Raw genomic sequence first — 576716 nt, forward strand, 5'->3', positions numbered from 1 at the left:
CGAGAGACAGCTGCCATTGGTGAGGCTGGATTTTTTTCCCCAAGGGGAGGGAAAGAAGCAGAGGCAGTATTCAGACCATAAGGGTTTGACCTTGGCAAGGCTGCGGTCCTTGTGGGTATGGTGAAGCGGTGTAAGGGAGGAGGGGCGCCTAAGGCAAAGGGAGAGGGTCATTGAAGAATCCAGTCCAGTATTGCCTGCTCCATAGATGGGGAACATGTGGCCCTCCACATGCTGTTGAAGTACAACTCCCATTATCCCTGACCATTAGTCATGCTGGTTGAGGTTGATGGGAATTAGGGTCCAACCACATGAGGGGCACAGGTTCTCCATCCCTGCCCTGCTCCGACTGGCAGCAGCTCTTCAAGGTCTCCGGTAGCTGAGATCCTTTACTCCGGAGGGTGCTGGGGGAGACCGAACCTAGGATCCCTGCATGAAAAAGTGCGCTTATCATTGAGCTGGAGTTTGCGTTTTCGATGGATACTTTCGAAAAGTCCTTGCTCCTGATCTCCTGTTCAGGATAACCGATATTCCCTCTGTTAGTGGGGAGGGAACCAGCCTCAAGCTCTGCCTACAACGAGATCCTCTTGTTGAGCGAGATGGTCTCTTCTATTCGCCTCGCGCCGGTGGCGCTGTCCGTTCAGCACCACGCCGCTTTGCTCCTAGTGTGACGAAACCAGAGCCACCCCCGAAGCAGGCAGGAAAGAGGATTGGGCCTTGGGCATGTTGATCTTAGAAAATAAAACATCCCCTTTATTAACGAGGTGACGACGACTGGCTTAGATGTACCTTCAGGGTGTGATCGGAAGGCACCTCAAACCATTAGCTAGCTGATTGCCCGAGAATAAATAATATATGTAAGGTGGGTGGGGAGGAGAATTTATTCAAGGAAATTAAGTTTGACTTGACATTGTTTGACATTGTTAAGTTTGACTTGACATTGTTAAATCACGAGAAAGGTTAAAACGCTTTAAAACAAGGTTAAAACAAGCTTTAAACGGATAAGCAGAGCAAACTTCTTGGGTATACAGTAGGAATTGTTTGAAAGCACAGGAAACCACCAGCTTGCTGAAGCTAAGCACGTCTGAATCTGGACAGGGCCTGGATGAGTTACTGGCTGGGAACCATGTGTTCCAGAATGGATGAAAGACAGGATATATTGTAAGAAAATAAGTGAAGAATATCAATGATAGTAATTTATTAGATTTATTACTAGTTTGTTACCAAGGTCTCCAAGCAACTTACATTTCAAAACATAAATACATTATACCATTAAAAATTCATATGGTTAACATATAAATAATAGTACATTATTATTATTATTATTATTATTATACAAAACCTTGACATTCTCATATGAGCATTTACAATTCATTCACACACACACACACCATAACTGCCACAGAAAGCTTGGGCAGCACAACAGCAGAAGAACAGAAAAAGAATTAGATGAAATCATGGATGAAACCATCCTGTCAATGACTATTAGCTATGATAACTTGAACCTCTACGTTTAGGGGCGGTTTATCCCTAAATGACTCTTGCTTGCTTGGGAGAAAACCATGGGGGAGGGCTTTTGCATTCATAACTTTCTTGTGAGCTTCCAGATGCATCAAGATGGTCGCTGTGGGATACAGGTTGTTGGACTGGAGATATCCCTTTGATCTGATCCAACAGATTTCTTCTTCTCTTCTTAAGGGACTATGCATAACATTCATGCCATCCACATAATATAGCTTTGCCTCAGCCATAGAATCATAAAATTGTAGAGTTGGAAGGGACCGCAACCTCCCAAGAGAGACCGTTCCACTGTCAAACAAAGGAAGGTTAGCCATTTTTCAGTATATTATTATCTTGTGGTTTTTCATTATGGACTAATGCCTTCAAATTTCCAAACAATTCCAATAATTACCCACTGAGCAATTGCAATAAAATATGACAAGTGCATGTGAGTGGATTAGTACAGAGACATTTCCAAACCAAAAAGAAAGACATGCCTCATGCAGACAAATCTGACCAAGCTTTGGACACACCCGTCTAATAAAGTAAATCAAAATGCTGTTCAGGAATATTATCATTTTTAATCCATATTCAGTATCATCCCAGTCCAAATAGTTTCCCCAAGCCATTTATTGCTATGCATTATTCATTCATTCATTCAGATGCATAGCATTAAATGTTAATTTACAGTCATCTGTGCACTTCCTGCCCCCAGTCCCAGCATAGATACTCACCCTTAGGAAATACAAATCTTTTTTAAAACACACACACACACACAAATTCCTTGTCACCAGGATTTCTAAGAGAGCAATGGCATGCAGCCTTACTCAGAAGACCCATTGTGTTCAGTGGGACTTATTCCCTAGAAAGTGTATTTAGGATTGCAACCATAATCAGTCAAAGTCACAAGGAAGGGCAAAATATTTTGTAAAAAATAAGCAGACAATCTAACACAACCCAATGGTTTTAAACATACAAACAAAAAGACATTTCTGAAGGAAAGAAATAATCCCTGAGCTTTAGGTTGTAGAAAACCCAAGATGTGCTTTGGGGACTAATGAGGAAGGAGAGATGTAGGTCCTCATGGGGAATCTCTGCCCCACCTCCATTCCCTCCACCTCTCTCAAGATCATACTTAGAAATTTGACACAGAGCTACAATCCCCTCTCCTGTTCAGGTGCCTTGACAGGACAAAGGGCAGCATATGGTCTATCAGGTAAGTAAATCTATGCATTACTTAAGGTTTATAAATATTAATAGCAGACTTGCTGATGAACCGTTAATCAATGCAGGCCATTGCCAGAGCCTTCAAGAGCAGGGTGTTCAAGAGGCTGCAATAATAATAAGAACGCTGGCTGCAATTTACAACGTGATTTTCATAGGCAGCCAGAAACAAAGCTTTGGGTGTGACATGAAATGCATCCAAAAGCTCCATGGATGGTCCTTATGACAAGGTCAAAATGGGACACTTCTAAAGCTGCTCACCTGATGTGGCCCCGAATCCAGAATAGAAAGTCACAGCATTCAAAATGTTTCAACAACAGCAAAAGCCATTTCTGACACCACTGTTGCACTCCTGATAGAAATTATTCTGGATTGCTGAACAAATCAGCTCCATTTGAATGAGGCTATTTGAATGGCCTTGGTGTGATTCCTTAATGGCTGCATTTCTCTTAAGGGGAATGGGTGACCTCAGCTATATATATATATTTTTAAAAGATATTTATTGAGATTTTCCACCTCAATACATTAAAAAATCAAAAAACAAAAAAGTTAAAAACACATAAAGTTTACAATCCGTATTTTCAATAACATATTTCCCTGACTTCCCCACACCTCCCCTTCTTATATTCCAATTCAAATTGTTAGTTCAAGAAGTTCTTATCCCCAATTTTTGACCTTTTTATATTTAATTCATTTTAGAAAAACCAATTTTAACTTATAAACATCAATATTTGTACATCAGTGCTCATTCTTAAAACTTTTTTCTAAAGTTGACCCAAATTCCCTTCCACGAATTCCCCAATTTTCATACTAATAACTAAACAAAATAAAAAAACAGATTATAATTGTACACCCTTTGGCTTCCCAAACCCCACCCCACCCCCTTTCCCGGTTTCGATCCCCAACAAATGTCCATCAGTCTTAGTCTACTATCAGCCTGGAGACCTCATGTCCGAGGCTCTTAATTCTCTCTCAATTCCTCTCTGCCGGTTTTTTTGGTAGTCCTTAGTATTAAACACCAGATCTCGGAGAAGCTCTGTCCCAATAGGGTCCATGTTTCTTCCAGCCAGACCTCCATACTTAAAAGTGGAGCCCAAATCTTGTTTCTTACTTCTTTTAAGTCCAAATGTCCCGAAAGCTCCAACTTCCACCTTAATCAAATTTGTAATCCATAGGTCTTCAGATCTCCACATAAGGAGATCTCTCCATTCTTCAATCTCCAATTCAGACCAGATTTTCATCATCCAGTACTTATTTTCCTTTGTAACCATCATGTCAGGCCTCTGGCTCTCCTTTGTCATCTGCAACATTACATCTCCTCCTTCCTTTTCCTCAGAAACAACATATATCTCTTTCTCCACACTCTCAAATCTCTCAAGTTTCTCTTCTTGTCCAGCTGCATGAACTTCCTGAGTCAAATCCTTATCAAATTCAATGAATTTGTTTACTGTTCAGAGTTGCAACATTGGTAGCCAAAACATCAATTTGGCCTTGTAACTTTCCCAAGAGAAGAAAAACTCTGTCCAATTTAGCTTGAATTTCTCCTCCTCCAGCCATTCTTGTAATGTCCCAAAACCCCCTCTAGAGGGATTTTGGTTACTTAATCTTCCTTCCAGTTCAAATCCAAAAATCAAGTTAGTTTGTATCAGTTCTTCCTTGTTTTCAACAAAATATAACCAAATTGTAACAAATATATCCAGCAGAGACAGCAGAAACAAAGTTCTCTTTTTCCTTCTTGACAGCTAATTTGACAGCTGTCAAACTCTTCTATATCTCCTCAACAGGCTCTCTCGCGGATCACTCCCGGGTCCGGGGGGGTGGCACTTCAGCTCTCAAAATTAGCTCTTATCCTCCAGTAAAATTACTTATACTGCCAAATCGTGAAATTAATGTCTTTTACCCAATAAAGAAGAAGAAGTTCTCTCGACCTTAGTTAACTAGTCCTTGCTTTAAATTATTTACAAGACGGGGAGACGGACTTCCTGTTTGCGCCTTCCCCGATCGTGCCTAATTCAAAAAATTTTTTTCTTTGCAAATCCAATTTCCGTACTACTCACGGGTTGTTGCTTTTAAAGTCCAATTGTTCACAAGAAGAAGTCAGCGCTCTCCGACCATGGCATGCGGCTTCACTCCGCAGGAGAAGCAGTCGACTCTCAGCACCGCGCCGCTCGCCCCATCCCCTGTTCCGAAGCCTTTAAAAAGGCTCCTTCGCGGGTCGGGGGGCGCAAGGGTGACCTCAGCTATAGTTACATCTCCAGTACAGTGCGGAATATATGCAGGTCTCTCCCCCGCCCCCTCTCCAGTGTGATGTAGTGATTAAGAGCGGTAGTCTCATAATCGGGGGAACCGGGTTCGCGTCTCCGCTCCTCCACATGCAGCTGCTGGGTGACCTTGGGCCAGTCACACTTCTCTGAAGTCTCTCAGCCCCACTCACCTCACAGAGTGTTTGCTGTGGAGGAGGAAGGGAAAGGAGAATGTTAGCCGCTTTGAGACTCCTGAAGGGGAGTGAAAGGCAGGATATCAAATCCAAACTCTTCTCTTCTTCTTCTCCACACACTGTCTGAAATTTATCCTCCTTGCTTTTTTATTATTTTTGTACTGAAATTTCTAAAGGAACCCACAAGTATTTAATTGTCTGACCAATTTATCAGATTTAATCTAATATATGTGGTAGTTTCCCAAGATACAAAATATTCCCTCTTGGGCTAGAGAGACCTCGGGGCCCCATTTGGTTTTCCCCAACACCGGTCTATGAAGATCTAAGTTCTGATTTCAGCTATGACAGAATGGCTGAACTCAACTATTGTTATATTCCAAACTATATTGGAACAGTGGTAATTTTAAAATGCATTCATTTTACTGACATGTAGTTCTTCAATTGATGTAATTATTAATGCAATCCATTGCAATAATAGATGATACACAACATAACTAATTGGCATAAGGTACCAGTAACTGAAGAACATATCCAAAATATATTTTCAATTCAATTCCTTATATATATATCCCATCCAAGGCAGTCCCAAAGAGGTATCCTATCCAATCACTGGTGAGACACAGACCTGCTTAGCTTCAACAAGATACTGGCCTCATATGCCTTCAGGCCACAGCCAAATTCAGTAGGTGTCTTCCACACAGGCTTGTATAACACACCAGTTGATCCAGGCATGATTGTAAAAGCACTACAAACACATATGTAGGAAAATAGGAAACTGCCTTATACCAAGTCAGTCTCTTGGTCAGAATTGTCAGACCATTACTGTTTTCACTGACTGGCAGCAGTTCTGCAGAATTTCATGCAGAAGCTTCTCTTAGCCCTGCTTAGAGAAGTCAGGGGTTGAGCCTGGCAAACCAGATGCCCGACCTCTGAGCCACAGCCCCGCCTCCAACACACATAGGCATTGTCTATTAATTTTGCAATAATGTATCTTGAGCAGGGCTGGAGAACTTGCTGCCCTCCAGATGTTCTTCGATTCCAACTCCCATCAGCCCCAGCCAGCATGACCAGTGGTCAGAGATGAAAAGAGCTATCTATTTAATTGCCTCTGTATTTAATATCAGCTGGGGTGTTGGGTGTGTTAGGGAAGGTGTAGTACCTCTGATGGTGGAGACATTGCACTCCTTCTGGGGTAGCTTGTCCACCTTCGGTTCCCACCCTGCACTCAGCTCTCACCTGTGGCTCCTAGAAGCTGTCAGCATGCAACAGCGGCCACACTCTGGGAATGGCTTCAACTGGCTGGCTAAACTAAGTGAGGGTAGCCAAAGGGTCTCAAACTCTATGTGAGTTAGGGACTTCCCATACATGTTAAGACAGGCTCCAGCAGACGAGACCAATAGTGGATCCAGTGGTCAAGAAGGCAGTTTCTGCATGTAGTGCAGTAGAGGGACACGGGTGGCACTGTGGGTTAAACCACAGAGCCTAGGGCTTGCCGATCAGAAGGTCAGCGGTTCGAATCCCCACAACAGGGTGAGCTCCCGTTGCTCGGTCCCTGCTCCTGCCAACCTAGCAGTTCAAAAGCACGTCAGAGTGCAAGTAGATAAACAGGTACTGCTCTGGAGGGAAGGTAAATGGCGTTTCCATGCACTGCTCTGGTTTGCCAGAAGCGGCTTAGTCCTGCTGGCCACATGACCCGGAAGCTGTATGCCGGCTCCCTCAGCCAATAAAGCGAGATGAGTGCCGCAACCCCAGAGTCGGTCACGACTGGACCTAATGGCCAGGGGTCCCTTTACCTTAACTTAATGCAGTAGTTTAACTTCACCCCTGGAGGCACACTGCATTTTCTCTCAAGACAGACAGGTGCCAACTTAATATCAGCTCCTACCTAAGCTCTTTGAACCAAAGAAAGAGAAATTCCATTTTCCTTTAAACTTTTTTTCATACTGAATAAGGTATCATTCATAATACAGCAATGAATGATGAATACCAAAGACCAAGCATCCACTCAAACAACTGAAATGCATTTTTAAGCAGTTGTTTCAGTGCAGTTGTGATAAATACACAGAGGAAAAGTTTGCAGATGGCCCAGAAAGCAAGGAACTTATAAGAAAGCCTTATCTAGAAAGAGTAAAAGCCTCAGGATAATTATTTTAAAAAGTATTTTTACATGGTGCCTACATGGTAAGTCACCACAAATTAAGCTTCTTTTGTGGGGTGGGAGAGTTCCTCAGTGGCTTCCCAGTTTAGCCTCATGATAATCATATTGGGTCAGTTTGGCTAAATGATTCCTCAAGGCTGTAGATTTGATTTCATTTTTCATTTCATTTATTACTTACATTTTGCTTTTCTTTCCTGGGTGAAGCCCAAAGCAAATAACTGAAAATTGAAAACAACTCAATTAACACAAAATATCAGAATTATCAGTACAAAACATCATATATGCCATAATAATAATAATAATAATAATAATAATAATAATAACAACAATAATAATAATAATAATAATAATTTATTATTTATACCCCACCCATCTGGCTGGGTTTCCCCAGCCACTCTGGGCGGCTTCCAACAAAATATTAAAATACAGTGGTCTGTTAAACATTAAAAGCTTCCCTAAATGGGGCTGCCTTCAGATATAAAACAAGTCAAAGTTACATCTGTTAGCAAAGTTACATCTGTTAGTCGTCAACAGGCTCATCACAGCTATCTGCCAATCACCCATTCCCACCACCCTTCTGAGTAATACCCCTCCCCACCTTCTCACTATATAGAGGGATCTGGCAACTTCTGTTTCAGTGTATCTGAAGAAGTGTGCATGCACACGAAAGCTCATACCAAGAACTAACTTAGTTGGTCTTTAAGGTGCTACTGGAAGGGGGAAAAAAATTTGTTTTGACTATGGCAGACCAACACGGCTACCTTTCTGTATCTGTTAGCAAAGTCACTTAAGAAATGTAGATGGAGTTCAGAGGGTGGGGCGGGGAGGTAATACTTTATGGAGGAAATGGAGTCAGTCCAGGCACATGACACCTCAGCAGAGAGCATGCCACTTGGCCTGGTTGCTAAGAAGCACTTCCTCTGCCCTCTTGGTTAGCTGACTTACTGAGAACAGAATAACCCTGAAGTTATAAATGGAATGATCCGTTCTGTTGTGCTTCCAATCACATTCACTTCAAAACAACAATACAAGAGCTGGACAATTGAAACCCCACCATCGGGGCACCACCGTATCTTCAGCCCCATTGCGTATGGCAGCTGGGTCAGAAGATGGAGGGGCAGGCATGTTGCTGTGCCAGCCTGGAACTGATGCAACAGTTAGGTCCAATGCCATCAAGTGATGGCAGCGGGACAGCTTAAGACCTGGTAGATCCCAGGACAACTCGGACACTCACTGTCCCTGTAATGTCTCATTTGGGGGCTTGCCATGGGCTATGGCTAGCAAGCATCCTGCCAGGAGGAGGTACAGGGAGCACCACACCAGGTACCCTCTGGAATGCTTGTTTCTTTTCCTCTCTCTTTTTAAAAGAAATTATCCTTATTGTGAACAATGCGTACCGTATTTTTCGCTCTATAACACACACCCGACCATAACACGCACATAGTTTTTAGAGGAGGAAAATCCGTAGGCATCCACCCGTAGGCATTTCCCCCATAACACGCACAGACATTTCCCCTTACTTTCTAGGAGGAAAAAAGTGAGTGTTATGGTGCAAAAAATACGGTAATTGTCACTGCTTGGGCAAAGGGCAGCAGGTCCAAGCAGTGGGGCACTGCTACCCAACACACACGCCAAGAGGGTTTGGATTGCAGCTGAAGCACTTTCCGCTTGGGTTCCTGAAAATCTCAGGCTGTGAAACGGCCTTAGTTTAAGTCAAACCACTGGCTCTTCTTTAAAACAGTCTGCTGTCTATCCTTGATTGTCAACAACTCTTTAGCAACGTTTTCTTTCAAAATGCAAAATATTTTGTTGTTGTTAACTTTGCTGCACCAAATGTGTATTCTGTAGCTGATTTTTTTCCTTAAAAATATAAAACGCTATGGTAATGAAAGTAATAATAATAATAATCCCACAAGAATGAATTCAGAAGATTGATGAAATGGCAAATTATATATTGGAATTATACCCCATGGCTATTCTGCTGGGAAGAGTGGGGATGCAATTTGGCATCCTTGCTTTGGATGTTGAGGCATCTCTTGAATAATATTTTATGCCGACAGCCCTGTCTGTTTTATGCTTTTTTGGTTGGCCCATCATTGTAATGATTGCTTTGTTCTATTTTCAACAATGCCTTATTTCTGTACACTGAAACAGTGGTATAGAAATATTTTTATAAATAAATAAGATTGAGGGGACAGTAGTTTAAAAAGACTATGGTGGCAAATATACTGGTGGCTGCAAGAATTTTAATTATCAAATTATAGGGGAAAGAGAAAGCATCATCTATAAAATAAGGGGAACAAGCAATCTGACGCAGGATTTTAATGTATCACAGAATCATAGAACTGCAGAATTAGAAGCAACCCGCCCCCCACAAGGGTCATCTAATCCAACCCCCTGCAATGCAAAAAATCAGGGCTAAAGAATCCCTGACAGTTTGCCATGCAACCTCTGTTTAAAAGTCCCGAATTCACATTTCATAATTTTGTTTTTATAACATTTTGTGGAGGGTGTTCATGAAGAAGCACCTCAGATGATGATCACAGAGTCTGGGTCAGTTTATATGGGGAGATGTAGTCCTTGAGATATTGCGGTCCTGAGCCATTTAAGGCTTTATAGGTCAAAAACAGTACTTTGGATTGGGCCCTTAAACTAATTGGCTGCTAGTGCACTGGGGCCAGAATTGGTGTTATGTGCTCAAACTGTCTTGCCCCAGTGAGCAACTTGGCCGCTGAATTCTGCAGCAGCTGAAGTTTCTGAACTGTGTTGTCCTTTGCCTTAGGCAGCAAAAATGTCTTAAGCTGGCCCTGAAATGTCTCTTCCCAAGGCTATCTGTTTATAGCTACTCCTCCGGTGACATTGTTCCTGAAGCACAAGAGGGGTGAAGGGGAGATTATGTCAGCACAGAGTCTCCAACTGTAATAAATATTATATCTCAAAGTGTAGGAGATGTTCAGAAAACTGAAAAGCTCTTTTGCCAGAACATATTGCAATTTTTTTGTGGTAAGCCTTTTTAGATCATGAGTGTAGAGGCACAGAGCACCTTGACATTAATTTTTTGTAAGCATTTTTGGCTAAAGGTCAAAAAGCCACAAACAATTACCGTAAATAAATATTTGCTGTTTTCCATTTCAACAGTACTTCACTGTCAGTGTTTTCGGGGGGAGTGCCTAGAGGCAAATTCAACCGGCTCCAGATCCCATTGGATTGTTTTGTCCAATATCATGGCTTGCATCCAATGAAGTTCCATTAAGGGTAGGTCCATTGAAATCAACAGGAGAGGACAGTAGTTCGGGGGTAGCAGAGCACCTACGTTGCAAGTGAAAGGTCCTGGATTCCATCCCCTCCATCTCAAGGTTAGTTCTGGGAGAGACACCTGTCTGAAATCCTGTAGAGCTGCTGCCAGTCAGTACAAGGTAGCTTCATAATGGAAATGACTCAGGCTGTGTACACACCATTTATTTATTTTACAATATTTTTATACCCAAAAGCAGTTTACAAAAAGAATAGAACAATAAAATTAACAGTAAAATCAGTTCAAAACAACTATTTAAAACATTCAAAAAGGTTTAGCATCAATGATCACCTAAAAACTGGATTAAAACACATGCCAACATTCTACATATCTGGAGACGCTTGCCTAAACAAAAATGTTTATTTCCCCCAAAGGATCCTGGCAACTGTACGTAGTTTACCCGTCACAGAGTTACAGCACCCTTAACAAACCACAGTTCCCAGGATTCTTTGGGAGAAGTCATATGTGCATGCAGCCTAGCTTGGATCCATGTTGGATGAAACCCTTTGTTCACCCTGCAGCTTGCTCTATTGTCTGCCCTTGCTCCAAGAAAGAAGGTGTCAGGAGTAGTTAAATCCTCATTAGCCCTGTCGTTTTAGCAATCCTGGCTTCTCTGGTACACTCTTAGATGCCTGACATTCATTCTTCTCTAAAGGAGTTGCATGCCGTGCTGAGAACAAAACTGCATCTTATTAGCGGAGAAAAGAAGGGTTTTTTTATAATAATAAAAAAATAGATGGTACCACCCCTCTAGGATTCCATTGGCTGTAAGCAGAACAAAGATTTACTAGCAATTCACTGCTTGAAAAAGGGGGAAAGAATCAGTGGCCTTTGTGTGGAATGTTTATCACTATAATTTTCAGATAAAAATATTTAGTGGTATCATTTATGCTTATTTTAGTCAAACTTATGATAGAGACTTGATCAAGTCTATACAGGTTCCCCCCCCCCCAAGCAGCAAATATCAGTGCTGCTGCGTACATACCTAGGGTCCTTTGCACCATTGGAAAGGAGCTATATCAGCCTGTGCACACACACAACCCAAGGAAAAATCACTTTAGTACAATAGCCACATTGGAAATTACTATATTTAATGTGACCAAAGTACTTGAAGCATCGGGGGGGGGGGGTAAGAAGGAAGGGTGAATAAAGATCACAGTGTGAGAAGGATGGCAAGCTTCTCCCATGTTTTATCTCACCGCATCAGCAGTGTCACATCGCCACATACATCTATGTCGTACACCTATGATGGGCGCTGGTTTCGCCAACCCCAGGTACACCTCTGTAGACAACATGCATTTAAAGCACAATCCCCTCCCCAACGAATCCTGGGAACTGTAGTTTACCCCTCACAGAACTGAAATTCCCAGCACCCTTAGCAAACAACAGTTCACAGCATTCCTGGGGGGGGTATTCAAATGTGCTTTATGGTGCGCACTGATGTTCTGCTGATTCTGAAATGACACTTTAGCATTTGATCTCTGTTTCAGTTCTAAAGAAGAACACAGAATCATAGAATTGGAGAGGTGGAAGGCACCCTGAGGATCATCTAGTCCAACTCCCTGCAATGCAGGAATATGCAGCTGTCCCATACAGGGATCGAACCTGCAGCCTTGGCGTTATCAGAACCACACTGTAGCCAACTGAGCTATTGTGTTGCCAGGGAAACAGCCAGTAGGTGGTGCTCCTGTTTTCAATGTAACTGTAGCTTTTATTATTTACATAGGCTGCAACATCCTGGCTTGGCCAGCTATCAAACACCTGTCCGTATTGGAAAGAAGGAAGTGAGCTTGCTCTGGACCAGCTGCAGAGATAAAGAAGGCAGGCAAGCGAAGGCTGACCTTGCCCTGTGCCCACTCAGGTGCCAACTTCAAAGTATGGGGAAATGATTACAGCACAAACCACCTGCTATCGGCTTGGCACAGGACCCTCTCTATGAACTATATAAGAGACAGCAGTTTGATAAGACATTGAGATCTTGATATGAATTCCGTAATGTGAACATAGGTTGTGAGCCCAAGTGAAAAATTGTCTGCCCACCTGAAGCACCAGGGATCTCCAGCAGCTGGGGAAGACATGCAGCTGAAACTATTCTGTGATTATATCTCTGTTATTGCTTTGCTTATTGCCTATGTTATTAGTTTTATATTTCATATCAGTTATTATTGGCTTTATAGTTTATGTTAGTTATTAGATTATGTTAGTAGTTAGATTGCTAACATTTACCAAATAATAATAATAATAATAATAATAATAATAATAATAATAATTGTATTATTTATACCCCGCCCATCTGGCTGGGTTTCCCCAGCCACTCTGGGCAGCTCCCAACAGAACAATGAAAACAGAATAAAACTTCAAACATTAAAAACTTCCCTAAACAGGGCTTTCTTCTCCTAATGGTCTGCCAGACCTCCATCCACTAAGATCCAAAGAACCTCTTTTTCCTTGCATAGTGACCACCCCTGACCAAGGTGGTTATTTGAGCAAACATTACAGCTATCCAATGCAAAGGCCTGCCATTGTAGCTGAATTAACTATAGGGTCTTAATTGCTTCGGCAGCTGGCAAAGACTACATGAGGTTTATGGTGGTTATGCTACCCAAATCACATCTTGTGACTATAGAAATAAATCAGCAGCAGCCCCTTCTGATATCCAAGCAAATAATAGCATACTGCTCTTCAGTTCACTTTGGTGTTGTTCAAGGAATGTCAGTATGCAAAATCTTTTGGGCCATATAGAAAGGCCTGAAGACACACATACACACCAGAAATTGGGAAATTTTCTCATTCTTAGCAGGGTCAGAAGGTTTCTCCACATGGAAATGAATGAACACATGGTGGGGTTTTAGCTCAGAAATCTCAACTACCATTTTATCTTAAAAAAGGAACGCTGTATAACATTTCATAGTTTCCAACCAACAGCTTGTAAGGAAGAGATGGGGGTGAGAGGAAAAAAGGACTAAATTGTTTGCCATTTTTGTCTCAGAAGCAGATGAGTTGGATTAATGTCAAACATATGTTCTGCAATTTTCTTATTTGCTCTGCTAATGAGTAAACATGCAATCTGGTCAGATGCAGGACTCACTAGCTGAATTCCTTTGCATATAAAAAGTCATCAATGTCAAAGAGGGAAATCCAAGAATGGCAGTTTAGCTGCGCAAACAAATGAAAATGCAGATGTATAAAACTTTAAAGGCTAATTTTGAAATAATGTTATCATCCTGTCCCACCGAATCCCATACTGTACTCACTACCAAGCAATACCAGAATGAAAAATCAAAGAGTTTTGAAGAAAAGTTCAGGGAACAAACTAGCTGATGATCACTGTGGCTCAAATATTTATTCTTAAGAAAATCCATGTGAAGCACGCCTAGATTTTGATGTAACCTGGCACTATGAAAAACATGGGTTTCTGCATGTAGCAGAATGCTTAAATGATTTCACTGCATCCACTCACAGTCCAGTCTGCTTTCTGCTGCTGTGACTTTAATTCAACCAATGTTTCAAGGAACACATTGACTGCATTCAGCTCTGCTGGAAGCTACAGCAGATAGCATACTTTTGCACCTCCAATTCCGTATTCCTTTCCTCAACTGCCTGGTATATTGGTGGGGAACCTTTTTCAGATTGAGGGCCACATTTCTATGGGGGTGTCTTTTGTAGGGGCCACTGTACCTTTGTACAGCGGGCCCATTTCTACACACACATGCACAATTTACTCTCCATCCAGGCAAAGAGGAAGCATAGCAGGGCCAGTGAGGAGTGTGTCCTGGGGCAGGGACACCAGCTCCGGAGGGCTGAGCTGTTTGGGGCCCCTTCAATATCTTTTGGCAGGGGACCACCCACCAAACGTTGAGGAGGCTGAGCGCAGAGCCAGTGTGGTGTAGTGGTTAAGAGTGGTAGACTCATAATCTGGTGAACTGGGTTCGCGTCCCCCTCCTCCACATGCAGCTGCTGGGTGACCTTGGGCCAGTCACACTTCTCTGAAGTCTCTCAGCCCCACTCACCTCACAGAGTGTTTGTTGTGGGGGAGGAAGGGAAAGGAGAATGTTAGCCACTTTGAGACTCCTTAGGGTAGTGATAAAGCGGGATATCAAATCCAAACTCTTCTTCTTTTTCAGAGCTGAGCGCAGAGCAGAGCAAACACAGCACAGCTCCAGTGGCCAGCTGCTCCTGCTCCTGCTCCTGCTCCTGCTCCTGCTCCTGCTCCTGCTGCTGCTGCTGCTGTGGAGGGGAAGGTGGGCAGAAGCAGCCTCCCACCATTGGCGGTGCCAGGAGGAGGCAGAGGAGGAGCTGCTGGGCATTGAAGCCCTGCAGCCACCATGTTCAGTTCCACCCCAGCTTGACATCCTGAGGCGCCTTTGTCTTGCTGAGAGGGGTTGTGGCTGAGAAGAGATATTTTCCCGCTGGTCTGAGATTCCCATACCCTCCAACATTTCTCCGATGAAAATAGGGACGTCCCATTCCATAACAATAATTTAACTACTTATACCCCACACATCTTATTGGGTTGCCCCAGCACTCTGGGTAGCTTCCAACATATAAACAAAAATAATAAAGCATTAAAGATTTAAAAAAACCTTCCCTATATAGAATTGCCTTCAGATGGCTTGGGGGTTGGACCTGGACTAAACTAAGCCAGAAAAAGGATCAGTCAGCTAAAGGCCTTTTCATATATATTTTTCAATGTAAAGTACAATCACTCATTAAAATGACTAAATATGGCTTTAAAACAATACAAATAAACACCTAAGGCACAGACCTAATTTCCACCTCCCCTCATCCAGCTAGAGAAGCTTGTCTTCAATAGTTTCTGGAAACTACAAATAGTGGGTGCTTGTCATATCTTGGTAGGGATGCTTTTCCACAAAATTTGTCAAGGGTTCCCCAAAAGACAGTGATTTCCCAGTCACAGATATCAGATAATAAGTTATCTCTTTTGATGGCGGGCAACAGGCTCTTTAAACACTAAAATGAGAATCAAGGAGAATCAATCCTATGTAACTGGTTTCTTCAGCCCTGTAAAACTCCACAGAGCACAGGGCATTGAGGCATCCCCTGTACTGCAGAAACGGATCCAAGAGTGCCCTTTCTCCTCCTTCTCCAACTGCTGATAACATGCATGAGCCCCCGGGAGGGAGTTCCCACAGCGAGGCCCCCAGGCACAAAGCAATGTTCTTTCCATGGCTAAAAAGAAAAACAGCCCTCCAAGCATGTTTCAGCCAGTGGGGTGTGAATAGAGCTTCTGTGCAGGGGGGGGGGCGCGCTTCCCCCACTGCCATTCATAATGAACCCAGGAGTGTAAGAAGTTACTATAGCAATAGCTGCAGAATGTGCCTGGGAGGAAATGAAATTCCCTTCTTCTTAAAGGAAACATTTGGAGGAGCTTTGCTCTGAAGTCTGAATTTGGACACCGTTAAAGCAAGTGATTTTCCAGTGCATTTTCCCATTACTTTCCTTATTTCAAATATTCTGACCTTTGCGGGAGGGGGGCTTGTTGCATGAAGTCTCCCAACCAACTATAACCGCACAGTCTGAATTTGCTGGGATGCGATTGAATCCTATCCAAAAATAGAAACAGTCTGGAAGTTTCCCAAAACACATGACAACCCTAACTGCCACTGTGTGTAATCCTACACATGTCTACTAAGAAAAGCCCCATTATGTTCGATGGTGCTTATTCTCAGGTAAATGCAGCCAATAAATTTTAAATTGCCCTTGAGATGAAGGTTATTTCACAGGAGTCTTGGACACCCCGTAGGAATTGGGATTCCTTTATAAGAGAATGTCCAACGAAATACACATCTAAGACCTATATTAGATATAGTGGCAGCTTTTCAAAGTGTTGTTGGGAGCGGGGGAGAGGCGTCCTCGATAGCCTCTCTTTGACCAAAATCCTCCACAGATAATTGCAGTTTTACTACTATCATTTCCTTTTCTTCTTAAAAATAAATAAATTGCAAAATAGATGTCAAAGGTTTTTTATTTTGATGCAGTAAGTATGCTATGGGTGACAGGCAGCATAGGGCAAATGGGTAGCCTCTGAGGCAAAGGGGCTTCTCCTTCCTGTCCCATCCCTCCCCACCCCACCCCCCCAGCCACAGCCCCTTGCATAACACCTAAGTCTGCTCTGAAGGAAACAGATTTTGGGTGCTTTGTGGGGTCTGAAGAGGAAGAATTAGAAACCAGAAGTCCCATTTCACAAATAGAAAGACACCACATAGCCTCCAATGTCCTACTGCATTCCACAATAATCATTTTACTGTTTATACCCCGCACATCTGACTGGGTTGCCCCAGCCACTCTGGGCACCTGCCAACACCTATAATAACATAATTAAATATTAAACATTAAAAAAACTTCCCATCCCTTCAGATGGCTTGGGGTCTGATAACTCCATACCCTCCAACATTTCTCAGCTGAAAATAGGGATGTCCTAAGGAAAAGCAGGACATTCCAGGATCAAATCAGAAACCATGACAGCGTCTGTAAATCCGGAACTGTCCCTGGAAAATAGGGACACTCCACCCTCTAATTTCAGAACCTCACACATAGCCTATCAAGTTTAATTTTGCCACTGTAGCATTTTCTACTTTCTTACATTTTATTATGTTTTGATATGATCATGGGCCACTTGAGGTCTTTTGTACGGGGCTCATATAGGGCAGGAAATTGTCATACATATTTTGCATTAGTAAGAACAACAACAAAAAAAAATTATTTTCATTCGTCCCAGATCTATGGGACAATCTTGAACTAGGTGTCATGAATGTACAGTGGTACCTCCAGTTGCGAACGGGATCCGTTCCGGAGCTCTGGTCAGATCCTGAGGAATTCGCAACGGGAGATGCCGCTTCTGCGCATGTGTGTGTGGCGAAACCCGGGAAAATACTTCCAGGTTTGCCACGTACATATCCCGAAGAATACATAACTGGAGTTGAATGTAAGTAGAGGTACCACTGTAGATGAATAGATCCCACCAACTAATACTTTGCTAAGAAGACCAGCCTTGTAGACTTGCTTACATGTGGTGCAGAGATTTTTGTATATGGCATATTATGCGTTTTCTAATGAAACAGGGCAGCTTTCTACACAAAATGGGGGGGAGGGGCAGGTGTTGTCTGCGTAGCAAGCAATTATTCCAAGGAAAGCCTGGTTGCCTTGGTAACCAGTCATCAAGCCAAGGCCTTTGCAGTATCTGTCAAGCTGAGCCTTCCTCTCATTTTTGTCCTCTTCTTCACCGTAGCGAAAGGGTCTTGCCTCCCAGGCAGACAGCCAGTTTGGTGAAGAAATGAACAAGCTCTTTCAGATGCGAGTTGTTCAGAAGGCCTGACAGGCGTCGCACAGCTCTGAGATACAGGGAAAGGCCTCTTAAAATGTCACCAGGAGGGGGGTTGACATCTGTACCACACCTGGTTTTGCAGGCAAGTTTCCCACAGTGGGGGCTCCTCCTTGAGTGGGTCTCCTGCCAGAGCTGGCTTTAGCATTCAGCAAAGTGGGCAACTGCCTCCAGCAGTGATAGCAGTGCCCCCCAACCCCAGCTATTCCTCCTGAGCCCCTTGGCTCTACCCTTCTCAGGAGAATAGCTGTATGTACCATCTGACTATCCTGCACCCTCACAGCTACTGTGCTGCCCTTAGAGGACCCTGTTCCTTTGCTAATATGGAAATAAGGACCAGTTGTTGCGGGGAAAGTTTGGTGGTGCTGGAAAGCAGATAATGTGCGGTTGGAAAAAATAGAAGGCGGAATTAGACATGTTTCGGAGTATGTCTTTATATGATAATAATTCCCTTTCTTGGGGAAACAAAGAAACACATTCTCTTTGGTGTGAGAACGGTAGAAATCTCTAGGAAACACTATGCACACTTATTTAAAACCAATCCCACCAAAATCAATGGAATTTACTTCCAAATAGATATGCAAGTTAAGATTTACTGAATACTCACGAGCTGTTTCCATAGAAACATGGTTGATTCTATCACTTGCATGTTTACTCCACTATGAGGAGTTTCTGCCTTCAAATAATGTAGAATATACATACACATATCTCTTTATTCATCTTGCAAATATTGAAAATTATGCCATTATGCTTCAATGCTTATGTTCTACCTCCACTGTTGGAGGCAGTAGACTTCTGAATGTCAGTGGTTGGCAATCACAGGTATGGAAAGTGCAGTTATGGTCAAGTCCTGCTTGTAGGCTCCTTGCAGGCTTCTGATTGGCCACAAAGAGAACATGGTGATGAATGAGATGGACCTTTAGCCGGATCCAGAAGCCAGGCTTTTCCTGTGTACTTATGAACTGGGACACAAAGAACCAACCTCATTTCACTACTTGCAAAGAAGGTAGACTTGCATTCTGGTCTTTCTGATCGTTGCAGATTATATCAAGGAAGGCTAACATATAAAGCAGCTGTGCCTTCTATTTCAACTTTTAAAAAGCAGGAGGTGCACTACGACTGAGATGCGACCTCCTCCCAGTTAAAAAAAAATAACAAGAAAGCAACAGTCCCTCTGCATAAATCACAGGCTTCTAAAGCAGGTTAGGAACTAGGAGTTAACTTGAGAATACACAGGCACATACACAGAGAGAGGATCAGTTCCCAAACATAAGAGTAGCTACAGATCTTGCATGCATAATTCATTATGGATTATGCTCCCAGCATTGGAAATTAATTATGTGTAATTAATGTCAATTTGAAATGCCCTGCCTGGCTTTGAATTTCATCCAAGCAGTCCTGGGTGGGAAACAACAACAAGACTTCTGATAGGTGACCCAGAATGAGGCCATCACATCCCAATACTCACAATATGTATATGGAATCAAACCATCAAACAAAAGTGTTCAAACCTCTTATCTATGCTCTAATACTCAGTTTACTATGAGCTGTGTCTGGTAAATCTCCATCTCTATTTTGTTCCTTCCAGGTGCCTTCTTAATATTTCATCTGGCTCTGGGTTTTTAGGTGGGGGCATTGGGCTAGATGTCATCAAGGTAAGCCCCACTCTCAGAAGCTCCATTTCCTCCTCCTTGCTGTTGATATTGCCCTTTCATTTTCATGGTCTCTCTAGCTTCCAGGGTCAGCAGTGGGACCCTGCTGGGATGTGTGCCCCTGACAAGGACCTGACACCAGCCCTGAAAGGTTGCTATAAATGTCATTCTGTAGAACTGTATGACTAACATTGGATGCTTATATCTGTTGGAAGTGCAGCAGCAGATATCACTCTGTGTATAACTTAAGAGTTCATTCTGTTAGTGTTAAAGTGAACTAACCAAGAGGGTGAGTAGAGATGTTGCTTAGCAACTACGCAGAGTGGCATGATGTTTACTGAGGTAGCATGTGCTCTGATTGGCTGAGTAGTTCAGGAGTTTTCATTTGTATGTCTGGTTGAATGTCTTTCTGCTCTGTACAAGGCCTGAAGTGGGAAAACCAAGACCTCTCTGTTCCTTTCTCCCCAAATTATACACTGTTTTTGTTCAGTAAAGTGTGATCAGAAGCTTTCTCTCTGGATTCCATCTGCATTACTTAAGTGATCCTGCTTACAGTACATACATTTAATACATCTAGCTCAGACAGAATACAGTGATCAGCAGCAGCTCTTCACCATTTTAGACTGGGACGTCCCCAGCCTTACTTGGGGAAGTTGAAAATGGGACCTGTAAGCAAACCAGATGTTCTACCACTTAGCTATAATTCTTCTTCCAGGGGACATATATGTTTCAATCTCTATTAGCTGGTTTCAGTGTCAACATTTTGCTTAAATCCACCATAACATAAAATGGGGGGAAATGTTTGGCTCAAGATCTGCTGTGGAAGCCATGGGTCTGTGAGCCAGTAAGGCAGCCAAGCCAAAGGGACATTGGGACAACTAACTAAACAGCCTCTTGTTATTTATTAATGGCTTGAACAATGCACTAATGATGTCAGGGCAGGATTCTCCCCTGCGCTGAATACAGCAGAACAATGGGGCCTTAGTTTCAGCTGGGTTAGGGTCAGGGCACTTCAGCAAGAAGCACAATGGCTCCCAGGAGGCCACTTCTTGTAGATCCAACTGCAGTGCAGGCCAGGTGACTTGGGACAGTCCATCCAAGGCACCTTTGCTGGCATCCTTGATGAAGACCAGTTGAATTGGGACACTGTACTTGTCCTCAGTTGCCTTTGCTTAATGAGTTTTTAGTGCACCGAACCTTACTTAATATGCTAGTTAATACAATGAGAGTAATTAATCAATTACCCTGGAGGGTATAGTTGGCCAATTTCATACATACTGCTTTTGCTAAATGGAGTCCATTTTGTTCCCTTTCCCCTCATTCTAACCTATCGCATTTGGCTAATTTCTCCCTTGGCTCTAGAGAATCCGCCTTAACCAGCACCCTGTGATCAACACCACCACCAGCAGAACACAATTTCAAGCCAGCTTCGCTATTATTTCTTTTCAGACAAGGGTGTCATTTCCTTCCAATGATCCACTATTCTCTAAAATTATCTAAAATTATTATTGTCTTGAAAATTATCTGCCCCTCTTCATGCTTGCTCCCGCACATGGCATATTTATTATTATTATTTTTGCCAGCCAAGTTAAGTGCACATCTTACCGCTAGGCTTGTTTTTCATGCACGTCGAGTCACTACCGTTTAATCTATTCTTTTTCTATTTCAAAAGGTTTCGATAAGGGTTTTTTTATTAGAAAGCAAAAAGCTGGGGTTGCCATATATCCGGATTTCCCCAGACCCGCCCTCTTTTTCATGGTGAAAATTTCTGTCTGGGGGGATTTTTAAAATATGACAAAATGTCTGGGTTTTTTGTCTTCCTCCGGCTCCTCTCCGTCCTTTTAAACTTTCCTCCCTCCGGCCAGTACAGTTGCTACAAGCGGACGCTTCCGGTTCCCAAGCGAACACCGCTTTGTTGCGCGGCCAGCTGCCTGCTGCTCGGAGCGCCGCTTGGCCTCCCCTTCCCCGCTTTGCTTCGAGTGGAATCCGGAAGTGGTTGTGAAAGTATTTTACCTTACCTCTAGGGTACCGCCTCCTTCCCCATCTCTGCTGGCAGGGAGGGAGGGAGCCACAAGTGGGGGGAGAGGGAGGGAGGGGGGTCACTTAGGGCTGCGGGGCCTCCCTTCTCCTGCACCCTGGGGTACATAGGTTGTTTCTAGATTATCTCTACTTTCTGTTACAATACAAGTGTATTTAAAATCCTGCTAATGTTTTGACCTGTTTACAGTGCTTTTGTATATACATAAGAAACATTTCCCAATATTTTTGAATTTCTTGTCTTCTTGATTCCTGAGTAGGGTTGCCATATCTTATCTTGAAGAACAAAAAAGAGGACAGCCTGAGCCACTGCCGGCCCAAGTCAGGAAAAGAGGCGTGCAGGCACAGGTGCAGGGGTCTGCCACCCTGCAGCTTTCTCTGGCTTAGGCCGGCAGCGACTGCAGTGTGCAGAGCAGCCTGAGCCCACAAGAACCCTCAAACCCAGGCACTTCCTTTAAAATGTAAAAATCCTCCCGGATGGGCATGTTGACCCCCCAAAAGAGGACATGGACTCCAGCTCCCATTGTCCTTGGCCATTAGCCATGTGGCTGGGGCTGATGGGAACAGAAGGCCAATAATAACTGAAGGGTCACAGGTTAGGTACCCTGGTTCCACAGCAACCTGGAGTCTTTTGCCTGAGCTTGCATGCTTCTTACCAACTGATCACTTCCCACTCCTTGTTTTCCTTCTAGTTCTTTACTGATTGGCTCATCTTAGTTTTCTGCCTATGTCCTGCTATAGTTGCATCTTAAGTAACAGGCCCACTTGAGGTGTAATGAGAAACCAAGGCGTCCTTTTATGAAAGTGAGCTGCAACAAGCCTTGAACTTGTGCAGTGTCCCACTCTTCTCCCTCTCTTTCAAACCGAGAGCTTCCATTTTCACTTTAAAACAAACCACGGTTCCACACAACATTTGAACTGTGGATTTTTTTAAACTATGGTTTATATACTGTTTATGATGAACCTGACCTTTCTTCATTAACTATAGTTTAAACAAACCACAGCCTTGACAACACACACCCAGGAAACTCTACAGAGACTCATCAATCATTTTGCCCAAGCCTGGGGGAGTTTGGCCTTACCATCAGCCTAATCAAGGCCAACACCTTGGCTCAGGACGTCACCAGCACTCTCTGCATCAGCACTGGTGACCACACACTTGAGGTGGTCGGCAAGATCTCCAGTGAAGGAGAACTTGCCACCCCTCTTGGTAACTGGTTCCATTGTCAAATTGCTCTCTTAGTGTTCAATCAAAATCTACCGATTTACCATTTAAGCCATTTGGAGTTAGTTCTGCCCTGTGGCAACTTGATCCTTGGGAAAGGATGTTAATGCTGATGCCAGACTGTGGTGCAGCCTGAAATCTCTGGAAGCTCTTAAGAGAGGCCCCAGTTAGAATCATGCATTATTTGTCTGCACAGCATTCTGATCTCACAGCATGGCCTCCAGAGACCATCATGACAGTTTTTTGGCTCACTGCCTGCCGACATTAAATATCAGTCATGTGTGACCTACCAACCGTGTTTTCATCACTCGCCATAGGAGGCCACAGGATGCTGTCAATGATCGCCAGAGATTTCCTTGTGTTAAGATTAGGGATCCCTGCATTACGCTCCTCTGTCTCATCCTTTGAAAAAAATAATCCCTCTTTGCTTGGGAGAGATTACTTCCAGTGTCCAGAGAAACTACTTTACACCCAGTTCCAGGATCAGTGCTATCCAGTAGTTCTGATGGGTATTTATTTCCACATTAGGATGCTGCCTAGAAACAAGTGTGTAAGTAGCACTCCTTAGAACATAGTTCTGAAGATACTTATTGGGAAGTAAGTTCTAGTGAATGTGCTAAGACTCAGGCCTACCGTAATTATCTGTGACACAGTAAACCTGTGATTGAACCACACTATTCCAGACTGCAGGGGGAGCTCACGTGATTACATTATTCACCCATCCCCAAAAGTCCTAGGCATGTAGAAAACTAAATTAGAACCCTTCTCCCTAACATGCCAGTTTACAATGTGCATATTTATTTTTTCAGAACTGAAAATATTCAATCAGAAGTGGGCTCTGCAACAAAATGTTGCAGTATGGGGTTCTTCTGTTCAGCATTCCAGCTAGTTAGCCAGCCACACTATCTTACATCTTCTTCCCATGACACTCATTTTCTGCTTTTCTTTGTGACCACAGGGGCAGTTCTCATTCAGCTGTTGCTAGCCCCCCCTTTAGATTCCCCACTTTAGGGGGGTTTGCTTTTGGGTTCTGGCACTTCTGCAAAAAACAAAAAACCCCTTCTTGCATGTTACTGGTGCTATTTGACTGTATAAAGTTCCACACACTAGGATGGTTATGTGTCCTATTTTACAAAGGGCAGGCTGGTATTTCAAGAGCTTTCAGAGAGCAGTCCTCTGTTTGCAAGGGCTGTGTGGTCCAAGTCTAGTTTAAAGATAAAGAACCATAAGGAAGAACAGAGACCTTGAATTTGACATTATTTATTTCATTGTTAGCACCTGACGTGCTCTGGTCCATGGGGTCACGAAGAGTCGGACACGACTAAACAACAACAAAGCACCTGGACAGCAGACTTAGGATGCGCATGTGTCAGTTGGTCACAGTCTTCCCCTCTATAGCATTTTGCTTTTATTTAAATTGTAGTGATTATTTCTAAATCTGCATATATAAATATAAATTAGCATATGTGAATTTTATGCAAATCTTTGTCCTCATTTTGGGCGGGATATTCTGCACGTGACCAAGATAGCATCTGCTGATCTGGGAAGAAAAAGAGGAGGAATGAGTATCTAGAGAATGTGCAGCAGAGAACATAGTTGTATAGCCTGAACAATGGGGAAACCTTTGTTCAAACCAGAGACAAACTGCAAGGAAAAATTCTGTGGGGAGCAGCTGTGCAGGAAATCCTGCAACCAGATCTCCCCCCTGGGTTTCCCAGCCAGTCATTCTTAATTTTATTCCTGCTGTGTTCTGGCTTAAGCTCTGAAGTGGTCCTGTTCTCTGCAAGATTAGCCTTGGGAAGGGGGTGATTACCTTTCAGCACCAAGCCCTTCTTGTCTCTTTCAATCAAAGGATGTCAGATCCCAGCCTGGAAAAGCTCAGGAAGAAGCAAGGCCTCCTGAGTGACATCACTAGTCAGCCCACTGCAATCCCACCCAATGGCGAAAGCTTTTGTGCCTACCCACCCTCACGCCAGGAAATCCAGCAAGAAATTCCACAGGGAAGCGGAAACCTCTCAGTTCTGCTAAGCCGTTTCCTCTCCCTGCCCACCCCACCCTCAGTGCCAGCAGCCATTTGTGCGGAAGATCCTGGTGGACACGAGGGCAGGCTCTACCACATTGCACGGAATTAAAAGGAGCATGACGAGCATTTCCTGCTTGCCCAACCCACTGGAACAAGGAGAACCAGATTTTATAAACCTTTTCTGCCTAGGAACCATGCTGCAGGTGATAAAACTATGAATTAACATGTCAGCAGTTTATTTTACAAGCTGTAATTTATCAACCTACATCCAATCTCCCCCCCCCCAAAAAAAAAATATTAGAGCTCTGCAAAAGGTGGGGAAGAGATTTCAATTATTTTCATTATTGCTCCCCCCCCATTATTTTCATTATTTAATCTCTTAATTTGTTTCATTCTTCAGTTCACATGTTTTGTAGCAACTTTGGTATAAGGCTGCTTTTGATGTTCCCAGTGTGACCATGGCGCTCTCTAGCGCAGTATTGCCAACACTGGCTGGCAGCTGCTCTTTGTTGTTTCAGACAGGTCTTTTCCATACCCCTAGCTCAATATGCCAGAGATTGAACCTGGTATGTGCTCCACCATTTATAGCCCTTCATTATATTTGTTTCTGTTTCTCTTGGAGGAAACACATCCAAAAACCACGAGAATGCCCTGAGTGGAAGGGTGTCCTATCTGCCCACCTTGGCACCCCTGGGAAACTCACCAAACCAGCTGAGCCTGGAACTGGGTGCATGCAGTGCAGCTAGGTGAGTGCTGAGTGGGAGACAGCTCTGGGCAGCTCCACGGGCATAGTCAGGATTTTTTTGGGGGGGAGGGGCAGAATCTCAATTTGCTATGCATTTTTATTTATTTTTATTGATTGGGGGCAGTGCCCCTCCCTGCCTCCACTTGGCTACACCCATCCATTGACCTTGGTGGCTGCCCATCAAAGCAAGCCTAGAGCGAGAGACTAGGCTGATGTCAGCATGTTCTGGGAATCTTCTTTGCTTGTGAGTGTTTGGGGGTTATCTGTGAGCTGGGCGAGATCAAGATGGGTGGCATTTTGGGTGAGCGCTAGGAGCTTCAGGAGTGAGGAGCTGCATTGGAAGAATAGTGTAATCCTTATAAGTTTTATTGTGAATTTTGTAACTTTTGTTGTTTTTCCATTTTCTGCACACTAAGAAATATTTTTATATATTAAATGGGATAGAAATGAAATAAATATCATACACGGAGTTAGCAACAGTAATTTTATTTTCCCAGAATGTTCCATTCTAGCACAGGTGTGAGGAACCTTTAGCCCTCCAGATGTTGCTAAACTATAACTCCCATCACCCCTGTCATTGGCCATGCTTGCTAAGGCTGATGGGAATTGTAGTTCAGGAAATATCTGGGGGGGGGAGTTCCCCCCACATCTGATCTAAGGGAAATACTGGCAGCTGCCATTGGTGGTCACTGCAGCATTTTGTGTTTTCTGTGAAATAAAAGAGGCTGACAAAAATCACGTTGCAAGCGGAGAAAAAGGCAAATCCTTCCCATGTCTGATAAATTGTCACGAAACGCATACAGAAAGTGAACTGTAGCTCATGCATTTACTTTCTCAAAAATAGTGAACCCAGCAAGTCACATTTGGTTCAGCAAAACAAGTGGCCATGACTACTTCCTTTCACAGAATTGGGTTCTATGGGCTGCAGCGTCTTGAAACGAATTAAGGAGCCCCAGCATCAATCTGCAAGAACAAGAGCTGCCTCTACAAAGCCTGGAAATAATATCTCCTAAAAGGAAGGATATGCTTTTTCACAATCCCAATCGTAATCTAGTTTTGTAGTATTAAGTGTCACCTAACATCTCACGTCACTCACTCTGATGTCAATAAGGAAGTTAGATAGTCCAAGAGGAAATTACTCAGCATCCTTTACATGTCCCATGGCTGACTAATCAAGAACTAATAGGATGCTAGGAACACTTTTCATGGGATCTTCCTGGTTAGTGTATTTTTAGCTCTAATCTTGCAGGACATAGAACTGTGTGCCAGGATCTTGTAAATGGAAGCAGATAAACCTGCAAATCAGCATATAAGCAATTACAGGGCTGTGTACAACACCAGCAGTACAGTAGCTCCTTCTACACTTGTGGAAAGGGTTTGTGCTTTTGCTGACTGCTTTGTGAGACACCTCGAGCAGTTTACTGGTATACGTTGGAAGCTGCTGATGAGCTATTAATACTGAGGATGAGGAACAAGTGCCTTCTCCAGTTGCATTTGAGTCAAGGAAACATCTTAGGCAAGTGCCAACATTATATCTCCAACCATGTGAAGGAGGATGGTTTTAGGTATCTCATGTTAAGGACTGCAGGTGATGGGAAATATTTCTGCACAAGCATTGCTCATACAAAGATAATGCCAGAAACTCCAGTGCTCAGTTTTGTATGTTCATGTTGAACTGAGCAATCTTTCCTCCATACCAAGCATATTTCTTGGTGAGGTCTCCATGTATCATGTAAAGCCAGACCATAATAAATTATTCCTCTCCTGAACAAACAGTGATTTTAACCATTGATAACTGTAAAAAGGTAAAGGTAAAGGACCCCTGACAGTTAAGTCCAGTCACAGATGACTCTGGGGTTGCGGCGCTTATCTCGCTTAACTGGCCAAGGGAGCCATAGGACTCCCTAAATCTGCTCCAGGTGTTTCCATTCTGGAGCAGATTTGGCGGTAAAGGCACCGGGGGGTGGGGTGGTGGTGGAGCAAGTTCCTTCACTGTTGTAAAAGTCATTCTACACGTGCAACGAATTAGGTGGATACAACCTTTTTTTTTTAATGTGCTTTCAGATCTCAAGAGAAACACCAAAGCTCCTCATTCTGCTATGATAAAAAATGAGCAGGAAAGTATGTTCCCACAACCCTTGACCTCAACAGTTAGTGCCAAAATGGGGGTGGGTGAGGAGGACACTTTGTGCTACCATCAAAGTTATAGAAATGAAATTATATGCACTTTGCACATGTGTGTATTCAGGTATGCTGAAATGCATATTACAGAGAAGTCTGAAGAGTCCTGGACTAACAATCTGTTCAACAACTTTGTCTTGATCACAACATCTGCATCCTGATTTCATGCCGATGACATTGTCAAGCTGTGAAGGAACAATTCGATTCAGACTCACTTCCAGAATGAAGTAAAGAAACTTGCTGCACCCCAGCTCCTGCCCACCTAGCAGTTTGAAAGCACATCAAAGTGCAAGTAGATAAATAGGTACTGCTCCAGCGGGAAGGTAATTGGCGCTTCCGTGTGCTGCTTTGGTTTGCCAGAAGTGGCTTAGTCATGGTGGCCACATGACCCGGAAGTTGTCTGTGGACAAACGCCGGCTCCCTTGACCTATAGAGCGAGATGAGAGCCGCAACCCGAGTGTCGTCTGCGACTGGACCTAATGGTCAGGCGTACCTTTACCTTTATTCTGCCATACCTTAGCAACACCATTAATTCTGTCTGAGAGTGATCAGTCCAGTTTCCATACTTCTAGATGAAATTTCAGCAAATTATTGCAATGATGAAAATAATCTTAAATCTGAAAAATGTCACTTTCAAGTCAATGTATGAGGAAATAATCACAGGGGAAAATAAAGGAGATTTAAACATTACCAGCATTTTTTTTATGTGTGTGCAAACCATTTCACTTTGCTTTTATCAGCATAATTAAAGGATTTTGTGAACATTTTGGATTGAAATTGATAGGCATGCAAGCTCTAATCACTGAGCAAAACTTTGAATGAGGATGCAAAGTCACTTCAACCACATGTGAAAGTTGGTTTTGAGAAGTTCTGGAAGCTCTTTGTCAGGTGAATATAAAATGAAACAATAAGAGTATTTGTTCTGAAACAAGCAGTTCATGGTAAAATGCCTCAAGTCAGAATACGCACTGGGGCAGTTTCACACAATACGGACAAGCAAACCAAACATGTATGCTCTAAGTGATGGAGCCAATTCCAGCTCATCACCAAGCAAAGTTACATAATACATGTTTACAGTCATGTTCTTGTCACATTAATCCTTTACATGTTTAGATGTACCTAAAGTGGATGCACACCTAAAAATATATAGTATAACATGGTCCCAAGAATGCGTCCAACATGCACAATGATCAGTTATCCAAAAATTCTTATGGGGGGTGGAAATAATTGGTAAAAAGCAATCAGCAGAAACTCAGTTTTGTGACAGCTTTAATGGCACAAAATGCTTATAGCTACAACTTATACATGTACTGTAAACTGTATAATAATGTTACAAAGTGCTAACTAAATATGAAGAATGCATTACTTTGGCTCAGTTAACTCCAATTATTTCAGTGATGTGTCTTTTTTATTTTAAAGTTATTTCCAAAGTTTAAGTTTTCACTTTAAAAAAGGAACAGTAAATAGGTGTATTGTTTTATTAGTGTTGCAGTTCAGCCCACTGCATTTTCTTTAATGTGCGAGTTTATGCATTTCTGCTTGATCCTATGTACAAATATTTCAAGCCTGGTTTTCTCACTGATCATTTGAATAACAAGGCCTGCAGTTCCCCCCAACTGTAAACAGGTATAAAGCTATTTAACAATATTTAAATTAACAAAGCTTTATAGTTACTACCCCTTTTCAAATTAATAATAATCTGGTCCATTCCATAGAACAACAAAAAGTCATGGTCTTTCAGGCTTGTAGTTGCATATCAATAAATACTGCTTTGTATCATTACATGACAACAGCCCAACAGTGATCAGATATTAAAACGCCAATGGTATTTCTCCACCAGCAATTTCAATCTCATAGCTGCTTGAGTAATAGTACAGAAGTCCCAAAATATAGATATGCTAATTTATCACACAGCGTTCTGCAGATTAATTATCATGTAATCTGGAAAGGAGCGAAGCTTTATTTTGTTTTAAAACAAACATGGTCCCAATTTAATATACATTATGCCATGTTGCAATTGTGTTACAAAACAGGGTACAATAATCAATGTTGAAAGTATTGTCAGACTTTTAACCCTAGCTAGGTTTGTCAGTTTGATGTAATTGTTTTAAACTCCTTACTATGTTTCATCACTTCAAAAATATCCCCATATCCACACAGGAAATAAATACACGGTTGCAAGTAATACAAGTGCTATCATTCAAAGCCTAAGGGGGCAAAGGGAAACCCAGATGTTACCACAGAATAGTAAAAAATAAAAATAAAATAAGCATGTTGTGTTACAGAAACAAAGACTGAAACAAATATACTTTAGAAATGGATTTCATGCTTATTCACTCTGCTTCATGACGTTCACCTATTTTCGCTGGCATCGGCCACCCTGCTTACGCTGCCTACTTGGAGAGCTGATGCAAAGAGAAAAACAGAGTACCTGTTTCCACAGGTTCACCAACTTATATTTTGGGCGTTTTTGCTGTCAATCTAATACATTCTATTTCAATGGAATTTCACTAGTTTTAAAATTAGTAATGGTTCCCTAAATATGCAGTATTAAAGTTCATCATTCATATCATATTATATAGATATAAAACAAAGCATTCTATCCTTCAGAATCATGCTACATGTTCCAAAATCCAATACAAATCTACTTAGGGGCATTTGTCTGCCCACATGTGTTGAAACCATTTGGAACTAAGCTTCACATTTTGGAAAAAAAAGTGTATCTGAAGGAGGAAAAGGCTGAGTGTTCCCATGAGCAAGATTCCCGTCTAGCTATACAAGATATCACTAAGGACCTTAGGATTTCAGGTATTGCCAAGGGACATTCAACAATAAACCATGGAAAATGGGAGTAATGAAACTCAACCACAGAAGACAGCTCAGAGCTTCATAAATTGTGTTTTACACAACTGCAAGACTATTTCCAGGAAGTATGCCTTAAGTAGCTACTGAAACAATCATCTATTTGTAAATTTGCAAGTGGTTCCAAAACAAGTAAAATCTCCTTTTACATGGAGTCTAAATGCTTCAAAAATACTTCAAGTTAAACTACTTTTAAAAGGAAACCTTTTGTTAAGTAAAATGCTAAGGAATACTAAAAGCTTCTTCACATGCAAATAATGCAGTTCTTTCTAAAAACAATTTCTAGATGCTGGACAGGTTTTTCCTACCAGAAATTAATTCACTACTTCATAGAAAAGACAAGTATTACTCAGTATTAAAAGTTGCTGATTAATCAATTTTTATCCTGCTTTGATTTTTGTGAGCTTTTGCCTCCCAAAAGCTAAAAACATTAGGCAAGAGAATTGTAAAATAAGATACACTTTAGAACAAAACTGCCAATGATTTTGTTTGTTTTTACAACCAACTTCAGTTAATTATGAGTCTTTTACAGACTGGAGGTTCTTATACCCAACAATTTAATCATGCATGCACTGTGCAGATTATTTCTTGCTGTAGTAGAGGAGGCAACACCATCACTGATAAAATTATAATTTGCTGGTGGCATTTTGCACTGAAAGAAGCCCTTGCAACGTATAGGCAATTGTAAACTCTGTTAGGCAACTCTGATGTGTCTTGCAGGATGTGGAGGAAGGCTAGGGAAAGGGAAGAGACTATTGAGACACCTCCACAGAGTTCCAATACAATACTGAATTTCAAGAGTTACTGGAACCTGGATATGTAAAAACAAGGTGGAGGCTGGGAAGGGGTCATGCTTAAAGTTGTCTCAAGTTCAAGATGTACAAATGTGACAATAACACCTTCACAGATTACAAGGATTTCCAGGGTTTGTGCACCACTTCTTTCAATAAGTGCTAGCTGAAGGTGTGGTCAGTCGTTTTCCAATGTAGATACTGAAAGGAAGCACAAAGCAAAGTATGTTGGCTTAGAAATTCTCATTATGCTTAAGGTTTTGTTCAGCTAAAGTAGTAAGACTAACATCCACCAATCATACAAATATGTTAATGCAGTTTAATACTAATTCACACAACTCATCAGACTGGAATGAACACATCTTGTAAAGAGAGCATATTGTTATCATTTATAGTTGATTCTTCCCAGGATTAAAGTTATTTATTTATTTCATAAAATTTGTGCACCACTTGAATGTAAAAAAACCTCAAGGCAGTTTACAAAAAGATAGTAGCTACTCACACAACAGAATGTTATGTGAAATATCTGCAGGGTTCCCCCTGCTTTCCAGTCACTGAGTTTACTTCTATAACATTCTTCTCTTCTGATCTGGCTGATCAAATGAACACCTTGTATTGCTTCACAGGGTTCTCCTTGGTATGTAAAATTATTTTTATTCTTTCTCCAAATGCAATGGAATCTCTTATGGGTTACCCTCAAAACTGCTGAAAGTAATTAAAGTGTACAAATCTCCAAGAGTTTATTCACTCAGTTTGCATCTGCACTGGAATTGTTCTGAGACGTTTTGTTTTATTGTTTGTGTGTTTGTCACCCTGGGCTCCTTTGGGAGGAAGGGTAGGATATAAATTTAAATAGTTATAGTAAATTATATGCATCACTTCCCTTAAAACACCCCAAAGCAATTGATGAGTAAATTCCCCCATATAAATATACTTTCTAATCCAATGCGGATAAAACCTAAATATATGTGCTAGTACTTACCCTAGTCCCAAAGCCAAAACATGAGATATGAACAGAGATGGAATGAAAACCTTAAGAAACTCAGCTGAGAAAATGCCCCCTTTCTTCATGGCTCCACTCTTCCTCATGCTTAACGAAACAGCTCGTTTAGGATGTCTGAAGTGAAATTCCCTTCAAAAAAGAAGAAATGGATGGCATCTCATAGAATGCACTGAACTGGACACATTTTAAAAAGCACAACAGACAGCAATCTCAAAATCTAAGAGTTGGGGAGCTTCTGGGAAAGACATCTCACTCCAATTCAGAAGACATGGGAAGAGTAGCTGAAGAGATGGGGAGGCCCGAAATAACATTCCTTTTTCAGATAGAGAGATACTGTTATCTATCTCCTACTTTTAATATATGAGCTAGGGATACCACATTTAAAATCCCCACGCAGCCTACCATTCATGAGACACAAATCAGCATTATTTTACCATTATAGATAAGATGATGATGATGATGATGATGATGATTATTATTATTATTATTATTATTATTATTATTATTATTATTATTACACCACCCATCTGGCTGGGTTTCCCCAACCACTCTGGATGGCTTCCAGTACATATAAAAACATATGTACTGTCACACATTAAAAGTCACACATTAAAAACTAAACTACCCAATACAGGGCTGCCTTCATATGTCTTCTAAAAGTAGTGTGGTTCTCTCTCTCCTTGACATCTGATGGGAGGGCGTTCCACAGAAAGGGCACCACTCCCTCGACCATTCCTCATAAGGCTTGGCTTCCAGACCCTTGAGCCTCTTGGTCACCCTCCTCTGCACACATTCCAGCTTGTCAATATACTTCTTAAACTGTGTTGCCCAGAACTGGAAACAGTACTCTAGGTGTGGTCTACTAAGGCCCCTAGATCCTTTTCATATGTTATGTCTGCATCCTATGAAGAGTGCTGCAGCACAAGTACACCAGGGTGGTGGGGAGCAAGCAGGACTGTTTTCCATATTTTCCAGAAAAAAAATACAAGGTACAGAATTTAACTATTTTTGCTAAAAGCCTTGAGACCACTTCTTACAGTAATCCCTTAAAAACAGCACCACCACAAAGCTTTATATTCTGATACAACAATATTTCCTTCTAAGCAAAGGACCATTGGTTAGTAAAGATTTCAACTCACTTGGGAGGAATATTTTCAGGTCTACTTGACCAGTCCGATACCCAATCAACACTTTTCTTCAAAATGTCCACCTCCTTCTCCCCTTCTAATGTTTCCTCTTCAGACTGAAAATAAACAGGGAGCAACTTCACAAATTTAAGTAAGGTAAAATTAAGTGTAATTCCATGATGTTTCAAGGATTTATTTTCTCTTTGGTTTTATCTTAAATAGAAAATATATTTGCTTATGTTTATGTCAATAGGCATTTTGTGTTATTTGCAACTTAATAACTCAACTACACCTTGCGGTAGTTACTGCCCAGCACTGATAGGGAGATGTGCAAAAGATTAGTAGTTCTGACCCTCTTATCCAACCCATGTACTTAAGTGAGAACAGCTAAAACTGATTTAATTTGCATCAAGGCCAGCCTTTATCTAAAGATGTTTATAAAATGAAGGATTTAAGGAACAATAACTATGATATATTGTAATATTTATAATAGGCTTGACGACTGAGCACTGTCTGAAATTAAAGGCAACCTTACTATTGATAAATACCCTGAAATCCTAGCTATCACTTCAATGCAATTTAATGACTAAGTCTCCTTGAGTGTATAATTACATACATAAAAGCCTTCTGGCAACTTGCCACAACAAACTCTCCAACACTTGAAACTCTCAGGTGAGATCAAAATTCATTTTCTAAAATCCTAATTGCAATCAAGGTTTCAAAATAAACATTTTTATTTACAGCAGGTGTGGGGAACGGGATTCAACTGGAGGTCACATTCTGCCCCCATCCCCTTGCAGGCCCTTTTGACCAAGAGAGGGAGTATCAACCTGCCAATTGCCAGATGTTAAGTGAAGTACTTTCCTTTGTCGGAGCCCACACCTGACATCATAAACGATGCCAGGTGTAAAGCTAGTGAATGTGGATTGGAAAAAACAGCCTCATGGGCCAAATTAGAACTCTTTCCAGGCCTAATTAAGTCCATGGGCCAAAGGTTTCATGCCACTGTTTTACTCAATGCTTTAAATGATATGATGCAGTATCTCAGGTGCTGAGCCATTGACAAGGTCAAGGCCACTGACAGGACAAAAAACATTAAGCCTAAGGATTTATTTATAAACTACACACTGAATGCATAACAGAAGTGTGTTTTCAACAACTAAAAACCGAGAAATGCAGATTATGCCATTTTTAAAGGTTAAAGCAAATGAAGATTCATTGCTAGAAAACAATTTAAAATTCTGCTTACTAATCCACTTAAAAGCATGCTGCTCTTACTTCAGTTCTCAGTAGAAAGTATGGTTACATGTTTTAACTTAAATTGCTCTTTCAGTAGACTTAACATCTTCACCTCAAACAGTATCATATGGATAGAAAACGTACCTGAGAACTATTGTCTTTGCTAGTGTGCATCTCCACATCAAACATTATCTGTCCATCTTCTTGAGGAGAAGGGCTAGAATAAAAGGGTACAATTACTAATGTTATGGAACTTAATTATAATAATTATCTGCACTTAGAAGTACTGAACATGTAACCTGTGTAGTACTGTATAGGGCCAGGTAACACCAGGAGATCCAGGGAACATGTAGATTGAGGACAGGGCAGAAAAAGCTGCTGAGAGCAGCTCCATTTCTGGAACAGCGTAAAACAACCATGTAGGTCTTGGATAAAGTAGCACAAGAGCTTACTAGCTTGGTCCTACAAGATTTTACAACCCTGAGGTACTTGGATAAACAAAAAACTCACTTCAGACAGACACATATTAACTAAAATGCAGAAAGAACATGGTTGCCAGTGTGTCTGCTGGCTTCCAATGCATGTATCAGACTACTGCAATTGAAGGGTGCAATACTATATAACTAACACTGAACGCCATTAGATTTATTTCTGTACTGCAAATCCCATTAAGAAAATGTTAGTACATTTGAAATTAGGACAAATGACTGTAAAGAATCATTTGCATGTATGCTGGATTCTAACTCAGAAATTAAAAATTCAAAGAACTTGGTTTCTTGTGCTTCCTCAGTGGCAAAAACTCAGAACTCTATGCATATGTTGAAGGCTGGTAACAGCAAAGCAAAAGCAAAACAGTTTACATTGCTGCCCAGAGACCACCTAGCTCTGTTCATATCCTCTCTTCCTTTTATTAGAGTAGTTGGTGCTTGTCCCCCTAATCATCTACTTCCAGTGAGAAAGTAGGGCCACACCCATTTCTGAAATTCAGAAGCCAGTCAGCTCGTCTCCCTAGCAAGAGATCAGCTCGTCTCCCTAGCAAAAGAACAACTACTCTGTTGTATCACAGATCATGGAGTTGGAAGGGACCCAAAGGTCATCTAGTCCAACCCCCTGCAATGCAGGAATCCCAGCTAAAGCATCCTTGGCAGATGGCCATCCAACCTCTGCTTAAAAACCTCCAAGGAAGGATATCGCATTGACACAGACTCAAATAGAAGAATTTCTTGGGTCATCTTTAAATTGATTAATGTAATCAACTAGTAGTATTAAATACAATAGTAGGACCATTTAGGACCAACAGTAGGACCTAAGGATGATAATAGTAGGACCTATGACTTCTTCAGAATACACTTCTATTTTTTTCTAAAATTTTATTACAGTGGTACCCCAGGTTACATACGCTTCAGGTTACAGACTCCGCTAACCCAGAAATAGTACCTTGGGTTAAGAACTTTGCTTCAAGATGAGAACAGAAATCATGCTCCAGCAGCGCGGCGGCAGCGGGAGGCCCCATTAGCTAAAGTGGTGCTTCAGGTTAAGAACAGTTTCAGGTTAATAAGGGACCTCCGGAACGAATTAAGTACTTAACCCAAGGTACCACTGTACTGTAAAATAGAAGGGTGTTTTAACATTATCAGAAAAAGTAAACCCATGCCCAAGGGTTAACAAGAAAAAGGACAGAGAAAGCCATTACGACAGGACATTTTTATTTACAATAATAATTACAAAGATGCCATGAAGAGATACTGCATGGCATAGACCTGCTAGATTGCCAAGACTATTTGAGAGATTTTATGGGTGAGTTGTGTTTTGCACCATATTTGGAAACAAGAAAATGTTCCTCTAGGTCAGATTGACAAATAATTTTGGGGGCGGGGTTGCCATCCCCTATTACCTGTTACTTAGTAGGCTTTAAACACTCCTTGAAACTACAAAGACAGTCATCTTTAACTTGGGTTAGCCTATTTAACCTGTAGATTTGCACAAGGGGATGAGGGTGATTTGGGGCATAGAGGTGGCTGAACACAAAGAACCTGCCTCAAGATGAAAGGATGAAGTAATTGACCAACATGGCTTTGAGCCAGTTTCTAGTTAAGAAGATTGAAAAATATTCTACTTTTTAATAAAAAACCCTCAAAAACTTTAAGTTGATATTCAAATGTGGATGTAGAAGGACAGTACCCAGGTACATGCAACTTTTCCAGTCATTCAGAAATAAATCTAAGTAACTGAAGACTGAAGCCTCCAGAAGTCAATATTAACAGTATTTGAATTGCAGCCCATAGATTCATAGTAGCGAAAGATTATTTGTTCAAAAATAAATGTATATAGGAGATAAAGAAGAATAAAAAACATTCAATTTATATTCAGGCTAGGAACTGAACTGGCAGCACTTGGTTCAAGAAAAATGTATCTATTCCAGTGAAGTTAATAGAGCTTGAATTCCTTACCTGTCACAGTGAGAACTACCTCTTGAACTGCTCTGTCCAGACTCATGCTGAGCATCTAGAAGTATCTTCTCCATGTCTCCATTGTGGATGGAAGATGAAGAAGGAACGTGTTCCAGACCACCATTTTTCGCATTTCCATTATCGTTGCCATTGCCATTCATCTGCAACTCTACCCAGGAGCCTGTTGAACAGCAGATGTTTCATCAGAAACCATGAAACTAAAACACAGCAGCAGGTTTATCACTCACTTGCAGAAATATGCAGTCATGCCAAATTTAGATAACCAGAAAGAAGACGTCCACAGACACCAAATAATACTTCTCCATTTATCAGCAGAGCAACATTATGAACTATTTCTTAAAAGTAAATTCACACATTATGAACCAGCCACATGCAAATAACTGCTAATATTTGTTTACTTGTGTGATCAGTCATGTTGGAGATGTTGATGCTGTGTCTTCAATGAGTGTGTCTATGAGCAGTGTGCACTGGAAATGCAAGGAACTCCTGCTGACATAAATTGCCACTGTATCTTCTATGTCTACGCTTGGAGCTGATGGAACAGATGTATGCATCATTTGCTTTTGAAGTCTTTCTGCACAATTTTATCAGTATCCTGTTCCTTCCCTATGATCAGATGAATCTTGTTCAAAAGGACTTCTACATCTGGGAAAATCTGACGCAGTCTGGATTGACAGGACTTAAAACAAGCACACACATCCTGACTCTTTCAAGAAAGAATATATTTTGCTGCCTCAAGTGTAGAGCAAGGACAAAATGTTCAACCTGTACTTTTTAAACAGATAACCACTGCAGTGTTCAGGTACCAACTGTATAGATAACACTAAGCAAGTGCATTTGACACTGAAGTCAGGTCTTGAAATGAGCTGGCCATCAGGTGCATTTTGTGCCTGAAGATTCTCTATTCGCAAACAGCTCCAAAAGTCTGGCTGCCATTCTTGGCCTGAGACTCAAGGCTGCCCGCTGCTGGCACTGACATCACTGGGCACAGGAGGACAATTGCCTCCCCTCCCAGCAACAGACTCAGTATGCTCACTGCATGCAAGAGCCACCCCCCCCCCAGCAAAAGGCATAAAAAAGCTGCCAACTGTCAGCGCTCACATTGCACGACCACTGCTGCTCCCAAAGCCCTCCGGAGGCACCTGCTGCTGCCAGTGCCACCCCAAGGAAACCCTGCTCTGGCAGCGGGTGGGCAAGACATGATCGTAACATGGAGCTTACCCAGCATATAGTAAACTTCTAAATATCAAGTGCTAGAGCCAGTAAATATTTTTGCATATATGCCTTGCTTGTAACTTTCCCAGAAGAATCTGTCTAGCCACACTGGGAATCAGAATGCTGGAACAGATGGACATTTGGTTCAATCCAGCAAGGTTTGTATTACAGTGGTACCTCGGGTTACATACGCTTCAGGTTACATACGCTTCAGGTTACAGACTCCGCTAACCCAGAAATAGTACCTCAGGTTAACTTTGCTTCAGGATGAGAACAGAAATTGTGCTCCGGCGGCACGGAGGCAGCAGGAGGCCCCATTAGCTAAAGTGGTGCTTCAGGGTTAAGAACAGTTTCAGGTTAAGAACAGATCTCCAGAACGAATTAAGTTCTTAACCTGAGGTACCACTGTACATACTTACAGAAAAAATAATCAAAAATATTTCTAAAATCTCCTAGGACTTTTTCAGCTCTGATCATCAGAAAACCAAGGATCATAACATAAATGGTATTTTGAAGCAAAACTTAAGATACCATTTTAACTAGTAGTCACTGTGGCCTAACATGAGTCAAACTTGAATCTGGGAGATCCAGGTTCAATTCCTGTGCAATTTCCATTGTTCATTTCCCCCTTAATGTGTTTTCAAATGATGGGGACACAAAAGTAGTGAAGATGTGCATCTTTATCGTAAAGGAACAGTCACCATGTATCAAACACATGAACTGTGGAACTAATTTTTAAAAAGACACAAACTGTCTAACTTTTTCTAGCTGCTTTCTGAAACCTGTAGAATTTCAGCATCACCGACAGTGGACAAAACAACACTCACAGCATTATTTCCTTACCTTACTATAAAATGGTAACAACAGTGATCTATCACAGTGAGGATGAAGGGATTACAGATTGTAAAACACTTTTGTCCACTGACTATGTTACAGACAGTAATGAGGACTGTCAGAGAGTTGGCCAAAAGTGTGTTACTACAACAGGTGTTTGAGTAAGCTAAAAATTAAGGTGCAGTTCAGACCAAAAATCTCAGTCAAATAAATCATGGTTTATTATAACAAGCATTGTTCCATGTCCATGCACTCCCTCATCCCTCACACAAGTTTAGGATTTGTTAAATCAAAGTTTCCCATTCCTACAAACTGAGAATTTGTAGTTTAATCTGAGACTACAAACCAGAATTTGAGCATGAGGTGCAAGGCAGATAGGCACACACCAGTTATCCCCTTTTAAAAACTGGGCTTTTTTGATTGAGGTCATTATGTCTGAACAGAGCCCAAGCTTCTTGAATTCCACTACAATAATCCTACATTTGCAATAGTTTCCCCTAAGTTTTGAGGCATAATTCCAAGTGTTGAAGGTGCTTGAAGCAAAATATTTTGAGACACAACCTTCTCTCCTATGTCTTCTTGTGATTTTCCAAGTTCAAATTAGACTAATCTCTCTTGCTTATACCATAAATACACTCTAGAACACAATATAAGGGGCAGGATGGGTGTTCCACATCAGAAGACTTTCCTGAAAAATAACCAGACAGAACTTTTGTAAAGCACTGTAAGAGTTTCAGGCTGAATTCCAGGAGTTCGGACAACGGCTGAAGGAGTAAGACTGTAGCATGATATGAATTTCATGTCTTGGAAACATCTTAGAAAATACAGGTTCTTTAAACAAGAAAGCTGAATCATGGCTATGTATGAAACAAAGAGTGACAAACTGTTTTTCTGGGTGGGGAGACCAATTTTGAGTTTATGTTTTTAACTATCAGTGTGGCCTTTCTTCTAGACCCAGGCACAAGTCGTAACAAGAACAGTGATCCAGATGGTCTCTTTATCTGCCCTGTGACTTGATTCTGATGAAATTGTTCACTGTGGTTTTCATATTTTGCCCACTGGCATCACTGGTTGATAAAGGACAGATTAAAAATGTTTCACATGAATACATGCAATTTTGCCTTAACGATTTTTAATAGAATTTTAAAAATAGTTTACAATACTAAGCAAATGGGAGAATACCTTTTATTTGTGTGAAGTTCAAAATACAACATGTACATGTCCAAGTTAAAATAAACTTTGATAATGCATGGTCTCAAAGAATTTCAACTACAATCCTCAGAAACCTTATTAAGGAATAATTGCATGCATGATAGTGGACTCATTCAATAGGCATATGTTTTAAGAAGAGCAGATTAACTGCCTTTCAGATTAACTTGTCAGGTATACTGGGGGTGGGAGAGGACAGGGAAGAAGAATGCTGCTTTCAGGCTAGCCATCTTTTAAATCATTAGTTCATATATATGAAATTGCCATGCATGTGAGATGATCAAGAATAATTTCACTACTGTATTATGAAATCCGAGCCGAAGCTATTTGGATGTTCCTCCAAACAAAAGGTTACACCGGACCAGCTGACAGACCCCGGATATAAGAGAAAAACAGCACACGTCAGTAATATTGACTCAGCCACTGAATAAACTCATTCTCACACTCTAGCTAGTTCCCCAGCATCCCAATTATTTGAGATAGCCAGCAACTAAATTAGCTCACCCTGTCAAAACATGCCAATTCACAGATCTTTCACGGCATACCATCTGACTCGTTTGCCACACTCATATCTGCCTGCAGCTATTGAAACTCACTTATAAATCCAACTGAAACCAAGTTTAGTCAATTTGCCTTCAATGAGCCATACTTCCAAGGTATGTTTAGGAATGCAACATCAACCTCCCAATTCTTTCTGTCTAGAACAGTAAATAAACAAGAACAGACCATTCAATAAGTCCTTCTCTCACAAAGATCTATTCCATTCTTCCCACACTCCAATCCTTTCCACTTCCCCCTTTAATTTCCAAAATTTAACTCATCAGCTCCATCCATAGCCATCTCCAGCCCATTCTTTTTCTCCTACCTGTGACCACCTAAACTTCCTTCTTTCAAAAAGCCTGCCTCTTTATTCCTGATCACTGTTCCACTGCTGTTGCACACACCCAGCTCCTTTCATTTCCGAGGAGGCTAGGGGTCCAAGTACTGTATCTCAGACAGACAACCAGGCATCCATCACTTTACTGCAGTCTGGAGCCAAGTACCAATATTCATTCATTGCTTGGGGGGCAGGGAAGTGGGGTACAGACACCAAGAAAGGCCCCCACAATCCCTTTCACACTTTATCAAAAAAGAAATAAAGTTTATCTCAGCACTGGCAGCAAAACTGCTGTGAAATAGCGTCCCTTAACATAAGAAAACTTAATTATTAAAGAAACAAAGACGAAGCAGCAGCTAATAAGTAGAAAACGAAGAATACATATGTGTATATTTTAAGATCGTTGTTTTACATATTTTGTGGTGGTTATTTTTTCAGCAGGAGTTAATCACGCTAAGAAGCTCCGAGGCAGAAAATGTGTAGGTCCACATAAACAAAAGCACATGCTGGTGTTTTGGAACTGGCGAGGCTTTTTGGCCAGCGCTGCATCCCAGCCGCCTTGAGGGATGCGAACTTTAATTAAATAGACAAATAAGCTTTGCCCCCCCCCTTTCCCGGCGCCCCCCTCTCCCCCTCCCCAAATTCCTGCCTCCGCCCCGCCCTCTCCCCACCAGCGTTCCATTGCAGGCCCCGCCCCCCTCAGCCCCGCCAGCCCCCCCCCATTGGCCAACCACCTCTCGCGCGGCCCAGCTGCCAACCAATCCAGGAGGGCATGTGGGGGGGGGTCTGCTGAGGTGGTCCCTCCGCCACCTGAGGGGATGCCAAGTGGCTTCCAGGCCGAGGAGCCTGACAGGAGCCAGGAAGGCGAGATGAAGCCCCCGCTCCCCGCCCCCACTCACTGTTGAGGCCTGCCTCGGCGGGCGTCCCGGCAGGCGGCGGGTTGTTGTTGTTGTGCTGGTGGAGCGAGTCCTGAGGGGAGGACATGGCGGCGGCGGCGGCGACGACGACGGACGCGGCACGGCGAGGCCTCTGCTTGTGGCTCTCTGTTTGTATGCTGGGCAGGCGGAGCAGCAGCAGCAGCAAGCCCAGCCGCCCCGGCTTCACTGCGCACGCGCCAGGGCCGCCACGCCCACGCGCCGGAGCGGCAGGCGCCGCTCGCCCAGCTCCGGCCCCATTCCTCCCTGACGCGCCTCACGTCCGCGCGGGGGTGCGGTCGCTCCGGCGGAGCCGCGCGTGCGCTCTCGCACGCGCTCACATCCCTCTCGCCCCGCCCCGCAACGAGGCGCCTCTTACACTGCGCACGCGCAGGTACCGCCTCCTTCAGGCCCATTTTGTGCTTCTCAAACTTGGGCTGTTGTTGGACTACAACTCCCATCATTCCTGACCGCTGGTCCTGCCAGCTAGACATCAAGGGAGTCCAGTAGTCGCTGGCGACCAAAGTTTGAGAAACACTGAATGCCTCCAGGCACTTATTCGTCTTAACAGGACTTGGGGGCTCTTGTAGCCCACCAGGGAAAGGGGAGCTGTGGGCTTCCAGCTGTTGTTGCTGGACTCCATCTCCCATCAGCCATCGCAGCATAGAGTGAGGGATGGCGGGAGTTGTAGTCCAGCAGCATTAGCGGTGTGGGCGCGGGGTCCCCGCCCGCGCTGCCTTCGCCCTCTTTTCCTCGCCTCGGCACATGACGGGGGGGGGGGGAAAGCTAGCTGTCCATAGGAAAACTACGGTAGATCCAGGAATTTAATGTATGGCCGTGGGGAAAATAGGTAGCAAGAACCAACAAACAGTAATCTTCCTCCTCGCTCAAGATTTTCTGTGAAATAACATCATTTGGGGAGACAAAGAAATCTGCAGGCTCAGATGTAGCATTTACTTTTCCCATCCCCGGGACATGGTTCCAAATCTTTGTTCAGTGTGACTATTTATTATCACAAAATACTGCTTAGGAGTGTTTGAGTCACAGATACCAGAATGTGCTTTCTGTATGCGCAAACTAAACACAGTTTTAAAGTGGTGCATAGATTATGTGAATGTCAACATAGGGTAAAATTGGATGTCACTGGTTAGCAGATTATTTTCTTCACACTGGATCCCTCTGTGACAAGACCAATAATAAGCTTGAGGTGTTTGCAGCGGATCGCTTTATAAATGTGCCACTGGCACCCAGCTATCTTCACTCAAGTATTTTTTTTCCTACGGGAAAAGTATCCAAACCCCCTTTTTGTGATAAAAATATACTGATTGTATGGTTATGCCACAGGTTACTACTGGATGGTCCCTGAGACATCAGCACCACTCTCATGATCAGAGACCCTTTTCAGGACAAGTGACTTTGTGTCCATTCTCTGCTCCTAATCACTATGAGGTCTTTTATTTGTTTCAAATTTACAATTGTTGCAGAAAGCACATTCATCCAACCCTATTTGTAATTTCTGCCCCAGTTTTCAAGTAACAGCACTGCTGATCCACTGGGTACAATTTATTGAAGTATTGCCAAATTCTGATCAAAAATACTAGCTTTCCACATGCAAATAAGATTATGATAGGTTCATGATCAGAGTAGACCCAACTGTCAAGGGATCCAATTTTCAGAAGACTGTACCATGTCTCATTTTCTCATAAAAGGTTTTGGGTCAGTTGTCAATATTAAATAGCAGAAAGATTCTAGGAGGCTACTTTCAACCCTAACAGTTGAAAGTCCCACAGAACTTGTTCTAAAATAAGCATGCAAGAGATTGCATCCCTAGAAAACAGGGGGTTGTGTCAGTGCAGCAAAAGTTTCTTAGGAAAACCTTAGGAAGTGATTAGCGACTTCCCCCACACCCCTCCATAAGGACACCCTGCATCCATTCTTGAAAAGCAGTCATGGAGATTCCCAAGGGTAGCACTTGGGTACTGGAATTATCCTGAAATCAGTAACAGTAAAAGAAAACCTTTGATTCCAAGATGTTTTCCCATCAATCTTACATGTATTTGTAAAATGGCCTTCCTTTTTCAAGACACCCAAAGTAATATATAATAAAACTAAAAGCATTAAAATTAACAATACACCCAAGCATTAAGCAGCTAGTGGAAACACCCACCATCTTCTAAATATAGACTTCAGATCAAAATTGCCCAACCAAATTAAAAAAAAACTTTTGCATATCTGAAAGCAGTCTGGCAGAAATCCTGAAGGTTTGGATTCCCAACAGAAACCACACTGCTTGCATAATGTTTAAGATGTGTTCTTAAACACACACAGTATAAGCATAGTAAATGTGGCACATAAGCACCTTGCACTCAGCTACATTAGTAAAAACAACACTTTGAATGCATTATAAACATACAACACCAGATGGTGCCAGAGAGCAAAAAAGCTATGTGATTTTTGCATAGCGGTTTCCCCCCTTTTGTTAACAATTTAATTTCTGACTTATTTATAGCATTTTTTCCTGTGCGTAGATCCACCTTTAGTGCTTAGATTCTGAATGACATGCAGACAGCTACTGTCATTTATTTGTGGACTTGAAGCATTTTCTGATCACCGTGACTTTTCAAGTTTGTCTTTAATGGCAGGAGTTTCGAAAAGTCAAATGAAAAAAGGAACACTCATAAGGTAAAACTACATTTCCATTCAAGTTACCAGTAGCAACAGAAATACATAAAATATAGGGATACTCAAGAATGCAGTATAATTTTTAAAATCTATTTAAATCACTTTATATTAAATTTTGCACGACGTACTGCTTAAAAAACAAGAAATTTTAATGACATCTTTTTTAAAAAGAAAAGAAAAAGCACTGTCATGTGAGTCTGGATCCTAAACAAGGCATTCAGTAAAATTAGGACAAAGGGGTTAACATAAGAAAAAGGTTAGTCCCATAAAACCTTAATTGTATTCTACAAAAGTTCAACCCCCCCTCCCCAATTCAGACAAAGAGCTCTGTTAACAGAGGAAAAGAGGGGGAAAGGGAAGCATTTACCAATATATGAAATGAATGAATGAATGACTGTTCAATAGAATCCAAGAGGTTGTTTTTTAAAAAAAAAATGCAAACTGCTCTTAAATACTAAAGTGACATTTTAACATTTTCATATAGGAATAAAAAAAACAACCCTTCCTCCATTTCCTAATGAAAAATAATACTGGTTAAAATCAATGCCAAAACATTTTATCATGCGTCAAGTTATTTTTAATAATAAAAAAAGAAATTCATATATAAAGAGGTAGATTAAAAAGGGGAAAAAAGAACAGATTCACCATTCTTTGTCACTTTTATTCAGTAGAATCCCCCCCCCACCTTTTAGGATTTTATTTTTTTTATGCCAGAAATGGCAAAGAGTGATTACAGTCAATTGTTTATTAAAAACATTTTATTCTTTGCAACACAGACCCCTTTGACCCATTTTATGTGCTTTTCACTTTTTTTTCTCTATGCACCACCACCATGGGGCGGAGGGGAGGGGAACGGGTTTTTTTAAGGGAAAGGAGTCCAGGAGGCATAGGAGGAATGCTACAAGCCACAGCAAGAATGAGCTGTTGTTTAATAATAAAAAAGGGCCACAAATAATACAGTAATGAGGTTACACAATTAAATCCCACAGCATGACTTGAAGGCTTTTCCCTGTGGCAGACGTCATCACAATGGAAGGCATAAAAAACTGGAGGAACCAAATGTTGATAATAGTCCAACCTCTAGTCCATTAGGCAAGATGGTGCAAGTAGTCGTTGTGTTAAAAAGTGCCCTAGCCTCACCTAAATGGCTAGCAGACATGGAGAACTCCTCAACAGAGAGAAACCATCCACATAGCTATCTAGAAGAGTGTGTTGTCAAATATGGCACATTTTTAAATACTGGGAAAGATGTGCCACAATGGACTTCTCTCTCTCTCTCTCTTGCTCTCCCGCACTCTGTTTTCTCCCCTCTATTGTTTACGGGTACAAATGCTAGATTCATCTATCTGAACTATGCAGGAAGTGGACTCCTCTGCTAGGAACACTAGCTCTAATTCACTTTGTCTTGAAATATATACAAGTTGTTTGTAGTGGCTACGGCAATGATATTTTCCTTGGGATGCCAGGCCGTGTGGAGGATTTTCTTGTTGAAGTCTAGGCTGTCGACACTGATCTCATCCTTCTTCCGTTTGCCGCTGGCGCAGACTTTGCGGGGCTTTAAGACGGTGCGGGGCTTATTGTTTTCCCGAGAAGCTTCTAAAGTGATATCCCGCTTTGTGTTCCTATCAAACATTCTGAAGAAGTTGTTGTAGGAGCCCGTCATGACGACACTGAAAGATGGAGAAGACAAAAGAGAGTTTCCAGGTGTGTTTCCTTGCTAGAAGCTTTTACTGCAGTTCTTTTTATTCAGGGAGCTGAATAAATATTCACGGGGAAAGTATCCTATCAAAAATACAATTGCATTTCAACAGCATGGGCACTTAATACATGAGCACAGGAAGCTGCCATATTCTGATTCAGCTAAGTATCAATGCTGATCGATTTCAGTATACTTATCTAGGATCAACACTGTCTGCACCAGTGTGTCGCTAACTTCGGTCCCCAACTGTTGTTGGACTACAACTCCCATCATTCCTGACCACTGGTCCTAGCTGCTAGGGATGATGGGAAGTTAGAGAAACACTGGAGATGGCAGAAATTGAACCCGGGACCTTCTGCATGCACGATAGATGTTCTAACACTAAGCCTTCTCAGTGCTCCAACGGTTTAATGATTAACTATTTTCATGGTACTGAATCATGCGTGCTTTAGGAAATGGATTTTTGAACAGAAATTTCCAGTTTTACCAATACAAAACAGAAACTGGAACACCAACATGTACAGTTCTTACACTAAATCACCTTACACATAAAATTAAAGGGAACTGGGATGCCCACTCTATTAAACTGCTAGGTACCCAGTAACACCTCTGCCCTGCTTGCTTTTAGAAGGATTGTCAGAACTTGTTTATCAAACCCTGCAGTGAATGCAGTTCAGCCAAAGGAGCCAGGTAAATTCATGGCTGCAATGTGATGATCCCTGCCAAGGGGATGGGGAACTTTGCCCTCCAAATGATGTGGGACTTGAATTACCATCAGCCCCAGCCAGCACTGTCAGTTGTCTGGGATGATGGGAGCTGTAGTTTAGGAGTAACTGAAAGGCCACAGGCTGCCCATCCCTGCCGTAGCAGTCTGCTGTTACTGGGAAACACTGAATGTCCTTCAACCCCACATACAGCCATTCCAAAATACCAAACAAACAAACACCACCTCATTGCAACTATCAAAAGAATCAAGATGGCAACATTGAAATGGCTTCTCCCAGAGCTCCAAGAACTGAGAATATCTGGAGGAATTTGAAAACTGTGTTAAGAATCTGTTCATTTGGGCTTCCGGTTCCGCTCTGCCTTAATGGAGGCAGCCCCCACAACAGCGGGAGATCGTAGGTGAAGGAAAAACAAGGATGATTGAGAGCAAATCATCCTTGCAAATTCCACCCAGGGTCGGGGGGAACGAGCTTCAATGTAGTTCGTCTCGGTACCTGGCTCTCGCTCTGGCATGGAATGAGGGGGGCAGGGAGGCACTGAGCCTGGCAAAAACCGTCCAATGCTGCCATTAACAAGCAGAGGTTCTCCTGTTAATTAGAACTTAATTGGATTAAAGTACTGGTGCGTGCTGGAAGAGATGAGATCACAAACTGTGGAAAAAACCAACTGCAAGGACTTTAAGGTTTGAATCTGTGATAAGACTTCATTCGGTGAAAAAGACGGTGGGGGGGAGCCTACAGTTTCTTTATTTAAAGTTTTATTCTCTACATTTATGATTTGGCAACCCTCCTCTGAATGTTATATTTGTACAAGAAGAACTTGGATTATAAATACAGCATATAACATCAAACGGAACTGTGTGTGTTAAAAAAAAAAAGGAGGGGAGGGAAGCTCTATTTTGCAAAAGGTTTACGATGGAAATTTAGAACTGACTCTTCCCCATCCTTTATTATATACAAAGTGAACTGAATAACGCTAAGAGGACTTGGAATTTAATTTAATTGGAAGGATAATCAGCTGGAAAGAAGGATGAAAGGAGTCTGTGAGTTGCCAAGGAACTGGTAAGGTTCTTTATTGAGTCATCTGCAGTCTGACAGACCACTCTTTTTCCTAGGCTGAGGGGGGAAATGGTGACAACAGTTTATTTACTGGGACAGAGAGACCTTTGCAGCTGTTGTTAAAGTTCTTGGTGCAAAACAATGAAGCATGAGACGAAGCGATGGAGATATTTCTGGAATAACAATGGGATACCTGCTCCGCCCAAGGCATGGCGGATAACAGCAATAATTGGGGGAAAGAAAGACATAACATCTTACAAGGACAGGACGAAACACCATGGACAGAATAATTACCACACACAGGAAGAACAAGGATCTAGTGTGAGTTCCTCACTTGAAGTTTTATAAATCATTTAATGTATCAAATGGATAGAAGTTATTAATATTGCAGTTGTTGTATAAGGGATTATTATTATGACCGGAATATAATTTAAACTAGTAAGATTTTGGAACGCAGAAATAAAGGAAATAATAAAATAATAAAATCTAGCATGTGGGGAGGGGGCACGTTAACTAAATTATATAATTTGGTACTTGAATGATCGGTATTAATAATTGTATTATAAATTGGTATTGTTATAATAGGCTATTATTGGACTGTAAATGAAAACTAATACAAATTTATTCCAAAAAGAAAAAAGAAATCTGTTAATTTGTTTAGGGCATTTTAAATCCCAGGCAATCAGGGCAGCAAATGTGGTTCCTCTTCATTTTGCCAACAACTTTATGGCGTAGGACAGCCTGTGAGATGGTGACTTGCGCAAGGTAACCCAGGGAGCTTCACGTCCTAGTGAAAATTTGACACTCTTAACTACTAATGCCCACAGTCTCTTACAGCACTGCCATTCCTATGACTGACTTCATATTTTATTTCCAGGAAGCAGTTCGTGCTATACTGGGAATAGTGACAAGCCCTCTAATCATGACAAAATTATGACGCAGTTGCTAAGAAAATAATTATGATATAATGACACTTGTGTGCCTCTCAGGTATGCCTGACTTTCACACTCCTAAGAGCCAGAAAAGGGTCACATCACTCCTGTGTAGTAGAGCTAAACTAATAAACCTGTAGTCTGATCAGACATTGAATTAGATTGCTTGCCTGGACTGCAGCTCTTCAAGGTGTAGGTGGAGAAGCCTCCAGTATGCGGGAAGATAGCCTATCATTCTCCTATGCAATGTTTCAACTTTCAGGAAGGATGTTTTACATTTTAATTAATCAGACACTCTGGACTGCATTGTCCAGAAAGAACTGCATCATCACCCCTTTCTTTATATTTAAATTCTTTATTTAAATGTATTTCTTTAAAGAAAAAAATCCATAAAAATATAAAACAAAACCGCAGCCACATACAATTACTCAGCATCCATATGGAGTATGAAAATTAAATATTGTTCCCTGTTGGCCTCCAGCAATTGAACTGATAGGGACATTCTTATTATTCAGGCTGCAGGAGGCAAGTTTGGAGAAGAAAGCAGTAAGTGGAATAAAGATGCACCACACTTTTAAATAACTGCTTGTGCTCATTAGCTTTTAATGCAGCTTTTCTTTGTAGAGGAGGGACCACAGCTCACTGAGAGCACATGGTTTGTATGCTGAAGGTTCCAGGTTCAATCCCCAGCATCACCATTGTAACGAAAAAGCCTCAGGTTGCAGGTGGGTAGGAAGACTTCCTACAATACCAGGCTGGAGGGATAAATAATCTGACCTAGAAGTTATGGCCCTAAAATGAGAAAAGGAGGCCAAGAACCAAACTGTTCATAGGTAAGGCTGCTTTTAAGCCTGAAAAATTAATGGCACACATAACGATGCACCCATAATGATGATGGAACTGCAGCAGGCAATTAATCAAGCCAAAATGGGCAAAACACCAGGACCAGATGAACTGTCAGCAAAGTTTTATAAGAAATTGTAAGATAACATTGTCCAGGCATTGAAAGATGTAATGAATAAGATACTAAAAACAGGGAAGACTCTGGACTCTTGGAGAAATTCTTATATTACACTCATTCTTAAACAAGAAACAGACTTACTGTTAGTAACAAACTATAGGCTAATTTCTCTATTAAATGATGACTGTAAGCTGTTTGCAGCTATACCAGATAATATATACCAGATAAAAATGGTACTAAAAGACATAATTCACCAAGATCAGACCAGGTTTTTGCCTGGTTGACAGATGAAAGATAATGTAAGGAATATAACTGATAGAATACTTGGAGGTAAGAAATTGGAAGCAAGCAGCGTTGATGTTTACAGATGCAGAAAAGGTCTTTGATAATATTTTATGGACTTTTATGAAGAAAATGATGGAAATGATTAATTTCAGAGAGACCTTTTGGAAAGGAATAGAAGCAATATATTCAAATCAATATGCAATGCTGATAGCAAATAATGAGCTAACAGAAAAATGTAAAATAACAAAAGGGACAAGACAGGTGCTATGTCACTGTTGTTGTTTATATTAGCTTTAGAAGTCTTAGCTGGAAGAATAAGATCTGATGTATCAATTAAATGGATAACAGTGGGTCAGAGAGCATATAAACTGAAGGTATTTGCCAATGATGTGGCATTATCAGTAGAGGAGCCATTGGTTAGTATACCAAAGGCTCTAGAAGAAATCAATGAATTTGGAGAAGTAGAAGGTTTAAAACAAAAGCAAGATGAACATTTTGGTTAAAAATGTGAATGATCAAATGAGGAAAGATCTACAGTCGACTGGACTAATAACTGAAAAGAAACTTAAATATCTAGGAGTGTGGCTGATAGCAATGAATATAAGTATTTTAAAAGACAATTATGTTAAAGTTCGGGGGGAAATTAAGAAAAAATTAGAGATGTGGGGAAGAATGAATCTGTCCTTATTGGGGAGGATATCAGTGATAAAAATTAATGTGCTACCAAAAATGTTATTTCTACTTCAAACAGTGCTAACGATCAGCAATACAGGATGTTTTATACAATGGCAAAAGGCTATTACTAGATTTCTCTGGCAGGGAAAGAAATCAAGAATAAAATACAAATTGTTGATAGATTCTAAAGAGAGAAGTGGATTCTCCCTGCCAAATCAGAGAGCATATTATGAGGCATCCTATCTTTGCTGGTTAAAAGAATGGATATCATTAGAAAATACTTATTTTTGGATCTGGAAGGACATGATAATAGGCTTTGTTGGCACGCATATTTGTGGCATGACAAGGTTAAAGCCCATAAGGGTTTTTTGAATCATGTTATAAGGAAGACGGTGTACAAAGTATGTAATAAATACAAAAAAAGAAAAGAACAAAAAATGTTGTGGAGGCTCTCTCTAATAGAGCCAATACAGTGGTACCTTGGATTAAGTACTTAATTTGTTCCGGAGGTCCATTCTTAACCTGAAGCACCACTTTAGCTAATGGGGCCTCCCGCTGCCACACCGGAGCACAATTTCTGTTCTCATCCTGAAGCAAAGTTCTTAGCCCGAGGTACTATTTCTGGGTTAGCGGAGTCTGTAACCTGAAGCGTATGTAGCCCGAGGTACCACTGTATATGTGAAAATAAGAAATGAGAAACTATTGGGCGATATGGAAGCACATCAAGAGCTTAAGGAGATGTGAAGATATAAGAGGTTTCGTAATCGATTGGCTGCTGTAATAGCATTTTAATGAAGTATTTAAATTGAATTTTAAAATGGTTTTTCAACTGAAACCTCCTAATTTGAAAAAGAGTTGTTAGACAATAAAAGTAAATTAATTTCCAAAATGTACAAATGGCAAATAAAAAATGAGCAGGTCAAATCAGTGATGACACATTGGGCGAGGGACTCTGGTTATAATATTGAAATGGCAGTGTGGGAGAGATTATGGAACATAGACATAAAATTTACAGCATGCTGTACTTTTAAAGAAAACTATATGAAAATGATGTACCGATGGTGTTTAACTTCTAGTAAAACAGCTAAAATGCATAAATCAAAATAAAATGTATGCTGCAAACGTAAAGAGAAGGAGGGCACCTTTTACCACACGTGGTGGTCATGTAAGGTAATAAAAACCTTTGGGGAGATGATATATAATGAGTTGAAAAAAATGTTAAAGGTAACTTTTTAAAAGAAATCAGAAGTTTTTCTTTTAGGTGCAGAGATACCGAAGGACTAGAAAAAGCTGTCATTGTATGTGACCACAGCTGCCCGGATGCTGCTAGCCCAGAGATAGAAGGAAGATACAGAGCCAACGAAGGAAAAATGGCAGAAGAAATTAATGGACTATGCCAAAATGCCAAAATTAACAGGAAGAATTAGAAACCAGGAAGAATCAACTTTTAATAAAGAATGGGGAAAATATATAATTTATTTGAAAAATTATTGTAAACAATTAAATTCATTAGCAGGATTGATTTATAACTTATAGTTAAAAATTTGAACTAAGGAATATTAAGGATTTATTAAAACTTGGAATTATAAAGGAGATGGGGGAGGAGGAATTCGGACATAAGGATCTACAAAAGAGGGAGAGAGTTTCTGCTTCATTGACTATGCAAAAGCCTTTGACTGTGTCGACCACAGCAAACTATGGCAAGTTCTTATAGAAATGGGAGTGCCTGATCACCTCATCTGTCTCCTGAGAAATCTCTATGTGGGACAAGAAGCTACAGTTAGAACTGGATATGGAACAACTGATTGGTTCAAAACTGGGAAAGGAGTAAAACAAGGCCGTTGTAATTGTCTCCCTGCTTATTTAACTTATATGCAGAATTCATCATGCGAAAGGCTGGGCTGGATGAATCCCAAGCCGGAATTAAGATTGCTGGGAGAAATATCAACAACCTCAGATATGCAGATGACACAACCTTGATGGCAGAAAGTGAGGAGGAATTAAAGAACCTTTTAATGAGGGTGAAAGAGGAGAGCGCAAAATATGGTCTGAAGCTCAACATCAAAAAAACGAAGATCATGGCCGCTGGTCCCATCACCTCCTGGCAAATAGAAGGGGAAGAAATGGAGGCAGTGAGATATTTTACTTTCTTGGGCTCCATGATCACTGCAGATGGTGACAGCAGTCACAAAATTAAAAGACACCTGCTTCTTGGGAGAAAAGCAATGATAAACCTAGACAGCATCTTAAAAAGCAGAGACATCACCTTGCCAACAAAGGTCTGTATAGTTAAAGCTATGGTTTTCCCAGTAGTGATGTATGGAAGTGAGAGCTGGACCATAAAGGCGGCTGATCGCTGAAGAATTGATGCCTTTGAATTCTGGTGCTGGAGGAGACTCTTGAGAGTCTCACGGACTGCAAGAAGATCAAACCTATCCATTCTTAAGGAAATCAGCCCTGAGTGCTCACTAGAAGGACAGATCGTGAAGCTGAGGCTCCAATACTTTGGCCACCTCATGAGAAGAGAAGACTCCCTGGAAAAGACCCTGATGTTCGGAAAGATGGAGGGCACAATGATAAGGGGACGACAGAGGACAAGATGGTTGGACAGTGTTCTCGAAGCTACCAGCATGAGTTTGACCAAACTGCGGGAGGCAGTGGAAGCTCTGGTCCATGGGGTCACGAAGAGTCAGACACGACTGAACGATTAAACAACAACAACAAAAATTGAAAAACTGAAAGATAAATTTGTGAATGGCTTGGAAACACACACACACACACACACACACACACACGGTTTTATAGGGGGATTACATGGTAAAAAAAAATTTAATGGCATGCATTTGCACAAGGCTCCCTTGAAGCGGGAGGTTGGGGGATTGTTAATACAGTTCATCTGGAATCCACAAAGCATCCTGAGACAAAGCCACATGGCAGGAGACGCGAACAGTAAAACTATGACAGCTGAATGAACGAAAATGACAAGTCAACAACAAGTTCTTTTCACCTCACTATTTGTACTCTCCCTGCCCCCAAAATAATCTCCTAAACATCTGGTTTAAGGCAAAAATGTGAGCCTGAGATAAGGAAGGAGAGGGAAGCACATTTCATTCAGATATTGCTCAACCAAGGAAATAGTACTTCAAATCACCAGCTTGCATTCACGAGCTCAGAAATAAAAGAAAACAAAATAAGTCGAGACTTGCCTGTCTGATCCGTTCCAGCAGCACTCAAACTTGTCAAAAATGCAGTCATTTTCATAAAGTGAACAAAGTTTACTTCTGAGGTATTCATGTACCTAAGGAGGAGGAGACACAGCGGTTGGGCATGACGACAATAAATGAATTGTTCAATATTTTGAGTTTTTAAAAACATCAGTATCTATTATGAAGCCAAATATGGAATTTTAATCATTAAAATTGATATAGTACATATTTTATTTTCCACTTTTTATTTTTATCTTACTTTGTTCAATTAAATTGTTCTTAAGAAAAAATAATTAAATATATATATTAAAAAAGGTCTCATCCATGCAGATTCAAGGACATACGTATTACTTAGACACATACACTGTGATTTCCGAAGTCCAATCTGAGACCCAATATCTTCATAGCATACCTGGTATGTTTCCACAGGTCTGTTTTCCATATTTAAATCCCAAATTTTCACGGACAGATAATCCCTAGTCATCATATATCGACCACTATGGCTGAATTTGACATCAGATATGGAGGAGATGATTTCGGAGAAAAACGATCGGTTGCTAGGGTCTTCTGGCTCTTCAAACACTGCAAGCAGAAGACAAGCACAGTGGTTCTATCATCACATTTCATGAAGATAAACATTCTTTTCTCATGCACATTGAAGCAAAAAAGGAGTAATATCACTACTGGGGATCCCACATGGATGTGAAGAGAAATTTTACACATTAGTTGCCTGACTGAAAAACAAACAAACGCTGAGGCAATGTTGTTATTTTAAACCAGAATCCTCACAAAGTGAGACAGACCTCCTTATACAGATGCATACATTTCCCAGGAGAGGAGTAAGCGGTTCAAGGTCTCCAGCCAGGCAAACTATGTTTTGTGCCAAAAATATCCAAATCTACCAGCCTATATAGGATCATAGAATTGTAAAGTTGTAGGTGACCCTGAGGGGTCATCTAGTCCAACCGCCTGCAAACACAGAAATCTCAACTCAAGCATCCATGACAGATGGGCATTCAACTTCTGCAAAGACCATGCAAACTGAACTTTGTAGAATACAGTTTTTTAAAAAAATGAAAGCAATTTGCTAATAAACATGGAGGGAAGTATGGAGCAATCTGGAGCCTGTCAGCCACTGGAAATAATTCACCCACTCCAAGTCTGGCTATTAAGATCTCAACAAGCACTGCCCACAAACTTTCCAGAGCATCTCTGCAGCCACTGATGGACAGAAGCTTGTTTTCAAAACAACAACGTGAAATCTGAAATCCTCAAAGTGCCAAGTTCTGAAACCGATCTACATCTTTCTAGGTCTTGAGTGAACTTCTACTGCCTTGAATGGACTTGGAGGAACAGTACAGACCAGCTGTTCGCCTCTACCATAGTCTCATTATTATGGCTTGTGTGTTGCTCTGCTATGCTGAGTGACAGTGGATAGAAGCAATGATGTTTTTAACTGTACTGTTTCTACAGGGTTATGGCACCCCTTGGGGTTGGCAAGCTTAAACACCCTCTACATTTTCTTGCTTGACTCGTGATTTTCTCGAAAGAGAGAAAAAACAGCAACAAGAAGTTGATTAGTACTGAAAGAAACTACTTACATTTTGAATGCCTGTCACAGAGTGCAGATGCCCTCATGTCACAAAGACGGATTGTTCCTTTGCTACTGCTGTATACGAATGTGTTACAGCTGTTTGGATGGAATTCTGCTGCCGTTATCACCTCTGTCAGTTCTTCCATGTTGGCAGGCTTAATATCTACAATATCTAGAGATTTATTACGTTAAGGATTCTCCTTTTAGCAAGTTTCACAGTCCCTTTTTTGCACTGTAACCAACCACCAGGGGAAAGAGATTTCTGGAGAATGCTGCTCTTCAGATTCCAGTACTATGGGGGAGAAAAACCTTTCTACCTATGTTATCCAAACCATACATACATTTTGTAAATTTCCATCACATTTCCCCATGCTCCCCTCCCCAATAAATAGAACCCTGCCTCGTAAGAGAGTTGCTCCAGCAGCCTGTGTCATTTTCTTTGCCCAATTTCACACTTTTCCAGTTCCACAATATTCTTTTCGTCCAGTCAACTGTGCACAATACTCCAAGACGGGTTGTACCACAGATTTATATAATACTGGCAGTTTTGTTTTTGATATGGTCCTAATGTTCCCTGACATGGAATTCATCTTTTTCACAGCAGAAAAAGGAAGGAAGGAAGGAAGGCAATACTACTCTAAGATAAATCAAATGATCTTCCACCAAATTGATTCAATATAAATACATTTTTGAGAAAAAGATACTAAAACTTCTGTCTGTAATTTCCAGGTGCCACAAGTTAATCCGTAGGTCATCAGCAGACAGGTATGTTTCATAATCACTATTGATGGAGATAGAGTTAATGTGGTATGTATGTGCATTGGCAAATATTCTTCGTGGACTGGCTTCCACCATGAGATCCATGGGCCTGAATACTGGCACCTGCAAAGTACAAGGGAACAGAGACATCTTCAGCAGCGGTGAAGTAGTGGCAAATTCTGAACTGCAGGAACACATCATAACACACCCCAATGCCCTGTCCCTCCACGAAGAGCTAAAAAATGCAGGCAGCTAGGTTGAGCTAGATATGCACATATATATCCACCCCACAAAACAACAAGAGTGCACAGTACAATATCCAATTTACTAGGATCAGTTGACAGTGATGGAATAGATGTTTCGAAAATAAATTCAGCTTGTAGAAGAGATCTGGCAAATGATTATGCAAGAAAGTATTACCATTTAAAATGCAAGCATGGAGTATGAACCCCACCAAAGAAAAGGAAGAAAGTGTCCAACCTCTCTGTTTGATTAGTTGACTTCCTCTATGCTAATCTATCACAAACAATAAGAAAACACGATATCACCTTGTTCACTTGCCAGAGCAAGGAGGACCCATCAGTTCACCCAGTGCTTCATCAGATGCCACATTCACTCCTGTTATGCAAAAAGTGCCCTGGAGCTGACCTCCCCTGTGTTTCCCTTCCACTGTATCATTGGGGAATGAAGAAGATTTTACAATCTCCAACCGTAAATCTTGAGGGTGGTCCAGCATCAATTCCTTGCATGCATGCTAGATCCCTTGCACAGCAGAGTGACGATGGCACAGCTGAAGTGTTGAAAGGATCAAGTTGTGCATGGCCAATGGCAATTAAACACTCATGGAAGCAGTAAAGCTCAGCCGAGCATTGTTTACTTGAAAGGTAGTATCAATCTTGTTGGTAGAAGACTATTTACAACTTTACTACCACACAGATAGTAAGGCACACTTCAATCCTACATGCTGCCTGCACACAGCTCAGCAGTCTCTCCCCTGTAGGAATCACGCAAGTCCACAGCTAGATGCTCCACATCTATTTATCTTCAAGAATCTTCTCACAGTTTTTGGAAATGAATGGCTCTTTCTCACTTACTCTAACAGGGAAGTGCACCACCAAATGCTATCAGCATGAGAGGCAGAAAGCCAACATCTCTTGGCATGGGAAGATCAGGGCTCATAGGAGTGGTGGTGGTTGTTTTGATCTGCTCAACATGGCACTGGGCCTTCGGAGATGGAGAAATAGCTGTAGTGATTATCTGTTGATTTGGACATCATGCCAAACCACAGTTAGCCAGCATCTGATCTGAAGCTTGTTTTCAAACTGTGAGCCACTGTGGGGAAATCAAGACTATTCACGTTGCTCCCTTGACATTAAGTGCTTGCCACACGTGACAAATGAAAGTGCTACTCACCCGTAATGTTGTGACTGTAGTAGGGTCCCTATACCGCCCATCTTCTTCTTTCAAGTTATAGCCCTCTGGTCTTTTATCCCGTTCACTGATTTTCCATAGTTTTATTGTTTTATCTGAAACACATTACAGTGGTCACAGTGAGCACCATTAAGAGTACCAAAACCATGACCAATAAAACTTACTGATTGCACAAGGGAAGACAATTCCAGCTAGTTAAAACTTGTTCATGGTTTTTATTTTTAAATAAACCTTTCTTCCACTGATGCTGAACAGTGGGCTGATAGTGCCCTGGCTTTGATTAATTTCCAATAGCAGAGGTGGCTAATCTGTAGTCTTCGGGATACTGCTGGTCTCCAACTCCCATCAGCCCCAGCCAGCATAGCAGATAGTCAAGGGATGATGGGAGTTGTTGTCCAGCAATATCTGGAGGGCCACAGGTTAATTACCCCTATCCTATAGGAAAGGGTGTAACAGTCTCAGACCAAGGCTTTTAGTGTGGCTGCCCTAATCTGTGGAACAGCATTCTTATGCCCGCTATCCAGAAACAAATCAAGACATTTTTGCTCCAACAATAATTCCCAGCTGGATGAACAGGTCTCTGCCACTGGTGTCTACTTTGTATTGCTTTTAAATTTACTGTCACTCAGCTGTGTCACCCAGTGCCAGTCTGCTTAGTAGAAAGCTTTTTACTAGCTGGTCAACCTGAATGATACACTACAAAGTACAGGTCCCATTCCTGAGGAGATTACAATCCAAATTCCAATGCTAAAGGGACAAGAGAAAGAATGGAAATGTGGGTACGGCTAAACTGGGGGTTGCCTATGTATTTATTTCTGTTACAGTGGTACCTCGGGTTACATTCGCTTCAGGTTACAGACTCCGCTAACCCAGAAATAGTACCTCGGGTTAAGAACTTTGCTTCAGGATGGGAACAGAAATCGTGCTCCGGCGGCCCGGCGGCCCCATTAGCTAAAGTGGTGCTTCAGGTTAAGAACAGTTTCAGGTTAAGAACGGACCTCCGGAATTAAGTACTTAACCTGAGGTACCACTGTACACATATTTTAGACTTAGCAGCAGTGCGGTATGGGGACAAAGGACAGTATAAATAATGGTTCTGACTACTGTGCAGGTTACCCAGAGCAGCTTGCAGAACCATGAAAAGATGTTTTCAAGTCTAATTTCAAGCCTTATGGCACAGAACTAAAGACAACAAAGAAGCCCTCTTTTTGAAGTAGGAACTCAAAAGTGCACAGCTGGTCAAGGAGCCAGAAAAGAATATCCTGGGCTTCAGATCCTACATTCAGGAATCCTGATGGGACAGACAGCAGAGCCAGACTAGAGTCTAGTGATACAGTCCTGCAGAAATTTCACCAAAGTGTTGGAGCTTCTCTCTGATTGATAACGTCAGCTAGCCAAGGAGGAAGGAGGAGGAGCACTTTGGGAGGGTGAATAAAAGGAGCAGTTTCTGAGAGAGTTGGATTTGAGATGGGAGATAGGAAGCAGGGCTGGGCAATAACTGCTTTCCAACATTGTAATATACCACCTGCTAAACATTGTGGTACGGCGGTATATCAAAATGTCAGAAAGGAAGTGGCAAGGAAGAAGGCAGTTGCTGGTCGCTGTGTGCACCTTCTGCCTCTTCCTAAGCAACTCCTCCTCCAGCACCCACCACCCACCAACATTAGATGGGGATATGAAGATAACAAGAGTCCTGAAGAAGCAAATAGTCTAAAAAAAAGTGGGGAGGGCACACCTTTCACTTTAGCCATCAACTGCAGCTCATGCCTAAATTAAGAGAATGAAGTAAAAGGACGGCTGCACAAATAGGTCTATAGGAAGACCTGTCATAAATCAAACACTGAATGAGCCTTACCATTTGTAGACAATAAAAACTGAGCAGCATTTTTCTGGGGTAACCACCTAATTTTGTTGATCTTCTCTTCAATTTCTAAACTTTTCAAGTAGTCAAACTCTGGTTCATGGCTTTGAAAGGTACTGTAAACATTGTATTCTCCTCTGCTGTGAGATTGCGTTTTGTTCTGAAAGGGGAAGGGGAGAGGGGAGAGAAATTGCATGGAATTCAGTGAATAACCAGTGTAGTTAATGTAGGCCACCTACAGATTACAATTAGTGCGATACAAAGAAATTAGAGCCACTTCACAGACATGAATTATTTCTGAGGCTGTCATTTAAGCAACAAACTCTTAATTGACCAATTATAAGAGCTTACTGATCAATTTGCATTAATGAACACAAACATTCTGAAGCAATGAAAAAGCATTCTTTAGATCAAGGAAAGCGAATCTGTGGTCCTCCATCCCTGCCTGATTTCAAATGTGTAATAAACAGCTATTGTGCTGCAGGACACCCTAGTCATGACTCACAGGTGCTCTTCCCTCCAAACTGCTATCTAAAGCTAAACCTCTTAGCACTTGTTTAGCCAACATCTGCAATTCCAAGAGGGTGATGAACCACACTCAAGGGCGTGAGGATGCCAACGCCATTTAAAAAATCCCAGGCACCTTTTCAAGCAGGAGGCAGGTCTGAAGCCAAATTCCAGCCCAAGGTAATTAACATTGCACTGGCATGAATCCCGCCTTATTCACAATTACGGGGCAGTATTCATTTCCTGCCTCCTAAGCTGTTCCACAATGCTTTGCACGGTTGCACTGCCGCCTCATTCCAGCCCAGGCATGACAACAGCTTTCATGTCAGGTGAATTCTACGAAGAGATCCTGTTTCAACCGATACTGCTCTGTGGAGGCGACTGGGAATCACCTGTTCTGATGGGTGGTGCTTGGCTGATACACAGGAAGCTGCCTTATATGAGGTCAGACAAATTGTCTTTCTACTCCAGTGCTATTACTGGACACCTTAAGGATCACCTTTCCCCATAACAACCTGCTCAGGAATAAAGTTCTTCTACAGAGACCCTTCTCAGGGTGCTGCTACCAACTGAGGTCAAGCAGACAGCACCCAGCCCTCCTGTGGCGAAGTGGGTCCATGCGTCTGGCTGATAACCAGAAGTTTGGTGGTTTGAGCCCACCCAGGAACGGCTGTGGGAAGAATTCCTGCACTGCGGGGGGGGGGGGGTAGATGACTCTTGGGGTCCCTTCCAACTCTGACATTCTATGATTCTAAGATTATTATGGAATTCCCTCCCTAGGAAAGCTCACCCAACACCCACTTTGTTATCATATAGGTGGCAGGCCAATACATTTTTTTTATTCTCACAGGAATTTTAATAAATTGTAAAGAATGAAGCAAGTGGCATTTTAAACACCAGGCCAGTGTTATTTTATCTCACCCTGTAGTTAAGATTGTTTTGAACTGATTGCTGAGTGTATGGACATTTTTTAAACAGCAGACAAACATAATCTGGACAGCATCCATGCAAAAAGGAATGGACGGGATTTCATTGCGACATTCAGATGGACAGGTAAGCAATACTGACTACAGGCAAGTCCCACCTTCCAATCAACAGATAATGAACTGCTCTGGGATTTTAGGAAGATTTTATGAAAACAGACATTTCTTCAATAAATATTCTGATCTGTAGCAGCTCTTCAGAGCTTTAGTAGAACTCTTTCTCATCACCTGCTAGCTTTAATTAACCGGAAATGCCAGAGACTGAACGCAGGACAAGCCTGTACCTCACCACTGAACTTATGTCCTTCTCCCACAGTCTTGCTCATGAAACATGTAATGAACAAGACAATCCACCACAATCACGCAGGTGTGGAACAGTGTACCCCACTATTGCACAGGGAGCATTTCATCAACACAGGTGGGAAGAGAGTGGCTCCTGCATGAACAGAGACCATGGTTTGCTCCCAGTGAGGGTTTTGGCATGAATTCTGGAATGGACATTTCCTCTGAAGAAACATACACATTTCCAGAAGCTCAATAAGCCTTTTAAACAGAGATAGGGAAACATTTGGCCCTCCAGCTGTGGCTGGGCTGCATCTCCCATCAGCCCCAGACAGCATAACTAGTGTTCAAGAATGATAGGAGTTGTAGTCCAGTAGAAGCTGTAGGGCCACAGGTTACCCATCCCTGTCTCAAAATACCTTTTCTGATTTCCCTAAGAAATAGATTTTATATATTAGATTCTTTCCAATTTCATTTATCTCAACCATAAACCACCACAAAACAGTAAGGGCAGTTTAATAATGAGAACAGATCAAACCAGCAGATAACACCAACCATAAAATACCACTTATCCAATATATGCAGTCTTGATTATATTTTGCTGCGGCCAAGCCAAGAATTGGCTGCCATCTGTTTTATAGAGTTCTTGCTAACCTTTCTGCAATATATGTTATTTTAAGCATTAGCCTCCTGAGTTCCTTAAGGAGGTTATAATCTTAATTGATTTAAAAACACCACACCACGAAACTGATGTTTCCTATTTCCATAAACTCCTTTCCCAAATTTGGAACCTAGTATGTGAAACCCGTTTTAATGTTTTAATTTTAATGTACTAAAAAACCAGCTTTTAAAAAACCTGTTAGCCACCTTTTGTTCGCTGTCTCGGTTCTCCAGTTGAACCAGAAGGGCAGGATATAAATGTAATAAATAAATAGATATCATTGTCCCCACTAGATGGCACTAAGAGATCAAAGTAACTTGGTAAGGAAAAATCCTGACCAGAAAGAAAGAGTACAGAAAGAGAGAGTGATTGTGTGAGAAGAGAAAGGTAGAAAGGCTAGAGGAGTTGCAAAGATGACTTATAAACCGTAATAACCTCCAAGAGCTTTTTATGTAAAAACCGCCCAGTATACGTACCGATATACGATACAGTATACGTGGCGCTGTAGGTTAAACCACAGAGTCTAGGACTTGCCGATCAGAAGGTCGGCGGTTCGAATCCTCACAACGGGGTGAGCTCCTGTTGCTTGGTCCCTGCTCCTGCCAACCTAGCAGTTCAAAAGCACGTCAAGTGCAAGTAGATAGGTACTGCTCTGGCGGGAAGGTAAACAGCGTTTCTGTGCGCTGCTCTGGTTTGCCAGAAGTGGCTGTCATGCTGGCCACATGACCCAGAAGCTGTACGCCGGCTCCCTTGGCCAATAAAGCCAGATGAGCACCGCAACCCCAGAGTCAGCCATGACTCGACCTAATGGTCAGGGGTCCCTTTACCTTTACCTTTATATGTACCGAGGCAAGACATCCTAGGCAATCATAGGAACGTAAGACTCTCTGGCTGGACCAGCCCAGTGGCCCATCTAGTCGAGTGCCCTGTGCTCACAGTGGCCAACCAGATGCCTGTGGAAGCACACAAGCAGGACATGAGCGCAACAGGACCCTGCCCACCTGCAACTCCCAGCACCTGGCACTCAGAGCCACATTGCCTCTGACAGTGGAGGTAAGAGCAGAGCCATCATGTTTAATAGCCATTGTTATAGCCTTTGCCTCCATGAATCTGTCTCATCTCCTTTTAAAGCCATCAAGTGGGTGGCGCTCACTGCCTTTTGTGGAAGCCAATTCCATAGTTGAACAATGTGCTGAGTGAAGAAGTACTCTCTTTTGTGTGCTCTGAATCCTCCAGAACGAGATCTAGTTACAAGAAAGGGAGAAAACCCTTTCTCTATCTACTTGATCTCACCATGTATAATTTTATGCATTCCTATCATTTCAACTCCTATGTGTCTTTTTTTCTTAACTAAAAAAAGCCCAAAGTGATGGCTCTCCTGTCTTTTTAGGCCACAAAAGAGAGACTCTTAATTTCAGGGTCGTGGGTTCAAGTCCCACATTAGGCAAAAAGGTTCCTGCATTGAAGGGTGGGGCTAGATGTCCCTCGCAGTCCCTTCCATCCAACTCTGTATTTGTATGATTCTATGAAATGAAATGAAAGGACGTGGGTGGTGCTGTGGGTTAAACCACAGAGCCTAGGACTTGCCAATCAGAAGATTGGCGGTTCGAATCCCCGCAATGGGGTGAGCTTCTGTTGCTCGGTCCCAGCTCCTGCAAACCTAGCAGTTTGAAAGCACGTCAAAGTGCAAGTAGATAAATAGGTACCACTCCGGCGGGAAGGTAAACGGCGTTTCCGTGCGCTGCTCTGGTTCGCCAGAAGAGGCTTAGTCATGCTGGCCACATGACCCGGAAGCTGTACGCCTGCTCCCTGGGCCAATAAAGCGAGATGAGCACCACAACCCCAGAGTCGTCCGCGACTGGATCTAATGGTCAGGGGTCCCTTTACCTTTACCCATGAAATGTATAAAATAGATGTGCAGTACTTTCTAAGCACCATGGTTGTCTGATGGACACCTTATGAGCACAAACTGGTTGAGTGGTTTCAAAGCCATTTTAATGAAAACAGACAAAACACTTGCTATTCATATGACATGGTATTTCCAGTGCTCATAAATGTTCAGTGCCTGTTCAAAGGCACAATATCAATTATATTTACTGCAAGAGAAAATCTATGTAGGGCAATCTATTACAGGCACAAATGTAGGCTACTTGAGAAGGATTTTAATAGGACAAAAGAAGAATGCTATTTGAAACTCAATGACTGTAGGAAAAGCATTGCTTCAGTAAGTTACACACAATGGATTGGATAAAAAAAAACACAAGGAGAAGGAAAAGATGCATTAGTGCTACTCCCTGGACTCCTGAGCAAGAACAATCAGAAGAATTCTTGCAGAACTATGAAGCACCTATGAAGATGCTTAAACCTAGTTAGATCTCTGGCTCATCTAGGCTGTATAGGTGCCAGCGGAAGAAAACATTTACAACCCCTCACCTACACTGTCTGGCAGCAACTCTCCAGGTATCAGGCAGAAATATATATTTCCTAATCCTGCTAATAGATAGATAGGGGGCAATGGCTTCCTAGAATCTCCTGCATGAAAAGCTTGTGTTCCACCAAAAAGCATTGACTCCTTGCTGATTTTAAATTGTTTTTCAAAATATATTCAACATCTATGGAGAAATCTTATACCAACAGATTTACTTTTCCAATAATTAATAAATGGCCACCTGTTTTCAATAAATTGGTTACATCATCAATCTTCTGTAGGTTTTATTCCAAAGTGATTTGGAATACACAAGCACTGGAATACATCATTCTAGATAATGGTCAGCATTATCTGTTCTGTAATACTCAGCATATAAGATAGTAAAGGAACCACTTCTTAGTATGATTGTTTTTACAACAGTTTGGTGGGAAAGAAACAACAGCCCAACGAAACTGAACATGTAGTTTTGTTAATTAAGCTTGTTGCTCTTACAACCCTATAGATACGCAATGGGAATAAGTTCCAGTGAATGAAATAGGACTTACTTCTGCAGAAAGTCACACAGGTTTGCACATTTTTTGACTGCATTCCTAATCTTTAACCAGTATTTCCTTACAATCAGTCATGGCCACCATAAATTATAAATTTCCTATGTAACATGTCCACACTGGGTTACAACAGTAGAATATCATGCTGGTACTTTTTGGCGCAGTTCTTGTTTTCAACTTATTCTCAGAGCACCATAAACTGGCCATAATTTTCAGGTAAAAGATGCAATTCCCTCTTGAAATCTATAGAGCAGGGTGGACGCAACCCGAGGGCTACATGTAGCCCTGGGGGCCTTTTTTGGCGGCCCTCAAGTAACCTGTTACCCCGCAGTCCTCACCCCACAGCATAAGCCAGTGGTGTCCAAACTTTTTTCAAAGAGGGCCAGATTTGATGAAGTGAAGGGCTGTGAGGGCCGACTAAAGGGCCAACCAAAGTTGTTAATCTTTTTTTTAGGATTGAAGTTGTTGACCAGATTAAACCGACCGGCAAGCCGGATTAGGCCCCCAAGACGGACTTTGGACATGCCTGGCATAAGGGAAGCACTGGGATTTAGGAAGGAGGCATGAGGGCTCTGACAGGGTCCTAGAGTCCTCCTACCTCCTTCCCAAAGCCTAGTTGGCACTTGCTCAGCTTTGGGAAGGAGGTGGGCGGGCTCTAGAACCTTGCCAGAGCCTCATGCCTCCCTCCCAAAGCCCAGTGCCTCATTTAGCTGGGTCATGAGGTCTTGGGGCGTCAAATATTGGCCTCATTCCCCAGCCCATGTGAGGAGGCACTGTGTGGCCCATGGGTTCCGTAGTGAAGTACTCTTGCAACCCACTTGATATGAAAAGTTGGACTGCCTTGATCTAGAGGAAATTGGGTTGTGGGAATGAACAGACCACACTGACACAGAACTCACCTCCTGCTCTTGTTGAAAGATAACAACTCTACCGCCTTTGTCCCCTGTTGCTAGCAATTCTCCAGAATGATTAAACTCTACTGTAGAAATTATATCTGCTGTATAATAAAGAGAGAAAAATGTATGTTAATATATTTTCTGCGTACATTTTCATGAAATACATTTACACAGCAATCAGAAAAACTTGCACTATGATGAGGCAAACATCCTCCTGCGATTTGGATTCAAGTTCCTTCTTATCCACAAAGCTCACCTTGGGCAGTCACAATTTCTTAGCACAACCTATTTCACAGGTTTGTTGTGAGAATATAAGGCAAGAAGAATCAGCATGTATGTTGCCCTGATCTCTTTGGAAGAATAAACAAGCAGTTCTAAATTGTCAGCTGCACCAACTTTGCAAGGTTGTCACGAGGATAAAATTGGGAAGGCAGGGAGAAAAGATGGGTTGCACATTAATTTGAAATAAAAAAGGACACTTGACAACTGGTACACCTTGACCCCAAAAAAGGGGAGCTCAAGGAACTTGCCTAAAGGCACCATTATTTACCAAGCTCTGAGTACAGGGTCAGATTTAAGGTGCTGCTTTTGACCTTTAAAGCCCTTCACGGCCTAGGACCCTCGTACCTACGGGACCGCCTCTCCTGGTATGCCCCACAGAGAGCCTCAAGGTCCATAAATAACAACACCCTAGAGGTCCCAGGCCCTAAGGAAGTTAGATTGGCCTCAACCAGAGCCAGGGCCTTTTCAACTCTGGCTCCGGCTTGGTGGAACGCTCTGCCTCATTGGACCAGGGCCCTGCAGGATCTGATTTCTTTCCACAGGGCCTGTAAGACAGAGTTGTTCCGCCTGGCCTTTGGCTTGGAGCCAATCTGATTCCCTCCCTCCCTCTCTTTCTTTCTTTCTTTCTTTCTTTTTTTCTTTTTCTTTCTCCTCCTGCAATGAGGCTACATTTTAATAGTTTTATGTTTCAATATTTTAATGTTGTATTTTAATTTTGTTTTTAAGTTGTAATCATTCAACTTGTTTTTATTATTGCTTGTTAGCCGCCCTGAGCCCGGCCTGGGCTGGGGAGGGCGGGGTATAAATAAAAATTATTGTTGTTGTTGTTGTTGTTGTTGTTGTTGTTATTATTATTATTATTATTATTATTTCATTCACTCATTTACTTAGCACTTTTGTGTCAAAGCCAAAACACATAAATAGCCACCACATAAGCCTTTCCATGGAGGCGCAGGTTGCAGCCACAGCAAAGGTGGCATTTTCCCATCTCTGCCGTATTAAGCAGTTGGTCCCTTGCCTTTCTCGCCCTGATCCGGCCACAGTGATCCATGCAACGGTCACCTCCAGGCTTGATTATGGTAACTCGCTCTACGCGGAGCTGCCCTTGAAGCTGATCCAGAAACTCCAGCAGGTGCAGAATGCCGTGGCGAGGCTCCTTACAGGGTCCCTGCCGCGGGATCACATTCATCAGTGCTTTATCAATTGCACTGGCTCCCGGTGGAGTACAGGGTCAGGTTTAAGGTGCTGGTTTTGACATACCTACGGGACTGCCTCTCCTGGTATGCCCCGTGGAGGACCTTAAGGTCCACAAATGACAACTTTTTGGAGGTCCCAGGTTGCAAGGTGGTTAGACTGGTCTCAACTAGGGCCAGGGCCTTTTCAGTACTGGTCCCGACTTGGTGGAAAACTCTGTCACAAGAGACTAAGGCTCTGCGGGACTTGACATGTTTCCGCAGGGCCTGCAAGACAGAGCTGTTCCACCTGGCCTTTGGTTTGGACTCAGTCTGACCCTTATGTTTCCCTCCCCTTATGGTCTTGATCTATCGGCTACTTTTAAAACGAGGCTGCATTTTAAATTGCATTTTAACCTGTATTTTAAATTGGGTCCGCCCCCCCATTATGTTTTTACTGTGATTTTATTGGTGTTAGCCACCCTGAGCCCGGCTCTGGCTGGGGAGGGCGGGGTATAAATAATTTTTTATCATCATCATCATCTGTCTTCAGGCATTTCTCATCATGTGACAAAACTGCTGTCTGAGGGTGAAACTGGGCCCACCAGTGAATGTCCTGCAGTCCGTGGGCTGGAGAAATGTCTGCAATAGGGAAACTTTTTAAATGCAATACAAGAATGTTCTTTTTTTGGGGGGTGCGCTCAGGATAGGGGACACAATGGCAGAGTCCAGCCCTCCCACTCGCTCAGTTGTTGATTGGGAAAGGGGACATGGCAGCTGCTTCCCAGCAGCAAGCCACCCATTTGGAAGGAGCAGCCCACTGAGAAACCTTTGCACCGGCATGAAGAGCCACTCCACAGGGTGTTGAGAGGATAAAATGGGGAGATGGAGAGCAGTGCATGGCACCTTGAGGTCTCTGGAGGAAAGGCGGGATATAACACTAAACACCACAGGGATGCATACTCAGTCCGCTCCTTTATATTCTCTACACGTACGATTGTGTCGCTACTCACCCTAGTAATAGGGTTGTCAAATTTGCAGATGACACAACCGTGATTGGGCTCATCCCTGAAAGGGAGGGTGAAACGGATTATAGAGATGAGGTGGAGCGGCTGACAGAGTGGTGCAGAGCTAACAACTTGCTCATAAATACAAGGAAGACAAAGGAGCTTGTGGTGGACTTCAGGAGACCGAAGAGCAATGTCCAGCCACTTTTGATTGATGGGGTCTGTGTGGAGAGGGTAACAACGTTCAGATTTTTGGGCATTGAATTACAAGAGGATCTGTCCTGGAGTGTCAACACAAGGGGGCTTGTGAAGAAGGCGCAGCAGAGACTGCACTTTTTGAGAATTCTAAGGAAAAACCATCTTCCGCAGAAACTGCTGCTTGCCTTCTATCACTGTGCCATTGAGAGCGTGCTCACTTATGGCTTATGTGTGTGGTACAGAAGCTGTACTACCCAGGACAGGATGGGTTTGTGCAGAGTTGTTAAGGCAGCAGAGAGCATTGTTGGCTGCCCACTCTCCACCTTAGAGCAGATTTATGCCACAAGGTGCCATAGGAAGGCACTGGACATAGTAAAAGATCCATCGCATCCTGGTCACTGTCTCTTCGAGCTTCTGCCGTCGGGACGGAGATACAGGACAATGAAGACAAGAACGAGCCGTCTTAAGAACAGCTTCTTCTCCAGAGCGATCTCGGCCCTGAATGGGAAGCCTGGACTTTGAAAGTCATCTAATCTTCCTTGCTGTACTATACTGTATTGTTTAATTAGTTTTTTTATGGAGCAGTCAAGTAATTTCGTTGTCCCCGAGAGGGGGCAATGACAATAAAGATATTATTATTATTATTATTATTATTATTATTATTATTATTATTAGGCTGCAAAGGCAAATGCATGCTCAAAGGAGCTTTGCTTGTTTCAGGATTTTTCTGCACCAATGCAGATTCATCAGTGGAGAAAGGGGCCTTTGCTCATTTCAAGATCTCACCACATTCAGTAGTCTAGCAATGGCAGGGCTGAGGAGGCAGCAGTCTGTTACTCACCTGAACCTCCCCCTCCTGCAGCCTTAACTTCCAATGATGACCACAGCCAACTGCAGTGGTGTGATGTTCACAAGGCAGCCACCACCACAGTGTAGGAAGTGGTCCACTGGTTCAGCCAGTTCAATACTATCTGCAGTGACTGGCAGCAGCACTCCAGGGTTTCAAACTAGGGCCTCTCCCAGCCCTACCTGGAGATGGGGGGCTGGGAGAGATGAACCAGGGACCTTCCATGTGCAAAGGCAGAGGTTCCAAAAGTGAGCTTCAGCTTTCCCTCCAAGTACTGCTATTCCACCTGTAAACCCCAGATTGGGGAGAGAAGCAGAAGTGGTCCCCTCACTCGCTCCCCCACATGCACACAGACATACACTGTGCTGAGGCTTTTGTCTGGGAGCATCCAAGAGGTCTGGCTACTGACATTCTGTGGATGCGTGAGGTTTAGTCACCCACTTCCAAGGGAGAAGGAAATGAAGGACAGAGATGGACAGAGACAAAGGAAGAAGCTGAGCAGCCCCTGGCAACTGCTCAAGCACCCCTGAAGGGTACCCACCTCACACATGGGAACCATGGGAACCTTGTGGCACAAGGCAGGTTGCCAAGAACAAAACAAGACTGTTGTATTAGGTCTCCCCACCACCACACACTGCCTCAGCCTCAATGGTCCTGCAATAAGGGGCCAGGGGAAGGAGGACCAGAGAGGAAGAGAAGAATGCATTACGTTGCTTGTTGCTAAGAGCTGGCAGTTGGCCTTTGCTAGCATTACCAATCTGCCCTTTTCTCGCAAACAGCCAAACAAAACGATTTTGCGATCTTGTAGCAGTGCAATGATTTGAAAGCTCAAAGCCTAGAGAGTAAAGCTGAGCTGGAAAAAATATATATACAGTACAATACGTGGCATGTGTGTGTTTGCATGTATATGCACCAGGGCTGGATTTAGGTTTGATGAGGCCCTAAGCTACTGAAGGTAATGGGGCCCTTTATATGTCCAGCTGTCCTTTGTCAACAACAAATTGTCGCTGTTTTTTGTGTTGAATATACGCTATTACGTCCTTACCCTAAAACCGTTCCTAACATGAGGTGCACTTTCGCTAAAGGGGCCTTCCGTTCGCATCCTGGGACAAAGTTCGCTGGCAGGGACACCTACTTCCGGGTCAGCGGAGTTCGTTACCCGAAGCGTTTGCAATGAGGACAGTATGTAACAAGAGGTATTACTGTATGGTGATTTGTGGACCTAATAGGTATCTAAAGCCATTTGCACATAACAAAATATGTATTTTATCAAAGTAGTTGTTGAACTGAAATACAATTAAGAATAAGTATATTTATAGTGAAATACAATTAAGAAGTATATTGGGGGGGCAAGAGAGTGGGGCCCCTAAACTATAGCTTGTTTAGCTTATACGTAAATCCGGCACTGGTATGCACAGATGAATGAGATAAACAGGTTTGCCAGGTCTAGAGGTATGATCTGAGATTTTAATGATCTTAGCATTACAGTGGTACCTCGGGTTAAGAACTTAATTTGTTCTGGAGGTCTCTTCTTAACCTGAAACTTTTTAACCTGAGGTACCACTTTAGCTAAATGGGGCCTCCCGCTGCCGCCACCATGCGATTTCTGTTCTCATCCTGAAGCAAAGTTCTTAACCCGAGGTACTATTTCTGGGTTAGCTGAGTCTGTAACCTGAAGCATCTGTAACCCGTGGTACCACTGTACTAGTCTTGGTATCTCCAAAGAGTGCAGAGACAGGCTCAAAGAGGCAGACTGTTTTCCACTTGGCTTGAAATTCTCTTCAGTTCCTTCTGCACCCCCAGCCACACACTGTCTAGTAAACTCACGTGCTGCCTTCTGTTCCCACCAAAGCCCACATCCTACGCCCACCAGGGCCCTTCTCCATTACACAAAAGCCCCTCAGTTCAGGCTCCATCCACTGGATCACAGAAGCCCTGGAAGCCCTGGTGACACAGGCTTATTTTCAAAGAACTCCAAACATTCCTCAGGGACTGGAAATAATTCCTTATTGGTCTCCTTGAGGGCAGAGCCCATGAAGAAAACCACTTTTACACTCCAAAATCCTCAACCTCTGATATATAAAGTCAAAAGCTAAGTTTTAACCTGAAAATACACTCTTCTGTGTCCTGTGAACTGCTGAGCATGTAATAATGAAACTGTTGACTACCCTTTTAATATCATCTCAGCTTACCATTTAAACAATTTTATATTTTCCAATTTATTTGCAGAAGGATCTCTCTGAACTCTTAATTATCTCTGACTGCTACTTGGCTCCAGTTCATGTTTCTGTATTTGTTTTCAAGGGTCCTTTGCAAACAGTGACCTGGTTCAGAAATCATGCCAGCATATAAATAAGGAATCTTAACTGCGCCTTTGGTATGAAATTGTATATCTGTGATCCAACAGCAACCCAAAAGCAGAAATTGTGTCTGGAAGCAGGTTGCCAAATATGGTGTGCGCTAACTATGGTTTGGAAGGATGTCTGAATGGACAACCCATGAACACAGAGTCTGGAGTGCTCAGCAGACAGAAAATGAGACCAGACGTGCAAGCACCTTTGAACCATGGCATGCCTGTATGCTTAGAGACTAAAATCATGGTTAAATTCTAAACTCAAATTAGAACAAGTCATGGTCTAAGCCAGGGGTCAGCAACCCGCAGCTCCGGAGCCGCATGTGGCTTTTTCACCTTTGCCGCGGCTCCGGGGTGGATACTAGCGAGGGGAGGAGGCGCATTGTGCACCCCGACACTCCCCACTGTGGCGGGCGCTGTACTGACTGTGACGTCGCATGGGGGCGGTGCGTGCCTTAGTCATGCACCGTCCCGACGTCACCTTCCTGCCCGCTGTCAGATCGCGGCTCCGGAGATATATTTGTTTTAAATGTTGCAATGGTTTTGCGGCTCCCAGTTTTTTTCCCCTTCGGAAACGGGTCCAAGTGGCTCTTTTTGTCTTAAAGGTTGCCGACCCCTGGTCTAAGCTGAGGCAACATACTTAAATCCAAAACATTTACACCAGACAGTTCCTTGATTTGAGGATATTTTTCATTTGAAGCATCAAGCATATATCTTGGTTTGAAGTAGTAAAAAGGTAAAGCTAAAGTACCGCTGGACAGTAAAGTCCAGTCAAACTTGACTATGGGGTGTGGCGCTCATCTCGCTTTCAGGCTGAGGGAGCTGGCGTTTGTCCACAGACAGCTTTCCAGGTCATGTGGCCAGCATGACGAAACTGATTCTGGTGCAATGGAACACTGTGACGGAAGCCAGATTGCACGGAAACACCATTCATCTTCTTGCCACAGCGGTACCTATTTATCTACTTGCACTGGTATGCTTTAGAACTGCTAGGTTGGCAGAAGCTGGGGCAGAGCAACGGGAGCTCACCCCATCATGCAGATTCGAACTGCTGACCCAACAGCAACCCCAAGAGGCTCAGTGGTTAAGACCACAGTGCCACCTGCGTCCCTGATTTGAAGTACAGCCTGCCTCATTAGTGTGGATCATTGGCTTTAAAAAGGGATTGGGCAAATTCAATGGAGGGTAGGACTATCAATGGCTACTAATCATGATGGCTGTGTATTACCTCCAAGGTCAAAGGTAGCATGGCTCTGAATAACAGCTGCTGGGGAATAACAGCAGGAGAGGCTATTGCCCTGATGTCCTGCTTGTGGACTTTCCATAGGCATCTAGTTTGTCACTTTGGGAAACAAGATGCTGGATGGGTCTTTGGTCTTGTTCACTATGGCACTACTTAACTGCTAAGACAGTGATGCAACTGACCATGCTTTTACAATCCTGCCTGGAAATGCTGCTGTACTACTACTGGCAGGGCAACCAAGAACAGTAAAATTGTCTGCATTGGAGAACTGAGCCAACCTTGCAAGGGGGAGGGGAGGGGAAAGAGAGAAAGGAGAGCTGCCAATGTGCCTCCAACAGTACACAGCTCAAAATTGGCTTTGCAAACTAATGCAGGATGGCACCATGCTATAAAGCCAATGTATTGACAGGAAAAAAAATGCTCCGAAAAGAGCTAAATCACCTAATTAATCAAAATGTGTACTTTTTGTGCAGGCAGTTAAGATGAGTCAGTAAAACCACTGAGTGCCTATTTTATACAGCATCTTGAAGGGAAAGTTGGGGGGGGGACACTACCAACAGAATATCAAAACATTATTATGATCTCACCAAGAAATAAGACCCAGGAACCTCTCAAGCGAACCTGGAGGACAACTCCCCAAGGCTGGTTGGCTTAAAACTTTTCTGGTATTGAAACTGGTCATTAACATATTGCAGGAGCTTCTCATGGTTTTCTCCAGCTGCCTATTGTTCAGTACAGATTTTGTAATTCATGGGGCGTGGAAACTTCTCTTAAAAGCTTCACTTTAAGCAACAAATCTATCGGGGGGAGGTGGGGGGCTTGTTGTCAATGGTCCCTTCGGGCATCACCTTGGAGCACTGGGATTTGTGCTGGCTTACAAGCAGGCGCAATTCCCAAATCCATCTATAAAAATCAGCATTCCCTCACATTCCCACCCCCATGTTCTCCAGTTAAACCCAACATGAATATCTCTGATTGGTCCACTAGACGATTTCCCTTCCCGGTGTAGGTGAAACTGACAGGGCTTCCCCCCCCCCTAAAATGAATTGGACCAATTTAAAAAAAGAAAATTTACTGCAGTGCTACAACTGAAAGTTAACATATCAGCAGATCTTAGCTTTTCAATTAAAATTAATCCAAAAGGCAACTTGCTTTTCCTTTGTGGACAAGCCTTCAACCTACTATATCTCAAAGGGGTGGGGGAACATGAAGCTGCAAGGCTAAACAGAATGATGCTCTGTTAATAAGTACAACACACAGTACCAAACTACTCTGCACATAAATAAGCCACTAGAGCAGTAACTAGGCAAGCATTTGGAAGCAAAGAAACTCACCGTTAAAAATAGTGCATTCCCATACCTTGGTCAAAGAAACAAGCAGACATCAAGGCACTGGTGTTGAACTGGATGGATTTAATTGTGTTTGAGAACTGACAAGGGAAGCATTTCATCTTCCGCAGCACACCGATTTGCTTGTGTATTTTCATCTGTGTTAACACCCTTGCTGCCAAACAAAATGAATGCGACTCTTTTCTTTGAAATGGTAACTGGTATCTCAGTGATAATTACGGGGAGGTTATTTTCGTCCTTCAGTGCTGCAACGGGCAACAGAGAATCCAGAGAACGTGCCACTTCCTGGAGTCTCCTCCCCTCTGTGCATGCTATTTTTTGCTACAGTCTCTAGGTGGGGGCCTTGCAACCGCACAGCGCTGCTCACACCACTGCCCAGGAACCTGCAAAGCGATCCCAGCCACAAGGAGGACGTAAAGGCAAAGGACGTACAGCAGAGAAGCCAATGCCCCTGAAGTGTGTCACAGCACTCAAATATGCATCCGATATACTGTGGAGCATGCTCTTCCTTGTGCTCAAAATCCAACACAAACAAAATAAATCACTGAGAGAGTGGCAGCAGCCATCTAGCACTGCACACCAGCTGATATACCTTGAAAGCGAAGGTCAAATCAATGAAGACAACCTGCTGACAGTTCCACCAGAAGTCACACCAGTAAAGCACATGATCCATCTTCCCTTTAAATAAGCCAACGTTGGACATTTTTTCCTTAACAGCAGGTGCCTCAGGAGTCCAAGACAGCCTTGAATAGAACCAGCAATTGGGGGGGGGGCGTGCTCCTGAGCCCTGAACCATTATCTGTCCTTCATGACCCCATGGTCTCCCACCCCACTCCGCCCATCAGTTGTGCCTCGTTATCTTTCCTCTCGCCTTTTATCACTCCCTGCCGAAGTGCAGTGTAATCGGAAGCATGTGGATGAAGCCATTCTATGGAAGTCTGCATAATCAGAGTCAGGTGTAAAACTCCACCCCTAAGGAGCCATACGCCATAAATCTCACCCACCCAATAAGACCTTTCTTATGGAAGTCTCAGAAAATATAACACACATGTTTTAAGGCAGGAACGGGGAGACCTTTTTCAGTCCAAAGGCCACATTTTACTGTACTCCAGGCTATGTTCTGAGCAGTGCTAGAAACCAGCTAGGTGCCAGATTCCCGAGATTCTTGCATTGCAGGGGGTTGGACTAGATGACCCCTGGGTCCCTTCCAACTCTAAGATTCTGTGATTCTCTGATTCCCCCCCTCCCCCGAGTAAGTTTTGTATGTGAAAATGGATCAAATTTGTTTTTGATTAGCTAATATATTGCACATCTTTCTAACTGTTTTAAGAGTCATTTGAACTTTCAAATATTTTTATCTTAATACTGTCCAACCAATTTAAGGTGAAATATATGTGTACTCTAAAGATTGACCAAGTTGGGAAATTACGATCATCTGCAGGTCTCCAATCTTTAAGACGTCAATAGATAATTTTATTGTTTTATCTATTTTGTAAATCGTTTTGAAGTTTTTTTCTACAATCAAGCAGTATATAATTTTAAGGAAATAAATAAATAAACAAATTGGGGCTTGCTTTTGACCATATTCCCCCATGGAGCATTTAATGTATCCATACCAGCAGAAGACTGAATTGGCATGGGGGAGAGAACACAAGGTTGATTTCAGGACACAAACTGAGGAGTGAAAACAAAACACATTGCAATTGGTTGGGAATCGGAGCACAATCAGCACAGCTATGAATGCAAGGTGTACAGCAGTTGAGGGTAACCTCTGGCCCTCGAGATGTTGCTGATCCAAAACTCCCACTATCCCTGTGCTTGCTGGGGCTGATGGGAGTTGAAGTTTCACAGCATCTAAAGGGCCAAAGGTTCAGCACACCAGATGTACAGGAACAATGTGGTATAATACTTGGGAGGGTGTGGAGAGGTAGAGAGAGGTGGGGAAAGTTTCCAAAATTGGCTCAAATCAGACAAGTCACATGACTCGCTATATCTTACAGCAGGCTTCCTCAACCTTGGCCCTCCAGATGTTTTTGGCCTATAACTCCCATGATCCCTAGCTAGCAGGCCCAGTGGTCAGGGATGCTGGGAATTGTAGTCTCAAAACATCTGGAGGGCTGAGATTGAGGAAGCCTGCCTTACAGAATAAAACTAGGTATCAGATGATCAGACATTCCGCATGTTTAAGAGTGCAGCAGTTCTGCATTTCAGTGAGGTTTGCATACAAGAAGCAGTTTGATGGACTTTGTTTTGGGACACCCACGTCTGCCTCAGTTTGATATGTTTGAATGCAGACGCTGATGTATTTAGAACTATCTGCCTGGCAGTTAAATCCTTTATATAGAAACTCTTGTGCACTGAGAATTATTTCAAAATCCAGTCCAGTTCCCACACCTGTCCAAACTTCATAACTGCCAAATCATAAGCTGGTAAGTGGGACTTGCCTAGAAAGGGCAACTTGTAACACCTGACTTTCCATACACAGCATGTGAGAAAGTGCCACTGATGCCTTTGCAGACATAGTTATTCTTGATACTGTAGTATATTTGGCAGGTACTGACATCTTCATCTAAATGTCACTCTTTTGAACAACGATCTTACTAACAATATGAAGACTGCTTCATTACATTTTTAAGGTGGACCAATGAAATATTAGTGTAAGCAAAATATGTGCATAAAAGCACAGTGTATTTGCAAGAGCATGTGCCACATGCATGTGTGCCAAGAAGGTGGGACTTCTTCCCCGCCCCCTGGGTCCTGTGACCGGCTCCTCTGGGTGGTACATATTAATGCAATATCACCAAACCTTGGTGGTTTAATAAATATCATGGTACTAAGTGTGGCAAACATGTAATGATTACCTCAACATATAACCCAAAAAATGTTCAGAGAACAAGATTTGAAATGAATACATGTTAACATCCAAGTATGTATGTATTCCTTACATAGAGACTCAGACCTTTGTTAACTTTGGATATTTTCAGTCCCGCGTGTCAAACTTTTGCTGGGTCAGCAACATTGCTGGAAGGCATCTGATAACGGGCATGTCCGGCAATACATTCTTTTTGGTCTGAATTTGATGCCCCTATAAATTTTGTACTGTGAAAATCCTCAATATTTGCTAAGTGCCCGTGGACTTATATTCCTGTAGTGAAGATGGCAAGAGCCATGGCTGCACTGAGCTCCTAGGGATTCATCAACTGTGCTGTCTGGCTGGTCCCCACGCCGCCACCACCTCCACCGCTGCCACAAACAAGGGGGAGCCGGGGTGCCCAACGCAAAAACCGAGGAGGCCATGTGGAGGGTGTCGTCCCCCCCAATGATCTCGGCCCCACCAGGACTGAGATCGTCCCATCAACAACCCAACAAAGCTCAGAGGCCCAGAGGCCTCCGGAGCTGAACAAAAAACCCACAGCAGAGCCCCGATCACTCACCAACCGCTGCTGCCGCCACAGCCACTACCACTGCAGCCACCAAGGAAAAAGGAAAGAGGGGACCAGGAGAACCAGGGAAGCTGCGAGGAAGAGCACAACTAAATCTAAAAAACTAATTAAAATGGCGCCCATTAAGGAGGCCTGAACCAGAAGAGGCCACTTCCTCAGACCACCGCCTCAGTCCAGGCCTCATGCGCCGTGCAGTGGAGCCAAAACCACCTGTGAGCCAAACTACTGTGGTTTTTGTGTGTGTGGTTTTTTTGTTCTTTTAAAAATCCTTTATTCTTATTTTTTCATTTCCCCCTTGCCTTCTCACTATTATTATCATCACTTCTTTATGTTTCTTTATTTCAACACCTCGTTTTAACTTTTAAAGTTTCTACTCTTTCCATACCCCTTTCCCCCCTCCCCCCTGAATAAATAAAATATTATATACATATATACATATATTTCCCCATCCATTTTCAACAGTACTTTTTTGTTTTTTGTTTATTTTTATCTCTTTGCTGTCATACTATAACTTGAATCACCACCACAATTTTTGGTTTTTAATACAATCCTGCTAGCATTTAATTTTAAATTCTTAGCTGTGAACTCCTAACCCCACACCCCAATCTTGACTCCAGTATCTCATTTGTGTGCATGTGTGTGAGTGTGTATTCACATACAACCCCATCCCCAGATTGAAGGAGTGCGAGAGGAGCAGAGAGGGTGGAAGGCTCTGTTGCAGAAGCAAAAATCCTTGCACTTGAGGGAGTGCTTGCATACTGCTACTCTGGATATGACCCTTGCTATTAGAAATAGAAGAACATTTGGAAAACATAGAGCAGAATTTGGCAACCTTTCTGCCATGGGCGTAGCCAAGGGGCACTGGGAGAGGCAGCTGCCCTCCCCCCCAAAATCAATAAAAACACATAGCAAACTGAGTTTATGTCCCCCCTAACAAAAGGCCTGGCTACGCCCAGGCTCTGCTCCACAGAGCTTTGTGTAAAAGGACAATCTGCCTTAACTGGAGGAGGGAAGCGATAAGAAGCGGGTGGACAAAAAACATGAATGCCATAAATGGCAATCTTTAAACAGATGCAGGAGGCTTGAGGAGAATGAGGAGGCCCACAGAGAAGCCAGGGCAATAGTGAGCCATTGTCCGGCAGGCTTCAGCACAAAGCTTTTAGTGCAGTCATTTTTAAGGGGAAGGAGGAACATAAGAGAGAGGGGGAGGGAGCCTTGATCAAAGACTAGCATAATGAAAAGTGTGTGCCCTGTTAGATTGAATTACAGATAAACTTGTGACCAGTTCTTGGACAGCACACAGATGGGTGTGTCTGAGTACAGCAAGGCTAAGGAACCTCAAGTGAATAGTGGAGGCAAAAGTCTGCAGAGAACATTTCAAGTCTTAAAGGCAGCAAAGGAGTATCTTATGGCTGCCACCTGAAAAGCCAAACCATTAAAAACACAGCAAGAATCAGGGCAGTGTCCTTCCCAGAAAACAACAAACCTTTGGGCTATAAGAGAGGATGGTTTCTAGTGGTGGTGAATGACAAACCCAGATAGGTCCACGCACTTTCCCCAGATTTTAAAGCAGTGTTAGAAACTCTGATATATGAGCAAGGCACCAAATGGTTCCTTAAATCAAGGTTACAGTCACCAAAACAGAATGTCTAGTTGCCATTTTGGGGTGAGATGGCTCTAAAGTCTTACTTTCCAAATGATGGACCGACTGTGACTGATTATCAGTTAAACACCTGGCTAGCTCAGATGACTCCCTGGAGCTAGGTTAAGAACTTTGAGAACTTAAGGGAGAAAAGTCACTTGATCCAGGGACAGTCCATGTATATATTTGCCTATTCCTACCTCATTTTCTTAATGGTGACAAGCACCATTTATAACGTAAGAATAGTCTTCACAACAGTGAGCAGGGCAGTGGGGTGGGGTAAGGGAAGACAAGCAACAACAATTAACTATAACTGCTCCTGCTCAGGCTGCACAGAAAATTTATTCTGATTGTGCCGATAAAATATAACTGACAGAATTCTACATGTTAAGTTGTGGGTGAACATATCAGACAACACAGCGATTCTTCAAACAGCTCTTCTTTATTCAGATGCCAGAACAGAACTGAACTGAAGGCCTCAGTCAGCCTGCTTATATAGAGCTCCAGAACAATGTAACTGTTGCAACTTTCTAAAACTATCCAATCACTGAACGTCACTTTCAATCCTTCATTTGCATACAAACTATCCAATCACTGAACGTCACTTTCGATCCTTCATTTGCATAACTATCTACAGTATCCCCCTGCTGGCCCAGGGTGAGAACTTTAGTACATAACACTACAAGATGTGGTATTAGTGTGTGAAAGCAGTCAAGATCCAATGATTCCCAGGCATGTACCTAAGCAATTATGTGGGCTTCTACCATTTCCCCTTCCAACAGGAAGTTCTCAGGCTTCAACAAATTATGTTCTGGGGAACAGTTGGAGTAACATGGAGGAAGAAGCATGGTCCTTTGTATCTGTCACCATGTTTTAAAAATAAAGAAGTTATCTAGTTAACTATTCATCATTATATTCACTCTCATCAGACTTATTCCACAAGAATAATAACTGATGACATCAATCTGCACAATATGTAGCTGAATAAGTTCAAAGTAATTGAGCCAGTTTTAAAACCATTTTACGTTAATGTCTGCATCAGATCTGAACAGGATGAGACAGTATGGCAGATGTAAGCTTGTCTGTGGGGAGAGGAGATGCTAAAGTATCTGCTCAGAAACCCAAACTGATCTTGGTTAGGCTTCTAATTGCCAAGAAATAGGAATACCTCCCTCTGAAGTCATCATACTCCCAATCAACCTAGGAATATCAGCTGAACAAAGCACTATGGCCCTTTAGCACCCCAACATGTCTAATTATTTAGGACCCACACATGCCAGGTTGCCTCCCATACAGCAGCTGCCCTTCTCAAACCTTCATTTTGAGTGATTAGAAGGGACCGTCTGATTAAAGGTATACAGGTCGGAGCCAAACAATATAAACTGAAAGCTTTTGCAGATGATTTAGTATTGACGTTACAGGAGCCAGAATCTAGTACTAAAAGAGTATTAGAACTGATTCAAGAATTTGGTCATGTGGCAGGATTTAAGTTGAACAAGTTAAAAACTAAAGTTCTTGAGAAAAATTTAACACCGATTGAGAAGAGAGGTTTCAGAAGGAGACAGGTTTAACATTGGTCAAGAAAGTAAAATACCTGGGGGTTAATATGACTGCTAAGAACTTAAACTTATTCAAAGATAACTATGAGAAATGTTGGTCAGAAGTGAAAAAGGACTTAGAAACATGGTCAAATTTGAAGCTTTCCTTGTTGGGTCGAATTGCTGTTATAAAGATGAATGTATTGCCAAGAATGTTATTTTTGTTTCAATCATTGCAAATTTTGGACAAAATGGACTGTTTCAAGAAGTGGCAGAGAGACATTTCTAGATTTGTCTGGCAGGGCAAGAAGCCCAGAATAAAATTTTAAATACTAACTGATACAAAGGAAAGAGGTGGATTTGCCCTGCCAGACCTTAAACTTTATTATGAATCAGCAGCATTCTGCTGGTTGAAAGAATGGCTGCTTCTTGAGAACACAGACATTTTGGATCTAGAAGGTTTTAATAATGTTTTTGGGTGGCATGCATATTTGTGGTATGACAAGGTTAAAGCACATAAAGCATTTAAAAACCATATTGTCAGGAAAGCATTGTTTAATGTCTGGATAAGATATAAAGACTTACTTGAAAATAAAACCCCAAGGTGGTTGTCACCGATGGAAGCAAAGGTTCAGAAAAAGCTCAATATGGAGGCCAAGTGGCTGAAATATTGGGAAATTTTGGAGCAAGAAGGAGATAAATTGAAATTGCAGAGTTTTGAGAAATTAAAAGATAAAGTGCGAGACTGGCTTCACTATTATCAAATAAGAGAGGCTTATAATTTGGACAAAAAAATTGGCTTCCAGGTGGAAAAATCAAAATTGGAAACAGAACTGCTAGATCCCAAAACAAAGATACTTTCAAGAATGTATAACTTGCTGTTAAAATGGAACACTCAGGATGAAACGGTTAAATCTGCTATGATTAAATGGGCACAAGATGTTGGACATAACATTATGTTTGCTGACTGGGAACAGTTGTGGACCACAGGTATGAAATTTACGGCATGTAATGCATTAAGAGAGAATATTATGAAAATGATATACAGGTGGTACATGACACCAGTCAAGCTTGCAAAAATATATCATTTGCCCGATAATAAATGTTGGAAATGTAAAGAAAATGAAGGTACATTCTTTCACCTTTGGTGGACGTGCCCAAAGATTAAGGCTTTCTGGGAGATGATCTATAATGAAATGAAAAAAGTATTTAAATATACCTTCCTGAAGAAACCAGAGACCTTTCTCCTGGGCATAGTCGGCCAATTGGTGCCAAAGAAGGATAGAACTTTCTTTATGTATGCAACAACAGCAGCAAGAATACTTATTGCAAAGTATTGGAAGACACAAGATTTACCCACCCTGGAAGAGTGGCAGATGAAGGTGATGGACTATATGGAATTGGCGGAAATGACTGGCAGAATCCGAGACCAGGGAGAAGAGTTGGTGGAAGAAGATTGGTAGAAATTTAAAGACTATTTGCAGAAATATTGTAAAATTAATGAATGTTAAAATGATGCTGGATTGAAAATAAGTGGCATTAGCAATCAGGTTAATAAGAATATGCAAAAATGGATTGATAATGGATGAAAACATATAGCTATAATATGTTAAGATATAGAGTTAAGATAAATGAAAGAGGGTAAGGATTTGCTGAATTGATTATTTAAATGGGAATACAAAAAGGGGAGGTGTGAGGAGGTCAAGGAAACAAGCAAATGAGCTTAAAGATATCAAAAAATGGATTTGTTTTTTTAAAAAAAATCCTATCTATTTGTTCTTTGCATTTTGTATTTTCTTTTTTTTATATGTATTTTTGTATTTTTTTCTTCCTTTTCTTTGCTTTCTTTTTACTCTGTAAATCTCTGTTTTTTGTAAAACCTTAATAAATATCTTATTAAAAAAAAACAACCTTCATTTTGAGAATGCCAAAGTATGGTGCACTAATGAAATAAATGTTATGCCCAGCTCCATCTGCCCAATTTACTCCAGCAGTAGAATGCGGGAGATGTCGGCACTCGTCGGGTGCTCCAGACATTAATATTGTTCCTTGATTAATAGAAAGGCCACATTTGCATACTGAAAAGCAAATACACAAATACTATTTGCAGAAGTTGCATCAGTTATTCTGCACACACATAAAAGTATACACAATTCTGCTTTCTCATCCTAACCATGCCTACTCAGAAGCAGTGTTCAAAATTAGTCCGGCGTCAGTCGCATTTTGCAACAGGCAGATGGGCTTTTGCGAGAATGTGGCGATGTCCAGGCACCATATTTTGTGCCTTGGTGGCAGCAGTGGCAGAGGATGGCAAAGAAGGCCGAAGTGGGGTGGTGGCAGCTGCAGCAAGAGGTATCGCTGTCACTGCTGCTGCAGAGCCATTTGTGGCTGCCACCGGGAGCCCCGCCAGCGCTGTGAATGCAGAGCTGCTTGCTCTGCTTCTGCAGCTTCAGCAAGACCAGTGACTGCAAGATGTCTGCAGCCCAGTGTTTGGGCTCATGGATGCACTGAGATAAACAGGCACCAATTAAAATAAAGTAAACAAGTACCCATGACAGCAGGATTTATCCCCCATTCATCAGCTGATGAGAAGGGTCAAATTCTGCTTAGTTCAGCAGAATTCAATGCAAGCCCCTTCCTGAATCAAGGGTCTTCATCCTGAATCAGTTTCTATTCTGAGTCTTCAAAGTGCCAAGTCATTGTGATGTCAGGTGACAGATAGGCAGGTGTCTCTGCCCATGTGTCAAACAATCTTGATGAAGATATGGCTCATGCAGCCAAAAATGTTCTCCACTTCTGAAATGCATCCAGAGTTTTGCTCAAGGGGATTCTTATGTCTTTAAGGTTCAGAGAAGATAAATGCATAACCGCAGTTACCCTTTAATTATGTACAGTCTTATGAAATGATCTGGTGCCACAGTTGTAAAATTCAGAGCACCACCATTAGCTTATATAAAACCAAACATCTGTCTTGACAGAGCTGCATGTTTTCATGACATGGCATCTTGGATGCTTGAGGATGCTGGCACTTGTAAACATCCCTCCCCTAAACGTATTTCCCAAGGGCCTTCAATTTAAGGAGAGTTCATTTACGGTAACTAATTCATCTGTTTGTTTTAATTGCAAGACAGCCAAGACTTCATTTTGTTGTAATTCTGAACTCAAATTAGGTATTTGTGGAAATCCTAAACAACTTTCCTGTAATAAGAGGATTCTCTATTATTTACTCAAAATATAGACTGGTTGGTCATCTAGCCAATAAATACCAAATAGCATTCCCCTCCACAGAAACAAGATGTGCCTGAGGCTTCCTGGAGTGACTCGTAACAAGTTATACCAAAGAAGCTGACTGATCTTGAATTCATAATAGGTTTGAAACTGCAAAAAGAAATCATCTTAGTTATTCTGATCTTTACAGTCTGGCTACATGAAGTGGGTGTAACTTTGCAAGCAGAAAATGACTGTGGGTAATTCATAATTAAATAGTGCTTAGCAATCACTGAAGTGCTTTCAAGTGTTCAGAAAACTTCAAACACATCATTTCAGTAATTCTTACAACCACCCTGTAAGGTATGCCAATACCATCCCAATCTCCATATTACAGGCTTGAGGTTGCGAGTGATTTTCTTATGCTACCTTACTGAGCTCATGGCAAATTGCACCAGGGACTTCCAGATTCAAAGCTCCTTAGTCATTATGGTTCAGTTTATGCCAAACCAAGGTTAAGGAAGTTTAACTAATTTGTGGTGATTTCCGAATTACAAAACCATGGTTTCTTATTAGGCAGCAAACAACTACCAGAAACCACAGACAGTATCCAATGAAGTCTTTCTGCTTCTGCAAGGATTTGCACTTACACAACAAAACCACCCCTCCCTCTGCTCTCCCTATATGCTCCGGCGCCCTCCTCAAATCTGCACAGGGGTGAGAAGCAGCACACAGAAAGAGGGGGCAGGTCCATTGGCATGATACCTAAATTAACAAACCATCACTATGGTCATCTACAGAGGCAGAAAGGAATAGAGAAGCCTGGGGAGGAGCATTCGGCCCTCAGAGTTGGAGGTTCCCCACCTCCTGTACTGAACGCCACCAGGTCTTCCAAATCCATCTGTGTTGTCACTAGCTTCCGAACACCTTTTACTGCTGAATGTAAAATGTCCAAAACCTGTTGAGTGTGGTTTTGCTGACATTCATATTGCTCATGTTTGCAAAACTGAACTGAATTTGTTCAACAGTTTACTCAAAACTGCAGTTAATATCTGCTAGATTATTTTAAGCATAGGAACACAGTTAAATAAAGTGTTATAAACACAAATCTTGATAATTTTAGCCATGCTGTTTGGTCACTTGAAAAAGGATCACCACTGGCTATCTGATTTAATTCTGCTGACCAGCACGTAGTTAAAAAAAACAACAACCATTGTACACTATTAGAAATACAGTGGTGCATCGCAAGACGAAAAGAATCCGTTCCGCGAGTCTCTTCGTCTTGCGGTTTTTTCGTCTTGCGAAGCAAGCCCATTAGCGGCTTAGCGGCTTAGCGCTATTAGCGGCTTAGCGGGCTTAGCGCTATTAGCGGCTTAGCGGGCTTAGCGGATCAGCTGATAAGTGGCTTAGCAATCAGCTGTTAAGCGGCTTAGCGGATCAGCTGATAAGCGGCTTAGCGGCTTGGGAAAAAGGGGGGGGAGGGAAAAAACCCTGCAGGAACTTGCAAGACATTTTCGTCTTGTGAAGCAAGCCCATAGGAAATTCGTTTTGCGAAGCACCTCCAAAACGGAAAACTCTTTCGTCTAGCGGGTTTTCCGTCTTGCGAGGCATTTGTCTTGCGGAGCACCACTGTATGTAACCTTTTTTGAAAAGTCATCAACAGGATGGCTGGGATACACCATCGATGTCATGGGCTGGAGGGAAGTGGTTGCCACACTCATATTTGCACACAATCTGTTGCTCTGATCCTGATTTAGTGGGGAACCTGTGCATCACGTCATAGTTTCGGATTATAAGTCTAGGGGAGCCCTGAGCTTCCATGCTTCGTTTCCTCATTCATGACCATGAGAAGGAAGAGACTGGAAACACCCACTTCCAGGTTTAACACAAGCTTCACTGCCATGGTGCCATCACATCCAACAAGGACATTTTGCAGCTGATTTAAGCAGTGACTTAAGTCAAGATGCTGATGCTGATTCCTCACTTTGGGCCATGGTTGCTGGGCCTGAGGGCAGCTGGAGTCCAGCAACATCAGGAGAGCCACAAGTTCCTCACCCCTGACAGATCCACATCATATATTCAATGCACACCCAATGCACATGATTCTTCCCCCTTCACAAGGAATCCTGGGAACTGTAGCTTGTTAAGAGTGCTGGTAATTGTGTCTCTGTGGGGTGGGAGAGAACTACATTTCCTAGGACTCTTTGGAGGAAGAAATGTTCTTTAAATATACGTTGTATGTTTTTTAAATGTAGTGTGGATCTGCCCAAACTGTAGTTTAGAGTTGTCAAATTGTAGTTTAGGGTTGTCTCATCTGAACTGGGGTTAACTCAAGCAGGTGTTTCCAGTCACCTCCTGTGGCATGTGCCAGAAGGGGAATGCTTATCCTCAATGCCCAAACAGGTTCTTCCATGCACTGCTGAATTATGCTTCACTGTTTTGACCAAACTGGGCCAAAATACATGGGAAGCAAGAAGCAAGAAACTGAAACCTCACCAACTACTAGAAACAAAGAAATCGATGGTAAGCTTGGCCAAACTGTGTAATTTTCTATGGAAGCCTTTAACTCAACTGGCTTCTGCCCAGCATGGCCTCCCGGGTGGTCTCTCTGCTGGCCAGAGATCAGAGACAAAGTGCACAACTTCAGCAAATGTCCTTGGGCAGAAACTGGATGGAGGCTCCATTCTCAAGGAGTTTACAACACAGTTCTACACAGTGTCACTCCACCTCCAGGCAGAGGAACACTTAAGCACTCATTCTTCTCCTATGCTGAAGCCATGCTGCATGCGTACACACACACAACCCTGCAGTGACTGATGTACAAGAGCTGTTGATCCACTCCGGTGAGGGTGGTGGAAGAGACAAGATTCCTGCTTCCTTTTATGAACAATTTTGGGTGACAGCAAGCACTAGGCTCTACTTCCGTTGGCAGCTCTAATCTCATCTCTGCTTTCACCCCAGAACTCTGGGTTTCATGCTGGATGCAGTCATGCAAGTTGCTACATGCTCCAACTGTTGCTTAAGTAGCTGCCCCCAAGATAAAGCTTTCCCTGGATAGGGGTTTCGATTGTCAAAGTGGCCAGTGAATGGCCTGAAGGCATCTAATATAATTTCATATTTGAAACACAATCAGAGTGTGGATGGTATATTCCCCATGAAGTCCCATGTATGCTGTTGGAGCTTGGTGGGGAAACAGCACAGCACCAAATGTAATGAACTGCTATAAAAGTGGAAATTGCACAAGTAAAGCCAGTCAGTCTGACATCCATCAATTTTGTATGTCATGACTATATTCCTCCAACCCAGACGGAGAAATGTATATAAACACACAAAACTGAACAAGCATGCTATTACACATTTTTATAAAAACATTGGATATTTCTGACCTTTTTCAGTCAGAGAATTTCATTCCCATGTGGGAAACCTGCTGAGGGTACCAGGCTAGTGGGAGATGGAGCCAGAGGTTCAAAGAGGAGTTGTGACCAGAGACAAGAAAAAGTCAGCACAAACAGAGGCAAAGGTAGCAGAGCAACACACGTGAGTCTTTGTTTTGTACAGGAGGCTGCATTCCTGTTACATAGAAGTCAGTGGATTCTACACACATATGCTCTAACCACTGCTCTCCATCCAGGCAAGCAACAGGCATTGTCTCCACTTTAACAGCACATTCCAGCATGGCAAAAACACTCCAGGAAGGTGTGCAGCATGGCTGGTGAAAGGGAGAGTGGCCTGGAAAGTGGGAGCAGTCAGGGGAGAATCTCAAAAGACAAAGAATCCTGAGGAGTCTGTTTTACCTCAAAGCCTGGGGTTCCCCAACCCAGTTTATACCAACATACAAACATACATTGGGGCCACTTTATTACAAATCATGAATATTTAACTCTGAACATGAGCTCCCCCGCTTTTGTAGTTATTTTCTTTGCTATGTTCAGACGGCTAAAAGAATAAAACAATTCACACTTTGCTACTAGGTTGCAAAAGTAGTTTGTGATTAGGGAAACTGCTATAACAATTTTACAAAGCAGCTTAGAAACAAATGCAAGGTGTTGCATTTCTGAACAAAAACCATTAACCCTTGTCACCTCAATTAATTGCTTTCTATATTTAAGGTTTGGGAAGGGAGGTGATGTTGTTCCTCCTCTTAAAATGCAGAGCAGGCACAGAGAACCAATAAGGGAGTGATCCTCTGAACCTCTTTACTACACAGAGCAACAGTGTGACCATGTGTATATTCCCCTGAAGACACAAAGCCATTTCCCAACCCATTAACACAAAGTATGTTTTTCAAACTTGCCTTCAAAGCCACTTATGGTCTGCCCCCTTCTTTGCTTTTTATTCTGGTATCCGGATTCATCCCTAATCTTTGCTTCTCCAACTCTATGGCCCTAGGACACCCACATGTCTCACCTGCACCTTTTCTCCTTTGCTACCTCCGAGTCTTGAAATTGCCTTCCAGAATCTGTGTTATGTTGCCACCACCACCACCTTTCCCTCAACCCCACCTCTTCCATGAAACTTTTGGCAAGTCCCAGCTGACCAGCAAAGTCTTAGCTTATTCTGCATAGTACAGGCAGCAACTGCTTTAGCTACATCCGATATGTGTGCAACCACACATACATACACCACGCCAAACCTGGCAGTAACATGAAAATGTCATAAAGACATCACCAAAAGGGGCAAAATGTGGCAGTGGGGGAGTGTTTTCAATGGGTGTTCGGATTACACACAATTTCACACAAGCGCACAATGACCTAGAATGAAACCCCAGCGCATATGAGGAATTGCCTGCACTATTTTGCAGAAATATTCCATGGACGGTGCAAAGCACGGAAGCTCTGCTCAAATGGGATCTTTGTCAGCCCTCCTTCCAACTTTCACTAGCATTGGCTGTACATCTTCAGTCTTAGGGAACACTAATTTTCCTCATGTTTAAAATTAATTAGTGGATGCTGAGATAATCAGGATCATGAATTCTACCCACAGTAGCAAAGTGCTTGCATGGTTCCAATGAATAATTGCAAAATAAGTAGCCCTGCTTAGATGGTGTATTATTAAAATGAACACATCAAAAATGGTGGAAATACAAAATTTGACTAGTCTATATGAAATTTTTTAAAAAAATCTTTCCAGTCAAGGTGCTTAACATTTCATGGTGGTACCTCAATCCAACAACCATAACCGAATCAACATACAAATTCTCCCGTTTCTAACCTCTGCTGTTAACTGAAACAAACTAAACAACTCTGTGGTTTACAAAAAATCATTAACAATAATGTACAACATTTCAACACCTTCTAATACATGGAATCTTAAATAATATCTACAATGCCAAAATAATGACATATGCAACCTAATATCTCAAAGCCAAACAGTCCAAATATTCCTGAAATAAGTCCATGATAATGACTCTCTATGTGTATACTTGTGCTGGTGTGATCCCGATGGAACTCCAACAACAAGATATCCAAATTTCAATCTCCGTTTCATGAATTTTCTTCTGGTCAACCTGAGAAAGAACTATGCAACAGCAATTCTATGCTCCACCAAATAAATCAGCTCCAACCTTAGAATGGCACTTTGCTCTTTTTTTAAATGGCTGATTAAACAAAGCAAACTGAAACAAAGCAAACATGACTCAACATACCAAGAGCCAGGATTCTATGACCTGGGATAAAAAAAATAATCCTTGAGAGGCCTTTTGCCTCCTTTCAAGGGGTAAGTTGCCAAGTGAAAGTAGTATAGGGCTATTTCTGAAGGGGGGGTAAAACCCCCCACTGCAAACACAGCAGAATATCAATAGGCTGCACAGCACACAGAAGCCAACAGCTTGTGCCAGCTAAGGCACAACTTGCTAGATCAGTACCTGCATACAGTATATCAAAAATGCTTTTCAGCAAACATTTCAAACAACAACCACCCAGCACTAAAAATATTGCAAACTTGGGAGAAAGGCTGTCCTGCTGCTAGACAGCTTAGTCAATATAGAAAGCTTTGATAGAGGTAATGTTATGTTCCATGAGAGTCTGGTGGATGGTAGTCCTGCACTACCAGCCCTGTGTCAGTAGCCCAGGACACAACGCTGCTCTGGATCAAGACTGTATAAGACTATACAGTCATACCTCGGGTTACAGACGCTTCAGGTTGCATTTTTGGGGGTTACGGACGCACCGAAACCCAGAAGTACCGGAACAGGTTACTTCTGGGTTTCAGCAGTCGTGCATGCGAATCGCACCCGCGCATGCACACACGTGGTGCTGCAGGTTGCAAACGTGCTTCCCGCACGGATCACGTTTGCAACCTGCGCGTCCACTGTATAAACTACTACACACAGTGCATATTTGCTCCCACATGAGGCAATGATGGCCAGCAACTTGAATGGCTTTAAGAGGTTGAAACAAATCCATCAAGAATATGGCTGCAACCCCCAACAGCCATGTGATGCCACCCCTGTCAGAGGTGATAGAAGCCCCTGTTAGAGGCTTCTGAAACCAGTTGCTGGAAACGGGGAGGGGAGGGTGCTGTGATGCTCACATCCTGCTTGTGAGCTTCCCAGAGGCATCTGGCTCGCCTGGATGCTGCACTAGATGGACCACTGGCCTGATCCTGCAGGCTTTTCTCATGTCCTTATGGCTTGTGAGGGGAGGGCTGCTAGATTGGAAGTGCTGCTGGTATCCTTCACAATATCTGCTTTCTAAATAATGCTTTAATTCAAAATACATTGCTTCTGGTAAATGAGCCCCCCCTAACCGCTAGAGGGCCATGAAATTTGTGCCCCAGACTCATCTACCCATGTACCAGCTGAAACCAAAGTGGTGCATTGGTTGCCAGATGTGAAATACAGTGGTACCTCGGGTTAATAACTTAATTCGTTCTGGAGGTCCGTTCTTAACCTGAGGTACCACTTTAGCTAATGGGGCCTCCTGCTGCCGCCATGCCGCCACTGCGTGATTTCTGTTCTCATCCTGAAGCAAAGTTATTAACCTGAGGTACTATTTCTGGGTTAACGGAGTCTGTAACCTGAAGTGGCTGTAACCTGAGGTACCACTGTACATGAGCATTATTTTCAGCTCTCCCAGCCCACCAAACTGAAATGTCTAACCAAGATAATAAGAGATCGGTTAAAGTGATCACGGAGGAAGCATTTCCAGATTCACATTTTCATTTTCACCCCTTTCAACCAATTCCCCCCCCCCCCCGGGTTTTGTTGCTGCTGTTTTTTTGCTATTCCTAGAACATTTGGAAGTTCTTCTTAAGCTCTCCAGGGCATCTGGCCAGCCACTGTTGACAAAAAAGAATCCTGGACAAAATAAACATTTGCTATCAAGCCATCAAGACTGCTTGTACATCCTTCAGAGATGTAGAGACTTGCATGCCATGAAATCCCTCCCTGCTGCTGAGAGAGATGGCAGGTTCTTCTTTCTGCAGGGTATGAATAAGTAGAAGTCCCTTCTTACTGTTAGAGCAGCCTTTCTCAACCTGTGGGTCCCCAGTTGTTGTTGGACTACAACTCCCATCATCCCTAGCTAGCAAGGCCAGAGCTCAGGGATGATGGGAGTTGTAGTCCAACAACATCTGGGGACCCACAGGTTGAGAACCGCTGTAAGGGATTCTGGCTGTTTCTAACCTGTGTGTGTAAACCGCCTTATATAACCAACATATAAATCCAATGAATGAATGAAGAGGTTAAACCTGCCAGGCTTAGTGAAGTCACTTTCCCCTACCTTTGGAGGAAATGAGAAATCAAGCCTATTGTTCAACCTCCAGCTTGCCTGAGAAGTTCAGCATGTGAGGAGATCTGAGCTGGTTACTCCAGCTCAGCCACATGGCTCTCACAAGTCACTCTTGAGTTCCTATGCCAATAATTTATGAACTTTCACCACTGTAACTAAGCCAAGTTTTACTGCCTGTGCAACTTTTCCTGAATTCTGTAATGAAAAAGCACCTGACCATTTATAACTTACCAAATGTGTGGTCTTTTTCCAGGGTAGGGGGGAAAGGAATACTTACAAGGGCATATTTAAAAGGTCCAATATCCTATATTTTCATGTGCAAAGATCCCAAAGAATGAAATATTTGGCCATCTACCCAAGTGACAAAAAAGCACCAGTCTAAGTAAGTGGCTGTGATCTGCTCAGTCTAACTCTTTGTATGTAGCACAGTACTTAATGCTGAAAGTTTTAAATAGTCAAATTGAAAACTTATAACCCGATCATCATGAGAGAGCAAAGAAGTTTTGACATCCTGCAGCTTTTATAGATTTATAGAATTGTAGAGTTGGAGGGGACCCTGAGGTTCACCCAGTCCGACCCCCTGCAATGCATGACTTTGCAGCTGTCCCACAAGGGGATCGAACCTGCGACCTTGGCTTTATCACCACCAGGCTCTAATCAACCGATTCCCCAACCCTTCAGTTTCTTCCTTATTTTATCAATAAGTTAATATGTGAATAGTTTGTATTAGTAAGGGAATGAGGAAACTGAAATATTTGAACTAAAATACTGGTTATGTCCTTTCAGTGATCTGATAAAAGCAGGACCTATGCAATCCCTCAAGTTAATCTGAAGCCATATATCAGTTACATTATTTCAATGATAAGATGAAACTGGGAGCCACACAGAGGTGTTGGGGAAATACACAGATGGAAATTAATCTGATCTTGCAATCTCTCAAAATGCAGGGTCTCCAGATGAAGCTACAGCCAAACTGATACTCATGTGAAATAAGGTAATTTGCTTTCAAAATGCAAAGTGCATTATTCTGGAAAACCAATTTCTCTGCACTGTGCACACAGATACCCACACATTAGTAGTGTGTAGGTCACACTATAAATTTGAATCCCATCCTTACCATTATGGCTTGAAAAATAATAACAAGAAGCACAAATCCCTCTTCTGAAAATGAATAAATGTTCCCTGAAATGCTATTTGCTATACAGCAGAATCAAACTGAGGGGTTTTAAAAAGAGCAGTTTTAACACTCTGTTTCCAAGGGGGGGGGGGAGAAACTAAATTTCCTGCATACCTCCCAAGGCCATCTCTGCTCCTCCAGCCCAGTCTCTTACAATGCCAAGACTGCCCTGTTACTCTGTGCAGCAGGCTCAGAGAAAGGGAATGGGCAGAAGATTTCATGGTGGCTTGCCCACACCTAATTGAGATTGCAAACTCCTCAAGGAATGCAGACTGCTGAATGTCAGCAGCCAGTGATATCAGCTGGATATATACAGTACTTACTTGTGTGTGTTTTAAGGTTATGTACACACCTACACATACACACATGCTTTCATGGTCTAGAGACCACTTCATCAGAGACGTCCGAGAGGGGGAAAGAAATGCAAAAGAAGAAGAAGACAGTGCTAATTGTGTTGATTATAACACAAATTTCCAGGCATTGATAAGTGCTTTAACACCTGCAGTAAGAACACCTTATCTTGATCCAAGCCACAGGTGACAGAACTGAAAATAAATAAGCTAAGGAAATGAAATGTGAATTTCACTGTAAAATAGGTTGGAATCCAGAAACAGTTGAAGTTTCTCAGCACTACTTGCTTCAGCTTCTGTACAAGCAACTCCCAGCTTCTGAGCATTTGATGTGTGCACACCTGTGCACAGCGCCAAACCCAGAAGTGACCAAAAAATTGCATAAAGATGTCACTGAAACGTCGCCAGAAGAACAGAGCTGGGGCAGAACAGGGTGTTTGCAGGCTTTTCCAATGAATGTTCGATTACACGCAATTTCATGCAAGTACGCAATGACCCAGAACACAACCCCCACCAAATGGGGAGTTGCCTGTTCTGAATACGGATCCACCTAACAAAAAGGGTTTCATTGCTAGAGTTACAGAGCAGATATCCATAGCTATAGCTGAAGTATTGAATACAAAAGGAGTGACATATTAAATTGCAGAGTTCAATATACAAGTTTTAATCTCTTTTTAGCCTGCTATGTTTAATTGTCTTTAAAACACTTTAATTACTTGTTTTCAGTTATTCACTGATAATATTCCTTGTAAAACTGCTTAGAGGTGTTATTACAATCGGGGGGTATATGCAATTTGTTAAATAAAAATAAAATACTTGCAATTTGAAGACCATTTATTTCTTCTTACAAGTGAAGTGATGGCCAAACTTGTTTATAGGTAAAGGTAAAGGGACCCCTGACCATTAGGTCCAGTCGTGACCAACTCTGGGGTTGTGGCGCTCATCTCGCTTTATTGGCCGAGGGAGCCGGCGCACAGCTTCCGGGTCATGTGGCCAGCATGACTAAGCCGCTTCTGGCGAACCAGAGCAGCGCACAGAAACGCCGTTTACCTTCCCGTGCTTTTGACCTGCTAGGTGGGCAGGAGCTGGGACCGAGCAACGGGAGCTCACCCCGTTGCAGGGATTCGAACCGCCGACCTTCTGATCGGCAAGTCCTAGGCTCTGTGGTTTAACCCACAGCGAAACCCGCATCCCATACTTGTTTATACTCTCCCTAAAATTTAGTACAGTCACCAGGGGCTAAAAGAAGAAGAAAAGACTGTGGGCCAGACATGGTTACTATTACGATCTGGTGGGCCCTTTTTAAATATAGATTAAAAGCCTAGTTATCACAAAGATGAATTAGAACTCTTCAGCACCAAAAATATTCAAACAGTAAACTTTGCAAGGTATTTCTTTTATAAACCTGGAATAAAAATGCATTGAATTCAGCTCTTCAAACCCAATCACAATTCTGCAATTATAAAATTAGGACAGAAGCTTGCCTGCCTGCCTCAGGGGGTTGGCAAGTAACCCAAATAGCAAGGTTTTTAAGGCAAACCAACCTACCATTTGTGAGTCTCGAAATGGAAACGCACATTCACATGCATGCCTCAGTAAGGTAATTATTTCTCCTTCAGTGTACAACAAAAGAACAGTGGACCAGGATAAAGATCACAGCAGTTCCCAGCACTCCAGCTGAATTACTATACTCATCTCTGGGAGGATGAGGGTTGAGGGGAGCAGGGAAGAGAATCACTATGTTGTTGCTGCAACAGTATAACCACCCTATTACACTGTTTTTGCTGTGAAAAGTGAGATTTTAGAGCTCAATGGTTTATAATGTTCAGATCCTATAAAATAATGTAAACACTCTGCACTGAATGTTCCAATGCAATTGGTATTATGACTCAAAATAATACCCACATAAGGTATATATGTACAGTCACAAAGAACTTGGAAAAAAATAATACATGCAGACACCTGGGTATGGTCTTCGTTTCGGATGTCTCAACTGTCCTGAAGAAAATATCTGAAATGAAGACCATACCTGGGCATCTCATTGATTGGAGTCCTTCATGTACACAGTCTTATCTAGAAGATTTACTCCATAGTGAACTATTGAACTATTGATCTCAGTTATATTGAACAGCAGTTTGCAAAACTACATATACAGTGGGACCTCGGGTTACATATGCTTCAGGTTACATACGCTTCAGGTTACAGACTCCGCTAACCCAGAAATATTACCTCGGGTTAAGAACTTTGCTTCAGGATGAGAACAGAAATCATGCAGCGGCAGCGGGAGGCCCCATTAGCTAAAGTGGTGCTTCAAGTTAAGAACAGTTTCAGGTTAAGAACGGACCTCCAGAACGAATTAAGTACTTAACCCGAGGTACCACTGTATATATTTTCTAGTGGTAACTAGAACAAGGGTTGCCCAGACTGTGGCAAGGCTACAGAGCTGGCCACAGGAACTCCTCACAGCCAGCACTACTTGGGCTTCCAGCAGCAATGCTAGAAGATCAAGCGACACATGCAAGCTATCCATCCACCTGCTCTTTCAAGGGGAGTGTGACCCCACTCAATACAGCCCAACCATTCAATTCCTGGATCCGGGGCTTCCAACCCACAGCACCTCTATTTTGTTGGGATGTAATTTCAGTGTTACAAATGCAGCCCATAATCACCTCATCACCTGCTTCATACAGAGACAACCCGTTTTTACCAGCAGCATTTTATTTTATTATCTGCAGGGCTGCCTGGTCTCGTAGTGGGGTAGTACAAAAGAAAAGAAAAGGCACCTGGGCATTTTGTTTGGCGCCCACAACCAAGGTCCCAGGAGCCACATGGCTCCTAGCCATTCCTATCCCAGTTTCTAACATTGTATCAATCAAACCTGGGCTCTTGGTTTGAGTGAAGCAAGACAAGGCAAATCAAACCTCAGGTTTGCACAACATGCCTAGCCAAACCAAGGCATGGCTCATAGCAGCAGCAGAGAAGGAAAGAAGTTGCCACAGTCTCCTCTTTGGAAACTTGCATGTTCATACTAAGCCACAGTTTGGCTTAGCCAGTTTCATCAGCAATAACATTGTAAACACTCAGTTATCCAATGATCTGAATCAATTTACCCTATTTTTCGCCCCATAGGACGCACCAAGTTTTTTTGGGGGGAAATAAAGAAAAAAAATTATTTCCCCCCCAGGCGCTTGTGGGGCCAGCAGCGGGGAGAAGCGTTCTTCTCCCCGCCGCCCGCCTTCAGATCAGGTCTGGGGACAGCGGGAAGACGCGCTGCGCCTCCCAGCTGTCCCCGTAGCTTATGGGGCAGGCAGCGGGGAGAAGTTCAGATGAGGTCCGGGGACAGCGGGAAGACATGCTGCGCCTCCCAGCTGTCCCCGGAGCTTGTGGGGCCGGCAGCGGGGAGAAGCGCTCTTCTCCCCGCCGCCCGCCTTCAGATCAGGTCCGGGGACAGCGGGAAGACGCACTGCGCCTCCCAGCTGTCCCCGGAGCTTGTGGGGCAGGCAGCAGGGAGAAGCGCTCTTCTCCCCGTCGCCTGCCTTCAGATCAGGTACGGGGACAGCGGGAAGACGCGCTGCGCCTCCCCACTGTCCCCGGAGCTTGTGGGGCTGGTGGCGGGGTCTCCCCGCCGTCAGCCTCCAAACCACTTCGGGAGACAGCGGGATGGTGGCTTTCCGCCTCCCTCTGTCCCCCGACCTTGTGGGGCTGGCGCTGGGGCTCTCCTGAAGCCTGGAGAGCGAGAGGGGTCGGTGCGCACCGACCCCTCTCGCTCTCCAGGCTTCAGTGAAAGCTTGCATTCGCCCCATAGGACGCACACACATTTCCCCTTCATTTTGATGTAAATGACACACAAAGGTTTCTAGTCCTCTTAGCTGCAAAGATGAGTCTAATAAAAGCCTTATAAATTGAGAGGGGCTAACTATCAAAACCCCAGAGTACAGTAAAGCAAGGGAATGGAGCTTCACCATTTTGCATACTGAGAACAGCACAACTGGACTTCACTGAGAATATAATTGAGTAAGTAGAGCTACCTAGCAAGCCAAGAACTTGCAGAGACACAAGCAAGTGCTGTACCATTTTTAGAATGGGATTGTGTCATCTAAAGCTACTGGCCATTGCTGCATATTATGGAAGCAGGTTTCATGCGTCTGTCTTGAATCCACTGGCCAGTCAATTCCGCTGGATGTCCTCAAATTCTAGTATTAAAGTAAGGGAGAAACAATTCCTGCTGTACACCATCTCCATGTATTTTATAAGTCTCTATTATGTTCTAGGGACACGGGTGGCGCTGTGGGTTAAACCACAGAGCCTAGGACTTGCCGATCAGAATGTCGGCGGTTCGAATCCCCGCGATGGGGTGAGCTCCCGTTGCTCGGTCCCTGCTCCTGCCAACCTAGCAGTTCGAAAGCACGTCAGAGTGCAAGTAGATAAATAGGTACCGCTCCGGCGGGAAGGTAAATGATGTTTCCGTGTGCTGCTCTGGTTCGCCAGAAGCGGCTCACTCCTGCTGGCCACATGACCCTGAAGCTGTACGCCGGCTCCCTCAGCCAACAAAGCGAGATGAGCGCCACAACCCCAGAGTCGGTGACGGCTGGACCTAATGGTCAGGGGTCCCTTTACCTTTATTATGTCCTAATGCCCTGATCATTTTGGTAGCTTCTTTTGTGTACCATAAATCAGAAAATACATTAAAGAGCTTGTAGCACTTTCAAGATAATGAAAAGAACTCTCCCCCCCATGGCCATTTGCCTAAGAATCTGAGCCACGTGGTACAATACATGTAGGCAGCTTCAATGTGCTCAGGATTCTCACACCTTATGTTTCACAATGTGGTGCCCTTCAGCGCGCCCTGCATTATTCCCACCCCCACCCCATAGTCAATTTCTCAATGTGCAAGCTGTCAATCATGCTTCCATTTTATTTACCATTTACCCCTGTATGACCACCTCAGGTAGAAAAATGTTACTGCATCCTATACCTGACCAGCACAATTCAATATGGATAGAAGCAGCCTAGTTTTTTCTGGAAGCAGCCCAGTTTTGGGCAAGTCTCTAGGTGATGAGTTTCAGGGTTGAATGCCTATCTGCACCCTCCTTCAAGCTTGACTCTCATGTTCTACCTTCTGTGTACACGTTTCCGTTCATGTGCTCTGGCATGAACACATACTAACATACACGTATGCACATCCACATCCACACACCTGCCTACACAAGCAACTGTTTAGTTAGCTTCAGGAGACTTGCTCTTGCACCAATGAAATGCACTACATAAAGAAACGCTAGCAAGGGGAGGGGGGAGAAAGGGACTCAAAAGAAGGGAACAACAGCTGGGAGAAACCCAAAGCCTCAGTGGAAGCAGATTTAAAGGGATTGTATTGCTCTTTCTCTATATATCCGAGTCAGCCAGGCACTAGGGCTGGGCAATATCTGGTTTTCAACATCACAATATATCACCAGCTAAATATCACAATATCACAATGTGGGACACAGGTGGCGCTGTGGGTTAAACCACAGAGCCTAGGGCTTGCCGATCAGAAGGTTGGCGGTTCGAATCCCTGCGATGGGGTGAGCTCCCGTTGCTCGGTCCCAGCTCCTGCCCACCTAGCAGTTCGAAAGCATGTCAAAGTGCAAGTAGATAAATAGGTACTGCTCCAGCGGGAAGGTAAACGGCGTTTCCGTGCACTGCTCTGGTTCTGCCAGAAGCGGCTTAGTCATGCTGGCCACATGACCCAGAAGCTGTACACCGGCTCCCTCGGCCAGTAAAGTGAGATGAGCGCCGCAACCCCAGAGTCAGCCACAACTGGACCTAATGGTCAGGGGTCCCTTTACCTTTAAATATCACAGTATCATGATATATATTGGTGGTGGTGGAGGGCCTTGCTGGGCCTCCTCGTGGCAGCAAAGGGTCCCACCATACCTCCCCACAGCAGCCGAGGGCCTTACCATGTCTCCCCGTGGCGGCAGAGGGTCCCGCTGTACCTCCTGACAGTGGTGGAGGGTGTACCTGCAAATTATCTGCAAAGCTACCTCCTGGGAAGCTGTAAAGTCTCCACCTTTTGTTCACTGGTATATTGCCTTGTTGAAACACTTATCGCAATGTTATTTCTGTATCGGTATTCAACGATACGGCGATTTATTGCACAGCCCTACCAAGCACTTGAACACCAGTAAGGCTTTTGCTGAAACTCAGGGACAATTTATATACCCCGTAGGAAAACAAGAGGCAAGGGAGAATGCATCTTGGTACATCTGAACATCCACCCATCTGAAAAGGCTTGGGGAGCTTCAATTGGCCCTTTGAAGACTTCTGAGCATGCAGGTTCTCCTCACTCTGAGGAGACATGTTGCATTTCAGCAGAAAGCGTAAAACTGTTGTTTGATGTAGACCACTAATAATTAAGCAGTACCACAAATTTGCAATCAGAAAAAGTTACACACTGATTGACAATTTCTCCTCCTTTAGATTTTCTAGGGCAGATTTAGTAAGCCCATGACATCTGCTCTATTTGCAGTATATATATCATACGGAAGGCTCGCCACACTCTATGGACCTCTCAGTACACATTTTACAAAGTGTGATTTGACTCTTTCATTTTCAGCTGTGCTGGTACCCAAGTTCCAGGATCTTTCCAGGAGGAGGGGGATGAGGAGGAGGAAATAGGTCAAATCAATCTATCAAATGGCCTTGACACTTTTAAAAAGGAAAAACACAAAGGGAGGAAAAGTGACACATTGTGCAGATGAAGTGGTCACCACCGCAACAGGAACACACATCTTGCAAACTGTTGCCCATGAGAGCAAACAGCCACTGGACCATTTCTCCTTTTGAAAATAATTATTCAGGCATTCATGGGAATTCAGGGGATGGTACAGTACAGGTAGAGGCAAACTTGGCCCTCCATATGTTTTGGGACTACAACTCCCATCATCCCTGACCACTGGTCCTGTTAGCTAGGGATGATGGGAGTTGTAGTCCCAAAGCATCTGAAGGGCCAAGTTTGCCTATGCCTGGTACAGTAGTTCACTCTGGTCTAAACCCCTCCAGGGACAGTCAGTTCTATTTTAAAAAGTTAGTTTAAAAACTGTAGTCAAAGCAAAGGAAACAAGTGCATAAGAGTAGGGCTGGGCAACATCTGGTTTTCAACATTGTGATGTATCCCCAGCTAAACACCACAGTATCTCAATATATCACAATATATATACGCAGTGGCAGGAGGCCTTGCCGGGCTTCCCCACAGTGGAGGAGAACCTTGCCGCAACTATCCCTGGTGGCAAAGGGCTTCTCCGGGCATCCCTGCGGCAGACCCTGGGGCAGCAAAGGGCTTCCTGCACCTCCCCATGGCAATGGAGGGCTTTAAAACGTAAGGAAGCAGTGGATTTAATAAAACTATTAAATAAACTTCCATATTTAATATATTTTCAAGCAATTTAAGAATAGTTTGAGTGATTTCCAGTCAAGTTGCATCTGCTTCCCCACTCAGAGGATTAAGTGGAATCTTATGCCCCACTGAATTCAACTAAACTTACTTCTACTTTCCTGGGAGTAAGCCTCATTGAATTCAGTAGGGTTTGCTTGTGAGTAGACGTGCATTTGCTTGCATTGCTTACCGACAAGCCTTCCTAAAGAAATTGCAGGGAATTGTTTTTCTTCTTTAATCCTACCCATACTGCAACTGTTCAACTGCTAATCACTAGTAGTAAAGTACTTTTGTTAAGAATTCCCCCACAGTCAAAGCAGCAGCACTGACCCTAAGGTTCTGTGGTTTTAGCTCCAGTGCAAGAAAATGGCTTTATAAGGCCTCAGTATCCATTCTTCAGACTTTGCTACACACAATAAATCTTGCACTGTAGCAGTTTCACTCTTTCCCATTTGCCAACTTTTGTCTGAAAACAGAATAGTTTTTGCATGCATCACACGTTTCTGCAGTTTGTGGGGGGATGGTAATTAAGAAATTATTTGGCGTATGTCTTCAAACCATTCAGAAATTTAATGTTCCCCTCCTTGAAGAATGAGGTATTACAGCAGGAACTGGTGCAATGTACTCACAGCATTTTGTCATTACAGTGGTACCTCAGGTTAAGTACTTAATTCATTCCGGAGGTCCGTTCTTAACCTGAAACTGCTCTTAACCTGAAGCACCACTTTAGCTAATGGGGCCTCCTACTGCCGCCGCACCACCGGAGCCCGATTTCTGTTCTTATCCTGAAACAAAGTTCTTAACCTGAAGCACTATTTCTGGGTTAGCGGAGTAGGTCACCTGAAGCGTATGTAACCTGAAGCATATGTAACCTGAGGTACCACTGTATAAGCTGGTAATCTGTTGGACCCAAGTAGTGTTCGAAATTAGCCATGCAACAGGGGCATTTTGCACCTGGCGTTCAACCACTTGAGACTAAGTGAAGATTCCTAGGCACCAATAAGGCGCCTGACATCTCCACCATCTGGGAATCACTGGATATGGACTATTTTAATACCACATCCGGTAGAATTCTATGAGTTATATTTTATCTGCCCCATCAGAATGAATTTCTGGGACCAAGTTGCTTTTTCTGTGCAGCCTGACCAGAAGCAGTCACCATTAAGAAAAAGAGGTTGGAATAAGCCAATATATATGTGAACTGTCCCTGGACCAAGTGGCTTTTCTTCTTTAAGTTTTCAAAGCTCTTAACCTAGCTCAAGGTTGTCATTAGAACTAGCCAGATGTTTAACTGAGAATCAATCACAGTCAGTTCAGACTTTGGGACCATCTTTCCCAATAAATGGCAACTAGACAATTCCATTTTGGCGCCTGCAACCTTGGTTTAAGGAGCCATTTGGCGCCTAGATTATATATCTGGGTTTCTAACGCTGGACCCAAGTCCTCTAAACATGGAATGGCCAACATCCAGTGCTCTGCTCCAGTCTCTTCTGCAGAGGTAACCACTTTTCCCAGAGTGCTAGTCAAGTCACCCCCTCACTTGGCTGGCACCTCATACAACCTATTGCAAAGACCTCTGGGAATGTCCAGGGTGGCTGCAGGATCAGAATTTCTCCACATCTTTCATAGAATCTGAGGAATGAAGGAAACCTTAGAGAATTCTTTGCCCTAACTTCATTGACTCCATCCTAAAAGTAGCCTGCACCAATTCATTGGGACTATGACCTGAATGGTGGTTATCAATACCTTTGTAGTTTTGAGTCTCAACAGATGAAATACACTGTACCTTGTGACATGTAAGGACTCCTTTGATGATTGCTTAGAAAAGCCAGCTTCATCCTGGTGACTGAATCTAAATCACTCTAAAACTCGAATCTCTGTGAAGCACCATTTTTTATTTTCTGGGTGCCCTGTACAAAGTTCTGGGATTCTAGGCTTCTGGGGTACCTTGGCATGTTGAAAGTATCATCTTGCCCACAGCTAGCATTGAGACAGATACCGCTTTGCCTGGATAGAAGTATACCTGATTGAACTGGATATATTTACTGCACCAAGCCCTGTAAAAATTAAGGGTTTTTTTACAGGGCTTGGTGAAGTTTTTTCACCCTAATGATTAGAAATGAGAAAACATTGCCAGCCCTTTGAATGTTAAATTAAGATAGCTGTCTTAATTTATTCAATTTACTGAATACATTTTGGTTTTGTTGTTACAGCAGCTGGGGTGTTCTAGCACAGAATTTAGGACTCCCAATCACATAGCAATAGACTCCACACCTCAACCTTCCTTCCTCAACAGACCATCAGCTCCCCTTTACTACAGTATCAGCTGATCTACTTGACAACCAACTGAACATTTTAGAGCTGTCAAATACAGTATCTCCAATGAAATGCTTGCTGGACAGATGTTATATTGCTAAACCCTGTTCTAAAAGATTCAATAGCAGCTAAAAGCTGAAATGCAGATGGTGCCCTTCAATTCAACCTTAGTTTTGCACTCTCACACAATGAACTTGGGGTTTAAAATGTCTGAGTTCCACAGCCACTTTGCAAATTTGCAATGTTTGCATGCACTTGTTTCAAAATATAAAAAATAGCTAGACAAGCAAAAAAAAGGTTTTTTAATTCTGTCGCACTGCCATCTTCATTTCCTGAAATTAAGAGGTGAGGAACCTGAGGAAACTTCATCTGCAACATTCACCCTTAAAGAATGCTCAGACTGAAAAAGCAACAGAATCAGAAACATGACAAGCTGTACCAAATTAGTGCCATCATTTAATGTTGACCTCTACTTACGTCAGAAGTCAATAGCCTGATTCCCAGAAGGGGAAATGCAGGATCTGGGAACTTGAATAACTTGGCCAAGGGTCGAAGAGGGAAACTTTGAAAGAAGACCATTCAAAATGACCCAAAATCCCAAATCTTGATGTCTACAGGCAGACAGCATCTCAAAACAAAAGATGGACAAATAGCTCACTATGTATAATAGGGAATGCTCCTTCCACCCCACTGTCAAAACAGCAACCCCCAAATTTAAAGACCTAAGTGCTCCAAGGGAAAGCGGAAGAGAAACAGTCCAGACCATGTGCCCCTAAAGAGAACGCTGCTTTATTACTTTTTTTTAACATTTGCTTTGTTTAGTATTTTAAAACAAATACTACCTTGAATAATTTGGAAGAGCAACTTATTATCACTGTCAATAAATAAAATTAATTACAACTAAACTTAGGGTTGTATTCAGCTAAGTTCTACTCAGAATGAACCCTCTGAAATTAATGAATCTGAGTTAATCATATTCATTAACTTCAGTAAATCAGCTCCAAATAAAACTAGAATTGGATACAACCCTTAAATTACAAATACAAATGAATTACAAAGTCACACAGACGAGCCTGATTGCCCCAACCTGCATTTTCAAGATGGTTTCCCAATTCTGAGAAAGTTGGACACCTTTGACTTTTCCTGCTTGCACAAGGCTTGATGAGACCATCAAGAGAAAGAAGTTCCCAGATCATCATTCTGCATCTACTACCAAATGCTCCTGAACAAGGAATCTATCCGTCTGTCAGTCTTGTCTCCTATGGGTTAACAGAAGCCCCTCTGAGAAAACTGTGCAACTCTGATGTTCCTGCATGCTCCACCAAGATAGAAGAAAAGTATCTGCATGCTAGACAGCCTCATGATTAATAGTAAAGCAAGCCAACATGTTTCCTTAAATTGTGTAAATAAACCTGCTACTAGGAACAGGTTTGGGTGTTGTTCTCTAGAGATATGATAATGCAGAGTAAGAAATTCTGCACTTCATTTAGGTCACTTTTAAGCATTCAAATTCACCAACATAGAAAGACGCATTTATAGGAAGACATACAGTCAGACTACTGGCACATCTAGTTCAGTATTGTCAACACCAATTGGCAGCAGCTCCCCAAGGTCTCAGACACGGGATAAGAAGGGCATGAAGGCAATAACATCTCCCACTGTTCCTCCCCTGGAATCGGCTGGAGATTGAGCCTGAGACCTTCTGCATGCAAAGCAGTTGCTCTACCACTAAGCTACAATCCTTTTCCCGAAGGCCATTATTTAGCCATTATTGGCCTCTTGGAAGGGAGGGATCAAGAGCATGTTCAAATCCTCCTGCTCCTGCAATGTGTTGGAACCAGGAGATCCTGTGTTTATCTGACCATGGTATTTCCTGCGACTGCAAAATTAAACCCTCCCTAGTGGTTAGACTTGTGCATACAGCTATCCATTTCTCTTTTTCCATAGAATATAGCCTCCCTCCTTCCAGGCCTTTTAGGAACACCTCCCGAATCATGCACACTGTAAAGCAAAACAACAGTGTTAGCCTTAATGTTAACCAAGGCACCTGTTTTTTAGCTTTTTGAAACCATGCTCAAATGTTGGTTCCAGATCCTACTGAAAAATATTTCCCTTAATCATGGTTTTCAGTTGGGGGAGGGAAGAGAGATGATGAAGCAGATGTTCCTGCAGCTGCCTCAATCCCAGCTGCTGTTCACAGGCTGCAAGCATTACTTCTGAAACAGCCAATACAGCTGAAATCAATACAGCAAAATCCATTGGAGGGCTGTAGATAGTCATTTACTGGGACACTGAATCTCTTGTAGCCATCAAGCTATTGTCTAGAATGCGAAGGGGGAACCTGCCTCCCCAGATGTTACTGGATGCTATTAGCTCCAGCCACCATGGCAGCAACCAGGGATGGTGGTAATTGTAATTCTGAGTCCCTCTGCCTCCGGCTGCAGCTTGCTTCTCCCTCGGCGCACTGGTGGCAGAGGGACTCAGAAGTTGTGCCAGTTTCACTCTCAATGTACCGCCAAGTGAAGCCACCATTGTGGTCCGTCCCTCATATCGGTCCTGGGTGATGTATCAATACATCGTCCCAGCCTACTGTCCACTCCTTTAAGAGGGGCCCAATTTGGCTCCCTCCACCATGCCAGCTAGGAGCTGCTGGTGCAAAGGAAAATCCCTGCCTCAGCTTTCACCCTTGGCTGGTAGGATTTCAGTGGAGAACCTGCACATGGCACTTTCCCAGCCCCTCTTACAACCGCTCTGCTGGGTTGCTACATTATGCATGGCAACAGTATACAGTATACAGCTGATACAGTAGCACCCCTTAGAAACTGCTGAATCCTTATGCTTCAGAAGTGGACTTTAAAAGCTTGCCTTCAGAAGTAAGGATGCAAATTTTTAGCTCAATGCAACGTCTCGTTTGCTCTGAGGAAATAATATATAAAGGTTCCCAGAAGGGTAGCTGTGTTTAGTCTGCTGCTGCAAAAATAAGAGTCTTGTGGCTCCTGAAATTTATTATTTTTAGATCATATATCATGTATAAATATACAGTGTGGTGCAGTGGTTAGACCGAGTGTCAAACTAGGACCTGGGATATTCAGCTTCAAGCCCTTCTCAACTATGAAGCTCAATGGGTGACCATGGGTCAGTCACTGTCTCTCTCAGCCTGACCTGCCTCACAGAGTGGCAGAAGTGGCATGGGGTATGTTCCTTGAATGAAAGTCAAGATGTAATAAGCAGCTGCTGCTTGCAGAGGACCGTATTTCAGTGGCAGAGAACTTGCTTTTCCTGAAGAAGGTTCCAGGTTTCACACCTGGCATGCCTCTGTTTTTGTTCTTTAAAAAAGAATCAGGTACCAAGTTATGGGAAAGACTTCTGTTCTGAAACCCAGGAGAGCCACTGCCAGTCTGAGCAGACAATACTAGGCTAGATGGATAGCCTGGTACTATACACCAATTATACTACCAAGAAGAAGAAAAAGTAAGCTGTAATTTGTCTAACCCAGGGCCCTGGGTTCCTGCCTGTGGGCCAGAACAGGCTTGCCAGGCCTCCCCTATTGGCCTGTGAGGCCATTTTGGCCAACATGGCCCAAGCCCAGAGTGAAGTCTGTGGACACCACTGATCAGCTGATTGGTGGCATCTACAACGTGCTGTGGTTAGGGGCTTCACAAGAGACAAAACCAGCTGCTTGTTGGCATTTTGTGGGCTGCGCAATGTTACATGACTGATAAGTGAGAGGACCCACCCACCTGCCAATCTCGACCTATGGAAGGTGGGGAAGATCCAGCTCCCCATCACTGGCCTACCCAGACTGCAGCAGTTCTCCAAGGCTCCAGGCCAAGCGGCTTTCCCCATCCCGACTACCTGTAATGCTTTTTAACTGGAGATGACAAGAACTGAACCTGGGACTTCCTGCACACAAACACAGTGCTATATCAGAGAGCTATGGTCCCCCCCCCCAGGAAAAATGAAACTAGATTATTTCAGGTTAAGACTGCAAACCTTGGCATGCATGCTTGCTTGGGAATATGTCCTCCTCAATGCTATAAGACTGCCTTCTTCAGTGGCAGAACTATGCAATGGATCAGACTCCGTGGTGACATTCGCTAAATGTCGAATTTGCATGATGATCGGATTAATATATTGTATACTAATGGTGGCTGCTCCCAGACTCTGGAACTCTGGAGGGATCCCTGGAGAAGCTAGACTGGCTCCCTCCTTGTTGTCCTTCCGCCAACAGGTGAAAACCTCCTTGTTCCGACAGACTTTTGGGAATTGACTGTTTTTAATGAAAGGGCTGGTGCCAAGCTATTTTTACTGTAATTATTTGTATATTTTAAACAAGGTTTTGTGTGTGTGTGTGTGTGTGTGTGTGTGTGAATTTATATATATAGTTTTAATTCTATTCACGTTTAATGGTTTTTTAAATAATTGCTTTTTCTCTGGCTTATGCAAGCCAGAGGCCAGGTGGGGGGCTCCATTCGACTTTTTCAGCTGGGGGACACAAAGCCTCCTGCTCCCCAGCTGAGCAGCCCTGATCCTTCTCCTGCTTGCATGCATGGAGGAGAAGAATCGGGGCTCCCTCAGCAGGGGGAGTGGGAGCACTTTAATGGAGCCCCGACCCCACCGCTGCCTTATGCAAGCAGGTGGCAGGCTGGGGGCTCTGTAAAACTGCAGTGGCCTGGCAGGCTCCTCAGCCAAGCAGTTTAAAGAAGCGGAGGGAAGAACATGCTGTATCTCACCTCGCCAATGCAACTTGTTTCTCCATCTGCAATGGTTATGAGGGCAGAGTGGTAAATCACTGGTGAAATCACCACTGTTCCTGAGTCCCTCTGCCTCCATTGCCAGCTGTGGCTTGTTTCTCCCTGAGTGCGCTGGGCACTGGTAGCAGAAGGACTCAGGAGCGATGACGGTGTCACTCACAATATACCACCGAGGTCTGCCCCTCATACCTGTCCTGGGCAATATATCAATACATCGCCCAGGCCTGCCTATAAAGTACAATACTTTCATGGTACCTTCTATCACATTTTCCATTTGAATAGTTCAGAGCTAATGGGAATTCCTAATGCTGTACTATAACCTCAGCAAAATCAAGCATGCAGAAAATTATGCCAGCCCTTCAGATTTTGGATTCCAACTACAGTTAGCCCAGACAGAAAACTTCACACATGAATTTCCAAAGCCACTGTGATACGGCTAACCAAAATACTAGATAACTAAGTATCCATAGTGCTGATTGGTAGGACAGAACATACAGTATAGCGTCGGATGAGAAAGGTACATCACCTGGTGTATGTGAACAAAGTTTAATGGTGCTTTTAATGTTGCATTACAGAGGTGAAGCAATACTTGGAGAAGGGTCATTCCATATCAAGTGACCCAACTTTTTTTACTTCATGTCATCCAGTTTTGTTAATATTTTGTACACTTGTTGAATGATTAAAACTATGTTTAAATCTAAAATTGTAATTATTTATCTCATCCCATTTGTGAGTTATGAAGGTTTGAAATTTTTAAAAAACTGACAATTTTGGCCTTGACAAACAAGGGTCGAACCAAGGACTGCAACTGGTCACACACTTTGGCAAAAAATGAAACGTGGTGTGCAAGAAATGCTCTTGAAAGGCATTTGGTGTAAAGTATAAATAATGGAAGAACAAATGTTTTCAGACAAATTTCATGTGTAAGGCCCCCCCCCCAATAATTTTACTTTTCATGAAATGAGGTACTAACAAGAATTCTTTCAAAGTGTTAATTCTATCGTGGAATAGCAAGTTTTCACTCTGCTTTGGAACACATTTTTAAAAGAAAAGCTTGAGTAGCTTCTCAGATACCTTTTAATTGAATAACTTTCTAAAGAAATGCCTGGAGTAACTGATAGTTTGAAGCCTTTTTCATTCTGTTATATTTTACTCCAAGAAGACCCATTTATCCTAAATAAAACCAAATAAGGCAGAGATGAATGTACAAATTATTATTTTTATGTGATCTCATTGAGATCTGAAGATGAAAATCTGCAAGTAGCTATTCAAAATATTAAATAATCAATACATTTTGGAAGAGAAATTTTATCATATTAATTTTTTTACCACTTTTTAACATTTCCAATTTTGTAACTTAAATTTAAAATTTAAAGTAAGTCCATCATGTGACATATCATATTAAAGCCCATGAATTTCTGAAGAGATGTGTGTTTTTAGTTTTGACATATCGCAATTCTGGACTGAACTTTTAAGGTTTTTGTGTAGTCCAGCAAGACATAAATTGTCAGTTTTTTAAAATTTCAAACCCTCATAACTCAAAAACAGGATGAGATTTTTAAAATGTAGATTTAAATTTAGTTTTGATCATTCAACAAGTGTAGAAAATATTAAGAAAATTGGATGATATGAGGTAAAAAAGTTGGATCACTTGCTATGGAATGACCTAGAAAGGACTACAAGCAGACACCTGCAGGTGTCAGTGGAGTTGCACACCCTTAAAAACACACCCCACTTTAGTCTTAAGTGCCAATGAGCATGCAATTTCTCCGTGGTTTTCTGAGTTAACTGCTGATGTGCAGAACTCAAGAAAAAGTCAAGTATATTTCCATGAACATCTGGCTGTGGTATCACAATTACATTGTCATGGGCAATATCAAGGGTTAATTGCTCTTACCTTCAGCTACATCGTCATCCACAGCCCCTTTCACCTGAGAAAAACACCACTGAATGTCATTCCCGCCACCTCCGGCTCCTAGAAACAAAACAAAAGTTAAACAAAAGTAATCCACACCCTGCCCATTAAACTCTGCCAGCATTCCACTCTAGTAAACAGGGACTGCTGGCATGGGGAGTCAATGGTGCTGAGAAGACAGCACAGAATTCAAGTATTTTCAAAGCAGATGGAAGAACCTAGGAACCCAATCAAACTTCCATTTTCACCACCCCACAGCCACACACAGAGACACACTTTTGTCGATGAGGATCAGTCCAGATTTCAAAAATCAAGCACAGAGTAAACATCAATTTCTCTACAAACTGTTGACATCTCTCAGAACCATGTAACTAGTAAATCCAGAAACCATACAAGTTTGGAATACGAGCATGCCACTGATGTCTGCTAGAATTTCACGCAGGAAGCAAAACACTTTACTCTTCTTACCAAAGAAATTAACTTTCTGCATTCATTTTTCCTACACTGCTATTAAGCTGCTAGGATCTAGAATGAAATCATGTAATTTATCACTTAAAACAAGCCCATGTACTTATTTTAGGAACCATGCTTCACCCTCCGAGTAAAAGGCTCTAAAGAATTAACAGAATCTTTTATGCACATAGACAAGTATGTTAAAATTCAAAGTATTTATTTAAAAGAAAAACAGGAGGACCTCCAGCCCTCAAACCTGCATAGGTTGGGTTTGAGGAGCTTTGTTTTGTTTTGTTATGAATAAGCTTTAAACTACCGTAAAAGATGGACCGGAGAGAAAATTTCAGGAACATTACTGCCTCAGCGGAAGACGGTGAATCATTTGAACCTTGCCACCAAAACATGTAGAAAAGACACCACCCATTTCTTCTGCATGTCATTTAGACCAAGTCATTTGGGCTGGGTTCATACAGGAAGAGAGAGAATGAAGAAAGAGCGAGCCGTCCTCAATTCCTGAAAGATGTCAAAATGGAGCTTTCCCTAAGACATATGTCCCCAAACAAGAAGTCTCTCTGGAAGAGCTGAGCAACAGTTGCCTCTTGGCGAGGGGGAACTGAGGGCGGGTTTCCCTCTCCACACAAGGCTGAGCAACTTTATTCCCACCATTCTTTGTTACTTTGTGCTGACACATTCTACCATATTTAGGCAGCCTGGAAATGTGAGAGGATGTTTAGCTACATGTTATATAGATAGATGTATTTTAAAAGTGCATCTAACTGCAAAAGCTCCTAAGGCAGGGGGAGCCAGCAGCCGCCTCCGGATCCTGCAGGACTCCAACTCCCATCAGCCCTGACCATGAGCCACGCTGAGGGGCTGATGGAATCAGACGCCACCTGGAAAGGAGCACATTGGCGACCCCTACTCTAAGGCCCACATCCGGTGCTCACCCCCAGTTTACTCTTTCCTAGCTATAGATATCTGGGTGGGGCGGGGGCTTTTCATGAAAGGACAGAAAACTCCACTTTTATCCAGGGGAAAACTGGTGCATCGTTCCCCAACATCACATAGATAATCTGCTACATTCATGGTTTTCCTCCCATTGATGAAAAAAAAAGGGCAAGACGGAGGCGTGTGGCTTGTGTTGCGAGACTGCAAGGCACGAATCTAAATACGTGCGACTCTTCCCAACACAAAGCAATTAAATGTGTGGGATGTGGGTGAACCGATTCCAGAAAAAGGAACACAAATGGGACAGCAGCACATACCCTGTGCAATGAGACAGATTTGCAGCCTTTACACAGTGCAAGCTCCAGCACGCTGCAACATGGGGCATCTCCTCTCAGAGAGAACACGCCTCGCACCGCCCCACATGCAGGAAGCCCAGGCTTCTCTCTCTGCCTGCCAGACCCAACACCCCAGGCTGCTATAGCCCTCGTTTTGCACGCAGATTCTGGCCAAGCTGCAGCTCCACTCGCACCAAACCCATCATTTCAGACATAAGCAAGGCTGCAAAAGCCTCGACGCCAAAGCTTGCAGAAACACACACTTGGGAAAGGGAGATAAGAAGGCAATGGATGAGACCCTCGGCATCACCCCCACCTCTGCCTGGGGGAAGAAGAAAATCCATCTCTGCACGCCCATCCCTGGAGATTTCTCCCCCAACTTCGCAAGGAAGGGAGACTTTCTCTCTTGTTAGAAATAAAAGGATAAATGGATGAAGGCGCATGGTCGAAGGAGGGAAGGCGAGAAGAAAAGCAGGGGAACGAAGACCAAGAGCAGGCATTTGTGCTTCGGCGGTAGAGCTATTGGCGGAGGACAGCAAGGAAAATGAGGATGCAATAATAATAATAATGGAGAAGCGGGGCAGATTTGCAGAGGGAAATGCATTGCAAAGGACGAGGGGAGTGAGGAAGAGGAAGCAGCCCAGCGCCTCTTCCCAGGTCAGCCTGCGAAGTGCAGCGGCGCAGCTCTGCAAGCTCCGCCAGAGGCGAGGCCGGTCCGGCTCCCTCACCTGCCTCCGCCGGCCCTGGGCTTGCGAGGCGCCCGTCCCCGGGAAGCGCGAGGGTCCGCCGTGCCCTTACCTGCCATGTTGGGCTCCCAATGGTGGCCGGCCGGGCTGCAGCGGCCTCTCAGCTCCCCGGTGCTATCCCCGTCCCGGGCTGAAGCGGAGCGCGGAGGGAGGATGGCGGCGGATGGCGTCCGGGGGCGGGAGCGGGCAAGGCGGCTTCGCTCCCAGGGCTTCCCCCGCGCCCGGCTTCCTCTCCTGACCCAGCCCCTCCCCCCGCTCGGGTTCCACTTTCAAAATGGCGCCGGCCGAGCCGAGCGTGACGTCACCGGCGGAGGCGAGGGAGGGAGGGAGGGAAAGAGGAGGGGCAGCGGGGGCGGGGCCTGCGGAGGAAGGAGGCGCGCCCATTGGGTGGCGCTGCGGCCGCGCCCGCTCCTGGCTCCGCGGCGCTGGGGGCGCGGGTTGGGCAGTGGATGGGGCGGGGCGCTCGCTCGCTGCTTGCGATCCTGTCCGCTGCGCGGAGAAAGAGGGGCTTCGGCAAGGACGCAAAAGGAGTCCCACGGGGCCATGGCTGTCAACTTGTACCTTTTCTTGCGAGGAATCCTATTCGGAATAAGGGAATTTCCCTTAAAAAAGGGGAAACGTTGAGAGCTGTGCCCGGGGCCAGTCCATATAGGGACCCATCATCCTGAGCGGGGAGCTTCGTTTTCTTCTGAATGTCGAATAAATTCCGAAAAGTGGGTGCGGTGGGACAGAGCGCTCATCTCTGACTGGGGACTCCTGGTTCTGATGTTACCTGGGAATCCCAACTGCTGAGATCAGCCTAAAGGAAACTTAGGAAAACGCAGCATGCTGCGGCTGAATTAAGAACGTGAGCTTGCTGGCAGGGCAAAGTGAGGCGGCTCCCTCGGGTGCAGGATCCGCAGGGGCAGCGGATCTGGCCTCCAAGGAATGCATCATCCGCTGCTGCTGCTGCTGTGGCAGAAACCTTGGAGCCCCTTGGAGACTGGATCTGCCACCTCCTCTGCTGCCTCTAGAGCAGTCTCTCTGCAAACAGGGGCACTGGTGGTCCCCTGCCACCCTTAGTGAGGAAAGGGCAGCAGGGGCTGCCCTCTGGGGCCCCCGGGCTCTGTACTTGCCCAGCATGTTTCAAAGTGACCCCCTTCCTCCCCCCCCCCATGATGGCCTTTGATTCCCACCTCAACTATCAGGTAAGGTTGATTTTATTGCCCCCTCCCCCATTCCTGTTGTAGGTCTTTATTTCCCCTGTTGTTTCACTCACCCCCTTCTTCACGGGGGGGGGGGTGGACTCCAGAACCCCCTGCTGGGGTTTCCAGCAATTGGTATTCAGAGCTCTAATCTAACCAATCAGGTAGTGCCTTCAGGATTGGGGGGGGGGCAGAGTGCCTCTGACAACCAGTTGCTTTGGAACAACAGTGGGACAAAATTACCGTGCTCTGCTTCTTTGGCTTCCCAGAAGCATCTGTTTGGCCACTGCGGGATTCTGGACTAGGTAAAACTTTGGATCTAAATCCTACAAGGCTCTTCTTAGGTTATTTTCATATTTACTCAGGAGTAAGCCTCACTGTGCTTACTGCTGACTAAGTGCATATTGCATTGCAGCTACACAGTACAGTCTTGTCCATGTTGACTCAGAGGTCAGCCATTGAATTCGATGGTGCTAACTCCCAAATCATTGCACACTGAACGACAGCCTTAGGCAAAGGTTAGAAACTGCCATAAGTTCTGTCACGTGTAAGACTATGATCCTGATCAAATTGCCACCTCATTGCCTGCTATTCACTGGGAGAAAAACTCCCGTGCTGTGCCAATGGGAACTTTTCTTGCATTGCAAAGTGCTGGCACTTGGGAACAGGAGGCAGGATTCGGACTGGGATGGTGGTAAGAACAGAGTTAATGACCACTCCCCACATGCTGCAGTGCAAATCTTGCTCCCCTCTCCTTCCAATGCCACTGGCTATTTATTTTTTAAAAAAATTCAAGCAGGCCAGGGAAAATTATATGACAGTTTGGCCCCAAGGCTTCATTACTGCGCACACTTACCTGAGAATAAACACCACAGAGCACAGTGTGACATATTTCTTTATTGCATTCAGACCCCATTCTCCAAAGAGCTCAAGGCAGCATTGCAATGGTCCTTCACTGCTACCACAATTCTATCCTGACAACAACCTTATGGGGTGGGTTAGGCCAAGTTAGGCTGTGTGGGGATTTGAACTAGAGTCTCCCAGTCTCAGTCCAGCACTCTAATCACTATGTCATACTGACTGTGGTATTACCTGAAAGTAGGCTGCAATGAGGCAGATGAGAAGGGAGTACAGCTCCACAGCTGTACAGGAGGAGCAAAGATGCCATCTACTGGAGCACCAAGGTGATTGGCAGGCCCTCCACCTCTGGCAAGTGAGTGAGGTGATAGTGAGGCTTTCAAGCTTGTTTGTGATAGAATAACACGTCCTCAGATGGATCCTCAGTGCCCAGAGCAGTGAAGGCTGTCTTTTATTTTATTTAGTTGAATGTTCTCCCACCCCACCCCCCAACCTGTGCATCTTTTCTAGTCTCTTTGCTAGTCCCAGCACACAGCCAGTCATGCTCCTGAGCCATCTTTAGCTGCGAGCATCTTTCACACTAACAGCTTTGACCGTACCATCTACAGAGAAAGGCTTCCGTCAGAGGGCAGTTGGAAAAGCCTTCTGCTGGCTTGGAAAGGGGAAAACTTTCTGGTAGGGTCTTGTACTTAAACAGGTGCAGATTGGGCAGTGGAGCCGTATGAATCACAGTTCATAGAATTGTAGGGTTGAAAGGGACCCCAAGGGTCATCAAGTCCAGCCCTTGCAGCGTCCAAATGGTGTGTGTTCAGATTTATTATTAATTGATCATTTGTGAAGCATCTCGAAGCAATTCCACAATCCTATACAACATATATTTAAAAATTGCATATATAAAAACAGTTTCACTTCCAATACAAATACTGGCTGTGGATTTAAAACAACTCCACTTATAAAGCTTGCTGGAAGAGAAGAGTCTTTGGCAGGTGCTTAAAGAAAAACAAATGAGGTGGTGTCTGCAGGAGGCCCTCTTCTCCTGAAGAGTGCAGTGATCAGTTAGGAACTAATGTAGGAGCCAGTTCCTAGGGGCCATGGGGGCTCCCCCCCCAATAAAATATTAGAATGGCAATGCCCAAAGTTGATGAGCATTGCCATTCAAATGGGGTGTGTGCATCGTGTCATGTGATTAGTTATGCAGGACCGGGCTTACCTAGGTCCCCACAATATTTTATTCAAGTTTTAACCACTGGAAGCTAAAATTAGCTTAAGGGAGATGTTAATATTTCAGGTATCTTAGTCCCAAACTGTATGGGGCTTTGTATACCACCACCACCAGCACCACCTTGAACTTAGTCTGGTTACTCTGGTACCTAATTGACAGCCAGGGAAATTATTTCACCAGCAGTGTGATATGATGGTGATATTCTGCCCCAGCGAGCAGTTGAGCCCCTGCCCTTTGCATGAGCTGCAATTCCCAGGATTCCTTCTGTTTTTTTAAAAAAGATATTTATTGAGATTTTCCACCTTAATACATTAAAAAATCAAAAAACAAAAAACAAAAAAGTTAAAAACACATAAAGTTTACAATCCGTATTTTCAATAACATATTTCCCTGACTTCCCCACACCTCCCCTTCTTATATTCCAATTCAGATTGTTAGTTCAACAAGTTCTTATCCCCAATTTTTGACCTTTTTATATTTAATTCATTTTAGAAAAACCAATTTTAACTTATAAACATCAATATTTGTACATCAGTGCTCATTCTTAAAACTTTTTTCTAAAGTCGACCCAAATTCCCTTCCACAAATTCCCCAATTTTCATACTAATAACAAAACAAAATAAAAAAACAGATTATAATTGTACACCCTTTGGATTCCCAACCCCCCCTTTCCCGGTTTCGATCCCCAACAAATGTCCATCAGTCTTAGTCTACTATCAGCCTGGAGACCTCACGTCCGAGGCTCTTAATTCTCTCTCAATTCCTCTCTGCCGGTTTTTTTGGTAGTCCTTAGTATTAAACACCAGATCTCGGAGAAGCTCTGTCCCAATAGGGTCCATGTTTCTTCCAGCCAGACCTCCATACTTAAAAGTGGAGCCCGAATCTTGTTTCTTACTCCTTTTAAGTCCAAATGTCCCGAAAGCTCCAACTTCCACCTTAATCAAATTTATAATCCATAGGTCTTCAGATCTCCACATAAGGAGATCTCTCCATTCTTCAATCTCCAATTCAGACCAGATTTTCATCATCCAGTACTTATTTTCCTTTGCAACCATCATGTCAGGCCTCTGGCTCTCCTTTGTCACCTGCAACATTACATCTCCTCCTTCCTTTTCCTCAGAAACAACATATATCTCTTTCTCCACACTCTCAAATCTCTCAAGTTTCTCTTCTAGTCCAGCTGCATGAACTTCCTGAGTCAAATCCTTATCAAATTCAATGAATTTGTTTACTGTTAAGTCCAGAGTTGCAACATTGGTAGCCAAAACATCAATTTGGCCTTGTAACTTTCCCAAGAGAAGAAAAACTCTGTCCAATTTAGCTTGAATTTTTCCTCCTTCAGCCATTCTTGTAATGTCCCAAAACCCCCTCTAGAGGGATTTTGGTTACTTAATCTTCCTTCCAGTTCAAATCCAAAAATCAAGTTAGTTTGTATCAGTTCTTCCTTGTTTTCAACCAAATATAACCAAATTGTAACAAATATATCCAGCAGAGACAGCAGAAACAAAGTTCTCTTTTTCCTTCTTGACAGCTAATTTGACAGCTGTCAAACTCTTCTATATCTCCTCAACAGGCTCTCTCGCGGATCACTCCCGGGTCCGGGGGGGTGGCACTTCAGCTCTCAAAATTAGCTCTTATCCTCCAGTAAAATTACTTATACTGCCAAATCGTGAAATTAATGTCTTTTACCCAATAAAGAAGAAGTTCTCTCGACCTTAGTTAACTAGTCCTTGCTTTAAATTATTTACAAGACGGGGAGACGGACTTCCTGTTTGCGCCTTCCCCGATCGTGCCTAATTCAAAAAAAAATTTTTCTTTGCAAATCCAATTTCCGTACTACTCACGGGTTGTTGCTTTTAAAGTCCAATTGTTCACAAGAAGAAGTCAGCGCTCTCCGACCATGGCATGCGGCTTCACTCCGCAGGAGAAGCAGTCGACTCTCAGCACCGCGCCACTTGCCCCGTCCCCCGTTCCGAAGCCTTTAAAAAGGCTCCTTCGCGGGTCGCGGGGCGCAAATGGTGCCCGCCGAGTCACCAGGTTCACAGGCTTCAGCGCCTGTGATTTCTGAGGGTCCCCGCGTCGCCGCAGCGGCAAGACCCAAATCCTGCGGAGCCGATTCCCTCCGGAGCTTGGAGGGAATCCGCCATTAGTCGATGGCGCTAACCCGGAAGTCCAATTCCCAGGATTCCTTCTGGAGGTCATCAGTGCATGGACATCATTGTTCAGGCTATCTACCCATTGCATTTTAGATAGATTCCTTTAAAAAGGCCTCATCGTCTTTTCTGAGGTCAGAAGTAGCCTTGGAGTGGAGGGTCAACAGGAGCACCTTAACCTGGGTGTAGCCTAGATAGGGGTGCACAGTGGGTGTCAAACAACATTTATTTATTTGAAATGTGTTCTGCCCTTAATCCAAAGATTACAGGATGGAGAACAACAATGAAACCACAATGTCAAACCAAAGCCATCAGAAACCCTCTGCACAGTAACTCGGAGGAGAGCTTATAGTCTGGCTGCCCCTCTTCTATGGAGCAGCATTCCCCTCGAGCTTTGACAGGCACCTACTTATCTGCACTGTCCGCAAACAACTGAAAACATTTTTGATATGACAGGTTTCCCCAGCTGGATGAATAGGCGGCTGCCAGAATGCTACTGGGTCAGGTTCAAGTACCTTAAGTTGAAGTTCAAAGCCCTGAACAATTTGATCCCAGGGTACTTTAAGGATAACCTGAGCCCTTATGCCCCAGCCTGATCACTGAGATCATTTGGAGCAATACTATTTGTTATCCCTCACGTTGCAAAGATGGCCTCAGCCAGAAATTGGCCATTTAGAGTCACCATTACCATGCTGTGAAGCACACATCCAGCAGAGATACGACAGGCACCCTCGCTTTTGACTTTTAGGCTTCTCTTTAGGACTGTTTTTAAATGACAGCAGGCCTTTGTAGCTCTGTAAAATTTTATTGGGTAGCCAGCCATTTTAATGATTCTTCTGTACTTTTTAGAAATGGATTTTAAAAATTGTTTTTATATTGCCCTACCCTGATATTTTACGATATGATGGCAGTTGGGGAGTGGATGGCGGTCAATGGATTGAGGTTGGATCCTGACAAGACAGAAGTACCATGGGGGGGGGGCTCTCTGGTCCTGAATGGTGGAACTGTGCCCCTGAAGGACCAGGTGTGCAGCCTGGGAGCCATTTTGGACACACAGCTGTCCATGGAGGCGCAGATCTGTGTCCAGGGCAGCTGTCTACCAGCTCCTGGTATGCTGGCTGAGACCCTACCTGCTTGCGCACTATCTTACCAGAGTGCTGTGTGCTCTGGTTATCTCCCGCTTGGACTACTGCAATGCGTTCTATGTGGGGCTACCTTTGAAGGTGGCTTGGAAACTACAATTCTTCTAGAATGCAGCTGCTAGACTGGTGACTGGAAGCGACTGCCGGGGCCATATAACACCGGTCCTGAAATATCTACATTGGCTCCCAGTACGTTTTCAATCACAATTCAAAGTGTTGGTGCTGACTTTTGAAGCTTTGGCCCTGTATACCTGAAGGAGCGTCTCCACCCACATCGTTCATCCTGGACATGGAGATTCAGCTCCAAGCGCCTTCTGGTGGTTAACTCATTGTCAGAAGTGAGGTTGCAGGGAACGAGGCAGAGGGCCTTCACTGGAGCCATGCCCTGTGAAACACCCTCCCATCAGACTTTTAGAAGACATCTGAAGGCAGCCCTATATAGGGAAGTCTAATGTTTGATGTTTTACTGTGTTTAATGTTTTTCACTTGTTAGGAACTGCCCAAAGAGGCTGGGGCAACCCAGTCAGGTGGGCAGCATGTAAATAATAAATAATAAATCTTGGCTGCTGCTGTTGCTGCTGCTGTTGTAATACTTTTAGAAATAGATAATAGACAGCCAGTGACTTTTTAAAATGTTTGGTTGGAAGTGAAGATTTTCAAAAAAAATCCAGCAAACTGACTTTCATATTCAGGAGCCATTCATTTGTACATTTCTTTATCTCTTTCTTCCCCAGTGCTAAAACAATTCACTTTTTGTGTGAAGGATGGTGTTGTTGTGAGCTCAGGTTTCTCTCTGAAGCAGAGACTGCTATGCCAGCCAAATAAACAGAGAAGGAGGTAAGCTGCTATTTTAGACGCAGATTCAGTGCACAGCAGAAAATGGCCCAGAAATATAAATGGGGTCAGAACCTGCTCTCTCCACTACCTTTTCCTTGCAATCATAACCTGTTCACCAAAACTTTTCACTTGTCTCTCCCTGCTTCTGTATTTCCTGAGGACACATTTAGATTGTTGAAAGTTAGATTGTAAGCTCCTCAGGGCAGATACTGGTTTGTTTGTTTTTGCCTGTGTTGTTCTGTGCAGTTCCAAGCAAATCATTTGTACCTCTTCAGAACTACAGAAAATCTACAGAGGTGGAAACCTAAACAGCCACACAAAAACTGAGTATGCTCAGTGACTACAAAATGTTGTGTGTCTAAATGAGGTATTCTGGAGGAGGGTTCCTATTTGTACTGCAGGCAAATAACTGGCAGCCTTGTAACCAGCATTGCTCAGGAATGGGAAAAACCAAAAAGTCAGTGTGGTTTTTAAATCAGTGGGTAAACTCAGAGCACTCCTGGCTCCTACTGGATGAAGAACTCCAAGCTGGATAACAGCTACAGGATTACAGTTTCTGCAACAACAAAAAACATGCACAACCAAATCAGTACAGTACATAAGCAAGAAAAAAGTCAAAGGCACAGCAGGTTCAATACATGTTGGAGGAAGCTAAAATGTTGATCCAACAAATGACATGTGCCCGGGTATCTGATATCTCCTGTGTGGAGCAGGAGTCAGGGCTAGGTTAAAATCAGTGCCATTTTGAAACCTCCTGTCTGCCATCTTGATTCAAAATGGCATCCAATACATGCAAATATAGACAGTAACTTGCTCAATCTCAGGAACCGTCAAACCAAATTTAGCTATGGTATCTCAAGCTGCAACTACATAGAGAATGTCATGTTTCTGGGTCCAATATCTGTCACCAAGAGTGAAGAATAGTTTAGAGTGAACAAACAACTTTTCAAATAACAACCAGCACTGGAAAATCTGAGAGCAATAAAAAGGGTGTTAGCAGAGTGAAAGAATCATAGAATAGTTGAGTTGGAAGAGGGAAGAAGAGACCTCAATGGTAATCTGGTCCACTCCCTGCAATGCGGGAACCACAGCTAAATGACCCCTGACAGACAGCTATCCAGCTACTGCTTGAAAATCTCCAGTGAGGAGAGTCCACCACCATCTGAGGCAGTCTGTTCCACTGCCAAACTGCTCTTACCTTAAGGAAGTTCTTCCGAATGTTTAGTCAGGATCTCCCTTCTTGTAATTTGAATCCATTGGTTTAGGTCCTGCCCTCTGGTGTAGTAGAAAACAAGCTTGCTCCATCTTCCATGTGACAGCCCTTCAGATATTTGAAGATGGCTATCATATCACCTCTCATCTTTTCTCCAGGCTAAACATACCCAACTCCCTCAACTGTACCTCATAAGACTTGGTTTTCCAACCCTTTATCATTTTGGCCACCCTCTTCTGTGCACGTTCCAGCTTCAAATGGCCAAAGCCTCTTGGAATACTGTCAGTTGGAAAATCTAGAACCTGGTTCAGCCATCAAGTGCTTCTGAAAAACTCTCTCTTTTAAAGGTCAAAGTGCAAGGCAGGAGTTGCATTCCACATTCATGTCATTTGCCATTTTCCTCGTATTTTCCCTCTCCTTCTCTCTTTCTTTCACTGATTTCACAGGCCGTTGGATACAATGCTAAATGCAAAAACAATAAAAACAAAAAGCAGGTATGTGTTGTCTTTAAAAGGTGTACATCTTACACCTTTTACTGTAAAATGTGTTCAGTAAGGATGTAGCAAGATCAGGCTTTGAAAAGACCATAAGAAACTGGACTTGACAGACTAGTGTGGCATGCTGACCTTAAGAGGTCCAAAGATTTTTCCACAGTGGGTCACAATACACCCCTATTGCTTTCTATGGTGGCTGCTTTGGACTTTTCACCTTCTCTGTTATGCTGGGATCAAAATAACTGTGGAGGTGGTCATATATATCACGTAGTTCTCATTCTTTGCAACCCCAGCCCCCAAACTGGTGGAAACGCCCTGTGGTTTAAATATATTGGAACATAGTATGGGGGCTGGCCCCAGTCATTTTGTTGCCCAAGGTGGTGCGGCAAATGGTGCCCCCCCCCCCAGTCATGGTATTCTTCACACAGTGCCGAGTTAAACTATAGAACTTGTTCCTGCAAAGGGTAGTGATGGTCACTAACTTGGCTTTAAAAGAGGACTAGACAAATTCATGATGGAGAAGGCTATCAGTAGCTACTGGACATGATGTTTGTGTTCTGCCTCTGAATAGCAGTTGCTGAGAATCACAGGCAGAGAAAGCAATATTGCACTCAGGTCCTGCTTAGAGGTCCTGGTTGGCTGAGAACTGATTGCTAGATGGGCCTTTGGCCTGATCCAGTTTGGCTCTTCTTTGTTTTTGCATTCTTATGAGGAGCAGCAAAGGTATACCTTGATTGTAGAACTTTTTATATTTTATGTGTAGCCCATAATTCGTGGAAGACAAGGATACTGATTAGAACTACAGGTTGGCCCGATGAAAGGGAGAGCAGGGCTTCCATCGTGTTCCAGAGCCCAGCAGTTACCTGGACAGATGCAGAGGCTGAGGGACCAGTGGTACTAACAGAGCATGCATCAGGCCCAAGGATGATCGCTGAACCAGAGACACCTGAACCCAGGAACTGCTCACCTGGGAGGATGGAGTCACAGCAACAGCCTCCTGGATGCAGTGTTGCTGCCTTTTAATGGGAAGGGGTGAGGCAGTGGAAAACACTGTGCACTGCAGATGCACCTGCGGAAGCTGTGTACCTGAACACTTAAGAATTGTGTAGAAGAAGATTTCAGTGGTTGCAAGTATGGCTGAGCGATATATCGATATATCATCCAAAACCAGTTTTAAGTTCACATTATGATAACTGTTTCATAATATTTGAGCTGGCAATGTATCATGAATCACAATGTGTGTGAGGGCTGGGCAGTATCTGGTTTTCAGCATCACAATATATCACCAGCTAAACCTGTGGTTTTCAACCAGTGTGCTGTGGCCCCCTGGGGTGCCTTGAATTGATGGTGCTGTAGGTAACACTGGCCTCTAAACCTCTTTCTTTCTTTCTTTCTTTCTTTCTTTCTTTCTTTCTTTCTTTCTTTCCCTCCTCTGATGCCCTCTTGCACCTCTGCCTCCCCTGGCTACAAGCTCTGCAGGTGAATGGTGCCTCTGGGGCTGGCCAGGGGGTGCTGGTTGCCAGGAACTGAGGTGGCCTCGGGGTAAGCAAGCAAGCGGGCCAGGGAGTTCAGCCAGCCAGTCCACCAGCTCCTGCTGTTGGGAATGGACAGACAAGTCCCAGGCACCTGTGGGGGAGTGTGAGGAGGCACCTCTCTTTGGGTTGAGTGGGGGGCAGCTGAGAGACATGGGGGGGCGGCGGCAGCAGCTGCCCAGAGGACTCCCAAGGAGAGGGGAGAGGAGAGGAGGCTGAGGGAACACTCCACAAGGGAGGGTTTTCGAAAAAGGGTGAGAGCCTGTCAGTTCTGCAGGCAAGGGGTGGCATAACTTGGCTCCTGAGCCCCACAGGGGTGCCACAGAAAGAATGTAGTTGTTCAAGTGAACCGTGGATTCAAAAAGGTTGAAAACCTCTGAGCTAAACATTGCAATGTTATCACCAGTTAAACATTGCAATCTACCACAACATCTGAAATAAGGATGGAACTGTCCAGAGGCAAACAGGCAAATGTCCTGGCAACTGCTACTACTTAAGGGTCTATAACAGATAAATGACGATATTTCAATTACTATACAGTCAGTTTCATCAGCAGGCTAGCCAGAATGCATCCAAACAGGACTTTTGTTTTGGGACTTGGCTACCAAAGTAGGGCAATGAGTCATAGTAATGGGTCAGATAATCTGGGACCGCCAGCAGGCCTGTTAGGTGGCAGAAGTGGCAGTGGCAGAAACAGTGGCGACCTTGCTGGCCTTGCCACAACCGCAGGGCACGGCAGTAGTGATGGCAGCCTAGAAGGCTTCGCTAGAGTGGCACAATCAGCGGCCTCCTGTGAGGCCTCGTGGCGGCAACAGGAAGTGGTGGCAGTAGTGGCAGGGCCCTGCAAGGCCTCGTGGCAGTGACCAGAGGTGGCAGCAGGTGACGTGATGTCAGGGACTGGGCAGATGAGGAAGATGGGTGGGGACTGTTAGGTACTGGAGGGACTACCACCCCAAGAGCCTTTCAGAGAGGAGGAAGGGGCAGAGATGATAGACCTAGATTCATGGTTGGAGGAGGAGGAGGGAGTCAGGAAATAATGAGTGATTAAGGACAGGAGTGAAGTAACATTGAACCAAGGCAGGAGTCAGCTGTTAGAATCTGTGCAGCAGCCAAGTTACTCGCTGTCTCTGGAAAGTTTGACAGAAAACCCACCCTCTCTGAGATGTAGGCATTCGATGCGAATCAGAGGGAATCTGATTGATAGGAAGTGAAGGCAAAGGGGATGGAGCTTTACTCTGGGCAACGTTGCTCTGAGAGTAAGCTGGATTTCTTGATCCTTTTGAAATAAAAGAACTGAAAAGCTCTCCCTTTTTCTGCATCCTTGATTTCCCGGGTGGTGAGCCAGGAGCTGTCGGCAGTGGGGCTTGTAAGGCTTCACCGCGGAGTGAGAATTGGTGGCGGCCTCAGCAAGGCCTTGCAGGCCACCTCCGCTTCTGCTGATGCCTTCTACTGCCGGCACCACAACAAGGCCTTGCAGGCTGCCACCACTTCTGCTGTCGCCACCCACTGCTGTGGTGAGGCCTCGTGAGCTGCTAATGATTGTACCACTGATGTTAGGCTGCCGCCACTTCAGCCCCCAGGCTGTTGCTGATTCTGCTGCCTAGCAAGCCTGCTGGCAGTCTGGCAGCCCCAGATTATTTGTATTCACTATGATTCAACGTCATACTTCGGATTGTCTTGAATGTTTGGATGTATTTTGGCTTGTCTGCTGATGAAAGTGACCATTGATAATATCAGTTTTAGTCCCTTAAGTAGTTGCAGTTGCCAGGACGTTGTCCTGTTCGCCTCTGTGTAGTTCCTTACTTATTTCAGATATCATGATATATTGATGTTTAGCTGGTGGTATATTGTGATACTGAAAACCAGATACCACCCAACCCTAGTTGCAAGTATGCACCTTGTCATGCAAGAGCAAATGAATTCTATTTGAGGCTTCCCTGGTGTCTAACCTGGAGGCTACACTTAGCACAGAATGCTGCATCACGGTTGCTGACGGGAGTGTGATCATTTCAGCATAAATAGGCACTGGTTGCCTATTTACTACCAGACCAAGTTCGGGCTGCCACTATTGATATATAAAGCCCTAAACAGCTTGGGAACCGTTTACATGTTCTGTTGTGGCTTGGGGAGCATCCCAAGGGCCAGAGAGAAGGTCTGGAAGGCCACATTTGGCACCTAAGCTTTCCCACATCTGATTGCTACAGATAATCAGACTGGTATGAAAAGCATGAGATAAACAATAATCCTGCTGAAACAATAAATTAACACCACCACCACCATTATCATCAGCCACAGAGCAAACAGGTATAGGCCAAAAGAATGGAACAGGCAGAATGGGTGTCAACTCAAAATCTTATAATGCCCATGGCAAATAAGTTTTGGCCTGGCTGGCACTCAAATTATGGCAGTGTTGGTGCCAATTGTACCCCTTTGCTGGAGGCCATTCCATAAATGGGACACAGCCACAGAAAAGGCCCCCTCATGGCCTCATATCGGACTTCCTCTAGCAATGGAACACAGTTTAATGGGATGCCTTTGAAGTGCAAATCTTGGAATGATTTTACAGATCTGAACTGCATTCATTCTGGCCACAAATTGGATGCTGCCAAGTAATTTAGGAGTGTATCCAATACGGCCTTTCGATTCGCACAACAGACTTCTGCTTGCACAGCAAAACTTCCCAGCCCTCTCCAGCATACTATGCAACCTCACAATTGCTCCAGAGCACTGGGAACCCTCTAGAGAGCCAGTGTGGTGTAGTGGTTAAGAGCGGTAGACTCGTAATCTGGTGAACCGGGTTCGCGTCTCTGCTCCTCCACAAGCAGCTGCTGGGTGTTCCACTCACACAGAGGGCCCTTCCTCTACATTCCTGCTCCCAAACTCTGCTCTAGAAGATGAAGAGGAGAAGAAGAGTTTGGATTGACATCCCGCTTTATCACTACCCTAAGGAGTCTCAAAGCGGCTAACATTCTCCTTTCCCTTCCTCCCCCACAGCAAACACTCTGTGAGGTGAGTGAGGCTGAGAGACTTCAGAGAAGTGTGACTGGCCCAAGGGCACCCACTTGCGCAGTGTTGGCAGCTACAATCCTTAGTTTCCATTAAGGATTTTGCATGCTTTTGGATTGCCTCAAAAAGCATATAAACAGGTATTCTTAGCTGCTTCCTTCTCTGATCCTTGGGAATGCAATCTATTTTTACAAGAAGGCTCTGCTTTGCTGCCACCTATCGGAAGCCAGAAAGCTTTCCCAATATTCAAGGCAAGTGGCCAGTATATTTGTGTCATCACCACCCACATATGATGTGAGGCAGAAATTAATTGGTTATGTTCTTGGTAATACTTGGAGGTTGCCAGACCCTTCCAGTGATAAAAGCTTGCTAAGGCAGAGTATGAGAAGCTTGTCTGAATCCAGTGTCCTCTGCAAAAATGCAGTGTTTCTGAAATGCAGAAAATTTCAGAAGGATCATAGACAGTAGAGTCTTCAGCAAAATAAGCACGCCAGCATAAGTTTGCGATGAGATATCATTATTTTTATTGCTAAAAGAGATATATTTACCTGTAGATATATATTTTATGCTATAACAGTTTTATACTTTCCATTTATTCCTCCTATTTATAGTTAACCCTATGTTGTAAGCATTCCAGAAGCATTCAGTTAAAAAAACCAACAACAGAATATGCATGAGAAAATAAATATACACAACGTCCCCTGCTACAATTTTAAAAAAGCCAGTCACAGGACGGGAACCATTCCTTAGCCATATTGCTAGGGAGCCTGGCATGGTTTCCGTTTTAATATGACTTCGATATCTCTGCCAGATAGGGGTTTTTTCTTCTTCACATTCCAGTGTCACAAAAGAGAAGTACTGTCTGTATTTCATGCTTAGCTTTGGGTTTTCGGTGTCTGTAACACTTTCTGGGTCATTTACAAATTAAAAGCACACATTCTACTCATGTAAAAACACGCTGATTCCTGGACTGTCTGCGGGCCAGATTTAGAAGGCGATTGGGCTGGATCCAGCCCCCAGGCCTTAGGTTGCCTACCCCTGAACTGGCCCAACGTCACCCAGTGAGCTTCATGGACAATTGGGGATTTAAACTCTGGTTTCCCAGGGTCCTTTTCCAACACTCTAACTGCTGCGCCACACTCAGATGGAGAGCTGCACTGAAAAATTCAGAGAAGTGCGGAATTTCAAAGGGTGGCTATATTTCAGTTTGCATGTTGCCTTGGAAAATGTGCATCAGGTAAGTTTAGCTTTGAATGCAAACCGACTCAGATTTCTCCCTCATCTCTCCTAGCCCAGCATCCTGCTCCCACTGAGACTGACCAAGGGAAGCCCAGGTGCTGTGCATGAGTGCAATAGCCCCCTCCTGCTCCCCAGTGACCCTGGAGACAGCAGTCAGCCATTGGGGCCAGGAGCCATTGACAGCCTTACTTGCCAGTTTACCTCAAGCAGGGTTTCAGCACAGCCAGCTCCCTCTGAATTGTGGTTCTCCTCTGCAGCTGCCTAATCTGTGCGGTTGGGCTGGCCACCTGAGACCACTTTTATGCATTTGAATGGAATGTGTCCTTTCCTATGAAAGTTCTTCTGGCACAACAAATAGGAGCCATAGGACTCTTTTTGAGTCTGCACAGATGTTGTTTTATGGAGCCCTTTTATTGTGGGGGATGCAGATGTTTTCCCTCAAAAGTGGTGGTGGTGGGAACCCAGCACTCAACCCAATGCTGCAAATTAAATTCCAATACTGGGCAATATATGTCAAGTTGATGCACATTTTAATATGTAACTTTATTTTATAATGTATATTTTTAACTGATGATTTTATTTATATTCTGAATGTTTTTCTTAGGTCAGCTTGTTTTTATTTTCCAACTGTTATGGGTAATTGTAATGTATATTTTATGTAAACTGTTTAGAGGCATTTGCAATTAAGCAGCATATAATTTCTGTTAAATAACATGAATATATATAAATAAATGACCACCTTTGGCTAGCACTTCCATCAAACTGCCACTGGCAGCTATTGGCCAGTGCCTGTGATCTTACCAATGCACGAGGACTAGAGAGGGAAGGATCCATCAGTTTTGGTTTCTTTAAGTTTCATTTATGAAAAGCAATTTTACCTAAGATATTTAATTTTGCCTGCTGTTCTTCCAAATATATGCATTATTGTGCATGTTACTTAGCTGAAGAAACTGTCGAATTCAAAGAAGGGCAAATTTTGAAGGATGGCTTCAATGTATCTGTTTGCATGTTGTTTCAGAAAGTGTGAATTAAAAACTTGCCTTTGAATGTGAAGGGAATCAAATTTCTTTTCCATCCCTAACACAGACCCAACTATGGGTGATGGGTCATAGGGCAGTGGCTCAGCATTTGCCTTGCACACAGTTGCCAATTTAATCCCTGGCATCTCCAAGTGGGGCTGGGAATTCCCCCGCTCTAAAATCCTGGAGAGCCACTGACAGTCTGTGTAGACAATATGGAGATGTATTTTTATGCACACTTTACCCTGGCATACGGTTTTTTGGTACACGCTATTTAGCATAATGGGCTAGAGAACTGCATTGCCAAATTTTGCTAGGTTCACCTTGAAATCAACTATCTCCTCCATCCCTGCTGCAGTAATGGCCCTTTCCCAGCGAGCGGCAGTTGCGGCCTGACACAGGGCCTCCCATGGCTTGGCCCCACTGCACAGCGACATCTTTGCTTCATCCCCTCGGCCACTGCGGAGACTCACGGGTTCCCGCCAAACCCGGCAGTTCAAATGGGCCAATCCAAGGTGGCCGGGGGGGGGCATGGCTTGGCAGGCGGACCTGAGGGAAGCAGGCTTCACTCAGGTCCACCTGCCAACTATATAGCTCAGCTGACCCTGCATGCAGCAGTCCAGTAACTCATTCCTTCCCAAATATCCTTGCACAAAAACATGCATGCACAACTGAGCATGATTCTAGATTCAGGTAGGTAGCCCAGGTAAAGAGATGTCTATGAAGCAATCTAACAGCCACCTTCAATTATTTGAAGGTGTTATGTACTGAAGTTCTCACCCTGGGCCAGCAGGGGGATACTGTAGATAGTTTTCACTCAGGTCCACATATGCAAATAAGGGATTGAAAGTGACGTTCAGTGATTGGATAGTTACAGAAAGTTGTTACAGTTGTGTTGTAGTGGACCTCTGTATAAGCAGGCTGACTGAACCCTTCAGTTCAGTTCTGTTCTGGCCTGTGAATAAACAAGAACTGTTTGAAGAATCACTGTGTTGTCTGATATGTTCACCCACAACTTAACAGAAGGACTGTCCCATAGAAGCTGAAGCTTCTTTATTTTATTGAGATACTTTTATACTACTTACCACAACTCTTTTGAGGTGATGTGCAAAATTTAAACTGTAATATATGGATAAAAACACAATACAATAACTGAAAATGAAAATAGACAAGAATGCAATAGATCATATATTGGAGCCAAGTGCCAGCAAAGACCTGGGTATGTAAGTTTCAAAGATTGGCACTGGGCTACTGCTCTTCAGCCATTTGTGATAAATTTTATTATTGAATTATTATGCATTTGTATTGAATGACATTGAATGACATTGTTTTTCTAAAAGTTTGCTGAAACACAAGTGCATGCATATGTTCAATACAAATTTTAATTGTTTGTTATCATTTGTGAGCCCAGGGTTATTGTTGGAAAAGCAGCAGTTAAAATGAGCAAATAAAAGACCAAATTACAAAAGAAGGTGATTTGTAGAAATATTAAGAAAGACTTCCAAACTGGGAGGGGTGGCTAACACCCCAGAGGACAGGATCACACTTCAAAACGACCTTGACAGATTAGAGAACTGGGCCAAAACAAACAAGATGGAACGTGTCCAGAGGAGGGCAACCAAAATGGTCAAAGGCCTGGAAACGATACCTTATGAGGAACGGCTAAGGGAGCTGGGCATGTTTAGCCTGGAGAAGAGGAGGTTAAGGGGTGATATGATAGCCATGTTCAAATATATAAAAAGATGTCACATAGAGGAGGGAGAAAGGTTGTTTTCTGCTGCTCCAGAGAAGCGGACACGGAGCAATGGATCCAAACTACAAGAAAGAAGATTCCACCTAGACATTAGGAAGAACTTCCCGACAGTAAGAGCTGTTCGACAGTGGAATTTGCTGCCAAGGAGTGTGGTGGAGTCTCCTTCTTTGGAGGTCTTTAAGCAGAGGCTTGACAACCATATGTCAGGAGTGCTCTGATGGTGTTTCCTGCTTGGCAGGGGGTTGGACTCGATGGCCCTTGTGGTCTCTTCCAACTCTATGATTCTATGATTCTATGATTCCTGGTGGTTGGAGCTGTATAAGAGTGGAACAGGCTGCCTTGTTAGACATTTTTAAGCAGAGGCTGGATGCCTGCTTATCAAGGATGCTGTAGCAGCAGATTTTCTACAATGGGGCATTGGACTAGATGCCATTTGGGATATCTTGCAACTCTTTGGTTCTGTGATTTCCGTTTCTTAAAAAGGTAAGAATATAAGAACCAGGCTGGAATGAGCCAATGGCCCATCCACTCCACCATTCTGTCCTCATAGTGCTGCCCAACCAGATGACTCTGGGAAGTCCCCAAGTGGGACCTGAGTGCGAGAGCGCACTCTCCACTTGGGACTTCCAGCAACTGGTATTCAAAGGCCTACTGCCTCCAACAGTGGAAGGACTAGCAGCCACTGACAGACTTGTTCTCCATGAATTTGTCAAATCCCCTTTTGAAACCATCAAGGTTGGTGGCCCTCACCACGCCTTGTGGGTGTGAATTCCATTCCTGAAGTGTGAACTGTGTAAAGAAGTCCTTCCTTTTGCCTGCTAACCCTGAATCTCCCACCATTCAGCTACATGGAATTGCAGAGTTGGAAGGGGCCCTGAGCTGACTCAGAGTTCTAATACTTTGAGAAAGAAACAGAGAACTTCATCCACTTTCTTCACACCATGTCCTTTCTTATTTTCCTATTCTGTATGCTAAGAAACACCCACCACCCAAAATACTATGAAATTTATTTATATATTTATTGGTTCACACACAACAAAACAGAAATTAGAAATCATGGGTGGGGCAGCCTCCTTTCTCCATACTTGTATCGTGTTCATTTTGATCATTATTGTTCGGTTTTGCTTTTTAAAAAAAGAAAAGAAAAAGAAATGAGCCAGAGAGGAGTGAAGAAGCTGTTGCAGGAGCAGTTATCTTAGCCAAAAGTGAAGTTACACTCTCTGTTTCTTTTCTGAACAGCCACCCCATGACAGAGACATGATTAGGCTTGTGAAGTCACCAGTATTCAGAGGAATGGCACACCTATTACTTGCCAAAAAAGAGGATATGTCTATTAAATACACACAGTTTAGTCTGTTTTAGTTTTGAGTTGCATGTAAATGAAGTGACCAGTAGGTGGTGCTATGACACAGGTAAACAAAGTCTGTGTGGCCCAAAGTCCTCAGTCTCCGTGTCATCTCCTAATCTGAAAGACAACAAAGGTGTTTCCTGGTGACATCACAGAAGGCCATGGAGGTGGCCTTGGCCGTGGGGGATAGTTTGAGACTCGAGTGGAATAGCTTTGCTTGACTGTTGCCAAATCTGCTAAAATGACTCCTTTGTTATGCAGGCAGGGGAAAATTGACTTTTCTAATGCAAAAATTGGGTTATTTTAAAAGGCAGCCTCTACATACTACTCTTCCCTTTCAGCTCTTTGGAGTTACTGCAATTATGTATTATTATGATGTGTTGCTTTCAAGTGAAGTACACTAAGAACTCCTAAAACAGATACAAGCTATCTTTTTTTGAAAGGGTGGGGTTGTTGTTGTTGTTTTTTTTTAAATCATAAAAAGTTTTCTGTGAGAAGTTATACTAGCGACATTTGTAAGCCAGACTGGAAATATATATTGATATTTTGACTGTCCTTATCTACTCATTTAATGTTTTCCATTAGTTTTGGGGCAGTTCAGCACTGTTGCCAGGCACACTGAGTAGTGGGGGCTGAGATGTTTTCAGCCCTGCAAAAATTTACAAGGAGGCAGCTGCCCCCCCAAATCCTGTGGTCCTGCTCCCCCCCCTCCAATGCTGTGTGGGCAGAAGGAGGCCAAGGGTGGACCTCAGATCAGCACTCCCCAGTGCATGAGCGCTGGCATCACAAAAAGTCATTTTTTTCAAATGGACTTGTTGTGCTAGGGCCACAGGACACTTTCATCCACTTTAAATGTGCAAACTTCAAGTTTGGGGATGCAATTGAATCACTCCTGCAAAATACCTGCACTCTGGAGGCACAGGGGGCAGGGAGTGCGTGGAAAGTTGGTGAGCTGTGTGATGCTTCATTCCAAAGCAAGCAGCTTATTTTCTATACTCTCTTAAAGATATATATATATTATTTTTTCATAGCCACTGTGGGATGCCTGCAGTTTTCTGCAGCCACCTGCAGATCCTTCTCTGCTAGACCCAGGGAAGGAAATTCTTTCCTAGGACACACGTAGTATGTTGTACACCTTAGTTGCTTCCACCATCTGGATTTATTTTGCTTGCTTCCTGTTGCGCAGGCACCTCCGATACTTTGCTAGTTCCTTCCCTCTGCTCTCTATGGTGCACTGTTGAGAAGTACTATGGGTGCCTGGTGAGAGGAGCAACACCAAAACAGCCTCATGGCCACTTAAGGACTAACAGATGGACTCCGGCAAAAGCTTTTGTTTGTGTGGTTTCATTTCATCAGGTACATGTTTACTGAGCACAGAGAAGTGGGAAATGGTGGGTTTTAATCCTTTTTAAATAAAGCGAGACCAGATTACCTGTCTATTAAGTGTTCATTCTGATTTGTTTGCGGGGAGGTTAGATGATGATGCATCAAAGCAAGTGTTATCCCACATTGCTTGGCCCTGGCATGTAGCACTCTTTGCAACCGCTGCTAGGAAAATTAGAGCAAATTATATAGCCAAGATAGCCACCAGCTGTAAAGGAGATGAATTTATTTGACCCTATCTGCATCAAGCTATATTCTATCTTTATCACCAAACTCCGAATATAATTGCACATTGTATTAATTAACATTATTTTTTAATATATTAGTGGCCATGTGGTGATTTTAGCCTATAAATTTTATTGTTTAATGTCTTAACCTGTATATCAAGGTACTTTTATATCACTGTTCAGAGTGGGTAATGTCTTGATAATATAAATGTTTTAAGTTTTTTGTATTAATCCAACATATTTTCTTTTAATTGTTGAATGATTCTGTGTACATTGCGGCAGCCTTTGGCTATGTGCAATAAAACTGACTGACTGACACTGCTTGGTGCATTTTCCAGTCACTTTCTTTATTGCAAAAAGTTTTTATCTTTTGAAGAATCAGGTTTGTTGTGCAAGACCACCCACTCTAATTGCACAACACAAACTGGCTGCTATGAGATTGACTCCCCCCCCCAAAAGTGAGGGTCTGGAAATGCCCTCAAATGAATATGAAAAGCCCCATCGAGTGGTTCCTGCACCAGCCTAGGGCTGAGAAGGCTCGTTTTCAAACCAAATGCATGCATGTCATTTTCTGGATGGTTTGGGGCCAGTTAGTTACCATCTCTCAGCCTACTTCATAGGGTTGGTGTGAGGATGGAAGGGGGAAGGGAGTGCCATGTACACCGCCCTAAAATGGGTCTGCTTCTGGCTGGTGGCTGTTTTCGGTGGCATACATTCATTTGTAATTTCATTCATAAAATTTCAGCATCCATATGTTAATTTTAAACATCCACACACATAATTGTGTTGACTATGTATGTATCTTCTCACAAGATATACATTTCTACCAGGGATGGGTGAATCTGTCATGCACTGGGAAATAACAAATCAGCAGCTCTTTTTGGAACTCCCCAAATAGCTTTGGGGATTTTAGACAGTAGATGGGCCACTGGTCTGACTCTATACGTTCCTATGCTCAGATGCTGATTCTTGGGTAATGAAGGAACCATGTTTCCCACAATCCTGTCCCACTTTGGAATGGTGTGACCCTTCCTCCTGGGACTCCAAACCCTATGTAAAACCAGTCCCATCAGTTTGAAAAGCATAATTTCCACTTTATGCAGTGCTATCTTAGATGCCTGAGAAGATTCCTAACTTGTATATCCCACCTCTTCTAGGTTAGGTGAAAGGGTTATGCTCAACAGTGGAAACACTAATGATTTGGTTCCTATATACAAGGCCAGCCAGGTGTGAATTGGCTCAGTTTTAAGACGTGCTATCTCAATTTATTAAAGCATGCAAATGTTCATTTAACAGCTGGAATCTTTAAAAATTATACTTTATGTAATAGAACAGGTTTTGAGATTAAGTCACATTATGGTGGTGAATGAAGCTGTAGCCTATATATTAAACAAAAAGTAGTGTGTATGTAAAATGTTCGTGTAATACGGTTTTAACTTTACATGCCCTATAAAAGCCAGACATGTTATAGATTCATAGAAATTGAAAGAAGTTGAAAGTCACTTAACCCAGCCTCTGAGATGAGCCTTTGTAAATATTGCTGTGTAAATCATGAGTGGGAAACACCCAAATTATTCATTATTTGTTGTTGTCTTGTGGCACCGATCCTTGTTCCCAGCACTGCAAGAGGAGGCTGTGGAGGTGTTCAATAGCAATGACCAGAGGAAAAATAACTGCTGGGAAGAGCGCAGGAAAAGAAACACCATGGTGCATCTGCAGCAGCACAACCGGATGCCTTCATCTGCCCCAGCTGCAACAAAACATGTCTCTCCCACTCTACAGCCACAGCAGGCTCTGCAACCTTCCAACAGCTTGACCTTACCCCCCAAAGGTGCACTCCTCCATTGTCTCCCAAGACAGACAGATGCCAACCATTATTATTATTTCAATTTATTACCTACCCTTCACCATCAGGTCCCAGGATGAGTGACAGCAATTTAGAATTCAATAGTTCAAACAAATCAGTCATGGGAATATGGTGGGTCCTGAAAACATCTCAGATTTCAAAGGCTAGGGTAAATGTGATCCATTGTCTAGTAATAAATGTTCTCTGCAAGCCACCAGTTCAGACCAATGACAATGTATTTTCCTTGGTAGCCCACTGACCCTGGCCTCTCCCACCACTGCCTTCAGCCCTGACCATCAATTGCATGCATCCCCCCTACTCCAGATTAGTCCTTGAAAGACCAGAGAGCACAATTGCCCACCACAGCTGTAAGCAGGCCGGCCCTAGGCTAAGTAGTGCCCCGGCTGACCTCTTCTGGTCAGCTTTGAAGGGCCACAGGCCACAAGGCTGGGGGCCACATGTAAAAAATATTGCATGCATGTACTATATGTGAGAATTCTCACCTACAGTTCCTCCTTGCCCTGGGATCAAGCAGAATGATAGATGGGCTTCATTTTTTCCTCATGTGGGGTTAAGAGAACTGGGTTGCATTTCTCCTGAGTAGCTCCTCAAGATTTTTTTTTTTTAATCTTCATGAAAATTAGAAAATTGGTCAGCCTTTTAATGCAAAATTTTCCTAATTTTTGTATGCAGTTTTGACCAATATACATTTTTTCAAGTAATTTCAAGTAGTATGCATTTTTAACGTATGTTTGGTTGGAGGGCTGCATAGCAAAATTCGGGAAAGTGTGAATTTCAAAGGATAGCTGTGTTTCCAATTGTTTATTGGTTTGAGAAGTGTGGATTAGGTAGTTTCGCATTAAAATGCGCCCAATCCACCTAACTGCCAAAAGGGAGGGAGGTGGCCATTCTTCAGACAACACCCCCATGCCTGTTACTTCTTGCATACTTAGAGAGGACAGGGAATGACAGCAAGGGTGCTGTGGGGGTTAACAGTTAGTCACCCACTGCAAGGTTTCGGTAGGTTCCTGACCTTGCTTGCCTCTGATATGATCCCTGAGTAAAAGCCTGGGAAGATTACATAGCTTGATGGCTTTCAAAGGAGTGGGGCCACCTCCAGATAATAAATTACAGAAATTACATTACAGATAGTGACTTCTGCCAAAGAATCATCATCATCATCATCATCATCATCATCATCAAACCTTTTATTGGAATCACATAGGTAAAGGTACCCCTGCCCGTACGGGCCAGTCGTGTCCGACTCTAGGGTTGTGTGCCCATCTCGCTTAAGAGGCCGGGGGCCAGCGCTGTCCGGAGACACTTCCGGGTCACGTGGCCAGCGTGACGAAGCTGCTCTGGCGAGCCAGCACCAGCGCAGCACACAGAAACGCCGTTTACCTTCCCGCTATAAAGCGGTACCTATTTATCTACTTGCACTTAGGAGTGCTTTCGAACTGCTAGGTGGGCAGGAGCAGGGACCGAAAGACGGGAGCTCACCCCACCGCGGGGATTCGAACCGCCGACCATGCGATCGGCAAGCCCTAGGCGCTGAGGTTTTACCCACAGCGCCACCCGCGTCCCATTGGAATCACATACAAACATCCATAACATAACAATACAGAGTTATTGCTCCCCCCCGGCACAAAACATTTACCAAAAAAAAGGTGAGGCAGTGCAGACTATTGTCACATCTCTAGGTCTCCAGGAAGATCAGTTGTCTGCAATATGTTTTGACGACAGAATACCAGATAAAGATATTTGGCCACTAACTTGATGAGCTCCTGGTCATTCCCCAATAGTAGAAAGTATGACCTCCGACTCTAGTTTCCATTTGGGGATGCAGAGTTGCTCTAGGAATTGCTGGTGGAGATCAGCATATAGTCTACATTTAAGAACCATATGAGTAAGAGTTTCCACCAGGTGGTCATCACATGGGCAGATTCTACCTCCCTCCGCCATGCCCGAGAACCTTCCCCAAAGGAGGTGTGATGGGTTTGAGTTGAACCTGGCCAGCGAAAATGCCCTTCTTTCTTGAGGGTTAAACAAAAATTTGAGATAGTTGTGATTAGTTTCATGTGCCCAAGACAGTTGAAAGTAAAGAGGGGAGCATGTTTTTTTCTGCTGCTACTGTTAGTTCCTGGCGTTCAATGTCCCAGAACCTAGTTTTTATTATGGCCTTGGCAGATGGTAGGGACATTGAACGCAGAAGTTCCATTGACAGCCCAAGTTGCTGTACCTTTGTGTTAAAATGTTGTAGCCCTGGGGAAAGGCCAAAGAATCCTGGGAACTGTAGTTTACCCCCAACAGAGCTATAATTCCCAGTACCCTTGATTCATTTCCTCAGGATTCTTTGGGAGGAGCTATCTGGGTTAAATGCGCTTTAAATGTATGGTGTGGGTGTGACTTGGGGAGCTTGTGGGTGGGAATGCTTGGCCCCCAACACAGAAGTAGGAGGGGGGCGCTATTTGAGCACTGTCATGTTCATGGAGTCCAACAGCATCTGGTTGTTGTGGGCTACTAGATTTTCTTTCTGGTGAATATTAGCAAATATATTCATCCATTCCACAAGGCTGAGTAGCATGACAGAAGATGAAACAGCAATGAAAATCATGAAAATCTCCAACAACAAGCCTCAAATATGGTTTTAATTAATGTTTGCAAAAGGAGGCAACAATGTGCTTTGTTATGTTGGTATAAACCAAGGAATTGCAGCCTACTGTCTTGGAAGGCTGACAGTGCAAGTTCATTTGCGGCAGATTTCAACATCTTTGTTAAGGCCACAGGATGCTTTCTTATTAGGCTGGCTTCTTAAGATGCTGGCAAACGGTTGGGTGGCGGTCAGTCATTTGCAATGTTCTTGTCCAGTTCTCTCCAAGATAGTATAAGAACTGGCATTTAAATCTTCATAGGAGCATCTGAGCAGCTGTCCTTCTTCCGCATCATTCTGGATCAGTTCAAAGGTCCATCCAGATTCTACCAGGTCAGCCAGATGCCTCCTGGGAACTCAAAAGAAGGCTAGATATAGGATAGTCTCCACCTCCTACTTCCCTTTCTGTGGCAATTGGCATTCAGAGGTGGGCCAACTTGGATGGCTTTAAAAGAGGATCAGAGAAATTCATGGGGAATAAGGCTATCAGTGGCCACTAGCCCCAATGGCTATTTTCTTCCTTCACTATTGGAGGCAGTATACCTCTGGGTACCAGTTGCTGGCGCTCTCAGGTCCTGCTTACGGGCAGGGGCGGAAGAAGGGGGTGCGGTGGGTGTGGGCCACCCTGGGTGTCACCACTGAGGGGGGTGACAAAATGCCAGTGGCACTCACCGTGGGGCCTGCAGCACACCCAGCCACATGTCTCTCCTGGGAGTGATGTTGTGGCTTGGGCGCGCACAGGCTCCACTGCTGCTTACAGGCTTCCCATAGGGATCTGGTGAGACCCTTTGGCCAGATCCAGCAGCCAGGCTCTTCCTCTACAAGGGATCTAGGGTTGCAGCCTTAAGCATATAGAATCCCCTCCGGTCTGGCAGCTCTAGCCCTGGCGTGAAGATTTTCTTTCTCTCTCCAAAGCTCCTGTCTGTTGAATACTTCCCCTGTTTCTGATTTGGAGGTGAGAGCAGGATAATGAGAAACAGATCTGGAGAAAATAACATGGGACAAAGTTGTTCAGCAACCACAATGCATGAATATTAACTCAAAGGCACATGGCAAGGCTGTCCAAGGGCCAAACAAGGTAGAAAGAGGCCATAGCTGTGTGGCAGAGCACCTGCTTGGCAAATGGAAAGGTCTCCCTTTTGATCCCTGCCATGCCCAAGTTGTTTCTTTAAAAAGACCACACACACACACACACACACACACACACAAACACAAACACCCCCCCGCCATGGAGCCACTCACTGGAGAAGGAGGCTGCTGGGACAAGGAGCTTCCCTTGCAAGCCCCCCTCTTCCTCCTCCCCTCAGGCCCAGGCCTGGCCGGAGCCCCCACAGGCCCCATCACTGCCCCTGCATGGGCAGTGGGCAAGTGCCGCTCCCAGGCACCATTCACAAGCGGGAGCCTGGCAACTTTCACAACTGGGGTGAGCATTGGGGAGTGGGGCGATGCTGAAAGGGAGGCCTCCACATAGCTGTGGCCTCTGAGCAACATGTGGCGGGGGCTGGAGAGGCCTTCCCTCATCGCCCCACTTCGCGCGCCAGCTGCTTGCAGGGAAAACAGGCTCTCAGGGACCAAGGGGAAGAGCTGTGAAGGAAGTGAGCGCCATGGCGGCCTCTTTGCACGAGGGCAGAGGATGAGACAGAAAATCACGGCCCCCAGGGAAGAAGCCCAACCCAACCCAACACTGCTGAGCCCCACGAGCCTGCTATTGCAACTTGAACCACCCTCAGCTTTAAATTTTATGCCTATTTTTTGAAATACATATTTTCTTTACCTTTTGTCTTTAACATGTATTGTATTGTATTGTATTGTATTGTATTGTATAATTCTTGATTAAAAAAATACTTTTGACTTTTAACATAGATTTAACATATATATGCTGGGTCAAACCTATGTTAAAAATCAAAAGTAATTTTTACACACACACACACACACACACACACACACACACACACTCTATACACATCCTACTCCCCTTTTCTTTTTCTTTTTTCTCCACTTATATGCACATATATTGCTTATTTTTTAATTTTTACTATTTTTATCATTATTATTAAAAACAATAATTCCTCCCTTATTATTTTTAATTGACAGACAGGTCAAGGAGAATTAACAGGGACATGTTTCTCTTGTCTCTCTCTTGACAGAGGGTGACCAAAGCAGTTTCTGTGCCAAAACTGGGCCTAAACCCTGATTGAAATGGATCCAGAAAATCAGTTTCTTCCAAAAGCACCTGGATCTGGTCCATGCCCATTCGCTCCAGAACCTTGCACAGGAAAGGGAGATTAGCAACTGGCTGGTAATTAGATTTTCCAGATCCAGGGAAGGTTTCTTAAGGAGGGGTTTTACCACTGCCTCCTTCAAACAGGCAGGGACCACCCCCTCTTGTAAAGAGGCATTGATCCCTTCCCTGGCCCAGCCAGCTGTTTTCTCCCTGCTGGTTTTCATCAGCCAAGAGGGGCAAGGGTCTAGAGCGCAAGTAGTTGCCATGTCTGATCCGAGCACCTTCTCCACATCCTCAAGCCTTAGCAACTGAAACTCATCCAACACAACAGAACTAGCCTGTGCTCTGGACACCCCATGAGATTTATCTGCTACGACAGCAGAGTCAAGATGATCCTCAGGGATCTCTCCCTTCCAGCTCTACAGTTTTGTGATTCTATTATTCAGAGGATGTGCTCTTTCATTTAGCAATGGTTCCTTTCCTCCCCTTTGTGTTTTTCTTTTTAAATTTAATAGCAGCCCTTGGATTAGATTTTGATATTTAAAGTAGGATATAAATTTTGATATAAATGAATGAATAGGGATCACAGTGCTGGTGGTAGGGGACCTAACTTAGCACCTCATCCTCACAAGATTACTATTTGTTCTGTAGGGAGGAATTCCAGATACCTACATGGAACCTTTAAGTAGGAATAGAGGAGAAATACATTCAGCTCACATTTAAAAGCAAATCTAGCTAATTCTCACTTTCTGAAACAATCTGTGAACATACCCATTCTCTGAAATTTGCACTTCTCCAAATTTCATGATGCAGTTCTTCAGCTGAGTAATGTGTGCAAAATGCATTTACTGAAGTGTGCATTAAAATGCGTATGTTAGTGATGATGGCATACAAAAATGCATTATGTATGGGGAAATTGCTTTACAAAATTGTGGTTACTTTTGAACGTGTGTCTAAAATTAGATGGCTTTCCCCCTTGGTAGTAGGTGACCATATGCGAGTTCATCCTCCAAATGACTGCATTCCTTCTTCACTTGAAATATTGGGCTCATCTGTTCTTTGCAGCCATAAGTAAGCCCATGTTTCCCACAAGGCTGACTCTCAGTGGTGTGTCCTGGTCTGGAAGACTAGACGTACAAATCCATCGAGATCTTATAATTAGACTGGTCGTTTTCAAACTTTCTACCTTGGGGAAATTCTTTCCATGTCTGCTAAGGAACTCCTGCATGTTTGCTGCTGAAGCCCATCTCATCCTTCTGTTTTGTGTCTTCATTCTTTGCTGCTTTCAATTTATTAAAAGATTTCCCTCCTGCATTTTGTTCACAAAAAGAAAAGAAAAGAAAAGAAAAAGAACTACCAATGTGGTTTATTTATTTCTGCATTTCTACTCTACCTTTCCTCCAAGGGGCTCAAGGTGTGACACAAACTGTTCTCTCTTGCCCCCTCATTTTATCCTCACCACAAACCTGGGAGGGAGGTTCAGCTGAGAGACAATGACTTGCCCAAGATCTCCCAGGTCCTACACTTTAATCACGATAAGACACACTGTCTTTGGGTGAATTTGAGCAACAGGGTCTAATACCTATGGCTCTGGAATTCCCTCCTTCAGGATGTGTGTTAAGACTGTCAGGGTGGGCCTGTTTAGATGTACTTCTTTTGCTGTCTGATCCCCCCAAACATTGTTTATGGTGTGACTGGGTTTTGTAGCCTTTTTAGTCATGTTAACATTTGGGTCCTCTATATGTCTACCTAGAAGTAACTCCCAGTAAGAGAATAAGACTGATGAAGTTATTCTTTTAGGTTGTTGTCAGGGAACTGCCATCTGAGATGCAGGAGGTGAAAGGGCTCACGGAGGGTGAGAGAGACCATTCAGCTGAGGAGGGGACCAGCAGGGGGAGAAGTGGAGTTCCAAGGGAAAGTGAGTCGGAGGGAGGGCTCAGAGACACTTCAAGCGAAAACAGTGGGGAGGTTTCAAGACCTCCTGTAGGGACACCCACTCCTCGCCGGAAACTGTCACGCCGAGAGTCCAGAAGACGCGTTTCCGTTAAGGAGCTTTTATGCTGGAAGAAGTTCCGTAAACGCCCACTGTCCGATTCAACGAGCGACTGATGGAGCCATGCTTAAGGAGCTCCGTCAGAGACAGAGGTTTGTGGACTTAGCCAAACTCTGAGGGACTAGGATTTTACGCACAAGCAGCTCACCATCCCATCACAGCAATCGGACAGTCCCTGAAAGCAGCTTGTGCAGAGAGGCATCATGAGCAACCCAGCCGGAGCCGGGGGAGCAGGAGGAGCTGGAGAGGGTCCAAGCCTGGAAGAAAGGTACAGGGTGTTGGAGCTCCAGCTAGCGCTGCAAACGGCGAGGCTAGAGGAAAGGAGGGCGCAGGATGCAGATAAGACAAAAGGCGCCCCACTAGCAAGAAAGATGCCAGGATTGGTGCAGAAGTTTGGGGGGGACCCCAGGAACTATCAAGCCTTTAGGACAGAGATGCAGTATGCTCTCGAGCTGCAGTTTAACGACTTTCCCGACGAGGCATCGCGAGTGGCGTTTGTGATTGGCCATCTCGAAGGGGGGGCGAGAGACTGGGTTAGACCCCTGATGGCAGGGAATAGTGAAATGCTGAAGGACACTAGGAAGTTTTTTCGCGCCATGGATTTGATGTTTTCCAGCGAGATTGAACAGGGACTGGTGCGCAGACAATTGATGGCTTGCAAACAGGGGAGCCGATCGGTTCGTGAGTACTGGACTGAGTTTACAATGTTGATACATAAATTGGGATGGGACCTATCGGCGGAACCCATTCAAATGCTCTTTGAAGAAGGGCTTTCTTCGGCGGTGAAAGACGAACTTTCCCGGGCGCCCAGGGCGGAGTCTATGGACCAGCTGACCAAATCAGCGCTGACCATTGGAGCGCGCCAGGAGGCAAGAGCCTTGGAGAAGCGGGAGGGGAAAGGAGAGCGTTGGAGGGATTTCCGCATTCCAGAGATTCCAGAGCCAAGTTTCCCGCCAGGAGAGCCGATGGAAGTTGGAACAGCGCGCGCGCGCGCAGTTTCAAATCCCAGTGAAGGGAGGAAGAAGGAGGGAAAGAGCGCCAAGAAATGTTATCTCTGCCAGCAGCCAGGTCACTTTGCCAGAGTCTGCCCGCAAAGAAAGGAATGGCAAGGGATGGCGGGAGCTGTTGGGGGGAAGGAGGAGGGAGTCCAGGAGCCAGTAAAAGCCAACGCCTGGCTGCCACCGTCGGGGCACTGCAGCCAGGCCAAGGAGCAGTAAAAGTGCCCACTCCGGAACCTCCAAGACCAGCCCTAGTAATAGAGGTGTTGCTAGAGCTGGCAAACGGATACCCACTAAAGACAAAGGCGCTGTTGGACTCAGGCAGCTCCTGTAATTTTATGAGTAAGGAGTTTGCAGCTGAACACCAGATACAGACACTCCCTTTAAGCAACCCCCTGCAGGTGACCACGATTGATGGGAGGGAGCTGTTGGGAGGAGAAGTTAGCCTACAGACCGTCCCAATGGTTATGAGGGTGGCCAGGCACACCGAAAGGATAGCGTTCAATGTGGCCACCCTGGGAGGGGCTCCCGTCATTTTGGGAATGAGCTGGCTAGCGTTGCATGACCCGCTAGTGGGCTGGCATCAGAGAGTGGTCTCCTTTGGGTCAGCACATTGCCTGGAACATTGCAGAGAGGGAAAGGTGCCAGAAGGGGCAAAAGCCTTTCTAGCAGGGACGGAAGTGGCAGACAAAGGGAAGGTGCCCAAACAATACGCTGATCTGAGCAAGGTCTTCAGCGAAAGGGAAGCAGATAAACTACCACCGCATAGAGACTTTGACTGCCAAATTAACCTGGTCCCTGGGGCCCAGCTCCCCGTGGGCAAGCTGTACGCCATGTCAGACAGGGAAATGCAGGAGTTAAGGGAGTTTATTGATAAAAACCTGAAGAGGGGCTTCATCAGAGAGTCCAGAGCGGTGGGGGGGAGCCCAGTGTTTTTTGTGGACAAAAAAAACACGGATAAACCCAGGCTTGTAGTGGACTACCGGCGGCTAAATGCCGTGTCAGAACCAGTGACTTTCCCCATGCCCAGGATTGATGACATTTTGACCAGGGTGAGGAAGGGAAAGATATTCACGAAATTGGACCTGAGAGGGGCATACAACCTGATACGAATAAAGAAAGGGGATGAATGGAAAACCACCATGTTCACCCCTTTGGGGGCTTTTGAATATCTCGTTATGCCATTCGGATTGCAATCAGGCTCCGCCTGTTTTCAATCGCTCATGAACCATGTCCTGGGACCTTTGCTCTACAAGAATTGCGTGGCCTTCCTCGATGACGTGCTGATATATTCAGAGAATGAGGAGCAGCATGTAAAGGATGTCAGGGAAGTGCTGAGCCAACTGCAAGCAAACCAGCTGTGGGTGAAATTGGAGAAGTGTCAGTTTCACACCAAGGAGGTGGAATTCCTGGGGTACCGCTTATCAGACAAGGGATTAGCCATGGATCCAGGCAAGGTCCAGGCGGTGCTGGAATGGAAGACACCGAAAACGAAAAAGGATGTGCAAAGGTTCTTAGGGTTTGGGAACTTTTACCGTAAATTCATCAAGAACTTTGCCCACTTAACGGCTCCCATCACGGACTGTCTAAGCAGCAAGAAGAAATTCGTTTGGACGGCGGAGGCGGAGCAAGCATTTGAGGAATTGAAAAGGGCATTCGCTTCAGAAGAACAGCTCCTGCATGTGGATTTACAAAAACCCATGAGAGTGGAAACTGATGCCTCAGACCGGGCGGTGGGGGCGGTGCTGCTTCAGCCAGGGAGCAATAAGTCGGAATGGAGACCGTGTGCCTTCTTTTCGCGTAAGCTGAACAAATCCGAGAGGAACTACACCGTATATGACCGAGAACTACTCGCCATTCACGAAGCGTTCCGGAGATGGAGACACTTACTAATTGGCGCACAGCATAAGGTGCAAGTGTGTACGGACCACAAGAATTTGGAGTATTGGAGAACGGCACGAGTGCTCAACCAACGACAAGTGAGATGGGCCCAGGAGTTCTCCAAATTCCATTTTGAAATCTGCTATGTGCCAGGTCCAGAAAACATCAGAGCGGACGCTCTCTCTCGCAAACCTGAATATTTGGAGGGGGAGGGGGCGCCTGAAGAGAGACATATTATCCCAGAGGACCGCTGGGTGTGTGGGGCGGCCTGGGTGGGGCAAAGAGAACTGGTAGAGGGAACGGTAAATGATGAATACGCCCAGGATAAGCTCAGAGGTTTAAGGAGAGAGGGAGAAGACCCCGGAGGTTTTGAAGAAAGAAACGGGGCATTGTATTACAAAGGGGCTCTATATATACCCGAAGGGGAATTGAGGGGGAGAGTACTCAAACAGCTGCACGACAATCCCACAGCGGGGCATTTTGGGCAACACAAGACCATGTGGTTGGTGACCAGGGAGTTTTGGTGGCCCAAGGTGAGGGAGGATGTACGGGAGTATGTGAGAAGGTGTGACCAATGCCAGAGAGCCAAAGGAGAAAGGCGGGCACCAGCGGGGTTATTAGAACCGTTACCCACACCAGAACGACCGTGGGAGGCGGTATCGATAGATTTTATGACTGATCTGCCTAAATCCCAGGGGAAAACCGCCATACTAGTCGTAGTAGACCTGTTAACTAAGATGGGTCACTTTGTAGCTTGCTCACATGCAGTCACGGCGGAAGAGACAGCGAAATTGTTTGTAGAACATATTTTTAGGCTGCATGGCGCCCCCTTGAGGGTGGTCTCCGACAGAGGGAAACAGTTCACGTCCAGATTCTGGAGGAAACTTATGAGCTTGTTGCACGTAGAGGTCAACTTTTCGACTGCCAGGCACCCTGAGACCAATGGGCAGGCGGAGAGGGCAAACGGTATCCTCCAACAATACCTGAGGTGTTATGTCAATGACAGAGAGAACGATTGGGTCGAAAAGTTGGCGCTAGCGGAATTTGCTTACAATAATGCAGAGAATGTGTCCACCGGGATGAGCCCCTTTTTGGCTAATTATGGGTACCACCCCAGGGCGTTTCCAGGGGGAGGAGGGGAGAGATGGAGTGTCCCGGCCGCTGAACATTTTGTAGAAGAAATGGAAGCGATCCATCGTCAACTCCAACTCAACTTAGAAAGGGCCAAAGAAGAATATAAGAGGCAGGCAGACAAGAGCAGAAGGGAAGGTGAAACCATTAGGGTGGGGAGTCAGGTCTGGCTATCAACCCAAGGGTTGCCGTTCAAGGGGGGTTGCAAGAAATTGAGACCCAAAAGATTGGGACCATTTGAGGTCATCCAACAGGTCAACCCAGTGGCTTTCAGACTCCGGTTACCGAACCACATGAAACTGCACCCAGTATTCCACAGGTCATTACTGTCACCATATAGGGGGGAAGGTGAAGGGGTATCCACACGGGGGCCAGCCATAGAAGAAAGGGAAAGCAGCAACCATGTGGCGGAAATCATCGACTCCAGGTGGAAGGGTAATCAGGTGGAGTATTTGGTCGCGTGGGAAGGGGAACCGGAGTCGGAAAACACCTGGGTGACGGCAGAGGAGGTCCGTGACGAGATCTTGATCGAAACGTTCCACCAAAGGTTCCCCAGGAAACCTCAGCCAGTAGCGAGGTTCCGGAGGGAGTACTTTGGCACCACCGACGATGAGGAGGAACTGGAAGGATTCAGGGAATCGGAGTTGGAAGGAGTAACAGACTCCGATGAGGAGGAGTACTTGGAAACCGGAAACAGCAAGAGGTGGAGGGAAGTGTTCGAAACTTCGGAAGATGAGGGAGGTTCCTTCAGGGGTTTTGCTCCCTCGCCTCCCGCAGAGGAGGGGAGGGAAGGGGGTGAAGGGGGCCCTGGAGGGGAGGTGGATGTCAGGGAACTGCCATCTGAGATGCAGGAGGTGAAAGGGCTCACGGAGGGTGAGAGAGACCATTCAGCTGGGGAGGGGACCAGCAGGGGGAGAAGTGGAGTTCCAAGGGAAAGTGAGTCGGAGGGAGGGCTCAGAGACACTTCAAGCGAAAACAGTGGGGAGGTTTCAAGACCTCCTGTAGGGACACCCACTCCTCGCCGGAAACTGTCACGCCGAGAGTCCAGAAGACGCGTTTCCGTTAAGGAGCTTTTATGCTGGAAGAAGTTCCGTAAACGCCCACTGTCCGATTCAACGAGCGATTGATGGAGTCATGTTTAAGGAGCTCCGTCAGAGACAGAGGCTTGTGGACTTAGCCAAACTCTGAGGGACTAGGATTTTACGCACAAGCAGCTCACCATCCCATCACAGTTGTGATACAGGAATGGGCAAGCTCTTTCAACCTGAGGGCTATATTACCCTCTGGGTACCTTTGCAGGGGCCATAGGGAGGTAGGATCAGAGACGAAAGTGGGCAGGCATCAAATGCAAATCTTACCTTTGTACAGTAGGCTAGTTTCTATACAACCTCTCTATTCTGTATCCTCTATCCTAACTCCTCACTGTCCTCCATCTGGTCAAGCAAGAGGCATTGTCAGAGAGTTCAAGGACAAATTCCAGCCAGACAGAAACACCCATGCAGGTGTCATGGACTGGACACAGAGGAATGGTGGGAGGCACCAGCTGGGGAACACCCAAGGGAAGAAGGCTGAGGGCCCAGGGATTGCTGGTGGGACAACAATGAGTGGTCAGAGGGAGGAGACTAGGAGGAGGAGATGTCAGAAGCTGAAGAGGTAATGGGGCTTAGTGAACGGGGGGAGTCTGTGGCAGAGAAAAGTCCAGAAGCAGAAGCAGGAGAGGAGGGAGGCTAAGAGCCAGATATGAGTCAGGCTGGTGAAGAGTCACGGGTGTCTCTCCCTCCTGCTGTGACAAGTTCCCCTCCCACCTGGTCTTCCAGAACCAGGAGAGGCATAGTCTCAGATTGCTTGGGAATGACCTGGAAACGGAGGAGACTTAAGCAGCTGTGGGAAGGTGGGGACCTTCAGTCTCCACAACTGCCTCATAGGGGCAGGACCTAGTGAGAGGGCTTGCTGTGCTCATTAGCCCTGGCCTTCCTGAGCAGACCTTGGTTCTTCTCATAAAGAGTTAACTTCACATACTCAGTGTGATTTACTGCTGTCTTGCTCCTGACAGAAGGGTGCAGATCAGGGTCAGTTTGGAATGTGGGCTAGTGAGAGTTCTGAGGGCTAGAGAGAGAGGGCTGAAGCACCAGATTTGGCCCTGGGGACCGAGATTCCCTGCTGTAATCCCATACCCACTAAGGTGCAGTAAATTCTACTGAACCCAATTGGATTTAAATGCGTAAAGGTAAAGGGACCCTGACGACTCTGGGATTCTGGCTCTCATCTCGCTTTACTGGCTGAGGGAGCCGGCGTTTGTCCACAGACAGCTTCCAGGTCATGTGGCCAGCATGACTAAGCCGCTTCTGGCGAAACCAGAGCAGCGCACTGAAACGCTGTTAACCTTCCCGCTGGAGCAGTACCTATTTATCTACTTGCACTTTGACGTGCTTTCGAACTGCTAGGTTGGCAGGAGCAGAGACCGAGCAACGGCAGCTCATCCCATAGAGTTGCCCTATTATTATGTTTCTGAGGTAATATAAGGCTCCTTTTATGGGGTTGGAAATCAGCATTAAAATGTTTTAATACACTGATTAATACTATTTACAGACCACCCTGTAACAGTGTACAAATTAACCAAAATGAATGCAATTGTTCACACATATTTCTTTAATTATTTACCCATGTGTCACTTTTCTCTGCCCATGATAAAGCAGACTAATAATAAAATATGAAGTCAGAGCTATAAATGAAGGTGAATTCTTTTTTTAAGCAGCAGCAGTCAAAACATCACCGCCAATCGGGCTGAAAATATATCTCTTTTTTGTTGTTGTTTCAGATAGGCCTTTAAAAATACTCAAGGTGGCAAAAGACATCATCATGATGACAATAATGATTTTCTTTGCAATTTTTCTGGACAAATGCTTGTCCTAAGCAGTTTACAACAATAACTACAGTGTATATATCAACTTTACAAAATACCAAAAGATTGAGACCCATCCAAATCCTCCAAAACAAAAATCCACTATCTTTTTTGAGGAGCAGCTCCAAAATTAAAAGTTAATTATTACTCTATTAATTATTTTCCATGGCAGTACATGTGGTGAAAGACATCTGTTGCCCAGAAGGTAGTGCATAGTACTGCAGAGTCAGTTTCCTAGCTCAGTGCTATGGCTGTTTGTGTATAGCACCTTCAACAAATCATTGCTAAGATGGTCCCTAAAAAAAGGGTAAAGGTAAAGGACCCCAGATAGTTAAGTCCAGTTGCAGACGACTCTGAGGTTGCGGCGCTCATCTCGCTTTACAGGCCGAGGGAGCCAGAATTTGTCCACAGACAGTTTTTCCGGGTCATGTGGCCAGCATGACTAAGCTGCTTCTGGTGCAACGGAACACCAAAACCAGAGCAGCGCATGGAAATGCCGTTTACCTTCCTGCCGGAGCAGTACCTATTTATCTACTTGCACTTTTAGGTATGCTTTCGAACTGCTAGGTTGGCAGGAAAGATGGTCCCAATCTTCAGTCTAAAAAGACATGGCTCACAAGGAAAAATAAATGGGATAGAGGAGGGTTGCAGCTGACGTGTGATGGCTTTGGCTCTCTTGCCATCCATAAAGAGCAGTCTGTACATGTAAGCCCTCCTCCCCATCAGATCCAGTAGCAGAGGTGGTGGCAACATCTGGGCAGCTTCTGCAACACTGTTTAATCATCCTCCATGCAAGGGCAGTATTCCCACAAAAGCCTAATATCGAGGGGAGAACTTAAAGGTAGGCTGTTGCCTTCCTGTCTTCCTTCTGGGCTCACCACTGTGGGGAACAGGAAAGGAATGTAGGAGCATAGGAAGCTGCTTTGTACCCAGTGAGATCATTGGCCCTACTCAATAAGGGTTGTTATGAAGGTTGTGCACCACCCCCATTCTCTACCAAGCCATAGCAAGATTCCAGGGGGTTCTAGGCTCTTACCTGGGGTCGTGTTTCCATTGGGAATTCAGGCACATCAGACACAGCCGTATTTTAAGATATATGGTTATTTTACACCTGCATACACCTAGGTCTAGGTGGAGGAAGACACTTCACAGCATTACATCTTGAGAATGGCTTGTTCCTCACAGCAGCACAGCATTGAAGTCCAAGGCATCCTGCACACTATCCCATGTCTCTGTCCCAGCCTGCTAAACTGGTTCTGCCCCACATGACCTCTGGCTGGAGTTTTGGCACTTCCTTTCTCCTTCTCAAAAACCTTTGTTATGCATCTCCTCCCATTTTCCAAACTTCTCTGTTTTAAAAAGGACATGGTGTGTGACACCATGCCCCCTCTCATCTTGACAACCTCCCAAATTTCCTGTCTCTGTCTACTCCTTGGGAGCAGGAGTACAGCTTTTTGAATTGCCAAGTGCCCTTAATGGCCCAGTACCTGGCTCCCCATTGGTTCTCAATGGCTCTGCATTTAGCTGGCTTTGCAAGTAGCTGCACTTAGCTACCTAACCCAGGAATTTATTGTCTGGCACAGTTCTGCAGCTTGTATTTTCTCTTCATATCCCAAATATTATCTAAATACAGTGGTACCTCAGGTTACATACGCTTCAGGTTACAGACTCCACTAACCCAGAAATAGTGCTTCAGGTTAAGAACTTTGCTTCAGGATAAGAACAGAAATCGTGCTCCGGCAGCATGGCGGCAGCAGGCCCCATTAACTAAAGTGGTGCTTCAGGTTAAGAACAGTTTCAAGTTAAGTACAGACCTCTGGAACGAATTAAGTTCTTAACCCGAGGTACCACTGTATAACTAATGCTTTGTATTTCCAAAAATGCTTCTTGTCACCTGACTATCCCTGGTGACTCTTCTGCCAGCTTCAAGCAAAGGGGGCTGGATGTCAATGTAAGCTGGCTTAAATGAAGGCAACAGTTTCCCCAATTTAATTAAAAGGCTCAGATACAGGTGGTTTGTGAATCAGGTTGCATCTCATCCTTAGGTGCCTACATTATTTCAGAGACAAGGATCATAATGAAAATTGTGCTTCTCTAAATGTGGGTGGGCTGGAGTCTGGAGCACCAGAAGGAAGGAGCATATCATTCCAGGACAGGATATGGCCATGTGAAGTGCGATGCCTTCATTCCCTAAGAGCCAACACCTGAACATAGGACCATGTATTGACCCAGACCATTGGTCCATTTACTCACTGACAGGCAGAGGCAATCCAAGGTTTCTCCCAGCCCTCGCTGGAGATGCTGGGGATTCAATCTGGGACCATCAGAAGCCCCTCCCCTAGCAAAGGAGCTTTGAAATGTAAAATTAAATCTATCCTCCTTGGCCAGAGATCTTCCCAGAAAAGACTGACTGGCAAAGCTAACCACTAGAGGTTGGATCCAGACCAGCAGTGTACACCTAAACATGTCTACTCAGAAGTAAATCCTACAGAATTCCTTGGGGGCTTGCTCCCAGGTACGTTTAGCTTGGTTCTAGCTAAAGTTAGTTGAACACAGATCCCTCTGAAATTAAGGGAACAAGGTAGTGATGATGATGACCAGTGATGCAGTGAAGCTGGGAGAAGAACCAACACTTATTTCACAGCAGGGATGATGATGTCACATCCTGGGGCATCTTCACCTGTTTCCTGCAGGCCAAAGAAGTAAGTTTTCTCTGAGAGAAATATTTAAAATAAGCTAAAGAGGGGTTGTCCCATTAGCACACATATCTAAGGGTCAAGCTGCCATTTTTAATCTGAAAAATACGAAAGTCCCTTATTATGGCCAACAAAAAGAGGGAGTAACAAAAGAGGGAGGGAGCTTTCAGATCCCCCAGTCAGAGTTCTTTATCAGTCAGGCTGGATGTTAAGGAGAGGAACGAGAGAAAAGTTGCCTCGGTATCGAAACCATAACGTTTGCATTGGTCAAAAATTCGCTGTTGTTGCCCCTGACCTTAAGAATTTATTACTGCATCCCTGGTTCTGACTTTACTGAAGTCCTGTTGCTTTCAGAGTGGGAAGGAAGTTCAAGTAATGGAGGGTTGTAAGCAGCACTAGTCATACTCAGAGTTAGACCCCTTGCAGTCAATAGACCTTACTAACTTAAGCCTGTTCCGTTCAGTGGGTCTACTCTGAGTAGAAGTTAGTTGGGCACCACCTCAAATCCTACTCAGAGTAGACCCACTGACATCAAGATAGCCTCTGTCTATTCATTTCAGCGGGTCTACTCTGAGTCGGACTAGCATTGGATACAATGAGCCCCGCTTGGGAACCCGCCCCCAAGGCGCTTACTCCTAAGAGTCGCCCAGCTGTACGGATGTGTGGCGCGCGCAGCGCCTTCGGAATTGCAGGGCTGAACCAAGAAGTCCGAAAACAAAGCGAAACAAAACTTTCTACATTATTTACTGATTTCTTTTGCTCCAAAAAACGGTAAGGAAACAACTCCTAAGGGAGGCGATGCACAAGCTCAGCGCGGCTTGTGTCTGGATAGGATGGCGCCTTAAAGCGCCCCAAAAGCCGTGCAGGAGTGGAATAATACTTGGAGATAAAGTGGAGCCGGTGTGGGTTGCTTAAGCCGAATTACGTAGTGGGTAGTGGGTAGGAAGATGGGCTCATGGCCAAGAGGTGGCAGCCGGCAAGCTCTTTTCTTTCGGCTGCTGGTAACTCTGAACGAGAAACGCTCCCTTCCGGCGTCGTTAATTTGTGGAACCCTCCGCCACAGGATCCATGGTTTACACGGCTTTGAAAGGGGATTCCTCCCGTTCGTGGAGGAGGAAAGGTCTGTCAACGCTTTTATTCAGGGCTAAACGGGATCTCCAGCTTCAGAGTCAGTATCAATTTCGGGGGGGGGGGGGACTGGGCTTTGCTTGCGGGATTCCCCAGAGCACTGGATCGGCCTTTGCAGGGAACAGGATGCCGGGTTAGAGGACTCTTGATCTCACCCAGCACAGAACTTCTGACATTCTTATACGTCTGTGGTTTAAAAAGACATCCGAACCGCCAAACCTACCAAGACAAAGCGATTGTCTGACGTTTGCTTTCTTTTCATAGAAGCAATGGCTTTATCCTAGAATATGTAACAAAGGGGTGTTTTCTTCTGGTGGGAGGGGGGAGTTTCCCTTGGCAATAGAATTAATAGCAATTATAAAGCTAAACTGGATGGTCTTCTTCCTTTTCATCATCATCATCAATATTATTATTATTAACATTTATAATTTATAATACCCCACATTTCCTCCAATGAACTCGATGTGACCTACATATCTGCACAACAACCAACCCTATGAGGTAGTGTATTCTGAATTCACGGCTGAGAGAGGATTTGAACCCTCGTCTCCCAGGTTCTAGTACAGCACTCTAATTAAATCTGCATAGGCTGCTGCTATTACTATTACTACTACTAACTGCACGGAAATTGACTTGTTGGACCTTTTGGGTGACTCAGATAACGTTTAAATCAAAAAGCATTCTTCTGATCCGTTGCCCCCACAAAGGCTCCTAGGAACTGTAGTTTATTAAGGGTGCTGGGAACTGTAGCTCGGTGAGGAGTAAACCAAGGTTGTGTGCCTGTGTGTGTGGTGATGGCGGTGGAGATATGTGCCTGTCTGCTTAAATTCATGATGTGTACAAAGCCCAGGTTGCACTTGCTACAATGAAAACATCCCAGTCCCGGTACCTGGTTCTGAAATCCTCCCAGAAGAAGGAGGGCTTGAGGCTTTAAAAACAACAAGAGCGAGGAAGTAAACTGAGGCAAGAGAGGGCAACATGGGCGTGGCCAAGGGGGGCAGCTGCCCCCATCAATACAAATCTGGGGTTCTGCCCCTCTGACAAAAGCCTGCCCCCCCCAAAAAAAATCCTGGCTGCACCCATGAAGGGAAAGGTTTCCGGAGATGAACTAGGAGGGTCACACTCCTCTTTTGCGCCACTTTCAGGTGTGCTCGAGAAAGGCGTTGACGCACCTTCAACCTACCTCAGCGGTCCGAACTGAAGTTCCAGGTTTGGATTAGTTTGCGCAGTTTCCAATGCGCTGCACGGCATCCGCGGCGGGCCTTTAACTTGGCCTTGGACCCGGGGAAGGTTCACCTTGAGTTGGGGCTATGGGGGAGAAAGATGGGGAGGCAGGCAGGCAGGCTTCGCTCGTTTTCCCTGAAGCACAAAATTTTGGTGGCAGCTGTTAGAGGCGAGAAGGCAGCCCAGTTCCTGACCGCGTCCCCTGACCTTCTCTCCCCCTTCCCTAAAAGCCAGAATCCCTCAGGAGCTTCGGGACACACAGGACACTGTCTGTGTGCGTGTTCCTGTTTTCCCTTGCCCGGGAAGAGAGCACGTTTACACCCCGGGACAAATCTGCGTGAGCAAAGCCAGTCACTTCGCTTTTCTATGACGGCAATCCTCGAAGTGTTAGCGCAGAAGCAATCCCGCTGATTCCTTTGAAGCATGCACAGGACTACAAGCTTGTAGAAGGACCCTCCGCAAGTCTGACTGACTTCCACGCCCTGCATTTAAAGCACGTGGTCCCCCCAAAAGTATCCGGGGAACTGTAGTTCCCACCACAGAGCCACAGTTCCAAGCATCCTTCACAAGCTCTAGTTCTCAGAGTTCTTTGGAAGACGCCGTGTGAAATGTGCTTTAAATGTATATGAGTTGTAGGATCGCATCCTTTACAGCTCAATCCTAGGCATGTCTACTCAGAAGTAAGTCCGGTTGAGTTCACTGGGAATTGCTCCTAGGTAAGCGCGTGTACGGTCTGCAGTTCCATTTAGGGAGGAAGTGTGTGTTTGTACACAGACACAATACATAGAGAGTATCAGTGATGTTTCATTAACCCCTTCTTGTGCTTGACCAGAGAGCCAAGATTTTGGAAATAAAGCTGAAAACTGTCTTCGTGCGATGGAAGTTGCAGCCCTTTAACTGCTTATTCTAGAGGCAGCTTCGTTGAAATCCGCGGAAGAAGCGATGGTAATAGTGCAGCCACTGAGGCCACCGTAATTTACTCACCAGCCTCCATTTGCTCCAGAGTAGACCTGCTGAGTTGGAGTAAACGGCTTTGTTATCCACGGGGTTGGCCGTTGCCAGAGAGCGCGTTATCCTCCCACGTGCGATTTACTCAAAAACCCCATTCATTTCAGTGCAACTTTAGGGCGCAATAAATGTGATGGGTTCCATTCAAACGTGATACAGGATCGCGCTGCGTTGAAAACGAAATTAGTGTCATTGCGTTAGAAAGTAAGGACTGCTCAATGCAGGCAAATCCTTTCAGGGATTTAAGGTATTGCTTAAGAACATTTATAGAAGACCAACGGCTTGGAGACTTTTCCTGTTCCTTGCCTGACAGGGCAGGGAAGTTCTCCTGCGGAAGCTCCAACGAAAAGCAAGAGAGCCGCGCAACAGCCACATCCTGCTCGCATTAATTCAGGCGATTTTGCGCAGGAGAAAATCCCGCTGGGATTTCCCCCAGGATTGTCTCTAGCATGACAGAAAGGACAAATTGTGCTAGGATTTTATTTTAAAATTTGCTTAAAAAACAACAACAACCTTTCGAAATTCCTTTAAAAATAGAAGCAAAGCCTTATATTAAGATATCTCAATTCCTAGGATAATATCCATTGGTGGGTGGAGAGAGGGAGGTAAATGCTAAGTATTTGTGCACCGCGGTGGCTTTAGATTTATTAGGTCATCTAACGCCAGAGCTGTCATGAATATGGACAGAATAATTTAGAAATCACCCTTTCTTTTCCCAACCCCTCCTAATCCTGAGGAAAAAAACCCCATCACACAAATACATACTTCCCAAGTCTATTCCTTAAAAAGAATTGTAAACCTTTATGTATTGTAAAGGGTTGATTAAAAAAAGGGCAAAACCACTCTTGCGACAGAAATATAAGCGTAAGTTTTAAAAGTCGAGGCTAACCCCAGGGTTTGGTTTGAAAGCGGAGTTCCACGTTACCTTTAAGAGCGAGAGGAGTTTAGGAGGGGAGCTGTGCATAATGAGGCAAGCCCAGGCTCTGTCGCTTTAACTGGGGGACATCTGATTCCCTCATCTGGCAGATGGTCTCTGAGTCCAGATTTGCATTCATTGTCTTGAAATCTGTTTTCGCGTTGGTGTTATATAGATTTCAGGGGCAGATCTATACCCCAGATCGCAGTACAAAAGGAACAGGGGGGTGGGTGGGAGGTAAATGACACCAAGCCAGCTTAATTTATATAGAGATGCTATTATTTCCAGTAAAATGAGCGTGGGTGGATGGCGAGGCTGCAACGTTGGGTCAGTATGTTTTGCATGATTCATTACAAAGAAGTTTTGTGTCTCCATGTGTGGGGACACACACACCTACGACATATATGACAAGAGGACTATAATCCTCTGCACGCTTACTTGAGAGTAAGTCCTTTTGGAAGCTGTGGCTTATTTCTGAGTACATATGCACAGGATCGGGCTGCAAAGGGCTAAAGAACAACAACCAGCCTCGGGTTTTTTCTGAGAAGTGGGAGCCTGATGTGTGTGAAGAAGCGGGGGTGCCTATATCCAGATCCCGCGAGCTGTGAAACGTTTGGAAGATGGATCGAGACGTATGGCTGGATCCCCTTTTCATCGCCACCCCAAGCACCCTCCAACAGAGAATTTAAAAGAAGTATTTTGCTGCCCCGTCCTATGCATGTCTACTCAGAAATAAGCCGCTGCTTTCAAAGGGACTTGCTACCGAGTAAGCGTGTAAGACTGGGAGTCCTACCTCTCCTCACAAATAGCACATTGCTGGGATCTCTTTCCCTCTTCAAAGTCCTTCCTGTTTCCCACCAGACGCGTGAAACGATATATCTAACACAGCAACACATTCTTAATTAATTAATTAATTTATTACTACTACTACTACACTATAAAATGGAACACGGGGGGGGGGGGAATGGGACGACGCTCGGTGGAGGAAGAGTAACATTTGCAGCCGCGAAGGAGGCTGATCTCGGTCCCCTTCTTCCAGAACCAGAGGTTAACAAGCCGCATACAAAGTATTTGGTAAGCAACTTACTCGCCTTCCTCGGAAAGGCGCCCCGCCCACCAGTTGTGGTTGTTTTAACTCCGCGCTCCTTGTAAGCCGCCGCCGCCGCTGCCCGCGTGTATCAGTTTGGAGACCGAGTCTCCCCTTCTCGTCCAATGGGGCGACACTATGCAAATGACGGCGCCTTATTTGGCAGCGCGCTCCGCCCCTTTCCTAGGACGTTCTCTCCCGGCGCTGTAACCCATTCATGGGGATCTGGGCACCGAAAACCAGCCGCGCTTTGCGGGTTCAGAGGCTGTAATCAGACTCGCCTTAGCTGCGCCGCGTCCTTTTCTTTCCCCATTGATCCCCGGCTTCTTTTCTTTTCTTTTCTTCCTCCCTCCCCGCCCACTTTCCTTCCCCTTCCTCTTTTTCCTCGTGGATTAGGGAGCCGTCAAGGCGACCCGGGTGTCTCCGCCGAGCAGGTGATCCCTGAGGCTGAGCCAGGACCGCGCTGTCCCGCCTTCTCCTCTCCGGCGGGGCTTCTTCGGAAGATGATCGCCGGCCTCGCAAGGGGCTGATCAGCGCAGCAGCAACAACTTCGATCTGCGAGAAGCGAGAGAGGGACGGAAACTCGCGCAGCACCCCCGCCACCACTCCTTTATTCCCTTTCTCTTCTTAAAGTGTCCGAGCAGCAGCCCAGGTCCTCCTTAAAGACGGAAGGAGCCCCTCAGGCCAACTTCTTGGGATTTCTGCGCCTCCTTGTTTTGAAGTTTCAGCTTCGTCCGGAAAGGGGAGCGCGCGTTGCGCGGGTGGGGGGGACCGTTGTTTTGGTTTGTGTTTTGGAATAATCTTCTCCAATGTTTGGGATCCAAGATACTTTAGGAAGAGGACCCATCCTGAAAGACAAGGTGCTGGGCTCGGAGATGGATCCTGTCCGGTCCTGGGTCAGGAATGTCGGCGTGGTGGACGCTAACGTCGCCGCTCAAAGGTAAGTGGACCAAACCCTGAGTCTTGAAAAAGAAAAAAAGTGATGATGATCGCGACGATTATTTCCTTTGCTCCTCGTAGTTCTCTCCAAATAACCCGTTAACGATCCGCAGTGACTCTGGAACCGCGGGAGGTTCTTGCTGTGATCCCGGCGATTCCCGTTTATTTATTTACGTTTTAATGCACTCGTGATAACCAGGACCAGCTGGGGAGATCCCGCATGCTCCAAAGCTACGGCCTTTCCCCTGGTGGGGGCAGAATCAGTGTAATACCTTTTTTGCGAGGGTGGGAGTCGCTTTAACTGTGAAATCCCAGCGATGTCTTACCGGAAAGCAAGTGCCATTGAGTTTTGGAGACTTTGTTCCAAGGAAGTCTTCGGCTCCTCCGAAAGGAAGGGGTTTACTTCCGAGTACTTCAGCGGCTTACTAACATCCCAAGGATCGTGCTGTTAGCCCCCACCCCACCCCCCGCTTAAGGAACAGGCACCATGGGACATGTTTGTAGACACTTATAGGGATGCTGTTCTGTTCTTCTGCACTTTAAATGCTGTTAGGTGATTTTAGGCTGCAATCCTGCCACCGCCACAACCAGGATGCTTTTCCGCCAGCAGACAGGAGGACCACTGATGCAGGCGGTGAATCCACCGTTCTGATCTTCCCTGGCCCCAATTCAGATAGCGCTGCTGAACTTAGGGCGCTCATTATGCACCACCCCAACTTGAGCTGAGAATGTGCATTGCTTCCTTTACTTCAGTGAGGTGAGCTAGCCCCACGCTTAATCGGCGGAGTGGGGCCCTAGACCTCTGACCCCAAAACCTTGCCCTGTCGCCATCGCAGTTCATACACTCAGGAGGTTCGTCTGAAATCAGCTTTCAGCATAAGCCCCTGAAGGATGGAGGAACTTGCAGATGTTAATGCAGAGTATCTTCTCCAGGTTCTCCCAGCCTGCAGCTGCATGACTCAGTTTAAGTAAAAAACAACGCCGCCTTTTAAATTTATCCCACACTTCAAAGCCCGGATGCTAAAATGTTACGGGGGTGGGGGAGAGGGGCACTATGCACCCCACTTTACAGCGCAATTTTAACCGTGTCTACTCAAAAGTAGATTTCAATGGGGCTTACTCTGAAGTAATTTGGGGCAGGATTGCAGCCTTAAAATGCCGGCGGCGGGCGACAGGGTTGCAAGCAAATTGAATGACCTAATCTGGAAAAACTAACAATAATCGGATAGCTACAGTGTAGCGGATTTAAAGCGAGCGGGGCTGCGATCCTAAACGCATTTGTAAGGGTGCAATCCTAACTCCATTTACCCGAGAGTAAACCGTCTTTGAATTCACTAGTACTTAAGTTCTGAGTAGGTAGGGTTAGGGTTGCGCTGTAAATCTAATTGAAGTCGATGGGATTTACTTTGGAGCAAGCAAGCTTAAGATGAGGCGCCTTAAATATATAATATATAAGTAGGCAGGAAATGACATTCCGATCAATGGAGCGACAATGGATTTGTGTTGGGGTGTAAAATCTGAACTCGGCTGAAGCTCTACTGAAAGTAAACTCCGCTAAATAATAACAATGCATATATACCGACGGGAGTTTCAAAGAAATCTGTGCCCTAAAACGGACCATTGATCTCACTTAGCAACCCGCACACTCTGCGCAAGGCAGACTAACTTTTAATTCGGAGCCATGTAACAAATGGGATTTAAGACCGAGCGGTCCCAAATGCTCTTGACCCGAAAAGAAGATCCACAGAAGGAAACGTGGAGGAAGAGAGATCACTATGGATCCCAGGCTTTAAAAGAGCCGCGGATCTTTCGTGGCTTTAAGCTTAGCTTCACGGCCTTCAGGAAGGGAAGCTGACTAAAGCCGAGAGAATCCGGAGGCTTTAAAGCTCAGTTTCCGAAAAGGAAAGTCACCGGCGCAGGAGCAAACTCCATCTGCGCCCAGACTCCGCTGCGCTTTAATCGGCCAGCTGCGCCAGGCAAATATCCTAGCCCAAACCTAACGGGTGCTTACACAGAAGTAATTTCCGTTGAACTCTGAGACTTCTCGAAAAGAGTGCTGGAGGAGGATCGCAGCCCGAGGAAGGTCTAAAACTCCTCTCCAAAGACAGAGATCCACCCCGTGTCTCCTTCTGGCGGCTCTTGGCGTTAGGAACCGAGACACCACCAGCTGCTAAGTCCGTGCGATAGATTTGCTTTCTAAGAAAAGCGGGAGAGGATGAAAACCAGCGCGCCGATCCCGGAAACGCGTCCTTGCAAATAAGCTCCAGCGGTTCCAGCAACACCTGCCCGACAAGGAAGGCACAGGTTTGAAGTAAGCCGAGACTTTTTTGTTCGCATTGAGGATTTTTTGTGAGGTTGAAGTCGTGGCCTGACAAGACTCTCACGCAAAAGGTGATTGCCGGGAGCAGCTTCCACTGACACCGATCCGTTTAGATCCACCTAGGTAGAACTTGCGCGCGTGTTCCGAAGACTTTTTAACGCGGCAAACCCGCGCGCGCTTCTTCGCCGGGCGGCCGCCTCTGGAGTTTGACGGGACTTTTTACCTAACGCGCATCAGCGCCAGTCTGCAGGATCACAGCTTTGCTAAGTGGATTTCTTTCCTAAATCAATTTCCCAATAGATCTGGAATTTGCAGAGGAGAAAATCGGAGACGGGTCAGAACGGTGCTGGGCTCTAGGAGTAGGAAAAGTTTCTGTTCCTAGGCATATGACAGGATTTTCCGGGCTGAACTGGAAGGCAGGGAGAATTCAGTCTATCCTGCAAGAGAGCGAAAATAAACATCCATCTTCTCTCCAGGGCCGTCGCCTCCCTCCTCCTGCGAAGAAAGCGGCAGGATCGGCTTTCGCTGGGGGAGGTTTCCCCCCTCTGATTGTTCTAACAGGTCTTCCCACCTGGAGGCGCAAAAACAAACAACCGCCCCAAACTTTCAAACTCCGTTGAGGAAATAAAACTCTGCCGTAATGAAACGAGGAAATAAAACTCTTCTTGTCCAGACGGAGTTAACTAAATTCAATGGAAAGGTTTTTTTTAAAAAGGGAAATAGAATTTTAAATGCCTTTCCAATGCTCTTAGACGCATGTTTAAATTAGCAGGAAGTCCCATTAAACTTTCTGGGAGGTTAAGCAATTAGACTTTCCTAGAAAATAAAGTAGGATTTTGGATCTTCAAACAGTCGCAAGTGTCTCCCCATTTTCCTCAGTGTTGTGATAGAGCAATCCGGGGTTAATTCGGGGATTTAAAGCGGGGTAAACCAAAATTAATTCTTGGTCTTCAATACATGCTTGGAAAGTTGTGTCCCGCCATTTCCTGCCAATGAATAAACAGGCTGCCCCAATCCTGAACAAACTTCCTAGGTCAAAGGGTGTTGCCTGAGCAATTTTTCCTGGAAACAAATCCTTTTGCTTTTAGTGGGAATTATCAGAATTATGTTTTTAAAACGCTGTCGCGTTGACCGTTCTTCAGACCCGACCTTTTGCATATTTACTGGGAAATAAGCCCCACGGAATCTAATGGGGCTTCTCTCCAGCGTAAACGGGCCTAGAACAGATAATCTTGAACCGGCAAGACTGCCTGCACCCTCAGACTGCAACCCTATACATTTACCTGTGAGCGAATCCCATTAAACCAATGGGACTTACTTCTGAGCAGGCATGTCTAGGGTTGTGAAGTTAACATGGGAGGAAGTCCCAGTGGGATCCGTGAGATTTAGAGTAAACCTTCGTAAAACAGGGCAGGAGAGCGAAGCAGGCAGCAGGCCGTAGTCAAAAGTCAGTGCTCAACTCCTATTGTTTTGCACAGTTAACAACGGCAGCGGGGGCTATTTAAAGCGGTAGGATTTACTCCGGAAGATATGCATAAAATCCGTGCAAGAAGAAAGGGATTTGGAGGGAGGAGGGGGAGTCAAATATACGATCCTATGCAAACTTAACTCCGAGGAACTTACATGTAAGCGAAGAAACGGATTGGATCAAGTGAGAATCTATTCCAGTGAAGGCTCCTAGCCTACATCTGCTGAACACGCGCAGGGCCCGGTAGTATTTATCTTCGCTTGTTCACTGGTCAGCGAGCCACCAATCCTAACCGCCTTGACTTTGGAGCCAGCTGGATGGGCCTGCCTTGTCTTGGAAGTTTCGTCCTGTCCAGCGGTCCCTCCTCCGAAAGCAGGGAGGCTGTAAAGGCGACAGGTATGCGCCTTGTCTCAGATACACTCCACTTCCTGCTCTCACCGCCGCCCGCCCTTCGCCGCGCGACTCTACCTGAAAGAGTTCAGAGTCCGCTGAAAGCTTTGCGACTTGCTTTTCACTAAATTCGTTGAGAGGATTGGGGCTGCCAAGAGGGCAGTTTTAGACAGCGCTTACCTGGCTTGCAAGCCTCCATGAAAACAGTAGGACTAAATTTCCGAATGACCCTGCTCCAGATTGCATTGGCAATTAGGAAATTGCAAATCGTGCCATTGACACTATCGACGCCCCGGGCTTAAGCGAGCACTTCCTTTCGCAGTTTCTCCGAAATCGATGAACTTTCCCGGTTCAGTGCTACACTGTCCTCCTCCCGCCGCACCGCCCCTAAGCGATGCGTTTCGAAACGGGGCAGCCATATAGAATGGGAGGGGAAGCCCCTCGTATTGATCACCATTCATTGATCCGAATTGGGTTCTTAACGGGAAGCGCACAGAAGTCGCTTCGCTGCTGTTTAACAAGACACTTTCCTCACCTCCTCCCGGGACCAGCAACTTGAAAGTAGTCCACTGAGCCTCAGGCGTCGGGGGTTGGCGAGCTGGATCGGGTCTAAAGCGAACAGGGACCTTTGGTGGTTGGGAATGCTTAGACCAAGCTCTTTTGCCCTGGGCTATTTCTCAATGGACCTTGCTTCCTAACAAGACCAGGCTGTTGAGAGGGAGAAATGAACGGATTTGCGTATGTTTGAAGGCTGCTGGCACCCAAGAAACGAAACTACTTCGGAGATTTCCCGGTTCTTCTCTGACCTCCAGCTCCGGAGCTTCTGTTTAGTACTGGTAAATCACCAGGATATCTTTTAAAAACACAAACACCACAACTCTCCCCTCCAAGTACCCAAAGGGTTATTATCCTTCAGCTTCCCCCGAATTTATGATAAAAAATGTTGGCGAAGAAGATGAGAATGAAAGTCATCAGACGGAGCCGGCCTTACTGTTAGACAGGGGGGAGGCGGCCCGGTCCGTGCAAGAGTTGTTTTGAGGCGGTTTTTTGGGGGTGGGGGGGTGGGGGGTTTGCAGCGTTAAAGATTAGCAAAAGGAAAACAGCTTGGTTTATTTTGATTTATTTTAATTTTATCTTACATATAATGCAATGATAAAATGTGGAAGATATTCTGCCTCCCAGGCACGGGAAGCGGAATATTGGTTGGGCCACCTCAAGCCAACCGTGCTAGACTCTGAGGCGGGCTTCTTGCAGGTGAATCGTCTATTGGGGCTCTTTCCCCTGTGCTGCTCCCCGCCCCGTCCCCCTCTGTGCCCACTACCAAAAGTAAATAAATAAACAATAACAACAACAACAACATTGTGACACCTTAAAGGCCCTGTCAAATAGTTCTTGAGGCAGAAACTTAGAGTCCCCGATCCGTCAGACGCCTTCAGTGTTTGCTTTCTTTCTGTCGGGCACATATTAACGGTTAGCAACCAGACTAAAATAATTTGGAAATAGAAGAGGAGGAGGAGGAAAGAGTTCTTGCATTCGATGAAAAGAACTTTAGCTTTCTGGCCGAAGAAACCTGTTGGTTTTTAAAGTGTCACAAAACTCGTCCGTCTCGCTCTCTGTGTGTGACTGAGTATAGCATGCGGAAATGAAAGTAACGGCCGGATCCTATCCGTGTTTGACTCTGAAACTCTCAGTGGCAATCCTGTGCCTGCTCACTGTTGGAAGGAAGTCCCACTGAATTCAGCGGGGCTTGCTCCTAGGAAGCGTGTATCCAGGACTGCAAACCAACGCTGAACTCGCATGCGCGCTGCGTTGGGAGGCCCACCGGGCGCAGGCTTAGGATCGCGCTCAGCCGCGGCGCCTATTTTACGTCCGTTCACATTTGCTCATTCATTCCACTTCTCTCCCTCCTTTTTTCCTTTTCCTTTCTTCCACAGCGGCGTGGCTTTGTCGCGAGCCCACTTCGAAAAGCAGCCGCCCTCCAACTTGAGAAAGTCAAATTTTTTCCACTTCGTCTTGGCGCTTTACGACCGGCAAGGGCAGCCCGTGGAGATCGAGAGGACGGCGTTTGTGGACTTCGTGGAAAACGACAAAGTAAGGCTTTTATTAGGCTTGATCGCTCTCTCTGATCCACCCCACCCCACCCCAAAGCCCCTCCTCGTCACCCAACTTGTGTCTCGCTCCTTAGTGTTAGCGCAATTTTTAAAGAGATCGATCAAGCTGAGATGCTACCGACTTCTAAGAAAACAATCGCTAGAATTGGGGCTTGTGAAATAGCACCCAGCTGCACCCTCCAGCACCCTCGGATTGCCCTTTAAAAATCAGCAGCAAAAACAGCGCCTGCTAATTCCTAGGAACTGAATCTTCTTGGCAAGGATTGATTTATCAGTTTCTCCCTGGAGTTAAAAAGGCGCAACCCACTGCCAGGAGGTTCTCCTGCGCAAAGCGCCGATCGAAATACACCTGAGCCCCGCAAGTGCAGCTCCCGTTCATTACTACCAGCTCAAGAGAACTTCCTTGCTGGTTGATTTCATCTGGGCTCAGAGGCTTGTCAGTTTAGCTTCCTGCAAGTCTTGGGAGCCTTCCTGCAAAGCGGCCCGCGATTCTGCCAGAGTTAAGCACTTCTGCAGCACGCGCCTAACCTTGTTGGTTCAAAAGTGCGCCGTTGGGTTTACTCTCTCGTAAGCTTGCTTAAGAACTGCATTCTTTACGCGATTCCCATCAGGACTTAGAAGTCCTTAACTTTGGCGAAGCTGATGCTCCCCGCGGCTACTGGGCATATACGTTTAAAACTAGCGCCCTGCGTTTTCTTTGTCGAGTTATACTGCATGTCATTAACCGATGGGATCTTCTCTGGTCCAGTAGGTGACTGCTGACGTAATTTTAAAATAAGATGTTAAGTCCTCCTCCTCCCTTCCTCCCCAACACTTCTCTCTGGGCCCTTCTCCCCCTCCCGTCTTTTTCTAGGGAATTTCCAGGTCAAGTGCTGGAAAGACTGAAATGAACCCTCTGCTAAAATTTCTGTCTCCAAAGCCCCATCATCCCGGATTGCCGGTCCAGGAGGCAACATCACGTCTCCATCAGTCGCTATTTAAAACACACAAACACACATTTTAGTGAAACTAAATTATACAGGCTATCGGGGTCAAAATTTAGAGGCAAAAATTCCGTCCCGGGTCAAGGCAAGCCGGAAATGTCCGGAGTGCAAAAGTCCTCCGCATCAAATTCTCTTTTTCTGTAGCACTTAAGGAGAAGGGGTGGGGTGGGGGGCAAATCTTGGGCACTCTTACTTGGAAGGTCAATGGGAGTGACTTCCGAGTAAACCACGGATCAGCTCGACCAGCTCAAGGAAAGGTTCATTTGCGCCAGTAAAACACTTTCCTGCTAACCCAGACCCTTATGCACACTTACTTGAAATACGTGGGACTTGCTCCTTAATAAAAAATAAATGGGCTATTGCGCCGGCAACCCTGTTTGAATCAGTTCTCTCTCCCTTCCCGGCAGGAACAAGGCAACGAGAAAACCAATAACGGGACGCACTACAAACTGCAGCTTCTTTACAGTAACGGTGAGTCTCCTCCCTCCAGGGTTCAGAAAGAGCGATCAGAGTATTTGGGGAGCTCGTGTTCTAAAGGGATAATGTCTCGATTGAAGCTAAAATCAGAAATTTTACCCCCACCTCCATGCTGAAGTCAGTCCGAAAGATAACTGACCCTGGTATGGATGCTGGTCCCAGTTCTGCCACAGGTAAATACGATTGACAGGTCAGTAATGGTTTCAAAAACCTCACAAATTCACATGACCCGAAAAGGCAACATGGGACCAAAACATACCTGATGCATGTATTCAATGGGAAACTGCTTCTTTTAATTCATTTCTTTAAAAAATTGAAAAAATATCCATCTCCAGGAAATAGGTTTTGTAGGTCTCATTTCATGTTTTAAACTACTGAAGCCTGTTTAATCTGGAGTAGCAGCAGGGCAAAATAGAGATGCACGTGCTCCTTGAGACTAGTGCCTATTTCAATCCAGTTTTGAAGCTTCCTTCACCAAAACAAATTCCCAGAATTCTTCATGGCCGAGGTGGGGGAGTGTCCAGCACTCCAGCCACTAGACCACACTGGCTCTCAATAGATAGTGAAATAAAATGGCTAGCACATTTGTAAAACTAAGCAGGGTCTGGTCTGGTTTCAAATTGGGTGGGGGACTGCATGTTGAGAATTCCTGCACAGCAGGGGGTGGACTAGATGACCCTCGGGGGTCCCTTCCAACTCCACAGTTCTTTAAAAGACTGGCTGTTGCATAAAGTACATTTGGCTGGTGTTGTGAATAAGTGTGATAAGCTGTTTAATTAACTCCTTTTGAGGTTGCAAAGAAATGTTCATGTTAGGCCACCACTCCGTTCACAGCGTAGGTTGCCCAGTCCACTGGTGTGTATGTGTGTGTGTGTGTGTGTGTGTGTGTGTGTAACACTTGCCTGTTCCTGGGCACCAGCAGCCCCCGCCCCACCAGTCATTTTGGCAGCTTTACTAGATAAGAGAGAAGAGAATGAACACTAGTCCTGTACCTTCAGTTTCTTGAAAGTTTTCTTCCTTTGCAAAAATGGCTTCCATTTTTTATTTTTTGCCTCATTTTCAGGGAACGTTCAAATTTTGGTTGGGTCAGCATTTTTATGTTACCTTATTGTTGTGAGGTGGCCAGAGGTGGCACACCCATACGTCTGGAATTTCCCAAACATATGCAGAATACTGCAGTTGGAAGCGGTGTCTGGGCAGAAATCTCTAAAATATCTGGGAAAATCTGGACGTATGGCAACCCATGTTGGCAGTGTTGTTTTGGGTGATTTTCCTTAAAAATAGCTCCAAAACTTCAGGTTTTTTTTTTGTTTTGCAAATTTGTTTGAAACATGGCAACCCTCACATATATTCCTTTCCACTAAACCTTCCCCACACCCCCAGCAGTTTGCAGACTTGCAGGCTCATGGGAGGAGTTGCCACATGATTTCTCGCTCTGGCCTTTAATTGAAGCATAGGAAGGCTACAGGGTATAGACCACAGGTGAGATGATTTGTAGTGTGAAAGAAAAGATACAGTACTCTTGCTTCTTCTTCTTCTTCTTCTTCGGCGATCACTCGTAGCCGAGTAAGATTGTCTTCCCTAAACACGGTTTTAACAATGCAAGCACACCTTGGACACTTAAAAAGGGAAGTAGACATTCCACTCATAAGAATGTCACTGAAATTTTCTCTCCCCGTGGATAATTTTCAAATGCAATTTCATTTCTCATTAATAGAAGGGGAATGGCCAGGGGGTGGAGGAAAATGTAAGAGCAATTTTCAACTCAGCACCAATGAATACATTGATCTGGATCTGTTTGGATCAGAAGAGGGATCAAGTGAGGATCGAGCAGGAATGACTTTAGAGCAGGAGTGGGGAATTGGTGGCCCTCCAGATGTTGTTGGGGACTTGTACTCTCATTTGCCAGCACGGCCAATGGCCAGGGATGCTGGGCATTGTAGGCCTCCATCAGTGTGAGGGCCACAGGTTCCCCATGCCTGATTTAATGACTTGGGGAACTGATCCTTTGGAATTGTCTTATTTTTATTCTATCATGTTCTTCAATGTTCCCTGTAGGTGTTAGAACTGAACAAGATCTCTTCGTTCGGCTCATTGACTCAGTCACAAAACAGGTAAGATCAAGCAAATTGTTTGTCTCCTGCTCTTTAATTTCCCTACCTACTTGAATTTCTTCCTAATCAAAGCTATGTCTGTAGCATTCTAATCAAGTGTTGGTGTTTCTCATATCCAAACTATTTCTAATGAGATATTTTTAATGCATAGATTGCCTGCTATGTGAAAAAAAATATAATACTTTCAATAATCAGACCTGCTTTTCTCCCTTTCTTTTTAAAAAATCAATTAACATAATACTACTACTAATACATGCTGCTGCTACTACTACTACTGCTAATTCCCATCTCTCAATGCTTGTTCACATTTCTATAGCCTATCGCCTATGAAGGACAAAACAAGAATCCAGAAATGTGCAGAGTTTTACTCACCCATGAAGTTATGTGCAGGTAAGACAGCTTCCATTATTTATGTGTCTGCAGCCAACTTGCAGAAGCTAAGCAGGTCTGGGTCTGCTCAGTGACAGAACCCATGAACCCCATGTATTCTACTTTAAACTCTATAATGGAAGAAAGGCAGAATATCAATGTATTAAAATAAAGCAACCCCTTTTCATTGGTGCGATGTGTGATTTGCACAATGAAAGGGGTGAAAAGTTTGCATTATTTGTTAAAAGATACTGATCATATAAGTCCAAAATAAATTTTTAACCTGTGATCCTCCAGTTGCTATAGAACAACAGCTCCTATCACCCCGACTTCTTGGCCCTGCTGGCTGGGGCTGATGGGATGGTAGGAGCTGTAGTCCACCTGGGAGACCTCAGGTTCCCTCTTCCTGGGCTTCAGGCAGGTTCTCCAGCTCCAACCCACTCAGCCTTATCTGAAGATAGTGGGATCTGAATGTAGAATCTTTTCCATGAAAACGTGTTCTTTACCATTCAGCATCCATGGACTGTGCTGTGGACTCTATGGAAATAAACTTACGTAGGAAAGTTGTGGAAGTGTGCTTTAGCATCCAGCTGTGCATCTATTAGACACAACCAGTTTCAGGCTTGCTGAGTGGAAAATTTGATCGATAGATTCCTTTAGTTGACACTTATTGTTATTTTTCCTGGAAAATCTGTCAGATTACCACTGCAAAGTTCTGCCACACACACACACACACACACACACACACACACACAGTGGGCTGTTTCCAATGTAGTGCTGTGTTAATGACATTTAGTGGTATATTGGTTCTGCTGGTGAAATGGCTCATGCCAGCGGAATGTTGTTGCACAAGTAAATGCATAAGCAGGTTGCTAGTAACTTAGTTGCACGATGGATTGTGCAATCTGTGGTGTGACATGCTTCTGCTAGTGCTGCTGTTGCACTGGATTCCTCTGTTATACCACATTAAAACTTGCCCTTTTGTTAGCAAGCAGAGAACACTGAATTCAGCCCCTAAAGGTTGCAATCCTATACCCACTTACCTGGGACTAAGCCCCATTGAGCTCAATGGGATTTACATTTAGGATTGGACTGAAATGTTCTTCCTGAGCTTCCCCCTCCTTTGCCCCTTGCTCCTGTGTATAGGTTAGCATCACAGAAGTAACCAGGATTTTTGTGGTGGGCAGGACTTGGGGGGGCAGGACCAATGTGATTGGTCAGGTAGTTAAGTATTTCTATTGTTTACTTGACCTAGGGGGGCAACTGCCCCCCTGCCCCCTTGGCTATGCCCATGGTTAGCGTGCTCCACTTCATGCATTAAAAGTGTGGATATTCCTGGATGCACACTTACAGACAAATGAGTAACTTTCTGGTAACTTTTAACCTGCTTTCTAGTCCCCCTTTTCATTTTTGCTGCAAGTTTTAACCAATTCATCAGTTAGCTTTGATTAAATTAAATTGACAATCTTTGTGTGTGTGTGTGTTTGTGTATGTGCGCACGCCAGCAGATTAACTGGGTAGTAGGTATTTAATTTTTTTATAAAAATTTTGCAATACTTAATGAAATCTGAGGGTTGCAGGCACCATATCAGAAAAAGCCTTCCATCCTTCTGCTACACACCTGGGGTGGGGTAGGGAGAGTGTATCTTCTAAGCAGGTTTACACTGTAACACAGGTATGCACGATCTAAAATCAATTTCCTCTTCAAGCATGAGTTTGTTTATTCATATGCAAATGTATGCAGCTTTAATACAGCAAATATGATGAATTGATTCATGGCACAATCTTATTTGTACATACTTGGACATTAAACTCACTGTGTTCAGTGGGGCTTATTCCATACTATGTGCATTTAAGATGGCAGCATATGATTTCTTTAACTGGGTGAAAGTCCTAGTTGGCACGTGACAATGCAAATTGGCAGTGATCTTTATGTTAAAGCTGCAATCCTATGCACACTTCCCTGTTAGTAAAAGTACAATGGCTGTACCCAGTGTTAGTCTTGCTCAGAGAAGACCTGACGTAATTGATGGACCTAGCTAACTTGGGTTCATCAAATTAACTCAGTTTATTCCGAGTGGAACTTAGCTGGATACATCCCAATGAAACTTACTTCTGAGTAAAAATGCATATTCTTAGAGTGAAGTTGGTAGATGGTATTTTCTTCAGCTGAGAAACATGAGACCAATCTTGATCTTAGTCTGACTCCATTGTCCAAGGGTTTCAGGTTTTTTTTTAGTCTAGCAGTGCTTGACCACATGTGTTTTCTCTAGTACTTAAAACTGCTAGGTGTTGTGCAAAAATTAAAATTAAAGAGGGCCCTTACAATTTTTCTCTAGATTCTAAAGAGATCACAATTGATCTCAATATGTATATGTTACTTCAAATGCTGACATGCTTTTTCTTTCTATTTAAGCCCCCCCCCCACATGAATTCTGTTGAAAGTTGTGCTCGTGTTCTTCATAATCAGAAAGCTGGTATATCAGTGAAATTGTGGAAAGAATGCATCCAAAAGGATAACAGTGGCTTTGTATGTGTGAAAACAATAGGAATTGTTGCATGCGTTTTCTCCATGTTGGTCTTCAAATATTTTTCATTATGGACATGCACAAGCATGTTTATTTTGGAAAGTGCCATAGCTTAGTGGTGGAACATTACTTTGCAAGCAGAAAATCCCAGGTTCAGTTCCTGGCATCTCCAGGTAGGGTTAGGCAGGTCCCCTGTCTGAAAGCCTGGGAAGCCAGTTAGTCAGTAAACAGTAGGCGGTTTAGAGATACACAGGCAAATGGTCTAACTCTTATGTCTCTAAGTCGGTGTGCTCTTTATCAGACCATGTGGCTGCAAGCAAGTCTGAATATGAAGGCTGTATTTTTGTCAGTCTTATGCCATTGATATATGTTTTACCAAGTACAGAAGGGCGGATCTTAACTGAAAGAAGTTTACAATCTAAAATCCTCCAAGCAGAAGACAGATGTAATTGTTCTTGTGTTCTCTCTCTCTCTCTCTCTCTCTCTCTCTCTCTCTCTCACACACACACACACACACACACACACACACACACACACACCATAGTGTGTACTATCTTGCTTGGCAAAGACTTTGGAAACTTTAAAAACTTGCCACAGTCTTGTGGCACTTTGGTTGATCCTAATGAAAATATTTCCTAACTTTGGTTTTGAGGTTTAAAACTGTGCCAGGATTGTGTTCATGGCATGGTATTAATATCTGAGCATGATCAGTGCACATAAAATTTATAAAATTTATATGTGCAAAATACAGTTGACACAATCCAGCCACAATGGAGCACATTTAACTCACATTGATTTTAAGGGAAGAGTTAAGCATGTGTTTAAATCCCTTCTACTGAAATAAATTGGATTTAAAGGCAATTAACTTTTGCTAGGTCATACCAAGTAAAAGTAAGTCAAGTTTCATTAGCTAAATATGCTCGGTCATCACAAATATGGGAGGGGGAAGGTAATTTGATACAAAATTTAGTGACAGAGTACAACTTGGCATTAATATGAAGTTATAATTAATTGTTGATTATCTCAAGCACAGTGTTCCATTTTGTGAGACAAAACTCGTGCTTAATTTGTGTGACTGTGAGGGTAAACATAGCATCCTTTTGTGTGAAATCTTTTTCCTTATCAGAGAATAACACTGTATTCTTCTCATCAGTTAGGAATGAGATGTTCAGTGTTCACTTTTACTTTTGGACTTCAAAAGAAGTTTTATAAATAGGAAAGCATGTCCTGTGAAACGCTTTAACATAAGCATGATTACATAAGAAAAGGGGGTGATCTGGCATTGTATAGATTCTTCTCGCAAGGGTTATAACATATCATAAATGGAGGCTAGTGTTTCCCCCACATTGCCATATCACTGCTCATATACTACATGAATATGCAGGCAGAACTCTTGGGCTCTTATGCCTTGGCTTATACATCAAATGCTTTGCATTAATTGTGATGGCAAAAAAGGCTCTCTGGTTATAAAATAATTATTTGTTAACATGTAACCACCTTGCTTGATAGATTAACTGAGGAAGAATGAGAATTCTCTGATGTCCTTTCAATGTAATGCGTGGATTAGTGAACCAAATCAAGAGCTCTCTATAAAAACCTTAATCGGGTAATTTGAGCAGAAGTCTTTATGTAGACATAACTTTTATAAATTGGATTTTTTAAAAAAGAAAGCAACAAAATGAGCATATGGATGTATTTCACATGGAGTAAGATTTGATATAACCTATTGAAGCTTAGTTAATTTAGACACTTTTATTTTAAGCCCAATAATCAGATCTCACTGTGAGCTGCTTAAGAAGCAGCATCAATTTTTAAAGCTCCTAGTTTAGCCTGCATTAGTAACAGTATATCAAAATTTAATGTACTGTACTAGCCTTGCCGTTCAAGTGGATGCCCATTGTCTTTGAGTGGCAGGCCTTGCTTTTCAGCCTCAGTCAGAAGATAAACATCTTTCTGGTTTGTCATATGGAACTGCACGACTATTCAGCTCAAATGCAGACAAGTGTATCCAGCATCCCCTACATCTTTCTCCGAGTGACAGATGCGAGCTTAGCAGGGATGTTGTCTAAATATTTATGCAGATGCAATGATGTGTCACTGGTAGAAGAAGGGGAAATCTCTGTTTCACAATAATTAGTGTACTTGTTTAGTACTTGGAGGGTGGAGTCAAGCTGTTGGTGTTGACACCTTAAAATCTTTAAAGTGTGCTCTGTGAAGCTTCATTGATTTAAATGAAACTTCTACAGAATATAGTTCCGATGGGAGAAGTTAGGCACATAAGCCATCGATCCTCTTAGCTGAATACAAACGTATGCAAAATCTTTGGTCATATGATGGATAAAAATAAGGCATTTCCCCTCCTGGAATAATCCTGCCTCCCCACTCCCCAGTCTTGCCAACTATTCACTAAGAGGAAAACTGTTTTGTTTTGCTGTTGCCAGAAAGCCCCAGTGCCCTTGATGCTCAGGGGGGTGAAAAGGTATTATAATGTGAACAGAAGTAGTCTCGGGGCCTACAGCTGGCTAATAACAGAGTTGCATTGAGTGCAAGCGAGACCCACAGCTGTGACTTTCGCCACAAGGCCCAGACTAGACAGCAGCAGACATAATCAGCTGAGCCAGGCGGCCAGTGAGCCTAGGTCTTTATCGGCCAGATGGTGTGAATTTAGACACTTTTGTTATGCAATGCCAGGGAGGAGTTGGGGAGAAGAAAACAAAACAAAGGCCACCATGCTGGGTGCTTATTTGAGTTTGAAATTAGAGACAGATTTTTTTTTTCTTTTTGGTGAAAGTTGAGGGCTGAATTTTAAAACCATTTTGGAAGGGGGAGGGGAAAGACATAAGCCCTTCTTTGAAATGGGCAGCTTTCTGGGGCATCCAGTTTCTTCCAAGGCTATGTTTCATCTAGAGCACTGTTTGTGTGTATATCCCCAGCATGCAACTATCCTCTCTATTGATGTGCTAAACTAGGTGTCACACTAGTCCTATAGTTAAGAAGAATATATATTTTAGAAGTAAATAGAAGGTGTTTTGTGCGTGTGTGAGAGAATGAGAGTGTCTCATCTGGATTGGGACCCTGGTGGAATAGGACTATTTTCCCTTTGCCTTAGTACCAGTTGCAAGCAGCCAGCTGTTTGCATTAGGGTGGCTGCATGTGCATCACTAAAAAGGAAAAATGCATCAACCCACACACCCCAAAAAGGAGGCAACAGGGAAACAGACATTCATGTATTGATTTATAGGTATAAGCATGCATTTAGAAAGCTTTCTGCAATTTAAAACCAAAATGCAATACATCTCATACAGTGACCTAGTGTGTTTTCTGGGTGCTAACTATGGACGGACAACTTTCATCCTCAAATTCTGCTCTCTTATTGTTCTTTATCTCTCAACTGGGATTGGGACTGACATGCTTTCAAATAAAAGACTCCTCCAAAGAGAGGACTGTCCACTGTAAAGTAGGACACTCCCCCCACCGGTTGCATTGACAGGAAAGCTCCCATTGGAACCACTCATCTTTTTAAAACAGGAGGTATTTTGCAATATGGGGACTCTTGCACCCCAAACAACATACGGTTACTTGCTAGCCCAAATTGATTTTGCCTGATTTTGCGAGTGGAAGTTCCACAAGTGATGTTAATGCCTTTTAAAAAATCAACAGTTATGCTGCCCAGTTTTCCATTTCTTGGCTTAGAAATATGAGTCTCCAAGTAGGACGTGGAACAAAACGTTGCAGTGTGAAAGAGTGCTACTGTTCAGGGTTCCAGCCAGCCAGTTCTGCTCTTTGCAAGGTGTGGGGAACCTTTGACCCTTCAAATATAACTCCTATCAGCCCCAGCAAGCAATAGATGATGAGAGTTGCAGTTCAGAAACATCTGGAGGGCCAAAGTTCCCCACACCTACTTGTTGTCATTCATGTGTGGATAGCTCAGTTGGTTGAGCATAAGACTCTTACAGTAATCTCAGGGCTGTGCGTTCAAGCCCCAACTTGGGCAAACGATTCTTGCATTGCAGGGGGTTGCACCAAATGGCGTTTGTGGTCCCTTCCAGTTCTACGATTCTACGATTCCATTCCCCTTCTTCCTAACTTCCTGCTTCTGTCCACCCCACCCCACCAATCGTAGGTCAGCATTCCATGCTGCAGAACAATTTCACTTCTCATTCCACCCCTGCATTTTGAGCCCATTACAGTTCTTTCTTGTCATATACACAGTGGCAGCTCATTGGAATAGGTGGGGCAGAAAGCAAGAAGGCCAACAGTAGGGGGTCAGAGCAAAGGGTTCATGACTATCAAGCCAATGATAGGTGGAGCCAACAAATTCTAGTTTTGTCCCCACCCTCTTCCCTACTGCATTCTAGAATGGCAATGTCAAGATTGATGAGAAAGAGGAAACTGAAGGACATTGCTACTTGCTAAACTCATTGTGAAGAATGAGGTGGGCAGGTGGGGCCTGGCTGAGGACACCCTGAGCTGGGTAGGGCAGTGTCCCACTTGCCCCAATGGACTAGCCTCCACTGCTTTACCACTATGCATATTGAAACCTACAGTGTGTGGTGGGGGAGCCATTTAGAGTGGAGAAGCAGTGGCAGGGCTCTCCTACTGCCCTCCTCTACCCCCAATTGTTTTGCTTGTTCAAGAAAAACTCTTTCACCAAGAGTTGGTGAAACTTCCCCAGCACTGAGTTTCAGCTTGCAGTAACCCTTTCTCGGGCTTATTGGAATGAGAGGCATTTTTGCTTTTCAGAATACTCCTTCTGAGTGTGGTGCACTGATGCCAGCAAGCTTTCTTTCTTCCAAAAGTTCCCATTGCAAGCAAATGAGGCAGATGGCTTTCACTTTGCATCTGGATTCTCTTAGCGTGCTTTGCTTGATCATGTGGTTTACCACAAGGGGCAGCAGATCATAGACCAGGAACTTACATACACCTTCACCCGCTTCTAGCCCCAACTGCTCCTATTGATTGTAGACCCCAAAATATTAAAGGTATGTCTTATAGCACAGGAACACAGGAAGCTGTCATATCTATTGAGATCATTCAGTATTTCAGCACTGCCTACAGCCTGAGGGCTGCATTCTGTTCTGGGCAAGCTTTGAGGCACCAGGGATGAGCAGGGCCAAAGGTAGCAGTGGCTGGGGCAATTAAATTCATGAGAGCCAGTGTGGTGTAGTGGTTAGAGCATTAGACTAGGATTTGGGAGACCAGGGTTCAAATCCCCACTCAGCCATGACCTCAGTCACTCACTCTTAGCTTAACCTACCTCACAAAGTTGTTGTGAGGATAAAATGAGGAGGAGGAGAACTATATCACTCCACCTTGAGCTCCTTGGAGGAAAGGTGGGAGATAGCAATAACTAAATAAATTTTACCTTTTTACAGTAGGTTTGTTCACACACATTCTCTTCTCTGTCCTAAGTCCAGATGAGTAAGAGGCTTTGTCAGAATTCAATGATATATTCCAGCCAGTCAAAAACACTCAAATCTTCTTACATTGTTCTCCTGCATAGGAGCTCCCGTGTCAGGTTCTTGATATTCCCATCCTGTTTTTTGCAGTTTCAGGCAGAAAACAAAAAGGATCTTCAAGCTTCGGTTTGGCCACCATTCATGCTTTGCAGTTGTGTCCAGCTTGCTGGGCTACACTTGTGCAAGCTGCCCTGTGGGGTACATCTTGCACGCCACTTTGTGGCTGCGATTTAGTTACATTGTGCTTGATTTCATCTGAGACTCTAAAAATATACATGCAACCTAACTATTTATATCCTTGAAAGTGGATCAAAATTTTATTGCCCATTCAGCAGACATATAAAGTTATAATATTTTACCAGTGGTAAATGAGCCAGCAGCATTAAAAATTACTTGAAGGCCTGGGCTGTTGTGTATTTATCATGACATTATTAAAAAGTTGGGAAGGTGCAATTGCAAGGCTGGCCCCGGGTTTGAGAGGGGCTCAGGTGTGGACTGGAGACGGTGGGCAGCCATTTCCCACAATGACCTAGAAACAGTGGTTGTTTCTGCCTGACTGGAATGTGTCTTTGAACTCTGATAATGCCTCTTGCTTGCCTGGAAGGAGCACAAAGCAAGACATGTGAGGGAATGTAGAAACTAGCCTACTGTGCAGAGGTAAATTTGGCATTTCCACCCACATTTGCTTTTGGCCCTGTCTGCCATTGGCATGTGACTCCCAGAAGGTTGTCCCAAAAGGAATGTAACCATCATGCTGTGAAAGGTTTCCCACTCTGGGCTCAGATGTTTGGAGAAGGCAGGGCAGTGTATGGTGAAGACCAGGAGAAGGAGGACCAAGGGGAGTCAGGAGCATGGCAGTGGGGCCCCCGACAGAAGGTGGGGCCCAGTGATACCTGCCTCTGGTGCCCACCTTGTTATACTTAGTGAATTATGATCCTTTTTTGTTTGTTTCCTTCGATCTCCAGCCGTTGTTGTGAAAAGAAAAGCTGTGGAAACCGCAATGAGACTCCTTCAGACCCTGTGATCATCGACAGGTAGGAAATAAAAGTTAAGTTTTTAAAAAGCAACAAAAACGAAGAGCAAGGTTTTTTAATCATGTGCAACTGGATGAGGTGGAGAATCTTGATGCAAGTATCTGCTTAACTGTTGATGTTAGTACTGTACTATTTTTTTTGGGGGGGGGAAGGCTCTCAAAATTTCTTGGCCTTCTTTGATGGAATGTCTGGTTTTTTTTTTAAATATATAATGTCTTCTGTTTGCTTATCTAAGCTTGGCTAAGTATTCATTGTGTGGCAGCATGCTTGATGTTGTCTGTTTGGTGAGGGATGCACTCCTGCTGGATACATAGAACAGAGATAGCATTTCAGGTCCCGCTTGCTGCTTCATTAACATTCCTTTATAAAATAATGATGTTGCAGGCACATTCTTGTGGAAAAAGCATTAGCCAAGTTTGAAATGCCTGCAATTGGAATTACTGTAAACTTTTCTGCAGATTGTTGCATTTCCACATTTGCTTTGTCTCAAGAGTTGTTTCTTTCTGAGCCAGAGTCAAAAAGTGTGTACCCTTTTGTATCCTGATTGCAATTTGGGGCCTCTAATGAAACATTGGTAGTAAACAGGGTTTGAAGTTGGCTGATATATTGGTGGTGAAATTAACAGTCACTTTTTTGGAAGAGAATGAGCTCATGGATAAGCTTTTGTGTGTGTGTCTGGTGGTGCCTGTTGCTTTGGAGGTCTTGTATATGGTTGAAAGAGACACTCTGTGCATCAGTACAGATCATTAAGTTGAATATGACCGCTGTAGGTGGAAGCTGTTAGAAGTGTATGTGTGTCTCATGGACTGAACCCCTCAACACAACACAGACAATCACCCACATGAATGCATTTATTGCAATTTCCCTGAAATTACTCATGTTGCTCCAGAGGACAGTGTTTGGAAATTGCAAGGAAGCAGAATTCAGCTACATGTTGAGTTAAGGGCTATTTGGCAATAAAACAGACTGCCTCAGGAGGTGGTGGCTTCTCCTTTTCTGAAGGTATGTAATGCAGCTAGCCCTGCCATTAGACAAAGTGAGGCAACTGCATCAGGCAGCAGATGCTGGAGGGCAGCAGTGGCAGCATCCTGGCTGTTCCTCATAAACCTCACGCCGCCAGTCACCTGCCTCTGTGTAAACTAATCTGCTGCCTCAGATGCAATGGGTGATGCTCATCACTGTCCTCTGTTACTAGTGCTGAAGTTAGATTCAGTTGCTAGTCTGGTTGGCTTCTGTGCATGAAATAGGAAGGGGCCGCCATCTTGTCCTCCACCTCAGGCAGAAAAATGTATTGGACCTGTTCTGGTATTTAAGCAGAGGTTAAGCAGAGGTTAGCTACCTGTGAAGAATGCTGCGAAAGTAAGAGTCCTGCCCTGTGCAGGGCGTGCTCTATGACCTTCAAGTTCCCATCTATTGTTGGGCTACTTAAGTACAGCAAATTTCATGTATTATTATTATTAGTTGTTGTTGTTTGTTGTTGTGAGTAGACTGATGGTTCACAATGTGATCTGGAACATCTCTATTACTTCTCTATTACTTCTCTTTCTCCTCTGAAACAATACAAGAGTTGGAAGCAGGTATGTGTGTGTTTTACATGTACAGAATGTATGTATGTGATTAGTTAAAAGGGTACAGTTCCATTTCCTCCAGACATACTGGTAAGCAAAATCACATGATTGCAAAGTTCTGTTCTGCAAGGTGGAGGGCAAGGGCGGCCTGTTCTGTTTCAGTGTCTTACCACAGTCTCATGGCTGCAGCTTATGGCGAGATCTCACGAATCTCTTGAAAGAACTTGTGGAAGTCTCATGAGCTCTCACTGGAAGCCATTGCCACTGTGCAAACCTGGTGGCAGCAGGGGTGGGCAGCATGCCTGCAGAGGCACTTCCTGCAAGATTCTGCCACCTGAGGCAGGCTCCGTCACTCCGCCTCATGGGCCCCAGTGAAGGGAATGGTTGGCCATGACTTAAGACTTTTAAATAAATCGTATAGCACAGCCCTATACAAGTCTATTAATAAGTAAGTCCCACTGAACTCAACGGACCTTACTCCCAGGTAGCTGGCTATAGAATTGCAGCCCTCGTCTATTAAATGTATGAGATTTATTAATTGTTTAAGTTGGCATGAATTTTGCTCATTAATAAGGAAATAATTTTGAAGGGGGGGGGGAGAAAACTTGTTTGATTTGTTTCTGGATGATAAATGTTAGTTGCATTAGGAACTGTCTTAGAAGCATTTCCTCCTGTGAGAGAGTTAAGGATAGCACTTTTCATCTGCTACTTTTAAAAAGTAAAAAAAACACTTTATGGTGCCTGGTTATTATTATTATTTTGGGAGGTGCTTTTTAGTAAATAAAAAAAAATCAGTCAAGAGGTTTGATCAACAGAATGTGAAAATCATACCTGGAATTGCTGCAGGAATTCTGTGAAACGATAGCATTTGGGGCAATGCATCATGCTACTTTCAAAGGTTTCTCTAAAGCATGTTTAATGCCGAATTATTATTATTATTATTATTATTATTATTATTATTATTCTGCAAAAAGCAACTGTGCAGAGCTCCCACGCAGATTGAAAGTGTGGCACATGTGGAGGAAGGGGTTAATAATTTCCTCTCTGTGCCTTTTTCCTGCCAGAAACTGCTTCTTCCTCCAGCATCTGTTTGTCCCTGAAGATGTCAGATTTTCATTAATCAGCACCTTCCAATGACAACAGAAATGAGAGGGGTGGAGTATGAGTTGCACTGGGAAGATGATACGTAAAAGAAAAGGGTCAGTCCTATTCTTCCCACACACAACAGTCCTGATCTGGCCACCTGTCTTCCATGCAGTGGTCTGCTTTCCACCAGTCTTTTCTGAAGTGATCCAGTTTTCATCTCTCTCTTGCACGGTCCAGATTTGTTGTGTAATCAGCAGATCTCACATGCTTTGTATCCAATCTCTTTCCATCAGTTCATCAGCCCACATCTATTACATCTAAGTGTCAAGGGGTTATGGGTTAATTTCTTACAGAAACAGCCTAGGTCTCCACCATTCCAGTAGGATAGTTAAGAGTTTAATATATAGCTCGAATTTTGCAATTTGTACAAACTGGTCTCATGCAATTCCCCCAAAATTGTTGCATTTTGACATAGTTCTGCCAGAGACATAAGCAAATCACCTCCCTAAACATCCCTTCCAATGGAGCTCATCTCACCAGTCATATGTATGCCAAACTGTGCTTTGGGGGCAAAATGGCAATTTTTACATATATTATAGAAATATAAAATTATTAAGAATTTATTAAAATAAACGGCTATCTATTCAACATATGACTTTTCAGTGATGGACTAATCACGCATACATTTGCATAGTTCTAAAGAAAAAAAGACTCTTACCTTGGCGGCAAACACACCATACATTTAAAATACACAGATTTCCCCAAAGAATCATGGGAACTGTAGTATACCCCTCACAGAGCTACAATTCCCAACTACAGTTCCCAGGACTCTCTGGGGGAAGCCATGTGCTCTAAATTTATTTATACCCACCTACCAACCAAAGTTCTCGAGGCAGCTTATAGTATATAATCAGATAACAGTTAAAATGAATGGTGATGCAATAGTCACTGCAGCCGAGCAACAATGCAGGTAAGTCCTCACTCCTTTTGTTCTTCAGCATCCCAGCAAATGCCCTTCTGCAGCTGAGTTTCCTGGCTGTTGCAGAGGCTAGATGTTAGTCCCTCCCTGAGTGGCTGCTACTGATGTGTCTCATAGTCCTGGCTGTGGTGACAGATGCAGGAAGTGCTGGGTGGGTGTGATGTGCCTCCTTCCCAGCTTTCAGCTGTTCCAACAATTTAGGGCGTTGTGGTTCAGCACTGTGCTGCTGGCACATTTATATTCAGCCCCTTTCCTAATGATCCCTCGCATGTGGCATCTGCCCTTTCCACATTTTCTTTGAGCTGCCCCCCTTCCCACAAAAAGATCCCTTTCCCAGCTCAGGTATAGTGTGCACACAGCCTTTGTTTTTAGATGATGCATCCAGGAGTTGCTAATGACACCATTACTTAACAGTATGTATTTATTTACAGAGAAGAGGCATTCCACCTAATTTCAAGGGTGCATGCCTCTTTTAACGTGACTCCTGTATTAAAAACCACATGCTCCTTAAATTAACCGGAGCATTTTTTAATGCATGCCAATCAGTGTGTGCTTTAAATTTTTTATTTTAAGTCTGCAATCCAGCGCACATGGAATCAACAACAAGCTCCATTTAAAACAATCAGACTTATTTTTGAGTAGCCATTGCACTACTGATCAAGGCTGCAATCTTACCAATATTTACTTGGGAGCAAGTCCCTTTGAACTCAGCAAGGCTTACCTCTGAGTTAATTTGCATAGGTCAGGGCTGCAGATATAAAAGGATACTGAATGGATGTTGGTAGACAAAATGACAGCACAAGTTATTTTATTAACTGACATGAAAAGTTTTGTTGGAAATAAAACTTGGTAGAACTTGGGGGGAATTTGCTGTCAGGGCCTGGGATGATTATTGCTTTAAAAATCTTGGGGAAAATAACAAAAAGCCATTTGTGTGAGATGGTTGTAGAAAGGTCCACACTGAGGTGATGTGTAAGATAATGTCTTTTAAGGAAATGTACTTGGGTGTGATGAAACAAGCAAAATTGAGTTTAGGAAGCCTTTCTTACGCGATGGAACAGAACTAAACTAGAAGAAATGGCACGATTAACTTTGTTATAAGAATTTATACTTATAAATCAATGGAAGACTTTGAAAGAAACTCTGAATTCTCCCTCTCCCTCTGTGCTCTCTCTGAGTGAGAGATCTCAGTTCTGCCAGTTCTTGTTCATTAAGTATTTGCATGTTTGTTTGATTTAAATGAAGTAAAGGAAACTGGGGGAAATGAATGGGTACCAAGATAGTGATGAGGTATCCTGCCAATATGGTTCTTAAAACATATCAGTTTGTTCCAGTCCTTCCTCCTAAGAGTTCACAGTAATAAGTTTCTCACAATCTTCCTGTGAGGTAGGTCAGACTGTTTCAAGACTGGAGAAATGTCCTCTCTAGTCTTTGGTCACACCCATTCCATACATTTAAAGCACATGACTTTCCCCAAATAACTCTGGGAATTGTAGTTTTTTTAAGGGCGCTAGGAATGGTAGGCCTGTGAGGGGTAAACCACAGTTCCCAGGAGTCTTTTGGGGAGTCATGTGCTTTAAATGAGGCATCCCAGCCTGAAACCTTGGAGAACTAATGCCAGTCAGTGTAGAGTATGCAATGCTGAACTAGATGGACCCAATGATCTGACTTTGTATAAGGCAGCTTCCTGCATCTCTTGTATCTCTTGTAACAAAGCTTCTTTCCAGAATCTCTCTTTTTAAAAAGAAGGAGAGACATATCTACTGCTTCTTCTAGTTTGCCCCCACGGCACTTGCTAAATCCCACTACAGAGAGCTGTCCAGTTCTGTAAAGCAGTGACAACAGCTTTCAGAATGGATAGTATCTTTCTTCTTCAGCTTTATAAATGAGTTGGAAGAAGGGGAGTGGGAATCTGTGGTTGGAGAACATAAACTCCTCTTGTCAACGTTTTTTAACCTTGAATACTCTCCAAAAATTTCTTCACAGCACAAGATGTTTCTGCTGCAGCCTTCATTCTTCCAATGATCCAAACACCCATTTGCTTTATCTCCCTCTTAATTTTCATTGGTAAGAGTTATTATTGTAAAAGCCAAGGCCATAACAAATATAACCCTAGTGCACATTTTATGCTGTTTGCCTCTGATTTATCAAGCAAAATTTCCAGGTTTATAGTAAAGGCCTAAGTATGTCTACTGCATACTTATGAGATGGTTGCTCCCAGATAGGAGTGCATAGGACTGTAGCTTTAATACACTTTGAAATAAAATATGTGAGAAAATTGAGTTTCCCAAGCCAAATCAAAAGTCTTAGCATACACCTCCCCCCTTTATAATTCAAAAGTGAACATAACTACATTTCTGTTAATGTTTCATTCATTTTTCAACACAACTTTTCATTACCATTATCTCCAAATGGTTTGGTAGGTCCAGAAATTGTCATTGTATCTACTATATTTGTGAAAAGCTTGGATTTTTAAGAGTTTTAGATCTTTAAAAATAAAGACATGAGGTTTTCCAGCCCTCATTGCTGTGGAGCATAAATGAGGGCTAGAAACTTGGGTTGCTTTCTTTTTTTAAAGTATGTGAAAGTTTTGGTTTTTAGGAATCTGAGGATTATTGTTGTTGTAGAGCAAGGATGAAAAGGCCTTGACTTCAACAAGCCCCCAGTCACAAGTGGATTGCTGGACTCGGGAGCACCAGGTTTCAGGTCCTTGTTTCCCAAGCTAATGTACCAAACAGGATAAAATAACCCTTGAAAGTCTACAAGGGCAGGCTCATAGCTAGAAATTTCACAGTGAGTGGATGTAGTAGAAGGATTTTCTCTGGAACAGCCAGATCATAATTACCCGTAGCTCAAAAAGCTTAAATATATTTGATTGTATTAAATATTATTAAAATGAAATGTAAGAAAACTAGAGAACCTGGAACATCTCGACAAGTAAGAGAACTAGAGACTTATTTTTTTATCAAGAATGAAAGCTGAAAATTCAAGGACCTGGAGTGGGATCTGGAGCATGCATGTGGCCAGCTGGCCATATGGCCTCAAAGTCCACACAGTGATTTGGCCATTTGCAAAGGGCACCTGAGCACATGTAGCTGAACACATAGGAGCACTGAGCACATGCAGCACCTCCCCATGTACAACAGTACACATATTGGTATTCCTTTCCTGACCTCTCACTTGACATGTGGACATTAGGGCTGGGCACATGATGCCAAAGGGGTGGGACTAGTACATGTGGATGGCAACCTGTGAAAAAGACCAGCTGAATTGCAAATGTCTCTTCTCAAATCAACCAATGAATGCTCCTGTTTTACAGGTGAGGAACACCGAGTCTGAGAAAGGAGCAAAGAGCAAAAAGCCCATTGTGGCTGAAAACTTTCACTTGCTATAATCGTTCAATTCATTTGTAATGTTTAGGCTGCCAGGACCATTGTTTATGTGAACAAGATAGCATCAGTCTCACACAAGTATTAGCAAATTCGGGGGTGGGGCGGGGACCTTGAGGTTTGAAGAAGTACAAAAAGAATTCTTAAGGAACAGGGGTGCCGACTTGCCCCCCACATTGAGGGGGTCCTGGCATTGTGTGACATCATATGCACGTCATGCACAATTTTTTGGAGGGGTGAATCAGACACCTCCACAGAGATCCTCCTGCCAGTGGCAGGAGCTGGAGAACATGGAAAAATCACTCTTCATGTTGGCGGCGGGGAATGGGGAGCGGAGGGCATGTTTGCAGGCAGGAAGCCAATCTCTTTGGGTTTATATTGAGGGGGCCGAAGCCCCTTTCATCCCTCATAGTTGGCACCCCTGTTAAGGAAAAAACCTAAGGAGAGACCTCCCCCAAATTGTCCAATAGAGACTGAGCATATTCAGTGGGCATGGCTACTGGAGTGTGGTGCGGGATGGAAAATTATGTGTATATGTAGACTTGATTAGCTGGAATTCTGATCAGAGAGCACTTGACTCTGCAACACTTTGTTGCCAACTCCACTTGCTGTCAAACTATAGGGAATATGAAACTTTGCTGATCCACTTCAAATTGCCCTCAGACATACCACTAGATCCCAATCTGCTTTTGGTCTGCCCATGCCCTAGAACTCTACCCAGGAAGACAGGAAGTTACAGTCCACCAGGTTAGTTCATCAGGGCAAATAGGGCACTGTCCCACCAACCCCAGTTTGCCCTCAGCCAGCCCCTACCTGCCTGCCTGCTTCCAGGGGTGGTTCATCCTGCTTTGCCACTTGAGGCAAAATGGGAAGGTGCCACCCTGCATTTGTGCCACCCACCACCCCTCTTACTGCCCACCTAAGTCTTTCTTACCAGTGTGAAATAACTATGACTTCTGGCAAGAACCTTGCAATATCGCCCAGAGGCCTCACACAATCTTCCTGGGAATCAAGTAAGCAAGGCATCTCAGGAAGGTCATTCAAGGCCTCTGGAGGCCTCTGCTAGATCTTGTGGGGCTCTTGCAAGATTCCACAGGGCTCTTGTGAGATCTCACGAGAACCCAGAAACCACCACAACCACAGCTGCCTCAGTCTGCCTCATGGACCACCCAGTTGTTCTGGGGATCCATGGCCGACAAACTGCTGATAAAAGTGTTCCCTAGGAGCAATGTTTCTCAAACTTTGGTCCCCAAGTGTTGTTGGACTACAACTCCCATCATCCCTAGCTAGCAGGGCCAGTGGTTAGGGATGACAAGAGTTGTAGTCCAACAACAGCTGGAGCCTCAAGTTTGAGAAACACTGCCTGAAGAGTAAAAATGTGGATATGCTATATAAATGGGAGCAAGCAGACACCTTGCATGTCCCCATGCAAACCAAGGAAGTTGACCTAGCCATGGCATGTTTTGGAACTGTTCCCAAGTCTTCTTTTCCCTGTTGGCTGCATGGTTGTCAAGGCAAGGCTGCTTGTTACCTACTGTGGTGCCGGACAGTCAAAGCAGACACATCTCTCTCTTCCCATGCCTCTCCACGGGAGCCGGCCAAAAGCCCCTCTGCACACACGCCTCTCCCCTCCTGAGCTTGCAGTGATCTCCCCACTTGTCCTGCCGAGTCCAAATGCTTTTGTTTGCTGCTCCAGCCTGGCTCTCCTGCGATGAACTGCTGTTGTGCCATCTGCTGCTGATTAATTTTTTAGTAGCTGGGGATGTTTGTGAGGAATCAGTAACTTGGTGTGCTTTTGCCCTGTCACTTGACAAATGGCTGCCTTGGTCCCTTTTAAAGAACACTGGATTTCTTCTCTCCTCACCACACTGCCTCTGTCCTGAAGCTAAAGCACTCTGAGTTCTAACCAGATAACACTGAAAGCAAAAAACTGTCAGCAATGGCTATAGAAGCGGGAGAGAAGTCCACTGCCTTCTGCATGCAGCAAGCTGGTTGCTTCTTTTTCCAGCATCTTGCTGAAGGAGAAAGCTTTTCACGTGGTCAGCCCTGCTGGGGAGTTGGTGACTCAGGAGGGGAGGGGCAGAACTGGGTCAGAGAAGAGCTTTCTTAAAAGCAACGGAAGCAACTGTGCCTTGACTCTGAGGCCTTCTAGATCACTAGCAGGGGCCTGCTGGAGAAAACCATCCTTTCCCTAGCAGTAGTGTTGTATAGTGGTTAGAGAGTGCTAGGCTAGGACCAAATGCCCATTCTTCCCTGAAGAAGCATAGGGTGAAAACATAATAAATAAAAAGATGACTCTACATACAGAATCGAGTAATTTGGAGCTGAAACGGTCACCTTGGACTTCTGAGACTTCACGATGATTTATTTTGGAAGATGTCCTCTCTTATAGGGAAGACTAAAGGTAGGTCCTGGGAAACAGAAAGCTAGATGCATGAAGCCACATCCCAAATGCTCATGCATCTGATCAAGTATGGCACAATGGAACAATGTGTCTTGCTGCTAACCAGAAGGTTGGTGGTTCAAACCTGCCCAGGAACAGTTGTGGGCAGGATTAATGCATTGCATGGGATTGGACTAGATGCCTCTCTCAGCAACAGCTTAACCCCAGGCATCAAATGTCAGGCCTGAAATCCAGGTTAACAATGAGCCTGCTAGTTGCTTTAAGTCTGGCACATCTACAGGAGACCGGCCGGTAGTTGGCCTTCAGAATTGACAGGATGGAAGGCAGAGAGACCAAGAATAAGTTTGAGCTAGAGCCAGTGACAAGCAGAGCCAATTATTTCTAGTTTTGTTCCCACCCTCCTCCCTGCTCAGTTCTACAAGGGGCAGCAGTGAGTCTAAGCTGGCAGGCAGAGCCACACCCTGGGCTGGTTGCAAGGCAGAAGAAAGGCAGTCTCCCCTTCACTGTAATGGACCAGTCTCCACGCGGACAGGCATTCTTCCTTCTTGAGCAGCTGCTGTCAAGAACATATTACAAAGGATATTGTCAAATCTTAATACATACAGCTGATTCCCTTGTGTGCTGGATATTTGTCCCTTGTGAGTATGGTCTGTTTCTTACTGTATTTCCCAGGGTGCTCACAAATAGGGAAAAGAACAAGTAGTAAAAAGGGAGGACAAATAAGAAGAACAGGAGTCTGTGAGAAGAAAAACTTTTCTATTTTCTTTGTGTGAGGATATCACAAAGTTGTTTCCGTAAAAATATATATTTAAATTAAATTAAATTAAATTAAAATGCTGTTCCTTTTCAGAATAGACCCACTGGAAAGAATGAACATGACTCACCTAGATCCATTAACTTCAGTGTGTCTACTGTAAATTAGCTGAACACAATTCTAAGTACCAGTATGAATTATACAATGAAACAGAAAAGACAGGCAACTGCTTATCTTGAAGAGGCTGTAGGCTGTCTCTCCTCCCTTCCCCTCAAGGCAATAGGATTCCTCAGAAGCCCCTGGGGGTTGAGAGAGAGAGAGAGAGAGAGAGAGAGAGAGAGAGAGAGAGAAAGAGAGAGAGAGAGAGAAAGAGAGAGAGAGAGAGATCTTTTCCCTCCAGGAATAGTTTTATTCTTTCAGGGGCTTGGGGATGAAACAATACAGTGGTACCTTGGTTGCTGAACGGTTTGGCTCCCAAACAAATCAGCTCCCGAACGCCTCAAACCCGGAAATAAGTGTTCCAGTTTGTGAACATTTTTTGGAAGCCGATCATCCAATATGGCTTCCAATTGAGTGCAGGAAGCTCCTGCAGCCAATTGAAAGCTGTGCTTTAGTTTTTGAACGTTTCTGGGAGTTGAACAGACTCCCAGAACAGATTAAGGTCGACAACCAAGGTACCAATGTATGGATATCCCAATATGGACATGTTCTCTCTCTCCCTGTTTTAAAAACCTTTTGTGGTATGGGTCTGTGAGGTACCCGCCATTGCGCCACAGGATCCAACAGGACTTCTCCTTTCCTCTCTTCTCCTTGCAGCCCACCTCACTCTTCTCCATGTGATCTTCCAAACCTCTGGAGCAACTTTGGGGAGTATGTAGGGGACTGCAGATGGGAAGATTAAGTCCCACTTGCACAAGTCATTTGAAGAAGCAGAACATCACAGTGTGATGTCAGCGGATGTCTACAAAAGTTCTCAGATAGTTTTGGATGGAGAAATAGTTTTGGATGGAGAAATCTGTCAATTCCAGGTTGTCCTGGCTTCTCATTTTGACAATATTAAATTCCCTTCACCCCATTTCTATATCAGTTTGTGATGTTTTCTTTTATGAAAACTCTGCAGGAAAATATATATATGCATTTTTATGCACATTTCTTCTAACATATGCAATTTTTGTATGCAATGTTGCCTATTCTTTTAATTATTCTTTTATGTTTTTAAATTATTTGTTTCTTCTTATTATTACTGTTATTCTATTACATAGCAAGGGATAAAACAACTTAAAACATATATGCATTTTTGCAATGAATTGTCCATCATATGTCATTCTGTACATTTCCCCCACTAATATATGCATTTTGGGGTCATGTTTTAAAGTTGGAGAATTGCATCACAAAATTCAGAGAGTTGCAAATTTTGAAGGATAGCTTTGTGTTTCAGTTTGCTTATTGGTTTGGGAATTGTGATTAGGGGAAGTGCACATGCATATGCAAATTGAGTCAATTTCCCTCTCACCCCTGCTCACACTTAGAGAATTCGGTCTTCACTATACCACCTTTAAACTCTGTTGCCAAAATAAACCAATGTCCCAGCAGCTTTGTTCTTGAAGAATAGACATGGGATTAAGACTACCACTAGAGACAAGTTTATAAGATGAGCAAAACTGAGACGTTTATTAAGGAAATTATTTGCATGGAGGGGATGCACTGGCTGAGAGAATTAGTTGGGCTAATTAGTTTGTTACAGAAACAAATATATGTATATGTTTTATGAAGATTGTTGGTAACATTAGAAGTATGGGCATAAAGATTAATAAATTGAAGAGAAGTATATAGAACTTACATAATGTATTGATATCCTGCACTTAACCTTTCGACTTAGAGAGATACTTTTAAACTTGAAGTTGTCAGGGAACTGCCATCGGAGAAGCAGGAGGTGAAAGGGCTCACAGAGGCTGAGAGAGACTATTCAGCTGAGGAGGGAACCAGCAGGGGGAGAGGAGGAGGTGTTCCAAGGGAAAGTGAGTCGGAGGGAGGGCTCAGAGACACTTCCAGCGAAAATAGTGGGGAGGTTTCAGGACCTCCCATAGGGACACCTACTCCTCGCCGGAAACTGTCACGCCGAGAGTCCAGAAGACGCGTTTCCATTAAGGAACTTTTATGCTGGAGGAAGTTCCGTAAACGCCCACTGTCCGATTCTACGAGCGACTGATGGAGCCATGCTTAAGGAGCTCCGTCACAGACAGAGGTTTGTGGACTTAGCCAAACTCTGAGGGACTAGGACTTTACGCACAAGCAGCTCACCATCCCATCACAGAAGTGTTTACAGAAACTTAGAGAATTCAGTGAGGTGAACATAGGATTCTGACGCTTTGTTTTCTTCTATTCTGAGCTGCTAACTCCAACAGAATTCATAACAGGGATTTTTAAAAAGCTAATCAAAATAATATAAATATGGGTTGGGTTATTTTTTTACAAGTTAAAGGGGTTTGTTTGCAAAGCCTGCCCAGCTACTGCCATATTAGGCCTCATCTGCACCATAATTTTAAAGCTGTCTTATGCCACTTTAACAGTCATGGCTTCCCCCAAAGAATCCTGGGAACTGTAGTTTAAGGTGCTGAGTATTGTTAGGAGATCCCCTATTCCCCCCAGCGCTACAATTTCCAGAGTGGCTTAACGGTCAGTCCCCTTTTCCTGGGGAACTCTGAGAACTGTAGTTTTTAAGTTGCACTGAGCTCTGTGGGAGAGGGACCAGTGAATGAAGGGATTTGGGATGCAATGCAACCCAGTTTATTCCTTTCCTCACCCATTCCCTGACCTTGAAGCACCCAGTTTTGCCCTTTACACCAGTTTAACTTCCACCAGCTTAGCTTCCCCCAGCAGGGCATTACATCAGGGGAAAGCATTTATGCTGGCTTTTAGAAGGAAAACTCTGATTCTAAGCCTCTGCTGCCTTCCAGCTATACTCATTCACAAGTAAACCCCAAGGAAAAATCTGCGCCTGCTGCCTTGCAGGACATCTTCAGGAGAAGGAAAGGCTATGTATACACTACACAAATCCTGAGTCGAGTCTCAAGACAGTCGGATGGCGTCTTGTATACCTCTTTCCAGCAATTCCTGCATCCACGCTGGTGCCAAATGTATAGTTCTGCTTTCCTTTGGGCCACATCCGCAAGGCTGAGAGGGAAATTTGTCTTCTGGGCAGCCCAGGACCTCTAAACCAGGGGTCAGCAAACTTTTTCAACAGGGGGCCGGTCCACTGACCCTCAGACCTTGTGGGGGGCTGGACTATATTTTGGAAAAAATAATAATGAACGAATTCCTATGCCCCGCAAATAACCCAGAGATGCATTTTAAATAAAAGGACACTTCCTACTCATGTAAAAACAGGCTGATTCCTGGACTATCCGCAGGCCAGATTTAGAAGGTGATTGGGCCGGATCCGGCCCCTGGGCCTTAGTTTGCCTACCCATGCTCTAAACACACAGCTCAGGTTTGTGCCCCAGAAAGGTCATTTTGGTGCTGCTAATGTAGCAAAACCAGCATGGGAGGCAGCAGTTACAAGTGGTCACAGCAGGCACTGTGATTCTCCAGTGGTTTGACCTCACCTCCAGAGGTGCACTCCATTGTCTCTTGAATTGAATTGAATTGAATTGAAAAGTGCCAATAAGTCCAGATTAGCCAGGGGTGGGGAGATATGCCAAATCGCAACCCAGCCAGCACATCAGGGTTTGGACCGCCCATAAGATAGCAAAATCACAGGAAATGTGAGATAAAAGCCTTCAGAAGGTAGAGGATTGCTCTCACCAGTCGTTTATCTTACACAACTAGGGCTAAAAACCTGAACGCACAATGTGAAACCCACCCACATAAAACCCCAAGCTTAACTAGAAGAATTAAGGGCATGGTGGTGGAATACACCCACCCCTTGCTTTTAAATTAGAGGAGACTTCTATTTGAAGGACTGTACAATTCAAGATGAAGAACTGTAAAAAGAGAGAGCAGGAGGAGTCTTGAAGTTGTCCATCATTACTATCATACCTCCACAGTCCTAGGCAGTATGCTTCTGAATACCAATTGCTAGAAACCACAGAATGGGAGAGTGCTGTTAAGTTCAGGTCCTGCTTGCAGCTTCTCATAGACATCTGGTTGGCCACTGTGAGAACAGGATGCTGGACTAATGGGCCACTCGCCTGATCCAGCAGGGCTTTTCTTAATTTCTTAGCATCTGGGCAGCCGACTGAACTACCTTCCCCACTATGGCAAGATATATTGCATTTCTATTTAAATTAAAGCATGATTTCCAAATTTGCAGATAGAAATGTAAATCAGCATAAGGACCTATAGATTAACATATGCAAATATTATTTGTGCCACCCTCTTGTCTACTTCTTTTTGACGATGCACAAGTAGCCAGCCTGGCATGAGATCCGCTGCCTGGCATGAGACCCGCCCTGCAGTCTAAAACAAGTTTTAAGGTTCAGTCAGTGCAGAGATATCTGGGTGTATGGCCCACTGGCTTTAATGGAGCTGACTTTTGGGTAGGCATGAATAGCAGAGTGCTGTGCCCCTGCAGTGCAGAAACTCTCTCACTGGATCATCATGCCTCCTCGCTCACAACACAAATTAAATCCTAAGCATATGAACAGGGTTCATTCGTTCATTCATTCATTCTCTTTCTCTCCTGCTGCCTTTCCTTTCAACCCCCCAACCCTTTAGTGCTTGTATCCCCCGCCCCATCTCCTTTCCCCTCTCTGTTTATTTTGTTTCCAGATAGAGAGTCCTGAAGCTAATTTCTTTCTCGGAATTCTGTTTAGAACTCCAGTTGGTGGTTGTATTTTTGTGTTTTGTGTGTTTAAATTTCAAGAGGACTCCACCGAGCTTGTAAATTGTATTGGATCAGTGAGCTCATAATGAGGCTTCCGAGTCCAAACAGTGCACGTCTGTTGGGACTTTATTGTTCATAAAGCACCTTCCCCAGAGAGTAATAGAGTCATTAGGTGTGTGCTGTGTTTAATATTTGGCCATGACAGGAAGCAATAATTTTTTCTATCTTAACTGTGGCTTTGGAGTTGTTATTTAAACACTTGGCTTATTTGAGTCTCGGTGACTGTGAACCAATTAGGCAAAGAGTAAAATGAGGAGAGTCGCTGCTGTTTCTCATGCAGCAGAGTGCCTCTCCCTTAAATGCATATGCTGCAACTGCCCCAGTAAATGAAAGCCGGCTCCGTGTGTGTGTGTGTGTGTGTGTGTGTTCGTGTTCCCTGTCCTTGGTAAATTTACTGTCCCTATTTTGTCCCTTTTAATGGATATTGGGCATACCTTGCTAATTTTCAGCTCGTGTGAGGGTGTTGGAGCTTAGTGGTAGAACATCTGCTTTGCACACAGAAGAGTCCAAGTCCAGTCCCTGGCAACACTGACTTTCTGATACAGGTTTGGGTTCAGTACAAGACAACTTCCTATCTTCCAAGGAGATGCTAAGAGTCTTCTTTCTTCAGGTTTCAAATCCTTTCCCAGGTCTCTCTGGAAGTGAAGCCTCTGAGGTCTAAACTACATGTTGCCTTAACTGTTTTGTTTAAAATAGCAGGTTTCAAATGAGCTACACCCCTTCCTTAATCCTGGGGACCTTGGTTTGGATTAAGACTGGTGAAATGAGAAACCAAAATTGCCCACCCAAGGATGGTATCATGTTTGTGTGTTAAGGAATGAATGTATTTCCTGAAAAAGCCCCTCAAGAGGCAGATGGGGAGTAGTGATGGCTAGATTCCCTTCACCTTAATTTGGAACTGACCCAGTATTTATGGGATTTCTCAGTAAGCATTTGGAAAAAAGCTTGTTTGCTTTCTATGCTCTCTTTTTCTCTCTGCTTACAATGTCAAGATTTTAGTTTTGCCTTCATTTTTATTATTGTCAAAAGCCCTCCATTTTCCAGTAAGCTTTCAGTTGCTCCCTCAAAATTTCATATATTTTCACTCCAAGTTCTTCACATTAATCACTACTAGAGATGAATTAATTGGTCAGTTTTGGTGTTCTCAGTTTCTTATTTTTTCCAGCCTTACATTCAATTTATTTCTGCCTCAATTTACTTTAACCCCTCTCCCTTTTTAAAAAAAGCCAGCATGGAAATTTGTATGCATTTTTGTATGTGTGTTTCTCCTCATATATGCATTTTTACACAGTTTTACCTAATGTGATTTTGTACTTAATTTACATTAAATATGCATTTTTGTGCACTTGTTTTGTTTACAAAACTGCACCACAAAATTTGGGGAAAGGTGAAATTCAAAGAGTAGCTGAGTTTTAATTCACTCTTTGGTTTGGGAAGTATAAATCAGGTACAATTTTCTCCTCCCATCCCTAATTTAAATCTCAGGCTGTGTACACACTATACCTTTAAAGCTTATTCAAAGCACATTATTTCCCTCACAGAATTCTGGGCACTGTAGTTTGTTAATGGTTGCTTGGAATATTAACTCTGTGAGGGGTAAACTAAAGTGCCCAGAATTTGTTGAGGGGGAAAAGTGTACTTTACAGGTGTAGTGTGTACACAGTCTTAGAGCTGTGCAAACCACTGGAAAATTGCTATTTTTAAAAAGACTCCCGAGAACTGTGCATTTCCTGAGCTACTGAGAGAGGAGTTAGATCAGGGATGGATCCTGAGCCTTGGAAGAAAGCTTTGGGACGTTTCCTGATCTGAATTAGCTGCATTTAGGCTCTTTTACATGCGTATCTTTGTAAGCCTTTCTGTCTAAGATCAATGACTCTCAATTTGTAACACCTCAGAGCATTATAACTGGACAAATCTGTATTCTAAACCAGGTAATTATACGGGTGGCGCTGTGGTCTAAACCACTGAGCCTAGGGCTTGCTGATCAGAAGGTCGGCAGTTCAAATCCCCACGACAAGGTGAGCTCCCGTTGCTCGGTCCCAGCTCCTGCCAACCTAGCAGTTCAAAAGCACGCCAAAAAGTGCAAGTAGATAAATAGGTACCACTCCGGCGGGAAGGTAAACGGCGTTTCCATGCACTGCTCTATTTTCAGTGTTCCGTTGTGCCAGAAGCGGCTTAGTCATGCTGGCCACATGACCCGGAAAAACTGTCTGCGGACAAACGCTGGCTCCCTCGGCCTGTAAACAAGATGAGCGCTGCAACCCCAGAGTCGTCTGCGACTGGACTTAACTGTCAGGGGTCCTTTACTTTTTTTAATTATACATTTTGGCAACGACATTAACTGGGAGTGATATTTTGCCTTTTCAGGATGCACATGTTATAAAGCCCCTCTGCTTCCTGGCAGGTCGGTGTTGCGAGCTGGCCACGGGCCCTCCCCATGCACAGCGGGGGCCTAGCAATGCCCCTGTGTTAGAGGGGATTCCTGGCCACGTCACACACCTGGCTGACCAATCTAGTTGGCCGGGGGGCATGGCTTGCTGCATTCAAACAGCGGCGTGGCCGGGAATCGCCCTCTCGGTTCCTGCTTCGTGGATCTCCCGCCCTCCCGCCCTCTTTTCATTCATGTGTTCACTATATTGGCCTTCCTATAGACCTCGGCTGGTCGCCTGTTGAGGGGGCCTGGCAGGATTTTTTCCACTTGGCAAATTGGCATCAGCCACTTGGTTTTCGCCTACCTCATAGCAATCGTCACAACTTTGTAAGATTTAGTGGTTAGGCATTGGTAAAACCTGGTTCTGGGAAGGGGAGGTGTGGCCATCAGCTGCCCCTCCATTTTAAGGGTATTCCATTAAAGGGATCTGGGGGTGTGGATCCGGGGGTGTGGATCTTGTCCGAAGCCTGGGTAGGGGCTAGGGCAGGCATAGGCAAACTCAGCCCTCCAGATGTTTTGAGACCACTGGTCCTGTTAGCTAGGGATGATGGGACTTGTGGTTCCAAAACATCTGGAGGGCCGAGTTTGCCTATGCCTGGGCTAGGGCCATGCCGCGACCCCATCGGGGACTCTGGGGGAGCTCTCAGTTGATGTACATCAACAGGGCTCCCCCTACTGGTGATTGACCCTCACTGGACTCCCTGCATGGCGGGCAGGAGTCAGATATAGTCGGTTCAGTTCCAATGCCTAAGCCGATACCGCTCACATTCTGTAACCAATAAAGTTGTGGCCTTAATTCGCCCACTAACCTAAAATACTGGTGTCCAAGTGTCTTATTATTCAACAAATGGGGGAGCTCGGGGCCTTGACGCGCAGCTATGGATACACCTGAAGGACTGCCTGCCACTCTGTAGAACTGTAAGAGCACCTAAGGGGTGGAGCCAGGCTTAGGGATAAAATGTGACCCTCCAGGCTTTTATGTCATGTGAAAGCTCAGATGTAATGCAGAAATGAACAGTTAGGGAAACTGGGAAAACAGAAGAAACCGCCGTGTGGATGTGGCCTTTCTGTTGCTTGAAAGACAGACACGCCTCCACCTCAGCCGCACATACTTCCTTTGGGTTCTGCCTTGATCTCTGATGCTCTTCATGAGAAGTTCATATGAGAAAGGAAAGAAATAATTGCTTTGCTCTTCTGGTGCTGTGCTGGAGGTCAGCATTGCAAAGGCACCACTGAGCAGGGCTTTTTTTAGAGAGTACTCAGGGGTACGCAGTACCAGCACCTCTTTTTGTTGTTGTTAGAAAGTGTGGCACTTACTGGAACAACTTCATGTTGGGTACCGGCACCTAGAAAAAAACTTCTTTCTAGAAAAAAAGCACTGCCACAGAGTAAAGTGTGCTTGCGCTAAACAGAAACAATTTTCATTCATCATTTTAAAGAATATTGCTGTTGGGAGAAAATCAAGTCCCACCCCCCTCTCTCTCTGTGTAAGAAGTGGCATAGGAAGAGTTAATTTCTTGGAGCTTAGAAGAGTGGTAAGTAAGATTTGGCTAATGCTGTCTAAAGACATCAGGCATGGCTTCAGTGTGTAGGTTTGAAGCAGAGAAGATGTTTAATTATTTTCAGAGGGAGACAATTAAGGAACCCAGATAAAAATGTTAAGTGTTGTTTTAAGTAACTTTCTTTAAAACGTTCAATTACTTGCATAAAGAGAGCACGTTCAAAAAAGGTTGCTTTCCTTCCAGACTTGTGCAGAAATAGTTGGTGGCATATGTTATCTGGGTAAATGGCTAATTTTAATTGGGTGATGGTTTCTAGAAATGAGTGTGCTCTGGCGTGCTCTGGTCCATGGGGTCACGAAGAGTCGGACACGACTAAATGACTAAACATCACATCATTCTAGAAATGATAAAGTAGAAGGTTTTTTTGTGAGCAATCACATCATCTTAAAAGCAGCCCTTTGTACATTGCAAATGGGTTAGAATGATCCTACTCCTGTTGCATTCATACACTTTGTGTTTTTATCTTTTATTATCTCAGATGGATATTTTATCTGATTTCCTGATAGAGGAGTTGGGGCTTATCTACAGCACACATAAATTCTACTCCTTCAAGTGTGTTTGTGGAGCAGATAGGCTGCAGTTGACCCTTAAAAGTTTGAAAGAAAGAAGTCTACACATGCTCAGATGTACTCTGCACACACACACACACACACACACACACACACACACACTAATCATTAAGATGACTGGTTAACCAAAAACAAAAATTAAACAGCAACCAAGTCCTGTTGACATAAAAAGTCTTCCGAAACATCTGAACATCAAAAGTGAAGATGCTTGCTGAATGTCCGCTGGACAAGTGCTCCACAGTATTAGGCTGGCCCAGCAACACTCAATGTTTGGCTTCTAGTTGAGGACAGATCATAGAATCATAGAATCATAGAGTTGGAAGAGACCACAAGGGCCAAGCAGGAAACACCATCAGAGCACTCCTGACATATGGTTGTCAAGCCTCTGCTTAAAGACCTCCAAAGAAGGAGACTCCACCACACTCCTTGGCAGCAAATTCCACTGTCGAACAGCTCTTACTGTCAGGAAGTTCTTCCTAATGTTTAGGTGGAATCTTCTTTCTTGTAGTTTGGATCCATTGCTCCGTGTCCGCTTCTCTGGAGCAGCAGAAAACAACCTTTCTCCTTCCTCTATGTGACATCCTTTTATATATTTGAACATGGCTATCATATCACCCCTTAACCTCCTTTTCTCCAGGCTAAACATGCCCAGCTCCCTTAGCCGTTCCTCATAAGGCATCGTTTCCAGGCCTTTGACCATTTTGGTTGCCCTCCTCTGGACACGTTCCAGTTTGTCAGTGTCCTTCTTGAACTGTGGTGCCCAGAACTGGACACAGTACTCCAGGTGAGGTCTGACCAGAGCAGAATACAGTGGCACTATTACTTCCCTTGATCTAGATGCTATACTCCTATTGATGCAGCCCAGAATTGCATTGGCTTTTTAAGCTGCCGCGTCACACTGTTGGCTCATGTCAAGTTTGTGGTCAACCAAGACTCCTAGATCCTTTTCACATGTAGTGCTCTCAAGCCAGGTGTCACCCATCTTGTATTTGTGCCTCTCATTTTTTTTGCCCAAGTGCAATACTTTACATTTTTCCCTGTTAAAATTCATCTTGTTTGTTTTGGCCCAGTTCTTCAATCTGTCAAGGTCGTTTTGAAGTGTGATCCTGTCCTCTGGGGTGTTAGCCACCCCTCCCAGTTTGGTGTCATCTGCAAATTTGATCAGGATGCCCTTGAGTCCATCATCCAAGTCGTTGATAAAGATGTCGAATAAGACCGGGCCCAAGACAGAACCCTGTGGCACCCCACTAGTCACTCTTCTCCAGGATGAAGAGGAACCATTGATGAGCACCTTTTGCCTTCGGTCAGTCAGCCAGTTACAAATCCACTGAGTGGTAGCAAAGTCAAGACCGCATTTTACCAGCTTCTTTACAAGAATATCATGGGGCACCTTGTCAAATGCCTTGCTGAAATCAAGGTAGGCTACATCCATTGCGTTCCCTTCATCTACCAGGCTTGTAATTCTGTCAAAAAACGAGATCAGGTTAGTCTGACATGACTTATTTTTCAGAAATCCATGCTGACTATTGGTGATCACAGCATTCCTTTCTAGGTGCTCACAGACTGTTTGCTTAATGATCTGCTCCAGAATCTTCCCTGGTATTGATGTCAGACTGACTGGGCGGTAATTACCGTATTTTTCGCTCGATAACACGCACCTGACCATAACACGCACATAGTTTTTAGAGGAGGAAAACAAGAAAAAAAAATTCTGAATGAAACAGTGGATGTATCATTTTTGTGCTTCATGCTGCGGCCACAGACATGTGATTTGATGGTGAGTTTGGGGTAGCCCAATGCAAAGATCCTGAGGATCCATGTGGATCCATGCTTTGTAACCACGTTTTTGCACCATTGCAGCCCCAGGCAACAGTGGGTGCGTGATTTTTTTGGTGCAGGCTGTAGCCATGGACATGCTATGTGATCTGATGGTGAATTTGGGGTGACCCAATGCAAAGATCCTGAGGATCCATGTGGATCCATGCTTTGTAACCACGTTTTTGCACCATTGCAGCCCCAGGCAACAGTGGGTGCGTGATTTTTTTTGGTGCAGGCTGTAGCCATGGACATGCTATGTGATCTGATGGTGAATTTGGGGTGACCCAATGCAAAGATCCTGAGGATCCATGTGGATCCATGCTTTGTAACCACGTTTTTGCACCATTGCAGCCCCAGGCAACAGTGGGTGCGTGATTTTTTTGGTGCAGGCTGTAGCCATGGACATGCTATGTGATCTGATGGTGAATTTGGGGTGACCCAATGCAAAGATCCTGAGGATCCATGTGGACCCGTGCTTTGTAACCATGTTTTTGCACCATTGCAGCCCTGTTTTTGCATCAGATCATTGCTATGTGATCTGATGGTGAATTTGGGGTGACTCAATGCAAAGATCCTGAGGATCCATGTGGATCCGTGATTGGAACCACGTTTTAAGTAGGGAGGGAAGGAAAAACATAGAAGCGACAAGGAGAGGGGTGTGCAGAGAAGCAGCTGGCTAAGAATGCAGGAGAGGGGTTTTACCGGAGGGAGGAAAGGAAGGCAAAAGTCCCCCCCCACACAAGCCAACCAGCTCTCTCTCTCTCTCCCCCCCCCAACCTGCATGTTGCCTTCGAGTCCCAGACGCACGGAGAGGAATTAGAAGGACGCTCTGCTGCTTTCCACTCTGCTTGCCTGGAGGGGAGGGGTTTTCTCTGCTCTTTGTTCCGTTTGAGCAAACACAGTAAGGAAACAGAAGCGGGTGGGCAGTAAGACCCTGAGGCAGAGCTTCCTCCTTTCAAGGCTTCCCTTCTCCGGACGATTTGATATTTGCCTGATTTTTGCCTTCACTCGCGCTTGTCAGCTCCAGGGACCACACATTCGCTCAATAACACGCACAGACATTTCCCCTTACTTTTTAGGAGAAAAAATCTGCGTGTAATAGAGGGAAAAATACGGTATTTGGGTCCTCTCTTTTCCCCTTTTTGAAAATAGGGACAACATTTGCCCTCCTCCAGTCTGCCGGGACTTCGCCTGTTCTCCAGGAATTCTCAAAGATGACTGCCAGTGGTTCTGAAATCACATCTGCCAGTTCTTTTAATACTCTTGGATGCATTTCATCTGGCCCTGGAGACTTGAATACATCTAAACTAGCCAAGTATTCTTGTACTATCTCCTTAGTTATTCTGGGTTGTGTTTTCTCTGCTGAATCATTTGCTCCAAATTCTTCAGGTCGGGCATTGTTTTCTTTATCGGAGAAGACTGAGGCAAAGAAGGCATTGAGGAGTTCAGCCCTTTCTGTGTCCCCTGTTTGCATTTCACCATCTTCTCCTCTGAGTGACCCCACTGTTTCTTTGTTCTTCCTTTTGCTACGAACATACCCATAAAAGCCTTTTTTGTTGCTTTTAACCTCTCTAGCAAGCCTGAGTTCATTCTGTGCTTTAGCTTTTCTGACTTTGTGTCTACACGTGCTGGCTATTTGTTTGAATTCCTCTTTGGTGGTTTCCCCCCTTTTCCATTTTTTGTACACATCCTTTTTAAATCTTAACTCAGTTAAAAGTTCTTTAGATAGCCACCCTGGCTTCTTTAGGCACCTTCCATGTTTCCGCCTCATTGGTATTGCCTGAAGTTGTGCTTTTACTATCTCCCTCTTAACAAACTCCCAGCCATCGTGAACTCCCTTTCCTTTTAGTATTACTCTCCATGGGATCTCACCCATGAGATGAGCTTCTGTAACACAGAGGGAAGCTCACACTGTCCCTGTGGCTGTTCTCAGTGATGGAGCTTGAATATTTTAAGATAGCAGAGAGCACACCTAATTCTCTCTCTCTCCCTCATGCAACCTTTTGTCCTCACAACAACTTTGGTAGATAAACCAGCCTGAGAGGTAGTGACTAGCATCATGCACTGAGCTTCCTAGCTGAGTGGGATTTGAACCTTGGTCTAGTCCCATGGTTCCCAATGTGGGGCACATGTCCCACAGGGGGGCAATTTAATTGTTAAGAGGGGCAATTTGAGAATGAGTTATTAACAGTGAATGGCCTTTTAGTTTTCCTCCATGTGAATAAGAGTTCACTTTTTGAATGATAAGAGTTATATGTCACAGGGGGTGGGGGCATAAGGATTTTAGAGATGCTTAGGTGGGGCATGGCAAAAAAAAGGTTGGGAACCACTGGTCTAGTCAAACGTTTTAACCATTATACAACACTCTTGTAACATTCTTCCTATTTTAAGCAGAAGGACATGGGGTGAGGGAGGCCTTCAGCAAACTGAGGATCTTTGCAAGGCACACATGCAGTGTTCGAAACTCCCATTGCTCTAGGTGCATTTTGCAACAGGGAATTTGATTAGCGCAAGGAGTTTCTGAGCTCTGGGTGCAGTACTGTGCCTAAGATTTCAGATTAAAACTGCAGAGTGTTCTGCCTCCCCACTTCTGGGTAATCTGTGAAGAAAGACTGGAGAAGAGACCCTCTTAAGAATATTATGGGGTGGGCAGGGGAAGGACTAGACCATGTGAAAAATAAACATAATATTTTAGCTGCAGTTCATTTTCATTTTCTTTGTATTCTTGTTATAATAAAGCACGCCCAGACATTCTGTCATTGCACCCACAACTCAGGTTTAAGGTGCCTTTTAGCCCCTGCTTTCATATCTCAGTTTCTAACACTGCACACATGTTTAAAAAGGGGAGAAGAAAACAGTGTGCAGTACTTTGGCATGGTATGGATTATCACACCATAGCTACACCCATAGATGGTGTAACTGATAATGTCAGCCTAGGTTTAAACAGCCATCAGAGGGCATGTAAATGACATAGGTTAGAGGAAATTAACATCTCATTCATCTTTTTTCATCACTTAATCACCCAGCCATTCCTGGGAAAGAAGTGATCACAGCATATCTGTGTGTGATTTTAGTCTATGCCATATTATTATAACCTGCAAATTGAGGTGTGTGCGCAAAATAATGTTTCCCTCTCTTTAGTGTATGCTGTGCCCTTCAAATAGTTACAGAAGCAACTCAGGAGGTCCTCTTCTCATTTCCCAGCAGTCTCTTACAATTTTGAAAGGCTTGCAACTGAATTCATGGAACCAGCCTTACACCTGCATTGATTACCTTGATTATCATGGCTGTTTTTCATAATGAACCACAGACTGGTTATTTCCTGTCCAGTTATCGACCAGATCAAACCTTTTGTAACTTTATCAGGGCTCCTATATTATCTTGTACCTTCAGCTCATGTGTGATGGACAGCTGAGCGAGACCAGAGTCCAGTGATTCAGTGCCTAAGGATTCCACCAGACGGCTGAAGCCTCTCTCTGATTGGCTACCGATAGCTAGCCTGAGGGGGTGGAGCCAGTACTTTGGGAGGGAAAATAAAAGGAGCTGTTTTTGAGAGAATCCTCAAATATGGAGACTGTTTAAGAGAGCAGAAAGAATTGCTTCTCTCTGTGTAACATCCACTAGTTTTAGTATTTTTATTAATTAGTTAAGTGTGTCCTAAAAGAACTTTTCTTCCTGACACAAAGTTTTGCAAACTTTGTTCTGTAAAATAAACCTTTTCTTATTAGTTCACCTTCTGCCTGAGTCTCCAAGTGTTGAAGTTTTGCCTCACACAAAACCCACAAGTTAACCCGTGATGTTTATATAGGGTCTGTGGAGGGGGGACGTGGGTGGCACTGTGGTCTAAACCACTGAGCCTCTTGGGCTTGCTGATCGGAAGGTCAGCGGTTTGAATCTGTGTGACGGGGTGAGCTCCCATTGCTCTGTCCCAGTTCTTGCCAGCCTAGCAGTTCTAAAGCACGCCAGTGCAAGTAGATAAGTAGGTACCACTGTGGTAGGAAGGTGAACGGCATTTCTGTGCACTCTGGTTTCCGTCACAGTGTTCCGTTGCACCAGAAGCAGTTAAGCCATGCTGGCCACATGACCCAGAAAGCTGTCTGTGGACAAATGCTGGCTCCCTTGGCCTGAAAGTAAGATGAGCGCCGCAACCCCATAGTCACCTTTGACTGGACCTAACTGTCCAGGGGTCCTTTACCTTTTATCTATGGAGGAGGGGGGTTGCCTCAACATGCCCTTGGACCTCCCTGCAATTTAGAAGAAGCCAGGGAAGGTCTTCTTCAAGTTCAGAGGTACAGAGAGGTCAGCCTGCAGGGGCGGTGCTAGGAGCTTTATAAGACTTGGCGTCTAGAAACAGATTTGCCTCTGGAATAATTAAGGTGGTGGGTGGGATCTCTGGCTCCCCTGTAAGCCCAAGGGTGGGGAACCTGTGGACCTTCTGTTATGTTTGGATGTCATCTTCCATCAGTACCAGCCAACATGGTCAATGGTCTGGGATGATGAGAGTGATAGCTTAATAACATCCTTCTTAGCTACCCCTGGTGTTAGCAAAGTAAAAATGCTGGTTTTCAAAAGCAGCGAAGGAGTGGAGAATCTGGAGTGTAATATGTCTGTAGCTGCCACCCCTTGCAACACCCCCGCAGATCAGTCCATACAAGGAGGGTCTTTTCAGTGGCTGCTCAAGTGCTTTGCAACCTTCTTCTGATCCTTTTTGAGATGGGTCCAAAACTTGCCTTCTTGAGATTTCTTTTGGAGATAACCCCCTGCTGTTAGTTATCTGCTAATTTATCATATTTCTGGTTTGCTTATTAATATATATTACATATATGTTTTGGTTTAGTTTTAGTGCTATTCATTTTATCATGCTCATCTGTGAAAGTGCTTGCTGGAAAGCAGTTTCAAAAATCCCCCAATAAATAATAATAAATCATGTGAGTTTAAGGTCCATGTGATTGGTTTCACTCACATGATTGAAGGTCCCTAGGCCATGGGTGGGAAGTCTGTGCCACCCCCAGCAAGACGCTGCAAGACTACAATTTCCATCACCCCTGACCATTGGCCTTCCTGGTTGGGGCTGATGGCAGTTGGAGTCCAAAAACATCTTTGGGGTTATAGATTAGGCACCTCTGCTTCTTAGACGTTAGACCAGCACTATGGGATGATGAATCTTTTGGAAAATTGCCTCCCACGGAGCAAACATGACCTGTAAAGTGAACCTATAAAATTGCTTTAAAAATATATGAATGCTTATGCTGTTCCCTTGTTTTGTTACACACTCTGGATTGCAGGCAGCATGCTCTCCCCCCCCCCCCCCACATTAAAATATTCCTGCACCATAAAACACCCAAGGAAGTCGGAGAAGAGCCCTGCTTATTTGGTCCGTCAAAAGCCTTCCATTAAACAAGAAGTCAGGCAAATGTACAATGCAGTGTCAGCATCACTTGTTGACAAGAGTGCCTGGAAAGGATCCTTTGGGACATTTTTGTTTAAGGAGGAGGGAGGGAGGGAGGGAGGGAAGTCCTTTATCTTTAAGCATTTCCCAGTGTCCCTTCAAGACATCTGGTTCTCTCATTTTCTCTCTCTTGACTTCTGTGCTTTCAAAAATATCACTGTCAGATTTTTTTTATTATTTTTTTTACTATTTAGCCAAGCAACATACCAGAGCGGTGGTCCTGCATGATAACTTGCTTGAGACATGGCTGTCCTTCAGAGGCAGTGACCTTAACCGTATTGCCAGCTCGAGTTTTGACATGATTTTGTGTTCTTTCATCTCTCTCTCTCTCCTCTCTCTCTCTCTCTCTCCAGCCTCCTCCCCTCTGAATTACAGCTCAACCTTGTTAAGTTAAAGTTCTGTATTACATGCTTGCATCATCAGGTTTAACATATTGGGTGGCATTTTTTACTTGTATGAGAAAATCTGTCTTTTGATTTAAAAAAAAACCTATTCAAACACTAGGAATGCCATTATGTCAATTAAAAATCTGGTGTGCTTTTTAAACAAATGAATTTAATAACAGCTAGGATAAAATTCCTAACAGAAATTCACATTTGAAGGCTGAAAGACACTGTTCATGGCAACCTTGAGATAATTGGATGAGATAATGAACAGAAATGATTAAATACAAATTATTTTAAAATATAAATTTTAAGTCTTTCAGGGGCTAACTACATTTTATTTATTACTTTATTACTTTTAATTTATGATGTGATTACGTCGTGCAAGAAAAGTAAAATGCAAAATGTGTGCTACAGAAGAAGGCAGCTTTGGTAGAAGGAAATTTCAAGTGGAGACGTAGTAGTGGGGAGTTGAGATTGCTTAACCTATGGGATTGCTTAGCCTATGCTTAACCCTCTGTTTCTCCGCTCCAAATCACTCCCCGAACAGCTTCTTTACTAGTTTCCACCGATCTCTGCACAGGCTCTGGAACCCTTTCCCAAGGGAAGCTTGTCTCAACCCCTCTCTGATGGTCCTTTGTAGGATGGCCAAAATCCCCATTTTTGGAAGACTTTTGGGCTATAAATAGTTGCTCCCTTTTTAAAGTTGTTTTTAATGGCAGTGGTTAAATTATTTGTAATACTTCATATTTTAAATCTTTTCCTCCCTCTGCTGTTTTAGGCTGTGGTCCTAAACATGCCCACTTGGGAAAAAGCTCTGCTGAATGAAATGGGGCTTCCTTCTGGGGGGGAGAGTGTGGGAAGACAAGTATATTCAATTTGCATTATAATGTGAATCTACACAGGTCATACTTCCTGAAGCAAAATGTGAGCCAAAAAGCAGTGATCCTTCAAAATAACACTTTCCCAAAGTATGTTCAAAACCAGCAACATATATTACTAATATACTATGTATATATACCATGTATATTAGTAAAAACATTATACAAAAATTATTATGGAATGTTGCTTATAAAAATGCATATATCGGGAGAAATGCACTCCAAAATGCATTTTAATCCTGATTTTTTTTTTAAAGAACAGCTTGCAACTTGATACAGAAAGGGGCTGAAATGAAATTTGGAAAAATGCCAAAACTAAGAGAAACCAAATTGAGATTTGTTGGTCCCTACTTCTGAGGAAAACATGCTTGGAATTGCAGTTTACTTATTGGTGCTTCACTGCTCTGTTGTCAAATGAGTTAAATAATTCTAATGTGATATTATTAGTTGATTGTGCTTGCTGCAGGGAAGGTACGGTATATATGCTTTACACTTGTGTGGTAGCCCTGTAAGCTCACTTAGATAACCTGGGGCAATTCTACCTGTGGTACAACACCCTGTAGAATATCATTGGGTGGTGACCCAAATATGGGCATTTTCTGCTATTGCTCTGTTTTATGGATTCCCCTTCCCTCTGCCAGTTGCTTCAGAAGCCTTGTGAATACATGTCTCTCTGCCCAGGCTTTCTAGACCCATTAGATCAGCCCTTACTTTTGTTTCTTTGAATTCACCAAATTCCTGTTTTTATTTGTTTGTTTTATGTACTTTTATGCTACTTTAATGGTTTTATGTTGTTCTTTTGTTTCAACAATATTTTTCCTTGTCTTTACTTTGTATAGTGCTCAGAGTCCATTCCCCCAAATATTAAGTGGTTCATACACGCTTTAAAATAGATAACTAACAAATATAAAAACAAAAATGGAACCGTTTAAATAAATTTGGTGGGATTGTGCTAGTCACATGTAAGGTACACTTAACTCCTAAATTGAAATGATTCATCTGTGTGTGGCAACGTAATTTGACTGAGATCTACAGGATTTATTTAATTCTGAAGTGACAAAAGTTTGATTTCCACACACATGGCTTGTAACAGGATACGTTTTTGTTTTTGTTTTAAAAAGCATCCACCCTCCATTTTTTCAGATTTCCTTTTGCCGTGATGATTACAGCTGTTTTCTCAAGACACTTTTTGAATGTGACTCATATTAGTAACTGAGATCGTTCCAGGAGGTGAAACCAAAAGACGCTGGTGAGATGAGTTGGATGAGGGACGACCTTTCACCTTTGGAGGCATAGATCTGAACTTGAGAAATTAACATTGCCTCCTCAGCTCCTGCTTTGAATCCACATATGGCTAAGACCAAAACTGAAATCTGCAGTTTGGGGGGTGATTGGCAGTCACCTCCTCCAGCTGAGGAGGCCCCAAGGTGGAAAGAGTAAGGGATAATGAATTGCTGCCTTGATCCCTAGAGTGTGTGGGGAGGGGGGATATTTTTCAGTGGAGTCCCACTCCATTCTGCTGTCACCTCCACTCTTCCAGACCCCCTTGGCTACAAAAGAGGCTTCAGTTTGCAGAGCTATAAATCTTAGCAGACTTTCTCTTCTCCCCAAAGAAATATCTGAAATGTTCCCTCTTCCTTTGAAACAGAATCCATTTCCTTGAGAGGTATTTGTACTGGATTAGTGATCGTGTTCCTGATGGTGACAGGAGGGAAGCCAGTGCCAAGAACCCAGGGCCCCTCCTCTGGGTGTGTTTGCTTGTGCACCGACCCAGCTGAGTGCCCTCCTCAAGGCTTGGCACTTACAAATCATTGCCGGGGGCTCTCTTTCCAGAGGAAAGTTTTGTGGAGGGCTTTTCACACATGACACTTAGTAGCCCCAGCCTATGTATGTTTTCTCAAAAGGGAATTCTGTCAAGTTCGGTGAGTCTTACTCTCTAGTCAGTGGGCACAGGACTGGAACATGATTGAGTGAGTGTGTACAACACACACACACACACACACACACACAAAACCACACAACCACACACACATCTAGGTTGTATCCAACAAACTTCTTCTGAGTCCCTGAAATTAATGCACCCTAAACTAGCCATACCTGTTAATTTCTTAGTATGCTCTATGATGAGTGTAAGATAAAACCTATACCTCTATCATTTGATCTTGTAATTCCTTTTGTTTTCATTGTTCAGTAATGCATTCCTTTTGTTATTAATCTGTTAAAATGGCAGGCTACTCTTTTTTTTTTGCTGCATAGCATGGAAGTAGGGCAGATTTGGCCTTACAGATTTTGTCAAACCAAGACTCCTATCATTTTATTTCTGTGTTTGTTTATTGCATTTATACCCGCCCTTTCCTCCCAAGTTGCTTCTCAGTTAATCCCCACAACAGCCATTTGAGGTATCTTAGACTGAGAGGCAGTCCAACAAGGGCATCCAGTGAGTTTCATGGCTGGAGGGGATTTGAACCCTGGTCTCCCAGGTCTTAGTGCTCTGATGATTACACCACACTGGCAATCTGGCAAGCATGGCCCAATGGCCAGGGATTATGACATTTGTAGTTCAAAAATCCAACTCTGGAGGGCCAAAGGTTCCCCAAACCTGCATTAGCATTGGTTCATTGTCATTTCCTTTTAATTTCTCTTCAACTTTTGGCAGTGTTGAACAGTGTTTTTTGTTTGGTGGTTATCATTCCCCTCCCCCACCATCATATAAGCCAGAATGACTAAACATTTGAGCCATTCTGGAAAAATAAAATGGCAACTGCCAAGAAAGCCTGCCAAGAGATCCTTTGCTCTTGCTTCTGACTCCCAAGTGAGTGACAAATGGGGCATTAAAATATACCCTATTCGTGACATTTGGCTACTCCTTCCATGTGCTCCATAAATTGTGAATAATGAGTCAAATACATATGACCATAAAAAGAGCTCTGCTGCATCTAGCCAAAGGCCCATCTAGTCCATCAACCTGGTCTCACAGTGGACAACAGCTTGTGTTCAGAGACATACTGCCTCCAACAGTGAAGGCAGAACATAGGCATTGTGGCGATTAGTCATGTGTAGCCTTATTCTCCATGAATTTGTCTAATCCTGTTTTAAAGCCATCTGAGTTGGTGGCCGTCTTGTGGAAGTGAATTCCATCATTTTAAGTATGTGAAGAAGTACTTCCTTTGGTCTTCCCTGAATCTCCTAACATTCAGTTTCAGACTTGGTTCAACTTTTCTTTTTTTTCTTTTTTTGTAAGAATATGTACATCCCTATAGCAGAAGAGATCTTCTGGAACTTTAAAATGTGCACTGCGGACCTAAAAAAAAGCAAATCCTAGTATGCAGATGATTGTTGACTGACCAGACAAAATGCCCTTGCTGTTCTCCCTCCCTGCCCCCCAGTGCTCCATGTTAATAAAAAACCATAAAACAAGACTACAGTGGTACCTTGGTTTATGAACTTAATCCGTTCCGGAAGTCTGGTCTTAAACCAAAACCATTCTTAAATTGAGGCATGCTTTCCCTAATGAGGCCTCCTGCTGCCGGTGCCCTTCCACCATTTGGATTCCATTCTTAGACCGAGGTAAAATTCTCAAACTGGGACACTACTTCTGGTTTTGCAGAGTCTGTAAACCGAATCATTCTTAAACCGGACTGTTCTTAAACCGAGGTACCACTGTATTTTCAATTTGCTCTTAATAAAACAAAACAAAAACAAAACCATGTTCTTTCAGTGAATACAGGCAGCTTTTACTCTGGGCTCCACTATCAGACCTATTCAAATAGTAGTGAGTTGAACAGAGTGTAGGGTTCTCTTGGAACACACCAACCAAAACGTTAGACAATAACTTTATCGTTTTTCTTAAACAGGCACAGTACAGCAACATTATCTAAAGATGATGTGTACTTCTGAATTTTTTTGAGGTTATATCCAGCAGCAAGCCTAATCCAGCCAGCACAGTCTGGACCAGTAGCTTGTTGCCATTGGTTGGAGAGCAACTTTATATTGAGAGGATATTGTAATTCCAACACACATATTTTAAGTTTCCCAATGAAGAACAGCACATTTTTTGCAAGTTGCTTGGTCACTTAAAGTTCTGGTCAAAGGCTACTACATTATACAGCTTTGGAACTATAGACTTTCCTTCTACAGAATCTATCATTCCATCAGATCAGCTGTGGCCACTCTCAACTGGAAGTGACCTGTGGCCTTAGACAGAGGTCTTTTCCAACTCTTTTGTTGGTGAGCCTTTTAACTGGAGATGAGAGCCTGTGGATTGAGCTTGGGACATTCTGCACACAATGCAAGTGCTTGACCATGGAGCTTATAGGACTGCAGGAAAACAGCTCTTTAATGATCAGAGAGGAATGCTACTCAGAACACTCAATTTCTAGCTAGCATGGTGCTGGAGTGCTCAAGGCAAGCCCTGTCCTCTGACCTACAACTCTGCCCCCTAAATAAGGTGGGCAGAAGGTAGATTGCTGGGTATTTTGCAGTACATTTCCAACTCTCAGTCGTTGAACAATGGCAACAACAACAAAACTACTTTTCTCACCTAAATTAGCCTTTTGAAATGAGGGGAGCTAACTAGTAGTGGACTTCTGTGTGAAAGGACTGTGAACTCACCTCATTTCTGGCACTGAAAACAAATCCCACCTAGGCTGATAATGTGGTCAGTGGAACCCTGTTCTTTAATTCTAACCCATTCCCCCCTGCCCAATCTGGCTCTGGTTGTTTCAGGTTCTAGAAAAAAAAAACAAGTTAGACCTGTCAAACTGGGAGTCTATCCACCCTTGTCTTAAACACGGATGGGTAGGGGTAGTGAGGGAAAAGCTTTTGGCTTGTTTTACATTGTATGTTTCTGGTCTGAGCCAGCCCTGCTCATAGACTCATAGAATTGTAGAGCTGGAAGGGAACACAAGGGTCATCTAGTCTAATCCCCTGCAATGTAGGAACTCAAACCCATGACCTTGAGATTAAGAGTCTCATGCTCTGCCAACTGAGGTACCCCAGCTGCTATTGCAAAAAGATTCCAAGAAGCCCTCAGAGTAAATCCTGACTGAGGGAAATAGACTTAGGGTTGCAGCCAATGCTAGTTCTACTCAGAGTAGACCCATTGAAACATGGCTAACTTAGGTTTATGGAAACAAATAAAATCCTTCCAGTAGCACCTTAGAGACCAACTAAGTTTGTTATTGGTATGAGCTTTCGTGTGCATGCACACTTCTTGAGATCTTCAAGCTCATACCAATAACAAACTTAATCGGTCTCTAAGGTGCTACTGGAATTAATTTATTTATTTTGTTCCAACTACTGCAGACCAACACGGCTACCTACCTGTAATTTGGTTTAAGGGTGTATTCTGAGTAGAACTTAGTTGGATACAACACTTAGTGCTGTAATACTAAACATACCTTTCAAGTAACAAACAATCAGAGCTTTTTTGCATATGCAAATCCTAGGCTTGTTGATGCCTGAAGCATCATATTAAACCCCTTCAGTACATGAAGATGCATGCATGGACCAACCCTATTGTCCCTAATTAATGTAACGAAATCGCTGTTCAGACAAACACCCTCATTTGCAATATCACCTGCAAGCTGTGGCATACTAGTGCGCCTCCTGGTTACACCCCCTCATCAGCCACATGATTAGCATCAGTGTCAAAGGGGTCTATGAGCATACAGATGTACCTGGTCTGATGGCTGTTAATGCATCCACCTTGATGAAACTAAGCAAGTCAGCCATTGGCGAATACCTGAATGGGAGACCACCTAGGAACCCAAAGGTGCTGCCTTGTTTTCCATAATGAAACAAAGCTGGGATATAACTGTATTATATAAATACATTTCCCCTTATGGGTGGAGAAACAGCCTTGGTAAGCGATGATGATGATGATGATAATAATAATAATAATAATAATAATAATAATAATAATAATTTATTATTTATACCCCGCCCATCCGGCTGGGCTTCCCGAGCCACTCTGGGCGGCTTCCAAAAGAATATTAAAATACTGTAATACATCAAACATTAAAAGCTTCCCTAAACATGGGTGTGCAGCACTTCTTCCTGTGTTGCTTGATTCAGAATTTGCTCCCACAAAGATGTAGTGATTGCTGCCAAGTTGAACAGCTCTAAAAGAGGATTAGATAAATTCATGGAGGATAAGACTATCAACAGTTAGTAGCCACCATGGCTGTGTTTCACCTCTACTGGCAAAGTTAGCACACCTTTGAACACCAGCTGGGAATTGAACGTGGGGAAAGCAGTCATGTTCTTATGTCCTGCTTGTGGGTGTCCAGCAGGCAGTTGGTTGGCCACTCTGAACACTGGTTGCTAGACTAGATTGGGCATCCAGCAGGGCTCCTTTTATGTTGTTCTGTAGCACTCACAGCTACACATAATAATTTTAATGATGATGAAACCTTTTTACTCAGAGCAGACCTACTGAAATGTATGGATCTAATTTTGGCCCTATCTGCACTATAAAATCACAATACCACCTTAAACAGTCATGGCATCTCCCAAAGAACCCTGGGAAGTGTAGTTTGTTAAGGGTGCTGAGAGTTGTCTAGGAGACCTCTATTCCTCTTACAGAACTATAATTCTCAGAGTTCCCTGGGAAACAGAATGAACTGTTAAACCACTCTGGTAATTAGTTATCTTCATTAATTTCAATCAGTCTGCTCTGAGTAAAACAGCTGAATAGCGCCCATAGTGTCTTCCACATGACATCTAGTTTTGTCCTTGGCTCCTGTGATGTTTCAGCATTTAATGCTCCTTGAACATCCTCTAGGCCCAAGTCAGTGTTACCTCCTGATAACGTGGGCTCTCCTAGCCATTTCTTTAAAAAAAAAATCACAGCCCCCTATGCGATACTTGCCCTTTCCCTTTCTCCCTGCATGCAAGGGATAATGACTTCCCTAAGGCACCAAGATGATGCGAAACATACTCTATTATCGGCTGTGAAGTGCTGGGAATAGTCTGTACATGGAAAACTGAATGATCACCCTTATTCTTTTGATGATTCCTTCTGTGATAACATTGTTGACCACAGCGCTCTCTCTCTCTCCTTCCCTCCCTCCCCCCCTCTCCATTTTCTAAATCTGAAAACATCAGCCTCCTGTGTGATCCACCCAGAATTTTTCTCCTATATCCAGTTCACCTTACTACTTTTTCTTTGTTTTAAAGAAACACTCTGTTACCTTAATATTGCAAATGCAGCCCACTCTTTTTCGGGGGGGGGGGGAGTTGTCCCTCTTATTAAGCCATGTTTTCTCTTTGAGTTCACTATTGTTTTCTCAGCCCTCCTGTCACAAAGCAGAGGTCACATCAACACGACCTTTTGCTGGTACAAGGAGGTTGCTAAATAATTCACATGGCCAACTTGATTTCTGAGTCCACATTTGTTTTTTCCACTCTCCTAATCAGGATGCTCATTTAATTCTATTCCAGCACCTGTTCAGCAATTAACACCCTACAATTTGCATCTTACCCTGACATTTGCTATCTTTCCAATTAGTTTTTATATCAGTATAATTAGGTAGGGTTATTACAGTGCATCTAACAGGGTCGAGGCTATTCCCAAGTCTTTTAAGCTCTTCCCCAGATTTGTTTAGGGATGCCACGGAGGGTAAATGGTTGATTAGGATCACTGTTTTTCTTCTTCATTCAGATCAGGAGAAAACTGTTTCCCCATGTGGCTCGTGAAAGAGCAGGGGAAATATATCAACCTAAAAGCATGAATATTATGTTGCTCGTGAATGCTAGGGTGAATTTTGGCAGGGCGAGTGCGGATGGTGGTGCTCTGACATCCCTTTATATGGCTTTTGCATGGGAGAAAATATAGCGAAATCTTTTGAAAAGTAGCACCCTGTGTGTGGGAAAATGAACGGAAACAACTTTGGGAAGAGCAAGAAGAGCACTCTGAAACGCAGATTGTAAGCTCCCTCTCTTTTGCTAATGTCATTCCGTAAAGCATCCTGCACTTCTAATGGTACTATTATTGTTTTGTTGTGATTATTTATCACTACCTTTGCTACACTGATCCACCAGAAAAAACTAGCACTATACAATGTTAGCAAAATCCATGGTGATTCCTTAATTACTCTTATTAAAAAACCTCCACAGAGAAGCTTCTACAGAGAATTTGGAAACATCAGTCTGCCAGCTGATCCACTGTGATATATTCTGCAATATATTCTGCAGAATTTGCAGAATTATTCTGCATAAACAGAGACGGCATGTTCTTTGAGAAATGTATTTTGTGTGTGCAATGGGACACTCTGATCACAATCAAGGAGCCAGGCTGTTTGGGAGAGTACCACTAGAAGCAGTCCATGATGTAGCTTAAGTGGAAGTGCTGTCCTTTCTAGTTCACCTACATTGTCATATCTGGAAAATTTATAGGCATGGATGAGCAGTGGGAGGTGCCTTATGGAGAGCTACATATGGGTTTTGTACTTCTCCCCCCTCCCCATGGTTTGATTGAATTTTCACCCTATCTCCTCTAACCAACCCACCATCCTATCCTGATTCTCTTGGGTTGCAATCAGGCACTTTTGCCACTGAAGTCAGCAGGTATAAATTTATATAATGATACGAAACCGAACAAGGTGAAGTGTTGTTGTTGTTTTTTTGGTAGGCATTACATAAGGTTTTAAAAATATTGTTTATAGCATTGTGGTATAAGACAATGATAATGTGAAGGTTTTATGGTGTGAGATTAATGTAATCAATCTGAATCTGTCAGTTTTGGTTTCTCTCAATTTCACATTTTTCCAATCTTCAGTATTCCATATAATTTGTGATTTTTTAAAAAGGGTCATTGTGAAAATTCAACAGCAATGCAATGTATCACCCCCCTAATATACACAGTTCAGAATGCATTTTTGCCTGATGTGCACATTTTTGCATGCCTAATATAGTTTAACCTAATACAATGCATTTTTGTATGTTATTTTCACTATATTGTGAAATTTTTATGCACACTTCTCTTCTATATTCACATTTTTCGGTTGGAGAACTGCATAGCAAAATTCATGAATTATTTCAGGAAGTGTGAATTAGGCAGGTTCTCATTAAGCTACAAACCAAACTAAATTTCTTCCCGATCCTCTCTGTCCTTTGGGCATTTATTTGAATCCGCCTGTTCCATGGAATCCTACCACCACATCTCCTGCATTCCTTCCTTGTTTCATTCTGCAGTGGCTGACCAGATGTCTCTGGGATACAACTACTACTACTACTACTACTAATAAAATTTTATGTATACCCTTCCCGTCCCGCTTCAAAAACTGGGCTCAGGGTGGCTAACAACAAATTTAAAACACTTAATTGTAAAAGCAGCTTAAAATAAAGTATAAAAACATGAATAACAATAAAATTCAAAGTTCAGAAATCAATTTAGGGGAAATAAGCATTAGATAATCCCCAGGGCTAGCTGGCTGAATTGGTCCTACTTGGGCCAGCGAGGAGGCCAGGGGAGAATTAGCTCTGGGGTCTCAGAGCGGGCGATCTTCATAAAAGGGGAGGGGGAAGGAAGAGAAGGGTAATAAAAGATCAGGCTGAATTCAAATTAAAGGCCAGGCAGAATAGCTCTGTCTTACAGGCCCAACGGAAGGAGGTTAAATCCTGAAGGACTCTAGTCTCATGGGACAGAGCATTCCACCAGGTCGGAGCCATCACTGAAAAGGCCCTGGCTTTGGCTGAAGCTAATTTAACTTCCTTAGGGCCCGGGACCACTAGGGTGTTGGTATTTATGGACCTTGAGGCTCTCCGTGGGGCATACCGGGAGAGGCGGTCCCATAGGTACGAGGGTCCTAGGCTGTGAAGGGCTTTAAAGGTCAAAACCAGCACCTTAACTCTGACCACAGGGGTCCCTGCCATGGGAGCAAAGCACTGGGTGAATGGCAGGGACCCCGTGAGGAGCCCGCTGGAGTTTGTGGGACAGTTTCAAGGGCAGCCCCGCGTAGAGCGAATTACAGTAGTCAAGCCTGCAATTTAAGCACAAGAGCACACTCTCCCCCTGCAGTTTCCAACAACTGATATTCAGAAACATTGCTGCCTCTAGCCGCGGAGGCACAATATTGCCATTATGGCTAGCAGACATTGGTAGCCTTGCCTTCCATGAATTTCTCTAATTCTCTTTTAAAGCCATCCAGGTTGGAGTCCTTCACTGCCACTGTGGGAGGAAGTGTTTTCTCTTATCTGTCCTGAATCTCTGAACATTCAGTTTCAATGTCCTTGAGTTCTAGTGTTATGAGGGAAGGGGGAAAACTTTTCTGTATCTGCTTTCTCTATGCCATGCATGATTTTATACATTTCTATCCTGTTACCACTCACTTGCCTTTCCTGTAAACTAAAAAGTCCCAAATGCTGCAACCTTTCTTCATAGGAGAACTGCTCCATCTCCTTGATCATTTTGGTTACTCTTTTCTGAATCTTTTCCAATTCTACAATATCCTTTTTGAGGTGAGGCATCCAGAACTGCGTGCAGTATTCCATATGTGATCACACCAAAGAGTTGTATAATAGCACAATGAGACTGGCAGGCAGACCCTAAGGACATGGAACAGCTCTGCTCATTGGTTGGAAGTGTTATATAAGGGTGTTCACACATTACATTATACAAGTGTACAATATGTGTACACAGATTGTTGAGCTGTATACTTGTAAATATTCACATGCAGTGTTCAGTGAGTGTACAGTCTCTGCACTGTTGTACACATGAGCTGTACAAATCAACAAGTGTACACTCTTTCACACAAACACTTGTACCTAGAGCTTGTAGCTTGTACCTCTTTTCTGTCTGTTGTGTGAAGAAGCCTGTAATCACTGCGATATGAATATCCAAGAAAAACTTTCAGAATGGTTGGGGGTCCTTCATAAACTACTGTGAGAATATTGCTATTGGTGTAGGGATACGATATCCTATGATTGACTGATAAAGCTGGACTTGCCAAGAGAGAATAGGCAACTGTGAATCTAATTGTCAGGACCATGGTCAGCAACTGGCATCTTTGGGCAGCTGCCAGGGCCTGAATGTCTTGACAGGACCCACTACTGATCCTTGCCCTGCTCAGTGCTCTGATAGTTGCTGCCATTTTAATTCCCTTCAGAGCTCTCAATGTAGCATCACTCTGGACGCTGTGAGAAATTAAAATGGCAGCTCCTAGCCACCGGGTTCTGCTTAGAGTACTGCTCAGCCTTCCACGAATGCCGTCCAGGCAAGCTTCCACCCAGAGGGTTCTTTTCCGAGGATTCTTGCAAACCTCTATTGGGCACCAACTATGTTAATTTCCCTTGACTTTCTATATGAGGGAAGGTTTCTCAGCTACACAAGCCAAAGTGAATCAACACGATTTTGCCACAAACCTTCAAAATGCACAGTTATTTGTGTGCAACCACAATGGTGCAAATCCAGGTTTAATCCTTAAAAAACAGTTTTAGCTAAAGTGATGAAGGGGGACAAAGAAAGAAAGAAATCTTGCTCTAAGTGCAATTGAGGTGGGTTGTTGTTGTTGTTTTAAGTTGCAGAATGTTATTTCTTCAAAAAGACATCACCCTTGTTCGTTCGTTCATTCATCCCTGGAGAATGAAGCTGATCTTGAGCCAACAGGTGTAGGCAGTGTTTGACACTGTTTGGAAATAAATTAATTTGTAAGATGAAAAGGTCATGCAAAATATTTGGAAAGTTTGGAAGTGTTGGAGCTGAAGTCAGAGCTGCTGCCAGAATTGCCTTTATTTTCCTTGCCAGGTCTTGGATGTGATAGATACTTGTTCACATACATAGATGATTCCCCCCCCCCTTCCTGTGGGCATTTTGTCACTTGGAACAGGTGACTGCTTGATTAGTTGCTACTATGTTTTGTGGAAGGGAGAGAGAGAGAGAGAGAGAGAGAGAATGAGAATGAATTCCAGCTCTGCTTGGTCGCATTTTAACACCTTCTCTGCTAAGCAGGAGGCCAGCTTAGGGTGCTAAATTCTTGTCTGTGTCTGCCTGTGAAATAAATCTGTGTGTTGTGTAGTTCCAAGCTGTCAGCAACGGTTTGCACTGATGGACTCCTGAAAGGAGTTTCGTCTCCGATCTGTGGAACAGTCAGCAGCCACTAGGGAGCTGTCTTTAGCTCATATTTCAGAGTTAGCTCATTAGCCCAATATCAGTGGGCACTCACTTCAAACCTTACTTGCAAAGTTGCAGTCTGTGTTGCTGTTTTTGTATCTGTGCGCAACTTTGTATAGTGTAATATATTGTTACTGGTGCTCTATATATTATTCTATTTATATAATATATTCTATAAAATGGGTCACAATATTTAATTAATTAGGCTGATCTGTAATATATATATATTCAACCTAACAGTACAGACGGAGGAATCAGACGGTTTCTGGTCTCTATCACTTTTACATATGTTCACCTATAAGTCAATTCTGTCTTCTGTATTTATCTTCATTTCACACACACACACACACACACACACACACACACCCAAATTTTTTATCTCAAAAGATGCATTTTAAAAAACATATTTTGATGCATTTAAACTGCCAATTTGTATTTCAACATGTGGAGAATTTCAAAATCTGGTGTATAGTTAAGGTCAGAGTTGCAGATTGAATCAGTTGGTATCAGATTTTACAAAGATCAAGTTCCTTAGCACAGCCACATGTTTATTTGAAAGTCCCATTGTGTTAAATGTAGCTTGCTGTCTATTAAGTATTTTCAGAATTGCAGTACAGATCAGCTAAAATTCATACAATCACAGTGCAATCTCATGCGTATTAATTCAGAATTCCCACTGCATGCAACAGGATTTCCCTGGGAGTAAGTTTGTGTAAGTTTGTGGCCTTAATTGACTGAAGATTTGTTTAATTGGGTGACAGCCTTGATGACAATGATATACAAATCTGTGTATTATTTATTTAAATTATTTAAATTTAAATGATTTGTTTCTTCCACTTCAATGTTTCCATTTTCCAGAGATGCTTACAAAATAAATGAATAAACAACAGCAGACACAACATGTGGGGTGGGTGTGGGTGGGATGAGAAATAAATCTGTTTAATTAAATTAAAAAGCAATTAAAGCAGAAGAGCAAGAAAATAGACCAAATAGCAGCATTGGTTAAAACAAAATTCAAATGATTAAAAAGCCTAAAGAAATAAATAGGTTACTATCTGTTGCCAAAAGGCCATCAACGTAAGCGGCATGTGACTTCACTGAGGAGGAGTATTCCAAAAATCAAGGCATCATAACCAATAATGCCTCCTCTCATCCTCTACATGTGGAACTTCTGTCGGCAGGGGAGTGTGGAGCAAGACGATCTAGTACTGAGCTGTAATCTGTCCTCCAGTTTCTTGAAAGTTTTCTTCCCCTGCAAACGAGGCTTCTATTTTTCTACCTCATTCTCACAGCACAGCAAATATTTATCCAGTATTCCGTCACCTCTCAAGCTCCCTACACTTCTTAATCTGAAAAAGGGCCTAAGGGAGGAGTTGCCACATGATATCTCCCCCTGGACTTTAATTGAACCAAGGGCAGTTGGTCAAGCTGCAGAGTGCAGACCGCTGGTGAGATGATTTTTAGAATGAAAGGAAGGGCGCATCAAAAACCCCCCTCAGCCACCTCAAAAATAAAGCACGTGCATCAAAAGCCCTGATAGCCGCCCATGAGAATTTCATGGAAATGTTCTCTTCCCTTTGATATTTTTCAAATGCAGTTTCTTTTCTCGTTAATTGAAGGAGGGTGGTTTGGGGGGCGGGGGGAAACGTACGAGAAATTTCCGGCACAGCACAAGGATGATCTTAACACACAGGCAGCTTCATGTGAAAGAGGAAGGTTCTCCAGACACCCAGGTCCCAGGATATTGAGGTCATGGGTAGTCAACAACAGTATGATAATAAAAAAATGTATTCAGAACTGGTCTGGCAGCCACTGCAGCTCTTTAACCACTGGAGAGTTGTGTTACATGTGGCTGATTCCATTCAGTGACCTAATCACAATACTTTGGATCAACTGATTTTTCTGATGTCTTCAAAAATGCATTTCAATCAGAGCTGGTTCTACCACTAGGGAAAGTGAAACAGTTCTCTCTTGTAGCAGAATCTGGCAATATGGGTAGGATTACATGCCTTGGTTGGCCCTTTGGGAGGGGACAAAGAAAGAGCCCTTGCTTTGCATGCAAGAAGTCCCAGATTCAATCCTCAGCATCTCCTGCTAACAGGGGCATATCATGGGGGGGGGGGGTGCCAGAGGGGCTGTGGCCCCAGGTGTGGATTTTTGTGGGGGCCTAAAGCAGGTGCCCCAATGCAGGTGCCCCGAGTGGGGCTTGGCTTGGTGCTACTCTACTGGCACTGGAGGAACCAACGCTCGTGGAGAGGAGCACTGGGTCAGGCCATGCTGGGAGTGGTGGTGTGGGGGCATTTGGTCCATGGCTCCCCCCCCCGTGTGGGTGTTCAGGAGGCGTAGCACAACCCTGCTTAGCTCTGGGGTGGGGTGGAGTCGCTCTGCTGTTGGCAGCCGGGGCTGGGTTGCTGCTGCAGGCTCCTCCCTCTCCCCGCCCCCCGGTGTATGCATCCCTCCAGCTTGTGTGTCACTGCTCCGGGCATCATGAGCCCAAGCAATACTGCCACCTGCCAAAATGATAAAATGATGGCATGAAAGATGTCTGCTTGAGATTTTGGTGAGTTGGTCTGAGTTGCCTTCAGATCACCCTTTAGATGTTGCTGGACAACAGCTCCCATTGTTCCAGGCCATTGCTCATGCTACCATTGGGCTGATGGGAGTTGTAGTGCAACAACATCTGGAAGACCACAGGTTCCCCAACCCAGAACTACTTGAATGGATGCTGTGACCCTTACTTCTCTTGCCAGAAAAAAACAAAACATTTTCCTTCTTTTCCTGTTTCACTTCTAACTTTTCTCCTTTCTTTTGGGAGCCTGCTACTATTTTAGCAAATGTGCTCTTGACTAAGTTGAATAGTTCTGGATTCTACTGGGTGAGTTGGCAGATGGATTCGTCTCTCTCTTGCCATCACATAAGAGGAAAGGATTGTCACTCTGCGAAGCCTGGCAAGTCGAGCTGGCAACCCAAGTATTAATTAAACAGCTGATAAAGTTTCATTTGGCTCATTTTCTCCAAATGAACGAGATCATTTCTGAACATCCTGGTAGCATAGAATTGCAGCGACAGCAATTGCGACAGCCATGGATGTTAACGATAAGCCCTCAAGTGCCATAGAAAGGAATATCACAGGACTGCCTTCGTGGGTAATAGAAGTGTAATGTAATAGGACTTAACAGATGGAGCAAAAATCTGTGCCCAAGGACAGGGCCTCATGGGTGCTTTTGCCTGGTACAGCTGTGTCCCAGCTTCAGAGACAGAGGTGCAACTTCAGACTGCAGTACATCAACGCTGAACTGGGTCTGTGTTCAAACTGGTGCAAACAGCACCCCTAGTGTGGCAGTTGATCATGACAGTGCTTGAATGACTTGACAGAGGAGTGGGGTTTGTGATGGGACATCCTGAGACAATGTCCTGAGCTTTGGGACAGGGACTGATGCTCAGCTGGCGGCGGCAGGGGGATGAAAGAGACCTACTGTTAAGCCCTGCAGTACTTTTCAGAGGCACAGTTTCTTGGAATAAACGTAGTGGGAAAGTCTGGGCGCCCCCGCTGGGGGTTTGGAGGGTGGTTGTTGTTGTTTTCTTCCTGATGGGCATACTTGTTTCCTTTCATTTGTTTGTTGTTTACTAGTTTGTCAACATACCTTCGCATAAACAAACTAACAAAATAAACCAGGGAGAGAAAAGGGAGAGTGCAAACAGTCTAATTTAGCTGACCCAAAGTGACTCCCACAGGAGCAGCAACAGAGATGACCTTGATGTGGCCCTGTCATTCACCCATGACCTGCCTCCTGCCCCATTCATGGGAGGGGGGAATTTCAGGAAGATGGGGAGGATGGGCAATATTACGGTGATATAGGGAGCTTATCACTAGCAGCCTTTCCCTAACAGCTGACGTTTGTCTTCCCCCTCCCCACAAATGCCATCCAGGAATGATGCTCCAGGATGACAATGGCATCGTTTTCAAGGGATGAGGGCTGCCGTTAGGGCTGTGCTATAAATCAATATATTGTCTGATATCAGGTTTTAGATCAAATCATGATAACTGTTTTTAAAAGATGAGTTTGCAATTTACCACATACTGTGTGTGTGGTATTTAAAACTCACAATATTGGGGGGGAAACCAGGAAGCGGATGCTTCTTACTGTGCCTTGCTAAGCCTCCCCCACCTCCTTATGCTGCCCATTTTCTCCTAGATGGCTATGCCATGCGTGGACATTGGTGAATGCCCTCGGATGGGGTGGAAGGCACATGAGGCACCCTTCCCATTGTTGAAGGGGCTTGCAAATAAGTTTTTGGCTATCCCAGGAACAAATGTGCCATTTGAAAGTGTCTTCAGTTTGGCTGGCAATGTTCTTCAAATGCAAAGGGCATCTCTATTGCCAGAAAATGCCAAAATGCAAAATTTCCTTGCAAAAAAAATATAAATTTCATTTAATAATTTTTGTTCTGTAATATGTTATCCAGTCTTTTTCATTTGGCCTGGTTTACAAAATAAATGCAAATTTTCCTGGCAATAAAAATATAAATTTTGTTTATATTTTATTTTGTTAAAATTTATCCATTCCATTCTTTTTATTTTGACCTGGTTTAGAAAAGAAAATTAACAAACAATCAAGTAACTGGTGTTGTGGGATGTTTACATTCCCACAACACAATAGTGAATTATAGAATCAATAGTGAATTATATTTGAATATCTAAAAGTGTGACATTAAATCCCCCCCTTGTTTACTAATGTAATTAATTTTTAGGGAACTTTTGATAACTGTGCTACTAATTACTTCTACAGCTTTAATTTTAGAGAAAATGTGCTAATTTAAACATTATTGGTACAGTAGTACTATGACATAACAGTTGTAACAATATGTTAAAGGTAAGTAAAAAATTACCAGTTTTAGACTTAGATCCATAAGTAGTAGCAGCTGCCAGGACATTACCATGTTCACCTCTGCAAAGTTCCAGCTATATATTATAATATATAGAAATACTGCAGTGTTTAACTGGTGATATATCGTGATGTTGAAAACCAGATATCACCCAGCCCTAGCTGCTGTCCGCTGGGAAGGGCATTCTTTGTGGTCAGTGCTAAGAAACTGGTCCTGGAATTGGTCAAAAGGTGAAGAAAGACAAGGGCTTAGTCGTGCTGGCCACATGACCCAGAAAAACTCTCTGTGGACAAACATCGGTTCCCTCGGCCAGTAAAGCGAGACGAGCACTGCAACCCCTGGACTTAACTGGACTGGACTTTACCTTTACCTTTTACACATTACTTGGTTGGAGAACTGCATTGCAAAATTTAGAGAAGCGAGAATTTTGAAGGTTGCGGTTCAGTTCACGGTTGTTTCGGAAAGTATTTTTGAAGGTACAAATGCAAAGTGTACAATAAAATTTATCCTCCAACCCTACCCACCAGAATTTTGGCTGAGCCCTACATTTAGGAAGCTGCAACCTCCTCCTGCTTTTTCTGTGTTGCCTTATGTCTGCAGTCTGGTTATAATACTTACTTATTTCACAGGGTTGTAAATATTTCAACTAGATAATGCAGGTGAAATGCTTTGAACACTGTACGAACACTAAGTCATATTTATTTTGCCTGTTTAAATATGTATAAACTGCGCTTCCATAAAAAATATAACAAGATGTGGTACGACCACAGTACTAAAATAACAACAGTAAAAAACATTAATGATATGGATAAAAACAGGTTCATAAAAAAGTTTCGAAAACATTGGCTGCCAATGTGGCGCCCTTCAGGACACAATGCTCAGGGATGATGGAAGTTGTAGTACAACATCTGGAGGGCACCATATTGAAAATGAAAGAAAGCAGGAATGGTTCCTGCCAAACTTGGCAAGGAGTTCCACACTATACAGTAGCCTTGGTCCTGGGTAAAAGCTGACCAAACTATTGGAAGGTCTCAGTGACTGAGGTGGGGAGCATAAGGAGTCCTCAGGCGGTCCTCAAAGGTGCTGTTCCTTTAGATTAGGAGCAGGCATGCCAACTTGGGCCCCACACCTTGGGTGCCCAGTGTGTGCACGCCACTGCACATTGGCGCAACATGAAATTACTGTAGCATTTCCCAGTAATGAAACAGGTCATTTTGATACTGTTTGAAATATCACACTGTTAAAAAAGACAAAATGCTGATTCACTGGTCAACAACAATTTTGTTGTCTGCATTTTTTCAGCTGATTTAGGACGAATCTGATGCGCTGAATCCAAAAATCACATTGGTTTTGCTCAATCAGGTCAAGTTTTTGAGCTATGGCCACATGTTGTTTTTTTACATTTTTGTTCACATGTATGCTTGTGTGGAGCATTTTAGAAGAAGTTGGTGGGGGTAAAATGCCATGTCGAATAATTGTTTTGATTGGAAATGATTCTTTTAATGACAAGAAGTATTCAGGTCTGATAGTTCTGGGTGATTATGTCGAAAAGGGATCAGTTTGAAGTCATAAAACCTCAAAATCTTCCATAAATTGGTGCGGCAAAGCATAAAGTTGGGGGATCAAAACTAAGTTAATGGGGCAGCCACCCCACAAAGTATCCTGATCTTCAATCAGCACGTCGTCCTGTATCTCATTGTGATGCAATTCCAGTGCCTATCTTCGGAGAACTTCCTGACATTAGTGATGAAGATGCCTCCAGTGTTGAAGGACATGAAGAAGAAGAAGTGGTTCTTGAAGATGATGCTCCACATCCATTTTCCCAAAAGGAGTTGAATGATCTAGTTCGCGACCTCAGCTTGTCAAAGGACTCTGCCGAACTGTTGGCATCCAGATTGAAGGAAAAAAACCTCCTCTCTGACAGTGCTCGCATCAGCTTCTTGCGCAACAGGCATCAAGGGTACCTCTGTTTTTTCTCGGAAGAAAAGGACTTGGTGTACTGTGCAGATATTGCGCAGCTTCTGCTCAAGCTTGGAGTGCCACAGTACAGACCCAAAAATTGGAGACTGTTCATTGACAGCAGCAAGCGATCACTGAAATGTGTTCTGCTACACAACGGCAACCAGTTTGCTTCTATACCCCTGGCTCACTCAAGTACACTGAAGGAGAACTATGAAGCGGTGAAGTATGTGCTGGAGAAAATTGGTTATGATCAGCATAAGTGGTTTATTTGTGTTGACCTGAAGATGGTGAACTTTTTGTTGGGACAACAGTCTGGCTTCACCAAGTACCCATGTTTTCTGTGCATGTGGGATAGTAGGGACCATGCTCAGCATTACATGAAGAAGGACTGGCCTGTGCGGGAGGAATTGGTGCCTTGCAAAGAAAGGAACGTCATCAACGACCCTCTGGTGGACAGAGACAGAATACTCTTCCCACCGCTGCACATCAAGCTCTGCTTAATCAAGCAGTTCCACCAAGGCTCTGGACAAGGATGGTGACTGCTTCACTTACTTGTGCCAGGCTTTTCCAGGATTGACCATGGAGAAGTTGAAAGCTGGCATCTTTGATGGTCCTCAGATCCGTCAGCTCATCAGAGATCCAGAGTTCAGAAACTCAATGAACGAAGTGGAACTGGAAGCGTGGAAGGCATTTGTTCTGGTAGTGAAGAACTTTATTGGCAACAATAAGGCCAGAAACTACGCAGAACTTGTCAACAACATGCTGACTGCTTTCAGAAACCTGGGCTGCAACATGAGCGTCAAGATGCACTACCTATTTTCACATATGGACCGGTTTCCTGAGAACCTGGGTTCAATGAGTGACAAGCAGAGAGAGAGATTCCATCAGGACATGAAAGAGATGGAGACCAGGTATCAGGGTCGCTGGGACGCAGTCATGATGGCTGACTACTGTTGGACTCTGAAGAGAGACCTCCCTGCTGCTGAGCATTCCAGGAGTTCCAAGAAACGGAAGTTCAAGCCCTGAAGTTTGAAAAATGGTGAAGCAACATGCAATTTACGCGTACTTACCTTTATCAATGCCCACCATTCAGTTTACAGTAAACCTGACCTGATGGAGAGAAACGGATGCCATTTCCTTATTCAGCAGTGCAAAAATACCCTAAATCAGTTGTAGAAATCTAGAGAACATTCAAAAAGTAAAAAATTGTTGCCCAGTGAATTATTAAACCATTAACCTGTCTAAAGTGATGCTTTCAAAAGGGGAAGCAGGTGTCTCTGTAGCAATGGTCCTAAGTACAGCTTTCACACACATGCATGTTTTGGAGCCTTGATGACTTTTGTTAAAAAAGAGAAAGCAGCTTTGGGGAGGTGGGAATTTAGAGCAAAGAAAGGGTCGGGGATTGGGTTCTCCTGGAGCTGCTCTCCTACAAATTACCACCTTTGTGAATGCACATCTGGAAAAGCAGCTGGTGCCACTCCCCATGATTGCTGTATTCCTAATCACCTCTTCCCAATACTACATTTCTCTAACTGAAGTGGCTCTTGTTACATATGACACTATTATCCAGCCCACATTTAACCACATTTGCTAATCAAATCAAGATAAACTAGTTCCACCACATTCCCACAATCAACTGATTTTAGTCTGATTAAAAAGAGATCTAAAATTAATCTGGCAAAATTTGCCAAATCCACAGTGGCTCCTACTAATCACTGCACTGGTATAAAGATGCTATCGACTGCTATTTAACCACAGAAGACCAATGCAGTTTCTGTGTTTGGCAGTATTCCACTGAAAACCAGTTGCTGCCCTTTTCAGGGAAGCATCTGGCTAGCCACTGGGGGGACGGGGACCAGGAACCTGGGTAAATGAGTAGTCTGGGCCTTAAGGAATCTGCATTTCTCAGTGTTTCACTGCCTTTAAAGGTATTTGGGAACCACCCTGAGTTCTGCTGGTATAGGGTGGTATATAAATTTAATAAATAAAATAATTAAAAATTTAGGAGAGCTGTTAGATTCTCATAAGCATCCTTATTTTTTGGAGGTGGGATTGGATCTGTGGGGAAGCATCCTAAGCATGAATAGATGTGCCTTGTTAACTTCCTGCAACCTTTTCATCATAGGCTGAAAAGCTTCACTGAGCTGTATAGTTCACATGCATCTCCCTCTTCCTTTATTATTATTATAGAGAACCTATTTCCACTCCACGCTAGCAATTCCGTTGTTGTTCCACTGAGGATAGTGAGAATAAAAGCATACACGCAGGGAAATTGTAGCTCCTTTTAGCATTCCAGTTCTACTTATATCTGATGACATTTCAGGAGCCATTCCCCCCAAGGAGCCCGGTTCCTTTGGAGACAAGCGCTTTGGGGAGAAGCAGCAGCCGCAACAATAAAACCGCAGAGCCGTATCTTTCAGGCCTCTCTGTGTTGTCTACAAGAATTCTGGCTGTCATAATTTTACCCACCTTGCCTAATTCAGAGCACATGGCTCAGTTCAAACAGGCCTTCCAGAGGCACGTTGCTGTCTACCTCCCAGTGGGCCTGCTGTGAGTTTGTCAGCAACACCGTTAACAATGACAGAGTAGTGTGTGTGTGTGTGTGTGTGTGTGTGTGTGTATTCCTTTCCCATCTCCAATATCCTACAAGCAGCAAAAATTTTATGTGTTGTTCCTTTGCCCCTGGTCAGACAGATTCAGCTGTGGAAAAGAAGGCTTTGTAGGCCTCAGGGCAAGTTGTTCTGTAGGTCACCCTATGAAGTCAGGCTCAAGATGCAGCAACCGTGGTGAAGCTAAGGAGGTCTAGATTTAATCAGTGCCTTGAGGGGAGGCTTTATGGGACCCTCATAGTCTTATTCACAGGTTACACTGAAGACACGTACAAGTATTTGTGTTGTACGTATTTGTTGTTGATTTGTTTAGCTCATCCATTGCAGGGCACAGCTCCATTAACAGCACAGTCACTGAACGTTGCCTGTGAATAACGACAATTGTTCACACAGGTTTGCTTATTGTACACTAGTTGAATGTAATTGTGGTTTGTTATTTTGAGTTAAAGAGAAGAAAACAGGAACAAAAATGAAATAAGTGCACCCTCACTTCCTTGTGGAACACCTAAGACAGTTGGGTGGCACCTTGTATACCTCCCTCTAGCAACTCCTGCAGCTCAGCTGGTGCCAAAAGTAATGCTCTTCTTTCCTTTGGACCACATCAGCAAGGCTGAGAGGTAGGCCGTGTCATCTGGGCAGCCAAAGACCTCCATACACACTGACCAGCAGGGGTGCCAGCTCCTGGCATAGAGGCACTTTAACCCCACCCTTGAAGTTTTTAAGGAGGGGACTGAGCCCCCTCAATAACCATTGTTGTGTGCCGTTGTGGGTGGGATGTCATGGGATGTGCCCTCAATCGTGGCCACAAGCTCGTGCCTATGCTGCCCAGGTTTGTATCTTGGGGAGGTAACCTTGGTGCTCTTTGTGCAGCAGTTTGACTTCATCCCTGGAGACACACTCTTTTGCCACTCAAGACAGACAGATGACAACAAAACTTCCTTATCAGCTTTGAAGATAACTTCAACAAAGTGCCTTTGATAGGCCCTCTTGTACTGTGGCAAAGCAGCAGGCTTTTGCTTTTTCACATTAAGGAGGAAGAGCCATCTGGCGTCCACCATTTTGTTATTCCCATGATACCCCAGGTTCTGCATCATTATGGGTCAGTGTGAGATAAACAAAATGGCAGTTCATGTTTTTGTAGCACCCACCATTTTGGAGTTTCTAGAAAAACAAAACAAAATGGCAGACTCCAGCCCAGTTGTGGCTGCCATAACTCAGTCTTTCAGGGGGATGCTGAGGGCTAGCAGGTGTTAGTTGGTTGCCACACATTAACACAGCCATGTCTTTACTTGCAATGTAGGGATAATAATGTTGAGGAGTCACTGTAAGATACTCTATGTGATACACTTAAAATACTCTAAAATGTATTCAGGTTCTCAAAATTTTAAAGAGCTATTGCTAGATTATTCTGCTTGAATTTTTCTCTTACTCTTGGGATAGCAATCCTTTAACTCTATCCAGTTTCTGATACGTTTACACATCCAGGGGACTCTATAAACAGCAGCTAAGGAGGCTGGACCCATCTTCTTTAATTTGAGCATGGTAATTTACACAAGTCAGCAGTGGATATCTGGCCAAACCTAAACAGAATGTGTAATTGAAGTGCATGGACAGTGATGATGTGGAAACATGAAATTATTCAGTTATTTTGCTTTATTGTTTTTCTTAATGGTAAAATGGCTGTTTTCTGTTTTGAGGCAGTTTTTTCTTGGGTTCCAAAACCTGAAATGTAAAGGCGGAGGAAAGAAACCTGGTTATTATGGGAGCTAGAAACTTAACCAACTCTACTGCCCTATTGATTGGCTAAGAGACTAGGAGGGAAGTTTAAAATAGTCTTTTTAAGTGAAGCTGGCAAGCAGGTGTAAAAGAAATAAGAAGAAGCAGCTTCCAGGATGGAGAGGGCAGCAGAGGTCCCAGCCTCCAAGGACAAAAGAAGATGAGTCCAGGGCCTGGCAGTTGACTAGGGCAGCAGAGCTAAAAGCAATTCTTTTGGCCAAGAGTAGCTGGTGTGGTGGAGCATTGCCACATAATTACTTTCTCAATCACTACTGTTTAACGTATACCCTCCAGAGGTGCAAACCTCTGAAAAAGACTGTGGGGGCCTGATGTGACATCCTGCTTTCCCCATCCCTCCGCTACGCAGCAGGAGTTGCTGGCTACCAAAGCTGTGCCACGCCCAGCTCTGTGTTCGCCCTCCTCCACCCTCTGAACATCGGGAGGGGGAACAGCTCCTTCAAAAACAAACAAACAAATAAACATTGGGGGGGGGGCAACATGCCTCAGCCCCTAGGAGTTGGTGCCTATGATATCCTGCAACACATCATGATGGAAAACTGGGTTGTCATCTTCCGGGGCTGCAATCCCATGCAAGTCATAGGACCCACATCAGGTTGCGGCCACACTTTCCTGGAACAAGACTGCGGCAGCCAAAATGGCTGTATCGTTTTCTTTTAGGTCCTGGCATGGGGAACATTTGGACCTCCAGAAGTTGCTGAATGGCAGCTCTCATCATCGCATGCCCACTGACAATGCATGTGGCTGATGGCATCACTCAGAAGTTGGGGTGGCATGCAACACTATTGCTAATTGTGGGACTTCCTGGTTTAATACTGCCTTGCACAAAGGGAGAAGCCATAAGTCTGCATGCTCATGCATAAAGCTTGTTCATATCTCAAACCAGATGGGCATGTAACTTCCTCCTCTGCATTACTTGCTCACTGTCCCCATTTGCTTCCTCCCTGGTGAAAGTGACAAGCTTAAGTCAATTGTGTCCTCCACCCTCTTTTCTTAAAAAAGGCATATATATGTCTACCAGCGCTAATGTGTGTTAGGGATGCATGGGAATTTTGGTCAGTTAATATTTTTAAGCGAGTCAACCTGATTTATACTTCCCAGACTAAGGCTGCCTATATACCATACACCAGAGGTTTCAACCTTTTTGAGTCCACGGCTCCGTTAACCAACTACGTTCTTTCTGCGGCTCCCCTGTGGGGCTCAGGAGCCCAGTTATGTCCCCGCTTGCCTGCAGAGCTGGCAGCCTCTCACCCCTTTTCAAACACCATCTGGGCAGCTGCTGCTGCCACCCCTAGTCTCTGAGCTGCCCCCCAGCCTGCCCCAAAGAGAGGTGCCTCCTCACACTGCCCCACAGGGGCCTGGAACTTGTCTGTCCATTCCCAACAGCAAGGGCTGGTGGACTGGCTGGTTGAACTCCCTGGCCTGCTTACTTGTTTACCCCAAGGCCACCTCAGCTCCTGGCAACCAGCACCCCCTGGCCAGCCCCAGAGGCGCCATTCACCTGCCAGGGCTGCTGCAACAAACAACTGTGTAAGTTGTTGGGAGGCAGAGACGCAAGAGGGCTTCAGAAGGAGGGAGGAAAGAAGGACAGAGGCCAGTTTTGCCTGTGGCAGGCCTGACCATCATTCAAGGCACCCCAGGGTGTCACAGCACACTGGTTGAAAACCACTGCCATACACGTAAAAGCACACACCACCCCAAGAATTCTGGCAACTGTGGTTTGTTAAGGCTGCTGGAAATGTAGCTCCATGAGGGGTAAACTGCAGTTCCCAGGGTTGGTAAGCAACACTAGCCCTACTCAGAGTAGACCCATTGAAGTTAGTGGACATAATTAACTGGAGTTCATTAATTTGAATGGAACTGCCCTGAGTAGGACTTAGTTAAATACAACCCCATGATTTGGGGGTGGAATTGGGGAATGTCCTTTAAATGTATGGCGTGTATGCGGCCATGATATATGACTCTAAATGTGGCCTAGAATGTTTCTCTGCTGTCCTTCATTGTTAGTTTTCAGGGCAGTTGACAGAATAAAATATAATTCCTGCAGATCACTGAGGCCAGGAAGTAACTGTCAGTAGTTTGAACTCTCTCAGAACTACCTCACCACACATATTCACTGCTTAGGGATAGCTGTGATTAAGCGGTATACAAAATGTTTGAAATTATATAATATTTTGACATATATAGTGTTTAATGTAATGCAGACTTGCGCCTGCATTTGCAAAGGAAGAGGCAGCCTTGACTGTTGTGCTTGAGCTTAATCTGATGTGAAGTAGGAATTTTTCCATGCTCCTCTTGTAATAAGAGATCAATCTCTCTTCGCAGCACCAAGTGCAGCCCTTAATTGCCCCATTGTAACATGTTATCCCTGAACTAATCATTTGAGTTATTTCTTTGTTAACCTTTACACAGCCAATAACAAATTAAACATCATTACCTGGGTTTAAAACTGGTTGTAAATCTTCCGGGACCTGGTAATACTTGGGCACTTACAACAAGGGAGCAATAAAACGCTATTTAATGGCACTGAAAGACAACTCAGAAACCTCTGTGAACAAACCTCGGGAAAATGGGCCAGTTATTGCAGCGATGCTTGATTACACAATACTTTCCACTTTCATTTCTAATTACAGGTTCCCATGACTAAATCTGATGCACTTGTGTGTGTATTCTGTACAACTGCAAGGCAAAAGGTTAGTGTGAGCTGAGCTGTACTTGCAATGAACTGGCCGGTGCCTCCATGGTCATAGTGAATAGAGTACCAGACTAGGACTGGGGAGATCCAAGTTTTAATCCTCACTAAGCCATAAAATTCATTGGATCATCTAGCTCTCAGCCTGACCCAGGATTAAATGGGGATGACAGTTACGTACATCACCTTGAGTTCCTCAGAGGAAAGATGTATTAGACATATTAATTCATAAGCATAAATGCAGCAGGGCCATAATTTCAGTTTCAATGTACATCTTTATGAACAAACCCATTCTCTAAACCACTTAGGATGTTGTGCATGGTTTTCTCTCCAAACTCATTTTATGTCCCCAGTAACCTTGTCAGGTAGGTTTTGGCCAGGGATGGGGAGCCTGTGGTCCTCTATAGACAGTGCTGGACTGGAATTAGGGATGGAGGAGAAATTCACTTCAGTTTACACTGAAAGGTAAACTTTCCTAATTTGCATTTTCTAAAACAAGATGCAAACTGAAATACTTTGAAATTCACACTTCTCCAAATTTTGCAATGCAGTTCTCCATTATACACATTAAGTAATGTGTATAAAAATGCATATACTGGGGTAAGTCTGCATAGAAATGAATCTAACAGACAATGCATTGAATTTGTAAACCTGCTTTGCAAAAATGGGTGTATTCTGAGAAATATACACTAAAATGTTGAATTTTCATGAGAAGTTTCATTTAAAAAAAGTAATATACCATGGAAATGTAGAGAACTGATCTTAAGATGAGAAACTAAGAGGAGCAATTATTTCCCACTGTTGCTCTGCAGCAATGGATTATTCAACTGATTTTTTATTTTCATTTTATTACCCACCTTTCACCATAAAGTGAACAAACTCAGTCTATAATTTGAGAAGAAAGGAACAGAGACATTTTCTCTTAGGTCAGGCCTTGTACAGAGCAGGGAGATATTCAAGTAAAAATACAGAGGAAAAGCTTCATCAGAACTACAAAGCCAATCAAAGCATGTGCTTCCTCAGTAAACATCCGGCCACCCAGCCTGTTGCTAAGGAACACCTCCACCCATCCCCCTCTTGACTGTTTCACTCCGACACTAACAGACTCCACCCTTAAGTTGCTCACGGTGTGATCTCTGCTGCTGCACTTCCAGCACTTTCTTCATACAGTTCCATATCCACATCCAAGACTGTGTGTAGGAATCTGGCAGTGTGAAGCAGCCCTAAGGCAGCACGGAGGCCAATGATTGACAAAACACTGTTTTGCAAGGTATGAGATCCTTCATCAATCGGAAGTTTGCAGGCAAAGTGAAAATATTTGTACAGAGGTTATATTACATAGTACTTATCATTCATCTTTCTAAAGGTTTTACTCTTTCTCATCCACTAGCATCGAAACAAATTCTGTATGTCCAATCAGCCTTGGATATCAGACATTCGATATTTGCAGCTGGTTTCAGCACAGAAACCTAAACGCTAATCTTGGGAACGGATCACTAACTCACAAACTGGTATTGGCCACCATCCAATCCCCCCCCCTATTTTTCTGGCAGAAAAACTTAAATACACAGCACAATATATACTACTGGGGTTTGCTCTAATGGGTTAGTCAGAGGTGGTTCATTTTCCTGGATTCTATCCACTTGAATATTTAAATCTTGGGTCACAGTTAGCAGAAGATTTATTTTCACAGAGAGACTAATTTTATACTGCTATTCTAGCCATCATGCCTTAGGTAAAACTTTATTATCAATCATTTATATGTCATTTTAATATGCACATTGCTTCCTCCAATGAGGTGGGTTTACTTCATTTCCCCCTCATTACCATCTGGCAAATTAGCTTAGGCAGAAAGATAGTGACTGACCCTAAGTTGTCTAATAATCTATAAATCAAGCGATGATCTGCACGTGTAAATGATCTAAAACCAGCAACCAGGACGACAGTTAGATAGTTTCCATGTTAGCTCAAACACAATGGGTTGTACCCAATTTAATGCTAATGAATGCATTTCATCAGCACAAGGATTTCCACTTCTGCAATGGAACTGCAATGGAACTCTCCTCCTCTCCTCCCGGTACAAATCCCATAAATCCATTCTGGGGTTTCCCCCAAACTTATGGAGCAGATTTGGAGAGGTGCAGGGGGCAAGTGAGGAGAGCAGGAGCTGTGTTGTGCAAGCAGAAATCCTTGTGCTGACACAACACATGAACTGGATACACCCCAATGTTTTACACTGAGACAATTCACCCGTTCTTCTGCCACTCATCAAGTCAATTGATTTGGGAGAGCAAATCATATAAGGAAAGGTTGGAGGAGGTGCCTACTTTTAGCGTGGAGAAGAGATGACTAAGATAGGGTTGCCAGACACCTGGATTTTCCTGAATAGGTCGTCCTTTTCATGGTTAAAAGTTTTTTTCTGGGCAGATTTTTAAGATTTGGTAAAATGTCTGGGTTTTTTTTGTAGCCTGGCCTGGTGTTGGAGGTGGCGGCAGTGAGGGGATGCAGACAGGCAGGCAGGCAATGGTGGTGGCAGGGGCTGGAGGTGGATGGCAAGAGGGTAACAACAGCGGTGGTGGCAGGGAAAATAGGAGGGGGGGTCTGAGAGAGAGGGAGCAGAACCAGAAATAGCTCGGCAGGAGGAAGGGGCAGTGGCAGCAGGCAGTGACGGCTGGTCATGAGGAGGAGGAGAATGTGGCGTGCGGAGGGGTATCAGTAACTGATTGAGGGGACGGTGGGCGGGCTAGTGGCCGGGAGGGCTGAGGGGACATGTGGTGGTGGCATGTAGGCAGGAGTGAGAAGGGGACCTTGCCTAGTGGGTCCTTGCCTAGATGAGAAGGCAGAGAGGAGCTTCTGCACCTTTAGCAGGAGAAGCGTGCATGAAAAGAGAAATTTCAGCAGGTATGGTGGAAGCTGGCAATTTTTCCCTTTTCCTCTTCAAAATATGGCAGCCCTAACAAAGAGACATTATGATAGCTGTCTTCTAATATGTTTGAAGGACTGCCACATAGATGATGGGACAATTTTGTTGTTGTTGCTCCAGGCGAGACCTGAGGCAATGGGTTAAAATGAGAAGAAAGCGGATCTCAGCTAAGGGCTTCCTGATGGTAGAAGCTCTTTGACAGTAGAACAGACTCCCCCAGATTGTGATGGCTCTCCTTCATTAGAGGCTTTTCAGCAGAGGCTGGGCACCTCTCAAGAATGCTGCAGCAGCAGATTCCCTGAAACGGCAGGGGGTTAAACTAGACGACCTTTTAGACAACTTTAAAATATTTTATTCTATTACTATCTGTGTGTAAGAGTGAAAGAGCTTCTCATCCCCTTCAGCTGCCAAGGTGTGTATATTAGGAGCTCAGTATTGTCAGGCCACACATCACCCTCTCCTTGATCCACTCACTCTTGCCTCTGATCCTTCCACCACTGGTATGTGACCCTCATAGGTTTGCCTAGAAGGGAAGGTGGCCCTTGGGCCAAAAATAGATCCCCAGTCCCTAGTACAGACATGACCCTCCTTCCCTTCTACTGCTGCCAAAGGCCCTGCAGTTTTCAAAGCTCCTGTGCTGCATTGACATGCACTCCTTGCCTGCCACCATCATGCTTAGATTACAAAGCATGCTAAACATTACTTTCCAATCAGAAATGTTCTCATTGTCAATATCTTTCCAAGATGGGACAGCTTTGAGGCACTGAGGTTTAAACCAAAAATGAATGTTTCTGGGGCATTTGGATCACGCCCAGCTCTTTTCTGTTTAGTTAATTCTGGTGTCATTTTCCCTCCACTCAGTGTATGATCCCAGATTTGGCATTCCCTTTGAGTCAGGAAGTGCTAATTTGAGTGGCATTTTTCCATTACCCATGGAAACAGCCAAGAAAACACGTGTGTTTATATGAAGAGCTCTTGGCTTTGAAGCTGTCTTGTAGCATCAATCCCTCCATGGGGGAGCGACTTAAGGAGCAGCTTCTCCTGGAGTCTGATGCTGTTTTAGTTCTGTTTGGTAAACCGTATTTGCTAACCTTTATCAAACACAGCTGACTGGGGTGAGCGTTCCCAGTATCAGTCATGCATTTGGAAAACGCCACTTTCACTGCTGGTGTCTTGACGCCTCTGGTTTTTTTTAAATTTGTGATAACTGACATCTCTTTGTTTGGGGGAAAAACAGAGTCAGGCTCCTTTCTTTCCCCCTGTTTGTAGCTCTTTGTATATGTGATGAGGCAGACAATGCAAATGATCACACACAGGAGTTCCAACTTGACTAAAATGGGGGGGGCTCAGGTAAGCTCCCCTCATTTAAATGGCAATGCCTATCAACTTGGGGGCAGCCCCCTCAAATATTTTATAGGGGGTGAGGGGCTTCGGCCCCCAGGTGTTGGCTCCTATGATCACACAATTGTAACTTCAAAATTTGGCATGATTTCTGATCAGGGCTGGTGCCAGAGGTTGGCATCATCAGGTACCTCCTGAGGCCCACATTCCTTCAAGGGGTCCACATATGACCCCTGATTCTGCCCTCCCTTCCCTGGGCAATTGCTTACTATTCACCCCCTCTCCAAAGATGCAAGCCAGGGAATGGCCATAGCTCAGTGTTGGAGCATCTTCTTTGACTTCAGAAGGTGCCAGGTCCAATCCCAAGCAACTCTAGGGAGGGCTTGAAACCCTGGAGAGCGGCTGCCAGTCAGTGTAGACAACACTGAGTTAGATGGTCTAGTGCATGCTACTCAAAAGTCTGTGCTAGTCATCAAGTCAATTGATTTGGGAGAGCAACTCTTATAAGGAAAGGTTGAAGGAGGTGCCTACTAGACTTGATGGACAACACAGCTAAGCAGACACTGGGTTGCTTCATCCCAGCAAGAGCAGGGATGCAGCACTGAAGGAAGTTTTGAGCAGCCTGCACCAGCACACTGCTCAGTCACACCAAACTGGTCTGCTTCAAACTACAGTTTAATGTGACATACAAACTGGGTCATTATGTAGCAATTCTGTTAGAGCCAATTCCTCTGTAATATTCAAAAAACAATGGGTGACATTGAGGATGATTTCTGTGGACTGTGCAACTGTTCCATCCATGTTGGTCAGCCACACCCTCCCTGCAGCCCCAGTGAACCCATACACACTGCCTGGTGTGATACAGGATTGGGTAGTCACTGATGTATCACCAGAAAGAGAAAGGAGGTCATATTCATACTATACGTATAAATCAGACTCTGGCTGTAAGGGGAAACTGAACTCTGTATTTGTGTATATTAGGCGAAATTATATATGAAGATGAGTGTACAGTATTAGGATAAATCTGATCTAATATGCGGGTGAATTTTCATAGGGCCTTTAATAAAAAATTACAAAATAATAGGTGGAGAAGTGAACTTACATTTGGCAAAAAGGAGAAACTAAGAGAAACCAATATCAACTGGCCTAAAGGCTTTCAAAGGAGCCAACAACATATTGATACAAAAGAAATATACAGCAAAAGCACTGAAGATATTTTTAAATCAATCAAAACAATAGAAAATAGAAAAATCACAAAATACCTTTAAATCATACTGGATATGTATTAGGAACACCAATTCCCCTTCAGCAAATAAACAAAAAAATTATCAATCAAGGCACCCCAATCTCTCACTTAGGGTGTACAGAGTCCCATCTCTCACTGTGTGTGTGTTTGTGTGTGTGTGTGTGCGCGCAGGTTCCACTAACAGGCTGTCACCTTGGGACATAAACTTCTTCTCTCCCTCACTTCAGCCAACAAGCCAGCAGCAAAAAATATTCACTAACCCCAACTTATAATAAGCAGAACCTAGCGAAAAAAGGCATGGAACTAGCTTTTAATGCATTGGTTGCAAGGGAGTCAGCAGAAACTTCCTGATTCAACCTGAATTCAAGACCAAACCCACCATCAACATTATATTCTAAAGTTTGAAAACAACAACAACACACACCTAAAGGTCTGCCATGTAATCTGGTCTCTGTCACAGGTAGCAGCTCACTCTCCTGTTCTCATCATGGAATGAGGAGGAAGGGAAAATGATGATGATGTTGTTTTGAACAATGGTCGATACATAGCAGGAAATGGAGCTTGACCTCAGTGTAGAAAAGGAAGGAGGGACAGAAATGATGGGGTATGTGAGATTGAACCAATGTACATTTTTCAAAATGCAGAATCCCTTTATAAATAGCAGTTGTTGTTTTTGTTATTATTTGTATAAAACTATTTAGGGCATGCTGCTCAGTGAACCTGGCAACCAACAGGCAGTGGTGGCCGGTTTACACAGTAAGCTGAAATACTGCCCTTCCCATGTCACTCACTTCAGGGTCTTGTTGCTTGTTTGAGAAAGAAGTGAGGCAAAGATCCCTTTATGAACCAGGAGCTCTTGCCTTGGATTCATCTCAGTTTAACTACAGTGGTACCTCGGGTTACATACACTTCAGGTTACATATGCTTCAGGTTACAGACTCCACTAACCCAGAAATAGTACCTCGGGTTAAGAACTTTACTTCAGGATGAGAACAGAAATCGTGCTCCAGTGGTGCAGTGGCAGCAGGAGGCCCCATTAGCTAAAGTGGTGCTTCAGGTTAAGAACAGTTTCAGGTTAAGAACGGACCTCGGGAACGAATTAAATACTTAACCCGAGGTACCACTGTACATCATCATCCTCATTTATACCCCGCCCATATGGCTGGGTTTCCCCAGCACTTCATCTGGGTATGGAAAGGTGGCCAGATTTTGGAGCTCTTTTTAAGTGCACACTGCTTGGAATAAGGGATTGTGTTTACTAGGGCTGTGTGATAAATTGCCATATCTTGAATACCGGTATTGAAATAACATTATGACAAGTGTTTCAACAAGGCAATATACCAGTGAACAAAAGGGGGAGACTTAACAGCTTCCCAGGAGGTAGCTCAGCTGAACCGATACTTTACAGATAATTTGCAGGCACCCTGTCTCCTGCTTGGTTTGCTCTCTCCCTCCTCCCTCCTAACCTAAGAAATGAGCATAAGCCTCACACAAACCAGCAAACTCTTTCAGATTCACAGGCATCTTTCCACTTAGAGGTGAGCTAATTATGCAGAGCATGCCAGCAATCCAGGAGGGAGTCCCCCCCCATGGCTAGACAATCAAAGATTCAGTAAACAAAGAAGTAAACAAAGAACTGGAAAGTACTTCTTTCATCCCTCACACCCCCACCAGTGGAAAAAAGAGAGGAATGAGTTTTGGTTTTGGTTTTCTGGTGGTTTTTATGTTGTTGGTTCCCCCTAAATAGCTTTCCTCCATATAGAAAAGGAAAGTTTTATTATTATTTAAAGGAGACTGTCTTTTTGCTTGCTTGCCCTCCCTTCCCGAGAGAGATTGGTGGGATGAGGGCTTTTGGGGGGGATCCTTTTGTGGGGGGGGGATGTAGGGGAGAAGATTTAGCTGGCTGCCTTATTCTGAAATGGGAGGTTGGGTACTATGTGACAATGATGGGGAGGGTGTTTTTCGGTAAGCAGTGCAAGCAGATGTGTGTCTACTCACAAACAAGCCCTACTGAATTCAATGAGGCTTACTCCCAGAAAAGTAGTAGTAAGTTTAGCTGAACTCAGTGGAGCTTATGCATGCACAGATTCCACTTAGACCTCTGAGTAGGGAAGCAGATACAACTTGACTAGTAAAGCACTTAAACGACTCTTAGTTGAAAATATATTAAATATATTATATGAAAGTTGATTTAATAATTTTATTATATCGACTGCTTCCTTACATGTTAAGCATAGCTGTCAATGTTTCCCTTTTTTAAAGGGAAATTCCCTTATTCCGAATAGGATTCCTCGCAAGAAAAGGAAAAAGTTGACAGCTATGATGTTAAGGTCCTCCAACGCTGCAGGGAGCCTTGTCAAGGCCCTCAGCTGCTGCAGGGAAGTGCGGTGCACCCTCCGCCAATGCGGGGAGGTAGGGCGGGACCCTCTGCCGCCACAGGGAGGCCCAGCAAAGCCCTCCGCTGCTGTAGATATGTATTGTGATATATCGAGATATTGTGGTGTTTAGGTGGTGATATATCATGATGTTGATAACCAGATATCGCCCAGCCCTAGTGCCTACAGCACCCTGTGATTCACACACACACAAAAGAGGTTGTTGACTCAGAATTACAACACTGTGTACATATCTCTGTAATTTGTCTAAATAAACTCTTTTCTCAGCTAGGATATTGTTAGCTATCTTGTTGAATGGTTGGTTTTAAGAATGAGATTGTAATGAGGATATAGTGAAGTGCTGGCTGTGGAAATGATGGGGAAGGGAAGAAGGGTCTTACACCATGTTTAACTCAGTATATATTGGGGTAACAGTAATCTAAAGGCATTGCAACCAAACACCTTTCTCAACTAGCTCTGACAGCAGGGTCACAGCTCACCCAGGTTCCATTTTCCCCCTCTTTCTTCTAAAAGACTTGGGAAGTTTTTTGCCAGGCAGGGCAGCCTGAGTGCCATGGAGGTGGAGTCCCACCATCATTACAGGGGTCAAAGGTCAGCAGTCTAGAAATTGACACACTTGACCCATTTCCTTGCTGCACTGGACTGCGATCTGTAGTGATGACCCCAAGGGACTGTAGTGTGGGTTTGAAGCGGAGGCTCCAATCCTTTCTTCCCAGGAGGTGTATAATTTGATATTTATAGCCTCTTTTTCTGACAAGGTCTATGACACCTCCGGGACCCATTTGGCAAAGAATGCCGATTCCCCTTATGAATTTTTGATGTCAGAGGAGGAGCGTCATGATCCACAACGGGCTGCCTGTGAAAAGTTACTCAGCTCCCCTTTTAGTTTTGGCAACATCACTGGAAGCCCTTTCCATGAAAAAGTTGCTCTATCATGCCTTCTTCTGTGCAAAGCTTGTGTACAGGAAGAACAAGTCATGCCTGGGCAATGCATTTGAGCTTAAATCTCCAGCTTTTTTAAGACTCGGGATGACCCATTATTAGCTCCAAACCTGCAACACGGGGCAACTCACTAGCTAAAGCCCAATCCAACAGAGCACATTCAGATTTCATTATTGATCTTTTTTCCCAGCAAGGAACAAATGGAATATGTTAGGGGTAAGATTTTTCCCTCCCAGCTTGGGGGCTGCATCCCCTTCTGGACAACCTTCTGGGGACCACATGCCAAAATGGGTGGAACAATGAGTGTGCAATTACCTTTGTACAGTAGACTAGTTTATATGCACATGGGCACAACCCTCTATATTTACCCTGCAGGCCTGCAAAAACACTCAAGGGGGATGCAAAGCAGAACCAGTAAGGGAGGCAACCTACAGAGGGCCACTTTTGGCTCTCAGGGCCAGAGGTTTCCCCTTCACTGACACAGGCCATACTTGCTTTCCATTACACACCATTGTCTCATAGATGCTATTCTTAAGATTTCACTTTCTGCAAGGTCACATTAGAACTAGGCTGAGGTTAAAATGAGAAAAATCATTTTGAAGCTGTTCCATTCACATCAAAATGGGTTATTTCAGTTTTTGAGTGCAATGGGCAAATAAAAAAAGGATGTCTTTCAGAAACCTGTAGTTACTTATTTTTAAAGTAGATAGACCCAAAGATTTTAAAGAGACTCAGGCCATGCAAGTTTACTCACATAATGGTAGCTGATCACATGGCTGGTTGCTGAAGAGGCACGCTGAAGAATCAGGAAAAAGAGTCAGCAAAATGAAGGGGTGAATGTTTTACACAATGGTTTCTCCTTGAATTTCTGAGTCATTTTCATGAAATTTGGGTTGAACTACTGTTTCTCCCTAGCTCCAATCAGAACCCAGCCCAAGAATGCCAGAGTCTTTGGGCCCCTCCAGAGTGTTGATTTATTGTGGGTGTATTCATCATATGTTCTTGACACAATAAGAGTGTGTTAGCAGTGTATTTATTGTGTATTGGTATGTTTTGCAATGCTTCCCTGAAGCTACCAGATTATTGCTGTCAAGGGGAGCCTATGGCACAATAAAAGTGGAACAAAACAAAACCACAACATTTGTGGTATAAAAACACACAGGATATTTTTAGGATCCTATTCATTTAGAGTCGGAATTAATTTGGTGGTATGTGAAGAAGAAAAATATAAAATTATTCTAATATTCCCAGTTTGGATGCTGCTCAATTTAAGGATTTATATAATATTAATTGATGCTTTTAGCGTTAAGGTTGTTTCATGTTATTTTCTAAATTAATAAATAACACTTGGAAAGAAACAAAAAATCCCTAATCAGAAGTTTGATTCTTTTATTCTTAATGGGGTTCAGAATCCCCTAAGGACCACTTTTCCCCAGATGAACTAACCTGGACCCTCATCCAAAGTCTTTCCACATGTGCCTGTTCTGAGGGAGGTGCAACACAAAAATAGGCCTTTTCAGTTGTGGCTCCCTCTTTATGGAATGCTCTCCCCAGGGAGGCACACCTGTCACTGTCACTATTTTTTGACCCAGGCAAAAACATTCTTATTCATTGAGGCCTTTGGACTTATTTTCTACTTATCTTTTGGTGAGTTAGGGTCGAGTTGGATCTACTCTTTTACCTATGTCATATTGGTGCATTTTAGATTGTTTTCACTCTTATTTATCTTATTATTAAAGTTTGCTTTTGTACATTCTTTTGAGTTCAGCTTTATGGTATGGTATGGTATGGTATGGTATGGTATGGTATGGTATGGTATAGTATAGTATAGTATAGTATAGTATAGTATAGTATAGTATAGTATAGTATAGTATAGTATAATATAATAATATCAGCTTTGGAAATTTACATCAGGAATATGGCACAGTGAGGTGTCCTCTCCCTTGACATCAAAGTCCTGATCAACTTCTCCTACTCCCATGAAGCTGTGTAAGGAGATATGAGGATAACAGCAAAGACCCACTTTTTGGGTGGTTGTCTGTGATGAGTTCTGAACAGAGAGATTTAAAGGTGCTTAAATTTGGCTGGCGTGTGGCCCCAAGTGATTATGGTGATGGCTTTTTCTTTCTGGAGATTTTTCTGCCTGCTCCTAAATTGACTTTGACGGTGGCCTCTCTGTAGAAAATCTCATCTCCTGTTGCGTTTTGTGTTATTGTTCTTCCCCTCCACGCTCTGACAGTTTATTTTTGGCAACATATGGTTCATCATACGTATCATAAAACAAGATGAACCATTGTGCTTTAATTTGCCCAGCGGAGAGCATCAGTCAGGGGTTGAAAGGGACAATATGTCTACCTGAGCTTTCATCTGTCAGAAAGTGAGAAGAACCTTGCAGGCTAAGAAGGTGACTTTTGGGAATTCTGACTTTCGGAAGTGGAAAGATGAGATAAGGTACTGGTAGAACATTGAGCCTGGCTGTTGAGAGGTGTGCCACTTAGCAGCTGCATAAATCTTGGAGGGGTGGGGGCGGGGTGAGAAATTCAGTTTTGATCACATTTCATTATGAACCTTTTATTTTGCAATATGCAACATGCAAAAGCGAACAATATGCAAAAGTGAAATAGTTATCCTTAAAAATTCACACATCTATGAATTTTGCAAGGCAGTCATTCAGCATCCCCCCTCCAAAAAAAAGTGGATGAAAATGCATATATTAGGGGAAGGTTTGCATAGAAATATACATATTAATGAAAATGACATATATAAATGCGTTGTATTGGGGCACTGGCTTGCAGAAATGCACAAATTAGGCAGAATTGCCTGCAAAATGTGTGTATTAGGAAAAATGTACACAAAAATGCTGATGAATTTCCATGAGGACTTTTTCTTAGAAAACAGATAAATCGCAAACTGATGTGAAAATGTGAAGAGCTGAAATTAAGATTGGAAAGAATGAGAGACTGAGAGCAACCAAAATGGGCGCATCCATCAATTTTATCCCTCGTCCTTAGTGAGACATTTAACCAGGCACGGGCAAACTCGGCCCTCCAGATGTTTTGGGACTATAACTCCCAGCATCCCTGAACACTGGTCCTGTTAGCTAGGGATGATGGGAGTTGTAGTCCCCAAACAGCTGGAGGGCCGAGTTTGCCTATGCCTGCATTTAACCCTTCTGTATTTCCCCCACTCACCTCCTATTTGTCAATTGCCAACTGTTTATATAGCTTGGCAAGAGGCAGGGCTGGTTCCTGGTTTGGGGAAAGCTATGGGCATGATGCCCAGTGGGACCCCTAAGCTGAGTGGAATCTCCTCTTTGCTGCTGAGGCCCATTTATTCATCCTCCCCCTTTTGCTCCACTTGGCACCATTTCCCAGAGAGAGCACAAAGTGTGAATATATTTACTACTTTTTGTTGCTCTTCTCACTGTTTGCTCACTTGTAGACAACAAGAGAGTAGGCAGCAATAGCAGGACGAGGGAGAGCTTGGCTCCCTACTGGGTGCTGTCAAGGACCAAGAGTCAGGTTCCTCTTTTTCGGGCGATGGAGCTGAGGACTCCAAGCCAGAAGAAGAAAACCTTGCAGGGCCACTCCTAGAAGCACTGGTGTCAGATGAGCCTCTGGCCTGAGAAACAGGCACTGCCATTCTTGGAGGCCTTTTTAACATTTGAATGTGTGCGTCATTTGTACACACTGCATGTTGCAAAATCTGGAGAAGTGTATGCATTATTTGTGCATTATTTCAGGAAGTATGAACTAAGTAGTTTCTCCTGGAAATGTAAACTGGATCAAACCCTCCTGCCCCACAGCACTCATCCAGTCCTCTCTCTGCTACACCACACTCTTTCCTAAGGCCACTTAAGGAGTGAATGGCGTTTCTGATTCAGATCTCTAGAGCATCAGCGGCTGATCTCATTAGTCACACCTGCTGAGGCTCATATCTTGAAGCAGGCCTGCTGTTGATTATTGCCACTGCTGACTTGCTCTCCCTGTACTTTCTCCCTCTGGTGCAGAGTGGCAATGGTAGCAATAAGGACATGTGTGCACACAGAAACTATGTTTCTAGGTATGCATAAAATTGCCCTACTTATTTTTCCACAGACCTTGTCAAGAGGAACTTGTCTCTATATTTATACACTCGCAAGCCGCCTCCTTCCCTGCTATATTACAAGGGAATTATGACCCAAGCAAATTCCGCAGGCATCTGCCAATGGAGTCCCTGATCTAATTTGAGGAACTTGGCGCCTCGCCGTTTTAACCGCCAGCCATCTTGATGTGTGGCTGCTTTGCAAATTGCTTAAGGGACACAGCCAGTCATGTAGCATGTATTGGGCAGGGGGGAGGAAGAGCTGACTGTTGCTGAGTGAAACAATGGCTGGGTTTTGTTTTATACTTCTGGCAGTGGAAGGGGAGAGAGGAATATATATTAAGTGGGAGGGTGGAATCCTAAAGGGTGGTTGCTGTTGTTTTTAGGAAGCTGAAGCCTTGAATTAAAAACACAAAACACGTTATTTGAGGGAGGGATAAAGCAAGAAAGCAAGGTTCTTAATTTTATGTTCTCTCTCTGTGTGTGTATAAATGTGTCCTTCCCCCTTTTGGTCTTCTTTCCTTCCTCAGCGAGCGATGGTGCGGGGTTTGAAAGATAACCCGTGCATGTGTAATGGTCCCTTCCCATTTGCACAAAGTGACAAGACCTCCCTGACAGACACTTCTGATGGGCTCAGGGGCTGAGGCCAACCTGCCCACCAGTCTGTGACGAGCGACTTTTCTGCTGGACAGACGGGGTTCATGGTGCTTCACTTTTCCTCTTCAAAGTGACAAAGGGTCATTTTTTCATGCTTCTAAAGTGACAGTGAAAGGAACTGAGAATGAGGAGAGGGGGAGCGGTTGACTCTGGGTGCCTTCGTTTGAGGGCACGCAGCGGGGCTATCACGGAGTCGCCATCCCCGCCCTTTTGAAGTTTTTCAGTTGTTTTGAGAATGCACAACATTACCAGCAGGCTTCCCAGATGTTAGGTTTCGACCTGAACATTTCTGCCGCTGGCCTCCGTTCCCCAACCATGGGATGGAGATTATGAACTGGGATTGTGCCTATTGGCATTTGGCAAAGTCTACATAACAAGGCCAGAAGGCTTTCTTTTGTTTGTTTGTTTAAATGTGAGAATTGACAATTTATAAATGGGTACAGCTAAAGCTGTGTTTTGGAATGTGCTCCTAAAGCAAGGGTCCTCAAACTTTTTAAACAGGGGGCCAGTTCACTGTTCCTTAGACACTGTTGGGGGCCAGACTATATAGTTTGAAAAAAAATATGAACAAATTCCTATGCACACTGCACATATTTTATTTGTAGTGCACAAAAAAAGGAAACACAATACAATGTTTAAAATGTAGAATGATTTTAATCAACATAAACTTATAAGCTCTTTTTATGTACATTACAAATAATAGTTTGTAAAAATAATATTTTTTTCTACACACACACACACACACACACACACACAGACTATGTTTGTGCATATGTATGTGTCATAATCTACAGTTTATGACGCATACATATGCACAAACATACTGTGTGTATGTGTGTGTGTGTAGAAAAAATATTTTTACAACATATTATTCGTAATGTACATAAAAAGAGCAGGCTAGTGTATGCTTTTGGAGGTTACTTTTAATGTGTGTTTGTGGGAGGTGATCCTGGAAAGTGCTGCGCCTGTTAACAACTTCCCCAAACTGAAGCCTATGTTGCTGTTCATATTTAAGTCGTATTCCAAGCTTTATCTGACAAAGGTAAATCAGGGTTCTTGCATGAACAGCATCAGCAACAGGAGGGAAAAGCCCAAGACAGAAAGCAGACCTGAATAAGCAAAGGAAGGGAGAGAGGAAGGAGGAGAAAGAGAGAAGAAACTTGGGATGGAAAAATAAGGAGGGGCTCTCAGGCGGTGGGAAAAAGAGCAAGAAGAGGCAGAAGGGGGGGGGACAGGGGGTCGTGCGAGCAGGGATCTGATCCCGTGAGCAGAAGGGACGACACAGGGCATGAGGGGGAGGGGGGAGGAATGGGATCCCGGCACAGACCCCCAACATCCAAAACGCCAACATCCTCCGCATGTAGGGCTGAATCTCCTTCTGCACACACTGGAAATATAGCCAGGGGCTATAGTGCTCTTCCTGACTCAGGAGGTTCTGCAGGATCTGGCAGTCCCTTAGCAGCTGCGGATCCCGCTTGGCCCAGATCACCCGCTCCAAGCACAGCAGTTCCATGTGTCCAGATCCGGGGATGAGAAGAACGGAGGAGCGGAGAGGATCCGGAGTGCCAGTGGGGGTTCTGGCTGCTGCAAGGCGGGGAGCTCAGAGGGTTACCTGGTGAATTTGATTACCTGCTGTGTAATATATAGATGTTTATCTGCTAGGAATTCAACTGTCACTTCCTGTGTGGATCAACCTGGAAGCCAATTAAGAATTGGCAATATAAATTTCTCTCTGGGCATTGTCTACAGGGGCAAATCACCAGAGAGTGTGTGATGTCCTCTACCTGATGGCATCCATATACATTTGTGATCCAAATAGAGAATTCCCCGATATCTCCCCCCTAAATATGCTGAGAACATCTGTTGGAATCTCAGTTCTACAAAGGCCCTGCATAGTTGTGGGAAGTTCAGGGTCTCAAGGTAATGGGACCTTGAGTGATTGGTCTTAATTTGGGGGTACCAAGTAGAGTAACGGGCAGCAATGATGGATGCTCTGTCTTGGTTGGCACCCTGGTCAAAAATCCAGTTTCCAAGGTCATGTGGGCTAAGGGCTAAATAGTTCTCCATTTGAAGATTATAAGCCCTAAGCTTATCTTGGCACTTTTGTGCCCAGCCCCCTGTACTTAGTTGCTCTAATCAGCTGAACTTAGTAAGGGTATGATTCTTGAAGGCATTTAGCCTGTGCCAGTATCTTAAATAGGCTAGATCAATTCTGGCTGCTAGCAAGGGGAGGCTGCTGGTATCCTGCAGGAAAGCCCCAAAATCCGGCTGTCCAAATTTAACCAGCATCCTCCTAAGTCTGATTATTTAAACCCAATTCCACTCGTCCATGCCTGTGCCGTTTGTTTCTGGTCTTCTTCTGGGAAAGTGGCTGCCTGTGTAATTTTGGCAGCCTTTTAACTCAAGGAGCACCTCTCTGTTTGTGAAGAGGCGAATCAGCGACCAGAACGTATCTTGGGTCACTGAGTCTGAGAAGTTCAGTTCAGTGCCACCATGTGGGCTCTGTGTGCCCATGTGTTCACAGTGAAAACTCTCCCCAAGTATCAGGGACGTCCGCAAGGTGTCTTGAATGTCCGCCTGGATTTCTGCCTCATATAGTAGGATGCCATTGGGATTCCTTAGTAGCCACTTGTGGATGATCACTTGTGGGCTGGCTTGGGGCCTCAAGTGGGGAGTGGAGTCTTTGGGTTTTTCCCTTCCACAGTGTGGTGGGATAGAAGACAGTGGTCCCGTAGGATCTCCCACTGTTCAGGAACCCCACTCTCACTTGGTCGCTGTGTTTCTGTGGTGGAGATATCTTTGCCTGTTGGCTGTGTAGTTTTAACCTGTGAGGCTTGCTGTTGCCCAAGTTCACCGAAGACGTCATCATAGAATGCTGGGTCAATGAGCCAGTTAAGTGTCTTTTCAGCAGTGACAATACCAGGTCTGCCTTTTGTGGGGAGATGAACCATAGTGAGGCCAGGGCTTTCATGATTCTCAAGAGGCTGAATTGCATCCATGCTCCTTCTATTTGTAATATTAGTCCCTGTTAGTATGTTGCTGTCTATCCTGTAAAAGTCCAGGATGGTTTTCTGTTGCTGCGCACATCCTTCAGCTTTCCTTGGGGAGAGGGAACCCTAGTAGCTTCGACATGGGTGAGTACCATCCTCCCCAATTGTAAGCTGTTTGTAAACCAAGAAGATAAAGAAAATAATTGCAATTCCTTACAGTATATAAATATATAAGAGTTCTTCTTGTGGCCAGCTTCCTTCCAGGTGGGCCGGTCAGTTTCTCATAGAGGTTGATTCACAGTCTCATCTCCCAGGTGATTTATATGTAGCAACTTAAAACACTTCTTTGTTAACTACACAGTGAAATTATTTGAATGGAACAGGCCGCCTAGACTGGTGAACCACACATTTCCCAAGTTCTCAGGTCTCCAAAATAATGGGGAGTTGATAAAACAAGTCCAAGTTAAGTCTAATTAACAACTGTGTTAAAACCAAGTTAAAATCTCAATAGTTACAGTGTCGGTTTCAGCCGCCTTCCGCGCTTCCACTCAATAAAAGGGATGCTGACAAGACAGATAAGCTCCAGGCTTGTTAATTACTGTTTATCTCACAGCTCTGCATTCTTCTGCTCTCCAGCTTCCAGGTTAAAAGAACAGGTGATAGTGGATACTTGGTTTAAAACAAGTTAAAATCAATTAAAACTCAATTAAGATCTGTGAAGTTCTGGAGCTGGCTGTCTGGCCTGTCGCCATCTTCACCAGAAGTCGGATGTCCCATTGTTGCAAATGGGGACTGAGAATAAGAGAGGCTGCATCTACACAGCTATTAAAAAAACGCTCTGGGAAAAAAGTTTTAAAGCCCACAAAGGAAATTTTTGTAGAGTTCTGATTTCAGCTCTACAGCGCCATCTGGTGTCATAGTGCTATAATGCATTTATAATGTTTTATTTTTACTAATGTAGCTGAGTCCAGAGAGTGCTTAGCCTAAGGCATGACCAATTTCACACATGCCACTTGGCTGCCTCTGATAAGCATCTTAAGGCAAAAGGTGGGGAGTAGATAGCAAACATTTAAATGTGCCTCTTTTAGGTGTTCTGTGTATGTCAGATTTGATGATGGATGGCTCCCCATTCCCGCTACACTGTTACAAATTCAACTTAATAGTCATGGCAGCATCTTCACTTGAGAACTCCCTGCCTATTTCAGTGCCGGCTTGAAACATTTTTGTTCATGCAAGCCTACTCAGAAATGTAGAAGTTACATGCATTTTTTTTAAAAAAAATACTGTTGATTTTAATCACCTTTTGAATATTTTTAAATGCCTCTTTATATTTTTTTAAAAATTGATAATATGAATGTTTTATTTTATATTTTATAAAGCACTTCCAATCAAGCACTGTCCTTCTCTCCTCGTGATCAATCAGCTGTCTTTGGTAATATGGTGCCCTGAGCAAGGACAAAATCCTCCCCCCCATTTCTTATTTTCACAGTACAATTCCTTTTGGTACAATTTATCAACATTGACAATGATACTTTATGCAACTTGTTCTTGGTGTTGTTCCTTTCTAGAAGCTATTTTTTGTTTTGTTTTATATTCAATTAGGATTATTTCTTTTTGGAAAGGCTCCAACAGCATATGGTAATGTTGGGCCAAGCATTCACACTTTCCATGTTAATATTTGTGGGTGATCTGGACACTAGATTAATAGCCCATAAATACAGTCATAATATAATAAGGAATCAGCAACTGCAGGCCATTGGGCCATGTCTGGTTGGAGGATGGTAGAGTGCTTAGCCTGCCATAGCCATGGCTGAATCTGCCATCTTTGCTTTCACATTTGTCTAATCTCAAATTCAGTTTCTCATATTTTCATTCCAGTTTGTGATTTTTATAAAAAACAAAACCCAAAGTCCTAATGAAAAACTACCAGCATTTTAGTGTGAATTTTTGTAAAGCAATTTCCTTGAATAAGATGCATTTTTGTGAAAATATATCTCCACTTTTTGGCTAATGCATTTCCTAAGTTTAGATTCATTAAGGATTTAGATTCATTTAGGAGATGTGGCAACCCACATCTTAGACCCTTTTAGGGATCAAATTTGTTGCTGAGCTGGTAAGTCAATGGCTGGCCTATAAGATGTTGCTATCCTAAAGCCATTGTAGCTCACCTCTATAAACTGATCTGCCTTGCCAGATGATGTAGCTAAGGATAATGGAGCATGCAAAGAAAGAAAGAAAGAAAGAAAGAAAGAAAGAAAGAAAGAAAGAAAGCCGCACTATAGAGGAGATTAATTTATTATATGAGCCAGCTAAACCTACATAGTGCAGAAGGGCCCTAATTGAAAATTGATGCACACTTTTGGCGTGTTTTCCTCCCACTCCTTCATTCAAAGAGGAGAAGGCCACAGTTTAAAAGATTTAGAACACCAAATTATTAGAGCAGCCTAATCTCCCTAATTAATCTTTCTGCCTTTGGATCTCTCCTTTAAAGACACAAGGGCTAATTCTCTTACCTCAGTGTCAGCCTGATAACGAGCAGGGAGGGGCCACCAGTAGCTTGATTGTTCTGGATGAACTATCAGACATCCATCGGGAATACTGGTACCTTGACCCCTTTGACCTTCAAATTGCTGAGTGTGGCAAACATAAAATCTCTGCAGACCTCGGTAGGCGCACAGTGTCAGGGTGAAAATGCATTTCTTGGGAAACTACCTTAAAAACCAGGCTGCATCAATGTGCTAACGTTATAGATTTCATACACTTTTTATTTTAATTATCAGTTGCACATCTTTCTTCCTTTTGCTTCCCCTCCACCTGCATTCTTTCTTCATGTGGGGCAAAGCTTTTTTTCATGTGCACCATGATCTTCTAAGATTGTTCAGAGCTAAAATAGGGACAACTCTTGTATACTAGTAATGCCTCTCCATCCTACCACTCATTATTATGTATTGCCAGAGACTCTCCTCTGTTCGCAGTTCCTTGACTCTGCAGTAGCCAGTCCAGAAATGGTTCTGAATTAGGATAACTGGTTGTCCGGATACACATTTATAGGTTGATCAAAGGAAAAGGCTATACAGTGGTATCTTGTGCACATGCGCACGTATGCACCTTCATTTGTGCTTGGGTCCTTCCTCCTCAGTCCATATTTCATAAATGCATTATTGTATTTAATGGGCAAAATGCACGTCATCAGCTGGGGTGGCACTTGTAATTAGGTCAGAACAGGGAATGTAACCCTGCTGCAATCAAAGCCTACTTCTGAAGATGGTATTTGCTTGGGGGAAGGGAATCCCCCCCCCCATTGGTGTCAATAGGGAATTACTGTTCATTGTAATTCATTGCTTCAGTGGAGGGATTTACTGTGGGACTGCAGCAAGGAAAGGGTAAAATTCCCTCTCCATGTCTGCCTTGATCCTAAAGATCAGTGGATGTCTCTCACCCCCCCTCCCACAGCTGATGCTATTTTCATTTTAAAGAAAATTGCTTGCTAAATGCCTTCATATGTAATGTCTAGTTTCAGACATTTTAGTACATGTGTCTGAAGAATTGCACATATTTATAAAGATGGAATTATTATTAATACAGTGTTGAATGCCAAAATAGGCTTCTAATCTTCCTCAGAGGTTGTGGGACCCAGGGATGTTCTCCACTAGCCAGATACCCAAGATGGGACCTTTTCTACAGTGGTCCCAAGGTTATGGGACCAGGATATCTGATGGACCACCTTGTTCACTATAAGCAACTGTGCTCCTCAGATTGTGCACTGCTGATGGTACCATATGGCCCAGTAATGTGCTTAGCCTGTACTAGAAAATAGACTTTTAGTGTTGCAGCTCCAGCTCTCTGGAATTGATTAAAGGTAAAGGTAAAGGGACCCCTGACTGTTAGGTCCAGTCGTGGACGACTCTGGGGTTGCGGCGCTCATCTGGCTTTACTGGCTGAGGGAGCCAGCGTTTGTCCGCAGACAGCTTCTGGGTCATGTGGCCAGCATGACTAAGCCCCTTCTGGTGAACCAGAGCAGCACACGGAAATGTCATTTACCTTCCCGCCAGAGCGGTACCTATTTATCTACTTGCACTTTGACGTGCTTTCAAACTGCTAGGTTGGCAGGAGCTCACCTCTTCACGGGGATTTGAACTGCCGACCTTCTGATCGGCAAGCCCTAGGCTCTGTGGTTTAACCCACAGTGCCACCTGCGTTACCATCTGAAATAAGACAGGCGCCTAGTATGGTGATGTTGAGGCACTCACTGAAGCCTTTTAAAAAAAAGGCTTTCCCTGAGGTGTAGTCCCATTAAATCAGACAAATTTGTTTCATTTCTTAAAAAAGTTTGTATAGATGGTTTTACTGTTTTAGAGTTTTTTGGTTTGATTTTATTGTTCTTAGAGCTGATGTTTCTGTATTTTATTCTGGTTTTACCATACCACTTCAATGGCTTTATGCTGTAAATGCTATAAATTTGTTTAATAAATAAAAAAATGGAGATGATCCACTCCCCTCTGACTTTGCTGGTTTTCTAATACATGGTAAAGAAACTCCTTTTTAAGCTTTTAGGCTTTATTTCACCTGGGTCAAAGACCCAGTTTGGCACCCCCCCCATGAGCATTTGCACACACACACACACACACACACACAGGCTAGAAGCCTCAGTGGTGCCCCTCTGGGTGATTCACACAGGACAACCCCCCCCCCCAGCTCTGGCTCTGTTTTAAGCATTCTCTTTTAATATTGCAGTGGATTTTTCTTGTTTCTCTGTCAATCATTCCTGCTGCTCAATTTATTTTGATGTTTTTGCAGTTTGAGTACTATTTTTAATACTTTATCATGCAGCTTAGTATTTTATTAGCCACCTTGGATGCCTAATGGAAGAATAAAACTTTTAAAAAATGCAAACCATGTATAATCATGTGAATAATAATTTACCTATCTTCCAATGGGACCATAGATCTCATATGACCGTTATTTTAAATATATTTTCCTCCACTTTACTTTTTGGAATGGAAAGTAGTATAATATGACCCAATAAATCTGACAATGTGTTCAAAGAAATCTCTGTAAAGTCCATAATCCTCTGCACACTTACATGGGAGTAACAGCACAAGCCTAACTATATCTACTCAGAAGTAATTTTATTGAATTCAGTGGGACTCGCTTGAAAGGAAGTGGGGCTAGGATTGCCACCTCAAGTCTCTTGAATGTAGTGGAACTTTCTTTGGAATAGCCATAAGATTGTGTTGTAAACATCTTCAAACACATTGGAAAGAAACTACCCCCACCAAAAAATGGGAGAAAAGCAAAAGTTGTTGTTGTTGTTGTTGTTGTTGTTGTTGTTGTTGTTCTTCCTCTTCTTCTTCTTCTTCTTCTTCTTCTTCTTCTTCTTCTAAAAAAAGATGCTAAATCAAAACGAATGAATCAAAGGACTGTAAAAATTACAGTTTGTCCCTCTGAAAGGAGTGGAAGGAAGTATGCACCATTAGCAGGAAAACCCAGTAATAAGTAGAATGTGTAGGTGTTTTGTTTGTTATAAACTGCTTTGCCTGGCTCATCCCACCCATATAATTCAGAGATCACAAGTGTGCTGCTTCTGTTGTGCTTCAGACGTTTCTTGAATTTATTAGAGTTGCAGTCTTCCAATGTCTCTCCACCCTCTTCATTTGAGATGGTGTTAGATGGCTAGATTGAGAGAACAAATGATAGCAAGGATCTCTTTGCTATTAAATTCCTGTTGCTAGGTCTCTAGAATAACTTTGCTATGTAGGCAATAGCCTTTCAATTATTTGTGTCTGCAATCCCACCCAATCCTAGATGTTCCAGATCAGTGGCAACAATTTAAAAGGCCAAAGTATAAAAATCAATCTCAGAACAGCAAGGTGTCCAGATAGAAACTCACCATTCCCAACATATTTTGATCCCAGGCAAACCATTGTGGAACAGATTTAACTTCAATCCCTCGAAGCAGAGTTAAGGAGTTGTTTCAATGCAAAACTTCACATTGCAAGCTGGAACTTGCTCATTTTATTACGTGCTTATCCAGCGTTTTCTGACAGTGTGGCTTGTTGTCTTTTCAGTTTGCTCATACATTCCCCATTATCTTCACAACAACCTTATCAGGCAGGCCAGGTTTCGTGTTAGTGAGTGATTCAAGGTCAGCCAGCCTGCTTTGTGCAGCTAAGTGGGGATTTCAACCCCCGGTGGTAATCCAAAATTCACACTGCTACACTTACATTGGCTCTGGATGGGGAGCTATGAAGCCCAACAGATAAGTGGGCATAAGGTAAAGGTAAAGGGCTTCACTGACCATTAGGTCCAGTCGTGACCGACTCTGGGGTTGCGGCGCTCATCTTGCTTTATTGGCTGGGGGAGCCGGCGTACAGCTTCAGGGTCATGTGGCCAGCATGACTAAGCCGCTTCTGGCAAACCAGAGTAGCGCACGGAAACGCCGTTTACCTTCCTGCCGGAGCGGTACCTATTTATCTACTTGCACTTTGATGTGCTTTCAAACTGCTAGGTTGGCAGGAGCAGGGACCGAGCAACGGGAGCTCACCCGTCGCGGGGATTCAAAGCGCCGACCTTCTGTTCAGCAAGTCCTAGGCTCTGTGGTTTAACCCACAGCGCCACCGCGGGACATGTTTATAACATCCTGATTGAGAATAACCATGCAATTCACACTCCAAACCCAATTCCCCCCTCCTAAATATTTCTTTGTCCTTCTACAAACCCCAGAGTTCCCACAGTCATGCTGCATAAAACTATACTTGGAAATGTAATTGTAATTCTTCCACAGGATGTTAACATTTCAAAATGCATTGCAGCCTCTGCTGTGGGTGAAATGGCAGGCTATGTATTGTGTGGTGACTTTGTCTTCACACTTGTGAATAAAGGTGAGAAATCTTAGGTCCAGGAGCCAAATGTGACCCTCCACAACTCTGCATCTGGACTCTGTCCAGGCAGCACTGGTTTTAGGTTGGTGAAGTGGTTCCTCTACACTAGGGTTGCCATATTTCAAAAAGTGAAAATTTGGATGCAAAACTTGAACTTTTTTTTAAAGGAAATTTGCCAAAATCTACACTTCTGACCTGGGTTGCCATATGTCTGGATTTTCCCAGATATTCCAGTGATTTCCGTCCAGACACTGCTTCCAATGGCCGAATCTTCGCTATGACTGGGAAATTGCAGACGTATGGCAACCCTACCATACACAGGTTGCTGAGCCAGTGGGGAGCAAAATTGAGAAGATCCATAATTTAGAATATCCATTTGGGGGTGCCAAAATTTGGCTTCACACAGGCATCATGTTACAAAAGATTACCAAAATCTACGCCTAGCCCAGGCCACACCCATTCTGAGCCACACCCTCTGTCTCCAGGCCAAATGCTTTAGCAGCCCTTCTTCATACCCTCTTTGAGCATTTTTACATGGCTGGAATATGCCCTTGAACTCTGATAATGCCTACAATGGAATGGAAGATAGAGAGGGGTATGGATAGAAACTAGTCTACCATTGTTGGCATCTGTTTCAGGAGAAAATGGAAGAGTGTACCTTTGGGGGTAAAGTTAAACCACTGGAGTGTTACAGTGTCTGCTGTGGCTGCATAGATCAATATGGGAGAGACATGTTTTATTGCAGATGGGGCAGATGAAGGTGTCGGGTTTTGCCGCTACAGGTGTACCATGGTGTTTCTTCTTTCTGTGCTCCTCCCAGCGGTCATTTCTCCTCTGGTCACTGGTGTGGCTACACAACCTGGCTGTCTGTCTCCGCACACTGCAGTCGTCTGCAAGGGATTCTCATATTGTGGGGATAACACTGCCAGCTTTCATATCATGTTTGCAGACATTTTTATAATGCAAAGTGGGTCTGCCAACAGGCCTGGTGCTGAAGCCTGTCTACTGCGCAGAGGTAAAATTTACACTAATTGGCCTGTGCCCCCTGGATGGTTGTCCAGAAGAGAATATGACTTATGAGCTGAAAAGGTTTCCCACCCCAACAGTGTCCTGCTGAAGAGTCTGCTGTATCTCTCCCCACCACATTGTTGTGAATCAATGACATTTGGACATTTGACAGGCAATGCTTGGCTTCTTCTAGTTGTGTTGTCCAAACAGTAGTATTAGCGGTGCTTGAGTTGAGCATGGCCATTAGGAACAGCTGAATAAAGCACTGAAGAACCCAGTACAGTTTTGCTAGTTTCTAGTGTAACAAGATTCCTGTAGATTCACAATGACCATCACATTTATTATGGCATAAACTTTTGTGGACTTCAATCCACACCCTCTCTTTAAACAGGGTTGGAGAATCTGTTGGACAACCACAGGCTGCTGGATTACAGCTCCCATCATCCCCAACTATTGTCCATGCTAACTGGGGCTGACAGGAGTTGGAGTCCAATTAGGTCTGGAGGGTCACAGGTTCCACATTCCTCACCTAAAAGATAAAGGAAACTGCAAGGACCAGTGACACTTCTGCTATTTTCAATGTTCAGCAGTCTGCAAGGCTGCCGAATGTCTCTATATTATTTGGACTATATGAGTAAACGAAGAGCAATTCCCCCCCCCTCTCCAAAGCAAATTCAGTTTTCCATGCCATTCTGTGGCATTTGTTTATCTAGTTCCCCAAGTGCAGCACCATTTGTTGTGTTTTTATTTTATTACTTAAATGGGAAGCTTTGCAAGTTGGAGGAGTACTTAATTAAACTGAATTGCTGTGACTTAAAATATACCCACACCTGCTTCTGTGGGACTTTGAGAGGCTCCTGCTCCCATAAGATCAGAAATACGGGGAGGAATTAGCAGGGCAACACAACTGTTTTGTTCCATCTGAATCTACAAGTTGTGAACTGCATCCTGTTTCAGGTGTTCTGTAGCCAACCTCAAGTTAACTGTAGATTTTTTCATTTAATTTCCCCCCTCTTCCCTTTCTTCTTTTCCTTAATCAATTTTATACTATCCTCCCCACACCCCTACACCTTGAGAAGCTCAAAATAATGTGGCATTAAAACTCACATTTAAATGATAATTTCTGTGTGAATAGCATTAAGGGCAGCAATAGGTTTCTTAGTCCATTGATGGTCATTAGTTTTAATAACATGTGAATAATAATAAAGCTAATAATACTAATAATACTAAAAACACTGCTACTATTACTACTAATTTTATTATTTATACCCCACTCATCTGGATGGGTTGTCCCAGCCACTCTGGGTGGCTTCAAACACATTTAAAAGCATAATAAAACATCAAAAATTAAAAACTTTCTAATACGGGCCTGCTTTCAGCTGTCTTCTAAAAGTTATATAGCTATTTATCTCCATGACATCTGATGGGGGGGCATTCCACAGGGAGAGTGCCACTGCCAAGAAGGCCCTCTGCCTGGTTCCCTGTAGCTTAACTTCTCACAGTGAGGGGACTGCCAGAAGGCCCTCAGAGCTAGACCTCAGTGTCCAGGCTGAACGATGGGGGAAGAGATGCTCTTTCACGTATACTGGGCTGAGGTCATTTAAAGCTTTAAAGGTTACCACCAACACTTGGAATTGTGCTTGGAAATGTACCGGAAGCCAGTGTAGATCCTTTAGGATCTGGCAGCCACTCCCAGTCACCATTCTAGCTGCCACTTTCTGGCTTAGTTGTAGTTTCCGAGTCACCTTCAAAGGTGGCCCCACATACAGTATTGAGCATTGCAGTAGTCCAAGTGGGAGATAACCAGAACATGTACCACTCTGATGAGACAGTGCACAGGCAGGTAGGATCTCAGCCAGTGTGCATGATGGAGCTGCGCTGGACACAGAATTGACCTCCATGGACAGGAGTCTAAAATGACTCCTAGGCTGCATACCTTCAGAGGCACAGTTGCCCCATTCAGGACCAGGGAGTCCCTCACACCTGCCCATCCCTGTCACCCAGAAACAGTACGTCTTGTTGGGATTCAACATCAACCCATTAACCACCAACCATCTTCCAACCACCCTCAAACACTCACACAGGACACCCACTGTCATCACTGGTTCTGATTTAAAAGAGAGGTAGAGCTGCATATCATCTGCATACTGGTGAGCACCCAGCCCCAACCCCCTGATGATCTCTCCCATCAGCTTAGTATAGATGTTAAAAAGCATGGGGGAGAGTACAAAGCCTCACCCCCAACACCACTTTCTGGACACAGCCCAGGAGGAAGGAGCGGAACAATTGCATAACTGTGTCCACAGCTCCCAACTCCTCTAGATGGTCCAGAAGGATGTCACAGTCATTGGTATCAAAAGCTTTGAGAGATCCAACAGAACCAGGAAATATATTTCACCTCTGTCTTAGTCCACTGGAGATAATCAACAAATGCAACCAAGTCAGTTTTAGTCCATGATGAGGCCTGAATCCTGATTGGAAGGGATTCAAGTGGTCCACATACTCCAGGCATGCCCAGAGTTGTTCAGCGACCACCTTGCTCAGGAATGGAAGATTTGAGACTAAACGATACTTGGCCATAATGGCTAGATCCAAAGATTGTTTTTAATGAAGTGGTTTAATAACTGCTTCTTTAAGCGGGTCTGGGAAGACTCCCTAACAGAGGGAAGCATTCACCACCCCACAGAGTGCGTTACCCAGCTCCCTTTTTTGAGCCGGGATAGGCAAGGATCAAGAAGGCAGGTGGACAGTTTCACTCATTCAAGCAGCCTGTCCACATCCTCAGAGGTAACAGGTTACAATGGGGCCTGCTTAGAAGATTGTGCCCATAGGTATCTTTACATAATGTGGGTCAAGAGAAGCAGAAGTGGCTCCCTGGGTGGAGTGCAGCCAGCATGTTAGGTTCCTAGCAGGTGGGTCACTGTTGCTTACCAGGAGGGAGATGGGAGGTTGGCATGGTGCAAATGCACTGGTAGGATCAATCTGGTGTTCCTGCTGGAGTATTTGCACTGCACCTGTCTCCCCATCCCCTCTCAATCCCAGCAAGCAACCCACTGCTGGGGTTCTAGTGTGGAGGCTTCACCCCACCTGGCAAAGCACTTCTGGAGTTAAGTATTTATTTGCTAATTCAATTTTGTAATGCGCCCACCATCAATGAATAATCCCAGGGCCTAAAAACACAAAGCAGTCCAATCCAATTCAGACAAACACAGAAGCAAATAAAATATCAGTATAGCTTTCACTACAACGAATTTTAAATATGTGGAGAAGTAGGTTGTGTTCCTGACTGGCAAATATTTCCCCATTAGTTTCAATGGAGGCAACTGATCCAGGGGTGTTTTCATTTCCTTGTGTGCATCTGCTATCTCAGTTGAAATACCCAGGGCAGCTCTTTCACAATATTCTTTTTTATTTTTATTTAGAGATTTTAGTTTATTTACTGTGATTTGTTCATACTTTTTGTCTGTTGTGTGTCTATATCTACTTTGTTCAGTATTCATGAGTGCCATTGGAAATTACATGGGTCTGTGGATCCGGCTGTTATTTACACCAAACCCACCAACACCAAAAACCCTCTGACAGGCGACAACTCTGATTATAATCCAACTAAAATCCAATTTACAAGGATTAACCAATTAATCATGCTGATCTTGTTAATTGAGTAATGAGCTCAGTTCTAAGGACTGATCAAATGTCTTTTTTGTAAAATTGACTTTGCATCCCATCCATCTTAATGGAATGCTAAGAAGAAACAGGACAGAGTGTTTCACACCAGCTAAATGACCTAGCATCAAAACAGCCATGCTGCAGTTGACAGGTGTCTTGGGGGCCAGATCCTAAAATGATGGGATGATTCCTAGCATCACAAAGGGTGAAGTCTCATAGGATGGAATGGAACCCATTGGTATTACAGACCCATTGGTTGGTCTGTAAAAGAACTGGCTGTGGGACATGATGGCATTAAGAGATGCATCAAACAGAAGATGTACTTAAGCCTTGCACAAAATAGCCCCCTTCTTAATTCTGGACCAACACCTTGCGAACTTACACAGAATACTATTTTCCCATCTATTGTCTGTTTTAACCTTTCCCAACTTGGTGTCCTCCAGATGTTTTTGACCACAACATCTACCACCACTGACCATTGCTATGCTGGCTGGGGTAGATGGGAAGTCTATTCTGTTAGGTACCTCTGCAAGCAGCTGTTGGGCACAGATCTTCCATATCACCTGTTATCTGAATATTTTCCACCTGGAACTATAAGGGATTGAGCCCAGGACCTTCTGCATGCAAAGCACATGCTCTGCCATTGAGCTATAGTCCTCCCAAATGCACTTCTTCCTGCAGATACCCCAAGAAGAAGACTAAAATCCCAACTACACTGAGATTGGTGCTGGAGAAGCACAGATCCAAATCTCCCTTAGAGGTCCATAGATCCATAAGCCTCAATCCCAAGCCTTACCTGGGAGCAAGTCCTATTAAATTTAACAGGCATTTATTGCTGAGTAGGCATGGCTAGGATTGTGCTCCCATCAGCCCCAGCCAGCTAATGGGCACTGAGTGTTGTAGTTCAACAACATCTGGAGGGTCACAGGTTTCTTATCCTTGACCTTGAAACTCTCCTGATGGTGGCATCCATTGCCCTCTCTTTAATGGCCTTCACAAGTTGGGAAAACCATGCTTTTTAGGAAGTCGTTAGCTAAATGACTGTTTTATGATGTCAGTTTTTATCTGTCTTTTCGAATACTCATGTTAAAAAAAAAAAAGCTGCTCTGCTGTGTCATTTCCTCCCTCTGTTTTTAGTGATTTAGTATTTTTGTGTTAGATTGTAAGTGATTTTTTTAATGGTTCATTTGTGCCAGCTTCATTTCTTATCACTAGCTGCCTTGAGCTCTTTTGAGGAAAGGCAGGATGGAAAGGTTTTTAAAAAATAAACACTGCATGGGTTGGCACGTTCCATTGAAATTGATCAGCAGAGGGAGTAGTCTTTAGAATTAGGAGAACCTTGCAAGCCAAGAAGTACAGAAGTAATTGATTATTTTGAACTGTTCAGTTTATGCTTGGTGTGACTTCAGTCAAATACATGTTGCCATTTTCAATCTAAATGAGGAGCTGTGGATGGAGGATGTGTGAGTGTGTATTGAAGCACACCTACTATACAAAGGTTAAATTAAAATTAACTGCTCCACCTCCTATTGCCTCTGGCCACACTCACCTCTGCGATGTGGCCCCCAGAAGGAAATATGGCCCTCAGGCTGAAAAAGCTTCCCCAGCTTTGGGTTACATTGTTATCCCATCCTTTTCCCCCAAGGAGCTAAGGGTGATAATTTTCTTCTTTATATCTTACAACAGAAGTTGGGAACCATTTTCAGCCTGAGAGCCACATTGCTTTTAAGGGTTGAATACCAATGATGGGCAAGGCCAGATTCAAATGCAGGCGGAAGAATGGATGCGAGTCTTAATGCTGCACAGTAGGCTACACTTCAGCCACATAGAAGCTAGAGGTTAGACATATACCCCTCCATCCAGTTGAACAAGAGGCACCATTACAACCCAAGGACACATTCCAACCTATTAAAAGCTTTCAAAGAGGACATGGACCAAAGCTCCTGGCTCCTCTAGCAGGCTGCTGTTGTCCAGGTGCAGCATGGACACCTGAAGTATAAAAGCCTGCACACATAGATTTCCCTGGGTCCTAGAACCTTGTGCAGTGTGGATCCCAGGACCCAATGAATATAGATATCAAGTGCATGGGCTTCTCTACCTCTGGGTGGGTCATGTGATATGATATGTCAGGTAATTCAAACATAATTCAAACTGAGGGCCTCCTCTGAGGGTCTTCTGGTGGTTCCCTCACTGCGAGAAGTGAAGTTACAGAGAACCAGGCAGAAGGCCTTCTTGGCAGTGGTGCCCTCCCTGTGGAAAACCTCCCAGAAGATGTCAAGGACATAAAGAACTACACAACTTTTAGAAGGCACCTGAAGTTTTTAATGTTTGAAGTTTTACTATGTTTTTATATGCACTGTAAGCCGCCCAGAGTAGTTGGAGAAACCAAGCAAGATGAGCGGGATATAATAATAATAATAATAATAATAATAATAATAATAATAATAATCATCATCATCAAACAGAGGGAGAGAGCATATGGAACTTTTGAGGCAGGCCATGAAATCAGAGAATGCGTGGCACAGTTGTAATTTCACAAGTTTTCCCAGAGAGCAGGAAAAAAAGAGATTTCATCCCCATGCTTAACGTCTGGATTCCATAGCAAGCAATAATGGGATCCAGGCTGCTTGTTTTGTGGCACCTACACCTTCAGCCAGACGACTGGCAAGAGTCTGAGGGCTTAGGCTATTCTAAATGACAATTCCATCCCTTTTCAATTAGTAGGACATTGTCCGCTTCCTTCCACCCTGCCCCTGTTTTCAGCCGCACACTTTCTCAGGCGCATTCCTCTTCTACCCTGAAGAATCATTCAATAAATATGTGTAAAAAATCCCTGCCCTCCCAGCTGTTCTCCACCCAGCTTCAGGCTCCCATGCCTGGTGTGTGTATGCACTGTACTCTCCTACAGATGCTGTGGTTGCTGTGATCAGCGGAAAGACGTCATGCCTTTTTCTCATTAACTCCCACACTGTCAGCCTTTTCATTACTTCCTTGTAGTTGGACGCAACTTATCCTTGGATAACAGTTACATTTTTGGCACGGGGTGCCTAAGAATATTAATGGCTTATGAGCAACAAATCCTTATGCTGGAGCCATGCAGGATATCATTTACTTAGTCTTCTCTTTCTTTCACCTCCCAGATCCAGCAGTTCATGTGGATTAGGAGCCTGACAGCATATTCCAAGGCTGTGAGCTCCAAATTGTAGGCATTTTTAGAGGTGATGTTCCATGCTAGTGTTGCTATGGGCTTGGATCCAGAGAAGAGGAAGGAAGTTAGGAAGATAAGAAGCTATATCAAGTAAGACCATTGTAGACAGTACAGTATGTAGTATATCCAACTGCAAAATGAAGAAAAAGGACATCATCGTCATCATTGCCATCACCATCTATCTCAAAAGGTATATGCTTGGAGAAGCATTGAATCTCTTGCCCCTAGAGAATTAACAGGCCCTGTCCAATAGATTCCCCCCTAATATAAATACAACCACATTTCACACCACATTAAGAAACACAATTGATGGCTATCCAAAGGGGTAATGAAACAATATGATGTTTGAGTGTTGGGAAGTTACAATTCCTGCGGCAAAAGTGTTTGTGCCTTTGAGGAAAGAAATCTAGATCCTGTGCAACCTAGAGATGTATTGGTCTAATACACCGAATGGCCACAATCCAACAACAACTGAAATGCCCCAAAGCCTATGCAATTAAGCCAACTGATTTAGATGCTGTGTTGGATTGTGGTTACTGTATGGGATCAGAGTGGAGGGCTGATTCCAAATCATGCAGCTGGAAAGTGATGTCATCATTTTGTTTCTTATGCATTGAAGAGGCAAGACAGTCTTTCCCCCAGAGGAAGATGGGTGTGTGGGTGTAGAGGAACCTGTACTGTCCACAAATGATATAGACCCACTTGATCTTCAGACACTGGGAAGAATAGTAAACTCCTTTCAGGCAATCAACAGTCAAATGATAGCTTGCTTGGTGAGCTCCTATTGCTCTGTCCTAGCTCCTGCCAACCTAGCAGTTCAAAAGCATACCACTGCAAGTACATAAATAGGTGCTGCTGTGGTGGAAAGGTAAATGGCATTTCCATGTGCTCTGGCACTCGTCACGGAGTTCCATGAATCAGAAGCGGTTTAGTCATGCTGGCCACGTTACCCGGAAAAGCTGTCTGCGGACGAACGATGGCTCCCTCGGCCTGAAAGTGGAGATAAGCACTGCATCCCATAGTCAAATTCAACTGGACTTAACCATCCAGGGGTCCTTTACCATCAGCTTACTCCATTTTATATTGTAACTTTAAAAAATAATAATACACAAAACTCTAAAAAGAAACTTACAGAGCCATATGAAGTATATTGGCAACTGATCCATTCAGCATATTGAGACAGGGCTGGCATTTGTTTTATTTCCTTAGAAAAACGTATACAAACTTTTTTCTTAAATAAAATCATTCTTGAAGGGGTGTTCCTAAAACAATATGAAATAATTATCATAGCCACACCTTTCATTTAAGGCAGTGGTTTTCAACCTTTTGGAGTTGCCTGGAGGGAGAAGTAGAGGGGAGAGGGATGTTGGGGATAGAAGGAGAGAGAAACACTGAAGACACCCCCCACTTTCAAGGTTATTTTTAAATCTGTTCTTATAGAGCACACACACATCCAGGCACACACACCATCAAACTACTTTGCCATTTTTCAATCCCTCTGTATAAAACTAAGGAACTGTTAGTTACTGAAGCTGGGAATGATTTCTGTTGGAGGGTGGGAAGAGATTTTAAGAAGATAAACAGTTATGCAAAAGTGTTTCCCCACTTTTTGCTGCTGTTTTATTTCGGAAAGATAATGCAAGTTAAAGCTGCTGGCTCCCCTGAATGTTCCTGAGAGAGAAAGAGAGAGAGAGAGAGAGAGAATGCAGGAAGTTATGGCCTGCAAATTAATGAAAGGACAGTCTGCCTGGGCAACCCTGAAAGTTCCTCAAGTCATCCCAGGGTGCCACAGCACACTGGCTGAAAACCAATGATTTAATGGAATCTGGAGAACTATAGGTTCTGAGAATTAAAACAGGCTTGGTTGAGTATGTGCTGATGCCCAGCAAGGGGTCCATTGAGAAGACTCCTGGAACTGCTCCTCCATGCCCACCATTTCAACTTACTTGTTCACCCTCTCAGTGTGCATCCAGGAGACCTGTTTGTTGAGCCTTCTTCCTGACTTGCTTTTACAAATCCTGCCCAGATTATATCATTTTTAGTTGTTCATGAGGCAGTTGCATGGTGATGAGCAATCACCCTGCATTGATCTTGATTTGCTTGTAGGGTATTTACACATACTCATATTACTCATTCATTCATCCTACATTTTTTCAGTGCATTCCTTGGCCACTTTCCTAACTTCAAAACATCCATTTCTGTTTTTAAAAAATGAGGATCTGTCTTGCTGGGGGACAGAGCACTTTAATCCATTTCAATAGTACAGATATAAACACCAGGATCTTCCCCAGTCCCTCTTGGAAAATAGTGACCATCCGGAGGCATGCTCACTCTGGCCAGATAATAGAGGTGATGGGAAGGAGGGCCTGTAGACAGGGGCCACTTCCTGCTTGCACATTGTCTCTCAGCCTAGTAATCAAGCAAGTGGGAACAATTGTTGGGAAGAGGAACAGTCAAATATGGGGGAGATATGAACTTAACTAATATGGGGGAGATAGTTAAGTTCATATTTAAAGGTGAATCTCCAAAATTTGCATTTTCTGAATCAGTACAGGAACCAAAACACAACTATCCTTTGAGATGCACTCTTTTCCAAATTTTGCAATGATGTTCTCCAGCCAAATAACATGCACCGAAATGCACATAATAGAGCATACATTGAAATGGATTTATTAATGAAGGTAAGATACAAACCTGCATTGTGTTAAGGAGATTTGTTTTGAAAAATTGTGTACATGCAAAACTCCGGGGAGACATTGCCAGGCAGTGTAAACATTACTGATCTAGTTGAACATTGGTTCAACACAGAATAAGGCCATTTCCTATGTTCCTATGACCAGAGTCAAGTTCAATAGGTGAGGTAAGAACCCTTGAGGAGAAAGAATCATGTGCTACTTATTTATTTATTTATTTATTTATTTATTTATTTATTTATTCATTCATTCATTCATTCATTTACCTGCTTCTTTTGCAGTATTTTAAAACAGAGTTTTCTAGGAGTTGCATGAGTAAAAATAACGATAAATGGTGTAGCATAGTAAAGTATTAATAAAAAATACTCACCGCAGACAGTAAAAACAGTTTAAAGCTAAGGCAGCTTAAAAAGCCTTGAGAAATAGATCCTGAAATCACACCAAAGTAGGGGCTGGGTGAGGCAGGGTGCCACCGCCGAAAAGGCTTTCTTTCCTATAGCAACACTTAGCTTGGCGGTGGGGACACTTGGAGAAGAGTCTTCAAAGAAGAGCTCTAGATTCAGGTACATATGGAAAGAGTCCTTCAGCTTCTCTGTTAAGGCCACAGAGGGCCTTATAAAAATCAAAACCAGTACCTTGTACTGGGTCCAGAAATGGACATGGAATCAGCAAAGATGGTAAAGAACTAGCATGATGTGCTGCAATAAAGCCTTATGCAGCTCAGGACCACAATACCTCAAGGACAGCCTTTCCCCACATGAAGCAATCCAGACACTGCACTGATCATTTGATGCCCTTCTTTATGTGCCTTCTCTGAGGGAGCTGTCGAGGGTTGTGACACCAGAATGAGACTTTTCAGTGGTGGCTCTCCATTTGTAGAATGCTTTCCCCAGAGAAGCACGCCAGTTACCATCACTGTCTCTTTTTAGTTGTCAGGCAAAAACATTTTTATTTATCCAGGCTTCTGGTTTTTAACTGGGACGGTAGTTAGATACACCAGTGACCTTCATTGTGCTCTTCTTTTAAATGGAGTGGGTAGGATATATTGTTGGGTGAGTATTTTAGTTTTTGTTGTTTTTTCTGCTTTTAATGTCTTTGTTGTTGTTATTTTTACTGTTTTAGTCATGTTGAGGCCATTGAGCACAAAAAATACGCCTGATAAATATTAAGAACAGTAACAACAATACCAACAACATCCAGTCCTGGTTTACATTATAGGAGTCATATTCTGAAGCTTCTAGACCACTGTCAAAGGCAGCCCCACATATAATGCATTGCAGCTGCCTTGTCAAATGTGACATGCTGCCTTCATGGCTGGGCAGGAATTTGAACCCAGATCCTCCAAGTCAGTGGCCCATGCAAAGCCAATTGGTTTTCATTCCTTAACTGTGTGTAATTTGTGACATACTTTAGGATCTAGAGTTGCCTCAGCTCATAAGCTATTGTGGCATAAAGGCGTGTGCAGTCTGCAGTGCTTGATTGGAGCGACTGTCTGTAGCAGAGGCATTATGGCCCTGTGTTGAAGGAAAGTAATGTAAGACACGATCTGTCATCACTGGCTTTAATGTTGCTTAGTGAAATATGTTACAGTAAATCTTTATAGACTGTATGAGTACACTGAGTTCCAACAAAGTTAAACCAAAGCAAACATTTCTCTTATGGGAAATTAAATTCCATGTGGTTAGGGCAGGACTATGATTAATTCAGCGACAATGGAAACAGAGTAAATGCATCCATTGCATCTGAGAAACAATTTGATAGCCAGAAAGAAAGAAAAAAAATGCTCTAAATAATGAAATTGTGGGAAATGACAGTTTTGGGGTCACTGATGGTTTTGGTGCCATGGAGTTCAAAGGAACTTTGGACAATTGAAACTTTTGTCCAAGAAATTAAATGGTTTGCTTGACAGTATCCTGATATTTGCAGCTTCTCTCTCTCTAAGTTTCCAGTCCTCATAGACGTAGAAAAGAAATAATCAAAGCTTGACTTCTATTTTTCTAATCTTGCCTCCTAAATTTCACTTTCCTGAAGTAATGCCCTCAGCAAAGAAATTCACATGAACAACGAAGCAAATGTGGCTATAATTACCGTAAACAATTTAAGCTGCTCTTGGTAGTGGTGCAGTTAGGAAATTTTAGATGCTGGACTTTATGGGGAAGGGCCATAGATCAATGGCAGAACATGTGCTTTGCACACAAAAGCTCCCCCCAAGTGACACCTCTCACCAGCAGCACAACTCACTAGCACTGCTCTACTAGTCTTCCTCATGTGCCTTTGCCTGTAAGTAAAACTTGATTACCTGGATGGAGAAATGTGTCTGGGCATCAGAAGCAGTTGAGATTTGCCACAAACATGTTGCTCCACCCACTATTATCTGTGACCCTGCCCACTTGAACCTCTGGCCCCAGCCACTGTGGCTCACAGTCACTGGAAATTTGCACATGAGAGAATGCAGACCTCAGGCCAAAAGAAAAGGTTTCTGATTCCTGCTATAAAGGTCAAAAGGCCAGCTAGGATTCTCTTGATGCTGTCATCAATCTCCAGTTCTTTTGTATCACACCCAAACTCAAAGTATTGCAATATGTTGTATATAGTTCTTCCTCCCTCTCTTTGGGCCTCACAGAAAACCTGTGTGGGAGGTTAGGCTGAGAGATGGTGACTGACCCAAGGTTTCCCAGGGAGCTTAGTGGCTACATCTGGAGCCAGATCTTAATGGTCTTGGTCTGGTACTCTAGTCAGTGACTTTCCATACCAGTGTGACATGTGGCTATTGCATTAGGGACTAGTGGACTAGCAAAAATGTTAACCTTATCAGTTGGATGCATCAGGGAAATAATAATAGAAGAAGCCTCCAGGTATGCTTACTGTGCTCAAGAAGTTTTAACATAAGAGCACAGGAAGAGCCTGCTGGATCAGACCAAAGATCCAGCAGTTTGTTCTCACGCTTGCCAACCAGATGCTAATGGAAAGCCTAAAAGCAGGACCAGAGCACAACAGCACTCTCCCCACTTGCAGTTCCCAGCAACTGATATTCAAAGGCATACAGCCGCCCACCGTGGAGGTGGAACCTAGTCACCATGGCTAGTAGCCATTGACAGCCTTATCGTCCATGAATTTCTCTCTCTTTTAAAGCCATTCACCTTGGTGGCCACCATTACCTGTTATGGGAGCTAATTCCATAGCTTGGCTATGTGTTGTGCAAAGAAGTACTTTTCTTTTGTCTTTCCTGAATTTCCCAGCATTCAGCTTCACTGGGTGTCCCACAGTTCTCATATTATGGGTTTTGAATATTAATCCTTCAGGGCAAATAACTTGTGTCTTTGATCTCTAACTCAACACCTTTTGCACCTCTAAGACTCAAGCTGGTTGTGCTTTAAGAAAAATGAATCAGGTTATAACCTGAAAAAAGAATTTCACCTGCAAAACACGTTGGACTCTGTGTACATACTTCTGTGTTCCCAAAGGGTCTCTCTCTTATTTTTCTGCATTCGGTATCGTCTGCATTATATCATAAATAACCACCAAAACGGTGCTGTATTTGTGTGTGTGTTGAGATTTGTGTATCATCTTGTTTAGTCTTCCCACCGTGAGGATAGCCATGAATGGAGAGTGCGCTGAAGGCTTTTGGCCCTGAGCCTCAGCTGGGGCACATGGTTTCATAATGTTCATTTTAACGTTAAATGATTTTTAATATTTCACATATGGTTTCATGGTTTTAAGCTTCCTCACTGGGAATGAACAAGGCTGTGGTATTATGATGAATAGTGGACGGTGTCCAGGAACACCCACTTTATTCCCTCCATATCAAACATGTGGAGCTCCCATTAAATTTGGAATTCTCTCAGGGGAGGTTGACTTGTCCTATCTAATCCAGGCCTATTTTGTTCCTTCGACCTGGATTGAGTAGGATGCATTGTTCCCATACATTCTTCATTTAATTAAATGCAGTAGATATGTCATGTCAGTGAAATATTCCAGGTCTGTTTTTACATCTGTAGCCATTTTCTTCTCCTCTCCTTCCATTTGGCTTCTTGGAAAGAAAGTTCGACATTCAGTGCAGCCTTGGATTAGATGATTGGCTCTGGATGTGCTGCCAAAACAGCTCAAATCAAAATCTTAATGTTGGGGATTTGGGTTTTGTGTGTGCATGTGTTTGTTTGGTCCCCACCCCCATATAAAATGAAGTTTGTAAAGGGTGCATTGGCTGTTTTGGTTCCCAGAGAATGAGGGATGCAGACTTGGCTTGCATCAGTGCAAAACTAAATGATACTACTGCTGTGTAAGATGGAGCTAATATATGTTATACTGCAAAAATTTTTTAAAAATGTGCTTAACCCTTCCTGCCACCATCAGTTTTCCCTTGCAGCTGCTACTCTGGCAAATGTATTTTAAACTCTCCATTCTGCTGCCAATTTTCCTCTGTAATTTCTGTTGTGTACTTAAACCCTTCCTGCCACTGCCATTTCTCCAGTGTAAACACTTACTACACTACCAGGTGTGTGCTTGATCCTTTCAGCTGCCATCAACCCTTCCATGTAAACACCTTATTGCCCATTCTCTCAGGTAAATGCCACACTGACAATGCCACACTGTTGCCACCATTTCTCACATGTAAATACTATACTGCCATTGCCAGTTGTCCCATGTAAATACCTAAGAAGGAAATAAATGAGCAGAGGAGCATTTCAGGGAAGAAATGACATGTGTCATGCAGGTTCAGCACCACTTGCCACCTGTCAGTTCTCCTCCATAAATTTCACCCTCACTCAACATCGGTGTTATGAGACAACCACAGGTCTGGGAAACTTGCATGTACTTCATAACATTTGCGTGTATATAATATTAATTTACCATCAACAATGGGCTAGGTGCTGTTCAAATGACAAATAAGTAACTGAGAAGAAGTAAAGGGAGTGATCAACAATGACCAAGGCAAGCCCAAGACATTTTGGTACAGGAGACAGACCACAAAATGCTGTCCTCCCCACCACCACCAAGGAAGAAGGTGTGAGGGATGACCAAAGATCAATCTCAGGACCTGCTGCTCTGGTGGACCCTGCCACCCGAAGCAGGCATCTCACCTGCTTCATGGGTAGGGGTCCCATATTTCAAAACCAGGAAACCACCGAAATTGTTGAGCTTTTTTCAGACAAGCCCAAAGTATGGCAGCCCTATTCATGGGTGGGCCGGCCCTGGCAATGACATAAATCATACCTTGCTAGTCCTACTCAGAGTAGACCCATTTGAATAAATGTGCGTGCTTGACTCAAGTTCATTGATTTCAGTGAAACATCTATTCTTGAGTAGGAATAGCACTGGATGCAATCCTAAGATTTAACTAGTTTGGACAACTGTTCAACTAGAAGGAATCTCCAAGAGAAGTTGTATGCACAGCGCATTGCTCTAAGTGCAGAGGTCGTCTCCCCACTACTGCATTGGCTGGTCAATTACTTGAATGTCAAAATTGGCTGCAAGTGACATTTTTCTGTTGGGCATTCATGGCAATACTTTCAAATTGTGTCCACTCAGGTTTTTTAGGAGGGCCACATTGGAAAAATTGTATGACTGAAATTGTAGATGTTCTGTTCCTGTTATTTAAAAGCTGCTTTTCAGCCAGCAGTCTTCAAAGTAACTTTAAAGCAGGTTAAAATGCACATTTATGTAAATAAAATATTTTTAAAAATACCCACCATTCATTATTTCACTGTTCCACCTATAACTTCCTATGGAAGAAACTGCTTGGTGAGCTCTTTATTCAGATTAGGAGTGCTGCGGGTAATGGTAATACCAATGTTTCTAATAATATACTGATACTTGATCTGTTTTATATTTTCTTTTCATCTTATGGTATGCTGTGTGTCACACTGTTTTAATGTAAGCGGCTAAAACCTTTTTGGTTGGCCAGTAAACTGAATTGACAGTGAACAGGGTGAACAAAAAGAGAGTGGACAAAAAACTCAGGCGAATAAGTTGTGGATCTTTCTAGCGATGTTGGATATCACTCTGCAGCTAAAGAAAATAGTGTTATTTCTACCTATAGTTCGGGATGAAACAGTGCAGGGGAAGCGGCAATCTTGGAACAGTCTTGATCACTTATGAAACTGTTGTATTGTAGTGTGACATATGCAATACCACTTTGAGAACTTTAAGAAACCTACTTATCAAGCTCAATTCTGAAGCTGTTGTGCCAAATGCCTTTGTCATAATAATTTGTTACTTCCTGACTGTTAGAAGGAATGCAGATTACGGCTGCTAAAGTTGATTGCTCTTTGTTTTTAATTGATGAACTAAACAAAGGGTGACTGAACCAACCGCTACAAAATAGTAGTTCTTCTGAATATACACATGGCAGATTATTTTGGTCTGAAAACTGATCTCATTTTTTTGAATGCCCCTGTTGGATTATTATTTTTTTAAATGCTGGATTACAGTGAACAATTCACAAGAGGTTAAAACCGCAGCCTTATTATAAGGGATACTAGAAGTAAACATTATTAATTATAAAAATTGCTTAAATTAAGAGTTTTTTCCACACCTGCCTCTTGCTAATTAGCAAGTAGTCCACACACTTCAGTTGGTTGAACTCTTTAGTATTTATTCAAGCATACTTGACATTAACATACCGTTTGATGTTTGATAGCTTGAGTTTTTAATTTAACCACACGACAACAAATGGTATTTATGAAATATCAGTGAGCTGGAAAAGTAGCTTGTGTTTCATTTGCGCACGCTATAGTGAACTGAAAGCAGTTTTCTTCCCTGAGGCTTCAGTAGAGGAGATATGTAGGAGGCAGAGGAGAGGGGAAGCTCCCCTCCCTTGTGCTGGGGTGCAGATCAGAAGCCCGTATGAAATGCACAGGTTGCTATTGGTGCACAGCACCAGAGGCACCCATGAGGCAGGGGAATGGCAAAATAGCATGACATCACAAGGAAATATGAATCCAGGGACATTATCTCTCTGTTCTCCTGCCCAACCACTGTTGGCATATTTGAGAGCAGCATGAAAATGTGGTGGTGTTTTTGCACAACTATTTCACTAGAGATTGCATGGAAGCTCCTTGACAAAAAATAACATTCAAAGGTAGAACCTTTTGAAGGCATTATATTACGTAAAACCAGTGGCGTAGCGTGGGTTGTCAGCACCCGGGGCAAGGCAAGTAATTTGCGCCCCCTAACCCGTGGATTTTAGCAGGGGGCAGAGAGCTGCGAGTGCGAGCGCGCCCCCCCAGATGTTGCGCCCGGTGCGGCCGGCCCCCCTGCACCCCACACGCTATGCCACTGCGTAAAACATAGGTCTATCTGTTGATCAAATATTTTCCAGAAACACCCTTCTATGTGGCTCAGTGGTAGCACACCTCTTTTGCATGCAGAATGTCCCATGTTCAATCCCTGGCATCTCCAGGTAAGGTTGGGAGACACCTCTGCCTGAAACTCTGAAATACGCTGCCCGTCAGTGTCGACTGTACAGAGCTAGATGGACCCCAGGTCTGACTCAGTGTAAGGCAGGGGTCGGCAAGGTTAACCTCACCTGGGCCGGTTCACTCCAGCGGAGACCCCTCCATGGGCCGGATTGCGTGCATGCACACCCACGATTTCCAGCGTCTGTGTCTGTGCAGACGCAATTTCCGGTGGTGCAGAAGCGAGTCCCTGTGCCTCACTGCACTGGTTTAGCGCAGTGCGGGGGCACTCGCCAAGAGGGTGGCTCAGTTCAGGGGCGGTTTGTGGGCCAGTTAAATGACCCCCATGGGCCGCTTGTGGCCCATGGGCCTTAGGTTGCCAACCCCTGGTGTAAGGTAGCTTCTTATGTTCCAGTAACAGTCATAATAAATGTTAAGCAAATCATTTTATTCAGGGCTGTCTTAAGCATATGCGGTGCTGGGGTACAAAGATCCAACCCCCCAACCCCCAGGTTGCCCAGAGCTGTCAACTTTTTTTTAGAGGGATCACATATTTTAAGGTCGCAAGTAGTCAAGACTTTTTGGACCTAGAGAAAGGGGCACTTTGACAGTTCAGGGTCTTTTGTGGGTTTTGCCCCCCCCCCCAAAGAAGAGCTCCACTTTCTGCAGTGGGAGCTGCCTGGTGGGTGGGGGAAACTGGCATGTGGCAACCCACCTATGGGAACCCCCTTGGCTGGAGGGACCCCTTCCATTTCAGGTTTCTCTGTTAGGGCCCCGTTCAAGAAAGCCCTTGAAGGCATGAGCCAAGGGATCTCCCGCCAAGCTGCCGTCGGGATCTTAACACTTTGCTGAATTGGGACCCTGCCCCCGAGTGGGGGAATTCGGAGTGGAAACTGAAATTGACAGATTTCTCTATCTCTGCCAACAAATTAATCCAAGTACATCCAAAACTGAAACAAATGGAAATGAATTCACCAGTCTACCCCTACCCACAAGCAACTATTTGTCCATTAAGGGGGAAAAAATACTGGCTTTATCTACAGAAGTTGCATCATTTTATATCCATAATTTTTTTATTACAAGCCCCACGATGCTGCTTTAAAAATAAATAAATAGATAAAGGGAAAGGTTATCTGATCAGACATCTCCAGTGCTCCAACTTCTAATCTAGTTTGGCCTCTGGACACATAGATCTGAAAGGCCTACCAAATCCCAGAAGTTATCAGAGTGACAAATCTAATAGGCAACTTTGTGATTAAACCACTCTAGGAGTGTTTCACCCTTATGCAGTTTAACTATTGCTCCTCTGTCACAATTGTTCTCTATTTTATCACTTCATCCCATATTCCCGGCCCGTGTTGCTGTGCCTTTAAGAGCGCTTTGAGCTGCAGCTATGAGCAAGCAATGATGCTCATCTGTGTGGCGTGAAAAACTTGCTAAGCGGGAGGGTAGAGAAGAGTGAGCGTTTGGGGGAAATTAGCCAAAAGTTATATTCATTGCACTGTCCGCTTTTGCCCCAGGCTCTGTCCACCACTGTTATGTGGCCCTTGGAAAATTACCCAGAAAGGAATGTGGCCCTTTGGATGAAAAAAGTCCCCACCCCTTGTCACAGGAGCTTCAAGCAGACATGTGCAGCTACTCTTTAATGGTGTGCTACCCCCCCCCATTTGGCTATGGAATGCATTACCATCACTCAAATGGAGGAGGAGAAGCAGAGAGAAGTGTCTTGGTGATATACAGATTCTGGTTAATGACAGAAACTTGTTGCAGTGAATTTCTGCTGAATGATGCTGGCTTGTCTCCAGTAAGACACCAACTTACATCTGATGTTGATTTGTGCCTTTAAATCAATTTAACGTGGATCTTGTAGAATTATTTTTTTTAAATAACACCGTCAAACTATTGTTCTGGTTTGACATCCATCATTAGTCTTGTTCTTCTGTCTGTGCCATTTATATTTTGGCTGCCAGGAGAACAGAAAGTGTGTGTTTTTGCATGCGCGTGCACACACAGTTCTTTGGAGATGCAGTGGCTATAACCTCCTGTGGGATGGGATATCAGTTGTCATGCTGTATACTCAAGGGGCTTGCTGATCAGAAGGTCGGCGGTTCAAATCCCCGCGACGGGGTGAGCTCCCATTGCTCGGTCCCTGCTCCTGCCAACCTAGCAGTTCGAAAGCACGTCAAAACACATGTAGATAAATAGGTACCGCTCCGGCGGGAAGGTAAACGGCGTTTCCGTGCACTGCTCTGGTTCGCCAGAAGCAGCTTGGTCATGCTGGCCACATGACCCAGAAGCTGTCTGCAGACAAACGCCGGCTCCCTCGGCCTATAAAGTGAAATGAGCGCCGCAACCCCAGAGTTGGTCACGACTGGACCTAATGGTCAGGGGTCCCTTTACCTTTACCTTTATACTCAAGGGGCAGGCTTTGCTTAGCAAGTTCCTGGTGCAGATTTCTTACCTGCCTTCACCATGAGATCCCAGAGTGGGTTGCAATAATTTTAAAATACAATGGGTTGTATCCAATGCTAGTTCCCTTCAGAGTTGACCCACTGAAATTAATGGACATGGCTAACTTAGGTCAGTAAGCAGTGGTGGACCTTGGGATCTCAGATTTCAGCGGTGGCGCTCTTCACCTCCTGTCTTCCATTCTACAATATAGTACATTTCTGACCATGATTCAAAGTGTTGGTGTTGACCTTTAAAGCCCTAAACGGCCTCGGTCCAGTATATCTGAAGGAGCGTCTCCACCCCCATTGTTCAGCCATTGTTCACTGAGATCCAGCGCCAAGGCCCTTCTGGAGGTTCCCTCATTGTGAGAAGTGAGGTTACAGGGAACCAGGCAGAGGGCCTTCTCAGTGGTGGCGCCCGCCCTATGGAATGCCCTCCCATCAGATGTCAAGGAAATAAGCAGCTTTCTTATTTTTAAAAGACATCGGAAGGCAGCCTTGTTTAGGGAATTTTTTAATATTTAATGCTGTATTGTTTATAACACTCAATTGGGAGCTGCCCAGAGTGGCTGGGGAAACTCAGCCAGATGGGTGGGGTATAAATAAATTATTATTATTATTATTATTATTATTATTATTATTATTATTTTACTTGCAGTGCCCCCAAGGTTCCACAGCCTCTAAATCTGCCTCTGATCTCAGGTGTCCAAGGCAGGGTAAAGAGGTGTGTCATCCCAAACAAATTCCAGTCAGGCAAATGCACTCAGGAAGGGCACAGAGCATGGGGCTAAGTGGTGGGACCTGGGGAGGGTGTGTGTGACTTAGTTGGAAACTTCAAGAGCTTGATAGAGAGACATGGAGGACTGGGCTTAATCTCTAGGCCTGAAGTTTCCCATCCCTGTTCTCACAGGTACAGTCCCCTATGATATAAGAACTCCTTTCCCAACCTGGTGTCCTTAGATGTTGTTGGATTAAAACTCCCATCATCCCTGACCACTGACCCTCCTGGCTAGAGATAATGAGAGTTGTAACCCAACACTTTCTGGCAGGACCGTGCAGAGCAGGGGACAGCTAGGTACACTTGCTCCAGGTCTCCAGGGCTCAGAGGGCTCAGCCGAACAGGAGGCTTATGCTGTAAAGCCAAAAACACCTCATGCCTCCCAGCCGACAAGGAACTCCTGCCCTGGGCCTCAGATGAGCTCTGCATGGGCCTGCCTTCTGGGAACCCAAGCTTGGGAAAGGCGTAACTCAGAGTAGACCCATTGAGATTAATAGACCTAACTTAGTCATGACTTAAATGGATCTACTCTGAATGCAACCACTGTATGATATGGGTGGGGAGCCTTTGATCCATCAGAACAGGGTTTCCCAAACTAGGGTCTCACGCTGATTTTGGACTACAATTCCCATCATCCCTGACCACTTGTCCTGCTAGCAAGGGATGATGGGAGTGGTAGTCCAAAAACAGCAGGAGACCCAAGTTTGGGAAACCCTGCTCTAGAAGTTGGGGAACTACAACTCCCATCATTCCTAGCCAATGACCAGAGGTGATGGGAGTTGTAGCTCAGCAGCATCTGGAAGACCCAAAGTCTCCCCACACCTGACATAGGGCTGAAGTTTCCATGCACCTATTTTATGTATTGAGCTGGTGGCTTAAGCACATAAAATTGGGCTACCACCCAGTCTAAAATGGATTACACTAGCAGCATCAGCATCACAATTATCTTTGGGTGTGTGTGTTCTTTTAAAAAACAAAAACAAGAGAGAGAGAAAGGCAATCATATGGAGAAAACAATTGAAATGGTATTCATGGTTCGATCAGGATTAAACTGGGCCCTGGGTCTGATAAGATTGAAGACAGCTGGGTGGGTTGGTGAAAGGTTGCCATCTCAGCAACCTGAGGCCTCAAGGTATGTCTGCCATGGAGCATCCGCTGCTCTGAATTTGGTGTCCCAGTTCACAGCTATGCATTTATATATTAGCACATTTATGCCCCTCCTTTCTCTCTGAAACTGTCCAGGGTGCCTATTGTATAGAACTGCAAAACAGAACAAAACCATTGAAAAGCAATGTCATTGCCTAGCCCAGAGGTAGCAAATGTGGTGGAGCTCCAGATGTTCTGGACAACAATGCCCAACACACCCATCTGGCATCGCCGGTAATCAAGGATGATGGGAGGCAATCAGTGTTAGAAACTGAGATATGAAAGCTAGGAGCTAAAGGGCACCTTAAACCTAGGTTATGGGTGCAACAACGGAATGTCTAGGCGCGCTTTTTTATAACAAGAATACAAAGCTGAAAATGAATGAACTGCAACTAAAATATTATGTTCATTTTTCACATGGTCTAGTCCTTCCCCTGCCCACCCCTCTAATATTCTTAAGAGGGTCTCTTCTCCAGTCTTCAGAGAGTAGCTAGAAGTGGAGAGGCGGAAAAAGGTCCTCCTTTCCTTCCACTCTGCAGTTTTAATCTGAAATCTTAGGTGCCGTACTGCGCCCAGAGCTCAGAAACTGCTTGCTGGAATGAAATTCCCTGTCGCAAAATGCTCCTAGAACAATGGGAGTTTCGAACACTGGAGGCAATATCTGAAGGCCACTGTGTCAGCTATCTGTGGCCTAGTCTATACTGCTCTTTGGACTGTAGCAGCAGGTGAAATAAGTTGCTGCGTTCAATAGCAGTTTGGTGATGTTATTGGGCTGGTTGTAGGAAAGAGCTTAGGACTGCAGTGATGTAGCCCATGAGGAATGCAGGAAGACCATAAGAAACTGAGAAACAGACAAAAGCTGTGAAGGGAAAGGTGCATAACACATTATTATTACTCTTATCTATTATTATTATCTTCAAATCCAAATAAAAAACCCATAAAATAGACTATCAGGAGAATGTACAACACAAGTGGGTCATAAAATCTTACAAGCAAGTACATTTCCTTTTGATACATTGAAATGTTACATCATTGCTATGTAAGCCAGGAACGAGAGAATTTGCTTCAGTGCACTGGAAAAATCACTTGGACTTTGTGGGATGAAATTTCCTCTTGGACTTTGCATGGAGAGGGAGGAGGGTGGAATTTGCAGCTGGGGGAGGAGGGGAGGGAGAGAGAGTGAGAAAATAGTGTAGGCCAGAGAACTGGGGTTAAAATTGAATATTGATGTTGGGCTACTTCCAACATAACATTGGGAGTGCATTGAAAAGGATTCCCATAGAGGATTATGGATAGAAAACACTATGACAGGGCCAAACTAGACATGACAGCAGCAGACGCATGGACCGATTCAGGTCTGCCACCAAATCCCCATAAAATGATGGGAGCATGGAAGAGTTGCAGCATGGGGTTGGGTGGGATGGAGGGAGATATGAAACCCCCATCCCCCCTCTCTATATGAGAACAATTTGAGAACCAGCAAATTATCCTGTATTCCTTAGGTTATCCTGATTGTGCATCTTACCTGAGAAACTTAGATGGATTTGAAATTCCAGTGAAACTGCCCATCATACAATGCTTTCAGCAGACAACAGATCCACTTGTGAACTCTGATCAGAGGTTCCTAGCTAGACTGAATCTCGGCAGTGTGGTTTTATTTGGAATGTAATGTGAGCAGTGTTCCAAAAGAACAATTCGGAGCACACTCTAAGGCTCCGGGTTGTTCCTTTGCATCCATGGATCTACCTGCCCACAGGTGATTTTCTACAATATCATGTGAGTAGCAGATGGTTGTGGCCAGGGGAAAACAACCTCATGGGCCAAATTAGGAGGCCTGATGGGTTTCATTAGGCCTGTTGGCCAGAGGTTTCCCACTAAATATGCTAAATATGCTTAACTTGGTGGATCTTGCTTCAGAGTAGGCACAATTCTAGGCACAATGCAAAGTTCTGGTGAAGAAGTCCTGGATGGTTTAGGATGGGCATATTTGAAGGCTGTCTTCTTCCACTTAAACCTGAAACCATAGCCCCTGCTTTGTGTGGTAGCATCCCCTGAAATGCACTTGGTTGGGACCAAGGACCTGGCTTGTCCTTGTTCTCACCCAGGCTCTGAAAGTCCCTCCCAGGGTATGCCTTGACCTATCTTGAACAGTCTTCCAGAAACTAGTCAAAACCTTCCTCTTAAAGATGTTTGCTTTGTAGACAACTGTTCTATTGTATAAGTTTTAAGCTACTGATTTGGTGTATTCTTTGCTTGTCATTTTTTGTGTTTTAATGGTTTGTGACTTGTACTTGCAATCCAAACCTCTTTTGCATCAGACTGCGGTAGCGAGGTTGAACTGGGCAGGAGATGTCCTTCTGCCCAACTGCACAAGGCTCTGTCCCCCACATGCACAGTAACACCAACATCACTACACTGGTGCGGAGTTCCCTGTTCCACTCTCCGAGAGATTAGGTGGGTGGAAATATACTTTTGGAAAGCCCCCAAATGAGGGGTCTTGGGCTAAAATGGCCTGGTATCTGCTGTTTCCCTATCTGGTCCTACTGCTATCACTTGACAGCAGATTTGCTTGCACTCTTCCTTCCACCCTGGCCGGCATGAATCTCTCTTTTTTTTTTTTTTAAAGTATTTTTATTCAAAAATTTTTCCATATAAACACAACATAGATAAGCATACAAAGACAAAAGCAAAACAAAAAACATGTACCATTTCATATCCTGATTTCTTATACCTTCCTTCCCCGACTTCCTCATGCCTCCCTTTTCTGTATTCCAAATTCTTATCAATTACTCAGCAAATCTTCCCTTATTTTAATTTAAGTTTAAGCTAATCTTCTTTATTCTCCTTGTCTTAACCATTACTAATAGTAACCGTTTACTTTCCAATCCATCATCATTCTAACTCTCATTAACTTTATGATATTTCTTTAAATAGTCCTTGAATTTTTTCCATTCTTCTTGCGCTGTTTCTCTTCCCTGGTTTCGGATTCTGCTCGTCATTTCTGCCAAGCCCATGTAGTCTATCACCTTCATCTGCCATTCTTCCAGTGTGGGTAGATCTTGCGTCTTCCAGTACTTCGCAATGAGTATTCTAGCTGCTGTTGTAGCATACATGAAAAAAGTTATGTCTGTCTTTAACACCCCTTGGCCGACAATACCCAAGAGAAAGGCCTCTGGTTTCTTGGTGAAAGTATATTTAAATACCTTTTTAAGTTCATTATAGATCATTTCCCAGAATGCCTTAATCTTCGGGCACGTCCACCAAAGGTGAAAAAATGTACCTTCCTTTTCTTTACATTTCCAACATTTATTGTCAGGCAAATGGTAAATCTTTGCGAGCTTGACCGGGGTTATGTACCACCTATATATCATTTTCATAATATTTTCTCTTAAGGCATTACATGCCGTAAATTTCATCCCGGTGGTCCACAACTTTTCCCAGTCAGCAAACAAAATATTATGACCAATGTCCTGAGCCCATTTAATCATAGCTGATTTAACCATTTCATCTTGTGTATTCCATTTCAGCAGCAAATTATACATTTTTGACAAATTCTTAGTACTGGATTCTAACAATTCAGTCTCCAATTTGGATTTTTCCACCTGGAAGCCAACTTTACTGTCCAATTTAAACACTTCATTTATTTGGTGATAATGCAACCAATCTCTCACCTTCCCTTTTAGTTTCTCAAAACTCTGCAATCTCAGTTTGTCCCCTTCCTTTTCCAAAATTTCCCAGTATCTTGGCCACTTAGACTCCATATTTAACTTTTTAACTGCCTTAGCTTCCATTGGCGACAACCACCTTGGAGTTTTGTTTTCCAGCAAATCTTTATATCTAATCCAAACATTTAATAATGCTTTTCTGACAATATGGTTTTTAAAACTTTTATGTGCTTTAACCTTGTCATACCACAGATATGCATGCCACCCAAAAATATTATTAAAACCTTCCAAGTCCAAAATGTCTGTGTTTTCAAGAAGCAGCCATTCTTTCAGCCAGCAGAAGGCTGCCGCTTCATAGTACAGTTTGAAGTCTGGCAGGGCAAACCCCCCTCTTTCCTTTGAATCCGTTAATATCTTAAATTTAATTCTGGGCTTTTTGCCCTGCCAGACAAATTTAGATATGTCTTTTTGCCACCTCTTGAAACAATCCATTTTGTCCATTATTTGCAGTGCTTGAAACAAAAACAGCATTCTTGGCAATACATTCATCTTTATAACTGCGATTCGACCTAACAAGGAAAGCTTTAAATTTGACCAAATCTCCAGGTCTTTTTTCACTTCTGTCCAAATTTTTTCATAATTAACTTTAAATAAATTCACATTCTTAGCTGTCATATTTATACCCAAATATTTCACTTTTTTAACCACAGTCAGCCCTGTCTCATTCTGAAACCTTTCTTTTTCAACCTGTGTTAGATTTTTCTCCAATACCTTTGTTTTTAACTTATTCAATTTAAATCCTGCCAATTGACCAAACTCTTGGATTATTTCCAAAACTCTTTTCGTACTAGCTTCTGGCTCTTGCAATGTAAGTACTAGGTCATCTGCAAATGCTCTCAGTTTATATTGTTTAGCTCCGACCTGAATCCCTTTAACCAACTGGTCCCTCCTAATCATATTAAGCAAAACCTCCAGGACCGATATAAAAAGTAATGGGGAGATAGGGCACCCCTGTCGTGTCCCTTTTTCAATCTTGAACTCTTCTGTAACCACATTATTTACAATTAATTTTGCTTTCTGTTCAGAATAAATTGCACCTATACCATTCTCAAACCCTTGGCCTACCCCCATCCCCCGGAGGTTCTTCAACATAAAGCTCCAAGAAATGTTGTCAAAGGCTTTCTCGGCGTCCACAAATATCAAAACAGCCTTAGTGTTTATGTTCACTTCCAACTTTTCCAAAATGTCAATTATATTCCTTACATTATCCGACAAATGCCTTTTCGGGAGAAAGCCTGCTTGGTCCCCATGAATCTCCTCCATCAAAACTCTTTTCAGTCTCTTTGCTAAAATGTCAGCAAAGATTTTGTAATCCACATTCAATAACGAGATGGGTCGGTAGTTTTTAAGTTGGGTCTTTTCAGTCTCTGTCTTTGGTATAAGTGTAATGTAGGCCTCTCTCCACGTATCGGGTGCCCTTTTCCCCTCCATAATCTCGTTACAGACTTCCTTCAAAGGTTGTATCAACCCTTCCTTCAGTACTTTATAATATTTGGAAGTCAGTCCATCCGGTCCTGGGGATTTGCCCAACGCCATGCCTTGAATGGCATCTTCTATTTCTTGTGCTGATATCTCCTGGTTCAAAATGGTCTTACTTTCCTGCGAGACCTTTTTCAGCCCATTTTCCTCGAGGAATTGTTGTATGTCCATTTCCTTCTGCGGCCCTTGTGTGTAAAGTTGTCTAAAGTAGTTCTGAAAGCAGTTCCTAATTTCAGCTGGGTTGCTTATATTCTTTCCTTCCACTTCTATATTTGTTACCGTGTTGAGTTTTTGTCTCTTCTTTATTTGCCAAGCCAATAACTTGCCACATTTGTCAGCAGATTCAAAGGTCTTTTGTCTCATTTGCTTAATTTTCCACTCTAATTCTTGATTCGTCAGCTCCATATATTGTGTTTGATAAAATTTGATTTCTCTTAAAATCTCTTGTGATTTCGGCTTCAATCTTAGTTTCTTTTCCCCTTCTTTTATCTTTTCCAGAATTTTTTCCTTCCTCTCATTTTGTTTTCTTTTCTTTAATGTGTTTTGTTGTATCAAAAACCCTCTCATCACGGCTTTGCTTGCGTCCCATATTATTCTTTTTTCTACTTTAGTCCTTAAATTGATTTCAAAATAATCTTTCAAAGTCTTTTGGGCCTTCTTGCAAATCTCCTCATCTCTAAGTAAAGTGTCATTCATTCTCCATCTAAAGGAGCCAGTTGTTGTTTGTCTCATCACCATCTTTACTGCATTGTGGTCGGAGAAAGTTTTTGGGCAGATTTCCACTCTCTTTATGTTCTGCGCCATACTGCTAGTCACCCAAATTTGGTCGATCCTTGTCCATGTCATTTTGGCTTCAGAGAAGAAGGTTCCCTCTCTTTCTAGTGGGTGTTTTGTTCTCCAAATATCTATCAAGTCCATATTGTCAGTCATTTCAAAAAAGGTCTTTGGTAGTCTTCCATCTTTTGTTACTACCTGTCTTTGTGCTTTGTCCATATTTGTTGAAACTACTCCATTCATGTCTCCCATCATAATTAGATTATAATCCATATAGTCCATCAAAGTCTCATGCAACTTCTTGAAAAATTCAGCTTTCCCTTCATTTGGCGCATAGACTCCCACTATCAGATACTTTTCTCCTTGAGATTGAATTTCAATTGCCAAATATCTTCCTTGGTCGTCTTTGAAGATTTGTTTCGGTTGCAGCTTTTCCTTTGCATAAATCACTACTCCTCTCTTTTTTACTCTGTCTGAAGATATAAATTCTTGTCCCAGTCTTTTATTTATTAATAATTTCCTATGTGCTCTTGTCACATGGGTCTCTTGTAGACAAATCAAGTCCAATTGGTCTTTCTTTAGAGCATGAAATATATTTTTCCTTTTTCTGGGAATATTTAAGCCGTTACAATTCCAGGTTAGAAGTTGCAGAAACATGATGGGGTTATTTACTCTTTCCTCCTACAGCTCCCAATTTTTGTTCCTCGTTTGTCGGTGGTTCCGTGTCCGTATCTAGTGAAGGATGCCCTTGCCCTGGAAACGTCTCTTTCTGTAGGTCTTCTTCGTGTTCTCCTAGGAACTTGTCTTTATCACTCACTGTCTTTATTCTTCTTTTCTTCCCCTTATATTTAAAAGACAAGCCTTGGGGAAACTCCCACCTAAATTGAATGTAGTTCCTTTTCAGCAGTATCACCAGGTCCTTGTAGTGTCCTCTTGCGTCCAAAATGCTTTTAGGAATATCTTTAAAAATCTCGATGTGAAAATCTTCAATTCGAAGGGTTGTTTGGTAATGCAGGTTCAGTATTTTGTCCCGTTCCTCCTTTGATCTCAGAGTTATTAAGCAGTCTCTGGGTCTGTTCTTCCTCTGCCTTGCTCCCAGTCTAAATGCACTTTCTATCTTAAATTCTTCTTTATCCAACTCCTGCTTCCAAAAGTCAGAAAATTCTTTTGTCAGGTAGTCCACCAGGTTATCTCCTTCCTTTTCTGGCACAAGTCTGATCCTTAGGTTCCTCTCCTTGCGTTGCAAATCTTGCATAGAAAGTGCCAGTTCATACTCATCTAGTTTCTTGAACACTGGTGGAAACTTTCCCTCAGCAGCAGTTGCAATTTCTTTAGCTTCCTCAGCTATCTTTCTTGTTGTAGATGATTCTTCCAATAATTTCCCAATTGCTTCTGCATTTGAGTTCACTTTGTTCCCAAGGTCAGTTATGCATTTTGTATTTGAATCAATTTTCCCAGAGATTTCTTCAATTTTCTTATTTGTTTCAGCAACTTGTATTTTAGTTTCAGCAACTTGTGCTTTAGTTTCTGCACCTTGCTTTTTTAGTTCCTCCAAAGAATCATTTATCTTCTCCAGTACCTTGGCAAATGATTCTTCTGTAGACATTGTTTTCACTCTTGCCTTTGGGGCAGCTGTAGTTCCAGAGGCTCCTGATACAGAAGCCCTTCTCTGCATGAAAGAATCAATTTTATATTGTCTGCCAGATCTCAAGGTTGTTTCTTGTGAATCCCCTTTCTCTTTACCATCTGCCATAACAAGATCTTTTAGTCAAGGTCATTCCCACACTCTTAAGCTGTCAAACAAAAGTTCTCAGATTTTACACTTCACTTGTTGCTGTAACAATTTGTAAGTCCTCTAGAGGGCGCAGAGTCAATTTTTATACTTCTCCAAATAGTCCCACACTCTCCTAAAAGTAAACAAAAGTTTTCCTGGTCCCTTCCAATTGTTCTTTTCTCTTTCTAAGGGACCCAAGTCAATAATGTCCTGTAAGTAACTTTACGATGCAACAAAATAAGTATTTCAAGTTGAGAGTAACCAAAGTCAATTAAAGATACTTTTTAACCTTCTTATAGCAACAGTCCTTAGCCGGTTCCTTTTCTCCGGCAGTCCGATCCCAGGTTTAAGAACAGCGGTATTTAACTCAGTTCTTTAAAGTTGGCAGAAAAACACTTTAAAATCTTCTTCCCCCCCCTTCTGCCTTCGGGGAGGGAGTTCTTTGCTTTGGTGGTGGATTTCTTAATTCCCGCAAATTTCCTCTCAAGCAGTTACAGCTAGAATGCCTTTCGCTTTGATCTTGCTACAGAACGGAAAGCAGACTTCCTTTTTAGTGCTTATCCATCTCGGTGCCCAATTTCTTAACTTTTAATGTCCAATTGTGTTTTAGCGGTCAATCCTACTCACGGATAGTTGTTCTTTTAATCCAATTTCGCCGGAAGAAATCAGCGCTCTCCGCTAATGGCGACGCGGCTTCGCTTCGCAGGCTGGGTGAAGACGACTCTCAGCACCGCTCCTCACACCCTCCGCTGATCCGCAGCCTTTAAAAAGGCTATTTCACAGCGTCGGGGGGGCGCAAAGGTGCCCGCCGAGTCTCCAGTTCACAGGCAACACGCCTGTGATTTTTAAGGGTCCCCGCTCCGCCGTAGCTGACAGGACCCGAACCTACGAAGCAGATCTCTCCCGGAGCTCCGGGAGAAATCCGCCATTAAGCGCTGGCGCTAACCGGAAGTCCTTGGCCGGCATGAATCTCAGGGCTGTCGATGCAGCAATGATTCTGCCACTCCATCACAACCTGCCACAGCCTGGCCAAGGTGTGAGTTGCCCAGTTAAATGGTTAATTTAGGATTTAATGTTACTTCCAGTTCCAGGGTTCAACCAGGTTAAACCCTGTCTAGAGAAAAACCTTTGGTTGGACAGTGTCTTCTTTTCCCTGCTCTTGAAGGAGACATACAGTGGTACCTCGGGTTAAGAACTTAATTTGTTCTGGAGGTTCGTTCTTATCCTGAAACTGTTCTTAACCTGAGGTACCACTTTAGCTAATGGGGCCTCTCGCTGCTGCCGTGCCGCCGCCGCGTGATTTCTGTTCTCATACTGAAGCAAATTTCTTAACCCGAGGTACTATTTCTGGGTTAGCGGAGTCTGTAACCTGAAGTGTCTATAATCTGAAGCATCTGTGACTCGAGGTACCACTGTATTTATTGTCCTATATCTCATGCAACCCAGTTGTCTGCATGCATACTTAGCAACATGTTCAACCATGTCCAATGGCCAGTTTTCAATTTAGTTCTCCACATTTTTGAAGCATTCTCATGCACCATTCTACTAAAATACGCATTTTGGTAGATGCATTTTTTACTGATACACACATTTTTGCAACGAATGTTCATCAATGGAATGCATTTATGTATCCTATTTTTATTAATGGACGTTTTGCTAGACACACCTTCTCCTACTACATGGATTTTTGGACATATTGTTGGAGAACTGCATTGCAAAATTCAGAGATGTGCAGATTGTGTTTTGGTTTGCATACAGTGGTTCCTCTGGTTGTGAACGGGATCTGTTCTGAAGCCCTGTTCCCAACCTGAAAGGAACGCAACCTGCATCTGCGCATGTGCGCACGCGCAGGTTGCAATTCACCACTTCTGCGCATGCGCGTGACGTCATTTTGCGCGTCTGCGCATGTGCAAGCGGTGAAACCCAGAAGTAACCCTTTCTGGTACTTCCGGGTCACCGCGGGATGCAACCTGAAAACGCACAACCTGAAGCAAACGTAACATGAGGTATGACTGTATTTGGTTTGAGAAGTGTTAGTCAAGTAATTCTCATTAAATTCTAAGAAAATTGAATTTCTTCCCACCCCTACTCTCAGATAAATATGTAAAGAATCACAGCCTGATTCAGTGGGATAGATCTGGCAAGGTATCAACTGGGAGGGGTGGAAAATATTTACAACAGTGCAAATTGTTTGAACATTGTCTTAGAAATGGTGAAATATCCTTGCTTCAGCCATCATTATTCACCAACATAACATAAGTTCTAATGTGCCTTGATTTGTTGTTTTGTGGGCTGGAGGGGGGTGGGAATCCTTTTTTAATGCAGTGGATTTTTTAATTGGGCCACTAAAAAGACTTTTAAGGGTTTTTTTGTTGATTCCAGGAGAAGGGATAGAGGCCAGATCAACAAGAGCTGTGTAAATAAGACGTCTCAGGCTTTCTCTCTCTCTCTCTCTCTCTCTGCTACTTCAGATTCTGCAGAAGTAATAATAAAGCTGGACCTAATGGGTCACCATATGTGGAGAGCCATCCTCTTGGGCCTTAGCATATACACTTAAAGAGTGAAACAAAGAGAAGGAAAAAAGCTGTAATATTGGCAACTGTTGTTAGGTAGTATAAACAATGGGCTGCCATTGGCACAGAAGAGAGGATCGGATTCCAATAGCACTCAATAGGGAGCCTTCCTTAAAAAATTAGAAGAAGCTGGGCTGGAGCTGGCCCATGCTGGGAATGGCAGTAGAAGCAAAAACAAGAGTAAATGAATGGAAATTAAGCAGCAGGAAATGGGGATTTGGCACAAGGTCGGAATTTGAAACTGCAGAGAGGTGTCAGTGATAAGGGCTGGATAGAGTTTCTGGCTGAAAACAGAAAGAAAGAATGCAGATGTGTTCATTGAATAAAGTACAGATGTAGAGAGCAAAAAAGCAGGGTGTGTGGGGTGGGGAATTGAACAAAAAAGAATGGGGGGGAATCACGTCAACTGGAGGTGCTTTTCTGGAAACTGCTCTGTCCATGATCCTGGGTGGAAATGACAAGCTCAGCTTTATATCATGTTTTGCTGTTTATTACACATATGCACAGCCTTGGTTGTTGCTTTTTAAGGGAAGATCTCAGAGTCTGAGGCTGGTCTCTGTGTGCTGAGGCCTCTGTACCCACTCAAAGCACAAAGGACAGCTCACCACCACTGGGAAGCAGGAAAGAACCTCTGGATAAGGCACACACACACACACACACACACACACACACACCAGGAATGGGGGGGGGGCCTGTGACCTCCGGATGTTGATGGAACTCCCATTCCTATCAGTCTCTGTCAACACAGCCAATGGTTAGGGATGATGGGATTTGTATAACTGGAGGACTCCAGATTCCCCACTCCTGAACTAGATGCTAAGACCTGCCATTGACTCTTACCACACACCCCCTTGCTTGTAATATTTCAGCTTCCACTTCCTGACCATGAGCATTCTGGAAAATAAGACTTGGGTACAACAGCTTGCAGCCCCTGCCTGGCTCTGAATACATTCATATGTATGTATTTCATGCAAAATCAACTTCCCTCAGATTCCTATCATCACTGACCATTGGGCATGCTGGCTTGGGCTGATTGGAGTTGGGGTTCCAACAGCTTCTGGAGAGCCACAGATTTGGTGCAGGTGATTCCTTACTTTTGTCCTTCAGTTTCCTGGAGCAAATATCTGGGTGTTCACCATATGTTTCTGGTTCTTCCTGCCTAAGTACAGAACCTGACATTTGTCCCTACTGAAATTCATTGATGAGCATCCCCTCAATTCCTTCATCCAAGTCGTTTATAAAGATGTTGAACAACAATGGGCCCAAGACACCCCACTGCGGCACCCCACTGTTTATGTATGCTACAACAGCTGCAAGGATGTTGCTTGCCCAGAATACATATGGGTATTCCTTACAAGCCTTCATAGGAGACTGTCAAAAGCATTACTGAACTCAAGATACACTATGTTCACAGCATTCCTCTGATCCACCAAGCTTGTAACTCAAAAAAGAAATGATATTCATCTGGCATGACTTATTTTTGAGAAACCCATTCTGGTTCTTAGAAATCACATCATCCTTTTCTAAGTGCTCACAGACCAACTGTTTAATTCTAGGACCTTTCCTGGTATTGATGTCAAGCTCAGCAGTCGGTACCTGGGTCTTCTCCCCCCCCTCACACACTTTTGAAGGTGGGGACAACATTTGCTCACCTCCCGTCTGCAGGGACCTCACCTGTTCTCCAAGAATTATTCCAGATTATAGACAAAGGCTTTGAGATTACACCCACAAGATCCTGTAGTACCCTTGGATTAGAGGTAGAGCAAGTGCTTTGCATGCAAAAGGTCCAGGTTCAACCCCTGGGTTCTCCAAGTAAGGCTGGGAGATAAGCCTGCCTGAAATCCTGTACTACTTATGCCAATCGCTGTAGACAATACTGGGGATTTGGCACAAGCTAGATGGACCAGTGGTTTGACTTAATACAGTGGTACCTCTGGTTGCGAACGGGATCCGTTCCGGAGGCCCATTTGCAACATGAAAAGTGTGGCATGTCTGTGTACGCACAGGTTGCGATTCACCGCTTCTGCACATGCGTGTGACGTCATTTTGTGCTTTTGTGCATGTGCAAGCAGCAAAACCCAGAAGTAACCCTTTCCGGTACTTCCGGGTTGCCGCGGGACGTAACCTGAAAGAACGTAACATGAAGCGGACGTAACATGAGGTGTGACTGTATAAGGCACCTTCCTAAGAACACATGTGGGTAGTGTGGTGTAGTAGACACTGCTTAGAAGAAGAGAAGAAGAGTTTGGATTTGATATCCTGCTTTATCACTACCCGAAGGAGTCTCAAAGTGGCTAACATTCTCCTTTCCCTTCCTCCCCCGCAACAAACACTCTGTGAGGTGAGTGGGGCTGAGAGACTTCAGAGAAGTGTGACTGGCCCAAGGTCACCCAGCAGCTGCATGTGGAGGAGCGGAGACGCGAACCCAGTTCACCAGATTACGAGACTACCGCTCTTAACCAACAAACAGTAGTCATTTTTATTTCATTTATTGATATAAAAAGTTCTATCCCATAGTGATGTGCCCTTTTCAGCCCCTTTAGTAAAATGCTGCTCATATAAGCAGAACATACATATGAGGGTTTTTTAAAAAATGATATTATGTTCTTTCTTTTTAATTTTTTTTAATTTGGTTTTACAAGTTCATTCACAGAAAAATATTATTGCAAATATTGAAATTCTTTTGAATCCTAGGACTTCCCTCCTCCCCTCTGTGGGTTCATTAAAAAAACTTTTCCAACTGTATATTAGAAGTCCATCCAGTTTACAGTCCTCCATTATATCCAAAGTCTATGTATCACTGCAAGAGTTATTAAAAGCCTGCCAAACACTTTCAAGTGTTTACAGTGGTCTTTCAAATACAATCTTGATTTGTCCCATTCTCTGTTGAAGTTTTGATCCTCCTGATTTCTGATTTCCCCAGTTAATTTTGCCATCTCTGCGCAGTCCAATAGTTTCATCTGCCAGTTCGCCCTTGTAGGTATCTTACCGTCTTTCCAATTCTGGGCAAGCAACATTCTTGCAGCTGATGTAGCGTACATAAACAGTCTTTTCAGTTCTTTCAATATTTTTGCACCTACAATTCCTAATGAAAAGGCTTCTGGTTTTTAACAAAGGTTATTTTAAACATTTTTTTCAACTCATTATATATCATTTCCCAAAATTCCCTAATCACTTTACAATTCCACCACATATGGTAAAGGGTACCTTCCTTCTCCTTACATTTCCAACAAATATTTGAACTTGTTCTATATATTTTCACTAATTTACTAGGGGTTAAATGCCAGCTGCACATCATTTTCAAATAATTTTTTTCAATATATAAGATGCTGTAAATTTCAAATCCTCTCTCCATAGTTTTCCCCATGCTGCAAACTGTATATTATACCCAAAATCTCTTGCCCATTGAATCATGACCAGTTGGACTTCTTCAACTTTAGTAAACCATTCCAACAACGATTTATACATTTTAGAAAGTAGTTTTACATTATTTTGTAACAATTCTTTCTCAAACCTCAATAGTTCAGTGGTGAAACCCTTTCTTTTATCCATTTTAAAAACATTATTCAGCGGGTGATACTGTAACCAATCCGTTAAAAGGTCTCTTACATCCTCATTCCCCTCCCCCAGTTTTAGCTGGTGGTCCTTCATGGTGTTTTTTGTTCTAGCAAATCTGTGTATTTGTCCCAAACCGAATGTAATGACTTTCTTATTAAATGGTTCAGGAAACCTCTGTGTACTTAAACTTTTTCATACCATAGATCCGCATGACAACCAAATCTGTTCTTAACATACAATGGATAACATACAAGTTTTGTCCTGGGACATAGGAGAAAATTGAGTTCCTCCTTAATAAGGGACACTCCCTGTTTGTTTTAATCTGTCATGGGCAAATTAATGCCCCATCGGGGGTGGGGGTGGGGGTGGGAGATTTTGGGATGGTTTTGTAAAAATGCTGTTTAGCATGCACACACATGCATATTCCTTCAGATTTCACCCCTGCATCTAAACTGGATAGTTAAATCTATGAGTGGAGCATGAATGCACCCTGAGTCTAGGTGCCTGCATTTTTGTGAACAGAAAAGGCCAAGACACAGTTTCTGTTTTACATCGCCACTCTGGAAATGTCCAGACTATTTAATATAAGATGTCTAGACAACTTACTTATTTTATTATATGTATTATATTTCTATACTGCCCTTCACCTGAGGATCACAGGGCAGTTTACAATATAAAAGCACAAAAATATATACCATAGTAACAAACAAAAACAACACCCTCCACAAGTTTAATCAGTTATAGATTCTTTAATTAGCCAAAGGCCTGGTTATAAAGTAATGTTTTTGCCTGCTGCCTAAGGATATGTAATGAAGGTGCCAGGCAAGTCTCCCTGGGGAGAGCATTCCACAAGCAGGGAGCCACTGTGGAAAACACCCATTCTCATGTTGCTGCCCTCTGGATCTCTCGCAGAAGAGGCACACAAAGAAGGGATGATGACCACAGGGTCCAAGCTGGTTCATACAAGGAGAGACCCTCCCTGAGGTATTGCTAGAAGGTCAGAAAAAAACTAAGTGATATACAAACATACAATTAAAAAGCATACAATCACTAAAAGCATCATAAGAATATAAACAATAAAATGCAACATTGAGAAAGTATGGAAATATAGAGTTACAAAGTCTAGCCTTTGGAGGCGGGTGTCAGGAAATGTGGGATAAAAAGGATGGAAGGAACATTTCCAAGAAGTGCCTCAAGTAGATAACTGATGACATCCCACAAATCACTGAGAATGCCTGCTGAGATAGTTTATGCTGATGACTGTTAAGCTAGAGGTGAACCCTTCTATGAAAGCTTCTTCAGATCTTCAAAGAAATAAGCTGTTATGGTCAGTTTTGTACAATGGAAAGAGAAAATGTTTCAAATGTAGACCTATTCTGATGTTCTGAAACATGCTATGATACTTAGGGGAAGTAAACAAAGAAATTAGAGAAGTTGTTGTTTTTATACCCATTGAAGTTTTTGAGTTGTTTTTTTTTGAAGGCAGCACCAGGTCAGGAGCTCTATATAACTGTATAACATGGTTCTTTAACTGCTCTTAGGCTTGGAAGGACATGTTAAAATAAAAGAGTTCTAGCTATAGTCTTAGGTTGCTTGTATCACACACAACTGATTGAGATTACCTACTCATGTGGGAACTTTCTGATTTTCTTTTTGTTGCTTATGCTTTATCTGTTGTGCTTAGTTGTGTACCTTCTTAGATAGCGATGTATGTCTTACAAAATATAATAAACAGAAAAGTACAAAAAGGAAACCAACACAGCCCTAAGAAATAGTTAGCATTCTTGCATTGAAAAGAAATCAGATATGGCATCCCTAGTACAACCCTCAATTCTCTGTCACTCAACAAATATATTGCGACCTCTGCATTAGGGGCAGTGGAGGAGGAGAAAAAGGCAGGAATCAGGATCACAGATCTGGAGGCCTCCAGATATTTCTCCTGGATCTTTAATGTGTGATGCATAGTTGTATTTTTATATTACATTGGAAACTGCTCAGAGTGGCTGAGGGAAACCAGTCAGATGGATGGGCTATAAATAAATCACCATCATCATAATTTCTGCATCTTCATCTGAAGAGGCTTGAATACAGCAGGGGAACTTTCTGCCTGAGGGTCAAATGTGTGCCTCCAGCCCTCTACATCGGTCCATTGGCCACGCACCCCTGTGCACATCCTCCTTGACTGTTTTTGCCTGGCTGGAATATGTCCTTGAACCCTGCTAATGACTGTTGCATGTCTGAATGTAGAATGAAGAGGGGTATGTGTGTGACATATATTACGCACACATGAAGGAAGGGAATGTGGCTTTGGGGCTGAAAAAGATTCCATACCCACAGCATAGAGCCTAGAATGTTTGAGCACAGGCTCTGTGTACTCAGTGCCCTTGCATTTTTCAGGGTACAGGATGCCCAGTTGTGCAAAGATATATACGCTCTGCTCAGACTTTGGACCAGTCATGGGGAGCCCCTTTCAGCCCAAGGGCTACCTTCTCTTCTGGACAACCTTCTGAGAGACATGTGCCAGTAGTGGCCAGGCCAGAATCTAAAGTGGGTGGACTGGCCTTTGCTTAATGTCCTTGGTCCCCTGCTGTAGAACATTCTCCCAGCAGAGAATCAGCAGCCCCCCCTCCCACCTTTTCACTTTCAGGCGTCTCTTGCAGAGTTTTATGCCAACAGGGCTATGCCATTATCTAAAACGCCCCTTGCTTTGCCTTGTTTTTAAATGCTTTTATGTTGTTGTACAGCACCCTGATGTTCTGCAAGAGGGTGATTACATGAACACCTTTATAAATAACAAATAAATACAATTGCATGGTCCGAAACCTGCTACTGCTCTTTGCTATCCTGGCCCCATCCAGGTAAGCAACAATTGTGTGTGTGTGTGTGTGTGTGTGTGTGTGTGTGTGTGTCTGTGTAGCCATGTCATTAAGCTATATCCCATTGATCACAAATTTCCTATCAACTATCTTCTGGTGCTTCTTGGCCCATCACCAGAACTCTTTCTGGCTGTCAGATAACATTTTTTCCGCTTCCCAAAAGCCTTCAGGAGCAACACTGTTGATAATGTAGTGCTACACTGATGGGGGCTTCTGGCAGGAAATGGGGACAAGCCCCCCCCCTTCCCATCCAAAGAACATCACTTCTGAAGGATTTGGGGAGAGAGAGGAAATGATAGCCGGTGGCCACCAGAAGGCACTCCAAATCAGCTAAAATGGTTCTCTCATGTTGTCTCTTACAAATGGGGAGGGAATATGTGGGGGAAGCATTTTGGCTCAACTCTAAATGTAACCCCTTTCAACCCTCATAGCACTTGGCCATTGTTGAGGCTGGTGGCTGGGTGATCTACAGTGATGGTGCTGTAACAGACTTCCTCTTCAAAGTGCCTCACAGTTGCAGTGAAAAAGACCCCCTTTAGAGGTCTTTTGTCTCGAACTCTACAGCATGGAGCTGCTCAGCTTCCCAAATGGGTTGATGAAAAGTTGATGGGCAGGATCTCGTTCTCTGTAAACAGCCAGAGCAACTTGCACAAAACTTTAATCATTTAAATCATCTAAATCATTTCTTGGATAGTGACGCTGCTCTGTAGGAATTTGCTAGAAGTAAACGTTGGGTTAACTTTTTCACTTTGGCCGTGCCAAGGCTTTCCATCATTCCAGAGCCAGCCATTTTCACAAAACCTCATGTGCCTTTTTTGCCCATTGATGATGTGTTTGCATGAGCTGTTTCTGTTCACGAGGGAAGAATAAATGTTTATTGAGAATCAGCATAGAGCCAGCTGGGGTTGCCCTCCTCTTCAGACATACAGAGTCGAGCTTACAACCTTAGTATACCTAATTTCAATATTATATTATTTTATTCATTTTCTTACATTCATATTCCACCTTTCTTCCACGATAGAGCCAAAATTGGTTGGATGTGTTGTTTCCAGGTGGTCCCATAAGCAAATGACCAGGCCCAGACCTCAGCCAAGTGGTCTGGACATATTTAAAAGGCTTGGTTTTAATCAGGGCTACAAAGTATACTTGATAAATTGGCTTAATCAATTGGTTTTAAAACTTTTGATAAATGAAAAAAGGTGTCCCAATTATCTGGGTGGCATTTAAAAATATTGTTGTTTTTAATTATACTTATAAAAGCTGTAGATGACAAGCAGTCTAACTCTTGGGAGATGATTAATTCATAAAATTGCACACACCATACATTTAAAGCACACCCCCCCCAGGGACTCTGTGAATTGTAGTTTGTTAAGGGAACTGGGAATTGTAGGTCTGCGGTGAGTCAACTACAGTTTCTGGGTTTCTATGGGGGAAAGCCCTGTGCTTCAAATGTGCTTTGAATATATGGTGTGTAAACTGCCCAGGTGGAATAAACACATGTATTAGGGGAGGGGAGGAGAGAGATACTGGCTGAAAGCCCCTCCTTAACATACATATACTCATTTTATTGACGGAATAGTATACAACTTCCTGTACTACTCTCTGTGTGCAGAGAGGACTTTGCTTTTTCGAGAGTCTCAGACATATGACTAGAAAGCTGCATATGCTTTAGAAATGGGCCCATATGTTATTGTCTCTAATTTTCTCTTTTTAAAATCTTATACCCATTTTCCTAACCTTTTGTTGTAAACTGCCCTGAGATCTACTTGTCTCGGGTGGTGTACAAATTACCGTCATTATTGTTGTTGTTATTATTGTTATTATTACTTCCCAATTGACATATCAGTTATTTTCACATGTTATTTTCACTAATATACTTTATGCATTTTAATGCACATTGTACACTACTATAGGCCTTTTTTTACACATTATTTGGCTGGAGAACTGGATTGCAAAATTCAGAAAAGTGTGAATTTCCAAGTATGGTTGTGTTTCAGTTTGCAAGCTATTTTGAAAAATGTGAATTAGGTCATTTCAACCTTTAAATGCAAATAGAATCAAATTTCTCCCCATCTCTCAATAGGGATGGGCTAGACTCACATTTGTAGGGCTAGACCCAGATTTTGGGCAAGGCAGGGGAGGCAGCGTGTGTGATTCTGCTCTCTCTTCCGTGAACATTCACAGAACATGCGAAAGAGTTTAACCTTTAAAAAGGTATTCCCTCCTTGACCTCCCACAGAAGACAATGCCTCTTCTAAGACAACACACACAGTTGGTGTCCTCCCCCAGAGTACATTGTCCATTTAGTGGTGGATGGACCTGTTAATATTGGTTTTTATCAGTTTCTTATTTTTCCAATATTTCTTTCCGTTCACCCTTTAAAAAAACAAAACCCCTTCTTGTGTGTATATCCTTTCTGAGCAATAACACCTTCCAATCTATTTCCCCTAATATTAGGCATGTGTGTACATTATTTTCACCAATATACACATTTGTAGCACATTTCCATCATGGAACCAAAGATGGTGTAGATGTGGTTCCCAGACAGTCCCCCATTTAGGCACTGGCCAGCTTAGCTTCTACCAGGTGGTGGCCTCATATACCTTCTGACCGTGCCATGGGACCTTCCTTAATATCATTCATCCCTACCTCTTGCATTTTTCTTTTCCTGGCAATAAGAATATTTCTTTTCTCCCCTAAAAAAAAAAAATACACTGTTTTCCATACTGCCTTTTTGTGCCCTAAGCAGAGTACTTTGTTTTAATGAAGCTTAATGAACCTTTCTGGTGGAGAACCCCCATGTTTTGATGGGGTTCTGAGTAAGGGGGTGAAAATACCCTGGTCTTTGAAGGAGAGGAGTAGCAGTGGGCAGGGGATCATGCTGTTCCTGGAGGAAAAGGAGAAGGGGCACCTATAAGAAGAGTCAAATGCATCAAAAAACCCCCACCATGAGCTCTTTATTAAGTGCTGCTCCTGCCAGAGAAAGCTTGATGGCAATAACTTCTTGATGCATATCTTTAAAATCAAGTACAAGGTTAAGATATTACTCATCTAGGTGCGGTTAGAGACAGGCAGAATTTTCAACAGCTGTGTAGCTGCACTGGGTTTTTATTTGTGATTTTTCTTTCTCTTTTTTTTACAGCTGAGAAGAGTGGAAAAATTACATTAACACAAAGGAGCACTTCTTACTAAGAGTAGGCGGTGAAAGGCATAAAAAAAATAATACCTCAAGATGCATTGAAACATTTTAGGGAATTAGGGAATACTGATCTCCTGCAAAAAGAAAAAGAGAGAGAAAATTAATATTAAAGACAAGCTGTGAGTGCTGCGATTTTCCATCTGGCCCAGGCGCTTTCGACTAACGCTTCCATGACGGAATTCATCTGTCCATCAACTGTCAAAAATTCTCCTGTCAGTAAATCCCAGGATACCCCTTCTGGCCCACCCCGCTCAAAAATATTCCAAGCCACAAAGAATTCAGAATTCAGAATCTTGCCTCTGCGCCCCCTCCACATCTCTGCAACTGACAATAAACACACACACACAACTTGTTGTGGTTTTCCTTTCCTTTTTTGCCATTTCCAATACTGGGGTGCTAGGCAGGATTTGAAATTAGAAGGGAGCGGGAAGGAGCATTCAATCATGCAGAGATTAAATTCCTACCAGACCATTTTAAGGTTGTTGTCCCCCCCCCCACTCTCTCTCTCTCTCTCTCTCTCTCTCTCTCTCTCTCTCTCTCCCCCCCCCCCCATTCTAGCACAACAACAGAGAGCCCACATCTGTTTTAAAACTCTGAGTGGTTGTGAAGTGTGAACTCCCCACTGTTTAATGTAACTACATGACTATTTAATGTACACAGTGGTAGAGTGAGTTGGAATGCCAAGATGCTGTGACATGCCTGAAGGACGGATATAAACATAATATACGGTGGTTTATTGTGACAAATGCATCTAAGTGGCAAATAGGGATGGCTGGGTTGGCCTCGTGAGCGGCATTGAAAGGAAACAGATTATTTACTGCAGTTTTCCTTTCCTTTTCTTACAAAGCTTAAGATAAATATACATGAAACACATGTTCGCAAAAATGACACAGTCTATTTAAATGCCCAAAGCAAACAACTGGAGGTGTCACCCACCCACCCAACACATGCATTGCAAGAAAGGAAAGTCTGGACAAAAACAGGAAATAATTAAGCTGGTTGTATATATTCAAACACCACCACCCATATTCTTGGTGGTTGGAAAAGGGTTCATATTAGGATGGAGGTCAATGTATAATAATTACTCTCCTTCTCTCTCTTGCTTATAAGTCATTCCAGGGTTTGGAATTCCATCCACCCCATCATATTGGTAGCTAAATGTCATTAGCTGTCATTTAGGTCCCCTCTTTCAGCTTGGGAGGCAGAAAGTGTGTGCAGACAGAAACAACCTTTGCAACTTCATTTTCTGTGTGTGTGTGTTTCCCCCATTCTGTTTTCCCCTTGCCCCACTCCAAAAGAAACATAGAGTCTGTTACTTGTGGTTTCTGACACCTCATTAATCAACCATCAGAATAGAGTATTTAACAGCAGCAAGGCCAATTAGCTTTCCCCTCTTCTTTTTTTCGGAGCAGCCAAAAATAATTTCTAATTGTCAAATGGAAAAACAACCCCTGCCCGATAGGGGGTTTCTACTCTTCCCCCGCTCTTCCACTCCCCACCACCTAAAAAAGAAATTTTACCTGTGTTTGTTTTAAAAGATTTCTATCAGAAAGGAATGTTTCAATGGAAGCTTGTGTGTTTCACTTTCTGGACTCTAAAGCGAACAGTGAAATGTGAATACATGCAAAGAGCTCAAAGGTTTTAGTCTTGATTCAGCAGCAGAACGAAACTGCACTGACTTTGAAATCCCTTTGGACAAAACAGAGGTGTACTCCACTCTCACCTTGCAATTTAATACCCCCAGTTTGCAGAAAATATAACTTTTATGCTGAGGACTACCAGTCAGATATGAAGTGAGTCAGCCTGAGAACTTAAGATCACATCGTTTTGCATGTTCTCGTTCTCTCTCTCTCCGTGTATGTGTGTGTGTGTGTGTGTGTGTGTGTGTAAAAAGAAAAATGCATACATTTACCACTTAATCTTTGACCTGAATTCACCTATTTATCAGTCTGTTGAAAATCTTGATCTCAGTGAAGTCATTGTCGATTTTGATTTAAGGCTTCACAATTAATTGGGAGTAAGCTTCACTGAAGTCAGTGGACTTACTTTTGAGTAAACACACTTGTGATTGGGCTCCACATGCTTTAACGTTCAGGTGCAAAATGCTTTCAGGCACTTTTTAACAGCTTATGTTTAGGATTCTAATCCGATTTTATTTCATATTCTTTTGAAGTCCGGAGTGCAAAACAACCTACAGTTAGTCGATGGGTTCTTAACATTTGTCAAATTTTAAGAGTGGTGTGCTTAAATTATCAAAATTGTGATATTTATCTGTTTTGTTTTTCAAAGCATCCTACATCTAGTGGGGACAAGACCTAGGCTGCAATGGTAAATATACTTACCTGGGAGTAAGCCCTATTGAACAGAATGAGACTTACCTCTAAGTAATCATGTATAGGATTGCACTGTTAACCAGCAGAAATTTATTGGGAAATAGCTGAGTTGTTGTTGTTTTTTAAAGGGCAAGAAAAAGAAAACCTTTTATTTTAATTATGAAAAGTTTTAGTTTTTTAAGACCATTATTTTCTCCAAACTGGTGGATGCAAGAATACAAAGCTTTTATTCAAACACCCACCCACCCCCGTAGTTAATATATTTGGTTTTGTTCCAAAAGCAAAACACATTTTATACACAGTCCTGGAATGTCACAATGACAACCTTATTAAAGTAAACACACCCATGAACTCAGGAAGATGAAAGGATAATTTTAAAACGATTATTGTCTGTATAGAAAAGTAGGTTTTTAAATATATGCACAAATGTGTGTGTGTGAAGCTTGTTACGCACGTGCATGTGTTATCTCTCTGTGTGCTTGTGTGATCTAATTTTGTGTGTGTGTGTGGGAGGGTGCTTCAGCCTGGCCCTTTCTCATGAAACATGATGTTTGCAACAAAGATGCTTCACTGGCAAATAAGTAGTTTCCAATTGTTGCTAATTCCTGTTATTTAGTCAGTCGGTTTTGAGCGGACCTGTATATTCATAGGGATGTTCCGTTCACTGCCGTGCTTCACTCGCTGACGCTGAAGAGTAGGAAAAATCTGCCTCGCATCACTTTGTTTTGCTTTGTTGTCCTTCCTGTTTATTTCTGCTTATGGTCCTATCTGCAGGTGCAGAACTGGACAAGATCATTTGGCAGAACTTTCACACAAAGTTGTTTTAAAAAAACAACACCCCCCCCCCCACAAAAATCCACTTGGAACCGTAAGGACCAATTCCTTCCCAAAGATGTATTTAAATCAGCGTAGCAGTTAAGTCTCATCAATCACACTTTTAATTAAAAAGACGGACATCAGCACCCTCACGTTAGACACAAAGCACATAATGAAATTGTGTAGTAGGGAGGTCCTGTGGGGAGGGAAGGCTTCCTCCCCCCTCCCCCTACCGTGTGTTGTTCAATATATTTCGAGGAGGGGAAGAGATGGAGGGGGGAAGGTCAAAACATGCGGGTGAATATGCGAGAACGAAACAAATAACATTTCTAAATTCTGATAGGGTTGGGTGATGTGTGTCAACCCCTGTCATCCAGGAACAAGAGAGGCAGTGTGCCTAGACAAAGGGGAGGGTGGGATCTTGACGCACTGGCAAACTCTGACCCACGCGTAAGGGCTTTGTGTAGCAGATGCCATGTCTTATTGTTGCCGCTTTTCCCTTCCCAACACCCCTGACAACAGCCACTGCCGCTGGCATTCCACCCTGACATCTGTTCAGCTTTATTGATGCGCTCCTGGAGGGATTCCCAGTGTAAACAGGGAATTCTCTACGGGAACCCTATGTTGTAAAAGGGATGAGCTGCATAATGCAAAGATTTAACCACTATTTAAAGGTGTGACACTTGATTGAAAGTGACTGGGTTTTTTTTAAAAAAACCCTCCCCCTCCCCATGCTTTAGCTATATTTAGTGCAACATCTCCGATTCCTTTTTTGCTCATATCTTGTCCGCATTCTTGCCATTTCCTCCTTAAATAAAAAAAAAGCAAGCAGGCAAGCAAACACGTTTTTCACTTGGGGGTGGTTGACTACCATAGGGTGGGTTGTTACCTCTTTCAAGGTGCTTGAGACAGCAAGTGTGATCTTCACAGGTCTCTTTCACACAGATACCACCGTGTTTGTACATGGATGCTTTCAGGTGCTTCAAAATGTTTGCTTAGGATAATTTAAAAGCAAAGCAAAGAAACAAGAAGCCGTATCAAGTAAAAAAAGTAGTTCTGACTTCATTGTGATCTACAAGTGGCTTAAGCTGATGCTATCGCTGCTGGAGAGCCAATTCACATCTTTCATTCAGCTGCACATTTTCTCTTTTTCATGCTCAAATGAATGAAGAATGTGAACTGTGAACTCACATGAAGCTTAGCTGCAGTAATGATAAAAGGTGCTCCAAAATGTACCTAATAAGAAGTCACTGGGTCTGATTTCCTTATGATTTAGCCTGCGCTTATGAAGTGACACTAGACCCTTCAAGTACCTTTTGATGAAACAAAACTTATTTAATTGGAAGAATACCAGTTGAACATATTTGTACATACTGGATGTTGTGGGCAGGTATTGTTCAACTTAACATGTCCTTGTTCTAGCGGGGTGGGGTGGGGTGGCGGTGGCGGTGGCAGAGGCTTACATTTATTCTAACTCAGGTTCTAACTTATTCTTCTCAGGTTCAAGTGAATGCATGTGGAAGTCACCTTGGGTTGCATGTAACTGAGTTCTTTTCACAGGAGACCCTTTGAAATTAATGAAGCTAAGTTAGTTGTGGTCATTAATTTCAGTGGACCTACTCTGAGTGGGACTAGCATTGGTTACAACCCCTTCTATGCATAATATGAGGAAAGTAAATGGAATGTGGGGGGCACAACGTGCATGATGATATGCCCCTTATCCCCAGCCCCCTTCCATACTCTGTGAACCTTTGTGAGTTCAGGCCAACTTATGAACATGCCTGCAGTACATAGCAGTATCAAAGCAGTTGTCTATGTTACCTGGTACTATTTACTGCAGGGGTGGGAACCTTTGGCCCTTCAGATGTTGTGGGACTACAACTCCCATCCATCCCTGGCCATTGGCCACGCTCGCAGGGGTAGATGGGAGTTGTAGTTCAGAAACATATGGCAGGCAAAAGTCCCCGACCCTTGATTTACTATAATTGTCAGAAACTCTTATGGTTGTGGTGTGTCCTACTCTACAGAGGCCATTCCTGTATTTGAAGGCATCCTCTGCTTTAAGGGCTGCCCCGTCTTTAGTTTACCATAAAGGTCCATAAGAATGAAAAGATAGAGGAGGTTTCGCAATCCCAGACTTAGAACTGTATTTTGAAGCTGCCTGCATTTGTTGGATAAAAGACTGGCTATTGCTAGAAAATACACAGCTGCTAGATTTGGAGGGTCATGATGTCAAATATGGCTGGCATACTTGTATTTGGTACAGCAAAATTGGAATACATAAAAGCTTCACCAAGAGAGAGAGAAAATAGGGTATGGGAAAAATATAAAAAAAATAGAGAGCAAAACACCAAGGTGGCTATCCTCAATAGACACAGAGACAAGGAAAAAAATGGCAACTGGGGAACCTATAATGAATATATATATATATATATATATATATATATATATATACACACACACACATATATATGAAAGATTACAGAATATGTGTTGGATTGGCTAACTATCACCAAATCAACTCAAAATTTAAGGCAGATAAGAAATTGGGATTTGCAGAAAAACCATAACAATGTATAGAATATTATTCAACTGGGAAACGAATGAAGAACTTGTGAAATCATCTACGATCAAAGGGTCACAAGATGTGGGTCCTAATATTGATTTGAATTTGTGGGAACAATTGAGGAAAACAGATCTAAAATTTACTGCTAGTTACGCGTTAAAAGAGAACTTCTTAAAAATTATCCATAGGTGGTATTTGACACCAAGTGAACTAGCCAAAATGTTTACATCAAAAAGAGACCTATGTTGGAAGTGCAAAGAAACAACTGGCACATTTTATCATTCATGGTGGTCTTGTGGAATAATAAAAGAATTTTGGGAGATGGTGTATAAGGAACTTAAGAAAGTGTTTAGAAGAACATTTCCCAAAACCCCAGAAGCTTTATTCTGGGAATAATTACAACAGAAACCACCCCAAATCAAATTACTCTATGGGTGTATGTGACCACAGCTGCCCGAATTTTGGTAGCACCTCCCAAAATCTGGGGGAAAGTGCATAGTAGATTTTGGGGCTACAGAGGGAGAATAGAGGAAGGGGACATTGCGTTGATATAGCCCAATCTTCAACTCTACCATTCTATGATTCTATGATTTCTCTGAAATATCAAAATCTAGTTATTTCAATTTTGCCAGTTAAATCCCCAAGATTATAATCAGACAGGTGTAACTGCAATACAGAATTAGAATGTTACGGACTACTAATGCTTCAAATTTCATTTGGATTGATAATTCTATTTTGTCATCCTTTCCCACTGAAAGCAGTTTTTTTTATAGTTTTTTTAAAGCTGGCATAGGGTGGGGGAGAGATATCAAGACTGTGGTGTAGAGGGAGATTTTTAAACCTTGCCTTCATCATGATCCTAATAGAAATCAACTCACAGTATCCATTATTTGCAATGGGAGGAAAGCTCCCATTGTGGCCAGTGGGAGACAAGCTCCCCCTGCAGCCAATGTGATCTTTTCTCCAACTGTGAACAACAGGTGTGGGGGATTCAGATCATGACACAGTAGAGGCATAGAGCTAACCCCCTCCCCATGTCATTGTACTCACAAGCACCTCCTGCAAGCTATTTAGTTTTTTTAAAAAAAAAATCTATGGAAGAGCAATTTATGTGGCAAATCTAGTTTGATCCTGAATTTATGTTGGAATGTACCCAACAAGCATTATTCAAGGCCCTTCTCCTTGTGTCTCCTATGAGAGAGGTGCAAAGAGTGGCAACAAGGGGGAGGGTCTTTTCAGTTGTCCCCCCTCCCGAATAAGGCCCATTGACTCTCATGGGCAATTTATGGTATTCGAAAAGAATTTAAACTTGATTGTAAGTTGCCTGACAAATTAATTAATAGATTCTACAGCGAAGATATAAAGGCAAAGGTACCCCTGACCGTTAGGTCCAGTCATGGATGACTCTGGGGTTGCACGCTCATCTCACTCTATAGGCCAAGGAAGCCAGCGTTTGTCCACAGACAGTTTTTCTGGGTCATGTGGCCAGCATGACTAAGCTGCTTCTGGCGAACCAGAGCAGTGCACGGAAATGCCGTTTACCTTCCTGCTGGAGTGGTACTTATTTATCTACTTGCACTTTGACGTGCTTTCAAACTGCTAGGTTGGCAGGAGCTGGGACCGAGCAACAGAAGCTCACCCTGTTGCAGGGATTCGAACCACCGACCTTCTGATCTGCAAGCCCTAGGCTCTGTGGTTTAGACCACAGTGCCACTCGCGTCCCACTACAGCGAAGATATAAGCTGATTCAAATCTAAAATTCTTTCTCCCCAGGAAAATTTACGAACTGTAGTCCTAGGGATAATTCACAGTCAAACTCACCAGATCATCATATTTAGAATTCTTTTTTGGGCTAGGGGAGAACAGCTGTGTGAATTAAATGGTAATAAAACTGATATCTGCAGTATAGATACTCCCTGAGCAATGAAAAGCTAAAAACACTGCATATAACCAAATCAAAGACAAGGGTTTTCAAAAATCTATTTGATTTCAGTTAGAGAGAGATGTATACCTTGATAGCATGTAGAGTTAGGATCAAACTGGTGGGTTACACACAGAAGGGTGTAACATTAGCCCACTTTTTTAAAACAGGAAAACAGTTCCTGAGAGGCCCTCAGGATTGTAAAAGTGCCAGCTGGGGGCCGGGAAGAGGAGCTTTACCCCGTTACCATCTGCCATTTCCTTGATCTGAACCACCCTTCACCCCAGCTGCTGTCCCCCATCCCTAAACACACACGCACACGCACACACACACACTGTTTGATTAGATTTCTTTTCAATTAGATGACTAAAGTAATCTTGATGTTATTATGCTCCAGATCAAAAGCTTAAGTGCAATACAAATTTCTGAGGAGCTATTTAGGGGAAAGTCTTCAGAACAGAAAGCACTGTGTTGAAAATCATACATGGAGTTGCCCAGTAACTCTCCACCCCTTCAGGAAGAGGGTATAAAGAGCGAGGGGAGGGGGACACAAAATCCAAAATGCAGCCAGAGGGAGCTCTCCCTGCCTATATATGCAACCATCTGTTCCTCTCTCCTATCTGTAAGACGTTCACTGCTTAAGAAATTACTTTCATTTTTTTAAAAAGTTCTGAGCCTGTGGAGTGTCCACTTTGTGCTGGTGAAGCAAAGGGGCGATAGCTCACTGGCAGAGTGCAACTGAGAAAGATCTCTTGCAGAAACTCTGGAAGCCAGCATGGCCAATTGTCAGGAATGCTGGGAGTTGTAGTCCGGAAACAACTAGAGGATGGACTAACCAGTGGTCCAATTTGGTACATGGCAGCTTCTTAACTGTTAGAAGTCAAGAATGGGAAACACCCTGATGATTATGAAATTCTTCACCAGTGGTGTTAATGCTTAAATTACAATACAGGTGAGCTATGGCACTTCCCCAATACAACGTTTGTTTGTTTGGGCTTGTTACTTGGGTTACTTTACGTGCCCAATTCAGGCATAGCACTTGAATGGATACTGTGTGTTGTGTGCCATAGGACTTTCATGGGTCTATTCACTGGCTGATCTCAATTCTAATATTAGGAGCAAGGAGGAAGAACTTCTCTCTCCTCTCCCCTTACAATTTGCTTTCCCATATTTACCCATATATGGATTCTGAAGAGGATCTATTCCCCTGACCTGTGATGGTTTACCTAGTAAACTTTTACTTAGAAATAATTGGTGAAGAAGTTGGTCAATGCCAAGTAGGGGCAAACTTGTCACACCCCACAATCCTTGCGAAGAAGCCTCCCCAAGGGGAGGATTGGGGGTCAGAACTCGGGCTTTTTGGCTCACTCAGAAAGGGGCAGTGACCAAGCTTCCTCAATTGGCTCCACCCCACATTCTGCCCTCTCCTTCATTGCTGCTCCTATCGCTGTGTGGACTTCGCTAGTTACTCAATTTGTGAGGCTGAGTAATTTTTTGGGGGGGGGCTGATTCATAATAAAAATGTTATTATTTATATCCCACCCATCTGTCTGGGTTTCCTTTTCTGGGCTGCTTACAACATATGTTAAAACATAATAAAAACACCAATCCTTAAAATTTTCCCTAAACAGGGCTGCCTTCAGATGTCTTCTGAAAGTCAGATAGTTGTTTATTTCCTTGACATCTGAGGGGAGGGTGTTCCACAGGGAGGTCACCACTACCAAGAAGGCCCCCTGCCTGGTTCCCTGTAACTTCGCTTCTTGCAGTGTGGGAACCAGCAGAAGACCCTTGGAGGAGGACCTGAGTGTCTGGGCTGAGTGGTGGGGATAGAGATGCTCCTTCAGGTATACTGGGCTGAGGCCGTTTAGGGCTTTAAAGGTCAGCTCCAACACTTTGAATTGTGCCCGGAAACATACTGGGAGCCAGTGAAGAAGATCATATAGGACAGGTGTTATATTGTAGCCATTCCCAGTCACCAGTCTAGCTGCCACATTCTGGATTAATTGTAGTTTTCAGGTCACCTTCAAAGGTAGCTCCACATAGAGCGCATTGCAGTAGTCCAAGTGGGAGATAACCAGGGCATGTGCCAGTTTAGCTAGACAGTCTATGGGCATGTAGGGTCTCAGCCTGCATACCAGAAGGAGCTGGTAAACAGCTGTCCTGGACACAGAATTGATCTGTGCCTCCATGGACAGCTGTGAGTCCAGAATGAGTTACCCCATTCAGGACCAGGGAGTCCCCCATACCCACCCACCCCCTTTCCCCCAAGAACAGTACTTCTGTCTTGTCAGGATTCAACCTCAATCTGTTAGCTGCCATCCATCTGCCAGCCACCTCCAGACACTTACACAGGACAGCCCCATGGAAGCCATGCTTTCCACGAAGTCCCGAGCAGCCCCTTGTAAGGTTGTGTTGGCATGGATGTTAAAATCCCCTAGCACAACCAGGAGAACATCAGCCATGAACTGAAGCAGTTTGGGCAGGGAATCCTTGGTACAGCGGGAAGGTCGGTACACCAATAGGAATCCTGTACTGCCCCTATTGCCCAACTTCCAGAACATGCACTCAGAAAACTGGTTCTCCCTAATAGGATGCCTGGTACAGGCTAATGACTTCCCAAAAATCACTGCAACTCCTGCTCCCTGCCCATATGATTTGGTTGCTGTTCATAAGAGACAAGCAGTGGCAAGAACAGGTTCAAGTCTCCATTACACATGCCAAGCCAATTCCTAGCATTGATTGGCCTGATTGCAACTCCTCTTGTATACACTCTTCACACAGCTAGGTGCTTTTCCTTGCTGTTGGAGTGACAGTTTGTGTATTTTGTTTAATTGGCATTTAAGTGAGAGAATTTAAGAAGTGTTTGGTTAAACACCTGAGGCATTATTGGGTTTATTCACCTTTCACTGCTGTTGGTCTGGCAGGAGGGAGATGCCCTTAAGGCTTGGAATGCTGGACAGCAGGACCACACTGTGCAGGTAAGGTTCCCATCCCCAAGGTTCATGTAGGAAGGAAGGAGAATTTCCTCCAGTCATTTGCTGCATGGCCACAGATGATGGCTGTGCATGTGCCCACGGATGAGAGGGCTGCTTGGGCTGCTTTGATTTGGCTGATCTGGTTGATTGGTTTGGGCAGATCCTGTAATTTGTTATATTTAATAAATATAACTTTTCCCATGTTGCATCTCAAATATTCTTTATGGGTAAGATGGTAAAGGCTTTTTGTGAGTACAAGTATTATAACGTTTTCCACATTGCCCGTTACAGTATGTCTGTTGGTACTCTCCAAAATTTCTAAAAAGGTGATAAGGCAGGAGCACACTTTGCAAAAGTCATACTGATTCATCCTCATCAAAGCTTGTTCTTCTACTATATGTATTTCACAATTTTAGCTTCATTAGTTCTTCAATCAATTTATCTAGGACTGGTCTATTGTTTCCTGAATTCCCCCTGGAACTTGTTTTGAAAATGGGTGATACATTGGCTTTATTGCCTATCCTCTACAATTTAATGATGAGTTGCTTAAAGACCAGACATTTTACATGCAAATTCTTTAAGGACTTTCAACTGAATGCTACCTGGTCTACTGGAGTTATCAATTTGCAGTTTGTCATTTACCTGTAAAACTTCATTCTCTGCTTGATATACTTTTCAGACACCCTCTGTGGTAACCATGGTTTCAATGTGGTTGTGTTTCAGGAAGTGGTTATAATTCAATGTGGTTATAATTTAGAATAAAGACCGATGCAAAGAGTTTGTTGATCCTCTCTGCAATTTCCCTTTCCCCCTTTTACTCTCATATAGTTTAAAGGCTCTACAATTTACTTAGTTTGTTTTCTGTTCCTTATAAGAATGTGCTCTTTTCAAAGGAAGCTTTCTAGCATTTCCTTGACACGGCTATCTAACCATGTTGGCATCTTCTTGGACTTGTTTGTGCTCCTTCTAGTTTGCAGCATGTGTTTTATCTGAAACTTTCTTTTAGTGGTTTTAAATAACCTGCCTGCTTCCTGAAGGGATTTTTAAACCTCCCGACTCTGCCCTTCAGCTTCCTTTTAAGTAATCCCCTCATTTTGGAGATATTCCCTCTTCTAAAATTAAATGCAACTGTATTAGATTTCACTGGGCAATTTTCCAGTGAGACACGCGCACACACACATACACACACTGAATTTGGTAGTGTTCGGGCTGCTATTCCCAATTGGTTCAGCAACACTTACATCTCTTATCAGATCTTAGGCACCACTCAGTATTAAATCAAAGGCCAACTCCCCTCTTGACAGTTCCATGACTTTACTATTCTGAAGCTCTCTGTCATGACCTGCATGCGCATTTACTCAGTCAAAGTTAGGATAATGGAAGTCACCAATTATCTCATCAGTTTTTCCCCTTTCCTGTCTACTCTGACTGGCAGCCGCTCTTCGGGGCAAAGGGGATGGGTCATTAATGTCCCCTGTCGCCCAATCCTTTTAACTGCAAATGCCAGGGACTGGATTATTGCTGTGAGCAAATGGCCTCCTGAAACTCTCTACTCTACTCTACTCATGGCCGGAGTATATGGGGTGGGGAGCAATTGTTTTCTCCAGGGAGAGGAGAACAGAAGTGGGGCTCACCATCAGCAGTGGCAGTAGCAGATTCTTCCTTTTACATAAGCAGTTTGTTTGCTTGCTGCAAGTGCAGTCTGGCCATCATGCTGTATCCCAACACAACCAGAAGTTAGCATTGTTCAGTCTGGGTGGATTGCCAGTTGCGGAATGTGGAATGGGAGCTCCAGTTGCTTAACAGCTTCAGTTACATAGACTCCATGTGAACAGACAAATCTTGGACTACCCTACCAGCTCAAGGCAGTGCGGAAGCTGCAACTAACTGCAGGACAACAGAGCATACCATAGCATGGCAATTATTTATTTCTTATTGGTTTGATTTATGTCCCACCCTTCCTCCCAAAGAACCCACGGCAGCAGACACAGGAACGATAAAACAACTTTAAAAGTAGTTTTGAAACATTATAAACACAGTTTAAAATATTATATTCTTAGCCACTGGTTTTGAAATTTCTCCTGAAAGTCCGTCACGAAGAAGGCAGACGCAGCTCACTAGGGAGAGCATTCCAAAAATGGGGAACTGTCATTGAAAAGACCTTCTCATGAGTCACCACCAACTTGACAGCCCCCAGTGGTAGCTCCCCCATGACTGAGGCCAGGCTATCACTATCTAGGAATGACCTTACTGGTAAATCAGCCCAAGCTGCAAATAAGTGCTCTTAGACACACAAGTCACTTGAAACTCCAGTGACAAATTGGAATCCAGGAGTACTAGCTCAGTAGTTGGTTAGAGCATGTTTCCGATAATGCCAAGGTTTCAGGTTTGATCCCTGTATGAGACAGCTGCATATTCCGACATTGCAGGGGGTTGGACTAGATGACCCTCAGGGTCCCTTTCAACTCTGATTCTATGATCTGCAAACATGCTCCTTTGGAGGGAGGGCAACCCCTCCCAGAACAAGCCGTGCACCTAATTCTCAGACACAAGAACCACAATATTGCCTACATAGCGCATGTTAAGGGTGTGTCCATTAGCAGATGTTCTTTCCTGGCATTTTGGAGCTTGAGTGGGCATGGAAAGCCCTTAACACATGTTCAACTGAAAGGGTTTCTGTTTACAGAATACATCATATATCTTTCCCAGTTAAATCACAACTTCTATTACACCAAACTTTTATTCTCAATTTGCTTGGTTAAAATCAAGCTGTTTGGTGTGGGTATATTTTAAAAAGAGAGTTAACATCTGAGCTTTTCCTAATCAGTTTTCTCATTTTGCTAATATTCTAACGACTGTCAATTTACTTCAGTGGTGCCATTTGCAGAATTTTCCAATTAGCAGGAAACCTGTTCCTCCTTCTTCTATAATTACAGGGGACTCACTTCAGATCAGCTGTGGCCAGACAGCAGAAGAGACCCGTGCCAAAATCTTTGGAGTGTGTGCATGTGTGGTTTGGGGGGTGGGGTGGGGGTGGGGGAACCTTTGAATGAGTTGGAACTGATTTAAAGCCTCTGTTTGTAGGAATGGAAAAACCACTCCAGTGGCATGTGTCAAAATATCCAAATAATTTCCAATAAACATGCCACAATGAAAACACAAATATGCACAGACCATATTTTTAAATAGATCTAATCAGCAACAGCTCTTCTTAACTGGTTTATATAGATCATTGCTAATTTACAGTATGGAGATAAAACACAATCAGCAATCCCTTACTTCCAACATTTACAATAAATGTTAAAAGCAATGTATCAGCCAAGTTCTTCCCTAAATGGTTTGGGTAGTTCAGCAAATGTAATGTTGAGTTTTCATTTTGTTGTTTTGTTTTGTTTTTCAAATGTTTTCCTATTATACAGCAAATCTGCTGCCTTTTAAAAGCATTTAAAGCACTGACATTGCAGCCACACCGATAACTCTGATTGTTACATGAAAAGAAAATATATTTAATAATAAGCTCATTGATTTTTAACAGCATCTCTGTGTTGCCTAATTGATGGGAAGTTGTATGTTTGTGTAGCCAACGGGGATTATGAATTAAATATGGCCGTCATTCCTTGAGGGATGCATGTCAATGGAAGAAGGATGGGAGATCTACATTTTCCCCAAGCTAAACAATCCCCTTGTAGCAGAGATAGGGAAGTCTGAAACACAGGGAGGTGGGAGAAGGGGAGGGATAGCGGGGGCTGGAAATAAAAAGCATCCATCACTGTTTATTAAGTGCTGCTACTTGAAGGTAAAAGAGGTATTGAACTGTTTTTAAATTGGAAGGAATGTAGCTAGACAAAACATTGATGGTAATATTAGGTTGGTGACAAATTTTATTATTTTGTCCACATTTATCAAAGTAGCAATTTGGAGTGATTTATGTCCTATGCATCCAAGGATCATTTTTTTCAAATAGAAAACAACGTATTTATTAAGAATTCTTTAGTAATAAAAAGAACTCCTTAAAAAAAACAACACAAATCTGTCCTAAACTATGGGATAAAGGAGATTTAGAATCTGGGTGGATTTTAAACATTGTTTATTTAATCTAGCATGGGCAACGTGATGCTCTCCAGATGCTGGGGACTGCAGCTCCCATCAGTACCAGCCAGGGATAATGGGATATGTAGTCCAAAACATTTGCTTTCTACTACCCACATTTGCTACCATTATTTAATCTGAATACCCCTTTAATGCATCTCCTATGTAGGTTGAGACAATTTAAGAAAGTGACAATAGTTAATCTTTTTGTAAAGTGGATTACTGATCCATTTCAGTGTCACGTGTGTTCATTCAGAAATCCTTTCCACATAGTTTCTGTATTAATCTGATTCTTTTAATTTAGAAAATTTCATAGAAAAGATTCATATTTAAATTCAGAACTAAATGCCTCTTTAAATATGCAGTTTATATTTTGTCACAAAAATGTATAAAAACATATAAGCATTTCTAAAATATGATATGCAAAATATACATTTTGGTATATGTTTTTGAGCCAAGAGCTATATTGCAAAATTTGGAGAAGTGTGAACTCTGAACAATAACTTCCATTCTGCATGTTAGTTTGTGAGGTTCAAGTTAGCTCACAGAGAACCCAAATTTCTCTAGGGATGGAGGACAAATGCAGTTCTGTTTGAATTTTAATGTAAACCTTTCTAATGGCACATTCCAAAACGGTACCGTTCAAAATTCTCTGGAGTTTGTGATGCAGTTCTCCAACCAAATCTTGTATACAAAATGTGTATATTAGGGGGAAGTGTGTATAAATATCCACATATTTGTGTAAATAATGCATAAAATGTATTATATTAGGGGAAATGCTTGCAAAAATGCACATAGGCAAAATTGTACACAAAAATGTGTTTATTGGGAGGTATTTGCACTGAAAAGCAGATGAATTTTCATGAATTGTGAATTTTAATTTTTGAAAAATGCTAACTAATGGAATGTGAACTGAATTCAAATCTGGGGGAAAATGGATACTGAAAAATTAACAGAATCATCCATTCTTAAGCATCTCCACTTAGAAGTGAGGCCTGTGGCATTCTATGGGGCTTCATCCCACTTAAATTGTCAGCAGGACAGAGCCAATGTCAACTAATTCTAGTCCCGCCCCCATCCTCCTCCCTGCTGAATTCTGCAAGGGCACAACTGAGACGAAGAAAGAAGGCAGATAACAACTGAGGTTGGCCAGTGTCAGGGTCAGGTGCTGGGAGAAGGTCTGTAATAACTCACACATCATCAGTGAAGCTAACTCTTTATTCAAAGAAACAAGCAGCTCAGGAGGCAAGGTCTAGTGAGCACAGCAACTCTTCCCAGTTGATCTTGCCCCAATGAGGTAGTTGTGAGGGCTGAAGGTCCCCACCTTCCCACAGTTACCTAAGCCTCCTCCACCCCCTGGTCCTTCCTAAGCAATATGAGACTCTATTGACGAGTCCACTGCCCTCTTCATACCTCTTGTGGTCCTGGGACACTGAGAAGAGGGGAGCTAGCTGCAGCAGGAGTGGGAGACCCCCTGGCTTCTTCAACAGCCTGCCTTATCTCTGCCTCTTGGCCCCTCTCCTCTCCAGCCTCCGCTTTTGCCTCTGATTCTGCACTGCTCTCTGCCATAGCCTCTTCCTGCTCACTAAACCCTATCGCCTCTTGAGCTTCCAGCATCTCCTCCCAGGCTTCCCCCCTCTTCTCCCTCTCCTGGTTCTGAGCCTTCTTCCCATAGGGGATCCCCAGCTAATGGCTCCCACCACTCCTCTACCTCCAGTCCATGACAGTGGAGCAGTCCTCCATTTGCCTCAATGAACCAGCCTCCACTGACCAGACTGCATCTTTAGATGGCTTTTTCAAAAGGAATGTGCATGGCTTCCGGAGGCGGCGCCAACGGCAATGGCGGTCTCCTTCTAACTACGAGGGAGAAGCTCCGCAGAAATCGGGTCTATCCGCTATGGTGCAGCGGAGACCCTTCAAAAAACCGCAGGCGGGGGAAGCCTGCGGCCGTGGGACTCGCCGGGTGCCAAATGCGCCCCCCCAAGTGGCAAAGGGACCCCGCGAGGGGCTCCGGAGCGGAACGGGGGTGGTGCGGCACTGAGAGTCGATCGCTACTTCTGTGGAGTGAAGCCGCTGCAGCTGTTGCCCAAGAGCGCTGTCCTTTCTTCCTTGAAATTCGGCTTTTAAACTACAACCCGTGAGTAAGATTTTCTAAAGTTGGAAAGATCAAAGGATTTGTTCCTTTGATCGGAATAAAGAACTTGAATTTGGCTCTGAAGCGGGGAAGACGTAAAAAGGAAGTCCGTCTACCGGTTTTGTAGACAGTATTAAAGCAAAGACTATTGGAACTAAGAACCGTGAAAGCTGAATTAAAAAGACTTAATTTTAATGCCAGATCTAAGAACCCCCCTTCAGAGTGGGGGGGGGGAGTAAGAAAGTACTTTTTGAAGGGAAAAGTAGAAGGAAAGAAGAGACCACCACTTAATCCCTGATATTGGTCTGCCAGGAAAGTGGAAAGTATTGCACCGTTTAGAGACATTGTAATTTTATGTGTTTAACCTGCATTTGAACTGAATTGAAGGACCCCCTTTGCAACTGTTGCCATTCTATGGGAAAATTGGAAAGTTAAAAAGAGATACTGCTGCCTTTAGACAAAAGTTGCTTTGAAAAGAACATTGTTGCCATTGTGCTCCCCTAGAGGAGGATTGGGATACAACTGGGGAATTTCCACTGCAGCTGGCTTGGAGATTTTCTCATAACAAAACAAGTTAAGTTGTGAGAACGACCTTGGGACTTTAAGATAAAGTTATGGATCAGGATAAACCCCAGGAAAAATCTACAAGGATAAAAACTAGGCAGCAGCAACGAAGACAGTCGATAGTAGTTCCATCTCTCCAAAAAAAAGAGGATACTGGGCAGACAGGAACAAAGGGAGTAGGCCCTGATGAGACATTAAATGCATCACTTGACAAAATATTTGGAGCTTTGGAAAAATTGTCAGCTAAAATTGATTTAAACACTACAACCATCAGCTCCAATACACAGGCTATTGACCGGCTGCTCCAGGAATCTAAAGAGACAAGGAAAATTGCTGAAGAAGCGAAAGAGAAGGTGACGGAGATAGAGGGAAAGATATCTCCAATTAATAAGCAATTGGAGGATCACAAGGCCCAACTATCTCTAACTGAACTTAGAGACAAACAGAACAATTTAAGAATCAGGGCAGTACCGGACGTGGAAGGAGGCAATTTGTGTGATTTTCTTACACAGGAGTTTGAGGAATTTTGGGGCCTTGAGTCAGATAAAGATTTCAAGATAGTGAGTGCCTTCAGAATTGGCAAAGGGGGAAGAAAGAACAAAGTGAGAGACTGCTTGATTTCACTTAGATCTAAAGAAGAGAGAGACAAAATATTGAGCCTCCATTACAAGAATCCATTGGAGATAGAAGATTTGAGAATCGAAATCTTCAAAGATATACCAAAGCACCTATTGGATTTGAGAGCTAACTACGGTGACTTAGTCCAACTGTTAAGAAGAAACAGCATTATTTTCAGGTGGGAGTTCCCCCAGGGTCTGTCCTTCAATTATAAAGGGAAAAAAGTGAAGATAAGATCAGAGGAAGACAAAGTGAGATTTTTGAACTATCACGAGGAAGATCTACAGAAAGAGGCGGAAAAAGAGCCGAAGACATTAAGACCAGGAGTCCTGGACATAGGGAACCCACCACCAGGCTTGGAAAAAACAGAGAAAGCTATACCACCCACTGATCAAGAACAACTGACAGGAGCAGTTGGAGGGACTACAGAATAACAACACAATGTCTCTGCAAGCACTAAGTTGGAACATCCGGGGTCTGAACTCCCCTGACAAGAGGAAAAGAATTTTTCATTTGTTGAAAAAAGAAAATTTGGACTTGATTTGCCTGCAAGAAACCCACGTGATTAGAACACATAGGAAAGAATTGATTAACAATAGATTGGGTCAAGAATTCATTTCATCAGACAAAGTTAAGAAGAGAGGAGTGGTGATCTATGCGAAAGAAAGTTTATCCCCAAAATTTGTCTTTAAAGATGAACAAGGAAGATTGGTGGCAATTGAAATACAGGCCCAAGGAGAGAAATTCTTGATAGTAGGTGTTTATGCACCAAATGAGGGGAAATCAGAATTCTTTAAGAAACTGCATGAGACGTTGTTGGACTTTATGGATTATAACATCATTCTGCTTGGAAATATGAATGGAGTGGTATCGACAAACATGGACAAGTCAGACAGACAAATAATAACAAAAGATGGAAGACTACCGAAATCTTTTTTTGAAATGACAGACAATATGGATTTAATTGATACTTGGAGAACTAAGAACCCCCTAAGTAAAGAAGGGACTTTCTTTTCTGAAGCCAAAAAGACCTGGACAAGAATTGACCAAATCTGGATAACCAGAGGAATGGCTCCAAAGATTCGAAAGGTGGAAATCTGCCCCAAAACTTGCTCTGACCATAACCCTGTGAAACTGGAAATGAAACTAACACCGACTGGCTCCTTCAGATGGAGGATGAATGACACCTTGTTTAGAGATCCAGAAATTATTAGGAAGGCCCAAAAAATGGTGAAAGACTATTTTGAGATAAATTTGAAGACATCAGTGGGAAAAAGGGTAATCTGGGACCCAAGTAAAGCCGTTATGAGAGGATTCTTGATTCAGCAGAACGCAATAAAAAAGAGATCTCAAGAAGAGAAAAAGGGAAAGATCTTGGAAAAAATAAAAGAAGGAGAGAAGAAGCTTAGAGTTAAACCAAAGTCGCAGGAAATCTTGAGAGAGATCAAATTTTACCAAGCACAATATATGAAAATGACAAATCAGGAGATAGAATGGAAAATTAAACAGATGAGACAGAAGACTTTTGAATCTGCTAACAAATGTGGGAAATTGCTAGCATGGCAATTGAAGAAAAGACATAAGTTAAATACTGTGACTAACCTTGAAGTGAATGGAAAGGACATACAAAACCCACAGGAGATTAGAAACTGCTTCCAGAGATATTTCAAACAACTTTATACACAAGGGCCACAGACAGAGTCTAAAATTGATCAATTTCTGAAAACCAATGAATTACAAAAAATTTCTCAAGAAAATAAATTATTGTTGAACTCTAAAATATCAGAACAAGAGGTTGAAGGTGCCATACAGACTATGCAACTGGGAAAATCTCCAGGGCCTGATGGATTAACCTCCAAATACTACAGAACTTTGAAGGACTATTTGATTCAACCACTAAAGGAGGTTTGCAACGAAATCATGGAGGGGAAAAAGGCGCCGGAGTCGTGGAAAGAAGCCTTCATCACACTTATACCTAAAACTGAGTCTGAGAAGACACAACTCAAGAACTATCGCCCCATATCCCTGCTTAATGTGGATTACAACATTTTTGCTGATATTTTGGCTAAAAGACTTAAAAAAGTTTTAGCAGAAATGATACATAAAGACCAGGCTGGCTTTCTCCCTGGTAGACATTTGTCTGATAATATGAGAAATGTAATTAACATTTTGGAAAAGTTACAAGTGAATATTAATACAAAAGCGGTTTTGATATTCGTAGATGCGGAGAAAGCCTTTGACAACATCTCTTGGATTTTTATGAAGAAAAATCTGCAGGGGATGGGGGTTGGACAAAATTTTGAAAATGGTATAGGTGCGATTTATTCTGAACAAAAGGCTAAACTTATAGTTAATAACATAGTGACAGAAGAATTTAAAATTGAGAAAGGGACACGACAAGGCTGCCCAATTTCCCCACTGCTCTTTATTTCGGTCCTGGAGGTTTTGCTAAATATGATAAGAAGGGACCAGCTGATTCATGGTATTCAGGTCGGAGCAAAACAATATAAATTTAAAGCCTTTGCAGATGATCTTGTATTGACATTACAAGAGCCAGTACCTAGTACCAAGAGGGCTTTAGAATTAATCCAGGAGTTTGGTCATGTGGCAGGCTTTAAGTTAAACAAGTTAAAAACTAAGGTTTTGGAGAAAAACTTGACGCCGACGGAGAGAGAGAGGTTTCAGAAAGAGACAGATCTGACATTAGTAAAGAAGGTAAAATACTTGGGGGGGTGAATATGACTGCTAAGAATGCAAATTTATTTAAAGATAATTATGAGAAATGTTGGTCAGAAGTGAAGAAAGATTTAGAGATTTGGTCGAATTTGAAGCTTTCCTTGCTGGGTCGGATTGCTGTCATTAAGATGAATGTACTGCCGAGAATGTTGTTTTTGTTTCAATCATTACAAATCATTGACAAGATGGACTGTTTCAAGAGGTGGCAAAGAGATATCTCTAGATTTGTCTGGCAGGGCAAAAAGCCCAGAATAAAATTTAAGATACTTACTGATGCTAAAGACAGAGGGGGGTTTGCCCTGCCGGACTTTAAACTTTATTATGAATCAGCAGCTTTTTGCTGGTTGAAGGAATGGCTACTTCTTGAGAACACTGACATCCTAGATCTTGAAGGGTATGATAATGTATTTGGGTGGCATGCATATTTGTGGTATGGCAAGGTTAAAGCGCATAAAGCATTCAAAAACCATATTGTCAGGAAAGCACTATTTAATGTCTGGACAAGATATAAAGATTTTTTGGAGAACAAAACCCCAAGGTGGTTATCACCTATGGAAGCGAAAGCTATGAAAAAACTTAATATGGAGGCAAAATGGCCAAAGTATTGTGAAATTTTGGAACAGGAAGGTGACAAGCTGAAATTGCAGAGTTATGAGAAGCTCAAAGGGAAGGTGTGAGACTGGTTACATTATTTTCAAATAAGAGAGGTTTATAATCAAGATAAAAAAATTGGTTTTCAGGTGGAAAAATCAAAGTTGGAAACAGAATTGTTAGAACCCAATGCTAAGATATTATCAAGAATGTATAATTTGCTGTTGAAATGGAGTACTGAGGAAGAAATGGTAAAATCTGCTATGATTAAATGGGCACAAGATATAGGACACAATATCATGTTTGCTGACTGGGAGCAGTTGTGGACCACTGGGATTAAATTTACGGCATGTAATGCCCTAAGAGAGAATATTATGAAAATGATGTATAGGTGGTACATGACCCCAGTCAAGCTTGCAAAAATATACCCCTTGCCCGATAATAAATGTTGGAAATGTAAAGAAACTGAAGGTACATTCTTTCACCTTTGGTGGACGTGCCCAAAGATTAAGGCTTTCTGGAAGATGATCTATAATGAAATGAAAAAGGTATTTAAATATACCTTCCTGAAGAAACCAGAGGCCTTTCTCCTGGGCATAGCTGGCCAATTGGTGCCAAAGAAGGATAGAACTTTCTTTATGTATGCAACAACAGCAGCAAGAATACTTATTGCAAAGTATTGGAAGACACAAGAATTACCCACCTTGGAAGAATGGCAGATGCAAGTAATTAACTATATGGAAATGGCTGAGATGACTGGCAGAATCTGAGATCAGGGAGAAGAGTTGGTGGAAGAAGATTGGAGGAAATTTAAAATTTATTTACAGAAGTACTGTAAAATGTATGAATGCTGATGACATTGAAATAAAATGAAGGGGTTCTAGTAACAAGAGATAAAAATTATAAATTATAAATTTGGGAGGTAAAATATATAAGGACAAAGTAGTAGGATACGAATTTGCTGAACTAACTGTTAAAAAGGGATATAAAAAAGGGAGGCGTGAGGAAGTCAGGAAAATAAGTTAATCAAAGATGAACAATTAGAAAAGAGTGATTTGTGTTTTTTCCTATTCTATTTTTTGTGTGTTGACTGATTTTTTTTTCTTTTTCCCCTTGTTAGGTTAAATGTTTGTATTTTATGTATTGTGAAAGCTTGTATTGTTGTGTTTTATATTTTCCCTGTGTTTTTACTGTTCTATGTTTGGTTGTATCTTTTTATTGTTAAACTTAATAAAATATTATTATAATTTTTTTTAAAAAAGGAATGCACATGTTCATGGAAGATGAGCCACTGCTGCTATGTTAGCTAAATTCTTAGCTCCATGGTCAGAGCCAGTGTGCCCCTAAGTTTCAGTTGCTGGGCATGAGGTCCCCATTCCCTAACTCCTAGTTTTGCATTGCACTGTCTTCCTTGGCGGGCATGAAACTGCTCCTCTCCCATCTGAAATTATGAACACACAATTGCATGCAGCGCATGGTGTGTGTCTGTCTCTAAGTGTGTGCACAGGCCTGCACTCTCACTCAGCGGTAGGTGCCATGCTTTCCATGCAAGCAATCTCAGATTAAGTCCCTGGAATCTCCAGGTAGGCTGGAAAAGACCCCCGTCCGAGAATCTGGAGAACCAGTTCCAGAGCAGACTGCTGCCCTCCAGATATTTTGGACTGCAAGTCCCAACAGCTGATTATGGGGATTGTGACCACCACACCAGTTTATTATGGTCAACTGACCATAAAAAACCATATAGTACACCAAGAGGGTGTACAGGACAAATAAAAAGAAAAGTAAGATGTAACAGTTGAGTTATATGCAAAACAAATAACCTGAGACAAGCCTCTGGAAATAAACCCTTCCAATTTCAGATGATTAATTACCTCCATATTCTTAGTGCCACTGATAGAAATTTGGTCACTATCAATGAGACCCACAGGCTTTTCTCTCCCAGCTGATATTTAACAGATAGAATTGAGCAGTCCTTCCTGATCGTTTAGCCGGTAGAGGGCCAATCATCATGGTCGAAAACATCTGCTTTAGTTGAGTATTTGTTCTTGAAATGAATGGCAGTATATGCCTTTATTTGATAATGATTTTATAATAAAGCATCTGGAGAGCACCTGGCTGGGGAGAGCTAGAAGGACCAAAACTCTGACTTGCTAAACTCTTTATTCCAATGTTCATCCATGTGCCTTTACTGCTCTCTGTCCTACCAGTAAACATGGATGTGTTGGTGAAACTTTTTTTAAAAGCAGAAGTCTTGACGTAACTGAACATTTTGTTGTATCAATATTCATTTTTATTGTGTATAGAATTTTGCTTAGCTTTTGCTTTAAAATATTTATATGCTGCTTTTCTGAACAAGCTCTGTTTGAAGTAGGTTATTATAATTAAAACTGCAACTATATATACAAATATGTATATAGCTATATATTTATGTCTATATCATTTGTTACTAAAGCCAAGAAGAAAACAGATTCAAAAGAATTTCCAGCAGCATTACAATACTTGCAGGCAGGACAATACTGAACCAGGGAAGGTCAGCTGAAACACAGGGTTTCAAGCATTCTGAAAAGGCGGAAGTGTTAGCCACACACCATGGGAAGATGTGGAATCACCACAGGATGTGTTCTGTCTCTCCTGGCCATGGAGGTAGAAACATCCACAGGGCCCCCGACTGAGGCTTATTTTATGTTATTTTAGTTGCAGATTTATAAATTACTTTCCAAACACAAGTTATTTATTTATTCATTAAATTTCTATTCTTCCCATCCTCCCAAAAGAGCCTTGTACTGAAGCTGTGTACAATAAAAATAAAATACGATAAAATATGAAATACAAATGATTACAGATTCAGTAAGGGAGAGATAAATCTGTCTGTTTCTCTCAGTTTCTCTTTTGTCCAGTGTTAAGTTCAGTTCTCCACATTCCTCAATCAGTTTATGATTTATTGTTTTAAAGTTCTCATGAAAACCCACCAGCATTTTCATGTGAATTTCTCCTAATATAAACTTTTTTGCAAAGCAATTTTATTTAAGGCAATACATGTTTGTATGCTTTTCACTAATATAAGCATTTAATGCACACATTAAACTGTATAGACATTTTGTACATTCTGTATAGACATTTTGTACATTTTGTACATAGACATTCACTTGGCTAGAGAACTGCACTGCTAAATTCAGAGATGTGCAAATTTCTAAGGATGTCTGAGTTTCTATCCATGTATTGGTTCAGAAAGTGTGCATTAGGTAGGTTCACCTGTAAATGTGAACTGAATTGCACTCTCTCCCCCGTCCTAAACTCAGTCAGCTAAAAGATCTCAGAATGCAGGCAGGATGGTGCAGGCACAGGCAATCCGTCAGAAAGCTCAGGTCCGATCTATTTGCAGCTTCCAATATCAAAAAGTTAGAAATGCATAAAAAGACCCCAGATGCAATTGCACGTAGAATCAAAACACTGTAAAAAAGTGACATCACTAATGTGGAAGGAGGGTGAAGGAGATGCAAATGATGTGGGCAAACTCAATGCTGAAGGAAAACCATGTGTTCTCCAAATATGAAATGAATTTTAGAAATTGTCCTAGTTAACCTGGAATGCAGGAGTATTAGAATACTGCATTGTACAGTAAGGATGGGGGAGAAATTTCAGGATACCTAATTCACACTTTCTGAAAAAATGGGCAAACTGAAACACAGCCATCCTTTGAAATTTACACCTCTCTATATTTTGCAAAGCAGTTCTCCAGCCAACTGATATGTACAAAATGTCTATACTAGAGTAATGTTTGCCTATGAATGCACGTATTTGTGAAAGCAACATAGAAAAATGTATTATATTAGGGGGAAATGTTTTGCAAAAAATGTCTATATTGGAAAAAATTGCATTAAAAATATGGATTAGGGAAATGTGCACTAAAATGCTGGAGAATTTTCAGGAGGACTTTATGAAAAATGGCAAACTGATGTGGCAATGCAATGCAACTTGAGTTTGGAGAAATTAGAAACAGGGAAAAATGGAAATTGACGGATATGTTGATCCCTGGTAAGGAGCAGGCCAAAGCAACAATAAAGGAAGAGAAGGGGGGAATTTCACCTCTCCCCATTTAGATACCTTTGGGTGGCTCTGAAGTTGGTGAGTAATGGGTTCATGCCATAACTTGCTCTGACAAAGAAGGCATTGACTCCTTAGTCTAATCTCTCATCCGACAAGATCATGCAAATGACAATGCTACTCCCTTGTTGGTTCCATTTGCTAGTCTTGATGTCTAGCTTTTCCAGCAGCTTCTCAATTATTGAAAATGCAAACATCTGGATGAAATAAACCAAGGAAACATCCTGCAAGCTTTGCATGTGATCCAAAGCTTGGTTCCGTTTAAAAAAAACCTTTAGATTTATGGTGACCTGGGGAGCAGGGTGAAGCTTAACTAGGAATAGTTTCCAAATTGCAGCATCCAGCGAATGTCCAACGCTCCTAGTGGTAAGACTGAGGAAAAGGAAGAAACTTTTGCTGGTAGAGAATAGAACACATTCAGACAAGACACATTGAAGAGTTGTTAAGAGGACAAAAAACTACTTTGCAGCATAGGAAGGTGTCTTAGACGGAGTCCATCTAGTGTTGTCTACACTGTCTGCCAGTTATCTTCCCAGATGGAGATGCCAAGGACCTTCTGAAAGGAAAGCAGATGCTCCAGCTGTTTTCTCCTTCTAAATGGATGGATGTGTATGCATACGCTATACTGTTATGAAAGGTGCATCAAAAATGGATATCTGATTAAAATGGTTGCCCATTTCCCATTCTAGATAAACGATGCAAAAAATAGTTTCAAGGCCAAGAAAGCAATGCTTTTCTACATTAATAAAAGAACAGAAATCTCTGCTGATATCATCCAAATCCAGAAAATTGGAGTTCTGTGACCAGTAAAATAATTATGCAAAATGTTGGGCTGCAACACTGAGTCAATTAGATTAATCAGGTCAAAACATTTTGATTAACTTAAAAGATACCCCCCCCATTTAATCAGTCAGCAAGTTATATATGGAAACCACAAGTCCTACGAGGAATGGCTGAAAGAGCTGGGTATGTTCGGCTTGGAGAATAGAAGATTAGACTCTTTAAATATCTGAAGGGAAGTCACAGAAAATGGAGCAGACATGATCTCTGTTGCTCCAGAGGAGAGGACTAGAACCAGTGGGCAGAAATTGCAGGAGAGGGAGCAGATTTCAGCTAAAACAGTAAGAGAAATGTCAGAGCTGCCTCAGGAGATAGTGAGCTCTTCTTCCCCGGAAGAAGCTGGATAGCCATCTATCAGGTTTGCTTTGGGCACAGAATGCACTGCAGATCATACACTGAACAAGGTGGTGAACTAGATGGTCTCCAGCATCTCCTTGCAAATTTTGTGGCTTTGTGAGCCAACAATTCTTGCATCGTCCTTCTGCATTGCTTTTAATAGTACATATTGAAAACTGTAGACATTCCCTGTTTGCCATCTTAAAAGAAGCAGTCCCTTGGAGTGAACGTGGTATGCATCATAAGAAGATGTGGTCTTCTTATTTTAGAACTATTGGGTTGTGTCTTGTGTTCTACTCAGAGCAACACCACTGAAACTGATGGACATGACTAAAGCCCCATCTGCACTTTACATTCAAAGCAGTATCATATCCCCCCCCCCCCGCCAATCCTGGGAACTATTGTTTGTTAAGGGTAGTAAGAATTAGGAGGCCCCCCTATTCCCAGATGCTACAGTTCCAGAGGGGTTTAGCAATCAATCAAACCCTTTTACTGGGGAACTCCATGTTTTATAGTTCTGCAAAAGGGATGTGGGACTAGCAATTCTGAACAGTTTTAGCAATCTACAGTTCCCATGGTTTTTGGGGAAGCCATAACTGTTTTAAAGGTGTAGTGCAGATGGGACCTTAGGTCAATAAATTTAAATTTAATTAAAAACTACGCAGACATGTTGAATGTTGATGCATGCTTTAATCTGTTTTTGGTTAACTGTTGGTTTTTTAATTAAAAATGTTTAAAATATTAAATGTTTTAACAGTTTTTTATTGTTTTATTCTGTTTGTAAGCTGCTTTGAGGGGTTATTTTTAGAATCAAGACTGAGCTGTAGTTGTAAATAATAATAATAATAAGTACTACTAGTAGTAATACTTGATTGGCAGGAAGACAAAGAAAGTGTATTACAAAACAGAAACCATCTCTTTGAAGAACCACATGGCTTGTCATCAACATATGAAGAACTGGATCCTGTAAACCTGGTCCACTCTTCCTGAGATGTTTTCAGACCCATCTCCCATCAGCCTTGGTCCATATGGCCAATGGTCAGTACTGATGGGAGTTCTGGTCCAAAATTTATGGAGAGCGCTGGGTTAATCATGCAGAGAAGGAATCAACAATTAAGTAAGAGCAGAGACTCAATAGCACCTCCCAGACTGGCCATACTACTCAAGGCTGGTGAAGGGCATGGACTGGGAAGGGTCCTGAGGGGGATTTGGAGAGGCCTGGATTGTTGCATTTATTCCCTGGGCCTGAGGCTCCACACCAGACGTAGAGATTGCAAGGCCGAGCCCATACCTCTGATGAATGCCAGGCGGCCCCTCAGCTGGCAATGCAAGCACATGCTGCAAAGAAGTGGGGGGTTTGCCCCTTCAGTTCCCTCCTCAAATTTTCACTCTTGTAAAATTTGTTAGTGACCAGAAGTATTGTTATGTTATGTTATGGGTTTTTATTTGTTATTTATTAAATTTATACACCACCCAAAGATCTCAGGACACTTCACAGGATAAAAATAGACGACAGAACCACCAAATAAATAGTTAAAACAAAATAATAACTTCCCCTTCCACAAACACATTTAAAAGGTCATAGAATATTAATCAGCCAAAGGCCTGGTTGAAGAGGAATGTTTTCGCCTGGCGCCTAAAGGTGTATAATGAAGGTGCCAGCTGAACCTCCTTGGAAGAGCATTCCACAAATGGGGGGGCCACTGCAGAAAAGGCCTGTTCTCATGTTGCCACCTTTTGGACCTGTTGTGGAGGAGGCAAATGAAGAAGGGCCTCGGAGGATGATCACAGAGTTCGGGGCGGTTTATATAGGGACAGGTGGTCCTTGAGGTCTTGGGTTCCTGAGCCATTTAAGGCTTTAAAACAAGCACTTTGAATTGGGCCCAGACGCTAATTGGGAGCTAGTGCAGTCAGGCCAAGATTGGTTTGCTCAAACCATCTTGCCTAGGTAAGCAACCTGGCCACAAATTCTGCACTAGTTTCTGAATCGTCTTCAGAGGCAGTCCTACATAAAGTGTGTCACAGAAATTTCTCAGAAATCTAAAACAGAAGAAGGAAGAGAGAAATTTCGACTCAGTTCTACATAAAAATATCATATTAGTCTGGAATATTCATCACAGAGGATATACACCATGTATCTTTAGGATTCACTGTGTTGTTTAATCCCGCACGGATGGGATTTATTCTGCCATATTCATATTTTTCTCATCTATTCTTTCTTTTATTTCACACTTTTTTTACATCATTGAACTCAAGTTGACATGAGGTTACAAGGTGGTCTCCTATCCAGGCACTGAGCAAACATCTGGGCCCATGCCCTTGATAATTTCATACTGATGCAGACATGCCCCAGAGTGGCCTGCGCTCTGATGAAGCTTCCCATTGCCTTCGAGTGTGATGAACTGAATTGTTCTTGTCTCCTTCAAATCAATCCTTGCTGGAGCTGGGTTATCTTGCCCTTTACTTGCCTTGGGCTCAGTCATTCGTCCTGATTCAGAAAGATGTTGCAGAATAGCCTTTGCTCAGAGGATACTCCGCATTGACTTCTTCACTTCATCTAAAAAATGTGTTTAAAAGTGTGTGTGTGTGTTAATATCCCTGCAATTTAAATTCAGAAGTGGGGTGGGAAAGTGGTATCAAAGTTTGGAAAAGACAGATCTAGATTGTGTGACCTCTTATTAAATCCACTACAGAGATCCATTTTTATTGGATCCACAGTGATTGGCTCATAACAAAATGTAGCCTTGAAATCTCAGTTTGGGTAAGTGATGCACTTGCTATGAGGCTATCAAATTACATTTTAAAAGCTCCTCTACTCATTGGCACACATGCTTCTTGAAGCCTAAGTTCTCCAACATTAAAGTGATCCCCTTCATTCTAATTATTACCGAATGCCTCCAATACTAATGGCACTTAATTGTTCCACTAGAACGATTGCTGTTGTTTTTGGCAGATGGAATGAAAACAGTTCCAAATACCATCAAAAGTGCTTATCAACACACAGCGTGTACAAGGCAAACGTTTTATATACAAGGGTGTGTTAATATCATGTCACTTCTTAATGCCACAGACCGTTTTGTAATCCGTTCCTGCCTCAGTGCATGCTTGAGGAAAAATCCAGTGGGCTGAACGTACCAAGGAGGAACTTCTTGGTAACAAATAGAACATTTATCCCTGTCCTTGCAAATAATTCACTGGCGGTCTCTTATTTCCTGAAGTACGATTCCTAAATTGATCTTGATTTACCTCTATCTTTCCCGCTTGTTTGAATTTGTATGCAGCATCAAACATGCTTTTCTCACATATGTTCTTACCGGGGTTGATTTTTTTTTTAACACTTACTTAGCAGTTTATAGAAGGAAGTGAATGATCTCATCAAGATGCTTACAAATTAAAAAAAAATCTGTGCTTATTAATTATGCAGGATTAGTCTAATTATAATTCAGCAAATTAATTAGCGACAGAAGGTGTTCTGAAACATTGGCGTACATTTGCATGTTAAATGGAGAGGCTAGTCTGTAATATATGTAAATTTATGCATGGCTTCATAGTTTTAATTTAAAAATTTGCAGCTGCATATGGTATGGGAGCAGGTGAAAAGTCAGTTTTAGTTTAATGATGCTAACAAACATGGGATGCCGTCCTGTCTTAGGGAAGAGGTAGGCACCCATATCTGCCACTCTATAAATCTGTCATTGGAGTCTAATGTTACATCAGTGTTCAAACTCAAGGTCATCGTCAGCGACTAAGACACGCCAGTGCAATAGGTGTAAAAACACCAGCTGAACAGACCTTTGAGATGAAGGGGAAAAGGTATGTGGACCCAAGGTGCTTGATTGTAAATTGGCTCTCTTAGCAAATTAATGTACGTTTCCTTTCACGCAACTGCAGTTTAGGGACTAGTAGGGCTCCTGGCTTGTGTAGGAGTGAAAGCCCTTATCTGAGTGTTATCTGCTCTGGCAGGTGTAAAATAGGTTCCTAACCTTGATTCTGTCTCTTGAATGTTCATGCCACTGCTGCCTCCTCCTCCTCCTCTCTGAGAGTTACAGGAAAGTTATTACCAAGTTTGGAATTAAATAGCAGAGGGTGTTTGTTTTTTTTAATCGGGTTGGCCTCTACCATCTGGCAGCAATAGTAAAAGCCAGTGGACCAGTCAACAGCAAAAAAAAAGGATGAAAAGGAAAGGAAAAGGCTAGTGGTGTAATTGGTGTTCAGTGCACAGCCTTCCACAGATATGGGGGGGAGAAAGGGGGATTTGCTCCAAAGGCACAGGAATGACTGGGCTCTGTTGAGGATGAATGTGTCTGTTGGTAATTGGTCCTGCCTTGGGAATGGGGGATGCAAAGGAGTAATAATTGCCCCAATAATCTTGAGTCTCAAATAAGGCTTTGCATTAGGAAATTGTAGGATTCATGAGGCTTCATTTCAGGTATCTCATAACAATGGGTTTTTGCATCCTGCCTCCCCACATTGAAATAGGCACAGAAATTAATGTTTGAACTTCTGACAGAGAATATAGGAACATATGAAACTGTGTTATTTTTGGTCCATCCAGCCCAGTGTTTTATCTATCTACATCTCTCTCTCTCTCTCTCTCTCTCTCTCTCTCTCTCTCTCTCTCTCTCTCTCTCCCCCCCCCCCCCCCACACACACACAGAGCCATTCTGCAAGATCTCAAGCAAATATGTCTCCCATCAGCTGCTAACCTGATCCTTTAACTGATATAGAGGATGGAATAGACATATACATGGGAACTGTGCCAAAGTTCCTCAGAAGACATTTTCCCTCCTGAGATTTTTTATTTTTCTCACCTGCTAGAATTTCTCCAAATATTTGCCACCGTGTGTGTGTGTTATGGGATGTAAGGCATCAATTTTCATTGCAGCTCGTGTTCCCTGCATGCAGTGCTGTTTCTGTTCTGCTGCAGTTTAGCTTCTGACAAAAACTATTCATCTCACTGTCCACTGTAGCAATGTTATTTCACACCATTCATTTAAGTGCAAAGGAAACACAATGCAAAGGTGATGAATGTCATCAACAATGTATCCTTTGCAGACTGAAAACAACAACAGCAAACATGATTGTATCCACTGGATTGAGTTCCATTCCATATGTGGGACAAATGAGTGAATACCAGCAATTTCTGCTCCCATTTTTGTTGGAATTCTCCAGGATCCAATGGTGGCCAAATCTGTGCCCCCCCCCACCTGCACTGGAATGATACTCAGTTGAGAACATCGCAGAGGTTGAGAAATGGTGGCCAGGCTTCCAATACTGATGCTGCTGCCACTTGCAGTAGAATACAATTAAATAGCCCCCCACCCCGACAAATAAGGTATACAGTTTTATGAGACCAATTGTGTTCAGGTCAAAACATACTGAGTTTCATTGTGATCAAGGATGTGTTGCATTATGGTTTGTTTTACATCTTTCCTGAGTCATTTGAGAATGCATATGCAGGTTGTACTAGTGTTTGAACTTGGAGTGTAGAATTGTGTCCTGAATGTGCAAACCAAAGCTTTCTGTAGATCACTATGATATCTCAGCATTCAAAGCAGGTATTGTACTACAGTGTATTTTGCACCTTACTTTTCCACCTTGAAAACAGGAGTATGGGTAGATTTGCCATTTACTACTGAAGTGTAGAATTCTGCTGTGCACATACAGTATGTACTGCATTCAATTCAGGCATGTCAGCACTGAATGAAGATATCAAAGTATTAACTAACAAGCAGAGTTTCTTTCTAAATCCAAACATTTCATTCTACCTATGCAGCATGTGGGAAGGTATCTGATTATACATTTTTCTATAAGACAAAGAGAGGATGTGAGCTTGTGCCTTAACCCTGAATTCCTTACTTAATTCACAAAGAAAATGGCCTTGGGATAATAGCACTCAGAACATTATCAGTGGCTGGATCCCCACTTTTCACCTCTCAGTTTTTCCTGTCTGCATCTGGGTTCCTTCATACTTCTACCACTTCAAGACTCTGCCATTTTATTCCTACCTGAGCATGCATACGTGAGGCCTTCCTTTACTTATAGGACATTGTGACAAAACTGTGTTAGAATCTTTGGGTATGCATAGATCAGGGATAACCAATGGGGTGTGTTCCAGATGTTGTGAACCTCTTCTCCCATTAACTGTGGCTGGTCTGGTCAGTGGTCAAGGATATGGGAATGGCAGGGTTGTTGCCAATGCTAGTCCCACACAGAGCAACCTGCTGAAATTAATTTCAACTGGTCAACTCTGAAGAGAAGCTAGTTGGATATGACCCAGTGTCTATAACAGCCCGACAACACCACATAGGCTACCCCTGCTATAATTCTCATCCATTTTTTTCAAGCTGGCTTTTTTGTGGGTGGTGAGGGGAGGGGAGAAGGAGAGAATAAGGGGAGGGGAAACTGAGGAGAAAGGGAAGCTGCTCATATTGCAATTTGCAAAGATCTCTCTGAAGACTTTTTGGAATAACAACTGCAATTACAATTGCACTGTTAGGGTAGTGTTTTATTTTCAACCCCAGCCCATAGAGTTCAATTATTATTTTTATTAATGGTGCCAGATTTTCATTGGAGTACAAAACAAGGTGGCTTTCCTTGGAGATCATTTGGTTCCTAGTGAGTGTGAGAGTAGCAAATGACTGTCTTTGGAGCTGGGATGTAAGCAGTAAGCAGTTGTAGTTTTGTATAATTGCTATGTTAGAAAATAGATGGTGGGTGAAAGGAAAAAGGGGAAGAAGAACATTACATATTGAACGTTCTCCCACATTAAAAAAAAACTTGCAATATTTTTTTTAAATGCTTTGTTTGTATATTTCTAGTTGTTGATGGAATGCAAAGGCTGATTCTAGGGCTGAGACTGGTTCTCTCTCACACAGGGATGCAGAAGGCAAAACTGATTAAACCATTAAAAGAGGCATCCCCTCCCATGTGAGAAAGGCAAACAGGAATGCTTCTCTTGAGATGGTTCTTTTCATTAACAGTTTATGTCAGTACTTTGGTCAAACTTCATTAATGAAAAAACAAAAAAAAAATTCCTTCCAGTAGCACCTTAAAGACCAACTAAGTTAGTTCTTGGTATGAGCTTTCGTGTGCATGCACACTTCTTCAGATACACACACTTCAGATACACACACATGCACACTTCTGTGAAGTGTGAATATTTATTTCAAACTTTAAGTTAGAAATAGGGAAGCCTCCAGATTAACATGCTGCTCGGGCTGATGGGAGTTGTAGTCCAATAACATCTGGAGGGCCACAACGCCCTACTCCCTACTAGATATGATAAATGCTATAATATGAAAGGTGTTGATCCACTGGAGCAATTATAGCACAGCCTGTTGTTGAACTCATATTCATTTCAAGGTATTAAAGGAGCATAAGAATTAAGGCAAATAGTCAAAATAATAATGATGATGATTTTCCACAATTATAAGAATCATTTTTCTGAAACTTATAGAAATGACACCAAAAACCTGATTCATCTAATTGATGAGTTCTATGAATGTCCCAAATTGAAAACCAATCTGATAAAAATTGCCACAGGTACAACTGAAATGTGACATATTAATATTTTTGCTCAGTTTTTTCATATATTTCTTTCCCATTTTGTCAAAAACTACTGTTGTATTTTATTCAGACTTGTCAGGAAAGATACACTTTCATTGGTTTGATGAAGTTTTGAGCAGTTACAAAGGTTTTCCTGTCTTATTAAAATATATGGCAGCATCTACTGGCAAAATAATATGGTGTGCTTTCAAGTTTGAAGTGAGAATTTTGCTAGTACTCCAGTATTTTCAGAAAAAGCCATCTGCTGGATGCTATGCACAATGCCTCTAATTATGGAATATGACAGTGTGGCGCAGTAATTAGACCACAGGTTACTAAATATTTTAGACCCACAGTCACATTTGTAAACCTGATAAGCTGTTTTTGGCATTGCTCACACCACCTTGAAACCACACACACACACACACACACACACACACACACACACACCATGTATGCATGTGTAAAATATCCTGCTAATGTACATGTGCACACACACCCAACTTCAGTGTTTGAAACTCCCTGTGCTGGTCCCGTGGGTTAACCGTGCAGCAAGGTCCGAGTCCAGTCTGAAGGTTGAGGGTGCAGTATGGAGGCTATCCCTCAAAGCTGAAGTGGGGTCCAAGGCAGGGAGTCGGGTGAGGTCAGGAACTCTGGCAGAAGAGCAGGACAGGGTGCAGGCAGGAACTGGCTACCAACAATGTTGCTCCCGCAACCTGGGACTGGGCTGGCTGGCTTTTATCTGCCCCGAGGCATAGGGCGGCCCCGATCCACAGGTGACTCGCCTCTCCTGGCCTGGAGGCGAGCACTCCTCCTGCAGGAACTTAGTTCCCTCCGCCCCTCTGCCCTGAGCCTCTGCAGCTCAGGAGAGGCTGGAGGATTACTGGACCCAGAGGCAACCTCCTCTTCCCCTGATGGGGCTGAGAGTGGAGCACCTGCAGGCAATGGGTCCTCCATCACCTCAGGAGCCAGAGCAGACTCAGCTGGTGCCTGCACCTGAGGATCCAGCACAGGTGAGGACCCTTCAGGCTCAAGCCCCAGCCCCGGCTTAGCTGGTTCTGGAGGCGGAGACTCCTGTGCAGGCTGGGATTCCTCAGGTTCAGCCTCCGAGTCCGAATCCCAGGCCATCACACCCCCATTGTTCTAGGTGCATTATGCGACAGGGAATTTCATTAGCGTCGGCAGATTCTTAGCTCTGGGTGCAGTACTGCGCCTAAGATTTCAGATTAAAACCCTCTTGAGAATATTAGAGGGGTGGGCAGGGGAAGGACTTGACCATGTGAAAAATGAACATGATATTTTAGCCTCAGTTCATTCATTTTCAGGTTTGTATTCTTGTTATATAGAAAAAGCACCTAGACATTCCATTGTTGCGCCCATAACCTAGGTTTACAGTGCCCTTTAGCTCCTAGCTTTCATATCTCAGTTTCTAACACTGCCCAACTGTGCACATGCACAAACCCGAAACAGCGAGCGCGTGCACACACACACACACACACACACACAAACACAATTATCTGAATTATTCTAGAACCTTCCCTGGTATCAGTGTCATGCTCACTGGTCAGTAGTTACCTGGGTCTTCTCTCCGCCCCCCTTTGAAGATGGGAACAGCATTTGCCCACCTCCAGTCTATAGGGACCTCACCTGTTCTGCAAGACTTCATCTCCCATCAGCCCCAGCCCTCATGGCCTATGGTCAGGGATGAGGGGAGGTGCAGATCAACCACATCTGGAGAGTACCACATTGGCTACCCTGATATATAGGATTTCAGCTTCCAAAATGATTGATGGTACAGCAGACAGCAACTCACCACTAAAGATTTCTTTCCCCAAGGATTTCTTTCCCCAGAAAATGCCTGTTTGCCCCCCAGCCAGGCATTTTCTGGACTTTAACCTCTTTCAGTTTCCCTACTGAAATCAATATGAACTGGTGGAATAGAAAAAATGCAGTCCCCCCCCCAAAAGAAGAAGGGTTGTATCCAACCAAGATTTACCCTGAGTAGACGCAGTGGCGTAGCGAGGGGGGTGCAGGGGGGCCAGCCGCACCGGGCACAACATCTGGGGGGGCGCGCTCGCACTCACAGCTCTCTGCCCCTACCTGGCTCACTCACTCTCTCTCACTGTAGTGCTGGCTGTGCGAATCCGATCCAAGCCGCCGGGTCTCCGCCCACTGTGGAGGGGGTGGGTGCCAGGCGTGTGGTGCGGAGAGAGAGCGAGGGACTATCTGGGGGAGGGACAGCGCAGCGGCCGTCCAGCGCAGCACTGAGCGCGGGAGAGAACCACACCAGCCAGCCCAGCAAGAAGAAGCTGGCAGCGGCAGCAGGTTAGGGGTTAGGGGGTGCAAATTACTTGCCTTGCCCCGGGTGCTGACAACCCACGCTACGCCGCTGAGTAGACGGATTGAAATTAATGTACATTACTTAGTGAGGGCCATTTATTTTAGTGGGTCTACTCTGAGTAGGATTAGGATTGAATGCAACTGAATGTTTGGGGGGTTGAGGGGGGAGGAATAGCATATTCCTAGTATTTGTTCTTTCCTCTTTTTTAATCCCTAGTTTCTATCCAGATTTAACCACAGTGGAACCACTCGATGCTGGAATCTCAAAATGATCACGGAGTAGAATTGTTCCATTTCGCACAACTCTCATTGTGTGAATCCCCAAATTTTCCTCTGAGACTTTTTTTCTTTTTTTCTTTTTTGAGGAGTGATGAGAGATGCACATGAAATAAAACACCATGGAAATATTTGTGTCGGAGATTATTCTTATGTTTGAGGTCTGCTCTATCAGATCTCACAAGCCAGATGGGATCATGTTGCTGGACCCCTCTGAAAGCGGCTTTATTCCTCACTCACTGTGGGCCATCTGAGCTGCTTGCTCACATAATGTAATGCCAAGGGTAAACTATTTTCATCTGTCAAGTGTTAGAAGGTATGGACTGCGGCACCTGAAAAATAGCTTTGGTAACCTTGCGACTGTGTCCTGATAATAATACATGCTGATGGTGAGAGGAGAAAAAAGACAGGAAAACAAACAAACATAATTGTCCAAGTTGAGGTGGGGGGGGGCTGTGTCTAGATTCCGGAATGCTTAAAGACAGAGGAAGTTTGCATCAAAACGCCCCAATTTGTTGTCTCCATCCTTTGTATGATGGTATTGGAATAAGTGTCTCTATCTTGCTGACCTCCCAGTTGGCAATGCCAATGCTCAGATTTTCTTCTGGAAGCAAGACTACTATTTTTTCTGATGTTGTTTCCAGGGCAATTAAAATAGCTATATGGAAATGAGTTGATTCATAATGTGCTGTTGATTTTCTCTCTGTCCCTTGAATATATTCTTAGTGACTTAATAACTATTTAGGAGGCAAAGGCAGAATGCTGTTCTGTTACACAAGGGTCTGAGGACCTGATGGCCCTTGAAGCCTTTGAACATATTCCATGCAGATAACAGCTTTGTGTGAATACGTTACTGGATGTTTGGAAGGCTTATATTATATGTCTAACTTAAGATGTATGCACTTAGGGCTATTGCATTCAGATTGTGAACTGATTATGGGTTTTTATTGGGGTTTGCTGTTGTTAAATTTGCAAATAAGAACAGCAGCAACAGCAACAACGACGACAACAATGTAGGGTGCCAAAGGGCTTGAATTACTTTGAAGAGCTCTTGGGGGGAGGGGGGAGAAATATTAAACACTTTGCTGCTGCATATTAATAGTCAGTTCTCCATCCTGGTGAAAAGTACAAGAATTTTGCCCTACCCTCTGAAAGTGAAGCTTGCCCCTTTTGGTATTCCCCCAACCACATCCATAAATTCAGAAAAAGGGAAAAAAGAGCATGGAAATCATTGAGCCCAGTCCTCATGCATACCACCCAATATTTCTCCAATGAAAATAGGGATGTCCTATTCCATTATTATTATTATTATTATTATTATTATTATTATTATTATTATTTCAGCCATCTGACTGGGTTGCCTCAGTCACTCTGGGCAGCTTCCAACATATATAAAAACATAATAAAACTATACAGGGCTGCCTTCAGATGTCTCCCTGGCTTGGGGGGGTCGCATAACTCCATACCCTCACAACATTTATCTGATGAAAATAGGGACAAAGCAGAAATTGGGACAGCTTCTGAAAATCTGGGTTTGTCCCTGGAAAATTGGGGCACGTGGAGGGCCTGCTCATGGTGAATCCTTCCACCCCATGTAGCATTTAGACTTGTGGTCTAAAGTGGAACAGCCCAAAACAGGTTTATGGCCTGAAAGAGAAAGGGTGGGGAGAAAGATCCTTTGGTTGCATTGCTGTCTACTACAGCATGGGGAGGGGAACCCGTGGCTTTCCAGATGTTATTGAACTCCATCTGACCATCTGCCCCAGCCAGCTTTATGTCAGAGGAATGATGGGAACAGTAGTCCAGCAACATCTGGAGGTTCACAAGTTCCTTACTCCTGTACTACAATATGCTGGTCTCTTAGCTTTATACAGACTGGAGGGGTCCCAAAACAATGATTTCACTAAATTTTGTGTTTGGCTGCCTGTAGATGCCTATGGTTCTAGTAGGCCTGGAATACTTCTCCAAAATAGCCACGCATTTCAAATTAGGCCAGGTTTGCCTCAAGTACTTGAATGATAGAAATATGTTATGAAACAAGCTGTATCTTTCCACATGTGGCAGCAAGAGTTTGAGTCATGGCTGAAAATATCCTTATGTGAAGCCAAGCATGGGCCAAGTAGCCATTGGAGTCCCTGTTTAATGCCTGTGTGAATTTTGTCTAGGAAAAGTTTTGAAAGCCGCTTTCTAATTATATAAAAACCAGGAAAACCCATTCTGTGGCTCTCCCATTGCCCCTAAATCATACTTCTGTGGTGTTAAGCTCTGCCTCCTTTTTGCTTCCTCTCTCCCGAAGTCATTTTTATTGTAATACCTCCATAAATATTAATGCCTTTAGCAGATGCAAGCATGTAAAATATCTGGGTATATATAAAAGACAGCACAGAACTCTTTTATATGGCTGCTTAGTTATCATTAGAGACTGGCTAGAAAATATCTGAAATGAGGGGAAGGAATGAGTGACGGTTCAACTAAAGGGGACACACACACACACACACACACACACACACACACACACAATCTTGAGCATATGTGAGTATTTAAAGAAGTTTAAAGCCAGAGGAAGAAAATTAGGCACTTTAATGTTTCTACTGGGGTTTAAAGCAAATAAAGCAGCCATAATAAGGCTGAGTGTAGGCAGTGACCCATTGAAGCTGAAATGCTAAACATTCCTTGTGATTTAGGGTGTAGTGTTTGTTTGTGAAGAGGTTGAGAGGCTGATGTTGAAATGGTGGGGAACCATCGCTTTGCAATTCAGGACTTTGAAGATGTTTCTAAGAAAGCACACTCAACACACTTATGGGGCGGCAACTTGATATAAGTGTGTATGGTGCTGTTATTGTCTTTGTTACCATAAGGGCTGCATAGGCTTGAGCAGCTCACTTGCTCCATAAGGAGCTCCAGCTAGCCATGAACTTCATTTGAACTGTGTCTATTTACACAGCTTTGGCACCTTCCCACGGAAATATACACAGGAACTCAGGAAGCTGCCTTACTTAGGAGGTGATCTAGTCCACCTCTGCAAGTTTCCACACAGGGATCTTTCCTAGCCATAGCTTGAGACGCCAGGGACTGAACCTGGAACCTTCTGAATGCACAGTGTGCAACTGAGGCTGATCTATTTGGGCAACAGGGGCCCTGCGCTGCCTCAGCTTGCCCTCAGTCGACCCTCTTCTGACCTACAACTTGTCCAGGGGCTGACACTGGCTCTAAGCTTTCTCCCTCATAGTCTCAGTGTTGCCCTTGGGCAACCTAATAGCAAGGAGGCCAGGGACAAAGTTCAGATTAGTTGGGCATGTCTTCCCATGGGTCTGGTTCCACCTCCTGTTGGTCTCCCTGCTGGCACCAGCCATGCGCTCTGCCATTGAGCAGATTCATGTCTTAAGGGAAGTGGGAATTGTAGCTCTGTAAGGGAAAAAAGATTCTTTTGGGGAAGTGCTTTAAATGTATGATGTGGAGCTGCCCTTTGGTGACCTGGTTTTGCCCAAATCATGTTGGAACTGGAGGGTGGGATGGACTTTCTTTGGCGATCACTCGTAGCTGAGCAAGATTGTCTTCCAAGAATACAGTTTAAACAGTGTGTCCATATGTGACTGTGGAGGACAATTCTGGATCCGCCCATCCATGGGATGGTAATATATAGATGAGTAAGGGTTTAGCGTTTAGCCCCACAACCACTACCCATTTGCTCCAAATATCAGACACCACTCTCCAAATGACTAGGGTACAGTCAGATTTAAAGAAACTGCTCAGTTGGTTAGAGTGTGATGCTGAGAGGTCTATGGTCATGCAGTTAGTTAGAGACTGGTTCAACTGAAAACAGATGGAAGACAGCTGTAACATCTTTTGTATGGCAGAATCCACACTCACTGCCTTGCTTTCAGGGCAGCCGATATGTGATTAGACCCTATCTACCCCACCCACAGTGTTTCATCTCTCTGTTGTTTTCCATGGGAAATGGGGCCAAACTAGATGTGACTGCATGATGTCACATCTAGTTTGGCCCCATTTCCCATGGAAAACAACACAACAAATTAATTGCATAGAGAGATGTGCACATTTCTAATGATGTAAGTAGCCATGGGAAAGCCTCAGCAACTAGATGCCCATAGAAGTGAGAAGGACAGATTGCATTCTTTCCTTCCCTATACCATGGTTCCAACAAAAATATATCTCATTTAGTATCTCATAACTTTTGCATTTCAACGCATTCTTGTATCAATAGCACACATTCTTGTTATGGACTTCTGGGCCGAGACTGAGATGTCACAGTTGTATCATGCAGACCAGCTTGTGGGTCTGTGCATCTATTTAGCAAACAATTGGAGGAGGATGTCAGAAGGAAGCTGCCACCTCAAAATGTTCCTCTACCAGCTTTCCAGATGTTTTGGGATACAATTCTTATCCGCTTCAGCCAGCATGGCCAATAATCAGGGTTGGTGGAAGCTGTGCAGCAATGTCTGGAGGGCACCAGGTTGGTGAAGGCCGACATAAACAGTCATACCCGTGACTGACTTCTCCCGTATGTTCCTCCTCTTCCCCCATGTGTACAGGGAAAGTCCTGCTCTAAATACTTCGTTCAGACTGAAAAAGTATAGGGCTTTATCAGTGGTGGCACCTACTCTATAAATTGCTTTCTAGGCTGACTCATGAAGTTTGGTCCTTCACAGTCCTTAGGAAAATGGGGAAAGACTTTTTAAAAAAAATACTTCAAAGGTCACTGGATCTTATTTGATGAACTGGTTTGTTTCTTTGTTCCTCTGTTTATTAGAATTTATGCTGCAATTTGACCTGCTCTCTGAATCTTGTTGGCTATGGCTGTTCTTTTGAAATGTGTTGTTATCATTGTTTGGATTTTGTTGTTTTGGATTGTTCCAGAGTGAGTCACTCTGGAAGCCGCCTGACATCATTTTGAGAGGCATATCAATTTAAGACTGAATGAATACTTTATTAGTTAAACCATTCATCCAAATGAGTGTGAGACATGCTCAAAGGTCCAATATTGTATTAAAAACTGTTTTCAAAAAAGATTGCATTTGTTCATGAACAATATGGATCAGTGGAAGAAGCAGACACTCTGTCTCTTCCCCCCACTCTCAGCTCCATCCTCTCTCTCTTCATACATTGGAGCTCAGCCTCCAAGTCAGAGAAAGCAAAATGCTGCCATTAGTTGCTGGGTCCTAGATTTGCAACCCCCCCTCTTTTTAATCTAGGCCGCAACAGCAGAAGACCCACAAGCCACAAGGCCATCCTGGGATGCAGGCTTTCCCCCATCAGGTAATCTTAGGGAAAATTTTGTCTAGGAGGGACGATTAGTTCTTTAAGATTTCACTCATTCTCTTGCACAATGTAAGATTTGGGATCAAACATAAAAAATGAAATTTTTATGAAATTTTGGGTTTATAAACCCTCAGAGTTTGTAACTCTACCATAGGGTGAATTGCAATTTTTGCATCTCTTTTAGTACGTAATGTGGATAGCTATATATTTGCCAAGGGCCAACATTTGCCATTATCTACTCGCAGTCTGTTTCTGAGCTAGCCAGTGAGGTGCCCTCCAGATAGCACTGGACTATAACTCCCATTAACCCTGATCATCAGCCATGCTGGTTAGGGATTATGGAAGTTGTAGTCCAAGAACAGCTAGAGGACACCACGTCAGTTGTCCCTGATCTATTTGTTCACAAAAGCTGCCCTGTTTGGGGCCAACTTAAATTTAACAATGGAGTTAATTGACAGTAGCCAGGAGTTTGTGTGTGTATACTTCAATATCCATCAGACAAAGAGATTTGGATCCTCTGCATTAGCCACAAAGGGAAGTTAGTACAGACATGGCAGGAAGGGAAAAATGACCTTGCTTTTTAGTAATCCCATTGAGAAAGTCACCAACTTAAAAAAAATAAAATACAAAATACAAAATCTGTTAATAAAGTTAAAAAATACCATTGGTATTTTCAAGAACATTTTAGGTGATATTAATATCTCATCAGTTTAATGATTTTCCCACACTCCCCATTCTTTTGTTGTTTATTATTTGCTGTTGGAAATGAATTGGATCTCTAAATATTTCCTTTGTCTGTTGGTAAAAAGAACCCACAATTTTTGAAGTTGGCAAAACTACGGTTTTATTGGAGATGTAACACTGGTGTGTATGTTTTGGAGGGGGGGCGATATGTTTTTTGCCTTATATTTCTATTGCTTGTTTTTCTTGTTGGTAAACCTTGGGAAAAATATACATCTTTCTTCTTTAAAGTTCTAATTCAAGGCATGAATGTGTGAGTTCTGGAGGGACTTTGGGACTGCGGTAAAAATTCGTTGTCATAGTAACAGAAAGGGAACTAGGCCTAGCTCACCTGGGACTTTAACTTACTGCAAAAGCTGGGGGTTTTTTTTTAGACAAGCACTCAGCAAGGGAAATAAATAAATAAATTGCTCATTGTGTTCCCAGCTGACTTTCAACTCCCGCCCCTCTCCGCAACTATTCAACCCTTATATGAATGCATTTTATTTTGTCCTGCAGCCTTCATGAATTTTCCGTGTCCCAGTTAAATCTGTGGGTTCCTCCCTCAACGCTGCAATTTAGATGTACTACTAGGATACCAGGGCAAACACACACATACACACACACACACCCCCCCCCCGAGAACAGAAAATGTTTCCAGCTGAAACAAAGCTAGATAGATCACAGACAGACCTAGTGATGGTGGAGAAACTCAGTTTTGTTTGCAGTATAATGAGAAATTACTTAATTCACACATCACAAACCAATACATAACTGAAACACAATTATCCCTTGAAATTCACATTTCTCTGAATTTTGCGATGCAGATCTTTAACCAACCAGTTAACAAAAATGTGAATGTTAGTGAAAGTCACATACAAAAATGCATTGTGTTAGAAGAAATGCTTTTGAGAAACTTACATGCTAGTCAAAATGCCATGCCAAACATGTGTATATTAGAAAATCACATGATGGATACTTTTCATGAGTTTTTATTATTATTGCAAATTGCTGCAGAACTAAATTTGAGACCAGAAATAGGAGAAACTGAAACTGACAGATTCATCTATCCATGAACAGAGTCATTCTCATTTTTGTGTTTGGATGGTATAAACTCTGAAAATATATTTAGGAACCTTTTGTTTTCCCATTCTCCAGCAGCTGTACACAAAAATATCTAATGTAGCATAGAATAATAGATCACAAAGAGATCTACTATTTATTCTGTAACCTCATTGTACATCTCACCTGCCCAGTGTTTCATTTTGATTTGTACATCTTGTGCCCCCGAGTCCCAAAATATGGAAACATCCATGTGTTCCTGAGCATGTTTAAAATTTTCTCTTCTTTTTGAGTATTTTGAGTGTGGACCTAATATATTTATGACTGTATCAGTTGGGCAACTTTGAAAAATGGATAGTTACATCCCAAAATCTGTAATTAATTCTCTCTGTTCCACCCCCCCCCCGATTTTTGGGTGACATTTACATCTGCTTGAGCATATCCAGATGTGGTGCCAGTTTCGTGATTTTTCCATAGCACATATATAGCGCAGGCCAAATTGTATAACTGTTGATGCTGTTGAGGGAGGACTTTGGGGGCAGGAGTCCAGGGTCCCACTCAGCAGAAACAAAACAGAGCTGGCTCATGCCATTTTGAAGCAAGTGAAATAATGCACATTAGCAACTAAAAAAAGGCCACTCCTAAGAATATTAATTCCAAAGGCTAAAATGATCCACTGTGAATAACCTATTGTAGGTTGCTTGGTCCTGGGACAGATTGTCGTCCTGCTGGATAGGAATCCTCACCATTCTTGCTGCACTGTTTCAGTGGCCACGACTGCAGATGGGCAAATAGGCCGATTCTAATTTCACTTTCTGGTTTTTCCAATCTTAAATTTAGTTTGCTACATTTCCCTAAGAATTGGTGATTTAGTTTATTTTATTCTTAAAAAAAAAAACCCTCATGAATGTTTCTCGGCATTTAAATGTGCATTTCTCTTAATAGACACATTTTTTTCAGGCAACATCCACATTTCCATGTTACTTTCACAAATATATGGTTTTGTGTTTTTGCTTTTTGTCTTTAATACTATGCTTCTTCAATATAAACACTTTAAATCCCCTTTTTTGGGTTGGAGCACTACATCCACTAAAACGTGAAGCAGTGTGAATTGTGAAGGTTAATTGTGTTTTAGTTCATGTATTGTTTTGGGGAAGGGAGAATTAGGTAGATTTGCATGCTGCCATGCTAGTGGCCATAGCAGCAGGGCTCTCGGGTGTGTTGTTAAGAGGCCAGCTTAGCCCTGCTCTCGAAGCAATTTCCCTTTCCCCTCTCCCCACCTGTGCCCTGACTGGCATTACCTAACTACTCTGTTGAATTGTACAGTCTATTCTACCACTTCCACATTTTACCAACTCGTTTCACTCCATGTGTAGACCAGGCCTTAACCAATCCCTTTTCAGATTTCAAATCAAGTTCTATCTCTCAAACTTTAATAAATTAAAGGTACCCATGCTATTCATTCAGGTTTGGTGGGTGGTTGGAGGAAGGCACAACATGTCACGATAGATGCAATATTCAAGGGTAAAACTGAATTTTTCAAGTCAGTAAAACATTGCATTTTCAGTGCTGGGAACACATAGACTGCAATAGAAGAATCTGTAACCATGGTGGTAAATAAAGAGGCAAGGAACAAGGTTGAGTGAACTGGGCTACAATTATTTATTTTCACTTAAGAGATCTGTTTGGGATACTAAGTCCTTCAGCCTTTCAGCCTTCCTGCTCTGCTCCCTCCCAGTGCACCACAACTCTGGGAATACGTTACAGGCTGCCCCCCTACTGGCAAGTCGCACAGCCCTGTACAAAATTCAGTCAATATATGCACAAATCTCAAGGGCCCTTGAAGATTATGTTTATTGACCCAGAAATGTACACAATTCCCTCTTTGTGGAAGGATTGTGTGCACATTCTCCATGAAGCCTGGTGAATGTGCACAATGGCCAGTTGTTATGCACATTAATCACTCAACTTACAGTCCATATGCAGTATATAGATATAAAGATTACAGTGTGGTAAACAAACAAACTCATCACTTACCTGTTGGTAAAACACCGAAGTAAATTAAATGCCACCTATAGGATATTGAGGGGATGCCATGTTGTTTTTGTTCTGGATAACAGACTTGTGTTTGGATTTTCTTTTGTGGGAGTCTTTTGTAAGCCTCTCAGGGCTATAAACTAGGATAAATAATCAATTTATTGCTATGTCCTGCAAATATTACTTTTTCTAATACTTTCCAGTGTGATGAAAAAATATGTGATGTGGAATGTTTCCCCATTCATATTTATAAATTGCATTTCTGTTCCCCTGGAGATCTGAGGATACTACACATTGTTCTTCACTCCCTCATCATTTTACCCCAGCACCCCTGGAAGATACATTAGGCAGACAGGTAGAGACTTCCCCATGGTCAACCTGTGTGAGCATTACAGCAGATGAGGATTTTAAACAAGAAGGTCACATTGGCCTTTGTGTTGGACCACACTCACTGGCCTCATCAGAATGTCTGCAAACATCCCAGCTTAATATTCATGTGCTGATTGGAACATCAGTGTGGAAGGTCTCTGTACATTCAAGTGTTGTGTGCTGATGTTCTGCTTAATGCCTGTATATCAGGCTGTCCCCCTCCCTCCTCCATGCTTTGGGGGGGGGCTCTGTGAACGGCTCTTACATGAATTTCATATTTTATGTAAGCTCCCAGCAATTTTATAAAATAATCTAAACTGAGAGAGAATTGCCCAAGGCTATTCAGTAAGGTTGATGAGCTGAGTAGGGATTTGGCCCCATGTCCCTCCACACCAAAACTCAAAATTCTGTCCACTTCACCATGTTTGACCTCATTATGGCTTCTTCACATTTTAAAGTATATAACTAAAAATGTATTGTATGGATGAGATCACCACATAACATTGCCTGACACTTAAACAGACCTTTAGTCCTTTGTCTCAGTATTGTCTGCCACAGGGATGGGGAGAGCCTGTGACAACCCCCCAAATGTTGTTGGACTACAACACCTATCATCCCTGACCATCAGCATCTGGAAGGCCAAAGGTTCTCCAGCCTTGGTCTATCATGACCAGCAGTTGATCTCAGAAAGAGATCTTTTCCAGAACTGGTGCTGAGATCCTCTTGTTGAGATGTTGAGGATTCAATCTGAGCCCATGTGCACCTAAAGCATGTGGTCTACCATTGAGGTACAGCCCCTGGAAACATATTTATCATGTACATACACTCAGGGCTTTTTTCAGCTGGAACTCACCGGAGCCATGTTCTGGCACCGCTTTCTTGCGTTCTGCCAGCTTTGTAGTGCTACGTTGCCCAGTGTTTCATTTTGAATTTTGAATAATGGGCCCCCATTAAAAAAGCTCAACAGCTTTGGGTGGGTTCAACAAGTTGTAGACCTCTTTTTCTATATATATATATATAGAAAAGCTCTGCATACACTTATGAAAACACCAGGATTGGCTTCAGCTCCTCTGAATTTCATGCAAATCCCAGTTTCGCATCCACATAATGTGCGAATGTCACTTAGACCCAGATTAAGAGATATAAATTGCAGAGCTGCATTCATGAGTACACAAATACTTTCAGGGTTTTTTATTGGGGGGGGATTCTATGTCTATTATCTTTATTATTTCTTTTTGTTTTATTGCTTCAAATTCCCAATGCAACTGTTCTTGCCTCTGTCCTCACATTGGAAGCTTCACCTATTGTATTTTGCCTTGCTTGTCTGTGAGCTAAAAGTTTTTTTGTTGTTTCTTTAAAGATCTCTGGTTTCTAATAGCACTAGGTATTTCTTTGCAGGGCAAATAAATTCCACAAGAAATGTCATTTTAATCTGTTTTAATTGACAGCATGCTTTTAAAACACTCTGTTGATCTCTCCCGGTGGATTCTGCCACAAGGTACAATCATATCCGCACAAAGCAAGTAAATAATAACAGACACCATTTTTTAAAGTGGAAGATGTCACACACGCTCTCTCTTTCCCCCTACAGATTCTTCTTAAAATTCTTCCTCAAGTGCAATCAGAATTGTTTGAAAACAGCCGGGAACCCTCGAGATATGCGGCGGTTCCAGGTAAGTGTTCTGGGATTCTCTGTTAAGTAAGTTGTCTGTCTTTTTGCTTCCGTTCCTCGTCACTGACACCGTGGGTAATAAATGAGATGACAGTAAATGATAAACCCCATCATATATTGTTAAAGTTTTCCCTGCATTTGTCGTATTTAATCCTTGCTTCCCCCGCTTCCCCCTTCTGAATGCCCAGGAGGGGAGGTGATGTACCCTGCCAACCAGTGATGTATATTTGATTTGACACCCCAAAGCAAGGCACTTGCATGTACAACTGCCCATAGCAGGGACTGTGTTCATGATCGGTAGCTGTCTCTGAATTTTTCAAAGTAGCTCTGTCTGTGAGCCATGCGCAAGTCCAACCCACACACATGCAAACCCACACACACTTTAACATGCTCAGAATTGTCCATTCAAGTGCTTTCAAAACGGCAGCTGATCTAGGCATGGTCACTTTAAAGATCTTGCATGGTAAAGGCAACAAGGCCCCTGGGACAATGACCCAGCTGCTTTGCAGGAAAATCTGCCACTGGTTTCATCATAGCTGTCGCTGATGTATTGAGAATACCAGCTAATAAAAACACAGAAGGAGGTGAAGTGTGTCAAGTTGGAAACATGTGGGGGGGGAGGAGGGGGCTGAGGAGACACAGGCACTAAATCTCATCTCTCTTTCTCTCTCCTTTCCACGCTGTAATTGTTTAAGGCTGTGTGCAGACGTAACACATTCACAGCAGATCTCCACATACCACTATAATGCCTCGAGCCTAACCACTCTCCATTTGATTCTGCTACTGTAGCTTGATAACTGAGCAAACATAATGAAAGAGTAAACACACAGCCTTGCTGCAGGTGGTTTTAAGGGTTCTGGGGGTAGGAAACAGGGTTGCTTCTTAAAGAAAAACAACCCAGCAGGTTAGCTTTCAACCTGGAGAGAGAGGGTTTATTCTGTAAATCTAATCTGGTACCAAACCATCATGGTATGGTTTAGACAAGTCTGTGGCCACCACATTCTGTACAGATGGTGGCGTTCCCAGGCTATCTTCAAGGGCAGCCCCCATATTACAGTAATCTAACCTGCATGTGACTGAAGAATCAATGTACCTTTCCTTATTTCCCTTTGACACTTAAATCTGGCACATTATCTATAGTGCAATACAGAGGGTCTAGCATATAGTATTCCCAGATTTTCTTGGGGGGAGGAGTCCCACAACAATTGCATAAACATTTCTCTGTTGCTTTGATTCCTGATGTCTTCCCTTCCGGAATTCCACTCCTGATTCTCTTACAGTGTCTGCAGCAGCAAATGGCCTTTGTAATCACTTTGAGAAAGGGAAGTCTCTGCATCAACCAGGGTGGAGGAGGGCATAAAGCTATTTAAGCCTGTTCTACCCCTCCTTTGGCCTCTTCAGTTTTGAAACTCAGAGTGGATATGGCCAATGTTCACTTACAGTCGTACCTTGGATCCTGAACGCCTTGTGAGTCGAACATTTTGGCTCCCGAACGCCACAAATCCGGAAGTGAGTTTTCTGGTTTGCAAATGTTCTTTGGAACCCAAACATCCAACATGGCTTACATGGCTTCTGATTGGCTGCAGGAGCTTCCAGCAGCCAATCAGAAGCCGCTCCTTGGTTTCCAAACATTTTGGAAGTTGAACGGACTTCCCGAACAGATTCTGTTCGACTTCCAAGGTACGACTGTATCTGTTTCCTGCCAAGACAGAAATCAAACCAGCAAATATATATTCACTGTTGTTTTTGCTTTTTGCCCACAAATGATATGCACATAACTGATTTACATCTTCCTGCTATTTGCATTGTGTTTCCTTTGCATTGAAATGAATGGGGTGGAATAACAACTTAACTTTTATAAGTTACTTAATTTCACCACAGCAGATAACAAGATGGATAATGTAGTTTTTGACAGACAGGAAATTTGCACTCCGTAAGATCCACGATATGGCTGCCTTATCTATAAGAGCATCTTGTGCAGCAGCATCTTCTTCTGCACGCACATGCGTTGTGTGGCTCGAGGACCTCTGGCACTCCCTCCCCCCAGATGCAATACTTCAGCATCAAACTACTTCTAAACTTCCTCAAACACAAGCCTTTATGGCAGACGCTACTATGGATTCTACGCAATTTCCAACCAGGGCTGTGTCCTCTCAAGCAGCGGAATGGAAACAGCGCTGCATGTGACAAATACAGAGGGGAAAATATTGCCCCTGACCCTCAGATACCTTTAAGAATATAATTCCACAACTGGCCTTCAGAGCTGTGCTGCTTGTTGTCAGGGGCCTTTTGGGGGCCAACCTGTAGCAGACACCTAGAGTTATGGGGCCTTACAGGAGGGTTTCCCTACTCACCTGAAAAGATGAGGCTTCAATGAGGGGATAGATGAAATACTACCCCTCAGCCCTGGCAGCATTGGCTCAACCACCATTGGTTGTGAGCAGTTAGAATCTCTTACTATGGTTCCCTACTGCAGATTTTTTGTGTGAAAATGAATACAGTGGTACCTCAGGTTACATACGCTTCAGGTTACATATGCTTCAGGTTACACACTCCACTAACCCAGAAATAGTGCTTCAGGTTAGGAACTTTGCTTGAGGATAAGAACAGAAATTGGGCTTTGGCGGCGCGGCAGCAGCAGGAGGCCCCATTAGCTAAAGTGGTGCTTCAGGTTAAGAATCGTTTCAGGTTAAGTACGGAATGAATTAAGTACTTAACCCGAGGTACCACTGTAAATATGACCCAGATCACCCTGCCTTGTGTCTTGCCTTCTTATTTACCACTATAGTTGCAGACACTTCGGTTGCAGCCCATGTGTGCCAATCACTGAAAATACAATGTTCTACTGACTTGAAAAAAATTCACTTTTAACCTTGAATGTTGCATCTGTTGTAACATTTTGTCGCCCCCAGCCCCCAGTAAAGTTGCATGAATAGTATGGGTACCTTTGATTTATTAAAGTTTGAGACTCAGAACTTGGATTGAAATCTGAAGAGGAATTGGTTAAGGCTTTGTGTACACATGGAGTGAAATGAGGTGGTAAAGTCTGGAGGTGGTAGAATAGATTGTACAATTCCTCAGCACAGCTGCATTGGACTTAATAGTCTTCTGAGGCCACCACTTTCAGTTTAAATGTGTGTTACTTTACTTCAAAATGTGTTAAATCATTTCTGCTACACTGAGGATTTGCTTGCTCCTTCTTCTGGGTGGGGCCCTTGACTATAGCTTCAAAACCCGTCCTCACAACATAACTGGTACCATTTCAGATTGCAAGGGGAAATCAATCTTTAAGTGCTCCTTGTTTAATTCTCTCCTTGTGAGAGAATTTTAAAAATGTGAATATGGCATTTTTTCTTTCTGTATTTTTTTCTGTACTCTTTCAGTATTTTTTCTGAGCTCCTTCCACTGCTACTCATTATGCACTGTAGATGCCCAGAGATTCCTGGATCCCACATTAAAACTCTATATGGTCTATTAAAGAATGCGAAAAAATACTAAAACTTATTCTCTTCTGAAGGGTTTCACACAGATGCTGATAAGAGTGTTTTTAGTGTGAAGATCATCTCAAAATATCAGTAATGTTTTTGCAGCCCCCAAAATGCATGCTCTTTTATCTTTCATCCAACTTCTTCCATATGCCCTATATCAGCAAAAGATAATTAAAGTGCCAGAGATTACGATTTAGGTTACAACGGACACGTGTCAATCCTAAAAATGTAAGACCATCTCAGATTTGTTAAAACAAGATACAGGTGTTGTACATGCAGAATGAAGGAATAAAGGGGGGGGGGATTTCTTCAAACTCTTGATTTAATTAAGTTTTAGAAACAGAAAAGTAGGTGAGGGGAACAAAAAGATCTGAGTGAATTTTATCTCTATGCTAGATCATGTACAGGTTATAGAAGGGTCATATATATGTGGTAGGGTGCTCATGTAACCTTGTATAGTATTAGAAACGCTGTCAGAAGGGAGCCCTCTATTTGAAGGTAACTGATGTAGATATGGCACAAGGCTTTTTAGGTGCCAGCGCATGTCCAGGGAGAAAATCAGTTCACATTTAAAGGTAAACCTACCTCATTTGCACTTTCCCAAACAGTACATGAACTGGAGCACGGCTGTCCTTCTAAACTCACCCATCTTGGAATTTTGCAATGCAGTTCTCCAGCCAGAGTCCTTCTGTGTCGTAGCTTTACCATGAGACGTGATCAATGATGTGATATTATTTTGTGGAAACCCCCTCCCCTTTTTCTAACAAGGCATTGTTTCATCAAATTAATTGGAAATATCACGAATGCATTGAGATTGAATGATAAAAAGACTAGTCGACTATTTCTGGGATGCGTCTTTGAGAATAGGATGTATAATTTCCTGGTTGTATCCAACAAAGTTCTACACAGAGTAGGCCCACTGAAATCTATGGACATGACCTATACTTGAATGACTCGTGTCCCCTTAATGAATCTTAAAAAATCACACTCACTGTAATTACATGAGCATTTGTAGATTGAGGCACACTGGGATGAATTGTTCCCCGAATTCATTGATTTATTACAATATTATGCATGAGTAGCTCCTCCATATGGATCTAGCTTATCTGAATGGACACTTCCTTGCATATGCGGGATGGTTGGAACAGAATGGGACAGTCTGCCCACTTCAGAGGTCTGTATGTACAGCAACACACATATATGGCCCAGGAGCAAATCTTGTAGATATCCCAAATCATTTATTTTTTTTCCTCCTTCATGGTTCTAATTTGGGAGGGGCAAAATACATTTCCTGCAAGTTGTTAAATTAATCTAGTTCTGATCCTCTAAACTGCTTAGGCATATTTGAAAGCTCTGTGGAGACAGATTTTTCTGAGATTTTTGAGACTGAATACATTTTCTCAATGTATTCAGCTCCTCTCTGGTCACGTTTCACAGCAGCGAAAATTACATTCTGTTATACAGTTGTACCTCAGAAGTCGAATGGAATCCATTCTGGAAGTCTGTTTGACTTCCAAAACATTCAGAAACCAAGGAGCAGCTTCCAATTGGCTGCAGGGAGCCATGTTGGACGTTTGGGTTCCAAAGAACGTTTGCAAACTGGAACACTCACTTCTGGGTTTGCGGCGTTTGGGAACCAAAACGTTCAACTCACAAGGCATTCGTCAACCAAGGTACGACTGTATTCTCTTACTACAGACTTAATAATCTGGAATGAATACCACAAACCCTTTAGAGTGTTCTCACTGTCACTTGATTCAACATTATATATACATATATTAAAAAGTTTCCTCCACCCATTTATTCACACAAATTGGCTGAAGAGACAGAATCTTCCCATTCTTTCCTGCATGGTCACTTCCAAAACATGTAGTGCTTTCACAACACCCATACTGTAGTTTATGTATATATTATTCTAGCAAGGAGCTCACTATGGCACACCGGATGTCTTCCTCTGCGGTAAGTTAGTCTGAGAAACTGTGGTTGACACAGCTTTGCCATAGGCAGCAGCATGAGGTTAGCCAGGAGCTCCGAATCAGGAACTGTGGGATACTTCTATAGGACAAGCCAGATGACAAGGCTGAGGAAGCAAGCTAAAGGTCTAGCTCAAAGGGCAACCAGAAGACAGAAACAAGGAATGAGCCAGAACTGTGTTAGAGTTGTAGCAGAGAACTGGGCCAAAACAAACAAGATGAATTTTAACAGGGAGAAATGTAAAGTATTGCACTTGGGCAAAAAAAATGAGAGGCACAAATACAAGATGGGTGACACCTGGCTTGAGAGCAGTACATGTGAAAAGGATCTAGGAGTCTTGGTTGACCACAAACTTGACATGAGCCAACAGTGTGACGTGGCAGCTAAAAAAGCCAATGCAATTCTGGGCTGCATCAATAGGAGTATAGCATCTAGATCAAGGGAAGTAATAGTGTCACTGTATTCTGCTCTGGTCAGACCTCACCTGGAGTACTGTGTCCGGTTCTGGGCACCACAGTTCAAGAAGGACACTGAGAAACTGGAACGTGTCCAGAGGAGGGCAACCAAAATGGTCAAAGGCCTGGAAACGATGCCTTATGAGGAACGGCTAAGGGAGCTGGGAATGTTTAGCCTGGAGAAGAGGAGGTTAAGGGGTGATATGATAGCCATGTTCAAATATATAAAAGGATGTCACATAGAGGAGGGAGAAAGGTTGTTTTCTGCTGCTCCAGAGAAGCGGACACGGAGCAATGGTTCCAAACTACAAGAAAGAAGATTCCACCTAAACATTAGGAAGAACTTCCTGACAGTAAGAGCTGTTCAACAGTGGAATTTGCTGCCAAGGAGTGTGGTGGAGTCTCCTTCTTTGGAGGTCTTTAAGCAGAGGCTTGACAACCATATGTCAGGAGTGCTCTGATGGTGTTTCCTGCTTGGCAGGGGGTTGGACTCGATGGCCCTTGTGGTCTCTTCCAACTCTATGATTCTATGATTCTAAGTGGAATCCCTGATCTGGACCTTGTGTAGAGTAGAAATGAATTTGCTCTTCACCGCAAGGATGAGTTTCAAAGATTTACTGGAAAACAGTTACAAATGAATGTTACATAATACAAAGTAACACATTGCTCTTAAGCAATGTCATTCCATATTTTTTTTGGTCCTTAATGAGGTTCAATAAACTTTCCTCTCTCTGTTCCCAGAGAGAGATCCAGAGTAACATACTTGTATCACCATCACAGAGCTTTTGCTTCTGCTACTGCTGCAACTGACTTTTCAGGATTCATCTCCTCCTGTTAAAGATCTCTAGGATTCCAGTGATGAGTCATCAATTATTTCATAGCATTTTAAATGCAATGCATTCAAACCATATCATTTTATGCATATAAAACTTTTCTATGTTTAGCAAACTGGATGTCCTTTTCTGGTTCAATCTTACACTCTTCGCCAGCAGGGTTGGCACCATCAGGCTTTTGCTGAGGTCCACACCCCAGAAAGGGGACTCACTGCTAACCTCCTAAGCCTCCTGGTCCTGCCACTTTTCTTTGTCAAGAGAGAGCAGTGACAGAAGCAAGGAGAAATATCAGTTTCAGTGATTAGGCAGTATTAACAATGAGGTAATCCCTGTTAACTAAATTGGTGCACACTCACAAAGACAAATTCATTAGTCATTTTATCTCTTCCTTTCACACTGGAACCCCAATGGATAACTTCGGGAAGCTTGTCTGAATGGAAAGAGAGAGCAGAATGGAAGGCGGCTGTCACTTGTTTTTCTTCTTCCCATGATGAAAATAACAATAATAAATATTAAAAATTTAATAGCATAGCAACTTTTGCCAAACTAGAAAAATATGTTAGTGTAACTGAGCAGTTATAAGGGAAAGTACATCATGAATTTCGTATTATTTCCAGATGTCCGGTGCTATAAAGGATCCCCACCCCTCTCTTGGAACCTTAACAGGATTCCACCCCCACCATTTCACTGAGGGATGAGCTAGGTTGCACAAATTCTGGACACTCATTGGGAACACAAACCTCAGAACAATCTAGCAGAAGAATATCCTTGGAGTACATTCATGATACCATTATATTTCAATTAGTGCTGGTTCTCACAGTGGTCCCCACTAATAGCAAATTCAGGTGCCTGTGTGGCAATCAGTCTGGGAGCAAATAAATGAGTGATTCCATTCCTACATGCTTTGCAGAAAGAAGAAGAAATTTTAAGGACCAAAACAGACACCTGTGAGGTCCCATTATTTAGAAAATAATGTTGGCGATTAACTCGAGAGAGAGACAAGCAACTATACCCTCTTAGACCCTGATCACCCGATTACAACCTCATTCTGCTGCATGCATAGACTTATTTTAATCTTAAAACCAGCAAGTAATGAACAGGTAAGTGTGAACAGATAACTTGTAATGGGATACACACTCTTGGATGCAACTGTAAAGTGCAAGTGAGAGAGAAGAGAATACTTGAGCAAAGGTGAAGGCAGATCCACTCAGCCCCTGTATTAAGTGTATATTTACAACACAAGAATGAAATTCATGCCACCAGTGTTTAATCTTGGCTGGCAAAAGCAAACCCAAACTAGAAAAGTGTCTTTCAGGAAGGCCTTAGCCTGACATCTTGCTTAGCTATACAAGCGATACTTGCCCATGGTGTTCAACAGTTATACTAACAGACCTAGATCTCCAGGGATGTCAGTCCAATGCCTTTCACCAGCCTTAAATACCCTTAAAGAAAACAAAAGCATGTCATGTTTTATGATAATGGGTGAACAAGTGGTATTGATGGATATGCCACCAGGAGGGCATTGGCAAAAGAAGGGAGGGGGAAAGCACCTAAATGGTTAACAAGATAATGGTAAGAAATATTGACCTTGATTTGTTTAGCTAAGATGTAAAGATTTCTGAAGGTCAAAGGTTTTCTTGTGTAGTGTTTTGGAGTCTAACTGTGCCTGACCCTCTAACATTAAGTTGCTGCGGCCTGCAGTTTTGAAGAGTGAAGCGAACGAGGGGGGAAAGGAGAAGGGGGAGAGAACAGGAAATGGAGTGAGGTGTTTCAGGAAGTTGTCAGGAGTTGACTGATTGATTCCAGATGGAAAGGGTCACCCTCCATGACCCAGGAAATGCTCACTGGGGGAAAGCTGTTGGCTGGTGAAAGGGGGAGGGCCTGGGAGCTGGAGACTATAGAGGAATGTCCGCTTCCTTTTTTAAAAAAAACAAAACAAAACACAAAAATCATGGACTTTTAACTCTTCAGTATAAAACATGCTTGGCAGTGGTCTATTTTCGGCATGAGATTTGAGTGGAGCTATTTCTCGATTAAAGAACAATTTCTTATCCATAATGCTAAGCAGCTTTTCGTTGGTAAAATATGTTGTTGTGGTGGTTCCAATAATGCCAAGGTAGAATACTATAAAACAACTCAATACAAAACAGCAATTCAAAACGAATTCAATATACAATAAAACCAACATACCATTATTAAAGTAGTCGGGAATCATTCAACTGGTATCAGGAGTCACTGAGAGCTACAGTAGGTATATTTTAAAGTAGATGAATGATTCATGGTGAAGGAAAAGCTTGGGTGGAACATGATGAAGATTCATCTAGTGCTCTCTCTAGCCCTGTGCCAGAAAATGTCTCCTGCGTTTCCCCCCTGACCATTCTCCATTAACTAATGGAAAAAAGAAATTTCACCTGAAAATTATCAAAGGGGAGATTAAAAGTTGGTGAAATTCTCATGGGATGCAAGTGGCCAAGGGGTCATTGTGAGTGTCTCGTCTTTCATTCTGTAAAGCATCGCACCAGTGATCTGCACTCTGCAGCCTTCTTGGGAGTCTGCACTTCAACCAAACCCAGGGAAGGCATCATGATGTAACTTGTTCCATGGGGTGGAATGGAAAGTGAGGGCAACCAAAAGGCTGTAGAGTGCTGGAGAAATTTTTGATGGAAAGAAAAACACATACACTACCCTTGGCCACCTGTCAGAGAACAGGTTTATGCCACACTGAAGACCAACCAAAATTCCAATGAAGTTCTAAAGTGCCCATGAGGTACATAAATGGAAGCCTCTTTCACAGAGGAAGAAAACCTTTGAGAAACCAGAAGACAGATCTTGGCACAGCACTAGTTTGCCCCTAGTATCCAACAATTAGAGGTACACTCAGAGTTGACCCATCCATGAAACAAGGTGAGGGACCACCTCAAGCGGCAGGATCCACAGGGCCAGCAGATCTGGCCTCCAAGGAACATATCCCCCTCTGCTGCTGCTGCTGCTGCGGTGGCAGCAACAGCTAAGGTTGTTGGAGGCTGCGTCTGCCTACTCCTTGCCAGCGTTCTTGGTGAATAGGAGGAGCTGCTGGTTTCCTCCCACCCGTCTTCCTGATGTAGATCTTTATTCCCCTTTTGTTCTTCACTCACCCCTTCTTCCCTGGTCTAGGGGGGGCATGTTGCCATTTTGTGGTTCACCTCAGGTGCCAAAATGCCTTGGGCCAGCCCTAGGTACAGTTCCTCTAATCAGAGGCTTACTGGCTCTGAGTGTGGATGTTCCATACTTAGTGATCACTTGGGATATGCAACAAAATATTGCAATGTGGAATGTTGTTTTTCAAGATTCCAATCAGCCATGCCATGTTACAGGATACTCCATTTCCTTCTAGTTGCCCAAACTACAAGAAGCAAAGGCTGGAATCTGTTTTGTTAGTTTTGTTGCAATACACAGCATATTTGTGTACTGTTCTGGTGGACACACATGCTATGAGCTGTGAATGTCATATGGTAATGATGGCTGTAACGGTAACAAACATGTTAGAACCAACATATGCCAGGGACTGCTGTGCCCATACTGATTTGGCAGTTTGAAAGGTACGTTTGTTAAACATTTCCCTTGCTGTCCTAGAGTACTACTGCCAAGGTTTGAGAGTGCAGATATGGAATATACACAGTTAGGTATACCTGGCCTGTTCACATATATGTATTATTTGGGCCTAGTGCATAGGGTTGCATCCAGTGTAATGCTAAGGAACCCATCGTGGTAGCACACTTCTTTCCCCCCCCCCATGCTACCCCAAATCTCTTCTGGATCTCCTCCCCACCCCCTGGAGCAAATTTGGGAAGGGTGCTGGGTTTCATGGGGAGGAGGAGAAGCGGGTAAATTTCTGCTGCACAAGCATAACTTGTGCTAGTAGAAGAGTGCTTTGGAAACCGTCCATAGTACCGTATTTTTCGCCCCATAGGACGCACTTTTTTCCCCTCCAAAAATGAAGGGAAAATGTGTGTGCGTCCTATGGGGCGAATGCAGGCTTTCGCTGAAGCCTGGAGAGCGAGAGGGGTCGGTGCGCACCGACCCCTCTCGCTCTCCAGGCTTCGTGCAGATCTCCGTAAGCCGTGGGAGCCCGCCCCGGGCTCCCACGGCTTGCGGAGAGTTGCCTGCATGCCGAAGGTCGGGCGCGCTGAGCTCGGCCTTCCCCCGCCCCAGCCCCGCGCCTGGGGGGGAAATAATTTCCCCCCCTTTATTTCCCCCCAAAAAACTAGGTGCGCCTTATGGGATGGTGCATCCTATAGGGCGAAAATACGGTATGTAAGAGACTGCAAAAATGTGAATTAATTTACTAATTATTTATTTCAACGTTATCTAGATTATTCTGTGTTGGTGTGGGGTAAGAGAAACTCCCCAGCCCCCTAAATCCAAGACAATTGGGATAATGTTGAAATAAATTATAATATGTAATAAATGAATTGATCTATTAACCTCAAGGAGATGGTGCTTAGTATTATTTACCATTTTATTATGTATACTTGTTTTTAAATTTGTGGATTTTAGCTGTATTTTTGGTGAGTATTTTATACTAATTTATGGAAACCGTTGAGAGATTTTTCTTTTTTTGTGGTGGCGGCAGGAAGCACACCCACAGGAGATAAAAAAATTTGAGCATTCCTAGTTTGGCACTGAGATACTGGGTGAGAACCAGGCTGGGGAGGGAAGAGCTCCAAGGATCCAAGCCTGCAATAAGGTAGTGGGGCAGTCAGGTTTCCTCCTCCACATGCAGTTTTTGTTGAAAAAAATAATACATTTCCTCACCTTCAGAACCATGAGAAAACAAACATGGCTGCCACATCACATCTTCTCTGGCCCCAAATCTCCCACTACATGATTGTTTTTGATACCTTCTGCCACTGCTACCTCCAGTCATATTAAATTAAGCGTGCACACACACATATATGTAAAAATATGCTAGAATGATCTGTGGTCGACTGTATGCTTCCGGTGTATATAAAAGTTTATACCTCTATCCCAGTGGGTGTGTATAATATATAGTCTCTGCTTGTGCATGGTTGGAATTGTGTGTGTGTGTGTTATGTATGTGCAATAATATACGTTTTGATTTACATTTGGTTACAATTTAAAATCTTCTCGTAAATATTTCAGACACTGGAATAATTCAGCCTTATTCCCTTGCCACTGAAGTGTGGTCTGGGCTGGCCAGCAAGAGATTAAAATTTATTTCCATTGTTTAAGAGAAAATAATGAAGTGCATCTGACTGGGCTCTCTTATGTCACAGGGGAAATGTTCACTTTGGAGCAGAGTCCCAGCTCCACCCAAATGCACAATGATGAAATCTATTGGCACATGAAAGCAACACATTTTGTGGCGGGAATGCGAGTACAGCATTAATGTGCAGTATGACAGGCACCTTTTGGAATGAATTAAGTTCATCTTGAGAAGACAAAGCATTCTTTCAGTCAGCATAAGATTCTCCCAGAGAGCAGGTTTCCCTTCTGTGGGCCAAGAACAGTTTTGTCAGCTGTTAAAGCCAGAAATTCTCTTTCTGAAAGTGGGACACACAGGTTTGAGAATATTCCCACACAGGGTTAGCTTTTTATTCTTTAATGAATGCATATTGGCCTATGGAATATGGGTGCTTCAAAATTCTCCTCTGAATTTCTCTGTGGATTTTTGAGGTCTGGAGTATCTTGTCTTCCTTCTTTTTTCTTTTCTTTCTTTTTTCATAATTTTATTATTATTATTATTATTATTAAAGATTTTTCTTGATTTGCAAAAGTGTTTGCAATGTCTCTCGTATATTTTTTCCCCCATGTAACATTTTTACAAATCAGTTTCATTTGTTGAGACATTGGGAAGAAAAGGGGGAAAGAGGTGGCGGGGGGGTCAGGTGGCGATGTTTCTATTTCACTTACTATAGGTAGGGTTTGGTGTCAACATTGCTTGTGCAGGTTCTTTGCTGTTCATTTGTGCTCCTTTGGTGATGAGAGAGCTTGGGGTTGGCCTAGGGTGTGCTTATTCATTTGTGGTTGGATGTGGTGGTCTTTGTTTTCATTTGTGGGGTGGGGGTGGGGTGGAGGGTGATTTGGATCAGGTTAGCCATACTGATTTGTATGCCGTTGGTGGATTTTTGTCATTGTCTTGTTGGGCTGTGTATGTGATAAAGGGGAGTCATACCAGGGTAAAGGCATCTTCTTCTATTTGTCCCCGTGTCAGTTTCAGTTTATTGGTTAATTTTTCTAGTAGGGCTGTTTCCCATACTATTTGGTACCATTGGTCCATGCTTACTCCTGACAGGTCTCTCTAGTGAGTGTCTGGCTATGACGCTTCTGGCTGCTGTCTTGTCTTCCTTCTAAAGTTAACTGATGCACTGGCCTAACTCCATTATCCTGTTTGGCTTTTTAAAATTCAAATTTTGTACTAAGAAGAACCCTACTGGATCAAGCCAAAGGTCCATCTAGTCCAGTAATCCATTTACACACTGGTCAATGAGATGCCCATGAGAACCTAAGCATGAAGCCCTCTCCCTACTTTCAATTCCCAGAGGCTGATGTTCAGAAGCATACTCTCCCACAATCAAGGAAGAATGTAGCCATCATGGTTAGTAGCCAGCGACAGCCTTCTCCTCCTCCATGAATTTGTCTAATCCTCTTTTAAAGCCATCCAGATTGGTGGCCATCACCACAACTTCTGGGAGCAAATCCTATAGTTTAACCATTCACTGTGTGAAGAAGTACTTTATCTGTCCTGAATCTTCCAACATTCAGCTTCACTGGATGTCCCTGAATTCTAGTATAATTCGTTTTGACTTTTTAATCTTAATCCTTCAGGAGAGCTCTTGGGGCATTAAGGCCAATGCCAGTCTGGGCTCCATTGGGAATAAGGGCAGAAAATAAATTTAATTAATAAAATAAATAAAAATAGTGGGTGATAAGAGAAAAAGCTCTAGGCTGTACTGACAAATAAAAAATGAACAAACCACCAGGTCCAGATGGCATTAAAGAAGTTCTTAACTCAAATGTGAAATTGGTGATTTTCTTACAAAAAAAGTAAGATAAACATCTATACCTTAAGATTAATACCCATACCTGACCAATAACACATTATTATTATTATTATTATTATTATTATTAGGAATTGCGGTGAGCCATTACAGGCCAGTTAGTTTAATATCTTTCTGGTAAAACTGGTGAAAAGCTTTGTCAAAGATAGAATTACCAAGCATATAGAAGAATAAGTCTTGCCAGCATAGCTTCCTTAACTCCCATCTAACTAACCTTTAGTGTTTTGAGTGGGTAAGTAAGCAGATGGATAGACATTGTGTACTTGGACTTCTGAAAATGTCCCTGAGTAAGATGAACAGTCATGGGGCATGAGAACTGGTTCTCATAGGATCAGTAACAGGAAGAAGAGAGCAGAAATAAATGGAGGGTTTTGACAGTGGAGGGATGTAGTGGAATCTGTCCAAGACTGTCATTGGGATCTCTGTGTTTTAATTTGTTCATAAATAACTGGGGTGAACGGTGAGCTGGGATTGAGAGGAGCCTCCAGAGAACCTCTCGAAACTGAGTGAATTGAATTAAAATGAGAAATATGATTCCAATCTAAACAAGTGAGGCAAAAAATTCTAATTTCACACTCACACTGATGGTGCCTGAACTAGTGGTGACTGAGCAGAAAGAGAAGTCATGAAAGTTCAGTGAAAATGTTGACCCAGTGTGTTGCAGCTGTGAAAAAGGTGAAGTCCATGTTGCAAAAGGAATTGAAAACAAGGCTGCCAATATCATGATAGCATTATAGCAATCTATGGTGTGACCACATTTGGGATACTGTGTGCAGTGCTAGCCACTGCCCCCCAAAAAGATATTGTAGAGGTGGAAACGGTCCAGGAAAGGGCAACCAACATGATCCTGGGGTAGACATAACTCCCCATTTGATGCCACAAGATGTAGTGATGCCCACCACCTTAAAAGAGGTTTGGACAAATACATGGAAAACAAGGCTATCAATGCCTTGTAGCCCCAATGACTATGCTCCTCCTTCAGCAACAGAGGTAGTATGCTGAGGAGCACAAGTGGGAAAGCACTGTTGTGCTAATGTCTTGCTTCCAGGATTCCCATAAGCATCTAGTGAGAATGGGGTGCTGGACTAAATGAGCCTTTGGTCTGATCCACCAGGAGATTCTTCTTACATGTGTATAGGATTGCAGCCTTTGACGTTACTTTAGCCATATGGCAGTTACGGCTCCCATGCAGCTAGAGGCAACATTAAAGAGCCCCCTTTTCACAACCATAAGGGGTAAAACCTTTTTAAAAAAGTAAAGAAAATTTGATTTTGAGGTGGGAGGAAATAAAAGATGTCTGCTTTTCAGGTAAAATAATTCTGTCTGATTATAACCAACACTAGCCCAGTCAATTGCAAAGGAGCTTTTTCCGCTGCCCCATCCTTAACCCCATCTTGTTGTCTTCTGTAAGCTTAAAGACTTAGGTTTCACTCCTGAAAATCTGCTCCCTTCCTCAAAACACTGGGATAGGAGAATGCTGGTAAAACCATTTCCTGTCATTACAGTGTAGACCTGTAATTTGCAAAGGAGCTCCCCATTCCCCCTGCTGATCCTGGATTTTTTACATTTGATAGAGGTGTACGTTTCAGTTTTGCAAAGCTGTTCCCTTTCCTCTACTCCTCTTCCCAACTTTAGCCTCTTCCTTCTATGGGAAGCTTAGAGATATAGTTTCACTTTTAGCAGATGCTTTTCTGCAGGGATGGTGTTTATAAAAGAAAAAAAAATCTGGTTCACCAAGGCACCATGAAGGGCTTCACCATCCCTGACTTGCTTTGGACAAACCCAACATCTCTAATAGGCATATCACCTTAACTCAGGATTCAGGATTAGCTTTAGAAAGCCATTCCACTTCTGAGTGGGATGGTGTTGTGGTTGGATCACGTGGCCTCCACACACATCGGGGGCCGGCGAAGCCCCGCGACATGGCCCCCGGCCAGCCAATCCAGCCTGCCGGGGGTGTGGCTTACCCCCCCCCCTTTTAAACCACAGAGCGGCAAGGGGATCTCCCTCTTCTTCCAGCTTCCACAGATCTGCCGCCCTCTTGCCCTCTTTTCATGCACTGACTATATTGGCCTTGCTATGGACCTTGGTTGGTCGCCGTTGAGGGGCCTGGTAGGAATTTTCCACTTGGCAAATTGGCACTGGCCATTTGGTTTTCACCTACCTCGTAGCAATTGTCACAACTCTGTAAGGTTTGGTGGTTAGGCATTGGTAAAACCTTGTTCAGGGGAGGGGAGGTGTGGCCATCACCTGCCCCTCCATACTAAAGGGTATTCTGTTAAAAGAATCCAAGGGGCGTGGTCTCTGTCCGAAGCCCAGACGGTGGCTAGGGCCATGGCACGACCCCTATCGGTGACCCTGGGGAAGATCCTAGTTGATGTGCACCAGCAGGGCTCCCCCTACTGCTGGTAAACCCTTGTGAGACTTCCTGCAGGTGGGCAGGAGTCAGATATAGTCAGTTCAATTTCAATGCCTAAGCCAATACCGTTCACATTCTGTAACCAATAAAGTTGTGGCCTAAATTTTGCCCATTAACCTAAAATATGGTGTCCATGTGTTATTATTCAACATGATGTGGGGGCATGGGTTCTTGATACACAACAAAATCCTCTGGAACCTGAGGTTGTTCTGTTTTGATTTCTGCACACTGTGGAGACTGTTGTACCTGCAGAGTTTGCCACAGGAGTAATTTCTTTCTATTTCTTCTGCCTCCCCTCTGCACATTGATCAAACAAAGCCTCTCCTCCTCACAGAGGGGAGGTATTGTGAGCGGGAACTGTTCCCGAGGCAGCAGGGGGGCATGTTCAGCCCCCTGCGTCATCTCCCGGCTGCCGCGCTGCCCCCTTGGCTGGCCAGCCAATTGGGCTGGTCTGGGGGAGGGGCTTAGCTGCATTCAAGCGCCTGTGGCAGCCTCCGCGCCTCATTCAGCCCTCGGAAGACGACGGATCAAGACCCCTGGAAGAGCTCGTCATCTTCGGCTGGTTGGGAGTGCGTAGGCAGTGTGAGCCAGGAGGAACAATGGTGGAATTGAACTAAGGAAAATAATAATAATAGTAATAATAATAATAATAATAATAATAATAATAATAATAATAATAATACCCTGCCCATCTGACTGGGTTTCCCCAGCCACTCTTGGAGAATCTATTCATTGTATGGTTCTGCATCTCAAAATGGAGGTGTAGAACTGGAAAATGTGCCAGATAAGACAACCACAGTTATAGTGACAGGAGGGGCTTGATTGAGGTCCTTAACTTTATGCACAGTGGAGAGAAAGTGACTTGAGAGAGCTTTCTCTCATAATATTAGAATTCAGGGCACTGGCGGAGGAAGAGGAGTGGGGGGAGCACACCGCCCCCGGCAACGCGATCCCCAGGGTGCCATTGGGGCTCCCCCCCCCCCGTGCTGGGCATCACACCCCCGCAGGTGGCGCCCTCCCAGGGGCGCACCACATCCCTACAGGCAGCGTGCTCCGCCCCGGGACGTGCACCAGCCCCACCCTCGCCTGCTCTCTGCCACTGATTCAGGGTCATGCAATGAAACTGACTGGAAGGCGATAGACAAGCTGAATAATAATAATAATATTATAATAATTTATTATTTGTACCCCGCCCATCTGGCTGGGTTTCCCCAGCCACTCTGGGCGGCTTCAATAGAAACCAAAAATACACTAAAATATCACACATTAAAAACTTCCCTGAACAGGGCTGCCTTCAGATGTCTTCTGAATGTCAGGTAGTTGTTTATCGCTATGACATCTGATGGGAGGGCATTCCACAGGGTGGGCGCCACTACCAAAAGGCCCTCTGCCTGGTTCCCTGTAGCTTTGCTTCTCGCAATGAGAGAACCGCCAGAAGGCCCTCAGCGCTGGACCTCAGCGTCTGGGCAGAACGATGGGGGTGGAGACACTCCTTCAGGTATACTGGGCCGAGGCCGTTTAGGGCTTTAAAGGTCAACACCAGCACTTTGAATTGTGCTCGGAAATGTACTGGGAGCCAATGTAGGTCTTTCAAGACCGGTGTTATGTGGTCTCGGCGGCCGCCCCCAGTCATCAGTCTAGCTGCCGCATTCTGGATTAGTTGTAGTTTCCGAGTCACCTTCAAAGGTAGCGCCACGTAGAGCGCATTGCAGTAGTCCAAGTGGGAGATAACTAGAGCATGCACCACTCAGTCCGCGGGCAGGTAGGGTTTCAGCCTGCATACCAGATGGAGCTGGTAAACACCTGCCCTGGACACAGAATTGATCTGTGCCTCCATGGACAGCTGTGAGTCCAAAATGACTCCCAGGCTGCGCACCTGGTCCTTCAGGGGCACAGTTACCCTATTAAGGACTAGTGAGTCCTCCACACCAACCCACCCCCTTTCCCCCAAAACAGTACTTCTGTCTTGTCAGGATTCAACTTCAATCCATTAGCTGCCATCCATCCTCCAACCGCCTCCAGGCACTCACACAGGACCTTCACCACCTTCACTGGTTGTGATTTGAAAGAGAGGTAGAGCTGGGTATCATCTGCATATTGATGGACTTCTTCACACAGTACTATGGAATTCACTGCCAGAAGATGTAATTCACATCTTCACCAAATATTTAAAGCAATGTAAAGCATTTGGCTCCCCTCCATCCAAAAATCGTAGGAGTTGTATTTTTTTTGAGGGTGTTGAGAATTGTAGCTCTGTGAGGGGTACACAACAATTTCCAGGATTCCTTTGGGAAAGACGTGATTTAAATTTGCTTTAAATATCTGGTGTGGATGTGACCATAGTGACAGCCACTAACATAGATGGCTTTAAAAAGAGATTTGATAAATTCATGGAGGATGACAATGGATATGCAGCTCCCTTCCAGGTCAGAGGCTCTGAAAGTTGGAGAACTTGGTGGAAGAGGACTTTTGCTCCTGTCCTCTGACTGTGGGCTTCCCAGAGGCATCTGGTTGTTCTTTAGCAAGAAGATACCTGCTGTGTAATAGAATGCATGTCAGTAGAATCATATATTAATGGTTGCACTCATGTACAAATTGCAGCAAGTCAGTGAGAGGGGCAATATAAGCCCTTGTTCATACATTGTTTGCCAGCAAAACTGGCAAGAGGGATATTACAGAGAATGTCTAACTGTTTGTGACTGAATCCCAGATGGGGTGTAGTGGGTTAGAGTGTTGGACTAAGCCCCAAGAGACTGGGGCTCAAATCTCCACTCAGCCATCAAGCTCACTGCGTGATTATTTGGGTCACAGTCAAGTTCACTGGTGCATTTCATTTTTGGTTATTCATAAATTTTTGGTGTGGGGCTTGCAGTGTTTACTTGCAAATGTTCAGGAGCTTTCAGATATTCATTGTTGTTGCTGTTACTACTGCTGCTACTTCATTTCAATTTAGCCATGCTGTAACCAATAACACTCAACGAAAGAGCAGCAAAACTAGTACATGTTTGATCCAGGCATGCATCATTCATATATGACTACTCTCATCATATGATTTGTGCTTTGGAATAAATTCCAGCTTACAAAAACACCCTGAGAATTATGTTCTGATTCTTGACCAAAACAAGCTTACCAGACACCCTTTAGAAAGGGTGTACTTTATGTAACTTGATGACTTCATCCTGCTGAATTGCAAGGTGAGCTGTTATGTGCCCCTTGCTTGCACATTTAAGATCTTTAATGCACTGGGTGTTCTTTAATAAATACAGGAGTAGCCAAAAGTCTTAAGAGCATTACAAAAGCTCTGCTGGATCAGATCAAAGGTCCTTCTAGTCCAGCAATCTTTTTCTCCACAGTGGCTAGCTGCTAGCAGCTTCCAGCAAGCTCCTCAGCAGGGCACAAAGGCGATACCCTCCCCCTGCTGTTTAAGGGCTTGGCATGTGCTGACTCTCATGCTAGCTAACATCATAGGGGCTTCCCCTCATGTCCCTCAGTGATGCTCTCATTGCTCAGAGCAAGTGCTTCAATTTCTTATTGTCCCAGTTTTAAATTTAGTCCTCCACATTTCCACGTCAGTTTGCAATTTACATTTTTAAAAGTCCTCTGGAAAATTGTCAGTATTTTTGTCTGACTTTCTCCTATACAGTTGATATCTGCAAATACCTACATTTCTGCAAAGAAATTTCTACTAACGTAATACATTTCTGTATGTTCTTTACAGTAATATGCACATGTACTGTATACACATGCTTTTAGTATGTGCATATTTGTACATCTTGCTTTGGCAGGCGACTGTTTTGCAAACTTTGGATAGGTGTGAGTTTTGAAGGATCATAGACTCGTAGAATCATAGAGCTGGAAGGGACCATGAGACCATCCAGTCCACTGCCCCCTACAGTGCAGCAATCCTTTGCCCAGTGTGGGGCACGTATTCTAACAATGGTTATTGTTTCAGAAAGTTCACCTTTGAATATGCCCCTGGTTCTACTGGTACTATTTCTGTCCTCAAAACAGCCCTGTGAGGTGGGCTAGGTAGAGAAAAAACACTGGGGCCAATATCACCCAGTGTGCAGCATAGATAAATAGGGGTTTGAATTGAGGTATTCCGGGTTCTACTGGGATGCGGCTGGCGCTGTGGTCTAAACCACAGAGCCTAGGGCTTGCCGATCAGAAGGTTGGCAGTTCGAATCCCCACGACGGGGTGAGCTCCCATTGCTCGGTCCCTGCTCCTGCCAACTTAGCAGTTCAAAAGCACGTCAAAGTGCAAGTAGATAAATAGGTATCACTCCGGCGGGAAGGTAAACGGCATTTATATGCACTGCTCTGGTTTTGCCAAAAGCCACTTAGTCATGCTGGCCACATGACCCGGAAGCTGTCTGCGGATAAATGCCGGCTCCCTCGGCCAGTAAAGCAAGATGAGCGCCGCAACCCCAGAGTCGTCCGCGACTCGACCTAACAGTCAGGGGCTTACCCCTTTATCTTTACCTATTCTGGGTTCTAATCTAATTATCTACAACCTCCTCTAACTGAAGGCTAACCTCCAAGTAGGTAAGTCCCTCTGCCTCTGCTGTGAGTTTCCATTCCTTTAGTTATGTTTACTACAGCTGTGGGAGTTCTCTGTTTGCTGGAGCCTGACTTTTTGCCAGTGCTGCATTTGTAAGGGCCAGCTTGTCTGTTCTATTGATTTTCAAAGCTTGATTGGTATTCCATGCTTAGGTGATTTGGGAAAATGTACACAGAGTCCTTGACTTCATAGGCAAATGCCTTTTAAATATGATGTTCCATAATGCTTACAGGTGCAGTATTGCTGATGGCTGCACTACCCAGGTGTGCATTGAGAAATGGACTTGCTTTGCATAGTACTTCTTTAGACTGTTCAAAAATGCATGGAGGGGCAGTGGGTTTATTATTTACTTACTATTTCTTCCATAAAATTTCTACACTGCTTCAGTGTAAAAAAACAAACGAAGCATCCAAGCAGTTTGCAAAAAAATGAAATAATGAAAAAAATTACAACAATACTTTAAAAAACAGTACTTTAAAACATGCAAAAAATACTAAAACAGATTAAAATTAAAAACAACTTTCTAAGCATCTGGGTAGGTTTGTCTAAACAATAATGTTTTTACCTGGCACTGAAAAGTATGCTTATTGTCCATCCCATCCACATCACCAATGACTACATGTTAACAGGCTCTGTATATTGTAACTTGCATGTAAAGTAGGATACTTTAAGTAAAAGAGGCAGTGCACCCAAGCAGGACTTTTCCCACTGACTTCCCCCAGTAACTGGTATCCTGGATTACGGACCTTGCTTTCTCCTGAATACTCAGTAGTGCATAGAGCTTGTATGCGCATAAGCTCTGTGATCAATAGATGGCACAGTCCCATCCACCCATCTTTGGGGAAGTGCTGTGCTGTGCAGAAGGTCCCGGGTTCAATAGCTGGCATCTCCAGGTAGGAGAGGGAGGGACTCGTATCTGAATAGCTCAGTTGGTTAGAGTGGTGCTGAAACCCCAGAGAACCATTGCCAGTCAATGTAGACAGAACTGAACGAGATGGACCAGTGCTCTGACTGACAAGGCTTCTTTTTATATTCGTATGTGTTCAAAATAGGGCCTTTTAGGATGTCTGAAAAGAGTTTGTGATACTTTCTGATATAGGAAATGAAATTTAAGGCCATTTGCAGTTCGCTGGCATATTACGATGCCAAGACCCAAGGAGTCTTCCAGTTCTTAGGATGCTTTGCTAAATGAAATTAATGCAAGGCAGAAAGATCTTGTCCCTCAATGAAGGAATAAGCCCCGCAGGACACAATTTCATTTTGCCAAATAGAATAGAATTTTAAACTCAGCTGATTAATTAATGCATCAAACATGGATCTCTGAAAGTAATTTGTCTGCCTTGTCTTCCCCTGCCTTTTTAATACGCAGGTTGTGTTATCAACAACAGTGAATGTCGATGGGCACGTACTGGCGGTATCTGACAACATGTTTGTTCACAACAACTCAAAACACGGACGGAGGGCGAGAAGGCTTGATCCGTCTGAAGGTATGGCCCTTTATCTGGGGTGGCGATGGGGAAGGAAAGGGAAGTATTGTCCAAAATATGTCACATAATCAAGGTGGAGAGAAATCAGCAGTGTGTGCAAGACGAAGAAGGAATGCAAATGCTATTTACCAGGGAGACACCTGATTTTCTGGTAATTGTCCCTAAAGCTATTTTACCCCTCTTTTCCTTTTGAAAATATTTAAAAGTCTCTTTTAAAAATTGTGTTGCCATGGACAGCTGGAGTTACCAATCGTCAACCCTTCCTCACTCCCCTCTGTGCCTTCAAACATTAACAATGCAATCCTATGCAGAGCAAGCATAGCCTTTTTACTTACTCTCGGGCACCTCAATGGTTCTTAATTCCAAGAAAACCTGCACAGGGTTGTGTTTTAAATCCCCGATTGGAGGCATGGTGGCTGCACTCTATCTTTACTGAAAATCTAAATGTGCACACATAAGTACTAGGTCTCACTCATCCCAACTGGAAAGGTCATTTTTGAATTGTTGCTTGCAAATTTATATTTCTCCTATTTTGGGGCAAGAAACCCTTTTCAGCCAGAGGGTTGCAATCCCTTCTGGACAACCATCCAACGACCACCTCCCAGTGGTGAGTGGGGCAAAAAGCAAAAGAGGGCAGAGCAACAAATGTAGAAGTTATTTTCGGACAGTAGGCTGGTTTCTACACAAACTCACACACTCCTTGGTATCCTCCATCCAGATGAGCAAATTAAGGCAAGGAATAGCTTGCATCCCAAGGAAATCTATTCCATTAATATCACATGTTAGCTTGGCCCTCCTCTGTAGTGCGTAGTTGAGCAATTAGTTTGGCTAATTTACTAATGTTGCTAAGATCTGAAGGGAAAAGCATCTGCTTTCCATGCAGAAGATCCCAGGTCTAGGCCCTGGCATCTCCAGGCAGGGATGGAAGAAATCCTAGTCTGAAATCCTCGACAGCCACTGACAGTATAGACAATACTGAGCTAGGTGGACCAATGGTCTGATTAAATATAAGGGAAAGACCATAACTTGAATACAGAAAATTCCAGCTTCAATCCCTGCTATCTCCTCATATGACTGGGAGAAAGCCTGATCTGATATCCTGGAACGCCTCTGCCAGTCAGTGTACTGCTCTGGATGGACCAATCAGTGTATTATGACAGTTCACCATGTTCCCATCAGCTTATGGATTACCTTGCTTTCATAAGGAGGCAACCCTTGTGAGGGAGATCAGCAACCCTGCATAACGTCTAAAGCTGACCAACCCTTTTGTATCATTAAAATCTGGCGGTCTCACTCTGCATTCCAGTTGCTTCTTCAGGACAGAGCAGCTGAGAGGCAATGTGCTAAATATTCCACAAAAGAATTTCAGACTTGGTTGCTCAGCTGGGCTTGACTTGATTTTGAGCAAATCAAGCAACATGACATCTTAGTTAAACAGAAATGTAACAGCACAAGATGTGTATGAAAAAGTGTCAGCCGTTCCCTTAAACAAACTGCGGGAAACGTAACAATGCGCAGAAGGGAACTGACACTAATTGATTTTCGTTTGTTTGGCTAAGCGAGGAATCACCATCGTCTGCAGGCTGTATTTTCAAGCAATTACAAATCACTGGATCTGCTAAGCTTCAAATTGGATAATCACCTACACTCTTGCCAGCCCCATTCTGGCACCAGTTAAAAATAACTAGAGAAGCCCCTCTTGGCCCTGTCCTTGCAGCTAGTGAAAGTGAGAAGACTTTGTGACGTTACGAGAAGAGACAAGTTAGTCTATTATTTCATTAGGGTGTTTTGTTGCGTCCCTCCCTTTTAAAATGTGCCCTGCATCAACCTAAAGGAGAATTAATGAACTGGAAGAAAATGATTGAATCAGTAAAGAATTCGGAGCAGTGTTAATTCTCCCCCAGCGGGCAGTGAAATGGTAGAAGGAAACTCCCAAGATTCCAAAGCTAGGAAGCCTTCCAGTTTTTCCTTGACTGATTGAATGTGATTGACTGGCTGTTCAAAGGAGTCTCGTATTTTTGGAGCCCTGCCAAAGCTCCCTTCCACCTCTGACCTTGTCAACATTGGGAATGGAGTGATGGATTGACTTTGGTTATGGACTGGAAAACCATATTGGGATCTTGATGGGATGTATAGTCCAGAGGCCCTGAACGTATGAAAGAGGTTGGAGGGAGGGGGAGGGAGTGTGTGTGTGTGTGTGTGTGTGTGTGTGTGTGTGTAGAGGGAAATACCCTATCCTATGAAAGCCAGAAATTCTTAAAATAAATTTTATTACCTATGATCTATTTATTACATTTGTATACAGCTCTTCAGTTTATATTCCCCTGGATGGCTTGGGGGGGAAGGGGGGGGTTAACACAGTCATTAAAATGTAAATACACCAGGGACAAAATACAAGATGTAAAATGTAGATATCTCTTGCAGTAATACTGGGATGAATGCAGGATTTTTTTTATTGTTTTTTACTTATGCAAACCATTAATAAACCCAGCCTATTGATACTTACTTGTTTTTATTATTTTTAAAAATTATATTGCACCATCAAATTCCCTGGGGTTTCCCAGAGTTGAACCTGCTTCTGAGTAGACACGGATAGGATTGCACTCTCACATGCTTAAGAATGCAATGCTAAGCACACTTACTAGGAAGTCACACCTATAGCAGGACTTGCTTCCAAGCAAATATGTACAGGACTACAGTGAAAATGCTTAATATAAATGTTGTGTATTGTTATTAGCCTGTCGACACTGATGCTTATATATTTTCACTTGGTGCTGCCTTATGCTGGTTCAAGACCACTGATGCATCTAATCAATGACTATCAGTTTTGACTGGCAGCTGACTCTCAGGGCTCTCAGGCAGGGGTTTCTCACCATCCTGCTACCTGAGCTCTTTTAACTCAAGATGCCATGAAGGAGCCTGGGACATCCCACATGCAAAACATGTGACCTACCGCTGAGCTAATTCATACTTCATTGCAGCTGGCTCTGTTGGCTGCCCACCCCCACCCCTCCAGTCGGACAGATATTAACATTTTTTGGACTGGTGCAAGGCAACATGATTCCCCAGCCATCACCTTACCAGCATCAGAAGTTTAACTTCTAGCAGGGAATGTACAAAGTTATTCTGCAATGAATATCCTGCACACTCACTAGAAGGGCATATCTGAACTAGGGATGGGGGTCAGAATCCACTTTGCTTCTCATTTTGACATGAATCTACCTCATCCACACTTCCTGAAACAATATACATATGTAAATACAGCTCTCCTTCAAAATTCATCCTCCTCCAAAATTTGCAATGCTATTCCCCAACCAGAAAATGCATTCTAAAACTGAATTTTTGCAAGGACTGTTTTTCTTAAGAACAATAATAACAATGCAAACTGATGCATTCTCAAGATGGAGGGTGAGGGAACAGCCGCAGTCGCCTGCGGTTCCTGCGCAATGTTTGCCATCTTGCCAAAGGTTGCAGGCAGCTTTACCTGCAGCAATTGCATGTTGATTGCCCTCTTAAAAGACAAAGTCCAGCAACTGGAGGAACGTGTAGCTACGCTCCAAAGAATTAGAGAGCTGGAGCTCTTCTTGGAAGCAACAGAGCACACCGTCTCCACCAAGGAGGAGACAGGGGACTCCCCTGAGAAGGAGGCTAGTTCACCAACACAGGAGCCAGATATATGGAGAAACGGGACTCAAAGAAGTAGGAGGCCCAGGGTTCGCTCTGATTGTTTAGAAATACACAATCGCTTTGAGGTCCTCTCCCCTAGCATGGAAGATGAAGAGCAGACTCCATTTGAGGATCTCTCCCTCATTACAGTCGATCAGGTATATGAAAACGAGCAGCAAAGTCAGTCCTCAGGGAATGTGCAGGCGACCTTGGAACGGACAGCTCACGGAAGAACCCCGACCAGACCTAAGAGGAGGCGTGTAGTGGTGATAGGGGATTCCCTACTGAGGGGAACAGAAGCAGTGATCTGTGGGCCTGACAAAATGTCTCGGGAAGATCAAAAGAGATTACGAGGCTCTGGGCAGGAAATTAAAGCAATTAAATGCACAAATTGTCATCTCATCTGTCCTCCCAGTTGAACGACGTGGCCCAGGGAGAGAGGGAAAAATAGTGGAAGTGAACAACTGGCTTCGCAAATGGTGTAAACAGGAACGGTTTGGATTCTTAGATCATGGACTGCAGTTTCTTGAAGATGGGCTTCTGGCAAGCGATGGGCTGCACCTCACAACGGTTGAGAGGAATGTTTTTGCCAAAAATCTCAGAAACCTCATCAGGAGGGCTTTAAACTGACTAATGTGGGGGAGGGAGACAGTGCTCCTGAAGGTAGGAGTCTATCAATTGATGAAGATGATCATCCAAATGTCATAGACCGAATGGAGCAAACAGCACGCAGACCTAGTGGTGGGAGGAAAAAATCCTTAAATAAGAGACACAGGGGAATGATTAATGGACTTCAATGTCTGTACACTAATGCGCAAAGCATGGGAAATAAACAAGATGAGCTTCAGCTCTTGGTACAGCAAACTAAATATGACATAATAGGCATCACTGAAACCTGGTGGGATAAGTCCCACGATTGGAATGTAATAATGGAGGGATACAATCTATTTCAGAGAAACAGACCAGACAAGAAAGGAGGAGGAGTGGCGTTATATGTCAGGGATGTGTATACCTGTGAAGAGATCCAAGATTTAGAACCTCAAAGCCAAAGTGAGAGCATTTGGGTCAAAATTAAGGGAGAGAAGAATAACAGTGACCTCATTGTGGGAGTTTACTATAGATCCCCAAGCCAAACGGAGGACATAGATGATGCCTTCCTGGAACAGATGGCCAAGCATGCAAAAGGAAGGGAGATAGTAGTAATGGGGGACTTCAATTACCCGGATATTTGTTGGATGTCAAACTCAGCCAAGAGCATAAGGTCAAACAGATTCCTCACTGGCCTTGCAGACAACTTCATTGTCCAGAAAGTGGGAGAAGCAACAAGAGGAACAGCCATTTTAGATCTGGTCCTAACCAATGTTGATGACCTGGTTAGTGGGGTAGAAGTGGAAGGATCATTAGGCGCGAGTGATCATGCTCTTCTGAAGTTTACTATACAGCGGAAAGGAGCAGCCAAGCATACTAGGACTCAATTTCTTGACTTTAAGAAAGCCGACTTCATAAAACTTAGGGAAGCGCTGGGTGAGATCCCATGGACAGTAATACTAAAAGGAAAGGGAGTTCATGATGGCTGGGAGTTTGTTAAAAGCACAACTTCAGGCAATACCAATGAGACGGAAACATGGAAGGTGCCTAAAGAAGCCAGGGTGGCTATCTAAAGAACTTTTAACTGAGTTAAGATTAAAAAAGGATGTGTACAAAAAATGGAAAAGGGGGGAAATCACCAAAGAGGAATTCAAACAAATAGCCAGCACATGTAGACACAAAGCCAGAAAAGCTAAAGCACAGAATGAACTCAGGCTTGCTAGAGAGGTTAAAAGCAACAAAAAAGGCTTTTATGGGTATGTTCGTAGCAAAAGGAAGAACAAAGAAACAGTGGGGTCACTCAGAGGAGAAGATGGTGAAATGCAAACAGGGGACACAGAAAGGGCTGAACTCCTCAATGCCTTCTTTGCCTCAGTCTTCTCCGATAAAGAAAACAATGCCCGACCTGAAGAATTTGGAGCAAATGATTCAGCAGAGGAAACACAGCCCAGAATAACTAAGGAGATAGTACAAGAATACTTGGCTAGTTTAGATGTATTCAAGTCTCCAGGGCCAGATGAACTACATCCAAGAGTATTAAAAGAACTGGCAGATGTGATCTCAGAACCACTGGCAGTCATCTTTGAGAATTCCTGGAGAACAGGCGAAGTCCCGGCAGACTGGAGGAGGGCAAATGTTGTCCCTATTTTCAAAAAGGGGAAAAGAGAGGACCGAAATAATTACCGCCCAGTCAGTCTGACATCAATACCAGGGAAGATTCTGGAGCAGATCATTAAGCAAACAGTCTGTGAGCACCTAGAAAGGAATGCTGTGATCACCAATAGTCAGCATGGATTTCTGAAAAATAAGTCATGTCAGACTAACCTGATCTCGTTTTTTGACAGAATTACAAGCCTGGTAGATGAAGGGAATGCAGTGGATGTAGCCTACCTTGATTTCAGCAAGGCATTTGACAAGGTGCCCCATGATATTCTTGTAAAGAAGCTGGTAAAATGCGGTCTTGACTTTGCTACCACTCAGTGGATTTGTAACTGGCTAACTGACCGAAGGCAAAAGGTGCTCATCAATGGTTCCTCTTCATCCTGGAGAAGAGTGACTAGTGGGGTGCCACAGGGTTCTGTCTTGGGCCCGGTCTTATTCAACATCTTTATCAACGACTTGGATGATGGACTCAAGGGCATCCTGATCAAATTTGCAGATGACACCAAACTGGGAGGGGTGGCTAACACCCCAGAGGACAGGATCACACTTCAAAACGACCTTGACAGATTAGAGAACTGGGCCAAAACAAACAAGATGAATTTTAACAGGGAGAAATGTAAAGTATTGCACTTGGGCAAAAAAAATGAGAGGCACAAATACAAGATGGGTGACACCTGGCTTGAGAGCACTACATGTGAAAAGGATCTAGGAGTCTTGGTTGACCACAAACTTGACATGAGCCAACAGTGTGACGCGGCAGCTAAAAAAGCCAATGCAATTCTGGGCTGCATCAATAGGAGTATAGCATCTAGATCAAGGGAAGTAATAGTGCCACTGTATTCTGCTCTGGTCAGACCTCACCTGGAGTACTGTGTCCAGTTCTGGGCACCACAGTTCAAGAAGGACACTGACAAACTGAAACATGTCCAGAGGAGGGCAACCAAAATGGTCAAAGGCCTGGAAACGATGCCTTATGAGGAACAGCTAAGGGAGCTGGGCATGTTTAGCCTGGAGAAGAGGAGGCTAAGGGGAGATATGATAGCCATGTTCAAATATATAAAAGGATGTCACATAGAGGAGGGAGAAAGGTTGTTTTCTGCTGCTCCAGAGAAGCGGACACGGAGCAATGGATCCAAACTACAAGAAAGAAGATTCCACCTAAACATTAGGAAGAACTTCCTGACAGTAAGAGCTGTTCGACAGTGGAATTTGCTGCCAAGGAGTGTGGTGGAGTCTCCTTCTTTGGAGGTCTTTAAGCAGAGGCTTGACAACCATATGTCAGGAGTGCTCTGATGGTGTTTCCTGCTTGGCAGGGGGTTGGACTCGATGGCCCTTGTGGTCTCTTCCAACTCTATGATTCTATTCTATGATTCTATGAATAGAAGCTGAGAGAAACAGAGTTGGCCATCCCTAGTAAGAGCATAAAAACACAAGACAAGACCTGCTGTATCCCATTTTCTAGAGTGGTCAACCAGATGCATTCATGAAATGAAATCCATAGTTAAACTATGTGCCCTGTGAAGAAAAGGCTTTGTTTTGTGTGTCCTGAATTTCCCACCACATTGTGTGACCCCTGCAAGGCTGGCCCAGGACATTTTGCTGCTTGAGGCAAAGGAGAAGGTTGTGCCCTTCTCCCCATCCCATATGCAGAAGCTGAGTGGACTGTCAGTTGAATGGTGATGAAAGAGCATCCTCCATCACACCTGAGATGACATGCTGGATTAGAGAGCACAAGGCAGGGCAGCTTGGAAGCATAGGGCCACATGTGTGGCACAACAGAGGGGAAAGCGCACACGCACACGCACACACACACACACACACACACACACACCTGCTCATCCACTGCCCTAGTGGTGGGGCTGACCCTGACTCCAGGTTCGAGTATTAATTAAGAGAGAGGCAGAAAAAATGTCTCTTCATTCACTTTCTCAATGATGCATCATTTTATGTATACACACCCTTGCCTCCCACCCCCCACCCCAAATCCAGAAGCCCAGATGTTTTCATAGGGGAGTTTTTCTCCAGCTCCTTAATATTTTGTGTTGCCCTTTTCTTCCCCACGGTGAATTTGTACCCTAGATTTGTATGAAAGCATTGCAATTTTATTTCCAGTTCTTTTTTTACTGATGCCTTACATGAGATTCATCTGTTTCACAGGCTAGGGATGTCTAAGGGATAATTCTCAGCACCCACACCAGACTTCAATTCCCAGAATTCATTAGGGATGCCATAAGAGTGTAGAACCAATATATTTTTGTAGTCTGGATTTGCTGCAATTGAATGATAGCAAGTGAACTTTTTAGGATAGCAAAGAAGAATGTAGACGTTCTCCAGAATCCACAGAGTTTATATCTATGTTATAAAAGCCCAGGGGAGAAAATGTTAACTTTTCTGAAGTTTCTGGCAATAGAACGATTGTTATTTAACCCAACTTTCACTGCTAATATTTACTTTGCTGTTCTCCAGATGTTGTAGGACTCTTTCTCCCATTAATCATAGCCAACATGGCTAGTAGCCAGGGGAACATCTGGCCCTCTGAATGTTGCTGGACTATGAGTCCCATCATCCCTGACTCCCACAGACCCATGATGGCTGGGGATGATGGGAGATGGAGTCCAATAACATCTGGAAGTTCCAAAGGTTTTAACCCCTGGAGTAAACAATACTGGCTGCAATCGGTATGTCAGCTTTATATTGTAACAAAATGGAGATGGCTGGAATCCCAGGGAAGGCTCAAAACTCTTGGTGCAATAAAGCTATTAATCTTTGCTAGAAAAGCGGCTCTGATGTCTCTTTTTGCCTTCCCTTCCCCTTTCTCCTATCCTGTAGCCACTCCCTGCATCAAAGCAATTAGCCCAAGTGAAGGCTGGACCACAGGTGGAGCAATGGTTATCATTATAGGAGACAACTTCTTTGATGGGCTACAGGTCGTATTTGGGACGATGCTGGTATGGAGTGAGGTAGGTCAGCGTGCTTTCTGGTTATTGCTTGCCAAGCTATCCTTCTGAAAGAGCTAAGGTAGCTTGCATTGGTTCTACCGTATTGGCCTGAATATAAGCTGCACTCCCCCCCCCCCAAATTCTGACCGTGAAAAGTTAAAGTGTGGCTTAAATTCACGACCTTACAAAAATTGGCTTTTACAATATTGCTGCTGAAACAGACATACTCTAAAACAGAGCGGGTGTGAGTGCCTGCGGAATTTTAAGGGAGCAGCTTATATTTATTTGGATATTGTCTCTCCCCCCCCCGAATTTTAAAGGTGTGGCTTATATTCAGACCCATATGATATTAATCATTTCTTAAGTGGTAAAATTCAATGGGTTGCTAACAGAGAGAGAATATCCATTTTTTGTACGATTTTGTACAGTGCACCCCCAGTGTTTCATGATGGGCACCAAGACAAGTTGCTTCCCACCCACGCACCCTCCATGCCATGCCTGAAATGGCAGAACAGTTTGCCCACCCCCAGGGAAATTCAGACAGTCCTAGACAAATCCCACCAACAATAGCTTTTTTGGGCAGGGTTTTGTCAACATGGCCACACTTGTGCATTAGCTCCATAGAAGGGATGCGAGGGGGAGGCACAAAGGTGCTGAAAACTGTCACAAATTGTATATACAAAATTTGGAAATGCAAAATAGAACTAGTGAGGACATTTAGTGGATTGGTTCCTCTTCTGAAACAAAACCAGGTAATTCAGAACTTTTTTGATCAGGCTTCACATATATAAAACGTTGACCCAAATTATTCAGTACTTAAAACAAAAAGTACTAGAGATGGAGTAAAATTAGTTCAGTCCACATTTTAATGCAGACCTACTTACCTTCCTGCACTAAGACGTAAACTGAAACACGGCTGAGCTTCCCAAGTCACTTCTCTGAAATTTGTAGTCCAGTTCCTTATGCAAAAATACACACCAAATAGCATATATTAAAGAACACTTGCACACAAAAAGCATATATTAGTGAAATATGCATCTTAGAAAAAAATAATTTAAGAAAATGTATTATATATGGCAAATTGTTTTAGAATGCATATATTAGACAAAATCACATGCAAAAATGGATACTAGGAGAAATGTGAAAATTCATACAAATTGTTCAGACTTTTTTTTTTAAAAAAGCAAATTTATGTGGAAATGGGGCAAACTCATCTTAAGATTGGATAAAATGATAAACTGAAATGAACAGATTTGTGCATCCCACCTTCATCATTAGCCTGAGTAAATAAAGGTGTGTGTTTTGCCCGCTGACCTGGAGAATTTTTTATGTAGAAAAGGCCTGGGGAACCTTTGGCTCTCTGGATGTTGTTGGACTACAACTCCCACCATCTCTGACTATTGGCCATGGTGGCTGGAGATGATGGGATTTGGAGTCCCACAGAGCTTGGAGGGTCAGCAGATCTCCAGCCCTGTTCTAGCAGCACAAACTGAGACTGGTGAAGGGTCCTGTGGAAATGCTTCACCACTGTTACTTCTTTTCTCTCCTTGAATCTTCCCAGCTGATCACCCCTCACGCCATCCGTGTCCAGACGCCCCCTCGTCACATCCCTGGTGTCGTTGAAGTAACATTATCATATAAATCCAAGCAGTTTTGCAAAGGAGCCCCTGGTAGATTTATTTATACAGGTATGTGAAAACTGTGTATCACAAAGGACTAAGTCCAGGTGACCTATTTGTTCTAAATTACTAAAGTGTAAAGTTGTGTTGAAAATGGATCTTTTGGGGGGCAGGAGCAAAATGTAGCTTTTTGTTTCAAAATTGACACTTTTCTTTTCTTTTGCTTTTTTTGCTCTTTCCCAACATTTGCACTGGTTGCCTCCCACCCCACCCACTGGTCATATTTAGTTGTCCTGAGATCTCACATTGAAGTATCAAAATAAACAACAGACCATGAGGAAGGACCAGCATCAGCACCCAGTGTCCTTGGACAGTTGTTGAGGCCCCAGCACCAGAGCAGGGCCTCTGACACCTGTCCACCTGTCCTTCACACCCCCTGCATCATTTCCCAGCCCAACACTATGACTAACACTGCGTAGTGGTATCGCGCTGCCATCCCAATGTAACTTAGCTCAGGGGCATTGTGGGGAAATGTAAATGGTGACTAGATACAGCCAGAAATCTCCGCTTGGAGCACAGCTCTTGGTAGAGGTGCTGCTGCTGCTGCTGCCATTTCCCCATGAACCCCACATAGCTGGAGTTGGAGCTGTCACTAGAGTTTTTTGTATTTCTCATGAGTAATAATGATACAAACTAAATGTAGGCCTAATTTATTTTGCCTAGAGTGGTCCACCTATGCCTGGGCTGTATCATTTTGGACTGCAGCTGTGGGATCCCCCGCTTGTACCTTTCTGCATTTCTTTCAGTAACAGTAGAGTTTTGTGGCAGAATGGATTGTGCCAGCACTACTGAGTTTGAACCATTTCAGAGCACACTGATCCAGTAGTATACTCTCGGGCGGGTATTGGCTCTAGGTATACTCCACATTATATATATATATATATATATATATATATATATATATATATATAGACACACACACACACACACATTATATACAAACACACAATTTATATACAGTCATACCTCGGGTTACAGATGCTTCAGGTTGCATTTTTTTGGGTTACGGACTGCCAAAACCCAGAAGTACCGGAACGGGCGGTCACACATGTGCAGAAGCACAGAATTGCAACCCGCATGTGCACAGATGTGCCACTGCAGGTTGCGAACACTGCAGGTTGCGAATGTGCATCCCGCACGGATCACGTTCGCAACCCGAGCATCCACTGTACAGCTATGTCATAAACACACACATATATAAGTGGTTTACACCAACCATACTTATATAAAATATTTAAAAACATGTAAAAAAAATAAAACCAGAGATTACCAGCTATTAAGGAAATACATTTTCTTAATTGCCTGCATGAACTTGGTGGCACAGAAAAGTTTTCGGCAGGCATTTAAACCTTAAAACAGAAGGTGCCTGCTAGATCTCTGTTGACAGAGCATTCCACAGGACTGGCCCAATGACACTAAAAGCTCGGATTCTTGTTTCTGTCAAATGAGCCTCACCAACTTGCAGCGCAACCAATGACATTTCTGCGGATGGTCTCAGTCAGGGGTCAGCAATTTTTTTCAGCAGGGGGCCGGTCCACTGTCCCTCAGACCTTGTAGGGAGCCAGACTATATTTTGAAGGGGGGGAAAGAACAAATTCCTATGCCCCACAAATAACCCAGAGATGCATTTTAAATAAAAGGACACATTCTACTCATGTAAAAACACGCTGATTTCTGGACCATCCGCGTGCCTGATTTAGAATGAGATTGGGCCGCATCTGGCCCCCCAGGCCTTAGTTTGCCTACCCATGGTCTCAGTGATTGTGCTGGGCTATAAGGGTTCAGGTAGAACCCTGTAACCCTGGACCTAAGTTGTTGAGAACTTTGTAAATTAAATCAAAGTTAACAACTGGGAACTGCCATAGCAGGAGAACCAGATGAAATTGATAAAAGGCACTCTTTGCCACAACAGGCAAGCCTCATTATCAGCTGATGCGTTTCACAGAGGCATCAGGCTGGCCACTGGAGGAGGAAACCAGGTGCTTGATAGATACAACAATCTGATCCAGCAGAATTCTTAATACTCATAATAGCAGATAATATTTTTGGTTTTTCATATAGAAAATATGGGTGTAAATAGAAGTTCTGCACAAGCGGATTCTGCTTATATTTGAATAAGCCCCAAGTGTTGCGAAGGAAACTTTGTTCAGAAGTCTAGAACTAGCTCCACAAAGACACTCACATGTCCCCTTCCTGAGACCCTGGAAAGCCACTGCCAGTCAGTGCTGAGTTAGATGGACCAATGGTCTGACCCAGTATAAGGCAGCTTCCCATGTTCCTACATGTCTTGAATGGGAACCAATTCCCATGTTAGAATGTAAGAAAATAAAAAGAACTTGCTGGGTCAGGCCAGTGGTCCATTCTGTTCTCTCAGCAGCCTATGGGAAGCTGTGAAGTAGGACTTGAACAGAATTCTCCCCACTTGTGGTTCTCAGAATCTGAAAATTCAGAGGCATACTGCCTCCAACAGTGGAGTTAGAACATAGCCATTGTGGCTAGTACCATGATAATCTTACGCTAATCCTCTTTTAAAACCATCCTAAATTGGTGGACTTGACTGCCTGTTGTGGGAGCAAATTCATAACTGTGTCTTGTGGGTGTCTCAACTCTTCTTCCCACACAAACCTTCCTTGTATCTTTTGGTTCCCTCCCCTGCACTATGGGCTCCCCACTTTCTGTTTGAAGTGTGGCTTCAGTGCCCCAAGTGAGGCTGCTGCCAGGAACGGATAATCCATCTATCCAAACAGTGAGCCAGTCCCACTGCTGCTGTTTGACCATACAGAAGAACATAGATATCCAAGGAAATAGTGAAAGATGATTTTCAGATCCATCCAGAAGGGAAAGGTTGTTTTGCTGCTTTATGCTAGAAGATGCTCCATAAAATTAGTGATGGGAGGAGGGAGAATCAAGCAATTTCTCAGTCTCTCTATCTAAGTAGATCATGACAAGCAAAGCGATAAACACAACTATTAAGTACAGCTGCACCTGGTGTAAGCAATTCCCCCAGCTCATTTTGGCTGGTAGTAGAATTGTTGAAAGAAAAACACAGAACAATAAAATAAGAACTTCCAAGCTGCACAATTAACCCAGGGTGTTGTTGTTTTTCTTGCCTCCAATCACTATATTAGTGGTGTTCAAAGTCTGTTTTGATCATGGTACAGATCGTTCCTTTTTCTCAGCTTTCACGGGTGAATCTATACATAGTCCTGGATAATATGCAATACTTCCTATATGAAATCAACAATTTAAGTCAAAACAATGGCTGGAGTAAAAATCAAATTGGGGTAGGGAAGTGGGAATAATTTCTTTAAAAAGTAACATTTGAAATTTAAAATGGTTCCCTTGGGGTCTAACCCTGCCATCAATAAGCTATAGGTACAGCAGTTGTCTTGCACATATTTAATTCATGGCAAGACTGAAGGGTCAGCTTTCAAAATGTGATGTTATAATTTTTGCATTCTGAGCAGGCAATCCATGTGTGTGTGTGTGTGTGTGTGTGTGTGTGTACGTATGTGTGAATTAGGTATAAGCCAACTTCACCAGTTCATTTCTTTTTGGGGTGGCCATAGCTCAGTGGAAGAGCATTTGCTTGGCATGTAACAGGTCCCTAGTTCAATACTGGGCATCTCCAGGTAGGACTGGATAACCCCTACATGAAATCCTGGAAAGCTGATACCATTCAGCGTAGACAATGGCTGAGCCAACTGGACCAATGGAATGACTCAATAAAAGGCACCTTCTATGTTTATTGTTCTGTGGATTCCCTCTGTCTGGCATCCAGCTCCTCCTGAATTTATTTATTTAATCCACCAGTCTTTCTTCCAGCAGTGATAGTTTTCTTTTCTTTTTTGTGGTGTTTTATCACTGTGCACAACTGAACCAGTAAAACAACACAAATAAATAATCTTGATGCAACCTTGCATCCAAAACAGCATTTCTCCAATGTGTGCAAAACTGTGACAAATTCCACATACAAAGTGCTCTGTACCACATTTGAGGAGGATGGGGGTATGGAACAGTTCAAATTTGGAAACAGGATCAGGTAATAATTCAGATCTCAGAATAATTGTCAAATTGATGCTCAGTTTCCACTTAATCCCCTACAAGGTACTAGGAATCAAGTCCAATTAAACCCAATGATATGTCTGAGTAATCATGGTTAGAAATCAAACTCAAATATTAAATTCGTTCTCATCTCTTAGAAACTGCTTCTAATTGTGTTATACTTTGAGCCATTCTTCCTTATTAGGAATAAGATGGATCCAAGTCTTTGATTGGATTTGTACCGTGATCAGCACCAGAGTGGAAGGGGAGTCAATAAGTCAATAGCAGTTTTGATGTCAGAATCAGGTTCCTATCAAGATCCCTCCCAAGGGAACTGGCCGTGAAGGCAGAGACTGAATCCGGTGTTCCTATTAGTAAGCAGGTGGAGAGATGATAAAGCAGGGATTTTCGGAGCTCAGGTTGCAACTGCTAAAGATCTGAGGAGAAGACTTCAATATTTAATACAAAATCCAATATTCATTCCATGTTCAAACTGATTAGGCATTAGCTGAACAAGAACAGCACTGAGACAGCTTGTTTGAAGAGGAGAGAGCCATAAACTGTTAAAAAGACAACCATAAAAATTAAAGATAAATTCCAAGGGTAAATCTAAATGTCACAGTGGGAGCTGTTATCGGCATGCATATGTTCCCCATAATGGGTATTTATAATAGGTTACGGCAAAGTATGTCATACTAGCAATGCTGTAGTTAAGAATCTGTCAGCAGTTCCTCTCTGAGTGTTATCACTCACAATGCTGCTGCAAAGCAATCACCCAGCTGATTGTGGTGCCAAGGCTGTGTTTATTGTTTTGAGCTTCTCCCCGCTTCCCTCTACCCACTCTATAAGGGGGGGGGGAGTCTCCCAGTAGCTGAAAAGGTTTAGAAACCTATCCATGGAGGTTTGCGGAAATGGGTTGATTTTTGGCACCCTGCTTTGGGCTTGAAAACACTAAAGGCACACAAGAGTGGGATGGAGCCAGTCAAAAGCTGCAGTCCTCATCCCACTTATCTGGGGGTCAGGATGCTGGAGAATTCTGATGAAGGCAGAAATAGGAGTGGAAGTTGCCATTGTACACTTATTAGTTCCATGTCCAGAATGGAAATCAATCCAGTGAATACCATCAGTTGTTGCAGCTGCTGTTGCTTTCAGTCCACTAAACAATTTGAAATTGATGACATTTCCTCCACCATTTGCATTATGTTTCCTTTGCATTGAAATTAATGGTGTGGAATAACATAATGGCAATGTAACTTACGTAACTTACATAATTACACCACACTGGACAGTGAGAAGACACTTTTTTGTGGAGGCAGACTGCAGAGGAATGGAAACAGTGTTGCATGCAAGTAATACAGTATGGAATGCAAAACGATGCCTTCTTACATCCTACCTGTTTACTATTATTGATGGATTATTGAACATTGCTTTATTTGATATAAATTGTTTATTTTAAAGATATTGTGACTTTTTTGTATTGAATCAGATTTGATTCAATAAAACATGTTTGATGTTTTATTATGGTGCTATGTGTTGGAAGCCGCCCAGAGTGGCGGGGTATAAATAAAATTATTATTATTATTATTATTATTATTATTATTATTATTATTATTATTATTATCTGAGAGTAGGCCCCACAGAATTCAATAGGACCTATGTCTGAGTAGACATGGTTGGAATTGGGCGGTAAGTTATTTGAACACAGTTTCCACTGGGAGTTAAATTAAGCCATAACTAACTTGTCCCACTGATTTCAGAGAGGCCTAAATTCAACTAGCTTAGTCTGGATTCAATCCAAATTCAACAATATAATGATAGCCACAGAAAGGAAATAAATCTCAAGTAGTCATGCATGTTTAATAGTACATGTTGCTGACACTTAAGCCTTGTGCAGGCGTTATTAGCTTCCATGTGCAGCAACACAGAAGCATGAATGGGGTCATGTCAAGTAAACCTGTCCCTGATGTATCACATACGATCTATGACCCAGGGATGGGAAACCTCATTTTAGCCCTGGAGCCACATTCCCTTCTAGGCAAACTTCCAGAGGACATATGGGTGGGGCAAGAGGCAAAAAAGGATGGAGAAGTGAATATAATTTTTACGCTTGCCCAGTAGGCTAGCTTTTACACACACACTTCTTGCACACACATCCAGACAAGGAAGAGCCATTAACAGAGATCAAGGACACATTCCAACCTGTCAGAAAGCACTCAAGGAGAGTGCAAAGCAAGGCCAGTGAAGATTGTGGCCTGGGGAGAGACAATGTGTCTGGGAAGGGGCTGTGGCCATGAGCGTGTTCCAAGGACCAGCCTGGAGAGCCACATTTTGCCCTGGGCCTCAGATTGTGTGTACAGCCTGAACATATGCAGTGTGAGGGGCTGTTGTGAATCTAGTTTTACACTTGAAAACTTCCATGAGATCTGGAACAAATATCAGCCAGTCTGGATTGAGCATGCAACTAGGGGTGGGGGCTTTTCTGCACCATCACCGTTTTGTTCCTGTGTAACTATAATTTCTGCATAGGGCTTTGGTTGCAACAGTTTTAGACCTATTAGCTTGCGCTATTGCACTGTGCAAATGATCAATATCAACAACGTGCCTTACATTTAAATTTCCTTGTGTAAACTGGAACTGAATTGGTTGGCTGTGTGTGCAGAACTGATCGCTGAATCTTGCTTGACCAGAACCAGAACCAATCCAGAACAGCATCAGATGCAGCCAAACCTGAACTGAATTTAAAAAAAGAATGGCTTGACTCGTTTGTCTATCTATGTACCTATCTGAGCAAAGGTACTAAGCCAGTCCCCCCCATCCAACTTCTAACTGGAAAAGACAACACTTTACTATTCATTGGTGGGAAGCAGTGGAACCAAGAAGGCCTCTGTGGTACGATGTTTCACATCTTGTGTGACACACCTGAAAAAGGCGTGTTTCTACCTGCTATATTTCAGATGGCACAGGGACATAAAGGAGGGTTTCTGTACTGTGGCGAGATGTGTTATATTTTAATTTATAGTAACAATTTTTACATTTTCATGTAGACATAGAAATCATCATATGCAACTTTTATGCCAATTTGGTATGCTCTTTTACCATCTTATTTTGGTGATGCAAACACTCTTTTTTGGCAACGCATTACTGGCCTAATAAAATTTCGTCAACAACCCAGAGGACTAGAATTGTTAACAGAAAAATCAAATCAAATAAATAAGAACTGAGATTCACTAGAAGCTATAGAGCAACTGTTGCAACTTATCATGACAAACTGAAAGCATATTTTTGTTGATTTTTTTAAACAATTAATACTAAGCAGTAGCCTGATTGTTTTCTTGATCATCAAATCTGGATATTCTCATTAGATATTTTTATTTAAATACACACATTTAGATATTATGTCATTTATTATTTTTATTTCAAAAGTTCATAACCACTTTTGCTTGAAATAAGACATGCAATTCACTTAAACTATTAGACTCACAAGAAAGAAGAGAAATGGCACATTGTGATATATAAGATCTCAGGAGGATTCTGACAAATTCTCACGATTATTGGCATAACTTTCCTGCCCTGCTCCCAAATGGGAAATAGATTCTGTGGCAGTTGAAATGTGTATTATTAAACTCCTTAAGTGATCCAGAATGGTTCCCAGTAGGCAGGAAAAAAAACATTCTAAGTATAGCAAAATCTAAATTCTCAGGTCTAAGGCTTTCCTGCTCAACTCCCATTTGATTCGGTCCCATAATATTTAAACTCGCCATCATTGTTTCATTAAAATAAATCAAAATGTATGTCACCAGGACATATTATGATTTCTTGCTTCTATGTTGCTAAGTAGAGGCAGATGAGAGCATAGGGGACAGCGCTATGATTTCCAGTTTAATTTATTGCTGCCAATCAGCTGTCAAGCCCACGCGTGTTCCCCAGGCAAAGTGTAGCTCTGTACTATTCTCAGAATGAGTGCCCTCCAAGTGGTTTGACCAGTGGTGAGGGTGGGCTGCCGAGGTGTGGAGAAGCAGTGGAGCAGACTGCAGCAAGGGTTATGAACCATCCACCATTTAAAATTTCCCACAAGGCTCTGGTGCAGCTTTGCTCTGTTTGGATATTGTGGGCATTTTAAGGTGGTGAACCATCTGAAGTTAAACACCAGGATCAGAGGAACAGGTGGGCCCGAACTCTGCTTCCCGCATCAGCACTAGTGAGCTCTCCCAAGGGGCAATCCTAGCAAGCTTGCTTGTTGATATGGGTAAAAGCAGGAGTCTGTCCAGAGCTGAATCCACTGTGACCTCCTACAATCCTCCTTGAAAGATATTCCTTTATCATAGATCTGGTCCAGGGGTGGACAACCTTAATGTTTTACATGATGGGTTTCATTTGAAGACAGTTCAGAAACTGCAGCTGGTGCAGCATTTGGCGCCAAGGTTGCTGATCGGGGCAAGAGAGTCTGAACAATTAACGCCAATTCTGGCATGACTGCACTGGTTACCACTTTGTTTCTGGGAACAATTCAAAGAAATGTTTTGACCTATAAAGCCTTATGAGGTTCAGGACCCAGAACCTCAAAGACCGCCTCTCCTTACATAAACTGACCCAGACCCTGCAATCAGCATCAGAGACCCTTCTTTGCTTACCCACTCCACAGGAGGCTTGGAGGGTGGGAATACGAGACAGGACCATTTCAGTGGTGGAATACTCTCCCCACCTTCCTCTATATTTTAGGTGTAAAATAAAGGTTTTGTTTTTTTCTTTACTCAGGCTTTTGGTCCTTATATTGAAGGGTAGCACTGTTTTATCTTTTTAGTTGCATTTTTTAGATTTTTATTGAATGTTCTGAATTGGTTGTAATGTAAGTCACTTTGGGCCCCTCTGTGAGAAAAGTGATTAACAAACAAACAAACAAACAAACAAACAAACAACCAGTCCCTTCTGGGCAACCTTGCAGAGGTCAGACGTCAGTGATTGAATGCAAAAATGGGCAGAGCAACAAATGAAGATTTTATCTTTGTACAGTGGGCTAGTTTTTATGCACATCCATCTCTATCCTCCATCCAGGCAAGCAAGATGCATTCTCAAGTCAGGCAAAGCAGTTGAGGTGCGCAAAGTAGGACTGGTGATAGGCATGGCCTGGGGAGATCAGATGTGGCTAGGGAGGGGGGGTATGGTATGGGTAAAGTTTTGTGGACCAGTTAGAGAAGTTTAGAGAGATGCATTTGGTCCCTGAGCCAAAAGTTTTTCCCGCCCCACCCTGTTCTAATCCCTAGGAGATTAGCCTTTGCACATTCAGTAGAAATTGTTCTCTTAGAATCATAGGGTGCACATAGGTGTTCTATTACAGGTGTGACAGAGGTACCTTTTGCTGTTTTGTAAATAGATGTTTGTCTCTTCCTCTTTGTTTTGTTATGTTTTGAGGCAGAACACCTGCCTGCTGGGGATGCCTATTGGCTGGCAGCTGTGATGTCATAAGCCCCCATTTCCAAAGCACTTTGACAAGTTCTTTTCCCCCTCTTAATATGGCCAAGAATAAACAGACAATATGCCTCTTAAAAGATAATTAAAGGCATCTGCCAGCCTGACAAAACTAGCAGCTGTTGCAACATTGGATGATTGCTATGTAAAGTTGGTTGCTTTTTCAGTGCTGCAGAGATATTATTCCCCCCAAATCAACTGCAAATAGAGTTAAAACAGAGGTTCCACAAAACACTCAAAGTACTTTACTATTTAGCAATGCCCTTTTCAATAGCCCATATCCTTCTGTAATACTTACAAGTAAGGCCTGTTCAGTAACAGTACCTTGCACTGTTAAAACTTTTTTCCCACAAAAGTTCTACATGTTTAACGAATTGCCCCTTAATTGCCCCTTAAATAGCCAGCTTCTGTTCTCCACTCATGTGTATGTGCGCGCGTGTGTGCCTTCAGTTACTGATTTCATTGTTCCCCCCTTTTAATTTCAAAATAGCATTTTGCTTTCCCAAAGGAAGACACATCTTTAAGCCAGTTGTTGCACATATGTGATCTTTATTTATTTTTTTCCCCATTCCCTATTTTAGCTTTAAATGAGCCTACCATAGACTATGGTTTCCAAAGACTCCAGAAAGTTATACCAAGACATCCTGGTGACCCAGAACGACTAGCCAAGGTAAAAAGTTTTCTATGTTACTTAACATATTTTTGAAACATTGAAAGAATAAATATTCTATGTGTATCTAGATGTATGCCAGTTTAATTGACTGGTTAAACCAGGGTGATACTATCTAGATAATATGGACTATAACTGCCATTATCCCTGACCATTGACTAAACTTGGCTAGAGCTGATGGTAGCTGGAATCCACAATATCTGGAGGACACCATGTTTTCTACTCATGGATTAGTCTAATAAAATCAATCAATGGAGATTTCTTAATAAATAACTCCCACATTAAACATTCATAAATGAAGGGTCAGAGTAAGCACTGGAGGTCAAATTGACACATATAATCTCCAAACAAATGTGAGTGGTCAAATGTGTGTGGCTTACTTGCAACATCTGTTTTCTATCATATTTAGTAAATGGCACAGCAATAACCATGGTAACTTGTGTAATCTAATCATTGTTACTTCCCCATGCCATTCAAAAATTCTGTGATGGAATCCATTGAATGAGACAATGACCAAAAAGAAGAGAGATTCCTGGGGAATTTAATTGTCCACAAACCTACTTTCCACACGTTTCACAGCTACAGCCTCTCCATTATAAGCTGGCCTATTGGAGAATTCCCCTGGCTGGCTGCAAAGGATAGCTTGCCATCCACTGGAATTCAAATTGGCCAATCATTGGCCAGAGAGGGCAGAGCTTGGGTGACAGACCAGAGGGAAGTACAAGTCTTCACTCCAGTCTGCCACCCAGCTATATAGGCTGCCTGATTTTCTGTTCATTTCTTTGACACTGGACCTACTCCCCAAAATGTGGCAGTCCTTCCAAATGAGAAACTTGTTGGTTGTCCACTTGTTGGTTGGAAGAGTTAGATTTCTTGCAGTATGATCCAGGATGATACTGAGAGACCTAGCAGTGTGAGAGTGCAAATGATGTGATACATAGCATCATCATGGCTACATAATGTTTGCCAGAGACTTGCTGGCTATTCCTTCTTTATAACCATTGGTTGTCCTTCTTTCTTCCTTGCAGGAGATGCTATTGAAAAGAGCAGCTGACCTAGTTGAAGCACTGTATGGAACGCCACACAATAATCAGGTCTGAACACACACCCCTTTCTCTTCCCACTTCTCTCTCTGCAGACATTCATTGAATGGAGGTGGGGGGAGAGACATCAGGATTGAGCTAGCTGCCCTTTCTCTACACCTCTGCACATTTATCTGAACAAAACCAATGAGCTCCTGCTGCAGAATCGAGGCCCTGCAAGGTCCCAGTTGCACATACACAGATTATATTTATTTCTAATTGGACATGAAATTACACGCACATCTTCAGATTTTTTTTTAGATCAAGTCAGCAGCTTTTTTCTATCAGAGGCTGCATTCTCTTTGGGGCAATTTGTTGGGAGTCACATACCAGCATTGTGTGGGGCTGGAGACAATAATGAGTCTTTCACTCATTTTTCTCATGCTAATAATAATAATAATAAATTTATTTATACCCCGTGCATCTGGCTGGGCTTCCCCAGCCACTCTGGATGATTTCCAACAAAATATTAAAGTACTGTAATACATCAAACATTAAAAACTTCCCTAAACAGGGCTGCCTTCAGATGTCTTCTAAAAGTCTGGTAGTTGTTGTTCTCTTTGACATCTGCTTTCTTTATCCCTTCTGTCTCCCTATCTCTCTATCTTTCTCTCTCTCCCTCTCTCTCTCTCCATAGCTGTCAACTTTTCCCTTTTCTTGTGAGGAATCCTATTCGGAATAAGGGAATTTCCCTTTTAAAAAAGGGAAACGTTGACAGTTATGCTCTCTCTCTCTCTCTCTCTCTCTGTCCCTCATTTATCCATCCATACATGATAAGAGCCAAGGGCTGCATAAAAATGGACTGAGGGCCACATGCAGCCCTGGAGATGCAGATGGTCCACCTGTGTTTTTAAATAAATATGTGAAGGTTTTGAGCAGGGACAACAGGCCTGACCCTAATTTTTAGGGGTGTGTATCAGATTCAAATGAATCCCAAATCTCAACCTGAGGTTGCTGCCTCAGAGGGATTTAGGACTTGTCAGAGGCAAAGCAGGACCTGCACAAGGTGTCATATGTCAAAGTGCGGACCCATGAAGCACTCTGTGGTGCCAGTGCATTCCAGATGTCTCTAAGCTGCAATAACACCGGGGGAAGCAAGAGCAAGGACTGGGGTGGGGAGAGCTTGGAGGAAGAGCTCCATTGCAACTGATTCATCAAGCTTGTAATCAGAGGGACTGAATCCCATTTTGTTCTCTCACCTCCACTGCCCCACCAAATCAACTTTAAAGGTATCTAGCACAAAAAACACTTTGTCCGGTTTGGCAGGTTTTTTACTCCAGGACACCTCACTCACGTCTGCAGTTTTCAGACCAGTTCCCCACAAAACACTAGGGGAGAATAAGTGATTGCTTTTTACAAACCCGAAAACTGTAACGGTTGCCCTTATGTGAAAACTGTTCTGATCATCCTTCTGAAATTTGGCAGGATTTGTGCCTTCTGCCTCCAAATTAAGAAGTTATAGGCATTTCCTTAAAAAAAACCAAAAAACAAATTTAAAGGCATCCAGCACAAAAGCCTCTGGAAATATTTGCCTATAATATGACAGGCTTTAACTACTCTGGAGGGCTGCAAACGGAACTCACTGGAACTCAGTTCCAGCAGCTTTCAGATGGGCGCCATTGTCATTCTAAGAGAATGAGGAAGGTGTTCATGGTGAGTTCTGGTGCCTCTTTTTCAAGAAACATGACACTGCATGAGGAGGGCCATGCTGTATCAGAGTAAAGACCTGTGGAGACCCCATTAGCACATACATGAAACTAGGTTTCTTTGTTTGGTTGCTTCAGTGTTCATCAGTGAATTGCTTACAGTGAATTTCATTTGACATTTCACCTTCCTACAAGGTACTTCAGACTAAGGCAGGATGTTTTCTGAAGTGCAGAACAGGGGTCCAAATTGAAATGCAGCCATCCTTTGAGATCTGCACTTCTCCAAATTTTGCAGCACAGTTCTCCAAATACTGGAGCAAGGGGTGCGTAGACAGTGGTACCTTGGTTTTCAAATGTAATCCATTCTGGAAGACCATCCGAGTTCTGAAATGTTCGAAAACTGAGGTGAAAAGGGTGGTCTGCAAATTTAATAATGTGTGTGTATTTAATAGAGAAAAATAACATATACACTCAGCGGAAGCCATTCAACTTCCGAGGTGCATTCGAAAACGGAAGCATTTACTTCCGGGTTTACAGCATTTGAAAACTGAAACATTCGTCAATGGAGACGTTCGAAAACCTAGGTACCACTGTTTTTGTGAAAATAACATATAAAATGAATTATATTGCGATAACTTGCTTTGCAAAAATCTGCATATTGGGGAAAAGTAGATATAAAAATTAGAAACTAGGAGAAACTGAAACTGACAGATTTGCCCATTTTTTATTGCACGCAGGACATTATTCTGAAGCGAGCTGCTGATATTGCAGAAGCTCTCTACAGTGTCCCCAGGAATCCAGGCCAGATCCCTTTGTCCAGCTCTCCAGCTCACAGTAGCATGATGGGCATCAACTCCTACAGTAGCCAGTTGGGAGTCAGCATCTCAGAATCAACACAAGGAAACAATCAAGGTAAGGATCCCAATATTAGAAATATGGAAATGCTGTTTAGCTGTTTTTACCCTAGTTTTATTTACATAATTAGCACATTGCACTTATCAAATGATTGAAGGAGCCTTCTGTTTTAAAAAAAACTATAAATTACACAGTAAAAATATACAATCCAATAAATACATCATTAAGTCTTCACACACACACACACACACACACACACACTTTATTTATATTATATATATCCATCTTACATATTATTTACTTGGTCACTGCCATAAATTATTAATAAATATGAAATATTATTTAAGTGTTAAATTATAACCCAATCTTTATTCCAATCAAGAGAGACTACTTTTGCATTCTGTTCTGCTTTTTCTTCCTCTAGAAACAAATAATCCATTCCTTTTTCTGAGATTATTTTTTTTAAAAAACATAATGGATTCCAGCTCCTTATTTCTTATGCTACACTAGCCAGTGACATACTTTGCCCCTGTGAATGCACTGACTTGCCCTGGTTCCAGTTGATCTATGGGGTGTAGGGGGTTGAATCCTGTGCACCTCTTTGATTCACTGATTATATAGTCCCTGGCTCACCTCCCTCTTTAGTCACATGGGTAGTAGTCTTCCTAGAAAGTTGGCTTCCCATTTCTATGATTTGGGGTTGTTTGCTCTCATGATTGGTTTCATCCACAAAACTGCAAGAAGGAATTTTTAGCCTTCCACCCATACTTGGCCTTCTCATTCTGGCTACCCAGGGGTGGTTTGTGCATGTTAAGTACGGTAACTTAGGAAGCTGCCTTGTTTCAGATTATTTGTCTATTTAACCTAGAATGGTCTACTCTGGATGCAGCTCTTTAAAGTCATAAGCATAGACATTTTTTCATCCCCTATTAAATGATATTTGTGACTGGGGATGCCAGATAATAAACCTGGAACTCCTATGTGGAAATCCCAGTGAGCTCTGGTCAATGCAGGTACATTGCTGTATACACACAATACCATCCTGTGGGCTCAATAGATGCCCTTCCATATTCATTTCTGATCCTTGTTTTGAATGTCTTTAGGCAAGGCAATCATTGCCTCCAATCTTCAGCTACTCTTTTATTTGATTGGGTCTCTGTTTTATTCTTCCTGCCCTATCAGCACATTGATTATAGCTCTGGTCAGTTAAAGGTAAAGGGTAAAGGGACCCCTGACCATTAGGTCCAGTTGTGGCCGACTCTGGGGTTGCGGCGCTCATCTCGCTTTATTGGCCAAGGGAGCCGGCGTACAGCTTCCAGTTCATGTGGCCAGCAGGACTAAGCCGCTTCTGGCGAACCAGAGCAGCGCACAGAAACGCCGTTTACCTTCCTGCCGGAGCGGTACCTATTTATCTACTTGCATTTTGACGTGCTTTCAAACTGCTAGGTTGGCAGGAGCAGGGACCGAGCAACGGGAGCTCACCCCATCATGGGGATTCGAACTGCCAACCTTCTGATCGGCAAGTCCTAGGCTCTGTTAGCCCTGCCCAAAACAGACTCCAGGCAAGGGAGCAAGAAGCTGACAGGGAAGCTCAAAGAAAGACAGGTCAACAGCCTGCAAAGCACCCAAGGCTGGAGGAAGACTACAGTTCGGTGATGGAGAACCTCAGGCCCAGGCCCAGCCTCACAACCCCTGCTCTGTGCTCTCAAGTGCTTTGACAAGCTTTGTGTCCTTGAACTCTGATAATACCTCTTGCTTGCCTGGATGGAGATAATACATGTGAAAACATTTGTGTGACTTGAATGTAGCCTATCTCTGCTGCCTTGAGCCTATACTCATTAACGAGAGAGGCTTCAGGAGTAAACCCCGAGGAACAATCTGTACCCGCTGCCTTGTGGGACATCTTTGGGAGAACAAAACCCTACACAAATCCCTAAGACAGTTGGATGGCACCATGTACACCTCCTTCCGGCAACTCCCGCAGCCAAGCTGGTGCCCAATGTACTGATCTGCTTTCCTTGGGACCACATCAGCGAGGTTGAGAGGGAGGTCTTGTAATTTGGACAGTCCATGCCTTGCGCCCTGGGGAGGTCACTTCAGTGCTGCAAACATGGCAAAAACAATGCAGGAGGCAGCAGTTACTACTTATAAGCTCAACCTGTTTGGTGTAAGGTACCAGCACTATGGGTTGCCTTTGTTGGTGGGAGGGATCATTGTGTCTCACTGGTCAGCTACTGCCCACTTTAAGCCGGGCAGCCCCTGGTCCATAAATTGCTGACCTGCCACTGTCTGCCTGCTTCAGTGGGTGCTTGGAGCCCAGAGTATCACTTGACAAGCAGACTGAACTTCTGCACCAAGTGAAAAAAGAAAGAAAACTAACACTCTTGTGCCTAGCAAGCTGGAACATCAGGACTATGTAACCTGGCTTGCCCACCAACCTGTTGCAGGTCAATAACTCATGGAATGTAGCCTAATGTAGAAAGGTAAAAATCACACCTGCTCTTCCACTTGCTTTTGGCTCTGGCCCTACCCTACTCACCACTGGTATGAAGGCCCCAGAAGATTGTCCACAGGGGACTGCAGTTCCCCACCCCTGTGGTGTGTACATGTGCCCCACTTTCACCTCTTTAAACAGGTTTATGAGCCCCCATTCATTTTAAAAATTAAGCAAATGAGTTCCAAATGAAAATCCATTCAACTCTCTTTTTGTGTAAATTGGAGCCCTGCTGGAACAATCTTTACAGGTCACAAAGAGGTTACCAGGAGGGGAAGGAGAGTGAAAGTTGGCCTGCCTTTATAAATCACTTATAAAATTGGGAACCTTTGTCCTTTCTGTCTGAAATGATCCTTTGGAGGAGGAAATTGATGTCTTAAAATCTCATAGCAAAGAATAGAAAACAGACATTGCAAGCATGCAGAGATCAGCAGGATCTTCCATTGACAGCAAGGTTTATAAGATGTTCATATTTTTAGTAGCAACTGAAACTCTGGTGCTTTGCCCAAATCATTTGATATCTGGCAGATCTGATACCTTTACAGAATATGCCTGAAAACATCATACCTATAGAGTGGAAAACAACAAAGGTGCCAAAAGTAGATGATTGTCTGGGTCTCTCATTGAAACCAATTGCAATCAAAAAGAAATGAGCAGTTGAAACTAATGAATGTGTTGAAATTGGCAATGCCATAAATGCTACATTAATGAATGAATAACAAAATGAATACAACTTTTAATAATGAAAGTGAAAGGACTAACAAAACTAAAAACAAAAACATCCTGCTACAGCTTTTGCAGGATTTTTTACCCATTCAGAAACCTGCCAAACCTGTTTAGCCAGAAAGCCACAGTGCGGCAAAAAAGGTTTCTACGTTAGGAGAAGTGGTACCTTAGAAATGAATATAAAATATAAAATTTCTTTTTTTAAAAAAAAATGACATTGCATTACTTAGAAAATTGGGAGCCACTGGCTTAGAGGAAGAGTAACCAATGTGAATATTGTTGTGCTTCAGCTCCCAGTATTCTTGACCACTAGTCATCTTGGCTATGAATGATCGGTATTATAATCCAGTGTCTGCAGGACACTGCACCAGTTACCCCTGATCTAAGCCATCATTATTACTCCATAAGCATCTATTGTGTGAAAACATTGCAAAACCTATTTTTAAACAAACAAACAAACAAACAAACAAACAAACAAACAAACAAACAAACGCCCTCTGCAGTGGAGAAGCACCCCCTGAATCACTTGAAATCCTTGAGAAGATACAGCCTTGACCACAGTTTGCAGCAAATCCCATGTTAATGTTATGAACATTAAAAACATAAGTGCACTAATTTTTTCCAGATCCAGAAACACCCTTTCACATTCTTTCAACAATCAGATGTGATCACCAAATGTACACATGTTGTCAAACAAAGGCGTGCTCTCCTCAGCCAGAGAAACATGCTTAAGGGGTGAGAAATGGAAAGAAATCATGCACAGCGATCCTTATGTCTGCAGGCAGCTCTTTGTCCAGCACTCTGGAGTTGGGGTTTGTGCCAGCGTTAGCACACTTGCTAGTGATGTGCCCTGTAAGAGCAGGCCTTTATTCTAACAGTAACAATTCTGAGCAGGGATTTGGTGGTGGTGTGTGTGGAATTTGATTTAGTTCCCATTTAAAGATGAACTTGTCTAATTTTCACTTTCTGAAACAATGCACAGGCCAAATCATAGCCAACCGTCACAATTTACATTTCTCCAAATTTCGCAATGAATTTCTCCAGCCAAGTAATGTGTACATATGGATACATGTATGAGTTGAAACACCATGCAAAATAGCATTATAGAGGAAATTGCTTGCAAAAATATTAGTCAAAACTGCATTAAAAAATGTGTTTATTGGGATAAGTTAGCACTCATGGGTTTTCATGAGGTTTTTTTTAAAAAAAGAGAAAAGATTACTGCAAAATAATAATAATAAAAGAACTGCTTAGCTTCAGTAAGCCTTTAGACCAGGGGTACGGAACCTGTTTTAGTCCAAGAATCACATTTCCACACAAACAGACTCTTGGTCCAAATGCTAGGGATGGATAGGGCTAGAGGTAAAAGTGGATGAAACAACAGGTGTGCAACTCTTGTATCTGCACAGTAGGTTATATTCCAGCCACACAAAAAGTCAGAGGTTTCTACAGATGCACAAATCTCTCCATCCTCCATCCTGTAAAGGAGGTATCACAGTTGAAGGACACATAATCAGAGGGCAGGGCTCTCTATTTGTGAAGTGCACTGCCACCTAGGTCTCTTCCATCTGCAGGATGCCAATATCATTCTTTCCCCCAATTTATGGGTGGGACAGGGGACTGACATTCTGACTTGTTGAAAAGGTCCTCAGGGATTTTATATGTGCAAACCTATTCACTAGTGTAGCCCAAACCTGGGCAGATCAGGGAGACACCAGCAGACCTGGAGGCAATCCTGGTACAAGGGAATGTGTTGCCTGAGGTGAGCAGGGGCTCTGGCCCTGTCACCTCCTTCCACCACTACCCCATTGTCTTCTTTGTGGCAGCACCACTACCACCATTCTTATCTTCTCTCCTGCCCCACCCCCATTTCTCTCTCCTTTTCCACCTTCGGCCCCCTCTCTTTCTTTCTATTTAAAAAACTATAGCCCCACTACATTTACAGTGTCAGTGCTGACAGCTTCTCGGCCACCCCCCCCACCCCCGCCTCATTATCTTCCCTCTAAGAAATGCTTGAGGGGGTCCTTCTTCAGAGCCAGAAGACGACAAGCACCAGTTTAAACAGCATTTCTAGACACTGTGGCATAGCACCACAGTAGCAGAGGCATTCTTCTGGCCACCTTGCCCAGAATGCCTGGCTCTGAAGAAGGACTCCTTCAGCGCTTTCTCAAGTTGAGGCAGGGAAGAAGAGATGGAGGCAGCGGGGGGGGGGGAATCAAAATGCTGATGAGGACTTGACTTTTTTTCTAAACTGATATGGAAATGTGGAGAAGTGAATTTAAGAATGGGGGCGGGAATGAGAAACTGAGATCAGCAGATTTGTCAACCTACCCCAATGAACCATTGAAACGGATGGGCCTCAATTAGTCATTTTTATTCTTTCATTTGGTCCACTCTGAGTATGACCAGTGTTGGATACAACAGAGTGTGCCTGACAATGATCCTATGCCATGAAGTAACGTAATTCTCAGGGCACTGGCAGGGGGTGGCTGCACCCACTGTGGTCTTTGTGGCCTTCTCCTCCCCCTTGATGAAAAACCACTAGCTGATGACAGCATGCTATCATCAGATGGATTCACATCCAGGACCATGGCTGGGCTACTCTGAGCGTCACATGGTGGCAACATTTGGTGAAGGGGGTTGTTATAAGAAAAAAGATGGAGGAAAAAGAGAGAGAAACTGGGGGGGGGGGTCCACTACATGCACACTCTTGCCAAGAGAAGAATCCTCAGCCATTAAAGGTAGGATTTAAAAAATGGCAAAATTCTCTCTCCCACCCTCCCAGATGACTCCACTGCCCTCTGAACCACTGAGATTCATCCAGGGCCAGGACTAGTTTCCTCATCTGTGGTAACATTTGTTCCAATGAAATCCAAATTAGTGGAGAAATGCACGGCTGAGAGAGATCATCCCGCTGTCCTCATCTCTGGGCACTCAGAGAATGTTTATTTCTTGTAGGTTACATCCGCAACACAAGCAGCATCTCCCCGCGAGGTTACTCTTCCAGCTCGACCCCTCAGCAGTCTAATTACAGCACCTCCAGTAACAGCATGAACGGCTACAGCAACGTCCCCATGTCGAACCTGGGTGTTCCTGGCTCGCCTGGATTCATTAATGGCTCTCCCACAGGATCTCCCTATGGCTGTGAGTAGTCGTCCCTTCTCTTCCTTTCAGCTGACCTTTGGTTTGACTTAAGCCAAGAGGCAATCTGCCAGAAAATACTTCTCTCCCCTCCGCCGCCAGCTTTCTGGGGCAGTGCACCAGAAGATTCCCTGACTCTACAATAGGAAATTGAATGAAGAGTGAGCCTGCCAGGGTGCACCGCTGCTTCTGCCTTCTTGCCTGAACCTGCCAGTTGTGTAGCATAATGGCTAAATTGTGCAGACCACCCAGTGTCGGCATTTGCCATCCTTGAGAAGCTGTCAGGATCCCAGGACCCGGCAATGATGCCTTCCTAGGGCCCCCTTTTAACTGGTGCTCCGATCCAATGAACGCTAGGTGTGGGAGCTGATGTCTTAATTTTTGCAATACCCCTGAAATATCATTGCGGTGGGGCACTGTGGGAAATTTAATGGTAGCTCCATTGCTGTTGCAGCCTCTTTCTGTTTTTGACACCACTAGGTAAATTAACATAGGGGAAAGGGGTGAATTAATATTGGATGGAGGGGCAGCAGAGGCTCCAGTTCTGGGCTGACCCAAACTCTTGCCTATGTCATTAACTCACCAGATTGCCTTAGACAAGCCGCAGCCCTCCTAGACTCAGCCGGCCCTCTACAAAAAAAGGGTAATAACATCGGCCTGCTTTCCTGTTAAGGAAGTTTCCATTGTCTGCGTGTCTCCAGTGGGCTAAATAATTGACGGTTGAAGAGGGGGATTTTCTGGGTTGGAACACTGGCAGGAATGAAGGTTTTTTAAAACAAACAAACAAACAACCCTGTATACAACCCTGATTCAGATCAGGGTACCTGTAGTTTCTTTTTGCATTAAAACTAAGCATATAAATATCTGGCCCAAAGTCAGCAAATAGATGCACTGAATGTAAAAAGAGAAAACTGGAGGGCAATTTTCACATTATGGCTCCATCTGCACTACACATTTAATACAGCATCCTAGCACTTTAAGCAGATGTCGCCTCCCCCAAAGAATCCTGGGAAGTGTAGTTTATTAAGGGTGCTGAGAGTTGGTAGGAGACCTCCTCTTCCTCTCACGGAGCTACAATTCCCAGAGTTCCCTGAGGAAAGGGATTGACTGTTAATCATCTCTAGGAATTGTAGCTCTGTGAGGAGTCTCAGGTCTTAGGATTCTTTGGGGGAAGGCAAATGAATGAATTAAAATGAAATGAATCTGCTTTAAATGTATAGTGCATATGATGCCTATATTTGTGCTCAGGTTTCAATAGCCAAGCACAAGATACTTTGTCAAATCTGAAGCGTGGAGGCATGTGGAATAGTGAGGTTTTCACACATTTTCCTCAAAGAGAAGCATATGCTGTTATTTTGTATGTGGAAACCTGCAGTCAGATATAAAATGTAAACTGAAAGCTGACTTATAGCCAAAGGCAAAACTTCATAAATATGGAGCTCTCCCTCTCCATCTCCCCCCCCCCCCCGCTCTCCCACACCACCCAAGAATATATAGCATTCTTCCTCAGCACCACGTTCTTTCTCTCTGCAAAGCATTTTTGGGTATTGTCCCACTGTGGCTATGGTAGTTGCTAGAGTGATCATGGCCTGTTCCATTCTGCAGGCCTTAACATGCTATGTTAAGTAGACATTTAAAATAGTGCACTTTCTTTCTTTCTCTGAAAAAGAAGTCGCTGTGGGGTCCTGGCCCAGATCATGAATATGTTATACCGTGGGAGCATGTCCTGCATTGTTTTTCAAAAAGTCCCTGACCAGCTGCAGTTCATAATTTTGAATCGATGAAATACAAACACAATCCACAGTTCTAAAACTGTTTTTTTCAATAAAAAACAAACATCAGCACAAAATTAACAGAAAGTCATGCAAACTATAAAGAAGTGTAGAACCAATAAATTGCACTTTTAAACCCACTTTTATCACTTCCAAGAATTAAAAACAGGTAGGAAATAAAACACCTGGGAGAAAAGAAAAGCCTGGAACGGAGAAACATTTAACAAAAAATTACTAATCTGTGTTCCAGGCGAGCCTCTCTGGGAAGAGCATTCCATAACCATGGTGCCACCACTGAAAAGGCCCTCCGCTTACTAATCCTGTGCTTCTTTGGACGCATGGTTAGGATATATAGTAGTCACTTACCGTACCTCATTAGGGGACAGAATCTGGAGAAGGGTCTCTGCTGATGATCTCAAGGTGCTAACAGGTATATATTGGAAGACGTGATATAATATAAGAATCCCTAAGTCGGTTTGATGGCATCTTGTATGCCTCCTTCTGGCAACTCCTGCAGCTCAGCTGGTGCAAAACGTGTTTTCTGGACAGGCCAGGACCAATGTGGCAGGCAGCAGTTATGTGTTACTAGTCTCTGCAGCCACAGCAAGCGCTATGATTCCCCAGTGGTTTAACTTCACCTCTGGAGGTGCACTCCATTATCTCTTGATACAGATGCTAGGGTAGGGATCTCAGCCCCAGACACCAAACATGGGCCCCAGGCCTCTCTATTGGGCCCTTGCGACCAGGCGCGCTGGGTTCTTCCCCACTTTGTCGGTGCCCAGCCGTGGTCCTGTGATGTCATGCCTGCAGCACGTGTGTGACTTCACATGGCAGGAGGAGACCTGACAAGGCCCAGTGGGAAGACCCAATGGGGCAGCAGCGGGCCCACCATGGCTGGAGAGAGTTCCCACAAGGCCTGCCATAGCTGCAGGTAGGCCCATCGCAGCCTCAGGAAGGCCCCAGCGGAGGCCCCACAGCAGAGGCGGAGGCCCCGGCCCAGTCACTGTGGCGGCACCAGAGAGCAGTAAGGCAGCTGCCACAAGCGGCTGGTGAAGGCCGAGCACCCACAGTCAAAATTTTGTGGGTGTCCAGGCCCCCCAGAGATGGATTCAGTGCTAGTGACTATCTTGCTTGTTTTTTGTTTGGTGGGAATGTGTGCCTGACCTAGGATCATGCCTCTTGCTTGCCAGGATACTGGATGGAAAGGTCTATGTGTGTATTTTCAAAAAACCCTCTTGACTTTTATGTGGCTGCTATACAAAGTTCACTTCTGTTGCTCCACTCACTTTTGCTTCTGGCACCATCCATCGCTGGGATGCAGACCCCAGAAAGTTGCCCATGAAGGAATGTGGGTTTCAGGCTGAACCCCCCCCCCCCCGCCTTGCATACAGTAACACAACTTTAGAGTGTTCCCAGCATTTAACACACATTATCTCATTAATTATTACAAGAAGCCATTAAAATAGATGGTGGTGGTGGTGATTGAAGAGAGATTATATCGGGAAGAGAAAATGATCTGCCTGTGTAAGATTAGAGGGGCGTGGTTATTATTTTTTTGTGGGGGGAGATTCACAACTGCCATGGATACACCTTTAACATAAAAGTGTACCAAAAACCTTCCTTTGCTTTCAGAGGGGGCCTTGTTCCCCTGCGAAAGTGGAGGAATTTTCAGCTGCTTTTAGGGCATGGGAGTAATTCTGAGAAATATTGAGGAAAGGATGTATTTGGCATACCTTAATTTTAAACAAGGTGGTCAAACATTCAACATCATCATCTTCTTCTTTATTCATTTACTGAAAAACCATGTCCTTGTGCTTTAGCCATAGTCAGTGGCAATAGCACAGCAACCCATTTGGGTGGCCTGTCTCCTGTCTCCCACCTGTGCACTGTGGTGGGGAAGTAGCAGTCCTACTGGACCTTATACTGTATTAGATCTTTGCTCCATCAATCCCAGTATTGTCTACTCTGGCTGGCCAGCAGGTCGCCAGGATCTGAGCCAGATCTCTTTCTTACTATCTGAAATCCTTTCTAATGGAGGGCAGGGATTGGAAGTTAAGGTCACCAATGGCTACTAGCCATTATAGCTATGATCTACCTCCACTGTTTGAGGCAGTGAGCACTGAATACTAGTTCCTGGGAATCCCAGGTGGAGAGAGGATGCTAGACTAGGTGGGCCTTTGGCCTAATCCTGCAGGGGTTCTTATTGAAACTGGGACCTTCTGTGTATAAAGCAGAAATAGGGAACTTAGTGGCCTCCAAATGTCATTAGACTACAACTCCCATCACCCCTGCCAGCCAGAGTTGATGGGAGTTGGAGCGTAACAACATCTGGAGGGAGCTGTAGCCCAAGATATGAAAAGAGGTAGTAAGGGAACACCTAGCTACTTTAAATGAATTCAAATCTCCAGAGCCTGATAAGCTGCATCCATGGGTACTAAAGGAGCTTGCAGATGTAATTTCAGAAACTTTGTCTATTATCTTTGAGAATTCATGGAGAACAGATGAGGTCCCTACAGACTGGAGGTGGGCAGATGTTGTCCCCATCTTCAAGGGGGGGGGGGAGGAAGACCCAGGTAGCTACCAACCGGTGAGCTTGACATCGATAGCAGGGAAGGTGCTAGAACAGATAATTCAACTGTCTGTGAGCATTTAGAAAAGGATGCTGTGATTTCTAAGACCCAGCATGGGTTTCTCAAAAATAAGTCATGTCATACCAACCTGATTTCTTTTTTTGATAGAATTACAAACTTGGTGGATCAGGGAAATGCTGTGGGCATAGTGTATCTTGATTTCAGTAAGGCTTTTAACAAAGTCCCTCATGATATTCTTGGGAGGAAGCTGATAAAATGTGGGTTGAATGACGTAACTGTTAGGTGGAATTGTAGCAGGTTAACTGACCAAACCAAAGAGTACTCATTAATGGTTCCCCGTCATACTGGAAAAAGTGAGAAGTCGGGTACTGCAGGGTTCTGTCCTGGGCCCGTTGTTGTTCAGCAACTTTATAAATGACTTGGATGAAGGAATTGAGGGGATGCTCATCAAATCTGCTCATGCCACCAACTGGGAGGGGTAGCTAATGCCGCAGAAGACAGAATCAGAATTCAAAATGCTCTTAACGGATTGGAGAACTGGGCACAAGCTAACAAAATGAATTTCAATAGGGACAAATGCAAGGTTCTGCACTTAGACAGGAAGAACCAGATGCACAAATATAGGATGGGGACACCTGGCTTACTAGCAATACATGTGAAAAGGATCTAGGAGCCTTAATGGACCACAAGCTGAACCTGAGTCAACATTGTGATGCAGCAGCAAAATAAGCTAATGCTATTCTAGGCTGCATCAACAGAAGTCTAGTGTCCAGATCAAGGGAAGTAATAGTACCACTCTATTCTGCCTTGGTCAGACCACACCTGGAATACTGTGTCCAATTTTGGGCACCACAATTTAAGAAGGATGTTGACAAGCTGGAATGTGTGCAGAGGATGGCAACCAAGATGATCAAGGGTCTGGAAACTAAGCCTTACAAGGAATGCTGGGCATGTTTAGCCTTCAAATATCTTAAGAGTTGTCACATGGAGAAGAGAGCATGCTTGTTTTCTCCTGCTTTGGAGGGTAGGATTCGAACCCATGGCTCCAAGTTACAAGAAAGGAGATTCTAAGTATCAGGAAGAACTTTCTGACAGCAAGAGCTGTTCAACAGTGGAATGGTCTCCCACAGGAGGCTATGGACTCTCCTTCCTTGGAGGTTTTTAAGCAGAGATTGGATGGCCATCTGTCATGGATGCTTAAGCTGTGATTCCTGCATTGTAGGGGGTTGGACTAGATGACCCTTGGGGTCCCTTCTGACTCTAAGATTCTATGACATATGATCAACCACTGAGCTCTCCCTCTCACCTGTAAAATCAACTTACAGTCTATCCATATCTTTCTTGTCGGTCTTACCCAGAAACTAAAATGAATCATGGGGGTGTGGGGAGTGAGTAAAGAGAAATCCGTTAAGATGCTGGACCATCAGACCATCTGCTCCAAGTCATAACTTATGAAAAGGTTTGTGCTAATATTAGAAATCAAACCTAAATTCCAGGTTCCTCATTCAGTTTTCACGGGAGAAAAGTAGGCCGTTTGACTAAATAAACCGCTTTATCCACCAAGGTTGAGGGAGAAATTTAGTTCAGCTTTAAAAGCAAATCTACCTAATCTGCACTTTCCAATGCAATACACAAACCTAAACACAGCCATCCTTTGAAACTTGTACTGCAGTTCTCCGCCCAAGTAACATATATAAAATTGCAGGTACGGGGGTAAAAATGCATTATATTAGGGGAAATTGTTTTGCGAAATCTGTATATTAATCAAAATTGCATGCAGAAATGTTCGTATTAGGAGAAAATCATAATTAAATGCTGAAGAATAGGAACTTACTTTTTTATGTAAAAAAATGCAGACTGATGTGGAGATGAAAATTAGAGTGGGGTGAAAATTAGAAACTGAAAGGTGATTCATCCATCCCTAGAAATGGACTTTGCAGCTTGATTTGGATAGATGCTCACACACAATGAATGTAAATTTGGAATATTAACCCCAATTTAGTTCTTTCCATTTTTCATTGCACCCATCCAGGGTATTGCATGTTGCAGCATTATAGTTCCTTGGTTTTTAAATGCAGACGCTTTCTCTGCTGTCACTTCAGAAATCCAATATGTGTAAGTACACCAGAGAGAGAAATACGTTCTCTTCTCCTCTGGTTTTATGAAACTTAACACGCACTCCTGGCCATTGCAAAGATTTGTACTTCTCCTTTACCAGCCACTCATATCTAGGAACTACTGTTCAGCAGCTGGTCTGTAGCCTTACTCCAGCAAAATGGTCTTCTCTTATGTTGATGGGTCCCAGTGGGCTTACCTGGTGGTGGCGACAGCATGAGAAGTTTGCAGAATCTTATTGATTTTCCACAATGCTCCTACATATTGTTGTTGTGTGGCATTGTGGAGCATTCAAATGACAGCTCTAACCAGGATGCTGGGACCAAAGAAGTTCTTGAGGGTTCCACATGCTGATGCTAGGCCCTGCAACCTACGCAGTGTTAACATAGGAAGTTGCCAGATCACTGGTCCATCCAGCTCAGCATTGTTTGTACTGGCTGGCAGTGGCTTCCCAGATTTTTGGACAGGTGCCATTCCAGGCCCACGTGGAAATGCCAAGGATTGAATCTGGGACCTTCTGAATGCAAGGCAGATGTTCTCTTATTGAGCTACAGCCCTCTCCAACACAAGTAGGGACACGCTTTTAACAACCCAATTCTTTTATCAAGTTGGAGGGTATACTGGTAGTGGGCAGTACAGTAGAGCACCAACAGTTATGCACCATGCCAGCCTCACCACTGCCTTGCCCCTCCCTCTCTATCCCCTGGTAAGCAGCAGGGACGGAACTGGAGGTCAACTGAGTACTGGCTCCACACTGTGCTGCCTGATTCTGCTGAATAAGCAGCTGGATGGTACAGTTTGGTTTTAGTCTATAGTCTATACTCTATACCATCAGCCACATCCGCTAGCACAAAAAGCTGAAGTAGCAGCCATCATGAGAGATGGGGGAGAAATTTGATTCAGTTCCCATTTAAAGGCAAGCCTACTTAATTTGTACTTCCCAGAACTAGACTGGACCAAAACATAGCCATCCTTCAAAATTTGCATTCTTCTGAACTTTGAAATGCAGTTTTCAAGCCAAGTAAAGTGCAAGAAAAATGCATGTATTGGGGTAAATTATGCATAAAAGTGCACATATTAGTGAAAGTGACATATAAAAATGCATTAAAACAGGGGAAGTTGCACTGCAAAAATGTGTGTGTTGGGCAAAATAAAATAAAATGCTGCTGAATTTTCATGAGGGCTTTTTAAAAACCATGCAAACGGATGTGGAAATGTGGAGAACTGAACTTGAGATTGGAAAAATGAGAAACAGAGAGAAACTGAAATTGAGAGATTCACACAGGCCTGGACATCACTCCTTTTAATAAGAAACTCAGGTGGTGAGTCCTGGCAGGATGAGACCAAACAAGCCACTAAATAACAAAAGGAAACTATCATTGTACTGCAGAGGTATAATAATAATAATAATAATAATAATAATAATAATAATAATAGAACTGAGGGAGGAACACCCCCCCCAAAAAAAACCTTCCACAGCCTAGTAAAGACTGAGGATGTTCATCAACCATGGAATGTTGTGTGTTATGGCGGCTGGCTGGAACCCTGAACAGGAGATGACTTATTAAAAAGCAAGTATTCATAATAGTTTGTTGCTGGTCCCTCTTGTTTGCTTTAATAACTATTCCATCTGCCCAGTTATGAGTGTCCGTAGTGGAGCTGGGATTAAAGGTGATTGTTCCAAGTCCTTGTCAAAGTCATTTCGATTAAGATAGCCATTCATTATATACCGACAATACTGGATTGTTTTTGAAAAATAAATCCAGACCATATTATAGGATGAGAACATATTGAGGTATTTTTAAAAATAAAATACTTTTAATAATAATCAGTTGCCTTTTTGAAAGAGTCACCCTTCAAGAAAGAAATTTGAAATGTCTATTGATTTTTGCACAGAGAGTTTAAAAATGGCCAAACAGATGTTTGGTAGATTTTTTTTCTGCTTTTTTGTAAAAAAGAAAACCCTTACAAACTCCACTTCCTGACTGAGTTATGTGTGCCAAGTTTTAGCTCCAGGGAAAAAGAGAGAAATTTTTACAGCTGAGTTATAAACCCCTGACAATAAGGGTTTACAATGAGATGCTGACAGACCCTTTAAAAAATTAAAAAAGGAAATGTTCAGGCTCTGAGAAGAAAATGTGCAGAGTAAAATCCAGCTGTGATTGTGTGGGCATGCTGTGGATTTGAGCAGCAAAATGAGTGTTTTTGCCAATTGGATCCCAAAATGGATTGCAAGGCTTAGTTCCGTCCAGTTTCAAGCATCTCTCTCCTAGTGCCTAAAGTTTGCTTCAATCATAATAATAATAATCACCATCTAAAATATTGGTCTTTAGCTTCTGTGTCCTTCAACATTTGACAGATGAAGATATGGACACCTTTGATATTGTTCTATACTTAAAATCCAATCATAAGGAAGAGTGGAATAAATTTAATGATTATTTAGTTAAATTTGCTAAGTTAAACTAACTGAAAACAGCTTGCAGATACTTAATGGGCTTAGGATTTTATTTATGTTAAGTGATGAATTAATATGTTTAATTCCATAAGGTGAAGATCTAAGGATGTTAATGTTTAAGTTAAATTTCATAAAAATTGGGATTTGGAAAACCGTTAAAAGGACATGCAATGAAATTGAACCAAGGAGAAGCGAGGAAGTCACTTAAAGTTAATAACTGTAATTTTCAATAAGGCTGTGTTTTTTGTTTGTTTTGTGTGTTTGTTTGTTTGTTTATAATATTGTGAAAACTAATAAAATTTTTGAGAAAAAATAAAAAAAATAAAATCCAATCATAAGAACATAAGAGGAGCCTAGTCCACCATCCTGTTCTCACCGTGGCCAATCAGATGCCTGTCACAAGCAGGACCTGAGTGCACTCTCACCTCCTGAGGTTCCTGGCAACTGGTAGTCAGAAGCGCACTGCCTTTGACTATGCAGGTACAACAATAGCCATCAGGCTTAGTAGCCAGTGGTAGCCTTATCCTCCATGAATTTCCCTAACCCTGTTTTAAAGCCATTCAATTTGGTGGCCATCACAACCTCCTGTGGGACCAAGTTCCATAGTTTATCTGTGCACTGCATGAAAAAAATTATGCTTTCTTTTGTCCATCTTGAGTCTTCAGTGAATTTCAATGTCACTGGATGTCCGTGAGTGTTATGAGAGAGGGAGAAATCATATGTCTGTGTCAGTTTATTTGAAAGATTGCCTTGCCCCAGATGTGCCCTCTGAAGCACTGGCCACTTTACAAGAGCCACATAACATTCATTCCAACCAGTCTTCTAGTGCGGCAACACCTAATCTCTGGAACTTCCTGCCTATTAATATTTGGCAGCTGCCTTCTCTGTATTGCTTTCAGTGCCTGCTAAAATAATGGAATAATAGAATTCTATAGTTGGAAGGGACCCCAAATTACCTTGTTCAATCCACACTTTACCACTTCCTCACAAGAATATCATGGGAGACTTTGTCAAAATCTTACTGAAATCAAGATACACTTAGTAAAGGTAAAGGACCCCAGGTCGGTTTAATTCAGTCAAAGGTGACTATGAGGTGCAGTGCTCATCTCGCTTTTCTGGCTGGGGGAGCCTGGTCATGTGGCCAGCATGACTAAAACACTTCTGAAGCAACGAAACACCGTGATGGAAGCCAGAGCAGTTTACCTTCCCGCCACAGCAATACCTATTTATCTACTTGCACTGATACACTTTCGAACTGCTAGGTTGGCAGGAGCTGGGACAGAGCAACGGGAGCTCACCCCATTATGCAGATCCCAACTGCCACCCTTGTGATCGGCAAGCCCTAGAGACTCAGTGGTTTAGACCACAGCACCACCCCATTAACTTTTCCAAGATACACTATGTCCACAGCATTCCCCTGACCCACCAAGCTTGTTACTCCATTGAGAGGGGGGGAGAGAAAAGAAATGATATCTGGCATGACTGGTTTTTGCGAAACCCATGCAGGGTCTTAGTAATCACCGCATCCTTTTGTAAGGGTTCACAGACCGACTGTTGAATTGTCTGCTCTAGGACCTTTTCTGGTATCGATATAACTAAATGGTAACTAAAAGTTTTTTAGTTTAGAGAAACCTACACAGACATAAAACTTTTTTATCCAGATTTGTTGAAAAACTGCTCCATAGTTTGCTACATTTCATGTCTACTTGTTTTTAAAGTTTGATTTTATCCATTTGTGTGGATAAAACAGCTTAGAGATTTTTATTGATTATTATGTGGTATATAAATCTTGTTAAACCAACACATCAATAAAATGCATTGCTCCAACAACAGCACTTCCAGAGATGTACTCTCACAAACATTTACAATCATACATAAAAAGAAAACTAGCTAATAGGTATAAAAAGAAAGGGAAGGAGAAATATATAATGCAGGAAAAGGAGTATATGATTGAATATTACCCTATTATGCTATATTATGTAATAGCTTCAGAAGGTCTTATTTATTTGTTTTATATCAAACAGTTTATTGAACCAGTCAACATATCTCATAATGGAATATACAGTACATCTATTAACACTTAAAAAATGAGATACAATATTAAATGACTCTTTTGACAGGTAGTGAAAAGCGGTTATGTTTATAAGGACATGGTAGTTTTTTGTTTTTCGTTTAAATCCATTGCTCTCAACAGGAATTTACTTACAATTTCTGCAATAATCTCATTTGTATCCAAGAAAAGAAAGCCATGTATCTTCCAGGCTACAAATAATGGCCACTGAATTAATCAAGTCTTTCAGGAGATCTTTGTAAAAGTTGCAAAACAAGGACAATGTGCCTTCCTGTTTCTGTTTCTTCTTAGATCTATTATTTGCTGTTGCTTAACATTACAAATAAAACCTGTCTTTTGAAAGACCTACTTGTAATGTAGCCATTGTTCGCTCTGTTACAATAGAATGGGGTCAAATAATGCCTTTTTCACACTAAGGGCCATGTTCCCTCCTGGACATCTTTCTGCTCCACCCCCTAATCTTCCTGTCTTGACTGGGAGGAGGGTTTCTGAGCCTGTTGGACTGAACATTCTTGGAAGATTCTTGCAAGGAACCTTGATAAAGAAGGGTGTGTGCAGGGACATCACAGGGGGAGCCAGCATACACCTCCCTGGTGCCTTACACTCTGGCCACACCTGTCCCATATACAGTGGAACCTCGGCTGTCGAATGCAATCCGTTTCGGAAGACCGTTCAACTTTCGAAACGTTCGACAACCGAGGCGCAATTGCCGGTCGGCAATTTCAGTGGAATTCAATTCTCCCGAGACGCGTTCGAAAACGTAAGCATTCACTTCCGGGTTTTCGACGTTCGGCTTCTGAATTGTTCAGCTTCCGAGATGCTCGAAAACTGAGGTTCCACTGTATTTAAAGCACTATTAAGGTGGTGTACATGTTTCTTCTTCTCCTCATTTTATCCCCCCAAAACCCTGTGAGATAGGTTAAGCTGAGAGACAGGGACTGGCCCAAAGTCACCCAGTGATCTTCATTGCCAAGTGGGAATTTGAACCCTGATCTCCCAGGCCCTATTCTGACACCTAACCACTACACCACACTGGGGCACTTTAACAGTCATGGTTTCTCCCAAAGAATCATGGGAACGGTGGTTTGTTAAGGGTGCTGAGAATTGTTAGGAGACCCCATTCCTATAGTTCCCAGAGCTCCCTGGCAGGAAGGATTGAATTGTCATTCTGGGAGGGCAGTAGGGGTCTCCTAAGAACTTTCATCACCCTTAACAAACTACACTTCCCAGGATTCTTCGGGGGAAGCCATGATGGTTACAGTGGTATAAGAAAGCCTTAAATGCAAGTTGTGGATGTGGCCTTTGTGTCAGAACCTTTCCAGGCTGAACACCTGAACTGGGCTTTGGGACCAAATAACTAAGTTCTCATCAGTCGCCCCTTAAAGATGCTCTTTGGATTGTAAATTGGTGTGAAGTGGGAGGGAAAGAGGGAGGGGGATTTTCCAGTCCCCAAAATTCCTATTTCTTCTAATGGAATTTCTGTTTCTCCCTTCCCCTTCTCTTCAGTGATGTCTTCAAGTCCAACAGTTGGTTCCTCAAGCACTTCCTCCATCCTCCCATTCTCCTCCTCTGTCTTTCCTGCTGTCAAACAAAAGAGTGCCTTTGCTCCCGTCATCCGACCCCAGGGGTCTCCTTCCCCGGCTTGCTCCACTGGCAATGGAAATGGGTTCAGAGGTACGTAAAACTCTATTTTCCACTCCCTGCCCCCTGGAGCCTCCATGCATGCAACGTGTTTTGTTTCAAAGGTAGATACAGAAACAGCAAAGCAGCTGAAAGCTTGGAGGATCTTGATGCATTAGCAATATCACTTAAACAACACAGATGGAGTCCAGAGACAACAGGAATCCTGATAATGCATCAACGGAGGGAAACTGAACAAAAACAATGTACGACCTGGAGAGAAAGGTTTTGACTTTTCTTTAGTCAGGCCTTGTTCATAGTGGAGGGATATACAACTAACACATATAAGGGGAAACTCCATCAGAACTGCACAGCCAATCAGAAGACAGCCAACCTCAGCAAAGATCATGACACTGTAACTGGTTGCTAAGCTACATCACCAGCAGCAGCCTCTTGGTTGGCTTGCTTTAACATTGAGAGAACACCTTAAGTTACACTCTGAATGATCTTTGCTGTTGCACTTACAACATGATGTACAAGTAATGTTTGTGAATATGGGCTGAATGTTAGCTGGGTGCCATCTAGTTCATGATATCGGTGGGCAGAAAAGTTTCAGGAATCTTAAAGTTAAAGCGAAGTGTAGTAGGTAGGGCTGTATTTTTGGAGTGAGCCTACTGGAGCCCACCTTCATCTAGGAGATGTGTTCCCAAACTGTGGCCCATGAGCTTAAATCAGCTGGTCTAGGGATGTCTGAGAACAAGTTACTTTTCAGAATGCACACTTCTCTGAATGTTGTGCTGTTGTCCCCGCATGCTAGCCAAAGGAGTATGGAGAAAAGTATGTTTGGAAAATATGTCCCCACCGAAAACTGACATCTGCAAATGGAGTAGTGAGTTTTTAGGATGGAAGATACACACACACAGAGATTTGTGAGTGTGTGTGTTGGGGGAAGCAACATTATTTTAAAGACTCTGGGGTAGAGTGAGGAGTCCCATCATTTATGGTGGCTGCAACAATGGGCATTTGGTCCCTGCTGTATTTTCAGTTTTTGATGGGAACTGTTGGAGCTCCTCTCAGAGGACAGTGACTGCCATCCCCATCCCTGTGAAGCAGTGTTTCATTCTGGGGATGGGAGGGTGGCTGCCGGCTGGTAACGACCAAGAAGAGCTGTATTGCCAGCACCTGCAGAGACTGTGTTATAAAAAGTTAAAGAAAGGATAATGAATTGTTGCCACCCATGGCAAGCCCTCCCACAGACAGTTCTTTCCACTCTCCCAGTTGCCTTGAGGTAGCTTTTATTTTATTTTTTAGTGTGGAGTGTGTTTGTGAATCTCCTTAATAACAAGCTAATAAGTTTCCACGTAAGACCTACTGGTCCACCCATATTGCTAGGCAATTTGCAAATGGAAAAGGGGGGAAATCATTCTGAAAGTGCCACTAGATTAAACCAGTGGTCAACCAGATATACCTGCTGCTGCTGCTGCTGCTGCTGTTGTTGTTATTCTTCACCCTTCACCCTAAGGTCCCAGAGTAGGTTATAACATTAAAACACAACATTATGATTCAATATTAAAAACAGTTTTACATTACAACTTAAAATTACAGAAGTAACGTAGGTCCAGAAAATATAGACCTTTTAAGTGGAAGGCAGTAGAAGACAGGAGTGCCTGGTGTGCTCTGGTACATGGAGTCACAAAGAGTCGGACACGACTAAACAACTAAACAACAACAAAGCGTCTAAAGCCAGGGCAAAGAGGTGCATCTTCAGCAATTGCTGGAAGCTATATAATGAAGGTGTCAGGTGCACTTGGGGACAGTCAATGAGAATGCTGTCTTCTGAGCCACCCCACCCCCTGAGCGTCTGAAGATGGAGGAACTACCAAGAGGGGTGTCTCTGCTGATCTTAGCACCTGAGAGGGTAGGAAGGGAAGGAGACTTAGATGCAATAAATCTGTCCCATCCCTCGTTTCCAGCAAATCCTGGCACTCTTGGGCAGCTGACTGGTCCTATCACCTGCCCTGGACACTCTACTCTTAGCAGTAGCAACCAGTTTAACTTCCCACACTGCCCCAAGAAAGCAAAGCAAAACAAAGGTTCACTTGGGGCTCATGCATACCTCCATTTGCCCCACAGCTTTCCTCCAGGAAAACCCATGGTTTAACATTAAATCGGGACAAGGGGCAATTATGTGGTGGGGCAAAGGCAAACCCACTTGGACCCGTGCCTGGAAAGTGTGGGACACATGGAAAAGTGTTTGGCTCTTGCTTCTAGGAATGGGACAAGTAGAAGTGTGGATAAGCCCTGAGAGACAAGTGGGCAGAGGGATCAGGCTAGAGGAGCAGGCCTGGCGGGGAAGGGTTGAGGCTCCTTTGAGGAGCTTCTGCTGTACATGCAAAGGTCCCAGGTGTGATCCCCAGCATCTCCAGGTGGAGCTGGGAATGTCAGCTGCCTGAAACCCTGCAGAGCTGCTGTGTAGACAATGCTGAGCTACAGGAGCACCATCGGGGGGGGGGAGGGACTGAGGACCCTTCAAAAAATTTCAAGGAGGAGGCCTGGCCCCCTCAATATTCCAGAGTGACATGTGCACGCTGTGCGTGAACACCTGCAATGTGCTGATGTATCGCACACACGATTGACATGAGCTTGTCATGCAGTGTGCACGCATGACGTGATCACATCATGTGGCACCAGCCCCCTCAATTGCAGGGGCAAGACCATGTGCCTGCTGAGCTAGATAGACCAAGTGTCTGAATCAGTATAAGACAACTTTCTATGATTATTGTTCTATGTGTTCCCTCTCTCTGGCGTTCCATTTCCCCTGAATTCCCATTTGTTTATTTTACTTATTTAGTATGTTTATATCCACCAGTCTTTTTTCCATCAATGGGATGTACAATCTCAATGGTTTCTTTTTGCAATGTGCACAACAACCTTGATGCAATAGTTCTTCCAAATAGTTCTTCTTTCACGTGCTGCTGCCAGCCAGCTTGGCCGACCACTGGTCTAACTCAGGAGGCAGAGGCTCTTGGAGCCATTTGTGGGATTCCCTGCTAGAGCATAGGCCTTGGTAAGCGTTTGACGACACCACCCTGGGATGCCAGCCATGGTGGCAGTTCAGCTCTTGCAGAGCTTCTCTATCTTCTCCTAAAGTTGCTTAGGAACCTCACCAAAGAAATCATCCCTCTGTGAACCTCAGTGAGACTGATCAATTTGTAAAGGGAGGTGAATGAGAACGGACAGTTCTAGCCATGTAAGTTATTTTTTACAGCCAAAGCCAAACACCCAAAGACATAGAATGGATGGGCTTGAATAAATTTCAGCTCTCCACAGAGCAAAATGATTTTATTATAGGGAAACTGAGTGGTTCCAGGGCCCTCCTGGCCTCAGCAGTGATCCCCTATCCTAAAAGAGCACAGACAGGGCTCCAAAGTATATGTGAAATCTCTTCTTGAACCACCAGGGGGTTGAATAAAAAGTATTTATTTTCCCAAAGTGAAAACACACAACACAATCTCTTTAAAGGTAACTTGTATAAATGCCCCATAAAATCTCCCTTCCTTGCTTTTTGTGAGTGAATATGCACTTCCATATATACATGTATAATAAATATCTTATACATACTTACACATATCTCTAGCTATCTAGTTCCATAGCTAGTTCAACACTGGAAGATGTTTTTGAAATTGTGTAGAGGACACAGTCACCACCACTGCCCCCAGTATCCTTGATCCACCCACCTTTGACCTCCTACATGGAGCAATAAGGTCTGCAGGGTTATTGTAAACACGTTCAGGCGAATGCGTTTAGAAGTCTCCCCACAGTCAGGTATCCCACTTCATCAGGGTTCCATTCTCCCCTTGTTTGTGGTTGCGCAGCACGTGGAACCCATCAGTCTGCCAAATTATCACATAGTCTAAAAATGTCCCCCACCCCATCCTAAACCAGATCCCCATTTTCATGTACAGAAAATGTCATGTGTGAAGTGTGACCATCTACCTGAGCAGGAAGTGGCCTAGGAGCATTAAAGGAGTTCTGCTGGATCAGAGCAAAGTCCTATCTAGTCCATCATCCTGTTATCACAGTGGCCAACCAGATGCCTATGGGAAGCCCGCAAGCAGGACCTGAGCATTGTCTGCACTTGTGATTCTCAGCAACTGTAAATAGTACATAGCCAGCAGTGTGAAGTAGCCATTGCCTTATCCCCCCAAAATTTGTGTAAATCCCTTTTTAATTCATCCAAGTTCGTGGCCATCACTGCATCTTATGGTAAAAAAATCCCATAGCTTAAATAAGTTCTCCCTTTTGTCTGTCCAGAATCTACCATCAGTTTCATTAGATTACCCTGGTTCCAATATTATGAGACAAGAAGAAAAGCTTCTCTCAGTCCATTTTCTCCCTGGCATACATAATTTTATATGCCTCTATTAGGTCTCTTCCTACCCCCCACCTTTCTGTCTAAACTAGAAAGCCCCAAAAGGGAGTTGCTCCATCCCTCAGATCACTTGCATTGCCCTTTACCATGTGCATCAACCAGAACAGTACACTATGTTCTACGTGTGGTATATTACAGCATTTTGATATTGGCAGTTTTATTCTGAATCCCTTTCCTAATGATCCCTAACATGGAATTTGCCTTTTTCACAGCTGCCGCACACTGGGTCGACATTTTCATCTAGCTATCCACCACAACTCCAAGAACTCTTTCCTGGTCAGTCACCACCAGTTCAGACCCCATTAATGTATATGTTTGTTAAGGGTGGGGTGGTTGCCCCAATGTGCATCACTTTACACTTGTTCAAACTGAACCTCATTTGCCCATTCCCCCATTTTGGAGAGCTCCTTTTGAAGCTCCTTGCAAACCCTTTATTTTCATTTTCAGCATACTTGGTAATCTCTCCCCTAACCCAAATCCATTATGAGCTGATTGTCCCTGACCTGACACTGTGTTTCTAAGGTGCAATGTAAGGTCAGGGAAATGATTGTACACTTTGGGAAATGAATGTAGTCCTCTTGTTTGCCCACCAGCTTAGATGAGCTCATAAGCCAAGTTGTAGGTGTCCACGGTTATTTGCTGGCCTGGATGGGAATCCAGTATATTTGTGAGCACCAGGACTGCATTCATTTCCCAAAGCGTACAGTCATTTCCCTGACCTTACATTGCACCTTAGAAACACAGTGTCAGGTCAGGGACAATCAGCTTCATGGAGCTAAGAAGTGGGTGAGGATTCTGCTTTTCTTCCAGCTCAGACCTGGAATGGTGTGCAGAAGTTTGATTTGTCTCCTTGCTTTTTGAGTTCTATAAATAACCAATCAGTGCAAAGCCAAAATAAACCAGAACCTTGGGGATGAGGAGAGGGCAGAGATCCTTCTATCCCGAAGCTCCAATGCTGAGGTGCATCATGCTCACCAGAGGGAGCTGAGCACTCTACCAGGGCAAGCCTGTTAAATGAAATGGTGGAGTCCTGGGAACCAAACAAGCACATGGATGATTATCCTATTAATGGCCATGAAAGCTATATAAAGCCTCCATGTTCAGAGGCAATGTAAGAAAGGGCTCAGTGGTAGAGCGTGTGCTTTGCCTGCATCTGGTTGGTCATTGTGGTAAGTAAGATGCTGGACTGGATGGGCCAAAAAGGTTTTTCTTTTCTTATCCCCATATGCTCTCTATTTCACTGATGTGCCCTTACCACCTATTTCTGATAAAGAACATGTTGTTTGAAAGCTCGCAATGTTTCAAGCAACTGGTTGTTATTCTAAGTTGCTCTATGGTTCTCATTAAGGTTACACAAGGGAGGAAACCCACATGATTCTTGGCTTCCACAATGGTGTTAGGAATGACACACGGATACCCTCAGATAACCCGCCTTGTGCCATGTGTTCCTGCTTTCCGCTCCTTGTGTGCCATCTGCTAGACATTCCTCTTATGTAGCCAGACATGGTAGGCAGGGGGAAAGCAGCAGGCCTGACAACACCCCCATTTCTTGGCTGCTCCCCCAAATTGATAGCAGGTGTCCTGATCAGGAAAAGCCCGGCATTTATATTGTGTCGGACGTCAAGGCTGCTTAAAAACAGCGTGGCAGAGATGTAATGTGACGTGACGCAACGTGAAGTGATGAGTACCCTGGTGTCTAATCATCTCATCACAGATGCAAGGCAGCAAATTGGAAACTGCTGGAGCAGTACAAAGGAACTGTTGGCCACCTATGCCTTTGCCTAGATCGGAATATCTGAATGGAGAGATTATTCTCTCTGTCTCTAATGTTTGGGTGTGCATGTCATTGGTTATGTAGCCAAAATGGCATCAGGGAGGGATCAGCAGGCTTGCAGGGGAACCCTAAGGTTTACACAAGTACACAACAGTCTTTCGTGGGGAGACTTCTCAGAGCGGGGAAAACAACCAAAATAGCCCAGTGAGGACTGAGCATGCTCACTTGCCACAGAATGCTAACTGGCTTGTGTGTGTGTGTGGAAAGGAATGGAAAAGTAGCTAGGAGAAGGGAGAAAACGGAGAGTCATGGATAAAGGTATGGATTAATGACTGGAACATGAATACTCCGCACTGCAACGTTTTGTTGCAGGCCCCATTTCTGTATGCTAAGAGCCACGCTGCAAAGCATTATCTACATATGCAGAGGAATGAGGCAGAAATTAAATCATGACACTGTAGAATGAACTGCACCTCTTTAGGCTACAGGCTCTGAGAAGGTAGCGCGAGGGCTTCTGCAGCATCCCAGAGCCCTCACACCTCTTTTCCACTGCCTGGAAAGTGAGGCGCCTCACTTCTTGCTTTGGAAAGGAGGCCCGAGGGCTCTGGGAAATTCCAATGGCCCTCCTGCAACTTTCTAGAGCCCGTAAGCAAGAAAAACCTATTGGGTACACAGGTGTGTAGGGAATCATAGAATTGTAGAGTTTGAAGGGCACCAGAGGGTCATCTAGTCCAACCCCCTGTAATGCAGGAATCTCAGCTAAAGCATCCATGATACATGGCCATCCAACCTCTGCTTTAAAACCTCCTATGAAGGAGAGTTCTCCATCTCCCAAGGGAGAATGTCCCACTGTCTAACAGTAAGATACTGTCAGAAAGTTTTTCCTGGTGTTTAATTGGAATCCTTAGTAACTTGAATCCATTGACAGAAAGGTAGCCGTGTTGGTCTGCCATAGTCAAAACAAAAAATTTTTTTCCTTCCAGTAGCACCTTAAAGACCAACTAAGTTAGTTCTTGGTATGAGCTTTCGTGTGCATGCACACTTCTTCAGATACACTTGAAACAGAAGTTGCCAGATCCCTCTATATAGTGAGAAGGTGGGGAGGGGTATTACTCAGAAGGGTGGTGGGAATGGGTGATTGGCAGATAGCTGTGATGAGCCTGTTGACGACTCTTAACGACTGCAATAGGTCTTACAGGAAAAAGCAAGCGGTGAGAAGGTGAAAAATGGCTTTGTCATGTATAATGAGATAAGAATCCAATGTCTTTGTTCAGACCAGGTCTCTCCATGGTTTTAAGTTTGGTAATGAGTTGCAATTCAGCAGCTTCTCTTTCCAGTCTATTTCTGAAATTCCTTTGTAGTAAAACAGCTACTTTGAGATCTTGTATAGAATGTCCTGGGAGATTGAAGTGTTCTCCTACTGGTTTCTCTGTCTTGTGATTCTTGATGTCCGATTTATGTCCGTTTATTCTTTGGCGTAAGGTTTGGCCTGTTTGTCCAATATAGAGAGCTGAAGGACACTGTTGGCATTTGATGGCATATACAATGTTAGACGATGAGCAATTAAATAGTCCCGAGATGGTATGTGTGATGTTGTTGGGGCCAGTAATGGTGTTGTCCGGGTGTATGTGGCAGCAAAGTTGGCATCTGGGTTTATTGCAGGCTCTGGTGCCAGTGTCTGTGTTACGTCTGGTTGTAGTATTATTGTGGGTTAGGAGTTGTTTAAGATTGGGTGGCTGTCTGTAGGCAATGAAAGGTCTTCCTCCCAGAGCTTGAGAAAGAGAACTATCATTGTCCAGGAGAGGTTGTAGATCTCTGATGATGCGTTGTACTGTTTTAACTTGGGAGCTGTATGTGATGACTAGAGGTGTTCTGTTATTTTCTTTTTTGGGTCTGTCTTGCAGCAAGTTCTCTCTAGGTATCTGTCTGGCTCTGTTGATCTGTTGTCTAACTTCATCTGCTGGGTATTTTAGTTCTAAAAAGGTTTGCTGTAGATCTCTTAGGTGAGAGTCTCTGTTTGTAGAATTGGAACAGCCGCATCATCAGAGATCTACAACCTCTCAACATATTAGTGGCAATTCCTTGCAAAAAAATAAAATAAAAATGGTTTACATCTTAGGCAAGGATGCAGATATTGGGGAAAATGTGCATGGAGTTGGATATTGATTTATGTGCAAACTTTTTTAAAGAAAAAATTACAAATTGATGGGAAAATGGAGTGAACTGAAGTTAAGCCTGGGGAAATGAGAAACCGAGAGAAACAGAAACGAGCAGATTTGTCCATCCCTAGTGGGAGATAACTGATTTTACTGCCTTGCTGCCACCACTGCCTAGTAACCAAAAGAGAAAAGGGCACTTGGCGGTGGCAGCAGAAGCAGGGAAATCACATTTGGAGAGTTCATGCTCCACACCTCCAAATAAAATTATTTTGGACCCGAGTTCCTCTGCCCTGTAGAATACCCAGCAGGAGGTGAAAACTGATGAAAAGCCTTGAGGCACAATCTGGAGAAGCCTTTTGTCAGTTTCACCTCTGCAGTAAGTCCAGGGGAGCTGAAACTGTCAAGAAGCTTTTTTCTCCTGACTTTGCCTTGAGACTTGATTCCTTGTGAAATTGGTGGAGTCTCAAGGTATAGTCTGGAGAACTCCCATGTCAGGCTCTATTCAGTTTCAGTTTTCTTGTTTAAGAGTCTTCCTCCCTCCCTCCCTCTCACACACACACAGTTCAGGCTTGTGGGATCTACTTTATTTTTTATTAGAACCTCAAGCATAGCCAAGCAGCCAACCAGGTGCAAAAATAATGGCTCAGAGAGATGGACATAGAATTAAGGAGCCTGTGTCTGAGTACACGCTCAGTGCAGCAATTTGGTTTTGGTAACAGAGCTAAATTCACAGTCATATTATAGAATAGTCCATTCCTGATTTTCCCTACACTTTTTTGTGGGGCTAGAGCACTCTCGTTTTGAAAGAGGGGAGTATTTTAGGTTGCAATCCTATGTGCAGTGGGAATTGAGTTGCAATGAAGACAGGGCTTATTTCTGAGTCAGCATGCATAAGGTCACATCCTCGGCTATTGCTGTTGTTGAATGATTAGGAGTAACACGCTAGAGCTGTGTTGAAACAGTGCCATGAAGTTCACCCCCCTATTCGCAGGCAGATAAATTTAGGAGGCAAACCTCACATACGGTAATTTATCCAGGAGGAAGAGAAATTCTCAAACAGTTTATCAAGGATTGGACTTCTCATGAGCAGTGAAAGTAGCACAACTTTTTTTTATATAAGGGTTGATGCTGTTGTTGTTGTCTGGGCACAGTTTTGCATCCTCCGCAGTGCTCCTGACAAAGCATCATTCTGGGCATTGTGGGGTAGAAAATGAGATCTAAAACAAATGAATGAAATAAAACAAAGCCCAATTGCACCTCACTTTCTCTGTGCTATATACCTGGCTGATTTAGACAGTAGGTGTTTAAATAACATTATAGCTAATAATGTTATTTTTAGCATTTTTAGACTGCTTATGATAGTATAGTATAGCTATGCATTTGAAACTATAGCTTCCAGTGATCTCAAACAAAAGGGGAGGCCTTCACAAGGAGGAAACAAACATTCAAGACGTGATGGTGTTAGTAATGAGAGAAATTTGAGAGCCTCTAGACCTTGGGCAGCACATGTCCAAGCAATTGTGTATCTTGTTACAAACCTGAGGCTGCTTTTTCCAACAAGTTACTGAAATAACCCTCAGAGGCCATCGCAGAAGAAGCTAATGGGGGAGAGGAATAGTTACATGCCACAGCATTTTCCTCCTTAAATAACGATGCCTGATTTTTTTCTGAGGTTCTCAGCCCAGATCTCGCCTCTTATCATTACTGAGATTATGAGTTCAGCTCTTGTGAAATGTGATTGATTACAGCAGTGGTTTGCTATATGTGTGTGTGATCCTAAATGTTTGAAATGTTGTGTGAAGTTGACAAGCCTTAACAAATTTTGTGAATGTCTGGAAACCCACATATGCAGCAGTGAATGCAGAAAGTTATCTAAATTTGACTGTTCACCATTCATTAGTGTATGTCAGAGAAGGTGGGAAATATTAGTTTGGAGGCTTTCACAAATTCACCTGTGATTGTCAACATTCACATGTGCACATTCACATTCACCATGCACAGGCATTCCCTGTAACACAGAAGCGAGAATGCATGTTTCCCAAAGCCAGAATAAACAAGGGAGGAAAAAGCACCTTCCTTCAAGAGGTTATCAGGAAAATCTGTATAACATATGCTCTCAAGCGTCAAACTGCTTTTGATGGGTTGAATAGAATATCTGTGCATGTAGGTATTTGAACCTATAGTTTTCACTGAACTCAAAGCAAGGATGAGAAAGGAATCTGCAGAACACAGGTACCCAAGTGGGCTCCCTTGATTTGACCTGGTTGGATCATGACCAGGATTGGATTATATTATGAGTCCACTTCAGAATCCTCAGTCCTGTGGATCCCTTTATGAGGAGCCCAAGAGTTCCTTACCTTTTGCCCAGCTCTTTCCAGGCACAGTCCATGCTTTAGAGCTCCGTGTTTTGCCCTGGCACTTTCCCCACAAAAACCTGCTCTTTAAATCTCAATTGGAGCAAAAGTCAATCCACAGAAACTCTGAATTGGTGTTTGCTCCAATTTTGAGCGCTAGAAAGTGGGTTTTCGTGAGGAAAGCACCAGGGCAGAACAAACCAACAAACATGTGCTAGGACTTAGAGCATTTAGGCGTGGAACTGTGTCTGAAAAGAGCAGGGCAAAGGGTAAGAGTAGGAGGGGGCAATAGGTTTTCCCCGTTTCCATTTTTGAAAGCTCCAAAACAGGTCATCCAGACACAAGCTGGCGTGGGTAGCATGCAGGGCTCCTTGTCATCACACACTTGGAATACAATAGAGCAAGCCCCCCTGGGAATGATGGGACTTCACAACGTTCTGTCACTCTCAGAGGGAATTGTACAGGGGGTGGGAACACAAGGCTGCCCCATGTAATAAACTTGCTCTATTGTATTCAAATCATGTATGGCAGCAAGGATCCCTGTTTGGGAGCTTTATTTGAAGGCAAGAAAAATGCCTATTATCCAGACAGTGGCAACACTTCATATAACTTCACATTCCTGTGCAGATTTTAAAAGGGTTTCCCTTTAAACCCCACACAGAAATGGAATGGACTTGGTCCTGGCTCATGTAAAACTGGGATGGACCAGATCTAATGGGTCCTTCCATCCCTTGCAAGGCCATCCCATAGTGATTACATGCAGATACCCAGAATTTGCTTTAAATTGTGGGTGAACCTTTCAGTTGTCTCTATGCATCATTCTCAGGCAGTACATGAGTGCTGACGCATACAGGCCAAGTCCACCCACCTGCCCATTCCACTTGGCTCACTTTTTGCCCTGCATTCCATGGTTTTGAGCTTCCTGCAATGCCCTTCAGTGGTCATAGCTCAGCAGAAGAGCATCTTGGCATTTCCAAGGTAGGAGAATGTCCCCTGCCTGAAAACCTGGAGAGCCTCTGCCAGCCAAGGCTCATCCAGACTGGCCCTTCTCCCTCCACTTTCCTCAGAGGAAGCTTGATCTTTACTGCTGAATTGGAGCAAATGTCAATTGGGTTTTTTCCTGGATTGCTCCAAAGTATCACTAAAGAGTGGGGAGATTGGGGGGAAGTGGTGGCACAAGGGCAAGATCACTCAGACCTGTGCCTTGAAAGCTTTCTAGTGCAAGTCTTGATGAGCCCTCAGTGTAAATAATACTGAGCTACATGGGTCAGTGGCTCAACTTGATATAAGTCAGCTTTCTATGTAGCGAGGTTCCTATTGAATTTTTGGAAATCTAAATGGTAGGCATCTTACAAACTCCTCCAGTGGAATGCAGCATGGTTGCTTCCTTGCACCACAGCCACTGAATCCAATACAAGTGCAGGGGTGTCAGAATGGGGGGAGGCAGCAGGTGTCAGGGGCCTGGCAGATGCTTCTTTGCTAGAGGTCCCCTTGAACCTCAAGTCACCCATAATCTGTCCTGCTATACGGTATATGTTCCTGTCCTCTGTCCAAAGCAACCTGCTTAATGTCACTGCATGGGAAAGATGGCCCTGCTTGCATTTTATTTGTTTTTTCTTTGCAAGTAGGAAAGGAACAAAAGTTCCTTATGTTTATTACTATTATTAATAACACATACCTAAGGTGTGCATGTCACCCTAGCATCTGGGTGATTTTTGACAAGCTTAATCATGCGCCTCATCTGATCACGGCAGTCTTTTGAGGTTAATACAATGCAGCATGTCTCTAATTCTTCCTTTCCATTTCTCTCCAATAAAGAGAGAGAGAGAGAGAGAGCACAATCCCTGCGGAATAATCACAATGGTTCCTATATTCCCCCCTCATCATGGTATGTCCTGCCATGAACCACCTTTATTGAAAAGTTACATCGATTCAATATATAGTAATACAGGCAAAAATAATTACAGCTTTGCGAGCAGTGTAAGACCTTAATCCGAAGCTCACAAACATTCAATAAAAAGTAGTGCAGACTGGGAAATAGGCTTTTGACAGCACAGCCCCAAAGGGGAGGAAGGGGAGAAGCATTGAGCAGCTTCCAAGAACAAAAGGTAGGCTACAAGCTGCCATTAAGTCATCTCACAGAAATAGGTCAAATAGAGGATTGGACATTTTAGAAAGCAATTAATACCCTTGGATTTTATCACTGAAAGCAGCAATAAAACCAGAGGAAGCTTATGCCACATCATATCAACAATGGGGAAAGCATTCACTTGGCCCCACAGTAGTTGCTGCCTTTCTTGGCAACCCCCCCCCCCGCCCCCCAAGTTGTCTCCTCACTGAAAGAGTTTGCTGTTAGGGGGACGCTGTGGGTTAAACCACAGAGCTTAGGACTTGCCGATCAGAAGGTCAGCTGTTCGAATCCCCGCGATGGGGTGAGCTCCTGTTGCTCGGTCCCTGCTCCTGCCAACCTAGCAGTTTGAAAGCACGTCAAAGTGCAAGTAGATAAATAGGTACCACTCCGGCGGGAAGGTAAACGGCGTTTCCGTGCACTGCTCTGGTTCTCCAGAAGCGGCTTAGTCATGCTGGACCCGGAAGCTATACTCCGGCTCCCTCGGCCAATAAAGCGAGATGAGCGCCACAACCCCAGAGTCGGCCATGACTGGACCTAATGGTCAGGGGTCTCTTTACCTTTAACCAAGAAAGGGTAAGATTATGGTTGAAAAGAGATGGAAGCTGGCCCATTGGAGCAAACGGGGCACTGCCTCTCCAGCCCCAGTCTGCCCCCAGCCAGGCTCCACTTGCCTTGCTTCTTACTTACAACCAGTCTGGAGGCTGGCATGGTCTGTTGGTTTCTTCTTCCTTATTCTCAAGTGTTGCCCGCATAGAGCTCAGCAGAGAAGGGGCTGGGGACAAAACTAGAATTAGTTGGTTTTGCCTGTCATTGACTTTGGCCCCAATTCCTGTTGGTCTCCCTGTTGCCTACCCTATCAACACCAATGGGCACTAATCATGGCTGGATGGCAGCTGAGGCCACCCTACCCCATCCCACCCCAGAGAATTAAAGGTGATACGATACAGCTATTATTGCGCACATTTGTACACTTTCAGTTTTTTGTTTTTAATTTTGGCTCTCATCTCTAAGCAAATCTACAAAGTGTTCCAAAAACTTCAATGTCTACAAAAGTATTTGTTTGACCAGGTCAGATAGTAGAAATCCATGTGCAGAATTGTGACTGCCACATTCAGCATTCTGAAAAACAATTGTTTCTAGTCTAGGACAAGTTGGTACAGTGGTACCTCAGGTTACAAACTTAATTCGTTCCAGAGGTCCGTTCTTAACCTGAAACCGTTCTTAACCTGAGGTACCACTTTAGCTAATGGGGTCTCCTGCTGCCACCAGCACACGATTTCTGTTCTCATCCTGGGGCAAAGTCCTTAACCCGAGGTACTACTTCTGGGTTAGCGGAGTCTGTAACCCGAAGTGTTTGTAACCCGAGGTGTTTGTAACCTGAGGTACCACTGTACTCCACTTGCCTTTTTCTCATCATCTGTTCACTCATTCGCAGAGAATTCAGATGGTATTATTGCATCGCAGGGATGCCTCCCCACAACCCCTTGTGGTTGTGGTGTGGTTTTTTGTTGTTACTTTTTTGCAAAATTAAATAAATAAAAATAATCCTCATAACTTTACTAGAAGTTAGGGTTACTAGAAGGAGGATCTGTGGAAAGGCAACCTTGGAGTGCAATGATTTGTCAAGGATACCACCGCAATTCTCTGTAAAAGTGAGTTAACAAATTATCATAGAATTGTAGAGTTGGAAACATCTGTCCAGTTTGGAAGGGTATTTTATTGCCTATTTTATTGCTTCTTACTGACTATGGATAGAGGAAATAGGGATGAATATTTATTTATTTTAGCAGTACACACAAACATATGGAGTGTCCAGCCTGGAAGTGACTAGGGATAGATCCAGCTTCATTTCTATATATTTCTATTTTAACGAACATTGGAAATGCCGATGTTAAGGAATAACTAATAATTGAACCATCTTTGTCTGCTATATTTCTATTTTGACAAGCAGCCGAAATGTTAATGTTGTCCCTTTTCATTTTCAGCTATGACAGGTCTTGTCGTTCCTCCAATGTGAAAGAAGAGGAGGAGTTGCTGGAGTCCCCGCCGACATTTCCCCCCCTTTTTTTTACAGCACAAAACTACTTATTGTTATGGAGCACTAAAAAGGGGGGGGAGCACTACAAGCTCTATTGCTGGGGGAAGCCATGTGCAGAACGCAAAGGCACTTTTTAAACAAAATAATAATGAATCAGACACACCAGGAGACTGCTCTCATCTGTTCCAGGTTTCATATACGCTTACATCAACCCACCCCCCCTCTCACAAGAACATTAAAATGAGGAATTGGCCATGATCCAAATGCACACTGTTTATGGGATTGAGTCCGGAGTACAAGAATTCTTTTTCTTATGGACACAAAGCCTTCCTAATGTTTGTAAAATATTAAAATGAGGAACAAATTGGCCAACCATTCAAGCTTGATATTTTGGATACTCTTTTGTTTTACTTTGTAGGAAAATAAAAATAAAAATGTTGAAGTTTCTATTTTCTATGGAGCCTTTCAGATACCAATTTAGTTTGTGCAGAAAATAATAATGATCACAAAACAGGGTACCAGCATGGAAGACTTTCCTATGAAACTGATATGAATGGTGGAATGTGGACGTATGTGTGTATTTGCTTATAGTTTAATCTCTTTTAAAATGGAAAATGTAAGATGTTTTACAATTATTTAAATAAATAAACTTGTAAGTTATTGTATGTAGAGGTAGAAATTGAAGACTTTGGTGGGGAGGGGAACTTTTTCTGTCTCCTGTTGTACGATGAACAAAAATAATGCAAAAAAAAAGCAAGCAGCTACAAGCATGCATCTTTATAGTACAATCTGTCTTCACCTTCTCTCCTGCTTCTGATGGAACCAATGTACAAGAATTCCTTAAATTCTTCATGAAGGACTCATCCACAAGCTTTTATACGCATAATGGTATATATACATATATATAAATATAGGACAGTAGTTAATGTATGAATATTATACACCTTTTTCACCTTTTGATTCAATTAAGGTTTCAGGTACTGACGTAAGCTGTCTAGTTTCATACATCCTAACCAGTAACTATGTGGCATGTATGGGCTTTTTATCAGGTTTTGTGCAGAACTGTCAGGCTTCAATTTGAGCAAGAGGGAACAGAAAAAGGTTTCTCCCATTGGTTGCTTTTTGTGTAGCAAAGGCAAAATTCTGTGTGTGTTTCGGAGAATGTTGAAACTCATCTATGAGGGATTTTGCCCAAATTCTATCTTGGATGCCAGTCGATAGTCACCAACATTCCTAAGTTTGGGGAAATTTGTGAAATTTGTCCAGAATTGTCAATGTTCATATCTGAATGCTGACACATTTCAATCAAATTTCAGTTATTTGATGTAACATGTACATTATAAGAAACCTGTAGATTTTTTATGTAATGCAGGAGTGACAATGCAGCAAAAAATCAGGAATTTGGATTCGAATATACATTTGGCTCCCTGGCAGGCCACTGATTTGCATGGGTTTGTACAACACTCTCCTTCCTTCCTTCCTTCCTTCCTTCCTTCCTTCTTCTTTTTTTAAAGAAAAAGAAAAAGTGGCTAGAGGGACAGGTTCTGCACATGCAAACAATGGGGCCCTCCATTGAAATGAATGGGGAAGCATGGCTGCACAAGAGATTCATATGTGCTTTAAATGTAAACGGATCCATGATTCAGGGCAACCATCTCTGGAAATTCATGAGGACTGCCGTGAATAAGCTGATCCATACCTCTCCTATTCATGTGCTGATTGCTGGTAAGAGCTGTTCTAATGAATTGGTAGAGTCCCTAAGACTTTCTAAACCCCCTTCTGCTTCTGTCATTGTAATCATCTCCACTGGAGTCCCATATGTCGATAATATGCCTATAAAATCTATTGATCACTTATTGGCTTTTTACAATATACTATTTATATATGTACCTGTATTTTAAGGTGAAACCCAAACTTCTGTGCACCCAATGAGGGTAACTGTGTTTTTCAGGGGAATAAAAGCATTAGTGTTTTCCCATGATGATTGTTTGTGGAAGTTCATGACAAAAAGTATATAGGAAATTTTACTTAATTCCCATTTTCTTCCTTAGGGCAACTGCACTCTTCCCCCCCCCCCTCTCTCTCTCTCTTTTATACACCTGCAACTCTCGGTTATGTTAAACAAATGAAACTACTCTCATGGATGAGTAATCACAGTGCATTCACTTTTATTATGCTGAACACGCCCAGCAAGATAACGGTATCATTTATTACATCTAACTAAATAATAATAGCCACAAAACAGCAAGATAGTCAATGATGATCTTCATATCCACATTAATTTGCTTAATGCAAAGAACCAGTTCAACAGTAATGGACCATGAGGTACATTGGAATCAAGAGTTGCCCTCCAGACATAATTGCAATTCACCTGGACAGGACTGGAGTTGACATGGACAGGCAAGATATGGGCTGAGTGGAGGCACGACTTCCCAGCATAAGCACACAGCATGACTTTCACGCATGTAGGAACATTACATGTTACAATCTACACGCTGATTACCCCATGAAATTTCTAACACGTGAAGAGGCTTTTAGGATCTGAGGAAGCAAAATGTCTTGGCTTGGCCTCCTCCACCCCTGCTTTTGAGGGGGAAGGTTGCAGACAAGGTCATAGTGAACTAACTTCTACTCAGAGTAGAACCATTGAAATGAATGGACCTAATCTCAAAGGGTGTAGAACAAGCATTCAATGCATTCCACAGGAATCTGATTTTGAGATCTATATATCATGAAAATCCTGTCTATAGAGAGGACTAAGAAAGTAGCTTACAGAGGCACTACACTGATAACAGATACTCCCCCCCCCAAAAAAATAACCTCATTTGGAAGAATCCGTGGAGCCCCCACATGGATGCAGAAACATCAGGCATCGAGGAAGACAGGTGAAGTGAGTGGCAAAAAATAAAAAATCTCAGCATCACCTCTGTATCATCAACTCTTTTATTGGAAAGTAGTAGCCATGGGGGTGGCACTGTGGTCTAAACCACTAAGCCTAGGGCTTGCCGATCAGAAGGTCGGCGGTTCGAATCCCTGCAGCGGAGTGAGTTCCCATTGGTCAGCCCCTGCTCCTGCCAACCTAGCAGTTCGAAAGCACGTCAAAGTGCAAGTAGATAAATAGGTACCACTCTGGCAGGAAGGTAAACGGCATTTCCGTGCATTGCTCTGGTTTGCCAGAAGCAGCTTAGTCATGCTGGCCCAGAAGCTGTACGCTGGCTCCCTCAGCCAGTAAAGCGAGATGAGCGCCGCAACCCCAGAGTCGTCTCCAACTGCACCTGGTCAGGGGTCCCTTTACCTTTACCTAGCCATCTGTGGAACAACTCCAACTTCATATCTCTACTGACGCCATCCAGGCTGCCTTGTGTCCATGCATCAGCTATTCATTTTTATTATTTATTTATGTCAACAATTTATGTTTAATTATAGTCATCTCTAAGCAGTGTATGGAAGACTCCATACTAAAAAGAATTAAACTGTTTAAATAAGAATTTAGTTAAAATGTATGCTGGGAACTGAAGAAGACTTCAGTGAGCTCCTGAAGTTCAACAGGGAAGGGTCCTGTCTGACAACAATGGGAAGGGAATGTCCCATAATTGGGCCCGCAATCCTGAATGCCCAGCTCCTAGTGGATCTGAGCCATGGAAGACCACTGACAGTGATGCCCACAATCCAGCAGCGGTTGCAATCAGGTGGTTCCTGTGGTATTCCAGACCTGACGTATTAAGGGCCTTGTAAATTAACAACAACAACAACAACAAAACCCCTTTGGAACTTGTCGAGTAGCATATGGACAGCCAGTGCAAGCTTTTGAGCACAGGAGTTACATGCTGGTGAAAGTGTTGTTTGAGTCTAACGAAAAATAATTTTAAAAATGTGTCTAGTGAGACTCACTCAACACAGTGGTTTTCTAACCCTGCCATTGGGGAAACTCAACAGTTCCTTGGAAGCCTAGAAGGACTTATGCAGTGAGAAGGTCAGTAATGGCAGAGAATGTGAAAGGCAATTTCCCCACCACTAACCATGTTTCGTCACAGAAAGCAGCCTCCTAAGGAGTATTGCTTCGTGTTCTAGTTGCAATGTTCAAATTCTACACTGTGGTTAATCTTAATGGTGGCTTATTAAAAGAAGCCACTTTCATAATTTATTGTTCAGAATTGCCTTGTTTCAATAACCCATAGTTAAGACTAATAATAGTTTGCACCAATTTGGACATACAGTTAGTTAAAAACAAAAAAAGTTTCTGATCTCTTTCTTAAATTCATAACAGAGGGCAAGTGGGGAGCTCACAAGACTCCCTCTTTCCAATACCTGTGAAAAGCAAATATTTCCTTTTCTCTTTCTCTCCCTTTATGCACACACACACTGTTCCAAGAGTTTGTTTGGGTCAAACTTGCATTCCACATTAATCAGCAGGGAAACAGTAGCCTCTCTTTCAGCCACTTATGGGGGACAGCTAGGGAATTGATGGAACAGTTAAACCATTTAAGTCATTGACAAGGCACAGCTGCTGCAAGAGAGAGGATCTGAGGAGTTCTAATCACGCCAAGCTATGGACGTGGAAGTGTCTCATTAACTCTGCTTCCAGGACTAGATTAAACTGACAGCTGTGGGGCTGTGCAAGAAGCAGGGGCAGCCAGAAGGGCTGTGATATGGGAGGCAATACATGGTGAGCAGGAGGCAAATGTGGAATGGGCAGCTTCCATTTGAACCATGGAACGGGGGGAGGGAATCATTCTGACTATGCAACAGAGGGGAAAGCAATATCCTGCCCCAAAGAGAATTGAACAGTTGAAGCTAGAAAGTGGGCTCAGCTGACAGATTATTTAACTATTTGGATGAGAGGGGTTTCTTCATATCTGAACATCCCATCTCCCTACATTGCTCAGTATTTGACCAGCGTAATTCATAACAGCATATTACACAAGTCCTGGAAGCATTACCTGTACTCTTAATGTAGAAACCCCTAAATGGCCTAAGAGCAGGTTATCTGAAGGACCACCTTGCCAGACCACTGCAGTCATCTCCAGAAGCCCTCCTGACTGTCCCACAGTATGGCAATACCCAATACATGCAACCAGCACAGGACAATACCATGGTCAATTGTATCAAATCCACAGAGAAGTCAATAAGCAGGAGCAAGGTCACACTTGCCCTATCCTGCTGTCTGTAAGGGTCATCCATTGGGGTGACCAAGGGCATTGCAGTCCCATGGCCAGGCCTGACTTCAGATAGGAATGGATCTAAATAATAAATGTCATCCATGAATGTCCTACCACAACTCTCTCCACCACCTCCCCCCCCCGGGGGGGTATTCGTGAATGGTCAATAGTTATTCCAATCTGAGGGGTCCATTGCTGGTTTCTTAAGGAGTGAATGCACCACTGCTTTTTTCAAAGCAGCAGGAACCACCCCCTCATGCAATGAACCATTAAGCATACTCTGGACCCAATCAGCCAAACCCCTTCTGCTACATTTAATAAGCCAGGAGGGACAGTGGTCAAAGGGCACATAGGTAAACCCATAACCACCAACACCTTGTCCACATCATCTGGCTGCAGGAGCTGTAATTGCTCACACAACACATCTGGCAATGGACACTTCATCTGGAACAGCCAACAACTGGAGATTCCAGGGCATTCCAAGTGAAGTGACTTCATTCTCAAAGTGTGTGGCCAGTAGGTCAAAGTGGGTCACTAAATGTTCCAGAGGCCCCACTCCCACAGTGAGAGTCAGTAACCTTCAGACAATCCACAGTGAGAGTAACTTCACCAGCCAACTACTAGAGGATGCAATACAAGCTGCAAAAACGAGTCTTCTCTGTAGCCGCATGGTATGCACCATTATGTGCACTAACCAGAGTCAGCTTCAGAACAAGATTTCTGCCACTTCGGCTCTAGTCTGAAGCTCCCAAAATACTAATAAGCCACTTGGGCTCCAGAACCCCAGAGAGGAGGCTCAGGAGTCAAATATCACAAGAAGTCCTAAAACTACCCTTCTGTGTATATTAAAAACAAAAGAAGTACAATTAACTCTCAGTCTGCTAACAGGAGTAAAGTTTTACATTGCACAGTTAGAAAAAAGAAAATAATTCAAACATTAAAAGAATGATTACAGAAGATGTGGGAAACTGACATATCAAAGAACAACATCAAATAAACAAGAAGAAGATAGATGTACAGTGGTACCTCGGGTTAAGAACTTAATTCATTCTGGAGGTCTGTTCTTAACCTGAAGCTGTTCTTAACCTGAGGTACCACTTTAGCTAATGGGGCCTCCCACTGCCACCACACTGTCACCATGTGATTTCTGTTCTCATCCTGAAGCAAAGTTGTTAACCCGAGGTACTATTTCTGGGTTAGCGGAGTCTGTAACCTGAAGCGTCTGTAATCTGAAGTGTCTGTAACCCAAGGTACCACTGTACATAAAGGTAGACACTTTTGAGTTAATTTCTGGAATAACAAAATTAATGATAAAATAGCACCATATGACAGTGAATCTTCCTGTCCTTGATATATTCATAATTTCAACCCTTTGTTACTTCTCTGTCTAAACAGAATAAATAAGTGGGAGGGGAAGAAAGGAAATAGCTGCGATGAAGCGGTTATGATATCTGAACCCAGGAATGGGGCAAATAAAATGCTGTTTTTGAGCTATAATATAAGCTGAAAGGGTCCCCTGGATTTTATCCAATATTCTCTGTCGACTAGTGGAAGGGCTCTTGTGCTAGTGGATGGGTGAGCTTCAGTGTTGCACCACAGAGGAATAAATGCAGCAGCTGCACTAGTGGAAACTTGTTTTGCAACATATTGTGCAATCTGTTGTGCAACAAATTTACCCGCAACCTACTTCTGCATTCTCCTTGCAAGAGATTTCTACTGGAGCAAAACATTTCACCAGAGGTTAATGGCACCCAGATTCATGGTGCCCTGAAGGACCCATCTCTGCCTGAGACCCTGAAGAAGCACAGATAGCACAGTGCCATGTGTTCAACCAGGGCTGCAAGCTTGACTTGGCTTAATCAATCAAAACTTTAGTTGATTGGTCAGTGAGGAGATCAGAATTAAACACAAAATTTTCTATTCTGAGGTCATGTTGGTTCTTGTGGATTACTTGTGGGGTGCATCCAAAGCACAGTCTTTACTTTTTAATTAGAGTGCCAAATTGTGTCATGTTTATAGACCTGAGACCTTTATTTCCAACATTTCCCATTTCTTCCATGAGAAATATTAGTTTTAATATTGCTTAAAATGGGATTTTAAACTATCATTTTAGCTTCACTTTTATTTTTCCAAATGGTTTCTAACAACAACCACCTTCAAGTTGTCTGGAGAAATTTAACCATCTTAACTTTTTCTCTGAACTTCTTTTTTTTAACTAATCCCCTCGTTTTTGGGAAATATCCTCTTTTGAAGTCAGCTCTGACAGGATTGAACTTTTTTTGGCAATAGTTCACTTACCTATATGTTGAATCTGATAGCACTGTGATCACTGTTTCTAATTGGTTCAAGTTGTTGGCATCTGCCTTTGGGGGTGAAGTCAGACTGTAGCTGCAGAGATCGATACAGGAGAGACCTGTTTCATTGCAGCAGGGGCTGATGAAGGCACACTTGTTGTGCACTTAAATCTTGCACCAGGTCCTGGGACTGACTCTCTCTCTCCCTCTCTGACTTTGCACTTAGCTTATATAGTGCACTTGCCACCACTGGCAACATTAAGTACATGGCCACAGTACATTTCAAGCACATGGCTCCCCCAAAAGAATCCTGGGAAGTGACATTTACTCCACACAGAGCTATAATTCCCAGCACCCTTAACAAATTTCAGTTCCCAGGATTTGTTTAGAGGAAGCCACGTGTTTAAAATATATTTCAAATGCATGCTGTGGTTGTGACACGATCAGTCATTTGATCCCCTTGGCAATGGGCTTTGGGGACCAGGCTACATATCGGAATCAAGGCTTCGTATTGTGTGGTTGTAGACTGCAAAACAAACTTCTCAATTTTCCCAAAGTTCATTGACCTCTGAACTCTAAATAGGTCTATCTCTGCTGGAAGATTTCAGAGCTTTTAGAAGCATTTTAGCCTCACAAGCAACAGGAAGGAGAGAGGGTGGGGAAAACCAACTCTTTATTTATTTGTAGGCCCCTGTGGCAAAGCAAACAAATCCTTAAGCAGCTGACATCAAAGATTCTCTCTCTCTGAAGTTAAAGAGCCTATTAATCACAGTTTAAAACTGCTCTTTAATAACCTTCTGATATAATGACACACTCCAAAGGGAGGGGGGAAACAGACACTTTTTGGAGTTCTTTGTATTTATTTGTGTTTCAGATCTCATCAGATATTCCACTGTGGCCCCTCTTTGCTTTTGGATCTCCATTTCACTCCCCTTTGGGCATTGTTTATTATTTAACTGGGCTAAGCATTTAAAAATTGTTGGGCGGGGGAGGGACTGATCCTGAACTACTTTTCACTGCACAAAATTGCAGTGGATCTGCAACCATGTAGGGCTTATTCACACTGAGTCAGAATATGGGCCCATCTAGCTTCGTATGGTCTACAGGGACTGGGAGCAACTCTCCAAGGTTTCAGGCAGCTTTCCCCAGTCCGACCTAGTGATGAGTCTGGGACCTTCTGTGGATGATCCAACACTAAGGGAAAGATGGGCCTTCCCCTCCATGCTCACCAGTGGAGAGGGGAAGGGGAGGTGCAGGGACCTAAGTGCCATGCAGTGCAGCATGGTGGGGCCAGTGCGTCATGCCTCCCCCACCCTCCAAGAAGCACCAATGACATGCTGTGTTTGGAAACTAGGAGAGCAGTGTTACCCCACCTCTGCTGCCCCACCATCCACTGCTGATTTTATAAAAAAAAGCTAAAGGACCCCTGACAGTTAAGTCCAGTTACGAATGACTCTGGGGTTGCGGCGCTCATCTCGCTTTACTGACTGAGGGAACCGGCATTTGTCTGCAGACAGTTTTTCTGGGTCATGTGGCCAGCATGACTGAGCCGCTTCTGGCAAAACCACAGCAGCGCACGGAAACGCCATTTACCTCAGCCTGCTCCGCCGCTGAGGGCGGTCTCCCATTCAGGGGTTCAGATTGGGATTGCTGGATATTTTCAGTCCCACGTTTTATAAGGGAAGGAATCCCCACGAGCATGTACAGAAAAAGTCTCTGTAGAAGACTTGTAAATCTACAAAGAAATATTTTGAGTCCATAGCACATGAACATCACCGAATCTGAAAGGAGTCATCTACCTGGGGACCAACACAGTGACTGTAGGGAGAATGGATATTCGGGTGACCAGGAAAGCAACCAATGAGCTGAGAAACTCAAAGATCCCCCTCATCATGAATTTACAAAGTGGCCCTAACTTAAGCAAGAAATTATTTCACAGTACCAGACGTCTCCAACCTCTGCCAGACTAATATGGAGATAATACTTGCCAGTCCCCATAGAGTTTTTATAAAAATATTATGTTTTAGAAAAGGGATACCGGACTAGTCAGATCCACCAGTACTATTGAATAAAGTTGCTGTAATTCAAAGTGGTGTTCAAAACCAATGTTATTTGTTTATTTCAAATCTTGCTCACTCATTCCTTTGGAACTGGCAGCTGGGGTGTTTATTTCCACATTTTGCATCCAATCTTTGCATAAGCTTACATCTAACAAAAAAGTGTCTTTTAAAAGTTGCAGAATCACACTGGTATTCAAATGCAAACTGCCTCCAAGCAGTTGCTAACTGTTCCAAACGACCAGGACCCTGGACTTATGATTTGTGTTCTTCCGAGCGTTCAAAGCAAGCTGCATTCTAACTGCCTCAGAACTCCAAGGAGCAGTTGCTACAGTGCTCAGACCAGCTTCACTCTTTCCAGGTCCTCTCCTAGATCAGACGCTGGAAGAGAAAGACCTGGAAAAAACCCTCACTCTGGAAAAAGGCTGGTTGAAGAACTGATTCACGCAGGTGCATATATGCAGCGCTCCTCAGTTCCCCACCAACATAGCAGTGTTTTCTCAGATAGGAACAAATTGACTTTTATTTCCTTTTGTCCTGTCTGAGAGCCACTTGGTAGGCTTTTCACAGTGTGTGTGTGTGTGTGTGTGTGTGTGGGAGAGAGAGAGAGAGAGAGGGAGGGAGGGAGAGGGAGAGGGAGAGGGAGAGGGAGAGAATGAGGACTAAAGCCAGAAAGGATTCTTTCCTGAACAGGAGCTGTATTGGTCTGTTGCACCAAACTTTCTTTCAAGGGTAGCATGCATAACTTTGGTGGGATCATGCCTGACATTTTACCAATGGAGAGGGAAGGGAGGGGAGCATAGGAATGCAGAGGAGGAGTGGACTAGACAAGAGCCCAATTATCTGCATGGAGGGGGTCCCTAGAACAAAAGGGGTTGTGCGGTTGTGCAATTTCTTCACCCCCGGGGAAGTCTGATTCCTGGCACTTATGATTGCAGGTACAGCAGACTTTTCTATTCCTATGTCTCAAGGTGGGAAATGCAGAATTTGCTCTAGAATGATGGCATTGTTTTAGCTGCACATCACTCTTTGCTCAAACTTTCGGAGATGTCCATATGATACTGTGCCTAAGTATCTAACGGTTATCTTTTGTCTGTCTTTTTCTCCAGCATGCCTTCTATCGCCAGCCTTCCCAGCGCTAAAGCGGATCTTCCACCCCAGGCGCATGATCGGTCCTTCCCAGTCCGCCTGTTGTGCAGGGTGTCCTGCGTGCAACTAGCTGCCTTTCTCCTGGCTGTCCTGGGCTGCCTTATGAGCATCTGCTCCACATCTGCCAACCTTGACTGGAGAGTGTGGCAAGTAGACAAAATCATGGGCAGCAACCAGCAGGGCATTGTGGCATTGGCATCTGGGGTGCCTGTTCTGTAAGAAGAGTTACTATGAAGAAAACTAACATGATATGCATACCATTCAATGATGTGGAGTCCCTACCACCTGAAATCATCGTGGCCCAGGACTTGATGCCAATGGCCTCAGTGGCCACTGCGGTGACTGTTCTTTGGATGGCCTTTGCTCTATGCAACATGTTTGAGCCAGGAAAAGCTGAGAATTTCATCGATAGCTTCTTTTCAATTGGAGCAAGGATAGAGTTGGCAGCAGGTACTTGTGTACTGATTTCCATTGCATGGAATCTTCACTCTGTATTAAGAAACGAAGGAATTCCGCTTCCGGAGGTTTTGGGAGTGCCTCCGATTCCCACAGAACAACGTGCTGGAATGGCCATCTATATTGGGTTTCTTGCTGCAGCTTCACAGCTTTTAAGTGGAACTCTGGTTCTGGGTGAAAAATATTTTTGGAAAATGAGTGAAACAAACACTTCCAAGCCAAAATTTGTAAATGACCCAGAAAGTGTTACACACTGAAAACCCAAAGCTGAGGATGAAATACAGACAGTACTTCTCTTCTGTGACACTTGAATATGAAGAAAAAAACCCACTATCTGGCGGAGATGTCATAGTCATATTAAAATGGAAACTATGCCAGGCTCACTAGCAATATGGCTAAGGAACGGTTCCCGTCCTGTGACTGGATTTTTTTAAATTGTAGCAGAGGACATTGTGTATATTAATTTTTTTATGCATATTCTGTTGTTGGTTTTTTTTAACTGAATGCTTCTGGGATGCTTACAACATAGGGTTAACTATACAGTGGTACCTCGCAAGACGAATGCCTCGTAAGACGAAAAACTCACTAGACGAAAGAGTTTTTCGTTTTTTGAGGTGCTTCGCAAGACGAATTTCCCTATGGGCTTGCTTCGCAAGACGAAAACGTCTTGCAAGTTTGTTTCCTTTTTCGTAAAACCGTTAATACCCAGGGTGCATTGCTTGAAGAGGTGCGACTTGACTTCGAGGAGCAACTCATAGCACGCGGTGTGGTAGCCTTTTTTGAGGTTTTTGAAGACTTTGCTGATTTTTGAAGCTTTTCCAAAACTTCTTTTGCAGCCATTTGGTAAGTTAAACTTTTAAAACTTTTTTGGGGGGTTTTGGATTTGGGGTTGGGGTGTTTGGAATTCAAGGACTTGGTTCTGGGTTTGAATTTCTGTGTGGTGGGTGGCTGGGTTCTTTTGAATTTTTTGGATGTGAAGCACTGATTTTTTTGGGGGGGGTGCGAAGTTAGGAGCTGTGCTGCCATGGGACCCAAGAAGACTGCTGCTGCAGAGGCCGGCAAGAGGAAGAAGGAGAAGGTTACGCTGGAAATGAAGAAGGAGATCATCCAGAAGCACGACGGTGGAATGCGTGTGACAGACCTCGCCAGGGAGTACGGGAGGAATCCATCGACCATCGGGACCATCCTGAAGATGAGGGAGAAGATCCTTGCGACTGATGCAGCCAAGGGAGTCACCAGGATCATGAAGAACCGCCCAGCTGTTCTGGAGGAGGTGGAGAAGTTGCTGCTCATCTGGTTAGAAGAGAAGCAGCGTGCAGGGGACACAGTGACTGAGGCCGTCATTTGTGAGAAGGCCAAGGCCTTGCACGCAGACCTTGTCCGGGAACAGCCAGGAACCTCAGGCGAGCCAGAAGTCTTCAAGGCAAGCAGAGGCTGGTTTGACCGGTTCAAGACAAGATCTGGAATCCACAGCGTGGTCAGGCATGGAGAGGCTGTCAGTTCTGATGTTCCTGCGGCTGAAGACTTTGCAGCGGAGTTCCTGGAAGTTGTGAAGACGGAGAGCTACGTTCCACAGCAGGTCTTCAACTGCGATGAGACCGGGCTGTTTTGGAAGAGGATGCCCAAAAGGACTTTCATCACACAGGAGGAGGCCGAGTTGCCTGGCCACAAGCCTATGAAGGACCGTCTGACCCTGCTCTTCTGTGCCAATGCAAGGGCGACCTGAAGATCAAGCCCCTGCTGGTGTACCACTCGGAGAACCCACAGGCCTTCAAGAAACACAAGGTCGACAAGGAGCAGCTGAGTGTCAACAGTAAGGCTTGGGTCACACGTGTGCTGTTTGTGGACTGGGTCAATCTTGCTTTTGGCCCTGCTGTCAAACAGTACCTGCTGGACAACGAACTGCCGCTGAAGGCTTTGCTTCTGATGGACAATGCTCCTGCTCATCCTAAAGGCCTTGATGAGGACTTGTTGGAGGAGTTCAGCTTCATCAGCATCATGTTCCTGCCGCCTAACACCACGCCACTGCTCCAGCCGATGGATCAGCAGGTCATCACCAGTTTCAAAAAACTCTACATCAAGGAGCTTTTCAGGCGATGCTTCGAGGTGACTGATTGCACCACCATCACCCTGCGGGAATTCTGGAAGGACCACTTCGACATCGTCACCTGCTTGAAGATGATCACCACGGCCTGGAACGGGATTAGCCAGAGAAATTTGAATTGCGCTTGGCGCAGCCTGTGGCCGGACTGTGTGGCACCAAGTGACTCTGATGCACCAGAGTCAACAGTGGTGCAGGACATTGTTTCCTTGGGGAGGACCATGGGCCTGGAGGTCACAGAGGAGGACGTCAGCGAGCTGGTGGAGGAGCACGACCACGAGCTGACCACCCAGGAGCTGGTCGAACTGCAGGCAGAGGCTGCACAGGAGCAGGCCTCGCTGGAAGAGGAGGAAGCAACTGAGGAACAGCTGTCCTCCAAAGAACTGAGGGACATTTGCCTGAAGTGGAAGGATGTGCAGGCTTTTGCACAGCGGCACCACCCTGACAAGGACCTGGCACATGACCTTGTGAACACTTTTGATACGAGGGTCATGTCGCCTTACAGGGAGGTGCTGAAAAGGCAGATGAAGCAGCAGACCATGGACAGGTTCTTCAGCAAGAAGCAAAGAGTGGAAGAGGAGCCTTCTTCGAGTGGTCCCCCAGAGTCTTAGAAAATGTACTGTACACTTCGTTGATTTTTAAATGTTTTTCTGTCATGTTTAGAAACTAAATTTATTGCTCCTTCAATTTTTGAAATGCTCTTTACAGTATGTGTGACTTTAAAGAGCATTTAATAAACTCTTGTTGTACCAAATTTGGCTTTGTTTGGACTTTTTTTGACCATAGGAACGCATTAATTGAATTTCAATGCATTCCTATGGGATTTCGTGCTTCGCAAGACGAAAAATTCGCTAGACGAAAAAACTCACAGAACGAATTAATTTCGTCTTGTGAGGCACCACTGTAAATAGGGGGAATAAATGAAAAGTATAAAACTGTTATAGCAGAAAATAAATATCTCCAGGTAAATATATCTCTTTTAGCAATAAAAAGAATGTTATCTCATCGCAAACTTATGCTGGAGTGCTTATTTCACTGCAGACTCTACCGTCTATGGTGCTTTTTGAATTTTCTTCAGAAACACTGCAAATCGCAAAAGGTTCTGGGGCATGGTTCCTCTGTGTGTGTGTTTGCAGTCTGTTTTACGGAGAATACTGGCCAAGCCTTTGAGTGCCTGTGTGCTGCTCCCAGCCCTGGCCAGCAAGAACAATGATCAGGGACACCCGGTTTCAGGGCTCCAGAGAGACCTAGGCCACTTCCAGCTTTAGGCAGAATAAAAAATTTTAAATGATGGAACACAAAACAAAATAGCGCCACACACCAAAGAACTGAAATATAATTAAATATGATGAAATATCTGCAAACAAAAAAGAACCATGTCTTTTACCAAATCACATCTCTCATTTGCTTAAGTTTGCAGCTCTAAGCTGGGAGTCACATTTTGGTTTGCTGCAGGTGGAAACAAGTTGAGAGAAGAATCAAATACCAAAAATATTAAGAAGTGACTAAATCTGAGGCCCCCTTTGAGGTTGTGCCCCAGGCCAAATGCCCCCCTGCAACCCCTCCCCCCAACTGGCCCTGCTTGCAGGATTCCTTCAAAAACTCCTGCTGCTGAACAGGACAGTGGAGCGGGCCCTAAGGAAGGTCAGGTGGTGCCTGGTGAAGAAAATTTCTTGTCACCCCCCCCATTTATTTATTTATATTTATTTTTGCCTGCAAAAATGGTTTTACGTTATTTCATATTTTCTTACAAAGGAATGTGGATTCTGGGCCTCTGAGAACAAGTAGGCGACTATGGACAGATACTTAAATCTACAGGATGGATTGTGTTTTGGCTTGTGACATTTTATTCATATTTATTGTTTATTTATTTTAAAAAACCTGCAAAGTGGTTTACCAAAACAAAAACAAAAAACCACAGCAGTAAAATCAAGAAAAATTAACAATCCTACTTTAAAACATACAAAAGCTAAAATATTAAGATTAAAATTACTACAACTTCCCAAGCATCTAGGTATGCTTGCCTAAAGAAGAATGCTTTTAGCAGGTGCCCGAAAAGAGCATAGCTGTCAACTTACAGATTTGAAAATAAGGGACCAGCAGCCTTGAAAATAAGGGACCAGCAGCCAAAATAAGGGACCTGCAGCCTCGCCTGTTCCAGGCACTCCAGTCTTCCTGTCCTCCTGCAGTCTGGTCAAACTCATGCTTGTAGCTTTGAGAACACTGTCCAACCAACTTTGTAACCAGAGGTTCAACTGACTAGAATCTGAATCACATGCACCACAAGGCCTATGCAGCCTCAACTTAAGATGGCTCCCCGGCCTGGCTTTGCCCTGCAAAGTTTGCAGCAGCACGTGCAACAAAATGGCGTCCAGCATTCAAAAACCTCCTCAGCTTGCATTAACTAGCCACACACAAGACATGCAAGCTCCACCCCCAGTCGTTCTTAGACTTCTTATTGGGTGAGCAACACAGCCAAGCAACACAGTTGGAGCCTCCCTCCTCCCTGGCCGGCAGGGAGGGAGGGAGAGGAGCTGCTTCCTTTGAAATTTAAGGGACATCATTTAAGGGACATTTAAGGGACATCCATCAATAAGGGACAGCAGCGGGACATGGTGCTGGAATAAGGGACTGTCCCTTCAAATAAGAGTCTAGCAAAGGCACGTTCTTTGTTGCAATAGGCGGGGAGTTCCAAAGTGCAGGTGCTGTCACAGTAAACAATGCAGTACAGATATTATGTGGAACCTGTAGTAGTGCTTGAAACTACTGAAGGGGAGGTTTTATTTTATTGTGATTTCACCTCACTCTGTATTATCTGAAAAGGAAAACATTTATTTAAAAATCAGGACTGCACAGCAGCAATCTAGTCGCATCATGATCAGCGGGACTTATTCCCAAGCCGACGGTGCATAAGATGCACCCCTTGCATCCAACTTGTACCTAAAACTCTGCACAAGCCTGCGCCAGAGAATTGAAGAGTTGGAGGGGACCCCTGAGGGTCATCTAGCCAGCCTCCTGGGGCAATGCAGGAATCTCAACTAGACCATCCCTGACCGATGGCCATCTGTCTTCTGTTTTCCCCCTCAGCCAGGACACCCAACAACGGAGACTGGAGGTGGGGGAAAAGATAAATTTTGACAATGGGGTGGATTTGTCAGGCGTGCGCAGGAACAGCTTGAAGACTTTACACAGAGAGGAACTCCACACGGGTTTCCCCGTATGTAACGTAACAGGCAGGGAGCCAGCTCAGAAAGAGAAAGACATTGGGGGAGGGGAGGAGAAAAGAGTGCCAAAGTCTGCCCATTTGATCCTCTTTGGGATGGTGGCACTAGGGCTCTGGGACCACCCTCCCCAAAATATGTACTTGTCTTCAATGTATTGTTACCACTGTTATTCTATAGTATGGATCCTTTTTCAATTAAACACCTTTTCTAAAATTAAAATGGCAGAAGTAATCAGTAGCATAGATATCAAAGGAAAGGCGAGAGAATAGTCCCTAATAGATACAAGGGAGACCCAGATACACAAGCACACAGAAGTCAATAATCTGGCCTTGGAGTGGGAATGTACAGTTTGCTGGACTTAGCCTCGAGATGGGAGACTGAAAGGGCTTAAAAAATAAAAAATAAAAGTCTTGTGTCTAGGAATATTTTTCTGCAAAAGCTTCAGACTGGTTGTCAAAAGTGTGAACTTCATTAAAGGTAAAGGTAAAGGTACCCTGACTGTTAGGTCTAGTAGCGGAAGTCTCTGGGGTTTCGCGCTCATCTCACTTTCAGGCCAAGGGAGCCAGCGTTTGTCTGCAGACAGCTTCTGGGACATGTGGCCAGCATGACTAAGCCGCTTCTGGCGAACCAGAGCAGCGCACGGAAACGCTGTTTACCTTCCCACTGGAGCGGTACCTATTTATCTACTTGCACTTTTTGTGCTTTCGAACTGCTAGGTTGGCAGGAGCAGGGACCGAGCAACGAGAGCTCACCCCGTCGTGGGGATTCGAACCGCCGACCTTCCAATTGGCAAGCCCAAGAGGCTCAGTAGTTTAGACCACAGTGCCACCCGTGTCCCGTGTCCCTAGTTTTATAGTTTGCTGTAATTAACAAACATGAAATCACAGTGCTTGAAAGGGACCTAGTCCAGCTTCACTGGATTCAGCTACATAGCCACAGGTTTTTCTCCACCCAAGGCTAGGGTGACACTTTACCAAAAGCAGGATGAATTAAAGATAGAGGTACTGCCCAAAGTGATGAAGGCACCTCCTCTCTTGTTCTATATACAGAAATTGATCGGATCTATTAATTCAGGCAAGGGGAACAATATCCTCCACTGCACCCATGGGCAGCAGGCTAGCACATAATACGGGTGTGATATTGTGGGAGGGAGTGGTGCAAAACTGAAACTAAGAGGATTGTATCCAATGTAGCACCAGGCATCTCATTCCAGTAGTGCAAGGATTTATGTGTGCACCCTGGAGTTTACCCCCTCTTCTCCCCCTGCCTGCCCGTAAATCTGTTCTGGGGGTCCTCCAGGGCAGATTTGTGGAGGCTGCAAGGTGCACATGAGTCAGAGGGTGTAGGCTTCATTGTGCAAATGTAAATCATTGTGGTAAGAAAATGAATGTATTGGATTTTGCCCCAAATGTTCATGGACAGCTTGTTCATGCTCACAAGGAGTGCAACAAAGTAAGAATTTTTTTAGAGGTGGTTGACTATAATGACTAGACACCCAGGTATCAGTCTCATAGCCTTGCAGAAAATATTTTTTTCCATTTGTGAAGTAATAACTTGTGGGGTAATGGAAGGTGAGACAGCAGTAGGTACATTGACCATGAAATTGGAATAAAAGATCAGGAATAGGTAGCTAGAGATCATTAAGCTTGCTGCAAAGTCCTTTGGGAGACTATTTTTGTTCAGCTTTGGCCTACAAATCCTAATGTTTGTGTATGTATAATCTGGAAGGAAAGATTCTAGGGGATGAATTGTGCTTGCTTCTCTGAGAGTTTTTGACTCACCTAGGGAGCAGGAGGTGAGGCCTTCAGCCGCCTGTAACAGAATGCAGCTGTCTGGATTTGGAAGCCACACGCTAACCTTGGTCACTTGTGAATCAGCGTGTGAGAACTGGAAGTGCATTTGTGACCCATGCTGCTGAAATGCTACAGAATCTCCACAAACATTCTAATTGTTTGGGTTGAGTGTGCCAGTATTTAGCACCTGACAAATGGCATAATTGCTCTAAAGGAAGCAAAAAGATGGTTGTCAGAGGGAAACATCACCCAGAGCCCCATGAATATTGAGTCAGGGGCTAAGCAACTGGGAAAACTAGTTCCAGTTCCTTCATCCTTAGAGCAAGCCTTGTGTTCTGCAATACTAGCATTAGCCTGAATGGCCCTCATTCTTCCTGGTTTAAATTTGCTGTGAATATTCAGGGGCAACAATTAACAGTCTGGCTAATGTCCTGGACTGTTGGGTTTGTCTTTGATTATATTTGCTGCTCAGATTCAGGCAGTTGCTAATGAAACAGTTGCTGTTTTGTTGACAGAACATTAATTACTCGATCTTAGGACTTGGTAATTGCACGGGCCCCCTCTGTACAAATCACTAATTACATTAGCAATTATATGGCATTTTAAAGACAAAGAAATGACTGCAGCAATTGCAGCATCAGAGATACCCTGCTGGTATATTTCTGTCAGGTTCCTAATGTTTCCTAGAACCATCAGGATAGGGCCACTTGGCATAAGATCCTGCACTGTTTTATGGACGTTGCATTTTTCTTCTTCTCAGTGATGTTATTTCAGGATCTCTGGATAGCATTACATATTCATATAGTTGTTAAATAGAGCTAATTAGGTTTTTTTATGTGAGACCATTGAATGAAAACTGAGCCTTTCATTCTCTCCCCCCCCACACACACAAACACACATTTTTTCTGTTAAAAAATTCTACACACATAAAATAATAAAACATGACATGACACTGTCATGGGGGGTAAAAGGGACACTGGGGGGTAAAATACTAAACATATTGTTTTACAGTACAGGCAACTCCCCATTTACACACAGTCAAGGCATGCACAACTGTGAAAGCACGCATCGCCACGATCCTGAAAGTGGCACAAGAGGGCAAAAACAGCCCTAAAGGAGCGCAAAACTGGCAAAAATGACATGAGAACAGCAGCTAGCAATCCCATGAGCCTTTGCAGTTCCAGGAGCCCCAGCATTACTTTTGAGGGTTGACATTTGAGCAAGGAGGAGGAAGCGATTGTCATGTCTGCAGACATTTTCAATGGTGTTCCCAATACACACGATTTCACTTAAACACATGGTGCCTCAGAATGTAACCCCCACGTAAATGGGGAGTTGCCTGTATAAGATAGTTTCTAATTCACGAAGACTTTTAAAATAAAATACATGAACTGATGTGGAAATGTGGAGAGCTGAACTTAAAAGTGGAGAAATGAGAAAGTTATGGAAACCATAACTGACAGTTTTGCCCATCCTTAGGTAAAGGTAAAGGTAAAGGTACCTCTGACCCTTAAGTCCAGTCGTGGATGACTCTGGGGTTGCACGCTCATCTCGCTCTATAGGCCGAGGGAGCCAGCGTTTGTCTGCTTCTGGGTCATGTGGCCAGCATGACTAAGCTGCTTCTGGTGAACCAGAGCAGCGCACGAAAATGCTGTTTACCTTCCCACTGGAGTGGTACTTATTTATCTACTTGCACTTTGACGTGCTTTCAAACTGCTAGGTGGGCAGGAGCAGGGACCAAACAACGGGAGCTCACCCCGTCGTGGGGATTCAAACCGCCGACCTTCTGATCGGCAAGCCAAGATTCTCAGGAAGTGGATGCAGGAGTGCATGTGTAGGCATGCCATAAGTTTCATGACAGAAAAAAGGCGAATAAAAGTACTAAAAAATAATGGTTGACCTAAACACCGTCAAGGATTTTCATAGCTGCAGGGTAACAACAGAACCTAAGAAGAGCCTCCTGGTTCAGGACAGCAGCTCCCCTAGTCCAGCATCCTGTTCTCACCGGGTCCAACTATGGGAAGCCCACAAGGAGGTGCCGAGGGCAGCAGCACTTTCCCCTCCTGCCCTTTCCAGAAAGTGGTACTCAGAAGAAGTACTGCTTCTGACAATGCAGGCATCATAGCCATGGGGATTAGTAGCCACGGGTGGCCTTCTCCTCCCTACATTTGTCTAGCCTGGGGGCAGCGGAGAAGCAGAGCTCCCTCCATTGGCTCTCCTGGGACAGGCCAGCCCCACCCAGCCTCCTCTCCCCTCCTGCAGTTCCCTGCCTATTGAGATCACGCAGGTGCCTTCGCTGTCCTCTTTTCACCACCTGCTAAAAACCAGCCTGCCCAGAAGCTTAGAAAGTTGAGGTGGTTTTAATCTGGTTTAGTATTTTAACATTTGTATGTTTTAAAGTAGGGCTGAATTTTTTCTTCTTCTTGATTTCACTGCATTATATTTTATAGTATCTTTTCAGGTTTCTTACAATCAAGTGGTGTATACTGTAAATGCTATGAAATAAATAAAATAAATAATACGGGGGCAGCCATTCCATTAGGTTGCCTCAGCAGGAAGAGGTAGGAAGCAGGGCTCATTTCATCAGCTTCACTGGAGGCGCAGCTCAGTCATGCACCTCCTGCCCCGAATGCTGGGCTTTCTAGGAACGACTACTTAGAAATTGATGCCAGAGTTTGATTTTGATTTTTTCCTTTCCTCCCTATAGGCAGAGACTGTCTTAGAATAATAGAATTGCAGAGTTGGAAGGGACCCTGAGGGTCATCTAGTCCAACCCCCTGCAATGCAGGAATCTCAACTAAAGCATCCATGACAGATGGCCGTCCAACCTCTACTTATAAACCTTCAGGGAAGGAGAGTCCACCACCTCCCGTGGGAGTCTGTTCCACTGCTGAACACTCTTACTGTCAGAAAGTTCTTCCTGATGTTTAGTCAGAACCTCCTTTCTTGCAACTAGAAGTCATTTCCTTGAGCCCTACCCTCCGGAGCAGGAGAAAATAAGCTTGCTCCATCCCATCCGTGTGACAGCCCTTGAGATATTTGAAGATGGCTATCATACCTTCTCTCAGTCTCTTCTATTCTAGGCTAAATACCCAGCTCCTTCAAGCACTCCCTCATACTTTCCAGACCCTTGATCATCTTGGTTGCCCTCCTCTGCACACGTTCCAACTTGTCAACATCTTTCTTAAATTGGGGTGCCCAGAACAGGACACAGTATTCCAGGTGTGGTCTGACCAAGGCAGAATAGAGTGGTACTATTACTTCCCTTGATCTGGACACTAGACTTCTGTTGATGCAGCCTAGAATAGTATTAGCTTTCTTTGCTGCTGCATCACACTGTTGACTCATGTTAAGTTTGTGGTTCACTAATTCCCCTAGATCATTTTCACATGTATTATTGGTAAGCCAGGTGTTTCCCTTCATATATTTGTACAGCTGGTTCTTCTGTTAACTGATTTTATGTCAGCCACTCTGGGAGCTTGTTTGGCTAAATAGGTAAAGGTAAAGGGACCCCTGACCATTAGGTCCAGTTGTGGCCGACTCTGGGGTTGCGGTGCTCATCTCGCTTTATTGGCAGAGGGAGCCGGCGTACAGCTTCCAGGTCATGTGGCCAGCATGACTAAGCTGCTTCTGGCAAACCAGAGCAGTGCACGGAAACGCTGTTTACCTTCCCGCCGGAAACTTGCACTTTGACGTGCTTTCGAACTGCTAGGTTGGCAGGAGCAGGGACTGAGCAATGGTAGCTCACCCCGTTGCGGGGCTTCGAACCACCAACCTTCTGATCGGCAAGTCTTAGGCTCTGCGGTTTAACCCACAGTGCCACCCGCGTCCCTAAATAGCCAATAGTTTGGCTAAATAGTGTAGCACAAATGCTCTAAATAAATAAATAACCCTCCACTAAAGCCAACCAACATGGTAGCCATTCATGCCTCTTGTGGGAGAGTAAAGGTCCATCTAACCATACTTCCATTGATTTCCAAACACTACAGGCTGACAGTCTGCCTGCAGTGACCTTTCAAGTGGCTGCACATCATCCCAGGCCACCTGTTGCTATTCTAGGAAACATCAGAGATGAAAAAGCCTCGCTGTAGTTCTGAGGTGGGTGTCTCTGCTGATTTTTCAGTAGCAGCAACAGCACCCAAGACCAAAAACATGTTTGCCCAATGATGATACAGTTGCAGAAATGCCACTGCTATACCAACTACAGTTGTTATTTACACACAACTCTTTCATTTGTATGGTGTGGTGCATTTTATGCCATATGTTAGCTGCTTAATTTATATAAGGCAGTTTGGCAGTGACTAACTCTGACTAATAAGATTCAGCACCACAGTTAAGAAGTGTCGGGGTGAACTGTGCTTATTTGTTTGTATTTAACACGTACTATTTTTAGTAGTTCACATTTATGAGATTCCACCCCCCACCCCCACCCCTGGCTGTGGTGGATTAGATTATTCATAACTTCTTGTTCACAAGATGTAAGCATGATTTAATGAATCCAGATAAATAATAACTTTTTAATGATAGATGATACATGTCTAGATGGATCAACTAGGTATAGGACTAGCTGAACTGAGATCTTAGCCACAATACCAAGCTACCAGTCCATTTCCCAGCAATATTCAAAGTGTTGGTTGTAACCTATAAATCCCTATATGGCTTGGGCCCAAGCTACCTGGATGATCCTTATAGAAACTTGCCCAGGTGCCAGGATCTTGAGTGAGCACTGCCTATTGGTCTGATCAACATCCAATGCACAATTGGTGCTGACATGAGAGAGGGCTGTTTCTGTGGCTGCTCTCATATAGTGGAGATCCCTCCCAAGGGAAGTTAGATTGGCTCCTCCTTTGTTATCTTTTCACTGGCAGACCAAGCCCTTCCTGTTCAAGGCAGACCATTAGAAACTAAGGTGCAGAAGATGCTGATCACTGGGCTGTTGTCAGGGCAAGCTGTATTACAGCTGCTTGTTTTAGATGAGATATGGTGTACTGCTTTTAACTAGTTTGTTTTTATGATTATGTATTTTATAACTGATGTTTTTAAACACTGCCTTGAAGCCGAACTTGGAAGAAAAGCAGGATATAAATCAATCAATCAATGGCATCTGGGACAGAAGAAAGATGGTTATAATTAATTTGCAAGCCAAGGTTGGGGGGAAACAACTTGATTCGTCTATCAGTGGTCCTGGGGAGCCTCAGCTTCGGAGGCCAAAGGTGACTCTCCAAGCAGTAGTGGAGGGTGGAGTGGGGTGGAAGCACATACCTGACCTCACTGATGCTTAGCAGGAGGGGTGGGGTATCAGGGAGAGCAGCGTGGTACAAATGCACCAGCTGACCCAATCTGACAATCCTGCAGATGTGTTTCTACAGCTCACCCTGGGCTGGCTGCACTTGCTTGACTCCAGACTCCCTGCCTCTGTCCTTCTGGCGACCACCTGGCAGGGGGCAGGGTGCCCCCCCAATATTTTATTTAAGTTGGTGCCACTGGAAATGAGTCACAGAAGCTGAAACACAGGACGTTGCTTTATACCAAGTCAGACCCTTGGTTCATCTAGCACTGACTGGCAGTGGTTCTCTGGGGTTTCAGACAGGGAATGTTCCCACAAGCAAAGCAGATGCACTGCTGCCACTGAGCTGCCGCCATTTCCAGATTTGATATTGTAGTAACTAGTTTTCCCATATGCTAATCTCTAGAACACTACCAACGGCTAGCACAAAAGACCCTATTATCATGCCTAAAGAACTATGGTTGGGCTTCACACACTTGTTTCCAAGGTGTCGGCTGAAAGTGCCTTAGATATCTATTTCAAAAGCACCAATCTCTACATTGTAGCTGAGCACCAAACACAGGAGTTAAGGTAGCAATAATCATGTCCACAGGGACAGCAGTGCTATTCCTGTCAACGATTGCTCATCTTTGTGTTGCCTAATGACGAGAACTACTTTTCCATTGCTTCCACTCCTTTCCCCACTCGCAAGTCCAATTTCTCCCATCTGCACCTGACCCTGAGTAAGGTACTGTTGCCAGATCAAAGACTTGTGTGATTTTATCTGGACACAATTAGTGCACACAGATGACGTACCAGTTAAAAGGTATTAAGATTCAGCTTAGCATCTTTGTTAGTGCATGATGCTTTTGTCATTGCTGTTTGACTCTATGCCCAGATTCTCTCCTCAGACAGTTGTTAAGTTTTCACATCTCTATGCAGAAAAGGTATTATAGATCTCTTTCATTCAATCACTTTTGGAAGAAGGAGAGAAGGAAATGGTAGTGGGGGTGAGGAGGAGAGAAGTAGCCAAGTTTAATACTGCACAGCAGCAAGACGATTCTCCTGGGCATCAAACATTGTTCAGGTAGACACATCTGGTGAAATGCATCACATCAAATTAGTATCAAGGGTATTGAGATTCTAAGTCAGCCAGCAGACAATTCCCCTTCTAATGTACTGCTTTTTAGATTGTTGAAGAAACTTGAATCCCAAATCTCATGTGAAATGAGTGATACTAACATGCCGGCTCAAATACTGAAAGTGAAGATCAAAGAGGCGGGTGTCCAAATTGGCTTTGCAAACAAAGCAGCACCACAAAGCCCCAAGAGACGGTGGTGCTAATTTTATCAGATCTCCCGGACTTTTCTACTCCCCCCACCCCCGCTCTTAATGCTTTTGCCATTTCAGAAAGCAAAACAAAAACACACAAACACACACTCACAAAAATTGCGTCTCTCCCTGCCTCCCTCCCTCTCTCTCTCTCTCTCTCTCTCTCTCTCTCACACACACACACACACACACACACATACACATGCAGCCATGAATATTTCAATACAACTCCGTCTTACAGATCAATACTGTCGACTCTCAAGCTCTATTGATTTTCAGAGGTTTGGCTCACAAAGGTGATAAAATATTTCTCAAGTTATGAAGCTAGAGTTAAAGAGCTTTTGCTGACACTTCAGCATTTACAAGACACATCTTTCTCCTCTTCCTCTTTCTCCTTCTTCTCCTCCTCCTCCTCCTCCTTCCCTCTTTCTCTCTAGATTTATGACGAAGCATTAAGTCCTGCTAAGGTGGACAGCAGCATCCCATCGGGCCCACTTAAGGTCAGAAAGAGAAGTCAGTGTAACTGAACAGCAATCAGGTCCTTAGATTCCACTTTCCTAAGCAACCTTCACTCCCACCCGCATGTGCCCCCAGCTTTATGCTTCTCCCACACATCCCTGAGGCCCTCAAGTTCATCATTCCAAAAAGCCATTCATTAAACAGTGGATGCAACTCCCCTTCAATATCTCCTTTGAGCCATGTTAAAGAGGTGGCTTGGAATGGACACCAAAATAGATCAAGAAATTTTCTGCTCTCTAGAGGACATTAATCCTTTCCATATGGGAAGGGAAATATATTTAACTATATGTATTTATATGTACTATTATTCAGATTTACAGGTTGGTGCGGTTACTTTTCTCCCTCCCTGACTCAAATATGAGTCCTACATAATATATACATCAGAAAACGAAGCTGTTGCAGCTTTCCACTTAATTCCTTGCAGCATTTTAATGGATAAAGTGGTGATGTTTAGCATAACCAGGTTTTTTTTTAATCTCCCATAAAATACATGCAAAGATCTGTTGAAATTTTGGTCATTAGTATTGGAGTTTCTCATTACTTGTGGAATTGTTTCTGGACTCTGCCTGTTTCACCTCCATAGAGATAAATATCTAGGGAATGTCATAATTTGAACTTTCATAAATTAGAAGGGTGGGCACATATCACCATAGCTGAAAATAGGTGGACTTCACTATGCATTTATACTATTTTAAACATTCATGGCTTTCCCCAAAGCATCCTGGGAACTGTAGTTAGTTGAGACTACTGAGAATCATTAGGTCCCCTCACAGAGTGAACAAAATCCCTATTCCCAGAGAACTCTGATAATTGTCTCTTTCAGGTGGGGTTGATGGGAGCTGGGATCCAGTATCATCTGAATTGCAGTAGTTTGGCTAAAGACTTAGAAAAACCATTGGTCTGATGCAACAGAATTCTTCTATATATATTTTTAAACAGAATGCTAGATAAGTAGTGAGATCCAAACAAAAAAAATGGATACAAATATAACTGGTACAAAAGCACATTTAGCTCATTTGATTAATCTAGGGCTGAGCCAGAATTGGTGCAAGAAAACTTCTCTGGAAATATCCCTCCCCCCATTTAAGTTATAGTTTGGGATTAACATGTTTGCTCATTGAGAGTGAGGACAGGAAGAATTTTACCCTCACTCTGATTTCATAGAATCATAGAATCATAGAATCATAGAGTTGGAAGAGACCACAAGGGCCATCGAGTCCAACCCCCTGCCAAGCAGGAAACACCATCAGAGCACTCCTGACATATGGTTGTCAAGCCTCTGCTTAAAGACCTCCAAAGAAGGAGACTCCACCACACTCCTTGGCAGCAAATTCCACTGTCAAACAGCTCTTACTGTCAGGAAGTTCTTCCTAATGTTTAGGTGGAATCTTCTTTCCTGCAGTTTGGATCCATTGCTCCGTGTCCGCTTCTCTGGAGCAGCAGAAAACAACCTTTCTCCCTCCTCTATGTGACATCCTTTTATATATTTGAACATGGCTATCATATCACCCCTTAACCTCCTCTTCTCCAGGCTAAACATGCCCAGCTCCCTTAGCCGTTCCTCATAAGGCATCGTTTCCAGGCCTTTGACCATTTTGGTTGCCCTCCTCTGGACACGTTCCAGTTTGTCAGTGTCCTTCTTGAACTGTGGTGCCCAGAACTGGACACAGTACTCCAGGTGAGGTCTGACCAGAGCAGAATACAGTGGCACTATTACTTCCCCTGATCTAGATGCTATACTCCTATTGATGCAGCCCAGAATTGCATTGGCTTTTTTAGCTGCCGCGTCACACTGTTGGCTCATGTCAAGTTTGTGGTCAACCAAGACTCCTAGATCGTTTTCACATGCACTGCTCTCAAGCCAGGTGTCACCCATCTTGTATTTGTGCCTCTCATTTTTTTTGCCCAAGTGCAATACTTTACATTTCTCCCTGTTAAAATTCATCTTGTTTGTTTTGGCCCAGTTCTCTAATCTGTCAAGGTCGTTTTGAAGTGTGATCCTGTCCTCTGGGGTGTTAGCCACCCCTCCCAGTTTGGTGTCATCTGCAAATTTGATCAGGATGCCCTTGAGTCCATCATCCAAGTCGTTGATAAAGATGTTGAATAAGACCGGGCCCAAGACAGAACCCTGTGGCACCCCACTAGTCACTCTTCTCCAGGATGAAGAGGAACCATTGATGAGCACCCTTTGGGTTCGGTCAGTCAGCCAGTTTCAAATCCACTGAGTGGTAGCATAGTCAAGACCGCATTTTACCAGCTTCTTTCCAAGAATATCATGGGGCATCTTGTCAAATGCCTTGCTGAAATCAAGGTAGGCGACATCCACTGCGTTCCCTTCCATTTCATTTGTGGCCTTTGTCCTGTTCAATGATTCATAGCATTGGCATGTAAGCAATCGCATGAGGAGCAGTGGCACGCCACCAGGCTCCACCACCTCTGCTTTGCCATAGAATTATAGAGTTGGAAGGAGGCCCAAGGCTCAGCTAGTCCAGTGTTTCCCAACCTTGGGTCTCCAGTTGTTTTTGGACTACAACTTCCATCATCCCTAGCTCGCAAGACCAGTGGTCAGGGATTATGGGAATTGTAGTCTGAAAACAGCTGGAGACCAAAGGCTGAGAAATACTGATCTAGTCCAACCCCCTGCAATGCAGGAAATTCATCTAAAGCATCTATGACAGACAGCCATCCAACCTCTGCTTAAAAGTCTCCAAGGAAGGAGACTCCACAACCTCCAGAGGGAGACCATTCCACTGTCAAACAGCTCTTACTATCAGAAAGTCCTTCCTGGTGTTTAGTCAGAATCTAATTTCTTGTAATTTGAAGGCATTGGTATGAGCCTTACTTTCCAGAGCAGGCAAAAACAATCTTGCTGCATCCCTTCCATGTGGCAACCCTTCAGATATTTGAAGATGGCTGTCATACCTCTTCTCAGTCTCCTCTTTTCCAAGCTAAACATACACAGCTCCTTCAGCCATTCCTCACAAGGCATGGTTTCTAAACCCTTGATCATCTTAGTTGCCCACCTCTGCACATGTTCCAGCCTGTCAGTATCCTTCTTAAATTGTGGTGCCCAGAATTGGACACAGTACTCCAGGCGTGGTCTGACCGAGACAGAATAGAGTGGTACTATTACTTTGCTTGATCTGGACATCTTTATTCTATTTGTAGTATTTCATGTCTTTCATGGGGAGCCTCATGTACTCTTGGAGGGTCCCTTTGTGATTGAAAACCACAATTTTCCAGAGTTCCAAATACATGAGTAGAAGAGACTTCCCACTACAGACCTTTTCTCAGACATTATATAGGGTAACATAGTTTGAGATAGGAATGGGAGATAAATTTGGTTTGGCTTACATTCTGATTTTAATGCAAACTACCTAATTCTACTTTCTGAGACAATATGCAAACTGAAACACAGCTAACCTTCAAAAATCATATTTCTCTGAATTTTGTGATACAGTTCTCTAACCAAACCATGTAAACAAAATGTGTGTATTAGCAGAAAGCATGTCTTAAAATGTACATATTAGATTGCATTGTACAGCTTAGGGGATGTTTCCTCCTATTTTACTGAGAGGGTTGCAAAAGAATAATAATTATCTAAGCTTAATGCCAGTCAGGAGAAATTTTCTGCTGGTTTCTTGGGAGATGAATAAGTATTTGTAGTTTTAATTGTTTTAACAAGCTATATTTTTACTTGTTTGCCTAATTTTATAATAAAACATTAATTCACATATTAATGAAAATAACATACAAAACTATATTATATTATGGAAAATTTCTTGCAAAAAATGGCATATTGGAAAAAATACGTACTGAAACACTGAAGAAGCCTTTCTTATGGGTTTGTTAAGAGTGCTGGGGATTGCAACTCTTTGCTGGGTAAAGAGTTCTCCCCTCCAGAATTCTTGGAGGAAAGCCATGTGCTTGGTATATGTAATGTGGATGTTATACTTGTAGTGTGGATAGTCTCTCTGGTGTGCTGTTAAGTTTCAATGAACATGCAAATAGTGTACTAATTACCCCCAAATTACCGCTGTGGGTTAAACCACAGAGCCTAGGACTTGCCAATCAGAAGGTCGGCGGTTCGAATCCCCGTGATGGGGTGAGCTCCCGTTGCTCGGTCCCTGCTCCTGCCAACCTAGCAGTTCAAAAACACATCAAAGTGCAAGTAGATAAATAGGTACCGCTCCAGCGGGAAGGTAAACAGTGTTTCTGTGCGCTGCTCTGGTTTGCCAGAAGCAGCTTAGTCATGCTGGCCACATGACCCAGAAGCTGTACGCCGGCTCCCTTGGCCAATAAAGCGAGATGAGCGCCGCAACCCCAGAGTCGGCCATGACTGGACCTAATGGTCAGGGGTCCCTTTACCTTACCTCTTTCTGCAAAGTTGTTTGCAGCTCCCTGAGCAAGGTTTCATTGGTAGGGTTAGGTCACATTCCTACAACTCTTGAAACACTAGCACTTTGCTTCATTTTTATGTTGATGTGTGCATGTCCATAGACTAAACATTGCCTCCCCCAAGCAATGATGTGACCATATGTTTTGATGTGATCCTAGATTTTGCATCAAAATTCTTTTGTATGCATGTGCAATTCTTCATGCATGTGCTCTGCCCCTTGGAAAAACACCACACATAAGCATCTTGGTGCAATATCAAGTATTTTGTTTGCTTGTGTGCAGAATTTACAGAAAGCTCTTCCAAGTATAGCTTTTATAGCACTATCCTTACTGGGTTTTTTCTATGGTTATCAATGCGTCACTGCATTGGGCCTTCTGCATTACTAGAATCATCTGGCATTCTCTGTCTGCTACTGCAAGGGCCAATGAATCAAAACAAACAAGATTACAATAAACAACTGTTTTATGCATGACTCTTCTATTTTTTTAAAAAAGATGCCCAGCTTGCCTCCTCCTGAATAAATATTTTCCAGGGGTAAAAATGCCTGGCAAAAATGAATTCCAAAAATGACCTCCATGCCATGGGCAAAAATGTCTTCCAAAAGATTCTTCAAGAGCAAAAACATCCTCCTCCTACAAGTTCAAAATGTCCTCCAAGTGCAAATCTGCTCAGATCCATCACCTCCCAGAGCAGTCGTACTTCTCTGAGTTTTTGCCATTATGTTAAAATCCCTCTTTTTCTTTTCATTTTCTTTTTTTTAAAAAAGGCACCCAGGTTGCCATCCTCTAATCAAATTACACTTTTCAAGCTGTTCACTTTCCCAAATCCCATAAAAATGCCGCCTAATAGTTTTCCCACAACCAGCGTCAAATAGTAATTGCTTGCTACATCTTTTGCCCCCTTTGAATAATGGGTGTTACATTTTCCACTTTTAGAATCCTTGAGAGTATGACCTGTCATTATAAAACTTCTGAAAAATTCAGTTGACACATTGTGATTTTGTTTTTCCTTTCCCAAAAATTCAAGTACGCCTCCCCCTTTCTGTTGCCAAAACCCTTGTGAGATGCCTCTGAGCATCATCTCTCTCTCCGGCAATCATTGTTTGTGATTTTCACTCTTAACACCTTTAGCAAGTATGAAAATAGAGGAACAAGAATCCAGCAGGAGGAAACTGACATCACTCTGTTGAATTGGCCGTAAATATATGCTAAATTACACCAGGTGAAGTTCCATTAATTTTTTCTATCTGTCCAATTTGTTAAGACATTTCTGTTCCTTAAAGAAGCTTCACTTAGATGTAACGCTTCATCCCTCAACAAAGAACTACTGACTATTAATGGGGTGGGGGAAGTTTGTTACAAAAATGCTAGGGAAAACATTCCCAAGTTTACTATTACAGTGGTACCTCGAGTTGCAAGCGCCTCAGGTTACAAACACTTCAGGTTACAAACTCCACTAACCTGGAAGAGTTACCTCAAGTTGAGAACTTTGCCCCAGGATGAGAATGAAAATTGTGTGCTGGCGGCAGTAAGAGGCCCCATTAGTGAAAGCATGCCTCTAGTTAAGAACGAATTAAGTTCGTAACTAGAGGTACCACTGTAGTATTCTTCTTATTATTATTATTAGTTATAATAAAATTATTTGTATCCTGCCCTCCCCTGCTGGAGTTGGGCTCAAAGAGGCTAACATCATATTAATAACACAATATACATAAAAACAAGCAATCAATCGATTAAAATGCATCCCAAAATTAATTCAAAAAAATTTAAAATTAAACTAAACAAATGGCAGTCCTCAGGTTAAACTGAAAGCGGTTAATACTCGCCAGGACCAGCTGTTTGCACTGATATTATAAGGACCTGTGAGAGTGTCAGGAAACCTCCTTTATGCTTGTTCTTATACAAGGTGAAAATGAGTCAGACTGAACCCTGACCAAAGGCCTGGCGGAAGAGCTCCATCTTGCAGGCCCTGTGAAAAGATGTTAAATCTTGCAGGGCTCTGGTCTCTTGTGAGAGAGCGTTCCACCCTGGCTCTGGTCGAGGCCGGTCTGACCTCCCTGGGGCCCGGGATCTTCAGGATGTTGTTATTAGCAGACCATAAGGTCCTCCGTGGGACATACCAGGAGAGGCAGTCCCGTAGGTATTATTATTAATACTGAAACGCTTTCTACAATATAATGAATGCACAAAATCCAATAAAAACACCACTTTGATTAGCACTGTCTTGGTTTTTGTTTAAACAGACAAAAGTCAAGTAAATAAATAAAGCTACTTAAGTAACTGACCAGATAACTTGGTTATGCCCCCCTAACATAAAGCCTGCTCCCCCAAAGTCCTGGCTACGCCCATGCTTGAATTCCCTCTCATTATAGTCCATCCCAATGAGAGAAGGCAAAGCCAGCCTCAGCTCCTTTTGAAAGATGAACAGTTCCTACATATCTGCCATTGGTCCCAGCCGCTTAACAAGTAATCAGGGGTGATGGAAGTTGTTGTTGTTGTTTAGTTGTTTAGTCATGTCCGACTCTTTGTGACCCCATGGACCAGAGCACGCCAGGCATTGAAGGCTCCCCTTCCCAGGTCTATGCAGTTGGGCATTTTAATAATGCTGGTGATTTGAGTTTGCAGTGATTAGCACAATACAAAGATTCCCTAAGAATGCTTCAGCCATCACTTCACCATTGAGAGGATGCTCCCTCCATCAATGTAAATGGGCCAGCCAGCACATCCAGGTTCTCTGATGGTGCATTTGGCCCCTCAAGGGACACTGGGTTGGGATGAATGAATCACACTACAACACAGTGGCAAACAAAGAAATACACAAAATCATGCCTGCCAATTTCCAAGAATTAAGGCTTTTGGAGGCTTTCCGTTTTCTACGTTGTTGCAAGGGCTTTATTTGGGTGATGGGAAAGGGAGTGTATAGCAATATTGAACGTAACTCTTTGCGGGGCTGGTTTTGCTAGCGATGATGGCAAAATAATGGATTGAAAGCTCAGAGCGTCTAGTGTGCACCAGAATGAAGATCATTACTGAAGCTCTGGCAGTATGTTGACCCCATGGCCTCCTTTTTAAGAAAAATCTTTAATACATAACATTATGGGATTCCTGACGGCCCTTGTTTTGGTGCTGGCAGGGCAGAGGTCAAAGCCTGGAATGTCACTGGGGCTGCTGCTTACCAGGCGGAGACAATTAGATGAAGTGTCTAGACTGCTGAGTTTGGGGCACAGTGATAAGCATGTTATCAACTCTCGGAGGTGATATAAACAAGATGCTGCAGAGTGTTACCCCCCTTTCCTCCAGCCTGCCTTTTCCTTTCCCTGAAAACCATTTGGCTCCAGCCTGCCCCTCACTTTTCAGTTCTGTTCTGGATCTAAGTATTTATATCGAGATAGAAAAATACAAAGCACGTGAAGCACAGTGTAGCTGTAATGCCGAATGTTAGTAGCTCATGGTGGAGAACAAGAATCCATGGTGAGAATGTTATAAAAGCCTTCCACTGTCAGTGGCTGTGGCGTGGATGTTTGTTTGTTCTGGGTGATCGTAGTGAACTGTGGCTGTGTATATGTGACCCATCCAAGGCCCAATGCAGAGCCCTACTCAGCACTCCGAAAAGCCACACAGATCTGCAAAGCAATCAATTCTGTTTTTACTCCCAGCCCTTTCCAGGTAGGTTCAGCATCACCCCCGGTCCTTCTCCTGCTCCCCATGGTTGCCTGCCTCATCTCTCCCCAAGCTGTGGACAAACTTCCCTTCCCTGTTCCTGCAGTTGCTTTAAACAAGAAGCTGTCTTACACCAGGTCAGAGTAGTTATCCATTCAATGCATAGTTGTCTATTCCGTCAGCGGTTCTCCAAGGACTGGAAGAAGCCTTTCCCCATCTCCTGCTGGATGGAATGTGAGACCTCCTGCAAGCAAAGCATGTGTTCTGCCACTGAGTTATACTACTTCTTATTCCTTTACAGATCTTTCATGCTACCTGAAGTTTTCTGACCACACATAACACATCCTTGGCTATGCTATAGAGGAGCTGCATGTCTGTCACCTTGGTGAAGGAGCCATGGCAGCTGCATCAACCATGAAGCCCACTGCCCTTCCTCCTCTGCCTTCTGGTGCATGGCAGGAGTTACATCATGGGCTGCATCATCCCAACTATATCCATATGTCACTGGTGCAGCTGATTAAGATATATTTACCTGACCTTGTAGTCTTCTGATGCTATCCTTTTGGGGATACCCTCCATAACCACACACCACTAAACTTTTTTTCTGTAATATGTAGACCAGATTCATTGGTCTTCAACTAGTGGTTAAGCTGAGACCTAAACATCTTGTGCCTAACATGGTTTACATCATTGCCATTAAAAAGAGAGCGGGGGGTGTGATGTGGGAAGAAAGAGATGGTCATAGAAGACAACAAGGAACAGGAGCAGCTGATAACAAAATGTAAGTGATTCGTGTACAATTGGCATATTTCAGCTTGACATACCCTGACAATCTTGGTGCATGTCAAACCCATTCAGTTACACCAGTCCCTATGCATTAATTTAAACCATGTTGACCCACCCTCCTTAAAAAGACCCTTGGGACCTGCATTCCTTTTCACACCATCCAAAATGTGACTGAATTCTTATTATAAGCATATACAGGATTTGTTTCAGTTATATTCCTTAGTATGGGACCCAGTGGACCAGTTGGGCTTTTTTTTCCAGACCTTTTAAAATCAGCTTTCCTCAATTAACTTAGAAATATTTTCATATCAGGCCCTACACATGCATTTGATTACAGAAAGTGCCCCGCTTACCAGTAGCCTCTTAACCACGCTGTGATGAAATCAAGAATACAGAGATGGTCAAGACTGGCTGTTTGGTATCCAACCGAAAATGATGTTGAACTTTTAAAATACAAACATGGTTTTCACTGAACATGTTGCAAACTGCAATCCAATAGACACTAATATACAGACTAATTTCTAGATTATTCTATTTAAAAATATAAACTATGTCAACATAATATAAATGTTATGTAATCCTGGGACAATCAATGAAGTTCAAAAGAAAGTATTCCCCCCCCCCACATTTAAACTATGGAATTCACACCCAAGGGATGCAGTGATGCTTTTGCTGGGCCTGCCTCTAGCTTCATGCATTTCTCTATATATTGTATTTGCATAACTGCAGACATGGAAGGAATTTTTACCCAGAAATAATAATAATAATAATAATAATAATAATAATAATAATAATAATATGGTATCAGTATTAGAAAGGCACATTCAGCCTTTCCAATTCTAGAAAAAACATATAAGCTTTGCTCAGAGGAACATTATCACAGAAAGCAATATCAGAAACAATAGCCAACAAAAACACCTTCACTATGTTCTGCAATCTGAAGGATGTGGGGATATTCCAAGGAAAATAGGAAGAGAGTACAGATGCAGAAAACAGATTCCAGTCATGGGTTGAAATGGAAAAGGAGTAATCATCTTCCATGAGAATACAGACAAGTATCAGTACAGTATCTTGTTCCAATGCCCCACAATGGATTTTATGGTACTCCCAAATCTAATTGCCTGTAATATGTATATGTACACACACACACACACACACACACACACACACACACACACACAATGTATACTTTTCCCCAGCCATTTTAGCTGGCATCAGAAGTTCCAGGCTAGAAAAAATAGATGACAGCAGCTTGTATATTTATGGGCAACATGGGGAAATGATACCATTGCAATGTCAGGTCAAACCAAAGAGATGCCTATAAAGCAGTTTGAGAATGGGGGGAACTGAAACCTTTTACTGGAGAACCAAAGTTACCACTAGACAACTATAAAGAAGGCCCTCAGAAAAGAAAATGGGAAAAAGCCATTCTCACAGAGACAGGGACGAAGCTTCCTCTTATCACCATCTTCTGTTACAGGACCATCTGTCTCAGAGTCCCAGTGTAAATGCAGCCTGTCAGAGGAGGAGTTTCTCAAAGCCATAAAAGCAGCCAAGGACTTCCAAGGCAACTTCCAGCATCCAGCAATCTCCAGGTGTTTGCATTGAGACAGAAAGCTCCGAAAGACAAGAAGGGTTGCCACAGAATTCAGATCAGAAATTGCTGCTGTTCGCTTATTCATCCCATGTCTGGGATTGATCCAGTGAATACAATTCACTATTGTTGCTTTTAGTCAACAAATGATACCTAATGGATTACAGGCAACTCCCCATTTACATGCAGGTAACGTTCCAAGGCGCATTTAAGTAAAATCATGTATATTTGAAACACCATTTTTAAAAAGCCTGCAAACACCCTGTTCCACCTTCCACCCCTCCCAGCCCCATTCCACCCCTATTAGTGACGCTTTTGTGACATTTTTGGGTCACTTCCGGATTTGGTGCAATACATGCTTGCATGGTCACACAAATATTGGATACACCTTAAATGCTCACTGCCTGTACATTTTCTCCAATTTGCCTTCTGTTTTCTTTGCACTGAAGCAAATGGGGTAAAATAACATAATGGCAATGTAACATGTAATTTATGTAAGTTACATAATCAGCATAGGCTTGGGCAGAAGACAAACTGCATAAAAATGGGCACTGCAATAAAGAAAGGGTGGGACAGAAAACGATGCCCTCTTACACCCTTAAATACACATATTTGGTTCTTCCTTCTTAAATCAGGAAGTCAGGATTCAAAGAACTACATTCATTTTGGAGGATCTATGAGGTTCTAAAGATAATATCTTTGATGTGTGTGATGTGTTCCCTGTCCAAGAAGGGAAATATACAGTGGTACCTCTGGTTACAAACTTAATTCGTTCCAGAGGTCCGTTCTTAACCTGAAACTGTTCTTAACCTGAGGTACCACTTTAGCTAATGGGGTCTCCTGCTGCCACCAGCACGCGATTTCTGCTCTCATCCTGGGGTAAAGTTCTTAACTCGAGGTACTACTTCCGGGTTAGCGGAGTCTGTAACCCGAAGTGTTTGTAACCTGAGGTGGTGTTTGTAACCTGAGGTACCACTGTATAGTCACTGGTTTAATACTGTTAATACTGATTTATTAGACTAGATTATATAGTAGCATTTAAGCTTATTTCATTATCATTCAGTGACTTCTCTTTAACAGGACAGAGGAAGCTGTCCCATTAGAGCAAATGAGACACTGCACTACCAACCACAATCTACTCTTAAGCAGACACCACCTGCCTGCTTTCTTATATCCTGCCCGGAAGATGATTATCACCTTCCTCCTTCTTTTGCCCTCCAGTGAGGAGGACGATGGGGACAAAACTAGAATTAATTGGTTCTGCCTGTCATTGACTCTGGCTGTGCCTAGTGCTGGCCTCCTTGTCTTCCACTTTGCCAGTAGCAGGAGGCACCAGCCCACCACCAAGCAGGAAGTACTGTTTCACTTGTCAGTAGAAGGGGTGGGCAAGGTGTTCTGCAAGGTTCAAAGACTTGCTGTATGCTACATTCATTTATTCTGCAACAACACTTATTCCAGAGTTTTAAAAACCCAAGAGGATGTTTTTGACTTGGGTTAAGATCTTAAGAATAGTTTGATGAATGAGGCCAATGACCCATCTAGACAAGCATCCTGTTCTCCCAGTGGCCAACTAGATTCCTATAGGAAACCAGGGAGCAGAATATGAACACAAGTGCTCTCTCCCTTCCTTTGGTCTCCAGCAACTGATATTCAGAAGCATTGCTGCCTTCAGCTGTGGAGAGCAGAGCATAGCCTTTGTGGCTACTAGCCATCAATAGTCCTCTCCTCCATGAATTTTTCTAACCCTATTTTAAAGCCATCCAAGTTGCTGGCCATCACTGCCTCCTGGGGGATTGAGTTCCATAGTTTGGCCATGAATTGCACAAAGTACTTTCTTTTATTTGTCCTAAATCTTCCACTCTTCAGTTTCATTGGATACCCTGAGTTTTGTGTTATGAGCGTGGGGGAAGGGGCTTTTCCCTATTCAAATTTCAAATATAATTGTTAAAATCATACAAAACATAGAGCTGGCATCTTAGCTGTGTGGCACCTTATCAGTCATGTGCATGCATTTACATGCATCTGCATTAGAGACAAAGTTCATCCCCAGGATGAAATTCAGTGACAGAGCATCTGCTTTGCATGCTGATGGTCCCCAGTTCAATACCTGGCATCTCTAGGTAGGGCTAGTGAATGGCTCCTGCCTGAAGCCCCATGGAGCTGCTGCCACTCATTGTGGGCAATACTTTGCTAGAAGGTTCCTATGTTCCTATTTTTTCCCATTCAAACTTTTAACTTTCAGAGACCCTGAGAGAGAGCCCAGTCCTGAGGAAAGACAACTCTAACGTCATGCACTGCCTACATTTTAAGAGGGCCTCCCCAAACTGAAAGCAGAGGGCACTACATCTGATGATACATCTCCTCTAATCTGGCCCATACATACGTTTCAGTGTGTATAGAAGGGAAATGTTATGTTTGACTTTTAAGTAGAATAATCAACTGCCCAATGTTCACTTTTGCATCATCATCATCATCATAAAATGATGACTCTAGATTCAGGTAGGTGGCCATGTTGGTCTGACACAATAAAAATAAATAAATAAATAAAATTAAAAAAAAATGTTCAGTAGCACCTTAGAGACCAACTAAGTTTGTTCTTGGTATAAGCTTTCATGTGCATGCACACTTCTTCAGATACAGTGGACGCTCAGGTTGCGAACGTGATCCGTGCAGGATGCATGTTCACAACCCGCCACGTCTGCACACACACAGGTTGTGATTCTGCGCTTCTACACATGTGCAAAGCGCGATTTAGCGCTTCTGCTCATGCACGAGCACCCAAAACCCAGAAGTAACCCGTTCTGGTACTTCCAGGTTTCAGCACATCCGTAACCCAAAAATGCACAACTTGAAGCGTCTGTAACCTGAGGTATGACTGTACACTGAAACAGAAGTCACCAGACCCTTATATACAGAGGGAGGGTGGGGTGGGGTTTTTCTCAGAAGGATAGTAGGAGATGGGTGATTGACTCAATGGGTATGGTAAACCTGTTGACAACTGTTAATGACTGCAATTAGTCCTACAGGAAAAAGCAAGGGATAGTATGCAGATGACAAAAAACAGCTTTACCTTTTTAGCTAAAATGATGGTGATGATGATGAACTGGGCTGTCAGCTTTCAGAAACTCTTTTATTCCATATGCAGGGAGGAGTTGTGCACACTCACACTGCTAGATCAGGAGAGATGTATCATCTGATAGGGAGACCTACGTTACAGAGGACAGTCTGTATTTGATAAGATCCTCTCTTGGAAGGGCTAGCTTCTCCAAGTCCAGATTAAAAATAAAGAAACTTCAGAAGGGAGAGTAGGGGCTCACCCCAACATTCACTTATTCCATGCCTAGAAACCATGGGTCTGAGCAGTTTTCTGCTTGAGCAGTACTTTCTAGGTACAAGTCTGAGCAGTTTCCCACTTGCCCCACTCCTTTCTCAGGGAAAATGCTCTTTGTAGCTCTGAAGCAGAGCAAACGTCAATCCAGAGAAAACTCAAATTGCTGTTTGCTCCAAATGAGTGCTAGAGAGCAGTTTCTCCCAGGCGAAAGTGGTGGGGAATGTGGAGTTGCCCACCAATGGTCTGCTTTTTGGAGAGCAGAATGAGCAGATACACGGGGCTCTCTGCCATGGTGAAAGGCACTGTAGTTCTATTTAACGGTGATTCTTGCATTGTAGGAGCTTGAACTAGATGATCCTATGGGTCCTTTCCAACTCTACAAGTCTATGATTCTAATATTTTCAAAGAGAGCAATTATTTCTGATTTTTCTTCTATATAATAAATTAGCATATGCTAATTTTATGCAAATCTCTGCTCCCCTTTGCCCTCTTTTTATGATGTTGGCCACCCTGTCATTTGATCCACCCAGGGACAATGATTTGCCAGGGAAAGTAAACAGAAAATAGGGAGCATCCCTGGTAAACAGGGACAGTTCCTTAGCAATATATGATATACAGAATTAATACAAACTTGATGTTGTTGGGGGCAGTGGGACAATATACAAAAGAGGTTCCTTGGGTAAATAACCACTGGGCTCTTGATTCTTTTATAAAAAAAAATAGACTTAACACATAAACCATGTGTGCACAGCTCAACAGACTCCAATCTTTTGACAAGAGTGGCTTTTTGATTGGTCAAAGGTCACATGCCAAAAATGTAGACTAAATATAGACAGCAGAGAAATTATTCTAGCATCTTGATGAAACAAGACCCTCCATAGTTTCTCCCATAAACACTCCTTACCAATATGGCTACCTATCACATTTTCTCCCCCGTTTTTAAATAATGTTTTATTAGAAAATACTCAGAACACAGTGAATTCCAAAACAGTAAGGAGCTGTTATTTTTAATGCACTGTAAGAAGTAAATGGCTGTGAGGGCCAAAAAGAAAAACCTTTAGTGCAGAAATAACATGGAAGTTGACCTAAAGAATGTTTATTTTCCTTGCTGGGCTGACAGCTTTGAAAATCAGCAAGTTTCTCTTTCAGGTCAATTAAACTTTTGTTCAGTGAAATTGCTCTGGAGCCAAGACTCCAGGAACATGAGGTATTGATTGTGAACCTCGCACATGCTGTACAGGATCTTTGCAGCCTAACACAGGTAAGTGATATCAGACGGGCAATTTCCCACAGAGGCACTCTGCAAGTGTGAAGAGTTTTCCGGTGATGGAGGAGATTTACTGCTGAAAAACCAGTTGTGTGGTCAAGAGAGATGTCACAGCTTACATGAGGTGGAGGGTATCCCAGGACATGTCTGAAACATCAGGGCCAGTGTCAACATCTGGCATTCTCAGGCCAAGGCACCCTCATCCTGCCAGGACCTCCTGTTGATGCTTCCCGTACCCTCCCACCTCATTTATTTTTTTATGGTCTGGTACAAACATCAAGTATCTAGATGAAGCCAGCCATTAGTTTCCCACAATGCCCCAGACCTAGCATTACTTTGAGGCATTGTGAGAAATTAAATGGGTGGATAGACCCAGCTGCCCAGTGCTACTTGGAGGACTGCTGCCCCAGGGCCACTGACAGGGAAAGGATACTGTCAGAAGACAAGCTTACACAGAGCCCCTCAGACCTGGAACTGAATGGCTAAAGACAAATAATGTAGGACCTGGTGAAACTAAGCAGGTCTGGATCTGGCCGGTGCCTGGATGGGCACCCACCATGGAACCCTCTGTGTGCCATCTTGAGCTTCAAGCAGGGATGGGTGAATCTGTCAGTTTTGATTTCTAATCTTTCCAGTCTTCAGCTCTCCACATTTGGTCATGCCAGGACCTGCCCACCCATGAGGCCAGCCGAGGTTACCATCTCAGATGGCAGGATCCCCACAGGCAACAGATGTCAACCTTTCTTCACCTCTTGTTCCTGATGTAGATCTTCACTGACTCTTTCTTCCCTCATTGGGAAGAGGGTGCCAAAATGTATTGGGGTAGCCCTGGTATGTAATTATCGATTTTAAGAAGTTCTCGTGAAAACTGACCCACAAATTTTTCCTAACATGCACATGTATACAATTTTCTCCAAATATGCATTTTCAGAGAGACTTAACAATCCATTGCTCTTCCCAGGGAACTGTTGGAATTGCAGTTCTGAGATGGGAATGGGGGTCTCTTAACAACTCATAGCACTCTTAATAAACTACAGTTCTCAGTATTCTTTTTTGGGGAGGTGGGGAGCCATGACTATTTAAAGTTGTATGTTGGTGTTCTAAATGAATGGCTCCAGTAACCCAAGATGGTGCCTCAGTGTAGGCGATACTGAGTTAGAGAGACCAATGGTCTAACTTGGTATAAGGCAGATTCATATGTTACACATCTAGTTTGGCTGAGAAAAGAGTAAAGAAGAAGTACCATGATCATTGATGGGTTGAACTCAGTAGCAGAGTGCTTGGTCTGGATGCACAAGTTCCTTGATCTAATTCCACGCATCTCTATTCAAAACAGACTCCAGCCACTGTCAGTTCAAAAGACAGTCTTCAGTTAGAGGGATCAATCACCTGAATTATTATAAGGCAGCTGCATATCGTAATTATATGAAGGTATATCAGTCCAAGCAAGTTCTTGACTCTGAGAATCACTTCCAATTTATACTTCAGATTGTTTCCAGTACTATTTAACATGGGGACACCTGAGGCTATGAATGGCTTTGCCAATTTTGATTTTTTTTTTTCAGTTTCTCAACTTAAATCCAGTTTTCCACATTTCTGCAGCAGTTAAAAAATTTCTCATGAACATTTCAGTCTTGTAGTGGGAATTGTTTCGAAGAAACACAATTCTGCATGCAATTTTGCTTAACATACACATTTTTGCAAAGCTCCCCCCCCCCCCGGTTTAGTGCATTTTTGTATGTTATTTTCACTGTGCATTTTCATATACAGCTTATGTGGCTGGAGAACTGCATTGCAAGTGCAGAGGAGTGCAAATTTCAAAGGTCGGGTGTGTTTCAGTTTGCATATTGCTTCAGAAAGTGCAAATTGGGCAGGTTTGCCTTGGAAAGCAAACTTCATTGAATTTCTGAGGCCCTTCAGTTTTTCCAGCAGAGAAAGAAGGCTTACATTTTCAGTGCACACAAATGACATGATAGCACACAGCCTCCCACGTACAAAGAAAGTAAGAGGCCGACTAATCTTGCTTCATGAGTGGCAGCAGAACCTCTATAGAACAGAACAATTGCAAGCTAATAGAACTCTTTCTTCGTTTGCAGTTTCTGTCATGCTTATGATTTAAAAACCCCTGCTAGAAAACCAGTCGTTGTTTACAAACTAGAGCCAGAGGAAAGCCGCCCCCATAAACACAGAAACACAGCTGTTTGTTTCTGCTCTGCGATGCCAATTGAACCCAAATCCAACCATACTTTTTCTTGGTAGGTTTGCCCTCCGAGTGGTAAACACGCAGCTGGGAAGCTAAGCTGGGCTAATTTGACCAGTTATTATTTGATTGAAAGGTGATACTGTGTGTTTAAATGGTTATCCCTTCCTTGTTAGTGGCATCATTCAATCACGGCCGCTAAGCCTCGGAGAGAGTGGAGATGTGAGCGCTGAGGGAATTCCCTCGCTCACTCAGACCAGGAAATGTGAGGTTTGTTAGTTCAAACGGCATCTGTAGGAAGCTGGTAAACAACAGCTGAGATGATGAAAGATCAAATCAACTCCTTGCTATGAAGTAAAGCAATATTAAAACCGTGAGTGTAGCAATTCTTATTATAAAGTGCAGGGAGCCCCCCCCCCCGTCGCCCACTTGATGCGCTGCCCCCCTACTCCCTGTTTGCTGCTGGTGAGCAGTGACTCTGTGATTCCTCTGGCCACATAATGAGTCGGAGGAAAGAAATCCATAGCAATCTCCGTGTCTGTTCTTGGGTTACTGACTACACCCCACACCATACCAATAATGTCTCCATGCCAGAAACCAGGTTGGACAGGCCACAGATGTGGTTTCCTTCCCACTAGGGAAGGAAAAGTTTATTCCCCCCTAGCTCAGTTTTGTGGGATAACCAGTTATCAACATGCTTAAGTCTAATCAATGCATGAAGGGGCTAAGACCACAGATCATTTTGCAAATATTGCTATCATCATCATCTCATGAACATGAGAAAATGCACTGGATAGTGTGCGATAAGCCTTGGTTAACACAATGTTGTCTAACCTCCCCATAACAAAACAAAACAAAACAATTTTCAATAAACCAGCTGCCTGAAAACTCTCTTGGATTCACTTCTCAATTTATGAGACAGAGCTGTTTCGATTAGCCAGAAGACATGGACACAGTGTCAGCCACAGGTACCAGGAGTCCATTGGACAACGTGCACCTACTGAGCCCCAATCCTTGCTATGGTTACTGCTGCTCATCTGCTTGCGCTGCTGGGCAGAAGGAGAGGGCAAGGTGTGAAAGCTCTTGCTCCTTCTCCTTACTCTTGTCACTGCTTGGATACATGGAGAAATAAGCAGGTAGCAACAGAAGGAGCACTAAGAATAGAGCCATGGTGCCCAAGAAGTCAGCAACAGATCCATGCCAGGATGTGACTCCTGGCACCAGCCCTCTTTAGGCTGGCCCTGTCTGCATCTTGGAAATGCAGCACACAAACTTGCCCAGCGCTTCTATTTTGTCTTCTTTGAAACTCTCTTCCCTCACACACAGCCATAGAAACACGAGGAAAGCCCTGCAACTTTCACAGAGTCCTTGGCCAGCTCTTAAAGCCCCTTGGGATCTGCCGGTGCTTCCATGGAAACAGAATCTCAGGAAAGCTTCCCCTGAAAAACATATCTCTGTTTCTTTTATGGTATTGCTGTTGCTGGTGTGTGTGTGCATGTTGGAGTTTCTAGACTGTGTTTGCAACCAACATCTATTGTGGAGTAACTGCAGTCCTATGCATGTTTACTCAGAAATAAGCCCTGTTGTATCTGAAGCCTATGCAGGTTTGCAGCATGCCTCTTGTGGTTGTGTTCATTAGGATTCCACAGTGATGTGTCAACACTAACACCCAGGCAGCCTTGAGGTGAGCCAGGAGTCAAATCAGAGCTGAGGAACAAAGTCGGGAGGATCTGGTTGCTCAAGCAAGGTGCCATAGCAAAGCAGGAAGCAAGTATTGTCCTTGCTGCCCAGGAAGATCCAATGGCCAGTCAGACTAATCCAGAGCAATGAGAGAACTGAACTACAAGCAAGCTTGTCCACAAGGTGTGGCTGTAAAGAGGGCCATTTTTTTTAGCCTTGTGGCTCCTGGCCAGTAGTGGATTGGGGTGGGGGAGAGAGGCAGGGGAGAAAAACTTGAGGTCATGCCCCCCCTCAATGGTGTTATCTGCTGAGGAGCTGGGGGGAGGGACCAGAACAAAGGAACCACCTTCCTCCAAAAAGTCATTGAGGTGATAATAAGGCTTTCAAGTTTCTTTTTGACAGGTTAGCATAGAAGCTGCCAGAGAATGGAGAAATTAATGAAGCAGACGCTTAACGCCCCCCACCCCTTGATGGGGTTTCTTCTTCATGCTAGCAGATGAAATGATAACATTTCTGTTCAAGACTGCCTGATTAAAAGCTCAATATATTTTGCAGGTTACATCTCTGAAGTCAGAAAGAAGCACTAGTAAGTTCAATGGAGTTACTCCTAGGAAACTATGCATAAGGCTGTGCATGGGCTCTTGGTCTTAGGCTCTTGTTTTGTATTTTTATGTTGTGAACTGCCTTGTGATCTTTGGGTGAAGGGTGGTACACAATAATAATAAGCCCCCCAATCTGATTGGGGGCCCAATCTGGGACATCAGATCAGCAGTCAAGGAGGAGGGAAAACTCAGCATAGCCTTCTTCCCCTGCCCCCTCCCAACAGTAGGTTTAATTGTTAATTAGTTAGGTGTCATCTGCATAATCCTGGATGATTTCTTCTGGCAACTTCATGTAGATATTTAGTAGCATGGGGAAAAGACTGGAACCCTAAGCAACCTCAAAGGCTGAGAATTAATCTCCTAGCATCAGCTTCTGGGTACATCCAACCATACAACACAAAAGCCCCACAATATTGGGAAGTTTTTAATGTTTGGTGTTTTATTATGTTTTTATATGTGCTGGAAGCTGCCCAGAGTGGCTGAGGAAACCCAGCCGGATAGGCGAGGTAGAAATAATGTTGTTGTTGTTGTGGTGGTGGTGGTGGTGGTGTTGTGCCTTCCCCCACAGTCCCATATCAACCAGCCATCCCACAATGATACTATTGCTGGTGGTATCAAAAGGGACTGTGAGGTCCAGCAGAACCAACAAGAAAAACTCACTTTGCCTAGCTCCAGGTAAAGGGCATCCACCAAGACACTCAAGGCCATTTCAGTCCTAGATACCAGTCTGAACAAGATGGGAAGGGTCTACATAATGCAAGAAAACCTTGGGGTGAGTAGCCATCTATTGCTTACTCAGAAAAATAGATGTTGGTTGATAAATATCCCGGATGGGAGGAGTGAAATGGGAGGAGTAAAGGTCTCACCACTGCTTCCATTAATACCACAAAATAGAAATGCTCCTCTGAAGGAGCATTTATAACCTCTGGGTTATATCCAATGTTAGTCATACTCAGAGTAGACTTATTGGAATTAACCAAAATGATAAACCTAGTTCCAATAATTTCATTTTTCAACTCTGAGTAGAACTTAATTGGACCCTCTACCACCCATATGACCAGTCCCTGTCTGGGAGCTTTTATTGGGCAGGAAGGACATGGATCTGATAACTAGGAGCCGTTGATAACTAGGAGCCATTACTCCATGAGTTTGTGAAATCCCCCTTTAGTCGTAACTATTACCACTTCTTGTGGCAGTGAGTTCCATAAATTAATGATGGACTCCCTTTAGCTGTCCTTGAATCTCCTGCCAATCAGTTTTGTTGAATGACCCCAAGAGTGCCAGCATGATGCGGATAGTGCCGTGCTTTACTCTGTGAGTAACCCCCCAGGCGGAAGAGGTACTCTCAACCATCAGCAAAGAGCCCTAATGCACTTCAAAATTCCCCACTGTCACACGTGCTCAGCACAACCCTGTTGGCTTTACGTCTATCAGACTGGGGGGGGGGACTTTCTCCCCTTCAGCCTTCATTATTCCCCACCCCCTGCAAACAATTAATTATCAAGCTGCTCCTAAATTATAAATTAGTAACTTTAGGGGGAAAGAAAAAGAAATAGATTTTACTCGATGTTACAGAAAAGCAGGGATGTCAGAGCAGCAGCTGTGTTGGAAACGTTGCCTTTTTCTTTGTTCGGAATGCTATTTAAACATTGGCAGGGGGCCTCATTAAAGATGAATCGATGAATTAGTAAGTAGAGTTGTAGCCAGGAGAGACAGCGGGCGCTCCTGTGGCGCAAACAGATTTGCACAAAAGAAAGGGGAAAGGGGGAGAAATAGAACCCCGATCCCAATATGTAACAAAGTCAATATTTTATAATAACCTGCCAAAAAGGAAAGAAAGACAGAGAGAAACCTAGTGTTACCAACCAGCAAGCCAGGAAAGGTTTCAGAGTCATTCCAAATAATGTTTCCTTAATAGGTGTGGATGTTGGAGACCAAAAATCTAGACTGGGCCAAACAGTATCAAACTTTTCAAGTCTTCAGCACTATGAGGTTAAGTGCAAAGGAATAGTCATTGCAAAGTCAAATACATATGAACAGATGTGCGTATTTCATTTATCTACTTCATTTAAGAATAACTTCCCAATGAAACATCCCTATGCGACGTGGTGAGCTCCCATTGCTCGGTCCCTGCTCCTGCCAACCTAGCAGTTTGAAAGCACGTCAAAGTGCACGTAGATAAATAGGTACCGCTCCGGCAGGAAGGTAAACGGTGTTTCCGTGCACTGCTCTGGTTCGCCAGAAGCGGCTTATGGCCACATGACCCGGAAGCTGAACGCCGGCTCCCTCGGCCAGTAAAGCAAGATAAGCGCCACAACCCCAGAGTCGGCTACGACTGGACCTAATGGTCAGGGGTCCCTTTATGCAATTTAACAATACAAACATCAACAATTTTATACATTCCCACTCACACACGTCCAATAGAGATAAAGACTGAGATTTTAAGAATCTCCACTCAGAAGGCATCCTGGAAAAGGAAGTTTTTCAATAGGTGCTGAAAAGGCAGTAGACATGGGGCCTGCCTGATACGTCACAGGAGGGAGTTCCAAAGGGTGGGGACTGCCAGTGCCACACTAAAGGCCCCATTCTAACATTGTACACAGTGGACTTCCTGATTTACTTTATTTATTTAAAATTTATATCCCACTTGATTGTAAGAAGAGCTTGAAGAAGTTTGCACAAATATGAAATAAAACATGAATTTACTGATAAGGTGATATCTGTAGGATGCCCTCTCCCACTACTGCACTGATTGGTTAGGCATCTAAGGGATGATGTTATTTACTTTAGGGCTGTGTTTAAGACACAGAATGTGTTGGGATTTGTGGTACACCAAAGGAAAAAAATGGTAGTGATCCTCTTTTCACACCAAGAACAGATTTACAGCTTCTGATTTACACACAGATAGAATTTAATTTTCAAGTTCTGTGTTCAAGACCCAGTTGGGGCAGGAGCCAAAAATGGGCTAGCAGAATACACTTTAGCTCCTTCGTCAAGATGCCAAGATTTCAAGTTGGAAAATTTCTCTATTTTTCTTAAACACCCTGCTTCCTTTTTCCCATCTGGAAATTCAAACCCTCCACCTGCTTCCTGGAGGGGGCCAGGCAAACCTGGAAACTCCAGGTCAGACCATAAATCTGGCAATCCTAAGTCAAGTGAAGAGAGGAAGGGAAAGTCCCATTATATGAGCAGAACTCTGCACAACCAGCATCTTTTATCAATACTAGTAACAAAAACAAACTTTGAGTTTAGTAGAATTGTTATCAATAATATTCTCCTTGTTATGATATCCACTTCCTTGCAAAATTATTGATTTTGTTGCACTCCCACCACGTCTGCATTTTGTCATCAGACAAATTCCTGTGGTTTTTTTAAACCATTCAGGTTTCTTTTATTCCAATTATATTAGACTTCAAAGTGACTGCCACATAGCTTCATGAGGATAGGATATTATGTTATAATAATATGTATGTTAAAGGGACCCCTGGATGGTTAACTCCAGTCAAAATTGAGTATGAGGTGCGGCGCTCATCTCCGCTTTCAGGCCAATGGAGCCGGTCTTTGTCTGCACAATTTTCCAGGTCATGTGGCCAGCATGACTAAACCACTTCTGGTGCAACAGGACAACGTGATGAAAGCCAGAGCACACAGAAATGCTGTTTACCTTCCCGATGCAACAGTACCTGTTTATCTACTTGTGCTGGTGTGGTACTGTTCGACAGTGGAATTTGTTGCCAAAGAGTGTGGTGGAGTCTCCTTCTTTGGAGGTCTTTAAGCAGAGGCTTGACAACCATATGTCAGGAGTGCTCTGATGGTGTTTCCTGCTTGGCAGGGGGTTGGACTCGATGGCCCTTGTGGTCTCTTCCAACTCTATGATTCTATGGTTTCAGACTAGTAGGTTGGCAGGAGCTGGGACAGAGCAATGGAAGCTCACCCAGTCACATGAACTCGAACTGCTGACCTTACAATCAGCAAGCCCAAGAGGCTCAGTGGTTTAGACCACAGTGCCAGCTGTGTACCCCTATATTATGTATATTATGTATATACCACTTTAATAAAAAATATTTGGGTGGTTAACTTAAAATGACATAAAATATCAGTTTTAGAATAGAAACAAAAACAGACATTAAAAACTGCAGACATCACAAAATGATCAAAATATAGACATAATCAACAGTTTTAAAAAAATGTAAAGAATAAAATTACATGTCTGTGTAGTTTGCCTAAACAGTAGTTTTTTCCAGGCATCGAAAACAGGATGCAATGAAGGTGCCTGCCTCATATTAATAACGAGAGAGTCCTACAGAGCACTGCTGCACTAAAGGATCAATTCATTGCAACATCAGAATGAACATCATGTACCATTTGCAAAATTACCTGTTCCTCAAATCTAAGCAGTTGAGTGGTCGCATGTGGGGTAAGGTGGTCCTTCAAGTACATTGGTCCCAAGCTCTTGAGAGCTTTATAGACTAACACTGCAGTAGCACCTTGAATCTGCCAAGCACTGGACTAGCTGCATAGCTACAGGCAAGTGCAAAACTTCCTATCCCCCATGGATTGCTCCACAGTGACACCATCTGGTGCCAAAACATCCCACTGGAGGCTGTCGTAGGTGTGCTATGACTAGCATTGCAAAAGGGAGGGACCCAATAAATGTGAGAGTCTAAAACAGGAGAGAGGGTAAAAGTGGGAGATGTAGTGGGATTCTAAGAAAAAGCAAAGCTGGCTTAGTTGAACAGCCTTGCTTTGTGAACAATATTACTGGAGGGTTGGAGCTCTTTCCATATTAGAAGGGATATTGGTTCTCTTCTATCAAAGTAATTGCACAGATCCTGGTGTCATTAGAAGGATGATATTGGTGTGCATTAAGGAGGAGACAATCTTTTTTAATTAACTTCCTCTCCCTTGCTGTTCTCTCTCCCAATAACATGCCTGGTATTCATTTGCCTTCTCTTTTTTCAGAACTATGCCTTGGATTAGATCTGGAAGGCTGACATTCAAGCAAGTGGCTAAATGCCACAGGGGACAAGTTATTCTGTCTCTTCATGCCCTCAGTATCCTGGCGCAAGATTGTATATAAGGGCGAACATCTGAGAAGAGGGGCAGTCGGCAACTATCTTCCCTGAAAGGCCAATTTCAGAAGTGACAGAGGAGTGGTTCATTAGCAATTTAACCTCTAACCTGCTCAAGTGGCTTCGTTGGCATAAAGGGCATTTTTCTATGGTTTCCACTGGACTACAACAGGGGCTGGGAACCTGTGGCCCTCCAAATGTTATTTCTGGACTATAACTCCTATCATCCCTGGCCATTGTTCCTGCTGGCTGGGGCTGATAGGAGTTTAATTCAAACAACTTCTGGAGGGCCAGATGTTCCCCAGCCCTGGCCCATGACATTATTGCTAGAACCTTTATACTGGCTACCAAACCAAGTTCAATTTTTTTGTGTTAATTTACTGAACAGCTTAAGTCCAGGATATCTCAGGGACCACCTGATCAATGGGATTGCTGGCCTTCCCCTCAGTTGGTGAAGCTCATCTGACATTAACACAAAATGGAACCTTCCGTGTTATTGGTCCCCTGCAGCAGAAGGCTCTTCCAACAGAGATTCAGCAGACACCTTCTCGACAGACTTTTGAACATTTTCTGAAGACTTTTCTTTGCCAGACTTACGCAGAGAAGAAAAACATGCTCCATAATAGTCAGCTTGTGATCTTTTCTAATTGTATTTTAATTGTTGTAAACTGTTTTGATATTTTTATGAAGCTTAAATATGCAAATATTTGTTATAATTAATTAATTAATTGGGGTGGGATGGCATCCCTCAACAGGCTAGATATGATATAGAAATGCTAGATTCTGCTGCTCCAAAAAATCTCAAAATCTGCTTCTGGAAGTCAATAGAATTTGCAGAAATATTTTTTTAATATTTTATTCCCCCCCCCAATAGTTTTATTTATATTTTCATCATTACAGTATAGCATTACAATCACAAATTAAAAACATTGACTTCATTCCACCTTTTCCTAGCTTCCTTGGCTTATCTTTTATCACTGCATATTCTAGTCACTCCATAATTTCTCTTTTCACCTTTCCACACATTTCATACTGCTTAATTTATTCTAAACCTGCTAATGTTTTGACCTGTTTACAGTAAGGTAAAGGTAAAGGGACCCCTGACTCTGGGGTTGCGGCGCTCATCTCGCTTTATTGACCAAGGGAGCCGGCGTACAGCCGGTCATGTGGCCAGCATGACCAAGCCGCTTCTGGTGAACCAGAGCAGCGCACGGAAACGCCGTTTACCTTCCCGCCAGAGTGGCACCTATTTATCTACTTGCACTTTGAGGTGCTTTTGAACTGCTAGGTTGGCAGGAGCAGGGACTGAGCAACAGGAGCTCACCCCGTCGCGGGGATTCGAACTGCCGACCTTATGATCATCAAGTCCTAGGCTCTGCGGTTTAACCCACAGCGCCACCCATGTTACAGTAGTTCTCCATATATTCTACAAAAATTTTCCAATCCTCTTTAAATACTCTTTTATCTTGCTCTCTAACTTTGCCAGCTCTGCATCATCTTCAACTGCCATTCCTCCCTTGTTGGGACTGCTCCCTCCATCCACTTTTGGGAATATAAAATTCAAACTGCAGTTGTTGCATAGAGAAATAAGTTTTTATTGTTCTTAGGAACATGACGACTCAGTTGTTCCTAGGAGAAACGCCTCTGGTCTTTTGGGGAATGAACTTTTAAGCATTTTTTTTTCATTTCATTATAAATCATCTCCCAAAATTCTTTACAATAGCTACTTTGCATGACCACCACATATGATAAAACGCCCCTTCTGTTTCTTGGCAGAATATACCTGATTCAAATTTCTACATCTTTGCTAACTTAGTGTTAGGTACCACCTATATTTCATTTTCATATAACTTTCTTTCAAAGTATAATGTGCTGTAAATTTTTAGTCTGTTTTCTGCAGTTTCTCCCACAGAGAGAATTCTGTATTGCGCCCCACATCTCTAGCCCAGTGTATCATAGTAGACTTATCTTTTGTTGAGTAGACTCATCTTTTGGTTTCTCATTCTAACAATAACTTAAGCATTCTAGAAGTTATTTTTTCTGTTTTCTATTACAGTGGTACCTCGGGTTACATACGCTTCAGGTTACATACACTTCAGGTTACAGACTCCACTAACCCAGAAATAGTGCTTCAGGTTAAGAACTTTGCTTCAGGATGAGAACAGAAATTGTGCTCTGATGGCGCAGCGGGAGGCCCCATTAGCTAAAGTGGTGCTTCAGGTTAAGAACAGTTTCAGGTTAAGTATGGAACCCCAGAACGAATTAAGTACTTAACCCGAGGTACCACTGTACAGGATAAAGGAAGTCTTTTATTTGGATGTTTGTATTGTTGTATATTATGTTCACTGTATGTTATGTTCACGTTTAATGAGGGTGAATTTGTGTCTTGGGGGTGGGGGTTTGTGTTATGTTGCAAATAAAATTCGAATAAAAATTTAAAATATTGAAAGAGTGATTTGTGTGTTTTGAGCAATAAACCTGAGTTAATTGCTGCCGGAGTTGTCTCGCTTCTGTGAGAGAGACCCAGCCAGTGGCTGGGAATCACAAGTGGGGAGAACACAATTGCACCCAAGTCCTGCTTGCTGGTTTTCCACAGGCATCTGACTGGTCAGTGTGGGAACAGGATGCTAGACTAGATGGGTCTTTGGTCTGATTCAGCAGGGCTGCTCTTATAAAAAATGATGATGTTAGATAGACAGATTCCCAATTAATTGGAGATACCATTACCCCAAAGGGTTTTTAATCAATTAATCTATCCCATTAATTGACAAAACATGACAAGCCTAGTTAAAATGTTTCTAGGATGGTAGTCTTTGTTTTATATAGGTATATGTGTACATCCCGATTTAGATCTATATATTCAATCACAGTATAATAACCCTACTGCCTCTCATCTCCTATATTTTCCATCCCTCCCATTTTCTATTCATGTGATACTCTATAAATTTATCTCTGAATAAATGCTAAGAATTTCACAGCTCTGATACAGTTAACACATCCTGGCCAGAGAACACATCTCTCATCAAAACCCACTTTGAAATTGACAAGGCTGCCTGTCTGGAGCAGAGGAGATGGGGGGGTGAGGAAATGGCATATACCCCCCCCCACACACACACACATACCCCTGGCTGTGCTGTACTTTCTGTGGTTCGGGTCATAAAAAATATTGTACCTTTAAAAAAAATGTACTTGAAACTATTGATTTCTGCTGCACTAAAGCCCCTGACATTCTGGTGCAATGAAGTTATTGCTCTGGACCCTGTGTGCTTTCCCATACCTCTCCAAGGATGGTATTAAAGATATTGTAGCTCCCACTTCCTGACTCTGGGATATCAGAGAGATCCTCCTGTGTAAAGAATAATTATCAGCACTGCTGTTACCTCTAGTAAGTGTGTAATTACATGCTCTGTTTTTCTGGGCTGTGGGCTGTGCAATTTTGAATTATAACCATAATGTCAAATTCTGCCCATTCCTCCCCCTCCTCGTTACCTCCACACCACTCCATCCCCCCTTTAAATCAAAATGGATTGAATCCTTTTCCTTTTGCAAAGAAAGATTAGCAAAGGGGGACTCCTGTATTTGTGTGTGTGTTTCCTTTTCTATATATATAGATTAAGAGATATTAAATACGAAAAGATTCTACTTTCATGCTTGAATGGAAAGCTAAGAAGAGAGGGAGAAAAATGGAGAAAGAATGAATTGGGGGGGTCACATTCAAGAGAAATGGCAGGAGAGTATGAATGAAAGAGCATCAACTGGGGTTAAGAATGGAGTCACTTTCACACATGGAATGCTTACTCTAATACCAGCAACATGTTGTTGTTTTTTCTGATGAGAAAAGCAATAAACAAAGTGATCCTGGGGTTCAGACTACTCTGGACCAGCACCTTCCGACCTTGCCTTGCTCTCTAAATACAGGTGTTAAGAGCAGTAGAGAAGAACTGTCTGCAGCTCAGCGCTGGAGTACCTGCTCTGCATGGATAAAGTCTCAGGTTCATCCCCCAGCCTCTCCACTTAAAAGGATCACTGAACAGGTGAAAGAAACACCTCTGCCTGAGACCTTTGAGAACTGCTCCCAGCCAGAATGGACAGTATTGCCTGGGCTAATAATAATAATAATAATAATTTATAAATCACCTTCTACACAAGCATCTCAAGGCAATGTAAACAGTTAAACACACAAACAAGAGCAGATACATTTAAAACTAAACTAAAATAATACAAAATAGACACTCATGGGGGGGGAGCAATCTCCCCATCAGCATTTGGCTCAGTATGGTTGATCAAACTTTAAATTTAAACATAATTTATTATCTTCACTTTGAACCCACCTCCCACAATCATCAATGTACCAACACCTAATATTGTTTCAGTGGTAGCTTAAGAGGAAACAGGACTATTACTCATACTTAACCTAAGCACAACCACAAAGGTTCCTGATTAGGCATTTGGCTATGCGATGTTGAATGTTACCTGTTAACACTGTTCTGTTCCCCCTTATTTTTGTTTTTCTTTAAACCAATCCAGGAATCACTGACCACTAATTATGAACCATATGTCATAAAAAGGTCCATTGTCCAATGGTTGCTTCTATATTAAAGTCAGGTACATCTTGATTTTTCAGCACAAAGCCAAAAGCCATGCATTTATACACTTCCTAACAAGAACAGAGTATGATCTGTAACACAGTAAAAACACCAATATTTGATTATATTTTTTCAAAAAAAGATACTCTTGGAAAAGACTCGTTTATGTAGCCTAACAGAACAAAATATCTTCAGTTGTTTCCAGAAGATGCAGATAGTGGCCCCCTGTTGTATCTTGCCCTGATTGCTCTTATTCCACAGAATGGAGGCAGCCACACTAAAAGTGCCGCTCTAAGTTCCTGCAGAGTGGGTTTCTGAGATGCTGCAGGAGGAAGTTTCCCATAGGCCACAGCAATCTACCGGGTGCATAAGGGTAAGGCAGGGTTTTTTTCAGGGGGAACTCACAGGAACTCAGTTCCTGCACTTTTCAGGTTGGTGCCACTGCCATTCTAAGAGAATGAGGCAGGTGAGTTCTGGTACATCTTTTTCTAGAAAAATAGCACTGAACACAGCCAACCTGTAGGGTGTGGCCAAAGGCAGAAGTGGGCCAGATAAGAAGAAAAAATAAAATAAGTACAGTGGTACCTCTGGTTACGTACTTAATTCGTTTCGGAGGTCCGTTCTTAACCTGAAACTGTTCTTAACCTGAAGCACCACTTTAGCTAATGGGGCCTCCCACTGCTGCTGCACCGCCGGAGCACAATTTCTGTTCTCATCCTGAAGCAAAGTTCTTAACCCGAAGTACTATTTCTGGGTTAGCCGAGTCTGTAACCTGAAGCGTATGTAACCCGAGGTACCACTGTAACAAAATGAGGAAAATGTACAAAGTTGATTTAGAGTGGAATCAGTCCTCTCCTCCAAGAATTGCTGTCTCTTCAGCCATGGCAGAGTGGATTGGCTCACCCTATTTCACAATTCAGAAAGTAGCCAGCTTTAAAAGGACCCAGGAATGCGTTGGCTCCTAGCTCTGGATTGCTAGAAAGGCAAAGGTGAGTGGTGCTACATGCAAGGTGTAAGCAACAGAGCATCAGAAGCAGAGCAAACAGATTCCCTTGTGAGCAATCATTTGCATCTCTAGAAGAATCAGCGGGGAGCAAAGCTGCTCAAGCAAGCAGAGAGCCACTAGCAACCAGAAACTCTGGCATCTAGTGGTAGGAAATGGATGCTGCACCTTTCATACACCAAGTGAATCCCATTCCCGCCAAGAGCAGCGGGGATGGGAAAAGATGCCAAAATCAAACAGTGCCTCCATTTTAACCAGATTCAAGTTCCATGACACAGAATTGCATGCACACACCACGGTCTTCCAAATGCTCAAAAGTGCTCTAACTTTACTACGGGAAGAGCACATGAGTCTGGGTGATGTCAGAGGACGAGTGGGAACGGTTTGCTGCAAAGGGCCTGGCGGGCCAAATGGAGAGGTTCCCCAGCACTGATATAAAGGCTTAGTTTGATTATTGGTCAAGACAGTCAGATCGCCCAATCCACACATAGAATCGTAGCATTGTAGAGTTGGAAGGGACCCCGAGGGTCATCTAGTCCAACCCCCTGCAATGCAGGAATCTCAGCTGAAGCGTCCATGACAGATGGCCATCCAAATTCTGCTTCAAAACCTCCAAGGACGGAGAGTCCTCTTGTGGGCGTTCTGTTCCACTGCTGAACAGCTCTTACTGTCAGAAAGTTCTTCCGTATGTTTAGTCGGAATCTCCTTTCTTGTAACTTGAAGCCATTGGTTTGAGTCCTGCCCTCCAAGCTTGTTCCCTCTTCTGTGTGACAGCCCTTGAGACATCTGAAGATGGCTGTCTAAGATGCACACCTAACCACCACCCACAGCACAGATATCTATATCTATCTATCTATTTTCTATCTATCTATCTATCATCTATCTATCTATCTATCTATCTATCTATCTATCTATCTATCTAGATCTTGCCTTTCTCCCAGGGAAGCACCCAATATTTATTTATTTATTTATTTATTTATTTATTTATTTATTTATTTGCAAATTATGTTTTTCATTTTCCAAATTATTACAAATCAAACCAAAATACTTTAATTTAATACAATTTCTTAAAATCGGGTTTCCCACTCCTGTAGCAAACATATGTATACATATGTTTAGGACACAAGTATTTTTGTAAAAATAATAATAAATAAGTCACCCTATTGAAAAAATATCTGAAAACACTTAAAACCCTTTAAAAGCATGCACACCCACCCACATGCGCTAAGAACACGCCCCCCCCCACCCTCAGAGGAGCCTGCCACCACAGCCAGTGCCTGACAGCTAAAGGAAAGCAGGGAGGGGCCAGTCCAGCCTCCTAAGGCGATAACCACATATAGCTGGTTGTTCTTTAAAGGAGTGAAAAATGTGATGTTGACTAGGGTTGCCTTCTTTGCTCAGGCAAAATATGAGACAGGCCAGGCTGGTGCAAACCCCCTCTCTCGCTTTCCAAGTCCGACCCAATCCCACCCCCTCTGCCCATGCAAAAAATATCTCTCCCCAACCGGAGCAGGCCTCTGCAAGCCTCCCCCCCTCTCTGACCCACACCTGTATAAAACCTGAGACTCCTCCACCGTGGCAGGCCTGTGCCCTGCAAAGCCCCGCTTGCTCTCCCCGACCACTCTCTGAAATCCCACCAAATCCTCTCTTCTTCTTCCTGAATTGTGCAAAAGAGCAGATCAGACTACACCCCCAGACCCAAATATCGTAGATTATAACAATGGCTAGAATTTTATATGCAAGATCTTGGAAAAAATATTTGAAAGCCTAATAAAACAGATCTATTGAGAAAACTTTGGGGACAACTAAGTATAATAAAACTAACAAGAATGTTCAAAGATAGAGAAAATATACAGAAACTATAGAGTTGGAATCTAATAGCACAATATGTAAAAAAAAAGAAAAAACTGGGAGGAATCATAGGAAAGGAACATGTTGTCTTTTTCTAATGAAGAAAAGTAAAAGCAAAACTATTTGTGTTTACAAGATCTGAATTGTGCATATCAACAAGTGTATACTCTTTGACATAAAGAGTTGTAGGGTGTGGAGATAGCTTGTACATTTATTAATTGTAATGTGTAAATAAGCTTTTTGTATGCATATTGGAACACACCTTCTACACTTGTGGAATGTAACCTCTGAAGACTGCTATGTTGCTTCAAGTCCTGCATGCATTCTTCCTGCATGTAGTCTTCCTTTCCCCCCTTTTTGAAGAAGGGGACAATATTTGCCCACCCTCAGTCTGTAGGAACCCAGAGGCGTAGCTAGAGCGAGGGCGGGGGGCACTGGGTGCCACACCACAGGGGTTTGCGCTTACCACAGGGCCTGCACGTTGCCCGAAACAGCAGTGTGGGGCTTGCGATGCATCTGCCTGCCATCTCCCCCTCAGCCGGCCAAAAGCTGGGGGGGGGAGAGATGGGTGGCTTCTTGGAGGATCTGTACAGCACACACTGCGCCACCCCAGGAACCCGAGCAGCTAGCTATGCTGCTGTGGGAACCTCACCTGTCCTCCAAAATTCTCAAAGGTAATAGACAAAGGCTCTGAAATTAAATCTGCAAGCTCCTTTATTACCCTTGGATGCAGCTCACCAGGCCCTGGAGATCTGAATTCATTTAAAGTTGCTAGGTGTTCCCTTACTACCTCTTTTCCTATCTTGGGCTGCAGCTCCCTCCAGAATCATTTATTCTGTTATCACCAGGTCAGGCATCGCTTTCCTTTCGGGTGAAGACAAGAGGCAAAGTAGGTGTTGAGCAGTTCTGCCTTTTCTCTGTCACCCAATAGCATTTCTCCATCTTCTTCATGCAAAGGACCTACCACTTGCTTATTCTTTCTCTTACTTTGGACATAGCAAAAGAAACTGAAATATACTCCGAGTCGAGAGTGGATTTCATGCTCTTTATTCAGCTCATAGTGGTGAGGAGGAATGAATGTCCCCTCAAAGTATCTGCTTTATATACATTATTTACACAATGGGCTGCATGTGATTGGCTAATTCCAGAATTCTCCTGTAGGCCAATCAGGTTGTGGATTCACTTCCATCTGGAGCCGCATTGGGTGGCTCCTGCAGACCAGTCATACTGCTGCATTGTTCTAGGACCAATCAGACTGCTGCATTTTGGATCCTATTGTTCTAGGACCAACCAGACTGCTGCAATTTGGATCCCATTCAACTCAGTACATACTCAGTACTTTTTAAAAATTATTTTTAACCTCTCTTGGAAGCCTGAGCTCATTCTGAGCTTTAGCCGGCCTGACCTTCAACCCTGCAACTGTTGGCAGCTTGTGTGCTCTCCTCCTTTGTGATTTCTCCTTTCTTCCATTTCTTATATATGCCCTTCTTAACTCTCACCTCATCTGTAAGCTCCTTATGCAGCCACAGTGGTTTCCTTAGATGCCTCCCACTTTTCTTCCTTGTTGGTATTGTCTGCATTTGGGCCTTCAATATTTCTCCTTTTAGAAACTCCCATCCTTCTTGGACTCCCTTCTCTTTGAGTATTTCTGACCACGAGATCACACCCAGTAGCTCCTTCAGCTTTTTGAAATTGGCCTTCTTAAAGTTGAGTGTGTGTGTCTGACTACACTCAGCTTTGCCTCGTATCCTGAAACTCAGGAGAACATGATCACTTCCTCCCAAGCTTCCAAGTACATCCACTTCACTGATCAGTTGTTCCTTATTGCTGAGGACCAGGTCCGAGATAAATGATCCTCTTGTTGGTTCTTCTACCTTCTGGGAAATTTATACACAGCCTTAAAAGAGAGCCATCTTGCCTTGCTCTTATTTAAAATTCATGTTGTTCCAACTTCCATTAGTCATTGTTTTGATGATATACATGAGCAGAATTTAAAGCTTTTGAAATGACCTTCCAGAAATCATGGCAACACTTTACACATTTACATATATGCTGCTCTTCTTTGTTTTTTTTAATTTCATTAAATTAACTACAGGTAAGGAAAGAGGCATGTGGTTGGGGACCAGTAGAACAACCATCCCTGTTTCCATCATATGTCCTGTTACTTTCCACCAGATGAGGGCTTGTTCCCCGGATAATGAATAGACTGAAATGCAATACCTTGCCACATGTGATCTTGCCCTAAATGCTCTTGCTGCTTTTAAATAAAGGTGTTTGCATAGCCCTTTGAGATTGTGCTATAGAATTTTAAGAGGGAACAAACCATCGGGGATCTATTGAAGTTATTGTGTGTGCCTAACACATTTAATAAGGCAGAAAAAGCCTTTCTGCAGGAGATTTTTATATTCATCCAAAATGCAGTGTTGAAAATTCACTGCATTCAGTGCTGGTCAAACTCAAAAGAGCTTCCTCTCCAGCCTTCTTCTCTGCCCCCCCCCCCAAATCCAAAGAGCTGAGGACTAAGGATAAGACCAAGTTCATTAAGAGAGAGCAACAGAGCTTGCAAAGCTCACAAGATCACCCACAAACTGGTCTCCAACCTCACACACAGGAGTTCTTAAGCAATCTGATACTGATCTCAAGATACCCTTTCCATCTTGAAATTCTCATCACTGGTCTGATCTCTGTGCTTAAGCTTACAATTCGGCTCAACTAGCTTCATTAATTTTGTGGTTCCCAGTCAGATCTGATGTGATTACAATGTGTATTGGAAACAATCTGTGTGCTCTGCTTGTTTTAATCACTTTGTTTAAAAGCAGATACTCTTCACAACTGACGTGGCTATCAGCTATCAGCAACACACACTTGCAAAAGCAGAAAAGAGAGGAAATAGTTGATGACACTTTGTTTTCAGTAGCAGATTTTTTTCAAGGAAAACTTTCTTTTTTCAGTGCAGTATGGTAAATAGATACATCACACCAAATATAGTTATTTAAAATACCTTTTTAAAAACTAAAACACTTGTTTTGTTTTGCAAAATAAACACCTAGAGAAAACTTGCAAACCGGTGTTCTCCTTTGCAATACACGACTCAAGGTGATTTGGGGCTGCCGTAACATAGCTCAGACTAAAGCCAAATCCCCCTAAATTGACCCACTTCGGTTTGACATTTGGCTGAATCTGGCTCAATTCAGCCTACCTCCAATCCAGTTGACTTTGATAATGTCCATCTCAAGCAGCAAAATATGCTGGGTTGGCCCTGAGATAACCTTGGTGCCTTCTCAGTCTGCTATCCAGTTGTTAACCTTGCCAGGTAAGGTTCTTTATCTTTAATTCATACCTTCAAATGTAGGACTGTCCTTTGTAAAGTAGCACCCTAGCAGCACATGAAGAATACTTCAATTTTATGATTGATTGATTATATTTATACCCCACCTTTCTTCTAAGGAGCTCAAGGTGGTGTACCTAGGACTCAGCCTCCCCACTTTATTCTCACAACAACTCTGTAAGGTAGGGTAGGCTGAGAGCGAACTTCACTCACTCAACTGCAGGACTGGTGGGGATTTGAACCCTGGTCTCCCAGAATCTAGTCGAATACTCTAACCACTGTACCACACCAGCTCTCAGCAAAACTCTGAGATAATTTAAGGCTGAGAGCTGGACCATACTAGCTGAGAAGACAGTTTGGAAACCGTAGCTGCTACCATGTGCAGAAGCAAGTCTTCTGATGGAGGCTAACAGTCTGAAAATAAAACACCAGTATTAGCACAACTGCCTATGCATTTCAAGATGCTGGTTTTTTAAAACCTATATGGCTCAGGGCCTCAATTTCTGATTCACTGCCTCTTCTGAAAAGAATATACCTGGATATTATAAGCATCATTTGAGGCCCTTCTCTGTGTGCCCCCTCTGAGAGAGACTTGGAGGATGGCAAAAAGGGATATGGCCATTTCCACTGTGGTCCCTCAACATGGGGAATGTTCATCCAATAGAGTCCCATCTGATACTAGAGATGGGAGGGAAATTAGGTTCAGATCACATTTAAAGCAAAATTCATTAAATCTGTTCTTTCCAAATCAGTATGAGAACCAACCCACAGCCATCCTTTAAAATCCTCACTTATCCAGATTTTGTGATGCAGATCTCCAACCAATCAATGTTTCCAAGACAGATGCATATATTAGGGAGAAAGGTGCATAAAGCTGAATAGACTATTGAAAATAATACACAAACATACATTACATTATGAGAAATTGATTGCGAAAATGTGTACGGAAGTTAAAATTGCATACTAAAAGTGTTTATGGGGAGAAATTTTCACTAAAATGATGAAAGATGCTTTTTGAGTTTTTCAATTTTTAAATTCAAATTGCTGCAGAAATGTGAAGAACTAGATTTAAGCTTTGAAAATGAGAAATAGAAAGCTGAAACTGACAGAAACCTCCCATCTCTATGTGACACCTACACTGAGATGTTTTTAGCACCAGATTAAGATTGTTCTCTTTGCCCAGGCATTTGAAAAGGTTCAGAACTTGACTGCAAGGCACTGAGAGACTTATTAGGTGACAAACAAACAAAGCCATATTTATTCATGTGTCTGCCCTGTTCATACCTAGCACAGGGGCTGGAGTTAGCTTCTTCTTTTTTTAATGACACAAGTAAGGGGAATTGAACTCTGATGAGACTGGGGCTACATCCACATCACCAATTTAAAACACATGAATTCCCTCAAAGAATCATGAGAACCATAGTTGACCACGCACAGAGCTATAATTCCCAGCATCCTGAACAAAATACAGTTCCCATGAGTCCATGAAGGAAGCCATGTGCTTTAAATGGGTGGTGTGGATGTGACCACCACCAACGATTATAGATGAGTCAGGAACGATCCAGTCATTCCTCTAGGAGCTTGGAGGTCATTTAGTCCACCATGCCCCCACTTAAGAGAGGCTCTAGAATTAATGTAACTTCAGCACCCCCAATATCACCTGCCCAGCCTCTGCTTCAATGCCACTGGTGAAGGAGAGCCCACCACCTCCCAAAGCATTTGTCATTTCACAGACAAATGCCAACAACCCTTAGGAATCTCTCCCCAATGTTCTGCTGAAATCTGCTTCCTTGCCATTTTGACACTGGTCTCCCTCACTGGGAAAACAGAAACAAGAAATGCTCAGGCATTTTTAAACGTGTTCCTGCACAGAAGGGCGCAGTGCCCATCTTGGATGGGCAAGCTCACTTCATAGACAATTCCACTGCTAGGAAACTTGGGAAGGGGGGTTGCTGGCAGGGAGGAACAGACCTGGCCTCCCAGCAGCCGCATCACTGCACTCAGCTAGAAGGAGATGAAGTCAGCACCCTGTGCCCACAGTGGTAATGTCAATTCAGTCCTGCCACTGCACCTGCAATATGTCACCCACCCCTGCTTCCCCTTCTTGGCAGGCACAGCAATGCAGCTGACAGAAGGCCAGATGCATCATGCCACCACTCAACTCCTGCTGCCCCCACCAGGATGATGTCCCAGGCTCATGGGCTGCCCCCATTTGAAAGCTGCACACTGAGCCAAAGACCCCAAGTTCTAGTTGCAGCAGCTCTTGAGAAGCCCTCCAGCTTGAGCTCTGTCCGGGGCACCAAACAGGTCATGGCTTGGCCTGTTTGCCAAAGTCAGCACCTTGGAGAGAGAGCAAAGGGTGGTTTCCATACCCTGAATTGCAACTGAGGACAAACATCTCAGCAAGGTTCTGGAGAACCTGGCTTAGTTTAGGCACTCACTGGCCCTTCAGCGAAGTCCTACTTTGGAACCATGAGATACACACAAAAAACAAAATTGGCTTTTGTAGCTGCTGTTTTAATTTCCCTCAGTTCCCCCAATTGAGCATTCTTCTGGGGGCGTTGTGAGAAACTGAAGTTAACTCTTTATTCAAGGAAATGGCACACAACTCAGCAACACTTCCCAGTAGGTCTTGCCCCTAGAACAGTTGCCAAGACTGAAGAGCCCTGCCTTCTACCCCTTCTAAGGCTCCTCCTCTCCCAGATGTTTCCCAAGCAGCCTCAAACTGTGTCTGCCCACTTCTGACCTCTGTTCCTCTCTCCTCATTACTTTGAGCAGTACTTCCCCCCCCTAGAAAAATAGGTGTCAGTACTCACCATGGTTGTTACAGTAAGTGCCACACTTTTTAACAACAAAAGAGAGGTGCCAGTAATGCATACTCTTGAGTACCCCCTGAAAAAGCATTGTAGACCGGGGGGAGGGGAGCTTGTCTCAGCAGGAAAGGGAGACTCCTGGGATTCCTCAGCAGTGTCTTGACCTTCCTCCTTTGCTTCAGCCTTGGAGTCTGAACTGCTTCCTGTCACAGGCTCCTCCTGCTCACTAAAACCTGTTGTCCCTTCAACATCAAGCACATCCTCCCAAACTCCCCCCTCTGACCTCTCCTCAGTGCCCCACCACCAATCCCCAGGCTCTGAGCCTTCCTCCTCTGGGATTTCCCTTGGGGGTTCCCCAGCTGGCACCTGCCACCACTCCTCATAGTCCAGCCTATCCCTGGCTAGGGGACAAGTTTGAGAAGGGGTCTCTCAAACCTGGAGCTCAGCCCTTCAACTTACCTGCAAAACACATAGAAGAAGACATGAAAAATGGAATTGCCTTTTGTTGTGATTTCTTTTTATAACAAATCATATTATAGAGCACTTAGTAGTGACCAGAGATGTGGTGTTCTTGAAGAATGATCACATATCTCCTGAAAAAAGAAAAGGGGTGTGTTGCTGCTTATACAGTTTCCCACCAAAGCAATTTGGAGTGCTAGGATTGGAGTGCTAGGGTGCTAATCGCTATGTAGGTCTGTGAAGCATACATGCACACATGTACACACACACACACACACACACACACACAAAGGCATATTCCTGTCTGCTCTGGAGAGCTGTCTCCCATCACAGCTTGCTTCCCTGCCAAGTGATATTCATATATCACAAAACATATTTGCAGCGTGAATATGTTTACACTTGCATGAAAGTCACCCACATAAAAGATGTGATAATGTTATCACTTTCAGTGCGGAATTATAATGAGTGGAGAAAAAAAAACCAAGAGGCTTCCACATGCTAATAAGAAGCAGATTCCACCCCACCCCTCCTCATCGTTGGCAGATGGAAAGGAAAACCAAAAAGAAAAAAGAAGAAAGGAAGCAAAAAAATATATATCATTTTAATAACTGTATTTGTCCACAATTTGCAGAATTTCGGGAAGAGAGAATTGTTGTTCCACTCATCTGATAAGATCCAATTCAGTACATAAGATCAGGTTTTTGCGAGGCGTAGAACAACAAGAAAAGTTCTTGACTCAGGGGAATTAATTGGTGCATGATACAATCAAAATATGGGCCAAGTGAAAGTGTGGATGATCTTTAAGAGCTGGAAAATAACAACAAGGCTGCTCTGTGGCTTAGGGGTGCTGTGGAGTATACACTCCATTTCAGAAGAATCCCCTGGATCACGATGCCACAGGCCCATCTAGCCCATCATCCTGTTCTCACAGTGACCGCTTGGGGGATGCCCCAATTTGACGTAGATCATAGGGCACCCCACTGCCAAATTCACCCTTAGAAACACTCCCAGCATATGGGTGGGAATGACATGCACAGTTAGCCAAACTTTACATCTGTAACCAATAAAGTTGTGGCCGTATTTGATCCCAAACCAATATGCTGTGTGTGTTGTCTAGTTATTTGCACCTTGGGGAACAGGGTGGTCCCAGGGCCTTGAAACACAACATGTGCATGCATGAAATTAGTCTGAGGGCCACATAAAGTTTGAATAGGATTGGAGCATGCATACTGCCATTTCTCTACACAGCAGCTGCTGAAAAAATATATTGAACGGCTAACACTGCCACATCATCATCAGTTTATTTGTATACCACCTTCCATCCAAAAGGCTCCCAAAGTGATAAACATTCATTAAAAATACAAGCAATGAGATAAAGCAAAATAAAATGCAACAACATTTATAGGTATATAATTGCCAGGGTTGAAGAGTGCCCTAAAAGATATTCCAATCTAGTCTGTGTCTAATCCATTTTAATGCAATATGTTGTTTAAAAACACTTAATTCCTGTTGTGTTTTTTGTTGCTGTGTGTTTTAGCTTTTGGTAATTGTCTCATGAGATCAGTGTTCTTTGAAAGGCTGGTTAGAAGTTTATTGTTAATATTGTTATATCTCATTTTATTTTAATAACAAAATTGTAGGGCAGTGGTGTTTTCCATGTATATCTCTAACCAAAAGAACTAAAAGTCAGTGGAGAACCTGCTACTGCAGGGTAAAGGTAAAGGTAAAGGTACCCCTGCCCGTACGGGCCAGTCGTGACCGACTCTGGGGTTGCGCGCCCATCTCGCTTAAGAGGCCGGGGGCCAGCGCTGTCCGCAGACACTTCCGGGTCACGTGGCCAGCGTGACGAAGCTGCTCTGGCGAGCCTGCACCAGCGCAGCACATGGAAACGCAGTTTACCTTCCCGCTATAAAGCGGTACCTATTTATCTACTTGCACTTAGGAGTGCTTTCGAACTGCTAGGTGGGCAGGAGCTGGGACCAAACGACGGGAGCTCACCCCGCCGCGGGGATTCGAACCGCTGACCATGCGATCGGCAAGCCCTAGGCGCTGAGGTTTTACCCACAGCGCCACCCGCGTCCCTCACTACTGCAGGGTAAATGAATGCAAATAGCCTATGCTAAAGATAATGGTGATAGTTGGCTGTGGCTCAGTGATAGAACACTTGCTTTGCTTCCAGAGGGTCCCAGGTTCAGTCCCCAGCATCTCCAGGTGGAGCTTTTGAAGAAGCCCCTGCTTGAAAACCTGGAGTGCTGGAGCATGTCAGTGTAGGATCTACTGGTTGTCCTGTTAAGATTTCCCATTTTTATTGTAGAGCATGGTTTATCAGTGTTTGTTAGCTTCAGCTGTATTATAGGCAGGTTATACATACCAGAAATAGGCAGCATGAAATCTTCAGCAGTGAATGAGAGCAGTAGCATGAGCATGCCCTAATAAGACTCTGTTGCCAACCTGCTACCAGGACAGGTTTGAAGTTTAATGTGTTAATTCACAAAGCCCCAAACACATTGGGTCCAAAGTATCTTAAGGACCTCCTGATTCCTTATGCTCTGCCTCGGTTGCTGAGCTCTTCTGATGGGCACTGACTTTTAATGGTCCCACATGCTCTGGCCTTTATTGGGAGCTGGGATTTTAGGGTAGCAGGCCCTGCCCTGTGGAACTCATTGCCAGCCGAGGTTCACTAGGAGTCACCACTGCTCATTTTTAGATGTCTTCTGAACCTGGGATTCTTTGCAAACCAGCTTTTAGTCATATGCCTGACATTTTTATTTTTAATTTATTTAATTTTTGCGATGTTTTTAAAAAGATTTTCGTATACTGCATTGTGATATTTTATATGAAATGGCAGTAGAGGTAGATTAGATAGATAGATAGATAGATAGATAGATAGATAGATAGATAGATATAGATAGATGATAGATAGATAGATGATAGATGATAGATAGATAGATAGATAGATAGATAGATAGATAGATAGATAGATGATAGATAGATGATAAAAAGTCTCCTAATAAAATAGGAAGTGATTATGCAGCAGTAAGGTTGAGGTGTCTGAGAATCAAGTCATGTTCCCTTTTCCAGTGAGAAATTTATTGTTCTCATAATGAGCCATGCTGATATTGACAGGTTCTGCATTGCAATAAACATCCAGCTATGGAGAGCCTTTTCCATGTGGTAGGAATACACCCATGTGCCACTCAAATGGGGAGCGTTCTTAGCATTTGGAGGAGTAGCTTCCCCAGGGAAGGAGGAAAAAGATCACCATTTCAGCTCTTACACAAAAGGAATAAAAAAAAAAAACCCTGGACAGAAGCACTGGAGAATATTCTAGTGGGAATAATCCCGCAATGGCAGGGGACCGATTTGGCTGCGCTAATAGGTATTTTCCACCCCCAGTTCCAGTGTCTACTGGTGTAAACTAAAGAATAGAAAAATAGTTTAGAAATTAGTAGTGGAGACAGCATTTCAGTGAGGGCAGGGTGACAAAGTAGCATGGGGAAAGATTCTTGCTTGGATACATTCAAGATTAAATTGCAAAGAAATAGTGGTTTTCAAAAAGCATTTGTTAATGTGCACTTTTAATATCTCACTATAGCTACTGCATCATCAGTAATACAAAACAAAAATACAAAGAATCATAGAATAGAATCTTCGAGTTGGAAGGGACCTGAGGGTCATCTAGTCCAACCCCCTGCAATGCAGGAATCTCAGCCAAAGCATCCATCACAGGTGGCCATCCAGCCTCTGCTTGAGAACATCCAAGGAAGGAGAGTCCACCACCTCACAAGGAAGTCTGTTCCACTGCTGAACAGCTCTTACTGTCATCGGTTCAAGTCCTACCCTCCAGAGCAAGAGAAAACAAGCTTGCTTCCTCTTCCATGTGACAGCCCTTCAGATATTTGAAGAGGGCTATCATATCTCCTCTCAGTCTCTTCTTTTCCAGGCTAAACATACCCAGCTCCTTCAAGCGTTCCTCGTAAGGTTAGTTTCCAGATCCTTGATCATCTTGGTTGCCCTCCTCTGCACACCTTCCAGCTTGTCAACATCCTTCTTAAATTGTGGTGCCCAAAATTGAACACAGTATTCCAAGTGTGGTCTCAATAAGGCAGAATAGAGTGGTGCTATTGCTTCCCTTGATCTGGACACTATACAGATGTACCTCAGAAGTTGAATGGAATCCATTCAGATTCCAGATCCATTCAACTTCCTGCTAGTAAGCCAGGTGTCCCTCATCCTATATTTGTGCATCTGGTTTTTCCTGCCTAAGTGCAGAACCTTAGATTTGTCTCTATTGAAATTCAAGCCCCCCAAAACCATTAGAGCTATGCAAGAGTTAAAATTTATAGTAATTCCTTTGCCCCTTTTCTTTCTGAAACAGATATTATTATTATTATTATTATTATTATTATTATTATTATTATTAAATTAAATTTATATACCAGCTTTCCTCCAAGGATCACAGGGCTGTTTACATCAGACACTATGTCCTTCCTCTAACCCTATGACTTCCCAATTTATGCAATGATCTTTGTTTCCCTCTGATAAAACATTGCAATATGTTGGCAGCTAAGATGCGCACGAGAGAGAGAGAGAGAGAGAGTCCCTTTGTAATAATGATAATAATAATAATAATAATAATAATAATAATAATAATAATAATAATGATGTCAGCCACTCCCCCTCCCCATCAGCTTGCGGCTGGCCATACAGTCCAGGGTGTTTCCCCTCCTTCCTCTCCCTAGACTTTAATTGACAGCGAGAGTCTGATTGCTGAAACCAAGGTAAAGGGCTGAAGGTAGAGTGATCAGACCGCCGTCCTGGTAATAAATCACCATAGCCCAGGTCATGGTTTGGAGTGCAAACGCAGTGTTCAATAAAGCAACACACTCCACCTTTCAGCTTCCAGCCGACCCCAGCTAATTGACCTCATTGTGGTCCCCCCATTAATCATTTTGGCACAAGAGGGCAAGAGGCAGCTGCGCTGCATAGACTGATGTGGGAGAGAGGGAAGGCATGCAAGGTAAAAGGAAATCATAGACAATTCACCCTTAATTAACTCATTGGGTTTTCCTCTGCTTTGTGGCATGGGGCTGCTTTGGTGAAAAGGACTCGGTGAAAACAATAAGACACCATGTGGCCAGCATACATTTGGGAAGCCCCCGGAAGGCCCACTGCAGCACTCAAGAAAAACACAACCATGAAGAGCTGAGAGTGGGTGAGCAACACAACAGATAGGGAGGGAGGGTGCAAAGAAGTCATTGAAGGTCACTGATCTTAATGGCCAGAGGACTGCTAATGTACTGCAAAGGGGAAGGGCACCTGCTTTCCATGCAGAAGGACTCAGGTCTGAACTGGGATAGAACCTTACCTGAAACTAAGCTGTAGGAACAGACCTGCCAAGGAAGCTGAAAAATATCTCCATGTATGCGACAACGGTGGAATATCACAAGGATGGGAGAACAAGGAAACCCCGACTAAAGAACTATGGCAAGAGAAACTGATGGACTATGCAGAATTGGCAAAATTGACTCATAAACTACGGGACAAGGATAACTGTGACTTTAAAAATGAATGGGAACCTTTTACAAAATATATAAAGAAACAACAAAGTGAACTGGACTCCTTGGCAGGTTTTGAATAAACACTCACAATTTTTTTATCGACAATAACCAGTCAGATAAATGCAGAGAATAGCATCTGTAGAGAAACCAGAGATTGGAGCGGAGGGAAGTCAGGGGGGAGGGGAGGGTGGGTTATTTTATGGGGGGAGGAATGGGGGGAGGGGGCAGAGCGCCCCCTGCATGATGCGGGAATCGTCTCCCACTCACAACTCCTCCCCTCCTGGGAGGAGGAGAGGCTTTAAGACAATATGTTTTGTTTAAATTCTTAATAAAAATATTAATAAAAACCCCAGAGTCGGACACGACTGGCCCATACGGGCAGGGGTACCTTTACCTTATGGATGTTTTAATGTAGTTATTTTACTTTGTATTTTAACTACAGGTTATTACAGTTGATTTTATTCTCACTGTTTTGCTGCTGGCTTTTATTTGTTTGTGAATCATCTTGACATTTCTTCTTTAAATGAAATAGTTTATGCATTCTTTTAATAAATACTAGTAATACTAATTTAGATGGTGATTGTTGTTACTCTAGATCAGGAATGGGGACCCTCAGGCCTGGGGGCCAAATGCCCCCCTCCAGGTCTCTACACCCTCCTTGAGTTTGCTGTTGTTGTTGTTTTGCCTGACTGAAATGTGGCCTTGAACTATGAGAATGCCTCTGGCTTGCCTGGATGGAGGATAGAGAGGGATGTGTGAGTCTGTGTAGAAACTAATCTACTGCACAAAGGTAAAATTTATATTTGCTGCTCCGCCTACCTTTGCTTCTGGCCCCGCCCACCAATAACATGTGGCCCTCAGAATGTTGCATAGAAGGACATGTGGAGCTTTGTGCTGAAAAAGGTTCCCTGCCTCTCCTCTAGTTTTACAATAGTATAATAATATTTATGTGAACTTATGTAAATTAAGGTCCCTTATTTTTTTTTAATATAACACACTGCTCTTTTTTTACAGCATAACCTTGAATTATATCCTAGCATGGGCCTCTGGACCTACCAACCCTTATTCTTCTTCCCCAACCCGCACTGAAATCTGAAAGAGTTCCTTTGGGGTTTGACCCCCCTAGTCACGATCCCCTGGAGCTGCACATACAATTTCTGACAAGTTGAAGTTAGCCACTGAAAGCTGCTCAGTTACCTGAGCTAGAAGACTCAGCTGGCGGCGGGAGAGTTGTCACATTTCCCAGCATGATAATTGTCACACTTTCCCAATTACATTAACGGAGAGATGCAAATGAGGCAGCCGCCTCCCGGCTTCTGCTAGGCCTGCGCTCTGGCCCTGGGTGGTGAGCAAGTCCCTCATCCCTGATCCTGCACGATATGCAAGCTTGTATCTTATCACATCAAGGCCCCGATGTTCCTTTCCTGCCCTTGTTCTGTCACTCCTCACAGGGCATGAATTTTCGCTTCCTGTTCAGACACTAAAGGCGCCTGGCGTTAAGTAATCTCCCATACTTTGAGGCCACACGTGTAGATGGGACCCTGAAGGGAAACAGTCCTCTGGTGACTGAGGAATTAAACAACGAGGAACATACGCCAGCTCTTTCCATTTTCTTATTAATAGGTTTTGTGTATTGGGCTCCAAGGGGGATTGTCCTCACTTTGAATTGCTATAGGGAAAGCGTTCAAGCATTACTTGATGTAAATGGAAGAAAACTTGGAGAGGAATGGATAATTCTGTTGGAGACTCTCTCTCTCTCTCTCTCTCTCTCTCTCTCTCTCTGTGTGTGTGTGTGCATTAGCCTGAATTTAAAGAGATGTTGTATAAAGACAAACCATGTTGTATCATTTGCCCATGATGCACTGAGGATATTTGTAACTGGAAGTAAAAAAGAAAAATAGACAAGTGATAAGAACAGGAAGAGTTTCATGACAAGCTTAGATTGTAAGGTCCCAGCTAGGGACGGGTGAATCTGTCAGTTTGGGTATCTGTCAGTTTCTCATTTTTGAAATCTTAAATTAGGTTTTCAAATTTTTATTTATTTTAAATGCACATGGAATTTCATCAGCATTTTAGTGTAAATTTAACCTAATATACTTATTTTTTTATACAGTTTTACCTAAAATACTCAGCAGAGCAATTTTCCCCAATATAATGCATTCTGTATGTTATTTTCACTAAAAACGTACATTTTACTGCATACTTTACCCCAACATATGCCTCTTGTGCAAACTGTTTGGCTGGAGAACTACACTACAAAAATCTGGTGACGTGTGAATTCTAATGATGTCTGTCTTTCAGTTTACGTATTTTTTCAGCTAGTGTGAATTAGGTTGCTTTACCTTTAAATGTAAAGGTACCCTTGCCCGTACGGGCCCGTCGTGACCGACTCTAGGGTTGCGCGCTCATCTCGCTCAAGAGGCCGGGAGCCAGCGCTGTCCGGAGACACTTCTGGGTCACGTGGCCAGCGTGACGAAGCTGCAAGTGGCGAGCCAGCACCAGCGCAGCACACGGAAACGCCGTTTACCTTCCCACTATAAAGCGGTCCCTATTTATCTACTTGCACTTAGGGGTGCTTTCGAACTGCTAGGTGGGCAGGAGCAGGGACTGAGCAACGGGAGCTCACCCCGCCACAGGGATTTGAAACACCGACCTTACGATCAGCAAGTCCTAGACACTGAGGTTTTACCCACAGTGCCACCCACGTCCCTACCTTTAAATGTAAATGGCATCAAATGTCTTTCTCCTCCCTAGTCCCACCACATTGTTTCTCCCTCAAATGTAACCAAAGCATCAGATCCTCTTCAGTAGTGAGAGGTGCAGCTAGTAATAAAATAAAATATACATCTGTCACCTGACTATCTAGGAGCAATGCTGGATGCGAAGCTGCTTACTGTGATACCTAAGGATGTGTTCAATGCAATCAAGCTTAGGCTATTAGTCATTCTACTACATCAGCTCCCAGGAAAGGGCATAATGAGGATGGGACAATATCTGAAGCACGTCCAATGCTGAAAAAGGATCTGATAAATTCTGTTTTCCATAAGAACTTAGTTCTGTACTCGCTAATCAACAAATCAGATAATTTGCAAATGCATAAAATATTACAGACGAACACAGCGAAAGGTTCCAGTCTGTTTTAAAACATTGGTGGCTGGGGAGAATAGTGAGGTATTTTCTGCAGCTTTAATTTAGTGCTTCCTGTCCCAAAATTGGCGCAACATACTTCACTGACGCGGGTGGGACGCTGTGGGTAAAAGCCTCAGCGCCTAGGGCTTGCCGATCGAAAGGTCGGCGGTTCGAATCCCCGCGGCGGGGTGCGCTCCCGTTGCTTGGTCCCAGCGCCTGCCAACCTAGCAGTTCGAAAGCACCCTCGGGTGCAAGTAGATAAATAGGGACCGCTTACTGGCGGGAAGCTAAACAGCGTTTCCGTGTGCTGCGCTGGCTCGCCAGATGCAGCTTTGTCACGCTGGCCACATGACCCGGAAGTGTCTCTTAAGTGAGATGGGCGCACAACCCCAGAGTCTGTCAAGACTGGCCCGTACGGGCAGGGGTACCTTTACCTTTACCTTACTTCAGTGACTAGTTGCCATTAAGTTGTTGCTACTGTCATGGAGCATGTTTTAATATCCAATCAAACAATACTCATTTTAAAAACAAATATTCCAAAAGTGGATTTGCACAATAAGTTGGCATGGATGCGAGTGCCAATAATTTTCATGAGATTTATTTCCCTAACAAGGTTGCATAAGAGTGTGTGCAGCCTTAGGCATGCAAAAAGTGTGGAATTTGGTATTCTATGCAGAATTTGGTATCTCAGCTTTCATGTTTTTATAGAAAATATCATCCCCTTAAGGCTGTGCAGGTAGGGCTAATTGAATTGAATTTAAATCTGGGAAAATGAGAAAATAGAAGAACCAAAACTTACAGACCTTTCTATCCCTAGTGAGAAGTATTTTAATGTTGGAAAGGAACCAAAAGGTCATCTGCTCCAACCCCTATACAGTCGTACCTTGGAAGTCGAACGGAATCCGTCCCGAAAGTCTGTTCGACTTCCAAAATGTTCGAAAACCAAATCATGGTTTCTGATTGGCTGCAGGAAGCCCCTTGCGCCAATCAGAAGCTGCAGAAGCCCCATCAGATGTTGGGGTTCAAAAAGAACGTTCACAAACCAGAACCACCACTTTCGAGTTTGCGGCTTTTGGGAGCCAAAACGTCCACGTTCAGGCGTTTGGGATCTAAGATTCAACTGACTATACAGTTAGAATAGAATATAAAAATACACCTATATAATGGTAATAATGGTAACAGTAATGAACATGATGCAATAAACAGTGAGCTGTAACTAATTATTTTCAGACTTATTATAACACTAAAATATATCTACAAAGTTCCTAACAAAATATATAGTTCAGCATTATCTTGTATTTGGTAACAGTAGTACCAATAAAGGGCCTTCATTTTTTCAATAAACAAATTAGTAGGTTGTCTTCTTTCTCCTGTCATAACTAGGTTTCTAAGCATTATCATTTGTCATACCCAAAATATAGAAGTTTTATTGATTTCCAGTGTAGAATCACAATTACAGAGCCCCCCCCCATTCCAACATGCTCCTCTTCCTCCCCCAGGAAGTTCAGCCTATTAAATTTTTGCCGAAGTCTAGTTGGTGATTCTGATGGATGCCATTCTTCAGTATTATCATTTCAATATTTTCTAAGAGGATGCCAAATTTCAATCAAGTCATCTGCGTCTCTCGCATTGTTCAGGTAGAAGAGACTTCTTGAGCGCATGACTGAATGTGCTTCCTTCAGCAGTACTTGAGAGTCACAATTAGATAATCCCATTACAAAATCAGATATGTCCATGTGAACATACAAGAAAGAATCATTCTGTTATTACTGTTTGCCAGGGCTTGCTGACAATAAATATGTGACTTTTGTGAACAGCTTGCACCTGAGAGAACAGATTAACTGGTCATCATATATGACTTGTGGCTAGAAGTATTGTATTTCTGTTTAGAGTAATTATTTCTCAAGTTGCATCTAGCCATAAAAATTACCATATGCAAATACTATGCTGAACTGTGACTCTTTTGGGCAGTGTGTGAGTCACCTCCCTATTTAGAACGGGGGCCTTACATCCCATAAACGCCATCAATTTCAGTGGGATGTGCTTCCAGGTAAACATCCTTAGGATCTCAGTCTTAGATCCCATAAACTCCATTGATTGACTCCTTTGCAAAAATGCTCAAGAGTGCAGGATTAGACTTTTCCATAGGAAGCATCAGAGACATTTTCAGGCCCAGCCTTCATAACAAACGTTTCAGGATAAATTATATTCTGAAGTCATTTTCTCACAGTAGATATTGACACTTTCTCAAATGCAATCTCATCTCCTACTCCCTGGTGGCCGTTGGTCATTTTAATGTTGAGAACGACTCGTCACACCTTTCAGCTGCCTGCCACCAGGCTGCCGATGTTCTTCTTGTTGTTATTTCCAACTGTATAAAACTGAAGTGACCAGAGAGTATCTGCCATAACCTGAGCCAGTCCTACTTTGCATCCCAAGCAGCCTGCAAAATGTTGTGCTCCATTTGTCTTGCTGCTGCAAAGGGAACACCTGGCCCTCCAAGCACTTGGAGACACATTCAAACAGCAAGAGAAACTACAGCCAGACAGCCCTAAACTAAATCTGGCTGTTCTAAGGCAACACGTGTCATTTTTGCATTCTGAATCCCACAAAAGACTAACAGAGCAATCTAAAGCCAAGCTGGAGTTTGGATTGGGTGGACATATCCCTCTACCCAGCCTTGCTGGCCTCCATTGGTGTCCTGCTGGCTGCTTGCCTGTGGAATGATGCCAACATCCCTCCTGGGGCACAGAGCTGCCCCTTCTGCCCACCACTGGTGAAAGCAGGCAGAAGTGATGCTGGCAGGATACTCACCAGTGGCAGGCAGTGGAAAGCTCCAAGCTGCCTCTTCACCTCCATGTTTGACTCTGGCCACCAGATGCCTAGGGTTGCAGGTCGCAGTGGTGGCCCCACTGCTCCATAGAGTCCTAACAGGCTTGAGATATTTCTAGAAAACACACAGAGGTAAAAAAGGATGTCAAGAAAAGTAAGAGTACTCCAAAGTCTGCAAAAGTATTGTGCCTGATTGCAGTGACCCTGCAAACTAGCCGAACTATTGCAGCGATAATTGGCAACATCTTATAACACAACATGGACCACAGCAGTTTGTATCATATGATTTTCTCAAAGATTCCAAAAACCAGAAGATCTTCTCCTGCACAGTACAAGAGGAGACAAGCAAATGATGGACTGTGCCATCAATGGTTGATATATTTAGCCTCAAAAGATGCATTTTTTATTTTTGCTGTAAATTGTTCGGCAAAAAGAATAGTGAATCAACCCAACAAGAAACAGATTCAAAAGACTGGGAGAACACTGGAGCAATTCTGACTTCACATGGGGGGGGGGATGTTGACCACTTAGAAAACTATCAGACCTGGGCAGAACATGAAAATCAATTGATGATGTTAACCAGCAGAAAATTAGGCAAGAAAAACAATATTCACGACAAATCTTGGAATGCTTGATTGTTTGGGTCAGAGTTCTTGGCATGCAAAACTAGGCGATCTGAAATGCTAGCAACTGACATTTTTTGAAGTTTGTAGAATATCTAGTCCTTTTTCATTGTATCATGCGTGAACATTTGTGCAGAGTTAAAGATCAAGAAACAATGGTTCACTAACTAGGAAAGATAGCCAAAATGAACTTATGCAGCTTCTAGCAAGTGCTATAAAGCAGAAAATTTTAGCACATGCAAACTCAGCCAATGAGATGTTGATGTGCCTGAAACTGAAATTTTAAGAGACTTAAATTTTAATATCACAATTCACACGATTATTCAAAATTATTTGTGTGCTAAAGCATTTTCTTTTGTATTTGAGAAAGACAATCAAAGATTGTTCTATTACTTATAATTGCAATTTAAAATAAATTTAGCAGTTAAAATTTTGTGCTTTCCATTTTTTCTACAAGACACCTGTTTTTATAAGTTAGCAAAAAATAAAAATTGAAATTGGGGGTGCGTGTAGTTAGCCTAGCCTAGCACACAAAACAACCTGGCATTGGAGATGAGCTATAGAGATGGGCTCTGTGCTGGACTTCTGGCCATTTTGGAAGTGATGTTTCAGTTCATCTCTCCACACTGAGTACCATACTACTGTTTCCATTGCAGCACAGAACTACCTCCTCTTTCCCTGTCAAAATATTCCAAATAGGATAATCAATAATGCCATCAAAACCAGTTATGCAAATTAACCAGATGTATGCAAATTTGCAGATGTTATTCCAACCAGATAGTTCGTTTGTGCGTGTGTGTTCCCCTGCTGGAAAAAAAAAATCAGAGATCGATGCTTTCTAGTTTTCTTGGTGCAAAGAATGACCAACCTTGCAAATGTTACCTCTGGCATACAGACTGAAGGAAAATATGATTCAATTCCTATTTAAAGGTGAACCTAAGTAATTTGCACTTCCTGAAACGTGGAGGAATTCAGTGTCATGCTATTATGATCATTCTGTCACTGCAAACATTTCTGCTTGCCAGACAGAACAATCTCCCCTCTTCTTCCCCTGCACACTGTTCTGGGACCTCTCCTAATGCTTCAAGGCCAATTTTGGGGCACAGGGGAAGGAGAAGGAAGGGGGACAGGCCTGTTGCCCTAGCAGAACTCATTGCAATATCTCCTGTTGGTGCAGCTGTTTACATAAATCTGTCCAACAGTGTATAAGCAAAAACACAGTAATCTTGCAGTGTTGTTCTCCATCCAAGTAATACATACAAAAATGCACATAAAAGGGCAAATTTTGCATAGAAATGTATACATATTGCTGAAAATAACATACAAAAATGCATTATATTATTAAATATTGCATAGGAAAAAAGTGTATTCTCAGGAGAACTTTGCACAAAAATGTTGACAAATTTTCCTGGGGACTTTTTCTTTAAAAAAAAGGTAAAGGAAAAGCAAATTGTAAACTGATGTGAAAATGTGGGGAACGGAACTTAAAACTGGGAGAAACTGAAAGAAAACCAATATCGAGATATTTGCCCTTCTCTGCTCTGATGTACTGTTTTATATCCAGAACATCACCCTGCTAATAACTCTGTTTGCAAAGAATGGTGGTTACATTGACTCTCGGGCAATATTAGATTTCTCTTTGGAGATCATTTTGTCTGTTTTTATCTGTTGTGTCTTTTTGTTACTCTACACCACTATACATTTTTTAAAATGCCCTAATTAAATATTTGTCAGGGGTGGGAGCCAGGAGCAGGAAAGTAATAACTCACACTTCGTAAGTAGTGTTAATTCTTATTCAAAGAAATAAATAGCTCAGGACGCCAGTCCTAGTGAGCACAACAAGTCTTCCTGGTAGCTCTTGCCCCAATGAGGCAGTTGTGAGGACCTTCCCACTGCTCTCTAAGTCCTCTCCTCCTCTGGTTCCCAAGCAATTTGAGGCTCCTTCATCTTGCCTGTCTTTGCTCTGCATCCTTCATAACTTTTTGGCTTCTGGGAGACCAGGGGGGAAGGTAGCTGGTCAGTGCAGGAGGCAGAGACAGCCTGGCTTCCTCACCAGCCTGACTCATCACTGCCTCTTGGCCCCCTTCCTCTCCAGCCTCCGCTTCTGACTCTGCTCTCTGGACTGCTCTCTGTCACAGATTCTTCCTGCTCACTAAACCTTGACACCTCCTCAGCTTCTGACACCTCCACCTCCCAGTCTTCTTCATCTTCTTCCTCTGACCAGTCATCGTTGCTCCACCACCAATTCCCTGGCTCTGAGCCTTCTTCCCTTGGGGGTTCCCTAGCTGGTGCCTCCCACCACTCCTCTGCGTCCAGCCAGTCCATGACAACATTAGCCCTGCCTCAACCTAATTCAGGACTGCATCTGGGACAGGTGGGTGGTCTCCAGGCTGGCCAGATTAGGGGGTCCCAGATCAAGATCCTAGATCAAATCAGGAGAAAGCTTTTTGAATTTTTAATCTATTTTAAATGTTGTATCATGTATGTTTCTATAATTGTAAGTTGCTTTGAGACATGTTTGTAGTACGCAGTGAACAGATGCAATAAATAATAATAATGTCATGTAGAACCAACACAGTAAACTTCAGAAGCCTAGCTCACCTCAGCATTCTGACTGCAGCAATGTCAAGTACTGCTAGACTCTCCATTTGCTACCCTCAGGACTCCATGATGCCCATATCTAAGTTTGTATTCAGAACAGCTTTGTTATATCTAGATATAACACTATGATACAGACAGCTCATCTATCTACCTCTTGCAATATTGTCTATCAATAAAAGTACCGGTAGATCAGCCTTTCCTAGCCTGATGCTCATCAGCTGCTATGGATTAAAATTCCCATCAGCCTTACTCATCATGACCAACTACCAGGGCTGATGCCAGGAACTGACAGGGCTTTGGGGAGTGTGTGACCGGGGGGTGGGGGGCGGGCAGGCAGAGGTTAATCCAGGGAAAGGGATCAGCATTTATGGGGTTTTGTCAAACCCACTAGTCAGGAGCCAAGGCTGGAGGAAGGGGAAGAGTCTAAGCAGTTGGAGAAGGGAGGGAAGTCCAGAATGTGTCAGAAGAAGAGGAACAGACTGTTTCTGAGAGGGGTGGGCCAACAGAATCCGCAACATACCCTTCCCCACTGTTTCCAAGGACCCAGAGGGGCTGAAAGAGGCAGGCGCAGCTGCAACTTCCATTTAGAAGAAGTTGCAGGTCGCTTGCACATGCCCTATCAGGTAAGGGTACTTAAGTCCGGATGGGGGCGTGCTCACATATGGGGGGGGCACCAGGTTGGGGAAGGGCAAAATAGGGAATACCATCCAATAGTAGATGGACCAAAATGCGCACCATCCTAAGATTGCACACCCTGAATGTGAAACAGGGGCATCATTTTCACATACAGAGATATTTGTAACTTCAGTGTTTGGGCCTCATAATCAGGGGATTGTGTGATTTTTTTTTAAAAAAAGCATCATATATTTCATTATTTCTGGTCAAGCAAATCGTGAAGAGTAATGGATGATGATTCTGCCCTTAAGAGGGCCCAAGTTATTAGCCTAATGCACAGAGAGGAGGGCTGCATTAAGGCATTAAGAATCAAAACAATCACATTAAAGCTTGACAGCATAAGCACGAAACAAAAGATGAGGACTGTAATATAAACCATATGGCTTAATAGCTAATACTCAATTTAAGCAACTATATTAAAACAGGTCTTCCGTGTTCCTTTAACATCAATATTTGTGCCTCCCTCTATTTCTGCTCTTCTTTTTATAGCCCCCCCCTCACTCGTGAAGTTCCCAAAGCTACTCCTCCCCCTCCAAAGTCCAAATCATACGTCAAACCAATTAAGCTGACACCTTTGTAATAAATGAGGGTTGTCAGTTAGTCTCACTTGAGACCCAAACTCTACCTAATATTACTCAATATGCAGATGTTTTCTGTCTGTTTCCTTTAGAGAGGGAGAGAGAGAACTGCATGTTTAAATGGATTAATGATAAATTGGTGAAACTGGGAAGGGGAGATACTTGTAGTGTGAAAAAAGTGTATTCAGCTAAGTCCTGCTCTGAGCAAACCCATAGAAATTAATGAACCTAACTTAGTTATGTCTATTCACTTCAGTGGGTTTACTCTATGACTGAGTCAGGTGCCATTTGTTAATTTACAAAGCCCTGAGCACCTTCGGTCCAGCATACCTGAGGGACCACCTTATATCGCACGGAGATCATCTGCAGGAACATGACTGGTGTCATTCCCCGAGTTGCTGATTCTCATCTGACAACAACAAGAAACTGAGCCTTCCATGTCCTCTGGAACACCCTGCCGAAAAAAAGAGGATTCAGCAGGCGCCTTCTGTTTCAACTTTTTCTTCCCAATCCTTTTTAATTATTATTTTCAATACTTGGGGACAGATATGACATCCAATATCATAAACTCTCACAGCTGAGACAGAATGTGCAATGTAAGGTAAAATAAAGCAGGCATGGGTTGTGTTCCTATCAAACCCATGATCAGAAATGCTTAGGAATTGCATCTGACTGGAAAATCAGAGGAAGCAATTTACCAGCTTGTTTGTTAATATAAACAATGAAAGGAGTATCAGGTAATGGAGAAAGATTTCTGCATTTAAGCTCCTCCAGGCTGTCTGTTGTGCCTGTCACCTTCTCTGCCACAGCTAATGGCCAGATTCTGCCCCCCCCCCCCCGTAGAGTAAAATGCATGTGGTCCCTCTAATGCTAAGTAAGAACATGATTAGATCTGTATACAAGAGGGGATGTGGACATCAAAGCCAACCCAGGGTCCATAGGAATAAGTCATTGCACTGCAGTGGAGACACCCTGGAGTTTTCTTTCCCATAACACCTGGTCGACTGAGCTCTTTCTCACCCCATGCGGAAAGAGTTGCCCACTTTGCAGTCCCAACACTTGGCAGATAGATTTGACTTTTAAACACCTGCTGAAAACTTTTTTGTTCCACCATGCTTATGCAAGCAACTGATACATCCTTCTAGCTGATTTTAACTTTTTATTGTTATTATTATATATTTTATGCTGAGGGGTGTCGCTGCTGTTTCTTTCAAAGGACAGCAAAGGGACCCTGAGGATCATCTACAAAACTTTAGTTTATGGTTGCCATCAATTTTGATTTTAATTAATTTTTATAATGTTTTTATAATGTTGCACTATTTTAGTGTTGTTAGCCGCCCTGAGCCCAGCTTCGGCTGGGGAGGGCGGGATATAAATAAAATTTTATTATTATTATTATTATTATTATTATTATTATTATTATTATGTCCAACCCTCTGCAATGCAGGAATACGCAGCTGTCCCATATGGAGATGAAACCTGCAACCTTGGCCTTATCAGCTATCACCAAGCTCTAACCATCCAGTCTGTGATGTTTTTGTACCCTTTATTTTAGATCTTGATGCGATTTGTGTGGAAATTGTTCAGTTTGGTGGTGTGTTTTTTAATGTTTTGCTTATGACTACTTTTGTTATGTTGTAGTTATGTGTTTTTCATGTTGTAAGCTGACTTGAGCATGACTTGAACTGAGGAAAGGCAGCATACAAATAAAATTATGTACATATGTATGTTATGTACAATTGCTGGAAACCACTCAGATATTATTTATCAATAATTTTATTTATATATATATATATATATATATATATATATATATATATATATATATATATATATATACACATACACAGGGAACAAAGGAAGCTCCCTCATAGTGAGTCAAAACCTTGGTCTATCTAGCAGGAGACACTGGCGGTTCCTTCTGGGACCTTCTGCATGGAGAGCTGGTGGTCTGCCACCCTTCCCTACTCTGAGTAGGATTAGCACTGAATACCTCCTCTTGTGTGAAAAACAAGTTCCCAGAGATGTGAACAATACCGTCTTCTGTGCCTTCTTGACCATTTTGAAGTTGTTTTCTGGACCACACACTCTCCCCCACCCACACACAACACACACCAGATTGGAAAACTGGTGCAATCCAAAGTCTCTCCCGGGGATTCCACTGAAGTACAGAGTAGGAAAATGACACAAAGCAGAAAGCAATGTTGCAGGATGAGAAGAGAACAGAAAACATGAAATGTGACAGACCTTAAACCTCCAAACAAACAGTTTGGCAGGAGCCCCAGTTCAGAAGATGGAGTTGTGCCTCTGCTTCTAGGGTGGTTTTCAGACCACGTGTGATTAATAAGGCATGGATGTGTGAGCAAATGGTTCGTAATAGTCACTAGTCACCTATAGATGTACTATATATTGTTTGTTATGCCACTTTGCAAACTATGCATGTTTGGAATAATTTTATATATATCCCATGGGCATCTTGTTGGCCACTGTGAGACCAGGATGCTAGACTAGATAAATCTTTGGCCTCATCTAGGAGGGCATAGCATAGGCCAAAGATTCATCTAGTTCGGCTCCCCTCTCTGCGTTTGGGTGAGCAAGCAGTGCAGCATGGCCCTGCTTGGTTCTGGTGTGGGCCTTCAATCCAGCAGTGCAGATGGCGAGGGTTGGGGTGCCATGGCAGGCTCCTTCACCCTCTGCACCGCACCCACCCTCCCTTGGCATGCACACTCATGTCTGCCCGCCCTGGGCATCAGGAACTCATGCTCTGCCACTGCCTGAGAGCATCAATGCTCTCCCCACTTACGATTCCCGGTGACTATTCATAAGCATGCTTCCTCCAACAGAACCTAGTGTTTAACAGAACAGAGAGAACCTAGTGTTTAACAGCTTTCCCTCCATGGATTTATCTAATCCTCTTTTCAAAGCTCCCCAAGTTGGTGGCCATAACTACCTATTGTGGGAGAGAATTCCATAAAGAAAACATCTTCTCTCGTAATAGCACTAGAACACAGGTACATCCAATGCAGCTGAAGGTTGGAAGATTTGGGATAGTCAAAAGGACGTGATTCTTCATACTGTGCATGGTTAAACTATGGAACTCACTCACACAAGAAGTAGTGATAGCCACCAACTTGGACAGCTTTTGAGCAGCCTTTCTCAACCTGTGGGTCCCCAGACGTTGTTGAACTACAACTCCCATCACCCCTAGCTAGCAAGGCCAGAGCTCAGGGATGATGGGAGTTGTAGTCCAACAACATCTGGGGGCCCACAGGTTGAGAACTGCTGCTTTTGAGGATTCAACTAATTCATGGAGGGTAAAGCCATTAGTGGCTTCTAGCCACTGTAGGATTCAGTAAGCCTCTGAATACCAGCCTGCGTTAAGGCTTCCCGTAGGCATTTGGTTGGCCTATGCTTAGTAAGAGTCACCCCCCGGAAGACGATGCAGTCATTGGGCAGTGTGGTACCAGTCACCTCACAACACTAGAGGTTGCTGCACACATACTGTGTGGTAAGGAATATGGTGCCATGAAAACAGAATGCTGGCATGGACCCACATGCTTTTCTTATGTTCTTAGAAGATATATGAATCACATGCTTGCTTTTTGTTTAGAAAGAGCAGCCATGGGAGGGTGGGAGGAAGAGATCTGAATCAGGACCAGCAAACCCTCCAAGTGTGTCCCTGTTTTCCAGAAAATTATGAAAGCCATCCTGGCTCCCAATTTGATCCTGGAGTGTCGCGATTTCCCCCACCACCGCCAAACTCAGGGAGGATGAGCCAGCACTCATCCCAAGCTGTGAGGGCAGCGGTTGCAGCAGCTGTAGCTGCAAGGAGCATCCCATTGCCTCTCCATGGCTGCTGCTGGCCTCCTCCCTTCAGCAGCTCATTGCTCTCTGCACTGTTTCACCATTGAAAACGTACCCCTCCCTGAATATACCATTGTAGCTAAACTGCTTGGGAAAAGGGGGGGATCCATTACCACCCTTGGCAATGGGAAGCCTGTCACCTGAATGGTGACCATAATGCTGTTTCTTCCTCAGGTTTGCAGGATCCATTAGAGGGGTCAAGGTGGGGGACTAAGACTCAATTACTGGTAGTCAAAGGTAGCCAACATGGGACCTTCCAGATAATGTGAGACTACAACTCCCATCATTTCTGATCATTGGCGATGATGGCTGTGGCTAACAGAGGATGTGGTCCAACAACATGTGGAAAGCATCACATTGACTACCCCCGATGTCAAAGCACCTGCATTGTACACAGCCGAAAGAAGACACTCCTTTTACCCACATTTTAAATAAGCTGGATGGGGGCAGGGAGAGAAACAGGGAGAGCAAAGGGAGAGCGCAGTATAGCAGCTTGTGCTCTGTAACTTATTCCAGACATTTATAATTTACAAAAAGTAGCCTAACCTTGGTTACTTCACTTGAATTCCGCCCCCACCCACCCCTCCTTATTACGGCGTTCCTAATCTTGCAGTTGGTGAAAGTTGCCAAATATTGTCAGTTTCCAATATGAATTGGTGATCTCCTCTTTGACGAACTACAAGCAAGTAAGAAATAGATTCTCGCTTACCTACTTTCTGGAGCAATTCAAAGCCCACCTGGGTTTCTATGTACCTTTGTGCCATAGAGAATGGTTAGGAGCTGAAGGTTTTGACACTGACCCAGACACACACATAATAAATAGCATTTCTCCCTGGGATGATTAAAACCAGCTGGCCAAAGCAAGATGGAGGAGAACTTAACGGGAGAGAAATGAATTAAAGATAAAGTTAAAAGATGTGTGTGTGTTTAAACATTTCCTAAGTAACCAAAGCTGTTTTTCATAACTAAAATCCAGAAATTCTTGCTGGAAGGCCTGGCCAATTTTTAACTACCCCTCAAAACATGGAAAATATCTGATCTTTTATTTGTTTCTAAGAGACCGGCTATGCCAAAACATTTGCTGGCTTCAAGACCAAACAAAAAGTGGGAAGGGGATATAATTTTTTTGCAGTAACTCCTTCACATACCATCAGCTGGACCAACCTGTATGTTATATTAAATATTTGGTCATATATATAGTATATAGTGTGTGTGTGTGTGTGTGTGTGTGTGTGTGTGTGTGTGTGTGTGTGTGTATAGAGAGAGAGAGGAGTGGTTAAATAGCAGTTGTAGGGGGGATTAGGACTGGGTTCACAGCAAGTCCCAGCTAACCCCACCACCAACTCCAAGTTGCTGTAAGCTGTTAGAACCACTTCCCAACATACCATAGCTCCAGTTCTGAAGGCCTTCTCTAGTAGCTGATATATTTAAAAAGCGCACAAACATGCCAAATGCCTTAAATGCAATCATGCCTTTAACTGAATGCATAATTTTACCCATCATCTTGCTTTGAAAGTATGAGTAATTCATAAAACTAGTGATGGAACACTTCATTAAACCAGGTACAGAACAATTAACATTGTAGCTTATATTCAGTATAGTGACTCCTTTTTAGAAGCCTCTTCTTTTCAGCAGAAGTTTCTGTAAACAGAAGTGGGAGGGATGCGGTTTTTTGTAAATTCCTCCTTTCCCCTGCAGCCAACAAACACACCACCTTCCACCCTGTTCCAGAGGGTCTCTCAGCTTTTGGGGGGAGGGGGGTTTCTAAGGAAAATGGGGAATCAACACAAGTAGCCTTTCCCTGCTTCCATTAATGAAGTCCGTAACAGGTCAAAGAGCATTCCATAATGAAACATAAAACATTAAAAACTTCCCCATGCAGAGTTGCCTTTTAAATGTCTTCTAAAAGTTGTGTAGTTCTTTATCTCCTTGACATCTAATGGAAGGACGTTCCACAGGACGGGCGCCACTACCAAGAAGGCCCTCTGCCTGGTTCCCTGTAACTTCGCTTCTTGCAGTGAGGGAACTGCCAGAAGGCCCTCGGAGGAGGACCTCAGTGTCCAGGCTGAACGATAGGAGTAGAGATACTCTTTCAGGTATATTGGGTTGAGACCGTTTAGAGCTTTAAAGGTCAGCACCAACACTTTGAATTGTGCTCAGAAATGTACTGGGAGCCAGTGAAGATCCTGTAGGACCAGTGTTATATGGTCCCAGCGGCTGCTCCCAGTCATCAGTCCAGCTGCTGCATTCTGGTTTAGTTGTAGTTTCTGAGTCCCACGTAGTCCCACATAGAGCTCATTGCAGTAGTCCAAGTGGGAGATAATTGGAGCAAGACAGTCTGTGGGCAGGTAGGGTCTCAGCCAGTGTGCCAGATGGAGCTGGTAGACAGCTGCCCTGGACACAGAATTGACCTGCACCTCCATGGACAGCTGTGAGTCCAAAATGACTCCCAGGCTGCCCACCTGGTCCTTCAGGGGCACGGTTACCCCATTCAGGACCAGGGAGTCCCCCACACCCGCTCACCCCATCCCCCCAAAACAGTGTTTCTGTCTTGTCAGGATTCAGCCTCAATCTGTGTGTCGCCGTCCATCCGCCAACCGCCCCCAGACACTCACACAGGACTTTCACTGCCTTCACTGGTTCCGATTTAAGTGCGGTAGAGCTGGGTATCATCCACCCAAACCCCCTGATGATCTCTCCCAGCAGCTTCATATAGATGTTGAAAACCATGGGAGAGAGGACAGAGCCATGAGGCACCCCACAAGTGTGCCTTGGGGTCTGAACACTCATCCCCCAACAGTACTTTCTGGACACGGCCCAGGAGGAAAGAGCGGAACCACTCCATAACTGTGCCCCAACACTACACTGTGCTGACCCTTAAAAGATCTCAGATAATTTCCCCAAATTTTCAAGGATTCAGAAACACACACACACTTACACACCTGTCTCTGTTGCCCTGACTAACAGCATGCCAGGGCACTAAATTCCCAGGAGGCCCATGGTAAAACTACATTTCTCATGCCCCCCTGGTTTATGTTAATCAGTACATTAAGGTGATGCAGAAGGAACCTTCCTCCTGCCATATCCTGATAGGCTATTGTTGTTGGTCCAGCCAGCCCTGCTGCTTGAAAGGGAAGAAAATGCAATGGTAGGGGTGAATTGAAGGCTGAGAGCTTTGGGGGAGGTGAAGGCTGACAAAGATGGAGGGGGCCAGGAATTCTTCTCCAGGTCAAATTTTAATCTGAGCCAATGAAGAGTTTGGGGAGTTTAAAAGATGACCTCATTTTTAGGTGGGCCCCTGAACTTCACTTCTGACCCTGACTTGGGCAAACTCCACCACCATCCCAACTTAGATCTCCCCTGCCATTTGGGTTGGATGGAGATTTATGCAAGCTGTACCTGGCTGTTGTGTGGCATATGAGGTTTGGGTGTGCTGAATGAGTGCAAAACTCCCAGCATAGAAGCATCTGGGAAAGTGTTGCTAATTCTCTAGATCAAATCCATCAGGAGTCACTGAAAAATGGTGGCTGAAGAAAAAGAAGAGAGAATAAAAATATCACGTTAACACAAGAGCGTTGATTCCACCAGGGAAAACAGATTGTTCTCACAGTCTCTGGGTGCCATGTTGTCACCGCATCCACCAATGAAACAGCATCACTTTCAAAGCATAATGAAGTACAAAAGCTATTTAAATCAGACAGCAATAACTCCTTGACTGCACCACCCACCAGATAGCATGAAAAACTAAGACTGCAAAATAGCAGAGCTGAAAAGAAACTCACAAAATGTCAGGACTATTTTAAATAGCGATTGGTGCAGTGGTACTATATAATGCTGCTCTTTAGGTGGGTGCTGTGCATGTGCATGTTATATATAATAATAGATCAATATTGCTGCCCACATTTTTGGATTTGCCTTGGGAGTACGGCCATCAAGCTGGGCTCCTGCACTTCAGGTTATGCCGCTATATCAGCCTTTCCCAGATCACGGCAGTTCAACTTTTCATACCAAGTGGGCCACAACATGGAACCTGCAGGCCCCACACTGTCTTGTCACACAGGGCAAGATGCACCAAGATGCACCCAATGCACCAAGCCCTCACACTGCCTTCCCAGAGATGGCCAAGTCAGGCACAGGGCTTTGGGAAGAAAACACAAGGCTGTGGCAGGGTCCTAAAGCACTCCTTCCTCTTTGCCCAAACTGGGAATGCTCTAGCTAGGCTTTTGGAAGGGAAAAGGAGGACTCTAGGACCCTGTCAGAGCCCCCACACCTCCTTCCCAAAGCTGAGCACCTGGCTTAGCGAAGGCAGCATGAGAGCTGGGGAGGGGCATGTCAAATGTTGCCAAGGGCCACCCAAAAAAAAACCTGAGGGTTGCATGTGGCCCTTGGACCATGTGTTGGACCACCCTGCTCCAGATTGTTCAGACTCCAACTCACATCAGCCCCAGCCACTCATGGCCAGTGATCAGGGGTGATGGGAGTTGGAGTCCGTCAACCTTCAGAGGGCATCAGGCTAGGGAAGTTTCCACTACGCAATTTTCTACAGTGTCATTGTAATTAGAGATACTTCCATGATTCTCCTTACTTGTATTTTCCAAACAGACTTTGCATTCAGAATTTCCACAGTTCCATTCCCTTTACCCTTATATTCTGGGGAGAATGAAACATGGAATTCGTTTAGTTCCTTCATTCAGTTTTCCCCACCCCATTATTACCAATGTGTATTGATAAATCAGTGCAAAAAACAGCAATCCTGATGTGATTGTACGCATGACAGCATCAAGCTTGCTCATGGTATTTACTGATGTGCATGTGTCCTTGATGCGCAATAATAATAAAACACATTGCGCAATAAAACACTTGATGTGCAATAATAATAAAACACATTTTTAAAAAGGTAATGTGCTTGTGTATATGGTTGCATCTCAATTCTTTTTGTATGGTGTTTTACCACCATGTAGGCTTGCAAATTCATATTAGTAAAACACTACACAAGAAAGGAAATTGTTACAGCTGTAAGTACAATCCCATCCGCAGTTTCATCAATGCAGTTTTAACAAGCAGTGATGTAGCGGGAAACTTTGATGTGCAAGAGCTCTTCAAAAAACACCCCCATAGCCATGCCCCCTAGTAGAGGCCCCAATATACAGTGTGGTGTGTTGGTACATTATTATACACATACACAATGCATAGCATAATACCAAATTTATTATTATCAGCATAACCACCTCTCCATAGTTCCCTGGGAGTAAGTTCCATTGAACTTACCATGATTACTATTTCTCTCCTCTTTGAATGTTTGGTAATCTGCTCTAGTAAGGCATCTTCCAAGTCTTCAGTCTGGCTTGGTGGTCTATAGGAGACACCTACAGTAAGGTCACTGTTGTTTCTCTCTCCTACAATTTTTACCCATATACTCTCAATCTGCTTTCCATGCTCCAGGTCATGGATTTCTTCACAAGTGTACACATTTTATCCCACCAGTTTCAGTAATGCCTACCAGGTTGATGATGCCTTGGAACTGCCTGGCAACATGATAACAATGATGGCCTATGAGATAATATGTGTTATTTATTACAAATAATATGTAGTCAAATGATTAGGCAGTATAAATGAGTATAAAGGATACAGAGAGTGTTCTAAACTATGATCAAGGGCTGGAAGGCATGCTCAGAAGCTGAACTTTTGCCCATACTTTTCCAGAGGTTCTTTGCAAGACTTCAACCATCCAACATCCTATCTTCTTCCTCCTCCAAATTCTATGTCCACCTGAACCCTTTCCCAAAATGAGGAAATGCCATTGAAAAAGAAAGGAGTCAGACCTACATGTGCTAATTAGGCATAATAGTCATCATTTAAATGAACCTGCAAAGCATCCCTCCATTGTAGAAAAGACTGACCAGCTGTCCTGTGCCAGCTCAGTCTGTAATCCAGTTGCTATTGATGGGCTTTGTCCTTATTAGGGTTCTTTATCTTTACCTCAGACTCAGTTCGAAGGGTACCTTCAAACAGTTACTATTTCAAATGGTGGAAAAATTAGATTTGATTGATATATGGAGGGCCAAGCACCCACTGGACATAGAATTTACCTTTATTCAAACACTAACGACTCAGCAAGCTGAAGTGCATGTCAAAAGAACTGTCTGTAAAAGTTTAAAAAAATAGAAATTCAGCCGAGAACTATCAAGGATCATAACTCAATATTGCTGGAAATTAGAGGAGGAAAAAAGTTCTCTTTCAGATGGAGACTGAATGAATGTTTGCTAGACAACCAAAAAATATTAAATAAAGGTGCAGAAGTATTAAAGGATTGTTTTGATATAAAATTAAATCAAGAAACTTGAAAAAGGGACACGACAGGGGTGCCCTATCTCCCCATTACTTTTTATATCGGTCCTGGAGGTTTTGCTTAATATGATTAGGAGGGACCAGTTGGTTAAAGGGATTCAGGTCGGAGCTAAACAATACAAACTGAGAGCATTTGCAGATGACCTAGTACTTACATTGCAAGAGCCAGAAGCTAGTACGAAAAGAGTTTTGGAAATAATCCAAGAGTTTGGTCAATTGGCAGGATTTAAATTGAATAAGTTAAAAACAAAGGTATTGGAGAAAAATCTAACACAGGTTGAAAAAGAAAGGTTTCAGAATGAGACAGGGTTGACTGTGGTTAAAAAAGTGAAATATTTGGGTATAAACATGACAGCTAAGAATGTGAACTTATTTAAAGATAATTATGAAAAAACTTGGACAGAAGTGAAAAAAGACTTGGAGATTTGGTCAAATTTAAAGCTTTCCTTGTTAGGTCGAATTGCAGTTATAAAGATGAATGTATTGCCAAGAATGTTGTTTTTGTTTCAAGCACTGCAAATAATGGATAAAATGGACTGTTTCAAGAAGTGGCAAAAAGACATATCTAAATTTGTCTGGCAGGGCAAAAAGCCCAGAATTAAATTTAAGATACTAACGGACTCAAAGGAAAGAGGGGGGTTTGCCCTGCCAGACTTCAAACTGTACTATGAAGCGGCAGCTTTCTGCTGGCTGAAAGAATGGCTGCTTCTTGAAAACACAGACATTTTGGATTTGGAAGGTTTTAACAATATTTTTGGGTGGCATGCATATCTGTGGTATGACAAGGTTAAAGCACATAAAAGTTTTAAAAACCATATTGTCAGAAAAGCACTATTAAATGTCTGGGTCAGATATAAAGATTTGCTGGAAAACAAAACTCCAAGGTGGCTATCGCCAATGGAAGCAAAGGCTGTTAAAAAGTCTAATATGGAGTCAAAGTGGCCAAGATACTGGGAAATCTTGGAAAAGGAAGGGGACAAATTGAGATTGCAGAGTTTTGAGAAATTAAAAGGGAAGGTGAGAGATTGGTTGCACTATCATCAAATAAATGAAGTGTTTAAAATGGACAGTAAAATTGGCTTCCAGGTGGAAAAATCAAAATTGGAGACAGAATTGTTAGAACCCAGTACCAAGAATTTGTCAAAAATGTATAATCTGCTGCTGAAATGGAATACACAAGATGAAACGGTTAAATCAGCTATGATTAAATGGGCTCAGGACATTGGTCATAATATTTTGTTTGCTGATTGGGAAAAGTTGTGGACCACCGGGATGAAATTTACGGCATGTAATGCCTTAAGAGAAAATATTATGAAAATGATATATAGGTGGTACATAACCCCAGTCAAGCTTGCAAAGATTTACCATTTGCCTGACAATAAATGTTGGAAATGTAAAGAAAAGGAAGGTACATTTTTTCACCTTTGGTGGACGTGCCCGAAGATTAAGGCATTCTGGGAAATGATCTATAATGAACTTAAAAAGGTATTTAAATATACTTTCACCAAGAAACCAGAGGCCTTTCTCTTGGGTATTGTCGGCCAGGGGGTGTTAAAGACAGATATAACTTTCTTTATGTATGCTACAACAGCAGCTAGAATACTCATTGCGAAGTACTGGAAGACGCAAGACTTACCCACACTGGAAGAATGGCAGATGAAGGTGATAGACTACATGAGCTTGGCAGAAATGACGAGCAGAATCCGAAACCAGGGAAGAGAAGCAGCGCAAGAAGATTGGAAAAAGTTTAAGGACTATTTAAAGAAATATTACAAAACTAATGAGAGTTAGAATGATGTTGGATTGGAAAGTAAATGGTTACTATTAGTAATGGTTAAGACAAGGAGAATAAGGAAGACTAGTTTGAATTTTTATTAAAATAAGGGAAGATTTGCTGAGTAATTGATAAGAACGTGGAATACAGAGAAGGGAGGCATGAGGAAGTCGGGGAAGAAAGGTGTAAGAAACTAAGATATGAAATGGTACATGTTTTTTTTTGTTTTGATTGTGTTTTTTGTTTGTTTGTGTATTTGTTATATGTTTGTGTTGTTATAAAAATCTGTAATAAAAAATTATTATAAAAAAAAAAATTAAATCAAGAAACAGACTTAAATGGTATATGGGATGCAAGTAAATCAGTAATGAGAGGTTTCTTTATTCAGCAAAATGCTTATCAGAAGAAGAGAAGAGAGCAAAAGAAATTAGAAATAATGACTGAACTGGTTAAAAATGAGTGAGGATTAGTGAAGAGTCCAAAGTAAGAATCAGTAAAACAGAAATCAGGAAATAGAATGGAAAATTAAAATCTTGAAGCAAAAACAATTCAAATTTGCAAATAAAGCTAGAAAATTACTAACTGGGCAACTAAAGAAACAGCAAGAAATGAGTATAATAAACAAATCAATATTGACAGAAAGATGACAGATAATTCAAAAGAAATAAGAGACCAATTTGTAAGCTTTTATACAGAACTTTATTGATCAAAACAAGGAAATGTAGAAGAAATGGAAAAATATTTAAAGGAAGTAACTTTATTTAAGATTCCAAGGGGGTGGGGGAATTCAGCCTAAATAGACCTGTAACAATGATGGAATTACAACAAGTGATCAACCAGATGAAATTAGTAAAACACAAGGTCAAGATGGATTACCAGCAAAGTATCAGGACTGTTTAATGCAACCGTTAAAAGATACCATGAGTAGGATATTAAAAACAGGAAACATACCAGATACATGGAAGAATGTATATATTGCACTGATCCCAAAACAGGACAGTGATTTGACTTTAGTGAAAAATTATGAGCTAATCTCCCTCTTAAGGTAAAGGACCCCTGACCATTAGTTCCGGTCACGGATGACCCTGGGGTTGTGGCGCTCATCTCGCTTTACTGGCTGAGGGAGCCAACGTTTGTCCACAGACAGTTTTTCCGGGTTGTGTGGCCAGCATGACTAAGCCACTTCTGGTGAAACCAGGGCAGCGCACGGAAACACTGCTTACCTTCCCGCCGGAGCGGTACCTATTTATCTACTTGCACTTTGATGTGCTTTCAAACTGCTAGGTTGGCAGGAGCTGGGACTGAGCAATGGGAGCTCACCCCGTCGCGGGGATTTGAACCGCCAACCTTCCAATCGGCAAGCCCTAGGCTCAGTGGTTTAGACCACAGCGCCACCCACATCCCTAATCTCCCTCTTGAATAATGACTACTAACTCTATGCATCAATATTGGCGAATTGGCTTTAAAATATTTTGAAGGATTTAATTCATGAGGACCAACCTGGTTTTCTTCCAGATAGTCAAATGAAGGACAATGTAAAAAATATAAGTGATATAATTGAATACCTGAAGGTTAGAAATGAGAAGCAAGCCGTGCTAATATTTTTGGTGATGCCAAGAGGAAGATCATAGACACATTCTTGCTGATGGAACCCCACTTTTGAAACCCAGTTTTTATTTCAAACAGGGGTTTTTTCTGTTTTGAAATGAAAATTTCTAGTTATCGTTACAGCTTTTAGAAAGCCCATTCTAATACCTTCCACCTTTGAAACATTACTTGTGGAGAAGCTACTAAGACCTCAATAATTAAAGGAAACAGCTAGAACTTAGTAAGAAGCATACAACCTGTGAGTTAGAACTGGCTTTTGGCTAACTGGGTTGTTTCATTAAAAATAAAAAGAACAGCTCAGTTGTTTCCAAGTCCAATTCTTGGACTTTGTCGTGCTTTGAGTCAACACAATGGGCAGGACTCCCTCCTACAATCCCCCCCAAGTCCCCATATGTTCTTCACGCACCCCCTCCTAAGAGCCTCCATCTCTTCCCCAAGCCAGCCAAACCTCAGATGGCTGCAGTGGTGGAGGCACTGGGAAGACTTGGAACGAGCAGGCATCAGGGATCCTGGGAAAGTGAGCTTTCCTAGGGGCCCCAATTGGCCATGTGCTCTACCACAGAGTTATAAACCGTTTCTATAAACACAGTCCAGAATGATGGGCTTTTATAACCATGGAAGTAGGGATGAACAAATCTGTCAGTTTCAGTTGTTCTTAGTTTCTGGTTTTCCCAGCCTTAAATTCTCAACCTTAAATTCAGTTCTCCATATTTCTGCAGCAATTTGCATTAGAAAAAAAAATCTCCTGAAAATTCAGTAGCGTCTTAATGTTAATTTTTCCTAATAAGCATATTTTGTTAAGTTTTGACAAATATAAGTCATGTTATGTTATTTTCACGAATAGATACATTTTTATGCATACTTTTCGATAATGTTTGCACTTTTGTACATATTATTTGGTTGGAGAACTGCATCACAAAATTCAGAGCATGGCAAATTTTGAAGGATCTCTCTGTTTCGGTTTGGGTATTGGTTCATTAAATAATTTTCATAAAAGTGCAGACAAAATTGTTTTTCTCTCCTACATCTAAATGGAAGGAAAGGTTCACGTATGCACACACTCCAGGTACTGAAAAACAGGTATATGATGTTGCAGCTTGATATATGGTAGTGGCAAAAATGCCAATCCAGGGGAGAGGTTCAGATCCTCATTCAGCCATAAAGCTCTGGACCAGTCACTTTCTTCAGGCTAACCTACCTCATGGGGTTGTTGTGGAGATGAATCAAATGCAGTCCCTCAGCTCCTTGGAGGAAGGGTGGGATATTTTTTAAAAAGTGAAAATAAATCAAGAACAGATGTTGCAGGGTATTTATAAAGGCTCCAAATTTTTGTCTAACTTGGAGCCCTAGAACTTTTATAAGACAATAATCAGTCAGCTTTCTGCAGGCTTCCTTCCCTTATTCTTTCCCCTCCTCTTTACAGATAGAAACAGAGGAAAGATGGTGGGAAGTGATAGGAGGGAAGAACTGGAAGAGAGGCATTGTTCTATTGCATACATAAATGGATGAGCTATGGAAAGTTTTCAATTAAAAAATGAACAGATTTGTCACTGAAATGTGTGTTCTCGCAAGCAATTCTTGCCTCCCTTAACTAGAAGCAGATGTGCGTAGGAGGCATCTTACAGAAAAGACTCACACACTTTCTGTCCTCCCCTTTTGTAGGGATAATGTAAGGAACAGGCAAGTTCAGGGGCTCAAGAGGAGCATCTCAGGTGCCGTGTCCCAATAGTGTGGCTTATTCTGAACGCAACAGACTATGCATCACATAGCATTTGCCAGCTGTTGTCACTGCAAAAGACGTGACACTTTGAAAGAAAAGCTTGAATCAGGTTGATCCCAAACAGAACTAAGAACTTCTCAGGTAGCCCAGTCCAATGTTGTGGGTTTCTTGAAACTCAACAGGCTATGCCCAGTTTACATGGGGGCAGAGCATCTTCCAGCTGTCATTGTAAGGATAAAATTTATGCTTTGCTGGGTTCATGGGGCTGTCCAAAATGTTACCTGTAAAGCACTAAAGTGCTCTGGATTCTTCTTTGTGAAAACACAACATCAGAGGGTTGTGTGTGTAAAATTAAAAACTTCAAGCTCCGCAATAAAGGATTATAGGCAAAAGTGAATACTTTTTCCTTGCCCCACAGAAAGCCCCTGGACCTATATGTTTACCATTTGGCAGGCTTAATTATCTGTTCTATCTGTAAATTTCATACACTTTGGCCTAAAGGGGGAAGAGTTAAACCCATATTCATACTCCCCATTTGGTAAATGGGGGCACACAATACTTCATTTTATATAGTGCAGCTCAGAACCCAAAACACAAATTGGCATAGAGAAAGCACTGAATGATTTGGAAACAGATCGGAATTTGAAAAAATGCACTGACAGAGATATAAGGTGACTCTTGGGGCCTGTGTACAGCCCAAAAAGATATCACATCCATGGAGCCTCAAAATTGCCATTGAGATAAACACAGGTTGTTTAAACAAAACTGGATTAAAGTTAACCTGTCACCTAATTAAGATCATCTTAGTCAGTTCACTGTTTATGTTTTCACTGAATAATTCAAGGATGGGAAAACTGTTGTCTCTAGATATTGTTCGACTCCAGCTCTCATTAGACCCAGCCAGTATGGCTGATGGTCAGGGATGGTGGAAGCTGTAGACTAAGAATATCTAGAGGGCATAATTTTCCCAGTATTTGACTTATAAGTACTTATATTCATAATATATGTTTTTAATATTATTAAAACTTTGCAATTGATTAATCAGGGCATCTATTAGTCACAACAACAACAACAACAACCAACAACAATACCCCGCCATGCTGGGGCAGCCTCCAGCACATATAAAATGCATGTCATGGATTAATTAACATAGTGTAGCAGCCCTAAAGTATTTGGAAATGCGCTTTCTAAAAAGTATATTGGATTGTGTTCATATTAGTAGTAGTAGAGTTAGCAGCAGTAGTAAAAAATAAAATTTAAACATTGCAACCACCACTTTCACCTGTTTTATTTTTAAAACCGAAGGTCACTAACAATAGCTCTTTCCTCCCAAAATATATTTTTACATTAAGGATCTCAAGGCAGTATTCATGAGACTTCACTAGAATGTCAGAGAATTTCATCAGAAATGGAAATGGAAGCAGAAATTCATACAATTCACATGTTCGTAGGAGCTCAGGAGTGCAAGCAGTATTCACTACCTTTGTTTTTTACTCTACTAATGTTATGGAAATAATTACCTTATTTTCTATATCATTTTTGACATTTCCTTCCCACTGAAATGCATTGTAATAACAAATTACGTAAGTTTCAGCCATAGTGGGTGATGAGACAAGTAGCTTAGCTTTTAGCAGAGGCTGAAAGGTAATGGAATTGAACCAACACTGATTGTGATGAAGCCAGAACGGGATGGAAATTACTACCTCCTTAGAGCTGGATTTGTCACAAGCACACAAGCGCGCGCACGCACACACACACACACACACGCACACATGCACACTTTATTTTCACTTTATTCTTTAATGTATTTTAAATCTCTGTTGGAAGCCACCCAGAGTGGCGGGGTGGTGGTGTTGTTGTTATGACGATGGGCGAGGTACAAATAAATTATTATTATTATTATTATTATTATTATTATTATTATTATTATTATTATCTTCCACCTGTGAGGCAGGGGTTCAGGAGGGGGCGGGCCAGGACTACCAAGTGAGCTTCACAGCTGACTTAAATTTAGGTCTCCTGAATCTAACCCCTAACATATGCTAGGGATGCTGGAGGATTCCCTCTGTTTTCCTGCACTTTTAAGCCAACTGACCTGATTCACATTTCCTGGAATAATATATAAATTATCTTTCAGTTTCTGCACCTCTCTGAATTTTAGTAATACGAATCTTGGCTCCAAAAATGCATGCTGTAAGGTAAAATGCATTCAAAAGTGAGCATTTCAGGGTAAAAAGTATAAAAATGCATATTTTGTCGTCAGGGGGAGAAACAAGTTAAAATTGCGTGAATTCCCAGCCAGTGTTTCTTTTTTTAAGTCACAGCTTGATGTGAAAGTTGGGCAAAACAGTCTTATGAATGAACACATGCAAAACTGACACAGAACAGAAACAGGCTGATCGGTCTATCCCTCTTATATGCTTGGCAACAGAGCTGGATGCTGGAGAGACTTACAGCAGGAAATCTGATCTTCTGCCAGCCAAAGAAAGACATCTGAAGATTATTTTCTTGCATTTGAGATTTATATCTTTCTCCAGGGATGCCCATTTGCAGCCCATGGACTACAGCTGGATCCTGCCCTGGTTCTGAGTGGCCCGACCCCTCCTTTTTGCCCACCACACCAAATCAGATTGGAAGAAGATGGCCTGGCAGTTCTTTTAGCTGTGGGTCATTCCTTGGGTGACCTCGGTCAGTGGGACAAGGATGCTGCCCTCAAAACCAGCACATGAGCTGTCGCTTCTGACCTGGCACCATCTCACTGAGCTCTCTGAGGGACACTCCACCAGTGCTGCGTTTTCCAAGCGCTGCCCAAGCTCCCAATGCAAAGTGAGAAAGTGTTCAAAAAGGCATTTGCATTGCTACTAATCCCACTCCATCGTAGCCACACTGAAGTCATCCCATCAGCATGTAGCCAAGATGGAGAAGGGCCATTTCTCAGCGGTAGAGCATCAGCTTTTCACGCAGAAGATTCCTGGCTCATTCCTAGGCAGCTCCAGGTAAGATCATTGACTGCATACAGGGAGAGTCACGGCCAGTCAGCATAGACAATATTAAGATGGATATACCAACAGCCTGACTCACAACAACCCATAACCAATGGAAAGTAGTCAGTTATTAGCCTCAATTTGCAAATACTTGTGAAAGAACTTGCATTAAATCTGCCCAGCGCTGTTCTCCGACTGATCTCTGTGCTCTGCAAGCAGGGGCAGCCCATCCCATTTCACCACCTGAGTTGAAAAGGGAAGCCGCTGCTCCCAGGCCGAAGCACTGCTCACCAGGGTTGTGATTTGCTTAATCTCCACACTGGCTATCCAAATGCCCATTGGCCTTAGAAAAAGAACTTGTAATTAGGACTGAGAGAGCTGGGGGGGGCAGGGATCCTCTTTACCAGCAAGCTCTCTCTTTCTTTTCTTAGATGTTACTAATATTATAAAATAGAGTCAGCTTAATTCCAATCAATGGAAAATGTACTAGGGTGAGGTGGGGATCCTGGCATTGAGGTACGTAGAGTATACGGGAGACCTTAAAGGGGGGAAGGGGAAGGGGAGACGCAGAGAGAGACCTGCTAAGGGAGGTGCCAGCAGAGACCCCCTCAGGGAGTCTTTCCTGCTTACTGGGCACCAGCATGGCTCAGAGAGGTCTAGGTAGCAGTCGTTCAATCTGCCATTCGATGATGTGAGCGCACCATAGAGATAGGAAAAGGTTAAGAGTGATCTTCGCATGAACACTTCCTGGCTCTGCTTGCAAAGCAAGTCTTTGCACAGAAAGCAGGCACACCCATAGAGATAGGGAAAAGTAAATAGTGATACTCACATGCGCACTTCCTGGCTCTGTTTGCGAAAACCCGGACATTTTGGCAAATTCAAAAAATCTGCTTGGACTGAAATTTCATCCCCGAAAAAGAGGACTTGTCTGGGAGAAACCGGATGTATGGCAACCCTGGTTCTGTACTATGTAGGACAAAGGCACCTGCCCTTTGGAACTCCCTTCCATTACATATCAGGCAAGTGCCATCTCACTTGTCTTTTCAGCACCTATCAAAGACAAGGTGGGATTTTAAAAAAAAAATCCTAGTTGTGTATTCGATTTATTTTTACATATGATTTTTTTTAGTATTGTTTTCGTATATAATGTTTTTCTAATTGTTTTTAATGTTGGTGTTTTTACTGTTAAATTACTTTGAGATATCTGATAGGAAGTGGTTCATAAATGGAATTGAATAAATAATTATGGGGAGAGAAATTGCATTCAAAAACAGACAAAGAGTGAAAATGTTGGTGAAATTCTCAAGGGTGTCTTGGGGAGCACTTTTTAGTGCCCTTTATTTTATCCTACAAATCATTTCACTGGTGGTCTGTACTCTGCATTTTGCAGCCTTCCTGGCTTCCCTTCCTTCAGTTAAGAGCCATGGGGAATATGAAATAACTCCTCCCAGTGGGGCTTTTTCCGACCAAGAAGTGCAGGCAGCTGGCGAGGCTGCAGGGTAGTGATAAACTGTCTACTGGAGGAAAACACATATACTACTCACAGCCACCCTGCAAGAACAAAGTAAGCTCCACACCCACTAAAATTTCAAGGAAGAAAACAAAAGCTTCTTTTGTAGGAGAGGAAACATTTGAGAAACTGGAGAGGAGATTTCAGCATAGCATGGGCAGGATCTATAGCTGTTCTCATACTTCCCCTTGTGCAAGAGGCTTCACAGACCCTTGGACTTGGTTTCACTTTTCATGCCCAATGTCCTAGAGTCAGGGTGGGGAACTTGCTTAGTATGAGGAACACATTCCATTTTGTGCCATCTTCCATGGGCAGCATATCAGCGGTGGGTGGGACAGAGGCAAAAGTGGGACAGGCAACAAATGTGAATGTTATTTTTGCACAGTAGCCTCACTCACACTCACACATTCTCCTCTACCCTCCATCTGGACGAGCAAGAAGCACTCTCAGAGTTCAAGAACACTTAGAATCATAGAATCATAGAGTTGGAAGAGACCACAAGGGCCATCGAGTCCAACCCCCTGCCAAGCAGTCTAGTATGAAAGTTGAGTGAGAGGTGAGGCCTGGGAAAAAATCCAAGGGTCAATTAGAGAGTTCTGGAGGGCTGCCTTTCGCCTCTACACCTGAGGTTATCGACTTTCATTGTAGATGATACTGAGCTAGGTGGACCAATGGTCTGACCAGGTATAAGGTAGTTTCTTACACTTCCTATGTAACCATACCTTGCTTCTTCTATGCTCCAACCCCTGGCTGCTGGCCTGGCTCCACCTCCTAGCCTCTCCCAGAGACCTGCATGTTTGAAATTAAGTGTTTGCGACTGCAACTCTGGGCAAGCTCTGACTTTTCACAGGGAAGGGCTGGGAAGAACCATACGAAAGTGAGGGCAGGGTCCAGCTGCTGTCCATGAGCTGCCAGTTGGCTGCTGCCACATGAGAAGATACTGTAAGAGATGCAAAGAGAAGTCTCTAAGTTCCAGGATACAGAGAGCGCAAGTATGAATGAGCCATGCATCCTGGCAGAAAAAGCCCTTTCCGTGTGCTGCCAAGAAACTTTAGCTGATGCAGGTGCAAATAGTTTTCCAATTCTGGCTCATTAAAATATGAATTTTGCAAAAGGGGATTCAAGTCAAACATCTGGGAATCTGGGTTTGGGGGTGGGAACACAAAGGCTTCCATGTGCACATGGACACTTGTGCGCGCATGCACATCATGGGCTTTACGTCCAGGTCAAGCTGTCCAGTTTCGAGGGCCCCGGACTTCATCAGCAGTGGTAATTGTGGGAAAGTCTCCGAAGATGCCAAAGCAACAGGAAATGACCCACAGAGTCTGTCAGCACGATCAACTGCTATTTTCATTGTTCCTTGGCAAATTTATACACCGTCAGGAACACCTGGGCTGGCACGCAGCCCAGCTTTGACTAATTGCCAGGGGAGAGGAGCAGTCATTTGTCTTCGGTGGGGTTTCCTACGCTCGCTCTTCAAAACATGTGGTTTCACTTTTCCCCTCTCTCTGCAGGAAATGGCAGGACAGTGAAACGCAGAATAAATGAGTTCGATTCCAAGAGGTTGGCTCCTTGGAGGCCACTCCAAAAATAACTGTCTTGTGAGAGGCTGTTAATAACCGAGACTCTATATACTGTCTTCGGCAAACAACATTTCAAAGGCACACTGTTCCTTTTGCTCCCCAGGCCCCCATGTAAAGCCAAAACAAAGGGGGAGTAACTGATAGAGATAGCCTAAATTATGAGGATCCTTCATATTTCTTTCGGTAGGGTGCATCACCATTTTTTAAAAAGGTGCATAGTGAAGCCACTTTTGATACAAGCAGAAACTGGACTGTGGTTGCATTTTGCTCTTTTTCCTGTGCATTGCAGCGTGAATTTAATGACAATTCCCATTTCCAAGTTTCTAGTCCTCATGGTTGCAATGCACTACCTGTTATATGTTGCCTACTGAAACGTCACAAACCACAATAAATACTGGCCAAAACATCAGCGATTGGAAAACAGGACTTCAAGTTAGTGCCAAATAGGTTTCTAGAACTTCCTATGTTTCTATTTTAGCTGTAAGCCCCTTTGAGTCCCGGTCAGGGAAAAAGGCAGGTTATAAATAAGTATAGGAAGAAGACAGGACCAATTCAGAATGCAGATGAGGGACTGCATGTGCAATAGCTGCCTTTGCACAATTCTTTTTCTCTATAAAATAAACAGTTATTGCCAAGCTTTCCTCCTAAGATACTAGTTCATGACACACAAGTGTTTGGTGTGTGTTTCTTAATGTGCAGCCTGAGATGGGGGATAAGGGGTCTTTTGTGAAATCAGCAAAACACTGTTTCCCCCCTTTTGGAGAAACTGAGGACGGGGCACAGTGGCTGAGCGTCTCTTTTTTACATAAGACCCCAGATTCCATCTCTGGCACCTGCAGGCAAGACAGGGAATCTCCCTTGCCTGAAACACTGGAGAGCCCCTGCCAGCCAGTGTAAGCAATGCTGAGCTGGGTCATAGATGGCCCAGTGGTCTGACTCAGAATAAGGCAGTGTCTTGTGTACGTCTTCTACAGCCTATAAACAGTAGTTAAAGAGGCCATTGACAAAGGTGGGGCTCATTCTGCCCTCCTCCCGCTCCCCGTGTAATTTGAACAGTGGAGCAGACCCAGGACAGCTGTGTCACATGTTCTTCCTGCATGCATAGTTGAGCTCCAGCATATTACTTGGGAGTGTGGGCCGTGTCCCCAGAGAGGCAGGAACATTGACCCTGGAACACTATCGCACTCACTGATGGAAGCCAGCTGTCCCGACCACACAGACCATGCCACTCCCACACTGGTCTTTTTCAGCCCTGGGTCAGCGTTGGACGACTGTGAGCAGAGCACTCCACATGTCTGGACTTGGAGGAAAGGAATGCCAAAGCTACACTCTCGATCTTAGAAATCCAAACCATATGGGCAGGTCTCTCACCTTTGTTCCATAACATGAACCCCTCTTACTCTCTCGCTCTCTCTCTCGTTTTCTGTTCTTTTCTTATTTTTCTGTTCTATTTTCTTTCATTTACATATATCTTACTTTTCTCTCAAGCACAGTTCCCAGGCAGTCTCTCATCCAAGCACTGACCAGACCCGGACCTGCTTAGCTTTAACAAGGTGGTGGCCTCACGGTCCTTCACATCATACCCTGAGACCAAACGGGCTTTGCCAAAATGTTCCCAAAGTTCTACAAGTCACTGTGGTCAAAATAACTGAGTTCGTCCCACATCTGTGACAAATAGAGGAGGCTTAGGGACTCCTGAAATTAGAAAACATCTGGCACATGGCCTCTATATCTTCCATCGCAACACAGCATGCATCTGTGTAAGGACAGCATTAGTCAGTGTGCCCAGGATCTGCCCAAAACCCTTTGCCACCTAATGTGAAGGGCAAGAAGACCACCCCCTCTCAGCCCCACATGCAGAACCCGACCTGGCTGCCAGCAAATGTCTTATTTCAATATGAGCACACACGAGACAGCAAGCCAGATTAGGGGACCCAGGAGAGGGAATGGCTGAGGGCTCGGGAGAAATATCCAAAAAACTGATCCATTGTCCATGAGCATCTTCTGCCTGAATGCTTGGTGTGGTTGTGACCTAAGTTAGTGGCCATCTCGTAACTGGGAACTGCAGAGTTTATTTTGCATAGTGCAAAGGTCTAATTCCTTTTGTCTGTTTCAGTGCCCTTGGACCAGCCTTTACCAACCTAGTATCCTTGATATGTCATTGAACTACAACTCCCATCATCCCTGCCCTTTGGCTATGGGGTGGATAGCAGTTGGAGTCCAAAGCATCGGAAGGGCACCACATTGTGGAAGGCTGAGCGAAAGCATCTCAAGCACTTAAAAGGTTCTGCTACAAATTGCACACTTGTTCCCTTCAGAACAGTTCTTCCATTCATATACAGATCAAATCAAAATTCATAAAAAGAATTGATTGATTGAAGGTTTCTTTAATTGTGAAATGGAGCTAAAATTTGTTCTGAAAACAATAAGATTACAATTAGGAAGAAAAAGATGTAAGCCGGTAGAAAAGATTTTTTTAAACCCATTTGTCAGTGATTTTTATTTGCGAAGGCATCATAAGACAGTAATCATGCAAGAAGCTGTGGGGAGGTGGAGCCTGAAATCACCTTCCAAAGGCAAATTGTAAGACAAGACTCAGCACAAATCACTGGCAGATTAGGGCTAATTCACACCAAATGTTTTCATAGACTTATCTGTTTAGCAACAGAGTCACAATGAAAGTAGGAAATGGCATATGTCCTGTGCAGCTCCCATCCACTAAGGCTGAGAAAACTTTGCAAATGCCTGAGAGCCAGAATCAAAAGTTTAGGAGAGTACAACAAATGTTCAATGTTTTTTTTTTTTTAGAAAAATACATTTTTAATTATTTTTTCCATTTACACATACCAAAATAAACTTTTTACTTAATGCCATGTAACAACTGACTTCCCTCCTTCCCCTTTCATGGTTCATTTTACTTATCTATCATTCCTGCATATTTTACTATAGCCAATCTAATTGTTTCTCCATTTTACATCCTTCAAATATTTACCATGCTGTTGAATTTATCTAAATGCTACCAGCATTTTCAATTGTACACAATTATTTTCTAAATATTCAGCAAAAATCTTCCACTCCTCTTTGAATAAAGATTCTTCTTGCTCACTTATTCAGTAAGTTAAACTTGCTGCTTCTGCAAATTCTATCATCTTAAGTTGACAATCTTCGATCTTGTTCAATTTCCATCTTTGGGCTAGCAAAATTCGAGCCGCCGTGGTTGCATAAATAAATATTTTTTTCTGACAACTGGAAACTTCAGACTGAAGTATTCCTAACAAAAAGGCCTCAGGTTTTGGGGGGAATGTTGTTTTAAACATTTTTTAAAACTCATTGTAGATCATTTCCCAATAGCCTTTAATCTTTTTACATGTCCACCATGTGTGAAAAAAATATTCCTTCTGTTTCTCTGCATTTCCTACACAGATCTGATCCAACTTTGTACATCTTGACCAACCTACTCAGGGTTAAATACCATCTATGTATCATTTTCATATAATTCTCTTTCAAAGTATAACATGTGGTAAATTTCAAATCATTCTCCCAGAGTTTCTCCCGGAGGTTTAGGTCTATGTATGCCCTATATCCATTGCCCAGTGTATCACTGAAGCTTTGACTAACTCGTCTTTCATTTCCCATTCTAGTAATAAGTTATACATTTTTGACAATAATTTATCCCTATTCCATAATAATTCTCTTTCAAACTGTGAGCTTTGATCTGGAAACCCATTTTTTACATCTAATTTAAACATATCAAATATTTGATGATCCTGTAACCAGTTCAGAGTTTGGCTCCTTACTTCTTCCATTGGTTTCAATCTAGGTTCACTCCCTGTAAATTCCAACAGATCTCTGTATGTAGCCCATTGTCTATTCCATAAGAAAATGGGATCCTATCTAAAGGACTCTAGTATATTTAAAGTACCTGAAGAAAAATGGAAGACCTTAAAAATACTTATATCTTTGTTGGAGCTTCAGTTGGTGATAAACCAGATGAAGATGGGTGAGGCACTGGGACCAGATGGAAATACTGCAATATATTATAAAAAGTTTCAAAATGTACTGATTGAACCACTCAAGGACATTATGAACAGTATTTTGAAGGCCAGAGTGGTTCCAGGTTCATGGAAAGACACATTTATTAACCTGATTCCTAAACAAGACTGTGATTTAAGAATTACAGGCCAATTTCATTACTTAATTGTGACTATAAACTATTTGCCACAATTTTAGCTAACAGAAAAAAAGTTTTGTGTGAGTCTACTCATAGGGACCAAGTGGGGTTTCCACCAGGTCAACAAATGAAAGATAATATAAGAAATGTAATTAATTTGATTGAATATCTAGAAGTAAGAAATTAGAATCAAGCAGTTCAAATTTTTCTGGCTGTTGAGAAAGCTTTTGATAATGTTTCTTGGTCATTTATGATCAAGGTATTAGAAAAGATGGAGATAGGTACTGCTTTCTTAGCAGGAATTAAAGCAATATATACTGAGCAGTTTGCTTGAATATTAGTAAATAATAATCACTCAGACCAATGACAAATAAGAAAGGGAACTGGACAAGGTTGCCCTCTATCCCCATTATTGTTTTCTTACGACGTTGGAAATACTATTGCAGAATATAAGGGGAAACAAGGATATGAAAGGTATAGAAGTAGGGCATAGAACTTATAATTTAAAGGCTTTTGCGGATGATGTGGTTCTAACAGTGGAACAACCTAAAGTAAGTGTTCCCAAGGTTTTCGAGGAAATTAAAGAGTTTGGAGAAGCGGCAGGTTTTAAAATAAATGTAGAAAAAACTAAAATGTTGGTTAAAAACATGGATGAGCAGTCAAAAGAGATATTGGAAAGGTTGTCTGGCCTAAAAATAGGTTAAAAAGTGAAACATTTGAGAATTTAGCTGACAATGAGAAATCTCAACATATTTCAAGATAATTATATTAAACTGTAAAAAGAGATTTAAAAAGAGATGAAGATATGGGGAAGAATGAAGCTTTCCCTATTAGGTAGAATTTCAGCCATTAAAATGAATCTAAGATGTTGTTTTTATTCCAATCGATCTGATTTGTCAACAACTTAAGCTGCCTCAAAGAACTGAAAAAAGATATTTCTAAATTTATCTGGCAGAGTGAAAGCCAAGGATTAAATATAAAATTTTGATTGATTAAAAAAAAAAAGAAGAGGCTTTGCTCTGCCAGACTTATGAGGCAGCTTGTTTATGTTGGTTAAAATAATGGATTGTATTGGAAAATGCATCTATTTTAGATTTGGATGACCATGATTTAAAGTTTGGCTGGTATGCATGTCTTTGGTATGGGAAAGCAAAAACATATAAAAGTTTTGCAAACCACACCACCAGGAGAAATTTGTATAGGGTTTGGGAGTAGCACAAAAACTTGTTGGGAAGGAAAAACCCCTTATGATTATCCCCCATTCAAGCAATCACAATGAAGAGACAAATGTTCAAGGTTTTAGCTCTGGCTAGAATTGACACCAACGGAATCAGCTGCCAGCATCCTATTTGAAAGTGTTTACGAAACATTTTTCCTGGGACTTTGGCTACCCTAAACAACCTTATCATTCATTCATTCATAAGCTCATTCATTCATTTGTGGCATTTATATCCCACCCTTTAGCCAAAAAGGATCTCAGAGTGTCTTGCTAAAATCATAACAAGACGTTACACATGAGGAAAGGAGAAGGGGGGGAGGGGAAAAGAAGCTCAAGGTGGAGTTCTTCGAGTTACAGATCTTCATATTGCAGTTGTGAGCAGCAAATCATATTTGGTTGGTGAACTGTTTAATCAAATCTGGAGAACCTGGAAATTCAGAGGAAAGCTGCATTTCGATCTGCAGGTTATTTTGGAACACGTGAACTGAATTTCTTCTCCATCCCTAGGCAGAACTGAAATGGCAGGTTATTCCCTTTCCCTGCTCCAACTGGTTAATTGTCACATTATATTTTAGCTTTCCAGAAATCTAGTGAAAGATAGCGGAAGTTTAGCTCTCATTTCCATTTCCATTGCTTCCAGGGAAAAATATGTTTCAGCCCCATTAACCCCAAAAATCATGTAAGTAAAGTAACAACATTTGAGGTGGTATACAAGCATATAGTTATTTCCTGCCATTTTCATGGGTGAATCATGAGGGAACAGAAGCATGCATGTATGGGGGGGCAGCAACATTGTTCAGTTATGTTTATTGTGACACGACACACCCACTGCTGTGAAGGAAATTTAGCACAAAGTGCCAGAATATCAGTCAAAAAGTCACAGTTCCATAACTGTGACTTTTAAACTTTGCTGCAGTGTGGAAGTTATGTTAGCAAATGGGACAAAAGCACTAGCATTATAATAAGAAAAACGTACGCAATCTTCCCCGCATCTGATTGCATCCCTCCTAAACATATGAACGAGTGAAAGTGGAACTGTGCCACACTGGCCCTGCATCTGTTGATTATTTAGCAGGAGATCTGCAAAGGTGCACTGAACCATGTACAGGTGTGTGCAAAAGTACTGTATTGGCCTGAATATAAGCCTGACTTTTTCCCCAAATTCTGACTGTGAAAAGTGCAGCTTATATTCGCAACCTTATGGTATGCAGCCAGGAGCGTGGGGCAAACAGCGCCAGGAGCGCAGGATAGTGGCGCCCGCCCCGTGCGTAGTTCCCCGTCCTCTTCCCCAAGGCTGGGGAGGGAGAGAGCGAAGAAGGGAGCAGTTTATATTTGGGTATTTTTTCTACAGCCCCCTCCACTTTTAAAGGTGCGGCTTGTATTCGGGCCAATGCGGCACCTCTTTGCAGATGCCACAATGCATGTGTGTACATCAAAGGGCCAGGCCAGCAGTGTATGTCACATGACAGGAGTGGAAGCAACACCATGATCCTGCTCCTCCTCTTCTCCAGGCATTCTGTGCACCCATGGAGGTCTCAGAAGAGCTACTGTCAACTCAGCTAGCGACAGCAACAATTTGATGCCTCTGTGTACCAGGCCTGCATGTCCAACTAGATATGGGAGAGAACTTTGATTTCAGTTCACATTTAAAGCTGAACTTGGTGATTCACACTTTCCAAAACACTATGCAAACTGAAACACAGCCATCCTTTTAAATTCAGTGAGGTAAGGTGTAGAACATGGGTAGGCAAATTCATGCCCGGGGGCCGGATCCGGCCCAATTGCCTTCTAATTCCGGCCCGCGGATGGTCCAGGAATCAGTGTGTTTTTACATGAGTAGAATGTGTGCTTTTATTTAAAATGCATCTCTGGGTTATTTGTGGGGCATAGGAATTCATTCATTATTTTTTTCCCCAAAATATAATCCGGCCCCCCACAAGTTCTGAGGGACAGTGGACCGGCCCCCTGCTGAAAAAGTTTGCTGACCCCTGGTGTAGAAAATTGCATATACTGAGGTAAAATGTGCATATGTTAGCATACAATAACATACAAAAATGTATTATCTCATGGAAAATAGATCTGCAAAACTATGTATATAAGCAAAATTGCATGCAAACGTATGTAGTGGGAGACACCTGCACACAAAATGGTGGTGAATCTTCATGAGGACTTAAAAAAAGAAATTCAGAAACTTGGAAAAACTTGGAAAATGTGGAGAAATGGATTTATTTAAGGCTCAAGATAGGAGAACCTGAGAGAACCTGAAATTGATAGATTCACCCATTCCTGTGTGAAATGCCACAATCCCAACACATGAAAAGGGGGCGGGTGCTGCAGCTAGCAGGAGATAGGACAATGTAACCACAATCATAGAATCATAAAACTGGTTTTAAACTTATTTTTACATTTATGGGGCCATTGGCCTAGTTGTCTAGTCAATGAACAACAATTTAGCCACAAAGTGAAAACACAAATCAAATAATACAATAAGATATCAGATAGAATAAAATAAATGCAGCCTCAAAAAGACAGAAAAACATTAAAAGGGCTACAGTAAATCATATGGGAGGTCAAATGTTTGGTCAGAGTAGAATCCAATGGTCAGAGTAGAAACTGAAATAAAAATCAAATATCAGCTTAAAATGAAACTTACAGCACCATCCTAACCAAGTCTACTCAGAAGTAAATTCTAATGATTTCAATGAGACTTACTTCCAGCCAAGGATAGCAAGATCTGTCCATTTCATTTTCTTACCTTTTCAGTCTTAAGTTCAGACCGCCACATTTCCACATTAATGGGGGGGGGGGCGGATTAACGTTCCCATGCAAATTCATCAACAAATTTATCCCAATATACACATGTGGTTATGCAATTTTGGCTCATATACGCATTCTTTGCAAACCAATTTCCCCTGGAACAATACATTATTTTCATGAATAGATGCATTTTAATGCACACTTTACCCCACTACAAAGGGTGGCTATGTTTCAGTTGCTCATATTGTGTCAGAAAGTGTGCATTAGTCTAAATAATATACAAAAATGCATTATATTAGGAGAAATTGCTAGATAGATTTAGCTGTAGATATGGATTATATAGATACACACACATACACACACACACACAGAGAGAGAGAGAGAGAGAGAGAGAGAGAGAGGTGGATTTTTAAAAATGGTTGCAGAAATTGTGGGGGGATAAATCTGAACCCACATGTGGATTAATTAGCAAAAGAACCAGCGGGACACCCAGATTCAAGACACAGGGCTTTAAACGCAGCAGGAGAGAACCCCCAGCAAAGTTTAAAACAGTCACAGAGTTAAGCTGCAGTACAGCATAGGAATATAATTTGTTAGAACCCTTTTCATAGTTTCCTATCCATTTAATCCACTTACAGCTCTTGCCCCTCTCTCTAACCCCTGGCAATGAACAAACCACGCACTGTTAAGTTTAGAATGCTTTGCTTACAAAATCCAAAGGTCTGATTCATGTGTTATTCAATGCAGCTGCCAGGAAAACTCAGGTAGAATACTCTTAGATACAAAATGAAGAAAGATGGTTTCAAACATGCAGTCTGGTTTTAGATTGATTATATGACACGTGGAGATGGTGAGGAAAGGAAAGGAAACGAAAGAAGTTTCACTTCCTCCGTCACAGGAGGTGAGGGGGCATGACAAACTGAGTCCAGGAACACAGCTCTGTAGTCTTAACACCTCCATGCACTAACTAGCACTCGTGCATAGTTATGTTTACTGCAATTTCCTGCAGAAATGTGGCAAACTGAACTTCAGATTGGAAAAATGAGAAGCTGGGAGAAACTGAAATTGGCGAATTTGTCCATCACTAACAATAAAGTTGTGGGCATATTAAACACACATCAGTCTGGATAATTAATCACTCTTGTACATCACTTACTGCATGTGACTGACAAAAAATTTGTTTTGCATATTGCAATTCAAGTTTCTGGATTTTTGCTTTGAATACTTGCGACAGTTCATAAAAAAATTAAACTAAAATAGAATGGTGAAGAAAAGATCTATTGTTCAAGCGCCACTCCAAAACTGCATTTCCCTCTTTTATTTTAATATCAAAAGTGCAAAGTTACAAACCTGAATTACTTTGCAAATTCTGTTTTGGCTCTGCAAAAAACAACAACAACCCGTGTCTTGCAGAAATCAAGGGTGGATAGCCCCCCTTAATCCTTTGCTCCTCCTAAAGTCCCAGGCTTGGATTGGAGATTTTGAAAGCCTATGAGAAAGAACAGAAGAAATGGTGCAATCACCTGCATTATAGCTATATCTCCGCTGAGACATACAGCTTTGACATTGCAAGACTTTGCTGTAAAAGATCGCCTCTTTACGAGAACCACCTGTCTAAAATGACAGCTTGTTCCTTTAACTTCAGAACATATTTTTAAGGTTAACATACCTCTAAAAATAAAAAATAAAAATAAATAAATGGGGGGAGCAGCCACCCCTTACCCTTCCCCAATCCTTAACAACAACGACTAAGATGCCGTTTCCATGCACCAAGCCTGTTTCAAATATACTTTTATTCCTCCATTCCACCAATTCTGCTCTTTCACTTAATTGTGCAATATTTTAAGATTTCAGATTGGATTCATTTATGGCAGTGGCATGGCTTATATCAAGATATTTCCAAAGGATGCTACCTGATCTTGGGTTGGGGGGGGAGCAGCAGGAGGAAGCATGGGCCGGATGTGTGAGGGGAGACCTAAAAAAAACCACCTGGTTGCAGTATTCCTGGCCTTCAGCAAAAACCTGGAGACAGAATGCAAAGCATGAGACAATGCTGGCTGGCTGCAGAGCCCAGTAGAGGCCTTGAATGGGACTTGACTCTCAAGGAGCATGCAAAGGTATAGCAAACTTAGCAACCCTCTGCCCTGCAAAGAGAGGCAGTGGCTGAAGTGTCAGAGGGTTGAGCTATGCAAGCTGCATGTTCTGCCCTACATGCCATATCCACACCATACATTCAAAACGCTATCATACCACTTTCACAGACATGGCTTCCCCCAAAGAACTTTCATTTCCTAAGGGTGCTGAGAGTTTTTAGGGGACTCCTATTTCCCTTACAGAGCTACAATTCCGAGAATGGTTGAACAATCAGTCCTCGCCAGGAACTCTGAGAATCATAGCTCTGTGAGGTCTGCTAACAACTTTAGGCGCAGTTCCCAAGACTTTGGGGGGCAGGTAGCCAAGACTCTTAATGTGGCATAATATGGTTTGGATGTTTTTAAATACCTGTTTTTAACTATATTTTATTGATTATTTTAATAGGGTGTGTGTGTGTAATCCACTTAGACGTTTTATTACAATCCAGCAGTAAATATAAATATATAAATGTATAATAAATAAATGAAATAAATAATAGTGCTTGAAATGCCTGGTACAGATGTGTCCACGTTTCTTAAGCTGCCATCAGGAGCCCTGGAGGATGCAATCGTGTCTCCAGTGTTGCAGAAAGGGGTAATTGCTGGCCAGTTGGCTTTGACATGTGGAAGGTGGGGGGGTCACCACCTTGTCCTTCACTTTAAACAGCAATGAACCCTGGGAACTGCAGATTGTTCAGCTGCTGACCCCACAGAGCTACAATTCTCAGCACAATTAACAAACTAGAGTTCCCAGGATTCTCTGTGACAGTTAATGTGGTATAAGAGAGCTTTAAATGCATCACGTAGCTGTGATCTCACTCAGCTGGTATGCAGAGATCACCAACAATTTCCTGAAGGGAAGTTCTGCAACACTGAGCACTGCCTCATGGTGGAACTTTCTCCACTTGCATTTCACCCAGACTGTAAGCAGCTATGTGGTTGAAGCTCCCAAGACAATTTCCTTTATATAAAAACTGCCGGAGGGGGCATGTTTGGATCAGGGTTCTGATGTGAGGAGAATGGGTTGTTTTAATTTGGGTAGAATTATAAACTGGTTGTTGTTGGTTGTTGTTGTTAGTTTCTATTGATTTATTGGTTTATTTATAGCAGGGGTCAACAAATTTTTTCAGCACTGTCCCTTAGACCTTGTGGGGGACCGGACTATATTTTGGAGAGGGGAAAAATGAATGACATCCTATGCCCCAGAAATAACCCAGAGATGCATCTTAAATAAAAGCACACATTCTACTCATGTAAAAACATGCTGATTCTCAGACCGTCCGTGGGCCAGATTTAGAAGGCGAACGGGCCGCATCCGGCCCCCGGGCCTTAGTTTGCCTACTCATGATTTATAGCCTGTATAAGATAATCTGTTCTTTAATGTTTGATATTTTATTATGTTTTTGTATGTGCTATAAGCCACCCAGAGGGGCTGGGGAAACCCAGTCAGGTGGGTGGGATATAAAAAATGTTGTTGTTATTATTACTACCACTGCTGCCACCACCCCAACTGTGGCCCTGATCTCGATTGCTCCCTACCAGAGCTGCTATTAGCAACCCAAGACTGGAGCAGTTTATGCACTGAGTATAAGGGGGAGATGAGCTGGACTGGCCACCTAATTCACTGTCTGCAGTGCAGGAATCATGGCTAAAGACTCTCTGACTGTTGCCATCCAACCTCAGTTTAAAAACCTCCAATGAAGGAGGGTCCCTCACGTTTCAAGGTTGTCCATTCCACTGTTGAACAACTTTTCCTGTCAGAATGTTCTTCCTGATGTTTAATCAGAATCTTTTTTCATGTAATTTGAATCTCTTGGTTCGGGTCCTTCCCTCTGGAGCTGGAGAAAGCAAGCTTGCTCCATCTCCCTATGACAGTCATTCAGGCTAAACATCCCCAACTCCCATCTTGGTTTCTAGACCCACGATCATCACGATCGCCCTCGACTGCACACATTATGATTATGTTTAGCAGTAGTAGCAGCAGCAGCACTGTTGGGCTTGAATGTAGAATTTGTACCATACTGGTTATAGAAAATCCTTTTGGTTGGGATTTGTTGGGACTTTGAAATTTCTGTTGAAATGTGAAGCAGTATATGAATTAAATATATTAATAACTAACTAAGCGAGAGCTGCTTGATTTCCTCCCATCCAATTATTTAAAAAATGTTATGGGAAGCATGAAGACAGAAGCGCCTGGCGTGCTCTGGTCCAGGGGGTCACGAAGAGTCGGACACGACTAAACGACTCAACAACAACAACAAATGGGAAGCATATTCCAGGGGCCACAGGGGGAGACCAGAGGCAAAAGGGGGCAGAACAATTAGTATGATTGATTGATTGGCTGATTGATTTACTTATACGCTGCTTTACTGCTTTGTGCAGTGGGCGGGTTTCTGCACACACATTCACATAGACCCTTCTCGATCCTCCGTCCAGGCAAGCAAGGAGCATTATCAGAGTTTGAGGACCCATTCCAGCCAGGCAAAAGCACTCAAGCCGGGTGAAAAGCAGGGCCAGCCATTGTGTGGCCTGAGAAGGGTCTTGAGGGCCAGATGGATAGGCCTGGAGGGCTGCACTTGGCCCCCAAGCCTGAGGTTTCCCAGGCTTGCCTTAAAACCTGTGGAAGGATTGGTTTTATGCAACAGAAGAGGGAGGGAAAGGGGGGAGGGAAGCAACATTTGGGTTTGATTTGGGTTCATTTGCAGGCCCAAGCCGAACAGGACTGTAACTCTACCCCGACTCACCTTCCTTCGCCTTTTCTGCAGCAAAAGGTGAAGAATGCAACGGATCGTTTTACACTGCACAGCCCCCGCAGTCCTACCAACCACGCCGATAAGTGTTTGGTCTTGGCTCCTCTCTTTCCTATGTCTGAGCTGTTTTGACATGTTTATTTGTTTAATTTGTTTATTTTGACTAGCTCTGATGATAATTGGCAGCAAGGCGCAAAATTTACATCAGACACTGTCTTCGTCTTGTCGGTTACAATCATGCGAAAGGCATGCAAAGGCAACTCTTTGCGGCAAAGTGACAATACTTAGAGCAGCCTCTGCCTGGCTGGATGGCAGCATCCCGATCAGCCAGGGGAGAGGGCCAGGGGGCAGGCTAACAGCCAAGCAAGGGCTGAGAATCAGATTTGGCTGGCAATTGATCCAATGGGGGGAGTTTGAAATAAAAGGAATGCATTAATTTGTACATTTGCTTGCTTGCTTGTTTTGCACTCGGCATACTGCTAAGGTTTTCAAAAAATTGATCAAACAGAAATTCATCTTAAACTTTCGTTTATTCTTTGCATGATCCTCCTACAGCAGCAGTAATGTAGCACCTGCCTACAGGTAATTGCCCTTCGCTGGAAGGTGGGATAGGAGCACAAGGAAGCTGCCCAACACTGAATCATACTGCTGGTCCACCTAGAGCAGTATTGCGCACGCTGCATGGCAGCCACTCTCCAGGGATCCAGGCGATTCGCCAGCCATAACTGAAGATAGAATCATAGAATCTTAGAGCTGGAAGGGACCCCAGTGGTCATCTAGTCCAACCCCCTGCAATGCAGGAATCTCAGCTAAAGTGTCCATGACCTCTGTTTAAAAACCTCCAAGGAAGGAGAGTCCACCACCTCACAAGGAAGTCTCTTCCACTGCTGAACAGCTCTTACTGTCAGAAAGTTCTTCCTGATTTTAGTCGGAATCTCTTTTCTTGTAACTTGAAGCCATTGGTTCGAGTCCTACCCTCCAGAGCAGGAGAAAACAAGCTTCCTTCCATGTGACAGCCCTTAAGATACAGTGGTACCTCGGGTTAAGAACTTAATTTGTTCTGGAGGTAACCGTTCTTAACCTGAAACTGTTCTTAACCTGAGGTACCACTTTAGCTAATGGGGCCTCCCACTGCCACTATGCTGCCGGACAATGATTTCTGTTCTCATCCTGAAGCAAAGTTCTTAACCTGAGGTACCATTTCTGGGTTAGCGGAGTCTGTAACCTGAAGCATCTGTAAACTGAAGCCTCTGTAACCCAAGGTATTTGAAGATGGCTATCATATCTCCTCTCAGTCTCCTTTTTTCCAGGCTAAACACACCCAGCTCCTTCAAGCGTTCCTGTAAGGTTAGTTTCCACATCCTTGATCATCTTGGTTGCCCTCCTCTGCACACCTTCCAGCTTGTCAACATCCTTCTTACATTGTGGTAATAAGACCTGGGACCCTTAGCATGCAAAGTAGATGCTTTGCCACTGAGCTATGGTTTTTCCCTCTTATCTCAGTCAATTAATAGCTCAAACTCACATGACTCTTAGGTCAATTAAAACTGCATGTATTTCTTCTGATGTAAAAGTTCTGCACTAGGTGGGTGGTATTGGTTTGTTTTCCTTCTTGTTGCTTTCATTACATACTTTGTGTTCCCATTTTGTACTTTTTATGTTGTGAACCACCCTGTGAACTTCAGGTGAAGGGCAGTATACACATTTAATAAATAAGATAAAAAATGATAGTTCTGAAGTGAGAAGCATGCTCTTCTCGTTTCACTCTGTTTAACTTTTGTTTATCTTTTTTGTTAAATCAGGGATGGGGACTCTGTGACCCTTCACCTGTTGCAGGTGGACTCCAACTCCCATCATGATCAGTGATCAAGGATAATGGGAATGGTGGTCCTACAACGTTTGGAGGGCAACAGGGTCGCCATCTCTGGTTTAGATTATATACAATGTGGCGTTTCATGTATCACCGTGTGTGTGTGTGTGTGTGTGTGTGTGTGTGTGTGTGTGAATGGGAATTGCCTCTTCCAAACAGTATATAAAGATAGACAGGCAGACATAAGCAGGCAGAGAGAGATAGGCACTTATTTGGTCAATCAAATTTACCTGATTGATCAAAACTATTAATTTGTCAATTTGTTAATATAACCAATTACAGTGGAAATGCATGCAAATTAATTGGCTAATCCTATACATTTGAATTAATCAAATAAAATTTCTTTTTAACTAAGTTCTTGAAAACACAGCTATTATGCCTAGTGCAAAATAAATAAACAAAAAGGCCTTGTATTTCACTTCCTTAAGAGCATTTTCATTGCTTCTGTTTCCAGGGCAACTCCAGGTCGAGGTGCATAGTACCCAAGTTCTAACATCTGTCATCTATGCTCTGGTAACCTCCAGGTTAGATTACGGCAGCACATTATACATGGCCCTGCCTCTGAAGACAATCTGGAAACGTCAGCTGGTGCAGAATTTAGCGGTTAGGTTGCTCACCGGGGCAAGACAGTTTGAGCATAGAACGCAAATTCTGACCTGACTGCACTGTCTGCCTATTAGTTTGTGGGCCAGCAAAAAGTGTTGGTTTTGACCTTTAAAGCCGTAAGGATCTCAGGACCTCAATACCTCATGGACTGCCTCTCCTGAGATGAACTGGCCCAGAGCCTGTGACCTTCATCTGAGGCCCTTTTTGCGTGTCCCTTCCACAAGAATTCCAGAGGGCAGCAACATTAGAACAGGCCTTTTCTGTGGTGGCCCCCTGGTTATGGAATGCTCTCCCCAAGGAGGCTCACCTGGCGCCAATATTACAACTCTTTAGGCACCAGGCAAAAATGTTCCTCTTCTCCCAGAACTAATTAGACAATCAACAGCCTTTTAAATTTGGGGAGTGGGTATTTTGTTTTGTCTGTTACAATGTTATGTATTCTTGTGTTTTTACATTGTAAACTGCCCTGTAATGCTTGGATGAAGAGCAGTTTAGAAATTTAATAAATGAAATATAAATAAATTTATATTGCAAAACTGAAAGAAGTGCAGATTTTGAAGGGGAGCTGTATTTTGGTTTGGGATTTGGGAAGGTGCAAGTGAGGTAAATTCACCTTGGGAAGGACTTGAGTCATTCTGCTTTGGAACTCCCTGCCTATTGACATTAGGCAAATGCTATTACCATACTCTTTTAGATACTGAAAATTCTTCTGTTTCAGTGAGCCTATCCAGCAACATGGTTTGGTTATATCTCTTCACAAATTTGTTCCAAATGTTTTACTGTTCTTAGATGTTTTAACAGTTTTTTAATGTTCAAAACACATTTTTATTGTTAATTATTACTGAAGCGTTTGGTGCCCTGGGCTCTTTTGGAGGGAAGGATGCAATGTTATTTTAATTAATTTATTAAAACTTTATCAATAATTTCTCCCACATCACTACTCATCAAAACCGAATGAAATGCACTTTTGAAAAAAGGAAATCAAAGGTTCTGAAAAGAGCCACTAAAGTGATCAGCTCCTCCATAGCTCAGTTGAGAGGGGATGAGACTTACAATCGCAGGCTGGTGGGTTCAAGCCCCACATTGGGTGAAAGGTTCATGCATTGCAGAGGGTTGGACTAGATGACCCTCCTGGTCCCTTCCAGCTCCACAATTCTGTGATGCTACGAAAGGTTGCAACTTGTGGGACTTTTCAGTTCAAAGAAAAGGTGTAGAAGTGGACATGATACAGGTGTATAAGATTATGTATGGTGTGGGGAAGGTGGATAGTTTTTCTCCCTTTCTGTTAATACTAGAAACTAGTGTTATCTAATGATGGAAGATTCAGTGCAGACAAAAAGAAACACAGCACTTAGTTAAAGTATGGAACTTGCACCGATGGCCAACAACGTGAATAGCCTTAAAAGAGGATTAGACAAATTCATGGAGGAGAGGCTGTCAGTGTTACCAGCTATGATGGCTATGGTCTACCTCCATTGAATAGTTGGAGTTTTTCACAGCAGGTCTCTAACTTGCAAGTGCAATGGAGTCAAATTTCTCTTGTTCCATTCTCCCTACTGATTCATTCAGCGGAGGTTCAGACAGAGGTGCCTGAGCTCATACAACTGTGTGCACAATAGCCTTCAGCACCAGCGGGAAGAATTCTGGTTTCTCAGGTTCTCACGGGTGGGAAGAACCTGCCCATCATGTCCAGGTGTATAAGCAGCTGCACCTTTCCCAATGCTTCTCTTAGTGCACTGAGGCTAGAGATGATGCCACAGGAACACCCTCACGTCTTTCATGCAGAGAACAGCATCTGAACTGCTCTTTCTAGTTGTTCACTTGATAACTCAGTTTAAAAAGGGGGGGTTATAAATTATTTGTGTTGCCCAGTTACTCTGGAGGAGACCACACACTGAGTGCATCAGGTAAATAATAATGATTAATTATACAAGATGCCTTTTTAGGTAAGCCACATAAACGATGCTCCTCAAATTTCAGTGGTAGGTGGGGAAAAAATCATGTCATTGTGGCCCATATGTCAGCTAAATCAATTCTGAAAGTGAAATAAACTTGCAAATCACTTAAAGGTGTGGGCTCCCAAATATGTTGTGTGTAGGACAAATGTTTAAAAGTCTGTTGTTAACAGGGATTTCAGATGGAATGGGAGGAGTAGTTTATGGGTAGTTGTAAATTCGTGGGGTTGCATGCATATTTGAGGGTTTATGTCTCCCCTCACCCTCCACAAGGGACTGGATAGCGGAATGGATGGTGTCATATTGGCTACCCTTGTTCTGATGGAACTCATTACATCAGGGGTAGAAAACCTGTGATGCTCCAGGTGTCGTTTGACTCCCACCAGCCATAGCTGCATGGCCAGTGGTGAGAGGAGATGGGAGTTGTTTCCAGAACATCCAACAACATCTGGACAGCGCTATGTTCTAATGGATCTCTTTACATCAGGGTAGATATCCATTGGTTGTCCAAATATTATCAGTCTCCTGCTGCCATCAGCCCCAGATGGCATAATCAGTGGTCAATGGTGACAGGAGCTGTAACCCAACAACTTTTGGACGACCACAGTCCTGCCACCCCAGTTTGTGTGCATATGCATGCACCTCCGTTGTGTCCCTGACAAAATGTATCCCTGAGATGTTTAATTATTATTTAACTATCTATATCTTGGTCTGAACAGTCTTTATGAGTTTCTCCTCTCCCCGCCGCCAGGCCCCATTAAACGCAGCTTTTTAAATGTTTGGCTTACAGTCAGTTAACAGTGTTGCTATAAACTGACAAAAAAGCTACAAAATTTCCAAGCCATCCCACTTGCGAGGCGAGCTCTTCTGATGTGATATTGCAGTCCATATGGTCCACAGCATCACACTTTTCATCAGCACCTAGGTAAACGGCAACGCTCACAACCCCTCCTTCTGTGCATGTAGACCATACAGCATGTGCTTGGGAAATCTGGGTGATTTTCTTCCTCTTATCTGCCATATGATCTCTTCTGCTTTGCCACAGCTTCCCCCCCAAGCACCACCGTGGGCACAACTCTCTGCACTTCTTTGCATCCTCCGCCTCTGCGTCACCTCCACACTTCAGTTTCCTGAACTGCAAAGCCTTCTGGATGCAGGCAATGTTGTAAGGTATGGAACCAAGGAGACAATCTCAAGGGCTACAATTTCACCCTTGTTTTCGAGCTGCCAGTTCCCTCTATAACCAGAGTCTAGTTCAGGAGGCAGAGCCTGGCTATGCCTGGTGACTCAGGGTGGAGCCTGATGGACACGAGACCCTAAGCTCTCATGAAACCAAGCAGAATATATCCTGGTCTTCGCTCCAGTTCATTCTTCATTCCAAGGGCCACAGTCCCCTCCAGGCAACTATCTGGGGGCCACGTGCCAGTGGTGGGTGTGGCCAGAGGCAAAAGTAGGCAGAGCAATACATGTAAAAATTGTATTTGTACCATGGGCTAGTTTCTACACACACACTCACACCTCTCTCTTTCCTCCATCAAAGGAAGCAAAAGGCATTATCGGAGTTCAAGGAAACATTCTAGCCAGGCAAAAGCGCTCAGAGTATGAAGTAGGGGGTCTGGGAGAGCAGGTGTCACCTGGGAGGGTGTGGCCAGGAAGGGGAGGTGGTCTTAGGAGGGTCCGGAGGGTCAGTCAGAGAAGCTATAATTCTGCCATTTTTTCCAGAAGGTGTACACTAAAGGTGAACAAATGCCTCAACCCTTAGACTGAATTGGGGGAAAAACTGGGACCTGCCCTCTAGCTCCACCCTGGGACTGCCTGCTGTGACTCAGAGAGCATCGCCACAGCCCCTTCCCCCGATACCGGAATGTTCCATTTCAAGAACTGAAAACTCCAGCTTCATTTCAGATGTTGCTAGGGCTATTGCCTAAAGCTAAGCTGGCCCAATCATCTGTTTCCACATCTTGTGCACCCATAAATGGATTTCAATACACACATTTTTGTATACTTTTTGAGATGTAAAAGGGACCATAAGAGATGCTGTGGTTTTGTTTTGCTATTCATTCTTCATTGTAAAAGCTTTGAAAGTATTCTTTGAAGTTTGGCATGAATTTTACCCGGACACTGAACACTCCAAATGACAATATCCGGAGGGGGGTTGTTGTTGCTGCTGCTGCTGCTGTTGAGGGAGGGATAGTTGGCTGCAGTTTGCTGGTGGAATCTGTGTATGCACCACGGCCCCGTGTGGTGAGCAATTGAACCTCAAGCCCTGGACTGCCTGGCCATTGGATCCTCTTAGACAAGAATGAATGTTAAAAGGGGCTTCCCGTTCCAGAGGAGCCTCGCTTGAGTAGCACAGAGAGAGAATCAGACCCAGGGAAAACAGGATGTGCATGCATTGCATTGCTTCCCACTCCATGTGCACTTGCACCCACTGAAAACAATCCGGATCAGCTAACTGCAAGTAGGTATATGGGCTTGCTGGTCCTTTCCATCAGCTGGACTGAAAACTTAGCTCCATTAATAATAATAATAATAATAATAATAATAATAATAATAATAATATACCACCCATCGGACTAGGTTGCTCCAGCCACTCTGGGCAGCTTCCAACAACATGCTGTAACACAAAAAACCTCAGACATTAATAACCTCCCTGTATTGGGCTGCCTTCAGATGTCTTCTAAAAGTCAGATAGATGTTTATTTCCTTGACATCTGATGGGAGGGCGTTCCACAGGGCGGGCGCCACCACCGAGAAGGCCCTCTGCCTGGTTCCCTGCAACCTCACTTCTTGTAATGATGGAACCACCCCTCTCTCCCGACTCCCTTTTTCTTCCCAACCCTATACTGCATGTAACACTAATGTCTCACAACAAATATGGCTGATCTGTAGAAAACACAGCCTGAAGAAAGAGACAATGCATGTGCTTTTGTAAATGAGGAAAATCTTTAACAACAACAACAACAACCCTTTCCAGTCCCGGGAGGAGAGTGGGGAGCATTCAGACGACACACCTACACACTGCAGCTGACACACTAATGTGTTGCAACACAGAGATTGGAAAGCTCTGCTTTACAGCTTTGAAGGTCAGCACCAACACTTTGAACTGTGCTTGGAAACATATTTCAGTTGTCTGCTATCAGCAGCAATTCCATCAAGCTATAGCAGCAGGAGAGATGGAGCGACATCAACTCCTCCATCAGCCCATCTGAGTCCTTGAACTATTTCCTTTCCAGTTGGTCAGTGCAAGAACTCCAACATTCGCCCAGGTTTTCTAAGATCAAGTGCCTGAGGCCTAGTTTCAGTAAAAAGCCTGGGACTTGAACCAACATACCCCTTTTACTCACCACCCACCCAAAGCTACACTGAAGTATCAGTTAGGATTTCCTCCCTCAATTTCATTGGTTTTGGATGTTGATGTGCTATGGTGATAGACACACACATAGCTTTTATGACCTCCATCTAGATAAGCAAGAAGTATTATGAGAGTTAAACGCCACGTAGGCAACACACTCAAAGAGTGCAGAGAAGTGGGGGCTGGGGGCTGGGGAGAGGCATGGTCTAGGGAGAATCCCAGGGGACAAAGACGCCTGGGGAGCGCATCTGCCACAGCCCTCTGCCCCCAGGCCTAAGGTTCCCCTCCCCACCTTATGCACATTGCCTTGTCACACAAGCCACACCTGCTCAGATTCACTCTTCCACACAACTATTTAAAGTTGGGCAACGTGTCCTCTTTTTCACCCGACCGCCAGAATCTGTCCTGGTTATCAACTTTTAAAACATTTGTAATCTTGGCTTGTTTTTTAAAGCTTAAATGAGTATGTCACTTGGACACTGTCTATTTGAACAACGGATCTCTTTGTACCTAGCTAACATCACTACAAACTGTTTATGGTAGGAAAACTCGTGGAAGACTGTGCCTTTAAATAAGGTCCTTTCCACCCAAGTTTGTCCTTAGTGGTGAGAATGGAAGGTGCCTTGTGTAGCTCTCTGTTGCCATCTTGTGGCTAAATGCTGCACTAACCCCAGCATAGGAAACACGGACAGTCTGTTATTAGGCTATAGCAGTTTGTGTTTCAAAAGGGTGCTATGTCTATACTCCCAAGCCTCAGCAAAATGCAGAACTAACAATATGTATTCTAATACTATAGCTATCCAAAGAGGCACGAAACAAGGATGCCCACTGTCTCCCTTCTTATTTATCCTGGCTATGGAACCCCTAGCAATCCGCATCCGAGCAGCCACAGACATCAAGGGAGTGGAAATAAAAGGCAGAACCTATAAATTAGGGCTCTTTGCAGATGACCTAATGGTCACAACACCAGACCCCATAAGCACAGCAACCTCCCTAATCAGATAACTCAACACATTTGCAATGGTGTCGGGCCTACAGGTAAATTTTACAAAGTCAGAAGCTATGTGCTTCAACACCCCTCCTCACACCCAAAAAGAACTCATGAAGGTCACCAAAATAAAACTTTGCCACACCAAGTTCAGATACCTAGGGGTACAAATAACCAGAAACCTCAATAAATTGTACCTCCACAACTACAAGCCCCTGTGGCGACAAATTAACAAAGACCTAAAGAGATGGAATAACATGAATTTCACTCTCTCAGACAAAATAGCCATGATCAAAATGATCACACTCCCAAAACTAACCTACCTATTCCAAACCCTCCCAACCTGGATCCCCTCAACCCAACTTCGCAGTTGGCAGAGAAAACTACACTCTTTCATCTTCTCACATAAAAAACCAAGAATAAGCCCCAAATACCTGCACCTCCCAACCTCAGAAGGAGGATGGGGAATCCCCAACATAGAAGCATATTACATTGCCAACCAAATACGACATATAATCCCATATATACTCAAAGATGAGACAAAACAATGGGTACACCTAGAGAGGGACACAATTGAAAACACCTGCACCACAACAAACCCACTCCTCCCAAACAAACTAAAGAAAATTCCCACAACACTTAACAGGTACACACAGACCATGCTCAAAGCATGGAAAACACAAATAGGCAAACTATCCCCAACCCCATCCCCACTAATCCCCCTGGCGTACCACCCATTATTCCACCATGCAGCACAAAACCTCCAGATAAAAACCTGGCGAACCAAAGGCTTATATCGCCTAATAGACTTTTATAAAAATAACAAACCCTTGTCAACACAAGAAATACAAGACAAACTAGAAGACACCCAAATGACCTGGTTAACACAACACCAACTACATGCCCTCTTAAACAACCCAACAGTAAAATCAGCAGCAACTAGGCCCCTGACAACCTTCGAAAACCTCCTCCTAACAACAAAGGGAAACGGTAAAGGGACGGTATCCGCAATATACAAAATACTACTCCAAAACCCCGCAAATCCCCTAGACGCAATCAAAAAACAATGGGAGAATGACATAGGCTATGAGATTAACCCCACTCAATGGACCAGAATGTGGTCTAAACCCCCCTTTAAATCCATATCAACGAAAAGAAAAGAACTCACACTGAAACTCACCTACAGGTGGTACCTAACACCAAGGAAACTAGTGCTAATACACCCAGGAACCTCACCAAAATGCTGGAGAGGGTGCACCTCCACAGGCACATACCTCCACATGTGGTGGGAGTGTCCCAAAATTCAACTATTCTGGACAACAGCCATACAAGAAATATGTAAAATAACTAAGCAAGTAATAGACATCACCCCAGAATTGGCCCTACTAAACATCTTCCAAGACAACAATGCCCATTTACACCACAAAGAACTCATAACCCACCTGCTCTCAGCAGCCAGAAACACCATAACCAGACACTGGAGAGACCTGTCAGGAGTAAGCATGGACCAATGGTACCAAATAGTATGGGAAACAGCCCTACTAGAAAAATTAACTAATAAACTGAAACTGACACGGGGACAAACAGAAGAAGATGCCTTCACCCCGGTATGGCTCCCCTTTATCACATACACAACCCAACAGGACAATGACAATAATCCACCAACAGCATACAAATCAATATGGCTAACCTGATCCAAAACACATACCCACCTCACTCACACACGAAAACAAAGATCACCACAGCCAATCACAAGCAAACAATCACACCCTAGGCCAACCCCAACCTCTCTCACCACCAAAGGAACACAAGTGAACAACACAAGCAACGCTGACACCAAACTCTACATACATTAAACATAATAGAAACACCGCCACCCGACCCCACCCCCATCCATCTTCCCTCTCTCCACCCCCCCCTTTCTTTTTTCTTTCTTTTTTCTTCTCCCCCTAATGCCTCAACAAATGAAACGGATTTGTAAAAATGTTACATGGAAGAAGAAGAAAAAATACGAGGCACTACACTTCTGTAAAACAAGAAAATCCTTAATAAAAAATATTTTTAAAAAAGGGGGTGCTATGTCCTAAGCAGCTTTTCTGGTGCCGTTATTAGGCCTTCTTCATTGGTTAGTGTTGCATTTACTCATTTCCATAACAGGTCAGCTGCGCATGCAATTACATACTTGTGTTTGCATAGCAATATATATTCTTGTGTGTGAGGCACTATTTTTGAAAAACGTAACGTGTGAAGCAGCCCCATGCAAAACAAGGAATGGATAATGGTTCTTAAAAGGTGGTGTCCCCCCACACCCAGAGAGCAGGGTGTAGAGAAAGTGTACACAGTGAGTTGGCAACCCCACCCCCTTCATAAGACTACAATTCTGGGTTATCCAATGAAGTGAAGTGTTGGAAGATTCATGACAGACAAAAGGAAGTACTTTTTCCACACAGTGCACAGTTGAACTATGGAATTTGCTCTCAGAAATTGTAGCACTGACCACCAATTTCAATGGCTTTAAAAGAAAAAATCATGGAGGTTAAAGCAATATGCCTTTGAATACTGCAGGTGAGGAGAGTGTTGCTGTGTGCAAGTCCAGCTTGTGGGCTCCCCAAGGGCACCTGGTTGGCCACTGTGAAAACAGGATGCTGGACTAGATGAGCCACTCGCCTGATTTAGGAGGGCTCATCATATGTTCTTAACTGGAGCTCCTGTTGTATCCATGATCTTAAACCAGGTACTCAAGCCACAGTCTGAAGAGATGGAATGACACAAGAACATGCCAAAGCCCCGTCAACACATCATGCTGTAGCTCATATCAAATCTTAATCTGATCCAAATTTTGAGTATTGCCATTAAATAAAGTTAGGAGGCCAGACTACTGCTTCAAGATTGAAACTGGGCAAATGGTGTGCATAATGCATATGATTTCAATGTGGCTTGAAATGACTTGGGAAGGACTTAAGTTGGAGAACACAAGGAGACTGAGGCCATGTGGAGAGTACATGCACAAACACTTGGCATTGTGTGCAACAAGGTCATCCCCTTTGCACAAGGACTTCTGTTGGTGTAACAGACCTTCCCCTTCTTTCCCTTCCCTCCCCCCACATGCTCCAAAATTTTGTTCTGGGGTTTTCCCCTAACTCCCCATAGCAGGGCGAAGGAGGATGTGTTGGATGCAAGCCTTGGCATCTTAGAGCCCATGCTTTGCATGAAGAAGGCGCCCAGTCTCATTTGTAGCCTTTCCAGTTAAAAGATCTTAGGCACCAGGTGATAAGAAATACTTGCCTTTGTTTGACACCCCAGAGAGCTTCTGCCAAGCAGTACCAGTGTAACCGTACAAATAGCCTGACTCCAGATTCTCCCAGGATCCCTTATTAAAAATTGGGGTTACATTGGCCACAAATGAGCCCCAGCACCTCCTTTTTCTACCTTCCAAAAAGAAAACACTGGGGACATTACATGTTTTATTAGCAGACCAGCAATTTCACATTTAGAATTCATTGGTTGATGACATCCAGACCTAGTGATTTGCTATTGTTTTGTTAAATTCTTCGGATTCCTTTCCTGAAAATGTCAGTTCCACAAATATCTGCCCCTCATTTAACATGGAGAAGACCAATGAAAAGAATTCATTCAGCTTTTCTGCAATCCCCTTTTCCTCCTTTAGCATACCTTTATGTCTCTAGTGCTAGACTTCCTTGGCAGTTGTCTACTTACACGAGGAAAGACCATCACTCCATGACAGAGCATCTGGAGAACCACTGCTGTGACCCTCCTGATGCTGTCGAACTACAATTCCCATCAGCCCCAGCTAGAACAGCCAAAGATCCAAGATGATAGAAGCAGTGTCTAGAGGGCCACAGGTTTCTTACCTATGTTTTATAAGCGAGGTGGGGAGCCTGTTTCTGCCCGCATTCCTATCCAGACATCCCTCCAAGGGCCACATGCCAGTAGCGGGTGGAGCCAGAGGCAAAGGTGGCTGGAGCAGGAGGTCTAAATTCTAGCTCTGTACAGCAGGCAACTTCCCCCCCACACTCTCTCCCTCCTCTCTATCTTCTGTCCAGGCAAGGAAGAAGCATCATCAAAGTTCGAGGACACATTCCAGCCAAGCAAAAACACTTGGGGTGTAAAGCAGGGTCAGGGAAGGATGTGGCCATGGAGACTTACAGGGGCCAGATGCAGATGTCTGGAGGGCCACATTTGGGCCCCAAGGATGACATTTCCCACCCCCATTTCAAACATATGGGGGGGAATCCTATGGAATATGCAACAAAAAGCAGAAGGAAAGCCTTTTCTGTCCCATTGCTTACCTCCCCATGGCTGCCTCTTTCCCCCCCTGCATTGCATCATTTTAAAAACTAACAATAACGGATTGAGCAGAGCTCACCCAGTAACTCCCCCCTCCTCCATTTTCTTTTAATGTACTGTAATTTCTCAGGGAAACACTTTGTGAAAAGTAAGCCATATATCGCAGCCCAGGAATATGTAACCCTCTTTCCCGCAGCCATGCAAAACATCTGTGACCTTGTGCAAAGGTCATCTGTGTAGTCATGTTTCTCTTTACTTTTAAAGAAATGTCAGGCCATTTTTTACACAAGACTTATGACAGGGTGCTGTTTATTGTATCACAAAGCCACTATAACTCCGCCATAAGGAAACTGCTATTATTTGGAGAATATATATCTTTCTGACTAGCAGTAAAGATGAAAATTAAGAAGAGTCCTTTTCACCGAGGTCAAGAGTGTCTCCTTTAATAATTCTGACATCTTCTGCGGAGCTACAAGCAGATTTGTTCCTCTGGGCCCTGGTCAAACCAATTAAAACTTCAGGACTCTTAACAATAAGGAATGGGTCCCAATCAAATCCCTTACATTAAACTCTGACCTGCACAAACTTTCCAAGGTTGGAAAGAAGAAAGCAGATCTAAGCTGCCTAGCCTGTTTTGGGTGGTTGAAGTTTCCAAGACAAAAAACAGGTATCTGAATTCCTCTAAATGTTAAGATGAAGATGACATCCCTCTTGCACTCATGTCTAAATGTCAGGTCTAAACGTTCACATGACTGTTATCCAAATAAAACTGGGTTTGGATCAGATGCAGGTCATGTTGAACGCAGAATAAAAATCTGGATCCATAGGCGACTGTCATTGATTAGCTTTGATCTAGAAAGACAAATGTTTGACACTTGAAGTCTGCCACCAAATATTCAGCTGGCTCTTTCAAATCACTGTTGGATTATTTGCTTCTGTGCTTTACCACCAATAATTCACTGATGAAAGTAGGGAATCTCGTTATAACACAATTTCACACTAAGGGAAATGAACACAGGATGCCCATAGATCCATCGAGTCCAATAATTTCCAGAGCAGAGATGGGGAACCTCAGGCCTCAGGGCCAAACTTGGCCCTCTGGACTTCTCTATCTGGCCCTTGGGACTCCCCCCAGGCCACACACCCTCCTAAGCTATGGCCCTGCTATGCACCTTCCTGGAGTGGCTGGACTGTGTCCTTGAACTCTGTTAATGCTCCTTGCTTGCCTGGATGGAGGATAGAGAGGGATGCGCATGAGTGTGCGTAGAAACTAGCCTACTGTACAAAGGTAAAATCTGCATTCATCCATCTGCCCGCTTTTGCCTCTGACTCCTCCCACCATGGGCATGTGGGGGCCCCAGAAATTTGTCCAGAAGGGAATGTGTCTGTTAGGCTGGAAAAGCTTCCCCAGCCCTAATCTGCATTGACTCTCCAGTATTCCAGGCAGGCGTCTTTCCCACCCCCAGCAGGAGATGTGGGGGTTGAACCTGGGACCTTCTGCTTGACAGGCTGCTGCTCCAGCACTGAGCTAGACCTTCCTCCTGCTGAGCTGCTCCCCTTTGGTGACAGAGCTGCTAGGAAGGAGAGTCTCGCTCCCAGTGCTTGATTCCCTGCATTGGAATCATCCTGAATTTTGGTTCAGCCAGAGTCCCCATCACGCATTATGCACATGGAATGAGCTCCACGGCTGGGCTGGCTGGTGCTGATGGGAGCTGTAGTCCAAAAGGCACCAGGTTGAGGAAAGCTCCATTATTCATTTTCGTCAAAGGACCTTGCAGGGAGCCCCTTTGGGTCATGACATGTATTACTTCACACATTTCAACATGTGGCACCTGGGGCCCCTCCTACTGATAGCCAAGGACCCCTGTCCCAAAGTCCTGCCCTGTTGCTGCCTCCTTACAGGGCCATTCTACATTTTTTACATTTTTCCACAATGTAACTCAATGCAGTGTACAAGGGTTTCTGGAACAGTCACTTTCCAGACCACATCTGGACCTGCTTAGTTTCAGCAAGGTGACTGCATCGTCTGCCTTTAAACCACCTGTGGCTAACCAATGGGCCTCCAGATGTTGAACTCCAGCTCCCATTATCCCTGGCTGTTTGCCACGTTGGCTAAGCCTAATGGGAGCTGGAGTCTAACAACATCTGGAGGTCCACAGGTTCCCTACCACTCCTTTAAAGCATAGGCATGGCTTGTTCTTAGCTGGTTCTGGCCAGACAGCTGGGTAAGCACTTGCCATAGACGCTTGAGAGAAAGGATCTCCTGCTTTGGCAGTGCATGAACTAGATTATCCATTGGGCGAATTCCAGCCCTGTGATTCTATTATACCTAATAATGTTGGCACATTTCTATAATTTAGCTTTCATATCTGCGTGTGTGAAGATGGAAGACTAGAGTGCAGCTAGCATATGCTATGCTCTCCATTGAGGGCAATTATTAATTTCCCAATGGACATCCTTTTTTTTTTTTACAGTGAATGACAGAGTGTGGGTTTCTTTATTTGGGGGTTGGGGGAGAGAGAGCCAGTTATTGCTCATTCCTTTTATTTAAGGCACAAGTTGATGTCTCTATCAAAACACACCTGCTGTTTCAGGAATTGCCCAATGCCTGGCAGAAGCTTGCCACAGGAGACTCAAAGTGGGCCAGGCAGGATGGTGGGGGATTCAGAATGAGGAAGGATGGTTTGACTTCATGGAGGAGAGTCCACTGTTTGAAGGGCTTCACATCCAAGTTCAGTTTAAAGATAAAGAATCCTAAGAAAGGAGATCAGAATTCTTGGTGTTGGAGTGGCCATAATAGCCCTCTTGGATCAGGCAAGTGGCCCATCTAGTCCATCATCCTGTTCTCACAGTGGCCAACCAGATGCCTGTGAGAAGATGCCTGTCCATCAGCCAGTTATTAGGCAAATGAGGTCATAATCTCAGGTCGTGGATCTTAGGAAGTATCCACCTGGCTGTTCATTCAACAACACCCTCCAGGGTGAAGAACAGAGCTGGATATGCCACATGACTTGTCCTGAGTCCCACATGACTTGTCCTAGCCTCATCACCATCCTCCATCAGTCCCATTGCTTGGGATTCAGCTGGAAAGGAGCACCATCATGCTCTTTGCCTTGGGCAGCAAAATGTGTTGGACCAGCCTTGCCATCAGCAGTTAGCATCGGGACAGCAGACTATGCAAAGACACAGTCTGATCACCATCTTCTCCACCCTGCAGTGCCTTTTATTTAAATTATAATTATAATTTCTAAATTTGCATCTGTACAGATCGATCAACACATGCAAAGTGTTTGCAAATCTCTGCTATGTTTTGTTCTGTTTTTTTGACAATGCATATGTGGTACCCAACATATGAGTGTCTATCTTTTAGACAGAATGGCTGGTCCTTTGGGAAAGTGATGGCGAAATATGCTGGAAAGTGTGGGATGAATGAACGATTAACAGGAATATGTGTAAACACCCCACAAGCAAATCAGGACTAATGTAGGATATAGAATCATAGAATCTTAGAGTTGGAAGGGACCTGAGGGTCATCTAGTCCAACCCCCTGCAATGCAGGAATCTCAGCCAAAGCATCCATCACAGGTGGCCATCCAGCCTCTGCTTGAGAACATCCAAGGAAGGAGAGTCCACCACCTCACAAGGAAGTCTGTTCCACTGCTGAACAGCTCTTACTGTCAGAAAGTTCTTCCTGAAGTTTAGTCGGAATCTCCTTTCTTGCAACTTGAAGCCATCGGTTCAAGTCCTACCCTCCAGAGCAGGAGAAAACAAGCTTGCTTCCTCTTCCATGTGACAGCCCTTCAGATATTTGAAGATGGTTATGATATCTCCTCTCAGTCTCCTCTTTTCTAGGCTAAACATACCCAGCTCCTTCAAGCATTCCTCGTAAGGTTAGTTTCCAGACCCTTGATCATCTTGGTTGCCCTCTTCTGTACACCTTCCAGCTTATCAACATCCTTCTTAAATTGTGGTGCCCAGAATTGGACCCAGGATTCCAGGTGTGCTCTGACCAAGGCAGAATAGAGTGATACTCTTGCTTCCTTTGATTTGGACACTATACTTCTGTTGATGCAGCCTAGAATAGTGTTAGCTTTTTTTGCTGCTGCATCACACTGTTGACTCATGTTTAAGCTTGTGGTCTACCAAGACCCCAAGATGCTTTTCACATCCCTAGTTCCTTTTCACTCCTAGATCCTTTTCCTTTCATATGCTCATTGTCATATAAATGCCTTGTGAACAAATCAGAACAAATTTTCAATAAGGGCCATCCATGACATAAACTTTCTGCAAATCAGGATGAATGCTGAATAAGCAGGTCCTCATCATGACCCTTATACAAGTCCAGAAGCTGTTTTCTCTTCTTGTATTTTTAAGCGGCGTCTCACTGCATAAAAGGTCAGAGGAGCCACTAGCGGAAGTTAATTTGAGGCACCATGTAGCAGTGGAAACAGAAAAGGAGGGGGAGACAATTTGGGGATCTTCATCCAATTTTCCAACCCAAATTAGATTAAGAACTTTCATAATTAGTTTTTACTCCAGAGACCTCTAAGAAGAAATTAAGGAACTGGAAGAGTCACAAACTGCTTTCCCTTTTTCATTAATATTTTCTCCCAAATGCAGGCCAAATAAATCTAGCACAAGACAGAAGAATCTTTTAAACCAATGGACTGGATAGTGTTTGGTTTAATTCACACCATCCATTCTGCACTCATTGTTCCTCTTTCACCTTTAGCTATTGTGGGGGGGGGTGCATATCTTTTGCAAAAAAAATTCTTTCTAAAGATCAGGGCTATTTTTCTAGAAAAAGAGGTGCCAGAACTCACCATGAACACCTCCCTTGTTCTCTTAGAATGGCAATGGCACCCACCTGAGAGGGGGTGGAACTGAGTTCCTGTGAGTTCCCCCTGGGGAAAAGCCCCACTAAAGATCAAACATGGCTGGTTAGTTGGGTGCCTTCTGTTGCTGCTTGGGGGTGATCCACACCTCAAAATCCTGGTGCGGTCTACTCCAACCTTTCCCAAGCTAGCACCTTCCAGATAGTGTTAGATTACAACTCCCATCAGCCTCAGCCAGCATGGTGAATGGTCAAGGATGATGGGAGCTGGAGTCCAAAATATCTGGAAGGTTCAAAATTGGAGAAGGTTGGCCTATACCACAGTTGGGGACCCTTGGCCCTCCAGATGTTGTTTTCTCCAACTCCCATCAGCCCCAGCCAGCCTGGCTAATAGTCAGGGGTGGCAGGAGTCTGGCAACATCTGGAGGGCAACAGGTTTTCCATCCCTAGCTTGCAGTGCTACTATTTAGTGGCCTGTTTATTTCACTTGGAAGATCTTGCAGACCCTCCAGTATTTCACTGATAAAAACAGGGACACACTTCTAATACTCCTATGGCCAAAACCTCTATTACATATTGCTGAAGCCTCTGCTTCAGAGATGGGGAACTTGTGCCCCTCTAAATGTTGCTGGACTGTGCATGTATAGCACAGGTGGAAAACCCTTGTTTAATTCCTTTCTAGTCTAGATGAACGAATGGTCTGACTCTGTTAGACACCTTCCTGTGTATCCTCCTGTCCCACTGCCCTCTGCAGCCTGGTTTTCCTGTGTGATGATGATGAAACTCCAAGAAAACAGTTGGATTCATAAAGTCAAGATGGAGATACAGCATCTATTCAGCAAGTTCAGAGCAAGGAGGTCGCTTGCCCTATTCTATATTCTGTTGAGACTCATTTGCTTCAGCTAAATAAGCCACTCAGATCTCTGTGTGAGGGGGAAGAGGCCCAACATCTGCTTTTACAACTGAAAAACAGAGTTATAGTTTAAAAACCTACCGCCTCCTTACACACAACCCCCCTGACCCTGGCATCAATGGGACTACTCATGATTAAATGATTTCAGGGCTGCGGTCAGCATATTGGAAGGACACACAGACACACACATTTCACTGGTGAGAATGACTAAGTTCCTGTCAGTTTCCAAAAGCAACAAACAAACAGAAGAATGCAAAAGAAAAGAAGAGGAAAGCTTGCTGCAACAGATTAAAGTCCACCTGCTGGAGGCAGGAAATGAATTAGATTCTTCTCTTGGAAAAGGTTCTTTTACAGAAGGGTTGATGATGTCATACATTTCCTCTGTCTGCTTTACAGTAGCAAATCTAGCTCACCCCTCCAGCTTAGGGTCTGGGCCTTTTTTCTGTTCTTTCTTTTCAAATTTTTCAGACGTCAAATAAGAAAAAAGAAAGCAAAGCAAAGGAAAAAAAACTCCCTTCTCCCCCTTTTGTGGATCCGTGTGTTATAGTTATTCCTCCTGCATCTCCTTTATAATTCCATTTTTTACTAATCCTTGGTTATTTCTTATTTCAATTTTTAGTTACAAGTTTCACATCAATCCTGCTAATTAATTTAGTTGGTTACAATAATTTTTCAAATACATTATATACTTTCCCCATTCTTTATTAAAAGTTAACTCTTCCTGGTTTCTAATTCTTCCTGTGGGTTTTGCCATTTTGGCACAGTCCATTAATTTTATCTGCCACTCTTCCTTGGTCTGGACTGTGTCTTCTTTCCATCTCTGGGCTAGTGGCATCCAGGCAGCAGTGGTCGCATACATAAAGAGTTATTTCTCATCTGTCAGTATCTCAGCACCTAATATTCCTATATATTTTCTTCAAAAAATATATTTTTAGCATTTTTAAAACTAATTGTAAGTCATTTCCCAGAAGGCTTTTACACCTCCACCACATGTGATAAAAGGTGCTCTCTTTCTCCTTACCTTGCCAGCATACATCTGATTTTGATTTATACACTTTAGCTAATTTACTAGGAGTTAAATACCACCAATGCATCATTTTCATATCCTTTTCTTTCCAAGTATAGAATCCTGTAAATTTTAAATCTACAGTCCATAACCTCTCGCACGCTGCCATTTCTGTGTTAAAGTCTCTTGCCCAGCGTATCATCACTGACTTGACCTGCTCATCTTTTCTTTGCCATTCCAATAATAGTTTGTACATTTTGGAAATTAATTTATTTTTATTTTCTAGAAACTCTTTTTCAAATTGGGAGGTTTTATTCAAAAGACATTCTTTTTATCCAACTTAAATACTTCATTAAGGTTACTGGTCCTCTTATATATTCAAACCTCCTTAATTTAGCCTCTTGATGTACTTCCATTAATAAATCTTGATAAGTCATTTCTCGTATTTCTTGTTTTCACAACATTGCCTCTGTTGGAGAGAGTCACCATATTATTTTTTGTTCTAATAAGTTTTTATATTTATCCCATACTTCATATACCGTTTTCCTTATAATATGATTCAAAAAGCCTTTATGCTCAGTCTATAGAGAGGTGCATGAAACACGTCACAGAGGCAACAGGCAGAAATGTGAGGGCTACATCAGAGGCCAAGAAGCAAGGCAGTGGTTGATGTCCCAGAACAGATCAAAGCAAAACTTGAAGGAACTTGTTAACTGATGCCATTACTTTCTAATGTTGTATGCTTAGTAGGATACATTTTATGCAGAGAAACTAAGAATTTTATATCATTACCTGACATTTTCAGATGATAAAATTGAAATTCTTTGTTTTTTCAAGAGCAGTTTATGTGCTCTTCATTCAAACATAGATTTGCAAATCTAAATATTGTCCTATCACAAAAAATTGAATTCTTCACACCCCAAAACACATTGTTAAGACAACTCTCTGAAGAAATTTGCAAAAATTTAGTTTCACCCCTTAAAATGGTTTCTTTTTTTGTTTGTTCTGCATTTTGCAGCCTTCCTGTGTTCCACTATTTCAGTTAAAGATTTAGGGATGACATCATGAGGTAATTCTGCCTTTGGGGGCTTTTTCAGATCAGGAATCACAGGCAGCCAAGGAGGCTGCAGGAGAGAAGAACACAGACCCACCACCCTTGGCCACTTTGCAACAGTTAAGCTCAGCTCAAAATGCTGCGGTGAAGGAAATTCTGACGAAATTATCAAGACATGCTTGGGAAAAATCTCAAGTGCCCAGAGAATGAGGTGAGGCTGGGGAAATGGAAACCTTTTTCACACAGTCTGCATCTCTGTTGGAATTGTTTTTAGACGTTTAAATGGCTTTTTCCACTTGTGTGTGTGCTGCCCTGGGCTCCTTTGGGAGGAAGGGCAGGATATAAATTTAATAAATAAAACAATAAATAAAGCTTTTGAGAAACTGTGAGACAGGTTTTGGCACGGAATGACTTCTAGTAATACACAAAGTAGGTCCCATAAGCCTGGCGCCTATAAATAGTGAAAACATTCTCCAAATTTAGCCAGACTCGCAACATCCACACACAAGCGGAGAGTATCGACTGGCTTGCGAAACCTCAAGGTTTGCAGAAATACAACAACAAACATCCCTTGAGAACTTTCCCCCAGTCCATGAGGGAACATAAAAGCCCCGTGAGAACTGAGCACGCTCAGTGGCCATAACAACGATGAGTGTCCATTGGGGACTGAGGGTGGGGGAGCAGAAGTGAATATCCTCAAGATGGGGGTGTGACTGGCTGGCTGGGACCCTAGGCAGGACCTCACCACTCTGCAACAATTCATTGCGGTGTCTCACTCGTAATGTTGCTACTGGTTATTTTAATTCTTTGGAACATCAGCAATAGCTTACCCTGCATGGACCAAGAATGCTGCAAAGAAAGAGCAGCACACAGCACGATTCCTTGTTTGCTAGAACAGATTACAGCCCCACAAAGAAGCGCCTGCTTCCCTCCATTTAACAAGCCATTTTTCCTTAATAAACCATCCCTAGCATTAAATTTCAGGCCCAGTGTTTTTGTGGATCTACGGGCTATTTCCAAGCCCAGCCATTACCAGTGAATGCGGTGACATTAATATGAGTAAATGCAGGAAAAAGGATGAAATAAAACATATCCTATTGAAGGAAATGAGAGCTCCTTAAGAAAGGAAAACACACATAGGAAAGATGTGGGCATATCGGAATACAAATGGGACACAGGGGAGCTCCAAATTCCAGAAGCATGATGTTATTGAAGTGTTTGATACCAGAATAAGCACCTGCAGATATGAATTACATCCTTGTTCAGGACTGGAGTCCTGACATCTCAGGAACTGCTTATGTTATATTTCAGACCCCGCTGCCAAGTGCACTGGGATCAAATAAATCAATCAAAGTTACAATAGGCGCTATCTGACGGACTCACAAATCCTAGAATGAGCCACCTTTGTCCTAAACAATGGTGGGCAGATCTGTGGATATGGGGATGCTGTCAGAAACTGTACCACAGCAGTGGCCAACATGGTGCCCTCCAGATGCTGTTGAACTACAGCTCCCATCAGTCCCTGCTGGCATGGCCAATGGTCAGGGATTGGGGGAGCTGCAACCCAACTAGCTGCAGTCTAGGGGTCGCTATGTGGACTGTACAGGGATGTGCAAGGCACACACACCCCAATCTAGTGGGAAGCTTTAAATAGCATTATCTGAACACGCTTGGAAGACTCTTGAAAATGGCTTATGCTCATAAAAGGTTCCTGGTGGGGGGGGGTGGATGCTCCTAAGCACATTTGGTCAAATTTATCTCTGGGGAACTTTGGGCTATGAAGAAAGCTGGGCAAAGACTTGTGCAAGTGGTGCAAGTCTTGCTTCAAGGGAACACATAATCATGCCTACTATGTGGTACTGTTGCTGCAAAGATGGACTATTGCCAAACAGTCCTTTTGGTCCCTCTACCTACAACTGATGCCTGAAGCTTCCATCTCCTGAAGCGACCACTGAGAGTAAGTTTGCAAAGCATTAGTCAGACCAATACCCAGGCTAATGCATTGTTTCCATTTTGAACTTCATACTTGCTATTCCTCCACACACGCAACCTACACACACACACACACGTATATATCTGAACTTACTTGTTAAGTAAGATACTTGATGGTCAAGCAAAAATCACATACAGTGGTACCTCGGATTACAGATGCTTCAGGTTACAGATGCTTCAGGTTACAGACTCCGCTAACCCATAACTAGTACCTCGGGTTAAGAACTTTGCTTCAGGATGAGAACAGAAATCGTGCCCCAGCGGCGCAGCGGCAGCAGGAGGCCCCATTAGCTAAAGTGGTGTTTCAGGTTAAGAACGGACCTCCAGAACAAATTAAGTTCTTAACCCAAGGTACCACTGTATTCTGATTGTGGGAAATTTGTGACAGACAGAGTTGTGAGATTTGCAGTGGTTGCCCAAAAGCTGAGGAGAAATTTTTATATGGCAAATTGCAAAAAATTAATTAGATGATTTAATTTGAATATTTAATTGGATGATTTCAATGTATTAGTTTCTTTAACCATTTGTTTTTTATTATTTTTAAACTTTTGTTAATTGTTGTTATTATCAGTATTTGTATATTTTAATGCAAAGATATATTTTGGTTGACGCTGTTCTTTAACATTATATTAGCATATATATATTTTCTGTGGTTGATACTACTTTTGAATAACTGCTTGATTGAATTTCTGGCTTATACTGGTTTCTGCACATGCTCAAGGGATGGTTAACCTCCCAGGTGGCCTAGACTATACTTCTGGTTGTCAAAGAGCTGGAATAGCAGAGGAGAAACAGGCTGAAGTCACCCTGTGGAAGTCTAGGATTTCAGATGGCTGTTTCTGTACTCTAGTGGACTAAGGCAGTGTGAATCCCAACCCCTTGCCCTAAGTGGCCCGTAAGAGGGTGGTAGCAGCAAAAAGAAAGGACCAGGAGGAGTTCTCTAGGGAGAGATTTACAAAGTGTGAGAGCCAATAAGTCCACTTACCCCTTTTAGGGGTGTGAAAGCTTTGTGGGATGACCAGAGTCTCTCCCCCCCCCCACACACACACAATGATGCAGGACTGTGTGTCAGTGATCTGTTGCTGTCCAAGTGTGAGCTTTGGCTTGAAATCTTTCTCCTCAGCAGTCTGCTGAACTGGCCAGTGGCAGGGCTCTCTGGGGGCAGGCTTGAGGAACACTCAGGCTTCCCTCAGGTCTGGTCCCAGGGGATTTAAATTCAGCCCCACACCAATCCCTGGCACCCAGTTCTCCCTCATCGGATCCACCCACCCACCCACTCCTATAATTTTGCATTTGCTCATTGAATTGATATTGCCAAGGCTGCAGCAGTTGCTGTATTTTCAGGGCTGGGTAGGAATTTGCCTATCAGGCAAATTCACTATGCCCTGGGGGTTTTGCCTACCTCATAGCAATTGTCACAACTTCAGCGGTTTAGGCATTGGGTAACCTTAGTCTTGGTTGGAGGCGGGGGTTGTACCCTCGCTTTCCCCTCCAGAAATAGGGTATCCCGTTAAAGGGCTCCGTGACAGAGTTGCTTCTGTCCATTTACCCAGATGGGGGACTTGGGCCTCAGCGCTCCCAGAGGCAGCAATCTCTGCAGGGATCCCCCTATTTGATGTAAGTCACAGGAATCCCTGCTGCCGGGCTGACCCTGATATCATTTCCGGCAGGTGGGCCAGAAATAAATACTTACTCAGTGCCTATGCCAAGCCACTTCATCTGCAGTCAATAAAGTTGTGGCCTGATTTGATCTCATCCAACTGTGTGGTCTCGTTTATCTAGTAGCTCATCTGAGCAGGGGGGAGGGGGGGCGTGGCCTGGGTCTGCAAGGCATTGAGAGTTGGCACTGGAACTAGGGATGCTCCTCTCACTCACTATTATGTGGGTGGCAGGGAGTCATTTCCTAGTCTTTCCATTTCATCTTGATGATTCCATAAGACTTTGAATTTAAAATGGTTGTCATTTTCTGAACTCTTTAAACAAGATGACTCATCTTGTTATTAGCATTTCAACATGATTTGAATTTTAAAAATGATTGTTTAACATAGCTTGGATGCAAAATTAAAATCAGAAGTAGCAAACCAACTAAAGGTAAAGGTAAAGGACCCCTGACAGTTAAGTCCAGTTGTGAACGACTCTGGGGTTGTGGCGCTCATCTCGCTTTACTGGCCGAGGGAGCTGGTGTTTGTCCGCAATTGCCCAAACTGGCACCATCAAGGCAATGCTATCTGTGTTTCAGTCTGCAGTTCTATAACCCTTGGAATAGAGGTGGAAGGATTTCCAATTTCAAGTGTCTTAGTTTCTCATTTTCCCAATCTTAAATTCAGTTCTCTTAAATTCAAAATTACAGTTGATTAACCAATGCTTACAAGAATGCATTTATTAGGGGGAAAGGTGCATAAAAATGAAGATATTACTGAAAATAGTATCTTTGTCTTCATGCACACTTTCCTGTAATAAATGCATTTTATGTAACACATTTCTCTTTTTAAAAAGTGCATTTTTGTAAGAACTGGTTGGTTGGAGAGCTGCATCACAAAATTCCAATAAGTGCTAGTTATGTTTCTATTCCCATATTGTTTCAGAAAGTGTAGGTTTGAGATACAGTGGTACCTCTGGTTACATATGCTTCAGGTTACAGACTCCGCTAACCCAGAAATAGTACCTCGAATTAAGAACTTTGCTTCAGGATGAGAACAAAAATCATGCTCTGGTGGCGCAGCGGCAGCTGGAGGCCCCATTAGCTAAAGTGGTGCTTCAGGTTAAGAACAGTTTCAGGTTAAGAACAGACCTCCTGAACAAATTGTTCTTAACCCAAGGTACCACTGTATTCAACTTTAAATGAGTACTGAATCAAATTTCTTCCCCATCATTACCTAGGGGTAAGTCTTAATGGGACTCCAAGAAAACATTGACAGGATTGCTATGCTGGCTGGTGCTGGTGGGGAGTTGAAAGTCCCAAACACTGGGAGGGCACCAGGTTGGGAGAGATGTATATTTAGCTACCTATTCCTTTCAATGGATACAACTGTTCTGCAGCCACAAAGAGATGCAAGCAAGGAATCACTCCTTCCAGGAAGGAAGCCTTGGTCAGTGAGAGAAAACTCAGTACATACACTGACAATCTGAAACCAGTAGCAAGTCACTGGATTCAGCCTCTGACGCTCAACAGGATTGTAAGGTATCCTCCAATACATGCATGAGGTTGGCAGACTTCACGCTTGCAGGTTGTACTTTGTCTTTAGCTAGACCCCCAAAGCCTCTGGACCCAGGTCCCAAATGGTGCACCCAGTGGCAGAGTTGGCTACCTACTGAATAGGGTTGCCATATGTCCAGTTTTCCCCAGAAATGACTTCTTCTTCAGGCTTAAAATTTATGACCTGGTGGATTTTTTAAATGCGCAGGTTTTTTTGTTTGGCAGTGCGTGAGCACTCACCTACCCACTGGCAGCAAGGGCTCGTGGCGCACAAGCGCTCGTCTGTCCATCAGCATCCTCTAAGCCCCATCCCCACCATCCTCCAAGCCCTGTCCTTGGCACATCAGCGCTTGCCTGCCCATCACCAAAGGGGCTTAGCACTGCACTTCCCAGAACAGGAAATGCAAAGAGGCTGGCTTGCTGGGCCTCGGCACACAGCCCTCCTCCTCTGCTGGCTGGCCCTCCTCCCTCCTCCGTCTCACCAAGGCAGGTCACACAACAAGCAGACTCTTCCAGGGGCTTTGGGCACAGCAGCAGCCCAGCCTTCCCCTTGGTGCGAGTTCAGTGTCCAGCAAGGTCCGTTTCAAGCCTTCACAGCTTGTTCTTCATTGTATATAAAGGTTGAGAGAGAGGGAGGAAGGGGGAAAGAGAGGGGGGTTTGTGTGTAAAATGGGTTATGGGCAGCCACCACTGAGCTGATTTAAAATGAGAGTCAGCATAGCAATCTGTAGTTAAAAGTAGAGGTCGGCAAATGCGTCCTCTTTTTTGCTCTTCAAAATATGGTAACCCTACTACTGAACCCCTTGCACTCCTACAACATTGAGAATGACTGTGACACACACAAAAAAGTAATGTTCAGTGCTAATCATATTCAGAGTTGACCCATTGATTTTATTGGGTCTACTGTGAATATGACGGGCACCGCCCAGTGTTTTAACCACACCTTATGCTCTTGAAAGGGATTCACCAGTTGGTGGTTTGATCTTCTGTTTTGCTAATAGCTACTGGCAAGCATGCAGCTGTTAATAGCGATATTTCAATTTTTCTGTCATTTTGAAATCATTCTGGTAGGATAACCAGTGGGTCCATGGATCTCATATCCTATTTTACTTCTTTTTTCACAGAGCCCCAATATGTTGTGATTTTCAGACAGGTCCAGAACATATGAAGCATACAAGCTCCATTAGAGTTACACCTGCAACATTTTTCTTCAGCCTGGTTTAACTTGGAGTCTTGTTGCTGTTGCTGGCCAGACATCTCTTTCGTTAAGCAGATGATGAGTTAATGGCTCAGAATGAGCAGCTGGTGTTTTCTCAGTGGGATCTCATGTTTAGGAGAGATCTAGCTGGAAAGTGAAGTCCATCAGCTCTGAGAAGCTGACTCATCCTTCCCACCCCCAGTTAAAAAGTGGCAGCTGATTTAAGGTCTGCATATGTTTGTTTGAACTAGTTTGGGGGCAGGGACAGTGAGCTAAGGCTGAAAGCATCTTGGCTGTCTCTAGGGCAGGCATAGCCAGGGTGGGTGGGTGCTCCACATGTGTTTTGACTACAATCCCCATCAACCTTGGTTGCATGGTCAATGGTGAGGGGATCTGTGGTCCACAACATCTGGAGGGCTTTAGGGAACAAAAGTGATGAAATGAACCTGCTAACTGATGGGAGCATTGGTGCTCTTTGCTTATTCTCTACTTCTACAGAGCCGGAAGGGATCTTGGAAGTCATCTATGCCAACCCCCTGCTTCTTACTAGAGCTGCAATGTAACATACATGTGCAGCATCCATGCCAGGTGGTCTTCCAGCTTCTGTGTGCAAATAGCCAGTGAAGGAGAGCCCTCCACCATCATCCACATGCACATCCTGGCAGTCTGTTCCACAGCTGAACAGCCGTAACCATTAGGACTCTCCTTCCCTGCAATTTTCAAATTTGTAAATAGATCAGATATTGCACTGTGTGTCATGTTCTCTCCTCCAAAAGGAAAGGAAACCCTGGTACTGTTGCTACCCTGGAACATGCAGTGAGGACTCTAGCTGGGCTTTACCCAGGCAGCTGATTAGCTGTAGTGGGAAAGAGGCTTCTGGTCTATTCCTATGAAACCTTAGGCCCCATCTGCACTATATGTACATTTGGAGCAGTATCACACCGCTTTAAACAGTCGTGGCTCCCCCCAAATAATCCTGTTAAGTGTCATTTGTGAAGAGTGCGGAAAGTTGATGGGTGACTCCCTAATTCCCTCATAGAGTTATAATTCCAAGAGTTCCTTGGGAAGGCAGATTGGTTGTTAAACCACTCTGGGAATTGTAAGGTTTTCCCCCTTTGTGAGTCCATGACCAACCACATTCTTTCTGCGGCTCCCCTGTGGGATGCAGGGGAATCCCCACTTACACAGGAGTTGTGTTGTGGGCCACCATTTGCATCACTGGGACGCTCCCCTTCCTTTCTTGGTTTTGAAGGTTGCTGAGGAGCTCTGTCTTGCTAAGCTCTAACCCCTGACTGGCTTCACTGAATGAATGACACCATCAGTCACAATCATCAATTTCAGTGGGCCTACACTGAGTAAGATTAACTCTGGATACAACCCAATATAAATGGGTTTTATCCTACTCAGGAAAGAGCCACTGGAGGCCAATGACCCCTGAGTCAGCCACATCCATCAGTTTCAGCAGGTCTCCTCTTAGATTTTACTATTACAGTTTATTGCCCATCTATTTCAATGGGTTTCCCCATTGCCTACAATCCAAGAATAATGAGGATGAAGATGAAGATGGGCTTTGCCTAGCAAAGTCCTACACAAGAGTAGAACCCACTGGGATCAACAGGTTGAGGCTGCCCCACTTCCTTCCAATGGGTCTCCTGCCAAGTAGGGCTTGCACTGGCCGCAGTCCTGGCAGGAAGACGTTGTCTTGCTGGGTTCAACCATTACCTCACTCTTACCACACAGGCCCCATGAACCTTCCACTTCCCTCCTCTCCTCTTCCTCCTCGCAGGCTCCCCTCATGTCCCCCTCAGCAGCTGGGATCATAGAGATGGGCTGCAGAGGCACAAACTTGGGCAGCATTCTTTTGAAAGTGAGCAGCGTCACATAGCACAGTCATACATCAAAAAGTAAAGAAGTGCATCTCATTCGTCTGTTTGAGTTGGAAGCTTCCAGTTTTGTCTTGGAAGCCATGTTTTTTTCATCAGAGGTGGGAAGGGAGGAGGGAGGGACATGGGCCAGCGCTGCTCACGGTGCCCCTGACCATCATTCAAGTCACTTCCGGATGCCACGGCACACTGGTTGGAAACCCAGGAGTTAGGGGAATAGGGGTCTTCTTACAACTCTCAGCACTTCAGTCAAAATCTTAATGGAGGAAAAGGCTTAGGCAGAGATAGGGAAATGGTGGCTTCCAAGATATTACTGGAGTACAGCTACCATCATCCCTAATCATTGGTAATGCTGGCCGAGGCTGATGGGAGTTGCCTAATTAAACAATTGGAATCTAGAAACACGTCCTTAATCTACCACTGTAAATCATCTAATGGTAGATCCCAATCTATGTTCTACTCAACTCCACTCCAACACATGTAGTGAAAGTCTTTGTGTCATAGTTCCAGCTTTAAATTTTCATGTTAATACAGTATTTCATCAGGGGAAGATGTAGTGTGTAATTTTTCAAATTAGCAAAAAGAAACCCCATGTTTTCTTTCCTGTGGAACGGTTTCACAAATGAGGAGGTGACGTAAGCAAGTTCCAGAACATTTTTCATACATTAGCAGTTCCATAAATCCACTCCAGTCCATTGCTCCTTTGCAGATCTATTTCCACCTCCCTGCTCCAGTTTAAGGGTTTGCAGGGAGAGGAGAGAGGAACTGACACAAAATAAAGAGTAAATTCCATGTTCCCAAGGAATGAATGCAGTGTAATTGTGATTTTGTTAACCATCAGTCTGTCCAACATTACACACCTTCTGGTGTCAGCCTTACAATTCTATTTCATTTTCACAAGATGAGAGAAGAGGGGGAAACGGTGATGACAACCAAAGGAGTTCAAGTTTCCTTTTAAGAGAGAGAGAGAGAGAGAGAGAGAGAGAGAGAGAGAGAGAGAGAGAGAGAATACATCTTCAGCTGCAGTAATGTGAAAGGCTAAATGTGGACAGAATAGTAATATGTAAGCAGTTCCTAAGTTTTCTGAGGGGAATACTTAACAGCAGAAGTATGTTTCCTCAGGAGGACTTCTCCACCATTTGGTCCAATTTCTTACTCTGAGAACTGAACCAGTTCATGATGTAATGCTCAGGGGAAAACATTCCTCTCGAAAGTGTGTCTTCCTAGGGAGAAGGCTGCAGAAAACATCTTAATATTGCTTAAAGGGCTCTGGGTATTTGGTAGCTTGCTGCTTTGCATTTTAGAGCATGCAGTTTTCACTTAGATTTCAGTCAGTGGTCTCTCCTGAGTTTTCACAGAGCTGATTTGTCCCTTTTCATCTTCTTTCTCTGGACTTAGTGCAAGCCAAATCTATGGTTAAAACATAGAATAAAAGATATGGGTAAGGGTGGGAGAATATGTCAATTCTGGTTTCTCTCAGTTTCTCATTTCCCCCCAATCTTAAGCTCTCCACAATTCTCATAAGAAATTGTCAGCATGCTTGCCCTGCCCAAAAAAGTATGAGAACCAAACCACAGCCAACCATCAAAATTTGCACTCCTCTGAATTTTCCAGTGCAGTTCTCTAGCCTAGGAATGTGCACAAAAATACAAATGCTAGGGTAAAGTGTGCATATAAATATATTTATTAGTGAAAATAGCATATATATGCATCTCTTTAGTGAAGACAACATATAAAAATGTGCAATCCTTTCTACAGCATCTCACATCCATCTTTGGATATACAGATACCTCTTCAAATTCTCTGTTTGCTTCCTTCATCCACATAAGCCCTGTTGTTAGTTTTAGATTGTTCACCCATCACATAGGTGGTCATCCCCACTGCTTTATTCCACTATATTAGATGGAATTACTTTGCAAAAAATTGAAACAAGAAGTTCCATATTGGGGGGGGGGGGAATGCACTAAAATGCTGATGAAATTTCACATGACTACTTTTTAAATTGCAAAGTGATATGGAAATATGGAGAACTGAACTTAAGATTGGAAAAGTGAGAAACTGAGTGAAATTAATATATCTGCCCATCCCTATCTATAAAGCATGCAGGCATCAGCTCAGCTGATGGACATTAATGAAATCAACAAGCACTATGCCCCAACTCCCCTCAATTTTGGCCACATCAGGACCTCTGCCACGACCATTTCCAAAGCGACATACAAAAACAAACCCAGCAGCTCTGGTTGCTATCACAAAAAAACAACAGCAACCTGCCCCACTATACTTGAAGCTTTGCCAACGAGACAGTCACTGTTACTTTCATCACACCAGTAAGTGAGATGGATTTGAAGCTTGCAAACCCTGTCAGTTGTCAACTCCTGTGCTAGACAGGCGTTTAAAAGTTTTAAGCAATACTCTGGGAGGCCAACCAGCCCTTAGCCAACATTTTTTGCCAGGATCCCAAGACAGTCAAAGGGAGAAGAGTTATAAATAAAAAGGAAAATAGACAACCTTAGGAGAATTTTAATTTTTCTAGTAGTTATTCTTTTCATCTAGTATTATCTCATTTTCTTCTCCTATGTTGTTTTGGTTTTTAAAACCCTGTGGACTAAGAACGCCTTTTTCTGTCCTCTTAAACAGCCTTTTATGAAGCAAAGGTCTTTCAACTGACTACAGTGACCAGGTGAGAAGGATGTGTCTCCTGTACCTTAAATAGAGGTATAGCCTATTGCATAGGGATAGATTGGGAATAGTTGTTTGTTAAAACTCCTTCCTCCACACAACTGTTCATAATATCATATAGCACAGAACATGCTCACCATAGCCTTCAACCCAAAGATTTCAAAGGTAATGACTTTAAGAGGTAGAGCAGGAGTGCGCCCCACCACTCTCTACACGGTTAGGGGGTTTAGGCTCTCCCTACCACTACAACCACCCATATGGTTGACTGCTTGTATAAGCTAAGCAGCTCCTGATTCCCTGAATTGGCTGGGGCTGGTGGGTGGCGCTGTGGGTTAAACCACAGAGCCTAGGGCTTGCCGATCAGAAGGTTGGCAGTTCGAATCCCCGCAATGGGGTGAGCTCCCGTTGCTCGGTCCCTGCTCCTGCCAACCTAGCAGTTCGAAAACATGTCAAGTGCAAGTAGATAAATAGGTACCGCTCCGGCGGGAAGGTAAATGGCGTTTCCGTGCGCTGCTCTGGTTCTGCCAGAAGCGGCTTAGTCATGCTGGCCACATGACCCAGAAGCTGTATGCCAGTTCCCTTGGCCAATAAAGCGAGATGAGCGCCGCAACCCCAGAGTCAGTCACGACTGGACCTAATGGTCAGGGGTACCTTTACCTTTACCACTACAACCACCCATACAGTTGACTGCTTGTATAAGCTAAGCAGCTCCTGATTCCCTGAATTGGCTGGGGCCAACCACAGCCCACCAGAAAAAAAGAACCACATAGTGCCAAATTCTAAGGTCTCTTTTTCTTAGTTATAGCCATTCGTTTCTGCAGCTATAAACAGAACCACAGCAGCACCTGCTGACATGAAATAAGCATTACAATGTCACTTGAAGTGAAGGCGGGGGGTTTTTTGCAAATTATCAAGGTATCCGCAGCTATAAAAGGAGGTATTTTGACAGCAAAAAAGAGGAGCAGGTAACGGCACTCCCCCTCTCAGGTGCCCAGTGCCTGCCACCCTGAGATGACTGCCTCAATGCACCTCACAAGAAGGCCAGTCTTGTGGTGCTTAACATTAGGCAACAGAGAAGTCCACACTATTGATGCTGCCACACAGAATGCCCTGCTCCTAGTGGTCAGATACAAGACTTCCAGGAGGTCAAGATGGTGTACAAGGTTCTCCTCTCCTCATAATCCCTACAACCCTGTGAGGTCTGTGAGGTGGGTTAGGTGGGTTAGGCTGTGAGGCAGTGACTAGCCCAAGGCCATTAAGTGGGCTTCATGGTTAAATGGCGATTTGAAGCCTGGGCTCCCAGGTCCTAGTCCAATACAGACTCCTCAAGTGTCCCTATTTTCCAGGGACAGTCCTGATTTACAGAATCTGCCCTGGTTTCTGATTTGATCCCAGAATGTCCCACTTTTCCTTAGGATGTCTCCATTTTCATCAGAGAAATGTTGGAGGATATGCCAACATTGTAAATACTACACCACACTGGCTCTCAGTTGTAGAACATGCTGACAATTATTCCACGGATTATAGGATATCAACTCCCTGCAGTCCCCAAAGTAACCTTGTTCTGTTACAATATTATTAAATGCATTGATTGCATCTAGAATCATGCATTGTCTTGTACTAGAAAGCTTTGGAGATTGTAGATTTGTGGTGATAGGAAGAAAAACTACACTGTTGTTGTTTTTTTACAATTGAACAAGAAGCTATTATTCATCTCAAAAGTGGTCACTCTTTATTACTTTTTGAAATAAGAATTTTCATGATATTCTTAACCATGTGTTTTCTTCAACATTGTTAAGAATTCATTTTTGTTCACTTTATCTGGAAGCTATATTTGAATAAGAACACTTATGTTGCCGTAGTGACCTTGTAAACTGAACTCATCTAGTGATAAGGGAAATGGAAAATAGGAGCAATTTGCACAAATACTCATCCGTTTTAACAAGATTTGACCAGACAAGGGGGCTGATGAATTCCATCTAGGCTTCTCACATGTCAGGAAAATTCCTGACATGTCCTCATTTTGAAGTGTAAAAATGGCATCAGGGGGGAATTTTGCCAAATGTATATTACCTGGATGTGTGGCTATGCCAAAAAAGCTCAACAATTTTGCGGGTGTCAGCAATTTTACTTTTTGAAATATGGCAACCCTAACTCCATCTCTTGTGTCTTTTCACCCTGACTGATCCAACAGGCCAAGTTCATTTTTTTTCTGTTGAATTTTATTGGTGAAATCATTTAGGATTTTTCATATTTTATTCATTCAAGCGGATCTTTCTTAGAAGACAGATTGCTATTTTTTTTCCACCCTATTTTTTGGCACAGTATGCATTCTGACAGTTAATGGATTCCTCTCTTTCTTACATTACCTAAAGGCCTTTGAGGCTTTGTGCCAATAAATTTAAACATTATTATCAATAAATACAGTTGTTATGCAATAAAACCTGATGTTGCATTACGTGATGCTTCTTTTTGGGACTGAAAAGTACAAGTGTTCACTAAATTGATTTATAGTGGCAGAAAACAGCAGTTACAACCATCACAAGGAGGGTATTTAAAACCAAACATTTGTGGGATTGGAAAACAGTCCAGGGAAAGCTTCTGTCAAAGGGCTTACTGCAAAGTTTGACTAAATTAAATGTGGTCTGCAGTTTTTAGCAGTATAGCAGAGTCCCTAAAATTTTAATCTTTGATTCTCCGCTTGATTTTATCACCCATCAGGGAGCAGCATTAAAAATGTATTTTGGCAAAGAGATGCCATTGGATGGGAGGCGCCCATTTTAGAAGGGGGACAAAGATTATTACACAGTTTGAAAGCATTCTGAATGTAGGCAGTAGCATAACTAAAGTTGCTCTACCTTATCTTTAAAAAAAAATTTACCTGCATGTTCTAAATACATTAAGCCTACCCACCCTTCCATATTTACTTTGGCTTTAACATCCCAACTGCACATGGGGCTAAAAAATTGTCAACCCAAAACCTAGCTTGAGTGCTGAGCTGTAACTACTGCCAGTTTTGAGTGGAGCGCACATCCAGGTTTTGGGAATACGCTGTGTTTGTTTTGGCAACGATGCAGGGTAGAACAGTTTCCATTCCATCCGAACAGTCAAACGGTTTTGAAATATGGCACAATAAAAGCCATTCATTATATCTGTCTCCTCTGCCTTCCAAAAACAAAAAAATGACTGACCAGTTCCAAATCTGTGCAGGGGGCAGGAAGCTGAGAGTCAAGAGGTCATTGGAAATAACCCAAAACTAACACCAAGTTTTTGTAGGTTTCAGTTAGGGAATATGTTCCATGCCTTCATTTCCATCACACACTGGGTCCCTCTCCCCAACCCCTCTCTCCAAAGACTGGTTCAAGTAGTTAATTGCTCGGTTATGCACAATTTACAAGGCTTAATTACAAAACTAATACATTAGACTTCTTGTCTAAGTGTCAAATACAAAGTTATGCCCTCCCTTAATGCCCAAAGTGCAATCAAATCCTTCTTTGTGCTTTGTAGTAATTGCTAATTTCACTATCTGGAAGGAGAGTTGCATACAGGGCTTGTCTTGGCACCTGGCATCCTCAGCCACAGTATCCCAGCAGGTGTTTGCCTTGGTCATCCTCTCAGGTACTCCAGTGACCAAGTAAATTTCCCAGGTCGTCACAGAGTGGTGCTATGTTGGAGATGCTCTGAGGTGTTGTGGGAAATATGAATAGCATCTCTGAACTGCTGTCACAGTTCTCCTGTGAGTACTGCCACTCCATCTGAGCCATTGCTGCCTACTGCTAGATAAGCCTCCCAGGGTTCACAGAGTTCAGGGGAGATAAAGGGCACAATGCCAAGCCCTTCCTTCCAAATCTACAGTCAGGTCTGGTTGTGTGCCCCACCCCGCCCTGCCTAAATACTCTAACCAGGGGATGCTAAGCTTCTTGGACCCATGGGCACATTTGCAAACCAGAGGTACTTTTGTGGATAGTATGCCTATAGAGCCTGAAACCAAGCACGGCACCAACCTATTATATTGGGTAAAACAAAGCACTTCTTTCAAGCTGGGACAGCGGATTCCGAAGGTGTTAGGGAAGACCTCTGCGGCCACAGGAACATGTGTGCCTGATAATACCCCATAGCTAATGATTTACACACATTTGCGTAATTTATCTCAGTAGGCATGGAGGGGGCAGAGTTTTGAAGGACAAATACCCTGTCCTCATGTAGTTCATTTGTATTGAACATACACAAACCCATCATCCAGTTTGCAAATGGGAGCAGGTTCCACATCTACCCAGGTCAAATAGTCACACCTCTGCTGAATTTCAGAAGAAAATGGGGGAAATCATGTTATTCAACCCATGCATATTTTTTAAGCTAGAAAGTAAACCACAGGGCTGTTGGTAGAGCAGCTGGTGCAAAATGCAGCAGCTAGTGAGCTGATAGGAGCAGATGGCTGACAGCATGTGACACCTCCGCTAAAACATCTGCATTGGTTGCCCGTATACTACCATGGTAGGTTCCAGGTTCCTGCATTGCAAAGCCCTGAACAGGTCCAGGATATCTTAAGGATCACCTGAGTCTTCATATCCCAGCTCAGTCATTGAAGATCATCTGAAAGAGCACTGTCAGTTGTCCCCTGTGTTTCAGAA

The 576716-nt window shown here is 43.3% G+C and overlaps 3 protein-coding genes and 1 long non-coding RNA gene across 5 annotated transcripts; 2 read left to right on the plus strand and 2 right to left on the minus strand.

The window, feature by feature from the left end:
* The first annotated feature begins 23969 nt into the window (after positions 1-23969).
* Positions 23970-28506, plus strand: LOC128402490 (uncharacterized). The gene is made up of 2 exons (XR_008327719.1): positions 23970-25093; positions 27700-28506. It is a non-coding gene; the product is annotated as an uncharacterized LOC128402490 (long non-coding RNA).
* A 562-nt stretch (positions 28507-29068) lies between these two features.
* On the minus strand, positions 29069-42643 carry BNIP3L (BCL2 interacting protein 3 like). The gene is made up of 6 exons (XM_053366653.1): positions 42344-42643; positions 37289-37469; positions 34983-35055; positions 33612-33715; positions 32452-32601; positions 29069-31670 (listed from the first exon to the last, which is right to left on the minus strand). The coding sequence occupies exons 1-6, from the start codon at positions 42426-42428 to the stop codon at positions 31622-31624; spliced, it is 642 nt and encodes a 213-aa protein (XP_053222628.1). The 5' UTR covers positions 42429-42643; the 3' UTR covers positions 29069-31621.
* Positions 42644-44971: 2328 nt separating this feature from the next.
* On the minus strand, positions 44972-113228 carry PPP2R2A (protein phosphatase 2 regulatory subunit Balpha). Its single transcript, XM_053366520.1, has 10 exons — positions 113004-113228; positions 110452-110529; positions 66536-66633; positions 60222-60387; positions 58349-58461; positions 56881-57058; positions 56184-56348; positions 54995-55164; positions 54583-54674; positions 44972-46710 (listed from the first exon to the last, which is right to left on the minus strand). Exons 1-10 carry the CDS (start codon positions 113008-113010, stop codon positions 46431-46433), a joined length of 1347 nt encoding a protein of 448 aa, XP_053222495.1. The 5' UTR covers positions 113011-113228; the 3' UTR covers positions 44972-46430.
* Positions 113229-157932: 44704 nt separating this feature from the next.
* On the plus strand, positions 157933-427828 carry EBF2 (EBF transcription factor 2). 2 transcript variants are annotated; one of them, XM_053366518.1, is made up of 17 exons: positions 157933-158245; positions 164357-164513; positions 165924-165987; positions 168052-168107; positions 168424-168497; positions 177429-177497; positions 345321-345402; positions 367562-367679; positions 376425-376555; positions 378096-378222; positions 388305-388393; positions 389422-389487; positions 391859-392033; positions 398155-398340; positions 410848-411015; positions 415606-415669; positions 425797-427828. In XM_053366518.1, the coding sequence occupies exons 1-16, from the start codon at positions 158115-158117 to the stop codon at positions 415635-415637; spliced, it is 1725 nt and encodes a 574-aa protein (XP_053222493.1). In that variant the 5' UTR covers positions 157933-158114; the 3' UTR covers positions 415638-415669; positions 425797-427828. The 2 variants fall into 2 exon arrangements, with proteins under 2 accessions (XP_053222493.1, XP_053222492.1); XM_053366517.1 differs by lacking the exon at positions 415606-415669.
* The last annotated feature ends 148888 nt before the right edge of the window (positions 427829-576716 follow it).

This window comes from Podarcis raffonei, chromosome 15, assembly GCF_027172205.1.
Source record: "Podarcis raffonei isolate rPodRaf1 chromosome 15, rPodRaf1.pri, whole genome shotgun sequence".
NCBI classification, from domain to species: domain Eukaryota; kingdom Metazoa; phylum Chordata; class Lepidosauria; order Squamata; family Lacertidae; genus Podarcis; species Podarcis raffonei.

Excerpts from the sequence above, each read along its gene's own strand:
- BNIP3L (XM_053366653.1), bottom strand. The coding sequence starts at position 42,428 with ATGTCCTCCCCTCAGGACTCGCTCCACCAGCACAACAACAACAACCCG. Across the intron at positions 37,470-42,343 it reads CGCCGAGGCAGGCCTCAACA|GCTCCTGGGTAGAGTTGCAG; the intron begins GTGAGTGGGGGC and ends GCTGTTCAACAG. Across the intron at positions 32,602-33,611 it reads CCTGAAAATATTCCTCCCAA|GGAATTTCACTTCAGACATC; the intron begins GTGAGTTGAAAT and ends TCTTTTTTGAAG.
- EBF2 (XM_053366518.1), top strand. The coding sequence starts at position 158,115 with ATGTTTGGGATCCAAGATACTTTAGGAAGAGGACCCATCCTGAAAGAC. Across the intron at positions 345,403-367,561 it reads GAGATATGCGGCGGTTCCAG|GTTGTGTTATCAACAACAGT; the intron begins GTAAGTGTTCTG and ends TTTAATACGCAG. Across the intron at positions 389,488-391,858 it reads GAACGCCACACAATAATCAG|GACATTATTCTGAAGCGAGC; the intron begins GTCTGAACACAC and ends TATTGCACGCAG.
- PPP2R2A (XM_053366520.1), bottom strand. Across the intron at positions 58,462-60,221 it reads GTTTTTATTGTCTACAAATG|ATAAAACAATAAAACTATGG; the intron begins GTAAGGCTCATT and ends AATGTGTTTCAG. Across the intron at positions 46,711-54,582 it reads TGCTGGAACGGATCAGACAG|TGTCGTCATGACGGGCTCCT; the intron begins GCAAGTCTCGAC and ends TCCATCTTTCAG.